The following is a 575,020-nucleotide window of genomic DNA, read 5'->3' as shown; positions in this document are numbered from 1 at the left end:
ATAACCTGATCCAATAAAGGAGAGGTCTTAGAGTAGCTAGATCTGCTACTCGGCTTAACCCCAGATCTAGAAATAATGGAAGCAAAATGTGCTCTTTTTTCCGCAGCTCATTCCTGGAAAGTTTCAGGGTGATCCGTCAAGTGGGGGCAAACAAAGAGGGAGTCCCAAACTATATTTGCCAATGCAATTTCCATACGTATTTTTGGAATGGGCTACAGCCTAAACTGCTAAACAGAAGGACACCAAATTTGGCAAAGAAGCTAGATCTTGGTCCAGAAAGCATGCTTTTTGTGATTTGGTATAAATCCATTCAGTAGTTTTTGAGAAATTAAGGTTAAAATATATTTGCATATGCGGAGGGAGAAGATTTTTAGAGTCCCTCAGTCGCGTACAATAAAAATAGAGCCATCTGATTGATCGAGGGGGCTTTTCCCCACTGGCCATCTTACTCTCTCGGACTCCTGTGCGAGCTTGCATTCTGATCGGCATGCCACAAAATGAATTGAAAAGTTGAGAAAGAGAAGTAAGTGAAGAGAAATGTAATTTCAGGACACATGGCTTGTTCCCTTGTCTTAAGAATTAAAAACAAATATGTGTAAGGGGTAAGAGCAATGGTACCTTGACACTCCCGATCATGTTGAGGGCTACCAGATGTGCCCAAATGTAAAAAACTTAAAGGATTAAAAAAAAATTTGTTTAAAGGAAGCTGGGCGAATGAAGAGCCACGGTCCATTGCGGTGCTCAACGCTGCCCCATGTGAATCCACAACTGATTTGCAGATCCAGACCCCAATCAACAAACTAATACAGCAACTCACAGACCTACTCAGACACTCACTGAAACACCCACAAAACCACTACCATACTCACTGATGGACCTACATAGCCACTCACATACACATTCACACAATCATTCACACACTCACATACCTACTCACATACCTACTCACACACCCACCCACTACCACACCCACTCATAGTCCCACCGCACTCACACACCCATTCACACACCCACCCACTCACACACTCATTCATACATACACACCTACTCCCAGACCCACAAAACACTACCACACTCACTCACAGACCAACACACCCACTCACACACCCACTCACACACTCATTCACACACTCACACACCTATAGTTACTGATACATCCACTCAGAGACCCAGAGAACCACTCACACTCCCACTCACAGATGTACAAAGGCACATACACACCCACTCACACACTCATACAGCCACTTATACACCAATACCGCGAAATCAGATCCGCAGAGGCGTCGAAGATCCTCCCACAATGTGAGAAGCAGACCCCTTTTTTGGCCAGGAATCTGCAATGGATGTGCAGATCCGAGTGAGAAATAGAAAAAAAAGGATTTGAAAACAAAAAGAATCAGGGTTTGGGAAAAGGGTTGGCTTTGAAAAAAGCGGCTGTTTTTTGTGCAGATGATAATTACACATAGAACAGGATGCAGTCTTTTAAGTTGTTGAGGAACACCCTGTTGCCTCCGTCTGTGAAATTGACTCTGTCTTTTCAATATATTCCATCCATATTGAAGCGTAAGTTGTTATGGTGTACAAAGCCCATGTTGTGGTCTCAGAGGAATGTAGAAACAGCTTCTTTGACTTGTTTCCTGGATTTCTCTAACTGTGGAAAAATTTGGTAGGCCACTACCACCCCTGTCTTTGGCAAATATTGGAGAACACCAAGGCAGTACGTGGGAAAAGTGACATTAATTTACGAAAGGTATCCTTCATTAGGATTTCCAGTCCAACCCCAGTATGTGTGCCTGGGACATTGCCCCACAGTGCACAATCATGAGGTCTGGATGTTGGCAATCTGCAATGCTTTCAACCAAAGGCAGCAATTGGTGTCACTTTAAGCCTCTCTGGCCATCCCAAGTAATATCAACATTAGGTAAACCTAGGTGCCTGTCAATGCCATTCTTTCTAGCACTTTCTCTGGCCCAAAACACAGAACACACAACTATGCTCCACAATCTAGCCTCAGATCATTTTGGAGATAAGCAGGAGCAGCACACCAACAACGTCTGCAGCAGAATGAGGCAGTTTTGAAGATGAAAGGCAGTTAAAATGGAGGACACCAAGACTGAGAAGTGCAGGGAACTCAAATTAGGCAGTGACTTTAAGAAAAAAGTAACTTACTCTGTGATTGGCTTTGGTAAAATAAAAAAAAGTTATGTTGTTTGGCATATGCTTGGTATTGCACAGTCAACCACACCTGCTACAGTTATTGTGAAGCTAGAATGTTGTTGAGAGAAAGTCTTGTGTACTTTTGGCCTCAGGTAGGCAGGGACTATTAGAAGCATGGTTAGTATGGAAACAGAGCTGAAAGAGCATGGGGGAAGGGACTAAACAGACTGCAGTGCAAAACTGAAAAGCAGAGTGATGTACAAAAATTGCTCAGTAGAGAGTGTATGTCTTGTGCTTGACAATATTTTACAAAATAATAATATAAAATAAAAAGCATTGACAGCAGACTGTTGAATGCTTTTAAGGGTTTCCGTGTAGATCCACACTTCTGCCGCAAATTTACACAAGGGCTGCGCTGTGCGTAGCGGTAGAGTCACTGATCCGCAAAAAGCTACTGAATTGGGCTTCTTTAGAGGAAACATGGAAAGGGTTAAAAAATAGTGGTCATTTAGAAATGGTATAGCAAAAATAAAAGTTGGAAGGAAGTCTGTGATTTGCTAAGTAAAGCAATATGACTGAGAGCCCATTGGGAATGGTAGCTATTACTTGTACTTTTCTACTGAGAGTGGAGACGGATTTGCATATTTCTGATTTCCGATTTGCAGTGGAAAACAGATAGTGACAGATACTAAAAGAAACGTTGGACCGCAGCAAAGAGATTTTATGGGTATGTGAATTAGGTTGTACTATAAAAATGTATTAAAAAAAATATATGAGTGTTTATAAGCTAAAAGAAAATGTGTAACTTCTAGACACTAGATGTAGGAGGCTGGCCTGGTTTGTAGTGGGTACCAAGGGGTACTTACACTCTGCACCAGGTCCATGTATCCCTTAGTAGTGTATAAGAGGTGTCTAGCAGCTTAGGCTGATAGAAAAGGTAGCTTAGCAGAGCAGCTTAGACTGAACTAGGAGACGTGTGAAGCTCCTACTATACCACTGGTGTCATATGCACAATATCATAAGAAAACACAATACACAGATATACAAAAAATAAAGGTACTTTATTTTTATGACAATATGCCAAAGTATCTCAGTGAGTACCCTGAGTATGAGGATAGCAAATATTCACAAGATATATGTACACAATACCAAAATATGCAGTAATAGCAATAGAAAACAGTGCAAGCAATGTATAGTCACAATAGATTGCAATGGGAACACATAGGTATAGGGGCAACCCAAACCATATACTCTAGAAGTGGAATGCGAACCACAAATGGACCCCAAACCTATGTGAGTTGTAGAGGGTCGCTGGGACTGTAAGAAAACAGTGAGGGTTAGAAAAATAGCCCACCCCAAGACCCTGAAAAGTGGGTGCAAAGTGCACCTAAGTTCCCAAGAGAGCACAGAAGTAGTGATAGGGGAATTCTGCAAGGAAGACCAACACCAGCAATGCAACAACAATGGATTTCCAGACGAGAGTACCTGTGGAACAAGGGGACCAAGTTGAAGAGTCAAGATCAAGTCGGGAGTGGGCACATGCCCAAGAAATGCCAGCTGTTGGTGCAAAGAAGCTGCCACCGGATGGTAGAAGCTGTGGATTCTGCAAGAACGAAGAGGGCTAGAAACTTCCCCTTTGGAGGATGGATGTCCCACGTCGTGAAGAAGCTTGCAGAGGTGTTTCCTTGCAGAAAGACCGCAAACAAGCCTTGCTAGCTGCAAGGGTCGCGGTTAGGGTTTTTGGATGCTGCTGTGGCCCAGGAGGGACCAGGATGTCGCCAATTGCGTGCGGAGACAGAGGGGGCATCCAGCAAGACAAAGAGCCCACTCAGAAGCAAGCAGCACCCGCAGAAGTGCCGGAACAGGCACTATGAAGTGGAGTGAACTGGAGCTCACCCAAAGTCACAAAAGAAGGTCCCACGACGCCGGAGGACAACTCAGGAGGTCGTGCACTGCAGGTTAGATTGTCGGGGACCCAGGCTTGGCTGTGCACAAAGGAAATCCTGGAAGAGTGCACAGGAGCCGGAGCAGCTGCAAATCACGCGGTACCCAGCAATGCAGTCTAGCTTGGGGAGGCAAGGACTTACCTCCACCAAACGTGGACTGGAGAGTCACTGGACTGTGGGAGTCACTTGGACAGAGTTGCTGAGTTCAGCGTTACAAGGTCGCAGTAGTCGTCTTTGCTACTTTGTTGCAGTTTTGCAGGCGTCCAGAGCAGTCAGCTGTCGATTCCTTGGCAGAAGGTGAAGAGAGAGATGCAGAGGAACTCTGATGAGCTCTTGCATTCGTTATCTAAAGAATTCCCCAAAGCAGAGACCCTAAATAGCCAGAAAAGGAGGTTTGGCTACTTAGGAAGGAGGATAGGCTAGCAACACCTGTAGGAGCCTATCAGAAGGAGTCTCTGACGTCACCTGCTGGCACTGGCCACTCAGAGCAGTCCAGTGTGCCAGCAGCACCTCTGTTTCCAAGATGGCAGAGGTCTGGAGCACACTGGAGTAGCTCTGGGCACCTCCCAGGGTAGGTGCAGGTCAGGGGAGTGGTCACTCCCCTTTCCTTTGTCCAGTTTCGTGCCAGAGCAGGGCTGGGGGATCTCTGAACCGGTGTAGACTGGCTTATGCAGAAATGGGCACCATCTGTGCCCATGAAAGCATTTCCAGAGGCTGGGGGAGGCTACTCCTCCCCAGCCCTAACACCTTTTTCCAAAGGGAGAGGGTGTAACACCCTCTCTCTGAGGAAGTCCTTAGCTCTCCCTTCCTGGGCCAAGCCTGGCAGGACCCCAGGAGGGCAGAAACCTGTCTGAGGGGTCGGCAGCAGCAGCAGCTGCAGTGAAACCCCGGGAAAGGTAGTTTGGCAGTACCCAGGTCTGTGCTAGAGACTCGGGGGATCATGGAATTGTCTCCACTATGCCAGAATGGCATTGGGGTGACAATTCCATGATCCTATACATGTTACATAGCCATGTTCGGAGTTACCATTGTGACGCTATACATATGTCGTGACATATGTATAGTGCACGCGTGTAATGGTGTCCCCGAACTCACAAAGTCCGGGGAATTTGCCCTGAAAAATGTGGGAGCAACTTGGCTAGTGCCAGGGTGCCCACACACTAAGTACCTTAGCACCCAAACTTTACCAGGTAAAGGTTAGACATATAGGTGATTTATAAGTTACTTAAGTGCAGTGGTAAATGGCTGTGAAATAACGTGGACGTTACTTCACTCAGGCTGCAATGGCAGGCCTGTGTAAGAATTGTCAGAGCTCCCTATGGATGGCAAAAGAAATGCTGCAGTCCATAGGGATCTCCTGGAACCCCAATACCCTGGGTACCTCAGTACTATATACTAGGGAATTATAAGGGTGTTCCAGTATGCCAATGTAATTTGGTAAAATTGGTCACTAGCCTGTTAGTGACAATTTGGAAAGAAATGAGAGAGCATAACCACTGAGGTTCTGGTTAGCAGAGCCTCAGTGAGACAGTTAGTCATAACACAGGTAACACATACAGGGCACACTTATGAACAATGGGGCCCTGGCTGGCAGGGTCCCAGTGACACATACAACTAAAACAACATATATACAGTGAAATATGGGGGTAACATGCCAGGCAAGATGGTACTTTCCTACACTACAGTAAAAAGCGAAATAGAAGGGAGGTTAGATGAGAATATTAAATAAACAATAGTGAGCAGCAAAGGAGGAAAAGGAATTGCTATTCTGAAAAGATACTTATTTTGTTAAGGAATTATGAATGAATGTGTTTGAAATTAGATGTGGGTGCTTGTTTACGGTATATCATTTATTAGTATGTAATTTGCACCTACTCACACAGTCAGGCAGGTACTTACATACCCAGTTACACTCCTACAAAAGCAGTTATGTACCTACCAGTCATACAGACAAATAGTCACTGAAACACTCAGTCACACACCCATAAAACCATTCATACACTCATTTACTCACCTATACATTAACTTACTTAGTCATTCACACTCCCATGCACATCTACTCTCTCACCTATTCAGCCTATACCTATACAGCCATTCATGCACCCACCACTCAGACAGTCAGTAACACATCCACTTATACACCCATACACCGGTTATACATCTAGTCACCCGGCGAAACAGGCACTCACATACCTATTTACAAAACCATACAGCCACTCATACACCCAGACAGCAACAGATACACTTATACATCCACTCAGACACCCATACATCACTTACATATCCACCACTTGTAGGAGGCTGGACTGGCTTGTAGTGAGTACCAAGGGGTACTTACACCTTGCACCAGGCCCAGGTATCCCTTATTAGTGTAGAGGGGTGTCTAGCAGCTTAGGCTGATAGAAAAGGTAGCTTAGCAGAGCAGCTTAGGCTGAACTAGGAGACGAGTGAAGCTCCTACAGTACCACTAGTGTCAAATGCACAATATCATAAGAAAACACAATACACAGTTATACTAAAAATAAAGGTACTTTATTTTTATGACAATATGCCAAAGTATCTCAGTGAGTACCCTCAGTATGAGGATAATAAATATACACAAGATATATGTACACAATACCAAAATATGCAGTAATAGCAATAGAAAACAGTGCAAACAATGTATAGTCACAATAGAATGCAATGGGGGCACATAGGGATAGGGGCAACACAAACCATATACTCTAGAAGTGGAATGCGAACCACGAATGGACCCCAAACCTATGTGACCTTGTAGAGGGTCGCTGGGACTGTAAGAAAACAGTGAGGGTTAGAAAAATAGCCCACCCCAAGACCCTGAAAAGTGGGTGCAAAGTGCACCTAAGTTCCCCAAAGAGCAGAGAAGTCGTGATAGGGGATTTCTGCAGGAAAGACCAACACCAGCAATGCAACAACAATGGATTTCCAGATGAGAGTACCTGTGGAACAAGGGGACCAAGTCCAAAAGTCACGATCAAGTCGGGAGTGGGCAGATGCCAAGGAAATGCCAGCTGTGGGTGCAAAGAAGCTGCCACCGGATGGTAGAAGCTGAGGATTCTGCAGGAACGACAAGGGCTAGAAACTTCCCCTTTGGAGGATGGATGTCACACGTCGTGAAGAGTCGTGCAGAAGTGTTTTCCCTTAGAAAGACCGCAAACAAGCCTTGCTAGCTGCAAAGCTCACAGTTAGAGTTTTTGGATGCTGCTGTGGCCCAAGAGGGACCAGGATGTCACCAATTGTGTGAGGGGACAGAGGGGGCGTCCAGCAAGATAAGGAACCCACTCAGAAGCAAGCAGCACCCAGAGAAGTGCCGGAATAGGCACTACGAAGTGGAGTGAATCAGTGCTCACCCGAAGTTGCACAAGAGAGTCCCACGCCGCCGGAGGACAACTCAGGAGGTTGTGCAATGCAGGTTAGAGTGCCGGGGAACCAGGCTTGGCTGTGCACAAAGGAAATCCTGGAAGAGTGCACAGGAGCCGGAGTAGCTGCAAAACACGCTGTTCCCAGCAATGCAGTCTGGTGTGGGGAGGCAAGGACTTACCTCCACCAAACTTGGACTGAAGAGTCACTGGACTGTGGGAGTCACTTGGACAGAGTTGCTGAGTTCAAGGGACCTCGCTCGTCGTGCTGAGAGGAGACCCAGAGGACTGGTGATGCAGTTCTTTGGTGCCTGCGGTTGCAGGGGGAAGATTCCGTCGACCCACAGGAGATTTCTTCGGAGCTTCTAGTGCAGAGAGGAGGCAGACTACCCCCACAGCATGCACCACCAGGAAAACAGTTGAGAAGGCAGCAGGATCAGCGTTACAAGGTCGCAGTAGTCGTCTTTGCTACTTTGTTGCAGTTTTGCAGGCTTCCAGCGCGGTCAGCAGTCGATTCCTTGGCAGAAGGTGAAGAGAGAGATGCAGAGGAACTCTGATGAGCTCTTGCATTTGTTATCTAAGGAATTCCCCAAAGCAGAGACCCTAAATAGCCAGAAAAGAGGGTCTGGCTACTTAGGAGAGAGGATAGGCTAGCAACACCTGAAGGAGCCTATCAGAAGGAGTCTCTGACGTCACCTGCTGGCACTGGCCACTCAGAGCAGTCTTGTGTGCCAGCAGCACCTCTGTTTCCAAGATGGCAGAGGACTGGAGTATACTGGAGGAGCTCTGGGCACCTCCCAGGGGAGGTGCAGGTAAGGGGAGTGGTCACTCCCCTTTCCTTTGTCCAGTTTCGCGCCAGAGCAGGGCTGAGGGATCCCTGAACCGGTGCAGACTGGCTTATGCAGAGATGGGCACCATCTGTGCCCATCAAAGCATTTCCAGAGGCTGGGGGAGGCTACTCCTCCCCAGCCCTGACACCTTTTGCCAAAGGGAGAGGGTGTAACACCCTCTCTCTGAGGAAGTCGTTTGTTCTGCCTTCCTGGGCCAAGCCTGGCTGGACCCCAGGAGGGCAGAAACCTGTCTGAGGGGTTGGCAGCAGCAGCAGCTGCAGTGAAACCCCGGGAAAGGTAGTTTGGCAGTACCCAGGTCTGTGCTAGAGACTCGGGGATCATGGAATTGTCTCCCCTATGCCAGAATGGCATTGGGGTGACAATTCCATGATCCTAGACATGTTAAATGGCCATGTTCGGAGTTACCATTGTGACGCTATACATATGTCGTGACATATGTATAGTGCACGCGTGTAATGGTGTACCCGCACTCACAAAGTCCGGGGAATTTGCCCTGAAAAATGTGGGAGCAACTTGGCTAGTGCCAGGGTGCCCACACACTAAGTAACTTAACACCCAACCTTTACCAGGTAAAGGTTAGACATATAGGTGACTTATAAGTTACTTAAGTGCAGTGGTAAATGGCTGTGAAATAACGTGGACGTTATTTCACTCAGGCTGCACTGGCAGGCCTGTGTAAGAGTTGTCAGATCTCCCTATGGGTGGCACAAGAAATGCTGCAGCCCATAGGGATCTCCTGGAACCCCAATACCCTGGGTACCTCAATACCATATACTAGGGAATTATAAGGGTGTTCCAGTATGCCAATGTAAATTGGTGAAATTGGTCACTAGCCTGTTAGTGACAATTTGGAAAGAAATGAGAGAGCATAACCACTGAGGTTCTGGATAGCAGAGCCTCAGTGAGACAGTTAGTCATAACACAGGTAACACATACAGGGCACACTTATGAGCACTGGGGCCCTGCCTGGCAGGGTCCCAGTGACACATACAACTAAAACAACATATATACAGTGAAATATGGGGGTAACATGCCAGGCAAGATGGTACTTTCCTACACAACCCCCCCCCCAAACGAAGGACAATAAGACTAGCCATGCCCTGATGAGTCTTCATTGTCTAAGTGGAAATATCTGGAGAGTCCATCTGCATTGGAGTGGGTACTCTCAGGTCTATGTTCCAGTGTATAGTCCATTCCCTGTAGGGATATGGACCACCTCAACAACTTAGGGTTTTCACCTTTCATGTGTTTTAGCCAAAGTAGAGGTTTGTGGTCTGTCTGAACAATGAAGTGAGTGCCAAACAGGTATGGCCTCAACTTCTTCAGTGCCCAGACCACAGCAAAGGCCTCCCTCTCTATGGCAGACCAACGCTTTTCTCTAGGGGTCAACCTCCTGCTGATAAAAGCAACAGGTTGATCCTGGCCCTCAGAATTAAGTTGTGATAAGTCTGCCCCTACCCCTAATTCAGATGCATCAGTTTGGACAATGAATTTTTTGGAGTAACAGGGGCTTTTCAGGACAGGTGCAGAGCACATGGCCTGCTTCAGCTCCTCAAAAGCTTTCTGACAGTTTGCTGTCCATAATACCTTTTTAGGCATTTTCTTAGATGTGAGGTCATTAAGAGGGACTGCAATGGAGCCATAGTTCTTTATGAACCTCCTATAGTACCCAGTGAGGCCTAAAAAGGCTCTCACCTGAGTCTGAGTTGTAGGGGGAACCCAATCTATAATAGTTTGTATTTTCCCCTGAAGTGGTGCAATCTGTTCTCCACCCACCAGGTGTCCCAGATAAACCACCTTCCCCTGCCCTATCTGGCACTTTGAAGCCTTGATAGTGAGGCCTGCCTTTTGCAGGGCCTCCAAAACTTTCCATAGGTGGACCAGGTGATCATCCCAGCTGGAGCTAAAGACAGGTATATCATCTAGATATGCTGCACTAAAATCTTCCAGCCCTTGCAGGACTGTGTTCACCAACCTTTGAAAAGTGGCAGGTGCATTTTTCAATCCAAAAGGCATTACTGTGAATTGGTAATGGCCTCCAATGGTTGAAAATGCAGTTTATGCTTTTGCATCTTCTGATAATTTGATCTGCCAATTCCCTGCAGTCAAATCAAAAGTGTTTAGATACTTGGCAGATGCCAGTGTATCTATGAGCTCATCTGCCCTGGGTATAGGGTGAGCATCAGTTTTGGTTACCTGGTTGAGACCTCTGTAATCCACACAAAATCTCATTTCCCTTTTACCATCTTTGGAATGAGGTTTTGGTACAAGTACCACAGGAGAGGCCCATGGACTTTCAGAGTGCTCAACCACTCCCAGTTCAAGCATTTTCTGCACCTCTTTCTTTATGCAGTCTCTGACATGGTCAGGCTGCCTATAGATCTTACTTTTGACAGGCAAGCTGTCTCCAGTATCTATAGTGTGCTCTCACCAAGAAGTGGTGCCAGGCACAGTAGAGAAGAGTTCAGAAAACTGACACAGGAGATTTATGCAGTGGTCTTTCTGCTCAGCAGTAAGACAATCTGCCAGTACTACACCTTCCACTAGAGCATCTTCTTCTGTGGAAGAGAAGAGATCAGGGAGAGGGTCACTCTCTTCTTCCTGTCCCTCATCTGTTGCCATGAGCAGGGTGAGATCAGCCCTGTCATAGTAGGGATTCAGGCGATTGACATGAAGCACCCTAAGGGGACTCCTGGCAGTGCCTAAGTCAACTAAGTTCTTTTCAACAATTATGTGGGGTCCACTCCATTTGTCTTGGAGTGCTCTTGGGGCCACTGGCTCTAAGACCCACACTTTCTGACCTGGTTAGTACTGAACCAAAACAGCCTTCTGGTCATGCCATTGCTTTTGGAGCTCTTGTCTGGCCTGAAGGTTTTTACTGGCCTTTTTCATGTACTCAGCCATCCTAGATCTTAGGCCAAGTACATTGTCCACTATGTCTTGCTTTGGAGCTTTTAAAGGTTGTTCCCAACCCTCCTTAACAAGTGTTAGAGGACCTCTTACAGGGTGTCCAAATAGGAGTTCAAAGGGGCTGAAGCCCACTCCTTTTTGGGGTACCTCCCTGTAAGCAAAAAGGAGGCAAGGTAACAGGATATCCCATTTCCTGCGGAGTTTTTCAGGGAGTCCCATTATCATATGTAGGAGGCTGGACTGGCTTGTAGTGAGTACCAAGGGGTACTTGCACCTTGCACCAGGCCCAGTTATCCCTTATTAGTGTATAGGGTGTCTAGCAGCTTAGGCTGATAGATAATGGTAGCTTAGCAGAGCAGCTTAGGCTGAACTAGGAGACGTGTGAAGCTACTACAGTACCACTTAGTGTCATATGCACAATATCATAAGAAAACACAATACACAGTTATACTAAAAATAAAGGTACTTTATTTTTATGACAATATGCAAAAGTATCTTAGAGTGTACCCTCAGTGAGAGGATAGGAAATATACACAAGATATATATACACAATAGCAAAAATATGCAGTATAGTCTTAGAAAACAGTGCAAACAATGTAAGGTTACAATAGGATGCAATGGGGAAACATAGGGATAGGGGCAACACAAACCATATACTCCAAAAGTGGAATGCAAACCACGAATGGACCCCAAACCTATGTGACCTTGTAGAGGGTCGCTGGGACTATTAGAAAATAGTGAGAGTTAGAAAAATAACCCTCCCCAAGACCCTGAAAAGTGAGTGCAAAGTGCACTAAAGTTCCCCTAAGGACAAAGAAGTCGTGTTAGAGGAATAATGCAGGAAAGACACAAACCAACAATGCAACAACTGTGGATTTCCAATCTAGGGTACCTGTGGAACAAGGGGACCAAGTCCAAACGTCACAAGCAAGTCGGAGATGGGCAGATGCCCAGGAAATGCCAGCTGCGGGTGCAAAGAAGCTTCTACTGGACAGAAGAAGCTGCGGTTTCTGCAGGAACGAAAAGGGCTAGAGACTTTCCCTTCGGTGGACGGATCCCGCTCGCCGTGGAGAGTTGTGCAGGAGTGTTTTCCCGCCGAAAGAACGCCAACAAGCCTTGCTAGCTGCAAATCATGCGGTTAGCGTTTTTGGATGCTGCTGTGGCCCTGGAGGGACCAGGAGGTCGCAAATTGGACCAGGAGAGAGAGGGGACGTCGAGCAAGACAAGGAGCCCTCTCAGCAGCAGGTAGCACCCGGAGAAGTGCCAGAAACAGGCACTAAGAGGATGCGTGAAACGGTGCTCACCCGAAGTCGCACAAAGAAGTCCCACGTCGCCGGAGAACAACTTAGGAGGTCGTGCAATGCAGGTTACAGTGCCGTGGAACCAGGCTGGAATGTGCACAAAGGATTTCCACCGGAAGTGCACGGAGGCCGGAGTAGCTGCAAAAGTCGCGGTTCCCAGCAATGCAGTCTAGCGAGGTGAGGCAAGGACTTACCTCCACCAAACTTGGACTGAAGAGTCACTGGACTGTGGGGGCCACTTGGACAGAGTTGCTGGATTCGAGGGACCTCGCTCGTCGTGCTGAGAGGAGACCCAAGGGACCGGTAATGCAACTTTTTGGTGCCTGCGGTTGCAGGGGGAAGATTCCGTCGACCCACGGGAGATTTCTTCGGAGCTTCTAGTGCAGAGAGGAGGCAGATTACCCCCGCAGCATGCACCACCAGGAAAACAGTCGAGAAGGCGGCAGGATCAGCGTTACAGAGTTGCAGTAGTCATCTTTGCTACTATGTTGCAGTGTTGCAGGCTTCCAGCGCGGTCAGCAGTCGATTCCTTGGCAGAAGGTGAAGAGAGAGATGCAGAGGAACTCGGCTGAGCTCTTGCATTCGTTGTCTAAAGAATCCCAAGAGACAGAGACCCTAAATAGCCAGAAAAGAGGGTTTGGCTACTTAGGAGAGAGGATAGGCTAGCAATACCTGAAGGAGCCTATCACAAGGAGTCTCTGACGTCACCTGGTGGCACTGGCCACTCAGAGCAGTCCAGGTGTGCCAGCAGCACCTCTGTTTCCAAGATGGCAGAGGTCTGGAGCACACTGGAGGAGCTCTGGACACCTCCCAGGGGAGGTGCAGGTCAGGGGAGTGGTCCCTCCCCTTTCCTTTGTCCAGTTTCGCGCCAGAGCAGGGCTAAGGTGTCCCCTGAACCGGTGTAGACTGGCTTATGCAGAATTGGGCACATCTGTGCCCAAGAAAGCATTTCCAGAGGCTGGGGGAGGCTACTCCTCCCCTGCCTTCACTCCATTTTCCAAAGGGAGAGGGTGTAACACCCTCTCTCAGAGGAAGTTCTTTGTTCTGCCATCCTGGGCCAGGCCTGGCTGGACCCCAGGAGGGCAGATGCCTGTCTGAGGGGTTGGCAGCAGCAGCAGCTGCAGTGAAACCCCAGGAAAGGCAGTTTGGCAGTACCAGGGTCTGTGCTACAGACCACTGGGATCATGGGATTGTGCCACCTATGCCAGGATGGTATAGAGGGGGCAATTCCATGATCATAGACATGTTACATGGCCATATTCGGAGTTACCATTGTGAAGCTACATATAGGTCGTGACCTATATGTAGTGCACGCGTGTAATGGTGTCCCCTGTGAGAAAGTAGCCTCTTTCTAGCCTTGTTACCCCCACTTTTGGCCTGTTTGTGAGTGTATGCCAGGGTGTTTTCACTGTCTCACTGGGATCCTGCTAGCCAGGGCCCAGTGCTCATAGTGAAAACCCTATGTTTTCAGTATGTTTGTTATGTGTCACTGGGACCCTGCTAGTCAGGACCCCAGTGCTCATAAGGTTGTGGCCTATATGTATGTGTTCCCTGTGTGGTGCCTAACTGTCTCACTGAGGCTCTGCTAACCAGAACCTCAGTGGTTATGCTCTCTCATTTCATTCAAATTGTCACTAACAGGCTAGTGACCAATTTTACCAATTTACAGTGGCTTACTGGAACACCCTTATAATTCCCTAGTATATGGTACTGAGGTACCCAGGGTATTGGGGTTCCAGGAGATCCCTATGGGCTGCAGCATTTCTTTTGCCACCCATAGGGAGCTCTGACAATTCTTACACAGGCCTGCCACTGCAGCCTGAGTGAAATAACACCCACATTATTTCACAGCCATTTTTACACTGCACTTAAGTAACTTATAAGTCACCTATATGTCTAACCTTTACCTAGTAAAGGTTAGGTGCAAAGTTACTTAGTGTGAGGGCACCCTGGCACTAGCCAAGGTGCCCCCACATTGTTCAGAGCCAATTCCCTGAACTTTGTGAGTGCGGGGACACCATTACACGCGTGCACTACATATAGGTCACTACCTATATGTAGCTTCACAATGGTAACTCCGAATATGGCCATGTAACATGTCTAAGATCATGGAATTGCCCCCTCTATGCCATCCTGCCATTGTTGGTACAATTTCATGATCCCAGTGGTCTGTAGCACAGACCCTGGTACTGCCAAACTGCCCTTCCTGGGGTTTCACTGCAGCTGCTGCTGCTGCCAACCCCTCAGACAGGCATCTGCCCTCCTGGGGTCCAGACAGGCCTGGCCCAGGATGGCAGAACAAAGAACTTCCTCTGAGAGAGGGTGTGACACCCTCTCCCTTTGGAAAATGGTGTGAAGGCAGGGGAGGAGTAGCCTCCCCCAGCCTCTGGAAATGCTTTCTTGGGCACAGATGTGCCCAATTCTGCATAAGCCAGTCTACACCGGTTCAGGGACCCCTTAGCCCCTGCTCTGGCGCGAAACTGGACAAAGGAAAGGGGAGTGACCACTCCCCTGACCTGCACCTCCCCTGGGAGGTGTCCAGAGCTCCTCCAGTGTGCTCCAGACCTCTGCCATCTTGGAAACAGAGGTGCTGCTGGCACACTGGACTGCTCTGAGTGGCCAGTGCCACCAGGTGACGTCAGAGACTCCTGCTGATAGGCTCCTTCAGGTGTTAGTAGCCTATCCTCTCTCCTAGGTAGCCAAACCCTCTTTTCTGGCTATTTAGGGTCTCTGTCTCTGGGGAAACTTTAGATAACGAATGCAAGAGCTCATCCGAGTTCCTCTGCATCTCTCTCTTCACCTTCTGATAAGGAATCGACTGCTGACCGCGCTGGAAGCCTGCAAACCTGCAACAAAGTAGCAAAGACGACTACTGCAACTCTGTAACGCTGATCCTGCCGCCTTCTCGACTGTTTTCCTGCTTGTGCATGCTGTGGGGGTAGTCTGCCTCCTCTCTGCACCAGAAGCTCCGAAGAAATCTCCCGTGGGTCGACGGAATCTTCCCCCTGCAACCGCAGGCACCAAAAAGCTGCATTACCGGTCCCTTGGGTCTCCTCTCAGCACGACGAGCGAGGTCCCTCGAATCCAGCAACTCTGTCCAAGTGACCCCCACAGTCCAGTGACTCTTCAGTCCAAGTTTGGTGGAGGTAAGTCCTTGCCTCACCTCGCTGGGCTGCATTGCTGGGAACCGTGACTTTTACAGCTACTCCGGCCCCTGTGCACTTCCAGCGGAAATCCTTTGAGCACAGCCAAGCCTGGGTTCACGGGACTCTAACCTGCATTGCACGACTTTCTAAGTTGGTCTCCGGCGACGTGGGACTCCTTTGTGCAACTTCGGCGAGCACCGTTTCACACATCCTTGTAGTGCCTGTTTCTGGCACTTCTCCGGGCGCTACCTGCTTCAGAGAGGGCTCCTTGTCTTGCTCGATGTCCCCTCTCTCTGCTGGTCCAATTTGCTACCTCCAGGTCTCTCCTGGGCCTCAGCAGCGTCCAAAAACGCTAACTGCACGATTTGCAGCTAGCAAGGCTTGTTGGCGTTCTTTCGGCGGGAAAATACTTCTGCACGACTCTCCACGGCGCGTGGGATTCGTCCACCAAAGGGGAAGTCTCTAGCCCTTTTCGTTCCTGCAGAAACCTCAGCTTCTTCTGTCCAGTAGAAGCTTCTTTGCACCCGCAGCTGGCATTTCCTGGGCATCTGCCCATCTCCGACTTGTTTGTGACTTTTGGACTTGGTCCCCTTGTTCCACAGGTACCCTAGATTGGAAATCCACAGTTGTTGCATTGCTGGTTTGTGTCTTTCCTGCATTATTCCTCTAACACGACTTCTTTGTCCTTAGGGGAACTTTAGTGCACTTTGCACTCACTTTTCAGGGTCTTGGGAGGGTTATTTTGCTAACTCTCACTATTTTCTAATAGTCCCAGCGACCCTCTACAAGGTCACATAGGTTTGGGGTCTATTCGTGGTTCGCATTCCACTTTTGGAGTATATGGTTTGTGTTGCCCCTATCCCTATGTTTCCCCATTGCATCCTATTGTAACTATACATTGTTTGCACTGTTTTCTAAGACTATACTGCATATTTTTGCTATTGTGTATATATATCTTGTGTATATTTCCTATCCTCTCACTGAGGGTACACTCTAAGATACTTTGGCATATTGTCATAAAAATAAAGTACCTTTATTTTTAGTATAACTGTGTATTGTGTTTTCTTATGATATTGTGCATATGACACTAGGTGGTACTGTAGTAGCTTCACACGTCTCCTAGTTCAGCCTAAGCTGCTCTGCTAAGCTACCATTATCTATCAGCCTAAGCTGCTAGACACCCAAACACTAATAAGGGATAACTGGGCCTGGTGCAAGGTGCAAGTACCCCTTGGTACTCACTACAAGCCAGTCCAGCCTCCTACATTGGTTGTGCAGCGGTGGGATAAGTGCTTTGAGACTACTTACCACTCTTGTCATTGTACTTTTCATAAGAGAAAAATATACAAAACAAGGTCAGTGTATATACACATAGCCAAAAAGTTTTGCATTTCCTCTTTTCACTCTTTTCTAAGTGCTGAAAAGTACTTCTAACTTTCTAAAAAGTTCTAAAAAGTTTTAAAAGTTTTTTTTCTCTGTCTTTCTAAAAGCTCTGACAAACTTTTTTTTACTATCACTTTAACTCTCTCTAAAAAATGTCTGGCACAGGCCAAAATGTTGATCTGTCCAAACTTGCATATGATCACCTTAGCTGGAAAGGAGCAAGGAATCTCTGCATAGAGAGAGGTTTGAGTGTAGGGAAGAATCCTTCCTTAGAACTGTTAATTAACATGCTTAGAGTACAGGATAAGGCCATAAGTGCCCAATCTGTAGAAAAAGTAGCTAATGGTTCTCAATCAGATCCAGGGACTCCCCCAGGAAAAGATTCAGGAAAGAAACTTCCCAGCCTGCCCATTACTAGACAGTCTAGCATAGTTGGTAATGATGCTGAGCCACACCATATAAATAGTGTTGTCTCACATCATAGCAAAAGCATTTATTCTCACCATACTGGTAGTGATGTTTCTGTTAACCAAGCTGTTAGGGTGGCTTCTGTAAGGGACAGGTCTCCTTCTGTCCATTCTCACCATACTTCTGTTTCAAGGCATGTCCCTCCCACCCACCCTGATGACAGATTGTTAGAAAGGGAGCTCAATAGATTGAGAGTGGAACAAACCAGACTGAAGCTCAAGAAGCAACAGCTGGATTTGGATAGACAGACTTTAGAAGTAGAGAAGGAGAGACAGAAACTGGGTTTAGAAACCCATGGTTGCAGCAGCAGTATTCCCCATAGTCATCCTGCAAAAGAGCATGATTCCAGGAATCTGCACAAGATAGTTCCCCCTTATAAGGAGGGGGATGACATTAACAAGTGGTTTGCTGCACTTGAGAGGGCCTGTGTTGTACAGGATGTCCCTCAAAGGCAGTGGGCTGCTATCCTATGGCTATCATTTAGTGGAAAAGGTAGGGATAGGCTCCTTACTGTGAAAGAAAGTGATGCCAATAATTTTACAGTTCTTAAGAATGCACTCCTGGATGGTTATGGCTTAACCACTGAACAATACAGGATAAAGTTCAGAGAGACCAAAAAGGAGTCTTCACAAGACTGGGTTGATTTCATTGACCATTCAGTGAAGGCCTTGGAGGGGTGGTTACATGGCAGTAAAGTTACTGATTATGACAGCCTGTATAACTTGATCCTGAGAGAGCATATTCTTAATAATTGTGTGTCTGATTTGTTGCACCAGTAGCTGGTAGACTCTGATCTGACCTCTCCCCAAGAATTGGGAAAGAAGGCAGACAAATGGGTCAGAACAAGGGTGAACAGAAAAGTTCATACAGGGGGTGACAAAGATGGCAATAAGAAGAAAGATGGTGAAAAATCTCAAGATAAGCATGGGGATAAGGGTAAAACCAAAGATCCCACTTCAAATCTTAAACACTCTTCAGAGGGTGGGGATAAAACAAATTCTTCCTCTTCTTCTCAACCTACACAATTTAAAAAGCCTTGGTGCTTTGTGTGTAAAAATAGAGGCCATAGGCCAGGGGATAAGTCCTGTCCAGGTAAACCCCCTGAGCCTACCACCACTAATACATCAAGCTCTAGTGCCCCTAGCAGTAGTGGTACTAGTGGTGGGACTGCTGGCAACAGTCAAGCAAAGGGTGTAGTTGGGTTCACTTATGGGTCCATCATAGAAACTGGGGTAGTAAGTCCCAAGACAGTTTCTGTCACACCTAGTGGCATTGGCCTTGCCACACTGGCTGCTTGTCCCTTACAATGGATAAGTACAGGCAGACAGTTTCAATAAATGGTGTTGAGGCCTTGGCCTACAGGGACACAGGTGCCAGTATCACTTTGGTGACTGAAAACCTAGTGCACCCTGATCAACACATCATTGGACAACAGTATAAGATTATTGATGTCCATAACTCCACTAAGTTTCTTCCCTTAGCTATAATTCAGTTTAGTTGGGGTGGAGTTACTGGCCCTAAGCAGGTGGTGGTATCACCTAGCTTACCTGTAGACTGTCTCTTAGGTAATTACCTAGAGGCCTCAGGTTGGGCTGATGTAGAGTTTTATGCCCATGCAGCCATGCTGGGCATCCCTGAGGAATTGTTCCCTCTCATTTCTACTGAAATGAAAAAGCAAAGGAGAGAAGGCCTGAAAACTCAGGATCCCTCTCCATCAACAGGTAAAAAGGGTATCACAGTATCCCCTAACCACCCTACCATTCAGGATAGCATTCCTGTGGTGGGAGAAACCTCTCCTGGGGTGGCACCTGTTCCAAGGGAAACATCAGCTGGCAAAGCTGTACTCCCTGAGGTAGAAGTACCTCTCTGTGGGATAACTAACATTGGTGAGAAAAAGAGCACCATTTTAGTTAACATGGAGCATCCCTCCAACCCTCCCAGAGAAACTTTAGTGCAGAAACTCTGCACTGCCTCACAACACTTAGGACAGCATCCCTGCCCTAGTGTGGAGCTCATAGGACAGCATCCCTGCCCTGCTCCAACCCAAGAGAAACAGCATCCCTGTTCTCTCTTCCAGCAATATGGACAAAGTTTTTGCCCAGCTAGGGCTTTTCTGAGACAGCATCCCTGCCTGGCATTTCCATCACTACAAATAGGTTCAGTGGACAATTCCCACTGCTCTAAACTAAAACTTACTGATAGAAACTCTGAAAATACATCTTCACATTGTTGCTTAGCTAAAAAACTTCAAACAGGGTGGTTTACATCCCCACAGGGAAGTAACCATATAGTGGATGATAAAGGGAGTAACCAGTCTATTGCATAGCTACTCTCTACTTATCACCACTTAGACAATAAAGTCTCAACTGGCCAAGGTTAGCCTTATTGTCCTTCGTTTGGGGGGGGGGTTGTGTGAGAAAGTAGCCTCTTTCTAGCCTTGTTACCCCCACTTTTGGCCTGTTTGTGAGTGTATGTCAGGGTGTTTTCACTGTCTCACTGGGATCCTGCTAGCCAGGGCCCAGTGCTCATGGTGAAAACCCTATGTTTTCAGTATGTTTGTAATGTGTCACTGGGACCCTGCTAGTCAGGACCCCAGTGCTCATAAGGTTGTGGCCTATATGTATGTGTTCCCTGTGTGGTGCCTAACTGTCTCACTGAGGCTCTGCTAACCAGAACCTCAGTGGTTATGCTCTCTCATTTCATTCAAATTGTCACTAACAGGCTAGTGAGCAATTTTACCAATTTACATTGGCTTACTGGAACACCCTTATAATTCCCTAGTATATGGTACTGAGGTACCCAGGGTATAGGGGTTCCAGGAGATCCCTATGGGCTGCAGCATTTCTTTTGCCACCCATAGGGAGCTCTGACAATTCTTACACAGGCCTGCCACTGCAGCCTGAGTGAAATAACGCCCACGTTATTTCACAGCCATTTTTACACTGCACTTAAGTAACTTATAAGTCACCTATATGTCTAACCTTTACCTAGTAAAGGTTAGGTGCAAAGTTACTTAGTGTGAGGGCACCCTGGCACTAGCCAAGGTGCCCCCACATTGTTCAGAGCCAATTCCCTGAACTTTGTGAGTGCGGGGACACCATTACACGCGTGCACTACATATAGGTCACTACCTATATGTAGCTTCACAATGGTAACTCCGAATATGGCCATGTAACATGTCTAAGATCATGGAATTGCCCCCTCTATGCCATCCTGGCATTGTTGGTACAATTCCATGATCCCAGTGGTCTGTAGCACAGACCCTGGTACTGCCAAACTGCCCTTCCTGGGGTTTCACTGCAGCTGCTGCTGCTGCCAACCCCTCAGACAGGCATCTGCCCTCCTGGGGTCCAGCCAGGCCTGGCCCAGGATGGCAGAACAAAGAACTTCCTCTGAGAGAGGGTGTGACACCCTCTCCCTTTGGAAAATGGTGTGAAGGCAGGGGAGGAGTAGCCTCCCCCAGCCTCTGGAAATGCTTTGTTGGGCATAGATGTGCCCAATTCTGCATAAGCCAGTCTACACCGGTTCAGGGACCCCTTAGCCCCTGCTCTGGCGCGAAACTGGACAAAGGAAAGGGGAGTGACCACTCCCCTGACCTGCACCTCCCCTGGGAGGTGTCCAGAGCTCCTCCAGTGTGCTCCAGACCTCTGCCATCTTGGAAACAGAGGTGCTGCTGGCACACTGGACTGCTCTGAGTGGCCAGTGCCACCAGGTGACGTCAGAGACTCCTGCTGATAGGCTCCTTCAGGTGTTAGTAGCCTATCCTCTCTCCTAGGTAGCCAAACCCTCTTTTCTGGCTATTTAGGGTATCTGTCTCTGGGGAAACTTTAGATAACGAATGCAAGAGCTCATCCGAGTTCCTCTGCATCTCTCTCTTCACCTTCTGATAAGGAATCGACTGCTGACCGCGCTGGAAGCCTGCAAACCTGCAACATAGTAGCAAAGACGACTACTGCAACTCTGTAACGCTGATCCTGCCGCCTTCTCGACTGTTTTCCTGCTTGTGCATGCTGTGGGGGTAGTCTGCCTCCTCTCTGTACCAGAAGCTCTGAAGAAATCTCCCGTGGGTCGACGGAATCTTCCCCCTGCAACCGCAGGCACCAAAAAGCTGCATTACCGGTCCCTTGGGTCTCCTCTCAGCACGACGAGCGAGGTCCCTCGAATCCAGCGACTCTGTCCAAGTGACCCACACAGTCCAGTGACTCTTCAGTCCAAGTTTGGTGGAGGTAAGTCCTTGCCTCACCTCGCTGGGCTGCATTGCTGGGAACCGCGACTTTTGCAGCTACTCCGGCCCCTGTGCACTTCCGGCGGAAATCCTTTGTGCACAGCCAAGCCTGGGTCCACGGCACTCTAACCTGCATTGCACGACTTTCTAAGTTGGTCTCCGGCGACGTGGGACTCCTTTGTGCAACTTCAGCGAGCACCATTTCACGCATCCTCGTAGTGCCTGTTTCTGGCACTTCTTTGGGTGCTACCTGCTTCAGAGAGGGCTCCTTGTCTTGCTCGACGTCCCCTCTCTCTGCTGGTCCAATTTGCGACCTCCTGGTCCCTCCTGGGCCTCAGCAGCATCCACAAACGCTAACCGCACGATTTGCAGCTAGCAAGGCTTGTTGGCGTTCATTCGGCGGGAAAACACTTCTGCACGACTCTCCACGGTGAGTGGGATCCGTCCACCAAAGGGGAAGTCTCTAGCCCTTTTCGTTCCTGCAGAAACCTCAGCTTCTTCTGTCCAGTAGAAGCTTCTTTGCACCCGCAGCTGGCATTTCCTGGGCATCTGCCCATCTCCGACTTCCTTGTGACTTTTGGACTTGGTCCCCTTGTTCCACAGGTACCCTAGATTGGAAATCCACAGTTGTTGCATTGCTGGTTTGTGTCTTTCCTGCATTATTCCTCTAACACGACTTCTTTGTCCTTAGGGGAACTTTAGTGCACTTTGCACTCACTTTTCAGGGTCTTGGGGAGGGTTATTTTGCTTACTCTCACTATTTTCTAATAGTCCCAGCGACCCTCTACAAGGTCACATAGGTTTGGGGTCCATTCGTGGTTCGCATTCCACTTTTGGAGTATATGGTTTGTGTTGCCCCTATCCCTATGTTTCCCCATTGCATCCTATTGTAACTATACATTGTTTGCACTGTTTTCTAAGACTATACTGCATATTTTTGCTATTGTGTATATATATCTTGTGTATATTTCCTATCCTCTCACTGAGGGTACACTCTAAGATACTTTGGCATATTGTCATAAAAATAAAGTACCTTTATTTTTATTATAACTGTGTATTGTGTTTTCCTATGATATTGTGCATATGACACTAGGTGGTACTGTAGTAGCTTCACACGTCTCCTAGTTCAGCCTAAGCTGCTCTGCTAAGCTACCATTATCTATCAGCCTAAGCTGCTAGACACCCTATACACTAATAAGGGATAACTGGGCCTGGTGCAAGGTGCAAGTACCCCTTGGTACTCACTACAAGCCAGTCCAGCCTCCTACATCCCCGCACTCACAAAGTCCGGGTAATTGGCCCTGAACAATGTGGGGGCACCTTGGCTAGTGCCAAGGTGCCCTCACACTAAGTAACTTAGCACCCAACCTTTACCAGGTAAAGGATAGACATATAGGTGACTTATAAGTTACTTAAGTGCAGTGTAAAATGGCTGTGAAATAACGTGGACGTTATTTCACTCAGGCTGCAGTGGCAGGCCTGTGTAAGAATTGTCAGAGCTCCCTATGGGTGGCAAAAGAAATGCTGCAGCCCATAGGGATCTCCTGGAACCCCAATACCCTGGGTACCTCAGTACCATATACTAGGGAATTATAAGGGTGTTCCAGTAAGCCAATGTAAATTGGTAAAATTGGTCACTAGCCTGTTAGTGACAATTTGAAAGAAATGAGAGAGCATAACCACTGAGGTTCTGGTTAGCAGAGCCTCAGTGAGACAGTTAGGCACCACACAGGGAACACATACCTATAGGCCACAAACTTATGAGCACTGGGGTCCTGACTAGCAGGGTCCCAGTGACACATAACAAACATACTGAAAACATAGGGTTTTCACCATGAGCACTGGGCCCTGGCTAGCAGGATACCAGTGAGACAGTGAAAACACCCTGACATACACTCACAAACAGGCCAAAAGTGGGGGTAACAAGGCTAGAAAGAGGCTACTTTCTCACACAACCCCCCCCCAAACGAAGGACAATAAGGCTAACCTTGGCCAGTTGAGACTTTATTGTCTAAGTGGTGATAAGTAGAGAGTAGCTCTGCAATAGACTGGTTACTCCCTTTATCATCCACTATATGGTTACTTCCCTGTGGGGATGTAAACCACCCTGTTTGAAGTTTTTTAGCTAAGCAACAATGTGAAGATGTATTTTCAGAGTTTCTATCAGTAAGTTTTAGTTTAGAGCAGTGGGAATTGTCCACTGAACCTATTTGTAATGATGGAAATGCCAGACAGGGATGCTGTCTCAATAAAGCCATAGCTGGGCAAAAAGTTTGTCCATATGGCTGGAAGGGAGAACAGTGATGCTGTTTCTCTTGAGTTGGAGCAGGGCAGGGATGCTGTCCTACGAGCTCCACACTAGGGCAGGGATGCTGTCCTAAGTGTTGTGAGGCAGTGCAGGTTTTCTGCACTAAAGTTTCTCTGGGAGGGTTGGAGGGATGCTCCATGTTAACTAAAATGGTGCTCTTTTTCTCACCAATGTTAGTTATCCCACAGAGAGGTACTTCTACCTCAGGGAGTCCAGCTTTGCCAACTGATGATTCCCTTGGAACAGGTGCCACCCCAGGAGAGGTTTCTCCCACCACAGGAATGGTATCCTGAATGGTAGGGTGGTTAGGGGATACTGTGATACCCTTTTTACCTGTTGATGGAGAGGGATCCTGAATTTTCAGTCCTTCTCTCCTTTGCTTTTTCATTTCAGTAGAAATGAGAGGGAACAATTCCTCAGGGATGCCCAGCATGGCTGCATGGGCATAAAACTCTACATCAGCCCAACCTGGGGCCTCTAGGTCATTACTCTAAGAGACAGTCTACAGGTAAGCTAGGTGATACCACCACCTGCTTAGGGCCAGTAACTCCACCCCAACTAAACTGAATTATAGCTAAGGGAAGAAACTTAGTGGAGTTATGGACATCAATAATTTTATACTGTTGTCCAATGATGTGTTGTTCAGGAGCCACTAGGTTTTCAGTCACCAAAGTGATACTGGCACCTGTGTCCCTGTAGGCCAAGGCCTCAACACCATTTATTGAAACTGTCTGCCTGTACTTATCCATTGTAAGGGGACAAGCAGCCAGTGTGGCAAGGCCAATGCCACTAGGTGTGACAGAAACTGTCTTGGGACTGACTACCCCAGTTTCTATGATGGACCCATAAGTGAGCCCAACTACACCCTTTGCTTGACTGTTGCCAGCAGTCCCACCACTAGTACCACTACTGCTAGGGGCACTAGAGCTTGATGTATTAGTGGTGGTAGGCTCAGGGGGTTTACCTGGACAGGACTTATCCCCTGGCCTATGGCCTCTATTTTTACACACAAAGCACCAAGGCTTTTTAATGTGTGCAGGTTGAGAAGAAGAGGAAGAATTAGTTTTATCCCCACCCTCTGAAGAGTGTTTAAGATTTGAAGTGGGATCTTTGGTTTTACCCTTATCCCCATGCTTATCTTGAGATTTTTCACCATCTTTCTTCTTAGTGTTCTCTTTGTCACCCCCTGTATGAACTTTTCTGTTCACCCTTGTTCTGACCCATTTGTCTGCCTTCTTTCCCAATTCTTGGGGAGAGGTCAGATCAGAGTCCACCAAGTACTGGTGCAACAAATCAGACACACAATTATTAAGAATATGCTCTCTCAGGATCAAGTTATACAGGCTGTCATAATCAGTAACTTTACTGCCATGTAACCACCCCTCCAAGGCCTTCACTGAATGGTCAATGAAATCAACTCAGTCTTGTGAAGACTCCTTTTTGGTCTCTCTGAACTTTATCCTGTATTGTTCAGTGGTTAAGCCATAACCATCCAGGAGTGCATTCTTAAGAACTTTGTAATCATTAGCTTCATTTTCTTTTACAGTAAGGAGCCTATCCCTACCTTTTCCACTAAATGATAGCCATAGGATAGCAGCCCACTGCCTTTGAGGGACATCCTGTACAGCACAGGCCCTCTCAAGTGCAGCAAACCACTTGTTAATGTCATCCCCCTCCTTATAAGGGGGAACTATCTTGTGCAGATTCCTGGAATCATGCTCTTTTGCAGGATGACTATGGGGAATACTGCTGCTGCCACCATGGGTTTCTAAACCCAGTTTCTGTCTCTCCTTCTCTACTTCTAAAGTCTGTCTATCCAAATCCAGCTGTTGCTTCTTGAGCTTCAGTCTGGTTTGTTCCACTCTCAATCTATTGAGCTCCCTTTCTAACAATCTGTCATCAGGGTGGGTGGGAGGGACATTCCATGAAACAGAAGTATGGTGAGAATGGACAGAAGGAGACCTGTCCCTTACAGAGGGCACCCTAACAGCTTGGCTAACAGTATAATGTGAGAGCACACCATCAGTATGGTGTGATTCAACCTCTGTACCAACTATGCTAGACTGTCTAGTAATGGGCAGGCTGAGAAGTTTCTTTCCTGAATCTTTTCCTGGGGGAGTCCCTGGATCAGATTGGGAACCATTAGCTACTTTTTCAACAGATGGGGCACTTTTAGCCTTATCTTGTTCTCTAAGCATGTTAAGTAACAATTCCAAGGACGGATTCTTCCCTACACTCAAACCTCTCTCTATGCAGAGACTCCTTGCTCCTTTCCAGCTAAGGTGATCATATGCAAGTTTGGACAGATCAACATTTTGGCCTGTGCCAGACATTTTTAGAGAGAGTTAAAGTGATAGAAAAAGAGAAAAAAGTTTGTCAGAGCTTTCAGAAAGACTGAGAAAAAAAACTTTTAAAACTTTTTAGAAAGTTAGAAGTACTTTTCAGCACTTAGAAAAGAGTGAAAAGAGGAAATGCAAAACTTTTTGGCAATGTGTATATACACTGAACTTGTTTTGTATATTTTTCTCTTATGAAAAGTACAATGACAAGAGTGGTAAGTAGGTTCAAAGCACTTATCCCACCGCTGCACAACCAATGTAGGAGGCTGGACTGGCTTGTAGTGAGTACCAAGGGGTACTTGCACCTTGCACCAGGCCCAGTTATCCCTTATTAGTGTATAGGGTGTCTAGCAGCTTAGGCTGATAGATAATGGTAGCTTAGCAGAGCAGCTTAGGCTGAACTAGGAGACGTGTGAAGCTACTACAGTACCACTTAGTGTCATATGCACAATATCATAAGAAAACACAATACACAGTTATACTAAAAATAAAGGTACTTTATTTTTATGACAATATGCCAAAGTATCTTAGAGTGTACCCTCAGTGAGAGGATAGGAAATATACACAAGATATATATACACAATAGCAAAAATATGCAGTATAGTCTTAGAAAACAGTGCAAACAATGTATAGTTACAATAGAATGCAATGGGGAAACATAGGGATAGGGGCAACACAAACCATATACTCCAAAAGTGGAATGCGAACCACGAATGGACCCCAAACCTATGTGACCTTGTAGAGGGTCGCTGGGACTATTAGAAAATAGTGAGAGTTAGAAAAATAACCCTCCCCAAGACCCTGAAAAGTGAGTGCAAAGTGCACTAAAGTTCCCCTAAGGACAAAGAAGTTGTGTTAGAGGAATAATGCAGGAAAGACACAAACCAACAATGCAACAACTGTGGATTTCCAATCTAGGGTACCTGTGGAACAAGGGGACCAAGCCCAAAAGTCACAAGCAAGTCGGAGATGGGCAGATGCCCAGGAAATGCCAGCTGCGGGTGCAAAGAAGCTTCTACTGGACAGAAGAAGCTGCGGTTTCTGCAGGAACGAAAAGGGCTAGAGACTTCCCCTTTGGTGGACCGATCCCACTCGCCGTGGAGAGTCGTGCAGAAGTGTTTTCCCGCCGAAAGAACGCCAACAAGCCTTGCTAGCTGCAAATCGTGCATTTAGCATTTTTGGACGCTGCTGTGGCCCTGGAGGGACCAGGAGGTCGCAAATTGGACCAGGAGAGAGAGGGGACGTCGTGCAAGGCAAGAAACCCTCTCAGCAGCAGGTAGCTCCCGGAGAAGTGCCAGAAACAGGTACTACAATGATGCGTGAAACGGTGCTCACCCGAAGTCGCACAAAGAAGTCCCATGTCGCCGGAGAACAACTTAGGAAGTCGTGCAATGCAGGTTAGAGTGCCGTGGACGCAGGCTGGACTGTGCACAAAGGATTTCCGCCGGAAGTTCACGGAGGCCGAAGTAGCTGCAAAAGTCACGGTTCCCAGCAATGCAGTCTAGCAAGGTGAGGCAAGGACTTACCTCCACCAAACTTGGACTGAAGAGTCACTGGACTGTGGGGGCCACTTGGACAGAGCTGCTGGATTCGAGGGACCTCGTTCGTCGTGCTGAGAGGAGACCCAAGGGACCGGTAATGCAGCTTTTTGGTGCCTGCGGTTGCAGGGGGAAGATTCCGTCGACCCACGGGAGATTTCTTCGGAGCTTCTAGTGCAGAGAGGAGGCAGACTACCCCCACAGCATGCACCACCAGGAAAACAGTCGAGAAGGCGGCAGGATCAGCGTTACAGAGTTGCAGTAGTCGTCTTTGCTACTATGTTGCAGGCTTCCAGCGCGGTCAGCAGTCGATTCCTTGGCAGAAGGTGAAGAGAGAGATGCAGAGGAACTCGGCTGAGCTCTTGCATTCGTTATCTAAAGAATCCCAAGAGACAGAGACCCTAAATAGCCAGAAAAGAGGGTTTGGCTACTTAGGAGAGAGGATAGGCTAGCAACACCTGAAGGAGACTATCACAAGGAGTCTCTGACGTCACCTGGTGGCACTGGCCACTCAGAGCAGTCCAGTGTGCCAGCAGCACCTCTGTTTCCAAGATGGCAGAGGTCTGGAGCACACTGGAGGAGCTCTGGACACCTCCCAGGGGAGGTGCAGGTCAGGGGAGTGGTCACTCCCCTTTCCATTGTCCACTTTCGCGCCAGAGCAGGGCTAAGGGGTCCCCTGAACCGGTGTAGACTGGCTTATGCAGAATTGGGCACATCTGTGCCCAAGAAAGCATTTCCAGAGGCTGGGGGAGGCTACTCCTCCCCTGCCTTCACACCATTTTCCAATGGGAGAGGGTGTAACACCCTCTCTCAGAGGAAGTTCTTTGTTCTGCCATCCTGGGCCAGGCCTGGCTGGACCCCAGGAGGGCAGATGCCTGTCTGAGGGGTTGGCAGCAGCAACAGCTGCAGTGAAACCCCAGGAAAGGCAGTTTGGCATTACCAGGGTCTGTGCTACAGACCACTGGGATCATGGGATTGTGCCAACTATGCCAGGATGGTATAGAGGGGGCAATTCCATGATCATAGACATGTTACATGGCCATATTCGGAGTTACCATTGTGAAGCTACATATAGGTAGTGACCTATATGTAGTGCACGTGTGTAATGGTGTCCCCGCACTCACAAAGTCCGGGGAATTGGCCCTGAACAATGTGGGGGCACCTTGGCTAGTGCCAGGGTGCCCTCACACTAAGTAACTTAGCACCCAACCTTTACCAGGTAAAGGTTAGACATATAGGTGACTTATAAGTTACTTAAGTGCAGTGTAAAATGGCTGTGAAATAACGTGGACGTTATTTCACTCAGGCTGCAGTGGCAGGCCTGTGTAAGAATTGTTAGAGCTCCCTATGGGTGGCAAAAGAAATGCTGCAGCCCATAGGGATCTCCTGAAACCCCAATACCCTGGGTACCACAGTAGCATATACTAGGGAATTATAAGGGTGTTCCAGTAAGCCAATGTAAATTGGTAAACATGGTCACTAGCCTGTTAGTGACAATTTGGATAGAAATGAGAGAGCATAACCACTGAGGTTCTGATTAGCAGAGCCTCAGTGAGACAGTTAGTCACTACACAGGTAACACATTCAGGCACACTTATGAGCACTGGGGCCCTGGGTTAGCAGGGTCCCAGTGACACATAACAAACATACTGAAAACATAGGGTTTTCACCATGAGCACTGGGCCCTTGCTAGCAGGATACCAGTGAGACAGTGAAAACACCCTGACATACACTCACAAACAGGCCAAAAGTGGGGGTAACAAGGCTAGAAAGAGGCTACTTTCTCACATCATACCTTTGAGAGTTTTGTTAAATCTCTCCACCAGTCCATTTGTTTGTGGATGATAGGGTGTGGTGAACTTGTATGTCACACCATATTCCTTCCACATGGCCTTTAAGTAAGCAGACATGAAATTGCTTCCCCTGTCTGATACCACCTCTTTTGGGAAGCCCACCCTGGAAAATATTCCCAGGAGGGCCTTTGCCACTGCAGGAGCTGTAGTGGTCCTTAGAGGAATTGCTTCAGGATATCTGGTGGCATGGTCCACTACCACCAAGATAAACCTATTGCCTGAAGCAGTAGGAGGGTCAAGGGGGCCAACTATGTCAACCCCTACCCTTTCAAAGGGAACCCCAACCACAGGCAGTGGAATAAGGGGTGCCTTTGGAGTGCCACCTGTCTTGGCACTGGCTTGACAGGTTTCACAGGACTTACAAAATTCCTTTGTGTCCTCTGACATTCTAGGCCAATGAAACAAGGGAACAAGCCTGTCCCAAGTTTTCATTTGCCCCAAATGTCCAGCTAAGGGAATGTCGTGGGCTAGAGTTAGGAGGAACTTTCTGTACTCCTGAGGAATCACCAATCTCCTGGCAGCTCCAGGTTTTGGATCCCTTGCTTCAGTGTACAAAACGTTATCCTCCCAGTAAACTCTGTGAGAGTCACTGACATCCCTATTTGCTTGTTTGACAGCTTGCTGCCTTAGACCCTCTAGTGTGGGACAGGTATGCTGTGCCACACTCAGCTCCTCCCTGGCAGGCCCCCCTTCACCCAAAAGCTCAGCAATGTCTGCTTCCAGCTCCTCTAGTGTAGGTTCTGCACAGGGTGGAAATTCTTCCTCCTTAGAAGTAGAATCCACTGTAGAGGGAGGGATAGTAGGTAGTGTTTTACCTTTACTAACCCTAGCTTTAGGGAGCACTTGGTCCATTCTTCCAGGATCCAAGTCACCCTGTCCTTTTTGCTTTTTGGCCTGAGCCCTGGTTAAAGCAAACATATGCCCTGGAATGCCCAGCATTGCTGCATGATGCTCCAACTCCACTTCTGCCCAAGCTGATGTCTCTAAATCATTCCCTATAGAAAGTCTACAGGTAAATCTGAGGCAACCACAACTTTCTTTGGACCAGTAACCCCCCCCCAGTTGAGATCCACAACAGCCATGGGGTGGCTAAGAGTGTTGTTATGAGCATCGGTTACTTGGTACTGATGACCAAGTAGGTGTTGTTCAGAGTGGACCAGTTTCTCTATTACCATTGTAACACTGGCACCTGTGTCCCTGTAGGCCTGAACCTCAACACCATTTATTAGGGGTAGTTGTGAGAAGGTAGCCTCTTTCTAGCCTTGTTACCCCCACTTTTGGCCTGTTTGTGAGTGTATGTCAGGATGTTTGTCACTGTTTTCACTGTCTCACTGGGATCCTGATGGCTAGGCCCCGGTGCTCATAGTGAAAACACTATGTTTTCAGTATGTTTGTTATGTGTCACTGGGATCCTGCTGGTCAGGACCTCAGTGCTCATAGGTTTGTGGCCTATATGTATGTGTCACTGGGACCCTGTCACACAGGGCCCCAGTGCTCATAGGTGTGCATGTATATGTTCCCTGTGTGGTGCCTAACTGTCTCACTGAGGCTCTGCTAACCAGAACCTCAGTGGTTATGCTCTCTCATTACTTCCAAATTGTCACTGACAGGCTAGTGACCATTTTTACCAATTTACATTGTCTTACTGGAACACCCTTATAATTCCCTAGTATATGGTACTGAGGTACCCAGGGTATTGGGGTTCCAGGAGATCCCTATGGGCTGCAGCATTTCTTTTGCCACCCATAGGGAGCTCTGACAATTCTTACACAGGCCTGCCACTGCAGCCTGAGTGAAATAACGTCCACGTTATTTCACAGCCATTTTACACTGCACTTAAGTAACTTATAAGTCACCTATATGTCTAACCTTTACCTGGTAAAGGTTAGGTGCAGAGTTACTTAGTGTGAGGGCACCCTGGCACTAGCCAAGGTGCCCCCACATTGTTCAGAGCCAATTCACTGAACTTTGTGAGTGCGGGGACACCATTACACGCGTGCACTACATATAGGTCACTACCTATATGTAGCTTCACCATGGTAACTCCGAATATGGCCATGTAACATGTCTATGATCATGGAATTGCCCCCTCTATGCCATCCTGGCATTGTTGGTACAATTCCATGATCCCAGTGGTCTGTAGCACAGACCCTGGTACTGCCAGACTGCCCTTCCTGGGGTTTCTCTGCAGCTGCTGCTGCTGCCAACCCCTCAGACAGGCATCTGCCCTCCTGGGGTCCAGCCAGGCCTGGCCCAGGATGGCAGAACAAAGAACTTCCTCTGAGAGAGGGTGTGACACCCTCTCCCTTTGGAAAATGGTGTGAAGGCAGGGGAGGAGTAGCCTCCCCCAGCCTCTGGAAATGCTTTGTTGGGCACAGAGGTGCCCAATTCTGCATAAGCCAGTCTACACCGGTTCAGGGACCCCTTAGCCCCTGCTCTGGCGCGAAACTGGACAAAGGAAAGGGGAGTGACCACTCCCCTGACCTGCACCTCCCCTGGGAGGTGTCCAGAGCTCCTCCAGTGTGCTCCAGACCTCTGCCATCTTGGAAACAGAGGTGCTGCTGGCACACTGGACTGCTCTGAGTGGCCAGTGCCACCAGGTGACGTCAGAGACTCCTTGTGATAGGCTCCTTCAGGTGTTAGTAGCCTTTCCTCTCTCCTAGGTAGCCAAACCCTCTTTTCTGGCTATTTAGGGTCTCTGTCTCTGGGGAAACTTTAGATAACGAATGCATGAGCTCAGCCGAGTTCCTCTGCATCTCCCTCTTCACCTTCTGATAAGGAATCGACCGCTGACCGCGCTGGAAGCCTGCAAACCTGCAACATAGTAGCAAAGATGACTACTGCAACTCTGTAACGCTGATCCTGCCGCCTTCTCGACTGTTTTCCTGCTTGTGCATGCTGTGGGGGTAGTCTGCCTCCTCTCTGCACCAGAAGCTCCGAAGAAATCTCCCGTGGGTCGACGGAATCTTCCCCCTGCAACCGCAGGCACCAAAAAGCTGCATCTCCGGTCCCTTGGGTCTCCTCTCAGCACGACGAGCGAGGTCCCTCGAATCCAGCGACACCGTCCAAGTGACCCCCACAGTCCAGTGACTCTTCAGCCCAAGTTTGGTGGAGGTAAGTCCTTGCCTCACCTCGCTGGGCTGCATTGCTGGGAACCGCGACTTTGCAAGCTTCTCCGGCCCCTGTGCACTTCCGGCGGAAATCCTTCGTGCACAGCCAAGCCTGGGTCCACGGCACTCTAACCTGCATTGCACGACTTTCTAAGTTGGTCTCCGGCGACGTGGGACTCCTTTGTGCAACTTCGGCGAGCACCGTTTCACGCATCCTCGTAGTGCCTGTTTCTGGCACTTCTCCGGGTGCTACCTGCTTCAGTGAGGGCTCCTTGTCTTGCTCGACGTCCCCTCTCTCTGCAGGTCCAATTTGCGACCTCCTGGTCCCTCCTGGGCCACAGCAGCGTCCAAAAACGCCAAACGCACGATTTGCGTGTAGCAAGGCTTGTTGGCGCCCATCCGGCGGGAAAACACTTCTGCACGACTCTCCAAGGCGTGGGGGATCCATCCTCCAAAGGGGAAGTCTCTAGCCCTTGTCGTTCCTGCAGTATTCACAGTTCTTCAGCCTAGTAAGAGCTTCTTTGCACCAACCGCTGGCATTTCTTGGGCATCTGCCCATCTCCGAGCTGCTTGTGACTTTTGGACTTGGTCCCCTTGTTCCACAGGTACCTTCAGACAGGAATCCATCGTTGTTGCATTGCTGATTTGTGTTTTCCTTGCATTCTCCCTCTAACACGACTATTTTGTCCTTAGGGGAACTTTGGTGCACTTTGCACTCACTTTTCAGGGTCTTGGGGAGGGTTATTTTTCTAACTCTCACTATTTTCTAATAGTCCCAGCGACCCTCTACAAGGTCACATAGGTTTGGGGTCCATTCGTGGTTCACATTCCACTTTTGGAGTATATGGTTTGTGTTGCCCCTATCCCTATGTTTCCCCATTGCATCCTATTGTAATTATACATTGTTTGCACTGTTTTCTAAGACTATACTGCATATTTTTGCTATTGTGTATATATATCTTGTGTATATTTCCTATCCTCTTACTGAGGGTACACTCTAAGATACTTTGGCATATTGTCATAAAAATAAAGTACCTTTATTTTTAGTATAACTGTGTATTGTGTTTTCTTATGATATTGTGCATATGACACTAAGTGGTACTGTAGTAGCTTCACACGTCTCCTAGTTCAGCCTGAGCTGCTTTGCTAAGCTACCATTATCTATCAGCCTAAGCTGCTAGACACCCTATACACTAATAAGGGATAACTGGGCCTGGTGCAAGGTGCAAGTACCCCTTGGTACTCACTACAAGCCAGTCCAGCCTCCTACATTGGTTGTGCAGTGGTGGGATAAGTGCTTTGAGACTACTTACCACTCTTGTCATTGTACTTTTCATAAGAGAAAAATATACAAAACAAGGTCAGTGTATATACACATAGCCAAAAAGTTTTGCATTTCCTATTTTCACTCTTTTCTAAGTGCTGAAAAGTACTTCTAAACTTTCAAAAAGTTCTTAAAAGTTTAAAAAGTTTTTTCTGTCTTTCCAAAAAGTTCTGAAAACTTTTTTCTCTTTGTCTATCACTTTAACTCTCTCTAAAAATGTCTGGCACAGGCCAAAAAGTTGAACTGTCCAAACTTGCATATGATCACCTTAGCTGGAAAGGAGCAAGGAGTCTCTGCATAGAGAGAGGTTTGAGTGTAGGGAAGAATCCTTCTTTAGAACTGTTAATTAATATGCTTAGAGTACAGGATAAGGCCATAAGTGCCCAATCTGTAGAAAAAGTAGCTAATGGTTCTCAATCTGATCCAGGGACTCCCCCAGGAAAAGGTTCAGGAAAGAAACTTCTCAGCCTGCCCATTACTAGACAGTCTAGCATAGTTGGTACAGAGGTTGAATCACATCATACTGATGATGTGCTCTCACATTATACTGGTAGCCAAGCTGTTAGGGTGCCCCTTGTAAGGGACAGGTCTCCTTCTGTTCATTCCCATCATACCTCTGTATCTAGAAATGTCCCTCCCACCCACCCTGATGACAGATTGTTAGAAAGGGAGCTCAATAGATTGAGAGTGGAACAAACCAGACTGAAGCTCAAGAAGCAACAGCTGGATTTGGATAGACAGTCTTTAGAAATAGAGAGGGAAAGACAGAAAATGGGTTTAGATACCCATGGTGGCAGCAGCAGTATTCCCCATAGTCATCCTGCAAAAGAGCATGATTCCAGGAATCTGCATAAGATAGTTCCCCCTTACAAGGAGGGGGATGACATTAACAAGTGGTTTGCTGCACTTGAGAGGGCCTGTGTTGTACAGGATGTCCCTCAAAAGCAGTGGGCTGCTATCCTATGGCTATCATTTACTGGAAAAGGTAGGGATAGGCTCCTTATTGTAAAAGAAAATGATGCTAACAATTTCCAAGTTCTTAAGAATGCACTCCTGGATGGTTATGGCTTAACCACTGAACAGTACAGGATAAAGTTCAGAGATGCCAAAAAGGAGTCTTCACAAGACTGGGTTGATTTCATTGACCAGGCAGTGAAGGCCTTGGAGGGGTGGTTACATGGCAGTAAAGTTACTGATTATGACAGCCTGTATAACTTGATCCTGAGAGAGCATATTCTTAATAATTGTGTGTCTGATTTGTTGCACCAGTACCTGGTAGACTCTGATCTGACCTCTCCCCAAGAATTGGGAAAGAAGGCAGACAAATGGGTCAGAACAAGGGTGAACAGAAAAGTTCATACAGGGGGTGACAAAGATGGCAATAAGAAGAAAGATGGTGAAAAATCTCAAGATAAGCATGGGGATAAGGGTAAAGCCAAAGATCCCACTTCAAATCTTAAACACTCTTCAGAGGGTGGGGATAAAACAAATTCTTCCTCTTCTTCCCAACCTGCACACATTAAAAAGCCTTGGTGCTTTGTGTGTAAAAACAGAGGCCATAGGCCAGGGGATAAGTCCTGTCCAGGTAAACCCCCTGAGCCTACCACCACTAATACATCAAGCTCTAGTGCCCCTAGCAGTAGTGGTACTAGTGGTGGGACTGCTGGCAACAGTCAAGCAAAGGGTGTAGTTGGGTTCACTTATGGGTCCATAGTGGAAACTGATGTCATCAGTCCCAAGACAGTTTCTGTCACACCTAGTGGCATTGGCCTTGCCACACTGGCTGCTTGTCCCCTTACAATGGATAAGTACAGGCAGACAGTTTCAATAAATGGTGTTGAGGCCTTGGCCTACAGGGACACAGGTGCCAGTTTCACTTTGGTGACTGAAAACCTAGTGCCTCCTGAACAACACATCATTGGACAACAGTATAAGATTATTGATGTCCATAACTCCACTAAGTTTCTTCCCTTAGCTATAATTCAGTTTAGTTGGGGTGGAGTTACTGGCCCTAAGCAGGTGGTGGTATCACCTAGCTTACCTGTAGACTGTCTCTTAGGTAATGACCTAGAGGCCTCAGGTTGGGCTGATGTAGAGTTTTATGCCCATGCAGCCATGCTGGGCATCCCTGAGGAATTGTTCCCTCTCATTTCAAGTGAAATGAAAAAGCAAAGGAGAGAAGGCCTGAAAACTCAGGATCCCTCTCCATCAACAGGTAAAAAGGGTATCACAGTATCCCCTAACCACCCTACCATTCAGGATACTATTCCTGTGGTGGGAGAAACCTCTCCTGGGGTGGCACCTGTTCCAAGGGAATCATCAGCTGGCAAAGCTGGACTCCCTGAGGTGGAAGTACCTCTCTGTGGGATAACTAACATTGGTGAGAAAAACAGCACCATTTTAGTTAACATGGAGCATCCCTCCAACCCTCCCAGAGAAACTTTAGTGCAGAAACCCTGCACTACCTCACAACACTTAGGACAGCATCCCTGCCCTAGTGTGGAGCTCATAGGACAGCATCCCTGCCCTGCTCCAACTCAAGAGAAACAGCATCCCTGTTCTCTCTTCCAGCCAGATGGACAAAGTTTTTGCCCAGCTATGGCTTTTCTGAGACAGCATACCTGTCTGGCATTTCCATCACTACACATAGGTTCAGTGGACAATTCCCACTGCTCTAAACTAAAACTTACTGATAGAAACTCTGAAAATACATCTTCACATTGTTGCTTAGCTAAAAAACTTCAAACAGGGTGGTTTACATCCCCACAGGGAAGTAACCATATAGTGGATGATAAAGGGAGTAACCAGTCTTTTGCAGAGCTACTCTCTACTTATCCCCACTTAGACAATAAAGTCTCAACTGGCCAAGGTTAGCCTTATTGTCCTTCGTTTGGGGGGGGGTTGTGTGAGAAGGTAGCCTCTTTCTAGCCTTGTTACCCCCACTTTTGGCCTGTTTGTGAGTGTATGTCAGGATGTTTGTCACTGTTTTCACTGTCTCACTGGGATCCTGATGGCTAGGCCCCGGTGCTCATAGTGAAAACACTATGTTTTCAGTATGTTTGTTATGTGTCACTGGGATCCTGCTGGTCAGGACCTCAGTGCTCATAGGTTTGTGGCCTATATGTATGTGTCACTGGGACCCTGTCACACAGGGCCCCAGTGCTCATAGGTGTGCATGTATATGTTCCCTGTGTGGTGCCTAACTGTCTCACTGAGGCTCTGCTAACCAGAACCTCAGTGGTTATGCTCTCTCATTACTTCCAAATTGTCACTGACAGGCTAGTGACCATTTTTACCAATTTACATTGTCTTACTGGAACACCCTTATAATTCCCTAGTATATGGTACTGAGGTACCCAGGGTATTGGGGTTCCAGGAGATCCCTATGGGCTGCAGCATTTCTTTTGCCACCCATAGGGAGCTCTGACAATTCTTACACAGGCCTGCCACTGCAGCCTGAGTGAAATAACGTCCACGTTATTTCACAGCCATTTTACACTGCACTTAAGTAACTTATAAGTCACCTATATGTCTAACCTTTACCTGGTAAAGGTTAGGTGCAGAGTTACTTAGTGTGAGGGCACCCTGGCACTAGCCAAGGTGCCCCCACATTGTTCAGAGCCAATTCACTGAACTTTGTGAGTGCGGGGACACCATTACACGCGTGCACTACATATAGGTCACTACCTATATGTAGCTTCACCATGGTAACTCCGAATATGGCCATGTAACATGTCTATGATCATGGAATTGCCCCCTCTATGCCATCCTGGCATTGTTGGTACAATTCCATGATCCCAGTGGTCTGTAGCACAGACCCTGGTACTGCCAGACTGCCCTTCCTGGGGTTTCTCTGCAGCTGCTGCTGCTGCCAACCCCTCAGACAGGCATCTGCCCTCCTGGGGTCCAGCCAGGCCTGGCCCAGGATGGCAGAACAAAGAACTTCCTCTGAGAGAGGGTGTGACACCCTCTCCCTTTGGAAAATGGTGTGAAGGCAGGGGAGGAGTAGCCTCCCCCAGCCTCTGGAAATGCTTTGTTGGGCACAGAGGTGCCCAATTCTGCATAAGCCAGTCTACACCGGTTCAGGGACCCCTTAGCCCCTGCTCTGGCGCGAAACTGGACAAAGGAAAGGGGAGTGACCACTCCCCTGACCTGCACCTCCCCTGGGAGGTGTCCAGAGCTCCTCCAGTGTGCTCCAGACCTCTGCCATCTTGGAAACAGAGGTGCTGCTGGCACACTGGACTGCTCTGAGTGGCCAGTGCCACCAGGTGACGTCAGAGACTCCTTGTGATAGGCTCCTTCAGGTGTTAGTAGCCTTTCCTCTCTCCTAGGTAGCCAAACCCTCTTTTCTGGCTATTTAGGGTCTCTGTCTCTGGGGAAACTTTAGATAACGAATGCATGAGCTCAGCCGAGTTCCTCTGCATCTCCCTCTTCACCTTCTGATAAGGAATCGACCGCTGACCGCGCTGGAAGCCTGCAAACCTGCAACATAGTAGCAAAGATGACTACTGCAACTCTGTAACGCTGATCCTGCCGCCTTCTCGACTGTTTTCCTGCTTGTGCATGCTGTGGGGGTAGTCTGCCTCCTCTCTGCACCAGAAGCTCCGAAGAAATCTCCCGTGGGTCGACGGAATCTTCCCCCTGCAACCGCAGGCACCAAAAAGCTGCATCTCCGGTCCCTTGGGTCTCCTCTCAGCACGACGAGCGAGGTCCCTCGAATCCAGCGACACCGTCCAAGTGACCCCCACAGTCCAGTGACTCTTCAGCCCAAGTTTGGTGGAGGTAAGTCCTTGCCTCACCTCGCTGGGCTGCATTGCTGGGAACCGCGACTTTGCAAGCTTCTCCGGCCCCTGTGCACTTCCGGCGGAAATCCTTCGTGCACAGCCAAGCCTGGGTCCACGGCACTCTAACCTGCATTGCACGACTTTCTAAGTTGGTCTCCGGCGACGTGGGACTCCTTTGTGCAACTTCGGCGAGCACCGTTTCACGCATCCTCGTAGTGCCTGTTTCTGGCACTTCTCCGGGTGCTACCTGCTTCAGTGAGGGCTCCTTGTCTTGCTCGACGTCCCCTCTCTCTGCAGGTCCAATTTGCGACCTCCTGGTCCCTCCTGGGCCACAGCAGCGTCCAAAAACGCCAAATGCACGATTTGCGTGTAGCAAGGCTTGTTGGCGCCCATCCGGCGGGAAAACACTTCTGCACGACTCTCCAAGGCGTGGGGGATCCATCCTCCAAAGGGGAAGTCTCTAGCCCTTGTCGTTCCTGCAGTATTTACAGTTCTTCAGCCTAGTAAGAGCTTCTTTGCACCAACCGCTGGCATTTCTTGGGCATCTGCCCATCTCCGAGCTGCTTGTGACTTTTGGACTTGGTCCCCTTGTTCCACAGGTACCTTCAGACAGGAATCCATCGTTGTTGCATTGCTGATTTGTGTTTTCCTTGCATTCTCCCTCTAACACGACTATTTTGTCCTTAGGGGAACTTTGGTGCACTTTGCACTCACTTTTCAGGGTCTTGGGGAGGGTTATTTTTCTAACTCTCACTATTTTCTAATAGTCCCAGCGACCCTCTACAAGGTCACATAGGTTTGGGGTCCATTCGTGGTTCACATTCCACTTTTGGAGTATATGGTTTGTGTTGCCCCTATCCCTATGTTTCCCCATTGCATCCTATTGTAATTATACATTGTTTGCACTGTTTTCTAAGACTATACTGCATATTTTTGCTATTGTGTATATATATCTTGTGTATATTTCCTATCCTCTTACTGAGGGTACACTCTAAGATACTTTGGCATATTGTCATAAAAATAAAGTACCTTTATTTTTAGTATAACTGTGTATTGTGTTTTCTTATGATATTGTGCATATGACACTAAGTGGTACTGTAGTAGCTTCACACGTCTCCTAGTTCAGCCTGAGCTGCTTTGCTAAGCTACCATTATCTATCAGCCTAAGCTGCTAGACACCCTATACACTAATAAGGGATAACTGGGCCTGGTGCAAGGTGCAAGTACCCCTTGGTACTCACTACAAGCCAGTCCAGCCTCCTACAGTAGTTGCTTGTACGTATCCATGTTAAGGGGACAAGCAACCAAGGTGGCTAAATCAATAGCCCCCTCAGAGACTAACACAGCCTCTGTGGTCTCCCTAATCAGACCAACCCCAACTAAATTACCAAAAGTGAGCCCAGCTACTCCCTTGGATTGGCTATTAGTAGGTTTGCTCCCGCCACCACTGCTATTACTAGGGGCACTAGGTGTAGCAGCAGGGGTTGTAGTGGTAGGAGGCTTGGTGCTTTTCTTTGGACAACTGGGATATGTTGTCCAATGGCCTTTTATTTTGCATAAATAGCACCATGGTTTCTTTTCTTTGTTTTGATTTGAAGTGGATTTGGGCCCACCACCCCCACCAGAGTGTTTTTGTGGGCCTGATGAAGACTCATTTTTAGATTTGCCCCCACCCTTGTCAGAAGACTTACCATCCTTTTTCTTGCCATCCTTGTCACCCCCTGTATGAACTTTTCTGTTCACCCTTGTTCTGACCCATTTGTCTGCCTTCTTTCCCAATTCTTGGGGAGTGGTCAGATCAGAGTCTACCAGGTACTGGTGTAACAAATCAGACACACAATTATTAAGAATATGCTCTCTCAGGATTAAGTTATACAGGCTTTCATAGTCAGAACCTTTACTGCCATGTAACCACCCCTCCAAGGCCTTCACTGAATGGTCAACAAAGTCTACCCAGTCTTGTGAAGACTCCTTTTTGGTTTCTCTGAACTTTATCCTGTACTGTTCAGTGGTTAAGCCATAACCATCTAGGAGTGCATTCTTAAGAACTGCAAAATTATTGGCATCACTTTCCTTCACAGTAAGGAGCCTATCCCTACCCTTTCCACTGAAAGATAGCCATAGGACAGCAGCCCACTGCCTTTGAGGGACATCCTGTACAACACAGGCCCTCTCAAGTGCAGCAAACCACTTGTTAATGTCACCCCCATCCTTGTAAGGGGGAACTATCTTGTGCAGATTCCTAGAATCATGCTCTTTTGCAGGATGACTATTTGGAATACTGCTGCTGCCACCATGGGATTCAAACCCCAATTTCTGTCTTTCTCTTTCTATCTCTAATGACTGCCTATCTAAATCCAGCTGTTGCTTCTTGAGCTTCAGCCTGGATTGTTCCACTCTCAATCTATTGAGCTCCCTTTCTAACACTCTGTCATCAGGGTGGGTGGGTGAGGCATGTCTTGAAACAGAAGTATGGTGAGAATGAACAGAAGGAGACCTGGTCCTAACAGATGACACTCTAACATTCTGACCTACAGAAGTAACACTTTTACTGTGATGAGAAACAACACTATTACTGTGATGAGAAACAAAATTACTGTGATGTGAATTCACATCAGTGCCAGCTATGCCAGGTGGCTTGCTAAGGGGCAGGTTGGAAAGATTCCCTCCCAAATCTTTTGCTAGGGGTGCCCCAGAATCAGAGTGGGAACCATCAGCCAATTTCTCACCAGAAGTGCCAACTAAGGTCTTATCTTGTTCAATGAGCATATTAACTAACAGTTGTCTTGAGGGATTCTTCCCTACCCCTAAACCTCTATCTATGCAGAGACTCCTTGCTTCCTTCCAGCTAAGGTTGTCATAAGCTATGTTGGACAGATCAAGAGTTTGGCCTGTACCAGACATGATAGAAAGTGTTTAAGGGACAGAAAAAGTGAAAAAAAGGTTTTCAGAACTTTTTAAAGGACAGAAAAAAAACTTTTAAAACTTTTTAAGACCTTTTTGAAAGTTTAGAAGTACTTTTCAGCACTTAGTAAAGAAGTGAAAGGAGAAAAGCAAAACTTTTTGGTTATGTGTACATACACTGAACTTGGTTTGTATATTTTTCTCTTATGAAAAGTACAATATGACAAAGTGGTAAGTAGTTGCAAAGTACTTATCCCACCGCTGCACAACCAATGTAGGAGGCTGGACTGGCTTGTAGTGAGTACCAAGGGGTACTTACACCTTGCACCAGGCCCAGGTATCCCTCATTAGTGTAGAGGGGTGTCTAGCAGCTTAGGCTGATAGAAAAGGTAGCTTAGCAGAGCAGCTTAGGCTGAACTAGGAGACGAGTGAAGCTCCTACAGTACCACTAGTGTCACTTGCACAATATCATAAGAAAACACAATACATAGATATACTAAAAATAAAGGTACTTTATTTTTATGACAATATGCCAAACTATCTCAGTGAGTACCCTCAGTATGAGGATAACAAATATACACAAGATATATGTACACAATACTAAAATATGCAGTAATAGCAATAGAAAACAGTGCAAACAATGTATAGTCACAATAGAATGCAATGGGGGCACATAGAGATAGGGGCAACACAAACCATATACTCTAGAAGTGGAATGCGAACCACGAATGGACCCCAAACCTATGTGACCTTGTAGAGGGTCGCTGGGACTGTAAGAAAACAGTGAGGGTTAGAAAAATAGCCAACCCCAAGACCCTGAAAAGTGGGTGCAAAGTGCACCTAAGTTCCCCAAAGAGCACAGAAGTCGTGATAGGGGAATTCTGCAGGAAAGACCAACACCAACAATGCAACAACAATGGATTTCCAGATGAGAGTACCTGTGGAACAAGGGGACCAAGTCCAAAAGTCACGATCAAGTCTGGAGTGGGCAGATGCCCAGGAAATGCCAGCTGTGGGTGCAAAGAAGCTGCCACCGGATGGTAGAAGCTGAGGATTCTGCAGGAACGACAATGGCTAGAAACTTCCCCTTTGGAGGATCGATGTCCCACTTCGTGAGGAGTCGTGCAGAAGTGTTTTCTGCAGAAAGAGCGCAAACAATCCTTGCTAGCTGCAAAGCTTGCGGTTAGGGTTTTTGGATGCTGCTGTGGCCCAGGAGGGACTAGAATGTCACCAATTGCGTGAGGGGACAGAGGGGGCGTCCAGCAAGACAAGGAGCCCACTCAGAAGCAAGCAGCACCTGGAGAAGTGCCGGAACAGGCACTACGAAGTGGAGTGAATCGGTGCTCACCCGAAGTTGCACAAGAGAGTCCCACGCCGCCGGAGGACAACTCAGGAGGTTGTGCAATGCAGGTTAGAGTGCCAGGGACCCAGGCTTGGCTGTGCACAAAGGATTTCCGCCGGAAGTGCACAGAGGCCGGAGTAGCTGCAAAAGACGCGGTTCCCAGCAATGCAGTCTGGCGTGGGGAGGCAAGGACTTACCTCCACCAAACTTGGACTGAAGAGTCACTGGACTGTGGTAGTCACTTGGACAGAGTTGCTGGATTCAAGGGACCTCGCTCGTCGTGCTGAGAGGAGAGCCAGGGGACCGGTGATGCAGTTCTTTGGCGCCTGCGGTAGCAGGGGGACGATTCCGTCGACCCACAGGAAATTTCTTCAGAGCTTCTAGTGCAGAGAGGAGGCAGACTACCCCCACAGCATGCACCACCAGGAAAACAGTCGAGAAGGCAGCAGGATCAGCGTTACAGAGTTGCAGTAGTTGTCTTCGCTACTTTGTTGCAGTTTTGCAGGCTTCCAGCACGGTCAGCAGTCGATTCCTTGGCAGAAGGTGAAGAGAGAGATGCAGAGGAACTCTGATGAGCTCTTGCATTCGTTATCTAAGGAATTCCCCAAAGCAGAGACCCTAAATAGCCAGAAAAGAGGGTTTGGCTACTTAGAAGAGAGGATAGGCTAGCAACACCTAAAGGAGCCTATCAGAAGGAGTCTCTGACGTCACCTGCTGGCACTGGCCACTCAGAGCAGTCCAGTGTGCCAGCAGCACCTCTGTTTCCAAGATGGCAGAGGTCTGGAGCACACTGGAGGAGCTCTGGGCACCTCCCCTGGGAGGTGCAGGTCAGGGGAGTGGTCACTCCCCTTTCCTTTGTCCAGTTTTGCACCAGAGCAGGGCTGAGGGATCCCTGAACCGGTGCAGACTGGCTTATGCAGAGATGGGCACCATCTGTGCCCATCAAAGCATTTCCAGAGGCTGGGGGAGGCTACTCCTCCCCAGCCCTAACACCTTTTTCCAAAGGAAGTCCTGAGGAAGTCCTTTGTTCTGCCTTCCTGGGCCAAGCCTGGCTGGACCCCAGGAGGGCAGAAACCTGTCTGAGGGGTTGGCAGCAGCAGCAGCTGCAGTGAAACCCCAGGAAAGGTAGTTTAGCAGTACCCGGGTCTGTGCTAGAGACTCGGGGGATCATGGAATTGTCTCCCCAATGCCAGAATGGCATTGGGGTGACAATTCCATGATCCTAGACATGTTACATGGCCATGTTCGGAGTTACCATTGTGACGCTATACATATGTCGTGACATATGTATAGTGCATGCGTGTAATGGTGTCCCCGCACTCACAAAGTCCGGGGAATTTGCCCTGAACAATGTGGAAGCCCCTTGGCTAGTGCCAGGGTGCCCACACACTAAGTAACTTGGCACCCAACCTTTACCAGGTAAAGGTTAGACATATAGGTGACTTATAAGTTACTTAAGTGCAGTGGTAAATGGCTGTGAAATAACGTGGACGTTATTTCACTCAGGCTGCACTGGCAGGCCTGTGTAAGAATTGTCAGCTCTCCCTATGGATGGCCAATACCCTGGGTACCTCAGTACCATATACTAGGGAATTAAAAGGGTGTTCCAGTATGCCAATGTAAATTGGTGAAATTGGTCACTAGCCTGTTAGTGACAATTTGGAAAGAAATGAGAGAGCATAACCACTGAGGTTCTGGATAGCAGAGCCTCAGTGAGACAGTTAGTCATAACACAGGTAACACATACAGGGCACACTTATGAGCACTGGGGCCCTGGCTGGCAGGGTCCCAGTGACACATACAACTAAAACAACATATATACAGTGAAAAATGGGGGTAACATGCCAGGCAAGATGGTACTTTCCTACAATGAGTAGCTACATAAGTGGTTATGTCAGTGTACAACAGGCTATGTAAGTGTTCAAGCATAGGTGTATAAATGTGTATGTGAGTGGCTGTACATGAGGGTGACTTGGTGTGTCAGTAGTTGAGTGGACATGTGGTAAGTGTATCAGTGCCTCTATGGTTGTGTCACTGGATGTGTAAGTAGCTGTGAGGGTGTGTGACTGGGTGTGTTAGTTATTGTGTGAGTGATTATGTGAGTGGCAGTATGGATTGGTAACTAGCTGTGTTAGTGGCTCTTTGGGTGTGTAACTGTATGAGGAAGTGTCTCTGTTAGTGGTGTAGGAAAATACCATCTTGTATATGTTGTTTTAGTTGTATGTGTCACTGGGACCCTGGTAACCCAGGGCCCCAGTGCTCATAAGTGTGCCTGAATGTGTTACCTGTGTAGTGACTAACTGTCTCACTGAGGCTCTGCTAATCAGAACCTCAGTGGTTATGCTCTCTCATTTCTATCCAAATTGTCACTAACAGGCTAGTGACCATGTTTACCAATTTACATTGGCTTACTGGAACACCCTTATAATTCCCTAGTATATGCTACTGTGGTACCCAGGGTATTGGGGTTTCAGGAGATCCCTATGGGCTGCAGCATTTCTTTTGCCACCCATAGGGAGCTCTAACAATTCTTACACAGGCCTGCCACTGCAGCCTGAGTGAAATAACGTCCACGTTATTTCACAGCCATTTTACACTGCACTTAAGTAACTTATAAGTCACCTATATGTCTAACCTTTACCTGGTAAAGGTTAGGTGCAAAGTTACTTAGTGTGTGGGCACCCTGGCACTAGCCAAGGTGCCCCCACATTGTTCAGAGCCAATTCCCTGAACTTTGTGAGTGCGGGGACACCATTACACACGTGCACTACATATAGGTCACTACCTATATGTAGCTTCACAATGGTAACTCCGAATATGGCCATGTAACATGTCTATGATCATGGAATTGCCCCCTCTATACCATCCTGGCATAGTTGGCACAATCCCATTATCCCAGTGGTCTGTAGCACAGACCCTGGTACTGCCAAACTGCACTTCCTGGGGTTTCACTGCAGCTGCTGCTGCTGCCAACCCCTCAGACAGGCATCTGCCCTCCTGGGGTCCAGCCAGGCCTGGCCTAGGATGGCAGAACAAAGAACTTCCTCTGAGAGAGGGTGTGACACCCTCTCCCTTTGGAAAATGGTGTGAAGGCAGGGGAGGAGTAGCCTCCCCCAGCCTCTGGAAATGCTTTGTTGGGCACAGAGGTGCCCAATTCTGCATAAGCCAGTCTACACCGGTTCAGGGGACCCCTTAGCCCTGCTCTGGCGCGAAACTGGACAAAGGAAAGGGGAGTGACCACTCCCCTGACCTGCACCTCCCCTGGGAGGTGTCCAGAGCTCCTCCAGTGTGCTCCAGACCTCTGCCATCTTGGAAACAGAGGTGCTGCTGGCACACTGGACTGCTCTGAGTGGCCAGTGCCACCAGGTGACATCAGAGACTCCTTGTGATAGGCTCCTTCAGGTGTTGCTAGCCTATCCTCTCTCCTAGGTAGCCAAACCCTCTTTTCTGGCTATTTAGGGTCTCTGTCTCTGGGGAAACTTTAGATAACGAATGCAAGAGCTCAGCCGAGTTCCTCTGCATCTCTCTCTTCACCTTCTGCCAAGGAATCGACTGCTGACCGCGCTGGAAGCCTGCAAACCTGCAACATAGTAGCAAAGACGACTACTGCAACTCTGTAACGCTGATCCTGCCGCCTTCTCGACTGTTTTCCTGCTTGTGCATGCTGTGGGGGTAGTCTGCCTCCTCTCTGCACCAGAAGCTCCGAAGAAATCTCCCGTGGGTCGACGGAATCTTCCCCCTGCAACCGCAGGCACCAAAAAGCTGCCTTACCGGTCCCTTGGGTCTCCTCTCAGCACGACGAGCGAGGTCCCTCGAATCCAGCGACTCAGTCCAAGTGACCCCCACAGTCCAGTGACTCCTCAGTCCAAGTTTGGTGGAGGTAAGTCCTTACCTCACCTCGCTGGGCTGCATTGCTGGGAACCGCGACTTTTGCAGCTACTCCGGCCTGCGTGCACTTCCGGCGGAAATCCTTTGTGCACAGTCCAGCCTGGGTCCACGGCACTCTAACCTGCATTGCACGACCTCCTAAGTTGTTCTCCGGTGACGTGGGACTTCTTTGTGCGACTTCGGGTGAGCACTGTTTCACGCATCCTTGTAGTGCCTGTTTCTGGCACTTCTCCGGAAGCTACCTGCTTCAGATAGGGCTCCTTGTCTTGCTCGACGTCCCCTCTCTCTGCTGGTCCAATTTGCGACCTCCTGGTCCCTCCTGGGCCTCAGCAGCTTCCAAAAACGCTAACCGCACGATTTGCAGCTAGCAAGGCTTGTTGGCGTTCTTTTGGCGGGAAAACACTTCTGCACGACTCTCCACGGCGAGGCGGATCTGTCCACCAAAGAGGAAGTCTCTAGCCCTTTTCGTTCCTGCAGAAACCTCAGCTTCTTCTGTCCAGTAGAAGCTTCTTTGCACCCGCAGCTGGCATTTCCTGGGCATTTGCCCATCTCCGACTTGCTTGTGACTTTTGGACTTGGTCCCCTTGTTCCACAGGTACCCTAGATTGGAAATCCACAGTTGTTGCATTGCTGGTTTGTGTCTTTCCTGCATTATTCCTCTAACACGACTTCTTTGTCCTTAGGGGAACTTTAGTGCACTTTGCACTCACTTTTCAGGGTCTTGGGGAGGGTTATTTTTCTAACTCTCACTATTTTCTAATAGTCCCAGCGACCCTCTACAAGGTCACATAGGTTTGGGGTCCATTCGTGGTTCGCATTCCACTTTTGGAGTATATGGTTTGTGTTGCCCCTATCCCTATGTTTCCCCATTGCATCCTATTGTAACTATACATTGTTTGCACTGTTTTCTAAGACTATACTGCATATTTTTGCTATTGTGTATATATCTTGTGTATATTTCCTATCCTCTCACTGAGGGTACACTCTAAGATACTTTGGCATATTGTCATAAAAATAAAGTACCTTTATTTTTAGTATAACTGTGTATTGTGTTTTCTTATGATATTGTGCATATGACACTAAGTGGTACTGTAGTAGCTTCACACGTCTCCTAGTTCCTAGAAGAAGGTTTCCTCTAACTTTTGAAAATATTTCTCCATTCCTTCAGGAGAAAAGAAAGTTCTATCTAAAATTTGTCCAATGCAATATATGCAGCAAACATCTGTCAAGAGGTATGGTGAAGAAGTATTCACATGGCACATCCTCTATTTGGAAACACCTGAAAACCATACATAGAAGGACATATCACAACATGATAAGAGAGAGGGAATGTGTGCGTCATCATGAACAGCTGGACCATCTGTGGGACCTTTACCTCTTAACCAGATGGTTACTACCCCCGTTGTTTCACCAAAACTGGAAGACATGGTCACTCATTATAGCAGATGCCATATGCCGGCTGCACTAAAAATGTAATCTGTTCCCTGGTTTATGGATACTGTCAACAAGAGTAATGTTTATTTTTTTTTCACCTCACTCTTCCATATTCAATTTATCTTTAAACACAAGTATATACCTGAAAAGCAAATATAGAATACATTTACCTTTATATTGCATACTATTACATTACATGCTATAAGCAAATGAGTGTAGGAGGCTGGACTGGCTTGTAGTGAGTACCAAGGGGTACTTGCACCTTGCACCAGGCCCAGTAATCCCTTATTAGTGTATAGAGTGTCTAGCAGCTTAGGCTGATAGATAATGGTAGCTTAGCAGAGCAGCTTAGTCTGAACTAGGAGACGTGTGAAGCTACTACAGTACCACCTAGTGTCATATGCACAATATCATAAGAAAACACAATACACAGTTATACTAAAAATAAAGGTACTTTATTTTTATGACAATATGCCAAAGTATCTTAGAGTGTACCCTCAGTGAGAGGATAGGAAATATACACAAGATATATATACACAATAGCAAAAATATGCAGTATAGTCTTAGAAAACAGTGCAAACAATGTATAGTTACAATAGGATGCAATGGGGAAACATAGGGATAGGGGCAACACAAACCATATACTCCAAAAGTGGAATGCGAACCACGAATGGACCCCAAACCTATGTGACCTTGTAGAGGGTCGCTGGGACTATTAGAAAATAATGAGAGTTAGCAAAATAACCCTCCCCAAGACCCTGAAAAGTGAGTGCAAAGTGCACTAAAGTTCCCCTAAGGACAAAGAAGTCGTGTTAGAGGAATAATGCAGGAAAGACACAAACCAGCAATGCAAAAACTGTGGATTTCCAATCTAGGGTACCTGTGGAACAAGGGGACCAAGTCCAAAAGTCACAAGCAAGTCGGAGATGGGCAGATGCCCAGGAAATGCCAGCTGCGGGTGCAAAGAAGCTTCAACTGGACAGAAGAAGCTGAGGTTTCTGCAGGAACGAAAATGGCTAGAGACTTCCTCTTTGGTGGACGGATCCCACTCGCCGTGGAGAGTCGTGCAGAAGTATTTTCCCGCCGAAAGGACGCTAACAAGCCTTGCTAGCTGCAAATCGTGCAGTTAACGTTTTTGGACGCTGCTGGGGCCCAGGAGGGACCAGGAGGTCGCAAACTGGACCTGAAGAGAGAAGGGATGTCGAGCAAGACAAAGAGCCCTCACTGAAGCAGGTAGCACCCGGAGAAGTGCCAGAAACAGGCATTACAAGGATGCGTGAAACAGTGCTCGCCGAAGTTGCACAAAGGAGTCCCACATCGCCGGAGACCAACTTAGAAAGTCGTGCAATGCAGGTTAGAGTGCCGTGGACCCAGGCTTGGCTGTGCACAAAGGATTTCCGCCGGAAGTGCACAGGGGCCGGAGTAGCTGCAAAGTCGCGGTTCCCAGCAATGCAGCCCAGCGAGGTGAGGCAAGGACTTACCTCCACCAAACTTGGACTGAAGAGTCACTGGACTGTGTTGGTCACTTGGACAGAGTCGCTGGATTCGAGGGACCTCGCTCGCCATGCTGAGAGGAGACCCAAGGGACCGGTAATGCAGCTTTTTGGTGCCTGCGGTTGCAGGGGGAAGATTCCGTCGACCCACAGGAGATTTCTTCGGAGCTTCTGGTGCAGAGAGGAGGCAGACTACCCCCACAGCATGCACAAGCAGGAAAACAGTCGAGAAGGCGGCAGGATCAGCGTTACAGAGTTGCAGTAGTCGTCTTCGCTACTATGTTGCAGGTTTGCAGGCTTCCAGCGCGGTCAGCAGTCGTTTCCTTATCAGAAGGTGAAGAGGGAGATGCAGAGGAACTCGGATGAGCTCATGCATTCGTTATCTGAAGTTTCCCCAGAGACAGAGACCCTAAATAGCCAGAAAAGAGGGTTTGGCTACCTAGGAGAGAGGATAGGCTACTAACACCTGAAGGAGCCTATCAGCAGGAGTCTCTGACGTCACCTGGTGGCACTGGCCACTCAGAGCAGTCCAGTGTGCCAGCAGCACCTCTGTTTCCAAGATGGCAGAGGTCTGGAGCACACTGGAGGAGCTCTGGACACCTCCCAGGGGAGGTGCAGGTCAGGGGAGTGGTCACTCCCCTTTCCTTTGTCCAGTTTCGCACCAGAGCAGGGGCTAAGGGGTCCCTGAACCGGTGTAGACTGGCTTATGCAGAATTGGGCACATCTGTGCCCAAGAAAGCATTTCCAGAGGCTGGGGGAGGCTACTCCTCCCCTGCCTTCACACCATTTTCCAAAGGGAGAGGGTGTCACACCCTCTCTCAGAGGAAGTTCTTTGTTCTGCCATCCTGGGCCAGGCCTGGCTGGACCCCAGGAGGGCAGATGCCTGTCTGAGGGGTTGGCAGCAGCAGCAGCTGCAGAGAAACCCCAGGAAGGGCAGTCTGGCAGTACCAGGGTCTGTGCTACAGACCACTGGGATCATGGAATTGTACCAACAATGCCAGGATGGCATAGAGGGGGCAATTCCATGATCATAGACATGTTACATGGCCATATTCGGAGTTACCATGGTGAAGCTACATATAGGTAGTGACCTATATGTAGTGCACGCGTGTAATGGTGTCCCCGCACTCACAAAGTTCAGTGAATTGGCTCTGAACAATGTGGGGGCACCTTGGCTAGTGCCAGGGTGCCCTCACACTAAGTAACTTTGCACCTAACCTTTACCAGGTAAAGGTTAGACATATAGGTGACTTATAAGTTACTTAAGTGCAGTGTAAAATGGCTGTGAAATAACGTGGACGTTATTTCACTCAGGCTGCAGTGGCAGGCCTGTGTAAGAATTGTCAGAGCTCCCTATGGGTGGCAAAAGAAATGCTGCAGCCCATAGGGATCTCCTGGAACCCCAATACCCTGGGTACCTCAGTACCATATACTAGGGGATTATAAGGGTGTTCCAGTAAGCCAATGTAAATTGGTAAAAATGGTCACTAGCCTGTCAGTGACAATTTGGAAAGAAATGAGAGAGCATAACCACTGAGGTTCTGATTAGCAGAGCCTCAGTGAGACAGTTAGTCACTACACAGGTAACACATACAGGCACACTTATGAGCACTGGGGTCCTGGGTTACCAGGGTCCCAGTGACACATACAACTAAAACAACATATATACAGTGAAAAATGGGGGTAATATGCCAGGCAAGATGGTACTTTCCTACACAACCCCCCCCCAAACGAAGGACAATAAGACTAGCCATTACCTGATGAGTCTTTATTGTCTAAGTGGAAATATCTGGAGAGTCCATCTGCATTGGAGTGGCTACTCCCAGGTCTATGTTCCACTGTATAGTCCATTCCCTGTAGGGATATGGACCACCTCAACAATTTAGGATTTTCACCTTTCATTTGTTTTAGCCAAAGTAGAGGTTTGTGGTCTGTCTGAACAATGAAGTGAGTGCCAAACAGGTATGGCCTCAACTTCTTCAGAGCCCAGACCACAGCAAAGGCCTCCCTCTCAATGGCAGACCAACGCTTTTCTCTAGGGGTCAACCTTCTACTAATAAAAGCAACAGGTTGATCCTGGCCCTCAGAATTAAGTTGTGATAGGACTGCCCCTACTCCTAATTCAGATGCATCAGTTTGGACATAGAATTTTTTAGAGTAACAAGGGCTTTTCAGGACAGGTGCAGAGCACATGGCCTGCTTCAGCTCCTCAAAAGCTTTCTGACAGTTTGCTGTCCATAATACCTTTTTAGGCATTTTCTTGGATGTGAGGTCATTAAGAGGGGCTGCAATGGAGCCATAGTTCTTAATGAACCTCCTGTAATACCCAGTGAGGCCTAGGAAGGCTCTCACCTGAGTCTGAGTGGTAGGGGGAATCCAATCAATAATAGTTTGGATTTTCCCCTGAAGTGGTGCAATCTGTTCCCCACCAACAAGGTGTCCCAGATAAACCACCTTACCCTGCCCTATCTGGCACTTTGAAGCCTTGATAGTGAGGCCTGCCTTTTGCAGGGCCTCCAAAACTTTCCAAAGGTGGACCAGGTGATCATCCCAGCTGGAGCTAAAGACAGCTATATCATCCAAATATGCTGCACTGAAAGCTTCCAGCCCTTGCAGGACTGTGTTCACCAACCTCTGAAAAGTGGCAGGTGCATTTTTCAAACCAAAAGGCATTACAGTAAACTGGTAATGTCCTCCAATGGTAGAAAATGCAGTCTTAGGTTTAGCATCTTCTGACATTTTGATCTGCCAATACCCTGCAGTCAAATCAAAAGTGCTTAGATACTTGGCAGATGCCAGTGTATCTATTAGCTCATCTGCCCTGGGTATAGGGTGAGCATCTGTTTTGGTTACCAAGTTGAGACCTCTATAGTCTACACAAAACCTAATTTCCTTCTTTCCATCTTTAGAATTGGGTTTTGGTACCAGTACCACAGGAGAAGCCCATGGACTGTCAGAGTGCTCAACCACTCCTAGTTCCAACATCTTCTGAACTTCTTGCTTTATGCAGTCCCTGACATGGTCAGGCTGCCTATAGATCTTACTTTTGACAGGTAAACTGTCTCCAGTATCTATAGTGTGCTCACACCAAGAAGTGGTGCCTGGCACAATGGAGAAGAGTTCTGAAAATTGTCCTAGGAGATTTATGCAATTATCTTTCTGCTCAGCAGTAAGACAATCAGCCAAAACTACACCTTCCACAAGAGCATCTTGTTCTGTGGAAGAGAAGAGATCAGGTAGAGGATCACTGTCTTCTTCCTGTCCTTCATCTGTTGCCATGAGCAGGGTGAGATCAGCCCTGTCATAGTAGGGTTTCAGGCGGTTGACATGGAGCACCCTAAGGGGACTCCTGGCAGTGCCTAAGTCAACCAAGTAGGTGACTTCACCCTTCTTTTCAACAATTGTGTGTGGACCACTCCATTTATCTTGGAGTGCTCTTGGGGCCACAGGCTCCAAGACCCACACTTTCTGCCCTGGTTGGTACTGAACCAAAACAGCCTTCTGATCATGCCATTGCTTCTGGAGCTCTTGGCTGGCCTGAAGGTTTTTACTGGCCTTTTTCATGTACTCAGCCATCCTTGATCTGAGGCCAAGTACATAATCCACAATATCCTGCTTAGGAGCTTTTAAAGGTTGTTCCCAACCCTCCTTTACAAGTGTGAGTGGACCCCTAACAGGGTGTCCAAAAAGAAGTTCAAAGGGGCTGAAGCCCACTCCTTTCTGGGGTACCTCACTGTAGGCAAAAAGGAGGCATGGTAGAAGGATATCCCATCTCCTGCGGAGTTTTTCAGGGAGTCCCATAATCATGCCTTTGAGAGTTTTATTAAATCTCTCCACCAGTCCATTTGTTTGTGGATGATAGGGTGTTGTGAACTTGTAAGTTACACCACACTCCTTCCACATGGCCTTTAAGTATGCAGACATGAAATTGCTTCCTCTGTCTGATACTACTTCCTTTGGGAAGCCCACCCTGGAAAATATTCCCAGGAGGGCCTTTGCCACTGCAGGAGCTGTAGTGGTCCTTAAAGGAATTGCTTCAGGATACCTTGTGGCATGGTCCACTACCACTAAGATAAACCTATTGCCTGAAGCAGTAGGAGGGTCAAGGGGGCCAACTATGTCAACCCCTACCCTTTCAAAGGGAACCCCAACCACAGGCAGTGGGATAAGGGGTGCCTTTGGAGTGCCACCTGTCTTGCCACTGGCTTGACAGGTTTCACAGGACTTACAAAATTCTTTTGTGTCCTCTGACATCCTAGGCCAATGAAACAGTGGTACCAATCTGTCCCAAGTTTTCGTTTGACCCAGGTGCCCAGCTAAGGGAATGTCATGTGCCAGTGTTAGGAGGAACTTTCTGTACTCCTGAGGAATCACTAATCTCCTGGCAGCTCCAGGTTTAGGATCCCTATGCTCAGTGTACAAGAGGTTGTCCTCCCAGTAAACTCTGTGTGAGTCACTGACATCCCCATTAGCCTGTTTGACAGCTTGCTGTCTGAGACCCTCTAATGTGGGACAGGTTTGCTGTGCCACACTCAGCTCCTCTCTGGCAGGCCCCCCTTCACCCAAAAGCTCAGCAGTGTCTGCTTCCAGCTCCTCTGGTGTAGGTTCTGCACAGGGAGGGAATTCTTCTTCCTTAGAATTAGAATCCACTGTAGAGGGAGGGATAGTAGGAAGTGGTTTGCTTCTACTAGCCCTAGCTTTAGGGAGCACTTGGTCCATTGTTCCAGGATCCAAGCTTCCCTGTCCTTTTTGCTTTTTGGCCTGAGCCCTTGTCAAAGCAAAAATATGCCCTGGGATGCCCAGCATTGCTGCATGGGCCTCCAACTCCACATCTGACCAAGCTGATGTCTCCAAATCGTTCCCTAATAGACAGTCTACAGGTAAATCTGAAGCTACCACAACTTTCTTTGGACCAGATACCCCCCCGCAGTTGAGATTTACAACAGCCATGGGGTGGCTTTGTGTTATGTTGTGAGCATCGGTTACTTGGTACTGGTGTCCAAGTATGTGTTGTTCAGGGTGCACCAGTTTCTCAATCACCATTGTGACACTGGCACCTGTGTCCCTGTAGGCCTGGACTTCAACACCATTTATTAGGGTTAGTTGCTTGTACTTCTCCAAGTTATGGGGGCAAGCAACCAAAGTGGCTAAGTCAATAGCCCCTTCAGAGACTAAAGTAGCCTCTGTGGTCTCCCTAATCAGACCAACCCCAACTAAATTACCAAAAGTGAGCCCAGCTACTCCCTTGGATTGGCTATTAGTAGGTTTGCTCCCACCACCACTGCTATTAGTAGGGACACTAGGTGTAGCAGTAGGGGTTGTAGTGGTAGGAGCTGTGGTGCCTTTCTTTGGACAACTGGGATCTGTTGTCCAATGGCCTTTTATCTTACATAAATAGCACCATGGTTTCTTTTCCTTGTTCTGATTAGAGGAGGGTTTGGGCCCACCACCCCCACCAGAGTGTTTTTGTGGGCCTGATGAAGACTCATTTTTAGATTTGTCCCCACCCTTGTCAGAAGACTTACCATCCTTCTTTTTGTTGCCATCTTTGTCACCCCCTGTATGAACTTTTCTGTTCACTCTTGTTCTGACCCATTTGTCTGCCTTCTTTCCCAATTCTTGGGGAGAGGTCAGATCAGAGTCCACCAAGTACTGGTGCAACAAATCAGACACACAATTATTAAGAATATGCTCTCTCAGGATTAAGTTATACAGGCTGTCATAATCAGTAACTTTACTGCCATGTAACCACCCCTCCAAGGCCTTCACTGCCTGGTCAATGAAATCAACCCAGTCTTGTGAAGACTCCTTTTTGGTATCTCTGAACTTGATCCTGTACTGTTCAGTGGTTAAGCCATAACCATCCAGGAGTGCATTCTTAAGAACTTGGAAATTGTTAGCATCATTTTCTTTTACAGTAAGGAGCCTATCCCTACCTTTTCCAGTAAATGATAGCCATAGGATAGCAGCCCACTGCCTTTGAGGGACATCCTGTACAGCACAGGCCCTCTCAAGTGCAGCAAACCACTTGTTAATGTCATCCCCCTCCTTGTAAGGGGGAACTATCTTATGCAGATTCCTGGAATCATGCTCTTTTGCAGGATGACTATGGGGAATACTGCTGCTGCCACCATGGGTATCTAAACCCATTTTCTGTCTTTCCCTCTCTATTTCTAAAGATTGTCTATCCAAATCCAGCTGTTGCTTCTTGAGCTTCAGTCTGGTTTGCTCCACTCTCAATCTATTGAGCTCCCTTTCCAACAATCTGTCATCAGGGTGGGTGGGAGGGACATTTCTAGATACAGAGGTATGATGGGAATGAACAGAAGGAGACCTGTCCCTTACAGAGGGCACCCTAACAGCTTGGCTACCAGTATAATGTGAGAGCACATCATCAGTATGATGTGATTCAACCTCTGTACCAACTATGCTAGACTGTCTAGTAATGGGCAGGCTGCGAATTTTCTTTCCAGAACCTTTTCCTGGGGGAGTCCCTGGATCAGATTGAGAACCATTAGCTACTTTTTCTACAGATTGGGCACTTATGGCCTTATCCTGTACTCTAAGCATATTAATTAACAGTTCTAAGGAAGGATTCTTCCCTACACTCAAACCTCTCTCTATGCAGAGACTCCTTGCTCCTTTCCAGCTAAGGTGATCATATGCAAGTTTGGACAGTTCAACTTTTTGGCCTGTGCCAGACATTTTTAGAGAGAGTTAAAGTGATAGACAAAGAGAAAAAAGTTTTCAGAACTTTTTGGAAAGACAGAAAAAACTTTTTAAACTTTTAAGAACTTTTTGAAAGTTTAGAAGTACTTTTCAGCACTTAGAAAAGAGTGAAAAGAGGAAATGCAAAACTTTTTGGCTATGTGTATATACACTGACCTTGTTTTGTATATTTTTCTCTTATGAAAAGTACAATGACAAGAGTGGTAAGTAGTCTCAAAGCACTTATCCCACCACTGCACAACCAATGTAGGAGGCTGGACTGGCTTGTAGTGAGTACCAAGGGGTACTTGCACCTTGCACCAGGCCCAGTTATCCCTTATTAGTGTATAGGGTGTCTAGCAGCTTAGGCTGATAGATAATGGTAGCTTAGCAGAGCAGCTTAGGCTGAACTAGGAGACGTGTGAAGCTACTACAGTACCACTTAGTGTCATATGCACAATATCATAAGAAAACACAATACACAGTTATACTAAAAATAAAGGTACTTTATTTTTATGACAATATGCCAAAATATCTTAGAGTGTACCCTCAGTAAGAGGATAGGAAATATACACAAGATATATATACACAATAGCAAAAATATGCAGTATAGTCTTAGAAAACAGTGCAAACAATGTATAGTTACAATAGGATGCAATGGGGAAACATAGGGATAGGGGCAACACAAACCATATACTCCAAAAGTGGAATGTGAACCACGAATGGACCCCAAACCTATGTGACCTTGTAGAGGGTCGCTGGGACTATTAGAAAATAGTGAGAGTTAGAAAAATAACCCTCCCCAAGACCCTGAAAAGTGAGTGCAAAGTGCACCAAAGTTCCCCTAAGGACAAAATAGTCGTGTTAGAGGGAGAATGCAAGGAAACACAAATCAGCAATGCAACAACGATGGATTCCTGTCTGAAGGTACCTGTGGAACAAGGGGACCAAGTCCAAAAGTCACAAGCAGCTCGGAGATGGGCAGATGCCCAAGAAATGCCAGCGGTTGGTGCAAAGAAGCTCTTACTAGGCTGAAGAACTGTGAATACTGCAGGAACGACAAGGGCTAGAGACTTCCCCTTTGGAGGATGGATCCCCCACGCCTTGGAGAGTCGTGCAGAAGTGTTTTTCCGCCGGATGGATGCCAACAAGCCTTGCTACACGCAAATCGTGCGTTTGGCGTTTTTGGACGCTGCTGGGGCCCAGGAGGGACCAGGAGGTCGCAAATTGGACCTGCAGAGAGAGGGGACGTCGAGCAAGACAAAGAGCCCTCACTGAAGCAGGTAGCACCCGGAGAAGTGCCAGAAACAGGCACTACGAGGATGCGTGAAACGGTGCTCGCCGAAGTTGCACAAAGGAGTCCCACGTCGCCGGAGACCAACTTAGAAAGTCGTGCAATGCAGGTTAGAGTGCCGTGGACCCAGGCTTGGCTGTGCACGAAGGATTTCCGCCGGAAGTGCACAGGGGCCGGAGTAGCTTGCAAAGTCGCGGTTCCCAGCAATGCAGCCCAGCGAGGTGAGGCAAGGACTTACCTCCACCAAACTTGGGCTGAAGAGTCACTGGACTGTGGGGGTCACTTGGACGGTGTCGCTGGATTCGAGGGACCTCGCTCGTCGTGCTGAGAGGAGACCCAAGGGACCGGAGATGCAGCTTTTTGGTGCCTGCGGTTGCAGGGGGAAGATTCCGTCGACCCACGGGAGATTTCTTCGGAGCTTCTGGTGCAGAGAGGAGGCAGACTACCCCCACAGCATGCACAAGCAGGAAAACAGTCGAGAAGGCGGCAGGATCAGCGTTACAGAGTTGCAGTAGTCGTCTTTGCTACTATGTTGCAGGTTTGCAGGCTTCCAGCGCGGTCAGCGGTCGATTCCTTATCAGAAGGTGAAGAGGGAGATGCAGAGGAACTCGGCTGAGCTCATGCATTCGTTATCTGAAGTTTCCCCAGAGACAGAGACCCTAAATAGCCAGAAAAGAGGGTTTGGCTACCTAGGAGAGAGGAAAGGCTACTAACACCTGAAGGAGCCTATCACAAGGAGTCTCTGACGTCACCTGGTGGCACTGGCCACTCAGAGCAGTCCAGTGTGCCAGCAGCACCTCTGTTTCCAAGATGGCAGAGGTCTGGAGCACACTGGAGGAGCTCTGGACACCTCCCAGGGGAGGTGCAGGTCAGGGGAGTGGTCACTCCCCTTTCCTTTGTCCAGTTTCGCGCCAGAGCAGGGGCTAAGGGGTCCCTGAACCGGTGTAGACTGGCTTATGCAGAATTGGGCACATCTGTGCCCAACAAAGCATTTCCAGAGGCTGGGGGAGGCTACTCCTCCCCTGCCTTCACACCATTTTCCAAAGGGAGAGGGTGTCACACCCTCTCTCAGAGGAAGTTCTTTGTTCTGCCATCCTGGGCCAGGCCTGGCTGGACCCCAGGAGGGCAGATGCCTGTCTGAGGGGTTGGCAGCAGCAGCAGCTGCAGAGAAACCCCAGGAAGGGCAGTCTGGCAGTACCAGGGTCTGTGCTACAGACCACTGGGATCATGGAATTGTACCAACAATGCCAGGATGGCATAGAGGGGGCAATTCCATGATCATAGACATGTTACATGGCCATATTCGGAGTTACCATGGTGAAGCTACATATAGGTAGTGACCTATATGTAGTGCACGCGTGTAATGGTGTCCCCGCACTCACAAAGTTCAGTGAATTGGCTCTGAACAATGTGGGGGCACCTTGGCTAGTGCCAGGGTGCCCTCACACTAAGTAACTTTGCACCTAACCTTTACCAGGTAAAGGTTAGACATATAGGTGACTTATAAGTTACTTAAGTGCAGTGTAAAATGGCTGTGAAATAACGTGGACGTTATTTCACTCAGGCTGCAGTGGCAGGCCTGTGTAAGAATTGTCAGAGCTCCCTATGGGTGGCAAAAGAAATGCTGCAGCCCATAGGGATCTCCTGGAACCCCAATACCCTGGGTACCTCAGTACCATATACTAGGGGATTATAAGGGTGTTCCAGTAAGCCAATGTAAATTGGTAAAAATGGTCACTAGCCTGTCAGTGACAATTTGGAAAGAAATGAGAGAGCATAACCACTGAGGTTCTGATTAGCAGAGCCTCAGTGAGACAGTTAGTCACTACACAGGTAACACATACAGGCACACTTATGAGCACTGGGGCCCTGGGTTACCAGGGTCCCAGTGACACATACAACTAAAACAACATATATACAGTGAAAAATGGGGGTAACATGCCAGGCAAGATGGTACTTTCCTACATCATGAACAACATAGTGCGCAAAAAATACAAAACAACACTGGACATTTCCAATGGTTTCTTCTGCCAAAATATAGCGCCTGAGAGTAGAGACTTAACAAGTTTCAGCTCACTCGGCTCCCAGAAAAATGCTGTCATTTACCACAGGGGTACAAGAACAGTCCAGGACTGTTCGCAGCTCGTATGACTTCAATATTGCGTGACATTGACCCTGAAGCATTGTCTTTTGTAGATGATATTGATCTCACAGACGATGAATTACTGCAACATTTAAGATGGGTAACCCACATTGTTGTAGGATTTGCCGAGTTCGGCTACAAATTCCATTAAAAAAAAACAAAAATAGCCTTCCTTAGCATCCTGTTTCTGGGATACGAGCTATCAAGTGAAGGAAAGAGCCTAGCGCCACAATTCGTGGAAAAATGTGCACAGTTACAACCTCCAAATACAATTAAAAAACTCCAATTCCTATTGGGTTTTCTAAATTTTGGCAGAACTTATATTCCTGCTTATGCATCACGTATAAAACCTTTATATGACTTAATATGTCCTGACTTTTCAAGTAAATTTTGGACACTCAAACACACACGCATTCTCAGTGCTTTGCAAACAGATATGCTTGCAGCACAACACTTACACACAAAGGACAATAAAAAACATCTGGTCATCAGAGTAATTGCTGGTGCCATTGGTTTCACCTATGCAACTTTTAATGAGGGTGAGACAGTCCCGACTGCATACAAGTCACATTTGTATTCAGCAGCAGAAGAACGCTTTGCTCCCACTGAGAGAATTCTCACTGCTGTTCAGATGGCTGTCATTAAAGAAAGACCACTAGCCCAAGGCAAACACATTATTGTCGTCTCTCCAATCCCAGCCCTTGAGGCTGTTACCAAAGCCAGCGTTCCAAATGCTAAAGCATTACATCCACGCTGGATTCAATCGTCAACGTCTTTGACAGCCACTGATGTTGAATACATTTTTGACCCAAAGTTACAAACTCAAGAATTTTTGCAATATCAACTAGAATACCCAGTGTAGGAAGGTAGCCTCTTTCTAGCCTTGTTACCCCCACTTTTGGCCTGTTTGTGAGTATATGTCAGGGTGTTTTACTGTCTCACTTGGATCCTGCTAGCCACGGCCCAGTGCTCATAGTGAAAACCCTATGTTGTCAGTATGTTTGATATGTGTCACTGGGATCCTGCTAGCCAGGCCCCCAGTGCTCATAAGTTTGTGGCCTATATGTGTTCCCTGCGTGGAGCCTAACTGTATCACTGAGGCTCTGCTAACCAGAACCTCAGTGTTTATGCTCTCGCTGCTTTCTAAAATTGTCACTGCAGGCTAGTGACTAATTTTACCAATTCGCACTGGCACACTGGAACACCCATATAATTCCCTTGTATATGGTACCTAGGTACCTAGGGTATTGGGGTTCCAGGAGATCCCTATGGGCTGCAGCATTTCTTTTGCCACCCATAGGGAGCTCAGACAATTCTTACACAGGCCGGCCACTGCAGCCTGAGTGAAATAACGTCCACATTATTTCACAGCCATTTTCACTGCACATAAGTAACTTATAAGTCACCTATATGTCTAACCCTCACCTGGTGAAGGTTGGGTGCCAAGTTACTTAGTGTGTGGGCACCCTGGTACTAGCCAAAGTGCCCCACATCGTTCAGGGCAAATTCCCCGAACATTGTGAGTGCGTGGACACCATTACACGCGTGCACTACACATAGGTCACTACCTATGTGTGGCGTCACAATGGTAACTCCAAACATGGCCCTGTAACATGTCCAAGATCATGGAATTGTCACCCCAATACCATTCTGGTATTGGGGGGACAATTCTATGATCCCCCGGGTCTCTAGCACAGACCTCGGGTACTGCCAAACTGCCTTTCCGGGGTTTCCACTGCAGCTGCTGCTGCTGCCAACCCCTCAGACAGGTTTCTGCCCCCCTGGGGTCTGGGCAGCCCAGGCCCAGGAAGGCAGCACAAAGGATTTCCTCTGAGAGATGGTGTTACACCCTCTCCCTTTGGAAATAGGTGTGAAGGGCTGGGGAGGAGTAGCCTCCCCCAGCCTCTGCAAATTCTTTGATGGGCACAGATGGTGCCCATCTCTGCATAATCCAGTCTACACCGGTTCAGGAATCCCCCAGCCCTGCTCTGGCGCGAAACTGGACAAAGGAAAGGGGAGTGACCTCTCCCCTGACCAGTACCTCCCAGGGGAGGTGCCCAGAGCTCCTCCAGTGTGTCCCAGACCTCTGCCATATTGGATTCAGAGGTGTTGGGGCACAATGGACTGCTCTGAGTGGCCAGTGCCAGCAGGTGATGTCAGAGACCCCTCCTGATAGGCGCTTACCTCTCTTGGTAGCCAAACCTCCTTTCTTGGAAGCCAAACCTCCTTTTCTGGCTATTTAGGGTCTCTACTCTGGGCTATTCCTCAGATAACGAATGCAAGAGCTCACCAGAGTTCCTCTGCACTTCCTTCTTCGACTTCTGCCAAGGGTTGACCGCTGAATGCTCCAGGACGCCTGCAAAACTGCTACAAAGTAGCAAGATGACTACCAGCAACATTGTAGCGCCTCATCCTGCCGGCTTTCTCGACTGTTTCCTGGTGGTGCATGCTCTGGGGGCTGTCTGCCTTCACCCTGCACTGGAAGCCAAGAAGAAATCTCCCGTGGGTCGACGGAATCTTCCCCTTGCCAATGCAGGTGCCAAAAGACTGCATCACTGGTCCTCTGGGTCCCCTCTCATCCTGACGAGTGTGGTCCCTGGAACACAGGAGCTAGATTCAAGTGACCCCCCACAGTCCAGTAATCCTCAGTCCAAGTTTGGTGGAGGTAAGTCCTTGCCTCCCCACGCTAGACTGCAAACCTGTGTACTGCGTGATTTGCAGCTGCTCCGGCTTCTGTGCACTTCGCCAAGGATTCCTTTGTGCACAGCTTAGCCTGGGTCCCCAGCACTCCGTCCTGCAGTGCTCAACCCTCTGAGTTGGACTCCGACATCTTGGGACCCTCCTTTGTGACTCTGAGTCTTCTCTGGTTCACAAATGTTCTAAGTGCCTACTCCGGTACTTCTGCGGGTGCTGCGTGCTTCTGTGGGGGCTCTCTGAGTTGCTGAGTGCCCCCTCTGTCTCCTCCTCCAAGGGGCGACATCCTGGTCCTTTCTGGTCCCCAGCAGCACCCAAAAACCTCTACTGCGACCCTTGCAGCTAGCAAGGCTTGTTTGCAGTATTTCTGTGCGGAAATACTTCTGTAACATCCAGCACGCCGTGTGACATCTTCCATCCAAAGGAGAAGTTCCTAGCCTTTTTCGTTGTTGCAAAATCCTTGGCTTCTTCCACCTAGAGGCATCCATTTTGCACCTTCATCTGAGGTTTCCTGGGCTCCTGCCCCCCCGGACACTATCGCAACTCTTGGACTTGGTCCCCTTGCAGGTCCTCAGGTCCAGGAATCCATCTTCAGTGCTTTGCTGGTGTTTGTGGTTCTTGCAGAATGCCCTATCACGACTATTGTGTCCTTTTGGGGTAGTAGGGGAACTTTACTCCTACTTTTCAGGGTCTTGGGGTGGGGTATCTTGGACACCCTGACTGTTTTCTTACAGTCCCAGCGACCCTCTACAAGCTCCCATAGGTCTGGGGTCCATTCGTGATTCGCATTCCACTTTTGGAGTATATGGTTTGTGTTGCCCCTAGACCTATGTTCACCTATTGCATCCTATTGTGATTCTACATTGTTTGCACTATTGTTCTTAATGTTACTTACCTGTTTTGGGATGTGTACATATAACTTGTGTATATTGCTTACCTTCTAACTGAGGGTACTCACTGAGATACTTTTGGCATATTGTCATAAAAATAAAGTACCTTTATTTTTAGTAACTCTGAGTATTGTGTTTTCTTATGATATGGTGCTATGTGATATAAGTGGTATAGTAGGAGCTTTGCATGTCACGTAGTTCAGCCTAAGCTGCTTTGCCATTCCTACCTTCTATCAGTCTAAGCTGCTAGAAACACCTCTATTCTACTAATAAGGGATAACTGGACCTGGCACAGGGTGTAAGTACCACAAGGTACCCACTATAAGTCAGGCCAGCCTCCTACACCCAGTTCCAGCAAATACATTGCCTATTGATCAATATCAAAGAGTCATGTACACTGATGGCTCAGCACAACCTGCAATAGGCACAAAACATCAATACTCCACTGCTTGCGCAGTCGTAAGTGGCTACATGAAGGATAAAAAATTCTGTCCCCAACATACATTTACGCAAACCCTAGGGGATTGCACAGCACAATTAGCATAGCTAAAGGCTCTGGTGATGGCACTGGAACACACGGATCCTGCACAGCTAACACTGATTGTTTGTGATTCCTATTACTGTGTCCAGTCCTTCAATGAATACCTGCATTACTGGCGCCAGAATGGGTTCAGAGATTCTAAAGGCAACACCATCAAACACAGACTTCTGTGAGGGGAAGTAGCGGATCTGAAGGAAACGCTACCAAATGTCCATGTTGTACATACACTTGGACAGCAGCACATTGGAAAACACGATGCTGGAAATACATTGGCTGATGAAGCCGCCAAATCAGCAGTAGCCACGGCTGCTGTTGCTGCAGTAACCCGTTCTGGAACGAAACCGGACGATGACATATGGGCTGTTGTGAAAGCCATGGCTGAAGGCACGCCCTATCCAATAGCATTTCCTGCTAAATATTCCTACCGAATGGGAGCCTACCTTGAAGCCGAAGTAAAAATACCAGGCGTGGGGGTTCGGGTAATCCCCAACAAAGATATAAGAACAGAGTTGATTAAAGCAGCGCATGAAAGGGTAGCATCTGCCCATGCTGGTGAGGCGGCTACAATATCATTGTTGCAATCACGTTATTGGTAGCAAGGGTCTATACAAACAGGCCAAGTAGTATGTCCTTTGTTGTGACATCTGCCAACAAATTAAAGGTTCCACCGTCAAACGCCCACAGAAGACACCCCTCCTAATTTCCAACAAACCATTACAATGTGTGTACTTGGACCATTGTGGTCCCCTAACACCGGACAGTGCATACAAATACATTTTGGTCGCTGTTGACTCTTGCTCCAGATTTCTATGGGTGTGGCCACAACACTCGGCTGACGCTCGGACTGTTATTAAAGATTTACGAGTCTTTATCGGTACATATGCAGTTGTGACTTTCCACTCGGACCATGGCCCTGCTTTCGCCTCAAGGGCAATCAGGGACGCCATGGCTTTGTTAGGGGTCCAACTCCATTACTCGTCTCCATTTCATCCTGAGGGAAACAGTGTCGTTGAGCGACGAAACCGTGATTTAAAGCAGTCCTTAACAGCCAGAGTCTTAGGTACGGGTCGTAGTTGGCTTAATCACCTGTATGGAGTCCAGAGAGCACTTAACAATCTGCCTAGAAGGTCCCTGGGGGGGGGTCATACTTCATACGAGTGCCTGTTCGCAACTCAAATGTATGTTCCAGATCTTGATGGTCCTGGCATGGAGGTGGCAGAAACACCTTTTGACATAAATTAATGTGTCACTGTCTTGCAGGAATTACAACAGTTCCGTGACTACAACGCTTCTGCCAGTGCTGCCTCCACAGGAATTAAGAATGTACCAATAACACCTACCGGCTGGATTCCAAAAGTTGGGGATCTAGTGCGTAAAAAGGTCGCTGTTAAAAAGGAGTTTGGTCCTTCTTATCGTGCACCGGTCCCAGTCTTGGGAATACACAGTACCAGAACTGACATTCTACCGCCGTTGGCTGGTGCTAAAGAAAATTGCTTTGTATCTATCGACAATGTCAAGTTACACCATGTGGCCGATCCTGCACAGCAGACCAAGAGGAGCAGCTAGGAGTTCCCGAATCCCTCTCACTACTGGTCAAGACGTCCCTCTACAAGTTTTGAGCAGCAACACTGACACCTCTCCGAGCGTGGGGAGGGTTGAAAATGATCTTGCATTAGTTCCACTAACATCTGTTACAACAGACAATACAGAAATTACTGATCGATTTGACACAACTTCAACACAGACGGATGGCGTCATTTACTATGAACCATCGCGGGAGAACCCTACTAGTTCTCCTCCTACAAATACGCCTCCAGCTTTTGCACAAACTGCTTCTGGATACTTTGCCGACATCAACAACACTTTCTCGGACTCATTTGCCTCTTCTACATGTGAACTGCCAAAAAAAAAACGTACGCTGATAAACTGGCTTAAAAAAATTACTTTATTTTCCAGTGGAACTATCTGTGGCTTTCCTTGACTGTATTAGCTTTCCTCCTTTGTATTGGCTTTGTCATAACATTCTTTCTATTAATACATGGTAATTTTCTTCCTGAACGATCAACAGTTGAACTGGTGGATGAGGTCCTAAAACCCCATTTTTCTTCTCGCAAGGTCCGCAGAGACTTGTCTTTCGTGAACATTTCCGCTATACCAATTCCTGATGGGATTCTTTGGGATAAAGTCACATTCGACATATACGGCCCTACGGAGGTCATTCAAATACCATATGTGTTTAAACATTCAATGAACGATGTAATAATACATGGAGTTGTTTCTGATGACTGAGAGGTGAAAACAGTTGATTCTATGATGACTAAATTGCAGTACTTCACTGTATTCAAAAGTGAAGATGTTTATCAATCTAAAGAGAATTATGGTGATATGTTTTGCTATAATTATTATGGGCACCATTTCATTCACAGAGCAAGTACTCCAAAGACTATTTTTAATTATACACAATGGGAACATTGTCCAACTCCTCGACAAGAGAGTTCTAAAACATATTCTGAAATTTTAAAAATGCCGAGTCATATGATTTTAAATTGCCATCAATGGAAAATGTACACATATTATTGACAGATACGAAATTCATTTATTCGGATTCCTTTGTTTGCCGGTTGGCTATAGAAGGTTATGAATATTGGTTAAAGTCGATTGACTTGAAAAGTGTGTGGGGAACTAGAAATTGGCAAATAAGGGGGAAGGAAGCTTTATTTAGAGCATGCCTGATACCTGTTCAAATGATATTTTTAAATGAAACTGTACAACAAACAAGTTGCTTAGGCTTAGTGTTAGAAATGGGGTCTTTGGTTGGCAGTCAGGTTACCCCCTGTCCAAGCAAGGACCCTCACTCTAGTCAGGGTAAGTCACACACAATCCAAATTATCCTGTGCCCACCCTCTGGTAGCTTGGCACTGAGCAGTCAGGCTTAACTTAGAAGGCAATGTGTAAAGTATTTGTGCAATAACTCATACAATAGCATCCAACAGGATGCAAGCTCAATCCAAGCCCTTGGAGAGCACTTCACAGCACAGACAGAGAGCAGCCAGGCAGCAGGGCAACAGCAAGGCAGCAGTCCCTCCAGGAAAAGCAGTCCAGGTGAGTACTTTGAGCAGCCAGGCAGTTCTTCTTGGCAGGTTGCAGGATCCGGTTCAGGGATTCTTCACCAGTGATGTCTTGTCCGGAAGTGTCTGTGAGGTAGAGTGTCTACCCCAAAAAGTGTCTAGTTTGTTAGGGTCAGGGACCCTCCTTAAATAACAAAATGTGCCTTTGAACTGGGGGGAGACTTCAGAAAGTGGCTTAGAAGTGCACAAGGTCCCCTTTCAGTTCCATCCTGTCTGCCAGGGTCCCAGTAGGGGGTGTGGCAGTCCTTTGTGTGAGGGTAGGCTACTGTCCTTTGACATGTAAGTGTCAAGCCCTCCACCCTCCCAGCCCAGGAAGACCCATTCTAAATGCAAATGTGTGCTAGTGTGACTGAGCATCATGTGTTTTAGGGTTTGTCTGAGTGAATGCACAAGGGAGCTGTCAACTAAACCTAGCCAGGCGTGGATTGGAAGGCACAGAAGGATTTAAGTGTAGAGAAATGCTCACTTTCTAAAAGTAGCATTTCTAAAACAGTAATATAAAATCTAACTTCACCAGTAAGCAGGGTTTTCTATTACTATTCTGGCCATACTAAATATGACCTGGCTACTCCCTTCAGATCAGAAGTTACCACTCAAACAGTGTATGAGGGTAGCCCCAATGCTATCCTATGAAGGGAGCAGGCCTCACAGTAGTGTAAAAACGAATTTAGGAGTTTTACACTGCCAGGACATGTAAACTGCACAGGTACATGCCCTTCCTTTTACCTCCATAGCACCCTGCCTAGGGCCTACCTTAGGGGTGACTTATATGTAGAAAAAGGGGAGTTTAGGGCTTGGCAATTACTTTTAAATGGCAAGTCGAACTGACAGTGAAACTGCACACACAGGCCCTGCCAAGGCAGGCCTGAGACATGGTTAGGGGGCTACTGATGTGGGTGGCACAACCAGTGCTGCAGCCCACTAGTAGCATTTAATTTACAGGCCCTGGGCACATGTAGTGCACTTTGCTAGGGACTTACAAGTAAATTAAATAAGCTAATTGGGTATGAGCTAATGTTACCATGTTTTAAGGAGAGAGCATATGCGCTTTAGCACGGGTTAGCAGTGGTAAAGTGCGCAGAGTCCTAAAGCCAGCAAAAATGAGGTCAGAAAAAATAGGAGGAGGAAGGCAAAAAGTTTGGGGGTGACCCTGCAGAAGGGCCATTTCCAACACTTAGCAAAAATTAAGGATTTGAATGCGCCCAGTACAAATGTTAAAAATATATAAATGCAACTGAAGATCAGCTCGATGAATGGGTCCAGAATGGCACGTTTAATGCTTCACTGTCACGTCCTGTGAGGTGGTTATTATGGCCAATAGATACAAATGGGTGTCATAAACATTTTATAAACTCCACGGGGTTTTAGAACTGGAAGGCCGGACCCTCGCTATGTGTTATCCGAATATGCGGGTATAGTAACAACATACAGTGTAGGGAAACTATGCCAGCAATGGTTGAAGAGTTCCTCACTAGATGCTGTTAGAGAACACCTCAGTCTCCTGTCTAATAACACTGATTTACAGGACTTCCTGTTAGGCCCCAGAACACAATGCAGAAAGCGCTTCTTATACGCAGTCCATAACAAAATTTGGAAGCTTTCACAACAAGAAGCTGCTGTAGGAAAGTACCATCTTGCCTGGCATGTTACCCCCATTTTTCACTGTATATATGTTGTTTTAGTTGTATGTGTCACTGGGACCCTGGTAACCCAGGGCCCCAGTGCTCATAGGTGTGCATGTATATGTTCCCTGTGTGGTGCCTAACTGTCTCACTGAGGCTCTTCTAACCAGAACTTCAGTGGTTATGCTCTCTCATTACTTTCAAATTGTCACTAACAGGCTAGTGACCAATTTTACCAATTTACATTGGCTTACTGGAACACCCTTATAATTCCCTAGTATATGGTACTGAGGTACCCAGGGTATTGGGGTTCCAGGAGATCCCTATGGGCTGCAGCATTTCTTTTGCCACCCATAGGGAGCTCTGACAATTCTTACACAGGCCTGCCACTGCAGCCTGAGTGAAATAACGTCCACGTTATTTCACAGCCGTTTTACACTGCACTTAAGTAACTTATAAGTCACCTATATGTCTAACCTTTACCTGGTAAAGGTTAGGTGCAAAGTTACTTAGTGTGAGGGCACCCTGGCACTAGCCAAGGTGCCCCCACATTGTTCAGAGCCAATTCCCTGAACTTTGTGAGTGCGGGGACACCATTACACGCGTGCACTACATATAGGTCACTACCTATATGTGGCTTCACAATGGTAACTCCGAATATGGCCATGTAACATGTCTATGATCATGGAATTGCCCCCTCTATGCCATCCTGGCATAGTTGGCACAATCCCATGATCCCAGTGGTCTGTAGCACAGACCCTGGTACTGCCAAACTGCCCTTCCTGGGGTTTCACTGCAGCTGCTGCTGCTGCCAACCCCTCAGACAGGCAGCTGCCCTCCTGGGGTCCAGCCAGGCCTGGCCCAGGATGGCAGAAAAAAGAACTTCCTCTGAGAGAGGGTGTGACACCCTCTCCCTTTGGAAAATGGAGTGAAGGCAGGGGAGGAGTAGCCTCCCCCAGCCTCTGGAAATGCTTTGTTGGGCACAGAGGTGCCCAATTCTGCATAAGCCAGTCTACACCGGTTCAGGGGACCCCTTAGCCCTGCTCTGGCGCGAAACTGGACAAAGGAAAGGGGAGTGACCACTCCCCTGACCTGCACCTCCCCTGGGAGGTGTCCAGAGCTCCTCCAGTGTGCTCCAGACCTCTGCCATCTTGGAAACAGAGGTGCTGCTGGCACACTGGACTGCTCTGAGTGGCCAGTGGCACCAGGTGACGTCAGAGACTCCTGCTGATAGGCTCCTTCAGGTGTTAGTAGCCTATCCTCTCTCCTAGGTAGCCAAACCCTCTTTTCTGGCTATTTAGGGTCTCTGTCTCTGGGGAAACTTCAGATAACGAATGCAAGAGCTCATCCGAGTTCCTCTGCATCTCTCTCTTCACCTTCTGATAAGGAATCGACTGCTGACCGCGCTGGAAGCCTGCAAACCTGCAACATAGTAGCAAAGACGACTACTGCAACTCTGTAACGCTGATCCTGCCGCCTTCTCGACTGTTTTCCTGTCTGTGCATGCTGTGGGGGTAGTCCGCCTCCTCTCTGCACCAGAAGCTCCGAAGAAATCTCCCGTGGGTCGACGGAATCTTCCCCCTGCAACCGCAGGCACCAAAAAGCTGCATTACCGGTCCCTTGGGTCTCCTCTCAGCATGACGAGCGAGGTCCCTCAAATCCAGCGACTCTGTCCAAGTGACCCCCACAGTCCAGTGACTCTTCAGTCCAAGTTTGGTGGAGGTAAGTCCTTGCCTCACCTCGCTGGGCTGCATTGCTGGGAACCACGACTTTTGCAGCTACTCCGGCCCCTGTGCACTTCCGGCGGAAATCCTGGGTGCACAGCCAAGCCTGGGTCCACAGCACTCTAACCTGCATTGCACGACTTTCTAAGTTGGTCTCCGGCGACGTGGGACTCCTTTGTGCGACTTCGGGTGAGCACCGTTTCACGCATCCTCGTAGTGCCTGTTTCTGGCACTTTTCCGGGTGCTACCTGCTGCTGAGAGGGCTCCTTGTCTTGCGCGACGTCCCCTCTCTCTCCTGGTCCAATTTGCGACCTCCTGGTCCCTCCACGGCCACAGCAGCGTCCAAAAACGCTAACCGCACGATATGCAGCTAGCAAGGCTTGTTGGCGTTCTTTTGGCGGGAAAACACTTCTACACGACTCTCCACGGCGAGAGGGATCCATCCACCAAAGGGAAAGTCTCTAGCCCTTTTCGTTCCTGCAGAAACCTCAGCTTCTTCTGTCCAGTAGAAGCTTCTTTGCACCCGCAGCTGGCATTTCCTGGGCATCTGCCCATCTCCGACTTGCTTGTGACTTTTGGACTTGGTCCCCTTGTTCCACAGGTACCCTAGATTGGAAATCCACAGTTGTTGCATTGTTGGTTTGTGTCTTTCCTGCATTATTCCTCTAACACGACTTCTTTGTCCTTAGGGGAACTTTAGTGCACTTTGCACTCACTTTTCAGGGTCTTGGGGAGGGTTATTTTTCTAACTCTCACTATTTTCTAATAGTCCCAGCGACCCTCTACAAGGTCACATAGGTTTGGGGTCCATTCGTGGTTCGCATTCCACTTTTGGAGTATATGGTTTGTGTTGCCCCTATCCCTATTTTTCCCCATTGCATCCTATTGTAACTATACATTGTTTGCACTGTTTTCTAAGACTATACTGCATATTTTTACTATTGTGTATATATATCTTGTGTATATTTCCTATCCTCTCACTGAGGGTACACTCTAAGATATTTTGGCATATTGTCATAAAAATAAAGTACCTTTATTTTTTAGTATAACTGTGTATTGTGTTTTCTTATGATATTGTGCATATGACACTAAGTGGTACTGTAGTAGCTTCACACGTCTCCTAGTTCAGCCTAAGCTGCTCTGCTAAGCTACCATTATCTATCAGCCTAAGCTGCTAGACACCCTATACACTAATAAGGGATAACTGGGCCTGGTGCAAGGTGCAAGTACCCCTTGGTACTCACTACAAGCCAGTCCAGCCTCCTACATTGGTTGTGCAGTGGTGGGATAAGTGCTTGAGACTACTTACCACTCTTGTCATTGTACTTTTCATAAGAGAAAAATATACAAAACAAGGTCAGTGTATATACAAATAGCCAAAAAGTTTAGCATTTCCTCTTTTCACTCTTTTCTAAGTGCTGAAAAGTACTTCTAACTTTCTAAAAAGTTCTAAAAAGTTGTAAAAGTTTTTTTCTCTGTCTTTCTAAAAGCTCTGACAAACTTTTTGTCTTTTACTATCACTTTTACTCTCTCTAAAAATGTCTGGCACAGGCCAAAATGTTGATCTGTCCAAACTTGCATATGACAACCTTAGCTGGAAAAGAGCAAGGAGTCTCTGTATAGAGAGAGGTTTGAGTGTAGGGAAGAATCCTTCCTTAGAACTGTTACTTAACATGCTTAGAGAACAGGATAAGGCCATAGGTGCCTCATCTGTTGAAAAAGTACCTAATAGTTCTCAATCTGATTCAGGGACTCCCCCAGGAAAAGATTCAGGAAAGAAACTTCCTAGCCTGCCCATTACTAGACAATCTAGCATAGATGTAATGATGATGAGCCACACCATATAAATAGTGTTGTCTCACATCATAGCAAAAGCATTTATTCTCACCATACTGGTAGTAATGTTTCTGTTAACCAAGCTGTTAGGGTGGCTTCTGTAAGGGACAGGTCTCCTTCTGTTCATTCCCATCATAGCTCTGTTTCTAGGAATGTCCCTCCCACCAACCCTGATGACAGAATGTTAGAGAGGGAACTCAATAAGTTGAGGGTGGAACAAATCAGACTGAAGCTTAAAAAGCAACAGCTGGATTTGGATAGACAGTCTTTTGAATTAGAGAAGGAAAGACAGAAGTTGGGTTTAGATACCCATGGTGGCAGCAGCAGTATTCCCCGTAGTCATCCTGCAAAAGAGCATGATTCCAGGAATCTGCACAAGATAGTTCCCCCTTATAAGGAGGGGGATGACATTAACAAGTGGTTTGCTGCACTTGAGAGGGCCTGTGTTGTACAGGATGTCCCTCAAAGGCAGTGGGCTGCTATCCTATGGCTATCATTTAGTGGAAAAGGTAGGGATAGGCTCCTTACTGTGAAAGAAAATGATGCTAATAATTTCCAAGTTCTTAAGAATGCACTCCTGGATGGTTATGGCTTAACCACTGAACAGTACAGGATAAAGTTCAGAGAGACCAAAAAGGAGTCTTCACAAGACTGGGTTGATTTCATTGACCATTCAGTGAAGGCCTTGGAGGGGTGGTTACATGGTAGTAAAGTTACTGATTATGAAAGCCTGTATAACACAATCCTGAGAGAGCATATACTTAATAATTGTGTGTCTGATTTGTTGCACCAGTACCTGGTAGACTCTGATCTGACCTCTCCCCAAGAATTGGGAAAGAAGGCAGACAAATGGGTCAGAACAAGGGTGAACAGAAAAGTTCATACAGGGGGTGACAAAGATGGCAATAAGAAGAAAGATGGTAAAAATCTCAAGATAAGCATGGGGATAAGGGTAAAACCAAAGATCCCACTTCAAATCTTAAACACTCTTCAGAGGGTGGGGATAAAACAAATTCTTCCTCTTCTTCTCAACCTGCACACATTAAAAAGCCTTGGTGCTTTGTGTGTAAAAACAGAGGCCATAGGCCAGGGGATAAGTCCTGTCCAGGTAAACCCCCTGACCTACCACCACTAATACATCAAGCTCTAGTGCCCCTAGCAGTAGTGGTACTAGTGGTGGGTCTGCTGGCAACAGTCAAGTTAAGGGTGTAGTTGGGTTCACTTTTGGGTCCATAGTAGACACTGGGGTAGTCACTCCCAAGACAGTTTCTGTCACACCTAGTGGCATTGGCCTTGCCACACTGGCTGCTTGTCCCCTTACAATGGATAAGTACAGGCAGACAGTTTCAATAAATGGTGTTGAGGCCTTGGCCTACAGGGACACAGGTGCCAGTATCACTTTGGTGACTGAAAACCTAGTGCATCCTGATCAACACATCATTGGACAACAGTATAAGATTATTGATGTCCATAACTCCACTAAGTTTCTTCCCTTAGCTATAATTCAGTTTAGTTGGGGTGGAGTTACTGGCCCTAAGCAGGTGGTGGTATCACCTAGCTTACCTGTAGATTGTCTCTTAGGTAATGACCTAGAGGCCTCAGGTTGGGCTGATGTAGAGTTTTATGCCCATGCAGCCATGCTGGGCATCCCTGAGGAATTGTTCCCTCTCATTTCTACAGAAATGAAAAAGCAAAGGAGAGAAGGCCTGAAAACTCAGGATCCCTCTCCATCAACAGGTAAAAAGGGTATCACAGTATCCCCTAACCACCCTACCATTCAGGATACCATTCCTGTGGTGGGAGAAACCTCTCCTGGGGTGGCACCTGTTCCAAGGGAATCATCAGCTGGCAAAGCTGGACTCCCTGAGGTAGAAGTACCTCTCTGTGGGATAACTAACATTGGTGACAAAAAGAGCACCATTTTAGTTAACATGGAGCATCCCTCCAACCCTCCCAGAGAAACTTTAGTGCAGAAACCCTGCACTGCCTCACAACACTTAGGACAGCATCCCTGCCCTAGTGTGGAGCTCATAGGACAGCATCCCTGCCCTGCTCCAACTCAAGAGAAACAGCATCCCTGTTCTCTCTTCCAGCCATATGGACAAAGTTTTTGCCCAGCTATGGCTTTTCTGAGACAGCATCCCTGTCTGGCATTTCCATCACTACAAATAGGTTCAGTGGACAATTCCCACTGCTCTAAACTAAAACTTACTGATAGAAACTCTGAAAATACATCTTCACATTGTTGCTTAGCTAAAAAACTTCAAACAGGGTGGTTTACATCCCCACAGGGAAGTAACCATATAGTGGATGATAAAGGGAGTAACCAGTCTATTGCAGAGCTACTCTCTACTTATCACCACTTAGACAATAAAGTCTCAACTGGCCAAGGTTAGCCTTATTGTCCTTCGTTTGGGGGGGGGGGGTTGTGTGAGAAGGTAGCCTCTTTCTAGCCTTGTTACCCCCACTTTTGGCCTGTTTGTGAGTGTATGTCAGGGTGTTTGTCACTGTTTTCACTGTCTCACTGGGATCCTGATAGCCAGGCCTCAGTGCTCATAGTGAAAACACTATGTTTTCAGTATGTTTGTTATGTGTCACTGGGATCCTGCTGGTCAGGACCCCAGTGCTCATAGGTTTGTGGCCTATATGTATGTGTCACTGGGACCCTGTCACACAGGGCCCCAGTGCTCATAGGTGTGCATGTATATGTTCCCTGTGTGGTGCCTAACTGTCTCACTGAGGCTCTTCTAACCAGAACTTCAGTGGTTATGCTCTCTCATTACTTTCAAATTGTCACTAACAGGCTAGTGACCAATTTTACCAATTTACATTGGCTTACTGGAACACCCTTATAATTCCCTAGTATATGGTACTGAGGTACCCAGGGTATTGGGGTTCCAGGAGATCCCTATGGGCTGCAGCATTTCTTTTGCCACCCATAGGGAGCTCTGACAATTCTTACACAGGCCTGCCACTGCAGCCTGAGTGAAATAACGTCCACGTTATTTCACAGCCGTTTTACACTGCACTTAAGTAACTTATAAGTCACCTATATGTCTAACCTTTACCTGGTAAAGGTTAGGTGCAAAGTTACTTAGTGTGAGGGCACCCTGGCACTAGCCAAGGTGCCCCCACATTGTTCAGAGCCAATTCCCTGAACTTTGTGAGTGCGGGGACACCATTACACGCGTGCACTACATATAGGTCACTACCTATATGTGGCTTCACAATGGTAACTCCGAATATGGCCATGTAACATGTCTATGATCATGGAATTGCCCCCTCTATGCCATCCTGGCATAGTTGGCACAATCCCATGATCCCAGTGGTCTGTAGCACAGACCCTGGTACTGCCAAACTGCCCTTCCTGGGGTTTCACTGCAGCTGCTGCTGCTGCCAACCCCTCAGACAGGCAGCTGCCCTCCTGGGGTCCAGCCAGGCCTGGCCCAGGATGGCAGAAAAAAGAACTTCCTCTGAGAGAGGGTGTGACACCCTCTCCCTTTGGAAAATGGTGTGAAGGCAGGGGAGGAGTAGCCTCCCCCAGCCTCTGGAAATGCTTTGTTGGGCACAGAGGTGCCCAATTCTGCATAAGCCAGTCTACACCGGTTCAGGGGACCCCTTAGCCCTGCTTTGGCGCGAAACTGGACAAAGGAAAGGGGAGTGACCACTCCCCTGACCTGCACCTCCCCTGGGAGGTGTCCAGAGCTCCTCCAGTGTGCTCCAGACCTCTGCCATCTTGGAAACAGAGGTGCTGCTGGCACACTGGACTGCTCTGAGTGGCCAGTGGCACCAGGTGACGTCAGAGACTCCTGCTGATAGGCTCCTTCAGGTGTTAGTAGCCTATCCTCTCTCCTAGGTAGCCAAACCCTCTTTTCTGGCTATTTAGGGTCTCTGTCTCTGGGGAAACTTCAGATAACGAATGCAAGAGCTCATCCGAGTTCCTCTGCATCTCTCTCTTCACCTTCTGATAAGGAATCGACTGCTGACCGCGCTGGAAGCCTGCAAACCTGCAACATAGTAGCAAAGACGACTACTGCAACTCTGTAACGCTGATCCTGCCGCCTTCTCGACTGTTTTCCTGTTTGTGCATGTTGTGGGAGTAGCCTGCCTCCTCTCTGCACCAGAAGCTCCGAAGAAATCTCCCGTGGGTCGACGGAATCTTCCCCCTGCAACCGCAGGCACCAAAAAGCTGCATTACCGGTCCCTTGGGTCTCCTCTCAGCACGACGAGCGAGGTCCCTCGAATCCAGCGACTCTGTCCAAGTGACCCCCACAGTCCAGTGACTCTTCAGTCCAAGTTTGGTGGAGGTAAGTCCTTGCCTCACCTCGCTGGGCTGCATTGCTGGGAACCTCGACTTTGCAGCTACTCCGGCCCCTGTGCACTTCCGGCGGAAATCCTTTGTGCACAGCCAAGCCTGGGTCCACGGCACTCTAACCTGCATTGCACGACTTTCTAAGTTGGTCTCCGGCGACGTGGGACTCCTTTGTGCAACTTTGGTGAGCACCGTTTCACGCATCCTTGTAGTGCCTGTTTCTGGCACTTCTCCGGGTGCTACCGGCTTGAGATAGGGCTCTATGTCTTGCTCGACGTCCCCTCTCTCTGCTGGTCCAATTTGCGACCTCCTGGTCCCTCCTGGGCCTCAGCAGCGTCCAAAAACACTAACCGCACGGTTTGCAGCTAGCAAGGCTTGTTAACGTTCTTTCGGCGGGAAAGCACTTTTGCACGACTCTCCACGGCGAGTGGGATCCGTCCACCAAAGGGGAAGTCTCTAGCCCTTTTCGTTCCTGCAGAAACCTCAGCTTCTTCTGTCCAGTAGAAGCTTCTTTGCACCCGCAGCTGGCATTTCCTGGGCATCTGCCCATCTCCGACTTGCTTGTGACTTTTGGACTTGGTCCCCTTGTTCCACAGGTACCCTAGATTGGAAATCCACAGTTGTTGCATTGCTGGTTTGTGTCTTTCCTGCATTATTCCTCTAACACGACTACTTTGTCCTTAGGGGAACTTTAGTGCACTTTGCACTCACTTTTCAGGGTCTTGGGGAGGGTTATTTTTCTAACTCTCACTATTTTCTAATAGTCCCAGCGACCCTCTACAAGGTCACATAGGTTTGGGGTCCATTCGTGGTTCGCATTCCACTTTTGGAGTATATGGTTTGTGTTGCCCCATCCCTATGTTTCCCCATTGCATCCTATTGTAACTATACATTGTTTGCACTGTTTTCTAAGACTATACTGCATATTTTTACTATTGTGTATATATATCTTGTGTATATTTCCTATCCTCTCACTGAGGGTACACTCTAAGATACTTTGACATATTGTCATAAAAATAAAGTACCTTTATTTTTTAGTATAACTGTGTATTGTGTTTTCTTATGATATTGTGCATATGACACTAAGTGGTACTGTAGTAGCTTCACACGTTTCCTAGTTCAGCCTAAGCTGCTCTGCTAAGCTACCATTATCTATCAGCCTAAGCTGCTAGACACCCTATACACTAATAAGGGATAACTGGGCCTGGTGCAAGGTGCAAGTACCCCTTGGTACTCACTACAAGCCAGTCCAGCCTCCTACAATCCTCTCTCCTAGGTAGCCAAACCCTCTTTTCTGGCTATTTAGGGTCTCTGTCTCTGAGGAAACTTTAGATAACGAATGCAAGAGCTCAGCCGAGTTCCTCTGCATCTCTCTCTTCACCTTCTGATAAGGAATCGACTGCTGACCGCGCTGGAAGCCTGCAAACCTGCAACATAGTAGCAAAGACGACTACTGCAACTCTGTAACGCTGATCCTGCCGCCTTCTCGACTGTTTTCCTGTCTGTGCATGCTGTGGGGGTAGTCCGCCTCCTCTCTGCACCAGAAGCTCCGAAGAAATCTCCCGTGGGTCGACGGAATCTTCCCCCTGCAACCACAGGCACCAAAAAGCTGCATTACCGGTCCCTTGGGTCTCCTCTCAGCACGACGAGCGAGGTCCCTCGAATCCAGCGACTCTGTCCAAGTGACCCCCACAGTCCAGTGACTCTTCAGTCCAAGTTTGGTGGAGGTAAGTCCTTGCCTCACCTCGCTGGGCTGCATTGCTGGGAACCACGACTTTTGCAGCTACTCCGGCCCCTGTGCACTTCCGGCGGAAATCCTGGGTGCACAGCCAAGCCTGGGTCCACGGCACTCTAACCTGCATTGCACGACTTTCTAAGTTGGTCTCCGGCGACGTGGGACTCCTTTGTGCGACTTCGGGAGAGCACCGTTTCACGCATCCTCGTAGTGCCTGTTTCTGGCACTTCTCCAGGTGCTACCTGCTGCTGAGAGGGCTCCTTGTCTTGCGCGACGTCCCTTCTCTCTCCTGGTCCAATTTGCGACCTCCTGGTCCCTCGAGGGCCACAGCAGCGTCCAAAAACGCTAACCGCACGATTTGCAGCTAGCAAGGCTTGTTAGCGTTCTTTCGGCGGGAAAAGACTTCTGCACGACTCTTCATGGCGAGAGGGATTCTTCCACCAAAGGGGAAGTCTCTAGCCCTTTTCGTTCCTGCAGAAACCTCAGCTTCTTCTGTCCAGTAGAAGCTTCTTTGCACCCGCAGCTGGCATTTCCTGGGCATCTGCCCATCTCCGACTTGCTTGTGACTTTTGGGCTTGGTCCCCTTGTTCCACAGGTACCCTAGATTGGAAATCCACAGTTGTTGCATTGTTGGTTTGTGTCTTTCCTGCATTATTCCTCTAACACGACTTCTTTGTCCTTAGGGGAACTTTAGTGCCCTTTTCACTCACTTTTCAGGGTCTTGGGGAGGGTTATTTTTCTAACTCTCACTATTTTCTAATAGTCCCAGCGACCCTCTACAAGGTCACATAGGTTTGGGGTCCATTCGTGGTTCGCATTCCACTTTTGGAGTATATGGTTTGTGTTGCCCCTATCCCTATGTTTCCCCATTGCATCCTATTGTAACTATACATTGTTTGCACTGTTTTCTAAGACTATACTGCATATTTTTGCTATTGTGTATATATATCTTGTGTATATTTCCTATCCTCTCACTGAGGGTACACTCTGAGATACTTTGGCATATTGTCATAAAAATAAAGTACCTTTATTTTTAGTATAACTGTGTATTGCGTTTTCTTATGATATTGTGCATATGACACTAAGTGGTACTGTAGGAGCTTCACTCGTCTCCTAGTTCAGCCTGAGCTGCTCTGCTAAGCTACCATTATCTATCAGCCTAAGCTGCTAGACACCCTATACACTAATAAGGGATAACTGGGCCTGGTGCAAGGTGCAAGTACCCCTTGGTACTCACTACAAGCCAGTTCAGCCTCCTACAGCTGCTGCCCGGTTAAGACAAATAGACCAGGAAAACTTACAGAAGGTATTACCTGTTGTAGATAATGGGATTAATACCCTGTCCGACCGGATATACACCTTAAACAACATTGTTTCTTCTGCAATAGACATAATACAAAGTGATATGTCTTCTTTACACCATGGACAGAGTCAACTAAGGTCCATTATGCAGTTGGGTTGGACACTTCAAACATTGAAGGCCGGTCACGTTCCCTGGCAACACTTTAGCGAAAGGGACATATTTTCCACATTTAATTTAACGCAACAACAACAACTGATGGTTAAGAAAGAAGTGACTTCTGTCATGTTAAATATCGAAAAGTTAGAAAAGTTGCCTTTTACTGTGGCTGAAATACCATCTGCTGAGTGGTTAATACACGGGTTCATTAATCTGCCTATTTCAACACTCCAATTCCCGTCCTGTTTCAAACACATTCCAGTAGGCAAATATGAAAGGCTGGGAGATAGTTACATCCATGAGGTGTTGGAGCTGCCCTTTGTCTGTAGGAGGCTGGCCTGGCTTGTAGTGGGTACCAAGGGGTACTGACACTCTGTACCAGGTCCAGTTATCCCTTATTAGTGTAGAAGAGGTGTTTCTAGCAGCTTAGGCTGATAGAAGGTAGCTATAGCAGAGCAGCTTAGGCTGAACTAGGAGACATGCAAAGCTCCTACTATACCACTGGTGTCATATGCACAATATCATAAGAAAACACAATACACAGATATACTAAAAATAAAGGTACTTTATTTTTATGACAATATGCCAAAAGTATCTCAGTGAGTACCCTCAGTATGAGGATGCCAAATATACACAAGATATATGTACACAATACCAAAAATATGCAGTAATTGCAAAAGGAAGTGATACAAGCAATGTAAAGTTACAGTAGATTGCAATAGGAGCACATAGGTATAGGGGCAACAAAAACCATATACTCCAAAAGTGGAATGCGAATCACGAATGGACCCCAAACTTATGTGAGCTTGTAGAGGGTCGCTGGGGCTGTAAGAAAACAGCGAGGGTTAGAAAAATAGCCCACCCCAAGACCCTGAAAAGTAGGTGTGAAGTGCGCCTATATTCCCCAGAGAGCACAAAAGTTGTGATAGGGGAATTCTGCAAGGAAGACCAACACCAGCAATGCAACTAAAGTGGATTTCTGGACGAGAGTACCTGTGGAACAAGGGGACCAAGTCCAAGAGATGCGACAAAGTTGAGATTGGGCAGATGCCCAGGAAATACAGGCTAAGGGTGCAAAGAAGCTGCCACCGGATGGTAGAAGCTGTGGATTCTGCAAGAACGAAGAGGACTAGGAACTTCCCCTTTGGAGTATGGATGTCCCACGTCGTGAAGAAGCTTGCAGAGGTGTGCCCACGCAGAAAGCCCACAAACAAGCCTTGCTAGCTGCAAGGGTTGCGGTTAAGGTTTTTGGATGCTGCTTTGGCCCAGGAGGGACCAGGATGTTGCCACTTGGATGAGGAGACAGAGGGGGCGCCCAGCAAGTCAGGGAGCCCTCACAGAAGCAGACAGCACCCGCAGAAGTCCCGGAACAGGCACTACGGAAAGGAGTGAAACGGAGCTCACCCGAAGACACAAAAGGGAGTCCCACAACGCCGGAGGACAACTCAGGAGGTTGTGCACTGCAGGTTAGAGTATCGGGGACCCAGGCTTGGCTGTGCACGAAGGAAATCCTGGAATAGTGCAAAGGAGCTGGAGCAGCTGCAAATCACGCGGTACCCAGCAATGCAGTCTAGCGTGGGGAGGCAAGGACTCACCTCCACCAAACTTTGACTGAAGAGTCACTGGACTGTGGGAGTCACTTGGACAGAGTTGCTGAGTTCCAGGGACCACGCTCGTCATGCTGAGAGTGGACCCAGAGGACCAGTTATGCAGTCTTTTGTTGCCTGCGGTTGCAGGGGGAGGATTCCGTCGTCCCACTGGAGATTTCTTCAGAGCTCCTAGTGCAGAGAAGAGGAAGGCCTCCCCCAGAGTATGCACCACCAGGAAACAGTCGAGAAGGCAGCATGATCAGCGATACAAGGTTGCAGTAGTTGTCTTTGCTACTTTGTTGCGGTTTTGCAGGCGTCCTGAGCAGTCAGCGGTTGATCCTTTGGCAGAAGGTGAAGAGAGAGATGCAGAGGAACTCTGATGAGCTCTTGCATTCGTTATCTAAAGAATTCCCCAAAGCAGAGACTCTAAATAGCCAGAAAAGGAGGTTTAGCTACCTAGGAAGGAGGATAGGCTAGCAACACAGGTAAGAGCCTATCACAAGGAGTCTCTGACGTCACCTGCTGGCACTGGCCACTCAGAGCAGTCCAGTGTGCCAGCAGCACCTCTGTTTCCAAGATGGCAGAGGTCTGGAGCACACTGGAGGAGCTCTGGGCACCTCCCCTGGGAGGTGCAGGTCAGGGGAGTGGTCACTCCCCTTTCCTTTGTCCAGTTTCGCGCCAGAGCAGGGCTGGGGATCCCTGAACCGGTGTAGACTGGCTTATGCAGAGATGGGCACCATCTGTGCCCATCAAAGCATTTCCAGAGGCTGGGGGAGGCTACTCCTCCCCAGCCCTGACACCTTTTTCCAAAGTGAGAGGCTGTAACACCCTCTCTCTGAGGAAGTCCTTTGTTCTGCCTTCCTGGCCCAAGCCTGGCTGGACCCCAGGAGGGCAGAAACCTGTCTGAGGGGTTGGCAGCAGCAGCAGCTGCAGTGAAACCCAGGGAAAGGTAGTTTGGCAGTACTCGGGTCTGTGCTAGAGACTCAGGGGATCAAGGAATTGTCTCCCCAATGCCAGAATGGCATTCGGGTGACAATTCCATGATCTTAGACATGTTACATGGCCATGTTCGGAGTTACCATTGTGACGCTGTACATAGGTAGTGACCTATGTACAGTGCACGCGTGTAATGGTGTCCCCACACTCACAATGTCCAGGGAATTTTCCCTGAACGACGTGGGGGCACCTTGACTAGTGCCAGGGTGCCCACACACTAAGTAACTTAGCACCCAACCTTTACCAGGTAAAGGTTAGACATGTAGGAGACTTATAAGTTACTTAAGTGCAGTGGTAAATAACTGTGAAATAACGTGGACGTTATTTCACTCAGGCTGCAGTGGCAGGCCTGTGTAAGAATTGTCAGAGCTCCCTATGGGTGGCAAAAGAAATGCTGCAGCCCATAGGCATCTCCTGGAACCCCAATACCCTGGGTACCTCAGTACCATATACTAGGGAATTATAAGGGTGTTCCAGTATGCCAATGTGAATTGGTGAAATTGGACATTAGCCTGTTAGTGACAATTTGGAAAGTAAAGAGAGAGCATAACAACTGAGGTTCTGGTTAGCAGAGCCTCAGTGAGACAGTTAGTCATCACACAGGGAACACATACAGGCAACACTTATGAGCACTGGGGCCCTGGCTGGCAGGGTCCCAGTGACACATACACTAAAACAACATATATACAGTGAAATATGGGGGTAACATGCCAGGCAAGATGGTAGTTTCCTACACAACCCCCCCCAAACGAAGGACAATAAGACTATCCATGACCTGATGAGTCTTCATTGTCTAAGTGGAAATATCTGGAGAGTCCATCTGCATTGGAGTGGGTACTCCCAGGTCTATGTTCCACTGTATAGTCCTTTCCCTGTAGAGATATGGACCACCTCAACAATTTAGGGTTTTCACCTTTCATTTGTTTTAGCCAAAGTAGAGGTTTGTGGTCTGTCTGAACAATGAAGTGAGTGCCAAACAGGTATGGCCTCAACTTCTTCAGTGCCCAGACCACAGCAAAGGCCTCCCTCTCTATGGCAGACCAACGCTTTTCTCTAGGAGTCAACCTCCTGCTGATAAAAGCAACAGGTTGATCCTGGCCCTCAGAATTGAGTTGTGATAAGACTGCCCTGTAGGAGGCTGGACTGGCTTGTAGTGAGTACCAAGGGGGTACTTGCACCTTGCACCAGGCCCAGTTATCCCTTATTAGTGTATAGGGTGTCTAGCAGCTTAGGCTGATAGATAATGGTAGCTTAGCAGAGCAGCCTAGGCTGAACTAGGAGACGTGTGAAGCTACTACAGTACCACCTAGTGTCATATGCACAATATCATAAGAAAACACAATACACAGTTATACTAAAAATAAAGGTACTTTATTTTTATGACAATATGCCAAAGTATCTTAGAGTGTACCCTCAGTGAGAGGATAGGAAATATACACAAGATATATATACACAATAGCAAAAATATGCAGTATAGTCTTAGAAAACAGTGCAAACAATGTATAGTTACAATAGGATGCAATGGGGAAACATAGGGATGGGGGCAACACAAACCATATACTCCAAAAGTGGAATGCGAACCACGAATGGACCCCAAACCTATGTGACCTTGTAGAGGGTCGCTGGGACTATTAGACAATAGTGGGAGTTAGCAAAATAACCCTCCCCAAGACCCTGAAAAGTGAGTGCAAAGTGCACCAAAGTTCCCCTAAGGACAAAAGAGTCGTGTTAGAGGAATAATGCAGGAAAGACACAAACCAGCAATGCAACAACTGTGGATTTCCAATCTAGGGTACCTGTGGAACAAGGGGACCAAGTCCAAAAGTCACAAGCAAGTCGGAGATGGGCAGATGCCCAGGAAATGCCAGCTGCGGGTGCAAAGAAGCTTCGACTGAACAGAAGAAGCTGAGGTTTCTGCAGGAACGGAAAGGGCTAGAGACCTCCCCTTTGGTGGACGGATTCCACTCGCCTTGGAGAGTCGTGCAGAAGTGTTTTCCCGCCGAAAGGACGCCAACAAGCCTTGCTACACGCAAATCGTGCGTTTGGCGTTTTTGGACGCTGCTGGGGCCCAGGAGGGACCAGGAGGTCGCAAATTGGACCTGCAGAGAGAGCGGACGTCGAGCAAGACAAAGAGCCCTCACAGAAGCAGGTAGCACCCGGAGAAGTGCCAGAAACAGGCACTACGAGGATGCGTGAAACGGTGCTCGCCGAAGTTGCACAAAGGAGTCCCACGTCGCCGGAGACCAACTTAGAAAGTCGTGCAATGCAGGTTAGAGTGCCGTGGACCCCGGCTTGGCTGTGCATGAAGGATTTCCGCCGGAAGTGCACAGGGGCCGGAGTAGCTTGCAAAGTCGCGGTTCCCAGCAATGCAGCCCAGCGAGGTGAGGCAAGGACTTACCTCCACCAAATTTGGGCTGAAGAGTCACTGGACTGTGGGGGTTACTTGGACGGTGTCGCTGGATTCGAGGGACCTCGCTCGTCGTGCTGAGAGGAGACCCAAGGGACCGGTAATGCAGCTTTTTGGTGCCTGCGGTTGCAGGGGGAAGATTCCGTCGACCCACGGGAGATTTCTTCGGAGCTTCTGGTGCAGAGAGGAGGCAGACTACCCCCACAGCATGCACAAGCAGGAAAACAGTCGAGAAGGCGGCAGGATCAGCGTTACAGAGTTGCAGTAGTCGTCTTTCCTACTATGTTGCAGGTTTGCAGGCTTCCAGCGCGGTCAGCGGTCGATTCCTTATCAGAAGGTGAAGAGGGAGATGCAGAGGAACTCGGCTGAGCTCATGCATTCGTTATCTAAAGTTTCCCCAGAGACAGAGACCCTAAATAGCCAGAAAAGAGGGTTTGGCTACCTAGGAGAGAGGAAAGGCTACTAACACCTGAAGGAGCCTATCAGCAGGAGTCTCTGACGTCACCTGGTGGCACTGGCCACTCAGAGCAGTCCAGTGTGCCAGCAGCACCTCTGTTTCCAAGATGGCAGAGGTCTGGAGCACACTGGAGGAGCTCTGGACACCTCCCAGGGGAGGTGCAGGTCAGGGGAGTGGTCACTCCCCTTTCCTTTGTCCAGTTTCGCGCCAGAGCAGGGGCTAAGGGGTCCCTGAACCGGTGTAGACTGGCTTATGCAGAATTGGGCACATCTGTGCCCAACAAAGCATTTCCAGAGGCTGGGGGAGGCTACTCCTCCCCTGCCTTCACACCATTTTCCAAAGGGAGAGGGTGTCACACCCTCTCTCAGAGGAAGTTCTTTGTTCTGCCATCCTGGGCCAGGCCTGGCTGGACCCCAGGAGGGCAGCTGCCTGTCTGAGGGGTTGGCAGCAGCAGCAGCTGCAGTGAAACCCCAGGAAGGGCAGTCTGGCAGTACCAGGGTCTGTGCTACAGACCACTGGGATCATGGAATTGTACCAACAATGCCAGGATGGCATAGAGGGGGCAATTCCATGATCATAGACATGTTACATGGCCATATTCGGAGTTACCATGGTGCAGCTACATATAGGTAGTGACCTATATGTAGTGCACGCGTGTAATGGTGTCCCCGCACTCACAAAGTTCAGTGAATTGGCTCTGAACAATGTGGGGGCACCTTGGCTAGTGCCAGGGTGCCCACACACTAAGTAACTTTGCACCTAACCTTTACCAGGTAAAGGTTAGACATATAGGTGACTTATAAGTTACTTAAGTGCAGTGTAAAATGGCTGTGAAATAACGTGGACGTTATTTCACTCAGGCTGCAGTGGCAGGCCTGTGTAAGAATTGTCAGAGCTCCCTATGGGTGGCAAAAGAAATGCTGCAGCCCATAGGGATCTCCTGGAACCCCAATACCCTGGGTACCTCAGTACCATATACTAGGGAATTATAAGGGTATTCCAGTAAGCCAATGTAAATTGGTAAAAATGGTCACTAGCCTGTTAGTGACAATTTGAAAGTAATGAGAGAGCATAACCACTGAGGTTCTGGTTAGCAGAGCCTCAGTGAGACAGTTAGGCACCACACAGGGAACATATACATGCACACCTATGAGCACTGGGGCCCTGTGTGACAGGGTCCCAGTGACACATACATATAGGCCACAAACCTATGAGCACTGGGGTCCTGACCAGCAGGATCCCAGTGACACATAACAAACATACTGAAAACATAGTGTTTTCACTATGATCACTGAGGCCTGGCTATCAGGATCCCAGTGAGACAGTGAAAACAGTGACAAACACCCTGACATACACTCACAAACAGGCCAAAAGTGGGGGTAACAAGGCTAGAAAGAGGCTACCTTCTCACACAACCCCCCCCCAAACGAAGGACAATAAGGCTAACCTTGGCCAGTTGAGACTTTATTGTCTAAGTGGTGATAAGTAGAGAGTAGCTCTGCAATAGACTGGTTACTCCCTTTATCATCCACTATATGGTTACTTCCCTGTGGGGATGTAAACCACCCTGTTTGAAGTTTTTTAGCTAAGCAACAATGTGAAGATGTATTTTCAGAGTTTCTATCAGTAAGTTTTAGTTTAGAGCAGTGGGAATTGTCCACTGAACCTATTTGTAGTGATGGAAATGCCAGACAGGGATGCTGTCTCAATAAAGCCATAGCTGGGCAAAAACTTTGTCCATTTGGCTGGAAGAGAGAACAGGGATGCTGTTTCTCTTGAGTTGGAGCAGGGCAGGGATGCTGTCCTATGAGCTCCACACTAGGGCAGGGATGCTGTCCTAAGTGTTGTGAGGCAGTACAGGGTTTCTGCACTAAAGTTTCTCTGGGAGGGTTGGAGGGATGCTCCATGTTAACTAAAATGGTGCTGTTTTTCTCACCAATGTTAGTTATCCCACAGAGAGGTACTTCCACCTCAGGGAGTCCAGCTTTGCCAGCTGATGATTCCCTTGGAACAGGTGCCACCCCAGGAGAGGTTTCTCCCACCACAGGAATAGTATCCTGAATGGTAGGGTGGTTAGGGGATACTGTGATACCCTTTTTACCTGTTGATGGAGAGGGATCCTGAGTTTTCAGGCCTTCTCTCCTTTGCTTTTTCATTTCACTTGAAATGAGAGGGAACAATTCCTCAGGGATGCCCAGCATGGCTGCATGGGCATAAAACTCTACATCAGCCCAACCTGAGGCCTCTAGGTCATTACCTAAGAGACAGTCTACAGGTAAGCTAGGTGATACCACCACCTGCTTAGGGCCAGTAACTCCACCCCAACTAAACTGAATTATAGCTAAGGGAAGAAACTTAGTGGAGTTATGGACATCAATAATCTTATACTGTTGTCCAATGATGTGTTGATCAGGGTGCACTAGGTTTTCAGTCACCAAAGTGATACTGGCACCTGTGTCCCTGTAGGCCAAGGCCTCAACACCATTTATTGAAACTGTCTGCCTGTACTTATCCATTGTAAGGGGACAAGCAGCCAGTGTGGCAAGGCCAATGCCACTAGGTGAGACAGAAACTGTCTTGGGACTGACTACCCCAGTTTCTATGATGGACCCATAAGTGAACCCAACTACACCCTTAACTTGACTGTTGCCAGCAGTCCCACCACTAGTACCACTACTGCTAGGGGCACTAGAGCTTGATGTATTAGTGGTGGTAGGCTCAGGGGGTTTACCTGGACAGGACTTATCCCCTGGCCTATGGCCTCTGTTTTTACACACAAAGCACCAAGGCTTTTTAATGTGTGTGGGTTGAGAAGAAGAGGAAGAATTTGTTTTATCCCCACCCTCTGAAGAGTGTTTAAGATTTGAAGTGGGATCTTTGGTTTTACCCTTATCCCCATGCTTATCTTGAGATTTTTCACCATCTTTCTTCTTATTGCCATCTTTGTCACCCCCTGTATGAACTTTTCTGTTCACCCTTGTTCTGACCCATTTGTCTGCCTTCTTTCCCAATTCTTGGGGAGAGGTCAGATCAGAGTCTACCAGGTACTGGTGCAACAAATCAGACACACAATTATTAAGTATATGCTCTCTCAGGATTGTGTTATACAGGCTTTCATAATCAGTAACTTTACTGCCATGTAACCACCCCTCCAAGGCCTTCACTGAATGGTCAATGAAATCAACCCAGTCTTGTGAAGACTCCTTTTTGGTCTCTCTGAACTTTATCCTGTACTGTTCAGTGGTTAAGCCATAACCATCCAGGAGTGCATTCTTAAGAACTTGGAAATTATTGGCATCATTTTCTTTTACAGTAAGGAGCCTATCCCTACCTTTTCCACTAAATGATAGCCATAGGATAGCAGCCCACTGCTTTTGAGGGACATCCTGTACAGCACAGGCCCTCTCAAGTGCAGCAAACCACTTGTTAATGTCATCCCCCTCCTTATAAGGGGGAACTATCTTGTGCAGATTCCTGGAATCATGCTCTTTTGCAGGATGACTATGGGGAATACTGCTGCTGCCACCATGGGTATCTAAACCCAACTTCTGTCTTTCCTTCTCTAATTCTAAAGACTGTCTATCCAAATCCAGCTGTTGCTTCTTGAGCTTCAGTCTGGTTTGTTCCACTCTCAATCTATTGAGCTCCCTTTCTAACAATCTGTCATCAGGGCGGGTGGGAGGGACATTTCTAGATACAGAGGTATGATGGGAATGAACAGAAGGAGTCCTGTCCCTTACAGAGGGCACCCTAACAGCTTGGCTACCAGTATAATGTGAGAGCACACCATCAGTATGGTGTGATTCAACCTCTGTACCAACTATGCTAGACTGTCTAGTAATGGGCAGGCTGAGAAGTTTCTTTCCTGAACCTTTTCCTGGGGGAGTCCCTGGATCAGATTGAGAACCATTAGCTACTTTTTCACCAGATTTGGCACTCATGGCCTTATCCTGTACTCTAAGCATATTAATTAACAGTTCTAAGGAAGGATTCTTCCCTACACTCAAACCTCTCTCTATGCAGAGACTCCTTGCTCCTTTCCAGCTAAGGTGATCATATGCAAGTTTGGACAGTTCAACATTTTTTCCTGTGCCAGACATTTTTTAGAGAGAGTTAAAGTGATAGAAAAAGAGAAAAAAGTTTTCAGAACTTTTTGGAAAGACAGAAAAAACTTTTTAAACTTTTAAGAACTTTTTGAAAGTTTAGAAGTACTTTTCAGCACTTAGAAAAGAGTGAAAAGAGGAAATGCAAAACTTTTTGGCTATGTGTATATACACTGACCTTGTTTTGTATATTTTTCTCTTATGAAAAGTACAATGACAAGAGTGGTAAGTAGTCTCAAGCACTTATCCCACCACTGCACAACCAATGTAGGAGGCTGGACTGGCTTGTAGTGAGTACCAAGGGGGTACTTGCACCTTGCACCAGGCCCAGTTATCCCTTGTTAGTGTATAGGGTGTCTAGCAGCTTAGGCTGATAGATAATGGTAGCTTAGCAGAGCAGCCTAGGCTGAACTAGGAGACGTGTGAAGCTACTACAGTACCACCTAGTGTCATATGCACAATATCATAAGAAAACACAATACACAGTTATACTAAAAATAAAGGTACTTTATTTTTATGACAATATGCCAAAGTATCTTAGAGTGTACCCTCAGTGAGAGGATAGGAAATATACACAAGATATATATACACAATAGCAAAAATATGCAGTATAGTCTTAGAAAACAGTGCAAACAATGTAAAGTTACAATAGGATGCAATGGGGAAACATAGGGATAGGGGCAACACAAACCATATACTCCAAAAGTGGAATGCGAACCACGAATGGACCCCAAACCTATGTGACCTTGTAGAGGGTCGCTGGGACTATTAGACAATAGTGGGAGTTAGCAAAATAACCCTCCCCAAGACCCTGAAAAGTGAGTGCAAAGTGCACCAAAGTTCCCCTAAGGACAAAAGAGTCGTGTTAGAGGAATAATGCAGGAAAGACACAAACCAGCAATGCAACAACTGTGGATTTCCAATCTAGGGTACCTGTGGAACAAGGGGACCAAGTCCAAAAGTCACAAGCAAGTCGGAGATGGGCAGATGCCCAGGAAATGCCAGCTGCGGGTGCAAAGAAGCTTCGACTGAACAGAAGAAGCTGAGGTTTCTGCAGGAACGAAAAGGGCTAGAGACTTCCCCTTTAGTGGACGGATCCCTCTCGCCTTGGAGAGTCGTGCAGAAGTGTTTTCCCGCCGAAAGGACGCCAACAAGCCTTGCTACACGCAAATCGTGCGTTTGGCGTTTTTGGACGCTGCTGGGGCCCAGGAGGGACCAGGAGGTCGCAAATTGGACCTGCAGAGAGAGGGGACATCGAGCAAGACAAAGAGCCCTCAATGAAGCAGGTAGCACCCGGAGAAGTGCCAGAAACAGGCACTACGAGGATGCGTGAAACGGTGCTTGCCGAAGTTGCACAAAGGAGTCCCACGTCGCCGGAGACCAACTTAGAAAGTCGTGCAATGCAGGTTAGAGTGCCGTGGACCCAGGCTTGGCTGTGCACGAAGGATTTCCGCCGGAAGTGCACAGGGGCCGGAGTAGCTTGCAAAGTCGCGGTTCCCAGCAATGCAGCCCAGCGAGGTGAGGCAAGGACTTACCTCCACCAAACTTGGGCTGAAGAGTCACTGGACTGTGGGGGTCACTTGGACAGTGTCGCTGGATTCGAGGGACCTCGCTCGTCGTGCTGAGAGGAGACCCAAGGGACCGGTAATGCAGCTTTTTGGTGCCTGCGGTTGCAGGGGGAAGATTCCGTCGACCCACGGGAGATTTCTTCGGAGCTTCTGGTGCAGAGAGGAGGCAGACTACCCCCACAGCATGCACAAGCAGGAAAACAGTCGAGAAGGCGGCAGGATCAGCGTTACAGAGTTGCAGTAGTCGTCTTTGCTACTATGTTGCAGGTTTGCAGGCTTCCAGCGCGGTCAGCGGTCGATTCCTTATCAGAAGGTGAAGAGGGAGATGCAGAGGAACTCGGCTGAGCTCATGCATTCGTTATCTAAAGTTTCCCCAGAGACAGAGACCCTAAATAGCCAGTAAAGAGGGTTTGGCTACCTAGGAGAGAGGAAAGGCTACTAACACCTGAAGGAGCCTATCAGCAGGAGTCTCTGACGTCACCTGGTGGCACTGGCCACTCAGAGCAGTCCAGTGTGCCAGCAGCACCTCTGTTTCCAAGATGGCAGAGGTCTGGAGCACACTGGAGGAGCTCTGGACACCTCCCAGGGGAGGTGCAGGTCAGGGGAGTGGTCACTCCCCTTTCCTTTGTCCAGTTTCGCGCCAGAGCAGGGGCTAAGGGGTCCCTGAACCGGTGTAGACTGGCTTATGCAGAATTGGGCACATCTGTGCCCAACAAAGCATTTCCAGAGGCTGGGGGAGGCTACTCCTCCCCTGCCTTCACACCATTTTCCAAAGGGAGAGGGTGTCACACCCTCTCTCAGAGGAAGTTCTTTGTTCTGCCATCCTGGGCCAGGCCTGGCTGGACCCCAGGAGGGCAGCTGCCTGTCTGAGGGGTTGGCAGCAGCAGCAGCTGCAGTGAAACCCCAGGAAGGGCAGTCTGGCAGTACCAGGGTCTGTGCTACAGACCACTGGGATCATGGAATTGTACCAACAATGCCAGGATGGCATAGAGGGGGCAATTCCATGATCATAGACATGTTACATGGCCATATTCGGAGTTACCATGGTGCAGCTACATATAGGTAGTGACCTATATGTAGTGCACGCGTGTAATGGTGTCCCCGCACTCACAAAGTTCAGTGAATTGGCTCTGAACAATGTGGGGGCACCTTGGCTAGTGCCAGGTTGCCCACACACTAAGTAACTTTGCACCTAACCTTTACCAGGTAAAGGTTAGACATATAGGTGACTTATAAGTTACTTAAGTGCAGTGTAAAATGGCTGTGAAATAACGTGGACGTTATTTCACTCAGGCTGCAGTGGCAGGCCTGTGTAAGAATTGTCAGAGCTCCCTATGGGTGGCAAAAGAAATGCTGCAGCCCATAGGGATCTCCTGGAACCCCAATGCCCTGGGTACCTCAGTACCATATACTAGGGAATTATAAGGGTATTCCAGTAAGCCAATGTAAATTGGTAAAAATGGTCACTAGCCTGTTAGTGACAATTTGAAAGTAATGAGAGAGCATAACCACTGAGGTTCTGGTTAGCAGAGCCTCAGTGAGACAGTTAGGCACCACACAGGGAACATATACATGCACACCTATGAGCACTGGGGCCCTGTGTGACAGGGTCCCAGTGACACATACATATAGGCCACAAACCTATGAGCACTGGGGTCCTGACCAGCAGGATACCAGTGACACATAACAAACTTACTGAAAACATAGTGTTTTCACTATGATCACTGAGGCCTGGCTATCAGGATCCCAGTGAGACAGTGAAAACAGTGACAAACACCCTGACATACACTCACAAACAGGCCAAAAGTGGGGGTAACAAGGCTAGAAAGAGGCTACCTTCTCACATGCCCCTACCCCTAATTCAGATGCATCAGTTTGAACAATGAATTTCTTGGAGTAACATGGGCTTTTTAGGACAGGCGCAGGGCACATAGCCTGTTTCAGCTCCTCAAAAGCTTTCTGACAGTTAGCTGTCCACAATACCTTTTTAGGCATTTTCTTTGAAGTGCGGTCATTAAGAGGGGCTGCAATGGAGCCATAGTTCTTTATGAACCTTCTGTAATACCCAGTGAGGCCTAAGAAGGCTCTCACCTGGGTCTGAGTTGTAGGGGGAACCCAATCCATGATAGTTTGGATTTTCCCCTGAAGTGGTGCAATCTGTTCCCCACCTACAAGGTGTCCCAGATAAACCACTTTCCACTGCCCTATCTGGCACTTTGAAGCCTTGATAGTGAGGCCTGCCTTTTGCAGGGCCTCCAAAACCTTCCACAGGTGGACCAGTTGATCATCCCAGGTGGAGCTAAAGACAGCTGTATCATAAAGATATGCTGTACTAAAAGCCTCCAACCCTTGCAGGACTGTATTCACCAACCTCTGAAAAGTGGCAGGTGCATTTTTCAAACCAAAGGGCATTACTGTGAATTGGTAGTGCCCTCCAATAGTCGAAAATGCAGTTTTTGCTTTAGCATCCTCTGATAACTTGATCTGCCAATACCCTGCAGTCAAATCAAAGGTGCTTAGATACTTGGCAGATGCCAGTGTATCTATTAGCTCATCTGCCCTGGGTATAGGGTGAGCATCAGTTTTAGTTACCTGGTTGAGACCTCTCTAATCTACACAAAACCTCATTTCTTTTTTCCCTTCTTTGGAGTGAGGCTTTGGTACAAGCACCACAGGAGAGGCCCATGGGCTTTCAGAACCACTCCCAGTTCAAGCATTTTCTGAACCTCTTGTTTTATGCAGTCTCTGACATGGTCAGGCTGCCTATAGATCTTACTTTTGACAGGCATGCTGTCTCCAGTATCTATAGTGTGCTCACACCAAGAAGTGGTGCCTGGCACAGTAGAGAAGAGTTCAGAAAACTGACCCAGGAGATTTATGCAGTTGTCTTTCTGCTCAGCAGTAAGACAGTCTGCTAGAACTACACCTTCCACTAGAGTATCTTGTTCTGTGGAAGAGAAGAGATCAGGGAGAGGGTCACTCTCTTCTTCCTGTCCCTCATCTGTTGCCATGAGCAGGGTGAGATCAGCCCTGTCATAGTAGGGTTTTAGGCGATTGACATGGAGCACCCTAAGGGGACTCCTGACAGTGCCCAAGTCAACTAAGTAGGTGACTTCTCCCTTCTTTTCAACAATTATGTGGGGTCCACTCCATTTGTCTTGGAGTGCTCTTGGGGCCACAGGCTCCAAGACCCACACCTTCTGTCCTGGTTAGTACTGAATCAGAACAGCCTTATGGTCATGCCATTGCTTTTGGAGCTCTTGGCTGGCCTGAAGGCTTTTACTGGCCTTTTTTAATATACTCAGCCATTCTGGATCTCAGGCCGAGAACATAATGAACTATGTCTTGCTTAGGAGCTTTTAAAGGTTGTTCCCAACCCTCCTTTACAAGTGTTAGAGGACCTCTTACAGGGTGTCCAAATAGGAGTTCAAAGGGGCTGAAGCCCACTCCTTTCTGGGGTACCTCCCTGTAAGCAAAAAGGAGGCAAGGTAACAGGACATCCCATCTCCTCCTGAGTTTTTCAGTGTAGGAAAGTACCATCTTGCCTGGCATGTTACCCCCATTTTTCACTGTATATATGTTGTTTTAGTTGTATGTGTCACTGGGACCCTGGTAACCCAGGGCCCCAGTGCTCATAAGTGTGCCTGAATGTGTTACCTGTGTAGTGACTAACTGTCTCACTGAGGCTCTGCTAACCAGAACCTCAGTGGTTATGCTCTCTCATTTCTTTGCAAATTGTCACTGACAGGCTAGTGACCATTTTTACCAATTTACATTGGCTTACTGGAACACCCTTATAATTCCCTAGTATATGGTACTGAGGTACCCAGGGTATTGGGGTTCCAGGAGATCCCTATGGGCTGCAGCATTTCTTTTGCCACCCATAGGGAGCTCTGACAATTCTTACACAGGCCTGCCACTGCAGCCTGAGTGAAATAACGTCCACGTTATTTCACAGCCATTTTACACTGCACTTAAGTAACTTATAAGTCACCTATATGTCTAACCTTTACCTGGTAAAGGTTAGGTGCAAAGTTACTTAGTGTGAGGGCACCCTGGCACTAGCCAAGGTGCCCCCACATTGTTCAGAGCCTATTCCCTGAACTTTGTGAGTGCGGGGACACCATTAAACGCGTGCACTACATATAGGTCACTACCTATATGTAGCTTCACAATGGTAACTCCGAATATGGCCATGTAACATGTCTATGATCATGGAATTGCCCCCTCTATGCCATCCTGGCATAGTTGGCACAATCCCATGATCCCAGTGGTCTGTAGCACAGACCCTGGTACTGCCAAACTGCCCTTCCTGGGGTTTCACTGCAGCTGCTGCTGCTGCCAACCCCTCAGACAGGCAGCTGCCCTCCTGGGGTCCAGCCAGGCCTGGCCCAGGATGGCAGAACAAAGAACTTCCTCTGAGAGAGGGTGTGACACCCTCTCCCTTTGGAAAATGGTGTGAAGGCAGGGGAGGAGTAGCCTCCCCCAGCCTCTGGAAATGCTTTCTTGGGCACAGATGTGCCCAATTCTGCATAAGCCAGTCTACACCGGTTCAGGGACCCCTTAGCCCCTGCTCTGGCGCGAAACTGGACAAAGGAAAGGGGAGTGACCACTCCCCTGACCTGCACCTCCCCTGGGAGGTGTCCAGAGCTCCTCCAGTGTGCTCCAGACCTCTGCCATCTTGGAAACAGAGGTGCTGCTGGCACACTGGACTGCTCTGAGTGGCCAGTGCCACCAGGTGACGTCAGAGACTCCTGCTGATAGGCTCCTTCAGGTGTTAGTAGCCTGTCCTCTCTCCTAAGTAGCCAAACCCTCTTTTCTGGCTATTTAGGGTCTCTGTCTCTGGGGAAACTTTAGATAACGAATGCATGAGCTCAGCCGAGTTCCTCTGCATCTCTCTCTTCACCTTCTGATAAGGAATCGACTGCTGACCGCGCTGGAAGCCTGCAAACCTGCAACATAGTAGCAAAGACGACTACTGCAACTCTGTAACGCTGATCCTGCCGCCTTCTCGACTGTTTTCCTGCTTGTGCATGCTGTGGGGGTAGTCTGCCTCCTCTCTGCACCAGAAGCTCCGAAGAAATCTCCTGTGGGTCGACGGAATCTTCCCCCTGCAACCGCAGGCACCAAAAAGCTGCATTACCGGTCCCGGGGGTCTCCTCTCAGCACGACGAGCGAGGTCCCTCGAATCCAGCGACTCTGTCCAAGTGACCCCCACAGTCCAGTGACTCTTCAGTCCAAGTTTGGTGGAGGTAAGTCCTTGCCTCACCTCGCTGGGCTGCATTAGTGGGAACCGCGACTTTGCAGCTACTCCGGCCCCTGTGCACTTCCGGCGGAAATCCTTTGTGCACAGCAAAGCCTGGGTTCACGGCACTCTAACCTGCATTGCACGACTTTCTAAGTTGGTCTCCGGCGACGTGGGACTCCTTTGTGCAACTTCGGCGAGCACCATTTCACGCATCCTCATAGTGCCTGTTTCTGGCACTTCTCCGGGTGCTACCTGCTTCAGTGAGGGCTCTTTGTCTTGCTCAACATCCCCTCTCTCGTCAGGTCCAATTTGCGACCTCCTGCTCCCTCCTGGGCCCCAGCAGCGTCCAAAAACGCCAAACGCATGATTTGCGACTAGCAAGGCTTGTTGGCATCCTTCCGGCGGGAAAACACTTCTGCACGACTCTCCAAGGCGAGCGGGATCCGTCAACACCAAAGGGGAAGTCTCTAGCCCTTTTCGTTCCTGCAGAAACCTCAGCTTCTTCTGTCCAGTAGAAGCTTCTTTGCACCCGCAGCTGGCATTTTCCTGGGCATCTGCCCATCTCCGACTTGCTTGTGACTTTTGGACTTGGTCCCCTTGTTCCACAGGTACCCTAGATTGGAAATCCACAGTTGTTGCATTGCTGGTTTGTGTCTTTCCTGCATTATTCCTCTTCTTTGTCCTTAGGGGAACTTTAGTGCACTTTGCACTCACTTTTCAGGGTCTTGGGGAGGGTTATTTTTCTAACTCTCACTATTTTCTAATAGTCCCAGCGACCCTCTACAAGGTCACATAGGTTTGGGGTCCATTCGTGGTTCGCATTCCACTTTTGGAGTATATGGTTTGTGTTGCCCCTATCCCTATGTTTCCCCATTGCATCCTATTGTAACTATACATTGTTTGCACTGTTTTCTAAGACTATACTGCATATTTTTGCTATTGTGTATATATATCTTGTGTATATTTCCTATCCTCTCACTGAGGGTACACTCTAAGATACTTTGGCATATTGTCATAAAAATAAAGTACCTTTATTTTCAGTATAACTGTGTATTGTGTTTTCTTATGATATTGTGCATATGACACTAAGTGGTACTGTAGTAGCTTCACACGTCTCCTAGTTCAGCCTAAGCTGCTCTGCTAAGCTACCATTATCTATCAGCCTAAGCTGCTAGACACCCTATACACTAATAAGGGATAACTGGGCCTGGTGCAAGGTGGAAGTACCCCTTGGTACTCACTACAAGCCAGTCCAGCCTCCTACATTCAGGGAGTCCCATTATCATTCATTTGAGAGTTTTATTAAACCTCCCTACCAGTCCATTTGTTTGTGAATGATAAGGTGTGGTGAATTTGTATGTTACACCACATTCCTTCCACATGGCCTTCAAATATGCAGACATAAAGTTGCTACCCCTGTCTGATACCACCTCTTTTGGGAAACCCACCCTGGAAAAGATTCCCAGGACGGCCTTTGCCACTGAAGGATCTGTAGTGGTCCTTAGAGGAATTGCTTCAGGATATATTGTGGCATGGTCCACAACCACCAAGATAAACCTATTGCCTGAAGCGGTAGGAGGGTCAAGGGGGCCAACTATGTCAACCACTACCCTTTCAAAGGGCACCCCAACCACTGGTAGTGGAATAAGGGGAGCCTTTGGAGTGCCACCAGTCTTGCCACTGGGTTGGCAGGTCACACAAGACTTGCAAAAATCTTTAGTGTCCTCTGACATCCTAGGCCAGTGAAACAGGGGGACAAGCCTTTCCCATGTTTTGATCTGACCCAAATGCCCAGCCAAAGGAATGTCATGTGCAAGAGTTAGGAGGAACTCTCTGTACTGCAGGGGAATGACCAATCTCCTGGCTGCTCAACCCTTTCCAGCTAAGGTTATCATAAGCAGAGCTGACCAGATCAAGAGTAGGACCTGTACCGGACATGATAGAAGAAAGGGTTAGGGACAGAAAAAGAGAGAAAAAGTTTCAGGACTTTTTAAGGAAACAGAAAAAAATCTTTTTCAACTTTTTAGAAACTTTTTGAAAGTTTAGAGGTACTTTTCAACACTTAGCAAAATAGAGTAAGAGAAGAAAAGCAAAACTTTTTGGTTAGGTGTACATTCACTGAACTTGTTTTGTATATTATTCTCTTATGAAAAGTACAAAATGACAAAGTGGTAAGTAGTTGTAGGAAAGTACCATCTTGCCTGGCATGTTACCCCCATATTTCACTGTATATATGTTGTTTTAGTTGTATGTGTCACTGGGACTCTGCCAGCCAGGGCCCCAGTGCTCATAAGTGTGCCCTGTATGTGTTACCTGTGTTATGACTAACTGTCTCACTGAGGCTCTGCTATCCAGAACCACGGTGGTTATGCTCTCTCATTTCTTTCCAAATTGTCACTGTAGGAGGCTGGACTGGTTTGTAGTGAGTACCAAGGGGTACTTGCACCTTGCACCAGGCCCAGTTATCCCTTATTAGTGTATAGGGTGTCTAGCAGCTTAGGCTGATAGATAATGGTAGCTTAGCAGAGCAGCTTAGGCTGAACTAGGAGACGTGTGAAGCTACTACAGTACCACTTAGTGTCATATGCACAATATCATAAGAAACCACAATACACAGTTATACTAAAAATAAAGGTACTTTATTTTTATGACAATATGCCAAAGTATCTTAGAGTGTACCCTCAGTGAGAGGATAGGAAATATACACAAGATATATATACACAATAGCAAAAATATGCAGTATAGTCTTAGAAAACAGTGCAAACAATGTATAGTTACAATAGGATGCAATGGGGAAACATAGGGATAGGGGCAACACAAACCATATACTCCAAAAGTGGAATGTGAACCACGAATGGACCCCAAACCTATGTGACCTTGTAGAGGGTCGCTGGGACTATTAGAAAATAGTGAGAGTTAGAAAAATAACCCTCCCCAAGACCCTGAAAAGTGAGTGCAAAGTGCACCAAAGTTCCCCTAAGGACAAAATAGTCGTGTTAGAGGGAAAATGCAAGGAAAACACAAATCAGCAATGCAACAACGATGGATTCCTGACTGAGGGTACCTGTGGAACAAGGGGACCAAGTCCAAAAGTCACAAGCAACTCGGAGATGGGCAGATGCCCAAGAAATGCCAGCGGTTGGTGCAAAGAAGCTCTTACTAGGCTGAAGAACTGTAAATACTGCAAGAACGACAAGGGCTAGAGACTTCCCCTTTGGAGGATGGATCCCCCACGCCTTGGAGAGTCGTGCAGAAGTGTTTTCCCGCCGGATGGATGCCAACAAGCCTTGCTACACGCAAATCGTGCGTTTGGCGTTTTTGGACGCTGCTGGGGCCCACGGGGGACCAGGAGGTTGCAAATTGGACCTGCAGAGAGAGGGGACGTCGAGCAAGACAAAGAGCCCTCACTGAAGCAGGTAGCACCCGGAGAAGTGCCAGAAACAGGCACTACAAGGATGCGTGAAACGGTGCTCGCCGAAGTTGCACAAAGGAGTCCCACGTCGCCGGAGACCAACTTACAAAGTCGTGCAATGCAGGTTAGAGTGCCGTGGACCCCGGCTTGGCTGTGCATGAAGGATTTCCGCCGGAAGTGCACAGGGGCCGGAGTAGCTTGCAAAGTTGCGGTTCCCAGCAATGCAGCCCAGCGAGGTGAGGCAAGGACTTACCTCCACCAAACTTGGGCTGAAGAGTCACTGGACTGTGGGGGTCATTTGGACGGTGTCGCTGGATTCGAGGGACCTCGCTCGTCATGCTGAGAGGTGACCAAGGGACCGGTAATGCAGCTTTTTGGTGCCTGCGGTTGCAGGGGGAAGATTCCGTTGACCCACGGGAGATTTCTTCGGAGCTTCTGGTGCAGAGAGGAGGCAGACTACCCCCACAGCATGCACAAGCAGGAAAACAGTCGAGAAGGCGGCAGGATCAGCGTTACAGAGTTGCAGTAGTCGTCTTTGCTACTATGTTGCAGGTTTGCAGGCTTCCAGCGCGGTCAGCGGTCGATTCCTTATCAGAAGGTGAAGAGGGAGATGCAGAGGAACTCGGCTGAGCTCATGCATTCGTTATCTGCAGTTTCCCCAGAGACAGAGACCCTAAATAGCCAGAAAAGAGGGTTTGGCTACCTAGGAGAGAGGAAAGGCTACTAACACCTGAAGGAGCCTATCAGCAGGAGTCTCTGACGTCACCTGGTGGCACTGGCCACTCAGAGCAGTCCAGTGTGCCAGCAGCACCTCTGTTTCCAAGATGGCAGAGGTCTGGAGCACACTGGAGGAGCTCTGGACACGTCCCAGGGGAGGTGCAGGTCAGGGGAGTGGTCACTCCCCTTTCCTTTGTCCAGTTTCGCGCCAGAGCAGGGGCTAAGGGGTCCCTGAACCGGTGTAGACTGGCTTATGCAGAATTGGGCACATCTGTGCCCAACAAAGCATTTCCAGAGGCTGGGGGAGGCTACTCCTCCCCTGCCTTCACACCATTTTCCAAAGGGAGAGGGTGTCACACCCTCTCTCAGAGGAAGTTCTTTGTTCTGCCATCCTGGGCCAGGCCTGGCTGGACCCCAGGAGGGCAGCTGCCTGTCTGAGGGGTTGGCAGCAGCAGCAGCTGCAGAGAAACCCCAGGAAGGGCAGTCTGGCAGTACCAGGGTCTGTGCTACAGACCACTGGGATCATGGAATTGTACCAACAATGCCAGGATGGCATAGAGGGGGCAATTCCATGATCATAGACATGTTACATGGCCATATTCGGAGTTTACCATGGTGAAGCTACATATAGGTAGTGACCTATATGTAGTGCACGCGTGTAATGGTGTCCCCGCACTCACAAAGTTCAGTGAATTGGCTCTGAACAATGTGGGGGCACCTTGGCTAGTGCCAGGGTGCCCTCACACTAAGTAACTTTGCACCTAACCTTTACCAGGTAAAGGTTAGACATATAGGTGACTTATAAGTTACTTAAGTGCAGTGTAAAATGGCTGTGAAATAACGTGGACGTTATTTCACTCAGGCTGCAGTGGCAGGCCTGTGTAAGAATTGTCAGAGCTCCCTATGGGTGGCAAAAGAAATGCTGCAGCCCATAGGGATCTCCTGGAACCCCAATACCCTGGGTACCTCAGTACCATATACTAGGGAATTATAAGGGTGTTCCAGTAAGCCAATGTAAATTGGTAAAAATGGTCACTAGCCTGTTAGTGACAATTTGAAAGTAATGAGAGAGCATAACCACTGAGGTTCTGGTTAGCAGAGCCTCAGTGAGACAGTTAGGCACCACACAGGGAACATATACATGCACACCTATGAGCACTGGGGCCCTGTGTGACAGGGTCCCAGTGACACATACATATAGGCCACAAACCTATGAGCACTGGGGTCCTGACTAGCAGGATCCCAGTGACACATAACAACCATACTGAAAACATAGTGTTTTCACTATGAGCACTGAGGCCTAGCCATCAGGATCCCAGTGAGACAGTGAAAACAGTGACAAACATCCTGACATACACTCACAAACAGGCCAAAAGTGGGGGTAACAAGGCTAGAAAGAGGCTACCTTCTCACACAACCCCCCCCCAAACGAAGGACAATAAGGCTAACCTTGGCCAGTTGAGACTTTATTGTCTAAGTGGTGATAAGTAGAGAGTAGCTCTGCAATAGACTGGTTACTCCCTTTATCATCCACTATATGGTTACTTCCCTGTGGGGATGTAAACCACCCTGTTTGAAGTTTTTTAGCTAAGCAACAATGTGAAGATGTATTTTCAGAGTTTCTATCAGTAAGTTTTAGTTTAGAGCAGTGGGAATTGTCCACTGAACCTATTTGTAGTGATGGAAATGCCAGACAGGGATGCTGTCTCAGAAAAGCCATAGCTGGGCAAAAACTTTGTCCATATGGCTGGAAGAGAGAACAGGGATGCTGTTTCTCTTGGGTTGGAGCAGGGCAGGGATGCTGTCCTATCAGCTCCACACTAGGGCAGGGATGCTGTCCTAAGTGTTGTGAGGCAGTGCAGAGTTTCTGCACTAAAGTTTCTCTGGGAGGGTTGGAGGGATGCTCCATGTTAACTAAAATGGTGCTCTTTTTCTCACCAATGTTAGTTATCCCACAGAGAGGTACTTCCACCTCAGGGAGTCCAGCTTTGCCAGCTGATGATTCCCTTGGAACAGGTGCCACCCCAGGAGAGGATTCTCCCACCACAGGAATAGTATCCTGAATGGTAGGGTGGTTAGGGGATACTGTGATACCCTTTTTACCTGTTGATGGAGAGGGATCCTGAGTTTTCAGGTCTTCTATCCTTTGCTTTTTCATTTCACTTGAAATGAGAGGGAACAATTCCTCAGGGATGCCCAGCATGGCTGCATGGGCATAAAACTCTACATCAACCCAACCTGAGGCCTCTAGGTCATTACCTAAGAGACAGTCTACAGGTAAGCTAGGTGATACCACCACCTGCTTAGGGCCAGTAACTCCACCCCAACTAAACTGAATTATAGCTAAGGGAAGAAACATAGTGGAGTTATGGACATCAATAATCTTATATTGTTGTCCAATGATGTGTTGTTCAGGAGGCACTAGGTTTTCAGTCACCAAAGTGAAACTGGCACCTGTGTCCCTGTAGGCCAAGGCCTCAACACCATTTATTGAAACTGTCTGCCTGTACTTATCCATTGTAAGGGGACAAGCAGCCAGTGTGGCAAGGCCAGTGCCACTAGGTGTGACAGAAACTGTCTTGGGACTGATGACATCAGTTTCCACTATGGACCCATAAGTGAACCCAACTACACCCTTTGCTTGACTGTTGCCAGCAGTCCCACCACTAGTACCACTACTGCTAGGGGCACTAGAGCTTGATGTATTAGTGGTGGTAGGCTCAGGGGGTTTACCTGGACAGGACTTATCCCCTGGCCTATGGCCTCTGTTTTTACACACAAAGCACCAAGGCTTTTTAATGTGTGCAGGTTGGGAAGAAGAGGAAGAATTTGTTTTATCCCCACCCTCTGAAGAGTGTTTAAGATTTGAAGTGGGATCTTTGGTTTTACCCTTATCCCCATGCTTATCTTGAGATTTTTCACCATCTTTCTTCTTATTGCCATCTTTGTCACCCCCTGTATGAACTTTTCTGTTCACCCTTGTTCTGACCCATTTGTCTGCCTTCTTTCCCAATTCTTGGGGAGAGGTCAGATCAGAGTCTACCAGGTACTGGTGCAACAAATCAGACACACAATTATTAAGTATATGCTCTCTCAGGATTGTGTTATACAGGCTTTCATAATCAGTAACTTTACTGCCATGTAACCACCCCTCCAAGGCCTTCACTGAATGGTCAATGAAATCAACCCAGTCTTGTGAAGACTCCTTTTTGGTCTCTCTGAACTTTATCCTGTACTGTTCAGTGGTTAAGCCATAACCATCCAGGAGTGCATTCTTAAGAACTGTAAAATTATTGGCATCATTTTCTTTCACTGTAAGGAGCCTATCCCTACCTTTTCCACTAAATGATAGCCATAGGATAGCAGCCCACTGCTTTTGAGGGACATCCTGTACAGCACAGGCCCTCTCAAGTGCAGCAAACCACTTGTTAATGTCATCCCCCTCCTGATAAGGGGGAACTATCTTGTGCAGATTCCTGGAATCATGCTCTTTTGCAGGATGACTATGGGGAATACTGCTGCTGCCACCATGGGTATCTAAACCCAACTTCTGTCTTTCCCTCTCTATTTCTAAAGACTGTCTATCCAAATCCAGCTGTTGCTTCTTGAGCTTCAGTCTGGTTTGTTCCACTCTCAATCTATTGAGCTCCCTTTCTAACAATCTGTCATCAGGGTGGGTGGGAGGGACATTTCTAGATACAGAGGTATGATGGGAATGAACAGAAGGAGACCTGTCCCTTACAGAGGGCACCCTAACAGCTTGGCTACCAGCATAATGTGAGATCACATCATCAGTATGGTGTGATTCAACCTCTGTACCAACTATGCTAGACTGTCTAGTAATGGGCAGGCTGAGAAGTTTCTTTCCTGAACCTTTTCCTGGGGGAGTCCCTGGATCAGATTGAGAACCATTAGCTACTTTTTCTACAGATTGGGCACTTATGGCCTTATCCTGTACTCTAAGCATATTAATTAACAGTTCTAAGGAAGGATTCTTCCCTACACTCAAACCTCTCTCTATGCAGAGACTCCTTGCTCCTTTCCAGCTAAGGTGATCATATGCAAGTTTGGACAGTTCAACATTTTTTCCTGTGCCAGACATTTTTTAGAGAGAGTTAAAGTGATAGAAAAAAAGAAAAAAGTTTTCAGAACTTTTTGGAAAGACAGAAAAAACTTTTTAAACTTTTAAGAACTTTTTGAAAGTTTAGAAGTACTTTTCAGCACTTAGAAAAGAGTGAAAAGAGGAAATGCAAAACTTTTTGGCTATGTGTATATACACTGACCTTGTTTTGTATATTTTTATCTTATGAAAAGTACAATGACAAGAGTGGTAAGTAGTCTCAAGCACTTATCCCACCACTGCACAACCAATGTAGGAGGCTGGACTGGTTTGTAGTGAGTACCAAGGGGTACTTGCACCTTGCACCAGGCCCAGTTATCCCTTATTAGTGTATAGGGTGTCTAGCAGCTTAGGCTGACAGATAATGGTAGCTTAGCAGAGCAGCTTAGGCTGAACTAGGAGACGTGTGAAGCTACTACAGTACCACTTAGTGTCATATGCACAATATCATAAGAAACCACAATACACAGTTATACTAAAAATAAAGGTACTTTATTTTTATGACAATATGCCAAAGTATCTTAGAGTGTACCCTCAGTGAGAGGATAGGAAATATACACAAGATATATATACACAATAGCAAAAATATGCAGTATTGTCTTAGAAAACAGTGCAAACAATGTATAGTTACAATAGGATGCAATGGGGAAACATAGGGATAGGGGCAACACAAACCATATACTCCAAAAGTGGAATGTGAACCACGAATGGACCCCAAACCTATGTGACCTTGTAGAGGGTCGCTGGGACTATTAGAAAATAGTGAGAGTTAGAAAAATAACCCTCCCCAAGACCCTGAAAAGTGAGTGCAAAGTGCACCAAAGTTCCCCTAAGGACAAAATAGTCGTGTTAGAGGGAAAATGCAAGGAAAACACAAATCAGCAATGCAACAACGATGGATTCCTGACTGAGGGTACCTGTGGAACAAGGGGACCAAGTCCAAAAGTCACAAGCAACTCGGAGATGGGCAGATGCCCAAGAAATGCCAGCGGTTGGTGCAAAGAAGCTCTTACTAGGCTGAAGAACTGTGAATACTGCAAGAACGACAAGGGCTAGAGACTTCCCCTTTGGAGGATGGATCCCCCACGCCTTGGAGAGTCGTGCAGAAGTGTTTACCCGCCGGATGGACGCCAACAAGCCTTGCTACACGCAAATCGTGCGTTTGGCGTTTTTGGACGCTGCTGGGGCCCAGGGGGGACCAGGAGGTCGCAAATTAGACCTGCAGAGAGAAGGTACGTCGAGCAAGACAAAGAGCCCTCACTAAAGCAGGTAGCACCCGGAGAAGTGCCAGAAACAGGCACTACGAGGATGCGTGAAACGGTGCTCGCCGAAGTTGCACAAAGGAGTCCCACGTCGCCGGAGACCAACTTAGAAAGTCGTGCAATGCAGGTTAGAGTGCCGTGGACCCCGGCTTGGCTGTGCATGAAGGATTTCTGCCGGAAGTGCACAGGGGCCGGAGTAGCTTGCAAAGTCGCGGTTCCCAGCAATGCAGCCCAGCGAGGTGAGGCAAGGACTTACCTCCACCAAACTTGGGCTGAAGAGTCACTGGACTGTGTGGGTCACTTGGACGGTGTCGCTGGATTCGAGGGACCTCGCTCGTCGTGCTGAGAGGAGACCCAAGGGACCGGTAATGCAGCTTTTTGGTGCCTGCGGTTGCAGGGGGAAGATTCCGTCGACCCACGGGAGATTTCTTCGGAGCTTCTGGTGCAGAGAGGAGGCAGACTACCCCCACAGCATGCACAAGCAGGAAAACAGTCGAGAAGGCGGCAGGATCAGCGTTACAGAGTTGCAGTAGTCGTCTTTGCTACTATGTTGCAGGTTTGCAGGCTTCCAGCGCGGTCAGCGGTCGATTCCTTATCAGAAGGTGAAGAGGGAGATGCAGAGGAACTCGGCTGAGCTCATGCATTCGTTATCTGCAGTTTCCCCAGAGACAGAGACCCTAAATAGCCAGAAAAGAGGGTTTGGCTACCTAGGAGAGAGGAAAGGCTACTAACACCTGAAGGAGCCTATCAGCAGGAGTCTCTGACGTCCCCTGGTGGCACTGGCCACTCAGAGCAGTCCAGTGTGCCAGCAGCACCTCTGTTTCCAAGATGGCAGAGGTCTGGAGCACACTGGAGGAGCTCTGGACACCTCCCAGGGGAGGTGCAGGTCAGGGGAGTGGTCACTCCCCTTTCCTTTGTCCAGTTTCGCGCCAGAGCAGGGGCTAAGGGGTCCCTGAACCGGTGTAGACTGGCTTATGCAGAATTGGGCACATCTGTGCCCAACAAAGCATTTCCAGAGGCTGGGGGAGGCTACTCCTCCCCTGCCTTCACACCATTTTCCAAAGGGAGAGGGTGTCACACCCTCTCTCAGAGGAAGTTCTTTGTTCTGCCATCCTGGGCCAGGCCTGGCTGGACCCCAGGAGGGCAGCTGCCTGTCTGAGGGGTTGGCAGCAGCAGCAGCTGCAGAGAAACCCCAGGAAGGGCAGTCTGGCAGTACCAGGGTCTGTGCTACAGATCACTGGGATCATGGAATTGTACCAACAATGCCAGGATGGCATAGAGGGGGCAATTCCATGATCATAGACATGTTACATGGCCATATTCGGAGTTTACCATGGTGAAGCTACATATAGGTAGCGACCTATATGTAGTGCACGCCTGTAATGGTGTCCCCGCACTCACAAAGTTCAGTGAATTGGCTCTGAACAATGTGGGGGCACCTTGGCTAGTGCCAGGGTGCCCTCACACTAAGTAACTTTGCACCTAACCTTTACCAGGTAAAGGTTAGACATATAGGTGACTTATAAGTTACTTAAGTGCAGTGTAAAATGGCTGTGAAATAACGTGGACGTTATTTCACTCAGGCTGCAGTGGCAGGCCTGTGTAAGAATTGTCAGAGCTCCCTATGGGTGGCAAAAGAAATGCTGCAGCCCATAGGGATCTCCTGGAACCCCAATACCCTGTGTACCTCAGTACCATATACTAGGGAATTATAAGGGTGTTCCAGTAAGCCAATGTAAATTGGTAAAAATGGTCACTAGCCTGTTAGTGACAATTTGAAAGTAATGAGAGAGCATAACCACTGAGGTTCTGGTTAGCAGAGCCTCAGTGAGACAGTTAGGCACCACACAGGGAACATATACATGCACACCTATGAGCACTGGGGCCCTGTGTGACAGGGTCCCAGTGACACATACATATAGGCCACAAACCTATGAGCACTGGGGTCCTGACTAGCAGGATCCCAGTGACACATAACAACCATACTGAAAACATAGTGTTTTCACTATGAGCACTGAGGCCTAGCCATCAGGATCCCAGTGAGACAGTGAAAACAGTGACAAACATCCTGACATACACTCACAAACAGGCCAAAAGTGGGGGTAACAAGGCTAGAAAGAGGCTACCTTCTCACAGTCACTAACAGGCTAGTGACCAATTTCACCAATTTACATTGGCATACTGGAACACCCTTATAATTCCCTAGTATATGGTACTAAGGTACCCAGGGTATTGGAGTTCCAGGAGATCCCTATGGGCTGCAGCATTTCTTGTGCCACCCATAGGGAGATATGACAATTCTTACACAGGCCTGCCAGTGCAGCCTGAGTGAAATAATGTCCACGTTATTTCACAGCCATTTACCACTGCACTTAAGTAACTTATAAGTCACCTATATGTCTAACCTTTACCTGGTGAAGGTTGGGTGCTAAGTTACTTAGTGTGTGGGCACCCTGGCACTAGCCCAGGTACTCCCACATTGTTCAGGGCAAATTCCCCAGACTTTGTGAGTGCGGGGACACCATTACACGCGTGCACTACACATATGTCACGACATATGTTTAGGGACACAATGGTAACTCCGAACATGGCCATGTAACATGTCTAGGATCATGATCCCCCGAGTCTCTAGCTCAGACCCGGGTACTGCCAAACTACCTTTCCCGGGATTTCACTGCAGCTGCTGCCAACCCCTCAGACAGGTTTCTGCCCTCCTAGGGTCCAGCCAGGCCTGGTCCAGGAAGGCAGAACAAAGGACTTCCTCAGAGAGAGGGTGTTACACCCTCTCCCTTTGGAAAAAGGTGTCAGGGCTGGGGAGAAGTAGCCTTCCCCAGCCTCTGGAAATCCTTTGATGGGCACAGATGGTGCCCATCTCTGCATAAGCCAGTCTGCACCGGTTCAGGGATCCCTTAGCCCTGCTCTGGTGCGAAACTGGACAAAGGAAAGGGGAGTGACCACTCCCCTGACCTGCACCTCCCCTGGGAGGTGCCCACAGCTCCTCCAGTGTGCTCCAGACCTCTGCCATCTTGGAAACAGAGGTGCTGCTGGCACACTGGACTACTCTGAGTGGCCAGTGCCAGCATGTGACGTCAGAGACTCCTTCTGATAGGTTCCTTCAGGTGTTGCTAGCCTATCCTCTCTCCTAAGTAGCCAAACCCTCTTTTGTGGCTATTTAGGGTCTCTGCTTTGGGGAATTCCTTAGATAACGAATGCAAGAGCTCATCAGAGTTCCTCTGCATCTCTCTCCTCACCTTCTGCCAAGGAATCGACTGCTGACCGCGCTGGAAACCTGCAAAACTGCAACAAAGTAGCAAAGACGACTACTGCGACCTTGTAACACTGATCCTGCCGCCTTCTCGACTGTTTTCCTGGTGGTGCATGCTGTGGGGGTTGTAGGAGGCTGGACTGGCTTGTAGTGAGTACCAAGGGGTACTTGCACCTTGCACCAGGCCCAGTTATCCCTTATTAGTGTATAGGGTGTCTAGCAGCTTAGGCTGATAGATAATGGTAGCTTAGCAGAGCAGCTTAGGCTGAACTAGGAGACGTGTGAAGCTACTACAGTACCACTTAGTGTCCTATGCACAATATCATAAGAAAACACAATACACAGTTATACTAAAAATAAAGGTACTTTATTTTTATGACAATATGCCAAAGTATCTTAGAGTGTACCCTCAGTGAGAGGATAGGAAATATACACAAGATATATATACACAATACCAGAAATATGCAGTATAGTCTTAGAAAACAGTGCAAACAATGTATAGTTACAATAGGATGCAATTGGGACACATAGGGATAGGGGCAACACAAACCATATACTCTAAAAGTGGAATGCGAACCACGAATGGACCCCAAACCTATGTGACCTTGTAGAGGGTTGCTGGGACTATTAGAAAATAGTGAGAGTTAGAAAATTAACCCTCCCCAAGACCCTGAAAAGTGAGTGCAAAGTGCACTAAAGTTCCCCTAAGGATAAAGAAGTCGTGTTAGAGGAATAATGCAGGAAAGACACAAACCAACAATGCAACAACTGTGGATTTCCAATCTAGGGTACCTGTGGAGCAAGGGGACCAAGTCCAAAAGTCACAAGCAAGTCAGAGATGGGCAGATGCCCAGGAAATGCCAGCTGCGGGTGCAAAGAAGCTTCTACTGGACAGAAGAAGCTGTGGTTTCTGCAGGAACGCAAAGGGCTAGAGACTTCCCCTTTGGAGGACCGATCCCTCTCGCCTAGTAGAGTCGTGCAGAAGTGTTTTCCCGCCAAAAGAACGCCAACAAGCCTTGCTAGCTGCAAATCGTGCGGTTAGCATTTTTGGACGCTGCTGCGGCCCAGGAGGGACCAGGAGGTCGCAAATTAGACCAGGAGGTAGAGGGGACGTCGAACAAGACAAGGAGCCCTCTTAGCAGCAGGTAGCTTCCAGAGAAGTGCCAGAAACAGGCACTACGAGGATGCATGAAACGGTGCTCATCCGAAGTTGCACAAAGGAGTCCCACGTCGCCGGAGACCAACTTAGAAAGTCGTGCAATGCAGGTTAGAGTGCCGTGGACCCAGGCTTGGCTGTGCACGAAGGATTTCTGCCGGAAGTGCACAGGGGCCGGAGTAGCTGCAAAAGTCGCGGTTCCCAGCAATGCAGTCTAGCGAGGTGAGGCAAGGACTTACCTCCACCAAACTTGGACTGAAGAGTCACTGGACTGTGGGAGTCACTTGGACAGAGTTGCTGGATTCGAGGGACCTCGCTCGTCGTGCTGAGAGGAGACCCAAGGGACCAGTAATGCAGCTTTTTGGTGCCTGCGGTTGCAGGGGGAAGATTCCGTCGACCCACGGGAGATTTCTTCGGAGCTTCTAGTGCAGAGAGGAGGCAGACTACCCCCACAGCATGCACCACCAGGAAAACAGTCGAGAAGGCGGCAGGATCAGCGTTACAGAGTTGCAGTAGTCGTCTTTGCTACTATGTTGCAGGTTTGCAGGCTTCCAGCGCGGTCAACAGTCGATTCCTTGGCAGAAGGTGAAGAGAGAGATGCAGAGGAACTCGGATGAGCTCTTGCATTCGTTATCTAAGGAATCCCAAGAGACAGAGACCCTAAATAGCCAGAAAAGAGGGTTTGGCTACGTAGGAGAGAGGATAGGCTAGCAACACCTGAAGGAGCCTATCACAAGGAGTCTCTGACGTCACCTGGTGGCACTGGCCACTCAGAGCAGTCCAGTGTGCCAGCAGCACCTCTGTTTCCAAGATGGCAGAGGTCTGGAGCACACTGGAGGAGCTCTGGGCACCTCCCAGGGGAGGTACAGGTCAGGGGAGTGGTCACTCCCCTTTCCTTTGTCCAGTTTCGCGCCAGAGCAGGGCTAAGGGGTCCCTGAACCGGTGTAGACTGGCTTATGCAGAATTGGGCACATCTGTGTCCAAGAAAGCATTTCCAGAGGCTGGGGGAGGCTACTCCTCCCCTGCCTTCACACCATTTTCCAAAGGGAGAGGGTGTAACACCCTCTCTCAGAGGAAGTCCTTTGTTCTGCCATCCTGGGCCAGGCCTGGCTGGACCCCAGGAGGGCAGCTGCCTGTCTGAGGGGCTGGCAGCAGCAGCAGCTGCAGTGAAACCCCAGGAAGGGCAGTTTGGCAGTACCAGGGTCTGTGCTACAGACCACTGGGATCATGGGATTGTGCCAACTATGCCAGGATGGTATAGAGGGGGCAATTCCATGATCATAGACATGTTACATGGCCATATTCGGAGTTACCATTGTGAAGCTACATATAGGTAGTGACCTATATGTAGTGCACGCGTGTAATGGTGTCCCCGCACTCACAGAGTTCAGGGAATTGGCTCTGAACAATGTGGGGGCACCTTGGCTAGTGCCAGGGTGCCCTCACACTAAGTAACTTTGCACCTAACCTTTACCAGGTAAAGGTTAGACATATAGGTGACTTATAAGTTACTTAAGTGCAGTGTAAAATGGCTGTGAAATAACGTGGACGTTATTTCACTCAGGCTGCATTGGCAGGCCTGTGTAAGAATTGTCAGAGCTCCCTATGGGTGGCAAAAGTAATGCTGCAGCCCATAGGGATCTCCTGGAACCCCAATACCCTGGGTACCTCAGTACCATATACTAGGGAATTATAAGGGTGTTCCAGTAAGCCAATGTAAATTGGTAAAATTGGTCACTAGCCTGTCAGTGATAATTTGAAAGAAATGAGAGAGCATACCCACTGAGGTTCTGATTAGCAGAGCCTCAGTGAGACAGTTAGTCACTACACAGGTAACACATTCAGGCACACTTATGAGCACTGGGGCCCTGGTGAACAGGGTCCCAGTGACACTTACAACTAAAACAACATATATACAGTGAAAAATGGGGGTAACATGCCAGGCAAGATGGTACTTTCCTACACAACCCCCCCCCCCCCCAAACGAAGGACAATAAGACTAGCCATGACCTGATGAGTCTTCATTGTCTAAGTGGAAATATCTGGATAGTCCATCTGCATTGGAGTGGCTACTCCCAGGTCTATGTTCCACTGTATAGTCCATTCCCTGTAGGGATATGGACCACCTCAACAATTTAGGATTTTCACCTTTCATTTGTTTTAGCCAAAGTAGAGGTTTGTGGTCTGTCTGAACAATGAAGTGAGTGCCAAACAGGTATGGCCTCAACTTCTTCAGAGCCCAGACCACAGCAAAGGCCTCCCTCTCAATGGCAGACCAACGCTTTTCTCTAGGGGTCAACCTCCTACTAATAAAAGCAACAGGTTGATCCTGGCCCTCAGAATTAAGTTGTGATAGGACTGCCCCTACTCCTAATTCAGATGCATCAGCTTGGACATAGAATTTTTTAGAGTAACAAGGGCTTTTCAGGACAGGTGCAGAGCACATGGCCTGCTTCAGCTCCTCAAAAGCTTTCTGACAGTTAGCTGTCCACAATACCTTTTTAGGAATTTTTTTAGATGTGAGGTCATTAAGAGGGGCTGCAATGGAGCCATAGTTCTTAATGAACCTCCTGTAATACCCAGTGAGGCCTAGGAAGGCACTCACCTGAGTCTGAGTGGTAGGGGGAACCCAATCAATAATTGTTTGGATTTTCCCCTGAAGTGGTGCAATCTGTTCCCCACCAACAAGGTGTCCCAGATAAACCACCTTACCCTGCCCTATCTGGCACTTTGAAGCCTTGATAGTGAGGCCTGCCTTCTGCAGGGCCTCCAAAACTTTCCATAGGTGGACCAGGTGATCATCCCAGCTGGAGCTAAAGACAGCTATATCGTCCAAATATGCTGCACTGAAAGCTTCCAGCCCTTGCAGGACTGTGTTCACCAACCTTTGAAAAGTGGCAGGTGCATTTTTCAAACCAAAAGGCATTACAGTAAACTGGTAATGTCCTCCAATGGTTGAAAATGCAGTTTTTGCTTTAGCACCTTCTGATAATTTGATCTGCCAATACCCTGCAGTCAAATCAAAAGTGCTTAGATACTTGGCAGATGCCAGTGTATCTATGAGCTCATCTGCCCTGGGTATAGGGTGAGCATCAGTTTTGGTTACCAAGTTGAGACCTCTATAGTCTACACAAAACCTCATTTCCTTCTTTCCATCTTTGGAATGGGGTTTTGGTACAAGTACCACAGGAGAAGCCCATGGACTTTCAGAGTGCTCAACCACTCCTAGTTCTAACATTTTCTGGACCTCTTGCTTTATGCAGTCCCTGACATGGTCAGGCTGCCTATAGATCTTACTTTTGACAGGTAAACTGTCTCCAGTAGCTATAGTGTGCTCACACCAAGAAGTGGTACCTGGCACAGTAGAGAAGAGTTCAGAGAATTGATCTAGGAGATTTATGCAATGGTCTTTCTGCTCAGCAGTAAGACAATCAGCCAAAACTACACCTTCCACAAGAGCATCTTGTTCTGTGGAAGAGAAGAGATCAGGTAGAGGATCACTCTCTTCTTCCTGTCCCTCATCAGTTGCCATGAGCAGGGTGAGATCAGCCCTGTCATAGTAGGGTTTCAGGCGGTTGACATGGAGCACCCTAAGGGGACTCCTGGCAGTGCCTAAGTCAACTAAATAGGTGACTTCTCCCTTCTTTTCAACAATTGTGTGGGGTCCACTCCATTTATCTTGGAGTGCTCTTGGGGCCACAGGCTCCAAGACCCACACTTTCTGCCCTGGTTGGTACTGAACCAAAACAGCCTTCTGATCATGCCATTGCTTCTGGAGCTCTTGGCTGGCCTGAAGGTTTTTGCTGGCCTTTTTCATGTACTCAGCCATCCTTGATCTGAGGCCAAGTACATAATCCACAATATCCTGCTTAGGAGCTTTTAAAGGTTGTTCCCAACCCTCCTTTACAAGTGTGAGTGGACCCCTAACAGGGTGTCCAAAAAGAAGTTCAAAGGGGCTGAAGCCCACTCCTTTCTGGGGTACCTCCCTGTAGGCAAAAAGGAGGCATGGTAGAAGGATATCCCATCTCCTGCGGAGTTTTTCAGGGAGACCCATAATCATGCCTTTGAGAGTTTTATTAAATCTCTCCACCAGTCCATTTGTTTGTGGATGATAGGGTGTTGTGAACTTGTAAGTTACACCACACTCCTTCCACATGGCATTTAAGTATGCAGACATGAAATTGCTTCCCCTGTCTGATACTACTTCCTTTGGGAAGCCCACCCTAGAAAATATTCCCAGGAGGGCCTTTGCCACTGCAGGTGCTGTAGTGGTCCTTAAAGGAATTGCTTCAGGGTATCTTGTGGCATGGTCCACTACCACCAAGATAAACCTATTGCCTGAAGCAGTAGGAGGGTCAAGGGGGCCAACTATGTCAACCCCTACCCTTTCAAAGGGAACCCCAACCACAGGCAGTGGAATAAGGGGTGCCTTTGGGGTGCCACCTGTTTTGCCACTGGCTTGACAGGTTTCACAGGACTTACAAAAATCTTTTGTGTCCTCAGACATCCTAGGCCAATGAAACAATGGAACCAGTCTGTCCCAAGTTTTCATTTGACCCAGGTGCCCAGCTAGGGGAATGTCGTGTGCAAGAGTTAGGAGGAACTTTCTGTACTCCTGAGGAATCACTAGTCTCCTGGCAGCTCCAGGTTTAGGATCCCTGTGATCAGTGTACAAGAGGTTGTCCTCCCAGTAAACTCTGTGAGAGTCACTGACATCCCCATTAGCCTGTTTGACAGCTTGCTGTCTGAGACCCTCTAATGTGGGACAGGTTTGCTGTGCCACACTCAGCTCCTCCCTGGCAGGCCCCCCTTCACCCAAAAGTTCAGCAGTGTCTGCTTGAAGCTCCTCTGGTGTAGGTTCTGCACAGGGAGGGAATTCTTCTTCCCCAGAAGTTGAATCCACTGTAGAGGGAGGGATAGTGGGAAGTGGTTTCCTTCTACTAGCCCTAGCTTTAGGGAGCACTTGGTCCATTGTTCCAGGATCCAAGCTTCCCTGTCCTTTTTGCTTTTTGGCCTGAGCCCTTGTTAAAGCAAAAATATGCCCTGGGATGCCCAGCATTGCTGCATGGGCCTCCAACTCCACATCTGACCAAGCTGATGTCTCCAAATCATTCCCTAATAGACAGTCTACAGGTAAATCTGAAGCTACCACAACTTTCTTTGGACCAGTAACCCCCCCCCAGTTGAGATTTACAACAGCCATGGGGTGGCTAAGTGTGTTGTTGTGAGCATCGGTTACTTGGTACTGGTGACCAAGTAGGTGTTGTTCAGGGTGGACCAGTTTCTCTATGACCATAGTCACACTGGCTCCAGTGTCCCTGTAGGCCCGAACCTCAACACCATTTATTAGGGGTAGCTGCTTGTACTTATCCATATTAAGGGGACAAGCAACTAAGGTGGCTAAATCAATAGCCCCCTCACAGACTAACACAGCCTCTGTGGCCTCCCTAACAAGGCCAACCCCAACTAAGTTACCAATAGTGAGCCCAGCTACTCCCTTGGATTGGCTATTAGTAGGTTTGCTCCCACCACCACTGCTATTAGTAGGGACACTAGGGGTAGCAGTAGGGGTTGTAGTGGTAGGAGGCTTGGTGCTTTTCTTTGGACAACTGAGATCTGTTGTCCAATGGCCTTTTATTTTACATAAATAGCACCATGGTTTCTTTTCCTTGTTTTGATTAGAAGAGGATTTGGGCCCACCACCCCCACCAGAGTGTTTTTGTGGGCCTGATGAAGACTCATTTTTAGATTTGTCCCCACCCTTGTCAGAAGACTTACCATCCTTCTTCTTCTTGCCATCTTTGTCACCCCCTGTATGAACTTTTCTGTTCACCCTTGTTCTGACCCATTTGTCTGCCTTCTTTCCCAATTCTTGGGGAGAGGTCAGATCAGAGTCCACCAAGTACTGGTGCAACAAATCAGACACACAATTATTAAGAATATGCTCTCTCAGGATCAAGTTATACAGGCTGCCATAATCAGTAACTTTACTGCCATGTAACCACCCCTCCAAGGCCTTCACTGAATGGTCAATGAAATCAACCCAGTCTTGTGAAGACTCCTTTTTGGTCTCTCTGAACTTTATCCTGTATTGTTCAGTGGTTAAGCCATAACCATCCAGGAGTGCATTCTTAAGAACTTTGTAATCGTTAGCTTCATTTTCTTTTACAGTAAGGAGCCTATCCCTACCTTTTCCACTAAATGATAGCCATAGGATAGCAGCCCACTGCCTTTGAGGGACATCCTGTACAGCACAGGCCCTCTCAAGTGCAGCAAACCACTTGTTAATGTCATCCCCCTCCTTATAAGGGGGAACTATCTTATGCAGGTTCCTGGAATCATACTCTTTTGCAGGATGACTATGGGGAATACTGCTGCTGCCACCATGGGTTTCTAAACCCAGTTTCTGTCTCTCCTTCTCTACTTCTAAAGTCTGTCTATCCAAATCCAGCTGTTGCTTCTTGAGCTTCAGTCTGGTTTGTTCCACTCTCAATCTATTGAGCTCCCTTTCTAACAATCTGTCATCAGGGTGGGTGGGAGGGACATGCCTTGAAACAGAAGTATGGTGAGAATGGACAGAAGGAGACCTGTCCCTTACAGAGGACACCCTAACAGCTTGGCTAACAGAAACATCAGTACCACTGTGTTGTGAGTAAATGCTTTTGCTATGATGTGAGACAACACTATTTGTATGGTGTGACCCAACATCATTACCAACTATGCTAGACTGTCTAGTAATGGGCAGGCTAGGAAGTTTCTTTCCTGAATCTTTTCCTGGGGGAGTCCCTGGATCAGATTGGGAACCATTAGCTACTTTTTCAACAGATGGGGCACTTCTTGCCTTGTCTTGTTCTCTAAGCATGTTAAGTAACAATTCCAAGGAAGGATTCTTCCCTACACTCAAACCTCTCTCTATGCAGAGACTCCTTGCTCCTTTCCAGCTAAGGTGATCATATGCAAGTTTGGACAGATCAACATTTTGGCCTGTGCCAGACATTTTTAGAGAGAGCTAAAGTGATAGAAAAAGAGAAAAAAGTTTGTCAGAGCTTTTAGAAAGACTGGAAAAAAAAACTTTTTAAACTTTTTAGAACTTTTTAGAAAGTTAGAAGTACTTTTCAGCACTTAGAAAAGAGTGAAAGGAGGAAATGCAAAACTTTTTGGCAATGTGTATATACACTGAACTTGTTTTGTATATTTTTCTCTTATGAAAAGTACAATGACAAGAGTGGTAAGTAGTCTCAAAGCACTTATCCCACCGCTGCACAACCAATGTAGGAGGCTGGACTGGCTTGTAGTGAGTACCAAGGGGTACTTGCACCTTGCACCAGGCCCAGTTATCCCTTATTAGTGTATAGGGTGTCTAGCAGCTTAGGCTGATAGATAATGGTAGCTTAGCAGAGCAGCTCAGGCTGAACTAGGAGACGAGTGAAACTCCTACAGTACCACTTAGTGTCATATGCACAATATCATAAGAAAACACAATACACAGTTATACTAAAAATAAAGGTACTTTATTTTTATGACAATATGCCAAAGTATCTTAGAGTGTACCCTCAGTGAGAGGATAGGAAATATACACAAGATATATATACACAATACCAGAAATATGCAGTATAGTCTTAGAAAACAGTGCAAACAATGTATAGTTACAATAGGATGCAAAGGGGACACATAGGGATAGGGGCAACACAAACCATATACTCTAAAAGTGGAATGCGAACCACGAATGGACCCCAAACCTATGTGACCTTGTAGAGGGTCGCTGGGACTATTAGAAAATAGTGAGAGTTAGAAAATTAGCCCTCCCCAAGACCCTGAAAAGTGAGTGCAAAGTGCACTAAAGTTCCCCTAAGGATAAAGAAGTCGTGTTAGAGGAATAATGCAGGAAAGACACAAACCAACAATGCAACAACTGTGGATTTCCAATCTAGGGTACCTGTGGAGCAAGGGGACCAAGTCCAAAAGTCACAAGCAAGTCGGAGATGGGCAGATGCCCAGGAAATGCCAGTTGCGGGTGCAAAGAAGCTTCTACTGGACAGAAGAAGCTGCGGTTTCTGCAGGAACGAAAAGGGCTAGAGACTTCCCCTTTGGAGGACGGATCCCTCTCGCCTTGTAGAGTCGAGCAGAAGTGTTTTCCCGCCAAAAGAATGCCAACAAGCCTTGCTAGCTGCAAATCGTGTGGTTAGCGTTTTTGGACGCTGCTGCGGCCCAGGAAGAACCAGGAGGTGGCAAATTAGACCAGGAGGTAGAGGGGACGTCGAGCAAGACAAGGAGCTCTCTTAGCAGCAGGTAGCACCCGCAGAAGTGCCAGAAACAGGCACTACGAGGATGTGTGAAACAGTGCTCACCCGAAGTTGCACAAAGGAGTCCCACGTCGCCGGAGACCAACTTAGAAAGTCGTGCAATGCAGGTTAGAGTGCCGTGGACCCAGGCTTGGCTGTGCACGAAGGATTTCCGCCGGAAGTGCACAGGGGCCGGAGTAGCTGCAAAAGTCACGGTTCCCAGCAATGCAGTCTATCGAGGTGAGGCAAGGACTTACCTCCACCAAACTTGGATTGAAGAGTCACGGGACGGTGGGAGTCACTTGGACAGAGTTGCTGGATTCGAGGGACCTCGCTCGTCGTGCTGAGAGGAGACCCAAGGGACCGGTAATGCAGCTTTTTGGTGCCTGCCGTTGCAGGGGGAAGATTCCGTCGACCCACGGGAGATTTCTTCGGAGCTTCTAGTGCAGAGAGGAGGCAGACTACCCCCACAGCATGCACCACCAGGAAAACAGTCGAGAAGGCGGCAGGATCAGCGTTACAGAGTTGCAGTAGTCGTCTTTGCTACTATGTTGCAGGTTTGCAGGCTTCCAGCGCGGTCAGCAGTCGATTCCTTGGCAGAAGGTGAAGAGAGAGATGCAGAGGAACTTGGATGAGCTCTTGCATTCGTTATCTAAGGAATCCCAAGAGACAGAGACCCTAAATAGCCAGAAAAGAGGGTTTGGCTACCTAGGAGAGAGGATAGGCTAGCAACACCTGAAGGAGCCTATCACAAGGAGTCTCTGACATCACCTGGTGGCACTGGCCACTCACAGCAGTCCAGTGTGCCAGCAGCACCTCTGTTTCCAAGATGGCAGAGGTCTGGAGCACACTGGAGGAGCTCTGGGCACCTCCCAGGGGAGGTACAGGTCAGGGGAGTGGTCACTCCCCTTTCCTTTGTCCAGTTTCGCGCCAGAGCAGGGCTAAGGGGTCCCTGAACCGGTGTAGACTGGCTTATGCAGAATTGGGCACATCTGTGCCCAAGAAAGCATTTCCAGAGGCTGGGGGAGGCTACTCCTCCCCTGCCTTCACACCATTTTCCAAAGGGAGAGGGTGTAACACCCTCTCTCAGAGGAAGTCCTTTGTTCTGCCATCCTGGGCCAGGCCTGGCTGGACCCCAGGAGGGCAGCTGCCTGTCTGAGGGGCTGGCAGCAGCAGCAGCTGCAGTGAAACCCCAGGAAGGGCAGTTTGGCAGTACCAGGGTCTGTGCTACAGACCACTGGGATCATGGGATTGTGCCAACTATGCCAGGATGGTATAGAGGGGGCAATTCCATGATCATAGACATGTTACATGGCCATATTCGGAGTTACCATTGTGAAGCTACATATAGGTAGTGACCTATATGTAGTGCACGCGTGTAATGGTGTCCCCGCACTCACAGAGTTCAGGGAATTGGCTCTGAACAACGTGGGGGCACCTTGGCTAGTGCCAGGGTGCCCTCACACTAAGTACTTTGCACCTAACCTTTACCAGGTAAAGGTTAGACATATAGGTGACTTATAAGTTACTTAAGTGCAGTGTAAAATGGCTGTGAAATAACGTGTACGTTATTTCACTCAGGCTGCAGTGGCAGGCCTGTGTAAGAATTGTCAGAGCTCCCTATGGGTGGCAAAAGAAATGCTGCAGCCCATAGGGATCTCCTGGAACCCCAATACCCTGGGTACCTCAGTACCATATACTAGGGAATTATAAGGGTGTTCCAGTAAGCCAATGTAAATTGGTAAAATTGGTCACTAGCCTGTCAGTGATAATTTGAAAGAAATGAGAGAGCATACCCACTGAGGTTCTGATTAGCAGAGCCTCAGTGAGACAGTTAGTCACTACACAGGTAACACATTCAGGCACACTTATGAGCACTGGGGCCCTGGTGAACAGGGTCCCAGTGACACATACAACTAAAGCAACATATATACAGTGAAAAATGGGGGTAACATGCCAGGCAAGATGGTACTTTCCTACAGGGGTGGTCTGCCTCCTCTCTGCACTAGAAGCTCCAAAGAAATCTCCCGTGGGTCGACGGAATCTTCCCCCTGCAACCGCAGGCACCAAAGAACTGCATCACCAGTCCTCTGGGTCTCCTCTCAGCACGACGAGCGAGGTCCCTTGAACTCAGCAACTCTGTCCAAGTGACTCCCACAGTCCAGTGACTCTTCAGTCCAAGTTTGGTGGAGGTAAGTCCATGCCTTCCCACGCTAGACTGCATTGCTGGGAACCGCGTGTTTTGCTGCTACTCCGGCTCCTGTGCACTCCATGAAGATTTCCTTTGTGCACAGCCAAGCCTGGGTCCACGGCACACTAACCTGCATTGCCCAACCTCCTGAGTTGTCCTCCGGCGGCGTCGGACTCTCTTGTGTAACTTCGGGTGAGCACCATTTCACTCCACTTCGTAGTGCATGTTCCGGCACTTCTGCGGGTGCTGCTTGCTTCTGAGTGGGCTCCTTGTCTCGCTGGACGCCCCCTCTGTCTCCTCACGCAATTGGTGACATCCTGGTCCCTCCTGGGCCACAGCAGCATCCAAAAACCCTAACCGAGAGCTTTGCAGCTAGCAAGGCTTGTTTGCGGTCTTTCTGCAGGAAAACACTTCTGCACGACTCTTCACGATGTGGGACATCCATCCTCCAAAGGGGAAGTTTCTAGCCCTTGTCGTTCTTGCAGAATCCTCAGCATCTACCATCCGGTGGCAGCTTCTTTGCACCCACAGCTGGCATTTCCTGGGCATCTGGCCACTCCCGACTTGATTGTGACTTTTGGACTTGGTCCCCTTGTTCCACAGGTACTCTCGTCTGGAAATCCATTGTTGTTGCATTGCTGGTGTTGGTCTTCATTGCAGAATTCCCCTATCACGACTTCTGTGCTCTTTGGGGAACTTAGGTGCACTGTACACCTACTTTTCAGGGTCTTGGGGTGGGCTATTTTTCTAACCCTCACTGTTTTCTTACAATCCCAGCGACCCTCTACAAGCTCACATAGGTTTGGGGTCCATTTGTGGTTCGCATTCCACTTCTAGAGTATATGGTTTGTGTTGCCCCTATACCTATGTGCTCTCATTGCAATCTATTGTGACTGTACATTGCTTGCATTGCTTTCTATTGCTATTACTGCATAATTTTGGTATTGTGTACATATATCTTGTGTATATTTGCTATACTCATACTGAGGGTACTCACTGAGATACTTTTGGCATATTGTCATAAAAATAAAGTACCTTTATTTTTAGTATAACTGTGTATTGTGTTTTCTTATGATATTGTGCATATGACACTAAGTGGTACTGTAGGAGCTTCACTCGTCTCCTAGTTCAGCCTAAGCTGCTCTGCTAAGCTACCATTATCTATCAGCCTAAGCTGCTAGACACCCTATACACTAATAAGGGATACCTGGGCCTGGTGCAAGGTGCAAGTACCCCTTGGTACTCACTACAAGCCAGTCCAGCCTCCTACATTGGTTGTGCAGCGGTGGGATAAGTGCTTTGAGACTACTTACCACTCTTGTCATTGTACTTTTCATAAGAGAAAAATATACAAAACAAGTTCAGTGTATATACACATTGCCAAAAAGTTTTGCATTTCCTCTTTTCACTCTTTTCTAAGTGCTGAAAAGTACTTCTAAACTTTCTAAAAAGTTCTAAAAAGTTTTAAAAGTTTTTTTTCTCTGTCTTTCTAAAAGCTCTGACAAACTTTTTTCTCTTTTTCTATCACTTTAACTCTCTCTAAAAATGTCTGGCACAGGCCAAAATGTTGATCTGTCTAAACTTGCATATGATCACCTTAGCTGGAAAGGAGCAAGGAGTCTCTGCATAGAGAGAGGTTTGAGTGTAGGGAAGAATCCTTCCTTGGAATTGTTACTTAACATGCTTAGAGAACAAGATAAGGCAAGAAGTGCCCCATCTGTTGAAAAAGTAGCTAATGGTTCCCAATCTGATCCAGGGACTCCCCCAGGAAAAGATTCAGGAAAGAAACTTCTCAGCCTGCCCATTACTAGACAGTCTAGCATAGTTGGTACAGAGGTTGAATCACACCATACTGATGGTGTGCTCTCACATTATACTGTTAGCCAAGCTGTTAGGGTGCCCTCTGTAAGGGACAGGTCTCCTTCTGTTCATTCCCATCATACCTCTGTATCTAGGAATGTCCCTCCCACCAACCCTGATGACAGAATGTTAGAGAGGGAACTCAATAAGTTGAGGGTGGAACAAACCAGACTGAAGCTTAAAAAGCAACAGCTGGATTTGGATAGACAGTCTTTTGAACTAGAGAAGGAAAGACAGAAACTGGGTTTAGAAACCCATGGTGGCAGCAGCAGTATTCCCCATAGTCATCCTGCAAAAGAGCATGATTCCAGGAATCTGCATAAGATAGTTCCCCCCTTATAAGGAGGGGGATGACATTAACAAGTGGTTTGCTGCACTTGAGAGGGCCTGTGCTGTACAGGATGTCCCTCAAAGGCAGTGGGCTGCTATCCTATGGCTATCATTTAGTGGAAAAGGTAGGGATAGGCTCCTTACTGTAAAAGAAAATGAAGCTAATGATTACAAAGTTCTTAAGAATGCACTCCTGGATGGTTATGGCTTAACCACTGAACAATACAGGATAAAGTTCAGAGAGACCAAAAAGGAGTCTTCACAAGACTGGGTTGATTTCATTGACCATTCAGTGAAGGCCTTGGAGGGGTGGTTACATGGCAGTAAAGTTACTGATTATGACAGCCTGTATAACTTGATCCTGAGAGAGCATATTCTTAATAATTGTGTGTCTGATTTGTTGCACCAGTACTTGGTGGACTCTGATCTGACCTCTCCCCAAGAATTGGGAAAGAAGGCAGACAAATGGGTCAGAACAAGGGTGAACAGAAAAGTTCATTCAGGGGGTGACAAAGAGAACAACAAGAAGAAAGATGGTGAAAAATCTCAAGATAAGCATGGGGATAAGGGTAAAACCAAAGATCCCACTTCAGGGGGTGGGGATAAAACTAATTCTTCCTCTTCTTCTCAACCTACACAATTTAAAAAGCCTTGGTGCTTTGTGTGTAAAAACAGAGGCCATAGGCCAGGGGATAAGTCCTGTCCAGGTAAACCCCCTGAGCCTACCACCACTAATACATCAAGCTCTAGTGCCCCTAGCAGTAGTGGTACTAGTGGTGGGACTGCTGGCAACAGTCAAGTTAAGGGTGTAGTTGGGTTCACTTATGGGTCCATAGTAGAAACTGGGGTAGTCACTCCCAAGACAGTTTCTGTCACACCTAGTGGCATTGGCCTTGCCACACTGGCTGCTTGTCCCCTTACAATGGATAAGTACAGGCAGACAGTTTCAATAAATGGTGTTGAGGCCTTGGCCTACAGGGACACAGGTGCCAGTAGCACTTTGGTGACTGAAAACCTAGTGCATCCTGAACAACACATCATTGGACAACAGTATAAGATTATTGATGTCCATAACTCCACTAAGTTTCTTCCCTTAGCTATAATTCAGTTTAGTTGGGGTGGAGTTACTGGCCCTAAGCAGGTGGTGGTATCACCTAGCTCACCTGTAGACTGTCTCTTAGGTAATGACCTAGAGGCCTCAGGTTGGGCTGATGTAGAGTTTTATGCCCATGCAGCCATGCTGGGCATCCCTGAGGAATTGTTCCCTCTCATTTCTACTGAAATGAAAAAGCAAAGGAGAGAAGGCCTGAAAACTCAGGATCCCTCTCCATCAACAGGGAAAAAGGGTATCACAGTATACCCTAACCACCCTACCATTCAGGATACCATTCCTGTGGTGGGAGAAACCTCTCCTGGGGTGGCACCTGTTCCAAGGGAATCATCAGCTGGCAAAGCTGGACTCCCTGAGGTAGAAGTACCTCTCTGTGGGATAACTAACATTGGTGAGAAAAAGAGCACCATTTTAGTTAACATGGAGCATCCCTCCAACCCTCCCAGAGAAACTTTAGTGCAGAAACCCTGCACTACCTCACAACACTTAGGACAGCATCCCTGCCCTAGTGTGGAGCTCATAGGACAGCATCCCTGCCCTGCTCCAAATCAAGAGAAACAGCATCCCTGTTCTCTCTTCCAGCCATATGGACAAAGTTTTTGCCCAGCTATGGCTTTTCTGAGACAGCATCCCTGTCTGGCATTTCCATCACTACAAATAGGTTCAGTGGACAATTCCCACTGTTCTAAACTAAAACTTACTGATAGAAACTCTGAAAATACATCTTCACATTGTTGCTTAGCTAAAAAACTTCAAACAGGGTGGTTTACATCCCCACAGGGAAGTAAGCATATAGTGGATGATAAAGGGAGTAACCAGTCTATTGCAGAGCTACTCTCTACTTATCACCACTTAGACAATAAAGTCTCAACTGGCCAAGGTTAGCCTTATTGTCCTTCGTTTGGGGGGGGTTGTGTGAGAAAGTAGCCTCTTTCTAGCCTTGTTACCCCCACTTTTGGCCTGTTTGTGAGTGTATGTCAGGGTGTTTTTACTGTCTCACTGGGATCCTGCTAGCCAGGGCCCAGTGCTCATAGTGAAAACCCTATGGTTTCAGTATGTTTGTTATGTGTCACTGGGACCCTGCTAGTCAGGACCCCAGTGCTCATAAGTTTGTGGCCTATATGTATGTGTTCCCTGTGTAGTGCCTAACTGTCTCACTGAGGCTCTGCTAATCAGAACCTCAGTGGTTATGCTCTCTCATTTCTTACAAATTGTCACTAACAGGCTAGTGACCAATTTTACCAATTTACATTGGCTTACTGGAACACCCTTATAATTCCCTAGTATATGGTACTGAGGTACCCAGGGTATTGGGGTTCCAGGAGATCCCTATGGGCTGCAGCATTTCTTTTGCCACCCATAGGGAGCTCTGACAATTCTTACACAGGCCTGCCACTGCAGCCTGAGTGAAATAACGCACACGTTATTTCACAGCCATTTTACACTGCACTTAAGTAACTTATAAGTCACCTATATGTCTAACCTTTACCTGGTAAAGGTTAGGTGCAAAGTCACTTAGTGTGAGGGCACCCTGGCACTAGCTAAGGTGCCCCCCACATTGTTCAGGGCCAATTCCCCGGACTTTGTGAGTGCGGGGACACCATTACACGTGTGCACTACATATAGGTCACTACCTATATGTAGCTTCACAATGGTAACTCCGAATATGGCCATGTAACATGTCTATGATCATGGAATTGCCCCCCTCTATACCATCCTGGCACAGTTGGCACAATCCCATGATCCCAGTGGTCTGTAGCACAGACCCTGGTACTGCCAAACTGCCCTTCCTGGGGTTTCACTGCAGCTGCTGCTGCTGCCAACCCCTCAGACAGGCAGCTGCCCTCCTGGGGTCCAGCCAGGCCTGGCCCAGGATGGCAGAACAAAGGACTTCCTCTGAGAGAGGGTGTGACACCCTCTCCCTTTGGAAAATGGTGTGAAGGCAGGGGAGGAGTAGCCTCCCCCAGCCTCTGGAAATGCTTTCTTGGGCACAGATGTGCCCAATTCTGCATAAGCCAGTCTACACCGGTTTAGGGACCCCTTAGCCCTGCTCTGGCGCGAAACTGGACAAAGGAAAGGGGAGTGACCACTCCCCTGACCTGTACCTCCCCTGGGAGGTGCCCAGAGCTCCTCCAGTGTGCTCCAGACCTCTGCCATCTTGGAAACAGAGGTGCTGCTGGCACACTGGACTGCTCTGAGTGGCCAGTGCCACCAGGTGACGTCAGAGACTCCTTGTGATAGGCTCCTTCAGGTGTTGCTAGCCTATCCTCTCTCCTAAGTAGCCAAACCCTCTTTTCTGGCTATTTAGGGTCTCTGTCTCTTGGGATTCCTTAGTTAACGAATGCAAGAGCTCAGCCGAGTTCCTCTGCATCTCTCTCTTCACCTTCTGCCAAGGAATCGACTGCTGACCGCGCTGGAAGCCTGCAACACTGCAACAAAGTAGCAAAGACGACTACTGCAACTCTGTAACGCTGATCCTGCCGCCTTCTCGACTGTTTTCCTGTTTGTGCATGCTGTGGGGGTAGTCTGCCTCCTCTCTGCACCAGAAGCTCTGAAGAAATCTCCTGTGGGTCGACGGAATCTTCCCCCTGCAACCGCAGGCACCAAAAAGCTGCATTACCTGTCCCTTGGGTCTCCTCTCAGCACGACGAGCGACGTCCCTCGAATCCAGCAACTCTGTCCAAGTGGCCCCCACAGTCCAGTGACTCTTCAGTCCAAGTTTGGTGAAGGTAAGTCCTTGCCTCACCTCGCTAGACTGCATTGCTGGGAACCGCGACTTTTGCAGCTACTCCGGCCTCCGTGCACTTCCGGCGGAAATCCTTTGTGCACAGTCCAGCCTGGGTCCACGGCACTCTAACCTGCATTGCACGACTGTAGGAGGCTGGACTGGCTTGTAGTGAGTACCAAGGGGTACTTGCACCTTGCACCAGGCCCAGTTATCCCTTATTAGTGTATAGGGTGTCTAGCAGCTTAGGCTGATAGATAATGGTAGCTTAGCAGAGCAGCTTAGGCTGAACTAGGAGACGTGTGAAGCTACTACAGTACCACTTAGTGTCATATGCACAATATCATAAGAAAACACAATACACAGTTATACTAAAAATAAAGGTACTTTATTTTTATGACAATATGCCAAAGTATCTTAGAGTGTACCCTCAGTGAGAGGATAGGAAATATACACAAGAAATATATACACAATAGCAAAAATATGCAGTATAGTCTTAGAAAACAGTGCAAACAATGTATAGTTACAATAGGATGCAATGGGGAAACATAGGGATAGGGGCAACACAAACCATATACTCCAAAAGTGGAATGCGAACCACGAATGGACCCCAAACCTATGTGACCTTGTAGAGGGTCGCTGGGACTATTAGAAAATAGTGAGAGTTAGAAAAATAACCCTCCCCAAGACCCTGAAAAGTGAGTGCAAAGTGCACTAAAGTTCCTCTAAGGACAAAGTAGTCGTGTTAGAGGAATAATGCAGGAAAGACACAAACCAGCAATGCAACAACTGTGGATTTCCAATCTAGGGTACCTGTGGAACAAGGGGACCAAGTCCAAAAGTCACAAGCAAGTCGGAGATGGGCAGATGCCCAGGAAATGCCAGCTGCGGGTGCAAAGAAGCTTCGACTGGACAGAAGAAGCTGAGGTTTCTGCAGGAACGAAAAGGGCTAGAAACTTCCCCTTTGGTGGACGGATCCCACTCGCCTTGGAGAGTCGTGCAGAAGTGTTTTCCCGCCGGAAGGACGCCAACAAGCCTTGCTACACGCAAATCTTGCATTTGGCGTTTTTGGACGCTGCTGGGGCCCAGGAGGGACCAGGAGGTCGCTAATTGGACCTGCAGAGAGAGGGGACGTCGAGCAAGACAAAGAGCCCTCACTGAAGCAGGTAGCACCCGGAAAAGTGCCAGAAACAGGCACTACGAGGATGCGTGAAACGGTGCTCACCCGAAGTCGCACAAAGAAGTCCCACGTCGCCGGAGAACAACTTAGGAGGTCGTTGTAGGAAAGTACCATCTTGCCTGGCATGTTACCCCCATTTTTCACTGTATATATGTTGTTTTAGTTGTATGTGTCACTGGGACCCTGGTAACCCAGGGCCCCAGTGCTCATAAGTGTGCCTGAATGTGTTACCTGTGTAGTGACTAACTGTCTCACTGAGGCTCTGCTAATCAGAACCTCAGTGGTTATGCTCTCTCATTTCTTTCCAAATTGTCACTGACAGGCTAGTGACCATTTTTACCAATTTACATTGGCTTACTGGAACACCCTTATAATTCAATTGGTCACTAGCCTGTTAGTGACAATTTAAAAGTAATGAGAGAGCATAACCACTGAGGTTCTGGTTAGCAGAGCCTCAGTGAGACAGTTAGGCACCACACAGGGAACACATACATGCACACCTATGAGCACTGGGGCCCTGTGTGACAGGGTCCCAGTGACACATACATATAGGCCACAACCTTATGAGCACTGGGGTCCTGACTAGCAGGGTCCCAGTGACACATAACAAACGTACTGAAAACATAGTGTTTTCACTATGAGCACTGGGGCCTAGCCATCAGGATCCCAGTGAGACAGTGAAAACAGTGACAAACACCCTGACATACACTCACAAACAGGCCAAAAGTGGGGGTAACAAGGCTAGAAAGAGGCTACCTTCTCACATCACCTATATGTCTAACCTTTACCTGGTAAAGGTTAGGTGCAAAGTTACTTAGTGTGAGGGCACCCTGGCACTAGCCAAGGTGCCCCCACATTGTTCAGAGCCAATTCCCTGAACTTTGTGAGTGCGGGGACACCATTACACGCGTGCACTACATGTAGGTCACTACCTATATGCAGCTTCACAATGGTAACTCCGAATATGGCCATGTAACATGTCTATGATCATGGAATTGCCCCCTCTATGCCATCCTGGCATAGTTGGCACAATCCCATGATCCCAGTGGTCTGTAGCACAGACCCTGGTACTGCCAAACTGCCCTTCCTGGGGTTTCACTGCAGCTGCTGCTGCTGCCAACCCCTCAGACAGGCATCTGCCCTCCTGGGGTCCAGCCAGGCCTGGCCCAGGATGGCAGAACAAAGAACTTCCTCTGAGAGAGGGTGTGACACCCTCTCCCTTTGGAAAATGGTGTGAAGGCAGGGGAGGAGCAGCCTCCCCCAGCCTCTGGAAATGCTTTGTTGGGCACAGAGGTGCCCAATTCTGCATAAGCCAGTCTACACCGGTTCAGGGACCCCTTAGCCCCTGCTCTGGCGCGAAACTGGACAAAGGAAAGGGGAGTGACCACTCCCGTGACCTGCACCTCCCCTGGGAGGTGTCCAGAGCTCCTCCAGTGTGCTCCAGACCTCTGCCATCTTGGAAACAGAGGTGCTGCTGGCACACTGGACTGCTCTGAGTGGCCAGTGCCACCAGGTGACGTCAGAGACTCCTTGTGATAGGCTCCTTCAGGTGTTAGTAGCCTCTCCTCTCTCCTAGGTAGCCAAACCCTCTTTTCTGGCTATTTAGGGTCTCTGTCTCTGGGGAAACGTTAGATAACGAATGCAAGAGCTCAGCCGAGTTCCTCTGCATCTCTCTCTTCACCTTCTGCCAAGGAATCAACTGCTGACCGCGCTGGAAGCCTGCAAAACTGCAACATAGTAGCAAAGACGACTACTGCAACTCTGTAACGCTGATCCTGCCACCTTCTCGACTGTTTTCCTGCTTGTGCATGCTGTGGGGGTAGCCTGCCTCCTCTCTGCACCAGAAGCTCCGAAGAAATCTCCCGTGGGTCGACGGAATCTTCCCCCTGCAACCGCAGGCACCAAAAAGCTGCATTACTGGTCCCTTGGGTCTCCTCTCAGCACGACGAGCGAGGTCCCTCGAATCCAGCAACGCTGTCCCAGTGACCCCCACAGTCCAGTGACTCTTCAGCCCAAGTTTGGTGGAGGTAAGTCCTTGCCTCACCTCGCTGGGCTGCATTGCTGGGAACTGCGACTTTGCAGCTACTCCGGCCCCTGTGCACTTCCGGCAGAAATCCTTTGTGCACAGCCAAGCCTGGGTCCACGGCACTCTAACCTGCATTGCACGACTTTCTAAGTTGGTCTCCGGCGACGTGGGACTCCTTTGTGCAACTTCGGCGAGCACCGTTTCACGCATCCTCATAGTGCCTGTTTCTGGCACTTCTCCGGGAGCTACCTGCTTCAGTGAGGGCTCTTTGTCTTGCTCGCCGTCCCTTCTCTCAGCTGGTTCAATTTGCGACCTCCTGGTCCCTCCTGGGCCTCAGCAGCGTCCAAAAATGCCAAACGCACGATTTGCATGTAGCAAGGCTTGTTGGCGTCCTTCCGGCGGGAAAACACTTCTGCACGACTCTCCTAGGCAAGCGGGATCCGTCCACCAAAGTGGAAGTCTCTAGCCCTTTTCGTTCCTGCAGAAACCTCAGCTTCTTCTGTCCAGTCGAAGCTTCTTTGCACCCGCAGCTGGCATTTCCTGGGCATCTGCCCATCTCCGACTTGCTTGTGACTTTTGGACTTGGTCCCCTTGTTCCACAGGTACCCTAGATTGGAAATTCACAGTTGTTGCATTGCTGGTTTGTGTCTTTCCTGCATTATTCCTCTAACACGACTCTTTTGTCCTTAGGGGAACTTTAGTGCACTTTGCACTCACTTTTCAAGGTCTTGGGGAGGGTTATTTTTCTAACTCTCACTATTTTCTAATAGTCCCAGCGACCCTCTACAAGGTCACATAGGTTTGGGGTCCATTCGTGGTTCGCATTCCACTTTTGGAGTATATGGTTTGTGTTGCCCCTATCCCTATGTTTCCCCATTGCATCCTATTGTAACTATACATTGTTTGCACTGTTTTCTAAGACTATACTGCATATTTTTGCTATTGTGTATATATATCTTGTGAATATTTCCTATCCTCTCACTGAGGGTACACTCTAAGATACTTTGGCATATTGTCATAAAAATAAAGTACCTTTATTTTTAGTATAACTGTGTATTGTGTTTTCTTATGATATTGTGCATATGACACTAAGTGGTACTGTAGTAGCTTCACACGTCTCCTAGTTCAGCCTAAGCTGCTCTGCTAAGCTACCATTATCTATCAGCCTAAGCTGCTAGACACCCTATACACTAATAAGGGATAACTGGGCCTGGTGCAAGGTGCAAGTACCCCTTGGTACTCACTACAAGCCAGTCCAGCCTCCTACATTGGTTGTGCAGTGGTGGGATAAGTGCTTGAGACTACTTACCACTCTTGTCATTGTACTTTTCATAAGAGAAAAATATACAAAACAAGGTCAGTGTATATACACATAGCCAAAAAGTTTTGCATTTCCTCTTTGCACTCTTTTCTAAGTGCTGAAAAGTACTTCTAAAACTTTCAAAAAGTTCTTAAAAGTTTAAAAAGTTTTTTTCTGTCTTTCCAAAAAGTTCTGAAAACTTTTTTCTCTTTTTCTATCACTTTAACTCTCTCTAAAAAATGTCTGGCACAGGAAAAAATGTTGAACTGTCCAAACTTGCATATGATCACCTTAGCTGGAAAGGAGCAAGGAGTCTCTGCATTGAGAGAGGTTTGAGTGTAGGGAAGAATCCTTCCTTAGAACTGTTAATTAATATGCTTAGAGTACAGGATAAGGCCATAAGTGCCCAATCTGGTGAAAAAGTAGCTAATGGTTCTCAATCTGATCCAGGGACTCCCCCAGGAAAAGGTTCAGGAAAGAAACTTCTCAGCCTGCCCATTACTAGACAGTCTAGCATAGTTGGTACAGAGGTTGAATCACACCATACTGATGGTGTGCTCTCACATTATACTGGTAGCCAAGCTGTTAGGGTGCCCTCTGTAAGGGACAGGTCTCCTTCTGTTCATTCCCATCATACCTCTGTATCTAGAAATGTCCCTCCCACCCACCCTGATGACAGATTGTTAGAAAGGGAGCTCAATAGATTGAGAGTGGAACAAACCAGACTGAAGCTCAAGAAGCAACAACTGGATTTGGATAGACAGTCTTTAGAATTAGAGAAGGAAAGACAGAAGTTGGGTTTAGATACCCATGGTGGCAGCAGCAGTATTCCCCATAGTCATCCTGCAAAAGAGCATGATTCCAGGAATCTGCACAAGATAGTTCCCCCTTATAAGGAGGGGGATGACATTAACAAGTGGTTTGCTGCACTTGAGAGGGCCTGTGTTGTACAGGATGTCCCTCAAAGGCAGTGGGCTGCTATCCTATGGCTATCATTTAGTGGAAAAGGTAGGGATAGGCTCGTTACTGTGAAAGAAAATGATGCCAATAATTTTACAGTTCTTAAGAATGCACTCCTGGATGGTTATGGCTTAACCACTGAACAGTACAGGATAAAGTTCAGAGAGACCAAAAAGGAGTCTTCACAAGACTGGGTTGATTTCATTGACCATTCAGTGAAGGCCTTGGAGGGGTGGTTACATGGCAGTAAAGTTACTGATTATGAAAGCCTGTATAACACAATCCTGAGAGAGCATATTCTTAATAATTGTGTGTCTGAGTTGTTGCACCAGTACCTGGTAGACTCTGATCTGACCTCTCCCCAAGAATTGGGAAAGAAGGCAGACAAATGGGTCAGAACAAGAGTGAACAGAAAAGTTCATACAGGGAGAGACAAAGATGGCAATAAGAAGAAAGATGGTGAAAAATCTCAAGATAAGCATGGGGATAAGGGTAAAACCAAAGATCCCACTTCAAATCTTAAACACTCTTCAGAGGGTGGGGATAAAACAAATTCTTCCTCTTCTTCCCAACCTGCACACATTAAAAAGCCTTGGTGCTTTGTGTGTAAAAATAGAGGCCATAGGCCAGGGGATAAGTCCTGTCCAGGTAAACCCCCTGAGCCTACCACCACTAATACATCAAGCTCTAGTGCCCCTAGCAGTAGTGGTACTAGTGGTGGGACTGCTGGCAACAGTCAAGCAAAGGGTGTAGTTGGGTTCACTTATGGGTCCATAGTGGAAACTGATGTAATCAGTCCCAAGACAGTTCCTGTCACACCTAGTGGCATTGGCCTTGCCACACTGGCTGCTTGTCCCCTTACAATGGATAAGTACAGGCAGACAGTTTCAATAAATCGTGTTGAGGCCTTGGCCTACAGGGACACAGGTGCCAGTTTCACTTTGGTGACTGAAAACCTAGTGCCTCCTGAACAACACATCATTGGACAACAGTATAAGATTATTGATGTCCATAACTCCACTAAGTTTCTTCCCTTAGCTATAATTCAGTTTAGTTGGGGTGGAGTTACTGGCCCTAAGCAGGTGGTGGTATCACCTAGCTTACCTGTAGACTGTCTCTTAGGTAATGACCTAGAGGCCTCAGGTTGGGCTGATGTAGAGTTTTATGCCCATGCAGCCATGCTGGGCATCCCTGAGGAATTGTTCCCTCTCATTTCTACTGAAATGAAAAAGCAAAGGAGAGAAGGCCTGAAAACTCAGGAACCCTCTCCATCAACAGGTAAAAGGGGTATCACAGTATCCCCTAACCACCCTACCATTCAGGATACCATTCCTGTGGTGGGAGAAACCTCTCCTGGGGTGGCACCTGTTCCAAGGGAATCATCAGTTGGCAAAACTGTACTCCCTGAGGTGGAAGTACCTCTCTGTGGGATAACTAACATTTGTGAGAAAAAGAGCACCATTTTAGTTAACATGGAGCATCCCTCCAACCCTCCCAGAGAAACTTTAGTGCAGAAACTCTGCACTGCCTCACAACACTTAGGACAGCATCCCTGCCCTAGTGTGGAGCTCATAGGACAGCATCCCTGCCCTGCTCCAACTCAAGAGAAACAGCATCCCTGTTCTCTCATCCAGCCAGATGGACAAAGTTTTTGCCCAGCTATGGCTTTTCTGAGACAGCATCCCTGTCTGGCATTTCCATCACTACAAATAGGTTCAGTGGACAATTCCCACTGCTCTAAACTAAAACTTACTGATAGAAACTCTGAAAATACATCTTCACATTGTTGCTTAGCTAAAAAACTTCAAACAGGGTGGTTTACATCCCCACAGGGAAGTAACCATATAGTGGATGATAAAGGGAGTAACCAGTCTATTGCAGAGCTACTCTCTACTTATCACCACTTAGACAATAAAGTCTCAACTGGCCAAGGTTAGCCTTATTGTCCTTCGTTTGGGGGGGGGTTGTGTGAGAAGGTAGCCTCTTTCTAGCCTTGTTACCCCCACTTTTGGCCTGTTTGTGAGTGTATGTCAGGGTGTTTGTCACTGTTTTCACTGTCTCACTGGGATCCTGATGGCTAGGCCCCAGTGCTCATAGTGAAAACACTATGTTTTCAGTATGTTTGTTATGTGTCACTGGGACCCTGCTAGTCAGGACCCCAGTGCTCATAAGGTTGTGGCCTATATGTATGTGTCACTGGGACCCTGTCACACAGGGCCCCAGTGCTCATAGGTGTGCATGTATGTGTTCCCTGTGTGGTGCCTAACTGTCTCACTGAGGCTCTGCTAACCAGAACCTCAGTGGTTATGCTCTCTCATTACTTTTAAATTGTCACTAACAGGCTAGTGACCAATTTTACCAATTCACATTGGCTTACTGGAACACCCTTATAATTCCCTAGTATATGGTACTGAGGTACCCAGGGTATTGGGGTTCCAGGAGATCCCTATGGGCTGCAGCATTTCTTTTGCCACCCATAGGGAGCTCTGACAATTCTTACACAGGCCTGCCACTGCAGCCTGAGTGAAATAACGTCCACGTTATTTCACAGCCATTTTACACTGCACTTAAGTAACTTATAAGTCACCTATATGTCTAAGCTTTACCTGGTAAAGGTTAGGTGCAAAGTTACTTAGTGTGAGGGCACCCTGGCACTAGCCAAGGTGCCCCCACATTGTTCAGAGCCAATTCCCTGAACTTTGTGAGTGCGGGGACACCATTACACGCGTGCACTACATGTAGGTCACTACCTATATGTAGCTTCACAATGGTAACTCCGAATATGACCATGTAACATATCTATGATCATGGAATTGCCCCCTCTATGCCATCCTGGCATAGTTGGCACAATCCCATGATCCCAGTGGTCTGTAGCACAGACCCTGGTACTGCCAAACTGCCCTTCCTGGGGTTTCACTGCAGCTGCTGCTGCTGCCAACCCCTCAGACAGGCATCTGCCCTCCTGGGGTCCAGCCAGGCCTGGCCCAGGATGGCAGAACAAAGAACTTCCTCTGAGAGAGGGTGTGACACCCTCTCCCTTTGGAAAATGGTGTGAAGGCAGGGGAGGAGCAGCCTCCCCCAGCCTCTGGAAATGCTTTGTTGGGCACAGAGGTGCCCAATTCTGCATAAGCCAGTCTACACCGGTTCAGGGACCCCTTAGCCCCTGCTCTGGCGCGAAACTGGACAAAGGAAAGGGGATTGACCACTCCCCTGACCTGCACCTCCCCTGGGAGGTGTCCAGAGCTCCTCCAGTGTGCTCCAGACCTCTGCCATCTTGGAAACAGAGGTGCTGCTGGCACACTGGACTGCTCTGAGTGGCCAGTGCCACCAGGTGACGTCAGAGACTCCTTGTGATAGGCTCCTTCAGGTGTTAGTAGTCTCTCCTCTCTCTTAGGTAGCCAAACCCTCTTTTCTGGCTATTTAGGGTCTCTGTCTCTGGGGAAACTTTAGATAACGAATGCATGAGCTCAGCCGAGTTCCTCTGCATCTCTCTCTTCACCTTCTGATAAGGAATCGACCGCTGACCGCGCTGGAAGCCTGCAAACCTGCAACAGAGTAGCAAAGACGACTACTGCAACTCTGTAACGCTGATCCTGCCGCCTTCTCGACTGTTTTCCTGCTTGTGCATGCTGTGGGGGTAGCCTGCCTCCTCTCTGCACCAGAAGCTCTGAAGAAATCTCCTGTGGGTCGACGGAATCTTCCCCCTGCAACCGCAGGCACCAAAAAGCTGCATTACCGGTCCCTTGGGTCTCCTCTCAGCACGACGAGCGAGGTCCCTCGAATCCAGCGACGCTGTCCAAGTGACCCCCACAGTCCAGTGACTCATCAGCCCAAGTTTGGTGGAGGTAAGTCCTTGCCTCACCTCGCTGGGCTGCATTGCTGGGAACCGCGACTTTGCAGCTACTCCGGCCCCTGTGCACTTCCGGCGGAAATCCTTCGTGCACAGCGAAGCCTGGCTCCACGGCACTCTAACCTGCATTGCACGACTTTCTAAGTTGGTCTCCGGCGACGTGGGACTCCTTTGTGCAACTTGGGCAAGCACCGTTTCACGCATCCTCGTAGTGACTGTTTCTGGCACTTCTCCGGGTGCTACCTGCTTCAGTGAGGGCTCTTTGTCTTGCGCGACGTCCCCTCTCTCTGCAGGTCCAACTTGCGACCTCCTGGTCCCTCCTGGGCCCCAGCAGCGTCCAAAAACGCCAAACGCACGATTTGCGTGTAGCAAGGCTTGTTGGCGTCCTTTCGGCGGGAAAACACTTCTGCACGACTCTCCAAGGCGAGGCGGATCTGTCCACCAAAGGGGAAGTCTCTAGCCCTTTTTGTTCCTGCAGAAACCTCAGCTTCTTCTGTCCAGTCGAAGCTTCTTTGCACCCGCAGCTGGCATTTCCTGGGCATCTGCCCATCTCCGACTTGCTTGTGACTTTTGGACTTGGTCCTCTTGTTCCACAGGTACCCTAGATTGGAAATCCACAGTTGTTGCATTGCTGGTTTGTGTCTTTCCTGCATTATTCCTCTAACACGACTCTTTTGTCCTTAGGGGAACTTTAGTGCACTTTGCACTCACTTTTCAAGGTCTTGGGGAGGGTTATTTTTCTAACTCTCACTATTTTCTAATAGTCCCAGCGACCCTCTACAAGGTCACATAGGTTTGGGGTCCATTCGTGGTTCGCATTCCACTTTTGGAGTGTATGGTTTGTGTTGCCCCTATCCCTATGTTTCCCCATTGCATCCTATTGTAACTATACATTGTTTGCACTGTTTTCTAAGACTATACTGCATATTTTTGCTATTGTGTATATATATCTTGTGTATATTTCCTATCCTCTCACTGAGGGTACACTCTAAGATACTTTGGCATATTGTCATAAAAATAAAGTACCTTTATTTTTAGTATAACTGTGTATTGTGTTTTCTTATGATATTGTGCATATGACACTAAGTGGTACTGTAGTAGCTACACACGTCTCCTAGTTCAGCCTAAGCTGCTCTGCTAAGCTACCATTATCTATCAGCCTAAGCTGCTAGACACCCTATACACTAATAAGGGATAACTGGGCCTGGTGCAAGGTGCAAGTACCCCTTGGTACTCACTACAAGCCAGTCCAGCCTCCTACAGGTGACTTATAAGTTACTTAAGTGCAGTGTAAAATGGCTGTGAAATAACGTGGACGTTATTTCACTCAGGCTGCAGTGGCAGGCCTGTGTAAGAATTGTCAGAGCTCCCTATGGGTGGCAAAAGAAATGCTGCAGCCCACAGGGATCTCCTGGAACCCCAATACCCTGGGTACCTCAGTACCATATACTAGGGAATTACAAGGGTGTTCCAGTATGCCAATGTGAATTGGTGAAATTGGTCACTAGCCTGTTAGTGACAATTTGGAAAGAAATGAGAGAGCATAACCACTGAGGTTCTGATTAGCAGAGCCTCAGTGAGACAGTTAGTCACTACACAGGTAACACATTCAGGCACACTTATGAGCACTGGGGCCATGGGTTACCAGGGTCCCAGTGACACATACAACTAAAACAACATATATACAGTGAAAAATGGGGGTAACATGCCAGGCAAGATGGTACTTTCCTACAGTTATGCTCTGTCTTTGCTTTCCAAATTAGCTGAGGGCCAGGATCAACCAGTTGCTTTTATCAGCAGAAGGTTGACCCTTAGAGAAAAGCGTTGGTCTGCCATAGAGAGGGAGGCCTCTGCTGTGGTCTGGGCACTGAAAAAGTTGAGGCCATACCTGTTTGGTACTCACTTTATTGTTCAGACAGACCACTAACCTCTACTTTGGCTAAAACAAATGAAAGGTGAAAACCCTAAATTGTTGAGGTGGTCCATATCCCTACAGGGAATGGACTATACAGTGGAACATAGACCTGGGAGTACCCACTCCAATGCAGATGGACTCTCCAGATATTTCCACTTAGACAATGAAGACTCATCTGGGCAAGGTTAGCCTTATTGTCCTTCGTTTGGGGGGCGGTTGTGTAGGAAAGTACCATCTTGCCTGGCATGTTACCCCCATTTTCACTGTATGTATGTTTGTTTTTGCCTATGTGTCACTGGGATCCTGCCAGGCAGGACCGCAGTGCTCATAATGTATGCCCTGTACGTGTTCCCTGTGTGGTGCCTTACTGTATCACTGAGGCTCTGCTAACCACAACCTCAGTGTTCATGCTCTCTCTGCTTTTACAATTGTCACTGGAGGCTAGTGACTATCTTTACCAAATCTCATTAGCACACTGAAACACCCTTATAGTTTTCTTGTATATGGTACCTAGGTACCAGGGTATTGGGGATCCAGGAGATCCCTATGCAGCAGGTAAGAGCCTATCAGAAGGAGTCTCTGATGTCACCTGCTGGCACTGGCCACTCAGAGCAGTCCAGTGTGCCAGCAGCACCTCTGTTTCCAAGATGGCATAGGTCTGGAGCACACTGGAGGAGCTCTGGGCACCTCCCCTGGGAGGTGCAGGTCAGGGGAGTGGTCACTCCCCTTTCCTTTGTCCAGTTTCGCACCAGAGCAGGGCTGGGGATCCCTGAACCGGTGTAGACTGGCTTATGCAGAGATGGGCACCATCTGTGCCCATCAAAGCATTTCCAGAGGCTGGGGGAGGCTACTCCTCCCCAGCCCTGACACCTTTTTCCAAAGGGAGAGGGTGTAACACCCTCTCTCTGAGGAAGTCCTTTGTTCTGCCTTCCTGGGCCAAGCCTGGCTGGACCCCAGGAGGGCAGAAACCTGTCTGAGGGGTTGGCAGCAGCTGCAGTGAAACCCCGGGAAAGGTAGTTTGGCAGTACCCGGGTCTGTGCTAGAGACTCGGGGGATCCTGGAATTGTCTCCCCAATGCCAGAATGGCATTGGGGTGACAATTCCATGATCTTAGACATGTTACATGGCCATGTTCGGAGTTACCATTGTGACGCTGTACATAGGTAGTGACCTATGTACAGTGCAAGCGTGTAATGGTGTACCCGCACTCACAAAGTCCGGAGAATTTGCCCTGAACGATGTGGGGGCACCTTGGCTAGTGCCAGGGTGCCCACACACTAAGTAACTTAGCACCCAACCTTTACCAGGTAAAAGTTAGACATATAGGTGACTTATAAGTTACTTAAGTGCAGTGGTAAATGGCTGTGAAATAACGTAGATGTTATTTCACTCAGGCTGCAGTGGCAGGCCTGTGTAAGAATTGTCAGAGCTCCCTATGGGTGGCAAAAGAAATGCTGCAGCCCACAGGGATCTCCTGGAACCCCAATACCCTGGGTACCTCAGTACCATATACTAGGGAATTACAAGGGTGTTCCAGTATGCCAATGTGAATTGGTGAAATTGGTCACTAGCCTGTTAGTGACAATTTGGAAAGTAAAGAGAGAGCATAACCACTGAGGTTCTGGTTAGCAGAGCCTCAGTGAGACAGTTAGTCATCACACAGGGAACACATACAGGGCACACTTATGAGCACTGGGGCCCTGGCTAACAGGGTCCCAGTGACACATACACTAAAACAACATATATACAGTGAAATATGGGGGTAACATGCCGGGCAAGATGGTACTTTCCTACATTCTCGTTGTAGGAGGCTGGACTGGCTTGTAGTGAGTACCAAGGGGTACTTGCACCTTGCACCAGGCCCAGTTATCCCTTATTAGTGTATAGGGTGTCTAGCAGCTTAGGCTGATAGATAATGGTAGCTTAGCAGAGCAGCTTAGGCTGAACTAGGAGACGTGTGAAGCTACTACAGTACCACTTAGTGTCATATGCACAATATCATAAGAAAACACAATACACAGTTATACTAAAAATAAAGGTACTTTATTTTTATGACAATATGCCAAAGTATCTTAGAGTGTACCCTCAGTGAGAGGATAGGAAATATACACAAGATATATATACACAATAGCAAAAATATGCAGTATAGTCTTAGAAAACAGTGCAAACAATGTATAGTTACAATAGGATGCAATGGGGAAACATAGGGATAGGGGCAACACAAACCATATACTCCAAAAGTGGAATGCAAACCACGAATGGACCCCAAACCTATGTGACCTTGTAGAGGGTCGCTGGGAATATTAGAAAATAGTGAGAGTTAGAAAAATAACCCTTCCCAAGACCCTGAAAAGTGAGTGCAAAGTGCACTAAAGTTCCCCTAAGGACAAAGAAGTCGTGTTAGAGGAATAATGCAGGAAAGACACAAACCAGCAATGCAACAACTGTGGATTTCCAATCTAGGGTACCTGTGGAACAAGGGGACCAAGTCCAAAAGTCACAAGCAAGTCGGAGATGGGCAGATGCCCAGGAAATGCCAGCTGCGGGTGCAAAGAAGCTTCTACTGGACAGAAGTAGCTGAGGTTTCTGCAGGAACGAAAAGGGCTAGAGACTTCCCCTTTGGTGGACGGATCCCTCTCGCCATGGAGAGTCGTGCAGAAGTGTTTTCCCGCCGAAAGAACGCCAACAAGCCTTGCTAGCTGCAAATCATGCGGTTAGCGTTTTTGGACGCTGCTGAAGCCCAGGAGGGACCAGGAGGTCGCAAATTAGACCAGCAGAGAGAGGGGACGTCGAGCAAGACATGGAGCCCTCTCTGAAGCCGGTAGCATCTGGAGAAGTGCCAGAAACAGGCACTACAAAGATGCGTGAAACGGTGCTCGCCGAAGTTGCACAAAGGAGTCCCACGTCGCCGGAGACCAACTTAGAAAGTCGTGCAATGCAGGTTAGAGTGCCGTGGACCCAGGCTTGGCTGTGCACAAAGGATTTCCACCGGAAGTGCACAGGGGCCGGAGTAGCTGCAAAGTCGCGGTTCCCAGCAATGCAGCCCAGCGAGGTGAGGCAAGGACTTACCTCCACCAAACTTGGGCTGATGAGTCACTGGACTGTGGGGGTCACTTGGAGAGAGTCACTGGATTCGAGGGACCTTGCTCGTCGTGCTGAGAGAAGACCCAAGGGACCGGTAATGCAGCTTTTTGGTGCCTGCGGTTGCAGGGGGAAGATTCCGTCGACCCACGGGAGATTTCTTCGGAGCTTCTGGTGCAGAGAGGAGGCAGACTACCCCCACAGCATGCACAAGCAGGAAAACAGTCGAGAAGGCGGCAGGATCAGCGTTACAGAGTTGCAGTAGTCGTCTTTGCTACTATGTTGCAGGTTTGCAGGCTTCCAGCGCGGTCAGCAGTCGATTCCTTATCAGAAGGTGAAGAGAGAGATGCAGAGGAACTCGGATGAGCTCTTGCATTCGTTATCTAAAGTTTCCCCAGAGACAGAGACCCTAAATAGCCAGAAAAGAGGGTTTGGCTACCTAGGAGAGAGGATAGGCTACTAACACCTGAAGGAGCCTATCAGAAGGAGTCTCTGACGTCACCTGGTGGCACTGGCCACTCAGAGCAGTCCAGTGTGCCAGCAGCATCTCTGTTTCCAAGATGGCAGAGGTCTGGAGCACACTGGAGGAGCTCTGGACACCTCCCAGGGGAGGTGCAGGTCAGGGGAGTGGTCACTCCCCTTTCCTTTGTCCAGTTTCGCGCCAGAGCAGGGCTAAGGGGTCCCTGAACCGGTGTAGACTGGCTTATGCAGAATTGGGCACATCTGTGCCCAACAAAGCATTTCCAGAGGCTGGGGAGGCTGCTCCTCCCCTGCCTTCTCACCATTTTCCAAAGGGAGAGGGTGTCACACCCTCTCTCAGAGGAAGTTCTTTGTTCTGCCATCCTGGGCCAGGCCTGGCTGGACCCCAGGAGGGCAGACGCCTGTCTGAGGGGTTGGCAGCAGCAGCAGCTGCAGTGAAACCCCAGGAAGGGCAGTTTGGCAGTACCAGGGTCTGTGCTACAGACCACTGGGATCATGGGATTGTGCCAACTATGCCAGGATGGCATAGAGGGGGCAATTCCATGATCATAGACATCTTACATGGCCATATTCGGAGTTACCATTGTGAAGCTACATATAGGTAGTGACCTATATGTAGTGCACGCGTGTAATGGTGTCCCCGCACTCACAAAGTTCAGGGAATTGGCTCTGAACAATGTGGGGGCACCTTGGCTAGTGCCAGGGTGCCCTCACACTAAGTAACTTTGCACCTAACCTTTACCAGGTAAAGGTTAGACATATAGGTGACTTATAAGTTACTTAAGTGCAGTGTAAAATGGCTGTGAAATAACGTGGACGTTATTTCACTCAGGCTGCAGTGGCAGGCCTGTGTAAGAATTGTCAGAGCTCCCTATGGGTGGCAAAAGAAATGCTGCAGCCCATAGGGATCTCCTGGAACCCCAATACCCTGGGTACATCAGTACCATATACTAGGGAATTATAAGGGTGTTCCAGTAAGCCAATGTAAATTGGTAAAATTGGTCACTAGCCTGTTAGTGACAATTTGAAATAAATGAGAGAGCATAACCACTGAGGTTCTGGTTAGCAGAGCCTCAGTGAGACAGTTAGGCACCACACAGGGAACACATACATATAGGCCACAAACTTATGAGCACTGGGGTCCTGACTAGCAGGGTCCCAGTGACACATAACAAACATACTGAAAACATAGGGTTTTCACTATGAGCACTGGGCCCTGGCTAGCAGGATCCCAGTGAGACAGTGAACACACCCTGACATACACTCACAAACAGGCCAAAAGTGGGGTAACAAGGCTAGAAAGAGGCTACTTTCTCACACTCGTACAAATGTCTCAGTGGCATGAAAGAGGTCTTTCTTAGCGGAAGTGAATATGAGACTTCTGTGAGCCATTCGATGATTTGTAAACAGCTGTCCTTGCACGGGGCGTGTATTGCTTTGGCAGCGAACTTGGCAAGTTTTCTGAAGGGAGTTCCAGTCCCCTTGATTAGACCTGCATTCCAGGTGCTTTCAAATGGCAGCTATGTTCTCCTCAAAAGTGAAAACTGTTGTGGGATGCGAGCCAAAATAGTTTATGTTGTTTCGGTCTCTAAGATTGTTACATGCTGAGGGAACATACTTTTTCCTCTGACTAGACAGAGGGAAGTAGCTGCGATTTGGCCCCACATTGCTACTTCTAATGTGAATTTTGACAAGTTGAGCAGACTCAAGGCTTTATTGTTCCAAAAACATGTGGCGCTAACATTTGCATACGAGACCTATGCACTTCAGGTGGCAAGGTCATCAGCAGAGATACAGTCCCTTTTAAATACTAACTTTCCGAGACACTTTGGTAAGCTCGTGGGGCGAATATATAATGCATCCAGTACTACTGGAAACGCAATTTTTTTCAAGGCTGTTGGTTCTGGTTTCGTTCACACCTTCTTCTCTATATTCGGTTTAATACCATAAACCATCCACTCAATATTCTCCAGTATTTTTTGGGGATTTCCGATAACTTTGGCTATAATAGGTGGCATTTTGCTATTGCTACTTTTTCTGCGCAATGGCTGTCCCGGCGCAACAAGTAGGAATGAAAGCGCTCCACCCGCGCAGCTGTGTCGTGAACGCATGATGCAGTACTTTGGAGCAACACTCCTGGAGCAATTCGAGTGTGACTGGTCTCTGTCATTCAGACCGGTTTTGCATTGTGTGCAGCACATGTTTCGGTGCCTTTGGTGCTCGTTTGAACATGCACTGAAAGTTTGTCTTTCTACACAGCGATTGCTTTCATTGGATTCTGATCTGTTGATGTTCTCTCTGAGGGTTAATTACCAGACATGAGCGTTGAGGGTGCATTTGCTACGGGGAGCTGTTTATGAGTTTCCTTTCATGGAGGATGCAGCTCTGAACTCATTATTGGGCACACCATGGAATGTTGCTGGCTTTGGAACAGGAATGCTCCTTGGTTCTTCTTGGAGATGAGTTTCCTACTTTACCACCTGCCGAAATGGAAGATTTCCTGTCTTCAATTATCCCAGATTCAATTGGCAACTTCCAAAATGACTCTGACTCTTGAAATTTGGCCTTTTTTAGCCACAAGTTAATATTTTTAAATTGTCCTTTTATATATGCTCAAGTATCTTTTAACTTGTCATTATTGACATTCTTATATATATATCTTAGGTTGAATTTTAGTGGCTTTTATATATAATTAGGCTTTGAACCACCTTTGAACCGGCAAGGTGAGGTTGTTGTGTAGCCATTTTAGTTATAGCTCCATGTACCTTATTTTAGCATACTTGGCCTGCCGCTGTGCACTTTAACTTAGATATATTTTATTCAGCTTTGTTTATTATTTTAACAATAGCCACATTTGCGGTCTTGTTTTATTTCTCTCTATCTAGCTGTTCTTTGCCTAGGCCAGTGCCCGCGTTCTTAAACAAGTAATTTCGTTCACTCTGCTTTTCTCAAGGCTGCAGTAAGATAGGTTGACGGTAAACGTGGTAATGCTTTGTCTCTGGTATTCATAGAAACATACACATCCTTACGTAGGGACATTTTCTCAGAACATCAGCTGTTTTATTATAAAAACACTCTGTCCCATACACGTTAGAGGGAGATTCCACCCAGATGGCCATGACTGTATGCTGACTGATGAACGCTTCGCTACAGCTGCGTATCCAGACTTCAGGCCTCTTGCGCAGGTATGAGGGATGATGTCTTCCCAGGGGAACCTGAAGGGCAGAACTAGAGCTTAACATGCTGTGTTGTAATGTAGCCTAGGTAGGGATTACGTTACTGATTCTAGTGATAACATGGTAGCGTTATATTTATGCTTTACTCTTCTTGTCACAATTTTAACCCTGTCATGCTTCATCGTCCTAGTTAATGCAGTACATGCTTTATTATCTAAGATGCAGTTGCTTCATTAAAACCTTATTGAAACATATACTGCCTCTGACTGTCCTTGCATATGTGAGACTGATTTGGCTGAGTGACCACGATTTCCCTGAGGAGTCAATTGTGTCATGCGCTCGGCTGCCCAATCATCCCTGTTCTTGGGTAGAGATGAGGCACTGCTAGTTAGGCAGAGCAAAACCCAGACTAGGCTGACAGGTGTCACCTGTAGTGGGTTAGTGTGAGAAGGTAGCCTCTTTCTAGCCTTGTTACCCCCACTTTTGGCCTGTTTGTGAGTGCATGTCAGGGTGTTTGTCACTGTTTTCACTGTCTCACTGGGATCCGGATAGCCAGGCCTCAGTGCTCATAGTGAAAACACTCTGGTGGTCATTCTGACCTCGGCGGTAAAAGGCGCCTACCGCCGGTCAGAAATCCTCCATAATCCCGCCGCGGTCGCGGAAACCCGCCACGGTCATTCTGACCCGCAGAAGGCAAACCTCCGAAAATCCGACCGCCACAACAGACCGCCAGACCAGCGGTCGGCGGAAAAGTGGAGGTGACAAAACCTCCACCGTCACGCCAACAGAAATACGCCCATGCCATTACGACCCACGAATCCACGCGGCGGTCATTCAAACGCGGTATTCCATTGGCGGGACACACCGCCGCGGTCAGAATACACACAAACGAACAAAACTCAGCCACATTGGACGATTTGAATCCCACACACCTGATACACATACACACACCACTCCCACACACACAATACAATATAAAACACACACCCACATCACCCACAAACCCCTACGCTAAAAAATTCTGAAAGAAGGCCAGAGCGAGACACCAGCATCCACAAACTAACAGCCACAGCCACTCAACACCATCACCCACACACTATCCACACACAAAACAACACACACCACCACACTCAACTCACTTAAATACACATACTCAACCCCACACATCATACACACCACCCCATGGCACCCCAAAGACAACCCCGCTTCACAGACGAAGAACTCAGGGTCATGGTGGAGGAAATCGTTCGGGTAGAGCCCCAGCTGTTCGGCACACAGATACAATACACCAGCATTGCCCGGAGGACGGAGCTATGGCAGAGGATTGTCGACAGGGTCAACGCAGTGGGACAGCACCCCAGAAATCGGGAAGACATCAGGAAGCGATGGAACGACCTACGGGGGAAGGTGCGTTCCATGGTATCCAGGCACAACATCGCCGTGCAGAAGACTGGCGGAGGACCCCCACCTCAACCCCCACAATTCACATCATGGGAGGAGGAAGTCTTGAACATCCTGCATCCTGACGGCCTCGCAGGAGTCGGCGGAGGAATGGATACTGGTAAGTTGAAGCTTCAATACTGCTTCCCCCCCACCTGCATGCCAAATCATACCCCAACCCTCACCCCCATCCTCGAACCCCACCCTCACCCCCACCCCCATCCTCACCCCCACCCTCACCCCCACCACCATCCTCACCCCCACCACCATCCTCACCCCCACCCCCAGCACACCTATTCCCCGCCAATGTCTCACCATCACAACCCACACATCCCAAAACCTAGGCCTGCATGCGTCCACTAAGCATGGACACCCATCACCAAAGCAAGCCCAATGCATATACACATCCCCCCCACAAGCCACCCTCACCAAAGCCCCCACACACGAATGCCAGCACTTGGGGACACGAGAACCCATAGATACACCCATATGCCACACATTGAAACTATAACCATACCTCTATACCCCTGCAGGACCCGACCGTCAACACACCGCGGCGGAGGGGCCAGAATTCTCCACACCCCCCACCCAAGAGGCCGTCAGCGATGACAGCAGCTCTGTCGACCTGGACACCGATGACCAGCCCGGACCATCGGGGACCTCTGGACAGTCGGTTCCCCTCACACAGGCCCAGGCCACTACAGACCCAAACCCCTCTGGGAACACCAGCACAGCTCCCACCCAGCGGGCCCATGCCTCTGTCTCCAGGGCGCGTCAATCTGCGGTGTGTCTACCACTACAGGGCACCCAGGATAACCCACCACCCCAACAACAACAGGGACCTGGGGGCAGTGGTAGTGGGCACACCGGCCAGGGGGCAGAGGCCCAGGGAAACAGGGGAACTCGGAGGGCAGCTGTGCGACAGGGGGGGGAGGAGAGGCCCAGGGAACCCACTCTCCACGAGGTCCTCACCACCATCATGGGAGCATACAACCGCTCCCAGGAGACGATGGCGACGGTACTGGCCCGGTTCCAGGAGATCCAGGTACTGCAGGAGGAACACTATCGGGGGTACAGGGAGGACATCAGAGCCATCAACACCACCCTGGTTACCATGGTAGGGCTGCTGCAGGACCTCGTCAACACCAGGGCGGACACTGAACAACACCCAAGGGCCCCTGCCACTAGCCTGGACCAAGAACAGCCAACCTCCTCCGCCGGCGCTAGTGGACAGGAGGCCCCCGCACAGCAGCAGCCCACCAGACCCCCACCTCCTGCAGGAGAAGAACCACCCCGCAAGAGGGCCCTGAGATCTCGCAAGAAGACAGAGTAGGATGTCAAGACCCCCGCCAGCAATGGATACCACCTGATGTCATCCCACTGTCCCACATTGTCACCCTGTCCATCCTTGAACTGCCCATGCTCCATCTCTCCACAGGCCTCTGGACAATGCACCTGTGTGACTGTTACTCTGGACTCTGCCATGGACATTCCTTCACCATAGCCCCCACCCACTTGAAACCACCCATCCCATTTTGAGCACTTAAATAAACACCTATTTTGCACCAAAATATCTGGAGTCTGGCTGTGATTTCAATATATTGTAATTGACATGACAGTGCAAATATGTCCTTGTACATGGTGAAGTCAACAAACAGCTGCCACAAAGCTGTAGTCCATGGGGAAACGAAGCACAGGACTCGTAGTGGGGACCCCAGATCTGAAATAGGGAGGGAAAAGCCAAAACTCAGTCATCATACACTGGGGCAAATAGACAGGCAGCAGAGATGCAGGAGAGTAGTTAACATTTACTAAATTATCTTTGAAATGTTACCTGTGTCCTATTGGAAGTACTGTTCAATGATTCTGTCCCTGTTGTCTGTTTCAGCCCCGTCGTCTTCCTCCTCGTCACTCTCCTCAGGTTCCACCGCTGCCACAACACCACTGTCTCGACCATCCTCCTGCAGGAAAGGCACCTGGCGGCGCAAAGCCAGGTTGTGAAGCATGCAGCAGGCCACGATGATGTGACACACCTTCTTAGGTGAGTACATTAGGGATCCACCTGTCATATGCAGGCACCTAAACCTGGCCTTTAGGAGGCCAAAGGTGCGTTCGATCACCCTCCTAGTACGCCCATGGGCCTCATTGTACCGTTCCTCTGCCCTGGTCCGGGGATTCCTTACTGGGGTCAGTAGCCACGACAGGTTGGGGTACCCAGAGTCCCCCACTAGCCATACACGGTGTCTCTGTAGCTGTTCCATCACGTAAGGGATGCTGCTATTCCTGAGGATGTAGGCGTCATGCACTGACCCTGGGAATTTGGCATTTACATGCGAGATGTACTGGTCAGCCAAACACACCACCTGGATGTTCATTGAATGGTAATTTTTTCTGTTCCTGTACACCTGCTCCCTGTCTCTTGGGGGAACCAAAGCCACATGGGTCCCATCAATGGCACCAATTACGTTGGGAATATGTCCAAGGGCGTAGAAATCACCCTTCACTGTAGCCAATTCGCCCACCTCAGGGAAAATGATGTAGCTCCTCACGGATTTCATCAGGGCAGACAACACTCTGGATAACACCTTCGAAAACATGGGCTGAGACATCCCAGAAGCAATTCCCACGGTTGTCTGAAATGACCCACTTGCCAAGAAATGGAGTACTGACATGACCTGCACCAGAGGGGGAATCCCTGTGGGTTGGCGGATGGGGGACATCAGGTCGGGCTCCAGCTGGGCACACAGTTCATGGATAGTGGCACGGTTAAGACGGTAGGTCAGGATAATGTGGCGTTCTTCCATTGTCGACAGGTCCACCAGCGGTCGGTACACGGGAGGATTCATCCGTCTCCTCGCCCAACCCAGCGGACGGTGCCTAGGAAGGACAACATGGAGCACACAGTCAAGCAACCCACAGGTACGTACTCACAGCTAGCACAGTAAACGATTCTCTATGCAGTGAATGGCGTGTCTGAGTGGCTATGCAAGGCCTAGGCCTGTGTGACGCTGTTGAAATTGAGCCATGTGGGCCCTGGAAATGGCGGCTGCCTGACCTGTGAAGTGTGACAATGGGATGTGAGGTCAATGCGCTGGCGTGGCACACCGCGGCGGGCGGCGGGCGAAGACCGCGGCGCCAAGCCGCATTGGTTAAGATTGAAGCCTATGGGTTTCAGGAGCCAATGGCGAAGGGCGCCGGCGGTGGCGGGACGCACCGCCGCGGTACGCACCGCCGCGGACGTGACCGCCATTTTCTATCTACTTATCCACTTGCGACTTGAACTTTCACAGGAGAGGACCTATACTGCAAGTGTTGATGTGACCTCGGTCTGGAAGGGACAATGGCTGCTGCGCCTGGGGAAAGGGCCCCTGCCTTCACTGGAGAGGAGTTGGAGAAACTTGTGGATGGGGTCCTCCCCCAGTATGCGCTACTCTACGGTCCTCCAGACCAACAAGTGAGTTTAATTCAATCTGGATTTGGGGCCACTGGCTGGCTTGGGGGCCTGGCGGGGGGCCTGGCGGGGATGGGGGGCATGTTGGGCCTGGTGGGGGGCATGGCGGGGGGCCTGGCGGGGATGGGGGGCATGTTGGGCCTGGCGGGGGCATGGCGGGGATGGGGGGCATGTTGGGCATGGCGGGGGCATGGCGGGGATGGGGGGCATGTTGGGCCTGGCGGGGGGCATGGCGGGGGGCCTGGCGGGGATGGGGTGCATGTTGGGCCTGGCGGGGGGCATGGCGGGGATGGGGGGCATGTTGGGCCTGGCGGGGGGCATGGCGGGGATGGGGGGCATGTTGGGCCTGGCGGGGGGCATGGCGGGGGGCCTGGCGGGGATGGGGGGCATGTTGGGCCTGGCGGGGGGCATGGCGGGGATGGGGGGCATGTTGGGCCTGGCGGGGGGCATGGCGGGGATTGGGGGCATGTTGGGCCTGGCGGGGGGCATGGCGGGGGGCCTGGCGGGGATGGGGGGCATGTTGGGCCTGGCGGGGGGCATGGCGGGGATGGGGGGCATGTTGGGCCTGGCGGGGGGCATGGCGGGGGGCCTGGCGGGGATGGGGGGCATGTTGGGCCTGGCGGGGGGCATGGCGGGGGGCCTGGCGGGGATGGGGGGCATGTTGGGCCTGGCGGGGGGCATGGCGGGGGGCCTGGCGGGGATGGGGGGCGTTGGGCCACTGGCAAGGAAAATGCTGACAAACTTGAACGTGGTATTTCTCCCTCCCTGTACGTGTCACATAGGTCCGCGCCCATGAGAAGATCGGGATTTGGCGTGCCATCGCCAAGGAAGTCCGGACCCTGGGGGTCCACCATCGACGGGGCACCCACTGCCGCAAGAGGTGGGAGGACATCCGCCGCGGGACCAAGAAGACCGCCGAGTCTCTGCTGGGGATGGCCTCCCAACGTAGGCGGGGTGCCTGCCGTCAACTGAGCCCCCTGATGTTCCGGATCCTGGCGGTGGCCTACCCTGATTTGGATGGGCGCGTGAGGGCAGCACAGCAGACACAAGGGGGTGAGTACAAGCATTATCTACTCTGTTGTCGCGCAGTGGAGGTGTCTGGGTGGGGGAGGAGGGCTGGGGGTCCCCCTAGGCCAGGGCGATATCTGTAGGCTGGGCACCCCCGTAAGCCCCTGTGTCCCCAGCCACCACCCTCAGTAGTTTGTCAGTACAGCCATCCCTGGGCCGTGTCATCCATGGGTGCAGTTGTCAACTCTAGGCGTGTAGGGCATGTTCCACGGAATGCGTAGCGGACCCCAAGTGCGCAACTTAGTGCAGGGGGCATCTGTGTCTGTCATGTCCGCTAACTGTACCGGAGATCCATGTACTCAATATCCCTTTATTTCTCTCTCCCCCCCCCTTTTTGTTTGTCTTTCTGTGCTTGTGTGCATCAGCATCATCAGGCGGAGGAGAAGTGGCATCGGGGCAGGAGGGAGCTGCATCTCACATGGCCCAGGAGGGCCATGCCACAGAGTCAGACTGGACCAGTGAGACGGAGGGCGAGGGGAGCTCCACGACGGGGACGACTGGACCCTGCAGCGACACGGACACGTCCTCGGAAGGGGGCTCCCTTGCGGGGGTGGCACCATCCGTGCCCCCCGCCATTACAGGTACAGCCGCCACCCAGCGCACCATCTCCGCCCTCCCAGCATCCCCTCAGCGTTCGCCCCGTGCCCGCTCTGCCAGGAAGCCGGGCATCTCCTTCGCCCCAGGCACCTCAGGCCCTGCCCCTGTTATCCCCGCTGCCCTCAGTGAGGAGGTCATTGACCTCCTCCGAACGCTCATTGTTGGGCAGACTACCCTTTTGAATGCCATCCAGGGGGTGGAGAGGGAGGTTCATCGCAGCAATGCGTACCTGGAGGGCATTCATTCGGGTCAGGCTGCCCATCAGCGATCGTTCCAGGCTCTGGCCTCAGCACTGACGGCAGCCATTGTCCCTGTCTCCTGCCTGCCTCTACTAACTCCCTCCTCCCAGTCTCCTGTTCCTCTGCCTGTCCCACCCACACCATCAGACCAGCCTGCACACACCTCAACACCCAAGAGAAGCTCATCCAAACATAAGCACCACAGATCACGCAGACATTCACACACGCAACATTCCGATGCAGACATGCCAACAGTCACTACCACCTCTGTGACCCCCACCTCCTCGTCTCCCTCCTCCCTCCATGTGACGTCTACACTCACACCTCCATTCACCTCACCATCAGCCAGTGTTTCCATCACCAGCACACCCTCCACTCCAGTCCGCACACGTGCAGTCACCACCCCCACTGCCATTTACACGTCCCCTGTGTCCTCTCCCACTGTGTCTGTCACCCCCTCTTCCACACCACACAAACGCAGCCACCCACCCACCCAACAGCCATCCACCTCACGACAGCCTATCCCTCCTGCACCTGCACCCAAAGACAGCAAACGTGACTCACCTACAACCACATCCTCTCCCTCCACTCCCATTCCCACTGTACCTACCACTCTCCATTGTCCCAAGAAGCTCTTCCTCGCCACTACTAACTTCTTTCCTGACCCTGAGCCCCCCCCTCCTTCTCGTCGGGGTAAGAAGAGCACCTCAGCCACCACCAGCCCTGCAGCCCCCTTGACAAGGGTGCAGGGGTATTGGAGCCCGCCAGCCCGCATGTCTGGATCTTCGCCCAGCAGCAAGGGGACAGCCAGCCCACCCCCTGGGAAGAGGAGCAGAAGGCGGAAGGGGCGCCCTGCAGGAGCCCGCCTTCTACATCCCCCCCGGACACCACCCAGAGACAGTCACCAGCCACAGCTCCAAAGGGAGGAAAGGGCCACAGGCCCACGACTAAGGAGGGCAAGGGCAGCAAGTCGGAGAGGTCAGGCAGCAGGCCTGCTGCCCAGGAGGAGCCCACAACCCCCATAGCCGCTGCCCCGGGAGGAACCGGCACAGCTGCCCCGGGAGAGCCCACCACCCCCATAGCCGCTGCCCAGGGAGGACCCAGCCCAGCTGGCCAGGAGGGCCCCACCACCCACAGCCCAGGTGGGCATTGAAGGAGCACCATCCCCGCTGCCCAGGAGGGCACCACCAGGCAATTAGCAGTTGGCCATAGACCGGCCGCCGTCTCCAGAACCGCTGAACTGGGCCCCGCCGTCTCAAGAACCGCTCCGCTGGGCCCCGCCGTCTCAAGAACCGCTGAACTGGGCCCTTCAAGGCAAGGAGCGCTGAACTGGGCCCCGCCGTCTCAAGAACCGCTCCGCTGGGCCCCGCCGTCTCAAGAACCGCTGAACTGGGCCCTTCAAGGCAAGGAGCGCTGAACTGGGCCCCGCCGTCTCAAGCACCGCTCCGCTGGGCCCGCCGTCTCAAGAACCGCTGAACTGGGCCCCGCCGTCTCAAGCACCGCTCCGCTGGGCCCCGCCGTCTCAAGAACCGCTGAACTGGGCCCCGCCGTCTCAAGAACCGCTGAACTGGGCCCTTCAAGGCAAGGACCGCTGAACTGGGCCCCGCCGTCTCAGGAACCGCTGAACTGGGCCCTTCAAGGCAAGGACCGCTGAACTGGGCCCCGCCGTCTCCAGAACCGCTGAACTGGGCCCGCCGTCTCACGCACCGCTGAACTGGGCCCTTCAAGGCAAGGAGCGCTGAACTGGGCCCCGCCGTCTCAAGAACCGCTGAACTGGGCCCTTCAAGGCAAGGACCGCTGAACTGGGCCCCGCCGTCTCACGCACCGCTCCGCTGGGCCCCGCCGTCTCAAGAACCGCTGAACTGGGCCCTTCAAGGCAAGGAGCGCTGAACTGGGCCCCGCCGTCTCAGGAACCGCTGAACTGGGCCCTTCAAGGCAAGGACCGCTGAACTGGGCCCCGCCGTCTCCAGAACCGCTGAACTGGGCCCCGCCGTCTCACGCACCGCTGAACTGGGCCCTTCAAGGCAAGGAGCGCTGAACTGGGCCCCGCCGTCTCAAGAACCGCTGAACTGGGCCCTTCAAGGCAAGGAGCGCTGAACTGGGCCCCGCCGTCTCAAGAACCGCTGAACTGGGCCCTTCAAGGCAAGGACCGCTGAACTGGGCCCCGCCGTCTCAAGAACCGCTGAACTGGGCCCTTCATGGCAAGGACCGCTGAACTGGGCCCCGCCGTCTCCAGAACCGCTGAACTGGGCCCCGCCGTCTCAAGAACCGCTGAACTGGGCCCTTCAAGGCAAGAACCGCTGGCCCTTTGGCAGACGTGGCAGGGCAGGATCTATCTCGGGCAGGGCTGCAGGATGTCCTCTGGCCAACTTGCCTCCTCCAGTGGCAGTGGGGTCTGTTATGGACTGTATGGACTGTGGCTTTGCTCTCCCCAGGATGGCCCAGTGGGCAGGCCACCCACTGTATGGACTGTATGGACTGTGGCTTTGCTCTCCCCAGGATGGGCCAGTGGGCAGGCCACCCACTGTATGGACTGTGGCTTTGCTCTCCCCAGGATGGCCCAGTGGGCAGGCCACCCACTGTATGGACTGTTTGGACTGTGGCTTTGCTCTCCCCAGGATGGGCCAGTGGGCAGGCCACCCACTGTATGGACTGTTTGGACTGTGGCTTTGCTCTCCCCAGGATGGCCCAGTGGGCAGGCCACCCACTGTATGGACTGTTTGGACTGTGGCTTTGCTCTCCCCAGGATGGGCCAGTGGGCAGGCCACCCACTGTATGGACTGTATGGACTGTGGCTTTGCTCTCCCCAGGATGGGCCAGTGGGCAGGCCACCCACTGTATGGACTGTATGGACTGTGGCTTTGCTCTCCCCAGGATGGCCCAGTGGGCAGGCCACCCACTGTATGGACTGTTTGGACTGTGGCTTTGCTCTCCCCAGGATGGGCCAGTGGGCAGGCCACCCACTGTATGGACTGTTTGGACTGTGGCTTTGCTCTCCCCAGGATGGCCCAGTGGGCAGGCCACCCACTGTATGGACTGTTTGGACTGTGGCTTTGCTCTCCCCAGGATGGGCCAGTGGGCAGGCCACCCACTGTATGGACTGTTTGGACTGTGGCTTTGCTCTCCCCAGGATGGCCCAGTGGGCAGGCCACCCACTGTATGGACTGTTTGGACTGTGGCTTTGCTCTCCCCAGGATGGGCCAGTGGGCAGGCCACCCACTGTATGGACTGTTTGGACTGTGGCTTTGCTCTCCCCAGGATGGCCCAGTGGGCAGGCCACCCACTGTATGGACTGTATGGACTGTGGCTTTGCTCTCCCCAGGATGGGCAAGTGGGCAGGCCACCCACTGTATGGACTGTTTGGACTGTGGCTTTGCTCTCCCCAGGATGGCCCAGTGGGCAGGCCACCCACTGTATGGACTGTTTGGACTGTGGCTTTGCTCTCCCCAGGATGGGCCAGTGGTCATGGAGTCCCCTCGTGGATCTGGCGTCGTGTACTCAAGTGGCTGAGGTGCCCCCCCTTCCCTTCCCCCTGAGGTGCCTGTCCTATTTTCTTTCTGATGCCCCTGCAGTGTTCTCTCCGTGGAGTTCTTGTCGTGGGACTGGGCCTTGCCCCTTTGCACAGGACCCCTGTGATCCACGGACAGTGGTTGGACTACATTTAGTAGCTGTATATATTTTGTACATAGTTTATTTATTTATTGGGATTACTGGTGTCCATATTTCAATATATCTGCCCGTTTATGATCTCTTCTTTTGGTCTTTGCATTATTTCGGTGGGGGGTGGTTTGTGGGTTGTGACAGTGATCTGTGGGAATGCATTGATGTGTGTGTTGTAGTGGGTGTGGGTGGGTGGGTGTGTGCCGGTAATCTTTTCCCTCCCCTGTGTCGTAGGTGCAGTACTCACCGATGTCTTCCGCGCCGCCGGGCGTGCTCCTGGTATATGAGCAGGTATAGGAGTGCGGGGATGACCTGCAACTCTGGTTCCATACTGCCGGAATCTCGCGTGGAGTGCGTAGAGGTGAGCGTTTTCCCGTTCGTAGTCTGTTTCCGCCGTGTTCTTATCGGCGGTGCTCCCGCCCCGGAAAAGGTGGCGGATTGGTGGGTCGTAATAGGGTGGGCGGTACATTGTCTGCCGCCTGGCTGTTGGCGGGAACCGCCGCGCTGTTTGTTTGTACCGCCGTGGCGGGCGGAGTGTTAAGTTGGCGGGCTGTGTTGGCGGTTCCCGCCAGGGTCAGAATTGCATATTTTAGACCGCCGGCCTGTTGGCGGCTTGGCCGCCGCTTTATCACCGACCGCCACGGTCAGAATGAGGGCCTATGTTTTCAGTATGTTTGTTATGTGTCACTGGGATCCTGCTGGTCAGGACCCCAGTGCTCATAAGTTTGTGGCCTATATGTATGTGTCACTGGGACCCTGTCACACAGGGCCCCAGTGCTCATAGGTGTGCATGTATATGTTCCCTGTGTGGTGCCTAACTGTCTCACTGAGGCTCTGCTAACCAGAACCTCAGTGGTTATGCTCTCTCATTACTTCCAAATTGTCACTGACAGGCTAGTGACCATTTTTACCAATTTACATTGGCTTACTGGAACACCCTTATAATTCCCTAGTATATGGTACTGAGGTACCCAGGGTATTGGGGTTCCAGGAGATCCCTATGGGCTGCAGCATTTCTTTTGCCACCCATAGGGAGCTCTGACAATTCTTACACAGGCCTGCCACTGCAGCCTGAGTGAAATAACGTCCACGTTATTTCACAGCCATTTTACACTGCACTTAAGTAACTTATAAGTCACCTATATGTCTAACCTTTACCTGGTAAAGGTTAGGTGCAAAGTTACTTAGTGTGAGGGCACCCTGGCACTAGCCAAGGTGCCCCCACATTGTTCAGAGCCAATTCACTGAACTTTGTGAGTGCGGGGACACCATTACACGCGTGCACTACATATAGGTCACTACCTATATGTAGCTTCACCATGGTAACTCCGAATATGGCCATGTAACATGTCTATGATCATGGAATTGCCCCCTCTATGCCATCCTGGCATTGTTGGTACAATTCCATGATCCCAGTGGTCTGTAGCACAGACCCTGGTACTGCCAGACTGCCCTTCCTGGGGTTTCACTGCAGCTGCTGCTGCTGCCAACCCCTCAGACAGGCAGCTGCCCTCCTGGGGTCCAGCCAGGCCTGGCCCAGGATGGCAGAACAAAGAACTTCCTCTGAGAGAGGGTGTGACACCCTCTCCCTTTGGAAAATGGTGTGAAGGCAGGGGAGGAGTAGCCTCCCCCAGCCTCTGGAAATGCTTTGTTGGGCACAGATGTGCCCAATTCTGCATAAGCCAGTCTACATCGGTTCAGGGACCCCTTAGCCCCTGCTCTGGCGCGAAACTGGACAAAGGAAAGGGGAGTGACCACTCCCCTGACCTGCACCTCCCCTGGGAGGTGTCCAGAGCTCCTCCAGTGTGCTCCAGACCTCTGCCATCTTGGAAACAGAGGTGCTGCTGGCACACTGGACTGCTCTGAGTGGCCAGTGCCACCAGGTGACGTCAGAGACTCCTGATGATAGGCTCCTTCAGGTGTTAGTAGCCTTTCCTCTCTCCTAGGTAGCCAAACCCTCTTTTCTGGCTATTTAGGGTCTCTGTCTCTGGGGAAACTTCAGATAACGAATGCATGAGCTCAGCCGAGTTCCTCTGCATCTCTCTCTTCACCTTCTGATAAGGAAACGACCGCTGACCGCGCTGGAAGCCTGCAAACCTGCAACATAGTAGCAAAGACGACTACTGCAACTCTGTAACGCTGATCCTGCCGCCTTCTCGACTGTTTTCCTGCTTGTGCATGCTGTGGGGGTACCCTGCCTCCTCTCTGCACCCGAAGCTCCGAAGAACTCTCCCGTGGGTCGACGGAATCTTCCCCCTGCAACCGCAGGCACCAAAAAGCTGCATTACCGGTCCCTTGGGTCTCCTCTCAGCACGACGAGCGAGGTCCCTCGAATCCAGCGACGCTGTCCAAGTGACCCCCACAGTCCAGTGACTCTTCAGCCCAAGTTTGGTGGAGGTAAGTCCTTGCCTCACCTCGCTGGGCTGCATTGCTGGGAACCGCGACTTTGCAAGCTACTCCGGCCCCTGTGCACTTCGAGCGGAAATCCTTCGTGCACAGCCAAGCCTGGGTCCACGGCACTCTAACCTGCATTGCACGACTTTCTAAGTTGGTCTCCGGCGACGTGGGACTCCTTTGTGCAACTTCGGCGAGCACCGTTTCACGCATCCTCGTAGTGCCTGTTTCTGGCACTTCTCCGGGTGCTACCTGCTTCAGTGAGGGCTCTTTGTCTTGCGCTACGTTCCCTCTCTCTGCAGGTCCAATTTGCGACCTCCTGGTCCCTCCTGGGCCCCAGCAGCGTCCAAAAACACCAAACACACGATTTGCGTGTAGCAAGGCTTGTTGGCGTCCTTCCGGCAGGAAAACACTTCTGCATGACTCTCCAAGGCGAGAGGGATCCGTCCACCAAAGGGGAAGACGCTAGCCCTTTTCGTTCCTGCAGAAACCTCAGCTTCTTCTGTCCAGTCGAAGCTTCTTTGCACCCGCAGCTGGCATTTCCTGGGCATCTGCCCATCTCCGACTTGCTTGTGACTTTTGGACTTGGTCCCCTTGTTCCACAGGTACCCTAGATTGGAAATCCACAGTTGTTGCATTGCTGGTTTGTGTCTTTCCTGCATTATTCCTCTAACACGACTCTTTTGTCCTTAGGGGAACTTTAGTGCACTTTGCACTCACTTTTCAGGGTCTTGGGGAGGGTTATTTTTCTAACTCTCACTATTTTCTAATAGTCCCAGCGACCCTCTACAAGGTCACATAGGGTTGGGGTCCATTCGTGGTTCGCATTCCACTTCTGGAGTATATGGTTTGTGTTGCCCCTATCCCTATGTTTCCCCATTGCATCCTATTGTAACTATACATTGTTTGCACTGTTTTCTAAGACTATACTGCATATTTTTGCTATTGTGTATATATATCTTGTGTATATTTCCTATCCTCTCACTGAGGGTACACTCTAAGATACTTTGGCATATTGTCATAAAAATAAAGTACCTTTATTTTTAGTATAACTGTGTATTGTGTTTTCTTATGATATTGTGCATATGACACTAAGTGGTACTGTAGTAGCTTCACACGTCTCCTAGTTCAGCCTAAGCTGCTCTGCTAAGCTACCATTATCTATCAGCCTAAGCTGCTAGTCACCCTATACACTAATAAGGGATAACTGGGCCTGGTGCAAGGTGCAAGTACCCCTTGGTACTCACTACAAGCCAGTCCAGCCTCCTACATTGGTTGTGCAGTGGTGGGATAAGTGCTTGAGACTACTTACCACTCTTGTCATTGTACTTTTCATAAGAGAAAAATATACAAAACAAGGTCAGTGTATATACACATAGCCAAAAAGTTTAGCATTTCCTCTTTTCACTCTTTTCTAAGTGCTGAAAAGTACTTCTAAACTTTCAAAAAGTTCCTAAAAAGTTACAAAAGTTTTTTCTGTCTTTCCAAAAAGTTCTGAAAACTTTTTTCACTTTTTCTATCACTTTAACTCTCTCTAAAAAATGTCTGGCACAGGAAAAAATGTTGAACTGTCCAAACTATGATCATATGATCACCTTAGCTGGAAAGGAGCAAGGAGTCTCTGCATAGAGAGAGGTTTGAGTGTAGGGAAGAATCCTTCCTTAGAACTGTTAATTAACATGCTTAGAGTACAGGATAAGGCCATAAGTGCCCAATCTGGTGAAAAAGTAGCTAATGGTTCTCAATCTGATCCAGGGACTCCCCCAGGAAAAGGTTCAGGAAAGAAACTTCTCAGCCTGCCCATTACTAGACAGTCTAGCATAGTTGGTACAGAGGTTGAATCACACCATACTGATGGTGTGCTCTCACATTATACTGGTAGCCAAGCTGTTAGGGTGCCCTCTGTAAGGGACAGGTCTCCTTCTGTTCATTCCCATCATACCTCTGTATCTAGAAATGTCCCTCCCACCCACCCTGATGACAGATTGTTAGAAAGGGAGCTCAATAGATTGAGAGTGGAACAAACCAGACTGAAGCTCAAGAAGCAACAGCTGGATTTGGATAGACAGTCTTTAGAATTAGAGAAGGAAAGACAGAAGTTGGGTTTAGATACCCATGGTGGCAGCAGCAGTATTCCCCATAGTCATCCTGCAAAAGAGCATGATTCCAGGAATCTGCACAAGATAGTTCCCCCTTATAAGGAGGGGGATGACATTAACAAGTGGTTTGCTGCACTTGAGAGGGCCTGTGCTGTACAGGATGTCCCTCAAAGGCAGTGGGCTGCTATCCTATGGCTATCATTTAGTGGAAAGGGTAGGGATAGACTCCTTACTGTGAAAGAAAATGATGCCAATAATTTTACAGTTCTTAAGAATGCACTCCTGGACGGTTATGGCTTAACCACTGAACAATACAGGATACAGTTCAGAGAGACCAAAAAGGAGTCTTCACAAGACTGGGTTGATTTCATTGACCATTCAGTGAAGGCCTTGGAGGGGTGGTTACATGGCAGTAAAGTTACTGATTATGAAAGCCTGTATAACACAATCCTGAGAGAGCATATACTTAATAATTGTGTGTCTGATTTGTTGCACCAGTACCTGGTAGACTCTGATCTGACCTCTCCCCAAGAATTGGGAAAGAAGGCAGACAAATGGGTCAGAACAAGGGTGAACAGAAAAGTTCATACAGGGGGTGACAAAGATGGCAATAAGAAGAAAGATGGTGAAAAATCTCAAGATAAGCATGGGGATAAGGGTAAAACCAAAGATCCCACTTCAAATCTTAAACACTCTTCAGAGGGTGGGGATAAAACAAATTCTTCCTCTTCTTCCCAACCTGCACACATTAAAAAGCCCTGGTGCTTTGTGTGTAAAAACAGAGGCCATAGGCCAGGGGATAAGTCCTGTCCAGGTAAACCCCCTGAGCCTACCACCACTAATACATCAAGCTCTAGTGCCCCTAGCAGTAGTGGTACTAGTGGTGGGACTGCTGGCAACAGTCAAGCAAAGGGTGTAGTTGGGTTCACTTATGGGGCCTGTAGGAGGCTGGACTGGCTTGTAGTGAGTACCAAGGGGTACTTGCACCTTGCACCAGGCCCAGTTATCCCTTATTAGTGTATAGGGTGTCTAGCAGCTTAGGCTGATAGATAATGGTAGCTTAGCAGAGCAGCTTAGGCTGAACTAGGAGACGTGTGAAGCTACTACAGTACCACTCAGTGTCATATGCACAATATCATAAGAAAACACAATACACAATTATACTAAAAATAAAGGTACTTTATTTTTATGACAATATGCCAAAGTATCTTAGAGTGTACCCTCAGTGAGAGGATAGGAAATATACACAAGATATATATACACAATAGCAAAAATTTGCAGTATAGTCTTAGAAAACAGTGCAAACAATGTATAGTTACAATAGGATGCAATGGGGAAACATAGGGATAGGGGCAACACAAACTATATACTCCAAAAGTGGAATGCGAACCACGAATGGACCCCAAACCTATGTGACCTTGTAGAGGGTCGCTGGGACTATTAGAAAATAGTGAGAGTTAGAAAAATAACCCTCCCCAAGACCCTGAAAAGTGAGTGCAAAGTGCACTAAAGTTCCCCTAAGGACAAAAGAGTTGTGTTAGAGGAATAATGCAGGAAAGACACAAACCAGCAATGCAACAACTGTGGATTTCCAATCTAGGGTACCTGTGGAACAAGGGGACCAAGTCCAAAAGTCACAAGCAAGTCGGAGATGGGCAGATGCCCAGGAAATGCCAGCTGCGGGTGCAAAGAAGCTTCGACTGGACCGAAGAAGCTGAGGTTTCTGCAGGAACGAAAAGGGCTAGAGACTTCCCCTTTGGTGGACGGATCCGACTCGCCTTGGAGAGTTGTGCAGAAGTGTTTTCCCGCCGGAAGGACGCCAACAAGCCTTGCTACACGCAAATCGTGCGTTTGGTGTTTTTGGACGCTGCTGGGGCCCAGGAGGGACCAGGAGGTCGCAAATTGGACCTGCAGAGAGAGGGGACGTCGTGCAAGACAAAGAGCCCTAACTGAAGCAGGTAGCACCCGGAGAAGTGCCAGAAACAGGCACTACGAGGATGCGTGAAACGGTGCTCGCCAAAGTTGCACAAAGGAGTCCCACGTCGCCGGAGACCAACTTAGAAAGTCGTGCAATGCAGGTTAGAGTGCCATGGACCCAGGCTTGGCTGTGCACGAAGGATTTCCGCCGGAAGTGCACAGGAGCCGGAGTAGCTGCAAAGTCGCGGTTCCCAGCAATGCAGCCCAGCGAGGTGAGGCAAGGACTTACCTCCACCAAACTTGGGCTGAAGAGTCACTGGACTGTGGGGGTCACTTGGACGGTGTCGCTGGATTCGAGGGACCTCGCTCGTCGTGCTGAGAGGGGACCCAAGTGACCGGTAATGCAGCTTTTTGGTGCCTGCGGTTGCAGGGGGAAGATTCCGTCGACCCACGGGAGATTTCTTCGGAGCTTCTGGTGCAGAGAGGAGGCAGACTACCCCCACAGCATGCACAAGCAGGAAAACAGTCGAGAAGGCGGCAGGATCAGCGTTACAGAGTTGCAGTAGTCGTCTTTGCTACTATGTTGCAGGTTTGCAGGCTTCCAGCGCGGTCAGCGGTCGATTCCTTATCAGAAGGTGAAGAGGGAGATGCAGAGGAACTCGGCTGAGCTCATGCATTCGTTATCTAAAGTTTCCCCAGAGACAGAGACCCTAAATAGCCAGAAAAGAGGGTTTGGCTACCTAGGAGAGAGGAAAGGCTACTAACACCTGAAGGAGCATATCACAAGGAGTCTCTGACGTCACCTGGTGGCACTGGCCACGCAGAGCAGTCCAGTGTGCCAGCAGCACCTCTGTTTCCAAGATGGCAGAGGTCTGGAGCACACTGGAGGAGCTCTGGACACCTCCCAGGGGAGGTGCAGGTCAGGGGAGTGGTCACTCCCCTTTCCTTTGTCCAGTTTCGCGCCAGAGCAGGGGCTAAGGGGTCCCTGAACCGGTGTAGACTGGCTTATGCAGAATTGGGCAATCCGGGCCCAACAAAGCATTTCCAGAGGCTGGGGGAGGCTACTCCTCCCCTGCCTTCACACCATTTTCCAAAGGGAGAGGGTGTCACACCCTCTCTCAGAGGAAGTTCTTTGTTCTGCCATCCTGGGCCAGGCCTGGCTGGACCCCAGGAGGGCAGCTGCCTGTCTGAGGGGTTGGCAGCAGCAGCAGCTGCAGAGAAACCCCAGGAAGGGCAGTCTGGCAGTACCAGGGTCTGTGCTACAGACCACTGGGATCATGGAATTGTACCAACAATGCCAGGATGGCATAGAGGGGGCAATTCCATGATCATAGACATGTTACATGGCCATATTCGGAGTTACCATGGTGAAGCTACATATAGGTAGTGACCTATATGTAGTGCACGCGTGTAATGGTGTCCCCGCACTCACAAAGTTCAGTGAATTGGCTCTGAACAATGTGGGGGCACCTTGGCTAGTGCCAGGGTGCCCTCACACTAAGTAACTTTGCACCTAACCTTTACCAGGTAAAGGTTAGACATATAGGTGACTTATAAGTTACTTAAGTGCAGTGTAAAATGGCTGTGAAATAACGTGGACGTTATTTTACTCAGGCTGCAGTGGCAGGCCTGTGTAAGAATTGTCAGAGCTCCCTATGGGTGGCAAAAGAAATGCTGCAGCCCATAGGGATCTCCTGGAACCCCAATACCCTGGGTACCTCAGTACCATATACTAGGGAATTATAAGGGTGTTCCAGTAAGCCAATGTAAATTGGTAAAAATGGTCACTAGCCTGTCAGTGACAATTTGGAAAGAAATGAGAGAGCATAACCACTGAGGTTCTGATTAGCAGAGCCTCAGTGAGACAGTTAGTCACTACACAGGTAACACATTCAGGCACACTTATGAGCACTGGGGCCCTGGGTTACCAGGGTCCCAGTGACACATACAACTAAAACAACATATATACAGTGAAAGATGGGGGTAACATGCCAGGCAAGATGGTAACCAAACGAAGGACAATAAGACTAGCCATTACCTGATGAGTCTTCATTGTCTAAGTGGAAATATCTGGAGAGTCCATCTGCATTGGAGTGGCTACTCCCAGGTCTATGTTCCACTGTATAGTCCATTCCCTGTAGGGATATGGACCACCTCAACAATTTATGATTTTCACCTTTCATTTGTTTTAGCCAAAGTAGAGGTTTGTGGTCTGTCTGAACAATGAAGTGAGTGCCAAACAGGTATGGCCTCAACTTCTTCAGAGCCCAGACCACAGCAAAGGCCTCCCTCTCAATGGCAGACCAACGCTTTTCTCTAGGGGTCAACCTTCTACTAATAAAAGCAACAGGTTGATCCTGGCCCTCAGAATTAAGTTGTGATATGACTGCCCCTACTCCTAATTCAGATGCATCAGTTTGGACATAGAATTTTTTAGAGTAACAAGGGCTTTTCAGGACAGGTGCAGAGCACATGGCCTGCTTCAGCTCCTCAAAAGCTTTCTGACAGTTTGCTGTCCATAATACCTTTTTAGGCATTTTCTTGGATGTGAGGTCATTAAGAGGGGCTGCAATGGAGCCATAGTTCTTAATGAACCTCCTGTAATACCCAGTGAGGCCTAGGAAGGCTCTCACCTGAGTCTGAGTGGTAGGGGGAACCCAATCAATAATAGTTTGGATTTTCCCCTGAAGTGGTGCAATCTGTTCCCCACCAACAAGGTGTCCCAGATAAACCACCTTACCCTGCCCTATCTGGCACTTTGAAGCCTTGATAGTGAGGCCTGCCTTTTGCAGAGCCTCCAAAACTTTCCATAGGTGGACCAGGTGATCATCCCAGCTGGAGCTAAATACAGCTATATCGTCCAAATATGCTGCACTGAAAGCTTCCAGCCCTTGCAGGACTGTGTTCACCAACCTCTGAAAAGTGGCAGGTGCATTTTTCAAACCAAAAGGCATTACAGTAAACTGGTAATGTCCTCCAATGGTAGAAAATGCAGTTTTAGGTTTAGCATCTTCTGACAATTTGATCTGCCAATACCCTGCAGTCAAATCAAAAGTGCTTAGATACTTGGCAGATGCCAGTGTATCTATGAGCTCATCTGCCCTGGGTATAGGGTGAGCATCAGTTTTGGTTACCAAGTTGAGACCTCTATAGTCTACACAAAACCTCATTTCCTTCTTTCCATCTTTAGAATTGGGTTTTGGTACCAGTACCACAGGAGAAGCCCATGGACTGTCAGAGTGCTCAACCACTCCTAGTTCCAACATTTTCTGAACTTCTTGCTTTATGCAGTCCCTGACATGGTCAGGCTGCCTATAGATCTTACTTTTGACAGGTAAACTGTCTCCAGTATCTATAGTGTGCTCACACCAAGAAGTGGTGCCTGGCACAATGGAGAAGAGTTCTTAAAATTGTCCTAGGAGATTTATGCAATTATCTTTCTGCTCAGCAGTAAGACAATCAGCCAAAAATACACCTTCCACAAGAGCATCTTGTTCTGTGGAAGAGAAGAGATCAGGTAGAGGATCACTGTCTTCTTCCTGTCCCTCATCTGTTGCCATGAGCAGGGTGAGATCAGCCCTGTCATAGTAGGGTTTCAGGTGGTTGACATGGAGCACCCTAAGGGGACTCCTGGCAGTGCCTAAGTCAACCAAGTAGGTGACTTCACCCTTCTTTTCAACAATTGTGTGGGGTCCACTCCATTTATCTTGGAGTGCTCTTGGGGCCACAGGCTCCAAGAAAACTAAAACTTACTGATAGAAACTCTGAAAATACATCTTCACATTGTTGCTTAGCTAAAAAACTTCAAACAGGGTGGTTTACATCCCCACAGGGAAGTAACCATAGAGTGGATGATAAAGGGAGTAACCAGTCTATTGCAGAGCTACTCTCTACTTATCACCACTTAGACAATAAAGTCTCAACTGGCCAAGGTTAGCCTTATTGTCCTTCGTTTGGGGGGGGGTTGTGTGAGAAAGTAGCCTCTTTCTAGCCTTGTTACCCCCACTTTTGGCCTGTTTGTGAGTGTATGTCAGGGTGTTTTCACTGTCTCACTGGGATCCTGCTAGCCAGGGCCCAGTGCTCATAGTGAAAACCCTATGTTTTCAGTATGTTTGTTATGTGTCACTGGGACCCTGCTAGTCAGGACCCCAGTGCTCATAAGTTTGTGGCCTATATGTATGTGTTCCCTGTGTGGTGCCTAACTGTCTCACTGAGGCTCTGCTAACCAGAACCTCAGTGGTTATGCTCTCTCATTTATTTCAAATTGTCACTAACAGGCTAGTGACCAATTTTACCAATTTACATTGGCTTACTGGAACACCCTTATAATTCCCTAGTATATGGTACTGAGGTACCCAGGGTATTGGGGTTCCAGGAGATCCCTATGGGCTGCAGCATTTCTTTTGCCACCCATAGGGAGCTCTGACAATTCTTACACAGGCCTGCCACTGCAGCCTGAGTGAAATAACGTCCACGTTATTTCACAGCCATTTTACACTGCACTTAAGTAACTTATAAGTCACCTATATGTCTAACCTTTACCTGGTAAAGGTTAGGTGCAAAGTTACTTAGTGTGAGGGCACCCTGGCACTAGCCAAGGTGCCCCCACTTTGTTCAGAGCCAATTCCCTGAACTTTGTGAGTGTGGGGACACCATTACACACGTGCACTACATATAGGTCACTACCTATATGTAGCTTCACAATGGTAACTCCGAATATGGCCATGTAACATGTCTATGATCATGGAATTGCCCCCTCTATACCATCCTGGCATAGTTGGCACAATCCCATGATCCCAGTGGTCTGTAGCACAGACCCTGGTACTGCCAAACTGCCCTTCCTGGGGTTTCACTGCAGCTGCTGCTGCTGCCAACCCCTCAGACAGGCATCTGCCCTCCTGGGGTCCAGCCAGGCCTGGCCCAGGATGGCAGAACAAAGGACTTCCTCTGAGAGAGGGTGTTACACCCTCTCCCTTTGGAAAATGGTGTGAAGGCAGGGGAGGAGTAGCCTCCCCCAGCCTCTGGAAATGCTTTGTTGGGCACAGATGTGCCCAATTCTGCATAAGCCAGTCTACACCGGTTCAGGGGACCCCTTAGCCCTGCTCTGGCGCGAAACTGGACAAAGGAAAGGGGAGTGACCACTCCCCTGACCTGCACCTCCCCTGGGAGGTGTCCAGAGCTCCTCCAGTGTGCTCCAGACCTCTGCCATCTTGGAAACAGAGGTGCTGCTGGCACACTGGACTGCTCTGAGTGGCCAGTGCCACCAGGTGACGTCAGAGACTCCTTGTGATAGGTTCCTTCAGGTGTTGCTAGCCTATCCTCTCTCCTAGGTAGCCAAACCCTCTTTTCTGGCTATTTATGGTCTCTGTCTCTTGGGAAACTTTAGATAACGAATGCAAGAGCTCATCCGAGTTCCTCTGCATCTCTCTCTTCACCTTCTGATAAGGAATCGACTGCTGACCGTGCTGGAAGCCTGCAAACCTGCAACATAGTAGCAAAGACGACTACTGCAACTCTGTAACGCTGATCCTGCCGCCTTCTCGACTGTTTTCCTGCTTGTGCATGCTGTGGGGGTAGCCTGCCTCCTCTCTGCACCAGAAGCTCCGAAGAAATCTCCCGTGGGTCGACGGAATCTTCCCCCTGCAACCGCAGGCACCAAAAAGTTGCATTACCGGTCCCTTGGGTCTCCTCTCAGCACGACGAGCATGGTCCCTCGAATCCATCGACTCTGTCCAAGTGACCCCCACAGTCCAGTGACTCTTCAGTCCAAGTTTGGTGGAGGTAAGTCCTTGCCTCACCTCGCTGGGCTGCATTGCTGGGAACCGCGACTTTGCAGCTACTCCGGCCCCTGTGCACTTCCGGCGGAAATCCTTTGTGCACAGCCAAGCCTGGGTCCACGGCACTCTAACCTGCATTGCACGACTTTCTAAGTTGGTCTCCGGCGACGTGGGACTCCTTTGTGCAACTTCGGCAAGCACCGTTTCACGCATCCTCGTAGTGCCTGTTTCTGGCACTTCTCTGGGTGCTACCTGCTTTAGTGAGGGCTTTTTTTCTTGCTCGACGTCCCCTCTCTCTTCAGGTCCAATTTGCGACCTCCTGGTCCCTCCTGGGCCCCAGCAGCGACCAAAAACGCCAAACGCACGATTTGCGACTAGCAAGGCTTGTTGGCGTCCTTTCGGCGGTAAACCACTTCTGCACAACTCTCCAAGGCGAGAGGGATCCGTCCACCAAAGGGGAAGTCTCTAGCCCTTTTTGTTCCTGCAGAAACCTCAGCTTCTTCTGTCCAGTAGAAGCTTCTTTGCACCCGCAGCTGGCATTTCCTGGGCATCTGCCCATCTCCGACTTGCTTGTGACTTTTGGACTTGGTCCCCTTGTTCCACAGGTACCCTAGATTGGAAATCCACAGTTGTTGCATTGCTGGTTTGTGTCTTTCCTGCATTATTCCTCTAACACGACTTCTTTGTCCTTAGGGGAACTTTAGTGCACTTTGCACTCACTTTTCAGGGTCTTGGGGAGGGTTATTTTTCTAACTCTCACTATTTTCTAATAGTCCCAGCGACCCTCTACAAGGTCACATAGGTTTGGGGTCCATTCGTGGTTCGCATTCCACTTTTGGAGTATATGGTTTGTGTTGCCCCTATCCCTATGTTTCCCCATTGCATCCTATTGTAACTATACATTGTTTGCACTGTTTTCTAAGACTATACTGCATATTTTTGCTATTGTGTATATATATCTTGTGTATATTTCCTATCCTCTCACTGAGGGTACACTCTAAGATACTTTGGCATATTGTCATAAAAATAAAGTACCTTTATTTTTAGTATAACTGTGTATTGTGTTTTCTTATGATATTGTGCATATGACACTAAGTGGTACTGTAGTAGCTTCACACGTCTCCTAGTTCAGCCTAAGCTGCTCTGCTAAGCTACCATTATCTATCAGCCTAAGCTGCTAGACACCCTATACACTAATAAGGGATAACTGGGCCTGGTACAAGGTACAAGTACCCCTTGGTACTCACTACAAGCCAGTCCAGCCTCCTACAGCTGTCCCTGAACTGGTGTAGACTGGCTTATGCAGAAATAGGCACCAAATGTGCCCATGAAAGCATTTCCAGAGGCTGGGGGAGGCTACTCCTCCCCTGCCTTCACACCATTTTCCAAAGGGAGAGGGTGTAACACCCTCTCTCAGAGGAAGTCCTTTGTTCTGCCATCCTGGGACAAGCCTGGCTTGACCCCAGGAGGGCAGAAACCTGTCTGAGGGGTTGGCAGCAGCAGCAGCTGCAGTGAAACCTCAGGATATGCAGTTTGGCTGTACCAGGGTCTGTGCTACAGACCACTGGGATCATGGGATTGTGCCAACTATGCCAGGATGGCATAGAGGGGGCAAATCCATGATCATAGACATGTTACATGGCCATATTCGGAGTTACCATTGTGAAGCTACATATAGGTAGTGACCTATATGTAGTGCACGTGTGTAATGGTGTCCCCGCACTCACAAAGTCCGGGGAATTGGCCTTGAACAATGTGGGGGCACCTTGGCTAGTGCCAGGGTGCCCTCACACTAAGTAACTTTGCACCTAACCTTTACCAGGTAAAGGTTAGACATATAGGTGACTTATAAGTTACTTAAGTGCAGTGTAAAATGGCTGTGAAATAACGTGGACGTTATTTCACTCAGGCTGCAGTGGCAGGCCTGTGTAAGAATCGTCAGAGCTCCCTATGGGTGGCAAAAGAAATGCTGCAGCCCATAGGGATCTCCTGGAACCCCAATACCCTGGGTACCTCAGTACCATATACTAGGGAATTATAAGGGTGTTCCAGTAAGCCAATGTAAATTGGTAAAATTGGTCACTAGCCTGTTAGTGACAATTTGAAAGAAATGAGAGAGCATAACCACTGAGGTTCTGGATAGCAGAGCCTCAGTAAGACAGTTAGTCACTACACAGGTAACACAGTCAGGCACACTTATGAGCACTGGGGCCCTGGCTGGCAGGGTCCCAGTGAAACATACAACTAAAACAACATATATACAGTGAAAAATGGGGGTAACATGCCAGGCAAGATGGTACTTTCCTACAGGCATCGAGCAAGACAAGGAGCCCTCTCAGAAGCAGGCAGCACCCACAGAAGTGCCGGAACAGGCACTACGAAGAAGAGTGAAACAGTGCTCACCCGAAGTCGCACGAAGGAGTCCCACGTCGCCGGAGGACAACTTAGAAAGTCGTGCAATGCAGGTTAGAGTGCCGTGGACCCAGGCTTGGCTGTGCACAAAGGATTTCCGCCGGAAGTGCACAGAAGCCGGAGTAGCTGCAAAAGTCACGGTTCCCAGCAATGCAGTCTGGCGTGGGGAGGCAAGGACTTACCTCCACCAAACTTGGACTGAAGAGTCACTGGACTGTGGGAGTCACTTGGACAGAGTTGCTGGAATCAAGGGACCTCGCTCGTCGTGCTGAGAGGAGACCCAGGGTACCGGTAATGCAGTTCTTTGGTGCCTGCGGTTGCAGGGGGACAATTCTGTCGGCCCACGGGAGATTTCTTCGGAGCTTCTAGTGCAGAGAGGAGGCAGACTAACCCCACAGCATGCACCACCAGGAAAAAAGTCGAGAAGGCGGCAGGATCAGCGTTACAGAGTTGCAGTAGTCGTCTTCGCTACTTTGTTTCAGTTTTGCAGGCTTCCAGCGCGGTCAGCAGTCGATTCCTTGGCAGAAGGTGAAGAGAGAGATGCAGAGGAACTCGAATGAGCTCTTGCATTCGTTATCTAAGGAATCCCTAAAGACAGAGACCCTAAATAGCCAGAAAAGAGGGTTTGGCTACCTAGGAGAGAGGATAGGCTAGCAACACCTGAAGGAGCCTATCAGAAGGAGTCTCTGACGTCACCTGCTGGCCCTGGCCACTCAGAGCAGTCTAGTGTGCCAGCAGCACCTCTGTTTCCATGATGGCAGAGGTCTGGAGCACACTGGAGGAGCTCTGGGCACCTCCCAGGGGAGGTGCAGGTCAGGGGAGTGGTCACTCGACTTTCCTTTGTCCAGTTTCGCGCCAGAGCAGGGCTGAGGGGTCCCTGAACCGGTGTAGACTGGCTTATGCAGAAATGGGCACCATCTGTTCCCATGAAAGCATTTCCAGAGGTTGGGGGAGGCTACTCCTCCCCTGCCTTCAAACCATTTTCCAAAGGAAGAGGGTGTAACACCCTCTCTCAGAGGAAGTCCTTTGTTCTGCCATCCTGGGAGAAGCCTGGCTGGACCCCAGGAGGGCAGAAACCTGTCTGAGGGGTTGGCAGCAGCAGCAGCAGCTGCAGCTGCAGTGAAACCCCTGAAAAGGCAGTTTGGCAGTACCAGGGTCTGTGCTACAGACCACTGGGATCATGGGATTGTGCCAACTATTCCAGGATGGCATAGAGGGGGCAAATCCATGATCATAGACATGTTACATGGCCATATTCGGAGTTACCATTGTGAAGCTACATATAGGTAGTGACCTATATGTAGTGCACGCGTGTAATGGTGTCCCCGCACTCACAAAGTCCGGGGAATTGGCCTTGAACAATGTGGGGGCACCTTGGCTAGTGCCAGGGTGCCCTCACACTAAGTAACTTTGCACCTAACCTTTACCAGGTAAAGGTTAGACATATAGGTGACTTATAAGTTACTTAAGTGCAGTGTAAAATGGCTGTGAAATAACGTGGACGTTATTTCACTCAGGCTGCAGTGGCAGGCCTGTGTAAGAATTGTCAGAGCTCCCTATGGGTGGCAAAAGAAATGCTGCAGCCCATAGGGATCTCCTGGAACCCCAATACCCTGGGTACCTCAGTACCATATACTAGGGAATTATAAGGGTGTTCCAGTAAGCCAATGTAAATTGGTAAAATTGGTCACTAGCCTGTTAGTGACAATTTGAAAGAAATGAGAGAGCATAACCACTGAGGTTCTGGATAGCAGAGCCTCAGTAAGACAGTTAGTCACTACACAGGTAACACAGTCAGGCACACTTATGAGCACTGGGGCCCTGGCTGGCAGGGTCCCAGTGAAACATACAACTAAAACAACATATATACAGTGAAAAATGGGGGTAACATGCCAGGCAAGATGGTACTTTCCTACAGGCATCGAGCAAGACAAGGAGCCCTCTCAGAAGCAGGCAGCACCCACAGAAGTGCCGGAACAGGCACTACGAAGAAGAGTGAAACGGTGCTCACCCGAAGTCGCACAAAGGAGTCCCACGTCGCTGGAGGACAACTTAGAAAGTCGTGCAGTGCAGGTTAGAGTGCCGTGGACCCAGGCTTGGCTGTGCACAAAGGATTTCCGCCGGAAGTGCACAGAAGCCAGAGTAGCTGCAAAAGTCGCGGTTCCCAGCAATGCAGTCTGGCGTGGGGAGGCAAGGACTTACCTCCACCAAACTTGGACTGAAGAGTCACTGGACTGTGGGAGTCACTTGGACAGAGTTGCTGGAATCAAGGGACCTCGCTCGTCGTGCTGAGAGGAGACCCAGGGTACCGGTAATGCAGTTCTTTGGTGCCTGCGGTTGCAGGGGGACAATTCCGTCGGCCCACGGGAGATTTCTTCGGAGCTTCTAGTGCAGAGAGGAGCCAGACTACCCCCACAGCATGCACCACCAGAAAAACAGTCGAGAAGGCGGCCGGATCAGCGTTACAAGGTTGCAGTAGTCGTCTTTGCTACTTTGTTGCAGTTTTGCAGGCTTCCAGCGCGGTCAGCAGTCGATTCCTTGGCAGAAGGTGAAGAGAGAGATGCAGAGGAACGCTCATGAGCTCTTGCATTTGTTATCTAAAGAATTCCCCAAAGCAGAGACCCTAAATAGCCAGAAAAGGAGGTTTGGCTACTTAGGAGAGAGGATGGGCTAGCAACACCTGGAGGAGCCTATCAGAAGGAGTCTCTGACGTCACCTGCTGGCACTGGCCACTCAGAGCAGTCCAGTGTGCCAGCAGCACCTCTGTTTCCAAGATGGCAGAGGTCTGGAGCACACTGGAGGAGCTCTGGGCACCTCCCAGGGGAGGTGCAGGTCAGGGGAGTGGTCACTCCCCTTTCCTTTGTCCAGTTTCGCGCCAGAGCAGGGCTTGGGGATCCCTGAACCGGTGTAGACTGGCTTATGCAAAAATGGGCACCATCTGTGCCCATGAAAGCATTTCCAGAGGCTGGGGGAGGCTACTCCTCCCCAGCCCTAACACCTTTTTCTAAATGGAGAGGGTGTAACACCCTCTCTCTGAGGAAGTCCTTTGTTCTGCCTTCCTGGGCCAGGCCTGGCTGGACCCCAGGAGGGCAGAAACCTGTCTGAGGGGTTGGCAGCAGCAGCAGCTGCAGTGAAACCCCGGGAAAGGCAGTTTGGCAGTACCCGGGTCTGTGCTAGAGACTCGGGGTTTCATGGAATTACATGGCCATGTTCGGAGTTACCATTGTGACGCTATACATAGGTAGTGACCTATGTATAGTGCGCGCATGAAATGGTGTCCCCGCACTCACAAAGTCCGGGGAATTTGCCCTGAACAATGTGGGGGCACCTTGGCTAGTGCCAGGGTGCCCACAGACTAAGGGCCTGATTCTAACTTTGGAGGACGGTGTTAAACCGTCCCAAAAGTGGCGGATATACCACCTACCGTATTACGAGTTCCATAGGATATAATGGACTCGTAATACGGTCGGTGGTATATCCGCCACTTTTGGGACGGTTTAACACCGTCCTCCAAAGTTAGAATCAGGCCCTAAGTAACTTTGCACCCAACCTTCACCAGGTGAAGGTTAGACATGTAGGTGACTTATAAGTTACTTAAGTGCAGTGGTAAACGGCTGTGAAATAACGTGGACGTTATTTCAATCAGGCTGCAGTGCCAGGCCTGTGTAAGAATTGTCAGAGCTCCCTATGGATGGCAAAAGAAATGCTGCAGTCCATAGTGATCTCCTGGAACCCCAATACCCTGGGTACCTCAGTACCATATACTAGGGAATTATAAGGGTGTTCCAGTATGCCAATGTGAATTGGTGAAATTGGTCACTAGCCTGTTAGTGACAATTTAGAAAGTAGAGAGAGCATAACCACTGAGGTTCTGTTTAGCAGAGCCTCAGTGAGACAGTTAGGCATAACACAGGGAACACATACATATAGGCCACAAACTTATGAGCAGGGTGTTTTCACTGTCTCACTGGGATCGTGCTAGCAGGGTCCCAGTGACACATAGCAAACATACTGAAAACATAGGATTTTCACTATGAGCACTGGGCCCTGGCTAGCAGGATCCCAGTGAGACAGTGAAAACACCCTGACATATACTCACAAACAGGCCAAAAGTGGGGGTAACAAGGCTAGAAAGAGGCTACTTTCTCACATGCACTCTTGGATGGATTTGGCTTAACCACTGAACAATACAGGATTACGTTCAGAGAAACCAGAAAAGAGTCCTCACAAGACTGGGTAGACTTTGTTGACTATTCAGTGAAGGCCTTGGAGGGGTGGTTGCATGGCAGTAAATCTTCTGACTATGAAAGTCTGTACAATCTAATCCTGAGAGAGCATATTCTGAATAACTGTGTCTCTGATTTGTTACACCAATATCTAGTGGACTCAGATCTGACATCTCCCTAAGAATTGGGAAAGAAGGCAGACAGGGGGTGACAAGGATGGCAAGAAGAAGGATGGTAAGTCTTCTGACAAGGGTGGGGACAAATCTAAAAATGAGTTTTCATCAGGCCCACAAAAACACTCTGGTGGGGGTGGTGGGTCCAAATCCTCTTCAAATCAAGTAAAAAAGCCTTGGTGTTATTTATGTAAAGTAAAAGGCCATTGGACAACTGATGCCAGTTGTCCAAAGAAAAACACCAAACCTCCCACTACCACAACCCCTACTGCAACCTCTAGTGCCCCTAGTAATTGCAGTGGTGGTGGGAGCAAACCTACTAATAGCCAATCCAAGGGAGTAGCTGGGCTCACTTTTGGTAATTTAGTTGGGGTTGGTCTTGTTAGGGAAACCACAGAGGCTGTGTTAGTCTCTGAAGGTGCCATTGATTTGGCCACCTTGGTTGCTTGTCCCCTTAATATGGATAAGTACAAGAAACTGCCCCTAATCAATGGTGTTGAGGTTCAGGCCAACAGGGACACAGGTGCCAGTGTTACCATGGTGATAGAGAAACTGGTACACCCTGAACAACACCTACTTGGTCACCAGTACCAAGTGACAGGAGCTCATAACAACACTCTTAGCCACCCCATGGCTGTTGTGAATCTCAACTGGGGGAGGGTTACTGGTCCAAAGAAAGTTGTGGTTGCCTCGGATTTACCTGTAGACTGTCTACTAGGGAATGAGTTAGAGACTTCAGCTTGGGCAGAAGTGGAGTTGGAGGCTCATGCAGCAATGCTGGGAATTCCTGGGCATATTTTTGCTTTGACAAGGGCTCAGGCCAAAAAGCAAAAAGCACAGGGTGACTTGGATCCTGGAACAATGGACCAAGTGCTCCCTAAAGCTAGGGGTAGCAAGGGTAAATCCCTACCCACTATCCCCCCCTCTACAGATGATTCAACTTCTGAGGAAGAAGAATTTCCCCCCTGAGCAGAACCTTCACCAGAGGAGCTGGCAGCAGACACTGCTGAGCCTTTGGGTGGAGGGGGGCCTGCTAGGGAAGAGCTAAGTGTTGCACAGCAATCCTGTCCCACATTAGAGGGTCTCAGACAGCAAGCTGTCAAACAGCAAAATGGAGATGTCAGTGACTCACATAGAGTTTACTGGGAGGACAACCTCTTGTACACAGAGGCAAGGGATCCAAAACCTTGAGCAGCCAGGAGATTGGTCATTCCCCTGCAGTACAGAGAGTTCCTCCTAACTCGGGCACATGACATTCCGTTGGCTGGGCATTTGGGCCAGATCAAAACATGGGAAAGGCTTGTCCCCCTGTTTCACTGGCCTAGGATGTCAGAGGACACAAAGGATTTTTGTAAGTCTTGCGTGACCTGCCAAGCCAGTGGCAAGACTGGTGGCACTCCAAAGGCTCCCCTTATTCCACTACCTGTGGTTGGGGTTCCCTTTGAAAGGGTAGGGGTTGACATAGTTGGCCCCCTTGACCCTCCTACTGCTTCAGGCAATAGGTTTATCTTGGTGGTGGTGGACCATGCCACAAGATATCCTGAAGCAATTCCTCTAAGGACCACTACAGCACCTGCAGTGGCAAAAGCCCTCCTGGGATTCTTTTCCAGGGTAGGTTTTCCAAAAGATGTTGTATCAGACAGGGGTAGCAACTTTATGTCTGCATACTTGAAGGCCATGTGGAAGGAATGTGGTGTAACATACAAATTCACCACACCTTATCATCCACAAACAAATGGACCGGTAGAGAGGTTTAATAAAACTCTCAAAGGAATGATAATGGGACTCCCTGAAAAACTCAGGAGGAGATGGGATGTCCTGTTACCTTGCCTCCTTTTTGCTTACAGGGAGGTACCCCAGAAAGGAGTGGGCTTTAGCCCCTTTGAACTCCTCTTTGGAGACCCTGTAAGAGGTCCTCTAACACTTGTGAAGGAGGGTTGGGAACAACCTTTAAAAGCTCCTAAGCAAGATATAGTGGACTATGTACTTGGCCTAAAATCCAGAATGGCTGAGTACATGAAAAAGGCCAGTAAAAACCTTCAGGCCAGCCAAGAGCTCCAAAAGCAATGGCATGACCAGAAGACTGTTCTGATTCAGTACCAACCAGGACAGGAGGTGTGGGTATTGGAGCCTGTGGCCCCAAGAGCACTCCAAGACAAATGGAGTGGACACCATCTCATTGTTGAAAAAAAGGGCGAGGTCACCTACTTGGTTGACCTAGGCACTACCAGGAGTCCCCTTAGGGTGCTCCATGTCAACCGCCTAAAACCCTACTATGACAGGGCTGATCTCACCCTGCTCACGGCAACAGATGAAGGACAGGAAGAAGAGAGTGACCCTCTCCCTGATTTCTTCTCTTCCACAGAATAGGATGCTCTAGTGGAAGGTGTCGTTTTGGAAGACTGTCTTACTGCTGAGCAGAAAGACATCTGCATAAATCTCCTGGGTCAATTTTCTGAACTCTTTTCAACTGTGCCAGGCACCACATCTTGGTGTGAGCACACTATAGATACTGGAGACAGCATGCCTGTCAAGAGTAAAATCTATAGGCAGCCTGACCATGTCAGGGACTGCATAAAACATGAAGTTCAGAAAATGCTTGAACTAGGAGTGGTTGAACATTCTGAAAGCCCATGGGCCTCTCCTGTGGTGCTTGTACCAAAGCCTCACTCAAAATATGGAAAAAGGGGAGATGAGGTTTTGTGTAGATTACAGAGGTCTCAACCAGGTAACAAAAACTGATGCTCACCCTATACCCAGATGAGCTCATAGATACACTGGCATCTGCCAAGTATCTAAGCATCTTTGATTTGACTGCAGGGTATTGGCAGATCAAGTTATCAGAGGATGCTAAAGCAAAAACTGCATTTTCGACTATTGGAGGGCACTACCAATTCACAGTAATGCCCTTTGTTTTGAAAAATGCACCTGCCACTTTCCAGAGGTTGGTGAATACAGTCCTGCAAGGGTTGGAGGCTTTTAGTTCAGCACATCTGGATGATATAGATGTCTTTAGCTCCACCTGGGATGATCACCTGGTCCACCTGTGGAAAGTTTTGGAGGCCCTGCAAAAGGCAGACCTCACTATCAAGGCTTCAAAGTGCCAGATAGGGCAGGGGAAAGTGGTTTATCTGGGACACCTGGTAGGTGGAGAACAGATTGCACCACTTCAGGGGAGAATCCAAACAATCATGGATTGGGTTCCCCCTACAACTCAGAGCTTCTTAGGCCTCACTGGGTATTACAGGAGATTCATTAAAAACTATGGCTCCATAGCAGCCCCTCTTAATGATCTCACTTCCAAGAAGATGCCTAAAAAGGTGTTGTGGACAGCTAGCTGTCAGAAAGCTTTTGAGGAGCTGAAACAGACCATGTGCACTGCACCTGTCCTAAAAAGCCCATGTTACTCCAAGAAATTCATTGTTCAAACTGATGCATCTGAATTAGGGGTAGGGGCAGTCTTATCACAACTCAATTCTGAGGGCCAGGATCAACCTGTTGCTTTTATCAGCAGGAGGTTGACCCCTAGCAAAAAGCGTTGGCCTGCCATAGAGAGGGAGGCATTTGCTGTGGTCTGGGCACTGAAGAAGTTGAAGCCATACCTGTTTGGCACTCACTTCATTGTTCAGAAAGACCACAAACCTCTACTTTGGCTAAAACAAATGAAAGGTGAAAACCCTAAATTGTTGAGGTGGTCCATATCCCTACAGGGAATGGACTATAAAGTGGAACATAGACCTGGGAGTACCCACTCCAATGCAGATGGACTCTCCAGATATTTCCACTTAGACAATGAAGACTCATCAGGTCATGGCTAGTCTTATTGTCTTTCGTTTGAGGGGGGGTTGTGTACGAAAGTACCATCTTGCCTGGCATTTTACCCCCATATTTCACTGTATATATGTTGTTTTAGTGTATGTGTCAATGGGACCCTGCCAGCTAGGGCCCCAGTGCTCATAAGTGTGCCCTGTATGTGTTCCCTGTGTGATGACTAACTGTCTCACTGAGGCTCTGCTAATCAGAACCTCAGTGGTTATGCTCTCTCTTCTTTCCAAATTGTCACTAACAGGCTAGTGACCAATTTCTCCAATTCACATTGGCATACTGGAACACCCTTATAATTCCCTAGTATATGGTACTGAGGTACCCAGGGTATTGGGGTTCCAGGAGATCCCTATGGGCTGCAACATTTCTTTTGCCACCCATAGGGAGATCTGACTATTCTTACACAGGCCTGCCAGTGCAGCCTGAGTGAAATAACGTCCACATTATTTCACAGCCATTTACCACTGCACTTAAGTAACTTATAAGTCACCTATATGTCTAACCTTCACCTGGTGAAGGTTCGGTGCAAAGTTACTTAGTGTGTGGGCACCCTGGCACTAGCCAAGGTGCCCCCACATTGTTCAGGGCAAATTCCCCGGACTTTGTGAGTGCGGGGACACCATTTCACGTGTGCACTATACATAGGTCATATATGGGATCGTAATACAGCGAATGGGCTATCTGTCACGTTTGGGACTCGGTATTCCCCTCCGCCAGGATCTAAATCAGGCCCTTAGTCTTTTTCTACATGTTCCATGTTGCTGCATCCATGTTTAAAGCATAGAGACCCAATGGCAAAGGATGTTTGATACTTTATTGACCTGAGCAATATTTCCCTTCTCTGTTGTACCTTTATATTTTGATAAACCTTCATAGTTTTTTCTAAATTACTGGTCTCAAATTCTCTTTTTAGATCAGTCTTTTCTTTATTTACTGTACTTTGAAATGTTGCTTTGAACCTTATTCACAGAAGCATCATCCCTGACTACGTGAACTGGACACCACTACATCCAAGCACCAGCGCAGCAACAACACCATAGCTGATGGGGGTGACCTCTTTCTAATCTCTGTGCACTGATGGTGTAAACTCTTCCAAACAGTTATGGTTGTCTCAGGCTAAGGATAAGAATGTGGAGCATCCACAATGGGCTCAAAGGTGTCTGGTCCAGACGGTGACAAGCACAGAGTCAACGGAATGAGTTGGATAGGACGTCACAAGTATTGGAATAGTGTGAAGATGTTACTGCTTACATGGTTCAATCCCACAATTGTACTATCTAGTGGATAAGAGCTTGGTATTTGGCCTAGTATTACTGACAACATGAGAAGGAGACGGTATTTCTGAACTAAATGGAAGTTTCTTCTTGCACAAAACTTGAAGGCTGCTGTGGCCTGCAGTTTGCACAGTAAGTTCTGCAGCAGGTGCTTGGCCCAGCCAGCTAGTCCACCAGATTAAGACACAATGGCCCTCATTCTGACCTTGGCGGGCGGCGGAGGCCGCCCGCCAAAGTCCCGCCGTCAGGTTACCGTTCCGCGGTCGAAAGACCGCGGCGGTAATTCTGACTTTCCCGCTGGGCTGGCGGGCGGTCGCCTTCAGACCGCCAGCCAGCCCAGCGGGAAAGAGGCTTCCACGAGGAAGCCGGCTCGGAATCGAGCCGGCGGAGTGGAAGCTGTGCGACGGGTGCAGTTGCACCCGTCGCGTATTTCACTGTCTGCGCAGCAGACAGTGAAATACTTGTAGGGGCCCTCTTACGGGGGCCCCTGCAATGCCCATGCCAGTGGCATGGGCACTGCAGGGGCCCCCAGGGGCCCCGCGACCCCCCCTACCGCCATCCGGATCTCGGCGGTCCGACCGCCGGGATCTGGATGGCGGTAGGGGGGGTCGGAATCCCCGCGGCGGTGCAGCAAGCTGCGCCGCCGCGGAGGATTCAATGGGGCCGCGGTACACTGGCGGGACCCCGCCAGTGGTGCCGGTCCGACCGCGGCTTTACCGCCGCGGTCGGAATCCCCATTGGAGCACCGCCGGCCTGTCGGCGGTGCTCCCGCGGTCCTCCGCCCTGGCGGTCAAAGACCGCCAGGGTCAGAATGACCACCAATGTCCAGTAGAAAATGAAGTGATTAATAGTGAGTGTTTCAATGCGAATAATGAGAACAGATTTGCCATGATCTGTAAACTGGTAGAATGTTTATTTTAAATATTCAAGTGGCAGAAACAAGTGTCTGCACTTTTGTATACATGTTTGTAGCAATGTCCAGGAACAATGGCAATTTAAATTCCTGTATCTTTATAAATGCGAATTACTTCCTTGAAATAGCTAAATCAGTTCTGAACGTGATTTACAACAAAACTTCCTCCAAGGAAGTGAATTATAGAAATGATGAAAGAAATACATTCACAGGCCCCCTCCTCCACAGATTAATTCAGCTGGATAGCTGAGGAACAGTAGCTACAAGCCAGAGGGAAGACCTTCTCTGTGAAGGTGTCTGTGTAGGTGAAGAGGTGCTCCTGGGTCTCAGCATTGAAGAAAGACACCAGCCCTCCCTCAACGTCCAGGAAAACTCCAATGTGACTCGCTAAAGGTAGCCTCCCTGAAAGTGACGTAGGCGAGCTGCTAATCTTAGAAAACACTGCATTACGCCCCAAAACCCAGAAGCCATTCTGAGGATCAACTTTCTGTACGATTCTCTTTCTAGCAACAGACTGCCTGGCTACCCCTACAAACCACAATACAACATAATATCTAATGACACTGCGTGTGGGCACCTTTAGCTCCCAGTAATGCTTTCCAGAGGTGAAGCCTACAGTTCCGAAGACACAAGAAGGATGACGAAATCTCTTCATATTCTCGGTAACATTTTTTACAACAGAAAGCCGTGTGACTCGTTTCCCATCCGTGGAGATGTCTTGCGAAGGATGAGCTGTGTCCGGATCCCAGAAGAGAGATTCTGAGGAGAAAGAGAAGGTTTGTATAGATGAGTCAGTCTGTCCAGCTGTCAGTCCCTCCTGTCTCGTCTAACTTCACCCTTCTAAGCCACCAGCTTCTTTCTGTCACCCACCCTTCTATCCATCCATCGCCCCATCCATCTGTGCATCCTCCTGTCTTCCCGAGTCCCTTTATCCCTTGATACAGTATAAATAAACACAAGGCATTTGAAGGATGTGGATGCTGAAATACTACCTTTAAGATAACATTGAAACCTAGAATTGCCTTCAGACATGTTCTAGAAGACAAATTATCTTCAGTTCTCTACTGTGATCACATGCGCCAATCTGCTGCTCTCTTTGTTTAGATGCAAACTCCCTCTCTTTCAATATTAACAATGCTGTCACAAGATCTCTGGGCTTGTCAGGCCTGAGCTAGGTCATTATCATCTGCACTGACTTAAAAAATTGAGATTAGGAGAAAAGACTGCAGAAGCGGTAGTGAGAATATGCGCCTGATTTAGATTTCCGCAGACGAGTTACTTCGTCACGACGGTGATGGATATTCCATCCGCCAAAATATAAATCCCGTAGGAAATAATGAATTGGACTTAAAAGAAACACACCCTTGTGAATCCATAACTGAAAGGAATCTGTTGGTTCCTGTTGGAGTAAAATATCAATTCAGCCACTTTTCTCGTCACAAGCCCTGCTGAACCAAGGGCAGGCTTGCATCAGAATCAGGCTCCCAGTCACATTCATCTACGCAAAAGGGACAGGGATAAATGGAGACACCAGCCTTCTATTGCAGAACCAACGAATATGATTGCATAGAGGCACTGCCCCCCCTTCACATCCATATAAGAACAAAGGACAGAGGAAATGCAGAAGCAAGGAACAGAGCTACACCAGCTCCCTAATACACTCACTCAGCAACAAGAGTCAGGGCCCTTCAGACATCAGCCCCTATTATGTCCATGTAGGATCAAGGGGAACAGCTCTCTGCAGACATTGGCGGCGTATGACATCCATACAGAAACCCAGGATTAGGCTACATGCAGAATCATCTTCTGTTTACTTCCCTTCATGAACAAGGGACAGAACTACGAGCAGACACAGGCTTCCTGTTAGAGTAGTGAGGGACAGGGCCGCATGCATGCATTCAATTAATCATTCAGTTAGTATTTATAGAGCGCAGCACTGTCTCCCCCAGGGGTATCTGGGTGCTGGGGTGTGATGTCCCCGTCGAAAAGCCAGATCTTGAGTTCCTTTCTGAATTCTGCAAGGGAGGGTGCTGTTCCAAGGTGGAGGAGAAGTACATTCCAAGTCATAGCAGCAAGGCGAGACAAGGAACATCCACCACTGCGGCTGCCACGTGTAGGAGGCTGGCCTGGTTTGTAGTGGTTACCTAAGGTACTTAGACCAGGTCCACTTATCCCTTATTAGTGAAATGTAGGCAGTGCCTAGAAGCCAGGCTGTCTAGAGGTAGCTGTAGGCAGAGCAGCCAAGGCTGAACTAGGAGACATGCAAAGCTTTTGCAGTACTACTGTAGTCACACAGTACTTACACACAAGAAATACAATACTCAGTGTTATCAAAAATAAAGGTACTCTATTTTTGTGACACAAGGCCAAAAATATCTTAGAGGCTATACTCCCTTAGGAGGTAAGTATTATACACAAAAGATACACTAGTAACCAAAATCAGGTAAGTAAACTGTCATAAAATAGTGCAAATAGTGAAAATCACTATAGGTTACAATGGGCCTAGGGGGAACACAAACCATATACTAAAATAGTGGAATTTGAATGTCATTTTCCCACCTAGGCAAGAGTAGCGTTTACAGGGGTGCCGGGAGTGTAGGAAAACACCAAAGGTAAGTAAAGTACCTGTTAGAAATGGGGTTTTTGGTTGGCAGTCAGGTTGCCCTCTGTCCAAGCAAGAACCCTCACTCTAGTCAGGGTAAGTCACACACAATCCAAAATCAGCCTGTGCTCACCCTCCGGTAGCTTGGCACGAGCAGTCAGGCTTAACTTAGAAGGCAATGTGTACAGCATTTGTGCAATAAATCATACAACACCATAGTATAACACCACAAAAATACACCACAGTGTTTAGAAAAATATAGAATATTTATCTGGGTAATTGCAGGTCAAAACGATCAAAGTTGCAATAAGAATTTGTAAGGATATCACTGAAAAGTGATATTAAGGTGGTCATTCCAACCCTGGCGGTCCATGACCGCCGGGTTGGAGGACCGCGGGAGCACCGCCGACAGGCCGGCGGTGCTCCAATGGGCATTCCGACCGCGGCGGTAAAGCCGCGGTCGGACCGGCAACACTGGCGGGCTCCCGCCAGTTTACCGCCGCCCATTGGAATCCTCCAAGGCGGCGCAGCTAGAGGGGATTCCGACCCCCCCTACCGCCATCCAGTTCCCGGCGGTTCTCCCGCCGGGAACCGGATGGCGGTAGGGGGGGTCACGGGGATGGCACTGCAGGGGCCCCCGTAAGAGGGCCCCTAAATGTATTTCACTGTCTGCTGCGCAGACAGTGAAATACGTGACGGGTGCAACTGCACCCGTCGCACAGCTTCCACTCCTAAGGCCCTCATTCTGACCTTGGCGGGCGGCGGAGGCCGCCCGCCAAAGTCCCGCCGTCAGATTACCGTTCCGCGGTCGAAAGACCGCGGCGGTAATTCTGACTTTCCCGCTGGGCTGGCGGGCGGTCGCCTTCAGACCGCCCGCCAGCCCAGCGGGAAAGAGGCTTCCACGATGAAGCCGGCTTGGAATCGAGCCGGCGGAGTGGAAGCTGTGCGACGGGTGCAGTTGCACCCGTCGCGTATTTCACTGTCTGCGCAGCAGACAGTGAAATACATGTAGGGGCCCTCTTACGGGGGCCCCTGCAATGCCCATGCCAGTGGCATGGGCACTGCAGGGGCCCCCAGGGGCCCCGCGACCCCCCCTACCGCCATCCGGATCCCGGCGGTCGGACCGCCGGGATCTGGATGGCGGTAGGGGGGGTCGGAATCCCCGCGGCGGTGCAGCAAGCTGCGCCGCCGTGGAGGATTCAATGGGGCGGCGGTACACTGGCGGGAGCCCGCCAGTGGTGCCGGTCAGACCGCGGCTTTACCGTCGCGGTCGGAATCCCCATTGGAGCACCGCCGGCCTATCGGCGGTGCTCCCGCGGTCCTCCGCCCTGGCGGTCAAAGACCGCCAGGGTCAGAATGAGTGCCTAAGTGTCTTAAGTCTTTAAAAAGCAATACAGTGTCTTTCAAGCACAAAGTACCTGGTTTCTGGTGGGAAATCTCCTCAGAGGGCCACAGGAGAAGAGATGCGTGGAAAAAGGGTGTGTGCGTCGATTTCTCCTCAGCACACAAAGGGCCTGATTACAACTTTGGAGGACGGTGTTAAACCGTCCCAAAAGTGGCGGATATACCACCTACCGTATTACGAGTTCCATAGGATATAATGGACTCGTAATACGGTAGGTGGTATATCCGCCACTTTTGGGACGGTTTAACACCGTCCTCCAAAGTTGTAATCAGGCCCAAAGACTTGCGTCGTTCTTTTCGACGCGGGGAAGTCGGGCGTCGTTTTTCCGGCGCGCAGACAGTCTCTTTTTGTGGATCGCGGGGATTACCAGATGTCCCGGGTCTGTGCGTGGATTCTCCTACTTGTTTTCCGGCTGCGCGTCGTTCTGCGGGGCTGCGCGTCGAAGTTTCGATCTCACGGTAGGCGTCGCGTCGATTTCTCCTTGAAAGTCGGGCAGCGTTGTCCTTGCGAGGCCGTGCGTCGAAATTTTGGTCTCACGGCAGGCGTCGCATCGATTTCTCCTCGGAAGTCGGGCGGCGTTGTCCTTGCGAGGCCGTGCGTCAAAGTTTCGCGCTCACGGTAGGCGTCGCGTCGATTTCTCCTGGAAAGTTGGGCGCCGTTGTCCTTGCGAGGTTGTGCGTCGAAGTCTCGATCGTCCCGAGGGCGTCGCGTTGATCAGCGTTGGTGTGCGGCGTTTTTCTCGCCGCGAAACAAGCTGTGCGTCGAAATTTTCGGCGCACGGAGCGTCCAAGTGAAAGGAAGAAGTCTTTTTGGTCCTGAGACTTCAAGGAACAGGAGGCAAGCTCTATCCAAGCCCTTGGAGAGCACTTTCACAGCCAGACAAGAGTTCAGTAAGGCAGCAGGGCAACAGCAAGGCAGCAGTCCTTTGTAGAAAGCAGACAGGTGAGTCCTTTGAGCAGCCAGGCAGTTCTTCTTGGCAGGATGTAGTTTCTGGTTCAGGTTTCTTCTCCAGCAAGTGTCTGATGAGGTAGGGCAGAGGCCCTGTTTTATACTAAGTTGTGCCTTTGAAGTGGGGGTGACTTCAAAGAGTGTCTAAGAAATGCACCAAGCCCCCTTTCAGTTCAATCCTGTCTGCCAGAGTCCCAGTAGGGGGTGTGGCAGTCCTTTGTGTGAGGGCAGGCCCTCCACCCTCCCAGCCCAGGAAGGCCCATTCAAAATGCAGATGTATGCAAGTGAGGCGGAGTACCCTGTGTTTGGGGTGTGTCTGAATGAATGCACAAGGAGCTGTCAACTAAACCTAGCCAGACGTGGATTGAAGGGCACAACAAGTTTTTAGTGCAAAGAAATGCTCACTTTCTAAAAGTGGCATTTTTAGAATAGTAATATTAAATCCGACTTCACCAGTCAGCAGGATTTTATATTACCATTCTGGCCATACTAAATATGACCTTCCTGTTCCTTTCAGATCAGCAGCTGCCACTTCAACAGTGTATGAGGGCAGCCCCAATGTTAGCCTATGAAGGGAGCAGGCCTCACAGTAGTGTAAAAACGAATTTAGGAGTTTTACACTACCAGGACATATAACTACACAGGTACATGTCCTGCCTTTTACCTACACAGCACCCTGCTCTAGGGGTTACCTAGGGCACACATTATGGATGACTTATATGTAGAAAAAGGGGAGTTCTAGGCTTGGCAAGTACTTTTAAATGCCAAGTCGAAGTGGCAGTGAAACTGCACACACAGGCCTTGCAATGGCAGGCCTAAGACAAGGTTAAGGGGCTACTGAGGTGGGTGGCACAACCAGTGCTGCGGCCCACTAGTAGCATTTAATCTACATGCCCTAGGCACATGTAATGCACTCTACTAGGGACTTACACGTAAATTAAATAGTCAATCATGGATAAACCAATCAATAGTACAATTTACACAGAGAGCATATGCACTTTAGCACTGGTTAGCAGTAGTAAAGTGCTCAGAGGTCAAAAGCCAACAACAACAGGTCAGAAAAAATAGGAGGAAGGAGGCAAAAAGTTTGGGGATGTCCCTGTCAAAAAGCCAGGTCCAACAGTACCCCACCCCAGAGCCCAGGAAAACAGGAGTAAAGTACAGCAAGTTTCCTCAGAACACACTAGAAGTCGTGATAAAGAATTATGCAAAAACCAAGCAAGACTGCAAGACACCAATGATGGATTCCTGGACCTGAAGACCCGCGGAGAGAGGAGACCAAGTCCAAGAACAGCTGAAGAGTCCAAGAAGAACAGGAGCCCCTGCTAACTCGGATGAAGGTGCAACAGTGGATTCTCTGGTTAGAAGAAAAAGTCAGAAATACACCAAAGAAGACAGCTGCTGGTTCCTGCTTGGTGCAAGAGATGTCCCACGTCGAGTAGAAGAATGCAGGCTGGTTTTTGTCATTGGATTCCGTCAACAAGGCTTGACTCAACCAAAAGACTTGTTTGGTGGGACAAGGCGCTACCTGGACCCAGGAGGGACCTGGGAGTCTCAACTTGGACTGAGGAGACAGAGGGGACCCTCAGTACTTCAGAGAACCATCAGAAGACCAGACAGCACCCACAGGAGTCCCAGGACACAGGGACAAAGAAGATGCAAACCACAGTCATTGCAGAACTACACAAAGGGATTCCACGCCACTGGGGAACAACCCAGGGAGCTGGGCTGAGCCCAGGATAGAGTGCTCGGGAGCTCGACTATGGTGTGTGTAGGAGGCTGGCCTGGCTTATAGTGGGTACCTTGTGGTACTTACACACTGTGCCAGGTCCAGTTATCCAAGATTGGTAGAATAGAGGTGTTTCTAGCAGCTCACGCTGATAGAAGGTAGCTACATGCAAAGCTCTTACTATACCACTAATAACATATAGCACAATATCATAAGAAAACACAATACTCAAGAATTACTAAAAATAAAGGTACTTTATTTTTATGACAATATGCCAAAGGTATCTCAGAGAATACCCTCACTTAGAAGGTAAGTGATATACACAAATTATATGTACACAAACCAAAAACAGGTAAGTAACAGTAAGAAAAGTAGTGCAAACAATGTAAAATCACAATAGGATGCAATAGGCAAACAGGATCACTGGACTGTGGGGGTCGCTTGGATCCAGCTCCTGTGTTCCAGGGACCACGTTCGTCAGGATGAGAGGGGACCCAGAGGACCGGTGATGCAGTCCTTTGGTGCCTGCGTTAGCAGGGGGAAGATTCCGTCGACCCACAGGAGATTTCTTCTTGGCTTCCAGTGCAGGGTGAAGGCAGACAGCCCTCAGAGCATGCACCACCAGGAAACAGTCGAGAAAGCCGGCAGGATGAGGCGCTACAATGTTGCTGGTAGTCGTCTTGCTACTTTGTTGCGGTTTTGCAGGCGTCCTGAGCAGTCAGAGGTCGAACCTTTGGCAGAAGGTGAAGAGGGAGATGCAGAGGAACTCTGATGAGCTCTTGCATTCATTATCTAAGGAATTCCCCAAAGCAGAGACCCTAAATAGCCAGAAAAGGAGGTTTGGCTACCAAGGAAGGAGGATTGGCTACCAAGAGAGGTAAGAGCCTATCAGAAGAAGCCTCTGACGTCACCTGCTGGCACTAGCCACTCAGAGCAGTCCAGTGTGCCACAAACACCTCTGTTTCCAAGATGGCAGAGGTCTGGGACACACCGGAGGAGCTCTGGGCACCTCCCCTGGGAGGTGCAGGTCAGGGGAGTGGTCGCTCCCCTTTCCTTTGTCCAGTTTCGCGCCAGAGCAGGGCTGGGGATCCCTAAACCGGTGTAGACTGGCTTATGCAGAGATGGGCACCATCTGTGCCCATCAAAGCATTTCCAGAGGCTGGGGGAGGCTACACCTCCCCAACCCTGACACCTATTTCCAAAGGGAGAGGGTGTTACACCTTCTCTCAGAGGAAATCCTTTGTTCTGCCTTCCTGGGCCAGGGCTGCCTGGACCCCAGGAGGGCAGAAACCTGTCTGAGGGGTTGGCAGCAGCAGCAGCTGCAGTGGAGACCCCAGAAAGGCAGTTTGGCAGTACCCGGGTACTATACTAGAGACCCGGGGGATCATGGAATTGTCCCCCCAATGCCAGAATGGCATTGGGGTGACAATTCAATGATCTTAGACATGTTACATGGCCATGTTCAGAGTTGCCATTGTGACGCTATACATAGGTAGTGACCTATATGTAGTGCACGTGTGTAATGGTGTCCCCGCACTCACAAAGTCCGGGGAATTTGCCCTGAACGATGTGGGGGCACCTTGGCTAGTGCCAGGGTGCCCACACACTAAGTAACTTTGCACCCAACCTTCACCAGGTGAAGGTTAGACATATAGGTGACTTATAAGTTACTTAAGTGCAGTGGTAAATGGCTGTGAAATAACGTGGACGTTATTTCAGGCAGGCTGCAATGGCAGGCCTGTGTAAGAATTGTCAGAGCTCCCTATGGGTGGCAAAAGAAATGCTGCAGCCCATAGGATCTCCTGGAACCCCAATACCCTGGGTACCTCAGTACCATATACTAGGGAATTATATGGGTGTACCAGTATGCCAATGTGAATTGGTAAATTTAGTCACTAGCCTGTTAGTGACAAATATGGAAAGCAGAGAGATCATAACCACTGAGGTTCTGGTTAGCAGAGCCTCAGTGAGACAGTTAGGCATCACACAGGGCACATACTTATGAGCACTGGGGCCCTGCCTGGCAGGGTCGCAGTAACAAATAGACTAAAACAACATACATACAGTGAAATATGGGGGTAACATGCCAGGCAAGATGGTACTTTCCTACACTTGGTCCCCTTGTCTTACAGGTACTCGGGTCCAGAAATCCACTGTTGTTGCATTGCTGGTGTTTGTTCTTCCTGCAGAATCCCCCTATCATGAGTTCTGTGCTCTCTGGGGGTAGTAAGTGCACTTTACACCTACCTTTCAGGGTCTTGGGGTGGGCTATGGTTCTAACCGTCACTGTTTTCTTACAGTCCCAGCGACCCTCTACAAGCTCACATAGGTTTGGGGTCCATTCGTGGTTCGCATTCCACTTTTGGAGTATATGGTTTGTGTTGCCCCTATACCTATGTGCTCCTATTGCAATCTATTGTGACTGTACATTGCTTGCATTACTTCCTTTTGCTATTACTGCATATTTTTGGTATTGTGTACATATATCTTGTGTATATTTGGCATCCTCAAACTGAGGGTACTCACTGAGATACTTTTGGCATATTGTCATAAAAATAAAGTACCTTTATTTTTAGTATATCTGTGTATTATGTTTTCCTATGATATTGTGCATATGACCAAAACAACAACAGAGGAGGGGCAAAAAATGGGAAATTCGGAGTCTAACTCCTGGTCCCGTGTGTAAAGTTCCCACTAACAGTCAATCAAATACAGATTACACAGGGATCCATCTAATTGTGAGTTTCTTTCAAGTGAGAAGCTTTGGTCAGTGATTGAGAACCAAAGGTATTCGAAGCAAGAGCCCTCACTCACCATCCGGTGACATGCTTCATCATAGGGCCAGCTCCTCGTCAGGCCGGCGCTGCAGTGCCTGACGGGCCCCACAGGGGGGCTCTTTGCCGGAGATCTTTTATGAATCGAGTGTGGCCGGTCAAAGACAAAGGAGTGAAGGATTGGTAAATAGAAAAATAGAAAAGTAAAAAATGTCTAGAGGTAACTACTAATAATTTTAATTCTTATATTTATACCACTGACAAGATTAAAAAACAGAAAAAAGGGGGGAGTTAGTGGGATAATGACCACAAACCCCACAGAAATACACATCAGTATGGTAAAAATAATGTCTCTTAGAGAAAAGTGGCATATAAGAGACAGAGCACACAGGGTCCCCTGTGTCACTCTATGTGGTGGGTCGACATGTTTCTCGCTACTTATAGAAGAATTAACTTATGCGATTCATCAGGACCTAGTAACATACCTAATCCTATAGAACGTGGGAAATTCCACACATATGATAGTCAAAAAACCTAGAAAAATGTAAAAGAAAGAAAGAAACCACAATTAGCATAACATAGTTCATATACAGGAAAAACTTCACACTAAATTACACAGTGCAACCCCAAATTTGAAGTGCAGAAACACTCAAGTGCCAAGTGGTATATGAACATATTGTACGGGCAAGGACAAGTGAAAGGCCAATAAGGCAGAAAAACATCCAGATTGCTTACCCTCCAACAATTAATGGTAGGGCCACATCGGGGGAGTCCAGGCTAAAAAAAACAACTCTGATCTAGATATATGTACACAAGAGAGGAACATGAAAACAAATGTCACTGAAAAGTTACGAACTCCATTAAAACTAGTTAGACAGCATGATGAAATAGTGAATAAAATACACTACTTTGCTCCTGTGTCCAAACGTTAGATTAATCTCAAATATGTAGGGAACATAAGAAATAACAGAGAGTGTTACTATCTGTCAAAGCATGACCGCAAAAGAAAACAAGTTGCAGCAATGAAAAAACCAAGTTTCAGTAATGAAACACCCCCCGTAGTGACGCCCATGTGGTGCTGTCAAGAGCGGGTGTCTCTGTAATTACATCCGATCGTGCTGAAAAATGGTAAGGGAAAGCATGGTAAAGACAAACTAGCAGCGCGTGTATAATCGCGAGCAACGCTGAGCTGTTACCGCGTTTGGTCTGCACGCTGTGAGCCAGGACACACATTACGGACGGGGGAATCCCAAAGGGAAACCGCCGAGTATCCGGGCTCGTAAAGAAGGAAGAAATGCGTCGCAGAGGTGCCGAAAGAGAATGGCACATGTCAGCCAGGGCACTTACTTTAGGAGATAGCGGTCACTGCCGGAAAACCTACGCCATTACTCGCACCCGGTATCCAGGTCGATACTGGACTCGAGGAGTTTATAAAAAAAAAAAGGAAGTGGAGCGGAAATAGAAAAAGGACTTATCCGCACCGGATAGATGACGGCCATCTTGAAGGATGGAAACGCGTCGGCCATATTGGAATGTATAAGAGACCAATTTGGTCAGAGTGTGAAAAAATAGCAAACCAGAGTCTCACAGCCGTAGATGAATATATGTATGTTGGACACATATAAAGCCAGGATCGTGGTATTGTGTAATCACAAAAGACCATAGTGAACAGATGGTGAAAGCTGAGTGTCATTGTTAACGGATAAAATTAATCCATGGAATATCGTCATTCAGCCCAAGTGTATGGGTCTTAAGTCTAAAGACCCACCGTTGTTCTTTTTCAAAGAGCTTGTTGGTGCTATCAATACTGTCTCTCATAGTTTCTAGAATCACCCATTTCATATCATTAGGTCCGTGCTGTTTCTCAACGAAGTGATTAGTCAGTTTCGTGGAAGATCTTTTACACCTGATAGTGCTGCGGTGTTCGTTAATACGAATTTTCACAATCCTTGTCGTCATACCAATATATTTCAAATTGCACGGACAGGTAATCATGTAAATGCAATTCTTAGTCCGACAGTTGGTATGAGATCTAAGTTGCCAGGTCTTTATTTCACCTATGTCTACCTCTTGGGTGTTGTCAGTTAAGGGGCAAATATTACAGGAGCCACAAGGGTAGTGCCCCCTCACTGGGAGCCATTGACCAGTGCCCAAATTATTGGGGGTCCGATTCACTTTGGGTCTTGTGTGGATCACCAAATCCCTAATATTGGGTGTTCTTTTAAAGGCAAATAGGGGACGTTCTAGAGTGGCACCTGCGCTGGTGAGGATGGGCCAGAGCCTGCGGATAATGCCCTTTATTTGGTTACTGTGGGGGGTAAAGGTAGTAACGCAAGTTAGTCTGGTCTGCTGGGAACGGGTATTGTTGGTTAGTAATATTTCTCTCGGAATGTTACCTGCCCTCTTTTTTGCCTGTCGAATATTAGGTAGGGGATAGTTACGTTCACGGAGTTTGTGACATAGAGTGTTGGCCTGTGTGTGGTAATCATTTTTGTCTGAGCAATTACGTCGTATCCTAAGAAATTGACCAAAAGGTAAATTATCTCGTAGGGCTTTGGGGTGATGGCTATTGTAAAGTAAAAGACTATTTCTGTCCGTAGGTTTGTGATATACAGATGAATTAAGGAACCCATCCCTAAGTGAGATTCGTAAGTCCAAAAAAGAGACTTCTTTGTCAGAGACAGTAGAACTGAAACGCAGATGGGTATCCAAGGTATTAACCCATTGGGTAAAAGCTATGGCCCGGTTCATTTCGCCCCTCCAAATTACCAAGATGTCGTCTATATAACGGCGCCATAAAATAATGTTGGAAAAAAATAGTTGTTCAGGGGTCAAAATGTGGCGTTGTTCGAATGTGAACATGTAAAGGCACGCCAGACTCGGCGCAAAAGTACTCCCCATAGATGTACCTTGTATCTGGTGGAAGAGACTCTTCTCAAATTGAAAAAAGTTCTCTTGAAGGGCCACGCTGGCACATTGCATAATGAAGCTCACTGGGGTTTTGTAAGTCCATGTATCAGCTAAGAGTATTTCCTCTACAGCAGTGAGTGTGGCTTCTTGTGGGATATTGGTATAAAGTGCCTCTACATCTAGACATATCAGGATATCGGTAGTGCCAGACTCATTTATGTCATTCAGTAGAACCAAGGTGTCTTTAGTGTCCTTCAAAAAGGTGGACGTTCTCTGTACGATAGGTTGTAGGAAAAAGTCACAAAATTTGGATAGAGGCTCTAGTACAGAGCCAATACCAGAAACTATAGGGCGGCCAGGAGGCGGAAGACCTTTGTGGATTTTTGGAAGACAGTAAAAGTATGGAGTTCTCGGATGCTTTGTGTCAAGGAATTCAGCTTCTTGCCGGGTAATCCAACCAGCTGACTCTGCTTCCGAGATCATCCCACGGATTTTGCGTTGTAGGCGTCGAGTCGGATCAGTGTAGATAGGATGGTAGTAGGAAGTATCACTAAGTAGTCTTCTACATTCCTGTTGGTAGTAGTTGGTATCCATAACCACTATTGCGCCGCCTTTATCTGCTGGTTTTAGCGTGTTAGCGTATTAACGAACACCGCAGCACTATCAGGTGTAAAAGATCTTCCACGAAACTGACTAATCACTTCGTTGAGAAACAGCACGGACCTAATGATATGAAATGGGTGATTCTAGAAACTATGAGAGACAGTATTGATAGCACCAACAAGCTCTTTGAAAAAGAACAACGGTGGGTCTTTAGACTTAAGACCCATACACTTGGGCTGAATGACGATATTCCATGGATTAATTTTATCTGTTAACAATGACACTCAGCTTTCACCATCTGTTCACTATGGTCTTTTGTGATTACACAATACCACGATCCTGGCTGTATATGTGTCCAACATACATATATTCATCTACGGCTGTGAGACTCTGGTTTGCTATTTTTTCACACTCTGACCAAATTGGTCTCTTATACATTCTAATATGGCTGACGCGTTTCCATCCTTCAAGATGGCCGTCATCTATCCGGTGCAGATAAGTCCTTTTTCTATTTCCGCTCCACTTCCTTTTTTTTTTTTATAAACTCCTCGAGTCCAGTATCGACCTGGATACCGGGTGCGAGTAATGGCGTAGGTTTTCCGGCAGTGACCGCTATCTCCTAAAGTAAGTGCCCTGGCTGATATGTGCCATTCTCTTTCGGCACCTCTGCGACGCATTTCTTCCTTCTTTACGAGCCCGGATACTCAGCGGTTTCCCTTTGGGATTCCCCCGTCCGTAATGTGTGTCCTGGCTCGCAGCGTGCAGACCAAACGCGGTAACAGCTCAGCGTTGCTCGCGATTATACACGCGCTGCTAGTTTGTCTTTACCATGCTTTCCCTTACCATTTTTCAGCACGATCGGATGTATTTACAGAGACACCCGCTCTTGACAGCACCACATGGGCGTCACTACGGGGGGTGTTTCATTACTGAAACTTGGTTTTTTCATTGCTGCAACTTGTTTTCTTTTGCGGTCATGCTTTGAGAGATAGTAACACTCTCTGTTATTTCTTATGTTCCCTACATATTTGAGATTAATCTAACGTTTGGACACAGGAGCATAGTAGTGTATTTTATTCACTATTTCATCATGCTGTCTAACTAGTTTTAATGGAGTTCGTAACTTTTCAGTGACATTTGTTTTCATGTTCCTCTTTTGTGTACATATATCTAGATCAGAGTTGTTTTTTTTAGCCTGGACTCCCCCGATGTGGCCCTACCATTAATTGTTGGAGGGTAAGCAATCTGGATGTTTTTCTGCCTTATTGGCCTTTCACTTGTCCTTGCCCGTACAATATGTTCATATACCACTTGGCACTTGAGTGTTTCTGCACTTCAAATTTGGGGTTTGTGAGAAAGTAGCCTCTTTCTAGCCTTATTACCCCCACTTTTGGCCTGTTTGTGAGTGTATGTCAGGGTGTTTTCACTGTCTCACTGGTATCCTGCTAGCCAGGGCCCAGTGCTCATAGTGAAAACCCTATGTTTTCAGTATGTTTGTTATGTGTCACTGGGACCCTGCTAGTCAGGACCCCAGTGCTCATAAGGTTGTGGCCTATATGTATGTGTTCCCTGTGTGGTGCCTAACTGTCTCACTGAGGCTCTGCTAACCAGAACCTCAGTGGTTATGCTCTCTCATTTCATTCAAATTGTCACTAACAGGCTAGTGACCAATTTTACCAATTTACATTGGCTTACTGGAACACCCTTATAATTCCCTAGTATATGGTACTGAGGTACCCAGGGTATTGGGGTTCCAGGAGATCCCTATGGGCTGCAGCATTTCTTTTGCCACCCATAGGGAGCTCTGACAATTCTTACACAGGCCTGCCACTGCAGCCTGAGTGAAATAACGCCCACGTTATTTCACAGCCATTTTTACACTGCACTTAAGTAACTTATAAGTCACCTATATGTCTAACCTTTACCTAGTAAAGGTTAGGTGCAAAGTTACTTAGTGTGAGGGCACCCTGGCACTAGCCAAGGTGCCCCCACATTGTTCAGAGCCAATTCCCTGAACTTTGTGAGTGCGGGGACACCATTACACGCGTGCACTACATATAGGTCACTACCTATATGTAGCTTCACAATGGTAACTCCGAATATGGCCATGTAACATGTCTAAGATCATGGAATTGCCCCCTCTATGCCATCCTGGCATTGTTGGTACAATTCCATGATCCCAGTGGTCTGTAGCACAGACCCTGGTACTGCCAAACTGCCCTTCCTGGGGTTTCACTGCAGCTGCTGCAGCTGCCAACCCCTCAGACAGGCATCTGCCCTCCTGGGGTCCAGCCAGGCCTGGCCCAGGATGGCAGAACAAAGAGCTTCCTCTGAGAGAGGGTGTGACACCCTCTCCCTTTGGAAAATGGTGTGAAGGCAGGGGAGGAGTAGCCTCCCCCAGCCTCTGGAAATGCTTTGTTGGGCACAGATGTGCCCAATTCTGCATAAGCCAGTCTACACCGGTTCAGGGACCGCTTAGCCCCTGCTCTGGCGCGAAACTGGACAAAGGAAAGGGGAGTGACCACTCCCCTGACCTGCACCTCCCCTGGGAGGTGTCCAGAGCTCCTCCAGTGTGCTCCAGACCTCTGCCATCTTGGAAACAGAGGTGCTGCTGGCACACTGGACTGCTCTGAGTGGCCAGTGCCACCAGGTGACGTCAGAGACTCCTGCTGATAGGCTCCTTCAGGTGTTAGTAGCCTATCCTCTCTCCTAGGTAGCCAAACCCTCTTTTCTGGCTATTTAGGGTCTCTGTCTCTGGGGAAACTTTAGATAACGAATGCATGAGCTCAGCCGAGTTCCTCTGCATCTCTCTCTTCACCTTCTGATAAGAAAACGACCGCTGACCGCGCTGAAAGCCTGCAAACCTGCAACATAGTAGCAAAGACGACTACTGCAACTCTGTAACGCTGATCCTGCCGCCTTCTCGACTGTTTTCCTGCTTGTGCATGCTGTGGGGGTAGCCTGCCTCCTCTCTGCACCAGAAGCTCCGAAGAAATCTCCTGTGGGTCGACGGAATCTTCCCCCTGCAACCGCAGGCACCAAAAAGCTGCATTAGCGGTCCCTTGGGTCTCCTCTCAGCACGACGAGCGAGGTCCCTCGAATCCAGCGACTCTGTCCAAGTGACCCCCACAGTCCAGTGACTCTTCAGCCCAAGTTTGGTGGAGGTAAGTCCTTGCCTCACCTCGCTGGGCTGCATTGCTGGGAACCGCGACTTTGCAGCTACTCCGGCCCCTGTGCACTTCCGGCGGAAATCCTTTGTGCACAGCCAAGCCTGGGTCCACGGCACTCTAACCTGCATTGCACGACTTTCTAAGTTGGTCTCCGGCGACGTGGGACTCCTTTGTGCAATTTCGGGGAGCACCATTTCATGCATCCTCGTAGTGCCTGTTTCTGGCACTTCTCCGGGTACTACCTGCTTCGATTAGGGCTCTTTGTCTTGCTCGACATCCCCTCTCTCTTCAGGTCCAATTTGCGACCTCCTGGTCCCTCCTGAGCCCCAGCAGCATCCAAAAACGCCAAACGCACGATTTGCGTCTAGAAAGGCTTGTTGGCGTCCTTTCGGCGGGAAAACACATCTGCACGACTCTCCACGGCGAGTGAGATCCGTCCACCAAAGGGGAAGTCTCTAGCCCTTTTCGTTCCTGCAGAAACCTCAGCTTCTTCTGTCCAGTCGAAGCTTCTTTGCACCCACAGCTGGCATTTCCTGGGCATCTGCCCATCTCCGACTTGCTTGTGACTTTTGGACTTGGTCCCCTTGTTCCACAGGTACCCTAGATTGGAAATCCACAGTTGTTGCATTGCTGGTTTGTGTCTTTCCTGCATTATTCCTCTAACACGACTTCTTTGTCCTTAGGGGAACTTTAGTGCACTTTGCACTCACTTTTCAGGGTCTTGGGGAGGGTTATTTTTCTAACTCTCACTATTTTCTAATAGTCCCAGCGACCCTCTACAAGGTCACATAGGTTTGGGGTCCATTCGTGGTTCGCATTCCACTTCTGGAGTATATGGTTTGTGTTGCCCCTATCCCTATGTTTCCCCATTGCATCCTATTGTAACTATACATTGTTTGCACTGTTTTCTAAGACTATACTGCATATTTTTGCTATTGTGTATATATATCTTGTGTATATTTCCTATCCTCTCACTGAGGGTACACTCTAAGATACTTTGGCATATTGTCATAAAAATAAAGTACCTTTATTTTTAGTATAACTGTGTATTGTGTTTTCTTATGATATTGTGCATATGACACTAAGTGGTACTGTAGTAGCTTCACACGTCTCCTAGTTCAGCCTAAGATGCTCTGCTAAGCTACCATTATCTATCAGCCTAAGCTGCTAGACACCCTATACACTAATAAGGTGTAGGAGGCTGGACTGGCTTGTAGTGAGTACCAAGGGGTACTTGCACCTTGCACCAGGCCCAGTTATCCCTTATTAGTGTAATGGGGAAACATAGGGATAGGGGCAACACAAACCATATACTCCAAAAGTGGAATGCGAACCACGAATGGACCCCAAACCTATGTGACCTTGTAGAGGGTCGCTGGGACTATTAGACAATAGTGAGAGTTAGCAAAATAACCCTCCCCAAGACCCTGAAAAGTGAGTGCATAGTGCACTAAAGTTCCCCTAAGGACAAAATAGTCGTGTTAGAGGAATAATGCAGGAAAGACACAAACCAGCAATGCAACAACTGTGGATTTCCAATCTAGGGTACCTGTGAAACAAGGTGACCAAGTCCAAAAGTCACAAGCAAGTCGGAGATGGGCAGATGCCCAGGAAATGCCAGCTGCGGGTGCAAAGAAGCTTCGACTGGACAGAAGAAGCTGAGGTTTCTGCAGGAACGAAAAGGGCTAGAGACTTCCCCTTTGGTGGACGGATCCCTCTCGCCTTGGAAAGTCGTGCAGAAGTGTGTTCCCGCCGAAAGGATGCCAACAAGCCTTGCTACACGCAAATCGTGCGTTTGGCGTTTTTGGACGCTGCTGGGGCCCAAGAGGGACCAGGAGGTCGCAAATTGGACCTGAAGAGAGAGGGGACGTCGAGCAAGACAAAGAGCCCTCACTGAAGCAGGTAGCACCCGGAGAAGTGCCAGAAACAGGCACTACAAGGATGCGTGAAACGGTGCTCGCCGAAGTTGCACAAAGGAGTCCCACGTCGCCGGAGACCAACTTAGAAAGTCGTGCAATGCAGGTTAGAGTGCCGTGGACCCAGGCTTGGCTGTGCACAAAGGATTTCCGCCGGAAGTGCACAGGGGCCGGAGTAGCTGCAAAGTCGCGGTTCCCAGCAATGCAGCCCAGCGAGGTGAAGCAAGGACTTACCTCCACCAAACTTGGGCTGAAGAGTCACTGGACTGTGGGGGTCACTTGGACAGAGTCGCTGGATTCGAGGGACCTCGCTCGTCATGCTGAGAGGAGACCCAAGGGACCGGTAATGCAGCTTTTAGGTGCCTGCGGTTGCAGGGGGGAAGATTCCGTCGACCCACGGGAGATTTCTTCGGAGCTTCTGGTGCAGAGAGGAGGCAGACTACCCCCACAGCATGCACAAGCAGGAAAACAGTCGAGAAGGCGGCAGGATCAGCGTTACAGAGTTGCAGTAGTCGTCTTTGCTACTATGTTGCAGGTTTGCAGGCTTCCAGCGCGGTTAGCGGTCGATTCCTTATCAGAAGGTGAAGAGGGAGATGCAGAGGAACTCGGCTGAGCTCATGCATTCGTTATCTAAAGTTTCCCCAGAGACAGAGACCCTAAATAGCCAGAAAAGAGGGTTTGGCTACCTAGGAGAGAGGAAAGGCTACTAACACCTGAAGGAGCCTATCAGCAGGAGTCTCTGACGTCACCTGGTGGCACTGGCCACTCAGAGCAGTCCAGTGTGCCAGCAGCACCTCTGTTTCCAAGATGGCAGAGGTCTGGAGCACACTGGAGGAGCTCTGGACACCTCCCAGGGGAGGTGCAGGTCAGGGGAGTGGTCACTCCCCTTTCCTTTGTCCAGTTTCGCGCCAGAGCAGGGGCTAAGGGGTCCCTGAACCGGTGTAGACTGGCTTATGCAGAATTGGGCACATCTGTGCCCAACAAAGCATTTCCAGAGGCTGGGGGAGGCTACTCCTCCCCTGCCTTCACACCATTTTCCAAAGGGAGAGGGTGTCACACCCTCTCTCAGAGGAAGTTCTTTGTTCTGCCATCCTGGGCCAGGCCTGGCTGGACCCCAGGAGGGCAGCTGCCTGTCTGAGGGGTTGGCAGCAGCAGCAGCTGCAGTGAAACCCCAGGAAGGGCAGTCTGGCAGTACCAGGGTCTGTGCTACAGACCACTGGGATCATGGAATTGTACCAACAATGCCAGGATGGCATAGAGGGGGCAATTCCATGATCATAGACATGTTACATGGCCATATTCGGAGTTACCATGGTGAAGCTACATATAGGTAGTGACCTATATGTAGTGCACGCGTGTAATGGTGTCCCCGCACTCACAAAGTTCAGTGAATTGGCTCTGAACAATGTGGGGGCACCTTGGCTAGTGCCAGGGTGCCCTCACACTAAGTAACTTTGCACCTAACCTTTACCAGGTAAAGGTTAGACATATAGGTGACTTATAAGTTACTTAAGTGCAGTGAAAAATGGCTGTGAAATAACGTGGACGTTATTTCACTCAGGCTGCAGTGGCAGGCCTGTGTAAGATTTGTCAGAGTTCCCTATGGGTGGCAAAAGAAATGCTGCAGCCCATAGGGATCTCCTGGAACCCCAATACCCTGGGTACCTCAGTACCATATACTAGGGAATTATAAGGGTGTTCCAGTAAGCCAATGTAAATTGGTAAAAATGGTCACTAGCCTGTTAGTGACAATTTAAAAGTAATGAGAGAGCATAACCACTGAGGTTCTGGTTAGCAGAGCCTCAGTGAGACAGTTAGGCACCACACAGGGAACATATACATGCACACCTATGAGCACTGGGGCCCTGTGTAGGAGGCTGGACTGGCTTGTAGTGAGTACCAAGGGGTACTTGCACCTTGCACCAGGCCCAGTTATCCCTTATTAGTGTATAGGGTGTCTAGCAGCTTAGGCTGATAGATAATGGTAGCTTAGCAGAGCAGCTTAGGCTGAACTAGGAGACGTGTGAAGCTACTACAGTACCACTTAGTGTCATATGCACAATATCATAAGAAAACACAATACACAGTTATACTAAAAATAAAGGTACTTTATTTTTATGACAATATGCCAAAGTATCTTAGAGTGTACCCTCAGTGAGAGGATAGGAAATATACACAAGATATATATACACAATAGCAAAAATATGCAGTATAGTCTTAGAAAACAGTGCAAACAATGTATAGTTACAATAGGATGCAATGGGGAAACATAGGGATAGGGGCAACACAAACCATATACTCCAAAAGTGGAATGCGAACCACGAATGGACCCCAAACCTATGTGACCTTGTAGAGGGTCGCTGGGACTATTAGAAAATAGTGAGAGTTAGCAAAATAACCCTCCCCAAGACCCTGAAAAGTGAGTGCAAAGTGCACTAAAGTTCCCCTAAGGACAAAATAGTCGTGTTAGAGGGAAAATGCAAGGAAAACACAAATCAGCAATGCAACAACGATGGATTCCTGACTGAGGGTACCTGTGGAACAAGGGGACCAAGTCCAAAAGTCACAAGCAGCTCGGAGATGGGCAGATGCCCAAGAAATGCCAGCGGTTGGTGCAAAGAAGCTCTTACTAGGCTGAAGAACTGTGAATACTGCAGGAACGACAAGGGCTAGAGACTTCCCCTTTGGAGGATGGATCCCCCACGCCTTGGAGAGTCGTGCAGAAGTGTTTTCCCGCCGGATGGACGCCAACAAGCCTTGCTACACGCAAATCGTGCGTTTGGCGTTTTTTGGACGCTGCTGGGGCCCAGGAGGGACCAGAAGGTCGCAAATTGGACCTGCAGAGAGAGGGGACGTCGTGCAAGACAAAGAGCCCTCACTGAAGCAGGTAGCACCCAGAGAAGTGCCAGAAACAGGCACTACGAGGATGCGTGAAACGGTGCTCGCCAAAGTTGCACAAAGGAGTCCCACGTCGCCGGAGACCAACTTAGAAAGTCGTGCAATGCAGGTTAGAGTGCCGTGGACCCAGGCTTGGCTGTGCACGAAGGATTTCCGCCGGAAGTGCACAGGGGCCGGAGTAGCTTGCAAAGTCGCGGTTCCCAGCAATGCAGCCCAGCGAGGTGAGGCAAGGACTTACCTCCACCAAACTTGGGCTGAAGAGTCACTGGACTGTGGGGGTCACTTGGACAGAGTCGCTGGATTCGAGGGACCTCGCTCGTCGTGCTGAGAGGAGACCCAAGGGACCGAAAATGCAGCTTTTTGGTGCCTGCGGTTGCAGGGGGAAGATTCCATCGACCCACGGGAGATTTCTTCGGAGCTTCTGGTGCAGAGAGGAGGCAGACTACCCCCACAGCATGCACAAGCAGGAAAACAGTCGAGAAGGCGGCAGGATCAGCGTTACAGAGTTGCAGTAGTCGTCTTTGCTACTATGTTGCAGGTTTGCAGGCTTCCAGCGCGGTCAGCGGTCGATTCCTTATCAGAAGTTGAAGAGGGAGATGCAGAGGAACTCGGCTGAGCTCATGCATTCGTTATCTAAAGTTTCCCCAGAGACAGAGACCCTAAATAGCCAGAAAAGAGGGTTTGGCTTCCTAGGAGAGAGGAAAGGCTACTAACACCTGAAGGAGCCTATCACAAGGAGTCTCTGACGTCACCTGGTGGCACGGGCCACTCATAGCAGTCCAGTGTGCCAGCAGCACCTCTGTTTCCAAGATGGCAGAGGTCTGGAGCACACTGGAGGAGCTCTGGACACCTCCCAGGGGAGGTGCAGGTCAGGGGAGTGGTCACTCCCCTTTCCTTTGTCCAGTTTCGCGCCAGAGCAGGGGCTAAGGGGTCCCTGAACCGGTGTAGACTGGCTTATGCAGAATTGGGCACATCTGTGCCCAACAAAGCATTTCCAGAGGCTGGGGGAGGCTACTCCTCCCCTGCCTTCACACCATTTTCCAAAGGGAGAGGGTGTCACACCCTCTCTCAGAGGAAGTTCTTTGTTCTGCCATCCTGGGCCAGGCCTGGCTGGACCCCAGGAGGGCAGCTGCCTGTCTGAGGGGTTGGCAGCAGCTGCAGAGAAACCCCAGGAAGGGCAGTTTGGCAGTACCAGGGTCTGTGCTACAGACCACTGGGATCATGGAATTGTACCAACAATGCCAGGATGGCATAGAGGGGGCAATTCCATGATCATAGACATGTTACATGGCCATATTCGGAGTTACCATGGTGAAGCTACATATAGGTAGTGACCTATATGTAGTGCACGCGTGTAATGGTGTCCCCGCACTCACAAAGTTCAGTGAATTGGCTCTGAACAATGTGGGGGCACCTTGGCTAGTGCCAGGGTGCCCTCACACTAAGTAACTTTGCACCTAACCTTTACCAGGTAAAGGTTAGACATATAGGTGACTTATAAGTTACTTAAGTGCAGTGTAAAATGGCTGTGAAATAACGTGGACGTTATTTCACTCAGGCTGCAGTGGCAGGCCTGTGTAAGATTTGTCAGAGCTCCCTATGGGTGGCAAAAGAAATGCTGCAGCCCATAGGGATCTCCTGGAACCCCAATACCCTGGGTACCTCAGTACCATATACTAGGGAATTATAAGGGTGTTCCAGTAAGCCAATGTAAATTGGTAAAAATGGTCACTAGCCTGTCAGTGACAATTTGGAAAGAAATGAGAGAGCATAACCACTGAGGTTCTGATTAGCAGAGCCTCAGTGAGACAGTTAGTCACTACACAGGTAACACATTCAGGCACACTTATGAGCACTGGGGCCCTGGGTTACCAGGGTCCCAGTGACACATACAACTAAAACAACATATATACAGTGAAAAATGGGGGTAACATGCCAGGCAAGATGGTACTTTCCTACACCCTGTGTGACAGGGTCCCAGTGACACATACATATAGGCCACAAACCTATGAGCACTGGGGTCCTGACCAGCAGGATCCCAGTGACACATAACAAACATACTGAAACCATAGTGTTTTCACTATGAGCACTGAGGCCTGGCTATCAGGATCCCAGTGAGACAGTGAAAACAGTGACAAACACCCTGACATACACTCACAAACAGGCCAAAAGTGGGGGTAACAAGGCTAGAAAGAGGCTACCTTCTCACACAACCCCCCCCCAAACGAAGGACAATAAGGCTAACCTTGGCCAGTTGAGACTTTATTGTCTAAGTGGTGATAAGTAGAGAGTAGCTCTGCAATAGACTGGTTACTCCCTTTATCATCCACTATATGGTTACTTCCCTGTGGGGATGTAAACCACCCTGTTTGAAGTTTTTTAGCTAAGCAACAATGTGAAGATGTATTTTCAGAGTTTCTATCAGTAAGTTTTAGTTTAGAGCAGTGGGAATTGTCCACTGAACCTATTTGTAGTGATGGAAATGCCAGACAGGGATGCTGTCTCAGAAAAGCCATAGCTGGGCAAAAACTTTGTCCATATGGCTGGAAGAGAGAACAGGGATGCTGTTTCTCTTGGGTTGGAGCAGGGCAGGGATACTGTCCTATCAGCTCCACACTAGGGCAGGGATGCTGTCCTAAGTGTTGTGAGGCAGTGCAGAGTTTCTGCACTAAAGTTTCTCTGGGAGGGTTGGAGGGATGCTCCATGTTAACTAAAATGGTGCTCTTTTTCTCACCAATGTTAGTTATCCCACAGAGAGGTACTTCCACCTCAGGGAGTCCAGCTTTGCCAGCTGATGATTCCCTTGGAACAGGTGCCACCCCAGGAGAGGTTTCTCCCACCACAGGAATAGTATCCTGAATGGTGGGGTGGTTAGGGGATACTGTGATACCCTTTTTACCTGTTGATGGAGAGGGATCCTGAGTTTTCAGGCCTTCTCTCCTTTGCTTCTTCATTTCACTTGAAATGAGAGGGAACAATTCCTCAGGGATGCCCTGCATGGCTGCATGGGCATAAAACTCTACATCAGCCCAACCTGAGGCCTCTAGGTCATTACCTAAGAGACAGTCTACAGGTAAGCTAGGTGATACCACCACCTGCTTAGGGCCAGTAACTCCACCCCAACTAAACTGAATTATAGCTAAGGGAAGAAACTTAGTGGAGTTATGGACATCAATAATCTTATACTGTTGTCCAATGATGTGTTGTTCAGGAGGCACTAGGTTTTCAGTCACCAAAGTGAAACTGGCACCTGTGTCCCTGTAGGCCAAGGCCTCAACACCATTTATTGAAACTGTCTGCCTGTACTTATCCATTGTAAGGGGACAAGCAGCCAGTGTGGCAAGGCCAGTGCCACTAGGTGTGACAGAAACTGTCTTGGGACTGATTACATCAGTTTCCACTATGGACCCATAAGTGAACCCAACTACACCCTTTGCTTGACTGTTGCCAGCAGTCCCACCACTAGTACCACTACTGCTAGGGGCACTAGAGCTTGATGTATTAGTGGTGGTAGGCTCAGGGGGTTTACCTGGACAGGACTTATCCCCTGGCCTATGGCCTCTGTTTTTACACACAAAGCACCAAGGCTTTTTAATGTGTGCAGGTTGGGAAGAAGAGGAAGAATTTGTTTTATCCCCACCCTCTGAAGAGTGTTTAAGATTTGAAGTGGGATCTTTGGTTTTACCCTTATCCCCATGCTTATCTTGAGATTTTTCACCATCTTTCTTCTTATTGCCATCTTTGTCACCCCCTGTATGAACTTTTCTGTTCACCCTTGTTCTGACCCATTTGTCTGCCTTCTTTCCCAATTCTTGGGGAGAGGTCAGATCAGAGTCTACCAGGTACTGGTGCAACAAATCAGACACACAATTATTAAGTATATGCTCTCTCAGGATTGTGTTATACAGGCTTTCATAATCAGTAACTTTACTGCCATGTAACCACCCCTCCAAGGCCTTCACTGAATGGTCAATGAAATCAACCCAGTCTTGTGAAGACTCCTTTTTGGTCTCTCTGAACTTTATCCTGTACTGTTCAGTGGTTAAGCCATAACCATCCAGGAGTGCATTCTTAAGAACTGTAAAATTATTGGCATCATTTTCTTTCACAGTAAGGAGTCTATCCCTACCCTTTCCACTAAATGATAGCCATAGGATAGCAGCCCACTGCCTTTGAGGGACATCCTGTACAGCACAGGCCCTCTCAAGTGCAGCAAACCACTTGTTAATGTCATCCCCCTCCTTATAAGGGGGAACTATCTTGTGCAGATTCCTGGAATCATGCTCTTTTGCAGGATGACTATGGGGAATACTGCTGCTGCCACCATGGGTATCTAAACCCAACTTCTGTCTTTCCTTCTCTAATTCTAAAGACTGTCTATCCAAATCCAGCTGTTGCTTCTTGAGCTTCAGACTGGTTTGTTCCACTCTCAATCTATTGAGCTCCCTTTCTAACAATCTGTCATCAGGGTGGGTGGGAGGGACATTTCTAGATACAGAGGTATGATGGGAATGAACATAAGGAGACCTGTCCCTTACAGAGGGCACCCTAACAGCTTGGCTACCAGTATAATGTGAGAGAACACCATCAGTATGGTGTGATTCAACCTCTGTACCAACTATGCTAGACTGTCTAGTAATGGGCAGGCTGAGAAGTTTCTTTCCTGAACCTTTTCCTGGGGGAGTCCCTGGATGAGATTGAGAACCATTAGCTACTTTTTCACCAGATTTGGCACTCATGGCCTTATCCTGTACTCTAAGCATATTAATTAACAGTTCTAAGGAAGGATTCTTCCCTACACTCAAACCTCCCTCTATGCAGAGACTCCTTGCTCCTTTCCAGCTAAGGTGATCATATGCAAGTTTGGACAGTTCAACATTTTTTCCTGTGCCAGACATTTTTTAGAGAGAGTTAAAGTGAAAGAAAAAGAGAAAAAAGTTTTCAGAACTTTTTGGAAAGACAGAAAAAACTTTTTAAACTTTTAAGAACTTTTTGAAAGTTTAGAAGTACTTTTCAGCACTTAGAAAAGAGTGAAAAGAGGAAATGCAAAACTTTTTAGCTATGTGTATATACACTGACCTTGTTTTGTATATTTTTCTCTTATGAAAAGTACAATGACAAGAGTGGTAAGTAGTCTCAAGCACTTATCCCACCACTGCACAACCAATGTAGGAGGCTGGACTGGCTTGTAGTGAGTACCAAGGGGTACTTGCACCTTGCACCAGGCCCAGTTATCCCTTATTAGTGTATAGGGTGTCTAGCAGCTTAGGCTGATAGATAATGGTAGCTTAGCAGAGCAGCTTAGGCTGAACTAGGAGACGTGTGAAGCTACTACAGTACCACTTAGTGTCATATGCACAATATCATAAGAAAACACAATACACAGTTATACTAAAAATAAAGGTACTTTATTTTTATGACAATATGCCAAAGTATCTTAGAGTGTACCCTCAGTGAGAGGATAGGAAATATACACAAGATATATATACACAATAGCAAAAATATGCAGTATAGTCTTAGAAAACAGTGCAAACAATGTATAGTTACAATAGGATGCAATGGGGAAACATAGGGATAGGGGCAACACAAACCATATACTCCAAAAGTGGAATGCGAACCACGAATGGACCCCAAACCTATGTGACCTTGTAGAGGGTCGCTGGGACTATTAGACAATAGTGAGAGTTAGCAAAATAACCCTCCCAAGACCCTGAAAAGTGAGTGCAAAGTGCACTAAAGTTCCCCTAAGGACAAAATAGTCGTGTTAGAGGAATAATGCAGGAAAGACACAAACCAGCAATGCAACAACTGTGGATTTCCAATCTAGGGTACCTGTGGAACAAGGGGACCAAGTCCAAAAGTCACAAGCAAGTCGGAGATGGGCAGATGCCCAGGAAATGCCAGCTGCGGGTGCAAAGAAGCTTCGACTGGACAGAAGAAGCTGAGGTTTCTGCAGGAACGAAAAGGGCTAGAGACTTCCCCTTTGGTGGACGGATCCCTCTTGCCTTGGAAAGTCGTGCAGAAGTGTTTTCCCGCCGAAAGGACGCCAACAAGCCTTGCTACACGCAAATCGTGCATTTGGCGTTTTTGGACGCTGCTGGGGCTCAGGAGGGACCAGGAGGTCGCAAATTGGACCTGAAGAGAGAGGGGACGTCGAGCAAGACAAAGAGCCCTCACTGAAGCAGGTAGCACCCGGACAAGTGCCAGAAACAGGCACTACGAGGATGCGTGAAACGGTGCTCGCCGAAGTTGCACAAAGGAGTCCCACGTCGCCGGAGACCAACTTAGAAAGTCGTGCAATGCAGGTTAGAGTGCCGTGGACCCAGGCTTGGCTGTGCACAAAGGATTTCCGCCGGAAGTGCACAGGGGCCGGAGTAGCTGCAAAGTCGCGGTTCCCAGCAATGCAGCCCAGCGAGGTGAGGCAAGGACTTACCTCCACCAAAATTGGGCTGAAGAGTCACTGGACTGTGGGGGTCACTTGGACAGAGTCTCTGGATTCGAGGGACCTCGCTCGTTGTGCTGAGAGGAGACCCAAGGGTCCGGTAATGCAGCTTTTTGGTGCCTGCGGTTGCAGGGGGGAAGATTCCGTCGACCCACGGGAGATTTCTTCGGAGCTTCTGGTGCAGAGAGGAGGCAGACTACCCCCACAGCATGCACAAGCAGGAAAACAGTCGAGAAGGCGGCAGGATCAGCGTTACAGAGTTGCAGTAGTCGTCTTTGCTACTATGTTGCAGGTTTGCAGGCTTCCAGCGCGGTCAGCGGTCGATTCCTTATCAGAAGGTGAAGAGGGAGATGCAGAGGAACTCGGCTGAGCTCATGCATTCGTTATCTAAAGTTTCCCCAGAGACAGAGACCTTAATAGCCAGAAAAGAGGGTTTGGCTACCTAGGAGAGAGGAAAGGCTACTAACACCTGAAGGAGCCTATCAGCAGGAGTCTCTGACGTCACCTGGTGGCACTGGCCACTCAGAGCAGTCCAGTGTGCCAGCAGCACCTCTGTTTCCAAGATGGCAGAGGTCTGGAGCACACTGGAGGAGCTCTGGACACCTCCCAGGGGAGGTGCAGGTCAGGGGAGTGGTCACTCCCCTTTCCTTTGTCCAGTTTCGCGCCAGAGCAGGGGCTAAGGGGTCCTGAACCGGTGTAGACTGGCTTATGCAGAATTGGGCACATCTGTGCCCAACAAAGCATTTCCAGAGGCTGGGGGAGGCTACTCCTCCCCTGCCTTCACACCATTTTCCAAAGGGAGAGGGTGTCACACCCTCTCTCAGAGGAAGTTCTTTGTTCTGCCATCCTGGGCCAGGCCTGGCTGGACCCCAGGAGGGCAGCTGCCTGTCTGAGGGGTTGGCAGCAGCTGCAGAGAAACCCCCAGGAAGGGCAGTTTGGCAGTACCAGGGTCTGTGCTACAGACCACTGGGATCATGGAATTGTACCAACAATGCCAGGATGGCATAGAGGGGGCAATTCCATGATCATAGACATGTTACATGGCCATATTCGGAGTTACCATGGTGAAGCTACATATAGGTAGTGACCTATATGTAGTGCACGCGTGTAATGGTGTCCCCGCACTCACAAAGTTCAGTGAATTGGCTCTGAACAATGTGGGGGCACCTTGGCTAGTGCCAGGGTGCCCTCACACTAAGTAACTTTGCACCTAACCTTTACCAGGTAAAGGTTAGACATATAGGTGACTTATAAGTTACTTAAGTGCAGTGTAAAAATGGCTGTGAAATAACGTGGACGTTATTTCACTCAGGCTGCAGTGGCAGGCCTGTGTAAGATTTGTCAGAGCTCCCTATGGGTGGCAAAAGAAATGCTGCAGCCCATAGGGATCTCCTGGAACCCCCAATACCCTGGGTACCTCAGTACCATATACTAGGGAATTATAAGGGTGTTCCAGTAAGCCAATGTAAATTGGTAAAAATGGTCACTAGCCTGTCAGTGACAATTTGGAAAGAAATGAGAGAGCATAACCACTGAGGTTCTGATTAGCAGAGCCTCAGTGAGACAGTTAGTCACTACACAGGTAACACATTCAGGCACACTTATGAGCACTGGGGCCCTGGGTTACCAGGGTCCCAGTGACACATACAACTAAAACAACATATATACAGTGAAAAATGGGGGTAACATGCCAGGCAAGATGGTACTTTCCTACACCCTGTGTGACAGGGTCCCAGTGACACATACATATAGGCCACAAACCTATGAGCACTGGGGTCCTGACCAGCAGGATCCCAGTGACACATAACAAACATACTGAAACCATAGTGTTTTCACTATGAGCACTGAGGCCTGGCTATCAGGATCCCAGTGAGACAGTGAAAACAGTGACAAACACCCTGACATACACTCACAACAGGCCAAAAGTGGGGGTAACAAGGCTAGAAAGAGGCTACCTTCTCACACAACCCCCCCCCAAACGAAGGACAATAAGGCTAACCTTGGCCAGTTGAGACTTTATTGTCTAAGTGGTGATAAGTAGAGAGTAGCTCTGCAATAGACTGGTTACTCCCTTTATCATCCACTATATGGTTACTTCCCTGTGGGGATGTAAACCACCCTGTTTGAAGTTTTTTAGCTAAGCAACAATGTGAAGATGTATTTTCAGAGTTTCTATCAGTAAGTTTTAGTTTAGAGCAGTGGGAATTGTCCACTGAACCTATTTGTAGTGATGGAAATGCCAGACAGGGATGCTGTCTCAGAAAAGCCATAGCTGGGCAAAAACTTTGTCCATATGGCTGGAAGAGAGAACAGGGATGCTGTTTCTCTTGGGTTGGAGCAGGGCAGGGATACTGTCCTATCAGCTCCACACTAGGGCAGGGATGCTGTCCTAAGTGTTGTGAGGCAGTGCAGAGTTTCTGCACTAAAGTTTCTCTGGGAGGGTTGGAGGGATGCTCCATGTTAACTAAAATGGTGCTCTTTTTCTCACCAATGTTAGTTATCCCACAGAGAGGTACTTCCACCTCAGGGAGTCCAGCTTTGCCAGCTGATGATTCCCTTGGAACAGGTGCCACCCCAGGAGAGGTTTCTCCCACCACAGGAATAGTATCCTGAATGGTGGGGTGGTTAGGGGATACTGTGATACCCTTTTTACCTGTTGATGGAGAGGGATCCTGAGTTTTCAGGCCTTCTCTCCTTTGCTTCTTCATTTCCTGTCCAGGTAAACCCCCTGAGCCTACCACCACTAATACATCAAGCTCTAGTGCCCCTAGCAGTAGTGGTACTAGTGGTGGGACTGCTGGCAACAGTCAAGCAAAGGGTGTAGTTGGGTTCACTTATGGGTCCATCATAGAAACTGGGGTAGTAAGTCCCAAGACAGTTTCTGTCACACCTAGTGGCATTGGCCTTGCCACACTGGCTGCTTGTCCCCTTACAATGGATAAGTACAGGCAGACAGTTTCAATAAATGGTGTTGAGGCCTTGGCCTACAGGGACACAGGTGCCAGTATCACTTTGGTGACTGAAAACCTAGTGCACCCTGATCAACACATCATTGGACAACAGTATAAGATTATTGATGTCCATAACTCCACTAAGTTTCTTCCCTTAGCTATAATTCAGTTTAGTTGGGGTGGAGTTACTGGCCCTAAGCAGGTGGTGGTATCACCTAGCTTACCTGTAGACTGTCTCTTAGGTAATGACCTAGAGGCCTCAGGTTGGGCTGATGTAGAGTTTTATGCCCATGCAGCCATGCTGGGCATCCCTGAGGAATTGTTCCCTCTCATTTCTACTGAAATGAAAAAGCAAAGGAGAGAAGGCCTGAAAACTCAGGATCCCTCTCCATCAACAGGTAAAAAGGGTATCACAGTATCCCCTATCCACCCTACCATTCAGGATAGCATTCCTGTGGTGGGAGAAACCTCTCCTGGGGTGGCACCTGTTCCAAGGGAAACATCAGCTGGCAAAGCTGTACTCCCTGAGGTAGAAGTACCTCTCTGTGGGATAACTAACATTGGTGAGAAAAAGAGCACCATTTTAGTTAACATGGAGCATCCCTCCAACCCTCCCAGAGAAACTTTAGTGCAGAAACTCTGCACTGCCTCACAACACTTAGGACAGCATCCCTGCCCTAGTGTGGAGCTCATAGGACAGCATCCCTGCCCTGCTCCAACCCAAGAGAAACAGCATCCCTGTTCTCTCTTCCAGCCATATGGACAAAGTTTTTGCCCAGCTAGGGCTTTTCTGAGACAGCATCCCTGTCTGGCATTTCCATCACTACAAATAGGTTCAGTGGACAATTCCCACTGCTCTAAACTAAAACGTACTGATAGAAACTCTGAAAATACATCTTCACATTGTTGCTTAGCTAAAAAACTTCAAACAGGGTGGTTTACATCCCCACAGGGAGGTAACCATATAGTGGATGATAAAGGGAGTAACCAGTCTATTGCAGAGCTACTCTCTACTTATCACCACTTAGACAATAAAGTCTCAACTGGCCAAGGTTAGCCTTATTGTCCTTCGTTTGGGGGGGGGTTGTGTGAGAAAGTAGCCTCTTTCTAGCCTTATTACCCCCACTTTTGGCCTGTTTGTGAGTGTATGTCAGGGTGTTTTCACTGTCTCACTGGTATCCTGCTAGCCAGGGCCCAGTGCTCATAGTGAAAACCCTATGTTTTCAGTATGTTTGTTATGTGTCACTGGGACCCTGCTAGTCAGGACCCCAGTGCTCATAAGGTTGTGGCCTATATGTATGTGTTCCCTGTGTGGTGCCTAACTGTCTCACTGAGGCTCTGCTAACCAGAACCTCAGTGGTTATGCTCTCTCATTTCATTCAAATTGTCACTAACAGGCTAGTGACCAATTTTACCAATTTACATTGACTTACTGGAACACCCTTATAATTCCCTAGTATATGGTACTGAGGTACCCAGGGTATTGGGGGTTCCAGGAGATCCCTATGGGATGCAGCATTTCTTTTGCCACCCATAGGGAGCTCTGACAATTCTTACACAGGCCTGCCACTGCAGCCTGAGTGAAATAACGCCCACGTTATTTCACAGCCATTTTTACACTGCACTTAAGTAACTTATAAGTCACCTATATGTCTAACCTTTACCTAGTAAAGGTTAGGTGCAAAGTTACTTAGTGTGAGGGCACCCTGGCACTAGCCAAGGTGCCCCCACATTGTTCAGAGCCAATTCCCTGAACTTTGTGAGTGCGGGGACACCATTACACGCGTGCACTACATATAGGTCACTACCTATATGTAGCTTCACAATGGTAACTCCGAATATGGCCATGTAACATGTCTAAGATCATGGAATTGCCCCCTCTATGCCATCCTGGCATTGTTGGTACAATTCCATGATCCCAGTGGTCTGTAGCACAGACCCTGGTACTGCCAAATTGCCCTTCCTGGGGTTTCACTGCAGCTGCTGCAGCTGCCAACCCCTCAGACAGGCTTCTGCCCTCCTGGGGTCCAGCCAGGCCTGGCCCAGGATGGCAGAACAAAGAACTTCCTCTGAGAGAGGGTGTGACACCCTCTCCCTTTAGAAAATGGTGTGAAGGCAGGGGAGGAGTAGCCTCCCCCAGCCTCTGGAAATGCTTTGTTGGGCACAGATGTGCCCAATTCTGCATAAGCCAGTCTACACCGGTTCAGGGACCGCTTAGCCCCTGCTCTGGCGCGAAACTGGACAAAGGAAAGGGGAGTGACCACTCCCCTGACCTGCACCTCCCCTGGGAGGTGTCTAGAGCTCCTCCAGTGTGCTCCAGACCTCTGCCATCTTGGAAACAGAGGTGCTGCTGGCACACTGGACTGCTCTGAGTGGCCAGTGCCACCAGGTGACGTCAGAGACTCCTGCTGATAGGCTCCTTCAGGATGTTAGTAGCCTATCCTCTCTCCTAGGTAGCCAAACCCTCTTTTCTGGCTATTTAGGGTCTCTGTCTCTGGGGAAACTTTAGATAACGAATGCATGAGCTCAGCCGAGTTCCTCTGCATCTCTCTCTTCACCTTCTGATAAGGAAACGACCGCTGACCGCGCTGGAAGCCTGCAAACCTGCAACATAGTAGCAAAGACGACTACTGCAACTCTGTAACGCTGATCCTGCCGCCTTCTCGACTGTTTTCCTGCTTGTGCATGCTGTGGGGGTAGCCTGCCTCCTCTCTGCACCAGAAGCTCCGAAGAAATCTCCAGTGGGTCGACGGAATCTTCCCCCTGCAACCGCAGGCACCAAAAAGCTGCATTACCGGTCCCTTGGGTCTCCTCTCAGCACGACGAGCGAGGTCCCTCGAATCCAGCGACTCTGTCCAAATGACCCCCACAGTCCAGTGACTCTTCAGCCCAAGTTTGGTGGAGGTAAGTCCTTGCCTCACCTCGCTGGGCTGCATTGCTGGGAACCGCGACTTTGCAGCTACTCCGGCCCCTGTGCACTTCCGGCGGAAATCCTTTGTGCACAGCCAAGCCTGGGTCCACGGCACTCTAACCTGCATTGCACGACTTTCTAAGTTGGTCTCCGGCGACGTGGGACTCCTTTGTGCAACTTCGGCGAGCACCGTTTCACGCATCCACGTAGTGCCTGTTTCTGGCACTTCTCCGGGTGCTACCTGCTTTAGTGAGGGCTCTTTGTCTTGCTCGACGTCCCCTCTCTCTTCAGGTCCAATTTGCGACCTCCTGGTCCCTCCTGGGCCCCAGCAGCGTCCAAAAACGCCAAATACACGATTTGCGTCTAGAAAGGCTTGTTGGCATCCTTTTGGCGGGAAAACACTTCTGCACGACTCTCCACGGCGAGAGGGATCAGTCCACCAAAGGGGAAGTCTCTAGCCCTTTTCGTTCCTGCAGAAACCTCAGCTTCTTCTGTCCAGTCGAAGCTTCTTTGCACCCGCAGCTGGCATTTCCTGGGCATCTGCCCATCTCCGACTTGCTTGTGACTTTTGGACTTGGTCCCCTTGTTCCACAGGTACCCTAGATTGGAAATCCACAGTTGTTGCATTGCTGGTTTGTGTCTTTCCTGCATTATTCCTCTATCACGACTTCTTTGTCCTTAGGGGAACTTTAGTGCACTTTGCACTCACTTTTCAGGGTCTTGGGGAGGGTTATTTTTCTAACTCTCACTATTTTCTAATAGTCCCAGCGACCCTCTACAAGGTCACATAGGTTTGGGGTCCATTTGTGGTTCGCATTCCACTTCTGGAGTATATGGTTTGTGTTGCCCCTATCCCTATGTTTCCCCATTGCATCCTATTGTAACTATACATTGTTTGCACTGTTTTCTAAGACTATACTGCATATTTTTGCTATTGTGTATATATATCTTGTGTATATTTCCTATCCTCTCACTGAGGGTACACTCTAAGATACTTTGGCATATTGTCATAAAAATAAAGTACCTTTATTTTTAGTATAACTGTGTATTGTGTTTTCTTATGATATTGTGCATATGACACTAAGTGGTACTGTAGTAGCTTCACACGTCTCCTAGTTCAGCCTAAGCTGCTCTGCTAAGCTACCATTATCTATCAGCCTAAGCTGCTAGACACCCTATACACTAATAAGGGATAACTGGGCCTGGTGCAAGGTGCAAGTACCCCTTGGTACTCACTACAAGCCAGTCCAGCCTCCTACAGGGTTGCACTATGTAATTTAGTGTGAAGTTTTTCCTGTATATGAACTATGTTATGCTAATTGTGGTTTCTTTCTTTCTTTTACATTGTTCTAGGTTTTTTGACTATCATATGTGTGGAATTTCCCACGTTCTATAGGATTAGGTATGTTACTAGGTCCTGATGAATCGCATAAGTTAATTCTTCTATAAGTAGCGAGAAACATGTCGACCCACCACATAGAGTGACACAGGGGACCCTGTGTTCTCTGTCTCTTATATGCCACTTTTCTCTAAGAGACATTGGTGGTCATTCTGACCTCGGCGGTAAAAGGCGCCTACCGCCGGTCAGAAATCCTCCATAATTCCGCCGCGGTCGCGGTAACCCGCCACGGTCATTCTGACCCGCAGCAGCCAAACCTCCGAAAATCCGACAGCCACAACAGACCGCCAGACCAGCGGTCGGCGGAAAAGTGGAGGTGACCAAACCTCCACCGTCACGCCAACAGAAATACGCCCATGCCATTACGACCCACGAATCCACGCGGCGGTCTTTCAAACGCGGTTTTCCATTGGCGGTACACACCGCCGCGGTCAGAATACACACAAACGAACAAAACTCAGCCACATTGGCCGATTTGAATTCCACACACCTGATACACATACACACACAACTCCCACACACACAATACAATATAAAACACACACCCACATCACCCACAAACCCCTTCGACCAAAATCCAAAAAGAAGCACTGAGAGACACAGCAGCGATCACAGAACACCATCACACAGAGGCACACTACACCATCACCCACACAATATCCACACACAAAACAACACACACCACCACACTCAACACACTTAACTACACATACTCCACCCCACACATCATACACACCACTCCATGGCACCCCAAAGACACCCCCGCTTCTCAGACGAAGAACTCAGGGTCATGGTGGAGGAAATCGTTCGGGTAGAGCCCCAGCTCTTCGGCACACAGATCCAATACACCAGCATTGCCCGGAGGACGGAGCTATGGCAGAGGATTGTCGACAGGGTCAACGCTGTGGGACAACACCCCAGAAATCGGGAAGACATCAGGAAGCGATGGAACGACCTACGGGGGAAGGTGCGTTCCATGGTATCCAGGCACAACATCGCCATGCAGAAGACTGGCGGAGGACCCCCACCTCAACCCCCACAATTTACAACATGGGAGGAGGAAGTCTTGAACATCCTGCATCCTGACGGCCTCGCAGGAGTCGGCGGAGGAATGGATTCTGGTAAGTTGAAGCTTCAATACTGCTTCCCCCCCACCTGCATGCCAAATCATACCCCCATCCTCGAACCCCACCCTCACCCCCACCCCCATCCTCACCCCCACCCTCACCCCCACCCTCACCCCCACCACCATCCTCACCCCCACCCCCAGCACACCTATTCCCTGCCAATGTCTCACCATCACAACCCACACATCCCAAAACCTAGGCCTGCATGCGTCCACTAAGCATGGACACCCATCACCAAAGCATGCCCAATGCATATACACATCCCCCCCACAAGCCACCCTCACCAAAGCCCCCACACACGAATGCCAGCACTTGGGGACACGGGAACCCACAGATACACCCATATGGCACACATTGAAACTATAACCATACCTCTATACCCCTGCAGGACCCGACCGCCAACACACCGCCACGGAGGGCCCAGAATTCTCCACACCCCCCACCCAAGAGGCCGTCAGCGATGACAGCAGCTCAGTCGACCTGGACACTGATGACCAGCCCGGACCATCGGGGACCTCTGGACAGTCGGTTCCCCTCACACAGGCACAGGCCACTACAGACCCAAACCCCTCTGGGAACACCAGCACAGCTCCCACCCAGCGGGCCCATGCCTCTGTCTCCAGGGCGCGTCAATCTGCGGTGTGTCTACCACTACAGGGCACCCAGGATAACCCACCACCCCAACAACAACAGGGACCTGGGGGCAGTGGTAGTGGGCACACCGGCCAGGGGGCAGAGGCCCAGGGAAACAGGGCAACTCGGAGGGCAGCTGTGCGACAGGGGGGGGACGGGCCCAGGGAACCCACTCTCCACGAGGCCCTCACCACCATCATGGGAGCATACAACCGCTCCCAGGAGACGATGGCGACGGTACTGGCCAGGTTCCAGGAGATCCAGGTACTGCAGGAGGAACACTATCGGGGGTACAGGGAGGACATCAGAGCCCTCACCTCCACCCTGGTTACCATGGTAGGGCTGCTGCAGGAACTCATCAACACCAGGACGGACACTCAACAACAACAAAGGGCCCCTGCCACTAGCCTGGACCAAGAACAGCCAACCACCTCCGCCGGCGCTAGTGGACAGGAGGCCCCCGCACAACAGCAGCCCACCAGACCCCCACCTCCTGCAGGAGAAGAACCACCCCGCAAGAGGGCCCTGAGATCTCGCATGAAGACAGAGTAGGATGTCAAGACCCCCGCCAGCAAAGGATACCACCTGATGTCATCCCACTGTCCCACATTGTCACCCTGTCCATCCTTGAACTGCCCATGCTCCATCTCTCCACAGGCCTATGGACAATGCACCTGTGTGACTGTTACTCTGGACTCTGCCATGGACATTCCTTCACCATAGCCCCCACCCCCTTGAAACCACCCATCCCATTTTGAGCACTGAAATAAACACCTATTTTGCACAAAACTATCTGGAGTCTGGCTGTGAGTTCAAAATATTGTAATTGACATGACAGTGCAAATATGTCCTTGTACATAGTGAAGTCAACAAACAGCTGCCACAAAGCTGTAGTCCATGGGGAAACGAAGCACAGGACTCGTAGTGGGGACCCCAGATCTGAAATAGGGAGGGAAAAGCCACAACTCAGTCATCATACACTGGGGCAAATAGACAGGCAGCAGAGATGCAGGAGAGTATTTTACATTTACTAAATTATGTTTGAATTGTTACCTGTGTCCTATTGGAAGTACTGTGCAATGATTCTGTCCCTGTTGTCTGTTTCATCCCCGTCGTCTTCCTCCTCTTCACTCTCCACAGGTTCCACAGCTGCCACAACACCACCATCTGGACCATCCTCCTGCAGGAAAGGCACCTGGCGGCGCAAAGCCAGGTTGTGAAGCATGCAGCAGGCCACGATGATGTGACACACCTTCTTAGGTGAGTACATTAGGGATCCACCTGTCATATGCAGGCACCGAAACCTGGCCTTTAGGAGGCCAAAGGTGCGTTCGATCACCCTCCTAGTACGCCCATGGGCCTCATTGTACCGTTCCTCTGCCCTGGTCCGGGGATTCCTTACTGGGGTCAGTAGCCACGACAGGTTGGGGTACCCAGAGTCCCCCAATAGCCATACACGGTGTCTCTCTAGCTGTTCCATCATGTAAGGGATGCTGCTATTCCTTAGGATGTAGGCGTCATGCACTGACCCAGGGAATTTGGCATTTACATGCGAGATGTACTGGTCAGCCAAACACACCACCTGGATGTTCATGGAATGGTAACTTTTTCTGTTCCTGTACACCTGCTCCCTGTCTCTTGGGGGAACCAAAGCCACATGGGTCCCATCAATGGCACCAATGACGTTGGGAATATGTCCAAGGGCATAGAAATCACCCTTCACTGTAGCCAATTCGCCCACCTCAGGGAAAAGGATGTAGCTCCTCATGTATTTCATCAGGGCAGACAACACTCTGGATAACACCTTCGAAAACATGGGCTGAGACATCCCAGAAGCAATTCCCACTGTTGTCTGAAATGACCCACTTGCCAAGAAATGGAGTACTGACAGGACCTGCACCAGAGGGGGAATCCCTGTGGGTTGGCGTATGGGGGACATCAGGTCGGGCTCCAGCTGGGCACACAGTTCATGTATAGTGGCACGGTCAAGCCTGTAGGTCAGGATAATGTGGCGTGCTTCCATTGTCGACAGGTCCACAAGCGGCCTGTACACGGGAGGATTCATCCGTCTCCTCGCCAAACCCAGCGGACGGTGCCTAGGAAGGACAACATGGAGCACACAGTCAAGCAACCCACAGGTACGTACTCACAGCTTGCACAGTAAACGATTCTCTATGCAGTGAATGGCGTGTCTGAGTGGCTATGCAAGGCCTAGGCCTGTGTGACGCAGTTGAAATTGAGCCATGTGGACCCTCGAAATGGCGGCTGCCTGACCTGTGAAGTGTGACAATGGGATGTGAGGTCAATGCGCTGGCGTGGCACACCGCGGCGGTCGGCGGTCGAAGACCGCGGCGCGAAGCCGCATTGGTTAACATTGAAGCCTATGGGTTTCAGGAGCCAATGGCGAAGGGCGCCGGCGGTGGCGGTACGCACCGCCGCGGTACGCACCGCCGCGGGCGTGACCGCCATTTTCTATCTACTTATTCACTCGCGACTTGAACTTTCACAGGAGAGGACCTATACTGCAAGTGTTGCTGTGACCTCGGTCTGGAAGGGACAATGGCTGCTGCGCCTGGGGAAAGGGCCCCTGCCTTCACTGGAGAAGAGTTGGAGAAACTTGTGGATGGGGTCCTCCCCCAGTATGCGCTACTCTACGGTCCTCCAGACCAACAAGTGAGTTTAATTCAATATGGATTTGGGGCCACTGGCTGGCTTGGGGGCCTGGCGGGGGCCTGGCGGGGATGGGGGGCATGTTGGGCCTGGCGGGGGCCTGGCGGGGATGGGGGGCATGTTGGGCCTGGCGGGGGGCCTGGCGGGGATGGGGGGCATGTTGGGCCTGGCGGGGGGGCCTGGCGGGGGGCCTGGCGGGGATGGGGGGCATGTTGGGCCTGGCGGGGGGCCTGGCGGGGGGCCTGGCGGGGATGGGGGGCATGTTGGGCCTGGCGGGGGGGCCTGGCGGGGGGCCTGGCGGGGATGGGGGGCATGTTGGACCTGGCGGGGGGCCTGGCGGGGGGCCTGGCGGGGATGGGGGGCATGTTGGGCTTGGCGGGGGGCCTGGCGGGGATGGGGGGCATGTTGGGCCTGGCGGGGGGCCTGGCGGGGGGCCTGGCGGGGATGGGGGGCATGTTGGGCCTGGCGGGGGGCATGGCGGGGGGCCTGGCGTGGATGGGGGGCGTTGTGCCACTGGCAACGAAAATGCAGACAAACTTGAACGTGGTATTTCTCCCTCCCTGTACGTGTCACATAGGTCCGCGCCCATGAGAAGATCGGGATTTGGCGTGCCATCGCCAAGGAAGTCCGGACCCTGGGGGTCCACCATCGACGGGGCACCCACTGCCGCAAGAGGTGGGAGGACATCCGCCGCGGGACCAAGAAGACCGCTGAGTCTCTGCTGGGGATGGCCTCCCAACGTAGGCGGGGTGCCTGCCGTCAACTGACCCCCCTGATGTTCCGGATCCTGGCGGTGGCCTACCCTGATTTGGATGGGCACGTGAGGGCAGCACAGCAGACACAAGGGGGTGAGTACAAGCATAATCTACTCTGTTGTCGCGCAGTGGAGGTGTCTGGGTGGGGGAGGAGGGCTGTCGGTCCCCCTAGGCCAGGGCGATATCTGTAGGCTGGGCACCCCCGTAAGCCCCTGTGTCCCCAGCCACCACCCTCAGTAGTGTGCCAGTACAGCCATCCCTGGGCCGTGTCATCCATGGGTGCAGTTGTCAACTCTAGGCGTGTAGGGCATGTTCCACGGAATGCGTAGGGGACCCCAAGTGCGCAACTTAGTGCAGGGGGCATCTGTGTCTGTCATGTCCGCTAACTGTACCGGTGATCCATGTACTCAAAATCTCTTTATTTCTCTCTCCCCCCCCCCTTTTTGTTTGTCTTTCTGTGCTTGTGTGCATCAGCATCATCAGGCGGAGGAGAAGTGGCATCGGGGCAGGAGGGAGCTGCATCTCACATGGCCCAGGAGGGCCATGCCACAGAGTCTGACTGGACCAGTGAGACGGAGGGCGAGGGGAGCTCCACAACGGGGACGACTGGACCCTGCAGCGACACGGACACGTCCTCGAAAGGGAGCTCCCTTGTGGGGGTGGCACCATCCGTGCCCCCCGCCATTACAGGTACAGCCGCCACCCAGCGCACCATCTCCGCCCTCCCAGCAGCCCCTCAGCGTTCGCCCCGTGCCCGCTCTGCCAGGAAGCCGGGAATCTCCTTCGCCCCAGGCACCTCAGGCCCTGCCCCTGTTACCCCCGCTGCCCTCAGTGAGGAGGTCATTGACCTCCTCCGAACGCTCATTGTTGGGCAGACTACCCTTTTGAATGCCATCCAGGGGGTGGAGAGGGAGGTTCATCGCAGCAATGCGTACCTGGAGGGCATTCATTCGGGTCAGGCTGCCCATCAGCGATCGTTCCAGGCTCTGGCCTCAGCACTGACGGCAGCCATTGTCCCTGTCTCCTGCCTCCCTCTACTAACTCCCTCCTCCCAGTCTCCTGTTCCTCTGCCTGTCCCACCCACACCATCAGACCAGCCTGCACACACCTCAACACCCAAGAGCAGCTCATCCAAACATAAGCACCACAGATCACGCAGACATTCACACAAGCAACATTCCGATGCAGACATGCCAACAGTCACTACCACCTCTGTGACCCCCACCTCCTCGTCTCCCTCCTCCCTCCCTGTGACGTCTACACTCACACCTTCATTCACCTCACCATCAGCCAGTGTTTCCATCACCAGCATACCCTCCAGTACAGTCCGCACACGTGCAGTCACCACCCCCACTGCCATTTACACGTCCCCTGTGTCCTCTCCCACTGTGTCTGTCACCCCCTCTTCCACACCACACAAACGCAGCCACCCACCCACCCAACAGCCATCCACCTCACGACAGCCTCCCGCTCCTGCACCTGCACCCAAAGACAGCAAACTTGTCTCGCCTACAACCACATCCTCTCCCTCCACTCCCATACCCACTGTACCTACCACTATCCATTGTCCCAGGAAAATCTATCTCTCTACTGCTACCTTCTTTCCTGACCCTGAGCCCCCCCCCTCCTTCTCGTCGGGGTAAGAAGAGCACCTCAGCCACCACCAGCCCTGCAGCCCCCTTGACAAGGGTGCAGGGGTATTGGAGCCCACCAGCCCGCAGGTCTGGATCTTCGCCCAGCAGCAAGGGGACAGCCAGCCCACCCCCTGGGAAGAGGAGCAGAAGGCGGAAGGGCCGCCGCAGGAGCCCGGGTTCTATATCCCCCCAGGACACTAGCCAGCCACCGTCAACAGCCACAGCTCCAAAGGGAGGAAAGGGCCACAGACTCCCGACTAAGGAGGGCAAGGACAGCAAGGCGGAGAAGTCAGGCAGCAGGCCTGCTGCCCATGGAGGACCCGTCACAGCTGCCCAGGAGGAGCCCGCAACCCCCATAGCCGCTGCCCAGGGAGGAACCGTCACAGCTGCCCAGGGAGAGCCCACCACCCCCATAGCCGCTGCCCAGGGAGGACCCAGCCCAGCTGGCCAGGAGGGCCCCACCACCCACAGCCCAGGAGGGCATTGAAGGAGCACCATCCCCGCTGCCCAGGAGGGCACCACCAGGCAATGAGCAGTTGGCCATAGAATGGCCGCCGTCTCCAGCACCGCTCCGCTGGGGACCGCCGTCTCAAGAACCGCTGAACTGGGCCCTTCAAGGCAAGAACCGCTGAACTGGGCCCCGCCGTCTCCAGCACCGCTCCGCTGGGGACCGCCGTCTCAAGAACCGCTGTACTGGGCCCTTCAAGGCAAGAACCGCTGAACTGGGCCCTTCAAGGCAAGAATCGCTGAACTGGGCCCCGCCGTCTCCAGCACCGCTCCGCTGGGGACCGCCGTCTCAAGAACCGCTGAACTGGGCCCTTCAAGGCAAGAACCGCTGAACTGGGCCCTGCCGTCTCCAGCACCGCTCCGCTGGGGACCGCCGTCTCAAGAACCGCTGAACTGGGCCCTTCAAGGCAAGAACCGCTGAACTGGGCCCTTCAAGGCAAGAACCGCTGAACTGGGCCCCGCCGTCTCCAGCTCCGCTCCGCTGGGGACCGCCGTCTCAAGAACCGCTGAACTGGGCCCTTCAAGGCAAGAACCGCTGAACTGGGCCCTTCAAGGCAAGAACCGCTGAACTGGGCCCTTCAAGGCAAGAACCGCTGAACTGGGCCCCGCCGTCTCCAGCACCGCTCCGCTGGGGACCGCCGTCTCAAGAACCGCTGAACTGGGCCCTTCAAGGCAAGAACCGCTGAACTGGGCCCTTCAAGGCAAGAACCGCTGAACTGGGCCCTTCAAGGCAAGAACCGCTGAACTGGGCCCATCAAGGCAAGAACCGCTGAACTGGGCCCTTCAAGGCAAGAACCGCTGAACTAGGCCCTTCAGGCAAGAACCGCTGAACTGGGCCCTTCAAGGCAAGAACCGCTGAACTGGGCCCCGCCGTCTCCAGCACCGCTCCGCTGGGGACCGCCGTCTCAAGAACCGCTGAACTGGGCCCTTCCAGGCAAGAACCGCTGGCCCTTTGGCAGACGTGGCAGGGCAGGATCTGTCTCGGGCAGGGCTGCAGGATGTCCTCTGGCCAACATGCCTCCTCCAGTGGCAGTGGAGTCTGTTATGGACTGTTTGGACTGTGGCTTTGCACTCCCCAGGATGGCCCAGTGGGCAGGCCACCCACTGTATGGACTGTATGGACTGTGGCTTTGCACTCCCCAGGATGGCCCAGTGGGCAGGCCACCCACGGTATGGACTGTATGGACTGTGGCTTTGCACTCCCTAGGTTGGGCCAGTGGTCATGGAGTCCCCTCGTGGATCTGGCGTTGTGTACTCAAGTGGCTGAGGTGCCCCCCCTTCCCTTCCCCCTGAGGTGCCTGTCCTTTTTTCTTTCTGATGCCCCTGCAGTGTTCTCTCCGTGGAGTTCTTGTCGTGGGACTGGGCCTTGCCCCTTTGCTCAGGACCCCTGTGGTCCACGGACAGTGGTTGGACTACATATAGTAGATGTATATATTTTGTACATAGTTTATTTATTTATTTGGATTACTGCTGTCCATTTTTCAATATATCTGCCCGTTTAAGATCTCTTCTTTTGGTCTTTGCATTATTTCGGAGGGGGGGGTTTGTGGGTTGTGACAGTGATCTGTGGGAATGCATTGATGTGTGTGTTGTAGTGGGTGTGGGTGGGTGGGTGTGTGCCGGTAATTTTTTCCTCCCCTATGTCGTAGGTGCAGTACTCACCGATGTCTTCCGCGCCGCCGGGCGTGCTCCTGGTACAGGAGCAGGTATAGGAGTGCGGGGATGACCTGTAACTCGGGTTCCATACTGCCGGAATCTCGCGTGGAGTATGTGGAGGTGAGCGTTTTCCCGTTCGTAGTCTGTTTCCGCCGTGTTTTTATCGGCGGTGCTCCCGCCCCGGAAAAGGTGGCGGATTGGTGGGTCGTGATAGGGTGGGCGGTACATTGTCTGCCGCCTGGCTGTTGGCGGTGACCGCCGCGCTGTTTGTTTGTTCCGCCGTGGCGGGCGGAGTGTTAATGCGGCGGGCTGTGTTGGCGGTTCCCGCCAGGGTCAGAATTGCATATTTTGGACCGCCGGCCTGTTGGCAGGTTGGCCGCCGCTTTATCACCGACCGCCAGGGTCAGAATGAGGGCCATTATTTTTACCATACTGATGTGTATTTCTGTGGGGTTTGTGGTCATTATCCCACTAACTCCCCCCTTTTTTCTGGTTTTTAATCTTGTCAGTGGTATAAATATAAGAATTAGAATTATTAGTAGTTACCTCTAGACATTTTTAACTTTTCTATTTTTCTATTTACCAATCCTTCACTCCTTTGTCTTTGACCGGCCACACTCGATTCATAAAAGATCTCCGGCAAAGAGCCCCCCTGTGGGGCCCGTCAGGCATTGCAGCGCCGGCCTGACGAGGAGCTGGCCCTATGATGAAGCATGTCACCGGATGGTGAGTGAGGGCTCTTGCTTCGAATACCTTTGGTTCTCAATCACTGACCAAAGCTTCTCACTTGAAAGAAACTCACAATTAGATGGAACCCTGTGTAATCTGTATTTGATTGATTGTGCATATGACACCAGTGGTATAGTAGGAGCTTTGCATGTCTCCTAGTTCAGCCTAAGCTGCTCTGCTATAGCTACCTTCTATCAGCCTAAGCTGCTAGAAACACCTCTTCTACACTAATAAGGGATAACTGGACCTGGCACAGAGTGTAAGTACCCCTTGGTACCCACTACAAGCCAGACCAGCCTCCTACAACTTGGCACCCAACCTTCACCAGGTGAAGGGTAGACATATAGGTGACTTATAAGTTACTTATGTGCAGTGTAAAATGGCTGTGAAATAACGCAGACGTTATTTCACGCAGGCTGCAGTGGCAGGCCTGTGTAAGAATTGTCTGAGCTCCCTATGGGTGGCAAAAGAAATGCTGCAGCCCATAGGGATCTCCTGGAACCCCAATACCCTGGGTACCTCAGTACCATATACAAGGGAATTATACGGGTGTACCAGTGAGCCAATGAGAATTGGTAAATTTAGTCACTAGCCTGCAGTGACAAATTTAGAAAGCAGAGAGAGTATAAACACTGAGGTTCTGGTTAGCAGATCCTCAGTGATACAGTTAGGCACCAAACACGGAAACACTAACAGGGCACATACTATGAGCACTGGGGTCCTGCCTGGCAGGATCCCAGTGACAGAAGGGCTAAAACAACATACATACAGTGAAATATGGGGTAACATGCCAGGCAAGATGGTACTTTCCTACACCAACCACATGCGGGATATTGGCAAATGCATAGAAGCCAGATTTGATGCTGGTGAGATCAGCCCTTTGGGGGAACTGAACATAACTTTGCAGGTGTTGGACGAAGGAATTCAAAAAATTAGTTAGGATGTGGCTGAACATTGGCTGTGATTCACCGGATGGCATGCCCTCTGTCACTTGAAAACACCCTGTTGCGAAAAAATGTAGCACAGATAGTACCTGCACAGTTGTAGGTATGGCATGGGGATTCCTATTAGCTGACATCAGATCAGGCTCCATTTGTGCACAGAGTTGACGGATTGTGGCTCGATTCAGGCGGTAATTGATAATGATGTGACCTTCCTCCATGATGGCCAGATCTACCAGGGGTCTGTAAACTGATGGGGCCCTCCCTCGCCTCATGGGTCTGTACCTATGGTGTGGATGAGATACACATTGAGTTGGGGCATACACTTCCATTACGAGGCACCTATATTTAGTAGGAACATAAAACACAAAAATACCTCCCACAAACACAAATGACGTGATAATCCTGTCTGGGAAATGTTTGTTGACGACTGTATTTTGTTAGCAGCACAGTGTAGGCACACTTCCCACCATGATTCAGTGAGGATGCACAGTGATTATACCAGTATACGATGAAGGGGAGATGAAATGGAGCCATGGACTTGGGCCCCAGTCAGACTATGAAGGCGTGGTGGATGCAAAATGGCAGGCCCCTGCCCTACATCATTCCACTGGCGTTAGCAGTCATGGCGTTAGGCGGTGTTTACCGCCGTGCACATGGTAATTGGATAACATTGGTGTCAATGGGGAAGCAGGCCCAATCATGATCACAGCTGGCGGTGACGGTGCACACCACTGCGGTATACACCGCCATTTTACCTTGCCCTTGCCACTTGACTCCTGCACCTCTAGAAGGGAGGAACTCCACTGCGTGTGCTGCTGTGTGCTGACTCTGGTCCTTGTAATGGCACGTGCTACAAGGGAATGGGCCCCTGCCTTCACAACGGAGGAGCTTGAGAAGCAGGTGGACGGTGTTCTACCCCTGTATGCAAAGCTGTATGGGTGACCAGAGGACCAGGTGAGTTGCAATTTGGCCTCATTGAATGTATGTGAATGTGGAGGATGGTTGTACGCGTATTTGTTGGCTGTGGGAATGGTTACCCGTAGTGTGGCAGGCAGTTTGTAACATGGCTATTGTCTGTCTGTGTGTCTACATGGGCTATGTCAGGTTATACTGGCATGGCATTTGTGTATGGGGCACCCACACTGACATCTGTTTCCTTACTCTGTGTGTCCCATGCAGGTTAGTGTGAGAAAGTAGCCTCTTTCTAGCCTTGTTACCCCCACTTTTGGCCTGTTTGTGAGTGTATGTCAGGGTGTTTTCACTGTCTCACTGGGATCCTGCTAGCCAGGGCCCAGTGCTCATAGTGAAAACCCTATGTTTTCAGTATGTTTGTTATGTGTCACTGGGACCCTGCTAGTCAGGACCCCAGTGCTCATAAGTTTGTGGCCTATATGTATGTGTTCCCTGTGTGATGCCTAACTGTCTCACTGAGGCTCTGCTAATCAGAACCTCAGTGGTTATGCTCTCTCATTTCTTTCAAATTGTCACTAACAGGCTAGTGACCAATTTTACCAATTTACATTGGCTCACTGGAACACCCTTATAATTCCCTAGTATATGGTACTGAGGTACCCAGGGTATTGGGGTTCCAGGAGATCCCTAGGGGCTGCAGCATTTCTTGTGCCACCCATAGGGAGCTCTGACAATTCTTACACAGGCCTGCCACTGCAGCCTGCGTGAAATAACGTCCACGTCATTTCACAGCCATTTTACACTGCACTTAAGTAACTTATAAGTCACCTATATGTCTAACCTTTACCTGGTAAAGGTTAGGTGCAAAGTTACTTAATGTGAGGGCACCCTGGCACTAGCCAAGGTGCCCCCACATTGTTCAGGGCCAATTCCCCGGACTTTGTGAGTGCGGGGACACCATTACACGCGTGCACTACATATAGGTCACTAACTATATGTAGCTTCACAATGGTAACTCCGAATATGGCCATGTAACATGTCTATGATCCTGGAATTGCCCCCTCTATGCCATCCTGGCATAGTTGGCACAATCCCATGATCCCAGTGGTCTGTAGCACAGACCCTGGTACTGCCAAACTGCCTTTCCTGGGATTTCACTGCAGCTGCTGCTGCTGCCAACCCCTCAGACAGGTTTCTGCCCTCCTGGGGTCAAGCCAGGCTTGTCCCAGGGTGGCAGAACAAAGGACTTCCTCTGAGAGAGGGTGTTACACCCTCTCCGTTTGGAAAATGGTGTGAAGGCAGGGGAGGAGTAGCCTCCCCCAGCCTCTGGAAATGCTTTCATGGGCACAGATGTGCCCAATTCTGCATGAGCCAGTCTACACCGGTTCAGGGGACCCCTTAGCCCTGCTCTGGCACGAAACTGGACAAAGGAAAGGGGAGTGACCACTCCCCTGACCTGCACCTCCCCTGGGAGGTGTCCAGAGCTCCTGCAGTGTGCTCCAGACCTCTGCCATCTTGGAAACGGAGGTGCTGCCAGCACACTGGACTGCTCTGAGTGGCCAGTTGTGAGAAGGTAGCCTCTTTCTAGCCTTGTTACCCCCACTTTTGGCCTGTTTGTGAGTGTATGTCAGGGTGTTTGTCACTGTTTTCACTGTCTCACTGGGATCCTGATAGCCAGGCCTCAGTGCTCATAGTGAAAACACCATGTTTTCAGTATGGTTGTTATGTGTCACTGGGATCCTGCTGGTCAGGACCCCAGTGCTCATAGGTTTGTGGCCTATATGTATGTGTCACTGGGACCCTGTCACACAGGGCCCCAGTGCTCATAGGTGTGCATGTGTATGTTCCCTGTGTGGTGCCTAACTGTCTCACTGAGGCTCTGCTAACCAGAACCTCAGTGGTTATGCTCTCTCATTTCTTTCCAAATTGTCACTGACAGGCTAGTGACCATTTTTACCAATTTACATTGGCTTACTGGAACACCCTTATAATTCCCTAGTATATGGTACTGAGGTACCCAGGGTATTGGGGTTCCAGGAGATCCCTATGGGCTGCAGCATTTCTTTTGCCACCCATAGGGAGCTCTGACAATTCTTACACAGGCCTGCCACTGCAGCCTGAGTGAAATAACGTCCACGTTATTTCACAGCCATTTTACACTGCACTTAAGTAACTTATAAGTCACCTATATGTCTAACCTTTACCTGGTAAAGGTTAGGTGCAAAGTTACTTAGTGTGAGGGCACCCTGGCACTAGCCAAGGTGCCCCCACATTGTTCAGAGCCAATTCACTGAACTTTGTGAGTGCGGGGACACCATTACACGCGTGCACTACATATAGGTCACTACCTATATGTAGCTTCACCATGGTAACTCCGAATATGGCCATGTAACATGTCTATGATCATGGAATTGCCCCCTCTATACCATCCTGGCATAGTTGGCACAATCCCATGATCCCAGTGGTCTGTAGCACAGACCCTGGTACTGCCAAACTGCCCTTCCTGGGGTTTCACTGCAGCTGCTGCTGCTGCCAACCCCTCAGACAGGCAGCTGCCCTCCTGGGGTCCAGCCAGGCCTGGCCCAGGATGGCAGAACAAAGAACTTCCTCTGAGAGAGGGTGTGACACCCTCTCCCTTTGGAAAATGGTGTGAAGGCAGGGGAGGAGTAGCCTCCCCCAGCCTCTGGAAATGCTTTGTTGGGCACAGATGTGCCCAATTCTGCATAAGCCAGTCTACACCGGTTCAGGGACCCCTTAGCCCCTGCTCTGGCGCGAAACTGGACAAAGGAAAGGGGAGTGACCACTCCCCTGACCTGCACCTCCCCTGGGAGGTGTCCAGAGCTCCTCCAGTGTGCTCCAGACCTCTGCCATCTTGGAAACAGAGGTGCTGCTGGCACACTGGACTGCTCTGAGTGGCCAGTGCCACCAGGTGACGTCAGAGACTCCTGCTGATAGGCTCCTTCAGGTGTTAGTAGCCTTTCCTCTCTCCTAGGTAGCCAAACCCTCTTTTCTGGCTATTTAGGGTCTCTGTCTCTGGGGAAACTTTAGATAACGAATGCATGAGCTCAGCCGAGTTCCTCTGCATCTCCCTCTTCACCTTCTGATAAGGAATCGACCGCTGACCGCGCTGGAAGCCTGCAAACCTGCAACATAGTAGCAAAGACGACTACTGCAACTCTGTAACGCTGATCCTGCCGCCTTCTCGACTGTTTTCCTGCTTGTGCATGCTGTGGGGGTAGTCTGCCTCCCCTCTGCACCAGAAGCTCCGAAGAAATCTCCCGTGGGTCGACGGAATCTTCCCCCTGCAACCGCAGGCACCAAAAAGCTGCATCTCCGGTCCCTTGGGTCTCCTCTCAGCACGACGAGCGAGGTCCCTCGAATCCAGCGACACCGTCCAAGCGACCCCCACAGTCCAGTGACTCTTCAGCCCAAGTTTGGTGGAGGTAAGTCCTTGCCTCACCTCGCTGGGCTGCATTGCTGGGAACCGCGACTTTGCAAGCTTCTCCGGCCCCTGTGCACTTCCGGCGGAAATCCTGTGTGCACAGCCAAGCCTGGGTCCACGGCACTCTAACCTGCATTGCACGACTTTCTAAGTTGGTCTCCGGCGACGTGGGACTCCTTTGTGCAACTTCGGCGAGCACCGTTTCACGCATCCTCGTAGTGCCTGTTTCTGGCACTTCTCCGGATGCTACCTGCTTCAGTGAGGGCTCTTTGTCTTGCGCGACGTCCCCTCTCTCTGCAGGTCCAATTTGCGACCTCCTGGTCCCTCCTGGGCCCCAGCAGCGTCCAAAAACGCCAAACGCACGATTTGCGTGTAGCAAGGCTTGTTGGCGTCCATCCGGCGGGAAAACACTTCTGCTCGACTCTCCAAGGCGTGGGGGATCCATCCTCCAAAGGGGAAGTCTCTAGCCCTTGTCGTTCCTGCAGTATTCACAGTTCTTCAGCCTAGTAAGAGCTTCTTTGCACCAACCGCTGGCATTTCTTGGGCATCTGCCCATCTCCGAGCTGCTTGTGACTTTTGGACTTGGTCCCCTTGTTCCACAGGTACCTTCAGACAGGAATCCATCGTTGTTGCATTGCTGATTTGTGTTTTCCTTGCATTCTCCCTCTAACACGACTATTTTGTCCTTAGGGGAACTTTGGTGCACTTTGCACTCACTTTTCAGGGTCTTGGGGTGGGTTATTTTGCTAACTCTCACTATTTTCTAATAGTCCCAGCGACCCTCTACAAGGTCACATAGGTTTGGGGTCCATTCGTGGTTCGCATTCCACTTCTGGAGTATATGGTTTGTGTTGCCCCTATCCCTATGTTTCCCCATTGCATCCTATTGTAACTATACATTGTTTGCACTGTTTTCTAAGACTATACTGCATATTTTTGCTATGGTGTATATATATCTTGTGTATATTTCCTATCCTCTCACTGAGGGTACACTCTAAGATACTTTGGCATATTGTCATAAAAATAAAGTACCTTTATTTTTAGTATAACTGTGTATTGTGTTTTCTTATGATATTGTGCATATGACACTAAGTGGTACTGTAGTAGCTTCACACGTCTCCTAGTTCAGCCTGAGCTGCTTTGCTAAGCTACCATTATCTATCAGCCTAAGCTGCTAGACACCCTATACACTAATAAGGGATAACTGGGCCTGGTGCAAGGTGCAAGTACCCCTTGGTACTCACTACAAGCCAGTCCAGCCTCCTACATTGGTTGTGCAGTGGTGGGATAAGTGCTTGAGACTACTTACCACTCTTGTCATTGTACTTTTCATAGGAGAAAAATATACAAAACAAGGTCAGTGTATATACACATAGCCAAAAAGTTTTGCATTTCCTCTTTTCACTCTTTTCTAAGTGCTGAAAAGTACTTCTAAAACTTTCAAAAAGTTCTTAAAAGTTTAAAAAGTTTTTTCTGTCTTTCCAAAAAGTTCTGAAAACTTTTTTCTCTTTTTCTATCACTTTAACTCTCTCTAAAAAAATGTCTGGCACAGGAAAAAATGTTGAACTGTCCAAACTTGCATATGATCACCTTAGCTGGAAAGGAGCAAGGAGTCTCTGCATAGAGAGAGGTTTGAGTGTAGGGAAGAATCCTTCTTTAGAACTGTTAATTAATATGCTTAGAGTACAGGATAAGGCCATAAGTGCCCAATCTGTAGAAAAAGTAGCTAATGGTTCTCAATCTGATCCAGGGACTCCCCCAGGAAAAGGTTCAGGAAAGAAACTTCTCAGCCTGCCCATTACTAGACAGTCTAGCATAGTTGGTACAGAGGTTGAATCACATCATACTGATGATGTGCTCTCACATTATGCTGGTAGCCAAGCTGTTAGGGTGCCCTCTGTAAGGGACAGGTCTCCTTCTGTTCATTCCCGTCATACCTCTGTATCTAGAAATGTTCCTCCCACCCACCCTGATGACAGATTGTTAGAAAGGGAGCTCAATAGATTGAGAGTGGAACAAACCAGACTGAAGCTCAAGAAGCAACAGCTGGATTTGGATAGACAGTCTTTAGAAATAGAGAGGGAAAGACAGAAGTTGGGTTTAGATACCCATGGTGGCAGCAGCAGTATTCCCCATAGTCATCCTGCAAAAGAGCATGATTCCAGGAATCTGCACAAGATAGTTCCCCCTTATAAGGAGGGGGATGACATTAACAAGTGGTTTGCTGCACTTGAGAGGGCCTGTGCTGTACAGGATGTCCCTCAAAAGCAGTGGGCTGCTATCCTATGGCTATCATTTAGTGGAAAAGGTAGGGATAGGCTCCTTACAGTGAAAGAAAATGATGCCAATAATTTCCAAGTTCTTAAGAATGCACTCCTGGATGGTTATGGCTTAACCACTGAACAGTACAGGATAAAGTTCAGAGAGACCAAAAAGGAGTCTTCACAAGACTGGGTTGATTTCATTGACCAGGCAGTGAAGGCCTTGGAGGGGTGGTTACATGGCAGTAAAGTTACTGATTATGACAGCCTGTATAACACAATCCTGAGAGAGCATATACTTAATAATTGTGTGTCTGATTTGTTGCACCAGTACCTGGTAGACTCTGATCTGACCTCTCCCCAAGAATTGGGAAAGAAGGCAGACAAATGGGTCAGAACAAGGGTGAACAGAAAAGTTCATACAGGGAGAGAGAAAGATGGCATTAAGAAGAAAGATGGTGAAAAATCTCAAGATAAGCATGGGGATAAGGGTAAAACCAAAGATCCCACTTCAAATCTTAAACACTCTTCAGAGGGTGGGGATAAAACAAATTCTTCCTCTTCTTCCCAACCTGCACACATTAAAAAGCCTTGGTGCTTTGTGTGTAAAAACAGAGGCCATAGGCCAGGGGATAAGTCCTGTCCAGGTAAACCCCCTGAGCCTACCACCACTAATACATCAAGCTCTAGTGCCCCTAGCAGTAGTGGTACTAGTGGTGGGACTGCTGGCAACAGTCAAGCAAAGGGTGTAGTTGGGTTCACTTATGGGTCCATAGTGGAAACTGATGTAATCAGTCCCAAGACAGTTTCTGTCACACCTAGTGGCACTGGCCTTGCCACACTGGCTGCTTGTCCCCTTACAATGGATAAGTACAGGCAGACAGTTTCAATAAATGGTGTTGAGGCCTTGGCCTACAGGGACACAGGTGCCAGTTTCACTTTGGTGACTGAAAACCTAGTGCACCCTGATCAACACATCATTGGACAACAGTATAAAATTATTGATGTCCATAACTCCACTAAGTTTCTTCCCTTAGCTATAATTCAGTTTAGTTGGGGTGGAGTTACTGGCCCTAAGCAGGTGGTGGTATCACCTAGCTTACCTGTAGACTGTCTCTTAGGTAATGACCTAGAGGCCTCAGGTTGGGCTGATGTAGAGTTTTATGCCCATGCAGCCATGCTGGGCATCCCTGAGGAATTGTTCCCTCTCATTTCTACTGAAATGAAAAAGCAAAGGAGAGAAGGCCTGAAAACTCAGGATCCCTCTCCATCAACAGGTAAAAAGGGTATCACAGTATCCCCTAACCACCCTACCATTCAGGATACTATTCCTGTGGTGGGAGAAACCTCTCCTGGGGTGGCACCTGTTCCAAGGGAATCATCAGCTGGCAAAGCTGGACTCCCTGAGGTGGAAGTACCTCTCTGTGGGATAACTAACATTGGTGAGAAAAAGAGCACCATTTTAGTTAACATGGAGCATCCCTCCAACCCTCCCAGAGAAACTTTAGTGCAGAAACTCTGCACTGCCTCACAACACTTAGGACAGCATCCCTGCCCTAGTGTGGAGCTGATAGGACAGCATCCCTGCCCTGCTCCAACCCAAGAGAAACAGCATCCCTGTTCTCTCTTCCAGCTATATGGACAAAGTTTTTGCCCAGCTAGGGCTTTTCTGAGACAGCATCCCTGTCTGGCATTTCCATCACTACAAATAGGTTCAGTGGACAATTCCCACTGCTCTAAACTAAAACTTACTGATAGAAACTCTGAAAATACATCTTCACATTGTTACTTAGCTAAAAAACTTCAAACAGGGTGGTTTACATCCCCACAGGGAAGTAACCATATAGTGGATGATAAAGGGAGTAACCAGTCTATTGCAGAGCTACTCTCTACTTATCACCACTTAGACAATAAAGTCTCAACTGGCCAAGGTTAGCCTTATTGTCCTTCGTTTGGGGGGGGGGGTTGTGTGAGAAGGTAGCCTCTTTCTAGCCTTGTTACCCCCACTTTTGGCCTGTTTGTGAGTGTATGTCAGGGTGTTTGTCACTGTTTTCACTGTCTCACTGGGATCCTGATAGCCAGGCCTCAGTGCTCATAGTGAAAACACCATGTTTTCAGTATGGTTGTTATGTGTCACTGGGATCCTGCTGGTCAGGACCCCAGTGCTCATAGGTTTGTGGCCTATATGTATGTGTCACTGGGACCCTGTCACACAGGGCCCCAGTGCTCATAGGTGTGCATGTGTATGTTCCCTGTGTGGTGCCTAACTGTCTCACTGAGGCTCTGCTAACCAGAACCTCAGTGGTTATGCTCTCTCATTTCTTTCCAAATTGTCACTGACAGGCTAGTGACCATTTTTACCAATTTACATTGGCTTACTGGAACACCCTTATAATTCCCTAGTATATGGTACTGAGGTACCCAGGGTATTGGGGTTCCAGGAGATCCCTATGGGCTGCAGCATTTCTTTTGCCACCCATAGGGAGCTCTGACAATTCTTACACAGGCCTGCCACTGCAGCCTGAGTGAAATAACGTCCACGTTATTTCACAGCCATTTTACACTGCACTTAAGTAACTTATAAGTCACCTATATGTCTAACCTTTACCTGGTAAAGGTTAGGTGCAAAGTTACTTAGTGTGAGGGCACCCTGGCACTAGCCAAGGTGCCCCCACATTGTTCAGAGCCAATTCACTGAACTTTGTGAGTGCGGGGACACCATTACACGCGTGCACTACATATAGGTCACTACCTATATGTAGCTTCACCATGGTAACTCCGAATATGGCCATGTAACATGTCTATGATCATGGAATTGCCCCCTCTATACCATCCTGGCATAGTTGGCACAATCCCATGATCCCAGTGGTCTGTAGCACAGACCCTGGTACTGCCAAACTGCCCTTCCTGGGGTTTCACTGCAGCTGCTGCTGCTGCCAACCCCTCAGACAGGCAGCTGCCCTCCTGGGGTCCAGCCAGGCCTGGCCCAGGATGGCAGAACAAAGAACTTCCTCTGAGAGAGGGTGTGACACCCTCTCCCTTTGGAAAATGGTGTGAAGGCAGGGAAGGAGTAGCCTCCCCCAGCCTCTGGAAATGCTTTGTTGGGCACAGATGTGCCCAATTCTGCATAAGCCAGTCTACACCGGTTCAGGGACCCCTTAGCCCCTGCTCTGGCGCGAAACTGGACAAAGGAAAGGGGAGTGACCACTCCCCTGACCTGCACCTCCCCTGGGAGGTGTCCAGAGCTCCTCCAGTGTGCTCCAGACCTCTGCCATCTTGGAAACAGAGGTGCTGCTGGCACACTGGACTGCTCTGAGTGGCCAGTGCCACCAGGTGACGTCAGAGACTCCTGCTGATAGGCTCCTTCAGGTGTTAGTAGCCTTTCCTCTCTCCTAGGTAGCCAAACCCTCTTTTCTGGCTATTTAGGGTCTCTGTCTCTTAGGAAACTTTAGATAACGAATGCATGAGCTCAGCCGAGTTCCTCTGCATCTCCCTCTTCACCTTCTGATAAGGAATCGACCGCTGACCGCGCTGGAAGCCTGCAAACCTGCAACATAGTAGCAAAGACGACTACTGCAACTCTGTAACGCTGATCCTGCCGCCTTCTCGACTGTTTTCCTGCTTGTGCATGCTGTGGGGGTAGTCTGCCTCCCCTCTGCACCAGAAGCTCCGAAGAAATCTCCCGTGGGTCGACGGAATCTTCCCCCTGCAACCGCAGGCACCAAAAAGCTGCATCTCCGGTCCCTTGGGTCTCCTCTCAGCACGACGAGCGAGGTCCCTCGAATCCAGCGACACCGTCCAAGCGACCCCCACAGTCCAGTGACTCTTCAGCCCAAGTTTGGTGGAGGTAAGTCCTTGCCTCACCTCGCTGGGCTGCATTGCTGGGAACCGCGACTTTGCAAGCTTCTCCGGCCCCTGTGCACTTCCGGCGGAAATCCTGTGTGCACAGCCAAGCCTGGGTCCACGGCACTCTAACCTGCATTGCACGACTTTCTAAGTTGGTCTCCGGCGACGTGGGACTCCTTTGTGCAACTTCGGCGAGCACCGTTTCACGCATCCTCGTAGTGCCTGTTTCTGGCACTTCTCCGGGTGCTACCTGCTTCAGTGAGGGCTCTTTGTCTTGCTCGACGTCCCCTCTCTCTGCAGGTCCAATTTGCGACCTCCTGGTCCCTCCTGGGCCCCAGCAGCGTCCAAAAACGCCAAACGCACGATTTGCGTGTAGCAAGGCTTGTTGGCGTCCATCCGGCGGGAAAACACTTCTGCACGACTCTCCAAGGCGTGGGGGATCCATCCTCCAAAGGGGAAGTCTCTAGCCCTTGTCGTTCCTGCAGTATTCACAGTTCTTCAGCCTAGTAAGAGCTTCTTTGCACCAACCGCTGGCATTTCTTGGGCATCTGCCCATCTCCGAGCTGCTTGTGACTTTTGGACTTGGTCCCCTTGTTCCACAGGTACCTTCAGACAGGAATCCATCGTTGTTGCATTGCTGATTTGTGTTTTCCTTGCATTCTCCCTCTAACACGACTATTTTGTCCTTAGGGGAACTTTGGTGCACTTTGCACTCACTTTTCAGGGTCTTGGGGTGGGTTATTTTGCTAACTCTCACTATTTTCTAATAGTCCCAGCGACCCTCTACAAGGTCACATAGGTTTGGGGTCCATTCGTGGTTCGCATTCCACTTCTGGAGTATATGGTTTGTGTTGCCCCTATCCCTATGTTTCCCCATTGCATCCTATTGTAACTATACATTGTTTGCACTGTTTTCTAAGACTATACTGCATATTTTTGCTATGGTGTATATATATCTTGTGTATATTTCCTATCCTCTCACTGAGGGTACACTCTAAGATACTTTGGCATATTGTCATAAAAATAAAGTACCTTTATTTTTAGTATAACTGTGTATTGTGTTTTCTTATGATATTGTGCATATGACACTAAGTGGTACTGTAGTAGCTTCACACGTCTCCTAGTTCAGCCTGAGCTGCTTTGCTAAGCTACCATTATTTATCAGCCTAAGCTGCTAGACACCCTATACACTAATAAGGGATAACTGGGCCTGGTGCAAGGTGCAAGTACCCCTTGGTACTCACTACAAGCCAGTCCAGCCTCCTACACCAGTGCCACCAGGTGACGTCAGAGACTCCTTCTGATAGGCTCCTCCAGGTGTTGCTAGCCTATCCTCTCTCCTAGGTAGCCAAACCCTCTTTTCTGGCTATTTAGGGTCTCTGTCTCTGGGGAAACTTTAGATAACGAATGCAAGAGCTCATCAGAGTTCCTCTGCATCTCTCTCTTCACCTTCTGCCAAGGAATCGACTGCTGACCGCGCTGGAAGCCTGCAAAACTGCAACATAGTAGCTAAGATGACTACTGCAACTCTGTAACGCTGATCCTGCCGCCTTCTCGACTGTTTTCCTGGTGGTGCATGCTGTGGGGGTAGTCTGCCTCCTCTCTGCACTAGAAGCTCCGAAGAAATCTCCCGTGGGTCGACAGAATCTTCCCCCTGCTACCGCAGGCACCAAAAAGCTGCATTGCCGGTCCCTTGGGTCTCCTCTCAGCACAACGAGCGAGGTTCCTTGAATCCAGCAACTCTGTCCAAGTGACTCCCACAGTCCAGTGACTCTTCAGTCCAAGTTTGGTGGAGGTAAGTCCTTGCCTCCCCACGCCAGACTGCATTGTTGGAAACCGCGTCTTTTGCAACTACTCCGGTTTCTGTGCACTTCCGGCGGAAATCCTTTGTGCACAGCCAAGCCTGGGTCCACAGCACTCTAACCTGCATTGCACGACTTTCTAAGTTGGTCTCCGGCGACATGGGACTCCTTTGTGCAACTTTGGCAAGCACAATTTCATGCATCCTCGTAGTGCCTGTTTCTGGCACTTCTCTGGGTGCTACCTGCTGCTGAGAGGGCTCCTTGTTGTGCTCGACGTCTCCTCTCTCTCCTGCTCCAATTTGCGACCTCCTGGTCCCTCCTGGGCCACAGCAGCATCCAAAAATGCTAACTGCACAATTTGGAGTTAGCAAGGCTTGTTGGCGTTCTTTTGGCGGGAAAACACTTCTGCACAACTCTCCACGGCAAGAGGGATCCGTCCACCAAAGGGGAAGTCTCTAGCCCTTTTTGTTCCTGCAGAAACCTCAGCTTCTTCTGTCCAGTAGAAGCTTCTTTGCACCCACAGCTGGCATTTCCTGGGCATCTGCCCATCTCCGACTTGCTTGTGACTTTTGGACTTGGTCTCCTTGTTCCACAGGTACCCTAGATTGGAAATCCACAGTTGTTGCATTGTTGGTTTGTGTCTTTCCTGCATTATTCCTCCATCACGACTTCTTGTCTTTTGGGGAACTTCAGTGCACTTTGCACTCACTTTTCAGGGTCTTGGGGAGGGCTATTTTTCTAACTCTCACTATTTTCTAATAGTCCCAGCGACCCTCTACAAGTTACATAGGTTTGGGGTCCATTCGTGGTTCACATTCCACTTTTGGAGTATATGGTTTGTGTTGCCCCTATCCCTATGTGTCCCCATTGCATCCTATTGTAACTATACATTGTTTGCACTGTTTTCTAAGACTATACTGCATATTTTTGGTATTGTGTACATATAACTTGTGTATATTTGCTATCCTCATACTGAGGGTACACTCTAAGATACTTTGGCATATTGTCATAAAAATAAAGTATCCTTTATTTTTAGTATAACTGTGTATTGTGTTTTCTTATGATATTGTGCAAGTGACACTTGTGGTACTGTAGTAGCTTCACACGTCTCCTAGTTCAGCCTAAGCTGCTCGGCTAAGCTACCATTATCTATCAGCCTATGCTGCTAGACACCCTATACACTAATAAGGGATAACTGGGTCTGGTGCAAGGTGCAAGTACCCCTTGGTACTCACTACAAGCCAGTCCAGCCTCCTACATTGGTTGTGCAGCGGTGGGATAAGTGCTTTGAGACTACTTACCACTCTTGTCATTGTACTTTTCATAAGAGAAAAATATACAAAACAAGTTCAGTGTGTGTACACATTGCTAAAAAGTTTTGCATTTCCTCTTTTCACTCTTTTCTAAGTGCTGAAAAGTACACCTAAACTTTCTAAAAAGTTCTAAAAAGTTTAAAAAGTATTTTTTTCTGTCTTTCTAAAAGTTCGGAAAACTTTTTCTCTTTTTCTATCACTTTTAACTCTCTCTAAAAAATGTCTGGCACAGGCCAAAATGTTGATCTGTCCAAGATTGCATATGATCACCTTAGCTGGAAAGGAGCAAGGAGTCTCTGCATAGAGAGAGGTTTGAGTGTAGGGAAGAATCCTTCCTTGGAATTGTTACTTAACATGCTTAGAGAACAAGATAAGGCTAAAAGTGCCCCATCTGTTGAAAAAGTAGCTAATGGTTCCCAATCTGATCCAGGGACTCCCCCAGGAAAAGATTCAGGAAAGAAACTTCTCAGCCTGCCCATTACTAGACAGTCTAGCATAGTTGGTACTGATGTAGAGTCACACCATACAGATAGTGTTGTCTCACATCATAGCAAGAGCATTGTTTCTCACCACAGTAGAACTGATTTTTCTGTTAGCCAAGCTGTTAGGGTGCCTTCTGTAAGGGACAGGTCTCCTTCTGTCCATTCTCACCATACTTCTGTGTCTAGGAATGTCCCTCCCACCCACCCTGAAGACAGATTGTTAGAAAGGGAGCTCAATAGATTGAGAGTGGAACAAACCAGACTGAAGCTCAAGAAGCAACAGCTGGATTTGGATAGACAGACCTTAGAAGTAGAGAAGGAGAGACAGAAATTGGGTTTAGAAACCCATGGTGGCAGCAGCAGTATTCCCCATAGTCATCCTGCAAGAGAGCATGATTCAAGGAATCTGCACAAGATAGTTCCCCCTTATAAGGAGGGGGATGACATTAACAAGTGGTTTGCTGCACTTGAGAGGGCCTGTGTTGTACAGGATGTCCCTCAAAGGCAGTGGGCTGCTATCGTATGGCTATCATTTAGTGGAAAAGGTAGGGATAGGCTCCTTACTGTGAAAGAAAGTGAAGCCAATGATTACAAAGTTCTTAAGAATGCACTCCTGGATGGTTATGGCTTAGCCACTGAACAATACAGGATAAAGTTCAGAGAGACCAAAAAGGAGTCTTCACAAGACTGGGTTGATTTCATTGACCATTCAGTGAAGGCCTTGGAGGGGTGGTTACCTGGCAGTAAAGTTGCTGAATATGACAGCCTGTATAACTTGATCCTGAGAGAGCATATTCTTATTAATTGTGTGTCTGATTTGTTGCACCAGTACTTGGTGGACTCTGATCTGACCTCTCCCCAAGAATTGGGAAAGAAGGCAGACAAATGGGTCAGAACAAGGGTGAACAGAAAAGTTCATACAGGGGGTGACAAAGAGAAGAATAAGAAGATAGATGGTGAAAAATCTCAAGATAAGCATAGGGATAAGGGTAAAACCAAAGATTCCACTTCAAATCTTAAACACTCTTCAGGGGGTGGAGATAAAACAAATTCTTCCTCTTCTTCTCAACCTACACAATTTAAAAAGCCTTGGTGCTTTGTGTGTAAAAATAGAGGCCATAGGCCAGGGGATAAGTCCTGTCCAGGTAAACCCCCTGAGCCTACCACCACTAATACATCAAGCTCTAGTGCCCCTAGCAGTAGTGGTACTAGTGGTGGGACTGCTGGCAACAGTCAAGTTAAGGGTGTAGTTGGGTTCACTTATGGGTCCATAGTAGAAACTGGGGTAGTCAATCCCAAGACAGTTTCTGTCACACCTAGTGGCATTGGCCTTGCCACACTGGCTGCTTGTCCCCTTACAATGGATAAGTACAGGCAGACAGTTTCAATAAATGGTGTTGAGGCCTTGTCCTACAGGGACACAGGTGCCAGTATCACTTTGGTGACTGAAAACCTAGTGCACCCTGATCAACACATCATTGGACAACAGTATAAGATTATTGATGTCCATAACTCCACTAAGTTTCTTCCCTTAGCTATAATTCAGTTTAGTTGGGGTGGAGTTACTGGCCCTAAGCAGGTGGTGGTATCACCTAGCTTACCTGTAGACTGTCTCTTAGGTAATGACCTAGAGACCTCAGGTTGGGCTGATGTAGAGTTTTATGCCCATGCAGCCATGCTGGGCATCCCTGAAGAATTGTTCCCTCTCCTTTCTACTGAAATGAAAAAGCAAAGGAGAGAAGGCCTGAAAACTCAGGATCCCTCTCCATCAACAGGTGAAAAGGGTATCACAGTATCCCCTAACCACCCTACCATTCAGGATACCATTCCTGTGGTGGGAGAAACCTCTCCTGGGGTGGCACCTGTTCCAAGGGAATCATCAGCTGGCAAAGCTGGACTCCCTGAGGTAGAAGTACCTCTCTGTGGGATAACTAACATTGGTGAGAAAAAGAGCACCATTTTAGTTAACATGGAGCATCCCTCCAACCCTCGCAGAGATACTTTAGTGCAGACACCCTGCACTGCCTCACAACACTTAGGACAGCATCCCTGCCCTAGTGTGGAGCTCATAGGACAGCATCCCTGCCCTTCTCCAACTCAAGAGAAACATCATCCCTGTTCTCTCTTCCAGCCATATGGACAAAGGTTTTGCCCAGCTATGGCTTTTCTGAGACAGCATCCCTGTCTGGCATTTCCATCACTACAAATAGGTTCAGTGGACAATTCCCACTGCTCTAAACTAAAACTTACTGATAGAAACTCTGAAAATACATCTTCACATTGTTGCTTAGCTAAAAAACTTCAAACAGGGTGGTTTACATCCCCACAGGGAAGTAACCATATAGTGGATGATAAAGGGAGTAACCAGTCTATTGCAGAGCTACTCTCTACTTATCACCACTTAGACAATAAAGTCTCAACTGGCCAAGGTTAGCCTTATTGTCCTTCGTTTGGGGGGGGGGTTGTGTGAGAAAGTAGCCTCTTTCTAGCCTTGTTACCCCCACTTTTGGCCTGTTTGTGAGTGTATGTCAGGGTGTTTTCACTGTCTCACTGGGATCCTGCTAGCCAGGGCCCAGTGCTCATAGTGAAAACCCTATGTTTTCAGGATGTTTGTTATGTGTCACTGGGACCCTGCTAGTCAGGACCCCAGTGCTCATAAGTTTGTGGCCTATATGTATGTGTTCCCTGTGTGATGCCTAACTGTCTCACTGAGGCTCTGCTAATCAGAACCTCAGTGGTTATGCTCTCTCATTTCTTTCAAATTGTCACTAACAGGCTAGTGACCAATTTTACCAATTTACATTGGCTCATTGGAACACCCTTATAATTCCCTAGAATATGGTACTGAGGTACCCAGGGTATTGGGGTTCCAGGAGATCCCTATGGGCTGCAGCATTTCTTTTGCCACCCATAGGGAGCTCTGACAATTCTTACACAGGCCTGCCACTGCAGCCTGAGTGAAATAATGTCCACGTTATTTCACAGCCATTTTACACTGCACTTAAGTAACTTATAAGTCACCTATATGTCTAACCTTTACCTGGTAAAGGTTAGGTGCAAAGTTACTTAGTGTGAGGGCACCCTGGCACTAGCCAAGGTGCCCCCACATTGTTCAGGGCCAATTCCCCGGACTTTGTGAGTGCGGGGACACCATTACACGCGTGCACTACATATAGGTCACTACCTATATGTAGCTTCACAATGGTAACTCCGAATATGGCCATGTAACATGTCTATGATCATGGAATTGCCCCCTCTATGCCATCCTGGCATAGTTGGCACAATCCCATGATCCCAGTGGTCTGTAGCACAGACCCTGGTACTGCCAAACTGCCTTTCCTGGGATTTCACTGCAGCTGCTGCTGCTGCCAACCCCTCAGACAGGTTTCTGCCCTCCTGGGGTCAAGCCAGGCTTGTCCCAGGATGGCAGAACAAAGGACTTCCTCTGAGAGAGGGTGTTACACCCTCTCCCTTTGGAAAATGGTGTGAAGGCAGGGGAGGAGTAGCCTCCCCCAGCCTCTGGAAATGCTTTCATGGGCACAGATGTGCCCAATTCTGCATAAGCCAGTCTACACCGGTTCAGGGGACCCCTTAGCCCTGCTCTGGCACGAAACTGGACAAAGGAAAGGGGAGTGACCACTCCCCTGACCTGCACCTCCCCTGGGAGGTGTCCAGAGCTCCTGCAGTGTGCTCCAGACCTCTGCCATCTTGGAAACAGAGGTGCTGCCAGCACACTGGACTGCTCTGAGTGGCCAGTGCCACCAGGTGATGTCAGAGACTCCTTCTGATAGGCTCCTCCAGGTGTTGCTAGCCTATCCTCTCTCCTAGGTAGCCAAACCCTCTTTTCTGGCTATTTAGGGTCTCTGTCTCTGGGGAAACTTTAGATAACGAATGCAAGAGCTCATCAGAGTTCCTCTGCATCTCTCTCTTCACCTTCTGCCAAGGAATCGACTGCTGACCGCGCTGGAAGCCTGCAAAACTGCAACATAGTAGCTAAGACGACTACTGCAACTCTGTAACGCTGATCCTGCCGCCTTCTCGACTGTTTTCCTGTAAGTGCATGCTGTGGGGGTAGTCTGCCTCCTCTCTGCACTAGAAGCTCCGAAGAAATCTCCCGTGGGTCGACGGAATCTTCCCCCTGCTACCGCAGGCACCAAAAAGCTGCATTACCGGTCCCTTGGGTCTCCTCTCAGCACAACGAGCGAGGTCCCTTGAATCCAGCAGCTCTGTCCAAGTTACTCCCACAGTCCAGTGACTCTTCAGTCCAAGTTTGGTGGAGGTAAGTCCTTGCCTCCCCACGCCAGACTGCATTGTTGGAAACCGCGTCTTTTGCAACTACTCCGGTTTCTGTGCACTTCCAGCGGAAATCCTTTGTGCACAGCCAAGCCTGGGTCCACGGCACTCTAACCTGCATTGCACGACTATCTAAGTTGGTCTCCGGCGACGTGGGACTCCTTTGTGCAACTTCGGCGAGCCCCATTTCACGCATCCTTCTAGTGCCTGTTTCTGGCACTTTTCTGGGTGCTACCTGCTGGTGAGAGGGCTCCTTGTCTTGTTCGACGTCTCATCTCTCTCCTGGTCCAACTTGCGATCTCCTGGTCCCTCCTGGGCCACAGCAGCGTCCAAAAATGCTAACTGCACGATTTGCAGTTAGCAAGGCTTGTTGGCGTTCTTTTGGCGGGAAAACACTTTTGCACGACTCTCCACGGCAAGAGAGATCCGTCCACCAAAGGGGAAGTCTCTAGCTCTTTTCGTTCCTGCAGAAACCTCAGCTTCATCTGTCCAGTAGAAGCTTCTTTGCACCCACAGCTGGCATTTCCTGGGCATCTGCCCATCTCCGACTTGCTTGTGACTTTTGGACTTGGTCCCCTTGTTCCACAGGTACCCTAGATTGGAAATCCACAGTTGTTGCATTGTTGGTTTGTGTCTTTCCTGCATTATTCCTCCATCACGACTTCTTGTCTTTTGGGGAACTTCAGTGCACTTTGCCCTCACTTTTCAGGGTCTTGGGGAGGGCTATTTTTCTAACTCTCACTATTTTCTAATAGTCCCAGCGACCCTCTACAAGATCACATAGGTTTGGGGTCCATTTGTGGTTCACATTCCACTTTTGGAGTATATGGTTTGTGTTGCCCCTATCCCTATGTGTCCCCATTGCATCCTATTGTAACTAAACATTGTTTGCACTGTTTTCTAAGACTATACTGCATATGTTTGGTATTGTGTACATATAACTTGTGTATATTTGCTATCCTCATACTGAGGGTATACTCTAAGATACTTTGGCATATTGTCATAAAAATAAAGTACCTTTATTTTTAGTATAACTGTGTATTGTGTTTTCTTATGATATTGTGCAAGTGACACTTGTGGTACTGTAGTAGCTTCACATGTCTCCTAGTTCAGCCTAAGCTGCTCGGCTAAGCTACCATTATCTATCAGCCTATGCTGCTAGACACCCTATACACTAATAAGGGATAACTGGGTCTGGTGCAAGGTGCAAGTACCCCTTGGTACTCACTACAAGCCAGTCCAGCCTCCTACATTGGTTGTGCAGCGGTGGGATAAGTGCTTTGACACTACTTACCACTCTTGTCATTGTACTTTTCATAAGAGAAAAATATACAAAACAAGTTCAGTGTGTGTACACATTGCTAAAAAGTTTTTCATTTCCTCTTTTCACTCTTTTCTAAGTGCTGAAAAGTACACCCAAACTTTCTAAAAAGTTCTAAAAAGTTTAAAAAGTTTTTTTTTCTGTCTTTCTAAAAGTTCTGAAAACTTTTTCTCTTTTTCTATCACTTTTAACTCTCTCTAAAAAATGTCTGGCACAGGCCAAAATGTTGATCTGTCCAAGATTGCATATGATCACCTTAGCTGGAAAGGAGCAAGGAGTCTCTGCATAGAGAGAGGTTTGAGTGTAGGGAAGAATCCTTCCTTGGAATTGTTACTTAACATGCTTAGAGAACAAGATAAGGCTAAAAGTGCCCCATCTGTTGAAAAAGTAGCTAATGGTTCCCAATCTGATCCAGGGACTCCCCCAGGAAAAGATTCAGGAAAGAAACTTCTCAGCCTGCCCATTACTAGACAGTCTAGCATAGTTGGTACTGATGTAGAGTCACACCATACAGATAGTGTTGTCTCACATCATAGCAAGAGCATTGTTTCTCACCACAGTAGAACTGATTTTTCTGTTAGCCAAGCTGTTAGGGTGCCTTCTGTAAGGGACAGGTCTCCTTCTGTCCATTCTCACCATACTACTGTGTCTAGGAATGTCCCTCCCACCCACCCTGAAGACAGATTGTTAGAAAGGGAGCTCAATAGATTGAGAGTGGAACAAACCAGACTGAAGCTCAAGAAGCAACAGCTGGATTTGGATAGACAGACCTTAGAAGTAGAGAAGGAGAGACAGAAATTGGGTTTAGAAACCCATGGTGGCAGCAGCAGTATTCCCCATAGTCATCCTGCAAGAGAGCATGATTCAAGGAATCTGCACAAGATAGTTCCCCCTTATAAGGAGAGGGGTGACATTAACAAGTGGTTTGCTGCACTTGAGAGGGCCTGTGTTGTACAGGATGTCCCTCAAAGGCAGTGGGCTGCTATCGTATGGCTATCATTTAGTGGAAAAGGTAGGGATAGGCTCCTTACTGTGAAAGAAAGTGAAGCCAATGATTACAAAGTTCTTAAGAATGCACTCCTGGATGGTTATGGCTTAGCCACTGAACAATACAGGATAAAGTTCAGAGAGACCAAAAAGGAGTCTTCACAAGACTGGGTTGATTTCATTGACCATTCAGTGAAGGCCTTGGAGGGGTGGTTACCTGGCAGTAAAGTTACTGATTATGACAGCCTGTATAACTTGATCCTGAGAGAGCATATTCTTATTAATTGTGTGTCTGATTTGTTGCACCAGTACTTGGTGGACTCTGATCTGACCTCTCCCCAAGAATTGGGAAAGAAGGCAGACAAATGGGTCAGAACAAGGGTGAACAGAAAAGTTCATACAGGGGGTGACAAAGAGAAGAATAAGAAGATAGATGGTGAAAAATCTCAAGATAAGCATAGGGATAAGGGTAAAACCAAAGATTCCACTTCAAATCTTAAACACTCTTCAGGGGGTGGAGATAAAACAAATTCTTCCTCTTCTTCTCAACCTACACAATTTAAAAAGCCTTGGTGCTTTGTGTGTAAAAATAGAGGCCATAGGCCAGGGGATAAGTCCTGTCCAGGTAAACCCCCTGAGCCTACCACCACTAACACATCAAGCTCTAGTGCCCCTAGCAGTAGTGGTACTAGTGGTGGGACTGCTGGCAACAGTCAAGTTAAGGGTGTAGTTGGGTTCACTTATGGGTCCATAGTAGAAACTGGGGTAGTCAATCCCAAGACAGTTTCTGTCACACCTAGTGGCATTGGCCTTGCCACACTGGCTGCTTGTCCCCTTACAATGGATAAGTACAGGCAGACAGTTTCAATAAATGGTGTTGAGGCCTTGTCCTACAGGGACACAGGTGCCAGTATCACTTTGGTGACTGAAAACCTAGTGCACCCTGATCAACACATCATTGGACAACAGTATAAGATTATTGATGTCCATAACTCCACTAAGTTTCTTCCCTTAGCTATAATTCAGTTTAGTTGGGGTGGAGTTACTGGCCCTAAGCAGGTGGTGGTATCACCTAGCTTACCTGTAGACTGTCTCTTAGGTAATGACCTAGAGGCCTCAGGTTGGGCTGATGTAGAGTTTTATGCCCATGCAGCCATGCTGGGCATCCCTGAAGAATTGTTCCCTCTCATTATTACTGAAATGAAAAAGCAAAGGAGAGAAGGCCTGAAAACTCAGGATCCCTCTCCATCAACAGGTGAAAAGGGTATCACAGTATCCCCTAACCACCCTACCATTCAGGATACCATTCCTGTGGTGGGAGAAACCTCTCCTGGGGTGGCACCTGTTCCAAGGGAATCATCAGCTGGCAAAGCTGGACTCCCTGAGGTAGAAGTACCTCTCTGTGGGATAACTAACATTGGTGAGAAAAAGAGCACCATTTTAGTTAACATGGAGCATCCCTCCAACCCTCGCAGAGATACTTTAGTGCAGACACCCTGCACTGCCTCACAACACTTAGGACAGCATCCCTGCCCTAGTGTGGAGCTCATAGGACAGCATCCCTGCCCTTCTCCAACTCAAGAGAAACATCATCCCTGTTCTCTCTTCCAGCCATATGGACAAAGGTTTTGCCCAGCTATGGCTTTTCTGAGACAGCATCCCTGTCTGGCATTTCCATCACTACAAATAGGTTCAGTGGACAATTCCCACTGCTCTAAACTAAAACTTACTGATAGAAACTCTGAAAATACATCTTCACATTGTTGCTTAGCTAAAAAACTTCAAACAGGGTGGTTTACATCCCCACAGGGAAGTAACCATATAGTGGATGATAAAGGGAGTAACCAGTCTATTGCAGAGCTACTCTCTACTTATCACCACTTAGACAATAAAGTCTCAACTGGCCAAGGTTAGCCTTATTGTCCTTCGTTTGGGGGGGGTTGTGTGAGAAAGTAGCCTCTTTCTAGCCTTGTTACCCCCACTTTTGGCCTGTTTGTGAGTGTATGTCAGGGTGTTTTCACTGTCTCACTGGGATCCTGCTAGCCAGGGCCCAGTGCTCATAGTGAAAACCCTATGTTTTCAGGATGTTTGTTATGTGTCACTGGGACCCTGCTAGTCAGGACCCCAGTGCTCATAAGTTTGTGGCCTATATGTATGTGTTCCCTGTGTGATGCCTAACTGTCTCACTGAGGCTCTGCTAATCAGAACCTCAGTGGTTATGCTCTCTCATTTCTTTCAAATTGTCACTAACAGGCTAGTGACCAATTTTACCAATTTACATTGGCTCATTGGAACACCCTTATAATTCCCTAGAATATGGTACTGAGGTACCCAGGGTATTGGGGTTCCAGGAGATCCCTATGGGCTGCAGCATTTCTTTTGCCACCCATAGGGAGCTCTGACAATTCTTACACAGGCCTGCCACTGCAGCCTGAGTGAAATAATGTCCACGTTATTTCACAGCCATTTTACACTGCACTTAAGTAACTTATAAGTCACCTATATGTCTAACCTTTACCTGGTAAAGGTTAGGTGCAAAGTTACTTAGTGTGAGGGCACCCTGGCACTAGCCAAGGTGCCCCCACATTGTTCAGGGCCAATTCCCCGGACTTTGTGAGTGCGGGGACACCATTACACGCATGCACTACATATAGGTCACTACCTATATGTAGCTTCACAATGGTAACTCCGAATATGGCCATGTAACATGTCTATGATCATGGAATTGCCCCCTCTATGCCATCCTGGCATAGTTGGCACAATCCCATGATCCCAGTGGTCTGTAGCACAGACCCTGGTACTGCCAAACTGCCTTTCCTGGGATTTCACTGCAGCTGCTGCTGCTGCCAACCCCTCAGACAGGTTTCTGCCCTCCTGGGGTCAAGCCAGGCTTGTCCCAGGATGGCAGAACAAAGGACTTCCTCTGAGAGAGGGTGTTACACCCTCTCCCTTTGGAAAATGGTGTGAAGGCAGGGGAGGAGTAGCCTCCCCCAGCCTCTGGAAATGCTTTCATGGGCACAGATGTGCCCAATTCTGCATAAGCCAGTCTACACCGGTTCAGGGGACCCCTTAGCCCTGCTCTGGCACGAAACTGGACAAAGGAAAGGGGAGTGACCACTCCCCTGACCTGCACCTCCCCTGGGAGGTGTCCAGAGCTCCTGCAGTGTGCTCCAGACCTCTGCCATCTTGGAAACAGAGGTGCTGCCAGCACACTGGACTGCTCTGAGTGGCCAGTGCCACCAGGTGATGTCAGAGACTCCTTCTGATAGGCTCCTCCAGGTGTTGCTAGCCTATCCTCTCTCCTAGGTAGCCAAACCCTCTTTTCTGGCTATTTAGGGTCTCTGTCTCTGGGGAAACTTTAGATAACGAATGCAAGAGCTCATCAGAGTTCCTCTGCATCTCTCTCTTCACCTTCTGCCAAGGAATCGACTGCTGACCGCGCTGGAAGCCTGCAAAACTGCAACATAGTAGCTAAGACGACTACTGCAACTCTGTAACGCTGATCCTGCCACCTTCTCGACTGTTTTCCTGGTGGTGCATGCTGTGGGGGTAGTCTGCCTCCTCTCTGCACTAGAAGCTCTGAAGAAATCTCCCGTGGGTCGACGGAATCTTCCCCCTGCTACCGCAGGCACCAAAAAGCTGCATTACCGGTCCCTTGGGTCTCCTCTCAGCACAACGAGCGAGGTCCCTTGAATCCAGCAACTCTGTCAAAGTTACTCCCACAGTCCAGTGACTCTTCAGTCCAAGTTTGGTGGAGGTAAGTCCTTGCCTCCCCACGCCAGACTGCATTGTTGGAAACCGCGTCTTTTGCAACTACTCCGGTTTCCGTGCACTTCCGGCGGAAATCCTTTGTGCACAGTCAAGCCTGGGTCCACAGCACTCTAACCTGCATTGCACGACTATCTAAGTTGGTCTCCGGCGACGTGGGACTCCTTTGTGCAACTTCGGCGAGCACCATTTCACGCATCCTTGTAGTGCCTGTTTCTGGCACTTCTCTGGGTGCTACCTGCTGGTGAGAGGGCTCTTTGTCTTGTTCGACGTCTCATCTCTCTCCTGGTCCAACTTGCGACCTCCTGGTCCCTCCTGGGCCACAGCAGCGTCCAAAAATGCTAACTGAACGATTTGCAGTTAGCAAGGCTTGTTGGCGTTCTTTTGGCGGGAAAACACTTCTGCACAACTCTCCACGGCAAGAGGGATCCGTCCACCAAAGGGGAAGTCTCTAGCTTTTTTCGTTCCTGCAGAAACCTCAGCTTCATCTGTCCAGTAGAAGCTTCTTTGCACCCACAGCTGGCATTTCCTGGGCATCTGCCCATCTCCGACTTGCTTGTGACTTTTGGACTTGGTCCCCTTGTTCCACAGGTACCCTAGATTGGAAATCCACAGTTGTTGCATTGTTGGTTTGTGTCTTTCCTGCATTATTCCTCCATCACGACTTCTTGTCTTTTGGGGAACTTCAGTGCACTTTGCACTCACTTTTCAGGGTCTTGGGGAGGGCTATTTTTCTAACTCTCACTATTTTCTAATAGTCCCAGCGACCCTCTACAAGATCACATAGGTTTGGGGTCCATTTGTGGTTCACATTCCACTTTTGGAGTATATGGTTTGTGTTGCCCCTATCCCTATGTGTCCCCTTTGCATCCTATTGTAACTAAACATTGTTTGCACTGTTTTCTAAGACTATACTGCATATGTTTGGTATTGTGTACATATAACTTGTGTATATTTGCTATCCTCATACTGAGGGTACACTCTAAGATACTTTGGCATATTGTCATAAAAATAAAGTACCTTTATTTTTAGTATAACTGTGTATTGTGTTTTCTTATGATATTGTGCAAGTGACACTTGTGGTACTGTAGTAGCTTCACACGTCTCCTAGTTCAGCCTAAGCTGCTCTGCTAAGCTACCATTATCTATCAGCCTATGCTGCTAGACACCCTATACACTAATAAGGGATAACTGGGCCTGGTGCAAGGTGCAAGTACCCCTTGGTACTCACTACAAGCCAGTCCAGACTCCTACAGTTAGCGCCAAAGGATTGTGGCAAGCCATCGCCAAGGAAGTGCGGACCAGGGGGTCTGCAACCAGCGGAGCACCCACTGCAGGAAGCGGTGGGGGGACCTGAGGCGCTGGGCCCGGAAGACTGGTGAGGCCCAGCTGGGGATGCCTCCCAACGAGGGAGGGGTGCACGTCGGAGCCTGACCCCTCTAATGGACCGCATTCTGGCGGTGGCCTATCTGGATTTAAATGGGCGCCTGAAGGCAGCACAGCTGCCACAATGGGGTGAGTACCAACACTGTTGTGATGCTACTATGATGATTGTAGTTAGGTGCTTTAGGGTGCATGCATTGTGGTGGCAGGCTCATAGATAGGTGTGTCCCTGAAGTCCTGCCCCCCTCTAAGTCCGTGGGATATTGTCCTTAGGTAGATATGGCTGGGAATGTAGGCCTGTGATGGTTCCCCTGTTTGGGCTATTGGTTCTTATGTTGCCCCATGGACTTGCTGATTTGGTGGTTTGGCATTGTCTCTCCGTCTTCCACATTGCAAAGTGTAGCTGAATATAGGGTCCGGGTGGTAATGAACTGTAGTGTGGGATCCTCCTTCCTCGTCTAAATCCTCCCCAGGCTGCTATTCCCATTCCTGTGCCCCTTCCCCAGGGATGAAGAAGCCCTGCATTACGCCTGGTCCTTCTCACACTCCCCGGTCCAAGCCCACTCCTCCTCCTTCCAAGGGCAAGCCCAAACCCTCTCCCCCTCCAAAAGCTAAGCGAAGACCCTCCTTCCAAACCTGAGTCCCCACCCCGCCACCCCTTTCCCCTGCTCCCTGAGGTTCCTGCTGCCCCGTTGATGCCCCTGCCCAGTGGAACCTTTTTGGCATTGTAGGAGTCAAGTGTGGGCTATATTTGCCCTTCCGGACACAGGCCTATGACCTTGTTTGGACATTGTTTGCCATTATTAATATTTTTGGAAAATTAAAGTTTACTGGCCAGCAGACATGTTGGTGCAATATTGTCCCGTTGTCCGGTGTTTCACTGTGGGTGAGTGGTGTACACAGGTGTGTGCATTTGTTCAAATATATCATAGCATGTGTCTGGTAAGTACATTTTGGTGGTGTATTGTAGGAGGCTAGACTGGCTTGTAGTGAGTACCAAGGGGTACTTGCACCTTGCACCAGGCCCAGTTATCCCTTATTAGTGTATAGGGTGTCTAGCAGCATAGGCTGATAGATAATGGTAGCTTAGCAGAGCAGCTTAGGCTGAACTAGGAGACGAGTGAAGCTCCTACAGTACCACTAGTGTCACTTGCACAATATCATAAGAAAACACAATACACAGATATACTAAAAATAAAGGTACTTTATTTTTATGACAATATGCCAAAGTATCTCAGTGAGTACCCTCAGTATGAGGATAGCAATTATACACAAGTTATATGTACACAATACCAAAAATATGCAGTATAGTCTTAGAAAACAGTGCAAACAATGTATAGTTACAATAGGATGCAATGGGGACACATAGGGATAGGGGCAACACAAACCATATACTCCAAAAGTGGAATGTGAACCACGAATGGACCCCAAACCTAGGTGACCTTGTAGAGGGTCGCTGGGACTATTAGAAAATAGTAAGGGTTAGAAAAATAGCCCTCCCCAAGACCCTGAAAAGTGAGTGCAAAGTGCACTGAAGTTCCCCAAAGGACAAAGAAGTTGTGATAGGGGTATAATGCAGGAAAGACACAAACCAGCAATGCAACAACGATGGATTTCCAATCTAGGGTACCTGTGAAACAAGGGGACCAAGTCCAAAAGTCACAAGCAAGTCGGAGATGGGCAGATGCCCAGGAAATGCCAGCTGTGGGTGCAAAGAATCTTCTACTGGACAGAAGAAGCTGAGGTTTCTGCAGGAACGAAAAGGGCTAGAGACTTCCCCTTTGGTGGACTGATCCCTCTCGCCGTGGAGAGTCGTGCAGAAGTGTTTTCCCGCCGAAAGACCACCAACAAGCCTTGCTAGTTGCAAATCGTACGGTAAGCATTTTTGGATGCTGCTATGGCCCAGGAGGGACCAGAATGTCGCAAATTGCGTCAGGAGAGAGAGGGGACGTCGAGCAAGACAAGGAGCCCTCTCAGCAGCAGGTAGCACCCGGAGAAGTGCCAGAAACAGGCACTACGAGGATGCGTGTAACGGTGCTCGCCGAAGTTGCACAAAGGAGTCCCACGTCGCCGGAGACCAACTTAGAAAGTCGTGCAATGCAGGTTAGAGTGCCGGGGACCCAGGCTTGGCTGTGCACAAAGGATTTCCGCCGGCAGTGCACGGAAGCCGGAGTAGTTGCAAAAGACGCGGTTTCCAACAATGCAGTCTGGCGTGGGGAGGCAAGGACTTACCTCCACCAAACTTGGACTGTGGGAGTCACTTGGACAGAGTTGCTGGATTCAAGGGACCTCGCTTGTCGTGCTGAGAGGAGACCCAAGGGACCGGTAATGCAGCTTTTTGGTGCCTGCGGTTGCAGGGGGAAGATTCCGTCGACCCACGGGAGATTTCTTCAGAGCTTCTAGTGCAGAGAGGAGGCAGACTACCCCCACAGCATGCACCACCAGGAAAACAGTCGAGAAGGCGGCAGGATCAGCGTTACAGAGTTGCAGTAGTCGTCTTTGCTACTATGTTGCAGTTTTGCAGGCTTCCAGCGCGGTCAGCAGTCGATTCCTTGGCAGAAGGTGAAGAGAGAGATGCAGAGGAACTCTGATGAGCTCTTGCATTCGTTATCTAAAGTTTCCCCAGAGACAGAGACCCTAAATAGCCAGAAAAGAGGGTTTGGCTACTTAGGAGAGAGGATAGGCTAGCAACACCTGAAGGAGCCTATCAGAAGGAGTCTCTGACGTCACCTGGTGGCACTGGCCACTCAGAGCAGTCCAGTGTGCCAGCAGCACCTCTGTTTCCAAGATGGCAGAGGTCTGGAGCACACTGGAGGAGCTCTGGACACCTCCCAGGGGAGGTGCAGGTCAGGGGAGTGGTCACTCCCCTTTCCTTTGTCCAGTTTCGCGCCAGAGCAGGGCTAAGGGGTCCCCTGAACCGGTGTAGACTGGCTTATGCAGAATTGGGCACATCTGTGCCCATGAAAGCATTTCCAGAGGCTGGGGGAGGCTACTCCTCCCCTGCCTTCACACCATTTTCCAAAGGGAGAGGGTGTAACACCCTCTCTCAGAGGAAGTCCTTTGTTCTGCCATCCTGGGAGAAGCCTGACTTGACCCCAGGGGGGCAGAAACCTGTCTGAGGGGTTGGCAGCAGCAACAGCTGCAGTGAAACCCCAGGAAAGGCAGTTTGGCAGTACCAGGGTCTGTGCTACAGACCACTGGGATCATGGGATTGTGCCAACTATGCCAGGATGGCATAGAGGGGGCAATTCCATGATCATAGACATGTTACATGGCCATATTCGGAGTTACCATTGTGAAGCTACATATAGGTAGTGACCTATATGTAGTGTACGCGTGTAATGGTGTCCCCGCACTCACAAAGTCCGGGGAATTGGCCCTGAACAATGTGGGGGCACCTTGGCTAGTGCCAGGGTGCCCTCACACTAAGTAACTTTGCACCTAACCTTTACCAGGTAAAGGTTAGACATATAGGTGACTTATAAGTTACTTAAGTGCAGTGTAAAATGGCTGTGAAATAACGTGGACGTTATTTCAGTCAGGCTGCAGTGGCAGGCCTGTGTAAGAATTGTCAGAGCTCCCTATGGGTGGCAAAAGAAATGCTGCAGCCCATAGGGATCTCCTGGAACCCCAATACCCTGGGTACCTTAGTACCATATACTAGGGAATTATAAGGGTGTTCCAGTAAGCCAATGTAAATTGGTAAAATTGGTCACTAGCCTGTTAGTGACAATTTGAAAGAAATGAGAGAGCATAACCACTGAGGTTCTGGTTAGCAGAGCCTCAGTGAGACAGTTAGGCACCACACAGGGAACTTATACATATAGGCCACAAACTTATGAGCACTGGGGTCCTGACTAGCAGGGTCCCAGTGACACATAACACACATACTGAAAACATAGGGTTTTCACTATGAGCACTGGACCCTGGCTAGCAGGATCAGAGTGAGACAGTGAAAACACCCTGACATACACTCACAAACAGGCCAAAAGTGGGGGTAACAAGGCTAGAAAGAGGCTACTTTCTCACATGTATGTATGGCTTGGAGGGGTGGGAGGGGGTGGGGGTGCGTTGTGGTGTGGGTAGGGTGTCTGGGTGTGTTATTATCCCCTTTCCTCCCATGTGTGCTAGGCTGCGGAACTTACCATCGGCGGCGGCGGTCGTGGTCCTGGAAGTGAATCGCTAGGAGTAGCACCGGAAATATCTCCCGCTTCATGTCGGCGTGGGCTGTGTTCCTTCAGTGAGTGTTCCCTTTTATATGGGTCATTTCTGCCACACTTTGTGTGGCGGTGGCTCCCGCCCCGGAACTGATGGCGGTGTGGTGTGTCATAATACGGTGGGCGGGAAGGGCCTTTCCACCAGGCTGAAGATGGCCTCTGCGGTCGTCGGTGGCTCTCCAAGACTGCCGGTGAGTGGCTGGTCTGTTGGCTGCTTCTCATTTGATTCATTATATCAGCGGTCTGGACCGCCAGCCTGTTGGCGGTAGTTACCACCACCGCCGGCGGGGCGGTCCTACACGGCCAGTTTTATAATGAGGGCCAAAGTGTTTGATTATGTGTGTCTATATAATCTAATCCTGAGGGAGCATATTTTGAATAATTGGACATCTGATTTGTTACACCAGTACTTGGTAGTCTCAGATCTGCCTTCTCCCCAAGAATTGGGAAAGAAGGCTGAAAAATGGGTCAGAACAAGGGTGAGCAGAAAAGCTCATATAAGGGGTGACAAAGAAAAGAAGAAAGAAGGCGAGAAAGCCCAGGACAGCATAAACATAAAGATTCTGCAGGTCCACAAAACTCTTCTGGGGGTAGGGATAAAACTTCTTCAACTTCTTCTGCATACTCTAAAAAGCCTTGGTGCTATGTGTACAGAAATAAAGGCCACAAGCCAAGGGATAAGTTGTGTCCAGGTAAAGCTCCTGAGCCTGCCACCACTGCTACAAATACTTCCTCCTCTAGCGTCCCTAGCAGTAGTAGTAATAGTGGTGTGGCTACTGGCAATAGTCAAAGCAAGGGTTGTGAGAAGCTGGCCTGGCTTGTAGTGGGTACCAGGGGTACTTACACCTTGCACCAGGTCAAGTTATCCCCACATTAGTGAAGTAGAAGTGTTCTAGCAGCTTAGGCTGATAAAGGTAGCTATAGCAGATCAGCTTAGGCTGAACTTGGAGACATGTAAAGCTCCTACTATACTACTTATCACATGTACTATATCACAAGAAAAGACAATACTCAGTGTTACTAAAAATAAAGGTACTTTATTTTTATGACAATATGCCAAAAGTTATCTTAGAGGATATCCTCCAACAGGAGGTAAGTAACAAACATAAAATATACCCAGATAGTGAAATCAGGTAAGTAAAACAGTCAGAAAACAGTGCAATTACTATAGAATGCAATAGACTGTAATGGGCCCTGGGGGCAAACCAAACCATATACTCCAAAATGTGGAATGTGAATTAGGATTGTCCCAAAGGCAGGACTTCTGTGTAGAGAATCCCTGGGAGCATAAGAAAACACCAATGGTGAAACAAATACCCCACCACAGGACTCTGAAAAGTAGTGGTAAAGTGACACTACTACCACAGAAGATACACAGAAGTCGAATTGGAGGATATTGCAAGACCTACACCACTCAGCCAGACACTGAAGATGGATTATGGAAGCTGAAGACCTGCAAAGGAAGGGGACCAAGTCCAGGAGTCACTGAAGAAGCCAGGGGGGGGCAGGAGACCACTAAACCCCAGATGGTGCAAAATGGCTGTCCCCGGTTAGGAACAGAAGAAGGTTATGCACCAACAGAGTGACCTAGGAGGCCCAAATTCGAGCAGGAGCTGTCCCACGTTGTGCTGGAAGATGCAGTGCAGAAGGTTTTCAAAAGCACAGCAAACAAGCCTTGCTACACGCAAGAGTCGCAGTTGAAGAAAAAGGGTGCTGCCCGGGACCAGGAAGGACCAGGATGTCGAAACTCAAGGTGAGTGGACAGAGGGGGCCGTCAGCAAGGATGAAGGCCCACAAGGAACAAGGAAGCACACACAGGAGCCTCTGAACATGGGTTCAAAGGAGCTGCACTCGCCGGTCGTCTCAGCACTGCTGTAAGAAGTCCCACGCCACTGGAGATCGCCTCAGGGAGCTGTGCGTCGCAGGACGGAGTGCTGGGGACCGGAGCTTGGCTGTGCACAAAGGACTTTTGGAGGGGACTCAGAGAAGTCCTGGAAGCTGCTGGACACTTGCCACACGGTGGCACTGACTGGTGAGGGGAGGCAAGTACTTACCTCCAACAATTTCGTGCAGTTGGACCTCTGGACAGTCGGGGTCACTTGGGTCCACCACTCATGTTCCGGGGACATCGCTTGTGGAAGAGGGAGAAGTCCCAGAGGGTCAGTGTTGCTGCTTTTGGTTGCCTGCTCGAGCAGGGGGAAGATTCCGTCGACCCACAGGAGATTTCTTCAGATTTGTCTGTGCAGAAGGAAGGCAGACAGCCCCCAGAGGATTCACAGTCAGGAAACAGTCGAGAAAGCCGTCAGTTTTAGGCGCTACAATGTCACAGTAGCCGTCTGGATACTTTGTTGCAGTTTTGCAGGCGTCCTGGGTCAGTCAGCGGTCGATCCTTGTTGAAAGTCAGAGGTAGAGGTGCAGAGGAGTCATGGTGGATTCTTGCAAATCGTAATTTGAGGAAACCCCCACAGGAGGGCCCCTAAATAGCCCAAAGAAGAGGTATGGCTACCTAGCTGGTCTGAGCCTATCAGGAGGGGTCTCAGACGTCACCTGCTGGCACTGACCAACCAGGGGAGTCCAGTGTGCCCCCACATCTCTGAATTCAAGATGGCAGAGGTCTGGGGCACACTGGAGGAGCTCTGGGCACCACCCCCAGGGAGGTGCAGGTCAGGGGAGTGGTCACTCCCCTTTCCTTTGTCCATTTTCGCGCCAGATCAGGGACAAGGGCTCCCTAAACTGGTGCAGACTGGCTTATGCAAGAAGGGCACCATTTGTGCCCTTCAAAGCATTTCCAGAGGCTCTGGGAGGCTACCCCTCCCAAGCCTGTGACACCTATTTCCAAAGGCAGAGGGTGTAACACACCCCTGTCAAAGGAAATACATTGTTTCTGCCTTCCTGGGACTGACCTGGTCAGACCCAAGGAGGGCAGAATCCTGTCTGGGGGTTGGCAGCACTGTTGCTGCAGAAAAAAAAACAGAAAGCTGGTTTGGCAGTACCAGAGTTTATGTAATTGGCCCCCCAGTACCAGATTCAGACTGGGTGCCAAATTCCACAATCCCAGACACCTCACATGACCATATTCGGTTCAGCCATTGTGCAGCTACAACTCAGTGCTGTCCATTGTGCCCTCACACCTCTACATCCAAGATGGCAGAGGTCTGGGACACACTGGAGGGGCTTTGGGCACCTCCCCTGGGAGGTGCTGGTCAGGGGAGTGGTCACTCCCCGTTCCTTTGTCCAGTTTCGAGCCAGAGTAGGGCTGGGGAATCCCTGAACCGGTGTAGACTGGCTTATGCAGAAAGGGCACCATCTGTGCCCATCAAAACAACAAATCACAGCATCACCGGTACCCTGGGACTTCTCTGTCTTCGACGAGCGTCGTCCCTGGAACACAAGTGGTGGACCCCAGTGACCCTGACTGTCCAGAGGTCCAGCTGCATGAAATTGGTGGAGGTAAGTCCTTGTCTCCCCTCACCAGTCAGTGCCACTGTGTGCCTCGTGGTCTGCAGCTACAAGGGCTTCTGTGCATCCTTCCAGGAATCCCTGCATGCACAGCCGAGCCTAGGTCTCCAGCACTCTGTCCTGCGACGCCCAGCTCCCTGAGTTGACCTCTGGCGACGTGGGACTCCTTTCTGCAGTGTTGAGACTACCGCCGTATTCAGCTCCTTTAAACCCATGTTCAGAGGCTTCTGCGGGTGCTCCCTTCTTCTAAGTGGGCTCTCTTCCTTGCTTAGGGCCCCCTTGTAGGAGGCTGGACTGGCTTGTAGTGAGTACCAAGGGGTACTTGCACCTTGCACCAGGCCCAGTTATCCCTTATTAGTGTATAGGGTGTCTAGCAGCTTAGGCTGATAGATAATGGTAGCTTAGCAAAGCAGCTCAGGCTGAACTAGGAGACGTGTGAAGCTACTACAGTACCACCTAGTGTCATATGCACAATATCATAAGAAAACACAATACACAGTTATACTAAAAATAAAGGTACTTTATTTTTATGACAATATGCCAAAGTATCTTAGAGTGTACCCTCAGTGAGAGGATAGGAAATATACACAAGATATATATACACAATAGCAAAAATATGCAGTATAGTCTTAGAAAACAGTGCAAACAATGTATAGTTACAATAGGATGCAATGGGGAAACATAGGGATAGGGGCAACACAAACCATATACTCCAGAAGTGGAATGCGAACCACGAATGGACCCCAAAACTATGTGACCTTGTAGAGGGTCGCTGGGACTATTAGAAAATAGTGAGAGTTAGAAAAATAACCCTCCCCAAGACCCTGAAAAGTGAGTGCAAAGTGCACCAAAGTTCCCCTAAGGACAAAATAGTCGTGTTAGAGGGAGAATGCAAGGAAAACACAAATCAGCAATGCAACAACGATGGATTCCTGTCTGAAGGTACCTGTGGAACAAGGGGACCAAGTCCAAAAGTCACAAGCAGCTCGGAGATGGGCAGATGCCCAAGAAATGCCAGCGGTTGGTGCAAAGAAGCTCTTACTAGGCTGAAGAACTGTGAATACTGCAGGAACGACAAGGGCTAGAGACTTCCCCTTTAGAGGATGGATCCTCCACGCCTTGGAGAGTCGTGCAGAAGTGTTTTCCCGCCGGATGGACACCAACAAGCCTTGCTACACGCAAATCGTGCGTTTGGCGTTTTTGGACGCTGCTGGGGCCCAGGAGGGACCAGGAGGTCGCAAATTGGACCTGCAGAGAGAGGAGACGTCGAGCAAGACAAAGAGCCCTCACTGAAGCAGGTAGCACCCGGAGAAGTGCCAGAAACAGGCACTACGAGGATGCGTGAAACGGTGCTCGCCGAAGTTGCACAAAGGAGTCCCACGTCGCCGGAGACCAACTTAGAAAGTCGTGCAATGCAGGTTAGAGTGCCGTGGACCCAGGCTTGGCTGTGCACAGAGGATTTCCGCCGGAAGTGCACAGGGGCCGGAGAAGTTTGCAAAGTCGCGGTTCCCAGCAATGCAGCCCAGCGAGGTGAGGCAAGGACTTACCTCCACCAAACTTGGGCTGAAGAGTCACTGGACTGTGGGGGTCACTTGGACGGTGTCGCTGGATTCGAGGGACCTCGCTCGTCGTGCTGAGAGGAGACCCAAGGGACCGGAGATGCAGCTTTTTGGTGCCTGCGGTTGCAGGGGGAAGATTCTGTCGACCCACGGGAGATTTCTTCGGAGCTTCTGGTGCAGAGAGGAGGCAGACTACCCCCACAGCATGCACAAGCAGGAAAACAGTCGAGAAGGCGGCAGGATCAGCGTTACAGAGTTGCAGTAGTTGTCTTTGCTACTATGTTGCAGGTTTGCAGGCTTCCAGCGCGGTCAGCGGTCGATTCCTTATCAGAAGGTGAAGAGGGAGATGCAGAGGAACTCGGCTGAGCTCATGCATTCGTTATCTAAAGTTTCCCCAGAGACAGAGACCCTAAATAGCCAGAAAAGAGGGTTTGGCTACCTAGGAGAGAGGAAAGGCTACTAACACCTGAAGGAGCCTATCACAAGGAGTCTCTGACGTCACCTGGTGGCGCTGGCCACTCAGAGCAGTCCAGTGTGCCAGCAGCACCTCTGTTTCCAAGATGGCAGAGGTCTGGAGCACACTGGAGGAGCTCTGGACACCTCCCAGGGGAGGTGCAGGTCAGGGGAGTGGTCACTCCCCTTTCCTTTGTCCAGTTTCGCGCCAGAGCAGGGGCTAAGGGGTCCCTGAACCGGTGTAGACTGGCTTATGCAGAATTGGGCACCTCTGTGCCCAACAAAGCATTTCCAGAGGCTGGGGGAGGCTTCTCCTCCCCTGCCTTCACACCATTTTCCAAAGGGAGAGGGTGTCACACCCTCTCTCAGAGGAAGTTCTTTGTTCTGCCATCCTGGGCCAGGCCTGGCTGGACCCCAGGAGGGCAGATGCCTGTCTGAGGGGTTGGCAGCAGCAGCAGCTGCAGAGAAACCCCAGGAAGGGCAGTCTGGCAGTACCAGGGTCTGTGCTACAGACCACTGGGATTATGGAATTGTACCAACAATGCCAGGATGGCATAGAGGGGGCAATTCCATGATCATAGACATGTTACATGGCCATATTCGGAGTTACCATGGTGAAGCTACATATAGGTAGTGACCTATATGTAGTGCACGCGTGTAATGGTGTCCCCGCACTCACAAAGTTCAGTGAATTGGCTCTGAACAATGTGGGGGCACCTTGGCTAGTGCCAGGGTGCCCTCACACTAAGTAACTTTGCACCTAACCTTTACCAGGTAAAGGTTAGACATATAGGTGACTTATAAGTTACTTAAGTGCAGTGTAAAATGGCTGTGAAATAACGTGGACGTTATTTCACTCAGGCTGCAGTGGCAGGCCTGTGTAAGAATTGTCAGAGCTCCCTATGGGTGGCAAAAGAAATGCTGCAGCCCATAGGGATCTCCTGGAACCCCAATACCCTGGGTACCTCAGTACCATATACTAGGGGATTATAAGGGTGTTCCAGTAAGCCAATGTAAATTGGTAAAAATGGTCACTAGCCTGTCAGTGACAATTTGGAAAGAAATGAGAGAGCATAACCACTGAGGTTCTGATTAGCAGAGCCTCAGTGAGACAGTTAGTCACTACACAGGTAACACATACAGGCACACTTATGAGCACTGGGGCCCTGGGTTACCAGGGTCCCAGTGACACATACAACTAAAACAACATATATACAGTGAAAAATGGGGGTAACATGCCAGGCAAGATGGTACTTTCCTACACCCCTCTGTCTCCTCATCCCGAGTGGCAACATCCTGGTCCTTCCTGGGCCCGGGCAGCACCCTTTTACTCTAACCGCAACTCTTGCGTGTAGCAAGGCTTGTTTGTGGTACTTTTACAAAGTAACCACCCTGCGTCTTCCAGCACGACGTGGGACAACTTCTGCCCAAAGCAGAACCTCCTAGCTCACTCCGCTGGTACAGAACCAGCATTTGCTTCTAACCGGAGGCAGCCATTTTGCACCTTCATCTGGGGTTTAGTGGGCTCCTGCCCCCCCTGGACACTTCAGCGACTCTTGGACTTGACACCCTTCTTTGCAGGTCTTCAGGTCCAGGAACCCGTCTTCAGTGCTTTACAGTCTTGTGTGGTCTTTGCAATATCTTCTATCACGACTTTAGTGTGTTTTGGGGGAAATAGTAGTACTTTACTCCTACTTTCCTAGGTCCTGGGGTGGGGTCTCCTTTACAGCCTTGGTGTTTTCTCACACTCCCAGCAATTCTCTATACACTACTCTTGCCTAGGGGTGCACACGTGCTTCGCATTCCACTTTCTTAGTATATGGTTTGTGTTGCCCCTTGGCCCATTGCAGTCTCTTGTGATTTATAGTAATTGCACAGTTTTCTGACTGTTCTACTTACCTGATTTCATTATCTGTGTATATTTTATGTATGTTACTTATCTCCTAAGGGAGTATATCCGCTGAGATATTTTCTGACATATTGTCACTAAAATAAAGTACCTTTATTTTTTAGTAACACTGGGTATTGTCTTTTCTTATGATATAGTACTAAGTGATAAGTGGTATAGTAGGAGCTTTATATGTCTCCTAGTTTAGCCTAAGCTGCTCTGCAATAGCTACCTCTATCGGCCTAAGCTGCTAGAACACTACTACATACACTAATAAGGGGATAACTGGACCTGGTATAAGGTGTAAGTACCATTGGTACCCACTACAAGCCGGGCCAGCTTCTCACATTAGTGGTGCAACAATAGGATAAGTACCTGTGACTGCTTTACCACTTTGTCATTTTGTGCTTTTCATAAGAAAATTATATTCTAATACTTTAAAGTATACACAGTTAAGCTTTACAGTCTTACTCTCACTTTAAAAACATTTTAAAAAAATGTTCTAAACGTTCTGAAAAAGTTTTTCTTTTCTTTAAAAGTTTCTAAACTTTTTTGCTTTGCCCTAAACTCTTTCTTTTCACCATGTCTGTGGTAGAGGCTACCCCCAGAGTTGTGACGACAACTTATGAAAACCTTAATTTCAAAAGTTTGAGGGGTCTCTGTTTAGAAAGGAGTTTAGGGATTGATAAGAACCCTACCAAAGATCTCCTTCTCAGCATTCTCCTAGAAAGTGACCAGAAACAGTCTGGTCAAACCCGAGATCAGGCGGTAGAGGAGGGGGGTACCCAGATAGTTTCAGAGGAAAGTCCAGAAGATTTTGTGGAGGGTACTTCCACAGACCTGTCACTTAACAGGCCATCTAGTGCAGCTGGTAGTGGGAGTGGGGTCACACAGCAGTAGGATACCTTTCACTCCAAAAAGCCAGGTCACTAGGGTTCAGGCAGTTAGAGCTAGGTCCCCTTCTGCTAATTCCCATATTACCTCTGTATCAGAAGCTTCCCATACCTCCCACCCTGAGGATGGCACCCTAGACAGGGAACCCAGAAAGCTGAGGTTGGAAGAGGCCAGGCTGAGGCTAAAGCAGCAACAACTGGCCTTAGATAGAGAAACTCTAAATATAGAGAGGGAAAGACAGAAGTTGGGGTTAGTTCCCCGTGTTGGCAGCAACAGCAGTAGTTTCAATAGTAATCCTGTTAAAGACACTGCTTCTAGAAACCTGCACAAGCTTGTTCCCCCTTACAAGGAGGGTGATGGCATCAGCAAGTGGTTTGCTGCACTTGAGAGGGCCTGTATGGTACAGGGGGTCCCTCAAAGGCAGTGTGCTGCTATTTTGTGGCTATCTTTCACTGGCAAAGGTAGGGACAGACTCATTACTGTCAGGGAGAGTGATGCTCATGATTACCATGTGATGAAGAATGCACTCTTAGATGGATTTGGCTTAACCACTGGAAAATACAGGATAAAGTTCAGAGACACCAGAAAAGAGTCTTCTCAACACTGGACAGACTTTGTAGACTGTTCGGTGAAGGCCTTAGAGGGTTGGTTACATGGCAGTAAAGTCACTGATTATGAAAGCCTGTATAATCTGATTTTGAGAGAGCATATCTTGAATAAGTGGGTGTCTGATTTGTTACACCAGTACTTGGTAGACTCAGTTCTGACCTCTCCCCAAGAATTGGGAAAGAAGGCAGACAAATAGGTCAGAACAAGAGTGAGCAGAAAAGCTCATACAGGGGGTGACAAGGATGGCAAGAAGAAGGATAGTAAGTCTAATGACAAGGGTGGGGACAAAGACAAAAATAATTCAGAGTCTTCATCACACCCACAAAAATCCTCTGGGGGAGGTAGGTCGAAATCCTCTTTTCACAATCCAAAGAAACCTTGGTGCTATATGTGTAAAAACACAGGGCATTGGGTAAGTGATCCCACTTGTCCCAAGAAAAATACCAAGGCTCCCACCACCACAACCCCTGCTGCAACCACTAGTGCCCCTAGTAATAGCAGTGGTGGTGGGAAGAATCCTACAAATAGCCAAATCAAAGGGTGTAGCTGGGCTCACCATTGGTAATGTAGTGGGGGTTGGTCTAGTTAGGGAGACCACAGAGGCTGTTTTAGTCTTAGATGGTGGCATTGCCTTTGCTACCTTAGTTGATTGTCCCCTTATATATGGGTAAGTACAAGCAACTACCCCTAATAAATGGTGTTGAGGTTCGGGCCTACAGGGACACAGAAGCCAGTGTCACCATAGTGATAGTGAAACTGGTTGCCCCTGAGCAGCACCTACTTGGTCACCAGTACCAAGTGACTGATGTTCACAACAATATACTTAGCCACCCAATGGCTGTTGTAAATCTCAACTGGGGGGGGGTGGTTACTGGCCCAAAGAAAGTTGTGGTAGCCACTGATTTACCTGTAGACTGCTTATTAGGAAATGATTTGGAAACATCAGCTTGGGCAGAAGTGGAGTTAGAGGCCCATGCAGCAATGCTGGGCATCCCAGGGCATATCTTTGCCCTCACAAGGGCTCAGGCCCAGAAACAAAGAGGTCAGGGAAACTTGGATCCTGGAAGAATGGACCAAGTGCTCCCAAAAGCTAGGGGTAGGAAGGGCAACCCCTCCCTCTATAGAAGATTCCCTTTTTGAGGAAGAGGAATCCACTCCCTGTGCAGAATCTACACCAGAGGAGGTAGCAGCTGACACAGCTGAGCTTTTGGGTGCAGGGGGGCCTGGGAGGGAAGAGCTGAGTGTGGCACAGCAAACCTGTCCCACATTAGAGGGTTTCAGACAGCAAGTTGTCAAACAGCAGAATGGGGATGTCAGTGATAGCTATAGGGTGTTTTGGGAAGATAACCTCTTGTATACACAGTCAAGGGACCCTAAACTTGGAGCTGCCAGGAGATTGGTCATTCCCTTGAAGTACAGAGAGTTTCTTCTTACCCTAGCACATGACATCCCTTTGGCTGGGCATTTGGGCCAGACGAAAACTTGGGAAAGACTTGTCCTCTTGTTTTACTGGCCTCATATGTCAGAGGACACTAAAGAGTTTTGTCGCTCTTGTGTGACCTGCCAAGCCAGTGGCAAGACTGGTGGCACTCCAAAGGCCCACTTAATTCCACTTCCAGTGGTTAAGGTGCCCGTTGAAAGGGTAGGGGTTGACATATTTGACCCCTTTGACCCTCCAAAAGCCTCAGGCAATAGATTCATCCTTGTGATAGTGGACCATGCCACTAGGTATCCTGAAGAAATCACCTTAAGGACCACTACAGCTCCTGCAGTGGCAAAGGCCCTCTTGGGAATCTTTTCCAGAGTGGGTTTCCCTAAGGAAGTGGTGTCAGGCAGAGGTAGTAACTTCATGTCTGCATACCTAAAAGCAATGTGGAAGGAGTGTGGTGTAACCTACAGGTTTACCACCCCTTACCATCCACAAAAAATGGTCTGGTTGAGAGGTTTAATAAAACTCTCAAAGGTATGATAATGGGACTCCCTGAAAAACTCAGAAGGAGATGGGATGTCCTGTTACCTTGCCTCCTTTTTGCTTACAGGGAGGTACCCCAAAAAGGAGTGGGCTTCAGCCCCTTTGAACTCCTCTTTGGACACCCTGTAAGAGGTCCTCTTGCTCATGTGAAGGAGGGTTGGGAACAACCTTAAAAAGCTCACCAAACAGGACATAGTGGACTATGTACTTGGCTTAAGATCCAGAATGGCTGAGTATATGAAAAAGGCCAGTAAAAACCTTCAGGCCAGCCAGGAGCTGCAAAAGCAATGGCATGACCAGAAGGCTGTCCTGACTCAGTACCACCCAGGACAGAAGGTGTGGGTATTGGAGCCTGTGGCCCCAAGAGCTCTCCAGGACACATGGAGTGGACCCCATCTAATTGTTGAAAAGAAAGGTGAGGTTACCTATTTGGTAGACCTGGGCACTGCCAGGAGTCCCCTTAGGGTGATTTATGTCAACCGCCTAAAACCCTACTATGACAGGGCTGATCTCACCCTGCTCATGGCAACAGATGATGGACAGGAAGAAGAGAGTGACCCTCTCCCTGATCTCCTCTCCACCACTGAAGCTGGTGGCTTAGTGAAGGGAGTGGTCTTAGCAGATTGTCTTACTGCTGAACAGAAAGACAACTGTATCAATCTCCTAAGTCAGTTTTCTTAACTCTTTTCACTTGTACCAGCTACTACTTCCTGGTATGAACATACAATTGATACTGGAGACAGCCTGCCTATCAAAAGTAAAATTTATAGGCAGCCTGACCATGTCAGGGACTGCATTAAACAAGAGGTGCAGAAAATGTTGGACTTAGGGGTGATTGAGCCTTCAGAAAGCCCCTGGGCTAGCCCAGTTGTGCTTGTCCCAAAACCTCATACCAAAGGTGGAAAAAGAGAGATGAGGTTTGTGTTGATTATAGAGGGCTCAACCAAGTAACCAAGACAGATGCTCACCCTATACCCAGGGCAGATGAGCTCATAGATACGCTGGCTTCTGCCAAGTATCTAAGCACTTTTGATCTAACTGCAGGGTATTGGCAGATTAGGTTATCAGGAGATGCTAAACCCAAGACTGCATTTTCAACCATTGGAGGGCACTACCAATTCACAGTAATGCCCTTTGGTCTGAAAAATGCACCTGCCACTTTTCAAAGGTTGGTGAATACAGTCCTGCAAGGGTAGAAGCTTTTAGTGCAGCATATCTAGATGATATTGCTGTCTTTAGCTCTACCTGGGATGATCACCTGGTCCACCTATGGAAGGTTTTGGAGGACCTGCAAAAGGCAGGCCTCACTATCAAGGCCTCAAAGTGCCAGATAGGGCAGGGGGAAGTGGTTTATCTGGGCCACCTGGTAGGTGGAGAACAGATTGCACCACTACAGGGGAAGATCCGGACTATCATGGACTGGGCTCCCCCTACAACTCAAACCCAGGTGAGAGCCTTTTTTAGGCCTCACAGGGTACTATAGGAGATTCATCAAGAATTATGGCTCCATAGCAGCCCCTCTTAATGATGTCACTAGCAAGAAGATGCCTAAGAAGGTATTGTGGACTGGCTTTTCAGGAGCTCAAACAGGCCATGTGCTCTGCACCTGTCCTAAAAAGCCCTTGTTACTCCAAGAAATTAATTGTACAAACTGATGCTTCTGAATTAGGGGTTGGGGCAGTGCTATCACAGCCGAATACTGAGGGCCAGGATCAACCAGTTGCTTTTATCAGCAGAAGGCTGCCATAGAGAGGGAGGCCTTTGCTGTGGTCTGGGCACTGAAAAAGTTGAGGCCATACCTGTTTGGTACTCACTTTATTGTTCAGACAGACCACAAACCTCTACTTTGGCTAAAACAAATTAAAGGTGAAAACCCTAAATTGTTGAGGTGGTCCATATGCCTACAGGGAATGGACTATACAGTGTAACATAGACCTGGGAGTACCAACTCCAATACAGATGGACTCTCCAGATATTTCCACTTAGACAATGAAGACTCATCTGGGCAAGGTTAGTCTTATTGTGCTTCGTTGGGGGGGGGGGGGGTTGTGTAGGAAAGTACCATCTTGCCTGGCATGTTACCCCCATTTTCACTGTATGTATGTTTGTTTTTGCCTATGTGTCACTGGGATCCTGTCAGGCAGGGCCCCAGTGCTCATAATGTATGCTCTGTATTTGTTCCCTGTGTGGTGCCTTACTGTATCACTGAGGCTCTGCTAACCAGAACCTCAGTGTTCATGCTCTCTCTGCTTTTACAATTGTCACTGCAGGCTAGTGACTATCTTTACCAATTCTCATTGGCACACTGAAACACCCTTATAATTCTCTTCTATATGATACTTAGGTACCCAGGGTATTGGGGTTCCAGAAGATCCCTATGGGCTGCAGCATTTCTTTTGCCACCCATAGGGAGCTCAGACAATTCTTACACAGGACTGCACTGCAGCCGGAGTGAAATAACGTCCACGTTATTTCACAGCCATTTTCACTGCACATAAGTAACGTATAAGTCACCTATATGTCTAACCCTCACTTGGTGAAAGTTAGGTGCCAAGTTACTTAGTGGTGGGCACCCTGCCACTAGCCAAGGTGCCCCCACATTGTTCAGGGCAAATTCCCCGGACTTTGTGAGTGGTATGACACCATTACACGCGTGCACTACATATAGGTCACTACCTACATGTGGCGTCACAATATTAACTCTGAACATGGCCACGTAACATGTCTAGGATCATGGAATTGTCACCCCAATACAATTCTGGTATTGGGGGGATAATTCCATGCATCCCCGGGTCTCTAGCACAGAACCCGGGTACTGCCAAACTGCCTTTCTGGGGTCTCACTGCAGCTGCTGCTGCCAACCCCTCAGGCAGGTTTCTGCCCCCCTGGGGCCTGGGCAGCCTGGTCCAAGGAAGGCAGAACAAAGGATTTCCTCTGAGAGAGGGTGTTACACTCTCTCCCTTTGGAAATAGGTGTGAAGGGCTGGGGAGGAGTAGCCTCCCCCAGCCTCTGGAAATGCTTTGATGGGCACAGATGGTGCCCATCTCTGCATAAGGCAGTCTACACTGGTTCAGGGATCCCCCAGCCCTGCTCTGGCACGAAACTGGACAAAGGAAAGGGGAGTGACCACTCCCCTGACCAGCACCTCCCAGGGCTATTTCCTGGTGGTGCATGCTCTGAGGGCTGTCTGCCTTCATCCTGCACTGGAAGCCAAGAAGAAATCTCCCATGGGTCGACGGAATATTCCCCCTGCCAATGCAGGCATCAAATTACTGCATCACCGGTCCTCTGGGTCCCCTCTCATCCTGACGAGCATGGTCCCTGGAACATAGGAGCTGGGTCCAAGTGTCTCCCACAGTCCAGTGGCCCTTCTGTCCAAATTTGGTGGAGGTAAGTCCTTGCCTCCCCACGCCAGACAGTAATCCTGTGTACTGAGTGATCTGCAGCTGCTCTGGCTTCTGTGCACTTTTCCAAGGATTCCTTTGTACACAGCCTAGCCTGGGTCCCCAGCACTCTGTCCTGCATTGCCCAACTCGCTGAGTTGGGCTCCGATGTCGTGGGACCCTCCTTTGTGACTCTGAGTCGACCGCTGTCCTCAGATCTTCTAAGTGCCTGTTCTGGTACTTCTGCGGGTGCTGCCTGCTTCTGCAGAGGCTCTCTGAGTTGCTGAGCGCCCCCTCTGTCTCCTCCTCCAAGGGGCGACACCCTGGTCCTTCCTGGTCCCTAGCAGCACCCAAAAACCTCAACTGCAACTCTTGCAGCTATCAAGGATTGTTTGTGGTATTACTGCATGGAAATACTCCTGCATCCTCCAGCACGCCGTGGGACATCTTCTGACCAAAGGAGAAGTTCCTGCCACCTTCCGTTGTTGCAGAATCTTTGGCTTCTTCCACCCGGAGGCAGCCCTTTTGCACCTTCATCCGGGGTTTAGTGGGCTCCTGCCCCCCCGGACACTTATGTGACTCTTGGACTTGGTCTCCTTCCTTTACACGTTCTCAGGTCCAGGAATCCGTCTTCAGTGTTTTGCTGGTGGTTGTGGTCCTTGAAGAATCCCCTATCTTGACTATACTGTCTTTCTGGGGTAGTAGGGTAACTTTAGGGTCTTGGGGTGGGGTATTTTGGACACCCTTACTGTTTTCTCACAGTCCCAGCGACCCTCTACAACCTACCATAGTCCTGGGGTCCATTTGTGATTCGCATTCCACTTTTGGAGTATATGGTTTGTGTTGCCCCTAGGCCTATTCCTACCTATTGCATTCTATTGTGATTCTACATTGTTTGCACTACTTTTCTTACTGTTACTTACCTGTTTTGGGTTTGTGTACATGTAATTTGTGTATATTACTTACCTCCTAAGTGAGGGTATCCTCTTAGATACTTTTGGCATATTGTCACTAAAATAAAGTACCTTTATTTTTAGTAACTCTGAGTATTGTGTTTTCCTGTGATATTGTGCTATAGTTCAGCCTAAGCTGCTTTGCCATAGCTACCTCTATCAGCCTAAGCTGCTAGAAACACCTCTATTCTACTAATATGCGATAACTGGGCCTGGCACAAGGTGTAAGTACCACAACGTACCCACTATAAGCCAGGCCAGCATCCTACAAGGAGGGGTGGAAGGGGTAGCAAGGAAAGAATTCAAGAAGGAGGTTTGGGGTTACTACCATGACATGTAAAATTAAAACGTATGTCTACCTTTTTAAATCCATTGCACCCTGCTTTCTGGGTTGTCCAGGGCCTACCCTAGGGGTGACATATGTATTAAAGAAGAACGTTTCGTCCTGGCAAAAGGGTTTAAGTTTAAAACTGCACACACAGGGTCTGCAATGGCAGGCCTGAGACATGTTTAAAGGGCTACTTACATGGGTGGCACAATCAGTGCTGCAGGCCCACTAGTAGCATTTATTTTACAGGCCCTGGACACTTGTACTGCACTTCACAAGGGACTTATAAGTAATTGAAATATGTCAATTGGGGATAAGACAATATTAACATGTTTTAGAGGACAGAACACACACACTTTAGCACTGGTTAGCAGTGGTAAAGTGCACAAAGTCCTAATACTAGTAAACACGAGGTCAGAAATGTAGAGGAGGAAGGCAAAAAGTTGGGGAGAAGACCATTCTCAGGCTGACAGGTCTAACACATGTCCCCCCAGCTGAAAGTGGGGAGAACTACCCAACCCCTTGGGAGTCCTCTTCACTAAGGCAGAAGAACCTCAATAGACCATCAGCATTGGAGTGGTGTTACCCAGAATGGTGTTCCACAGCAAAGTCCATACCCTGTAGGGAGATGGACTATCTCAGCAGGTTGGGATTTTCACCCCTCATTTGCATCTGAAGAGCCTGTGGTCTGTCTGAACCCAGAAGTGAACCCAAAAAGGTATGGCCTCATCTTCTCCAGTGCCCAGACTACAGCAACGTCCTCTCTTTCAATCACACTCCACCTCTGTTCCCTTGGAAGTAACTTCCTGTTAAGGAAGGCTACTGGTTGATCTAGGTCATCTTCATTTAACTGTGCTAAGGCCGCCCCGTGCCATGCTCTGCATTGCCTGTTTGCACTATGAACTCCTTGGAGAAGTCAGGAGCTTTAAGAACGGGTGCTGTACACATGGCCTCCTTGAGGGTATCAAAGGCTTTCTGGCAGGCCTCTGTCCATTTCACCTATCTAGGCTGCTTCTTAAAAGTCAGCTCTGTTAAGGGAGCAACAATGGTGCCATGGACCTTAACAAACCTCCTATAATATCTTGCGAGGCCCAGGAAAGCCCTCACTTCTGTCTGAGTTTTAGGGGGTTGCCAGGCCAGGATAGTTTCAATCTTAGATTGAAGGGGCTGCACCTTGCCCCCACCCACCAGGTGGCACAGATAAATGACAGAACTCTGCCTTATCTGCAAGTTACTCACCTTGGTAGTCAGGCCTGCCTGCTGCAGGGCCTGTAACACCTCCAGGAGGTGGTGCAGGTGTTCTTCCCAGCTATAGATGTAGAATGGTATGCCATCCAGGTAGGCAGCACAGACTGACTCCTTCTAAGCCAGGACCCTGTTGACCAACCTCTGAAAGGTGCCTGGGGCATTAACCAAAGGACATCACCCTGAACTGGAAGTGGCTCTCTGGAGTGAGAATGTTGACCTCTCTTTTGCCCCCTCAGTCAGAGTGATCTGCCAGCACCCTGACGTCAGATCAAAAGTACTGAGAAACTTCTCAGTGCCTAGCCTGCCTATTAGGTCATCAGCTTGGGGGATGGGTTGTGCGTCAGTCTTCGTGACTGAATTGAGACCCCAGTAGTCCACGCAGAGTTCTGGAGTGGAGCCTGATGGGGCAGCCCTTGGTACCAGCACCACATGGCTGGACCATGGACTGGCCCAGTGGTCAATCAGTCCTTGCACCAGCATCTTGGAGACCTCTTTCTTGATACTGGCCCTCGCCTTGTCTGAAAGCTTCTACATTTTTTAAACAGGTAGACTGTCCCTGTGGTAATGTCATGGATACACAAGTGTGTGAGTCCAGGGGTGAGGGAGAACAGAGAAGTGAACTGCCCCAGTAAAGGGCAACAGTCACTCTGATGCTCTGCGGTCAGAAGAGAGGCCATGTTGACACCCTCTACTGGTCCATAGTGTTCTTGGACAGACAGGAGGTCAGTGAGATACTCGCTCTCCTTTTCCACTCCTTCTCTGTCACCAGGAGCATGTTTACTTTGGACTTATCAAAGTCTACTTTGAGGCAGTTCATGTGGAGCACCCTTGAGGGGTTTTCTAGGGTCTTTAGATCCACTAAGTAGGTGGACTCCCCCTTGCCCTCCTTCACCTCACATAGGCCTGTCCAGTATTCCTGGAGAGCTCTGGGCTCCACAGGCTCTATAACCCACACCTTCTGGCCAGGTTGAAATTCGACTAGAGTGGCCTACTGACCATACCAGAGCTCCATAACCTTCTGACTGGCCTCAATATTACATTTAGCCTTCTTCCAGAAGTGGTGCCCTTGGTTGCGAAGGCCCAACATGTAGCTGCCTACATTCTGATGTGGTTTCATGAGAGCTTGCTCCCACCCCTCTTTCACAAGGCTAAGAGATCCCCTAACAAGGTGGCCACAGAGGACTTCAAGGGGACTAAACCCTACTCCCTTCTGTGGCACCTCCCTACAGTCAGAAATGAGGCATAGAGGGAGGATGTCCCACTTACAACTCATGGGCTCAGGTAGGTCCATTATCATACCTTTTAATGTCTTGTTGAATCTCTACACAAGACCATTTTTTGGGAGGTAATAGGGTGTGGAGAACTTATAAGTCACTCCACACTCATCCCACATGGACTTCATGTACACTGGCATGAAGTTAGTGCCTCTGTCAGACACCACCTCTTTGGGGAGCCCCATATGGATAAAAATCCTCATCAGTGCACTGGCCACCATGAGTGCAGTCACCGATCTCAGAGGGATGGCCTCTGGGTAGCGAGTGGCATGGCCACCAAGACCAGGATGAACCTGTTTCCTAAAGTTGTTTTGGTGTCCGAGAGACCAATGACCCTCTCAAAGAAAGTACTAAAGACAGGTAATGGGGTCAGGGAAGCCTTTAGCCTTTTCCCTGACTTCCCACTGGCCTGGCAGGTGGGGCAGAACCTAGAGAATGCATCGGCAGGCCATCTTCATCCGGGGCCAATAGAAGTGGAGAACAAGACTTGAAAACGTCTTGTCTTGTCCTAGAGGTCCTGACAGGTGTATCTCACGAGCCAAACCCAGTAGGAACACTGGGGGACCACAAGCATACATGCTGCCCGAGAACCAGGTACCTTAGGCTCATTATATAGGAGGTCATTCTCTCAATAGATTAAACGATCCCCAGATGCGTCACCTTCTGCCTGGGCCTCAGCTTGCCGCCTCAAGCCCTCTAGAGAGGGGCACTCCTTCTGCACCTTGCAGAATTCCTACATGGTGGGCCCACCCTCAACTTGCCAACTTACAAGCCCAGGGTGGTCACCCAGGGTGGCAATTTCCTCTCCAGTTGGCCTGGGGGCATCCTCCTCAGGTAAGCCATCAACCTCAACAGTATGAACTTCAAGGGCTGGCTTTGCATGCCCCTTTTCCCTTTCCTTCTTGACAGCTGTCTGGGCCATTGTTCCAGGCTCCAAGCACCCGTGCCTCCCTTCCCGGGCAGCCGTGAACCTTGTGGTCATACATACTCATTCAGGCAATTCCAGCATCTCCAAGTGTGACCTGAGCTCTACCTCTTTCCCGATGGTGTGCTCCAGGTCACTGCCCAACAGACAATCTATGGGAGATGGCAGGGCTCACAGCTACTTTTAGAGAAACTAATACCCCCCGCCCCCACTCAAGGGGAACCAGAGCCACCAGTAGATGGCTCTCACGGTTGTCAGTGACTATGACTTGGTGGAATATGTTAGGGAGGACCTGCTCTGAAGACACCAGCTGACACTTTACAGTAGTCATGCTGGCTCCTTTGTCTCTCAGAGACTCCACCGGTTGCCTATTGATGGTGACCCACTGTCTGTACTATAGAGTGAAAATCACAATAGAGAGTAGTGGCCCTAGGGGGAGCACAAACCATGTACTTAAATAATGGAATGCGAGAGTCGTACCCCCACCTAGGTAAGTGGAGTGTGTAGAGGGGAGCTTGGAGTATTAGAAAAGCACAAAGGTAAGTAGCACAATAATCCCCAGCGCCCAAAAAATCAGGACTAAATCACTGTAGATTCCCCAAACCACCCACTTAGAAGAAAAGAAGAGGATTGCAAAACCCAGAAGAGACTGCAAGAAACCAACTGTGAATTCCTGAAGAAGAGAACCTGTGGAAAGAGGGGACCAAGTCCAGAAGACACAGCAGAGTCCAGTAGGGACAGGAGCCCCTGCCCACCAAGCTGAAGGTGCAAGAACTTGGTCGACGGTGTGGTAGAAGAGTCAGCACTGCAGCCCTGGAGTCGAAGTCGAGTTACTGGAGGATGCAGGTGATGTCCCACACTGGAAGGAAGATTGCAATTGGGTTTGCGTGTCTGGATCTAATCAACAAGCCTTGGCACAGGCAAAACTTGTGGTTGGCAGAAAGTGCTGCTGCCGGGGAACAGCAATGCCCAGGAGAACTCTAGCCAGGAGGGCAGTCAGAGAGGACCCTCTGTAATGCAGAGAGCACATGGAAGCACAGGCAGCACCCACAGGAGTCCCACAGGATGGGAACACAGAAGTTGAAGAAGGAGCCCACGCAGCACTACAAAAAGGAGTTGCTCGCCGCAGGAAAGCCACTCAGGGAGCTGTGCGTCGCAGGATGGAGGCTGGAGCTTTAAGATGCCTGAAAATCCCTTGGAGAGGATGCCAACAAGCCTTGGCAGCTGCAAGTGACAAGGTGCATGGGGGTACTGTCCTGCGTGGGAAGGCAAGGGCTTACCTCCACCCATGGTAGACAGCTGGAAGAGAGGACCGTCAGGACAACTCTGTCCACCACCCGTGTTGCAGGATCCACGCATTTCAGCAGGAGAGGGGATCCAGGCAGCCAGTTGTCATTGCATTTGGTGCCTGCAGGTGCAGGGGAGTGACTCCTTCACTCATTCCTTCTTATTTCCTGTGGAGACTGAAAATGGGATGTCCTCAGAGGATGCACAACAGGGGAATTGTTGCAGTTGCAGGCAGGAGCCGTGGATACAATGTTGCAAGCAGAGTCTTGCTTCTTTGTTGCAGCTTGTCGGGTCCTGGAGCGTCTGGATACAGTTTCTTTGGTCAGAAGTCAAAGTGGAGGTTGTAGAGGAATCCTGCTGGAATCTTGCAAGCCAAATCTGAGGAACCACCCAAGAGAGAGACCCTAAATAGCCCTGAAAGGGGGGTTGGTCTCGTAACTAGGTGACCACCCATCAGGAGGGGGCTCTGACATCACCTGAGGCTCCCAGAGTTCTCTGCCATCCTTGAATCCAAGATTGCAAAACCCAGGGACCCCCTGGAGGAGCTCTGAGCACCACCCCTGGGGTGATGATGGACAGGGGAGTGGTCACTCCCCTTTCCTTTCTCTAGTTTCGCACCAGAGCAGGGACTGGGGGTCCCTCACCCGGTGTAGACTGTAGACCAGTGGCTTGGTTAGGCTACCCCTCCCAAGCCTGTAAAACCTGTTTCCAAAGGGAAAGGGTGTAACATCCCTCTACCAAAGGAAATCCTTTGTTCTGCCTTCCTGGTCTTGAGCTTCTCAAGCAACAGGAGGGCAGAAACCTGTATGTGAGGTGGCAGAAGCTTGGGCTGCCTGGAAAACCTCCTCAGAAGGCTGTAATGGCAATCCTGGGGGTCCTCTAAGGAGCCCGCAGAGTGCATGAGATCATTCAACCAATTATTGCAAAAGTATTGGGGCATGATTCCAACATGTTTTATACCAAACATGCCCATATTCAGAGTTACCATTATGTAGCTGGACATAGGTAGTGACCTATGTCCAGTACACACATAAAATGGCGTCACACACTCACGAAGTCCAGGAAAGTGGTCCTGGAGTTTGTGGGGGCACCTCTGCTAGTGCAGGGGGACCCTTCAGACACAGGTACTTGCACCCTGCCCTCTTGGCTAGGAGGGCCTGCCATAGGGGTGACTTATAGTGATCTGAGTGCAGTGAAATGGCATTGAAAGGGTGCATGCACCCTTTCACGCAGGCTGCAATGGCAGGCCTGAAGAACATTTTGCATGGGCTACCTATGGGTGTCATAATATATACTACAGCCCATGGGGAACCCTTGGAACCCTAATGACCTGGGTACCTGGGTACCATATACTAGCGACTTACATATGGCCACCAGTATGCCGAATGTGGGATGAAATACAGTTCTAGCAACCAAGTTTAAAGAAGAGACCCTAATCACTGGGGTCCTGGTTAGTAGGATCCCAGTGAACACAGTCAAACACACTGACAAACAGGCAAAAAGTGGGGGTAACAATGCAAGAAAGAGGCTACTTTCCTACACAACCCTCCCCCCAATGAGGGAGAATAAGGCTAACCTTGGCCAGTTGAGACTTTATTGTCTAAGTGGTGATAAGTGGAGAGTAGTTCTATGATAGAGTGGTTAATCCCATTATCATCGCCTATGTGGTTCCTTCCCTGTGGGGAGGTGTTCCGCCCTGTTTGTTTGAGACTTTTCCCTGAAGTATAATTAAACTGTGGACCCTTTGGTTTCTTATTTTTAAAGCTTGGAACTAGTGATAGAGGAGGGCAGTAAGACTGTCCTTGTGGCTCTATAGTAGGACAGGTTTGCTGTCCTGGAGGTTGAAAAGCTAGACAGGGGTGCTGTCTTAGTAGATTTTGAGCTAGACAAAACCATGGTTTTGTTGTGTAGGCTCTCATTATCCTAATGAGACTACTGGATTTGAGTGGCAGAATCACATGCGGTGTGGGGGACCGAGTCTAACCCACTACAGGTGACACCTGTCAGCCTAGTCTGGGTTTTGCTCTAGCTAACTAGCAGTGCCTCATCTCTACCCAAGAGCAGGGATGATTGGGCAGCCGAGCACAAGACACAATTGACTCCTCAGGGAAATCGTGGTCACTCAGCCACATCAGTCTCACATATGCAAGGACAGTCAGAGGCAGTATATGTTTCAATAAGGTTTTAATGAAGCAACTGCATCTTAGATAATAAAGCATGTACTGCAATAACCAGGACGATGAAGCATGACAGGGTTAAAATTGTGACAAGAAGAGTAAAGCATAAATATAACGCTACCATGTTGTCACTAGAATCAGTAACGTAATCCCTACCTAGGCTACATTACAACACAGCATGTTAAGCTCTAGTTCTGCCCTTCAGGTTCCACTGGGAAGACATCATCCCTCATACCTGAGCAAGAGGCCTGAAGTCTTCATAAGCAGCTGTAGCGAACCGTTCAGCAATCAGCATACAGTCCTGGCCATCTGGCTGGAATCTCCCTCTAACGTGTATGGGACAGAGTGTTTTCATAATAAAACAGCTGATGTTCTGAGAAAATGTCCCTACGTAAGGATGTGTATGTTTCTATGAATACCAGAGACAAAGCGTTACCACGTTTAACGGCAATCTATCTTACTGCAGCCTTGAGAAAAGCAGAGTGAAAGAAATGACTTGTTTAAGAACGCAGCGCTCGCCTAGGCAAAGAACAGCTAGATAGAGAGAAATAAAACAAGACCGCAAATGTGGCTATTGTTAAAATAATAAACTAAGCTGAATAAATATATCTAGGTTAAAGTGCACAGCGGCAGGCCAAGTGTGCTAAAATGACGTACATGGAGCTATAACTAAAATGGCTACACAACACCCTCCCCTTGCCGGTTCAAAGGTGGTTCAAAGCCTAATTATATATAAAAGTCACTAAAATTCAACCTAAGATATATATATAAGAATGTCAATAATGACAAGTTAAAAAATACTTGAGCATATATAAAAGGACAATTTAAAAATAATAACTTGTGGCTAAAAAAGGCCGAATTTCAAGAGTTAGAGTCATTTTGGAAGTTGCCAATTGAATCTGGGATAATTGAAGACAGGAAATCTTCCACTTCGGCAGGTGGTAAAGTAGGAAACTCATTGCCAAGAAGAACCAAGGAGCATTCGTGTTCCAAAGCCTGAGCGTCAGCCAACGCAGCAGCATTCCATGGTGTGCCCAATAATGAGTTCAGGGCTGCATCCTCCATGAAAGGAAACTCATAAACAGCTCCCCGTAGCAAATGCACCATCAACGCGCATGTCCGGTAATGAACGCTCAGCGAGAACATCAACAGTTCAGCGTCCAATGAAAGCAATTGCTGTGTAGAAAGACAAACTTTCAGTGCATGTTCAAACGAGCACCAAAGACACCGAAACACGTGCTGCACACAATGCAAAACCGGTCTGAATGACAGAGACCAGTCACACTCCAGTTGCTCCAGGAGTGTTGCTCCGAAGTACTGCATCATGCGTTCACGACACAGCTGCGCGGGTGGGAGCGATTTCATTCCTACTTGTTGCGCTGGGACAGCAATTGCGCAGAAAAAGTAGCAATAGCAAAATGCCACCTATTATAGCCAAAGTTATCGGAAATCCCCCGAAAATACTGGAGAATATTGAGTGGATGGCTGATGGTATTAAACCGAATATAGAGAAGAAGGTGTGAATGAAACCAGAACCAACAGCCTTGAAAAAAATTGTGTTTCCAGTAGTACTAGATGCATTAAATATTAGTCCCACGAGCTCACCAAAGTGTCTCGGAAAGTTAGTATTTAAAAGGGACTGTATCTCTGCTGATGACCGTTCCACCTGAAGTGTGTAAGTCTCGCGTGCAGATGTGAGGGCCGCATGGTTTTGGAACAATAAAGCCTTGAGTCTGCCTAACTTGTCAAAAATTCACATTAGAAGTAGCAATGTGGGGCCAAATCTCAGTTACTTCCATCTGTCTAGTAGGAGGAAAAAGTATGTTCCCGCAGCATGTAACAATCTTAGAGACCAAAACAACATAAACTATTCTGGCTCGCATCCCACAACAGTTTTCACTTTTGAGGAGAACATAGCTGCCATTTGAAAGCACCTGGAATGCAGGTCTAATCAAGGGGACTGGAACTCCCTTCAGAAAACTAGCCAAGTTCGCTGCCATAGCAATACACGCCCCGTGCAAGGACAGCTGTTTACAAACCATTGAATGGCTCACAGAAGTCTTGCATTCACTTCCGCTAAGAAAGACCTCTTTCATGCCACTGAGACATTTGTACGAGAAGGGCAGCTCCAACACCTCATATTTGCCTACTGGAATGTGTTTTAAACAGGACTTGAATTGGAGTGTTGAAATAGGCAGATTAATGACCCCGTGTATTAACCACTCAGCAGATGGTATTTCAGCCACAGTAAAAGGCAACTTTTCCAACTTTTCAATATTTAACATGACATAAGTCGCTTCTTTCTTAGCCATTAGTTGTTGATGTCGTGTTAAATTAAATATGGAAAATATGTCCCTTGCGCTAAAGTGTTGCCAGGGAACGTGACCTGCCTTCAACGTTTGAAGTGTCCAACCCAATTGCATAATGAACCTTAGTTGACTCTGTCCATGGTGTAAAGAAGACATATCACTTTGTGTTATGTCTATGGCAGAAGAAACAATGTTGTTTAAGGTGTATATCCGGTCAGACATGGTATTAAACCCATTATCTACAACAGCTAATACCTTCTGTAAGTTTTCCCGGTCTATTTGCCTTAACCGGGCAGCAGCTTCTTGTTGTGAAAGCTTCCAAATTTTGTTATAGACTGCGTATAAGAAGCGCTTTCTGCGCTGTGTTCTGGGGCCTAACAGGAAGTCCTGTAAATCAGTGTTATTAGACAGGAGACTGAGGTGTTCTCTAACAGCATCTAGTGAGGAACTCTTCAACCATTGCTGGCATAGTTTCCCTACACTCTATGTTGTTACTATACCCGCATGTTCGGATAACACATAGCGAGGGTCCGGCCTTCTAGTTCTAAAACCCCCGTGGAGTTTCTAAAAAGTTTATGACACCCATTTGTATCTATTGGCCATAATAACCACCTGTCAGGATGTGACAGTGAAGCATTAAACGTGCCATTCTGGACCCATTCATCGAGCTGATTTTCAGTTGCATTTATATATTTTTGCCATTTGTACTGGGTGCATTCAAATCCTTAATTTTTGCTAAGTGTTGGAAATGGCCCTTCTTCAGGGTCACCCCCAAACTTTTTGCCTTCCTCCTCCTATTTTTCTAACCTCATTTGTGCTGGCTTTAGGACTCTGCGCACTTTACCACTGCTAACCAGTGCTAAAGTGCATATGCTCTCTCCTTAAAACATGGTAACATTGGCTCATACCCAATTGGCTTATTTAATGTACTTGTAAGTCCCTAGCAAAGTGCACTACATGTGCCCAGGGCCTGTAAATTAAATGCTACTAGTGGGCTGCAGCACTGGTTGTGCCACCCACATCAGTAGCCCCCTAACCATGTCTCAGTCCTGCCTTGGCAGGGCCTGTGTGTACAGTTTCACTGTCACTGCGACTTGGCATTTCAAAGTAATTGCCAAGCCCTAAACTCCCCTTTTTCTACATATAAGTCACCCCTAAGGTAGGCCCTAGGGCAGGGTGCTATGTAGGTAAAAGGAAGGACATGTACCTGTGCAGTTTACATGTCCTGGCAGTGTAAAACCCCTAAATTTGTTTTTACACTGCTGTGAGGCCTGCTCCCTTCATAGGATAGCATTGGGGCTACCCTCATATACTGTTTGAGTGGTAACTTCAAGGGAGTAGCCAGGTCATATTTAGTATGGCCAGACTAGTAATAGAAAATCCTGCTTACTGGTGAAGTTAGATTTTATATTACTATTTTAGAAATGCTACTTTTAGAAAGTGAGCATTTCTCTACACTTAAATCCTTCTGTGCCTTCCAATCCACGTCTGGCTAGGTTTAGTTGACAGCTCCCTTGTGCATTCACTCAGACAAACCCTAAAACACAGGATGCTCAGTCACACTTGCAAACATTTGCATTTTGAATGGGTCTTCCTGGGCTGGGAGGGTGGAGGGCTTGACACTTACATGTCAAAGGACAGTAGCCTGCCCTCACACAAAGGACTGCCACACCCCCTACTGGGCCCCTGGCAGACAGGATGGAACTGAAAGGGGACCTTGTGCACTTCTAAGCCACTTTCTGAAGTCAAAGGCACATTTTGGTATTTAAGAAGGGTCCCTGACCCTAACAAACTAGACACTTCTAGGGGTAGACACTCTACCTCACAGACACTTCTGGACAAGACATCACTGGTGAAGAATCCCTGAACCAGATCCTGCAACCTGCCAAGAAGAACTGCCTGGTTGCTCAAAGGACTCACCTGGACTGATTTTCCTGGAGGGACTGCTGACTTGCTGTTGCCCTGCTGCCTTGCTGCTCTCTGGCTATGCAGTGAAGTGCTCTCCAAGGGCTTGGATGGAGTTTGCCTCCTGTTCTCTGAAGTCTCAGGACCAGAAAAGACTTCATCTCTGCTAGAAATTCCTTGTGCACTGAAAAACGATGCACAGCCTGCGAAAAACGACGCACATCCTGCATTGTGGTGAAAGAATCACTGCACGCCGAACCGGAACGACGCAGCGTGACTTTGCAAGGAGAAGATCGACGTAGCGCCTGCGTTGCGACCGGAACTTTGACACACGGCCCACTAGATCGAGGCACATGCCGACCCAGAACGACGCAGCCCGACTTCCAGAGAGAATTCCATGCAACGCCCACTGGATCGACGCAGTGCTTGTGACTTCGACGCAAGCCCAGGATTTTCCACGCATCGTCCCTGGGGCGTCCGAAAACCCCACAACCCAAAGAGTATCCAAGTCCACGCGCCGGAAATCGACACACAGCTTCCCCGCATGGAAAAGAACGACCCAAGTCCATGTGCGAAGGGGCGAAACCGCCGCACACCTCGTTGTTTTCCATGCATCTCCTCCTCTGCGGTCCCTTTGCGAGGATTTTTCAATGCAAACCAGGTACTTTGCTCTGAAAGAGACCCTTGTTAGTTTTAAGAGACTAAAAGACACTTTATATTGCTTTTACAGTGATATTTCAATTCTAAGACACTTTATATTGCTTTTACAGTAATATCTCACTTCTTGCATTTTAATCGTTTTGACCTGCAATTATTTAGATAAAGATTCTATATTTTTACAAACACTGTGTTTTGTATTTTTGTGGTGTTATTGTATGAGTTATTGCACAAATACTTTACACAATGCCTTCTAAGTTAAGCCTGACTGCTCAGTGCCAAGCTACCAGAGGGTGGGCACAGGATGATTTGGATTGTGTGTGACTTACCCTGACTAGAGTGAAGGTCCTTGCTTGCACAGGGGGTAACCTGACTGCCAACCAAAGACACCATATCTAACACTAAGCCTAAGCAACTTGTTTGTTGTACAGTTTAATTTAAAAATATCATTTGAACAGGTATCAGGCATGTTCTAAATAAAGCTTCCTTCCCCCTTATTTGCCAATTTCTAGTTCCCCACACACTTTTCAAGTCAAACGACTTTAACCAATATTCATAACCTTCTATAGCCAACTGGCAAACAAAGGAATCCGAATAAATGAATTTCGTATCTGTCAATAATATGCGTACATTTTCCATTGATGGCAATTTAAAATAATATGACTCAGCATTTTTAAAATTGTGCCCAGAAAAATATGCAATCTTTTCAGAATATGTTTTAGAACTCTCTTGTCGAGGAGTTGGACAATGTTCCCATTGTGTATAATTAAAAGTAGTCTTTGGAGTACTTGCTCTGTGAATGAAATGGTGCCCATAATAATTATAGCAAAACATATCACCATAATTCTCTTTAGATTGATAAACATCTTCACTTTCGAATACAGTGAAGTACTACAATTTTGTCATCATAGAATCAACTGTTTTCACCTACCAGTCATCAGAAACAACTCCGGGTATTATTACATCGTTCATTGAATGTTTAAACACATATGGTATTTGAATGACCTCCGTAGGGCCGTATATATCGAATGTGACTTTATCCAGAAGAATCCCATCAGGAATTGGTATAGCGGAAATGTTCAGGAAAGACAAGTCTCTGCGGACCTTGCGAAGAGAAAAATTGGGTTTTAGGACCTCATCCACCAGTTCAACTGGTGATCGTTCAGGAAGAAAATTACCCTGTATTAATAGAAAGAATGCTATGACAAAGCCAATCCAAAGGAGGAAAGCTAATACAGTCAAGGAAAGCCACAGATAGTTCCACGGGAAAATAAAGTAATTTGTTTTAAGCCAGTTTATCAGCGTATGTTTTTTTTTGGCAGTTCACATGTAGAAGAGGCAAATGAGTCAGAGAAAGTGTTGTTGACGTCGGCAAAGTATCCAGAAGCAGTTTGTGAAAAAGCTGGAGCCGTATTTGTAGGAGGAGAACTGGTAGGGGTCTCCCCCGATGTTTCATATTAAATGACGCCATCCGTCTGTGTTGAAGTTGTGTCAAATCGATCAGTGATTTCTGTATCGTCTGTTGTAACAGATGTTAGTGGAACTAATGCAAGATCATTTTCAACCCTCCCCACGCTCGGAGAGGTGTCAGCGTTGCTGCTCAAAACTTGTAGAGGGACGTCTTGACCAGTAGTGAGAGGGATTCGGGAACTTCTTGGTCTGCTGCACAGGATCGCACACATGGTGTAACTTGGCATTGTCGATAGATACAAAGCGATTTTCTTATCACCAGCCAACGGCGGTAGAATGACAGTTCTTGTACTGTGCATTCCCAAGACTGGGACCGGTGCACGATAAGAAGGACTGAACTCCTTTTTAACAGCGACCTTTTTACGTACTAGATCCCCAACTTTTGGAATCCAGCCGCTAGGTGTTATTGATACATCCTTAATTCCTGTGGAGACAGCACTGGCAGAAGCGTTGTCGTCATGGAACTGTTGTAATTCCTGCAAGACAGTGACACATTAATTTGTGTCAAAAGGTGTTTCTGCCGCCTCCACGCCAGGACCATCAAGATCTGGAATATACATTTCAGTTCCGAACAGGCACTCGTATGAAGTACGACCCCCCCCCCAGGGACCTTCTAGGCAGATTGTTAAGTGCTCTCTGGACTCCATACAGGTGATTAAGCCAACTACGACCCGTACCTAAGACTCTGGCTGTTAAGGACTGCTTTAAATCACGGTTTCGTCGCTCCACAACACTGTTTCCCTCGGGATGAAATGGAGACGAGTAATGGAGTTGGACCCCTAACAAAGCCATGGCGTCCCTGAATGCCCTTGAGGCGAAAGCAGGGCCCTGGTCCAAGTGGAAAGCCGCAACTGCATATGTACCGATAAAGACTCGCAAATCTTTAATAACAGTCCGGGCGTCAGCCGAGTGTTGTGGCCACACCCATAGAAATCTGGAGCAGGAGTCAACAGTGACTAAAATGTATTTGTATGCACTGTCCGGTGTTAGGGGACCACAATGGTCCAAGAACACACATTGTAATGGTTTGTTGGAAATTAGGAGGGGTGTCTTCTGTGGGCGTTTGACGGTGGAACCTTTAATTTGTTGGCAGATGTCACAACAAAGGACATACTGCTTGGCCTGTTTGTATAGACCTGGCTACCAATAACATGCTTGCAACAATGATATTGTAGCCGCCTCACCAGCATGGGCAGATGCTACCCCATCATGCGCTGCTTTAATCAACTCTGATCTTATATCTTTGTTGGGGATTACCAGAACCCCCACGCCTGGTATTTTTACTTCGGCTTCAAGGTAACCTCCCATTCGGTAGGAATATTTAGCAGGAAATGCTATTGGATAGGGCGTGCCTTCAGCCATGGCTTTCATGACAGCCCATATGTCATTGTCCGGTTTCATTCCAGAACGGGTTACTGCAGCAACAGCAGCCGTAGCTACTGCTGATTTGGCGGCTCATCAGCCAGTGTATTTCCAGCAACATGTTTTCCAATGCGCTGGTGTCCAAGTGTATGCACAACATGGACATTTGGTAGCGTTTCCTTCAGATCCGCTACTTTCCCTAACAGAAGTCTGTGTTTGATGATGTTGCCTTTGGAATCTCTGAACCCATTCTGGTGCCAGTAATGCAGGTATTCATTGAAGGACTGGACACAGTAATAAGAATCACAAACAATCAGTGTTAGCTGTGCAGGATCTGTGTGTTCCAGTGCCATCAATAGAGCCTTTAGCTATGCTAATTGTGCTGTGCAATCCCCTAGGGTTTGCGTAAATGTATGTTGGGGACAGAATTTGTTATCCTTCATGTAGCCACTTACGACTGAGCAAGCAGTGGAGTATTGATGTTTTGTGCCTATTGCAGGTTGTGCCGAGTCATCAGTGTACATGACTCTTTGATATTGATCAATAGGCAATGTATTAGCTGGAACTGGGTGTAGGAGGCTGACCTGACTTATAGTGGGTACCTTGTGGTACTTACACCCTGTGCCAGGTCCAGTTATCCCTTATTAGTAGAATAGAGGTGTTTCTAGAGGCTTAGACTGATATAAGGTAGCTATGGCAAAGCAGCTTAGGCTGAACTAGGTGACATGCCAAGCTCCTACTATACCACTTATATCATATAGCACAATATCATAAGAAAACACAATACTCAGAGTTACTAAAAATAAAGGTACATTATTTTTATGACAATATGCCAAAAGAATCTCAGTGAGTACCCTCAGTTAGAAGGTAAGCAATATACACAAGTTATATGTACACAAACCCCAAACAGGTAAGTAACAGTAAGAAAAGTAGTGCAAACAATGTAGAATCACAATAGGATGCAATAGGTGAACATAGGTCTAGGGGCAACACAGACCATATACTCCAAAAGTGGAATGCGAATCACGAATAGACCCCAGACATATGGGAGCTTGTAGAGGGTTGCTGGGACTGTAAGAAAACAGTCAGGGTGTCCAAGATACCCCACCCCAAGACCCTGAAAAGTGGGAGTAAAGTTCCCCTACTACCCCAAAAGGACACAATAGTCGTGATAGGGGATTCTGCAAGAACCACAAACACCAGTAAAGCACTGAAGATGGATTCCTGGACCTAAGGATCTGCAAGGCAAGGGGACCAAGTCCAAGAGACACAATAGTGTCCAGGGGGGGCAGGAGCCCAGGAAACCCCAGATGAAGGTGCAAAAGGGCCGTCTCTGGGTGGAAGAAACCAAGGATTCTGCAACAACGAAAAGGGCTAGGAACTTCTCCTTTGGAGGGAAGATGTCCCACGGTGTGCTGGATGATGCAGAAGTGTTTACATGCAGAAATAATGCAAAAAAACCTTGCTAGATGCAAGAGTCGCAGTAGAGGTTTTTGGGTCCTGCTGGGGACCAGGAAGGACCAGGATGTCGCCTCTTGGAGGAGGAGACAGAGGGGGTGCTCAGCAACTCAGAGAGCCCCAACAGAAGCAGGCAGCACCCACAGAAGTACCAGAGTAGGCACTTAGAAGATTTGTGAACCGGAGAAGACTCAGAGTCACAAAGGAGGGTCCCACGACGTCGGAGTCCAACTCAGAGGATTAAGCACTGCAAGACGGAGTACTGGGGACCCAGGTTAAGCTATGCACAAAGGAATCCTTGGAGAAGTGCACAGAAGCCGGAGCAGCTGCAAATCACGCAGTACACAGGTTTGCAGTCTAGCGTGGGGAGGCAAGGACTTACCTCCACCAAACTTGGACTGAAGGATCACTGGACTGTGGGGGTCACCTGGATCTAGCTCCTGTGTTCCAGGGACCACGATCGTCAGGATGAGAGGGGACCCAGAGGACCAGTGATGCAGTCTTTTGGTGCCTGCGTTAGCAGGGGGAAGATTCCGTCGACCCACAGAAGATTTCTTCTTGGCGTCCAGTGCAGGGTGAAGGCAGACAGCCCCCAGAGCATGCACCACCAGGAAACAGTTGAGAAAGCCTGGAGGATGTGGCGTTACAATGTTGCTGGTAGTTGTCTTGCTACTTTGTTGTGGTTTTACAGGTGTCCTGGAGCAGTCATCGGTCGATCCTTGGCAGAAGTTGAAGAGGGAAGTGCAGAGGAATTCTGGTGAGCTCTTGCATTCATTATCTGAGGAATAGCCCAGAGGAGAGACCCTAAATAGCCAGAAAAGGAGGTTTGGCTACCAAGAAAGGAGGTTTGGCTACCAAGAGAGGTAAGCACCTATCAGGAGGGGTCTCTGACGTCACCCGCTGGCACTGGCCACTCAGAGCAGTCCATTGTGCCCCAACACTCTGAATCCAAGATAGCAGAGGTCTGGGACACACTGGAGGAGCACTGGGCACCTCCCCTGGGAGGTACTGGTCAGGGGAGTGGACACTCCCCTTTCCTTTGTCCAGTTTCGCGCCAGCACAAGGCTGGGGGATTCCTGAACCGGTGTAGACTGGCTTATACAGAGATGGGCACCATCTGTGCCCATCAAAGCATTTCCAGAGGCTGGGGGAGGCTACTCCTCTCCAGCCCTTCACACCTATTTCCAAAGGGAGAGGGTGTAACACCCTCTCTCAGAGGAAGTCCTTTGTTCTGCCATCCTGGGCTGCCCAGACCCCAGGGGGGCAGACACCTGTCTGAGGGGTTGGCAGCAGCAGCTGCAGTGGAAACCCTGGAAAGGCAGTTTGGCAGTACCCGGGTTCTGTGCTAGAGACCTGGGGGATCATGGAATTGTCCCCCCAATACCAGAATGGTATTGGGGTGAGAATTCCATGATCTTAGACATGTTACATGCCCATGTTCGGAGTTACCATTGTGACGCTACACATAGGTAGTGACCTATTAGTAGTGCACGCGTGTAGTGGAGTCCCCGCACTCACAAAGATCGGGGAATTTGCCCTGAACGATGTGGTGCACCTGGCTAGTGCCAGGGTGCCCACACACTAAGTAACTTGGCACCCAACCTTCACCAGGTGAGGGTTAGACATATAGGTGACTTACACGTTACTTGTGTGCAGTGAAAATGGCTGTGAAATAACGTGGACGTTATTTCACTCAGGCTGCAGTGACACGCCTGTGTAAGAATTGTCTGAGCTCCCTATGGGTGGCAAAAGAAATGCTGTAGCCCATAGGGATCTCCTGGAACCCCAATATCCTGGGTACCTAAGTACCATATACAAGGGAATTATATGGGTGTACCAGTGTGCCAATTAGAATTGGTAAACTTAGTCACTAGCCTGCGGTGACAATTTTAGAAAGCAGAGAGAGAATAAACACTGATGTTCTGGTTAGCAGAGCCTCAGTGATACAGTTAGGCACCACACAGAGAACACATATAGGCCACAAACTTATGAGCACTGGGGCCCTGCCTGGCAGGGTCCCAGTGACACATAGACTAAAACAACATATATACAGTGAAATATGGGGGGTAACATGCCAGGCAAGATGGTACTTTCCTACACTACGTCATCAATTGGTAAGCCCACGCTAGACTGCATTGCTGGGTACCGCGTGATTTGCAGCTGCTCCGGCTCCTGTCCACTCTTCCAGGATTTCCTTCGTGCACAGCCAAGCCCGGTCCCCGACACTCTATCCTGCAGTGCACAACCTTCTGAGTTGTCCTCCGGCGTCGTGGGACTCCCTTTTGTGACATCGCGTGGACTCCGGAACACTTTACTTCCAAGTGCCGGTTCAGGTACTTCTGCGGGTGCTGCCTGCTTCTGTGAGGGCTCCCTGAGTTGCTGGGCGCCCCCTCTGTCTCCTCCTCCAACTGGCGACATCCTGGTCCCTGCTGGGCCACAGCAGCACCCAAAAACATCTACTGCAACCCTGGCAGCTAGCAAGGCTTGTTGGCGGTCTTTCTGCATGGGAACACCTCTGCAAGCTTCATCGCGATGTGGGACATCTGTCTTCCAAAGGAGAAGTCCCTAGCTCTCTTCTTTCTTGCAGAACTCCAAGCTTCTTCCATCCTGTGGCAGCTTCCTTGCACCCTCAGCTGGCATTTCCTGGGCTCCTGCCCACTCTCAACACTGTTGCGACTATTGGACTTGGTCCCCTTGTCTTACAGGTACTCAGGTCCGGAAATCCACTGTTGTTGCATTGCTGGTGTTTGTTCTTCCTGCAGAATCCCCCTTTCACGACTTCTGTGCTCTCTGGGGGTAGTAGGTGCACTTTACACCTCCCTATTAGGGTCTTTGGGTGGGCTATTTTTCTAACCCTCACTGTTTTCTTACAGTCCCATCAACCCTCTACAAGCTCACATAGGTTTGGGGTCCATTTGTGGTTCGCATTCCACTTTTGGAGTTTATGGTATGTGTTGCCCCTATACCTATGTGTTCCTATTGCAATCTATTGTAATTCCACACTGTTTGCATTACTTTTCTTGCTATTACTTACCTAAGTTTGGTTTGTGTACATATATCTTGTGTATATAACTTATCCTCATACTGAGGGTACTCACTGAGATACTTTTGGCATATTGTCATAAAAATAAAGTACCTTTATTTTTAGTATATCTGTGTATTGTGTTTTCTTATGATATTGTGCATATGACACCAGTGGTATAGTAGGAGCTTTGCAAGTCTCCTAGTTCAGCCTAAGCTGCTTTGCCATAGCTACCTTTTATCAGTCTAAGCTGCTAGAAACACCTCTTCTACACTAATAAGGGATAACTGGAACTGGCAAACGGTGTAAGTACCTCTGGTACCCACTACAAGCCAGGCCAGCCTCCTACACGTAGGATTCTGCGAGCTCCTCTGGAACAAGAGGCGAGAAAGAAGGTTTGATAACATCGTCCCCATATGGATAGGTACGGACAAATTCAGGTGGCCAATCCCTTTCGGCCAGTAGAATATCATATGTGTTTATGACGCTTTCCCAAAAGATTGCGTTGATTGTGCGCTCAATGTCTCCTTTTAACTGTAACATTACTTTATACACCCTATCAGGAGTGGAGACACGCACGTCCGCAGTCTCTACTTGTAGGAAGTCATCAGTTGTTTTTACCTCCAGATGCTCTGGAAGATTCCGGCGAACTATTGTGACCTCTGCCGCGCTGTCTAATAGCGCTAATGCCCATTTCTTGTTCTTCAATAGAGCCCTCTTCTTGAGTGGCATGTCGAACTGCAACCGCTGCCACCTTTTTCTTTTGAATTGGGGTTTTTGTTGGGGAAGTTTCTCTTCTTTTTTAACAGAAACTTATGTTGAGTGTTGTGATTCCTGTCTCGTTTTTACGTACTCAGTTCTTCGCTCTGACCGCCCACCTCTCTCACTGCGTTTTTCCGGTGAGTCATGAAAGGAACAAGATTGGCGTGTATCAGTATATTGATATCTGTCACACGTTTTTATATTATCTCTATTTCTGAGATTAAATCTGTTCTGTGGGGTCTCCATATGTGGAAATTCTCCCCTTTCTTTCTTAGGTGTTTGTTGTTTTGTGTCCCAGCGTTTCTTAGTACCCTCAGGAGCTTGCTTGGTAGAATCTTTATTAGATTTACCCTGTAGTTGTGGTTTTGTGGGTCTGGCCCCCAGACTATCTCGACCAATACTAGAGTAGGTCTCCGCGATAATCTTTGACAGCTCACATTCTTGATCCTGTGGAGGAATGTCCCGGAGCTGCATGCGCACCGCTAGTGCAACTGCTTCCCCTTTAAGGTTACTTAATATAATTGAGGATAATGTGGTGAAATTGCCCATTAGTTGCATCCCCAGGTCCAGGGCCGGGCCAGCCCTGTATTCATCTTGAATTTCTTTCAACACTTCCAGTAAATTGGTAAGTGTCGGTGTACCGTGTGCGGTAGTATAGAGCGTGGCAAATACCGTGCCCAAAGTATTACAGTTATTTTTTGGTGGGACCATCCCAAATGGCAAGCACATAGTTAATATTCTGCATTTATCCTGAGGTCCTGTATGGGGAAATACTTCTTCCAGTGCGTTTATTTTTTGGGCTAACCAAAATGGAATTTCTTCTCGTTTGGTGGGTACCTTACCCATGATCGAATGAACAGTTGCAGGATTAATGCCTGGCGTTACTGCATGTGGTTGCGCCGGAGCAGCACGTGCTGGGTTTGTATTTAGTGTTTGCATTACAAACTGTACTAATCGTCTATATATTGCCGTCAGCTCAGCATATAAGCGGCGGACTTCAGCTGCAGTTAAGTTCGCCACAGCAGGGTGAGGTGTGTAAGTGGCCAATAAAGGCCAGGTAGGACCATCATTACTTAGAGGACCTAATCTAACGTGTACAATTGTGTGGGGTTGGGCGCCATCAAGCTAATTATTATGTTCTTGATAAGATAGAGGTATTTCTAGATATGCATATGCTCTATATTGTGCAGGTATGTTGAGTAGCGGAATTCTAAATTGATGGGGATATGAGTAATAGATAAGACTAATAAAGTTCAGGAATATAAGATGAGCTTCAGTTCCATTAAGAATAAGCAAGAGGAATTAAGATAGCGGGATAAGAATCGCGATTACTTTCAGCATCACACACAGGAGAATTCATGATACAGGAAAGAGTAGAATTAGTATTCAAATTATCAGGCAACAGACGAATGCACTAGTCCGCTCTCTATGTTTGGAGAGGGCGGGTATATAAATAAGGAAAGAGAGAATGGACTCTGTTTGGACATTTTCAGTGTACTCTCTGTTCTGAACTACACGGGAGAAAATGAAGGAGACTGCAGGTGTGCGGTAGAGTTTAAATATACACTTTGACTATTAAGGAGTTATTTTTAGGGGTAAACTCAGTTTGTAATAGTGAATACTAATTTATTTGCGGGATACGCTTTGTACCAGAAATAGATTGAGGCATCCTAGGGATAAAGAGATTAATATAAATAAGCAAATGGTCAGGTAAGCGGAACGGGGCAGGTATTGTTAAGAGAATACTCCGAAACAGATGAAGGCTTTAAGTGTAAGATACTTGATAAATATTGGTTTCACTATACAGATATTATAACTGGCACCACTAAAATAAACATAAGCAGCGATAATTGAGACAACGAATCCAGTAGAGGATGTCAAATTCAGGTATAATAACGAAAGACAGGTACAGATTTTCTTGTCATATTATAAAGGGAACACAAATTAAATTATATAAATCCCCAAGTAGGGGGATGTTTTTTCACTGGTGTGAGCATGATAAGAAGAAAACACGGATAAGAATTATTAAGACACTCACTTAGATTATCAAATAATAGGTGTCAAATACAGGAATAGAACTCCCACGAGTGGTGATAAACATGTATGATGTTTATAAATATGGTTTCTTTGCATTTAAACTATTGTATTACACTGCACGAGAATGGGAGGTGGAATGCTATATGAATGATTGGTGTATACTTAAAGAATGCATGTTGTGTATTGTTTGCTGTTATAGAGAGCCCTGAGGAAGTCGAGGGGTAATCCCCAGACGAAACACGTGTTGGCTTGGCTGGAACGAAATTCAATAAGAAGAATAAAGAAGAACATGTGCCAAATGTTGGATTCTATCTGATTCATTCGAGGACTTTTGAATATGTATTGAGAGATGATCTACTATTGAATCAAGGAATGTGACGAGTGCTTATTGTGATTAGAGTTGAGGATAATATTCTTAGATGTTATCATTGCCAGGTTTGAGTTGGGGAGGTTTTTTCTTAGTTTAAGCACCGTCGGATTAGAACTAGTAGGTATTTGTTGAGATATTATAATACTAATAGAAAGGTGAGCACCAGATCCCGTAAATAAAAAAACACCCCTTAGTATTATTAGTTACAACTGCACTTTTAGGCTGACTATTGCCAGTAGTCCCACCACTACTATTACTACTACTAGGGCAACTAGGAGTGGGAGTGGATGTTTTAGTGGTGGAAGGCACAAGGTCTTTGTCAGGACAGGAGCTGTCTCCTGGCCTATGGTCTTTATTTCTGCACACATAGCACCAGGGCTTTTTAATGTGTGCAGAGGAGGAAGAGGTTTTAGTCCCACCCCCAGAGGAGTTTTTTCGGCCTGATGGGGATGGTAGAGGCTGGCCCTCTATGCAGTGTGCAAAACCAAGCACACTATGCAGAGGGTTCAGGTAACCACACTTTGGTTTCCAGAGGTGAAAATTAGACCACCTAATGCTACAATTTTTGCAGACAGTGCACATTTCGACTGTGCTGACAGGGGGAACACTGCACTGTCCATGACATGAGCAGTGCAGGGGCCCCAGTGTGGCCACTTTTCTGCCTTTTCCGCCAACCTTTTCTTGGCGGTATCCCTGCCATGAAAAAGTCAGTGGAAAGGCAAGACGTGATCAGCATGGCGGTGCCGACATCAGCACCTCGGTGATTGACCATGGCTTTCTGCACCGCTGTAACTGCGGGATCTGTGATCTTGGCGGTTGCGTAGATCTTGTGCCAGTCCGACTGCCAGCTTCATAATCTGGCAGTTAGACTGCCAAGGAAGCGGCTGTCGGACCGCCACCTCCATCCACATTGCAAACTATATCCTAAATCAGTTATTTGGGTTTCACATCTCTCTGGAGACAGACTCGGAGCCACAGCTCCATCTTTTTTCTGGATTTCCTTCAAAAGAAGAGTTTCAAAGTTTGGATGTCTTCTGCTGAAGATAGAAGAGAAGGATAAGAGCAGGACAAAGAAGAAGAAGGTTTACCACCTCAAAGAATTCCTCTAACGTTTGAAAATATTTCTCCATTCCTTCAGGAGAAAAGAAAGTTCTATCTAAAATTTGTCCAATGCAATATATGCAGCAAAAATCTGTCAAGAGGTATGGTGAAGAAGTATTCACATGGCACATCCTCTATTTGGAAACACCTGAAAACCATACATAGAAGGACATGTCACAACATGATAAGAGAGAGGGAACGTGTGCGTCATCATGAACAGCTGGACCATCTGTGGGACCCTTACCTCTTAACCAGATGGTTACCACCCCCGTCGTTTCACCAAGACATGGTCACTCATTATAGCAGATGCCACATGCCAGCTGCACAAAAAATGTAATTTGTTCCCCTGTTTATGGATACTGTCAACAAGCGTAATGTTTTTTTTTTTTTACCTCACTCTTCCATATTCAATTTATCTTTAAACACAAGTATATATCTGAAAAGCAAATATAGAATACATTTACCTTTATATTGCATCCTATTACATTACATGCCATAAGCAAATGAGTAGCTACATAAGTGGTTATGTCAGTGTACAACAGGCTATGTAAGTGTTCAAGCATAGGTTTATAAATGTGTATGTGAGTGGCTGTACAGGAGGGTGACTGGGTGTGTCAGTGGTTGAGTGGACATGTGGTAAGTGCATCAGTGCCTCTATGGTTGTGTCACTGGATGTGTAAGTAGCTGTGTGGGTGTCTGACTGGGTGTGTTAGTTATTGTGTGAGTGATTATGTGAGTGGCAGTATGGATTGGTAACTAGCTGTGTTAGTGGCTGTTTGGGTGTGTAACTGTATGAGGAAGTGTCTCTATTAGTGGTGGAAATATATGTGATGTATGGGTGTCTGAGTGGATGTATAAGTGTATCTGTTGCTGTCTGGGTGTATGAGTGGCTGTATGGTTTTGTAAATAGGTATGTGAGTGCCTGTTTCGCCTGGTGACTGGATGTATAACCGGTGTATGGGTGTATAAGTGCATGTGTTACTGACTGTGGTGGGTACATGAATGGCTGTATAGGTATAGACTGTATAGGTGTGAGAGTAGATGTGCATGGGTGTGTGAATGACTAAGTAAGTGAATGTATAGGTGAGTAAATGAGTGTGTGAATGGTTTTATTGGTGTGTGACTGAGTGTTTCAGTGACTATTTGTCTATATGACTGGTAGGTACATAACTGCTTTTGTAGGAGTGTAACTGGGTATGTAAGTACCTGCCTGACTGTGTGAGTAGGTGCAAATTACATACTAATAAATGATATACCATAAGCAAGCACCCACATCCAATTTCAAACATATTCATTCATAATTCCTTAATAAAATAAGTATATGTTCAGAATAGTAATTCCTTTTCCTCCTTTGCTGCTCACTATTGTTTATTTAATATTCTCATCTAACCTCCCTTCTATTTTGCGTTTTACTGTAGTGTTGAGAAGCTACACATTTTCTTTTAGCTTATAAACACTCATATATTTTTTTAATACATTTTTATAGTACAACCTAATTCACATACCCATGAAATCTCTTTGCTGCTGTCCAACTTTTCTTTTAATATCTGTTAATATCTCTTTTCCACTACAAATCGGGAGTCAGAAATATGCAAACCCTGCTCTACTCTCAGTAGAAAAGTACCAGTAATACCTACCCTTCCCACTTGGCTCTCACTCATACTGCTGTACTTATCAAATCACAGACCTCCTTTCAACTTTTATTTTTGTTTTACCACTTCTAAATGATCACTATTTTTGAACCCTTTCCATGTTTCCTGTAAAGAAGTCCAATTCAGTAGCTTTTTTGCAGATCCACAGCTCCACTGCGGGGCTCAGTACGGCCCCTGTGTGAATTTGCGGCAGATCTGCGGATCTACATGGAAAACCTTAAAAGCATTCAACAATATGCAGTCAATGATTTTTATTTTATATTGTTTTTTTGTAAAATATTGTTGATTGCAAGATGTACACTCCCTACTGAGCAATTTTTGTACAGCACTGCAGCCTCTTTTGTGCTTTCCCCCATACTCTTTACTCTTTTAGCTCCGTTTCCATAGTAGCCATGCTTCCAATAGTTTCTGACTAGCATTAGGTCAAAAGTTAACAAGAGTTTCTCTCAAAATCATTCTAGCTTCACATTAACTGTAGCAGGTGTGGTTGGCTGTGCAATACCAAGCATATCCCTAACAACATAGCTTTTTTTATTTTTCAAACGCCAATCACAGAGTAAGTTACTTTTTTTCCCCTAAAGTTACTTCCTAATTTTAGTTCCCTGCACATTTCCACCAACAATCAAATATGTTATTTTATATTTCACTTGCTGCCCTCAGTTTTAACTGCTTTTCTTCTTCAAAACTGCCTCATTCTGCTGCAGCCGTTTCCAGTGTGCTACTCTTGCCTGTATCCAAAATGGTCAGAGTCTGGATTGTGGGCCATAGTTTTGTTTTTTTGAGCCAGGGAGATTGCTAGAAAGAGTGGCACTGACAGGGTCCTAGGTTGATCTATTGGTGACTTTACTTGGATTGGTCAGAGAGGATTAAAGTGACATCAATTGCTGCCTTTGGTTGAAAGCTATGCCGCTTGCCAACATCCAGACCTCATGATTGTGCACTGTGGTGGCAATGTCCTAGGCACAAATACTGGGGTTGGACTGGAAATCCTAATGAAGGATACCTTTTGTAAATTAATGTCACTTTTCCCATGTACTGCCTTGGTGTTCTCCAATATTTGCCAAAGACAGGGGTGGTAGTGGCCTACCAAATTTTTCCACAGTTAGAGAAATCCAGGAAACATGTCAATGAAGCTGTTTCTGCATTCCTCTGAGACCACAACATGGGCTTTGTACACCATAACAACTTATGCTTCGATATGGATGGAATATATTGAAAAGACAGAGTCCATTTCACAGACGGAGGCAGCAGGGTGTTCCTCAACAACTTAAAAGACTGCATCCTGTTCTATGTGTAATTATCACCTGCATAAAAAAATAGCCGCTTTTTTCAAAGCCAACCCTTTTCCCAAACCCTGGTTCTTTTTGTTTTCAAATCCTTTTTTTCAATTTCTCACTCGGATCTGCACATCCATTGCGGATTCCTGGCCAAAAAAGGGGTCTGCCTCTTACATTGTGGGAGGATCTTTGACGCCTATGCAGATCTGATTTCGGGGTATTGGTGTGTAAGTGGCTGTATGAGTGTGTGAATGGGTGTGTATGTGCCTGTGTGCATCTGTGAGTGGGAGTGGGAGTGGTTCTCTGGGTCTCTGAGTTGATGTCGCAGTAACTGTATGGGTGTGTGAGTGTGTGAATGAATGTGTGAGTGGGGTGGGACTATGAGTGGCTGTGTTGGTCTGTGAGTGAGTGTGGTAGTGTTTTGTGGGTCTGTGAGTAGGTGTGAATGTATGAATGAGTGTGTGAGTGGGTGTGTGAGTGTGTGAATGGGTGTGTAAGTGGGGTGGGACTATGAGTGGGTGTGGTAGTGGGGGGGTGTGTTAGTGGGTGTGTGAGTAGGTATGTGAGTGTGTGAATGGGTATGTGAGTGGCTCTGTAGGTCTATCAGTAAGTATGGTAGTGGTTTTGTGGGTGTTTCAGTGAGTGTCTGAGTAGGTCTGTGAGTTGGTGTATTATTTTGTTGATTGGGGTCTGGATCTGCAAATCAGTTGTGGATTCACACAGGGCAGCGTTGAGCACCGCAGTGGACCGTGGCTCTTCATGCGCCCAGCTTCCTTTTAAAAAAAATAGTTTTTAATCCTTTAAGTTTTTTACATTTGGGCCCATCTGGTAGCCCTCAACATGATCCGGAGTTTCAAGGTACCATTACTCTTACACCTATTTGTTTATAATTCTTAAGACAAGGGAACAAGCCCTGTGTCCTGAAATGACATTTCTCTTCACTTTCTTCTCTTTCTCAACTTTTCAATTCATTTTGTGGCATGCCGATCAGAATGCAAGCTCCCACAGGACTCCAAGAGAGTAAGATGGCCAATGGGGAAAAGTCCTCTCAATCAATCAGATGGCTCTATTTTTATTTTACGCGACTGAGGGACTCTCACAATCTTCTCCCTCCGCATATGCAAATATATTTTAACCTTAATTTCTCAAAAACTACTGAATGGATTTATACCAAATCACAAAAAGCACGCTTTCTGGACCAAGATCTAGCTTCTTTGCCAAATTTGGTGTCATTCTGTTTAGCAGTTTAGGCTGTAGCCCATTCCAAAAATACCTATGGAAATTGCATTGGCAAATATAGTTTGGGACTCCCTCTTTGTTTGTCCCCCACTTGACGGATCACCCTGAAACTTTCCAGGAATGAGCTGAGGAAAAAAGTGCAAATTTTTCGAAAGTTTGAGGAAGATTGCAGTAATCTTCCATAGAAGAATTGCTGAAGAAATTAATTGGCATTGTAACCCTACTCTGTAATTGCAAAATTTATATGATATGATATATGATATGATATGACATGACAACTTGACATGATATGATATGATATGATATGATATGATATGATGTGATATGATTGATATGATATGATATGACATGATATGATATGATATGATATGATATGAAATTATATGATATGGATTTGTAACGGAGCACAATTGTCTTAATGCATTAAGGTGCTAAACAATTAGTCCAGCTATACAGCTTGGCCGTAAGCTGGTTCCTGATTGCACAGATGAAGCTAACCTCCTTACTGGGAGAAAAGCCAGGTCTTTAAAGCCTTCCTGAAATGAGTATGCACCTTCAAACAAGTAAGACTAGCTGATGCAACTGAGAAAGCTCTTCCTCTCCATCTCTTTTTCTGAATTCTGGGTGTAGCAATCCAATCATGATCTGCTGAGCGAAGTATTTTTCATTGGGATATACCACTGAAGCATGGTTTTGATTCCATAAGGATTCACATTATACAGAGCTTTATGAACGATACAAAGGGGGTCATTCTGACCCTGGCGGTCTTGGACCGCCAGGGCGAAGAATGACAGAAGCACCGCCAACAGGCTGGCGGTGCTTCCAACCCCATTCTGACCGCGGCGGTAAAGCCGCAGTCGCCCTGCCGGGGCCGGCGGTTTTCCGCCGTTTTTGCCCCGGCTGGGAGCATCCGCCAGGGCAGCGCTGCCCTGGGGATTCTGACCCCCTTAGCGCCAGCCTGTTTCTGGCAGTTTTCACCACCAGGAAGAGGCTGGCGGTAAGGGGTGTCCTGGGTCCTGGCATGGGCAGTGCAGGGGTCCCCTAACAGGGCCCCGGCCAGCTTTTCACTGTCTGCCTAGCAACTGCACCCGTCGCACGGCCGCAACACCGCCGGCTCCATTCAGAGCCGGCTCCTGTGTTGCAGGCCTCATTCCCGCCGGCCCAGCGGGAATGTCAGAATTGGGGCCGCGTAATTTTGCCCGCATGGCGGCCAAATGGCGGTTTCCGCCTAGCGGGCGGCGGTAGCTGCCCGCCAAGGTTGGAATGACCCGCAAAGTGCCTTAAACATAATTGTAGGAGGCTGGACTGGCTTGTAGTGAGTACCAAGGGGTACTTGCACCTTGCACCAGGCCCAGTTATCCCTTATTAGTGTATAGGGTGTCTAGCAGCTTAGGCTGATAGATAATGGTAGCTTAGCAGAGCAGCTTAGGCTGAACTAGGAGACGTGTGAAGCTACTACAGTACCACTTAGTGTCATATGCACAATATCATAAGAAAACACAATACACAGTTATACTAAAAATAAAGGTACTTTATTTTTATGACAATATGCCAAAGTATCTTAGAGTGTACCCTCAGTGAGAGGATAGGAAATATACACAAGATATATATACACAATAGCAAAAATATGCAGTATAGTCTTAGAAAACAGTGCAAACAATGTATAGTTACAATAGGATGCAATGGGGAAACATAGAGATAGGGGCAACACAAACCATATACTCCAAAAGTGGAATGCGAACCACGAATGGACCCCAAACCTATGTGACCTTGTAGAGGGTCGCTGGGACTATTAGAAAATAGTGAGAGTTAGAAAAATAACCCTCCCCAAGACCCTGAAAAGTGAGTGCAAAGTGCACTAAAGTTCCCCTAAGGACAAAATAGTCGTGTTAGAGGGAGAATGCAAGGAAAACACAAATCAGCAATGCAACAACGATGGATTCCTGTCTGAAGGTACCTGTGGAACAAGGGGACCAAGTCCAAAAGTCACAAGCAGCCCGGAGATGGGCAGATGCCCAAGAAATGCCAGCGGTTGGTGCAAAGAAGCTCTTACTAGGCTGAAGAACTGTGAATACTGCAGGAACGACAAGGGCTAGAGACTTCCCCTTTGGAGGATGGATCCGGCACGCCTTGGAGAGTCGTGCAGAAGTGTTTTCCCGCCGGATGGACGCCAACAAGCCTTGCTACACGCAAATCGTGCGTTTGGCGTTTTTGGACGCTGCTGGGGCCCAGGAGGGACCAGAAGGTCGCAAATTGGACCTGCAGAGAGAGGGGACGTCGAGCAAGACAAAGAGCCCTCACTGAAGCAGGTAGCACCCGGAGAAGTGCCAGAAACAGGCACTACGAGGATGCGTGAAACGGTGCTCGCCGAAATTGCACAAAGGAGTCCCACGTCGCCGGAGACCAACTTAGAAAGTCGTGCAATGCAGGTTAGAGTGCCGTGGACACAGGCTTGGCTGTGCACACAGGATTTCCGCCGGAAGTGCACAGGGGCCGGAGAAGCTTGCAAAGTCGCGGTTCCCAGCAATGCAGCCCAGCGAGGTGAGGCAAAGACTTACCTCCACCAAACTTGGGCTGAAGAGTCACTGGACTGTGGGGGTCACTTGGACGGTGTCGCTGGATTCGAGGGACCTCGCTCGTCGTGCTGAGAGGAGACCCAAGGGACCGGAGATGCAGCTTTTTGGTGCCTGCGGTTGCAGGGGGAAGATTCCGTCGACCCACGGGAGATTTCTTCGGAGCTTCTGGTGCAGAGAGGAGGCAGACTACCCCCACAGCATGCACAAGCAGGAAAACAGTCGAGAAGGCGGCAGGATCAGCGTTACAGAGTTGCAGTAGTCGTCTTTGCTACTATGTTGCAGGTTTGCAGGCTTCCAGCGCGGTCAGCGGTCGATTCCTTATCAGAAGGTGAAGAGGGAGATGCAGAGGAACTCGGCTGAGCTCATGCATTCGTTATCTAAAGTTTCCCCAGAGACAGAGACCCTAAATAGCCAGAAAAGAGGGTTTGGCTACCTAGGAGAGAGGAAAGGCTACTAACACCTGAAGGAGCCTATCAGCAGGAGTCTCTGACGTCACCTGGTGGCACTGGCCACTCAGAGCAGTCCAGTGTGCCAGCAGCACCTCTGTTTCCAAGATGGCAGAGGTCTGGAGCACACTGGAGGAGCTCTGGACACCTCCCAGGGGAGGTGCAGGTCAGGGGAGTGGTCACTCCCCTTTCCTTTGTCCAGTTTCGCGCCAGAGCAGGGGCTAAGGGGTCCCTGAACCGGTGTAGACTGGCTTATGCAGAATTGGGCACATCTGTGCCCAACAAAGCATTTCCAGAGGCTGGGGGAGGCTACTCCTCCCCTGCCTTCACACCATTTTCCAAAGGGAGAGGGTGTCACACCCTCTCTCAGAGGAAGTTCTTTGTTCTGCCATCCTGGGCCAGGCCTGGCTGGACCCCAGGAGGGCAGATGCCTGTCTGAGGGGTTGGCAGCAGCAGCAGCTGCAGAGAAACCCCAGGAAGGGCAGTCTGGCAGTACCAGGGTCTGTGCTACAGACCACTGGGATCATGGAATTGTACCAACAATGCCAGGATGGCATAGAGGGGGCAATTCCATGATCATAGACATGTTACATGGCCATATTCGGAGTTACCATGGTGAAGCTACATATAGGTAGTGACCTATATGTAGTGCACGCGTGTAATGGTGTCCCCGCACTCACAAAGTTCAGTGAATTGGCTCTGAACAATGTGGGGGCACCTTGGCTAGTGCCAGGGTGCCCTCACACTAAGTAACTTTGCACCTAACCTTTACCAGGTAAAGGTTAGACATATAGGTGACTTATAAGTTACTTAAGTGCAGTGTAAAATGGCTGTGAAATAACGTGGACGTTATTTCACTCAGGCTGCAGTGGCAGGCCTGTGTAAGAATTGTCAGAGCTCCCTATGGGTGGCAAAAGAAATGCTGCAGCCCATAGGGATCTCCTGGAACCCCAATACCCTGGGTACCTCAGTACCATATACTAGGGGATTATAAGGGTGTTCCAGTAAGCCAATGTAAATTGGTAAAAATGGTCACTAGCCTGTCAGTGACAATTTGGAAAGCAATGAGAGAGCATAACCACTGAGGTTCTGATTAGCAGAGCCTCAGTGAGACAGTTAGTCACTACACAGGTAACACATACAGGCACACTTATGAGCACTGGGGCCCTGGGTTACCAGGGTCCCAGTGACACATACAACTAAAACAACATATATACAGTGAAAAATGGGGGTAACATGCCAGGCAAGATGATACTTTCCTACACAACCCCCCCCCAAACGAAGGACAATAAGACTAGCCATGACCTGATGAGTCTTCATTGTCTAAGTGGAAATATCTGGAGAGTCCATCTGCATTGGAGTGGCTACTCCCAGGTCTATGTTCCACTGTATAGTCCATTCCCTGTAGGGATATGGACCACCTCAACAATTTAGGATTTTCACCTTTCATTTGTTTTAGCCAAAGTAGAGGTTTGTGGTCTGTCTGAACAATGAAGTGAGTGCCAAACAGGTATGGCCTCAACTTCTTCAGAGCCCAGACCACAGCAAAGGCCTCCCTCTCAATGGCAGACCAACGCTTTTCTCTAGGGGTCAACCTTCTACTAATAAAAGCAACAGTTTGATCCTGGCCCTCAGAATTAAGTTGTGATAGGACTGCCCCTACTCCTAATTCAGATGCATCAGTTTGGACATAGAATTTTTTAGAGTAACAAGGGCTTTTCAGGACAGGTGCAGAGCACATGGCCTGCTTCAGCTCCTCAAAAGCTTTCTGACAGTTTGCTGTCCATAATACCTTTTTAGGCATTTTCTTGGATGTGAGGTCATTAAGAGGGGCTGCAATGGAGCCATAGTTCTTAATGAACCTCCTGTAATACCCAGTGAGGCCTAGGAAGGCTCTCACCTGAGTCTGAGTGGTAGGGGGAATCCAATCAATAATAGTTTGGATTTTCCCCTGAAGTGGTGCAATCTGTTCCCCACCAACAAGGTGTCCCAGATAAACCACCTTACCCTGCCCTATCTGGCACTTTGAAGCCTTGATAGTGAGGCCTGCCTTTTGCAGGGCCTCCAAAACTTTCCAAAGGTGGACCAGGTGATCATCCCAGCTGGAGCTAAAGACAGCTATATCATCCAAATATGCTGCACTGAAAGCTTCCAGCCCTTGCAGGACTGTGTTCACCAACCTCTGAAAAGTGGCAGGTGCATTTTTCAAACCAAAAGGCATTACAGTAAACTGGTAATGTCCTCCAATGGTAGAAAATGCAGTCTTAGGTTTAGCATCTTCTGACATTTTGATCTGCCAATACCCTGCAGTCAAATCAAAAGTGCTTAGATACTTGGCAGATGCCAGTGTATCTATTAGCTCATCTGCCCTGGGTATAGGGTGAGCATCTGTTTTGGTTACCAAGTTGAGACCTCTATAGTCTACACAAAACCTCATTTCCTTCTTTCCATCTTTAGAATTGGGTTTTGGTACCAGTACCACAGGAGAAGCCCATGGACTGTCAGAGTGCTCAACCACTCCTAGTTCCAACATCTTCTGAACTTCTTGCTTTATGCAGTCCCTGACATGGTCAGGCTGCCTATAGATCTTACTTTTGACAGGTAAACTGTCTCCAGTATCTATAGTGTGCTCACACCAAGAAGTGGTGCCTGGCACAATGGAGAAGAGTTCTGAAAATTGTCCTAGGAGGTTTATGCAATTATCTTTCTGCTCAGCAGTAAGACAATCAGCCAAAACTACCCCTTCCACAAGAGCATCTTGTTCTGTGGAAGAGAAGAGATCAGGTAGAGGATCACTGTCTTCTTCCTGTCCCTCATATGTTGCCATGAGCAGGGTGAGATCAGCCCTGTCATAGTAGGGTTTCAGGCGGTTGACATGGAGCACCCTAAGGGGACTCCTGGCAGTGCCTAAGTCAACCAAGTAGGTGACTTCACCCTTCTTTTCAACAATTGTGTGTGGACCACTCCATTTATCTTGGAGTGCTCTTGGGCCCACAGGCTCCAAGACCCACACTTTCTGCCCTGGTTGGTACTGAACCAAAACAGCCTTCTGATCATGCCATTGCTTCTGGAGCTCTTGGCTGGCCTGAAGGTTTTTACTGGCCTTTTTCATGTACTCAGCCATCCTTGATCTGAGGCCAAGTACATAATCCACAATATCCTGCTTAGGAGCTTTTAAAGGTTGTTCCCAACCCTCCTTTACAAGTGTGAGTGGACCCCTAACAGGGTGTCCAAAAAGAAGTTCAAAGGGGCTGAAGCCCACTCCTTTCTGGGGTACCTCCCTGTAGGCAAAAAGGAGGCATGGTAGAAGGATATCCCATCTCCTGCGGAGTTTTTCAGGGAGTCCCATAATCATGCCTTTGAGAGTTTTATTAAATCTCTCCACCAGTCCATTTGTTTGTGGATGATAGGGTGTTGTGAACTTGTAAGTTACACCACACTCCTTCCACATGGCCTTTAAGTATGCAGACATGAAATTGCTTCCTCTGTCTGATACTACTTCCTTTGGGAAGCCCACCCTGGAAAATATTCCCAGGAGGGCCTTTGCCACTGCAGGAGCTGTAGTGGTCCTTAAAGGAATAGCTTCAGGATATCTTGTGGCATGGTCCACTACCACCAAGATAAACCTATTGCCTGAAGCAGTAGGAGGGTCAAGGGGGCCAACTATGTCAACCCCTACCCTTTCAAAGGGAACCCCAACCACAGGCAGTGGGATAAGGGGTGCCTTTGGAGTGCCACCTGTCTTGCCACTGGCTTGACAGGTTTCACAGGACTTACAAAATTCTTTTGTGTCCTCAGACATCCTAGGCCAATGAAACAGTGGAACCAATCTGTCCCAAGTTTTCATTTGACCCAGGTGCCCAGCTAAGGGAATGTCATGTGCCAGTGTTAGGAGGAACTTTCTGTACTCCTGAGGAATCACTAATCTCCTGGCAGCTCCAGGTTTAGGATCCCTATTCTCAGTGTACAAGAGGTCGTCCTCCCAGTAAACTCTGTGTGAGTCACTGACATCCCCATTAGCCTGTTTGACAGCTTGCTGTCTGAGACCCTCTAATGTGGGACAGGTTTGCTGTGCCACACTCAGCTCCTCTCTGGCAGGCCCCCCTTCACCCAAAAGCTCAGCAGTGTCTGCTTCCAGCTCCTCTGGTGTAGGTTCTGCACAGGGAGGGAATTCTTCTTCCTCAGAAGTAGAATCCACTGTAGAGGGAGGGATAGTAGGAAGTGGTTTGCTTATACTAGCCCTAGCTTTAGGGAGCACTTGGTCCATTGTTCCAGGATCCAAGCTTCCCTGTCCTTTTTGCTTTTTGGCCTGAGCCCTTGTCAAAGCAAAAATATGCCCTGGGATGCCCAGCATTGCTGCATGGGCCTCCAACTCCACATCTGACCAAGCTGATGTCTCCAAATCGTTCCCTAATAGACAGTCTACAGGTAAATCTGAAGCTACCACAACTTTCTTTGGACCAGATACCCCCCCCCAGTTGAGATTTACAACAGCCATGGGGTGGCTTTGTGTTATGTTGTGAGCATCGGTTACTTGGTACTGGTGTCCAAGTATGTGTTGTTCAGGGTGCACCAGTTTCTCAATCACCATTGTGACACTGGCACCTGTGTCCCTGTAGGCCTGGACCTCAACACCATTTATTAGGGTTAGTTGCTTGTACTTCTCCAAGTTATGGGGGCAAGCAACCAAAGTGGCTAAGTCAATAGCCCCTTCAGAGACTAAAGTAGCCTCTGTGGTCTCCCTAATCAGACCAACCCCAACTAAATTACCAAAAGTGAGCCCAGCTACTCCCTTGGATTGGCTATTAGTAGGTTTGCTCCCACCACCACTGCTATTAGTAGGGACACTAGGTGTAGCAGTAGGGGTTGTAGTGGTAGGAGCTGTGGTGCCTTTCTTTGGACAACTGGGATCTGTTGTCCAATGGCCTTTTATCTTACATAAATAGCACCATGGTTTCTTTTCCTTGTTCTGATTAAAGGAGGATTTGGGCCCACCACCCCCACCAGAGTGTTTTTGTGGGCCTGATGAAGACTCATTTTTAGATTTGTCCCCACCCTTGTCAGAAGACTTACCATCCTTCTTTTTGTTGCCATCTTTGTCACCCCCTGTATGAACTTTTCTGTTCACTCTTGTTCTGACCCATTTGTCTGCCTTCTTTCCCAATTCTTGGGGAGAGGTCAGATCAGAGTCCACCAAGTACTGGTGCAACAAATCAGACACACAATTATTAAGAATATGCTCTCTCAGGATCAAGTTATACAGGCTGTCATAATCAGTAACTTTGCTGCCATGTAACCACCCCTCCAAGGCCTTCACTGCCTGGTCAATGAAATCAACCCAGTCTTGTGAAGACTCCTTTTTGGTATCTCTGAACTTTATCCTGTACTGTTCAGTGGTTAAGCCATAACCATCCAGGAGTGCATTCTTAAGAACTTGGAAATTGTTAGCATCATTTTCTTTTACAGTAAGGAGCCTATCCCTACCTTTTCCAGTAAATGATAGCCATAGGATAGCAGCCCACTGCTTTTGAGGGACATCCTGTACAGCACAGGCCCTCTCAAGTGCAGCAAACCACTTGTTAATGTCATCCCCCTCCTTGTAAGGGGGAACTATCTTATGCAGATTCCTGGAATCATGCTCTTTTGCAGGATGACTATGGGGAATACTGCTGCTGCCACCATGGGTATCTAAACCCATTTTCTGTCTTTCCCTCTCTATTTCTAAAGACTGTCTATCCAAATCCAGCTGTTGCTTCTTGAGCTTCAGTCTGGTTTGCTCCACTCTCAATCTATTGAGCTCCCTTTCCAACAATCTGTCATCAGGGTGGGTGGGAGGGACATTTCTAGATACAGAGGTATGATGGGAATGAACAGAAGGAGACCTGTCCCTTACAGAGGGCACCCTAACAGCTTGGCTGCCAGTATAATGTGAGAGCACATCATCAGTATGATGTGATTCAACCTCTGTACCAACTATGCTAGACTGTCTAGTAATGGGCAGGCTGAGAAGTTTCTTTCCTGAACCTTTTCCTGGGGGAGTCCCTGGATCAGATTGAGAACCATTAGCTACTTTTTCTACAGATTGGGCACTTATGGCCTTATCCTGTACTCTAAGCATATTAATTAACAGTTCTAAGGAAGGATTCTTCCCTACACTCAAACCTCTCTCTATGCAGAGACTCCTTGCTCCTTTCCAGCTAAGGTGATCATATGCAAGTTTGGACAGTTCAACTTTTTGGCCTGTGCCAGACATTTTTAGAGAGAGTTAAAGTGATAGACAAAGAGAAAAAAGTTTTCAGAACTTTTTGGAAAGACAGAAAAAAACTTTTTAAACTTTTAAGAACTTTTTGAAAGTTTAGAAGTACTTTTCAGCACTTAGAAAAGAGTGAAAAGAGGAAATGCAAAACTTTTTGGCTATGTGTATATACACTGACCTTGTTTTGTATATTTTTCTCTTATGAAAAGTACAATGACAAGAGTGGTAAGTAGTCTCAAGCACTTATCCCACCACTGCACAACCAATGTAGGAGGCTGGACTGGCTTGTAGTGAGTACCAAGGGGTACTTGCACCTTGCACCAGGCCCAGTTATCCCTTATTAGTGTATAGGGTGTCTAGCAGCTTAGGCTGATAGATAATGGTAGCTTAGCAGAGCAGCTTAGGCTGAACTAGGAGACGTGTGAAGCTACTACAGTACCACTTAGTGTCATATGCACAATATCATAAGAAAACACAATACACAGTTATACTAAAAATAAAGGTACTTTATTTTTATGACAATATGCCAAAGTATCTTAGAGTGTACCCTCAGTGAGAGGATAGGAAATATACACAAGATATATATACACAATAGCAAAAATATGCAGTATAGTCTTAGAAAACAGTGCAAACAATGTATAGTTACAATAGGATGCAATGGGGAAACATAGAGATAGGGGCAACACAAACCATATACTCCAAAAGTGGAATGCGAACCACGAATGGACCCCAAACCTATGTGACCTTGTAGAGGGTCGCTGGGACTATTAGAAAATAGTGAGAGTTAGAAAAATAACCCTCCCCAAGACCCTGAAAAGTGAGTGCAAAGTGCACTAAAGTTCCCCTAAGGACAAAATAGTCGTGTTAGAGGGAGAATGCAAGGAAAACACAAATCAGCAATGCAACAACGATGGATTCCTGTCTGAAGGTACCTGTGGAACAAGGGGACCAAGTCCAAAAGTCACAAGCAGCCCGGAGATGGGCAGATGCCCAAGAAATGCCAGCGGTTGGTGCAAAGAAGCTCTTACTAGGCTGAAGAACTGTGAATACTGCAGGAACTACAAGGGCTAGAGACTTCCCCTTTGGAGGATGGATCCGCCACGCCTTGGAGAGTCGTGCAGAAGTGTTTTCCCGCCGGATGGACGCCAACAAGCCTTGCTACACGCAAATCGTGCGTTTGGCGTTTTTGGACGCTGCTGGGGCCCAGGAGGGACCAGAAGGTCGCAAATTGGACCTGCAGAGAGAGGGGACGTCGAGCAAGACAAAGAGCCCTCACTGAAGCAGGTAGCACCCGGAGAAGTGCCAGAAACAGGCACTACGAGGATGCGTGAAACGGTGCTCGCCGAAATTGCACAAAGGAGTCCCACGTCGCCGGAGACCAACTTAGAAAGTCGTGCAATGCAGGTTAGAGTGCTGTGGACCCAGGCTTGGCTGTGCACACAGGATTTCCGCCGGAAGTGCACAGGGGCCGGAGAAGCTTGCAAAGTCGCGGTTCCCAGCAATGCAGCCCAGCGAGGTGAGGCAAAGACTTACCTCCACCAAACTTGGGCTGAAGAGTCACTGGACTGTGGGGGTCACTTGGACGGTGTCGCTGGATTCGAGGGACCTCGCTCGTCGTGCTGAGAGGAGACCCAAGGGACCGGAGATGCAGCTTTTTGGTGCCTGCGGTTGCAGGGGGAAGATTCCGTCGACCCACGGGAGATTTCTTCGGAGCTTCTGGTGCAGAGAGGAGGCAGACTACCCCCACAGCATGCACAAGCAGGAAAACAGTCGAGAAGGCGGCAGGATCAGCGTTACAGAGTTGCAGTAGTCGTCTTTGCTACTATGTTGCAGGTTTGCAGGCTTCCAGCGCGGTCAGCGGTCGATTCCTTATCAGAAGGTGAAGAGGGAGATGCAGAGGAACTCGGCTGAGCTCATGCATTCGTTATCTAAAGTTTCCCCAGAGACAGAGACCCTAAATAGCCAGAAAAGAGGGTTTGGCTACCTAGGAGAGAGGAAAGGCTACTAACACCTGAAGGAGCCTATCAGCAGGAGTCTCTGACGTCACCTGGTGGCACTGGCCACTCAGAGCAGTCCAGTGTGCCAGCAGCACCTCTGTTTCCAAGATGGCAGAGGTCTGGAGCACACTGGAGGAGCTCTGGACACCTCCCAGGGGAGGTGCAGGTCAGGGGAGTGGTCACTCCCCTTTCCTTTGTCCAGTTTCGCGCCAGAGCAGGGGCTAAGGGGTCCCTGAACCGGTGTAGACTGGCTTATGCAGAATTGGGCACATCTGTGCCCAACAAAGCATTTCCAGAGGCTGGGGGAGGCTACTCCTCCCCTGCCTTCACACCATTTTCCAAAGGGAGAGGGTGTCACACCCTCTCTCAGAGGAAGTTCTTTGTTCTGCCATCCTGGGCCAGGCCTGGCTGGACCCCAGGAGGGCAGATGCCTGTCTGAGGGGTTGGCAGCAGCAGCAGCTGCAGAGAAACCCCAGGAAGGGCAGTCTGGCAGTACCAGGGTCTGTGCTACAGACCACTGGGATCATGGAATTGTACCAACAATGCCAGGATGGCATAGAGGGGGCAATTCCATGATCATAGACATGTTACATGGCCATATTCGGAGTTACCATGGTGAAGCTACATATAGGTAGTGACCTATATGTAGTGCACGCGTGTAATGGTGTCCCCGCACTCACAAAGTTCAGTGAATTGGCTCTGAACAATGTGGGGGCACCTTGGCTAGTGCCAGGGTGCCCTCACACTAAGTAACTTTGCACCTAACCTTTACCAGGTAAAGGTTAGACATATAGGTGACTTATAAGTTACTTAAGTGCAGTGTAAAATGGCTGTGAAATAACGTGGACGTTATTTCACTCAGGCTGCAGTGGCAGGCCTGTGTAAGAATTGTCAGAGCTCCCTATGGGTGGCAAAAGAAATGCTGCAGCCCATAGGGATCTCCTGGAACCCCAATACCCTGGGTACCTCAGTACCATATACTAGGGGATTATAAGGGTGTTCCAGTAAGCCAATGTAAATTGGTAAAAATGGTCACTAGCCTGTCAGTGACAATTTGGAAAGCAATGAGAGAGCATAACCACTGAGGTTCTGATTAGCAGAGCCTCAGTGAGACAGTTAGTCACTACACAGGTAACACATACAGGCACACTTATGAGCACTGGGGCCCTGGGTTACCAGGGTCCCAGTGACACATACAACTAAAACAACATATATACAGTGAAAAATGGGGGTAACATGCCAGGCAAGATGGTACTTTCCTACAATAATGCACTTTTTCACCGGAAGACAGTGAAGTTTGAGTAGTCCTTTGGAGACCGACTGTGTGATTAACCTCGATGTCTAGTAATAACTCACTATCCAGGATTACTCTTTGATTTTTCATTGAGTCCGTTGGAGTGGGTAGAGTGCCCAGCATATTTGGCCACCAGTTGCTATTCCAAATAGTTGGTTGGCTCCTAAAAATCAGAACCTCCGTCTTATCACCGTTGAGCTTCAATCAATTCTTGCCCATCCACGTGGTCACTGCCTTCATGCAGTTATTGAAATTAACCGGAAGGGCATTGGAGTCTTTTGAGATAAACACAATTCTCTGAGTGTCATCAGCCTGCAGCCCAAAGAAGCATTTAAGCTTGGCCAATGGGGAGACATAGAGGATAAATAGTGTGGGGCTGAAGGACGAATTGGGGTAACTGGGACAAAATTGGTTATGTTTGTTTCTCTACCGGTGCAATAATTTAAAAAAAGGGGACAACTGCCTAAATCCAGGTCTGATTGATGTCAAACAGGGTGTTAGGCAAAGAATGTTAGTTGCTTACAAAAATCTTTTAGTAGAAATGAGTCTTCAGCATCCGGTTATCGGCCAATATTAAATTTTGTGCGAAACACTTCTATTGAGCCAGTTACATATCATGGGCTGAGAATGGAGCCTAAGGGGTCATTCTGTTTGGCGGGAGTGGTGGAAATGCACATGATTATCTATAATGTAGATGCTTAATGCTTATCACAATATTCACTGTGTGCCAACTATCACTTATGGTAATGTAGTTATACTCCAGTTATGGAAAGCATTGTTGAATATGTTTGGTGGAAAATCCTTCATATGAAAAATCAAGCAACCATCCTGCCAGATCTTAGCCTACTATATTTCAGTCTTGTCTTTTGAATATATTTCTTGTAATCTGTCAGACAGATTTTTGGCTCTAAAAGTGTTAGACCTGTGAGCCGTAGGGTGGTCACCCCCGCAACTTTGCTGCATTGTGTAACTCTGTCGGGAAGTCGTTCCATAAGTGGAGTGTAAGCATTCCCACACACCCACCCATGGGTTTTGGCGCAGTCCCACATATACTAAGAATGGTAAGCCTGGGAATGCACCAAAATAGTACATCATCCCAACAGCGGTGTAACAAGGACAAATATGTTTATTTATACTTGTTATTACCTCTTTATACGTGTGCTGCATTCTGCAGCACATGTATAAAGAGGAAAATACCTCAGAGGATTGTTTTTGTGTAGGTAGGTGTTCTATCCTGCACAAAAACAATCCTGCCCGTAACGCAGGCACCGTGGCACAAAGGTGCCTGTGTTGGTGCTAGGCAGCACTTAGTGACCCAGGGTGCAGAGAAAGAGAGCAGGAAGGCGCCATATTTGAGTAAATATGCCACATTCCTGATCTCTCCATTTGTTGCAGCTCAGCAAGTTGTCTTGCTGTTGTGAGCTGCACCAACTGTTAGTAAATCTGGGCCCTGGTTCCTAACTGGTCTTAAGCAATCTGGTGGAGCTACAAAGCAGCTATTTGACATCTAGTGGAAGCACTTACACCACGGTTTGCTCAGAATCATGGCTAAGTGCTAAGGGCATGTGGGTAGCGACACAAGGTAAGCGCATAGCACAGTTTAGTACTGCAGTAGTATGATCAAAAGTGTACTAAGATATATAAGTAAAAGAATATACAAACCATTAATTTAAATATATGCTATAACACTAACAACTGTAAATGTCTGCATACATTGTTCAATATGCATTTACCTTTGTATCTCTGTGGATGCAGTTTCCGCTTCTCTATAAAGAGAAAAAATGAAGATAAGATCATTAATATTTGTTATAAATAAAAATAGAAATCTGGATAATAAATGTGTACAAATGCAGACTAGATCAGAAACAGCCTCACAGTGTGGTGAGGTGTAGAGGATACAGGCATACAGTCTGTGCTGATACCTTCCCTGGATTGCACCACCAAGCGAGTAGGTTTGAGGATCAAAAGGAGCTTGTTCCAGAGTCTAAGACTATGTACAGAGATATGTTGATGTAGGTGTTCTCTCTAAGGCTTTGGGATTTCCTGTCCGGCCATGAATGTGCTCCTGTTAGAGCATACGAAACAGGAAACGCAGAGTTAGAGGCAAGGTAGCCAGGTTTACGTGGGTGGAGTGTCTTGTAGATCACACAACAGGCTGTGAAATGGATTCTATCAGGGAGAAGGACCCAATGCAGTTCTTCCATTGTAGTGGAGTTGTTCTCAAAGTCTATTTGTTAAACAATATTTGAGATACTGACTGAGGAAAGTTTTTTTCTTGGACTCTGGAAGACTAACAAGTACTGTGATACACCCGTCCATTTATGATAATGTGAGGACCTCGAATGTGGACTAGAACATTTGAGGAAGAGAAGAATGGCTGGATTTTTCAGAGGAATGTGGGCTGGAATCATGCTCTTTTGCCTTTTCTTGATATGGTCTTTTTAGGACAAAGCTCAATGTCAAAGCCTTTAACTTTAGCATTAGATTCAAAACAAGGAAAGGAGTCTTCTTAACTCTTATTGTTGAGTCACAACTTGCTATAGGCCTCAAGGTCCCCTCCTTCTATAAGGACTAAATCATTCTTAGGTTGAGTTTAACATTACCTGTTTGCAGACTTGCAGATTAGCTGTCACATTAATACAGAATCTTAGCATGTGGTAGTTGTTAGTTGACATCAAAGTAAGATATTGTTGGTTAGTTTTTTGGCATATTAGTGGATAGAAATGTCATCTTGGCTCTTTAGTACTCCTAGTGTCTCTAGTACAGACTGAAAATCTTAGGGGGCTTTCTCAAGTAAGACCTGCAGTTCAAAAGCATTAAACGCTCCTGACAGGTCGGATCAGATGCTGAGATCAGGTGCGGTGCAATGAGTGTAAGCAGAAATCAAAAAAACAAAATGTGCTCTCATTGAACCAGAATTTAACAGAATGAAAATAGATGAGAGGAGGCTGAGAGACATAAGAGGTGTTTCCAATCTTGCCTGACCTGCGCAGAAAGGCAAAGAGCTGAGGTGTACAAGTAGATAGGCCTAGTAATGGAGGAGAAGAGACTGTACAGATGCAAGTCATGTGAAAACATGACCTGGAGTATTGGATGACCTCAGTACAGGTTTTTCAAGCCGGCTGAGTTGTGCTTCAAACACCTTTAACACTTGACATTATCTACCTAATGAATTGGGCGTTTCAGATGATAGCGGCAAGAGAATAGATAGTTAGATTAATTTAGCTGCACCTTGTATAATGAAGACTGAGAACACTGGGGTGGTAGTGGGGGAGGGGTTCCCCACATGTGTGATATGTCTCTTAAAACCTGGGCTCCTCTCACTGGACTCAAAGGTTAAGGATGTTATAATCCAAAGGTCTGGGATAACTCCTTGAAGAACGTGCAGAAAACGGAGGCGTCTCAAGTCAATCTGCCCTGACCTGGGATATTTTTGCAAATACTATTATAAAGGGATTCCATGCCCTGATTAAAGGTTGCAAAATGGTCTAAAAAACCTGATAATTAGAGGGCAGATCTTGAATATTTTTTTTGCAGGTTTGCTCAAGTGTTTGCTGCGGCCTATGTTCTCTGGCCCCAGGGAGTTAGCTAGGGCTTCAGATTAATTGCTCACCACCAAAGTGTCTAAGAAGTCTCAAGGGGAGACCACAAGAAGGATGGGTTTGGCCTCTAACAGGCTAACCAACATACAAAGTACATAAGTGATTAAACAAGTTTACTAAAGGTTCACAAAAATTCAAGAAGCACTGAGGAAACCAAGGCAACACACGCAAGAAAAAGCAGTCCCCAGATGCAGGGGACAGTCCCCAACCTGGAGACATCAACCAGACCGAAGGGCCTGTGTTGGAAATGCTGAAGGTCTAATTACTCAAGGAAGATGAACACATCTATCCAAAAAAGTCACCCAGTCACAGAACCTATAACAGCAATAGAAGGGTTTTTGAAATAACATGGACCAAGAGGAACTGGGGGCATAAAAAAGATTGTCTCAGTTTACATGGGTGGATTTAAGAGGTACACAGACTTTGGCTCAAGAATCTGCTAATACTGTTAGGATGAACAGAACATCTTCGCCAGTGGAATTCTTGACACTATTCTGGGTGACACTGGAGCGAGCCTGTCTAAGGGAGAGGAAATGAAGATATCCCAAGGACAATATTTGATCCAGGTCAATGAGGAGAAATTAGGGTTACAATCACACTTGAATTTAACTTAAATTAACCAAGACCAGGAGCAGTGTCTTCTGAGAGAGCACAGGCCACTGAGTAAATGTTACCTGTCTGTAGTCTCTTATGAGTTTTCAGAATCTCTTTTTGAGTCTTCGACGTCTCTTATGAGCATTTACAATGCTCTTTTGTTGCTCACGTTGCTTAGAGGTAGAGACTGAAAAATTATAGAGCCAGCTTCTCAATAGATGTGCATGTCTTGTAGATGATTGCCGTGAAGACAACATCTTCTCTTCAGTGCCCAGCCTTCACATAAGATGCCAGCTCATATCTAGCAGCTAGGGTGCATGTGGTTACAGCGGAAACAGGCGGTCACCCAGGTGATTGTTGGGGGGTATCACACACAATGGTCTCACCTCTATGACAGATAAAGATCAGGGAGCATTCCACTCCAGAAGCTGGGCTCCTCAAGGTATGTGCCCACCTACCAGGCATTGTGATGCCGCCAAAACATCCAACCCAAACCTATGAGGACTTGATACCTCTAATCTTCACTATGAAACCCGACCCATCTCTCCACCTCTTACTCTTTCTGGCACTCTTTCAATCTGGCTTTCTCACTGTAGGAGGCTGGCCTGGCTTATAGTGGGTACCTTGTGGTACTTACACCTTGTGACAGGTCAAGTTATCCCTTATTAGTAGAATGGAGGTGTTTCTAGCAACTTAGGCCGATAGAAGGTAGCTATGGCAAAGCAGCTTAGGCTGAACTAGGAGACATGCAAAGCTCCTACCATACCACTTATATCATATATCATAATATCGTAAGAAAACACAATACTCGGAGTTACTGAAAATAAAGGTACTTTATTTTAGTGACAATATGCCAAAAGTATCTCAGAGGATACCCTCACTTAGGAGGTAAGTAATATACACAGATAAAATATATGTACACAAACCCAAAACAGGTAGGTAACAGTAAGAAAAGTAGTGCAAACAATGTAGAATCACAATAGAATGCAATAGGTAGGAATAGGCCTAGGGGCAACACAAACCATATACTCCAAAAGTGGAATGCAAACCACGAATGGACCCCAAACCTATGTGAGCTTGTAGAGGGTCGCTGGGACTGTAAGAAAACAGTGAGGGTTAGAAAAATAGCCCACCCTAAGACCCTGAAAGGTAGGTGTAAAGTGCACCTACTAGCCCCAGAGAACACAGAAGTCGTGATAAGGGGATCCTGCAGGAAGAACAAGCACTAGCAATGCAACAACAGTGGATTTCCGGACCTGAGTACCTATAAGACAAGGGGACCAAGTCCAATAGTCGCGACAGTGTCGAGAGAGGGCACGAGCCCAGGAAATGCCAGCTGAGGGTGCAAGGAAGCTGCCACCGGATGAAAGAAGCTTGGAGTTCTGCAAGAAAGAAGAGAACTAGGGACTTCTCCTTTGGAAGACGGATGTCCCACGTCGCTATGAAGCTTGCAGAGGTGTTCCCACGCAAAAAGACCACAAAAAAGCCTTGCTAGCTGCAAGGGTCGCGGTAGAGGTTTTTGGGTGCTGCTGAGGACCAGGAGGGACCAGGATGTCGCCACTTGGAGAAGGAGACAGAGGGGGCGCCCAGCAAGTCAGGGAGACCTCACAGAAGCAGGCAGCACCTGCAGAAGTACCTGAACAGGAACTTAGAAGAAAAGTGAACCGGAGTCCATCAGAAGTCACAAAAGGGAGTCCCACGACGCCGGAGGACAACTCAGAAGGTTGTGCAATGCAGGTTAGAGTGTCGAGGACCCAGGCTTGGCTGTGCATGAAGGAAATCCTCGAAGAGTGCACAGGAGCCGGAGCAGCTGCAAATCACGTGGTACCCAGCAATGCAGTCTAGAGTGGGGATGCAAGGACTTACCTCCACCAAACTTGGACTGAAGAGTCACTGGACTGTGGGAGTCACTTGGACAGAGTTGCTGAGTTCCAGGGACCATGCTCGTCGTGCTGAGAGGGGACCCAGAGGACCGGTGATGCAGTCTTTTGTTGCCTGCGGTTGCAGGGGGAAGATTCCGTCGACCCACTGGAGATTTCTTCAGAGCACCTGGTGCAGAGAGGAGGCAGGCTACCCCTAGAGCATGCACCACCAGGAAACAGTCGAGAAAGCCGGCAGGATGAAGCGATACAAGGTTGCTAGTAGTCGTCTTGCTAATTTGTTGCGGTTTTGCAGGCGTCCTGAGCAGTCAGCGGTCGATCCTTTGGCAGAAGGTGAAGAGGGAGATGCAGAGGAACTCTTGTGAGCTCTTGCATTCGTTATCTGAGGAATAGCCCAGAGGAGAGACCCTAAATAGCCCAAAAAGGAGGATTGGCTACTGAGAGAGGAAAGCACCTATCAGGAGGGGTCTCTGACATCACCTGCTGGCACTGGCCACTCGGAGCTGTCCACTGTGCCCCAACACCTCTTTATCCAAGATGGCAGAGGTCTGGGACACACTGGAGGAGCTCTCGGCACATCCCCTGGGAGACGCTGGTCAGGGGAGTGGTCACTCTCCTTTCGTTTGTCTAGTTTTGCGCCAGAGCAGGGCTGGGGGATCCCTGAACCAGTGTAGACTGGCTTTGCAGAGATGGGCACCATCTGTGCCCATCAAAGCATTTCCAATGGAAGAGGGTGTACCCTCTCTCAGAGGAAATCCTTTGTTCTGCCTTCCTGGGACCAGGCTGCCTAGGCCCCACGGCGGCAGAATCCTGTCTGAGGGGTTGTCAGCAGCAGCAGCTGCAGTGGAGACCCCGGAAAGCAAGTTTGGCAGTACCCGGGTTCAGTGCTAGAGACCCGGGGATGCATGGAATTGTCCCCCCAATACGAGAATGGTATTGGGGTTACAATTCCATGATCCTAGACATGTTACATGGCCATGTTTGGAGGTACCATGGTGACGCTAAACTTAGGTATTGACCTATATGTAGAGCACGCGTGTAATGATGTCCCCGCACTCACAAGTCCGGGGAATTAGCCCTGAACAATGTGGGGGCATCTTGGCTAGTGCCTGGGTGCCCACACACTAGGTAACTTGGCACCTAAACTTCACCAAGTGAGGGTTAGACATATAGGTGACTTATAAGTTACTTATGTGCAGTGGAAATGGCTGTGAAATAACGTGGACGTTATTTCACTCAGGCCGCAGTGGCAGTCCTGTGTAAGAATTGTCTGAGCTCCCTATGGGTGGCAAAAGAAATGCTGCAGCTCATAGGGATCTCCATGAACCCCAATACCCTGGGTACCTAGGTACCATATACAAGGGAATTATAAGGGTGTTCCAGTGTGCCATATTGTATTGGGGGGACAATTCCATGCATCCCCGGCACTACTAAAAGGGTTCCAGGAGATCCCTATGGGCTGCAGCATTTCTTTCGCCACCCATAGGGAGATCTGACAATTCTTACACAGGCCTGCCACTGCAGCCTGAGTGAAATAACGTCCACGTTATTTCACAGCCATTTACCACTGCACTTAAGTAACTTATAAGTCACCTATATGTCTAACCTTTACCTGGTAAAGGTTAGGTGCTAAGTTACTTAGTGTGTGGGCACCCTGGCACTAGCCAAGGTGCCCCCACATCGTTCACAGCAAATTCCCCGAACTTTGTGAGTGCGGGGACACCATTACACGCGTGCACTATACATAGGTCACTACCTATGTATAGCGTCACAATGGTAACTCCGAACATGGCCATGTAACATGTCTAAGATCATGGAATTGTCACCCCAATGCCAATATGGCATTGGGGAGACAATTCCATGACCCCCGAGTCTCTAGCACAGACCCGGGTACAGCCAAACTACCTTTCCTGGGGTTTCACTGCAGCTGCTGCCAACCCCTCAGACAGGTTTCTGCCCTCCTGGGGTCCAGCCAGGCTTGGCCCAGGAAGGCAGAACAAAGGACTTCCTCAGAGAGAGGGTGTTACACCCTCTCCCTTTGGAAAAAGGTGTCAGGGCTGGGGAGGAGTAGCCTCCCCCAGCCTCTGGAAATGATTTGATGGGCACAGATGGTGACCATCTCTGCATAAGCCAGTCTACACCGGTTCAGGGATCCCCCAGCCCTGCTCTGGCGCGAAACTGGACAAAGGAAAGGGGAGTGACCACTCCCCTGACCTGCACCTCCCAGGGGAGGTGCCCAGAGCTCCTCCAGTGTGCTCCAGACCTCTGCCATCCTGGAAACAGAGGTGCTGCTGGCACAGTGGACTGCTCTGAGTGGCCAGTGCCAGCAGGTGACATCAGAGACCCCTTCTGATAGGCTCTTACCTGTCTTGCTAGCCTATCCTCCTTCCTAGGTAGCCAAACCTCCTTTTCTGGCTATTTAGGGTCTCTGCTTTGGGGAATTCTTTAGATAACGAATGCAAGAGCTCATCAGAGTTCTTCTGCATCTCTCTCTTCACCTTCACACTAATTCGAGGCAAACTGTATAAATATGCCCCTAAGTGTGACTACAGTGGTATTGCATGAGCTTTGCATGTCTCCTAGATAAGCCTTGGCTGCTCATCCACAGCTACCTCTAGAGAGCCTGGCTTCTAGACACTGACTACGCTACACTAATAAGGGGATACCTGGACCTGGTATAAGGTGTAAGTACCATAGGTGCCTCGCACACACCAGGCCTGCTTCCTACATTATTCACCTAACGTTTATCCCTAGCTCACCTTATGTCTCTTGCTACCTCACCTATATAGTGTTGAATTCTGTTGGCATATTTGTTGTGCAGGTGTGTTCTGCTGTGTTATTTTTTTGTTTTTGTTTTTTGTGTTGAGTTCTGTTTTTATCTGGCCTGCTGCATGAAATGACAAGGGCAGATCTATCATTATGTGATGCAGCGTAGCAAGCCACCTTGCTGCACTGCGTGACAGGGAAAGTGCAGGAATGTGCTGTACTTAAAATAATATGCTGCATTCCTGCCTTTTCCCAGCGCTGCTGCACAATGTGCTCCCTGGCACCAGCGCAGGCACTCTTGCCCCATGGTGCTAGGGTACCTGCGTTGTAAACAGGAAAGTGCACCTTCCTGCACAAAATACAGTCCCCTGAGGCATTTTCTTTTTTCTATGTGTGCTGCAAAATGTAGCACACATAGAAGGAGGAAAAGACAAAGAGAAATAAGCATATTTCTCCTCATTACACGTCACCTGGGGAGTGGTAGCAGTTTTGGTGCATTCCCAGGTCTACCACATATGGGAAATCTGGAAATGCGTCAAAATCCACAGGTTTGCATGGGAACACCCAAGTACCATCCATGGAATGCCTCCCTGGGGCAGAGTAACACATCACAGCGACTTGCACTGCGTTTCGTTACTCTGTATTTATCAAGCCACTCAGGACCACGCAAGGTGGCCTTGCATGGCTTGATAAATCACACTTAAGGGTTCCGTCGAAAGTGCAACCTGTTGCATGGTGCAAAAGCGACACAACCGATTCATAAATAAGGCCCACAGACTCCAGAAGAAACACCCTAGTACTGGATTTGAGCAGATAACAGTGGCTTGTAAAGGCTCTCAATTTCAGCCATTATAAACTTTATTTTAAATAAAATAAATCAACACAATGGAATGAAAAGGCACCTACAATCTCTTAACCCAGCTTGATAAATTACCTTGACAACTCTCTCTGCTTTCTGCTATCTGCCTATCTGTTCTGTCTTTTATCCTCCTGTTCACCTTCTGTGCATCTCTAACCATCACCGGCGCAACTCACAATCTCCTATGCAAGACCTAGGTATTGAATTTCTTCAGAAATCGACTGAATCCTACTGAAGATACCTGCTTGTTGATTGACGGTGTAAGCCCTGCTGCCTCCTCTCATGAATGACCTAGCAGAGGCATTTCTATTATAGGGTAAATACTTCCCATGATGCTACAGTGCACAAAAGAGACACAGACACTATGATTGGCTGCTACTATCAGTTAGTCATCCTACATCACTCTATGGGATACCCAAATTGTTGTGAATCACCAAGTGATAGACTTGCAGATGAGTCATCACCACACAGCCACCACATCCAAGCACTGCCCATTGCTTCAACAACCACATTACTGCATTTTCATATTTCATGATATTAGTTTTCATAAATTAATTTTTCCCCTAAGGCTTCTTTCTCTTACCTGTACATATCACTCCAGCATCTTTTCTGAACAAGCAGTCATTATATCCCCATTCACCATGAGTACAATCGAAGAAAGATGTCTCCGCTCCTGTGCATTGAACCTGACTCAGCCGCACTGGGTGCCATCCTCTTCGAAACACTCCATTGGCCATTAGCACCCTTAAAGCAGATCCGCATCCAAGGTGTCTACAGACCACCTCAGCATCCTTCTTATCCCAGTCAGTATCGCAGACTGTTCCCCATCGCTTTCCATGCCTGACCTCTATCCTCCCACTGCATTCGTCACCAGAATTGACCAAGCGGATCTCATCAGCATCACCTGTGACCAGTGGGAGAGAAGGGAACAGATACTGAGTACACTGACCACTTCCAGAAGGGAGACATTCATAGGTGAATAAAGAGATATATCACCAGCCAGCAGGTTCCTCCTTGAGCTCACACACCAGCAAACAGATCTAAGAAGCTGCACATTGTCCAGCCTAAACCCTGAATTTATATATTTGGATACGATCTAAAAGGTCAGAGACACATCTTAAAACCTCATGAAGTCCATGAAGCTAATACAACCTTTAGACATTCTGAAATATTAGCACTAGCTCACCGTTAAATACATAAGTTTATTAATTGTGTTCAAAGTAGCTGTTTTTGAATCCTGGTACAACATTATTTACTAGCCTTAGCCATCATGTGCACCTGCAAAATAAAATCATTTTTTTGGGAGCTTTTTGATTGGATAACCTTAACGACATTAGAGTCACTCTCAGAAGAATGTTTGATTATTAGACTGAAGAATTCAGCAGTGAGTAATTTCACACTTAGGGCCCAATTTAGAGTTTGGCAGATTGAGAAAAGGCAGTCAAGGTGGTGGCGGACTTTACGTCCACCATACTACTTTTACTCCACCCGCCAGATTCAGGGTTCACCACCAGCCCTGTGGGAACTCTATGTGTTTGTATAAACCACTATCACTGCGCTCATTGTAAGAAAGTAGCCTCTTTCTAGCATTGTTACCCCCACTTTTGGCCTGTTTGTGAGTGTGTGTCAGTGTGTTTTACTGTCTCACTGGGATCCTGCTAGCCAGAACCCCAGTGCTCATAGTCGAAACCCTATTTGTCAGTGTGTTTTGCCTGTCTCACTGGGATCCTGCTAGCCAGGACCCCAGTGCACATAGTTTGTGGCCTATGTGTGTGTAGTCTGTAGTGCTTACTGTGTCACTGAGGCTCTGCTAATCAGAACCTCAGTGCTTATGCTCTCTCTGCTTTAAATTTTTCACTGCAGGCTAGTGACTTATTTTTCCAATTCCAATTGGCACTTTGGAACACCCTTATAATTTCCTTGTATATGGTACTTAGGTACCCAGGGTATTGGGGTTCCAAGAGCACCTTATGGGCTGCAGCATTACTTGTGCTACCCATAAGGTGCCCAGACAAACCTTTCACACGACTGCCACAGCAGCCTGGGTAAAATAGTGTTGACACTATTTTACAGCCATTTTTCACTGCACTTAAGAAACCTATAAGTCACCTATATGTCCAACTCTGGCTAGGTGCAAAGTTACTAAGTGTGAGGGCATCCTTGCAGTAGCAAAGGTGCTCCCACATTGTCCAGGGCCTTCTCCCCGGACTTTGTGAGTGCAGGGACGCCATTACACGCGTGCACGACATATAGGTCACCACCTATATGTAGCTGCACAATGGCTGAACCGAATATGGCCATGTGAGGTGTCTGGGATTGTGGAATTTCACCCCAAGTCCGAATCTGGTACTGGGGGGCAATTCCATGTACCATGGGGGCTCCACCATGGATCCCCAGTACTGCCAAACCACTTCTGTGGGGTTTTCTCTGCAGCTACAGTTGCTGCCAACCTCCAGACAGGTTTCTGCCCTCCTGGGGTCTGAGCAGCTCAGTCCCAGGAAGGCAGAACAATGTATTTCCTTTGGCAGGGGGGTGTCAAACCCTCTGCCTTTGGAAACAGGTGTCAAAGGCTTGGGAGGGGTAGCCTTCCAGAGCCTCTGGAAATGCTTTGAAGGGCACAAATGGTGCCCTCCTTGCATAAGCCAGTCTGCACCGGTTTAGGGATCCCCTGTCCCTGCTCTGGCGTGAAACTGGACAAAGGAAAGGGGAGTGACCACTCCCCTGACCTGCACCTCCCTGGGGGAGGTGCCCAGAGCTCCTCCAGTGTGTCCCAGACCTCTGCCATCTTGAATTCAGAGGTGTGGGGGCACACTGGACACCTCTGAGTGGCCAGTGCCAGCAGGTGATGTCAGAGACACCCACCTGATAGGCTCAGAGCTGGGTGGTAGCCATACATCTTCTTTGGGCTATTTAGGGGCTCTCCTGTGGGGGTTTCCTCAGATAACAACTTGCAAGAATCCACTAGGACTCCTCTGCATCTCCCTCTTCGACTTTTATCAAGGATCGACCGCTGACTGACCCAGGACGCCTGCAAAACTGCAACAAAGACGGCTACTGCTACATTGTAGCACCTAATCCTGCTGGCTTTCTCAACTGTTTCCTGATTGTGCATCCTCTGTGGGTTGTCTGCCTTCAGTCTTCACTCAAAGTCCAGAAGAAATCTCCTGTGGGTCGACGGAATCTTCCCCCTGCTCCAGCAGGCAACCAAAAGCAGCAACACTGACCCTCTGGGACTTCTCCCTCTTCAAAGAGTGTCGTCCCCGGAACACGAGTGGTGGACCCAAGTGACCCCGACTGTCCAGAGGTCCAACTGCTCGAAATCGGTGGAGGTAAGTCCTTGCCTCCCCTCACCAGTCAGTGCCACCATGTGTCCAGTGTCCAGCAGCTCCTAGGACTGTGAGTCCAATACAGAATCCCTTTGTGCACAGCCGAGCCGAGGTCTCCAGCACTCCGTCCTGCAACACACAGCTTCGTGAGTTGATCTCCAGCAGCGTGGGACTCCTCACAGCAGTGTTGAGACAACCGTCTGTCCACTCAGTCTGAGTTTTGACATCCTGGTCCTTCCTGGGCTCGGGCAACACCTTTTTCACCTAACCGCGACCCTTGCGTGTAGCAAGGCTTGTTTGCGTTGCTTTTGCAAAGTTTCTTCACTGCATCTTCCAGCACGACATGGGACAGCTCCTGCACGAGTTTGGACCTCCTAGGTCATTCCGTCGGTGCAAAACCAGCATCTGTTTCCAACCAGAGGCAGCCATTTTGCACCTTCATCCGGGGTTTAGTGGGCTCCTGCCCCCCCTGGACACTCCAGTGACTTTTGGACTTTGCCCCCTTTCTTTGCAGGTCTTCAGCTTCCATAATCCATATTCAGTGTCTGGCAGTGGTGTAGTTCTTGCAATATCCTTTACTTTGTCTTCTGTGTGTCTTCTGGGAAAGTAGTATCACTTTACTCATACTTTCCATGGTCCTGGGGTGGGCTATCCTTTACTCCTTTGGTGTTTTCTCATACTCCCAGCGATTCTCTACACACTAGTCCTACCTAGGGGACATTCCCATTTCGCATTCCACATTTGGGAGTATATGGTTTTTGTTGTCCCTAGGCCTATTACAGTCTATTGCAGTCTATGGTAATTGCACTGATTTCCTGACTGTTTATGTATGTATGTATGTATAGTGTATTTGTAAAGCGCGTTCCGGCCCGAGGGCATCAAGGCGCTAACTAGGGTGAGGCTGTGCCAGATCAGGGAGAGCCTCAGGGTTCAGGCTTATCGCGGGAAGGGCCAGGTCTTAACCCGTTTCCTGAAAGTGAGGTAATTGTGTTCACTCCTCAGTTCCAACGGGAGTGAATTCCAAACCTTAGCAGCTGCGATAGTAAATGCTTTGTCACTCCACTTCACCTTTTTGGTGCGGGGGACTTGAATTTGATAAGTGCTGGCAGAACGCAGCAGCCTTTTAGGTCTGTACCACTGTAATTTAGCCGTCAAATACTTAGGTCCAATCCCGTGTGCTGCTTTGTGGGTAATTCAGAGGGCTTTAAAAGAAGCCAGTGCAAGCTTTCAAGGCTCTTCTTAGCAGAGGCCGATCGTGGCAGGTTCAGTAATAATCTAGCACAGTGTTCTGCATCAGCTACAGTTTATTTAGTGATCCTTTATCCAGATTGAGCAAAAGCGCATTCCCATAGTCCAATCTGGAAATGACCAAGGCCTGAGTAGCAGTAATTCTCCATAGTTTTGGGATGTAGGGAAAACATGTCTTACTTGATTTCAGTATCTGTGTATATTTCATGCTTGTTACTTACCTCCTGTTGGATGATATCTTCTAAGATATCTTTTGGCATATTGTCATAAAAATAAAGTACCTTTATTTTTAGTAACACTGAGTATTGTATTTTCTTATGATATAGTACTAAGTGATAAATGGCATAGTAGGAGCTTTATATGTCTCCTAGTTCAGCCTAAGCTGCTCTGCTATAGCTACCTCTATTGGCCTAAGCTGCTAGAACAATACTACATACACTAATAAGGGGATAACTGGACCTGGTGCAAGGTGTAAGTACCCCTGGCTTCCACTACAAGCCAGACCAGCTTCTCACATTCATACAAAGCCATTTAAAGCAGGAGTTATTTAAGGAAAAGTAAAAACTAATGCGCCAACACCATGGCAGTTTTATCCTATGGTGTGGGGGTAATTTGTTCATTGTAACTGACCCTCTGTCATGACTCCATCTTGTGCTCTATGTGCGGTGGGGTTTAATCACCAGGCTCCTGTCACTGTTCCCTTGTGGTCGGTTCCCAGCCCTGAGTACTTCAAGTCATGCTTCCCTTGGTGCCCTCCTTGCATAAACCAGTCTACACCAGTTCAGGGACCCCCAGTCCCTGCTCTGGCACGAAACTGGACAAAGGAAATGGGAGTGACCACTCCCCTGTCCATCACCACCCCAGGGGTGGTGCTCAGAGTTCCTCCAGAGGGTCCCTGGGTTTTGCCATCTTGGATTCAAGGTTGGCAGGGAACTCTGGGAGCATCTGAGTGGCCAGTGCAGGCAGGTGATGTCAGAGCCCCCTCTTGATAGGTGGTCACCCAACTAGGTGACCAATCCCCCTTTCAGGGCTATTTAGGGTCTCTCGCTTGGGTGGTTCCTCAAATTCGGCTTGAAGACTCCAGCAGGATTCCTCTGCAACCGTCACTTCGACTTCTGACCAAAGAAACTGTATCCAGACCCTCCAGGACCCTACAAGCTGCAACAAAGAAGCAAGACTCTGCCTGCAACATTGTCACCACAGCTCCTGCCTGCGACTGCAACAATTTCCGGGTCCTGCATCCCCTAAAGACTGCCCATCAACAGTCTGCACAAGAAAGAAGAAGGAATCTCCCTTGGGGTGAAGGAGTCACTCCCCTGCATCAGCAGGCACCAACTGCACCAACAACTGGCTGTGTGGATCTCATCTTCTGCTGAGCTGCATGGATCCTGCAACACGGGTGGTGTACTGAAGTGGTCGGGGCGGTCCTCTCTTCTAACTGACCAACTTTGTGAAGGTGAGTCCTTGCCTTCCCACGCAGGACAGTACCCCCGTGTCCATGGCCATTTGCAGCTGCCAAGGCTTGTTGGCATCCTTTCCATGCGATCTTTAGGCATCTTGAAGCTCCAGCCTCCAGCACTCCTCCCTGTGATGCACAGCTTCCTGAGTGGTTCTCTTGCGGCGTGGTATCCCTTTTCATAGTGCTGCGTGGGCTCGTTCTTTGACTTTTGTGTCCCTGTCCTGCGGGACTCCTGTGGGTGCTGCCTCTGCTTCTGTGGGCTATCTGTGTTGCTGAGAGTCCCCTCTGCCTCCCCCTCCTAGGTAGAGTCCTCCTGGTCCTTCCTGGTCCCCGGCAGAACCACTTTCCGCCAACTCTGAGTTTTGCGTGTAACAAGGCTTGTTGGTGGAATCCAAAGACGCAAACCCGGCTGCAATCCTTCTTCCGGCGTGGGACATCACCTGCATCCTCCAGGAACTCGACTCCGTCTTCTGGGGTGCAGCACTGACTCTTCTTCTCCACCGTTGACTCACTCCTTGCACCGTTCTTCTGGTGAGTAGGGGCTCCTGCCCTTCCTGGACTCTGCTGTGCTTGTTGGCTTTGGTCCCCTGCTTCCACAGGACCTCTTGTCCAGGAATCCACTGTTGGTGTTTTGCCATCTCTTCTGGGTTTTGCATTCTTCTTATTTTCTTCTAAGTCGGTGTTTTGGGGAAACTTCAGTAATTTACTCCTGCTTTCCTAGTCGCTGTGGGTTGTTGTGGTACTTACCTTCAGCTTTCCTAGTACTCCCAGCTCCCCTCTACACACTCCACTTACCTAGGTGGGGGTATGACTGTCGCATTCCATTTTTTTAGTATGTGGTTTGTGCTCCCCCAGGCCCATTATTCTCTATGTGATTTTCACTATATTGCACTGTTTTCTAAATATGTTTATGCCTATTTCTGCACACTAGTGTACATAATGTGTGTATCACTTACCTCCTAAGGGTGTACAGTCTCTATTGTATTTTTGGTATTGTGTCACCAAAATAAAGTACCTTTATTTTTGTAACACTGAGTATTTTCTTTCTTGTGTGTAAGTACTGTGTGTGACTACAGTGGTATTGCATGAGCTTTGCATGTCTCCTAGATAAGCCCTGGCTGTTCATATACAGCTACCTCTAGAGAGCCTGGCTTCTAGACACTGCCTACACTACACTAATAAGGGATACCATTACCTGGTAATCTGGAATTGCATTTCACTCTTAACTCCATTTGGGCCTACTAGGCCCTGTGATACTCAATTATAACAAGGCCTGTTTGTTGAAGTGCTCATGATTTATATACAAATAAATAGTATTTACTGTTATTATGTATCTTCACTTGAAGCGCATAATGTTGCAAGGCTTGCCAGTAAGACAGCGCTCATGAAATATCAATGCACCCTAAGCTGGAGCAATATGCATGATGAAATGTACCATCCTGTTTACCTGCTGCCTCTCTCGGATGGAAAGTTCCAAATTACAGTATGAAACAGGTAGGCTATGTTCTGCAACTTCCCTCAAGTATTCTATCATACCTTATTTGGTATGGTACCTAGACATTAACGGTAACACCTACCTCAATGTTCAAGAAATTACCATATATTGATGACAGGAATTGACATAATGTATGAACACGCCTTGTGGTTTGCCTGAATAAAAGATCATGTATTACTTTCTGTATGTAAACTGTTGGACTTGGCCACTCAAGCCCCAGTCTCCGTGCATGTAATAAATCCTTCTGCTTGTATCTTAAGGCTACCTGGTCTTTGGTTTGTTCCTGAGCTAAAGGAAGCTTCAACATCTTTGTGGAGAATGCGGAGCTGCTTGGATTGACGGCCTCACCTGCCTGGCTCCCAGCTGTTTGGGGGGCCATCCGGCACCTGTGGTCTTCCCACTCTGCTGCGTGGGCCCTTCCCAGTAGGGGAGCCAGTGCTGTGGTGGGTATCTGTCAACTCCTGGCCACCTCTCCTTTATTACGCTATGCCTTGGTCTTGCCTGGCAGGGGATTGGAGCATTAAAGGGGTGAAGTGGTGCTGTTGCCTGTATGGATTCTGTTTTTGTTCTGATCTTCACCATCTCCTTTCCCCTGAGCCTGGTTTTCTTTCTGGTTTGTTTGCTCCTTTGTCTTTGGTGCCATGCCTGTTGTGCCACCGCTGTTCAAGTGCCTGCTCCTTATTTTCCATTGGTGGCCGTCCACCACGTGTCCGATTCTGGGATTCTGTGCTAATGTGCTACTTTCCCTCTTCACATATCGTTTCCTTACTCCTTTCTTTCTGAGCTAATACTGCTATTTGTTTCCTCGGCTCCGGGGATGTGAGTGTCATATTTTGGGAATGTCCGTAGCCTGTGGGGCTGCAGTGTGGTTTTCTGGACAGCACGAGGGCTTGTCCAGGGTGGCAGCCAGAGGGGGTGTAACAGTGGAGCTGTCAGCCAGTGGGGCTAATGCGCGTGTTTTCCAGGACACCCAGTGAGGTGGTCTCTGGTCACAGCTGGAGGGGTTGTGACAGTTATGTACCCAGCTGGAGGGGCTGTGGTGGAGACATGGCCAGAGGGGCAGTAGAGGTCTGCCCCAGTACAGCAGGGAGGGCGTGCTCTGCTGGTTTGCCTGCCTACACCTCAGACTGGTTCATTTTGCTCCTTTCTTCCAGACGCTTATACCCCGGGGGCCTCTGGTTTGTCCCCGAGAGCTCACTAGGGCTCAGGGGACAAGAGGTGGGGAGGCAGGTGGTGGTTTTTGATTATTGTGTGTCTTAAAGAGGATTCTACTGTCTTGGTACCATTGTTTGCTGTATAGATATTTTGCTCTCTTGGAATGCTTTGTATGCAGGAGGCAATGTTGCATTGTGTGAAATATTAGCTTCTTGTGTGATGTTGAATGTCTGAGCACACGTCTGTAGGCCGAATGAGTGGATGATTATGGTAAGTACATTATCTTTTTCTAAAGGGGTATTCTGACATTCTACAGAAAATGACACTTCTAGACTGCTACCCTTTCCAGACCAGGGTTTCCTTTTAGGACTGTGAGAGATATTAAGATTACTGATGCCGTCAGATGACAAGGTATCCATCATTGAGACATTACTTCTCACTACCCTCTTATGTGTCATGTTGTTCATACTGTGGCTCCTACTCCACAGAAGGGGCTGGCAGAAACACTCAGTGCAAAGGGTAGATCGCACTGCACTAGTTGAGGGATAGTCCCCCGTTTCTTGTATTGTGTCTGAATGAATGTCAGTGCCTCCAGGGTTCACCATCTACTGCTTTACCTGTGTGATGTCTCCTGTGGATTTGGTAGGCTTAACGCTCATACATCCGCACCTTGGCCTCTTTAGTCAAGAACGCAAGGGTGTGGGATTTTTACCTTCCATCACTACTTTCTGTCATCTCTCCTTCTGGCTGCGTAAGGACACCGGTAAAACAGCACCTTTGGCCTCTACCTATTTCCAACTTGTGAATGCTTACGGTGAACTAGTACCAAGTGTAATGTGGCATAACTGAAATGCTCTCTCTGCTTCACTAATAATATTTGCGCTGCTGGCAGGTGAGTGCCTGATTGCTTGTGGTATCCACTGTCTGCTCCCTCATGTTCCATTGGGCATAAGCAGCAGAAACAGCCTGTCGACACCCTTTGTTTCCAAACAGCTGGATTGTCTGTGTAGCACCACAAGGGAAGATTACATACCAACTATGGGTAACCCTCAAAGTAAAAGGGGATTTGGGTACCAATAAGCCCTCACCGCCTCGGGATTCCCCAGCGCCAGGTCGCTGTTAAACAAGGCTTTAAGACACTGTTCTTCCTTGATAAGTGGAACAGGTTGATGGCCAAGAGACCAGACTTGCAGTACCCTAAAACTGGCACCTATGATATGAATAAATTGACCTATTTGAGACAGATTTTGATTCTTAAAGAGTGGAAAGTTCGGCCTCTTGAATGGGACGCATTCTGGATGTGGGATACTGTGTTGAGTGACTTGCATACGACTAGTGATGTGAAAGAGAAAGCGCATAAGGAATTGTTGGAATTGGAAAAGGGCTTCTATTCAGCGATAAAAAGACAAAGGGAAAATGGAGGAGTGGTGAGAAAGGACACTAGAGGTAGTAGGGACATTCCCATCTCTTCCTGTGGTAGGTGCACAACCACAGGAACAAAGCATAGAAGGGGATGAGGGAGAAGACCAACTGATGGAAGACATACTAATGGGGAGAATGGGAAATACAAATAACGTAGTTGCTATAGTGAAGAAAGACACTCCGGAGCACTCGGTGACAGGGACTCAACCCTCTCAGCTGTCCACAGCTGAGAAGGCAGCTTTTCATGCCTTGGCGCAGCGCCTGGTAAAAGAGGAAGTACAGAGAATGGAACTTAAGAAAGTGACAGACACAGTGTTGCTGAAAGAAATTAGAGAGGAAGTAGCTCATGCTGCTGGAAAACTCAGCAATATTAGCACGCAGTTACAAAAAGAATGTGAGGGAAGTGGGGACAAGATGCCCCTCCTGGTCAAAACAAACTGGGCACGATATTTTGTTGATGACTCGGGGACAGTGCTCTGGATGCCGATGGAATGTGGCAACGAATATGGTAAATAAGCATATATGCACATCACATACAGCACAACATTAATATGCTGACAGAGGCTTCACAGGGCACTACCACTATAACATGCAGCAGGAGGGAAAGCATTTCACAGCGCGCGTCTTAAAGGTCCACCCCACACCACCCCACGCGGCTCCCCTGCAGCACAAAAGAAAATGTTGCTTAGGGCAGAGAGTGTCAAATCCCGCACATTATTAACAGATCTAAAATACAAAAGGATAACGTTGGCAGACGTAAATGAAAATTATAACAGATCACATAGGAAGGAAATTGGCGCCTCCTGACTTAATGATCCAACATCCCCAAATTCACCTCAGCTACACTCAGCACACCAAGAGTGCATCCCCCCTACCACAAGCATACACCTGGGATGCATCCCAGCTCAGCTTCAAAGACACCGAAATGCACTCCTGGGATGATGCTCAATTAACACAGAAATTGCAGTTCTGCCAGGAAAAAGTACTGTATTTAGGCAATGAACTATCCCAGTGGACACTGAACTTACTTCCAGACAGGATAGTAGTCAACGCAATATCCCAGACCACAGACGCAGTAGGAAGTGAGGGCCTTTCTGGGAGTAGCAGGCTACTGCAAGCACTGGATCCCACATTTTTCCCTTGTAGCGCCCACTCCAGAAACTCACACACAAAGAAGTGCCAGATGAAGTCCCCTGGTCCACCGACTGTGAGGAAGACTTTCAAAAGTTGAAAAGAGAACTGTGTGCAGCACTAGCACTAGGGCTCCCAGATTACACAAAAGACTTCCACTTATTCTGTCATGAGAAGGGAGGCTGCTCCTTGGGAGTGCTGGCCCAGAAACATGGCTCCTTCTACCACCCAGTGGCCTTCTTCTCTGCCACCCTAGAACCTGTTGCGGCAGCACTTCCACCATGTCTGAGGGTGGTGGCTGCCACTGCCCTGGCAGTGGAGCAGTCAGAAAATGTTGTGCTGGCAACCAAGGATTTTACATGTTCCACATGCCGTGAACACATTACTGATTACCACAAAAACACAGCACCTCACAAACGCTTGCCTCCCTCGATATTGTAGGAGGCTGGACTGGCTTGTAGTGAGTACCAAGGGGTACTTGCACCTTGCACCAGGCCCAGGTATCCCTTATTAGTGTAGAGGGGTGTCTAGCAGCTTAGGCTGATAGATAATGGTAGCTTAGCAGAGCAGCTTAGGCTGAACTAGGAGACGAGTGAAGCTCCTACAGTACCACTAGTGTCACTTGCACAATAGCATAAGAAAACACAATACACAGATATACTAAAAATAAAGGTACTTTATTTTAATGACAATATGCCAAAGTATCTCAGAGTGTACCCTCAGTATAAGGATAGCAAATATACACAAGATATATGTACACAACACCAAAAATATGCAGTATAGTCTTAGAAAACAGTGCAAACAATGTATATTTACAATAGGATGCAATGGGGACACATAGGGATAGGGGCAACACAAACCATGTACTCCAGAAGTGGAATGCGAACCACGAATGGACCCCAAACCTATGTGACCTTGTAGAGGGTCGCTGGGACTATTAGAAAATAGTAAGGGTTAGAAAAATAGCCCACCCCAAGACCCTGAAAAGTGAGTGCAAAGTGCACTAAAGTTCCCCAAGGGACATAGAAGTCGTGATAGGGGAATTCTGCAGGAAAGACACAAACCAGCAATGCAACAACAATGGATTTCCAGTCGAGGGTACCTGTGGAACAAGGGGACCAAGTCCAAAAGTCACAAGCAAGTCGGAGATGGGCAGATGCCCAGGAAATGCCAGCTGTGGGTGCAAAGAAGCTGCTACTGAACAGTAGAAGCTGAGGATTCTGCAGGAACAACAAGGGCTAGAGACTTCCCCTTTGGAGGATAGATCCCCCACACCGTGGAGAGTCGTGCAGAAGTGCTTTCCCGCCGAAAGACCGCCAACAAGCCTTGCTAGCTGCAAATCGTGCAGTTAGGGTTTTTGGATGCTGCTGTGGCCCAGGAGGGACCAGGATGTCGCCAATTGCGTCTGGGGACAGAGGGGGTGTCGAGCAAGATAAGGAGCCCTCTCAGAAGCAGGCAGCACCCGCAGAAATGCTGGAAAAGGCACTACAAAGAGGAGTGAAAAGGTGCTCACCCGAAGTTGCACAAAGGAGTCCCACGTCGCCGGAGGGCCACTTAGAAAGTCGTGCAATGCAGGTTAGAGTGCCGTGGACCCAGGCTTGGCTGTGCACAAAGGATTTCCGCCGGAAGTGCACAGAGGCCGGAGTAGCTGCAAAAGTTGCGGTTCCCAGCAATGCATTCTGGCGTGGGGAGGCAAGGACTTACCTCCACCAAACTTGGACTGAAGAGTCACTGGACTGTGGGAGTCACTTGGACATAGTTGCTGGATTCAAGGGACCTCACTCGTTGTGCTGAGAGGAGACCCAGGGGACCGGTGATGTAGTTCTTTGGTGCCTGCGGTAGCAGGGGGAAGATTCCGTCGACCCATGGGAGATTTCTTCAGAGCTTCTAGTGCAGAGAGGAGGCAGACTACCCCCACAGCATGCACCACCAGGAAAACAGTCGAGAAGGTGGCAGGATCAGCGTTACAGAGTTGCAGTAGTCGTCTTAGCTACTTTGTTGCAGTTTTGCAGGATTCCAGCGCGGTCAGCAGTCGATTCCTTGGCAGAAGGTGAAGAGAGAGATTCAGAGGAACTCTGATGAGCTCTTGCATTCGTTATCTAAGGAATTCCCCACGCAGAGACCCTAAATAGCCAGAAAAGAGGGTTTGGCTACTTAGGAGAGAGGATAGGCTAGCAACACCTGAAGGAGCCTATCAGAAGGAGTCTCTGACGTCACCTGCTGGCCCTGGCCACTCAGAGCAGTCCAGTGTGCCAGCAGCACCTCTGTTTCCAAGATGGCAGAGGTCTGGAGCACACTGGAGGAGCTCTGGGCACCTCCCAGGGGAGGTGCAGGTCAGGGGAGTGGTCACTCCCCTTTCCTTTGTCCAGTTTCGCGCCAGAGAAGGGCTAAGGGGTCCCTGAACCGGTGTAGACTGGCTTATGCAGAAATGGGCACCATCTGTGCCCATGAAAGCATTTCCAGAAGCATTTTTCCAAAGGGAGAGGGTGTAACACCCTCTCTCTGAGGAAGTCCTTTGTTCTGCCAACCTGGGCCAAGCCTGGCTGGACCCCAGGAGGGCAGAAACCTGTCTGAGGGGTTGGCAGCAGCAGCAGCTGCAGTGAAACCCCTGAAAAGGCAGTTTGGCAGTACCCGGGTCTGAGTTACAGACCCGTGGGATCATGGGATTGTACCAACAATGCCAGGATGGCATAGAGGGGGCAATTCCATGATCTTAGACATGTTACATGGCCATATTCGGAGTTACCATTGTGAAGCTACACATAGGTATTGACCTATGTGTAGTGCACGCGTGTAATGGTGTCCCCGAACTCACAGAGTCCGGGGAATTTGCCCTGAACAATGTGGGAGCACCTTGGCTAGTGCCAGGGTGACCACACACTAAGTAACTTTGCACCTAACCTTTACCAGGTAAAGGTTAGACATATAGGTGACTTATAAGTTACTTAAGTGCAGTGAAAATGGCTGTGAAATAATGTGTGCATTATTTCACTCAGGCTGCAGTGGCAGACCTGTGTAAGAATTGTCAGAGCTCCCTATGGGTGGCAAAAGAAATGCTGCAGCCCACAGGGATCTCCTGGAACCCCAATACTCTGGGTACCTCAGTACCATGTACTAGGGAATTATGAGGGTGTTCCAGTATGCCAATGTGAATTGGTAAAATTGGTCACTAGCCTGTTAGTGACAATTTGGAAAGAAATGAGAGAGCATAACCACTGAGGTTCTGGATAGCAGAGCCTCAGTGAGACAGTTAGTCATAGCACAGGTACCACATTCAGGCACACATATGAGCACTGAGGCCCTGGCTGGCAGGGTCCCAGTGACACATACAACCAAAACAACATATATACAGTGAAAAATGGGGGTAACATGCCAGGCAAGATGGTACTTTCCTACACAACCCCCCCACCCCCCCAAACGAAGGACAATAAGACTAGTCATTACCTGATGGGTCTTCATTGTCTAAGTGGAAATATCTGGAGAGTCCATCTGCATTGGAGTGGGTACTCCCAGGTCTATGTTCCACTGTATAGTCCATTCCCTGTAGGGATATGGACCACCTCAACAATTTAGGATTTTCACCTTTCATTTGTTTTAGCCAAAGTAGAAGTTTGTGGTCTGTCTGAACAATGAAGTGAGTGCCAAACAGGTATGGCCTCAACTTCTTCAGTGCCCAGGCCACAGCAAAGGCCTCCCTCTCAATGGCAGACCAACGCTTTTCTCTAGGGGTCAACCTCCTACTAATAAAAGCAACAGGTTGATCCTGGCCCTCAGAATTAAGTTGTGATAGGACTGCCCCTACTCCTAATTCAGATGCATCTGTTTGGACATAGAATTTTTTAGAGTAACAAGGGCTTTTCAGGACAGGTGCAGAGCACATGGCCTGCTTCAGCTCCTCAAAAGCTTTCTGACAGTTTGCTGTCCATAATACCTTCTTAGGCATTTTCTTGGATGTTAGGTCATTAAGAGGGGCTGCAATGGAGCCATAGTTCTTAATGAACCTCCTATAGTACCCAGTGAGGCCTAAAAAGGCTCTCACCTGAGTCTGAGTAGTAGGGGGAACCCAATCAATGATTGTTTGGATTTTCCCCTGAAGTGGTGCAATCTGTTCCCCACCAACCAGGTGTCCCAGATAAACCACCTTCCTCTGCCCTATCTGGCACTTTGAAGCCTTGATAGTGAGGCCTGCCTTTTGCAGGGCCTCTAAAACTTTCCATAGGTGGACCAGGTGATCATCCCAGCTGGAGCTAAAGACAGCTATATCGTCCAAATATGCTGCACTGAAAGCTTCCAGCCCTTGCAGGACTGTATTCACCAACCTCTGAAAAGTGGCTGGTGCATTTTTCAATCCAAAAGGCATTACTGTGAATTGGTAATGGCCTCCAATGGTTGAAAATGCAGTTTTAGCTTTAGCATCTTCTGATAATTTGATCTGCCAATACCCTGCAGTCCAATCAAAAGTGCTTAGATACTTGGCAGATGCCAGTGTATCTATGAGCTCATCTGCCCTGGGTATAGGGTGAGCATCAGTTTTGGTTACCTGGTTGAGACCTCTGTAGTCTACACAAAACCGCATTTCCTTCTTTCCATCCTTGGAATGAGGTTTTGGTACAAGTACCACAGGAGAAGCCCATGGACTTTCAGAGTGCTCAACCACTCCCAGTTCTAACATTTTCTGCACCTCTTGCTTTATGCAGTCCCTGACATGGTCAGGCTGCCTATAGATTTTACTTTTGACAGGCAAGCTGTCTCCAGTATCTATAGTGTGCTCACACCAAGAAGTGGTACCTGGCACAGTAGAGAAGAGTTCAGAAAACTGACCCAGGAGATTAATGCAGTGGTCTTTCTGCTCAGCAGTAAGACAATCTGCCAGTACAACACCTTCCACCAGAGCATCTTGTTCTGTGGAAGAGAAGAGATCAGGTAGAGGATCACTGTCTTCCTCCTGTCCCTCATCAGTTGCCATGAGCAAGGTGAGATCCGCCCTGTCATAGTAGGGTTTCAGGCGATTGACATGGAGTACCCTAAGGGGACTACTGGCAGTGCCTAAGTCAACTAAATAGGTGACTTCACCCTTCTTTTCAACAATTGTGTGGGGTCCACTCCATTTATCTTGGAGTGCTCTTGGGGCCACACGCTCCAAGACCCACACTTTCTGCCCTGGTTGGTACTGAACCAAAACAGCCTTCTGGTCATGCCATTGCTTTTGGAGTTCTTGGCTGGCCTGAAGGTTTTTACTGGCCTTTTTCATGTACTCAGCCATCCTTGATCTGAGGCCAAGTACATAATCCACTATATCTTGCTTTGGAGCTTTTAAAGGTTGTTCCCAACCCTCCTTAACAAGTGTTAGTGGACCTCTCACAGGGTGTCCAAAAAGAAGTTCAAAGGGGCTGAAGCCCACTCCTTTCTGGGGTACCTCCCTGTAAGCAAAAAGGAGGCATGGTAAAAGGATATCCCATCTCCTGCGGAGTTTTTCAGGGAGTCCCATAATCATGACTTTGAGAGTTTTGTTAAACCTCTCCACCAGTCCATTTGTTTGTAGATGATAGGGTGTGGTGAACTTGTATGTCACACCACACTCCTTCCACATGGCCTTTAAGTAAGCAGACATGAAATTGCTTCCCCTGTCTGATACCACCTCTTTTGGGAAGCCCACCCTGGAAAAGATTCCCAGGAGGGCCTTTGCCACTGCAGGAGCTGTAGTGGTCCTTAGAGGAATTGCTTCAGGATATCTGGTGGCATGGTCCACTACCACCAAGATAAACCTATTGCCTGAAGCAGTAGGAGGGTCAAGGGGGCCAACTATGTCAACCCCTACCCTTTCAAAGGGAACCCCAACCACAGGCAGTGGAATAAGGGGTGCCTTTGGAGTGCCACCTGTCTTGCCACTGGCTTGACAGGTTTCACAGGACTTACACAAATCGTTTGTGTCCTCAGACATTCTAGGCCAATGAAACAAGGGAACAAGCCTGTCCCAAGTTTTCATTTGCCCCAAATGTCCAGCAAGGGGAATGTCGTGAGCAAGAGTTAGGAGGAACTTTCTGTACTCCTGAGGAATCACCAATCTCCTGGCAGCTCCAGGTTTTGGATCCCTTGCTTCAGTGTACAAGAGGTTGCCCTCCCAGTAAACTCTGTGAGAGTCACTGACATCCCCATTTGCTTGTTTGACAGCTTGCTGCCTTAGACCCTCTAGTGTGGGACAGGTCTGCTGTGCCACACTCAGCTCCTCCCTGGCAGGCCCCCCTTTACCCAAAAGCTCAGCAGTGTCTGCTTCCAGCTCCTCTGGTGTAGGTTCTGCACAGGGTGGAAATTCTTCTTCCTCAGAACAAGAATCCACTGTAGAGGGAGGGATAGTAGGTAGTGCTTTACTTCTACTAGCTCTAGCTTTAGGGACCACTTGGTCCATTGTTCCAGGATCCAAGTCACCCTGTCCTTTTTGCTTTTTGGCCTGAGCCCTGGTCAAAGCAAAAATATGCCCTGAAATGCCCAGCATTGCTGCATGAGCCTCCAACTCCACTTCTGCCCAAGCTGATGTCTCTAAATCATTCCCTAATAGGCAGTCTACAGGTAAATCTGAGGCAACCACAACTTTCTTTGGGCCAGTAATCCCCCCCCCCCCAGCTGAGATTCACAACAGCCATGGGGTGGCTAAGGGTGTTGTTATGAGCATCGGTTACTTGGTACTGGTGACCAAGTAGGTGTTGTTCAGGGTGGACCAGTTTCTTTATCACCATTGTGACACTGGCACTTGTGTCCCTGTAGGCTGAACCTCAACACCATTTATTAGGGGTAGTTGCTTGTACTTATCCATGTTAAGGGGACAAGCAACCAAGGTGGCTAAATCAATAGCCCCCTCAGAGACTAACACAGCCTCTGTGGTCTCCCTAATCAGACCAACCCCAACTAAGTTACCAATAGTGAGCCCAGCTACTCCCTTGGATTGGCTATTAGTAGGTTTGCTCCCACCACCACTGCTATTAGTAGGGACACTAGGTGTAGCAGTAGGGGTTGTAGTGGTAGGAGGCTTGGTGCTTTTCTTCGGACAACTGGGATCTGTTGTCCAATGGCCTTTTATTTTACATAAATAGCACCATGGTTTCTTTTCTTTGTTTTGATTTGAAGAGGATTTGGGCCCACCACCCCCACCAGAGTGTTTTTGTGGGCCTGATGAAGACTAATTTTTAGATTTGTCCCCACCCTTATCAGAAGACTTACCATCCTTCTTCTTATTGCCATCTTTGTCACCCCCTGTATGAACTTTTCTGTTCACCCTTGTTCTGACCCATTTGTCTGCCTTCTTTCCCAATTCTTGGGGAGAGGTCAGATCAGAGTCCACCAAGTAATGGTGCAACAAATCAGACACACAATTATTAAGAATATGCTCTCTCAGGATCAAGTTATACAGGCTTTCATAATCAGTAACTTTACTGCCATGTAACCACCCCTCCAAGGCCTTCACTGAATGGTCAACAAAATCAACCCAGTCTTGTGAAGACTCCTTTTTGGTCTCTCTGAACTTCATCCTGTACTGTTCAGTGGTTAAGCCATAACCATCCAGGAGTGCATTCTTAAGAACTGTAAAATTATAGGCATCACTTTCTTTCACAGTAAGGAGCCTATCCCTACCCTTTCCACTAAATGATAGCCATAGGATAGCAGCCCACTGCCTTTGAGGGACATCCTGTATAACACAGGCCCTCTCAAGTGCAGCAAACCACTTGTTAATGTCATCCCCCTCCTTATAAGGGGGAACTATCTTGTGCAGATTCCTGGAATCATGCTCTTTTGCAGGATGACTATGGGGAATACTGCTGCTGCCACCATGGGTTTCTAAACCCAACTTCTGTCTTTCTCTCTCCACTTCTAAGCACTGTCTATCCAAATCCAGCTGTTGCTTCTTGAGCTTCAGTCTGGTTTGTTCCACTCTCAATCTATTGAGCTCCCTTTCTAACAATCTGTCATCAGGGTGGGTGGGTGGGACATGCCTTGAAACAGAGGTGTGGTGAGGATGAACAGAAGGAGACCCATCCCTTACAGAAGGCATCCTAACAGCTTGGTTAACAGAAACATCACTTCTACTGTGGTGAGAAGGAATACTCTTGCTATGATGTGAAACAACACTATCAGTACAGTATGGTGTGAATCTACATCAGTACCAACTATGCTAGGCTGTCTAGTAATGGGCAGGCTAGGACGTGTTTTTTCTGAATCTTTTTCTAGGGGAGTCCCTGGATCAGATTGGGAACCATTAGCAACTTTTTCAACAGAAGGGGCACCTCTGGCCTTATCCTGTTCTATAAGCATGTTAACCAACAATTCTCTGGGGGGATTCTTCCCTACACTCAAACCTCTCTCTATGCAGAGACTCCTTGCTCCTTTCCAGCTAAGGTGATCATATGCAAGTTTGGACAGATCAACAGTTTGGCCTGTGCCAGACATTTTTAGAAGGAGTTTAAGTGACAGAAAAAGAGAGAAAAAGGTTTTCAGAACTTTTAGAAAGACAGAAAAAAAACTTTTAAAACTTTTTAAGAACTTTTAGAAAGTTTAGAGGTACTTTTCAGCACTTAGAAAAGAGTGAAAAGAGGAAATGCAAAACTTTTTGGTTATGTGTACACACACTGAACTTGTTTTGTATATTTTTCTCTTATGAAAAGTACAGTGACAAAAGTGGTAAGTAGTTGCAAAGTACTTATCCCACTGCTGCACAACCAATGTAGGAGGCTGGACTGGCTTGTAGTGAGTACCAAGGGGTACTTACACCTTGCACCAGGCCCAGGTGTCCCTTATTAGTGTATAGGGTGTCTAGCAGCTTAGGCTGATAGATAATGGTAGCTTAGCAGAGCAGCTTTGGCTGAACTAGGAGACGAGTGAAGCTCCTACAGTACCACTAGTGTCACTTGCACAATATCATAAGAAAACACAATACACAGATATACTAAAAATAAAGGTACTTTATTTTTATGACAATATGCCAAAGTATCTCAGAGTGTACCCTCAGTATGAGGATAGCAAATATACACAAGATATATGTACACAACACCAAAAATATGCAGTATAGTCTTAGAAAACAGTACAAACAATGTATAGTTACAATAGGATGCAATGGGGACACATAGGGATAGGGGCAACACAAACCATATACTCCAAAAGTGGAATGAGAACCATGAATGGACCCCAAACCTATGTGACCTTGTAGAGGGTCGCTGGGACTATTAGAAAATAGTAAGGGTTAGAAAAATAGCCCACCCCAAGACCCTGAAAAGTGAGTGCAAAGTGCACTAAAGTTCCCCAAAGGACATAGAAGTCGTGATAGGGGAATTCTGCAGGAAAGACACAAACCAGCAATGCAACAACAATAGATTTCCAGTCGAGGGTACCTGTGGAACAAGGGGACCAAGTCCAAAAGTCACAAGCAAGTCGGAGATGGGCAGATGCCCAGGAAATGCCAGCTGTGGGTGCAAAGAAGCTGCTACTGGACAGTAGAAGCTGAGGATTCTGCAGGAACGACAAGGGCTAGAGACTTCCCCTTTGGAGCATGGATCCCCCACGCCGTGGAGAGTCGTGCAGCAGTGGTTTATTGCCAAAAGACCACAAACAAGCCTTGCTAGCTTCAAATTGTTCGATTAGGGTTTTTGGATGCTGCTGTGGCCCAGGAGGGACCAGGATGTCGCCAATTGCGTCTGGCAAAAGAGAGGGCATCGCGCAAGACAAGGAGCCCTCTCAGAAGCAGGCAGCACCCGCAGAAGTGCCAGAACAGGCACTACGAAGAGGAGGGAAACGGTGCTCACCCGAAGTTGCACAAAGGAGTCCCACGTCGCCGGAGGGCCACTTAGAAAGTCGTGCAATGCAGGTTAGAGTGCCGTGGACCCAGGCTTGGCTGTGCACAAAGGATTTCCGCCGGAAGTGCACAGAGGCCGGAGTAGCTGCAAAAGTCGCGGTTCCCAGCAATGCAGTCTGGCGTGGGGAGACAAGGACTTACCTCCACCAAACTTGGACTGAAGAGTCACTGGACTGTGGGAGTCACTTGGACTCAGTTGCTGGATTCAAGGGACCTCGCTCGTCGTGCTGAGAGGAGACCCAGGGGACCAGTGATGCAGTTCTTTGGTGCCTGCGGTAGCAGGGGGAAGATTCCGTCGACCCAGGGGAGATTTCTTCGGAGCTTCTAGTGCAGAGAGGAGGCAGACTACCCCCACAGCATGCACCACCAGGAAAACAGTCGAGAAGGCGGCAGGATCAGCGTTACAGAGTTGCAGTAGTCGTCTTAGCTACTTTGTTACAGTTTTGCAGGCTTCCAGCGCGGTCACCAGTCTATTCCTTGGCAGAAAATGAAGAGAGAGATGCAGAGGAACTCTGATGAGCTCTTGCATTCGTTATCTAAGGAATTCCCCAAAGCAGAGACCCTAAATTGCCAGAAAAGAGGGTTTGGCTACTTAGGAGAGAGGATAGGCTAGCAACACCTGAAGGAGCCTATCAGAAGGAGTCTCTGACGTCACCTGCTGGCCCTGGCCACTCAGAGCAGTCCAGTGTGCCAGCAGCACCTCTGTTTCCAAGATGGCAGAGGTCTGGAGCACACTGGAGGAGCTCTGGGCACCTCCCAGGGGAGGTGCAGGTCAGGGGAGTGGTCACTCCCCTTTCCTTTGTCCAGTTTCACGCCAGAGAAGGGCTAAGGGGTCCCTGAACCGGTGTAGACTGGCTTATGCAGAAATGGGCACCATCTGTGTAGGAAAGTACCATCTTGCCTGGCATGTTACCCCCATTTTTCACTGTATATATGTTGTTTTAGTTGTATGTGTCACTGGGACCCTGGTAACCCAGGGCCCCAGTGCTCATAAGTGTGCCTGAATGTGTTACCTGTGTAGTGACTAACTGTCTCACTGAGGCTCTGCTAATCAGAACCTCAGTGGTTATGCTCTCTCATTTCTTTCCAAATTGTCACTAACAGGCTAGTGACCATTTTTACCAATTTACATTGGCTTACTGGAACACCCTTATAATTCCCTAGTATATGGTACTGAGGTACCCAGGGTATTGGGGTTCCAGGAGATCCCTATGGGCTGCAGCATTTCTTTTGCCACCCATAGGGAGCTCTGACAATCCTTACACAGGCCTGCCACTGCAGCCTGAGTGAAATAACGTCCACGTTATTTCACAGCCATTTTACACTGCACTTAAGTAACTTATAAGTCACCTATATGTCTAACCTTTACCTGGTAAAGGTTAGGTGCAAAGTTACTTAGTGTGAGGGCACCCTGGCACTAGCCAAGGTGCCCCCACATTGTTCAGAGCCAATTCCCTGAACTTTGTGAGTGCGGGGACACCATTACACGCGTGCACTACATATAGGTCACTACCTATATGTAGCTTCACAATGGTAACTCCGAATATGGCCATGTAACATGTCTATGATCATGGAATTGCCCCCTCTATGCCATCCTGGCATAGTTGGCACAATCCCATGATCCCAGCGGTCTGTAGCACAGACCCTGGTACTGCCAAACTGCCCTTCCTGGGATTTCACTCCAGCTGCTGCTGCTGCCAACCCCTCAGACAGGCAGCTGCCCTCCTGGGGTCCAGCCAGGCCTGGCCCAGGATGGCAGAACAAAGAACTTCCTCTGAGAGAGGGTGTGACACCCTCTCCCTTTGGAAAATGGTGTGAAGGCAGGGGAGGAGTAGCCTCCCCCAGCCTCTGGAAATGCTTTGTTGGGCACAGATGTGCCCAATTCTGCATAAGCCAGTCTACACCGGTTCAGGGACCCCTTAGCCCCTGCTCTGGTGCGAAACTGGACAAAGGAAAGGGGAGTGACCACTCCCCTGACCTGCACCTCCCCTGGGAGGTGTCCAGAGCTCCTCCAGTGTTCTCCAGACCTCTGCCATCTTGGAAACAGAGGTGCTGCTGGCACACTGGACTGCTCTGAGTGGCCAGTGCCACCAGGTGACGTCAGAGACTCCTGCTGATAGGCTCCTTCAGGTGTTAGTAGCCTATCCTCTCTCCTAAGTAGCCAAACCCTCTTTTCTGGCTATTTAGGGTCTCTGTCTCTGGGGAAACTTCAGATAACGAATGCAAGAGCTCATCCGAGTTCCTCTGCATCTCCCTCTTCACCTTCTGATAAGGAATCGACTGCTGACCGCGCTGGAAGCCTGCAAACCTGCAACATAGTCGCAAAGACGACTACTGCAACTCTGTAACGCTGATCCTGCCGCCTTCTCGACTGTTTTCCTGCTTGTGCATGCTGTGGGGGTAGCCTGCCTCCTCTCTGCACCAGAAGCTCCGAAGAAATCTCCCGTGGGTCGACGGAATCTTCCCCCTGCAACCGCAGGCACCAAAAAGCTGCATTACCGGTCCCTTGGGTCTCCTCTCAGCACGACGAGCGAGGTCCCTTGAATCCAGCGACTCTGTCCAAGTGACCCCCACAGTCCAGTGACTCTTCAGCCCAAGTTTGGTGGAGGTAAGTCCTTGCCTCACCTCGCTGGGCTGCATTGCTGGGAACCGCGACTTTGCATCTACTCCGGCCCCTGTGCACTTCCGGTGGAAATCCTTTGTGCACAGCCAAGCCTGGGTCCACGGCACTCTAACCTGCATTGCACGACTTTCTAAGTTGGTCTCCGGCGACGTGGGACTCCTTTGTGCAACTTCGGCGAGCACCGTTTCACGCATCCTTGTAGTGCCTGTTTCTGGCACTTCTCTGGGTGCTATCTGCTTCAGTGAGGGCTCTTTGTCTTGCTCGACGTCCCTTCTCTCTTCAGGTCCAATTTGCGACCTCCTGGTCTCTCCTGGGCCCCAGCAGCGTCCAAAAACGTCAAACGCACGATTTGCAGCTAGCAAGGCTTGTTCGCATTCTTTCGGCAGGAAAACACTTCTGCACGACTCTCCTAGGCGAGTGGGATCCGTCCACCAAAGGGGAAGTCTCTAGCCCTTTTCGTTCCTGCAGAAACCTCAGCTTCTTCTGTCCAGTAGAAGCTTCTTTGCACCCGCAGCTGGCATTTCCTGGGCATCTGCCCATCTCCGACTTGCTTGTGACTTTTGGACCTGGTCCCCTTGTTCCACAGGTACCCTAGATTGGAAATCCACAGTTGTTGCATTGCTGGTTTGTGTCTTTCCTGCATTATTCCTCTAACACGACTACTTTGTCCTAAGGGGAACTTTAGTGCACTTTGCACTCACTTTTCAGGGTCTTGGGGATGGTTATTTTTCTAACTCTCACTATTTTCTAATAGTCCCAGCGACCCTCTACAAGGTCACATAGGTTTGGGGTCCATCCGTGGTTCGCATTCCACTTTTGGAGTATATGGTTTGTGTTGCCCCTATCCCTATGTTTCCCCATTGCATCCTATTGTAACTATACATTGTTTGCACTGTTTTCTAAGACTATACTGCATATTTTTGCTATTGTGTATATATATCTTGTGTATATTTCCTATCCTCCCACTGAGGGTACACTTTAAGATACTTTGGCATATTGTCATAAAAATAAAGTACCTTTATTTTTAGTATAACTGTGTATTGTGTTTTCTTATGATATTGTGCATATGACACTAAGTGGTACTGTAGTAGCTTCACACGTCTCCTAGTTCAGCCTGAGCTGCTCTGCTAAGCTACCATTATCTATCAGCCTAAGCTGCTAGACACCCTATACACTAATAAGGGATAAATGGGCCTGGTGCAAGGTGCAAGTACCCCTTGGTACTCACTACAAGCCAGTCCATCCTCCTACAATCTGTGCCCATGAAAGCATTTCCAGAGGCTGGGGGAGGCTACTCCTACCCTGCCTTAACACCTTTTTCCAAAAGTCCTTTGTTCTGCCATCCTGGGCCAAGCCTGGCTGGACCCCAGGAGGGCAGAAACCTGCCTGAGGGGTTGGCAGCAGTAGCAGCTGCAGTGAAACCCCTGAAAAGGCAGTTTGGCAGTACCCGGGTCTGAGCTACAGACCCGTGGGATCATGGGATTGTACCAACAATGCCAGGATGGCATAGAGGGGGCAATTACATGATCTTAGACATGTTACATGGCCATATTCGGAGTTACTATTGTGAAGCTACACATAGGTATTGACCTATGTGTAGTGCACGCGTTTAATGGTGTCCCCGAACTCACAGAGTCCGGGGAATTTGCCCTGAACAATGTGGGAGCACCTTGGCAAGTGCCAGGGTTCCCACACACTAAGTAACTTTGCACCTAACCTTTACCAGGTAAAGGTTAGACATATAGGTGACTTATAAGTTACTTAAGTGCAGTAAAAATGGCTGTGAAATAATGTGTGCATTATTTCACTCAGGCTGCAGTGGCAGGCCTGTGTAAGAATTGTCAGAGCTCCCTATGGGTGGCAAAAGAAATGCTGCAGCCCATAGGGATCTCCTGGAACCCCAATACCCTGGGTACCTCAGTACCATATACTAGGGAATTATGAGGGTGTTCCAGTATGCCAATGTGAATTGGTGAAATTGGTCACTAGCCTTTTAGTGACAATTTGGAAAGAAATGAGAGAGCATAACCACTGAGGTTCTGGATAGCAGAGCCTCAGTGAGACAGTTAGTCATAACACAGGTAACACATTCAGGCACACTTATGAGCACTGGGGCCCTGGATGGTAGGGTCCCAGTGACACATACAACTAAAACAACATATATACAGTGAAAAATGGGGGTAACATGCCAGGCAAGATGGTACTTTCATACAGATATGAGTTGACATTACTGGCACCAATTATCATCACTAAAAGATGCACCACACTGAAGACTTCCTGTCTCCTTCCAACAGAACAAGACCATGATGACCCCTCCATAGACAACTCCTTCCATGACTGCATCTTGGCAGTTGATAGTCACACAAAAGTAAGACCAGATATCAGAGATACCCCATTTCCAGATGCAGAGGGGGACTTGTTTGTTGATGGGTCTTGCATCAGGGATAAAAATGGGACATTGCAGGTTGCTTATGCTGTAGGTACAGCAAAGAGACTGCTGGAAAGAGGAAGGTTGGCAACAGTACAAAGTGCCCAGGCAGCAGAATTAGTTGCACTGACGAGGGCCTGCAAACTGGCGGAGGGAAGGTCAGTAAATATCTACACAGACAGTCAATATGCTTTTGGAGTAACACATGACTTTGGCCAGCTGTGGGCAATGAGGGGATTCCTCACTTAAGCTAGCCAACACATACAACATGCATCTTTGATTGCCGAACTGTTGCAAGCATTGCTCTTACCAAAAAGGGTTGCCATTGTAAAGTGTGCAGCTCACACCTCTGCCAAGGATTAAGCCTCCATCGGTAATACATTCATTGACAGGGAAGCAAGGAGAATAGCCCTAAGTGGGTGCGAGTATGAAATGGTGCAGGTGACATCTGCCCCACTGGTTAAAGAGGAATGCACATACTTTGATGCCAAATGTGTTCAAGAACAGGCCGGGGAACAGGAGTTGGAGGAATGGAAGAGGGGACGATGTATACAGAATGGGGAGGGGGTTTGGGTAGCCCCAAATAGTAAAATATGTCTGCCATCAGTGTCGCTCTCCTCCATGGCCCACCTCTTCCATGGTCCGTCGCATGTGGGGCGAGATGGAATGATCCGTTTGTTTTCCCAATGTTGGTTCAGCCCAAGATTTCGCCAGTATGCAGAACATTTATGCAAGCAATGCACTATTTGTGCTCAGTACAACACAGGTGTAGGAAAGTACCATCTTGCCTGGCATGTTACCCCCATTTTTCACTGTATATATGTTGTTTTAGTTGTATGTGTCACTTGGACCCTGCCAGCCAGGGCCCCAGTGCTCATAAGTGTGCCTGAATGTGTTACCTGTGTAGTGACTAACTGTCTCACTGAGGCTCTGCTATCCAGAACCTCAGTGGTTATGCTCTCTCATTTCTTTCAAATTGTCACTAACAGGCTAGTGACCAATTTTACCAATTTACATTGGCTTACTGGAACACCCTTATAATTCCCTAGTATATGGTACTGAGGTACCCAGGGTATTGGGGTTCCAGGAGATCCCTATGGGCTGCAGCGTTTCTTTTGCCACCCATAGGGAGCTCTGACAATTCTTACACAGGCCTGCCACTGCAGCCTGAGTGAAATAACATCCACGTTATTTCACAGCCATTTACCACTGCACTTAAGTAACTTATAAGTCACCTATATGTCTAACCTTTACCTGGTAAAGGTTAGGTGCAAGGTTACTTAGTGTGAGGGCACCCTGGCACTAGCCAAGGTGCCCCCACATTGTTCAGGGTAAATTCCCCGGACTTTGTGAGTGCGGGGACACCATTACACGCGTGCACTACATATAGGTCACTATCTATATGTAGCTTCACAATGGTAACTCCGAATATGGCCATGTAACATGTCTATGATCATGGAATTGCCCCCTCTATGCCATCCTGGCATAGTTGGCACAATCCCATGATCCCAGTGGTCTGTAGCACAGACCCTGGTACTGCCAAACTGCCTTTTCAGGGATTTCACTGCAGCTGCTGCTGCTGCCAACCCCTCAGACAGGTTTCTGCCCTCCTGGGGTCCAGCCAGGCTTGTCCCAGGATGGCAGAACAAAGGACTTCCTCTGAGAGAGGGTGTTACACCCTCTCCCTTTGGAAAATGGTGTGATGACAGGGGAGGAGTAGCCTCCCCCAGCCTCTGGAAATGCTTTCATGGGCACAGATGGTGCCCATTTCTGCATAAGCCAGTCTACACTGGTTCAGGGACCCCTTAGCCCTGCTCTGGTGCGAAACTGGACAAAGGAAAGGGGAGTGACTACTCCCCTGACCTGCACCTCCCCTGGGAGGTGTCCAGAGCTCCTCCAGTGTGCTCCAGACCTCTGCCATCTTGGAAACAGAGGTGCTGCTGGCACACTGGACTGCTCTGAGTGGCCAGTGCCACCAGGTGACGTCAGAGACTCCTTCTGATAGGCTCCTTCAGGTGTTGCTAGCCTATCCTCTCTCCTAGGTAGCCAAACCCTCTTTTCTGGCTATTTAGGGCCTCTGCTTTGGGGGATTCCTTAGATAACGAATGCAAGAGCTCATCAGAGTTCCTCTGCATCTCTCTCTTCACCTTCTACCAAGGAATCGACTGCTGACCGCGCTGGAAGCCTGCAAAACTGCAACAAAGTAGCTAAGACGACTACTGCAACTCTGTAACGCTGATCCTGCCGCCTTCTCGACTGTTTTCCTGGTGGTGCATGCTGTGGGGGTAGTCTGCCTCCTCTCTGCACTAGAAGCTCCGAAGAAATCTCCCGTGGGCCAACGGAATCGTCATCCTGCAACCGCAGGCACCAAAGAACTGCATTACCGGTACCCTGGGTCTCCTCTCAGCACAACGAGCGAGGTCCCTTGAATCCAGCAACTCTGTCCCAGTGACTCCCACAGTCCAGTGACTCTTCAGTCCAAGTTTGGTGGAGGTAAGTCCTTGCCTTCCCACCCCAGACTGCATTGCTGGAAACTGCAACTTTTGCAGCTACTCCGGCCTCTGTGCACTTCCGGCGGAAATCCTTTTGTGCACAGCCAAGCCTGGGTCCACGGCACTCTATCCTGCATTGCACGACTTTCTGAGTTGACCTCCAGCGACATGGGACTCCTTTGTGCAACTTCGGGTGAGCACTGTGTCACGCATCTTTATAGTGCCTGTTCTGGCACTTCTGCGGGTGCTGCCTGCTTCTGAGAGGGCTCCTTTTCTTGCTCGACGCCCCCTCTGTCTTCAGACGCAATTGGCGACATCCTGGTCCCTCCTGGGCCACAGCAGCATCCAAAAACCCTAACCACACGATTTACAGCTAGCAAGGCTTGTTGGTGGTCTTTCGGCGGGAAAACACTTCTGCACGACTCTCCACGGCGTGAGGGATTCATCCTCTAAAGGAAAAGTCTCTAGCCCTTGTCGTTCCTGCAGAATCCTCAGCTTCTACTGTCCAGTAGCAGCTTCTTTGCACCCACAGCTGGCATTTCCTGGGCATCTGCCCATCTCCGACTTGCTTGTGACTTTTAGACTTGGTCCCCTTGTTCCACAGGTACCCTCAACTGGAAATCCATTGTTGTTGCATTGCTGGTTTGTGTCTTTCCTGCAGAATTCCCCTATCACGACTTATTTGTCCTTTGGGGAACTTTAGTGCACTTGGCACTCACTTTTCAGGGTCTTGGGGTGGGCTATTTTTCTAACCCTCACTATTTTCTAATAGTCCCAGCGACCCTATACAAGGTCACATAGGTTTGGGGTCCATTCGTGGTTCGCATTCCACTTTTGGAGTATATGGTTTGTGTTGCCCCTATCCCTATGTGTCCCCATTGCATCCTATTGTAACTATACATTGTTTGTACTGTTTTCTAAGACTATACTGCATATTTTTGGTATTGTGTACATATATCTTGTGTATATTTGCTATCCTCATACTGAGGGTACACTCTGAGATACTTTGGCATATTGTCATAAAAATAAAGTACCTTTATTTTTAGTATATCTGTGTATTGTGTTTTCTTATGACATTGTGCAAGTGACATTTGTGGTACTGTAGGAGCTTCACTCGTCTCCTAGTTCAGCCTAAGCTGCTCTGCTAAACTACCATTATCTATCAGCCTATGCTGCTATTCACCCTATACACTAATAAGGGATAACTGGGCCTGGCGCAAGGTGCAAATAACCGTTGGTACTCACTACAAGCCAGTCCAGCCTCCTACATTGGTTGTGCAGCGGTGGGATAAGTGCTTTGAGACTACTTACCACTCTTGTCATTGTACTTTTCATAAGAGAAAAATATACAAAACAAGTTCAGTGTGTGTACACATAGCTAAAAAGTTTAGCATTTCCTCTTTTCACTCTTTTCTAAGTGCTGAAAAGTACTTCCAAACTTTCTAAAAGTTCTTAAAAAGTTGTAAAAGTTTTTTTTCTGTCTTTCCAAAAGTTCTGAAAAACTTTTTCTTCACTTTTTCTATCACTTAAACTCTTTCTAAAATGTCTGGCACAGGCCAAAATGTTGATCTGTCCAAACTTGCATATGACCCCCTTAGCTGGAAAGGAGCAAGGAGTCTCTGTATAGAAAGAGGTTTGAGTGTAGGGAAGAATCCTTCCTTGGAATTGTTACTTAACATGCATAGAGAACAAGATAAGGCCAAAATGTGGTCATCTGTTGAAAAAGTAGCTAATGGTTCCCAATCTGATCCAGGGACACCCCTAGGAAAAGATTCAGGAAAGAAACTGCCTAGCCTGCCAATTACTAGACAGTCTAGCATAGTTGGTACTGAGGTTGAGTCACACCATACAGATAGTGTTGTCTCACATCATAGCAAGAGCATTCATTCTCACCACGGTAGAAGTGATGTTTCTGTTAACCAAGCTGTTAGGGTGCCTTCTGTAAGGGACAGGTCTCCTTCTGTCCATTCTCACCATACTTCTGTTTCAAGGCATGTCCCTCCCACCCACCCTGATGACAGATTGTTAGAAAGGGAGCTCAATAGATTGAGAGTGGAACAAACCAGACTGAAGCTCAAAAAGCAACAGCTGGATTTGGATAGACAGACCTTAGAAGTAGAGAAGGAGAGACAGAAACTGGGTTTAGAAACCCATGGGGGCAGCAGCAGTATTCCCCATAGTCATCCTGCAAAAGAGCATGATTCCAGGAATCTGCACAAGATAGTTCCCCCTTATAAGGAGGGGGATGACATTAACAAGTGGTTTGCTGCACTTGAGAGGGCATGTGCTGTACAGGATGTCCCTCAAAGGCAGTGGGCTGCTATCCTATGGCTATCATTTAGTGGAAAAGGTAGGGATAGGCTCCTTACTGTGAAAGAAAATGAAGCCAATGATTACAAAGTTCTTAAGAATGCACTCCTGGATGGTTATGGCTTAACCACTGAACAATACAGGATAAAGTTCAGAGAGACCAAAAAGGAGTCTTCACAAGACTGGGTTGATCTCATTGACCATTCAGTGAAGGCCTTGGAGGGGTGGTTACATGGCAGTAAAGTTACTGATTATGACAGCCTTTATAACTTGATCCTGAGAGAACATATTCTTAATAATTGTGTGTTTGATTTGTTGCACCAGTACTTGGTGGACTCTGATCTGACCTCTCCCCAAGAATTGGGAAAGAAGGCAGACAAATGGGTCAGAACAAGGGTGAACAGAAAAGTTCATACAGGGGGTGACAAAGATGGCACTAAGAAGAAAGATGGTAAGTCTTCTGACAAGGGTAGGGACAAATCTAAAAATTAGTCTTCATCAGGCCCACAAAAACACTCTGGTGGGGGTGGTGGGTCCAAATCCTCTTCAAATCAAAACAAGGAAAAGAAACCATGGTGCTATATATGTAAAATAAAAGGCCATTGGACAACAGATCCCAGTTGTCCAAAGAAAAGCTCCAAGCCTCCTACCACTACAACCCCTACTGCTCCACCTAGTGTCCCTACTAATAGCAGTGGTGGTGGGAGCAAACCTACTAATAGCCAATCTAAGGGAGTAGCTGGGCTCACCTTTGGTAACTTAGTTGGGGTTGGTCTGATTAGGGAGACCACAGAGGCTGTGTTAGTCTCTGTGGGGGCTATTGATTTAGCCACCTTGGTTACGGATAAGTACAAGCAACTACCCCTAATAAATGGTGTTGAGGTTCAGGCCTACAGGGACACAGGTGCCAGTGTCACAATGGTGATAGAGAAACTGGTCCACCCTGAACAACACCTACTTGGTCACCAGTACCAAGTAACCGATGCTCACAACAACACACTTAGCCACCCCATGGCTGTTGTAAATCTCAACTGGGGGGGGGGGTTACTGGTCCAAAGAAAGTTGTGGTAGCCTCAGATTTACCTGTAGACTATCTACTAGGAAATGATTTGGAGACATCAGCTTGGTCAGATGTGGAGTTGGAGGCCCAAGCAGCAATGCTGGGCATCCCAGGGCATATTTTTGCTTTAACCAGGGCTCAGACCAAAAAGCAAAAAGGACAGGGAAGCTTGGATCCTGGAACAATGGACCAAGTGCTCCCTAAAGCTAGGGCTAGTAGAAGTAAAGCACTTCCTACTATCCCTCCCTCTACAGTGGATTCTAATTCTGAGGAAGAGGAATGTCCACCCTGTGCAGAACCTAAACCAGAGGAGCTGGAAGCAGACACTGCTGAGCTTTTGGGTGAAAGGGGGCCTGCCAGGGAGGAGCTGAGTGTGGCATAGCAAACCTGTCCCACACTAGAGGGTCTAAGACAGCAAGCTGTCAAACAAGCTAATGGGGATGTCAGTGACTCTCACAGAGTTTACTGGGAGGACAACCTCTTGTACACTGAGGCAAGGGATCCTAAACCTGGAGCTGCCAGGAGATTAGTGATTCCTCAGGAGTACAGAAAGTTCCTCCTAACTCTTGCTCACGACATTCCCCTAGCTGGACATTTGGGGCAAATGAAAACCTGGGACAGGCTTCTTCCCTTGTTTCATTGGCCTAGAATGTCTGAGGACACAAAAGATTTTTGTAAGTCCTGTGAAACCTGTCAAGCCAGTGGCAAGACAGGTGGCACTCCAAAGGCACCCCTTATTCCACTGCCTGTGGTTGGAGTTCCCTTTGAAAGGGTAGGGGTTGACATAGTTGGCCCCCTTGACCCTCCTACTGCTTCAGGCAATAGGTTTATCTTGGTGGTAGTGGACCATGCCACCAGATATCCTGAAGCAATTCCTCTAAGGACCACTACAGCTCCTGCAGTGGCAAAGGCCCTCCTGGGAATCTTTTCCAGGGTGGGCTTCCCAAAAGAGGTGGTATCAGACAAGGGAAGCTATTTCATGTCTGCATACTTAAAGGCCATGTGGAAGGAGTGTGGTGTGACTTATAAGTTCACTACACCCTATCATCCACAAACAAATGGAGATTTAACAAAACTCTCAAAGGCATGATTATGGGACTCCCTGAAAAACTCCACAGGAGATGGGATATCCTTTTTACCATGCCTCCTTTTTGCTTACAGGGAGGTACCCCAGAAAGGAGTGGGCTTCAGCCCCTTTGAACTCCTCTTTGGACACCCTGTGAGGGGTCCACTAACACTTGTCAAGGAGGGTTGGGAACAACCTTTAAAAGCTCCAAAACAAGATATTGTGGATTATGTACTTGGACTCAGATCAAGGATGGCTGAGTACATGAAAAAGGCCAGTAAAAACCTTCAGGCCAGCCAAGAGCTCCAGAAGCAATGGCATGACCAGAAGGCTGTTTTGGTTCAGTACAAACCAGGGCAGAAAGTGTTGGTCTTGGAGCCTGTGGCCCCAAGAGCACTCCAAGATAAATGGAGTGGACCCCACACAATTGTTGAGAAAAAGGGTGAAGTCACCTACTTAGTTGACTTAGGCACTGCCAGGAGTCCCCTTAGGGTGCTCCATGTCAATCGCCTGAAACCCTACTATGACAGGGCTGATCTCACCCTGCTCATGGCAACTGATGAGTGACCTGAAGAAGACAGTGATCCTCTACCTGATCTCTTCTCTTCCACAGAACAAGATGCTCTAGTGGAAGGTGTAGTTTTGGCTGATTGTCTTACTGCTGAGCAGAAAGACCATTGCATAAATCTCCTGGGTCAGTTTTCTGAACTCTTCTCTACTGTGCCAGGTACCACTTCTTGGTGTGAGCACACTATAGATACTGGAGACAGCTTGCCTGTCAAAAGTAAGATCTATAGGCAGCCTGACCATGTCAGAGACTGCATAAAGCAAGAGGTGCAGAAAATGTTAGAACTGGGAGTGGTTGAGTACTCTGAAAGTCCATGGGCTTCTCCTGTGGTACTTGTACCAAAACCTCATTCCAAAGATGGAAAGAAGGAAATGCGGTTTTGTGTAGACTACAGAGGTCTCAACCAGGTAACCAAAACTGATGCTCACCCTATACCCAGGGAAGATGAGCTCATAGATACACTGGCATCTGCCAAGTATCTAAGCACTTTTGATTTGACTGCAGGGTATTGGCAGATCAAATTATCAGAAGATGCTAAACCGAAAACTGCATTTTCAACCATTGGAGGCCATTACCAGTTCACAGTAATGCCTTTTGGATTGAAAAATGCACCTGCCACTTTTCAGAGGTTGGTGAACACAGTCCTGCAAGGGCTGGAAGCTTTCAGTGCAGCATATTTGGACGATATAGCTGTCTTTAGCTCCAGCTGGGATGATCACCTGGCTAACCTATGGAAAGTTTTAGAGGCCCTGCAAAAGGCAGGCCTCACTATCAAGGCTTCAAAGTGCCAGATAGGGCAGGGTAAGGTGGTTTATCTGGGACACCTTGTTGGGGGGGAACAGATTGCACCACTTCAGGGGAAAATCCAAACTATTATTGATTGGGTTCCCCCTACCACTCAGACTCAGGTAAGAGTCTTCCTAGGCCTCACTGGGTATTACAGGAGGTTCATTAAGAACTATGGCTCCATGGCAGCCCCTCTTAATGACCTCACATCCAAGAAAATGCCTAAAAAGGTATTATGGACAGCAAACTGTCAGAAAGCTTTTGAGGAGCTGAAGCAGGCCATGTTCTCTGCACCTGTCCTGAAAAGCCCTTGTTACTCTAAAAAATTCTATGTCCAAACTGATGCATCTGAATTAGGAGTAGGGGCAGTCCTATCACAACTTAATTCTGAGGGCCAGGATCAACCTGTTGCTTTTATTAGTAGGAGGTTGACCCCTAGAGAAAAGCGTTGGTCTGCCATAGAGAGGGAGGCCTTTGCTGTGGTCTGGGCACTGAATAAGTTGAGGCCATACCTGTTTGGCACTCACTTCATTGTTCAGACAGACCACAAACCTCTACTTTGGCTAAAACAAATGAAAGGTGAAAACCCTAAATTGTTGAGGTGGTTCATATCCCTACAGGGAATGGACTATACAGTGGAACATAGACCTGGGAGTAGCCACTCCAATGCAGATGGACTCTCCAGATATTTCCACTTAGACAATGAAGACCCATCAGGGAATGACTAGTCTTATTGTCCTTCGTTTGGGGGGGGGGGTTGTGTAGGAAAGTACCATCTTGCCTGGCATGTTACCCCCATTTTTCACTGTATATATGTTGTTTTAGTTGTATGTGTCACTGGGACCCTGCCAACCAGGGCCCCAGTGCTCATAAGTGTGCCTGAATGTGTTACCAGTGTAGTGACTAACTGTCTCACTGAGGCTCTGCTATCCAGAACCTCAGTGGTTATGCTCTCTCATTTCTTTCAAATTGTCACTAACAGGCTAGTGACCAATTTTACCAATTTACATTGCCTTACTGGAACACCCTTATAATTCCCTAGTATATGGTACTGAGGTACCCAGGGTATTGGGGTTCCAGGAGATCCCTATGGGCTGCAGCGTTTCTTTTGTCACCCATAGGGAGCTCCGACAATTCTTACACAGGCCTGCCACTGCAGCCTGAGTGAAATAACGTCCACGTTATTTCACAGCCATTTACCACTGCACTTAAGTAACTTATAAGTCACCTATATGTCTAACCTTTACCTGGTAAAGGTTAGGTGCAAAGTTACTTAGTGTGAGGGCACCCTGGCACTAGCCAAGGTGCCCCCACATTGTTCAGGGCAAATTCCCCGGACTTTGTGAGTGCGGGGACACCATTACACACGTGCACTACATATAGGTCACTACCTATATGTAGCTTCACAATGGTAACTCCGAATATGGCCATGTAACATGTATATGATCATGGAATTGCCCCCTCTATGCCATCCTGGCATAGTTGGCACAATCCCATGATCCCAGTGGTCTGTAGCACAGACCCTGGTACTGCCAAACTGCCTTTTCAGGGGTTTCACTGCAGCTGCTGCTGCTGCCAACCCCTCAGACAGGTTTCTGCCCTCCTGGGGTCCAGACAGGCTTGTCCCAGGATGGCAGAACAAAGGACTTTCTCTGAGAGAGGGTGTTACACCCTCTCCCTCTGGAAAATGGTGTGAAGACAGGGGAGGAGTAGCCTCCCCCAGCCTCTGGAAATGCTTTCATGGGCACAGATGGTGCCCATTTCTGCATAAGCCAGTCTACACCGGTTCAGGGACCCCTTAGCCCTGCTCTGGCGCGAAACTGGACAAAGGAAAGGGGAGTGACCACTCCCCTGACCTGCACCTCCCCTGGGAGGTGTCCAGAGCTCCTCCAGTGTGCTCCAGACCTCTGCCATCTTGGAAACAGAGGTGCTGCTGGCACACTGGACTGCTCTGAGTGGCCAGTGCCACCAGGTGACGTCAGAGACTCCTTCTGATAGGCTCCTTCAGGTGTTGCTAGCCTATCCTCTCTCCTAGGTAGCCAAACCCTCTTTTCTGGCTATTTAGGGTCTCTGCTTTGGGGAATTCCTTAGATAACGAATGCAAGAGCTCATCAGAGTTCCTCTGCATCTCTCTCTTCACCTTCTACCAAGGAATCGACTGCTGACTGTGCTGGAAGCCTGCAAAACTGCAACAAAGTAGCTAAGACGACTACTGCAACTCTGTAACGCTGATCCTGCCGCCTTCTCGACTGTTTTCCTGGTGGTGCATGCTGTGGGGGTAGTCTGCCTCCTCTCTGCACTAGAAGCTCTGAAGAAATCTCCCGTGGGCCGACGGAATCGTCCCCCTGCAACCGCAGGCACCAAAGAACTGCATTACCGGTACCCTGGGTCTCCTCTCAGCACGACGAGCGAGGTCCCTTGAATCCAGCAACTCTGTCCCAGTGACTCCCACAGTCCAGTGACTCTTCAGTCCAAGTTTGGTGGAGGTAAGTCCTTGCCTCCCCACGCCAGACTGCATTGCTGGAAACCGCGACTTTTGCAGCTACTCCGGCCTCTGTGCACTTCTGGCGGAAATCCTTTGTGCACAGCCAAGCCTGGGTCCACGACACTCTAACCTGCATTGCACGACTTTCTAAGTTGTCCTCCGGCGACTCCTTTGTGCGACTTCGGGTGAGCACCATGTCAAGCATCTTTGTAGTGCCTGTTCCGGCACTTCTGCGGGTGCTGCCTGCTTCTGAGAGGGCTCCTTGTCTTGCTCGACACCCCCTCTGTCCCCAGACGCAATTGGCGACATCCTGGTCCCTCCTGGGCCACAGCAGCATCCAAAAACCCTAACCGCATGATTTGCAGCTAGCAAGGCTTGCTGTCGGTCTTTCGGTGGGAAAACACTTCTGCACGACTCTCCATGGCGTGGGGGATCCATCCTCTAAAGGGGAAGTCTCTAGCCCTTGTCGTTCCTGCAGAATCCTCAGCTTCTACTGTCCAGTAGCAGCTTCTTTGCACCCACAGCTGGCATTTCCTGGGCATCTGCCCATCTCCGACTTGCTTGTGACTTTTGGACTTGGTCCCCTTGTTCCACAGGTACCCTCGACTGGAAATCCTTCGTTGTTGCATTGCTGGTTTGTGTCTTTCCTGCAGAATTCCCCTATCACGACTTCTTTGTCCTTTGGGGAACTTTAGTGCACTTGGCACTCACTTTTCAGGGTCTTGGGGTGGGCTATTTTTCTAACCCTCACTATTTTCTGATAGTCCCAGTGACCCTCTACAAGGTCACATAGGTTTGGGGTCCATTCGTGGTTCGCATTCCACTTTTGGAGTATATGGTTTGTGTTGCCCCTATCCCTATGTGTCCCCATTGCATCCTATTGTAACTATACATTGTTTGCACTGTTTTCTAAGACTATACTGCATATTTTTGGTATTGTGTACATATATCTTGTGTATATTTGCTATCCTCATACTGAGGGTACACTCTGAGATACTTTGGCATATTTTCATAAAAATAAAGTACCATTATTTTTAGTATATCTGTGTATTGTGTTTTCTTATGACATTCTGCAAGTGACATTTGTGGTACTGTAGGAGCTTCACTCGTCTCCTAGTTCAGCCTAAGCTGCTCTGCTAAGCTACCATTATCTATCAGCCTATGCTGCTAGACACCCTATACACTAATAAGGGATAACTGGGCCTGGTGCAAGGTGCAAGTACCCCTTGGTACTCACTACAAGCCAGTCCAGCCTCCTACAACAGGCAACAGCACACCAACTGCATCAGGCCATTTCCCATCACCGTATGGACCCTACAAATGGACTTCATTGAAATGCCCCGACACACAAGTTTAGACATGTTTTGGTCATGGTGTGCATGTTTAGTAAATGGACAGCAGTCTATCCCACAAAGAATTGTGATGCACAGACAGTAGCTAAGTGCCTGTTGAAAGAACTTATCCCAGGTTTGGGGTCCCAGCACTCCTGAGTTCTGACAACACACCAGGGTTCATTACTCTGGTAATACAGGGACTCTGCACGGGGCTAGGGGTCACCCAGAAATTGCATTGTTCCTACTATCCACCTGCAGCAGGAGCTGTTGAAAGAAAGAAAGGGTTCCGCACCAGTAGTAAAGAAAACAGCAGAGAATGATAGAAAGTACCTGTGCCCTATCTTGAAATTCTCTGGACGTAATCTCCAGGTTGACCCCCGTTGTCAGGAGGGTACCACTGATGCCAATGTCAACATACAAGTGGGTACCAGTGACTGCCTCAGCTATACCAACTTAGATAAGATTAGAGTGGGCCCCAAAAGGCTGTCCGTGGGTCTGTCAGGGCCCAGGGGTTTTTCCTTTGTGTGTGGCAATAACGCCTACTTCAGACTACTGGCTGGATGGCGAGGTACCTTCTACCCAGCACAGGTGTTGCCATGCATAACACATGTAACTAGCCTGTCCCAGATAACATATCTAACACACAGGAAGAAACGCAAAAAGAGAACCCCTTCTTGGATAGACCAGGTATTGGCAGTAATGGGAGTGATGGTGCCACCACTAGAAGTTATGCATTCTGAAAATAAAAAACACAGACTGGCCGGGCTGGTTGAGACATTGGCAGACCTCCACAGCAACAGCTCTGGGAAATATCACAGACTGACGACTTAAGAGCTGTCAGAACAGAATGGCATTAGACATCATCCTCACAAAGGATGGTGGGGTATGTGCCTTGATCCATCAGTATTGCTGTTTATATACCGGACAATAGTGGCAACATCAATAAAGCAATAGGAAATATAAGGAAAGTAGATGAAGAGGCAAAGGAGGTATTTGCATCTACAGACCCCGGGGGGATTTGGGAACAATTAGGGTCATGGTTCAGCAATTGGGGCTCTTGGTTCATAGAGGCGCTAATAATAGGAGTAGTGGCTTTGATAACGATCTGTTGGCTAATACAGGTGTGTCCCACGTGTATAAAGATAAGGCTGCACCAAAGCTGTAAGAGGAATGATGCATATCACCAGCTGTACTATGGAGACGCTGCCCCTGAGGAGAAAGTTACCCCTGAGACAATTCTGCTCCAAAGGACAGTGTAGTTTATAATTGAGTATCAGAGGGCAGAATGTAGAATTGCATTTCACTCTTACCTCCATTTGGGTCTACTAGGCCCTGTGATACTCAATGATAACAAGGCCTGTTTGTTGAACTGCTCATGACTTATATACAAATAGTATTTACTGTTATTATGTGTCTTCGCTTGGAGCGCATTATGTTGCAAGGCTTGCCAGTAAGACAGCGCTCATGAAATATCAATGCACGCTAAGCTGGAGCACTATGTATGATGAAATGTACCATCCTGTGTATCTGCTGCCTCTCTCAGATGGAAAGTTCCACCTTACAGTATGAAAGACGTAGGCTATGTTCTACAACTTCCCTCAAGTATTCTATCATACCTTATTTGATATGGTACCTAGACATTAACGGTAACACCTCTCTCAATGTTCAAGAAATGACCATATATTGATGACAAGAATTGATGTAATGTATGAACACGACTTGTGGTTTGCACGAATAAAAGATCATGTATTACTTCCTGTATGTAAACTGTTGGACTTGGCCACTCAAGCCCCAGTCCCCGTTCATGTATTAAAGCCTTCTGCTTGTATCTTAAGGCTGCCTGGTCTTTGGTTTGTTCCTGAGCTAAAGGAACCTTCAACACTATAAGGTGTAAGTACCATAGGTACCCACCACACATCAGGCCAGCCTTCTACACAGATCTCCAAAGTTTCAGTCCTGCGCAAGTATCATCCCTACACTCATCTCCTGAGTCGCCTGGAACTACCTGTGCTCTAGTCTTCCAAGCCATCCTGATGATTCCATGATCCTGGCTTCTGAGACACTTCCCGTGTTTTCCTTCATGAGCTACAATTCCACCTCCTCTTCCTCCTAACATCTTCAGATTCCAGTTAAAGTAAGTACCTTCCCTTCAGGTTAGTGTGCACTAATGCTTTATAGTAGTAAGCAGGCCGGACATTCAGTTGCTCCAAGACTCTAGACTCCTCTGCAGTTCCTTCTCCGTGATTTTTTCTCCATCGCTCCTTGTTTGTCTTTACTCCAGATCATCTCTCCAACCCTGGCACTTGGGGGCATATTTATACTCCATTTGCGCCGAATGTGCGTCAAAAATGTTGACGCACAATCAGCGCAAAACGTTGCCCCATATTTAAACCCTGACGCCCGAGGCCGCGCACGCGAAAAATCCGCAGTGTGCGACGTTTTCTGGAAGCGGCACCCCGCCCTGTGTTAATGATATGCAGGGTAGGCGTTCCCGTCCAAAAAACGACGCACACGGCCGCGCGTCGTATTTATGCTTCTGGGCAAAAGGGACTCCCGGCCGGTAGGCGGATCAAAAAAATGACGCAAAACCCGATGTGCGTCAAAATTTAACGCCTGGGTCAGGGCAGGCGTTAAAATGGGGCAAACACACCTGTATTTAATCAGAACACACAGAACAAACAGCAGAGCAGCAGAGCAGCAGAGCAGCAACAGGGAGACATGGAGGTGATTTTTCTTCAGCGTGCACGTAGACGCAGAGCCCTGCAGCAACAACAGCAGCCACAACAACAACAGCAGGGACCCCAAAGACAGCGCAGAAGGCAGGAGAGGATATTCTGCCCAAGAACAACCCTGCATGGCCTCAGGGAACACAACATCATCCAGAGGTACCGGTTGAACTGGCAGGCCATTCAGCAGCTGCTGAGAAATATCGAACAGCAGTTGGCCCCCACTTTGGTGACACCCCGCACCATACCAACAGAAACAAAGCTGCTTGCCGTACTTCACCTGCTGGCAAGTGGCTCGTTTCAGACAACTGGTGCCCTGGTTGGTGGAATATCCCAACCATCATTCTCTGCATTCCTGCCAAAAGTACTGGATGCCATCATTTGCCTGACACCCCGCCACATCTGCTTCCCTAACACACTGCAGAAGCAGCAGGAAACTAAACAGGGGTTCTACGCCATCAGTGGCTTCCCACACGTCCTTGGTGCAATCGACTGCACACACGTACGCCTTGTGCCACCTGCTGCGACTGAACACCTCTACCGCAACAGGAAGCACACACATTCAATCAACGTGCAGGCCATAGTCGATCACCAGGGATTGATCAGCAACATCGTGGCTAAATATCCTGGGAGTGTACATGACGCATTCATCTTCCGTCACTGCACCATCAACCAACCCTTCCAGGATGGACAGTATGGCAATGGACTACTTGTTGGTAAGGACAAAAATCAAACTCATATACACACTGCACAGCAACCCTCTAGGACAAACGACACATACACCACATTAGCAACACCTAGCCAGGAACACACTGAGGTACTCACATCACTAGCCATGTGCCAGAAGTCACCATTGAACCTGTCGCACATTGGAATGTACTCCACAGCTTAATGTGAAGACATTAATGAGTGTGGTTGCCTAAATGTCACCTTGCAAATTGGAAGTGTCACAATAACCTGTACCTTAACACATTGCATAAGTCTTAAGGTATGGGGTGTCCAGGGTACTTTCATATGAACGTTTCAACTACACTTTCATGTTTTAACTCTGCATGGAACTATCATCTCACCCCCAGTGAAGACACACGGACACCTGTATCACAAGTCACAATGCAAGGGAGGGCACACTGTTATTAAAAAAAAAAATACCGACTGCTGACAAACGGCTAGCTAACAAACACTTGCTCAGCCAAGGAAAAAACTCAATGCAAAACTTTTACCCTACAAGTATAGGTTGTCACATTAGTACACAAAAGATTCACAGACAACACAAGACAACTACTGCAATCAAAGGTCTGTACAAGAGTGCTTTCTACATCCAATTGATCCCATTCTGTGTTTCTATTTCAGCTGATCAGGGGTATGGCATCCAGCCATGACTAATGACACCATTTGGGAACCCGACTACTGCTGCAGAGCGGGCATACAACGACACCCATAGGAGGACACGCAACATTGTTGAGGGGACCTTTGGGATCCTAAAGTCAAGGTTCCGCTGCCTTGACATCACTGGCGGTAGCCTACTCTATTCCCCAGAGATGGTCTGTAAGATCATATTCACTTGTGCCATATTGCACAACATTTGTGTAAAAAGGAACATTCCCCTCCTTGAACCAAACCCAGACATGCCTGAAGATGACGAAGAGGAGGATGCTGGCCTGCAACAGGAGGGGGAACAACCAAACACAGCAGCAGGAGTGCGTAGGCGCCAACAGCTTGTCAATAATTTTTTTTCATAATTTCTTATATCAACACTTATTGCACAATTGTAAATGAACACAGATAACAAACACCACATCATGCTTTGGCCTATTCATTTCTGCCCACCTTTAGTTCGAAATTGCTGAAGAAGAATGTCGTCTCATTGAGCAATAATGACATAACACTCATCACACAAAAAAGAAAACATCACAAATGTCTGCACAGAGAGTAGGATGTTACATGATACATTACCATCCACCGAGGCCAACAGGAGTACAAATGTGGCAATTACACATGCCTGATCCAGACACCTGAGACAGTCTCTCACTCAGACCAAAAATGTAGATCATTTGAAAGTCTCATTACATGTGTTCAGTGACAGGGTGGGACCATCCATGTGTACGTGACCATGTCCTCAATGGCTTCTCTCAAGTTTTTGATAGAAACAATACCCAATTGGAACAACATTGGCTGCCACTAACTCATGAGGAGACCTTGAAGTTACAGTGACAACATACACCCAGACAGGTGATAGTGGATCCACATTCGCACACACATATAAACATATGTCATCCAATCAACCAAATATTTGCAAGCTGCCCATCACAGTAGTGTCCCAGTTCGAACCTAGCAGGCAAAATGTAACATGCCACTAAACCAGGTAATGCATAAAGGGCCACATACATCAACAACCTATTTGTCATCAGCACATGAGGAACGCTGAGATTTTGCAAACATAGGGGGTCATTCTGACCCCCGCGGGCGGCGGAAGCCGCCCGCCTGGCGGGAACCGCCAGAAGACCGTACCGCGGTCAAAAGACCGCGGCGGTCATTCTGACTTTCCCGCTGGGCTGGCGGGCGACTGCCAAAAGGCCGCCCGCCCGCCCAGCGGGAAAGCACCAGCAACAATGAAGCCGGCTCCGAATGGAGCCGGCGGAGTTGCTGGTGTGCGACGGGTGCAGTTGCACCCGTCGCGATTTTCAGTGTCTGCCAAGCAGGGGGTCGGAATCCCCATGGCGGCGCTGCTTGCAGCACCGCCGTGGAGGATTCCCTGGGGCGGCGGGAAACCGCCGGTTTCCTTTTTCTGACCGCGGCTTTACCGCCGCGGTCAGAATGGCCCCAGAAGCACCGCCAGCCTGTTGGCGGTGCTTCCGCGGTCGTTGGCCCCCAAAGTCATTGCAAAATGGTATGTCAGATTGCTCCAAATCAACAATAGTGCAAACGTCAAATGGGCAAATGAGATGAATGAATGGCTAACAGTGATTCATACCCTATGGCCTTACATTAGCCTGCTGCTGCAGGTTTTGCATAACAGAATAAATGAAAGCCGTGGATAAATTAGCAAATCTGGAAGGGCAATGCCTAGGGTGCTGGGGGCCTAAGTCCACCTCTACCGCCCCCCAAATATACAAGAATCATGTACTTGTGAACTAAACACATGCATAAGGCGCATGTGTGGCCTACATGTCAAAAGTCAAACACAAATCAGATACACAAAATCATAATAGGACATGGTTAGCCCCATAAAAACTGTGACTATTGCACTCCCTGTTTGGAATATAGATAAATGCATTACCATGATAATTGTGGACACATTTTTGAGAAGGAATACATCATGGTATCCCATTCATCATTTCAAAATAGCCATCAGCAATTACCCAAAATATGTGTACAAATATGGTTAATACATTTTTTGAAGGTATCATAATTATTACAGTGTGAATGCCTTCTATACATCCAATACATCGCATACAGCATGGGCGTCATAATTTTTTTTCCACGTACAGGAGTGCACAGAATGCAGAGTCAAAAAATATGATATGAAAATTAATAAATTAATAAGGTACATGACATGTCCACCATATTGTCCATGTTGCGTCACATTTCCACGCATACAGCATGGGCGTCATAATTTTTCCACGTACAGGAGTGCACAGGATGCAGAGTCAAAAAATATTATATGAAAATTATGATTTCATGGCAAAATAGCTTTGGCAAATGGCTTGTATGAAATGTGCAGCTTCCTAGTTGAGGATGCACTGTGTACACTGTAGGTTGGATCTTCCGGGGGCATGTACTTCCACTAGTTGAACTAGAAGTGTGTGTGACTAGGGCGCAATGGCCTAGGTGTTCAGTCGACTCATGATCATGGGTGTTCTTGCTCCTCTGTGTGTGTTGTAAAACATGCCTCACTGATAGTATGTGATGTTGGGAGTCAGAGCATTTTGACATGTGTGGACCTTGGATATGACAATGTTTGCCTGACTCCAACATGTTGCTAGCCCTTCATTGGTGTTGTGTGTGAAGGCACATACTTGTTGACCTTTCTATACACTCCTGGGTGTGCATTGAACATGGGATTGTTGGTTGTTCCTCCCACCCCACCCTCAAAGACTGCCATGTGATTGGGAATAGGGTACCTAGGACTGTAGCAACCAGTATGTTACACGTACTTGTGACCTTTTGCAACTTTGTTTAGAACCTAGGGCCAGATGTAGCAAACAGTTTTCAAGTTGCAAACGGCATAAATTGCTCTTTGTGAGTCGCAAACGTCTGTTTGCTATGCAGAAATGTATTTTGTGATTCGGAACCGAATCGCAAAATGCATTTCCGACTCGCAAATAGGAAGGGGTGTTCCCTTACTATTTGCGACTCGCAGTGGTATGCAATTCCATTTGCGACCGAGTACATGGTCGCAAAGGGAGTCGCAGTTACCATCCACTTGAAGTGGATGGTAACCCACTCGCAAACTGGAAGGGGTCCCCATAGGAACCCTTCCCCTTTGTGAGTGGACCCAACATTTTTTTTTCCGAGCAGGCAGTGGTCCAAGGGACCACTACCTGCCCTGAAAAAATCCGAAACTAAAGTTTTTTTTTTTTTCTAAGTGCAGCTCGTTTTCCTTTAAGGTAAACGGGCTACACTTGGGAAAAATAAACCTGCTTTATTTAAAAGCAGTCACGGACATGGAGGTCTGCTGTTCCCAGCAGGCCTCCATCCCCGTGAGTGCCCATAGTCGCAAAGGGGGCGCAAATTGGGACCCACCTCATTGATGTTAATGAGGTGGGTCTTTGCGACCCCATAGCGACTAGCAGACGGTGTCGGAGACACCGTTCTGCATAGCAAAATGCAAGTCGCAATTTTCCGTCTTCCTACATCTGGCCCCTAGTGTACACATTCGGTTATGGCCCATGGGTTCAATATTAGCAAACAACAAATTACAAATGGCATTGAGTGAGGGTTGTGATAGTTAGCACATAGAGGGACATATGTAGTGAAGTCAGTATGCGGAAGAGGTTCAGCCATAATCTAAGATGCATTAGGCATTATATGGATGAGTAGTTTAGGGTGATGTCATCCATCATGTAGAGACATGGATATGCTAGGTGTGAGATGCCCTTATGTATGCAGGCTTCACATGTACTTCCTCTGAGCCTTTAAGTGAACTATGTTGTGACAATTGCTGCAACAAATACATTACAAGTAATGTACAAATAACCCATTGTGCTATTCCACCCAATGCAATTCCAAAGGTAAATATTTGCCATTTCTCTTCACAGCTGCAAACACGAGTGCCGCAGATAGACACCAATTTGAGAGGTGTGCCATGCGATACAGGCACATCCTGCAAGTGCAGTCGGGGTACCCGAGGATGGCCAGAAAATATCAATCCAATCGGGCCTCCGGGGCATGGTGGGCCTCACCACAGGGTGGGCCTACATTGCCCACAACAGCCACCAACACCACATCCACCAGGTCTCCCCAAGTGGCCCCAGCAACGTCGGGAACAGTTGACCCTGGCTCATCCTCAAGACCTGGACCCAGCCATGTTCTACAACCAGGACAGTCCAGTGGGCATTCAACTGCTGGCACAAGCTTCACCTCGGCCGGCACACAAACAGCATCAGCCCCTCCTGTGTACCCAGCCGCATTCCTGGCATTGAGCCCTAAATTGGACAAGGTGTTCAATAAGGTGGACAAGCTGAGCTAGGATGTGGCGTATATAAAAAAAAGGGTTCGCTCCATCAGGCGGACCCTACGGAGGGCCAACCTCTAGGACATTTGCCATGTTGAACTTTTACCCCTCCCCTCTCTCCTCTTTCCTATTTTGTACTGATAGTTGGGTTTTGGGGATTAGTATTAGGTTAGTATAGGTAATTAGCTTAGTTAGTGTTAGGGAAGAGGGTGGGGGGTCCTTATTCTTTCTATCTTTATTTTTTGTGTGGGTGGGTGGGTGGAAGTCAATGTTGGGATTCCTGTTTGTTTAAAAAAAATATATATATATATATATATATGATTGTTTAGGATAGTATAGTATGTGTGTAGGTTAGTAAGTGTTGTCCTGCATGTGTCCTGTCTCATAATGGTGGGTGGGGGGTTGATGTTTAGATCGTTTCGTTACATGTGTAGAGTAAGTTTAGCTTAGGTTAGTTAGGGACAGTTTTGGGTTAGTAGTAGTCAGTTTAGATTAGTGTAGGTATTACTTTTCCCTTAGTTGCCTCTTGTGTTAATAAATAGTAATAAATATATAGTTAACCCTTTACATGATGTGTTAGGTGCTACTTTATCATGGCCTTGACATCAGTGTAGGTGAATGTTTTTGTATGACATTAGTGTCCTATGCTCGCCATCCCCAGGAAATGGAGGTTTAACATGCCAGCTACCCGTGTGATAACTTGGTAAGTATCCACCATTTGGGAGACCCACCATTGGTAGTTTGCATTGATCACCAAGGTTTTGTGTTGGTGAGTATATATTCTACTTCACAAAGTGTGCTTCCAGACTTGTTATTGTGGGTAATTTTATAGGTTTACTGCAGTGTGAAGTTCAGGTAGATCTTTGTAGATGAGGAGTTGTTAACACTCTTGTCTTCTTGCCTTCATTGCTGACCTACATCATGTGTGTACTAATTCGGCATGACTTTCCTTCATGGAAGTATACTCAGAAAGGGTGATTGATGCAGTGTTATTTGTTTATGTTTGCTTACATTTTGCAGCATAATTTCATGTTTTAGTATTGCATGGTGCCTACATTTCTCAGCCACCATTAGTTGACTAGAATTGCTATAGATGGTGCATCATTCTGTCCAACACAGCATGATTGTGTGTGGTTAGTCCCTTCATCAGTTATTCTCCTCAGTATGGTAAGGCTATGATGCAATCCTGGCCACTGCACAGATGTTTCAGACTACATGATGTCAGGACAGTTGTATTAACAATCTACATGGTTTCCACACAGGCACTTTGGAGTTATGTACTGCACAGTTGAAGTGTGAAATAACACAGAGACATAATAGGTGTGCAAGTGCTATTTATTTATAGGTGCTGTAGTGCAAAAAATGTCCATTGTCCATGTTTGCTGGGTCCGTTCTGGTGCATTCTTACATGGTGATCCTACAGAAGGGGTGTGGATGATGCTCCTGACATGCTGGGGTGATGTCACAGACAGTGCAGAGGGACAGGAATTGGCAAATAGTAGGAGAGAGACATTCACTGGCAATGCTGACAAGTCATACAGTGGATTGCAGAACAGTCATTGAGTTGTAGTGAGACTGGCATTTGACAAAACGTAGGACCTTGGTCAAAGTAGGCCATGGTGCAGGGACTAGTGCTTCTGGGTACTCTTCCGTGAGAATGTGATCTGTTCCATATCTTCTTCTTCTGATGTGTGTGTTGCCTGGTTTGTCCTTGTTGTTGTTGGTTGTGAAGGGGCAACACACACCTCAGTGTTAGAAGACGTGGAGGCAGACATCCCGGGGGCTGCTCCCTGCGGAGTTATTAAGGGCAGTACTGCAGCAAGGAGGGCCTGCTGGTTTTTGAGAATGGCAGCCACATCACGATGGTAGACAGCCAGGTCGGCCCTGAGGGGTTCAATGTTGCATTCGTGCACACGTTGACTGGATTGCAGTTGTAGGTGTTGTGTCAACTGGATGACAGCTGTGCTGATTTCCTTCTGTGTTTTGGCAAGTTCCTGCAAGAGAGATGTTAGGGCTTGCATAGCAGCTGCCTGATCTGCAAATGACGTCATGCACGAACGCACCCCCTCAAGGCTGGCTGCCATGTTTTGCATCCCCACCCGCACCTCCTTGGCCAGCTCCCGCTGTACCCCAACTACAGTTCTTTCAAAGCTGGTGCCAGTGTCGTCAGAGTCCTCAGCTGTGTTGGAGCTGGCAGGTCTTAGAATTGGGGTGGTGGGTGGTTCTACTGTGATGGCTGCTTCTTCTGTGCTCCTCCTTGTGACTGAAGGTGGGGTCTGGAGGGTTTCAAGGACCTTTTGGATGGTCTCCTGTGGAATGTTTATGGGCTCGTCATCCATGTCATCAGGGAAATCAGGGACAGGCATATCGGCAGGAGATCCATGTTCCTCTGCAATGAAACAGGGTACAAGTAGTGTGTCTGTGTTGTGACAATTTTGCAATAAGATGCAAGCCTTTGGATGCCTTAACTTTGTGCTCTGTTTTTGTCTTGGTATCTGCTGTCCTTCATATGGGCATTGTTATAGGCCTATGGCCCACCTGTGTGTCACATGTATGATATAGAGTTATCAGACTTGTCTGCCTAATTGCCTCTAGGTGTTGCTTTGTACCAATTTGGGAATAGCCATCTTTTTGTCCTACTCGTCCCTCCGTGTATATCTATTCTTATGGAGAGACATTTTGTTGCGTGGGCTCTCATTATACTACATGAGATTACTGGCTTTCTAGGCAGAAGGATAGCTAATGGTGTGGGGGACTGAGTCTGACCCACTTGTAAATAACTCTGTCACCCTGATTCTTTCTTTTTGCTCTGGCTAACTAGCAGTGCCTCATGTCTCCCACGGCAAAGAAATGATTAGACATCCGAGCGCATGACATCTTTGGAACTTCTCAGGGAAGTCGTGGTCACTCAGATCCAAACCAATTCTCTCTTTTCCAGTATGATCTCATACACAAATGACAAAGACAGTATTTGTTTTATATGATGATTTCATTGAACAACTGACTTGTAGATAATTAGGTGTGAGCCACAATAACCCAAACAATACAACATGGTAGAATTGAAATAGTCAGCAGGAGAGTAAAACATTTGAACAAAGATATCATGGTGTCTAACAGTTTCTACTCACCCTCTGCATGTTCTATTTAGAGCACAGCATGTAAAGCTTCGAGCTTGCCTGTCTGAATCACTGGGGAGACATCATCCCTCATATCAGAGCAATGGCCTGTGATCTGGTTCAGCATCTGCAGCAAGGCAGGCAGCGTCTAGTTGTGGTTCTCTGTTCGGAAACTCCCTCTTGCGTGTCTTGGGACAAGGAATTGATTTTATAAGTAACATGTCATCGTGATGACAAAGTGTCCCTACGCAGGAATGCCACATCTTAACTCCTACCACGTCTATCGGCAATGTACCAGACTGTATCCTTGACTGGGGCACAGAGTGAATATGTTCTGGTGAACTCCAGTGCTGAAGTAGGCAAAACAGTGTGATTTGACTAATAAACAACACTGTAGAACTTGCTATTTGCAAAATTAACTGATACGCAGCCTAATAAAAAGCATTTAGTGCAAAGTGCTCAGAGGCTCTTAGATGTAAGCAAATGAGTAAAAGTACATTCAGGGCAAGGTGCACAAAGGCCTAAAGCCTGAAGCTAATGCGCAAAGTATACGTTTCACTTACAACACTACACTTTGACTGGCTGTGGGTGTTGTGAATGCCCTGGCAGCACACTTGCCTCTCAGGACCTTCCCCAAACACTTTTTATTCACATTGACCTAAATGTACATGTAATGTGGCATATCCTATGCATGGCAATGTTATGATGTGATATGGATGTAGACATTGTTAATGTGTCCAGATGATGTTGGGTAATGTGTGTTTAATTGGATTGCCCTGTTTATCGTATCAAAGTCCTTTTTGGTTCTCAGACTGTGCAGGTGTGTTTCAGTGACCAGTTGCATGTGTCCCCTCCTCAATGTTGTTGTCTGAGCAGTATGACATTAGTGATGTAGCCTTGTTAGCCAGGCACGTGAGAGACCCTGACGTATGCAGCATGTGTGTGTCCTTAGTGCTGTGTGGCTCCTATTGCTGTTTACTTTGGCTGATGTATGTGTCAAGTATGGGCATTGGCATTTGAGTGTACTGGTGCCTTTGTCTTATTTCTATAAATAGTTGCAGATGTCATCCTCACCCCCTAATTTAGGTATGTATGTTCCATGGGGAGGTTCCTGCCATTTGCTACTATAGCTGCACAGAGATCAGAGGTGTTATTGTCAACTGTTGTCGCAGTTACATTGCAGTTGTTGTTTTGGCTACTGGATTACTGATAGGGACCTAGTTGATGTAGGATACATTTTGACTGACGAGTGCCTGGATGTGAGTTTGACGTATTGGCCTTCCCACATGTCGCTGCTTTCCCTTGGCTCTATTGTTGTAATTACAGTATGGCCCCATGGGACTGTTGTTGGTGCTGTATTTTGTCGTGCCCCAGCTTCAATCTGTGCTGGCCATGCCCCCCTGCCGTGCCCCTTTACCCATGCCACTTCATATATATGCTGAGTTACATGCATTGTGTAGTAGGTATTCCCCCCCCGGTTGCATGTATCATTATTGCATTTTAATTCCCCATGCGACTTACCCTGCATGTGCGTTGTGTTGTGATAGTCTGCGCTGTCCTGTCCTTGAATCCCTGTGACGATCTCCTCAGGGATGACGGCTGCGACCATCTCCTCCATGTGGTCCAGGGCCTCCTGGTGTGCTGGACTCCCCCTCCAGTCTGCAGTGCTGCCTTACTGTTCCTGGCCATTTTTTATTTTGTCCTACGTTTGCAGTCATGCCAGCGTTTCTTACACTCGGTGACTGTTCTGCGTTCTTCAGCCACACTGTTGATCTTGTCCACAATTTTTTGCCATATGGCCTCTCTCCTACTGATTGGCAATTTAGAGGTGATGAACAATTGGTGCTGGTGTTCCGTCACCTCTTTAACCAGGATTTCCTGCTCCTCTGCACTGAAGCGTCACTTTCTTTTTTTTCTGAAAATGTCCTGGTTTCGGTATGCGTCCTCCTGGCTGGTTCCTGGTCTGCTGTCATCTTCCTGGGGTCTGTTGTGGCATCTGGATCCATTTTGGCTCTCCTCTGCTGAAAGGGCAGTGTTCGCGGGTAAATTTGACGCTATTGCGTAAAAAAAAACAGCACTTTCCGGGTTGCGCTGTCGTAAATCGACCCACAGTGATGAGCGTCGCGTAAACGTTGGTTTTCTTTACGACTTGACGCCGCTGTGTGCGTCACGAAATAATGACTCTCACCTGTTGGTTGCGCCGCCGTGCGTCAAAGTATAAATTTGAGGCCCGCACGGCGCATCGAAATGGCATTAGCCGGCGTTAACATTTTTGGCGCAAAGCTGCGCCGGCGCAGCTTTGCGTCAAAAAGTATAAATATGGCCCTTGATCTCTTGTTGCTCATGGACTAGAGACTTAGGCCCATATTTATACTTTTCTAGCACCGCATTTGCGTCATTTTTTAACTCAAAAGCGGCGCAAACATAGAAAATTCAATTATATTTTGTACGTTTCCACCGCTTTTGCATCAAAAAATGACGCAAACGCGGTGCTGAAAAAGTATAAATATGGGCCTTAGGGCCTAAGTGAGATCTTGACGGACCACAATGGTGATGGTAATTCTGGCTGCTGAATATATAAGTTCCATAGGATATAATTGGATTTATATTTCAGAGAACGTGATATCCATCACTGTTGTGACAGAGTAAGTTGTCCGCCAAGATCTCAATCAGGCCCTTAATTCTGTGTTTCTCTGTTGAACTCAAGTGTCAAGAAGAATGTTCTTTTAGATGTGTTTGATATTGTGTAAACCTTGCCACCTCAGTCTGTGTTTCTAGCAGACATTGGGAGTGTCATTAACTCCAATCTATGTACCGAGAGTAACCTTGGGGGTGTCAGCAACTCCAGTCCCTATTCCAAGTGCAACCCTGTAGGAAAGTACCCTCTTTCTTGGCATGGCTACCCACCTTTTCTGTCTGTTTGTCAGTATGTTTAACTGTTTGTCTGTATGTTTGACTGTGTTAACTGGGATCCTGCTAACCATAACCCCATTGACTATGCTCTCTCTCCCAAAACGCTGTATTTCACTCCACATTTGGCATACTGGTGCCCCTTGTAAGTTTCTAGAATATGGTACCTAGGTACCCAGGGAATTGGGCTACCAGGGGAACCCTATGGGCTACAGCATATATTATGCCATCCGTAGGGAGCCCATGGAAACTGGTCTGCACGCCTGCCAAAGCAGCCTGCGTGAAAAGGTGCAAGCACCCTTTCACTGCCATTTCACTGCACTCAGGTCACTATAAGTCACCCCTATGGCAGGCCCTCCTAGCCCAGAGGGCAGGGTGCAAGTACCTGTGTGTGAGGGCACCCCTCCACTAGCAGAGGTGACCCTCGAACTCCAGCCCCATTTTCCTGGACTTCGTGAGTGCGGGGATGCCATTTTTTGCGTGTACTGGACATACGTCACTACCTATGTCCAGCTACATAATGGTAACTACAAATATGGGCATGTTTGGTATCAAACATGTTGGAATCATACCCCAATACATTTTCAACTATTGGTTGTATAATTTCATGCACTCTGGGGGCTCCTTAGAGGGCCCCCCAATATTACCATTATAACCTTCTGAGGATTTCTAGGCAGCCCACCTCACAGACAGGTTTCTGCCCTCCTGTTGCTGAATCAGCTCAAGCCCAGGAAGGCAGAACAAAGGATTTCCTTTGGGAGAGGGGTTTTACACCCTCTCCCTTTGGAAATAGGTGTTACAGGCTTGGGAGGGGTAGCCTCTCCAAGCCACTTGTATGCTTTGAAGGGCACATTTGGTGCTCTCCTGGAATAAACCAGTCTACATCGGTTCAGGGACCTCCACTCCCTCCTCTGGCACAAAACTGGTCAAAGGAAAGGAGAGTGAGCACTCCCCTGTCCATCACCACCTGAGGGGTGGTGCCCACAGCTCCTCCAGAGGTTTCCTGGATTTTGCCATCTTGAATCCAAGGTTGGCAGGGAACTCTGGGAGCATCTGAGTGGCCAGTGCAGGCAGGTGACGTCAGAGTCCACTCCTGACATTTGGTCACCCAGCTGGTGACCAATCCCCGTTTCAGGGCTATTTAGGGTCTCTCTCTTGGGTGGTTCCTCAGATTAAGCATGCAAGATTCCAGCAGGATTCCTCTGCAATCGCTACTTTGATTTCTGACCAAATAAACTGTATCCAGACTCTCCTATTTCCAAAGGGAGAGGGTGTAACACCCCTCTCCCAAAGGAAATCCTTTGTTCTGCCTTCCTGGGCTAGTATTGACCTATGTCCAGTACACGCATAAAATGGCATCCCCACACTCATGTAGTCCGGGAAAATGGGCCTGGAGTTCGTGGGGCCACCTCTGCTAGTGCAGGGGTGCCCTCACACACATGTACTTGTCTTCTGTCCTGGAATGGCTGTCATATCATTCTTTGCATTTCTCGCAGGGTTATGAGAGCAGGTATCCCTGAATGAGGGCACCTCACTCTCCTTGCTGAGATCAGGTCCTTGTCCTCCGGTGAAGTAGATATGACATGCTTTCCCTTTGTACGTCTTTTACTCTTTGTACACACACATGACCAAGGAGGAAAAAATATGCAGGCTTAAATCCCCTTATGAGGCAGACGAGGTTAACCAATTATACCTCTTGTGTCTCCCTATAAAGCAATAAGTCAGAGTAAGGAATTAATCCAATTATTTCAAAAGCCTCTGAAACCCTCAAAGCTAACACATTTGTATTACTTTGCCCCTTCGGGCTTTTACCTTCTGTCAATAGTGGCACTGCCTTCTGTCATCCCGGTAGCAGGTACTGGGGTGGCGCTTCCCTTCGCCTTGGATGGTGGAGGCCCAGCCACACATGAACCTACCGAACTCTGTCATGGCCGCTATAGAGGGAGGGCCACCTTCCTGCAGAGCAGTGAGTTTAGATGCCTCCCGCTGTCCTTCTCCCTTGTCCCCTACCCCACAGACATCTCAAACGGGATCCTCTTTCCACAGAGAGTCACTCTAACAACTGCAAATACACGTCACGAGACCCCCTTCAGCAGCAGGTGTGGGTGTCTCTTGAGACAACGAGGAAGGGAGGGAGTGGTGGGGGGCATTTCTGCTAAAGGTTCTAGGGGTGTGGTGTATACAGATGCAAGACTCCCTCATGTCATCATGAATTGAAGCAGGGGAGGGACTCTCGTCTCTAACCCCTTCCTACCAGGAAACTGTCAATGTGGCAATACTGCCACATACAGGATGGGCAGAGGAAGGTAAATCCCAAAACACAGTGGGGATTTAGTTGATGGGTGTTCTCCAAAGGAATCATATTTACAGAAATGCCTTTGCATTGTTGATAAAAATAATTCACAATGAATTCCCAGAGTGTGTCTGGAACCAGAGACTGTTTCAGCTGTGACAGTGTCTTTTATAGCTACATTATCCATAACACACAAACACTCTCAAAATAGCCAACTTTTTTACTTTGAATATCCAATCTAGTTATGCAATTCACGGCTGACTCTAGAGTTTTTGCTGATGCTGGCTGAACCATCCACCTCATCACTCCTTCTCATGCATGCACATGAACACACATACACACACCCACGCACACCCACACATGCACGCACACATACACACACACACGCACACCCACACATGCACGCACACACACACACACACAAACGCACATAAACACACACAGGCACATGAGCAAATCACCAAACCACATCAATTACCATACAATTTATGCTCTGGTGCCTTTTACAATAATCATAAATAAACACAGACATGTTGAAAGAACATATATGTATCATTTTCACCTATGCATTGCCTCTGAGTCCGAAGCACTGTAGGAAAAATATACTGTTATAATCAAGGACCACTTAACGGGATTTATTGCTTAGTGCAGGCTAACACTCTGTAAATGTGTTTGGATTACTGCACCAGTATGTATGATTAGATGCAGTTTTCTGTGCTAATGCCTCCAGCACTTACAGAACTGCAGACAAACTGCTCTGGTGGATATAAGTATAATTTGTAATCATGACATGTGGGCCTCTGTGAATGTAGGAGGCTGGACTGGCTTGTAGTGAGTACCAAGGGGTACTTACACCTTGCACCAGGCCCAGGTATCCCTTATTAGTGTTTAGGGTGTCTAGCAGCTGAGGCTGATAGATAATGGTAGCTTAGCAGAGCAGCTTAGGCTGAACTAGGAGACGAGTGAAGCTCCTACAGTACCACTAGTGTCACTTGCACAATATCATAAGAAAACACAATACACAGATATACTAAAAATAAAGGTACTTTATTTTTATGACAATATGCCAAAGTATCTCAGTGAGTACCCTCAGTATGAGGATAGCAAATATACACAAGATATATGTACACAATACCAAAAATATGCAGTATAGTATTAGAAAACAGTGCAAACAATGTATAGTTACAATAGGATGCAATGGGGACACATAGGGATAGGGGCAACACAAACCATATACTCCAAAAGTGGAATGCGAACCACGAATGGACCCCAAACCTATGTGACCTTGTAGAGGGTCGCTGGGAAGGTAAGAAAACAGTGAAGGTTAGAAAAATAGCCCACCCCAAGACCCTGAAAAGTGAGTGCAAAGTGCACTAAAGTTCCCTAAAGAGCACAGAAGTCGAGATAGGGGAATTCTGCAGGAAAGACCAACACCAGCAATGCAACAACGATGGATTTCCAGATGAGAGTACCTGTGGAACAAGGAGACCAAGTCCAAAAGTCACGATCAAGTCGAGAGTGGGCAGATGCCCAGGAAATGCCAGCTGTGGGTGCAAAGAAGCTGCCACTAGGCAGTAGAAGCTGAGGATTCTGCAAGAACGACAAGGCCTAGAAACTTCCCCTTTGGAGGATAGATGTCCCACGTTGTGGAAAGTCGTACAGAAGTGTTTTCCTGAAGAAAGACCGACAACAAGCCTTGCTAGCTGCAAATCATGCGGTTAGGGTTTTTGAATGCTGCTGTGGCCCATGAGGGACCATGATGTCACCAATTGCGTGAGGGGACAGAGAGGGCATCCAGCAAGAAAAGGAGCCCTCTCAGAAGCAGGCAGCACCCGGAGAAGTGCCAGAACAGGCACTACGAAGTGGAGTGAAATGGTGCTCACCCGAAGTTGCACAAGAGAGTCCCACGCCGCCGGAGGACAACTCAGGAGGTTGTGCAATGCAGGTTAGAGTGCCGTGGACCCAGGCTTGGCTGTGCACAAAGGAAATCCTGTTAAAGTGCACAGGAGCCGGAGCAGCTGCAAAAGACGCGGTTCCCAGCAATGCAGTCTGGCGTAGGAAGGCCAGGACTTATCACCACCAAACTTGGACTGAAGAGTCACTGGACTGTGGGAGTCACTTGGACAGAGTTGTTGGATTCAAGGGACCTAGCTCGTCGTGCTGAGAGGAGACCCAGGGGACCGGTGATGCAGTTCTTTGGTGCCTGCGGTTGCAGGGGGACGATTCCGTCGACCCACAGGAGATTTCTTCGGAGCTTCTAGTGCAGAGAGGAGGCAGACTACCCCCACAGCATGCACCACCAGGAAAACAGTCGAGAAGGCGGCAGGATCAGCGTTACAGTGTTGCAGTAGTCGTCTTTGCTACTTTGTTGCAGTTTTGCAGGCTTCCAGTGCGGTCAGCAGTCGATTCCTTGGCAGAAGGTGAAGAGAGAGATGCAGAGGAACTCTGATGAGCTCTTGCATTCGTTATCTAAGGAATTCCCCAAAGCAGAGACCCTAAATAGCCAGTAAAGAGGGTTTGGCTACTTAGGAGAGAGGATAGGCTAGCAACACTTGAAGGAGCCTATCAGAAGGAGTCTCTGACGTCACCTGCTGGCCCTGGCCACTCAGAGCAGTCCAGTGTGCCAGCAGCACCTCTGTTTCCAAGATGGCAGAGGTCTGGAGCACACTGGAGGAGCTCTGGGCACCTCCCAGGGGAGGTGCAGGTCAGGGGAGTGGTCACTCCCCTTTCCTTTGTCCAGTTTCGCGCCAGAGCAGGGCTGAGGGGTCCCTGAACCGGTGTAGACTGTCTTATGCAGAAATGGGCACCATCTGTGCCCATGAAAGCATTTCCAGAGGCTGGGGGAGGCTACTCCTCCCATGCCTGAACACCTTTTTCCAAAGGGAGAGGGTGTAACACCCTCTCTCTGAGGACGTCCTTTGTTCTGCCTTCCTGGGCCAAGCCTGGCTGGGCCCCAGGAGGGCAGAAACCTGTCTGAGGGGTTGGCAGCAGCAGCAGCTGCAGTGAAACCCCTGAAAAGGCAGTTTGGCAGTACCCAGGTCTGTGCTAGAGACCCATGGGATCATGGGATTGTGCCAACAATGCCAGGATGGCATAGAGGGGGCAATTCCATGATCTTAGACATGTTACATGGCCATATTCGGAGTTACCATTGTGAAGCTATACATAGGTATTGACCTATGTATAGTGCACGCGTGTAATGGTGTCCCCGCACTCACAAAGTCCGGGGAATTTGCCCTGAACTATGTGGGAGCACTTTGGCTAGTGCCAGGGTGCCCACACACTAAGTAACTTAGCACCCAACCTTTACTAAATGAAGGTTAGACATATAGGTGACTTATAAGTTACTTAAGTGCAGTGAAAATGGCTGTGAAATAATATGTGCATTATTTCACTCAGGCTGTAGTGGCAGGCCTGTGTAAGAATTGTCAGAGCTCCCTATGGGTGGCAAAAGAAATGCTGCAGCCCATAGGGATCTCCTGGAACCCCAATACCCTGGGTACCTCAGTACCATATACTAGGGAATTATAAGGGTGTTCCAGTATGCCAATGTGAATTGGTGAAATTGGTCTCTAGCCTGTTAGTGACAATTTGGAAAGAAATGAGAGAGCATAACCACTGAGGTTCTGGATAGCAGAGCCTCAGTGAGACAGTTAGTCATAACACAGGTAACACATACAGGGCACACTTATGAGCACTGGGGCCCTGGCTGGCAGGGTCCCAGTGACACATACAACTAAAACAACATATATACAGTGAAAAATGGGGGTAACATGCCAGGCAAGATGGTACTTTCCTACAGTGAATATCTGCATGTAGGGTAATTACCGAGAGCAAACCTAGCTACAGGGCTACTGAGCACTGTGCATGAAGGCAGGCAGTACAGGTTATCATGGGATTCAGGCTAATGGGTCACTTGTAGACTCACATCCAGTGCTGGGACTGTAGGAGGTGTTCATACTGGAAATCAAGATGTTTCTTACAGAGGTGAAGGAGTGATGGTGTTAGACAGGTCCAGGATTCATCTGTGTGTTCTTCCTCAGCCCTTTAGTGAATCTGGCAGCTATGTGGTGGATGCTCTTCAGTGGTACCAGATCTGTCTGTGGGATACCGGCAAGTGGAGTACCATCAGGGGTGGTGATCACCAAGTGCCTGCATAGCTGTCCTAAAGACATGTCTTAATTCTTTGCAGAGTTGTTGTGAGGATGCCTGTGTCAGGGTATCTGCTGTCTCTGAGTTGTGTGAAAATAGGTTAGGTTTCTTAGAGGAGAGCAAGTCTAGAACATACACATCTGTAGTTATTGCAATCAGTTATTGTTTGTTGTAATCTTTCACTTTGCATCTTGCATCAAATATGTGTCTTCCACTGTTAGTTCCTTCCATTTCTTGAGCAAAGATATGTTTATTGCATTTCCATTGCATATCTTACCTGTGCAGGTCACCCCAGCATCCCTTCCTGCAGGACAGGTATTGTGATCCCAGCCTTGCTGTGGGCACTCCCATGGAGCAGCCTCATCTCCTGTGCATTGAACATTACTCATTAAAACAGGCAGGGAGCTCTTTCCAAATGTTGGGTTGTACTCATGTTCTTGTACTGAAATACAGCCAAGCTGCCTGCAGGCCACTGAAGCATCCTTCAGATCCCAGGAGTCATCACACACGGTCCCCCAGACTCCATTGTGTTTGACCTCCACTCTCCCGGAGCAGATGGATGTGCCGTTCACCAACCGGACCTCATCGGGACCTGGATACAGCAGGATGGGAAAGAAACATCAAGCAACAACTGCAAAATCAGGCAAAGTCTCAACATTTTACTTTTGTCTGAAAATCACTGCAAATCATCAGTTAACACACTGCATATACAGTGGGAATATAGCAATGCAAACATCAAACAAAAGAAACACAGGTCATTTGAGGTTCATTGTAGACAGATGGGTAAGGAAAGCAAGAGCAGCAGGAAAAGTGTCATAAAATGTCCATTCTAGTCAAGCTCAGGTGAACTGTAGCTAAATATTAAGGCCCATATTCATGGGAAAGTGGGGCAGAGCAGCCAGTCACCTTACTGCGCTGCACTGCGTCACTGGAAAAGGGCAGGAATGCAAGGTATTTAAGTCATAGTGTGCATTCCTGTCCTTTCTCCCTGCATCGGTGTTGTTTTGGCAGCCTAGCACCAATGCAGGCATCCTTGTACCATGGCGCAAGGGCGCATGTGTTGCATGCAGGATTGTTTTTGTGCAGGAAGGGACACCTTCCTGCGCAAAACAAATCATGAGAGGCATATTCCTCTATCTATGTGTGCTGCAGAATGCAGCACACGTAGAAAGAGGAAATAATGAGGATAAATAAAGAGATTTATCCTCGTTACGCCTCTCCTGGGGAGACACATCACTTTGGTGTACTCCATGGTTTACCAGGTTGTGTAAATCTGGAAATTCATTAAAAGCCATAGGAGTTGTATGTGAACTTTATACTGCTTTGCATTACTCCAGATTTTCAAACCAGTCATGGCTTTGCATAGCTTAAAAAATCTGACTTGGAGATTTGCGTCATAATTGTACCACAATGCGTGATGCAAGCATGAAGCAAACCTCTCATAAATATGCCCCTAAGAGTGCAGAATCCCACAACAAGAGCAGTTAAAATGCAAGTGCAACTGAGGCCCACGGACCCCTTCTCATCAAGGCCCACTATATATTAGTTGAATAAAAACAACTACATCAGAGATGACTTAAAATCCACATGCTATGAATGGGGAAAACCACATTTCATCAAGGATCATCACGAATGAAGAGCTGCGGTAAATCTAAATACAATCGGCGTGGCCAAGGCGTCAAGATGGCGGTCGCACTTTAATAGTGCTCCGGACCCCTCCGTCATCTGCCTAAAGTAGGGACAGGCCATCCAGTCCCATTGCGCTGCGATTGACCCCTGGGGGTCCCACAGTTTCCCCCCCCACACCAGCGGCGGGGCTTTCGACCCTTCCCGGCCCTGATTTTAGACGATCCGGTGAGAATCACCACGGGCCAAGATGGCGGCCGGAGAATAGGACCAGAGGACGAGGGACCCAGAACGAACGATTGGTGGCGGCTCGTAGTGCCTGGATGCCTGACGGCTGGCCCCCGGCATTGAGAGGTGAGCCCGGTGACCCGGGACGAGGCGCTCGGGACCGGCCCTGGTGGCCCCTGGCCGGAGACTAACGGCCGTGCGGCCTGTGGTCGTGCTTCACTCCCCCTCCCTCCCGCTGACATCGCTCTGCTGCTGGCAGAAACTGAAGAAAAGACCGGAAAAATCCCCCTGGCCCCGGATCGGCACTGGGACGAGGGGACGCCTCGGCGGCAAGAGAATCCAAAATCGGGCTGCGAGGCGGCGCCTGGCGAAGGTGCGATCTCCGGCCCAGGATCGTGGTTGGGATCCTGTGGCAACGTGGAGATAGTAAACTAAGGTGGAACACAGAGGGAGCCAAACAAATTTGTATATTTCTGCAAAACCCTGAAAGGTGATCCGCGGCTGGGGACCGAAAAAGCAGGGATACTACGGGGTGCACAGAAAGCGGCGCGAAACCAAACCTCCTCAAGATCGGAGCGCATGAATCCGGCGTAAGACCCAAGCACAGAGGGGAGCGTTTTTTCCTTTCTCCCCACGTACATAAAGTAATTAAAGAGCCGAAAATCCACGATGAAAAGGCAATGGAGTCATCACGAAGAATCATCTTGAAGGGAGACACGCAATGAGAGGAAAGCCATAAAATGCCATAAACGCTCACTGTGGCCTCACAATTCCCCCCCAAATACAATATGGAACAGACCTGAAACCACTTCTGCGAATAACTCAAAATACCACCAAATGGAGGGCTGAATCTAGACACTAAAATACCATAATTCTGAACCTGAAAATACCACTTAACCTCCAAATACAACAGGACAACCTCAATAAAACATACGACAAGCCGAGCACTGCGGCCCTTGTAAGCTCAAGACCGACACCAAACATCATGGGTAAAGATAAATCTGCCAAACAGACAACAGCACAAACTCACATAGACCAATTCACTACAGGGATGACAGGCCCTCGGTCAGAAGACCCGAATCCTAACGGGGGTGGTGAGCAGCGGACAACATCTGGCGACTTGGCAGCAATCCTTCAGGCGATCCAAGCCTCCCAGGTGGCGGTAGAATCCAAAATTGGAGAGGTTAGGGTGGATGTCGCCCTGGTCCGACAAGACCTGCATAATGCCACGGCCCGAATCACAGAAGCTGAATCCAGGATTTCCACAGCAGAGGATGAAATAGCTGCACTCAAAACTCAGGTCTCGTTGTTAACTAAGCGCACATCAGAACTGCACAGGAGAGCAGAGGATGTCGAAAACAGATCGAGACGCAACAACCTCTGCTTGGTAGGGCTCCCCGAAACCACCGCAGAATCATCCTTGGCCGTCCACCTGGAGGAATGGATCAAAACCTGGGTACCCATGGACCACCTCACGCCATGGTTTATGATTGAAAGGGCCCACAGATCACTGCGAGCTAGACCTCCGCCTGGATCCCCACCCCGACCGGTAATAATCCGCCTCTTTAATTTTAAAGATAGAGATATGGTGTTGCAAGAGGCACGCTCCAAAGGAGATTTTCTTTGCAATGGAACCAAAGTCCTCCTTTTCCCAGACTACACATATGAAGTCCAACAACAACGCCAGACATTTATTGAAGTAAAACAAAAACTAAGATCTATGGATATCCAATACCGCCTCCTGTTCCCAGCGAGACTCCGGGTGATCTATAAAAACAAGACACACTTCTTTGAACAGCCAGATACAGCCGGGACGTGGTTGACAGAGGAGATCCCGTTGAACACAGACGAACTGGGATGAAGGCCACCACTCAAAACAATGGCAACCCACTCAAAAGGAAGACCACCCGGTCGCCGCCGGCGCACTGGTTCACAGCGAGGAGAGGACAGACAAGGATCTCGCTCGAGTTCCCCTACCTGGACTCACCGACCGGGACCGAGGGAATCACGGTCTCCCGAAAACTTTGTAAAAACTCCCAAAAACCAAAGTCCACGGAAGGGCACCCAAACACAAAAAGACACACCTGAAGATACTGATCTATCCCGCAGCCCGACCTTATGAAGCCACAGGCCAAGAACGCCCAAAGGGGGAAACTGAAACTAAATTGAAACTGAAATTGAACAAATGAATGAAGGCAAGGCCGAACTTGAACAACTTAAATACCTACTAACTATTCGTTATGCAGTCTTCGACGATCCGACACGATGGAGGGGTCCACCGCCATTAATACCACAACCCACCAGTTGAAAACCACCTCACAAGTTACAAAAGTGAGGTGTCATATATTTATGGGCAACAGATGCTTCTGGGGGGAAGTATGGGGAGGGGAGGGAGTTGGGGGGAAAAGGGGTTCAGGCCTAGTTCTCAAGTCCATTGTTCAATCGGTTCTATTACTGCAATGTTCATGTTCTTATTTGTTAACTCACACACAAGGCAAGGGTTTTAAAAACATTATTGAAACAATTGAGGTGCCAAACAAGTTAGAGCTAAAGAGGAAACATAACGTAAACCCCTCACAAACACAAGTCTCCTTAACCCAAAACGAGGACAGCCATTGTGACAAACTACTCAAAACCACCCATCCACCATGAACCAGACACAAATTATTTCATGGAATGTCAATGGTCTCCTTGACAAAATCAAACGCACCGCAATATTCTCATATATACAGAGATATCGACCAGAAATACTTATGTTGCAGGAAACGCACCTGCTGGGGGATAGTTGTCCATTCTTGGCCCGCCGTGGGTTTAACAGAGTGTATCATGCAGGATTCACACGCGGATCACGAGGAGTAGCTATAATACTACGCCGCACATTCCCCATGACACACATCCAGATAAGAAGAGACAAAGAAGGTCGATACATAGCCCTCACCGGCAAAATCGAGGGAGCCACAATTAATTTAGTCAGTGTCTACACTCCCCCGCCCTTGATCAACAAAACGCTCCAAGCACTCAGTACACTCCTCTCTGACCTACCCCCGGGCCGTACTATACTAGGTGGGGACTTCAACGCAACTCCAAACCCAGCCCTTGACGTAACCGGACCAATTTCAACATATCGGTCTACACTAGAAACAGAAATCAACGGCTGGCTCTCAGCGACAGGGCTATGCGACGCCTGGCGAATATGGCACCCTAGAAAGCGACAATTCACTCACACCTCGGCAGCTCATGGTTCCCAATCTAGAATAGACCTGATACTCCTCCCAAGCACTGAATGTGCAGCCCTTACACACGTTGAAATTCTGGCGAGGGGAATCTCAGATCACGCTCCACTCTGGCTCACTCTGGGCCAACCCCAAACCCAGCTCCGCCTGATATGGCGACTAAACGCATGGTACCTCCAAGACAAACAGTACAGGGAACAAATACAGCAAGCATTAACAGAATATTTTCACTTCAATGATAGATCAGTGTCCACATCAGGCACCCTATGGGCAGCGGGTAAAGCGGGTACTACGAGGGGTAGCAAAAAACCTGATACGTAATCAAGAACGTGCCAAAGCCCAACTAATTACACAACTAGAACTCCGGGAGATTGCCCTTGAAAACCAAAACGTAACAAGCCCAAGCGAGAAGCTCAGGAGGCAACTCCTTCTTATCCAAGAAGAAATCCGAGACCGCTCCCTAGAAACGGCAAAATACCTATGGAGGGCAAACACCGGGAGACTGTACGGGTGGGGAGATAAGACCAGGAAAATGCTATACTCGCTAATTTCCCATCAACATGCCTCCAGAATTGTCCCCGAAGTCTATGATAAGGGAACCATCCTGGTCACAGGACACGCCGAAATTGCAAATGCCTTCGCCACATACTACACCTCTTTATACCAAGCATCCACACAAATACACCTACACCAGGCCCGTCAAACACTAGAGGGGATCCCCCTCCCACAGCTACCCATGGTGGAGGTACGATCATTGGAAGAACCCATCAGGATAGAGGAGATTGGCGGAGCAATTTCAACTCTAGGCAGAGGCCAAGAACTTACCCCACACCTGTTGCGCCTTTACATGGAAGACGGTGAAAAAGGGTCCTTCCCCCAAGAGCTAGACACTGCCACGATCATGGTACTCCCCAAAACCCAACCCCCCTCACCACATTGCACAGACTATAGACCAATATCACTAATAAACACGGAGGTTAATATCTTTGCATCCATCCTAGCCACTCGTCTCAAGAGGGTCCTACCGCAATTAATACACCCAGATCAATGTGGGTTTATGGCAACCCGTAGTACATGGCACTGCATCCGCAGATTACATGTGGCTTTAACAGAGAGACAAAGATTGCCCCGAAACATTGCCCTCCTGCTCATCGATTTCGAAAAGACATTCGATTCAGTTGATTGGGGCTTCCTTCTCCTGGTGCTCCAACGCACAGGGTTTGGAACACAATTCTGTCGATGGGTCCAAGCACTGTACACCAACCCTACGGCTCGGGTGCTAGTCAACGGGATATTGTCCCCTGCATTTGATATCCGCAGGGGCACGCAGCAGGGATGCCCCTTGTCCCCCCTCTTATTTACCCTGGCCATCAAGTCTTTGGCCCAGATGATCAGGACCGACACAATCTACCACGGGTGGAGGTGGGGCCCCTCCCATGAGGACAGAATAGCACTGTACGCAGACAATGTCTTGCTATACATGCAAGAGCCCAGCATAACAGGCCCAAGAAGTCTTAACCTCTTACGACAGTATGAACAAATATCAGGACTCAAAATTAACTCTACTAAATCGGTATTTCCTTGGTGGGGGACATATGGAGGGGGAGGTCCATTAAAACATTTCAGGAGCTCCAGACGGAATTTCAACTAAACGCGATACAATTCTTCAGATACCTCCAACTATGACACGCCCTAAAAATACACTTGTCCACCACAGGCCACATGCCAGAATTTAACCTGCTAGAAGCCAAATTACTTATGGGAAACCTAGAAGGGAAAGGAATCTCGCAAATATACAAGACACTAGTTAATATCACTCCAGACAAACTAGTCCCAATTAGGACCAAGTGGGAAACCTGGGTGGGAACCCTGGAGGAAGCGGAGTGGAGAGAGGCCCTAATGGCACCCAAGGTACTGGCGGTGTCAACTAGATTCCGAGTAATACAATTTTTCTACCTGTATGAAGCATACCTGACACCATCCAGACTTCATAAAATGGGAGCCCGCCCCTCTCCCAGATGCCCAAGATGCACATGCAACCCATCAGACTTCTTCCACATGGTATGGACCTGCCCAACAATACAGAAATATTGGGATGGGGTATTTCAGGAACTGGAAAGAGCCCTGGGGCAAGAGGTACACAAATCTGCAAAATTAACTTTATTAGGAAAAATGGAAGAAATGGAGGGAACACGTGCAAAACGTGCCCTAGTAGCCACAGGGAAACATCCTTTTTTACGACTTTTTTATTACGAAAGTCGTGGTTAACGAAAGCGTAACAACGCTTTTTTTAACCACGACTTCATTTTTTTGTGCCTTAACTACGTATGTTCTGAACAACGAACATTCGTGGTTAAGGTACAAAGAAGGGAGTTGGCGAAGGAGGACGACGCAGGTGACAAGGGGTTGACTAAGGTAAGTGTTGGGTTTAGGTTTTGGGGAGGGGGTGGGGGGGTTTAGGTTTTGGGGAGGGGGTGAGGGTCAGGGGGTTTTAGGTTTTGGGGTGGGGTTGGGGGGTGGGGCGTTTTTGGTTTTGGGGAGGGGGTGGGGGGTTAGGGGTTTTTAGGTTTTGGGGTGGGGTTGGGGCGTTTTTGGTTTTGGGGAGGTGTGGGGGGTTAGGGGGTTTTAGGTTTTGGGGTGGGGCATTTTCGGTTTTGGGGAGGGGGTGGGGGTCAGGGGGTTTTAGGTTTTGGGTTGGGGGGTGGGGCGTTTTCAGTTTTGGGGAGGGGGTGGGGGTCAGGGGGTTTTAGGTTTTGGGGTGGGGTTGGGGGGGTGGGGCGTTTTCGGTTTTGGGGAGGGGGTGGGGGTCAGGGGGTTTTAGGTTTTGGGGTGGGGTTGGGGGTGGGGCGTTTTTGGTTGTGGGGAGGGGGTGGGGGATCAGGGGGTTTTAGGTTTTGGGGTGGGGTTGGGGGGGTGGGGTGGGGTGAGTGTTGTAGGGTGAATGGTGCCTATTAGTAATGGTTTTATCAGGAATGCCTTTACAACGAAATATCGTTGTTAAGGCATTCGTGGTGAAATCATTAGTAGTAAGGACCTCGTTGTTAAGGTTAGTAGTTGTTTTTAATTCGGTGTTCCGTCATATAATCATAGCCACAGCATTACTAGTTGCCAAAAGAGACATTGCAGCAGCATGGAGCCTCCCTGGGGGCCCCTCGCTCCAAAAATGGAAGAGAGGGGTGGACTGGTGTGCCAATCAGGAGAAGATAGTCTTCGAATCCAGAGGATGCCCACAAAAATTCCGAAAGATCTGGGGACGATGGTTGGAACTATTGACATAAACCAGAATGATCACATGGCAAAAATCACTGAAAATATTGTATTGACACATGATTATAATATGGTTAAAAGGAATGAAAGGCTGCTACAACAATTGTCAACCTCTCAAACAACAAAGATGCTATCTAACTATTACTATGAAGATGGAAATGAAAATTTTGTAAGATGTATGCGCCCCTTGCCTTGTACCCTTCCCTTTTTTTTTTTCCCCTTCCTTTCGAAAATAATAAAAAATGTTTATCAAAACAAAATCTAAATACAATCAGAGGGGTGTCGCAGGGTGCGTCCACTCATCCCACATTGGAAGCATGTCAATTGCAGATACTATTGTGCAACAGCATTCAGCACCGATATGGCAGGCCTCATGGATTTCAAGAATTTTGCAGATAATTCGCATGAAGCACCCCTTAAACATTCATCTACAGCAGCTTTGCAAGATTTAATATTCCCCCGTCCGAAGATAGGTGCTTCGGGTAGGTGATGTGCTGGAGAATATCCCTCGAGGTTTGACAGCCTCTGCAATGACCATCCTGGTCACCTGCCAGGCAACCCTATCAGTGATGTAATGTAACCTAAGGGGCCCTACTGCACAGTACATGGAGGGTCCCCTCTCCGGATTCACTCAGGATGTGCAACCCTAGAGCTCGCCCCCCCAGTACCACGGGGTCTGGAGGGGCCTTTGTTACACCACTGCACCCTACATGTATGCGTTCAATGGCATCAGACTGAGTTGTTGAAGAAGTAGATGAATTTTAACAAAACAGTTTAGATGGGGGGGGTGATGTAATGGCAGGGATAGGGGCCGGTGAAGATGCATATTACATGTTGCATGAGCCCTTGAAAGGATGGCTTGCAAATCGTCCTGGGCTGATGCAGACTTGTTTCAAAATAATTTTTGCTAGTGTATTCAATGGAAGTGAAATTTGCATCGGATCTTTAGCCGCAGGCCCATCAGTCACAGTCTGGTAAAGCTTAAGGGTTTGTGATCCCTTATCTTAGATAGTGCTCCATAGGAGATGCCTAATAGACTCCAAATCACCTGACTGTAAGTTCAACCAAATTGAAAGAAATCTGGCATAGAGGGAGCTATCCTGGTGGATTCAATTGAACTCCACTGGGGTTTGAGCCTGAGCCGTGCTTGACAGAAGCTGGCAAAGACGTCTGTAACAACGGCATTAAACAAGATCCAACCAAGAAGTTAGTGTGAGAAAGTAGCCTCTTTCTAGCCTTGTTACCCCCACTTTTGGCCTGTTTGTGAGTGTATGTCAGGGTGTTTTCACTGTCTCACTGGGATCCTGCTAGCCAGGGCCCAGTGTTCATAGTGAAAACCCTATGTTTTCAGTATGTTTGTTATGTGTCACTGGGACCCTGCTAGTCAGGACCCCAGTGCTCATAAGTTTGTGACCTATATGTATGTGTTCCCTGTGTGGTGCCTAACTGTCTCACTGAGGCTCTGCAAACCAGATCCTCAGTGGTTATGCTCTCTCATTTCTTTCAAATTGTCACTAACAGGCTAGTGACCAATTTTACCAATTTACATTGGCTTACTGGAACACCCTTATAATTCCCTAGTATATGGTACTGAGGTACCCAGGGTATTGGGGTTCCAGGAGATCCCTATGGGCTGCAGCATTTCTTTTGCCACCCATAGGGAGCTCTGACAATTCTTACACAGGCCTGCCACTGCAGCCTGAGTGAAATAACGTCCACGTTATTTCACAGCCATTTTACACTGCACTTAAGTAACTTATAAGTCACCTATATGTCTAACCTTTACCTGGTAAAGGTTAGGTGCAAAGTTACTTAGTGTGAGGGCACCCTGGCACTAGCCAAGGTGCCCCCACATTGTTCAGAGCCAATTCACTGAACTTTGTGAGTGCGGGGACACCATTACACGCGTGCACTACATATAGGTCACTACCTATATGGAGCTTCACCATGGTAACTCCGAATATGGCCATGTAACATGTCTATGATCATGGAATTGCCCCCTCTATGCCATCCTGGCATTGTTGGTACAATTCCATGATCCCAGTGGTCTGTAGCACAGACCCTGGTACTGCCAGACTGCCCTTCCTGGGGTTTCACTGCAGCTGCTGCTGCTGCCAACCCCTCAGACAGGCAGCTGCCCTCCTGGGGTCCAGCCAGGTCTGGCCCAGGATGGCAGAACAAAGAACTTCCTCTGAGAGAGGGTGTGACACCCTCTCCCTTTGGAAAATGGTGTGAAGGCAGGGGAGGAGTAGCCTCCCCCAGCCTCTGAAAATGCTTTGTTGGGCACAGATGTGCCCAATTCTGCATAAGCCAGTCTACACCGGTTCAGGGACCCCTTAGCCCCTGCTCTGGCGCGAAACTGGACAAAGGAAAGGGGAGTGACCACTCCCCTGACCTGCACCTCCCCTGGGAGGTGTCCAGAGCTCCTCCAGTGTGCTCCAGACCTCTGCCATCTTGGAAACAGAGGTGCTGCTGGCACACTGGACTGCTCTGAGTGGCCAGTGCCATCAGGTGACGTCAGAGACTCCTGCTGATAGGCTCCTTCAGGTGTTAGTAGCCTTTCCTCTCTCCTAGGTAGCCAAACCCTCTTTTCTGGCTATTTAGGGTCTCTGTCTCTGGGGAAACTTTAGATAACGAATGCATGAGCTCAGCCGAGTTCCTCTGCATCTCTCTCTTCACCTTCTGATAAGGAATCGACCGCTGACCGCGCTGGAAGCCTGCAAACCTGCAACATAGTAGCAAAGACGACTACTGCAACTCTGTAACGCTGATCCTGCCGCCTTCTCGACTGTTTTCCGGCTTGTGCATGCTGTGGGGGTAGTCTGCCTCCTCTCTGCACCAGAAGCTCCGAAGAAATCTCCCGTGGGTCGACGGAATCTTCCCCCTGCAACCGCAGGCACCAAAAAGCTGCATTACCGGTCCCTTGGGTCTCCTCTCAGCACGACGAGCGAGGTCCCTCAAATCCAGCAACTCTGTCCAAGTGACCCCCACAGTCCAGTGACTCTTCAGTCCAAGTTTGGTGGAGGTAAGTCCTTGCCTCACCTCGCTGGGCTGCATTGCTGGGATCTGTGACTTTTGCAGCTACTCCGGCCCCTGTGCACTTCCGGCGGAAATCCTTTGTGCACAGCCAAGCCTGGGTCCACGGCACTCTAACCTGCATTGCACGACTTTCTAAGTTGGTCTCCGGCGACGTGGGACTCCTTTGTACAACTTTGGCGAGCACCGTTTCACGCATCCTCGTAGTGCCTATTTCTGGCACTTCTCCAGGTGCTACCTGCTTCAGAGAGGGCTTCTTGTCTTGCTCGACGTCCCCTCTCTCTCCTGGTCCAATTTACGAGCTCCCGGTCCCTCCTGGGCCTCAGCAGCGTCCGAAAACGCTAACCGCACGATTTGCAGCTAGCAAGGCTTGTTGGCTTTCTTTCGGCAGGAAAACACTTCTGAACGACTCTCCACGGCAAGAGGGATCCGTCCACCAAAGGGAAAGTCTCTAGCCCTTTTCGTTCCTGCAGAAACCTCAGCTTCTTCTGTCCAGTAGAAGCTTCTTTGCATCCACAGCTGGCATTTCCTGGGCATATGCCCATCTCCGACTTACTTGTGACTTTTGGACTTGGTCCCCTTGTTCCACAGGTACCCTAGATTGGAAATCCACAGTTGTTGCATTGTTGGTTGGTGTCTTTCCTGCATTATTCCTCTATCACGACTCTTTGTCTTTTGGGGAACTTCAGTGCACTTTGCACTCACTTTTCAGGGTCTTGGGGAGGGCTATTTTTCTAACTCTCACTATTTTCTAATAGTCCCAGCGACCCTCTACAAGGTCACATAGGTTTGGGGTCCATTCGTGGTTCACATTCCACTTTTGGAGTATATGGTTTGTGTTGCCCCTATCCCTATGTGTCCCCATTGCATCCTATTGTAACTATACATTGTTTGCACTGTTTTCTAAGACTATACTGCATATTTTTGGTATTGTGTACATATAACTTGTGTATAATTGCTATCCTCATACTGAGGGTACTCACTGAGATACTTTGGCATATTGTCATAAAAATAAAGTACCTTTATTTTTAGTATATCTGTGTATTGTGTTTTCTTATGATATTGTGCAAGTGACACTTGTGGTACTGTAGTAGCTTCACACGTCTCCTAGTTCAGCCTAAGCTGCTCTGCTAAGCTACCATTATCTATCAGCCTAAGCTGCTAGACACCCTATACACTAATAAGGGATAACTGGGCCTGGTGCAAGGTGCAAGTACCCCTTGGTACTCACTACAAACCAGTCCAGCCTCCTACAGTTAGGCATTTGTTTATACACAAGGGAGCCATTAGACATTAATTCAATCACTTTACAAATTGCAGAAAGATCTGGACCCAGACAGTTATTGAGAAGACGCTGGAAGGCAAAAGGAAGAGCATTTTCTGTAGCAGGTTGTGCTTCCATTAGGTATCTGATTGAAGAAACCCGTTCAATTTCCTTTCCATTTATCCACCATCCTCCACACTTGTCCCTCCTTTTGCCAAAGACTAGAATCTTGGTTTTCGACATGTTAATGCTGAGCTCGTTGACTTTTCTGACACATTAGATATCTTTGTAGACCTATTGTCATTTGTCCATGAGAAAGGTGTCATCAGCATTGTGGCCGTATACTGTTACTTTTCTCAAAGGAGTAGCTTCACTAGGAAAGACAGGGATAGCATGATCTCTTATGAGCTTATGGTTAATTTTGAAAATTTCAAGCCAGTGAAAATGCTGAGTTGATAAACATTAATAGTCAAGCATACCTCTGATGTGAGATATGCGTAAAATTTGTGGCTTGGTCGCATATTTTTCTGTGACCATAAACCCTGGAGATTCAGAGCAGCGGTAAGTGCAATGCTAGTGTTGGTGCTTCTACCTGGACTCATTCAATGGCCATAAACCGAGGGCGTTCAGAGCAGAGCTAAGTGTAATGCTTGTGTTGGTGCTTCTAGCTGGACACGTTCAATGGCCATAAACCTAGGACGTTCAGAGCAGAGGTAAGTGTAATGCTTGTGTTGGTGCGTCTATCTGGACAGGTCGCGGTTATTTGAGGTATACCCCATAGCTGATTCTCGATGTCTAACCATTCCTGTTCACTCAATGGAGTTACTAAATTGGCGTTGAAATCCCCTTCTAGTAGCCTTACAGATTTTAGGTTGTCAGGTCTTAGTTGACAGAGGATATCACTTTAATACTCCATTGTTGCCCTTTTCTTAGCCGGATGTAGGAAAATGTGTATATTGGCCAGCACTACTAAATTATGATGAATGTTTGCACCAGTGTGCGACTCAAGCTTTATTATGATAATCTCTCCATTGAAATCAGCCACAGTCGTTTTGGTTAGCCCTAATGGATTGTGCACATAAACTGAAACACCGCCCAGAGGGTGGCCACCATTATTTGACCTCAGAGCTGGTGATTGGAACTCGGTGTAATGTGTCCAGGGATTTGTGGTCACCTGCCAGGTTTTTTGTAGGCAAACTATTTTGAAGGTTCATACATGTTGTAAATAATCAGGAGAGGAGATGATCTTCTTATGGCCCCTGATTTTCCATGTGCAGATGGTAAGCATGATGTTATATTGCCTCAATCTTGGATCAGGGATAATGATGGACGGTGCCCAGTAACCAAGAACAATTGTCTGGTGTTGTTCTTAGAAAGCAGCAATCCCTTCTGCCTGACCCACTGTCTTTGCACATTATTAAACTGTTCGGTAAGTCTAGCTGAAGTGAACTCTAAAATAGTCCAATAGATCTGTGCAGGACAGAAGTCCTTGAGGGGACTGCCCTGCCACTGAGCTGCTCTCGTTTCAACTGGCACAAACACGAATGGATATTTCGACCTAGCTGTTTCAACGGTTAATATGTCCCATTGTTTAAACTTGTGTTTTTCTGCTAAAATATGTGGTAGAATGTTGTTTTTGACAAAGCATATCTCTGATCTTTGCTGAGTTCCTCCTTTAATCTGGGGGTGAAAGCTATAAAATCAATGAAGGATGTGTACACCAGAAATGGAATTGCAGTGAATAATTTTAAAAGCTTTCCTCTATTCGATAAGTCTTCCTTGACATGTGATGCATAACCAGGATATAATATTAATTTATCTGTGCATTTTTCCCTAATGATCTAATTATCTGGCCATCAGATTAGGTTCTGGGTCTCTCTAACGCTCTGGCCATGGGTTTCTGCCTCATCGATCTGAGACCAAGGGGCACATTTATACTTTTTTTGCACCAAATTTGTGTCAATTCTTTGATGCAAATTCCGTGCAGAACTAACTCCCTATGTTTATACTTTGGTGCTGGACCCATCTAGCGCCAAAGTTATGGAGTTAGCGAAATTTTGAGATGCAAGTTAGGTGTTCTCGACCACAAAACACGCTATGGCCTTAGCGCCATATTTATGCCCCATAAAAAAATCATGCATGGGGGAGGCGGCCTTAAATTATGATGCTAAGCTTGCTTAGCACCATTATTTAACCCCTGGGTCAGGGCAGGCGTTAGGGGACCTGTGGGCCCATTTCCCTGGTGGAACACCATGGAATGGGCCCACAGGTGCCCTTCCGAAGCCCCAGGGACACCCCCACCTACACCAGAGGAACACCACAGGATGGGGGATCCATCCCAGGTAAGTCCCGGTAAGTAATATTTATTTTTTTTGCCATCAGGGGCCCTAAGTGGGGCCCCCTGCAGGGCACTGGGCCCAATGGCCTTGCCCAGGGCATGGCCACTGGGGCGGTGGGCATGACTCCTGTCTTATCTAAGACAGGAGTCATGTTTGTGGGGGTTGGGCACCAGGAAATGGTGCTAGTCTGTTTAGAATCATTTTTTGCCTCTAAACCAGACTAGCGTCATTTTCTGACACCCAAACTCCACCTTCCCTACTGCCACCCCCCACCTGGCTAGCATCATTTTCTATGACGCTAGCTAGGCCTTACCGCCGGCTGGCGCCATTCCATAAATATGGCACCCGGCCGGCATCTTGGAATGGCGCAAGACAGCAGTAAACTTTTCCTGCAAACTTGTGTTAGCACAGGTTTGCGTGAAAATGTTTAAATATGGGCCCAAGTGCTCTTAGAGAGCCTAAGAAGATGTATAGAATGTACTGACAGCCTTTTATCTTGCAGGATGCTTTTGGCCTTGGCTTCCCTTACTGACATTTGGGTCTGGTGTGGGTCATGAAGGAGCGGGGCATGAATGGAAGTGTCAAGTCCCTTAAAGGAAGAGTTTTCTGTGCTCAGGGGCTTATTTACAAGCCCCTTGTCCCACCACTGCATCATTTTGTTTTGACTCAGTGGTGGCGCTAGCAGTGTACTACACTGCTCCATATTTACAAACTGACGCATTGGGACCAATGAGTGAGTTTGGAAAGCCCTGCGTCACATTATACCTGCACCAGGTATAATGTATGCGGGGTAGGTTATTCCGATTGGGAAAAACTATGCAGAAATGACACAATGAAATTTAAAACATTTGACTGCGTCATTCTGTGACTTCACTGTGTCAAACGTTTACCACCTTCTCAGAGTAGGCGTAAAATTGACACAAGGCTTTTCCCTATGGGAGGCTCCTCGCATTGCTGCAGTTGCATCAGTTTAACGCTACTCCAGCAATGTGTGAGTTTAGCGCCAACAGATGCGTCGACTCTGTGAAAATGTGCACCTTTAAGCTGTATTGTATTGTAAATGGAGTGCATCCATGGTGTCATTAGGGGATGTTAGGAAAGCACAAGAAATCTGACGCATTGATTGTAAGAAGCTGGCCTGGTTTGTAGTGGGTACCACAGGTATTTACATCTTATACCAGGTCCAGTTATCCCCTATTAGTGTAGTGTAGGCAGTGTCTAGAAGCCAGGCTCTCTAGTGGTAGAGTGGATGAGCGGTCAAGGCTTATCCAGGAGACATGTAAAGCTCATGCAATACCACTGCAGTCACACAGCACTCACTCACATGAAAGAGAATACTCATTGTTACAAAAATCTAGGATTTATTTAGGTGACACAAATACCAAATATACCATCAGAGACTATGGTGGTCATTACAACCCTGGCGGTCGGTGCTAAAGCAGCGGTAAGACCACCAACAGGCCGGCGGTAAACATTTTGCAATTACGACCGTGGGGGAAACCGCCAACAAAGACAGCCACTTTCACACTCCGACCGCCACAGCGGTACAAACAAACAGCGCGGCGGTCACCGCCAACAGACAGGAGGAGGACAAAGTACCGCCCACAGTATCACAACAGGCCAATCCGCCACCTTTTCCGGGGGAGGATTCTCCATGGATAAAAACACGGCGGAAACAGGATTTCAAAGGGAAAACGCTCACCTCTACACACACCACGAGGAACGAGGACACCATGGACCCGGAACTCCAAATTCTCCCTGCGATTGTCTTCCTGCTTCTCTACCAGGAGCACGAACACCGGTGGTGAAGACCACGGTGAGTACTGCACCTACGACACAGGGGAGGCGGAGGGAAAAAACAGGGACACACACACGTAAAACCCCTACCCTCACCCACTACAACACACACACTAATACATATTGATACATCACAGTTACACCCCCCCAATCCCCCTGGAAGAATGCAAAGACAATAGAAAGTGAGTGTAATCATTGTAATATATTAAAATCAAGTAGGCAAAAATATATATATACACCATGTACAAAATATATACCAAGCATAGTAGTCCAGGTAGTGATCCAATTAAGTCAGTGGAACACTGGGCCCACACGGTATGGGCGAGGCCCACACAAGATCCCCAACCATGACGGAGAGAACACTGCAGGGGCATCAGATACCAATAAAACAGGCACCTCAGGGGGAGGGAAAGGGGAGGCACCTCAGCCGGTTGAGTGCACAACGCCAAATCCACAAGAGGGCCACATGCCCACTGTTCCATCCTGGGGAGTGCAAAGCCACAGTCTCTCAAGTATCTACAGTGGGTGGGTTGCCCACTGTGCAATCCTGGGGAGTGCAAAGCCACAGTCTCTCAAGTCTCTACAGTGGGTGGGTTGCCCACTGTGCAATCCTGGGGAGCACAAAGCCACAGTCTCTCAAGTGGATAACAGTGGGTGGGTTGTCCACTGTTCCATCCTGGGGAGTGCAAAGCCAAAGTCTCTCAAGTGGATAACAGTCTCCACTGGTTCTAGAGGGGGCATGGTGCCCAGAGTGCTTCATCCTGCTAAGGACAGAGGTAGTGGATGTATCTCTCCACTGGTTCTGGAGGGGGCATGGTGCCCAGAGTGCTTCATCCTGCTAAGGACAGAGGTAGTGGATGGATTTCTCCACTGGTTCTGGAGGGGGCATGGTGCCCAGAGTGCTTCATTCTGCCCGTGACAGACTCAGTAGCGTCAGTGCCCTTGGTGTTCATGGGCCAGCATTGCTTGAGATGGCGGTGCCCTTTTCAGCGGTGCTTGAGACGGCGGTGCCCTGCTCAGCGGTGCTTGAGACGGCGGTGCCCTGTTCAGCGTTGCTTGAGGCGACGGTGCCCTGTTCAGCGGTGCTTGATGCGGCGGTGCCCTGTTCAGCGGTGCTAGAGACGGCAGTGCCATGTTCAGCTTTGCTTGAGGCGGCGGTGCCCTGTTCAGCGGTGCTTGATGCGGCGGTGCCCTGTTCAGCGGTGTTTGAGGCAGCGGTGCCCTGTTCAGCGGTGCTTGAGGCGGCGGTGCCCCGTTCAGCGGTGCTTGGAGCAGCGGTCTCCTTTGCTGTGACTCAGCTGCTGGCGGTGCTTCATGGCTCAGCGGGGCTTGTGCTGGCGGTTCTCTCTGTCCCAGCGGGGCTTTTGCTAGTGGTCCTTCATGGCCCACCGGGGCTGTGCTGGCGGTCCTCTCTGTCCCAGCGGGGCTTTTGCTGGCGGTTATTCATGGCCCAGCGGGGCTTTTGCTGGCGGTCCTTCATGGCCCAGCGGGGCTTGTGCTGGCGGTCCTCTCTGTCCCAGCGGGGCTTATGCTGGCGGTCCTTCATGACCCAGCGTGACTTTTGCTGGCGGTCCTTCATGGCCCAGCGGGGCTTGTGCTGGCGGTCCTCTCTGTCCCAGCTGGGCTTTTGCTGATGGTCCTTCATGGCCCAGCGGGGCTTGTGCTGGCGGTCCTCTCTGTCCCAGCGGGGCTTTTGCTGGCGGTCCTTCATGGCCCAGCGGGGCTTTTGCTAGTGGTCCTTCATGGCCCAGCGGGGCTTGTGCTGGCGGTCCTCTCTGTCCCAGCGGGGCTTTTGCTGGCGGTCCTTCATGGCCCAGCGTTGCTTTTGCTGGCGGTCCTTCATGGCCCAGCGGGGCTTGTGCTGGCGGTCCTCTCTGTCCCAGCTAGGCTTTTGCTGGCGGTCCTTCATGGCCCAGCGGGGCTTGTGCTGGCGGTGGCCTCCTGGGCAGCTGGGCTGGTGCTGGCGGTGGCCTCCTGGGCAGCTAGGCTGGTGCTGGCGGTGGCCTCCTGGGCAGCTGGTCTGGTGCTGGCGGTGGCCTCCTAGGCAGCTGGGCTGGTGCTGGCGGTGGCCTCCTGGGCAGCTAGGCTGGTGCTGGTGGTGGCCTACTGGGCAGCTGGGCTGGTGCTGGCGGTGGCCTCCTGGGCAGCGGAGATGATGGCGGTCTTCTCCACTGTGCTGCTCTTCCCAGACTTGCTGACTTTCTTGTGCCCCTTCCCCACCTTGGAAGGTGTCGCAGCTGACTCCACACTCCCACCTGTACCCCTGGGAGCGGCTTTGGTGGCTGGAGTCCTCCCCCTCTCCCGCCGGGCACTGGCCAACTTCTGATGCTTCACAGGTGGGGGACTGTCTGAGCTGTGGCTCCGTGCCAGACTGGCTGCCCTGGTGGCCGGTGCACTCCAGATTCCGGTGACTACAGGCACCACTGGTCCCGGAGATGTTGTGGCTGAGGTGCTACTTCGGGACCTATGAGATGGACAGGGTGGGAGAGGTGTGTGGAAAGAGGTCAATGGTGGACAGGAAAAGCTTTTTGGAGACAGTGGGACGGGTAGCTGGAGGGGGTTTGGGAGTGGAGGAAGAGGTTGTGGTTGTAGGAGGTGTTTGTTTGCTGACTTTAGGTGAAGGTGCATGTGCTGGAGGCTGTCGTGAGGTGGATGGCTGTTGGGTGGGTGTGTGCCTGCGTTTGTGTATCTTGCGAGGGGGCGTCACAGACACACTGGGAGAGGACACAGGGGACGTGTGTACATGCAGGTGTGAGTGTAGACGAGACTGGGAGGGAGGAGGGAAACGAGGAGGAAGGGGACACAGTGGAGGCAGTGGATGTTGGTGTGTCAACATGTGTGTGATGCTTGTGTGAGTGCCTGTGGGATGTGTGGTGCTTACGTTTGCCTGAGCTTCCCTTGGGTGTTGACGTGTGTGCATGCTGGGTTGTAGGTGTGCTTGTGATAGGCTGGGGTACAGAGGATTGGGTCTGGGTGGAGGAAGGCGGAGGGGGAGGCTAGACACAGGGACAATGGCTGCCATCAGTGCTGAGGCCAGAGTCTGAAAAGCTCGCTGAAGGGCCGCCTGACCAGAATGAATGCCCTCCAGGAATGCATTTGTTTGTTGCAACTGCCTTTCTACAACCTGGATGGCATTCAAAATGTTAGACTGCCCAACAGTGGGGGACCTGAGGAGGTCAATGGCCTTCTTACTGAGGACAGCAGGGGTGACTGAGGCAGGGCCTGAGGTTCCTGGGGCGAAGGTGATGCCTACCCTCCCGGGTGAGCAGGCACGGGCGAAGGCTGAGGGGCTGCTGGGAGGGAGGTGCTGGAAGGTGGGGTGGCGGCTGTACCGGTAGATGGGGGGGCACAGATGTTGCCGCCACCACAAGGGAGCTCCCTCAGAGGATGACTCCGTGTCACTGGTCTCAGCTCCTGTCCCTGCCGTGGAGCTCCCCTCGCCCTCCGTCCCACTGGTGAAGTCCGATTCCGTAGTGTGGCCCTCCATGGCCATGTGGGATGCAGCCCACTGGTGCTCCGGTGTCACTGCTCCTCCACCTGATGATGTTAATTCTCACACGAACAGGGAGACGACGACAGAAGAAAGACATGTTGAGTGCGTGCATTACCGCTACCGTTGGCGGACACGACAGACACAGAAGCCCCCTGCACTACGCCGCGCTCTTGGGCTCCACTGTTCAGTTCCTGGGAAATGGCCTACTAGGCTATGGACAACATCTGCACACATGGATGACACAGGGGCATGACTGGGTGTTCTTGGCACTCTACAGAGGTGCGGTGGGGTGCCACATGGCCTGCCTTACAGAGGGACCTTGCCTACTAAACTCGCCCTGGCCTAGGGAAACCCACAGCCCACCTCCCCCACCCAGACGCCTCCACTGAGCGCAAAATCAGCAGAATGTGAGTGTACTCACCCTCTTGTGGCTGCTGTGATGCCCTCAAGCGCCCATCCAACTCTGGGTATGCCACCGCCAGGATCCTGAACATCAGGGGGGTCATGGTGCGACGGCCACCCCTCCCACGTTGGGAGGCCATCTGTAGGAGGCTGGACTGGCTTGTAGTGAGTACCAAGGGGTACTTGCACCTTGCACCAGGCCCAGTTATCCCTTATTAGTGTATAGGGTGTCTAGCAGCTTAGGCTGATAGATAATGGTAGCTTAGCAAAGCAGCTCAGGCTGAACTAGGAGACGTGTGAAGCTACTACAGTACCACTTAGTGTCATATGCACAATATCATAAGAAAACACAATACACAGTTATACTAAAAATAAAGGTACTTTATTTTTATGACAATATGCCAAAGTATCTTAGAGTGTACCCTCAGTGAGAGGATAGGAAATATACACAAGATATATATACACAATAGCAAAAATATGCAGTATAGTCTTAGAAAACAGTGCAAACAATGTATAGTTACAATAGGATGCAATGGGGGAACATAGGGATAGGGGCAACACAAACCATATACTCCAGAAGTGGAATGCGAACGACGAATGGACCCCAAACCTATGTGACCTTGTAGAGGGTCGCTGGGACTATTAGAAAATAGTGAGAGTTAGAAAAATAACCCTCCCCAAGACCCTGAAAAGTGAGTGCAAAGTGCACTAAAGTTCCCCTAAGGACAAAATAGTCGTGTTAGAGGGAGAATGCAAGGAAAACACAAATCAGCAATGCAACAACGATGGATTCCTGTCTGAGGGTACCTGTGGAACAAGGGGACCAAGTCCAAAAGTCACAAGCAGCTCGGAGATGGGCAGATGCCAAAGAAATGCCAGCGGTTGGTGCAAAGAAGCTCTTACTAGGCTGAAGAACTGTGAATACTGCAGGAACGACAAGGGCTAGAGACTTCCCCTTTGGAGGATGAATCCCCCACGCCTTGGAGAGTCGTGCAGAAGTGTTTTCCCGCCGGATGGACGCCAACAAGCCTTGCTACACGCAAATCGTGCGTTTGGCGTTTTTGGACGCTGCTGGGGCCCAGGAGGGACCAGAAGGTCGCAAATTGGACCTGCAGAGAGAGGGGACGTCGAGCAAGACAAAGAGCCCTCACTGAAGCAGGTAGCACCCGGAGAAGTGCCAGAAAGAGGCACTACGAGGATGCGTGAAACGGTGCTCGCCGAAATTGCACAAAGGAGTCCCACGTCGCCGGAGACCAACTTAGAAAGTCGTGCAATGCAGGTTAGAGTGCCGTGGACCCAGGCTTGGCTGTGCACACAGGATTTCCGCAGGAAGTGCACAGGGGCCGGAGAAGCTTGCAAAGTCGCGGTTCCCAGCAATGCAGCCCAGCGGGGTGAGGCAAGGACTTACCTCCACCAAACTTGGGCTGAAGAGTCACTGGACTGTGGGGGTCACTTGGACGGTGTCGCTGGATTCGAGGGACCTCGCTCGTCGTGCTGAGAGGAGACCCAAGGGACCGGTAATGCAGCTTTTTGGTGCCTGCGGTTGCAGGGGGAAGATTCCGTCGACCCACAGGAGATTTCTTCGGAGCTTCTGGTGCAGAGAGGAGGCAGACTACCCCCACAGCATGCACAAGCAGGAAAACAGTCGAGAAGGCGGCAGGATCAGCGTTACAGAGTTGCAGTAGTCGTCTTTGCTACTATGTTGCAGGTTTGCAGGCTTCCAGCGCGGTCAGCGGTCGATTCCTTATCAGAAGGTGAAGAGGGAGATGCAGAGGAACTCGGCTGAGCTCATGCATTCGTTATCTAAAGTTTCCCCAGAGACAGAGACCCTAAATAGCCAGAAAAGAGGGTTTGGCTACCTAGGAGAGAGGAAAAGCTACTAAGACCTGAAGGAGCCTATCACAAGGAGTCTCTGACGTCACCTGGTGGCACTGGCCACTCAGAGCAGTCCAGTGTGCCAGCAGCACCTCTGTTTCCAAGATGGCAGAGGTCTGGAGCACACTGGAGGAGCTCTGGACACCTCCCAGGGGAGGTGCAGGTCAGGGGAGTGGTCACTCCCCTTTCCTTTGTCCAGTTTCGCGCCAGAGCAGGGGCTAAGGGGTCCCTGAACCGGTGTAGACTGGCTTATGCAGAATTGGGCACATCTGTGCCCAACAAAGCATTTCCAGAGGCTGGGGGAGGCTACTCCTCCCCTGCCTTCACACCATTTTCCAAAGGGAGAGGGTGTCACACCCTCTCTCAGAGGAAGTTCTTTGTTCTGCCATCCTGGGCCAGGCCTGGCTGGACCCCAGGAGGGCAGCTGCCTGTCTGAGGGGTTGGCAGCAGCAGCAGCTGCAGAGAAACCCCAGGAAGGGCAGTATGGCAGTACCAGGGTCTGTGCTACAGACCACTGGGATCATGGAATTGTACCAATAATGCCAGGATGGCATAGAGGGGGCAATTCCATGATCATAGACATGTTACATGGCCATATTCGGAGTTACCATGGTGAAGCTACATATAGGTAGTGACCTATATGTAGTGCACGCGTGTAATGGTGTCCCCGCACTCACAAAGTTCAGTGATTTGGCTCTGAACAATGTGGGGGCACCTTGGCTAGTGCCAGGGTGCCCTCACACTAAGTAACTTTGCACCTAACCTTTACCAGGTAAAGGTTAGACATATAGGTGACTTATAAGTTACTTAAGTGCAGTGTAAAATGGCTGTGAAATAACGTGGACGTTATTTCACTCAGGCTGCAGTGGCAGGCCTGTGTAAGATTTGTCAGAGCTCCCTATGGGTGGCAAAAGAAATGCTGCAGCCCATAGGGATCTCCTGGAACCCCAATACCCTGGGTACCTCAGTACCATATACTAGGGAATTATAAGGGTGTTCCAGTAAGCCAATGTAAATTGGTAAAAATGGTCACTAGCCTGTCAGTGACAATTTGGAAAGAAATGAGAGAGCATAACCACTGAGGTTCTGATTAGCAGAGCCTCAGTGAGACAGTTAGTCACTACACAGGTAACACATTCAGGCACACTTATGAGCACTGGGGCCCTGGGTTACCAGGGTCCCAGTGACACATACAACTAAAACAACATATATACAGTGAAAAATGGGGGTAACATGCCAGGCAAGATGGTACTTTCCTACACCATCCCCAGCTGAGCCTCCGCCGTCTTCTTGCTCCAGCAGCGAATGTCCTCCCATCTTTTCCGGCAGTGGGTGCTTCGTCTGTGGTAGACCCCCAGGGTCCGGACGTCTTTGGCGATGGCACGCCGAATATATTTTTTCTGGTGGGCGCTGACCTACATGATTTGTACAGGGGAAGAGAAAGTTATTACCAACTGCACCGTCAAAGTGATTGGCCCCCATCCCTACCCTAGCCATGTGGAACAATGCACTCACCGTTGATTCATGCACACCGCACTCTCCCCCCTTCCTTCTTACATCCACCCTTCTCCACACAGGCATAGCTCATACAGCATGCTCCCATTGTACTTACCTGGTTGTCTGGAGGACCGTAGAGTAGCATGAACTGGGGGAGGACCCCATCCATGAGTTTCTCCAACTCCTCCGATGTGAAGGCAGGGGCCCTTTCCCCAGACACTCGAACCATTGTATCTTCCAGACCGAGGTCACAGCAGCACTTGCAGTGTAGGTCCTCTCCTGTCGAAGATCAGGTACCGAGTGATTGAACAGATACGAAATGGCGGTCACGTCCGCGGCGGTGCGTACCGTCACCGCCGGCGTACATCATCATTGCCTCCTGGGACCCATAGGGTCCAATGTTAATCAATGCAGCATTGCGCCGCGGTTTTCGACCGCCTACCGCGACGGTGTACAACGCCAGCGCAGTTACCTCACATCCCATTGTCCCACTTTACAGGTCAGGCAGCCGCCATTTCAGGGGCCCACATGGCCTCATTTTCAACTGCGTCACACATACCTAGGCCTAGACTCAACACACATACAGGCCACTTTTTAGATTATGAATGGTGTTCTGTGTAAGCTGTGGGTACGTACCTCTGAGTTGTTTGACTCTGTGCTCGCTGTTGTCCTTCATAGGCACCGTCTGCTGGTACATGTGAGGAGATGGCGGCATCCTCCGGTGTACCGACCGTTGATGGACCTGTCGACAATGGAGGAAAGACATGTGATTATCACATACAGGCTTGACCGTGCCACAATCCAGGAACTGTGTACCCAGTTGGAGCCAGACCTGATGTCAGCTATCCGCCATCCCACAGGAATCCCCCCTCAAGTGCAGGTGCTGTCAGTGCTCCATTTCCTTGCAAGTGGGTCATTTCAAACAATAGTCGCCATAGCATCAGGGATGTCCCAGCCTATGTTTTCCAACGTGTTGTCCAGAGTGTTGTCTGCCCTGCTGAAACACATGTGGAGCTACATCGTTTTCCCTCAGGTGGAGGATTTGCCTAAAGTGAAAGGTGATTTCTATGCCCTGGGACATATCCCCAACATCATAGGTGCCATTGATGGAACACATGTGGCTTTAGTACCCCACCCACAGGAGTGAACAGGTGTAAAGAAACCCAAAGAGTTATCATTCCATGAATGTACAGATGGTATGTTTGGCAGACCAGTACATCTCCCATGTGAATGCCATGTTCCCTGGCTCAGTGCATGACGCCTACATCCTGCGGAGTAGCAGCATCCCTTATGTGATGGGTCAACTCCAGAGGCACCGTGTATGGCTATTAGGTGAGCACCTGGAAGCTAGTCAGTGGGAATGGTTGTCTGGGTCTGGGGATATCCCTCCAGGTTAGTGTGTGTCTAACAGTTGTCCCTCGCCATTTGCAGGTGACTCTGGTTACCCCAACCTGTCATGGCTACTGACCCCAGTGAGGAATCCCAGGACAAGGGCAGAGGAACGCTACAATGAGGCCCATGGGCGAACTAGGAGGGTGATCGAGCGGACCTTCGGCCTCCTGAAGGCCAGGTTCAGGTGCCTCCATTGCCTCCATATGACAGGTGGATCCCTATTCTACTCACCATGCTTCACAACTTGGCTTTGCGACGGCAGGTGCCTTTTCTGCAGGAGGATGGTCCAGATAGCTGTGTTGTTGCAGCTGTGGAGCCTGTGGACAGTGAAGACAAGGAAGCAGAGGAAGAAGACATGGACAACAGGGACTCAGTGATCCAGAAATATTTCCAGTGAAACACAGGTAAGAATACAGACCTGCCTACTACATGTACTTAAACGCTACTGCCTCTCTACTGTCTGTCGTTTTCACCCAGTGTATGGTCACTGGGTTGTCACTTTCCCTTCTGATTTCACAGATCTGGGTCCCACAGTGTGACATCTGCTTTGATTCCTCATGTACTAGAGCTGTGTGACATAGGTATGTTGACATTACAAATAAAAGAGCTTTTTGCCACAGTTATTGCTAATACAGTATTCCAAAATCACAGATTAACTCCAGATTGTTTTGTGCTTTAAGGGTGTTTATTTAAGTACTCAATATTGGAGGGGGTTGTAAAATGGTGAGGGGTGATGTCGGAGGAAAGTCCATGGCAGAGTCCAGTCTATTAGTCTCACATGTGCATTGCCCAAATGGGCATAGGAAGTTGAGCTGGGGCAGTTTAAAGATGGACAGGGTGACAAAGTGGGACAGTAGGATGACAATCAAGGTGGTCTCATTTCTTGGCGGGGGTCTTGGCATCGTTCTCTGTCTTGTTCCTGGATCTCAGGGACCGTTTGCGAGGTGGTTCTCCCTCTGCAGGGGGTGGGGTGCTGGTGTGGTGGTCCTGTGGCGGTGCCTCCTGTCCACTAGCGTCGGCGGAGGTGGTGGGCAGTTCATCGTCCATGCTAGTGTCAATGGCCCCTTGTAGAGCCACAGTGTCCCTCCTGGTGTTGAGTACTTCCTTCAGCATCCCTACCATGGTGCCCAGGGTGGAATTGATGATTCTGAGTTCCTCCCTGAAGCCCATATACTGTTCCTCCTGCAGGCGCTGGGTCTCCTGAAACTTGCCCAGTACCGTTGCCATTGTCTCCTGGGAGTGGTGGTAGGCTCTCATGATGGAGGAGAGGGCCTCATGGAGAGTGGGTTCCCTGGGCCTGTCCGCCCCCTGTCGCACAGCAGCCCTCCCAGTTCCCCTGTGTTCCTGGGCCTCCGTCCCCTGGACCATGTGCCCACCACCACTGCCCCCAGGTCCCTGTTGTTGTTGGGGTGGTGGGTTAGCCTGGGTTCCCTGTAGTGGTGGACTGTGAGAAAGTAGCCTCTTTCTAGCCTTGTTACCCCCACTTTTGGCCTGTTTGTGAGAATATGTTAGGGTGTTTTCACTGTCTCACTGGGATCCTGCTAGCCAGGGCCCAGTGCTCATAGTAAAAACCCTATGTTTTCAGTATGCTTGTTATGTGTCACTGGGACCCTGCTAGCCAGGACCCCAGTGCTCATAAGTTTGTGGCCTATATGTATGTGTTCCCTGTGTGATGCCTTACTGTCTCACTGAGGCTCTGCTAACCAGAACCTCAGTGGTTATGCTCTCTCTACTTTACAAATTGTCACTAACAGGCTAGTGACCAATTTTACCAATTCACATTGGCATACTGGAACACCCTTATAATTCCCTAGTATATGATACTGAGGTACCCAGGGTATTGGGGTTCAAGGAGATCCCTATGGGCTGCAGCATTTATTTTGCCACCCATAGGGAGCTCTGACAATTCTTAAACAGGCCTGCCACTGCAGCCTGAGTGAAATAATGCCCACATTATTTCACAGCCATTTTACACTGCACATAAGTAACTTATAAGTCACCTATATGTCTAACCTTCACCTGGTGAAGGTTGGGTGCAAAATTACTTAGTGTGTGGGCACCCTGGCACTAGCCAAAGTGCCCCCACATCGTTCAGGGCAATTACCCCGGACCTTGTGAGTGCGGGGACACCATTTCACGCGTGCACTATACATAGGTCACTACCTATGTATAGCGTCACAATGGTAACTCCGAACATGGCCATGTAACATGTCTAAGATCATGGAATTGTCACCCCAATGCCATTCTTGCATTGGGGAGACAATTCCATGATCCCCCGAGTCTCTAGCACAGACCCGGGTACTGCCAAACTGCCTTTCCCGGGGTTTCACTGCAGCTGCTGCCAACCCCTCAGACAGGTTTCTGCCCTCCTGGGGTCCAGCCAGGCCTGGCCCAGGAAGGCAGAACAAAGGACTTCCTCAGAGAGAGGGTGTTACACCCTGAACCCAGTAAAACTCTGGAGGAGCTCTGGGCACCACCCCTGGGGTGGTGATGGGCAGGGCAGTGGTTACTCCCTTTTCCTTTGTCCAGTTTCGTGCCAGAGCAGGGACTGGGGGTCCCAGGACCGGTGTAGACAGGTTTATGCAAGGAGGGCACCAAATGTGCCCTTCAAAGCAAAGCCAGTGGCTTGGGGAGACTACCCTTCCCAAGTCTGTAACACCTTTTCTAAAGGGAGAGGGTGTAACAGCCCTCTCCCAAGGGAAGTCCTTTGTTCTGCCTTCCTGGACTTGATGAGATCAAGTAACAGGAGGGCAGAAACCTGTCTGTGGGGTGGCAGCAGCTGGGCTGCCTTTGAAAACCCCTGAAGGCTGGTGTGCCAGTACAAGGGGTCCACTGTGGAGCCCCCAGAGTGCATGGAATCATAAAATCAATGTTTGGGTTAGCATTGGGGTATGATTCCTACATGTTTGACACTAAACATGGCCATATTCGGAGTTACCATTGTGAAGCTACATTTAGGTAGTGACCTATATGTAGTGCACGTGTGTAATGGAGTCCCTGCACTCACAAAGTCCGGGGAATTTGCCCTGAACAATGTGGGGGCACCTTGGCTAGTACCAGGGTGCCCACACACTAAGTAACTTTGCACCTAACCATCACTAAGTGAGGGTTAGACATATAGGTGACTTATAAGTTACTTAAGTGCAGTGTAAAATGGCTGTGAAATAACGTGGACGTTATTTCACTCAGGCTGCACTGGCAGGCCTGTGTAAGAATTGTCAGAGCTCCCTATGGGTGGCAAAAGAAATGCTGCAGCCCATAGGGATCCCCTGGAACTGCAATGCCCTGGGTACCTTGCTACCATATACTAGGGACTGATAAGGAAGCACCAGTATGCCAATTGTGGGTGGAATACTGAGTTATCATTATCCAAATAACCATAATTTAGGAGAGAGAGCATAACTACTGGGCTCCTGATGAGCAGGATCCCAGTAGACACAGTCAAACACACTGACAAAAATGGGGTAAAACATGTTGTGAGAAAGCTACCTTCCTACATCAATGCTGGTGTGTCAGATTCTTGTAAATGAGGCCCTCAAGTCTGCCATAGCCCAAGTGGCGGCATTCGCCTTGCTTGGTAGAAAAATGAGAAGAAAAGAATCAGAAGAAGTAGAAAAACGGGCAGAAAAGACAGAAAAACTAGCACGAAAGGAGGAAAAAAGGCAGGAAAACAAGAATCAAAGGAGCAAAAGGGGCAGAAAAATGAGAAGAAAAAGGCAAAATAGAGTGCAGAAAAGGAGCAGAGAAGGCCGAACAACAAGCAGAACAGGAGCAGAAGAGGCAGAAAAATTTGCAGAAAATGAGCAGAGAAAACACAAACAGAAGGCAGCAGAGGGTAGCGGACTGCAGGCAAGCTCGACAGGAGAATTGTTGCAGGGGGAGCTGGCATGAGGATCTTCTCAATGGGTGGGGTGCTGGGTGCGGAAGGAGGGAAATGACGGCAAGAGGGAAAAGACGGGAAGATGAAAGAAAGCAGAATAGAGAAGTGCAGAAAGGGGGCAGAATAACTAGAAGAAAAGGAGCAGGAAAACAAGCAGAAAAAGGCAAAATAAAGTGCAGAAGGAGGGAAAAAGTGGGAAGAGGGAAGAAAAGAGCAGAACAAGGCAAAATGGAGTGCAGAAAAGGAGCAGAAAATCCAGACAAAAATGAGCAAAAAAGGCAGAAAAATTAGCATAAGAGGAGCAGAAAAATGAACAGAAGAGGAGCAGAAAAGGAAGAAAAAAAAAGGAACAACAATGAGCAGAAAATGAACAGAAAAAGGTGAAATAGAGTGCACAAAACAAGCAGAAAGAGTAGAAAAACAATCAAAAAAGGCAGAAAAACAAGCAGAAAAGGGCATAATGGAGTGCAGAAAGGGAGCAAAAACGGCAGAAAGACAAGCAGAAAAAGGCAAAATAGAGTGCAGAAAACGAGCAGACAAGGTGCAGAAAAACAAGCAGAAAAAGCAAGCAGAAAAGGAGCAGAAAAGGCAGAACAATAAGCAGGAAACTGTAGGAAGGTAACTTTCTTCCAGCATGGTAACCACATTTTTGGCCTGTTTGTCAGTGTGTTTGACTGTGTCTACTGGGATCCTGCTAATCAGGACCCCAGTAGTTATGCTCTCTCCCTTAAATTATGGATATTTGGATACTGTTAACTCAGTATTTCATCCACAATTGGCATACTGGTGCCCCCTTATAAGTCCCTAGCATATGGTACCAAGGTATCCAGGGCAGTGGGGTTCCAGGGGACCCTTATGGGGTGCAGCATTTATTTTGCCACCCGTAGGGAGCCCTTGCAAAGGCTTCTACAGGACTGCAATTGAAGCCTGTGTGAAAAGGTGCATGCACCCTTTCACTGCCATTTACACTGCACCAGGACACTTGTAAGTCACCCATATACAATGCCTTCCTACCCGGAAGGATGGGTGCAGAGTAACTGAGTGTGAGGGCACTCCTGCACTAGCAGAGGTGCCCCCACATTGTCCAGGGCCAATTCCCCGGACTTCGTTAGAGCGGGGAAGTCATTTTAAGTGTGCACTGGACATAGGTCAATACCTATGTACAGCTTCACAATGGTAACTCCGAATATGGCAATGTTTGGTGTCAAACATGTAGGAATCATACCGCAATACTAACCCTGGCATTGGTTTTGTGATTCCATGCACTCTGGGGGCTCCACAGTGGACCTCTAATACTGCCATACCAGCTTTGTGGGGTTTTCAGAGGCAGCCCAGCTGCTGCCACCCCCAGACAGATTTCATCAAGTCTAGGAAGGCAGAACAAAGAACTTCCTTTGGGAGAGGGATGTTACACCCTCTCCCTTTGGAAAAGGTGTTACAGGCTTGGGAGGGGTAGCCTCCCCAAGCCATTGGCTTCGCTTTGAAGGGCACATTTGGTGCCCTCCTTGTATAAACCAGTCTACAGCGGTCCTGGGACCCCCAGTCCCTGCTCTGGTGTGAAACTGGACAAAGGAAAGGAGAGTGACCACTCCGCTGTCCATCTCCGCCCCAGGGGTGGGGATCAGAGCTCCTCCAGAGTTTTCCTGGGATCAGCCATCTTGATTTCCAGATGGGCAGGACACTCTGGGAGCATCTGAGTTGCCAGGCCAGGCAGGTGACGTCAAAGCACCCTCCTGATAGATGGACACTCATTTCACTGACCACTCCTCCTTACACGGCTACTTAGGGGATCTCTCCTGGGTGTTTCATCAGATTTGGATTGCAAGACTCCAGCAGGAATCCTCTGCACTCTTACTTCAACTTCTGACCTGAAGAAACTGCATCTGGGCTTCCAGGAACTCTACAAAGCCTGCAACAAAGAAGCAAGAAACCTTCTGCTACATTGTAACTTCAGCTCCTGCCAGCAACTGCAACTGTTTCCCGGTCGTGCATCCTCAGAGAACAGCCTGTCTTCAGCCTGCACAGGAAGAGAGAAGGAATCTCCCTTGGGGCAGAAGGATTCAACCCCCTGCTTCAGCAGGCACCCTCTGCATCGACGACCGGTAGGTTGGCCCCCCTCTCCAGTGGAGCTGAGTTGATCCTGCAACACGGGTGGTAGACAGAAGTGTTCCCGACAGTCCCCTTGTCCAGCAGTGCATGTTTGGTGTAGGTAAGAGCTTGCATCCCCACTCCACGCAGCTACCCCCTATGCACCGTGTGTTTTGCAGCAAAAAAGGCTTGTTTGCACCTTTGCACAAATTTTCAAGTGCATATCCAAGCCTGAGCCCCCAGCACACTATCCTGCAACGACCAAGCTCACTGAGTGGAACGATGGCGATGTGGGAGCCTTTGTTGTGTTGCTGCATGGGATCCTTTTGCAAATCCTGTGTCCCCTTCCTGTGGGACTCCTGAGTGGGCTGCCTGGTCCATTGTGGGCTCTCTAGAATGTTTAGAACCCCCTTCAACTCCCCCACGTGGGTAGAGTCCACCTCGTCCTTCCTGGGCCGCGCCATTTTGTTCTTACCCCAAGCTTCCTGTGTCGACTTCAGCGATGCGAACTAGACTGCAATACTCCATCCATCGTGCGACATCACCTGCACCAGCCAGGAACCCGAAGTCATCTTCTTTGGTGCAATCCTAACTGTTCTTCTGCACCGGTGGTTCCACTTTTGCACCTTCTCCCAGGAAATCCGGGGCTCCTGCCCTTCCTGGGGTCTTCTGTGTTTCTTGGACTTGGTCCCCTTCTTTTACAGGTCCTCAGGTCCAGGAATCCACTGTTGGTGTCTTGCAGTCCCTTTTAGTTTTTGCATAATCCTGATTGTCGTTTTTGTGTGTCTAAGAGTAAAGTTTCCTCACTTTACTCCTACTTTTCTGGGGTCTGGGGTTAGTTATATTACTTACCTTTGGGGTTTTCTAGTGCTCCCAGCTCCCCACTACACACTACACTTGCCTAGGGAGGAAGTTGACATTCGCATTCCACTTTCTTAGTACATGGTTTGTCTTCCCCCTAGGCCCATTTCTACCTATTATATTTTACAGCATTTTCACTGTTTTCTAAGTATTTCTGTGACTATTTCTGTGTACCATTGTATATAATAAGTATATTACTTACCTCCTAAGGGAGATTAGTATCTGATGGTATATTTGGTATTTGTGTCACCAAAAATAAATACTTTATTTTTGCAACACTGAATATTCTCTTTCATGTGTGTAAGTGCTGTGTGACTACAGTGATATGGTATGAGCTTTGCATGTCAACCTAGTTTAGCTTTGGCTGCTCATCCACTCTACCACTAGAGAGCCTGGCTACTAGAACAATGTCTACACTACACTAATAAGAGGATAACTGGACCTGGTATAAGGTGCAAGTACCTGTGGTACCTGTAGGAGGCTGGCTTGGCGTGTAGTGGGTACCAGAGGTACTTACACCTTGTGCCAGTTCCACTTATCCCTTATTAGTGTAGAAGAGGTGTTTCTAGCAGCTTAGGCTGATAGAAGGTAGCTATGGCAAAGCAGCTTAGGCTGAACTAGGAGACATGTAAAGCTCCTACTATACCACTGGTGTCATATGCACAATATCATAAGAAAACACAATACACAGAAGTACTAAAAATAAAGGTACTTTATTTGTATGTCAATATGCCAAAAGTATCTCAGTGAGTACCCTCAGTACGAGGATATGTTATAGACACAAGATATATGTAAACAAACCAAAATTATGCAGATAATAGCAAAAGGAAGTAATGCAAGCAATGTAAAGTTACAGTAGATTGCAATAGGAGCACATAGGTATAGGGGCAACACAAACCATATACTCCAAAAGTGGAATGCGAACCACAAATGGATCACAAACCTATGTGAGCTTGTAGAGGGTCGCTGGGACTGTAAGAAAACAGTGAGGGTTAGAAAAATAGCCCACCCCAAGACCCTGAAAGGTAGGTGTAAAGTGCACCTACTACCCCCAGAGAGCACAGAAGTCGTGATAGCGGGATTCTGCAGGAAGAACAAACACAAGCAATGCAACAACAGTGGATTTCCAGACCTGAGTACCTGTAAGACAAGGGGACCAAGTCCAGTAGTTGCGACAGTGTCGAGAGTGGGCAGGAGCCCAGGAAATGCCAGCTGAGGGTGCAAGGAAGCTGCCACCTGTTGGAAGAAGCTTGGAGTCCTGCAAGAACGAAGAGGACTCGGAACTTCCCCTTTGGAGGATGGATGTCCCACTTCGTTAAGAAGCTTGCAGAGGTATTCCGATGCAGAAAGACCGCAAACAAGCCTTGCTAGCTGTAGGGGTCGCGGTTAGGGTTTTGGGTGGTGTTGTGGCCCAGGAGGGACCAGGATGTCGCCACTTGGAAGAGGAGACAGAGGGGGGGCCCAGTAAGTCAGCGGATCCTCACAGAAGCAGGCAGCACCCGCAGAAGTACCACAACAGGCACTTCGAAGAAAAGTGAACTGGAGTCCACCCGAAGTCACAAAAGGGAGTCCTGCGATGCCGGAGGACAACTCAGAAGGTTGTGCACTGCAGGATAGAGTGTCGGGGACCCAGGCTTGGCTGTGCACTAAGGAAATCCTGGAAGAGTGCACAGGAGCCGGAGCAGCTGCAAATCACATGGTACCCAGCAATGCAGTCTAGCGTGGGGAGGCAAGGACTTACCTCCACCAAACTTGGACTGAAGAGTCACTGGACTGTGGGAGTCACTTGGACAGAGTTGCTGAGTTCCAGTGACCAAGCTCGTCGTGCTGAGAGGGGACCCAGATGACCAGTGATGCAGTCTTTTGTTGCCTGCGGTTGCAGGGGGAAGATTCCATCGACCCACGGGAGATTTCTTCAGAGCTCCTAGTGCAGAGAGGAGGCAGGCTACCCCCAGAGCATGCACCACCTGGAAACAGTCGAGAAAGCCAGCAGGATGAAGGGATATAAGGTTGCTAGTAGTCGTCTTGCTACTTTGTTGCGGTTTTGCAGGCGTCCTGAGCAGTCAGCGGTCGATCCTTTGGCAGAAGGTGAAGAGGAAGATGCAGAGGAACTCGGGTGAGCTCTTGCATTCGTTATCTGGTGAGATCCCCAAAGCAGAGACCCTAAATAGCCAGAAAATGAGGTTTGGCTACCTAGGAAGAAGGATTGGCTACCAAGAGAGGCAAGAGCCTATCAGAAGGAGCCTCTGACGTCACCTGCTGGCACTGGCCACTCAGAGCAGTCCAGTGTGCCACAAACACCTCTGATTCCAAGATTGCAGAGGTCTGGGACACACTGGAGGAGCTCTGGGCACCTCCCCTGGGAGGTGCAGGTCAGGGGAGTGGTCACTCCCCTTTCCTTTGTCCAGTTTCGCGCCAGAGCAGGGCTGGGGGATCCCTGAACCGGTGCAGACTGGCTTATGCAGAGATGGGCACCATCTGTGCCCATCAATGCATTTCCAGAGGCTGGGGGAGGCTACTCCTCCCCAGCCTTCACACCTATTTCCAAAGGGAGAGGGTGTTACACCCTCTCTCAGAGGTAGTCCTTTGTTCTGCCTTCCTGGTCCAGGGCTGCCTGGACCCCAGGAGGGCAGAAACCTGTCTGAGGGGTTGGCAGCAGCTGCAGTGGAGACCCCGGAGAGGCAGTTTGGCGGTAACCAGGTTCTGTGCTAGAGACCCGGGGGATCATGAAATTATCCCCCCAATGCCAAAAATGGCATTGGGGTGACAATTCCATGATCTTAGACATGTTACTTGGCCATGTTCGGAGTTACCATTGTGACGCTGTACATAGGTAGTGACCTATGTACAGTGCACGCTGGTAATGGTGTCCCCGCACTCACAAAGTCCAGGGAATTTGCCCTGAACGATGTGGGGGCCCCCTGGCTAGTGCCAGGGTGCCCACACACTAAGTAACTTTGCACCCAACCTTCACCAGGTGAAGGTTAGACATATAGGTGACTTATAAGTTCCTTAAGTGCAGTGGTAAATGGCTGTGAAATAACGTGAACGTTATTTCACTCAGACTGCACTGGCAGGCCTGTGTAAGAATTGTCAGAGCTCCCTATGGGTGGCAAAAGAAATGCTGCAGCCCATAGGGATCTCCTGGAACCCTAATACCCTGGGTACCTCAGTACCATATACTAGGGAATTATATGGGTGTACCAGTATGCCAATGTGAATTGGTGAATTTAGTCACTAGCCTGTTGGTGACAAATTTGGAAAGCAGGGAGAGCATAACCACTGAGGTTCTGGTTAGCAGAGCCTCAGTGAGACAGTTAGGCATCACACAGGGAACACATACAGGGCACATACTTATGAGCACTGAGGCCCTGCCCGGCAGGGTCCCAGTGACACATAGACTAAAACAACATATATACAGTGAAATATGGGGGTAACATGCCAGGCAAGATGGTACTTCCTACACAACCCCACCCCAAACGAAGGACAATAAGACTATCCATGACCTGATGAGTCTTCATTGTCTAAGTGGAAATATCTGGAGAGTCCATCTGCATTGGAGTGGGTACTCCCAGGTCTATGTTCCACTGTATAGTCCATTCCCTGTAGAGATATGGACCACCTCAACAATTTAGGATTTTCACCTTTCATTTGTTTTAGCCAAAGTAGAGGTTTGTGGTCTGTCTGAACAATAAAGTGAGTGCCAAACAGGTATGGCCTCAACTTTTTCAGTCCCCAGACCACAGCTAAGGCCTCCCTCTCTATGGCAGACCAAAACTTTTCTCTAGGGGTCAACCTTCTGCTGATAAAAGCAACTGGTTGATCCTGGCCCTCAGAATTCAGTTGTGATAAGACTGCCCCTACCCCTAATTCAGATGCATCAGTTTGAACAATGAATTTCTTGGAGTAACATAGGCTTTTTAGGACATGTGTAGTGCACATGGCCTGTTTGAACTCCTCACAAGCTTTCTGACAGCTAGCTGTCCACAATTCCTTTTTAGGCATCTTTTTACTGGTGAGATCATTAAGTGGTGCTGCTATGGAGCCATAGTTTTTAATGAATCTCCTGTAATACCCAGTGAGGCCTAGGAAGGCTCTCACCTGGGTCTGTGTTGTAGGGGGAACCCAATCCATGATTGTCTGGATTTTCCCCTGAAGTGGTGCAATCTGTTCTCCACCTACCAGTTGTCCCAGATAAACCACCTTTCCTTGCCCTATCTGCCACTTTGAGGCCTTGATAGTGAGGCCTGCCTTTTGCAGGGCCTCCAAAACTTTCCAAAGGTGTACCTGGTGCTCATCCCATTTGGAGCTGAAGACAGCTATAATATCAAGATATGCTGCACTAAAAGCCTCCAACCCTTGCAGGACTATGTCCACCAACCTCTGAAAAGTGGCAGGTGCATTCTTCAAACCAAAGGGCATCGCTGTAAATTGGTAGTGCCCTCCTATAGTTGAAAATGCAGTTTTAGGTTTAGCATCCTCAGCCAATTTGATCTGCCAATACCCTGCAGTCAAATCAAAGGTGATTAGATACTTGGCAGATGCCAGTTTTACTATGAGCTCATCTACCCTGGGTATAGGGTGAGCATCAGTTTTTGTTACCTGATTGAGACCTCTGTAGTCAACACAAAACCTCATCTCCCTTTTTCCATCTTTTGAGTGAGGCTTTGGTAGAAGCACCACAGGACTCCCCCATGGGCTTTCAGAAGGTTCAACCACTCCTAGATCAACCATTTTCTGAACCTCTTGTTTTATGCAGTTCCTGACATGGTCAGGCTGCCTATAGATTTTACTTTTGACAGGCAAGCTGTCTCCAGTATCAATTGTGTGTTCACACCAAGATGTGGCGCCTGGCACAGGTGAAAAGAGTTCAGAAAATTGTCCAAGGAGATTTATGCAGTTGTCTTTCTGTTCTGCAGTAAGGCAGTCTACTAACACTACTCCTTCCACTAAAGCATCCTCTTCAGTGGAGGAGAAGAGATCAGGGAGAGGGTCACTCTCTTCTTCCTGTCCTTCATCTGTTGCCATGAGCAGGGTGAGATCAGCCCTGTCATAGTAGGTTTTTAGGCGGTTGACCCCCGCAGGGGACTCCTGGCAGTGCCCAGGTCTACCAGATAGGTAACCTACCCTTTTTTCTCAACAATTAGATGGGGTCCACTCCATTTGTCTTGGAGCGCACTTGGGGCCACAGGCTCCAATACCCACACCTTCTGTCCTGGTTGGTACTGAATCAGAACAGCCTTCTGGTCATGCCATTGCTTCTGGAGCTCTAGGCTGGCCTGAAGGTTTTTACTGGCCTTTTTCATGTACTCAGCCATTCTGGATCTTAGGCCAACTACATAGTCCACTATGTCCTGTTTGGGAGCTTTTAAAGGTTGTTCCCAACCCTCCTTCACAGGTGTTAGTGGACCTCTTACAGGGTGTCCAAATAGGAGTTCAAAGGGGCTCAAGCCCACTCCTTTCTGGGGTACCTCCCTGTAAGCAAAAAGGAAGCAAGGTAACAGAACATCCCATCTCCTCCTGAGTTCTTCAGGGAGTCCTATTATCATACCTTTGAGAGTTTTATTAAACCTCTCTACCAGTGCTGATAAGGTGTGGTGAATGTGTGTGTTACACCACATTCCTTCCACATACGTTTCAAGTATGCAGACATAAAGTTGCTACCCCTGTCTGATACAACCTCTTTTGGGAAACCCACCCTGGAAAAGAATCCCAGGAGGGCTTTCGCCACTGCAGGTGCCGTAGTGGTCCTTAGAGGAATTGCTTCAGGATATTTTGTGGAATGGTCCACAACCACCAAGATAAACCTATTGCCTGAAGCAGTAGGAGGGTCAAGGGGGCCAACCATGTCAACCCCTACCCTTTCAAAGGGAACCCCAACCACAGGTAGTGGAATAAGGGGAGCCTTTGGTGTGCCACCAGTCTTGCCACTGGCTTGGTAGGTAACACAAGACTAACAAAAATCTTTTGTGTCCTCTGACATCCTAGGCCAGTTAAACAGGGGAACAAGCCTTTCCCATGTTTTGATCTGGCCCAAATGACCAGCCAAAGGAGTGTCATGTGCCAGAGTTAGGAGGAACTCTCTGTACTGCAGGGGAATGACCAATCTCCTGGCTGCTCCAGGTTTTGGGTCCCTTGCGTCTGTGTACAAGAGGTTGTCCTCCCAGTAAACTCTATGTGAGAAACTGACATCCCCATTTTGCTGCTTGACAGCTTGCTGTCTGAGACCCTCTAATGTGGGACAGGATTGCTGTGCCACACTCAGCTCTTCCCTGGCAGGCCCCCCTCCACCGAAAAGCTCAGCAGTGTCTGCTACCAGCTTATCTGATGAAGGTTCTGCACAGGGAGGAAATTATTCTTCCTCAGAAGGGGAATCATCTGTAGAGGGAGGGATAGTGGGTAGGGATTTACCCTTGCTACCCCTAGCTTTAGGGAGCACTTGGTCCATTGTTCCAGGATCCAAGTTACCCTGTCCTTTTTGCTTTTTGGCCTGAGCCCTGGTCAAAGCAAAAATATGCCCAGGAATGCCCATCATTCCTGCATGAGCCTCCAACTCCACTTCTGCCCAAGCTGATGTCTCTAAATCATTTCCTAGTAGACAGTCTACAGGTAATTCTGAGGCAACCACAACTTTCTTTGGACCAGTAACCCCCCCCAGTTGAGATTCACAACAGCCATGGGGTGGCTAAGAGTGTTGTTATGAGCGTCTGTCACTTGGTACTGGTGACCAAGTAGGTGTTGTTCAGGGGGGAAACAACCTGAACAACTACGTTTGAATTACTACTTGCTTTAACAACGAATCTTGAAGAACTACTGGGTCTTAACAACGAAGTTTTGAACAACTGCTGGTTTAACAACGATTTTACCTTAACAACTAATGCCAGAAGAACGAATTTTAAGGTAAGTAAATTTTTTTTTGATGAATTTTAAGGTGAGTTTTGTGTTTTGTTTTTTATTTGTTTAGGGTTTAATTATTATATGTTTAATTTTTTTAAGTATATTGTGTGGATTAAGTAATGGATTCTATGGGTTGTGGATGTTATGGGTGGGGTAATGTATTAATACTCAGGTGTTTTTTTATATGTTGTAATTTATGTTGTGGGTTTAGGGTCGGGATATATGGGATGTAGGGGTTATGGGTGGGGAAGTGTATTAATACTCAGGTATTAATTTAAGTAGTTGTGTTTTTTTATATGTTGTAATTTATGTTGTGGGTTTAGGGGCGGGATATATGGGATGTAGGGGTTATGGGTGGGGAAGTGTATTAATACTCAGGTATTCATTTATGTACTTGTGTTTTTTTCTATGTTGTAATTTATGTTGTGGGTTTAGGGGCAGGATATGTGGGATGTAGGGGTTATGGGTGGGGAAGTGTATTAATACTCAGGTATTAATTTAAGTACTTGTGTTTTTTTATATGTTGTAATTTATGTTGTGGGTTTGGGGGCGGGATATATGGGATGTAGGAGTTATGGGTGGGGAAGTGTATTAATACTCAGGTATTAATTTAAGTACTTGTGTTTTTTTACATGTTGTAATTTTTGTTGTGGGTTTTGGTGTGGGATATATGGGATGTAGGGGTTATGGGTGGGGAAGTGTATTAATATTTGGGTATTAATTTAAGTAGTTGTATTTTATTAAAATTTGGCATTTATGTTGTGGGTTTAGGGGTGGGATATATGGGATCTAGGAGTTATGGGTTGGCAGTATATTAGTTGTTTGGTATTATTTATTGTATTTAATTAATTGTTTATTTTTTTTATTGAAAGTATGTTTAGAATTAGGGGTGGGATATAGGGGATGTAGGGTTTATGGTTGGGGTATTGTTTTTATGAATATGTTTTTTTTTCTAAGTTTGAGTTTTTTTTATTTATGTTATTTTTTTTTTTTTGGGATGCAATTTGTTTTATTGGTGGATTATGATTTGGACATGTATTGATAGTTTATCATTTTCTATTATGGGTGAATTATTTTTTTGTGTTATATTTTTAGGTTTTGTATTTTCTTTTTGTTATTGAAGGTGTAAAAATGAATTAGTTTCAAAATAGTTATGTTTAAACATTTATATTTGATTTTTTAATAGTATAGTAGTTGGTATAGTAGGTTTTGGAATATATTAATTTTACATTTTTTTATTTTTAATATTTATTAGATTTTAATTTTTTTGTGATTTGTAAAATGTGTTAAAATGTTTTTTATTTTTTATTTTGATTATATTTTTTTTGATGTGATGTAATTAATATTCTTCATATTTTTTAATTATTTTGTAGAATGTATAATTTGTTATATATATTAATTTGTCTTAATATTATTTCAAAAAATTAATTAGTTAAATAATTATTTGTAGATGATATATAGAATTGTTTTATTTTTTTTAGGTGTTAACATTTTTTGCATTTGCAGTAATGTTTTTTTTCATGCAAATTTAATAAAAAACAAAAAAAATGCCATTCATTTTTTAAAAATATTTTTTATTTTGAACATAAGCAAGTTTAAAAAATGCAAAAAAAAATTTTAAAGTATTATTTGATATTTACATATTTATAGAATTTTTTAAATTATTTATTTATATTTCTTTATCTATTTTTAGTGTTATTTTCTTAATTTCCCTAATATAGTCTATGAATGAAATAGTCAGTTTTCTATTTTTAGTGCTCTTCCATGTTTACGTTGTTTGACGTCATCTGTATTCAGTCGGAGGAGCGTCGCGGTCAAGCTAGGACGGAAGGGGAGACCTCGTTCAGGTAAGTGGGATTATAACTTTTTTTATAGTATGTAGTCGGGTATTTTTATTACAGAAATAGTTGTCGGAGGTAGTTATAAGGTAGGTAGTAGATTTTCGGTGTTTGTTATGTTTGTTATGTTTAATTATTTCTTTTCGTATACTTTTGTATACGATAGTGGTTTCGTAAAAGTAAACAAATTTGTTTAGCAGTGTTATATCTTATAAATGATTATACTGCTTTTGTAGTATTTTTTTGATAAATTTTGTTTTGGGATTTTTGAGGGAGTCAGTTGTTCGTTTTATGAAAAAAAATGTAGTTTATTGTAGTAGGTTTTGTGATTCATTTTTTTTTGTGTTAGTAGTATCCTTTTTTTCTTGATAGTTAATGTTTTAATTAATGATCTGGCTTTGGTTAGTATGTGATTCATTTTGTTACTTTTTTTTTGTAAAAAAAAAAGTATATTTGGTATTTTAAGTTTTTTAGATATTTTTCCAATTTCTGGTTTAGTAAAGTATTATATTTTATTTCTTTGATTGTTATTATAGTATATAGAGTTGTTTTTTTTATCATCAATTTAATCTGAATATTTTTTAATTGTTTTTGGATGATTAATGTTTTTTTTTTCTTTTCTCAGTATGAGATGCTTCTTTCTATATTAATGAAGAAGATTTATTCAGCATCACGTGTTTGGATAAAGACATGAAAACTTCAAAGGTAGGAACAATTTTTGTTGTCTAAATTTAGTGTAAAAAAAAATTGAAAAATGCCAATTTAATTGATGGTGTTTTTTTTTTTTAGAACTGGCAAGTAATTTTTCAGTAGGTTAGTGGTTGTTAGTAATGTAGAATATATGATAGACTGTCGAGGTAGTCTGATGGTGTTATTGTATCAAATTGTATTTTTGCCAAAATTCTTTCGGTCATTTCTTTGCTTTTTTTACTTGTGCGTGGATTCAGGCTACCTGACAGTGATTGAGCAAGTCTCATTTCTTGGAAACTTTGTTCCTTTTTCAAAATTTCCATGAAATGATACAGGTTTGGGTGGGGTTTACCTATTACTTTATTGAAGGCATTGTGCCATCCTTCTATGGCATTATTAGTCTTTGCACCACCTTCTAAACAGGTTTGGAAGCAGTTCCACCATTCCTTTGGAAATCTTGGCTTTTGTCTGCGACCAGATCTGTTTAGGTGTCCAATCCAGGTTTCTTCGAAGTAATTTAGTAAGGGTTCTAATTTGTCTTCATTTTGTGTATAACAGTTAGACTCTGTTATTGTGGTGTAATACTCATCTACTTTTGTAGGTGGTACAAAGCATAATGCTGTGAGTTTTTTTAATTCAAATTGTAGTATGCAATCTGAGAAATATTCTCTACTTAGAGATGATTTTTGTATTCTACACCAATATGCTTGTGAAAAGTGGAAAAAGCATCCTTGAATTTGGGTTTGTGGATATATTTTTAGTATTGTATTTATCATTGATAATTCAAAATCTAGTATTACTTTTCTAGGTGTTTTATTTAATGTTTTGTTTTTAATTGTTGATAAAAATTCACTGTAAGTAGAGGAATGTTTATCAGGTAGTAATGCATACACTAGGGGGATTGTAGTGTTATTTTTTGTGGCATGTATGGTGTAAATTTGAGTGAATGGATGGGGTGTAGATTTAAAGGTTCCATCCATCATCCAAATTTCACTATTTTGTGGGATTAGTAAATTGGATGTTGTGCTGAATATTAGTATTCTTTTTTGAGGGTTTTCGTTGTCGTGAATGAGGAAAGTTTCTTTGGAGAAGGTAATTGTTAGTTCTGGGGGGATATTAATGTCTTCATAGGTTTGTGGTGTTATATGTTGGGGATTACTTGCCAGTCTTTCTCGTTGAAATATTCTCCTAAGGTTTGGTACAGAAGGCATGCTACCGGAAATCAGTATTGGAACATTTTGTACTACCTCCCTTATAACCTGTCCGCAGGAGTCATTGGAGGTATGTGCAATGTTTTTTTATTTTTTGTATGTTTTCTCTTATTTCAATTTCTATTGCAGAGGCAGAGTGGTTGTGATCTGTTGTCTTAACAACGGTGTATTCTAGAGTTACAGCTCTGCCTCTACAATGTGAAGAGTAGAATTGTACACACCTCCAATGGCTCCTGAGTTTGACAACCATTGTCTCTGCAATAAAGATAACCTTCATACTTTAGTAGCTGGTTTCCGGTTCTTGAGGTTATGTAACTTGCTTCTCCTTGCGATGCCATTTGTGAAATATCTGTAAATAATATAAAAGAAATAGGTTAAAAGAAGTTTGCAGTTTTTATTATTAAATTTGTGGTGGATTTAGTTTACCACTTAGTAAGTTAATTAATATATAATGTATTCTATTTGTAAATATTTGGGGTAGGTGGTTTGTTATCTTTTATATTTGGTGATTGTGTGTTATTTATTGAGGTAAGTCATTTTTGCTTTTAGATTTGTAATTGTGGGTCTATTGTGTTCCTAGTTTTTGTTATGAGGTAAGTAGTTGGTGGAGTTGTAATAGTATATTATTTAATAATTATTCTGTCGAACTTATGTTAATGTAAGTATCTAGTGAAGTTGATTTGATTATTTTATAATGTTTTGAGTATTTGTAATGTGATATGAGGTAAGTACTTGGTGGAGTAGGAATAGTAATTTTAGTGCTATTTACTGTGTAGCAGCTGCTGTGACGTAAGTATGTGGTGGAGTTTTTATAGTACATTTATGTTGGTTAGTGGGGGGTTTTAGGTTTTGTGGAGGGGGTGGGAGTTAGGGTGTTTTAGGTTTTGGGGTGGGGTTGGGGGGTGGGGCATTTTTGGTTTTGGGTAGGCGGTTGGGGTCAGGGGGTTTTAGGTTTTGGGGTGGGTTTGGGGGGTGGAGTGTTTTTGGTGTTGGGGAGGGGGTGGAGGGTCAGGGGGTTTTAGGTTTTGGGGTGGGTTTGGGGGGTGGAGTGTTTTTGGTTTTGGGGAGGGGGTGGAGGGTCAGGGGGTTTTAGGTTTTGGGGTGGGGACGGGGTGGGGCATTTTTGGTTTTGGGGAAGTGGTGGAGGGTGAGGGGGTTTTAGGTTTTGGGATGGGGTTGGGGGGTGGGGCGTTTTTGGTTTTGGGGAAGTGGTGGAGGGTGAGGTAGTTTTAGGTTTTGGGGTGGTGTTGGGGGTGTGGGGCGTTTTTGGTTTTGGGGAGTGGGTTTGGGGTCAGGGGATTTTAGGTTTTGGGGTGGGGTTGGGGGTGTGGGGCGTTTTTGGTTTTGGGGTGTGGGGTCAGGGGATTTTAGGTTTTGGGGTGGGGTTGGGGGTGTGGGGCGTTTTTGGTTTTGGGGAGTGGGTGTGGGGTCAGGGGATTTTAGGTTTTGGGGTGGGATTGGGGGTGTGGGGCGTTTTTGGTTTTGGGGAGTGGGTGTGGGGTTAGGGGATTTTAGGTGTTGGGGTGGGGTTGGGGGGTGGTGCGTTTTTAGTTTTGGGGAGGGGGTGGGGGGTAGGGGTTTTTTGTTTTTGGGGTGGTGTTGGGGGGTGGGGCGTTTTTGGTTTTGGGGAGGGGGTTGGGGTGTGGGGGTTTTAGGTTTTGGGGTGGGGTTGGGGGGGTGGGGTGTTTTTGGTTTTGGGGAGGGGGTGGTGGGTTAGTGGGTTTTAGGTTTTTGGGTGGTGTTGGGGGTGGGGCGTTTTTGGTTTTGGGGAGGGGGTTGGGGTGTGGGGGTTTTGGGTTTTGGGGTGGGGTTGGGGGGGTGGGGTGTTTTTGGTTTTGGGGAGGGGGTGGTGGGTTAGTGGGTTTTAGGTTTTTGGGTGGGTTTGGGGGGTGGGGCGTTTTTGGTTTTGGGGAGGAGGAGGGCGGTTAGGGGGTTTTAGGTTTTGGGGTGGGGTTGGGGGGTGGGACGTTTTTGGTTTTGGGGAGAAGGTGGGGGTTAGGGGGTTTTAGGTTTTTGGGTGGGTTTGGGGGGTGGGACATTTTTGGTTTTGGGGAGGAGGTGGGGGTTAGGGGGTTTTAGGTTTTTGGGTGGGTTTGGGGTGTGGGGCGTTTTTGGTTTTGGGGAGGAGGTGGGGGGTTAGGGGGTTTTAGGTTTTGGGGCGGGGTTGGGGGGGTGGGACGTTTTTGGTTTTGGGGAGGGGGTAGGAGTTCAGGGTGTTTTAGGTTTTGGGGTGTGGTTGGGGGGTGGCGTGAGGGATGCAGGATGAATGGTGCTTATTAGTAATTCTTTTTTCAAGTATGGTTTTACAATGAAATATTGTTGTTAAGGTATTTGTGGTAAGATTGTTAGTAGTAAGAACAAGGTTGGTAGTCTGTCCTTGTTGTTAAGGCTATAGTTGTTTTGGAAGTTGGTGTTTTGTTGTAAAATGTATTTATGTTTATTGTGGAGCAGCTGTTTAGAGGTAAGTGTTTGGTGGAGTTGTTATAGTTATTTTTTTATATAATATATGTACTGTGTTTGTGAAGTGTTTTTAATTTTATAGAATTTATGTGTGTTTGGTGTTATGTTAAGGGGTATTTGAATAAGAATGTTTGTTTTGTTTTATTTAACTAGAAAATCTGGTTGTATGTTATAATGAAAATATTATACTTTGAGGTTTTTTTCTTATTTCAGATGTTATTGTTTTTAAATTGATTTCTTTCAATTTTTTAGGTCTTCTGGTGTTTTTTTGGGTTCTTGGAGTCTGTAAGAAATAAGCAAAAGTGTATTATTTAGTTTATTCTTTTGTTTTATTAATTATTTAGTTATTTTGATTTAGAAGTAATTTTTTTAGTAGGTTTCAAATTTGGTGAATAATATTTGTTTTTTGGTTAAATTTATTAGGTGAATTATTTCATTTTTTTAAACTAATTTGTACTTTTAATATTTAATATATATATTTTAATTCTATTATGGTATTCGTTATTTAACAATTTTTTTAATGCAATTGTTTATGGTTTAGTGAAATTGTTTTTGAATAAAGGTAATGGTTTACCTTTGATGATGAAGGTGTTGTGTTTTTTTTTTTGGTCAGATTCTTGATATTTATGCCTGTAACAAAATAGTACGAAAGGTATGTTAATTATATATTATTTTAGCTGTGATATAGGTTAGTAAATTTCTTTATATTTATTTATGGATATTTTACCTTGTTATCTCAGTAGATGGCGGTGTTGGATAAATTATATTTTAATTCTTTTCCATAGTGATATGCTCGTCTTCTCTGTAAGTTGTTCGGTGTAGTAATGAGTAGAAAATGGAGGTGGTTGGTATTTATATGTGTTTTTGTAACTATTGTTTTATTTGTAAATTGAATGTGTTTTCGATGTGTTTTTTTATTGCGAATTTGTTTGTGATGTTAGATTTATATATTTGTGGAGTGTATTTGTTTTGTAGTTAGTATTTTTTTTATGTTCGTTCTCGTTTGTTCAGTAGAGGAAGTACTTCCTGGGTCATGTAGAAAGTGTTGTAGGACTATCGTTTTATGTTTTCTTTTTTTTTTAGTGTTTTGTTTGTTTTATAATTATTTAAGTATTATTTATTTTGTTTTAAAACGGTGTTTCTATGTTTTGGATTTTTGTGATGTTTTGTGTTTTTGTATGTAGGAAATATATTGTTATTTTCGATTACGTTTTTTTTTTACCAAGTACTGTAGTGGTTTTAAGATTTTATTTATTAATCATTATTGTTTAGATGTGGTATTAATTATTAATATTTTTCGTTGTTTGGAGTTCGTTTTAAATATATTCGGTGCTTAGGCGTTTTCGGTGTTGGGTAGTATTTGTTTGGGTATTCGTTGTTTGGCTAGTCGTTTGTTTGGGTAGTAGTTATTTTAGGATTCGTTGTTTAAGTATTCGTTGTTTGGGTAGTAGTTTGTTTGGGTATTAGTTATTTGGGGAGTCGTTATTTAGGTAATTTTTTGTTTGGGTAGTCGTTGTTTAGGTAATAGTTATTTGGGGAGTCGTGGTTTATGTAGTCGTAGTTTATATAGTAGTGGTTTAGTGGAATATTCGTGATTTAGTGGTTTTCGTAGTCGTTAAATAGGTGTTCGTTGTTAAGGAATAATTTAGTTATTGTTTTTTTTCGTTGTTTAGACTTCGTTGTAAAATAATTCATTTGATAGGTTTTTTCGGTGTTGGGAAGTCGTTCAAGTAGTAGTTGTTTAGGTAGTAGTGGTTTAGTGTCATATTCGTTCAGGGTGTACCAGTTTCTCTATCACCATGGTAACACTGGCACCTGTGTCCCTGTAGGCCTGATCCTCAACACCATTTATTAGGGGAAGTTGCTTGTACTTATTCATATTAAGGGGACAAGCAACCAAGGTGGCCACATCAATGGCACCTTCAGAGACTAACACGGCCTCTGTGGTCTCCCTAACAAGACCAACCCCAACTAAATTACCAAAAGTGAGCCCAGCTACTCCCTTGGATTGGCTATTAGTAGGTTTGCTCCCACCACCACTGCTATTACTAGGGGCACTAGAATTTGCAGTAGGGGTTGTGGTAGTGGGAGGTTCGGTGTTTTTCTTTGGAGAACTGGCATCAGTTGTCCAATGGCCTTTGACTTTACACAAATACCACCAATACTTTTTAACTTGATTTGAAGAGGATTTGGACCCACCACCCCCACCAGAGGATTTTTGTGGGCCTGATGAAGACTCATTTTTAGTTTTGTCCCCACCCTTGTCAGAAGACTTACCATCCTTCTTCTTGCCATCCTTGTCACCCCCTGTATGAACATTTCTGTTCACTCTTGTTCTGACCCATTTGTCTACCTTCTTTCACAATTCTTGGGGAGAGGTCAGATCTGAGTCCACTAGATATTGGTGTAACAAGTCAGACACACAATTATTCAGAATATGCTCTCTCAGAATAAGATTATACAGGCTTTCATAATCAGAAACTTTACTGCCATGTAACCACCCCTCCAAGGCCTTCACTGAACAGTCAACAAAGTCTATCCTGTCTTGTGAGGACTCTTTTCTGGTGTCTCTGAACTTAATCCTGTATTGTTCAGTGGTTAAGCCAAATCCATCCAAGAGTGCATCCTTCAAAACTGCAAAATTGTTAGCATCACTTTCTCTAACAGTAAGGAGCCTATCCATACCATTTCCATTGAAAGATAGCCACAATATAGCAGCCCACTGCTTTTGAGGGACCCCCTGTACCATACAGGCCCTCTCAAGTGCAGCAAACCACTTGTTGATGTCATCCCCCTCCTTGTAAGGGGGGACTATCTTGTGCAGATTCCTGGAATCATGCTCTCTAACAGGATTACTGTAGGAGGCTGGGCTGGCTTGTAGTGGGTACCAGAGGTACTTTCACCTTGTGCCAGGTCCAGTTATCCCTTAGTAGTGTAGAAGAGGTGTTTCTAACAGCTTAGGCTGATAGAAGGTAGCTATGGCAAAGCAGCTTAGGCTGAACTAGGAGACATGTAAAGGTCCTACTATACCACTGGTGTCATATGCACAATATCAGAAGAAAACCCAATACACAGATATACTAAAAATAAAGGTACTTTATTTTTATGACAGTATGCCAAAAGTATCTCAGTGAGTACCCTCAGTATGAGGATAAGAAATATACACAAGATATATGTACACAAACCAAAATTATGCAGATAATAGCAAAAGGAAGTAATGCAAGCAATGTAAAGTTATAGTAGATTGCAATAGGAGCACATAGGTATAGGGGCAACACAAACCATATACTCCAAAAGTGGAATGCGAACCACAAATGGACCCCAAATCTATGTGAGTTTGTAGAGGGTCGCTGGGACTGTAAGAAAACAGTGAGGGTAAGAAAATTAGCCCATCCCAAGAACCTGTAAGGTAGGTGTGAAGTGCACCTACAACCCCCAGAGAGCACAGAAGTCATGATAGGGGGATTCTACAGGAAGAACAAACACCAGCAATGCAACAACAGTGGATTTCCCGACCTGAGTACCTGTAAGACAAGGGCACCAAGTCCAAGAGTCGCAACAGTGTTGAGAGTGGGCAGGAGCCCAGGAAATGCCAGCTGAGGGTGCAAGGAAGCTGCCACTGGATGGAAGAAGCTTGGTGTTTTGCAAGAACGAAGAGGACTAGGAACTTCCCCTTTGGAGGATGGATGTCCCACGCCGTGAAGAAGCTTGTAGAGGTGTTCCCACGCAGAAAGACCGCAAACAAGTCTTGCTAGCTGCAAGAGTCGCTGTTAGGGTTTTTGGATGCTGCAGTGGCCAGGAGGGATCAGGATGTCGCCACTTGGATGAGGAGACAGAGGGGGTGCCCAGCAAGTCAGGGAGCCCTCATAGAAGCAGGCAGCACCTGCATAAGTACCGAAAAAGGCACTTAGAAGAGGAGTGAACCGGAGTCCATGCGAAGTCACAAGAGGGAGTCATACGACGCCAGAGGACAACTCAGAAGGTTGTGCACTCCAGGTTCGAGTGTTGGGGAACCAGGCTTGGCTGTGCATGAAGGAAATCCTGGAAGAGTGCGCAGGAGCCAGAGCAGCTGCAAATCACGCGGTACACAGCAATGCAGTCTAGCGTGGGGAGGCAAGGACTTACCTCCACCAAACTTGGACTGAAGAGTCACTGGACTGTGTGAGTCACTTCGCCAGAGTTGCTGAGTTCCAGGAACCACGCTTGTTGTGCTGAGAGGGGACCCAGAGGACCAGTGATGCAGTCTTTTGTTGCCTGCGGTTGCAGGGGGAAGATTCCGTCAACCCAAGGGAGATTTCTTCAGAGCGCCTGTTGCTGAAAGGAGGCAGGCTACCCCCAGAGCATGCCCCACCAGGAAACAGTTGAGAAAGCCAGCAGGATGAAGCGATACAAGGTTGCTAGTAGTCGTTTGGCTCCTTTGTTGCAGTTTTGCATGCGTCCTGAGCAGTCAGCAGTCGATCCTTTGGCAGAAGGTGAAGAGGGAGATGCAGAGGAACTCTGGTGAGCTCTTGCATTCGGTATCTGAAGAATTCCCCAAAGCAGAGACCCTAAATAGCCAGAAAAGGAGGTCTGGCTACCTAGGAAGGAGGATTGGCTACCAAAAGAGGTAAGAGCCTATCAGAAGGAGCCTCTGACGTCACCTGCTGGCACTGGCCCCTCAGAGCAGTCCAGTGTGCCACAAACACCTCTGTTTCCAAGATGGCAGAGGTCTTAGACATACTGGGCTGGGGGATCCCTGAACCGGTGTAGACTGGCTTATGCAGAGATGGGCACCATCTGTGCCCATCAAAGCATTTCCAGAGGCTGGGGGAGGTTACTCCTCCCCAGCCTTCACACCTATTTCCAAAGGGAGAGGGTGTTACACCCTCTCTCAGAGGAAGTCCATTGTTCTGCCTTCCTGGGCCAGGGCTGCCTGGACCCCAGGAGGGCAGAAACCTGTTTGAGGGGTTGGCAGGGTCCCAGTGACACATAGACTTAAACAACATATATACAGTGAAATATGGGGGTAACATGCCAGGCAAGATGGTACTTTCCTACAGTACCCACTACAAACCAGGCCTGATTCTTACAGAAACTAGCAGAAAAGGGCAAAATAGAGTGCAGAAATATGCACAGGAAAGGAGCAGAAATGAAGAAAAGCACGAAGAAAAGGAGCAGAAGAAGCAGAAATACGAGCAGGAAAGTCAGAAATACGATCAGGAAAGGAGCAGAAAACGCAGAAACCAAGTAGAATAAGAGCAGACGACAGTGGCTTAACTATAGCCCGCATCCCCTGTGGTGCAGGGGGGCTCGCGCTCCGTAGGGACTTCTCCGGCATTGTGCATGGGCAGCAGGCCCCTGGGTGAGAGCTCCTGACTAGGTCTAGAGCGTGGGGGGGCCCCCTCATGTATTTTGCAGGGCCCCCCTCAAGTTTTGTTATGCCACTGGCAGAAGAGGCAGAAAAATGAGAATAGTACGAAAACGAGTACAGTAAAGGAGCAGTAAAGACAGAAAGAGCAGAAAAGGAGAAAAATTGAGCAGTAAAGGAGAAGAAAAGATAGAAAAACAAGCAGAGAACAAGGAGAAAATGAGCAGAAAAGGTGGAAAAACAAGAGGAAAAGGAGCAGAAGAGGCAGAAAATGAGCAGAAAATGCAGAAAAAATGAACAGAAAAGGAGCAGAAAAGGTAGAAAAATGAGCAGAAAATGAGCAGAAAAGGTAGAAAAATGAGCAGAAAACAAGCAGAAAATGTGCCAAAAAGGCAGAAAAAACAAGCAGAAAAATGCAAAATAAAGTGCGGAAGGAGGGAAACGGTGGGAAGAATAGAGCAGAAAAAGGCAAAATGGAGTGCAAAAAAGGAGCAGGAAAGTGAGACAAAAAGTAGCAAAAAAGGCTGAAAATGAGCATAAGAGGAGCAGAAAAAGGAGCAGAAAAATGAACTGAAAAGGAGCAGAAAAGGAAGAAAAAACAAGAAGAAAAATTAGCAGAAAAAGGCAAAATAGAGTGCAGAAAACAAGCAGAGAAGTTAGAGAACCAAGTAGAAAAGGCAGAAAAACAAGCAGAAAAGGGCACAAGAGTGCCAAAAGGGAGCAGAAACGGCAAAAAAACGAGCAGAGGAGGAGTAGAAAAGGCAATAAAACAAGCAGAAAAAGGCAAAATAGAGTGCAGAAAACGAGAAGACAAGGCAGAAAAACGAGCAGAAAAGAAGCAGAAAAAACAAGAAGAAAAAGTAAGCAGAAAAGGGGGAAAAGGCAGAACAATAAGCAGAAATCTAGCAGAATAAGGCAAAATAGAGTTCAGAAAAGGCAGAAATATGAACAGAAAAGGAAGAAAAACAAGAAGAAAAGGAGAAGAAGAGGCAGAAATATGAGCAAGAAAGTCAGAAAAACAATCAGGAAAGGAGCAGAAAAGGAGCAGAACAGGCAGAAAAATCAGAAGAAAAGGAAGCAGAAGAAGCAGAAATACGAGCAGGAAAGTCAGAAATACGATCAGGAAAGGAGCAGAAAAAGCAGAAAACAAGTAGAATAAGAGCAGACAACAGTGGCTTAACCATAGTCCCCGCATGGATGGAAACAGAAGAAGTGCTGTGGGAAGCAGTGTAATCACACTGGATGGAAAGAGAAGAAGTGTTGCAGGAGGAGATGTAATCACACTGGACAGAAAGGAAAGAAGTGCTGTAGGAGGAGGTGTTATCGCTCTTGGTGAACGGGAAGAAGAGCTGTAGGAGGAGGTGTAATTAAATTGGCTGAAAAGAGAAGAAGTGCTGTAGAAGGAGGTGTAATCACACTGGATGGAAAGTTAACACATGGTGTAGGAGGAGGTATAATCACACTGGATTGAGAGTGAAGAAGTGCTGTAGGGGAGGTGTGATCTCACTGCAGGGAATGGGAAGAAGTGCTGTAGAAGGAAGTGTACTTCATATGAAATGGCATACAATAGGGAAAAATATATGTAAATTAATCACTGGAAAATAATCATTACTTTTATCTAGAATTATTTCCACAATGTATTGCTATCTCACACAATCCTATCCCTCAACCTAAAATAGATCACACATACAAAGTACAATGCAAGCTATACATCAACATAGAAGGGATACGATACAAGGTATACAGAAGGATGGATCTTAGAAGGAATGAGGCCAGATGGATTATTAGACTTAAAACTATTGAATTGGGCATTAATATAGACGATAGAATGCACCATTTTTTATTAATATTATGAATCGGAGGCCACATGAACATTTTTGTTAACAAAATGAGGTCATTGTGACTGACGAATGGATGAATGTAATGGCCATTAATGATCTTACACTATGTGTACAGTCATTTAGAATTTTTTTGGGATGTTTTCCATTGTAATATTGGAGGTCTTAAGATATGTTAAACAACTTGGAATATGCTTGATCATCCATGTCTTGTAATCATGGATTTTTATATGTTAGCATTCTTATATACATTAATTGATTGTCACTCTAAATGTAATCTCTTTCTCGCCCTACAGATACACTCGGTGTTACAAATTTCTATTTCTTCCTCACCTATTCTTTCTTTAAATACATTCTACATAAATTTAGGAGTTTGTATTTTAACTATGGATTATGTATTTGGGGTTAGGATATAGGTTGTGTGACATGGTGGATGAAACGCACACATTGTGGTTGCTATGAGTCTACCGCTTCTTCCAATGTGCTTTTCGACTATAGGATACAATCTTCTGAACACTGGATGGAATGGTTAAATTTGGGAGGAATAACGACATGTGTCTTAATTTACATCTAGGATACACATAACAATTCAAGCAAATTAATATTGGGTCATGGTATTTTGTCTGATGTCTCGCTTTTATTTATAAGGTTGCGTAATACGAGATATTTGCTGGTTAAAAATAACACAGCATTATGATTCCAAAAATGGAAGTTATATGCTTATAAATAACATGTACCCTTATGAAACCTGAGAGAGATTTATAATATGCTTTTTAAAACAGAGCGCCTAAATGTACACATTATTGGATCAATTGTCTTGTAACAAAATGCTGAAATATGCATATTAACAGAGGATGGCCTCACCTAAGATGGCGTACGTTTCACGATTCAAATGTTTCCAATGGTTTTTATGGCTGACTAGTCTGTGACAAACAATTTTGTATGGCGATTTTGACATTATAGGTAGAAATCGGAACTAAGTACATTTGTCTCACTGTGATTGGTAGTTGTCATGCTGGGGTTGGATTCTCGTATACTACGAGGGAATTGTGGAACCAAGATAACTCATAAAAAACGCTTTCGAATTTGAAATTATAATTTTCGATATAGCCATATAATTCTATTTTGAAAAAGAGTGCGGATGACAATATAAGAATTCTCTTTGTGTTCCGCAAAGGTTTTCGTGTTATAAAACATCTGTACATGAAAATTTGCCTCTTACAAAATGGCCGCCATGATAATGTAAACAATGTTCGGTTTTTGTACCCACGTGGTATTATACAGACTGCATGTGGATCGGTCATCGGGTCTTTTTTAAAATTGTTCCTATTTACCTATTTGGGTTTGATCACATATATTGAGCACCGTCTATGAGGTCTCTCACAAGTTAGAGGTAAGGACAATGAGATAACAATGCAAATGAATTGCCAGGAAGTTGAGTTCATTTTTTGGATAAATAAATTGTCCAGTTAGATTTTTTCAAATAATATGAGACAAATATGACGAACAATTGTCTACCCGTTTCTGTGATCATAACCATTAAGTATCCATTCTTCCTTTTGACGTGTGATTCAATAGAATTAATTGAAGTTGGCTGGCTTTCTATGGAAAAAATATGAAAGGTGATATATAGAAATTGGTATGCTAAATTGATATGAGTTTTATCACAAGATGGGAAGTGACATAATAGGCATTGTCTATAGTAAAAATCTACATTAGATATTGATGAACGTGCAATGATATGATTTACAATTTTGAAATAAAACTAGATACAGTGGATGAAGCGATATAGTATGGGCAAAGTTTGATTGATCTTAATATAGCCAAATACGGCATTAATCATCAACCTTTTTGGATTTTGCATTCGTATTTTTTGGTCCTCTGTCACAACATTCAATTAAATCATATGCGTTGTTTATTTTGCTCAGACATGCATAAGATAATGCACGCTTAATATGGACCATTATATAGAGTCTGGAAACCCTGATGAGGGTTGAACAATAAATAACAATGAGCCAAACCAGGATATTGAAAAGTAAGTGAGTAAAAAAAATAAAAAAATAACAAGGTTGGTTCATGTGCTATATTTTGAATTTTAGTAAAATGTGGGATATTTTATCAATTTTGGGCATTATCTTACAGAGTTGGATTCTATTGGATTTTGAATTTGGAGTTCATTATGAATAAAATATAAGGTATACTTAGAAATTCTACCTTATGGAACATTATGGTTATATCTCAACTCTGATTCTCTACTTTTACACATTAACATTAACAAAGCATGTTCTATGTTACAAGGGATCACTGAGGGTCTCCTCTTTTCTGTAATTGTTTTTTGAACTTATGTGTGTTAGATTGTTTCTTCATTTAAGTCTTTCTCACTAATGTCTGGTACTGTGATTTTGAACATAGGATACATTATAGGGCACTGGAGTACAAGGTGACGTTGATAGTTGTTAATCTATTAAACACTAGTTGATCTTAATAAGTATCTATGAGCCAGTGGGCATATGTAATAGGTGACAGAATATTCTTAGCTTTTTTTGGAATTGATATCTTATCAGCCTTGATAAAGTCCTGGAATAGGACGAAACACGTGTCGGCTAAACATCGTACAGGCTGAAATTTACTTCTATTGGTTGAGGATTTATAAAGACTGAACATCTGGGCTACACGGCCAAACGGAATTTTATATGAATGGACATGGCTAAACATCGTACAGACTGAAACTTTCTTCCATTGGTTGAGGATTTATAAAGACTGAACATCTGGGCTCCACGGCCAAATGGAATTTTATATGAATGGACATTAATCCTTTCGCAGTTTCAAAGGGGAAAAATATACTGCTTTTTTAATATATAGAAATATATTATTATTAAAGATGTTAACGATCAAGAGAATGTTGACACCCATTTGTTTTTGTATTTAACTCTTCATGTGTCTTTTTCTCTCTCATCATACATTGACTTAATCCATTCTCCGAGATGGTCCCAATGATTACTATAATATAATTTAAAAAAGAGTTTTTGAGTGCTCCACTATTTTATGTTTTTGTTATTAACTGGTTCTTTGATTCCAGCTCACACATGGAGGCAACAGACGTGTTATGGTGTATTGAGCACCATTAAGTGATATATTAGGTTTTGAAGTAATTATAGGGATGTGTCGCTATTTTGAAGTCATTGTTGCCATGTTGTTACTGTCAACTAGATGCTGGTGCAACTCTGTAAACCAAATACTGAGCATATGCTTTCTCAGGATCAAATTGTACAGACCCATGTAATCATTTACCGTACTGCCCCGCACCCAACCATTCACTGCCTTACTAGAAGAATCAAAAAAATCTACCCAGGTTTGGTTGGGGAGCTTGATGCTGTCCCTGAATCTTTGACAATACTTTTCAGGGGTCAGTCCAAATTTGGCAACCAAAATAACTTTCATAGGGGCATAATTGGCCTGGTCCCCAACCTCTAGTGTAAGAAGTGTGTCCCTCCCAAGTATTGACATGTGTTTCCACAAGCCCATCCCCCATTGCTCTTCAGGAACCCCATGAGCCCTTAGTGCAATTTCATATGCAGCAAACCACTTATCAATGTCATCTCCCACCACATAACTTGGCACCAAATCCTTTGGTATGCAAACCTTTTTGTCTCCAGCAGGTCCTGTATGTGTGCTGCCATCATCACTGCTGGACTCGGACTGCCTAGACTTGAGCTCCAGCTCCTTCAGACTCAGTTCATGAGCCAAGATTAGTTTCTTTTCTGCCAAGGCCCTCTCAGCCTCAGCTCTCCTCTCCTCTTTTCGATCTTGCCAATTGTAGTTGAAATTCTCTCTCCTCCCTCCTGTCCTCTGCGGTCAGGCTGTGACTTGAGACACTGCTCCCTGGTTTGGCAGGGGGCACAAATTCAGGGGTTTCACCCCCACTACTGTTGGCAAATCCTCGGGAGAGCCATCCCCTTGCTCTCCCAACTCAACATTCTGTTGTGAACAGGCTTCTGCCCAGGCCCTCAGCGGCTTTTGGTGCTCCTCCTTCTTGGAGGCTCCCCGGGTAGGTACTCCCATCCCCTTGAAGAACCCTTTCAGCTGGCTGACAGTGTATGCCTCCAGCTTAGCTTGGTCAAACTCTCCAGCTCCTCCTTGAGACCCAGCCAGAGACAGGTTGTATGGGATACTGATTAAAGAATGTCAAGCAGGGAAATTGCAGCAAAAAGATAACAAATCAAATTGACCTTTAACTGTGGGTAGGTAGTGTACACGTAGCTATTGTATGGTACTGCACACACACAAGTCCTATCCTCACCGCTGATCAACATTGTTATAAATGGGGTCTCTAGTTGACAGAGGTATACACCCTTGTCCAAGTAGGGACCACAATCCTAGTCAGCGTAAGTCACACACAATCCACATTATCCTGTGCCCACCCTCTGGTAGCTTGGCACTGAGCAGTCAGGCGTAACTTAGAAGGCAATGTGTAAAGTATTTGTGCAATAAATCATACAGTAACACAGAGAAAACACCACAGAAATACACCACACAGGTTTTAGAAAAATAGATAATATTTATCTGAAGAGGATAAGGTCAAAATGACAAAGATCCAATGAGTATAAGTTGAAATATCACTTTTAAAAGATTTAAAAGGGTCTCATTTCTAAGAAATAAACAGTTGTCTCTTGGTTACTCAAAGTACTTGGTTTGCGTAAAAAAAAAAACACCGACGGAGAACGCAGAGGAGGAGATGAGTGGAAAAATAAGGTGTGGGTTGGATTTTTCCAGCGTGGCACAGACGTTGCATCGTTTCTTTCCAGGCTGCATGGGGTTTGCGTCATTTTCCAGCACACAGTCTTGGTTCCTCACTACAATGCGGGGATCTTTTTGACGCCCAGGGATGATCCAGGCAAATCCTTGACATGCTGGAAGAAGGCACGGGCGTTGCGCCGATCCGGTAGGTGATGCATTGAATTTTCCATCGCAAGGCGGGCACTGAGTCGAATTTCCACTCTGGAAGTCGGGCTGCGTCGTTCTGGTTCGGCTCTGCGGTGATTTCTCGGTTGCAAGGCAGGCAGTGTGTCGCTTCAGGCAGGTCGTGCGTCGATTTTCGATGCACAAGGAGTTTCCTCAAGGGATGAAGTCTTCTTGGCCCTGAGACTTCAGAAAACAGGAGGCAAGCTCAATTCAAGCCCTTGGAGAGCACTTCTCAGAAACGTCAGAGGCTAGCAGGGCAGCAGGGCAACAACGGGGCAGCAGTCCTTCTCAGCAAAGCAGTCCTGATGAGTGATTTGGGCAGCCAGGCAGTTCCTCTTGACAGGGTGCAGGTGTAGGTCCTGAAGTGTCTGAGTTGGTGGGGTCAGAGACCCAGTTTATATACCCAAAAATGCCTTTGAAGTGAGGGAGACTTCAAAGAGTGGTTTTTGAAGTGAACAAGTTCCCCTTTCAGTACAGTCCTTTCTACCAGGGTCCCAGTGGGGGGTTTGGCAGTCCATTGTGTGAGGGCAGGCCACTGTACTTTGAAATGTAAGTGTCAGGCCATCCACCCTTCCGGCCCAGAAAGACCGATTCAATATGCAGATGAGTGCAGGTGTGACTGAGTGTCCTGTGTCTGTGGTTGTCTGGGTGAAATGCACAAGGGAGCTGTCAACCAGACCAGCCCAGACGTGGATTGGAGACAGGCTGTAAGGCACAGCTGGTTTTAAAGTGCAGAGAAAAGCCCACTTTCTAAAAGTGGCAATTCTAAATTAGTAATATAAAATCCAACCTCGCCAATGTAGGAAAGTAGGCCTTTTCTAGACTGTCCCCTGTTTGTCAATATGTTTTACTGTTTGTCAGTGTGTTTGACTGCGTTCACTGAGATCCTGCTAACAGGACCCCAGTGATTATGCTCTCTCTCCCAAAACTCTGTCTTTCACTCCACATTTGGCATACTGGTGCCCCTTTGTAAGTCCCTAGTATATGGTACCTAGGTACTCAGGGCATTGGGGTACCGGGGATCCCTATGGGCTGCAGCATATATTTTGCCACCTATAGGGAGCCCATGCAAAGTGTTTGGAGGACTGCCATTGCAGCCTGCGTGGAAAGGTTCAAGCACCCTCTAACTGCCATTTTACACTGCACCAGTCACCTATAAGTCACCCCTATGGCAGGCCTTTCAGCCCAGAGGGCAGGGTGCAAAGTACCTGTGTGTGAGGGCACCCCTGCACTAGCAGAGGTGCCCCCATGAACTCCAGGCCCATTTTCCCAGACTTTGTGAATGCGGGGAAGTTATTTTATGTGTGTACTGGACATAGGTCAATACCTATGTCCAGCTACATAATGATAACTCCGAATATGGTCATGTTTGTTATCAAACATGTTGGGATCATACCCCAATGCTTTTGCAAGCATTGGGTGTATGATCCCATGTACTCTGTGGGCTCCTTAGAGGACCCCCAGTATTGCCATTTCAGCCTTCAGAGGTTTTGCAGGCAGCCACAGCTGCTGCCACCTCACAGACAGGTGTCTGCCCTCCTGTTGCTTGATCAGCTCAAGCCCAGGAAGGCAGAGCAAAGGATTTCCTTTGGGAGAGGGGTGTTACACACTCTCCCTTTGGAAATAGGTGTTTGGGAGGGGTAGCCTCCCCAAGCCACTGGTAATGCTTTGAAGGGCACATTTGGTGCTTTCCTTGCATAAACCAGTCTACACCAGTTCAGGGACTGCCAGTCTTCGCTCTGGCGCAAAACTGGACAAAGGAAAGGGGAGTGACCACTCCCCTGCCCATGACCACCCCAGGGGTGGTGCTCAGAGCTCCTCCAGATGGTCCCTGGGTTTTGCCATCCTGGAAACAAGGTTGGCAGGGAACTCTGGGAGCATCTGAGTGGCCAGGCCAGGCAGGTGATGTCTGAGGCCCCTCCTGATAGGAGCTTACCTGGTTAGGTGACCAATCCCCCTTTCAGGGCTATTTAGAGTCTCTCTCTTGGGTGGTTTATCAGATTCATTTTGCAAGACTCCAGCAGGATTGCTCTGCAAACTTTGCTTCAACTTCTGGCTGAAGAAACTGTATCCAGACGCTCCAGGCACCTACAAGCTGCAACAAAGAAGCAAGACTCTGCCTGCAACAATGTATCTTCAGCTCCTGCCTGCACCTGCAACAATTTCCCAGTCGTGCAACCTCTGAAGACAGCCTGACTTCAATCTGCACAGGAAGGACGAAGGAATCTCCATTGGGGTGAAGGAATCACTACCCTACATCAGCAGGCACCATCTACAATGATGACTGGTTGCATGGATCCCCTCTCCTGATGATCTGCGTGGATCCTGCAACACGTTGGGTAGACTGCAGTGGTCCTGACGGTCCTCAAGTCCAGCTGTCGAAGTTTGGTGGAGGTAAGTCCTTGCCTTCACCCGCAGCACAGTACTTCCGTGTCCATTGCCATTTGCAGCTGCCAAGGCTTGTTGGCATCCTTTCACAGGATCTTCAGGCATCTGGAACCTCCAGCCACCATCACTCCTTCCTGTGACGCACAGCTTCCTGAGTAGTTCTCCTGCGGTGTGGGATCCCTTTTAGTAGTGCTGCATGGGCCCCTTCCTCGACTTCTGTGTCCCCGTCCTGTGGGTCTCCTGTGAGAGCTGCCTCTGCTTCTGTGGGCTCTCTGAGTTGCTGAGAGCCCCCTCTGAATTCCCCTCTTGTGTAGAGTCCTCCTGGGCCTTCCTGGTCCCCGGCAGCACCACTTTCCACCAACCGCGAGTTTTGCATGCACCAAGGCTTGTTCGTGGAATCCAAAGATGCAAACCCAACTGCAATCCTTTTTCCGTCGTGGGACAGCACTTACATCCTTCAGGAACTCGACTCCGTCTTCCAGGGTGCAGCAGTGACTCTTCATCCTCATCATCGACTCTCTTCTTGCACCTTCAGCCTGGTGGGTAGGGGCTCCTGACCTTCATGAACCTTTCTGTGCTTCTCGGACTTGGTCCCCTTCTTCCACATGTCTTCTGGTCCAGGAATCTACTGTTGGTGTCTTGCAGTCTCTTCTGGTCTTTGCAATGTTCCTCTTTTCTTCTAAGTGGGTGGTTTGGGGAAACTACAGTGTTTTACTCCTCTGTTCCTGGGCGCTGGGGGGTACTGTGGTACTTACCTTTGTGCTTTTCTAATACTCCCAGCTCCCCTCTACACATTCCACTTATCTAGGCGGGGGCCCGACTTTCGCATTCCATGTTTTTAGTATATGGTTTGTGCTCCCCTAGGCCTATTATTCTCAATGGGATTTTCACTATATTGCACTGTTTTATAACTGTTTTTATGCCTATTTCTGCATGCTAGTGTACATATTTTGTGTATTAGTTACCTCCTAAGGGAGTATGACCTCTATGGTATTTTTGGTATTTGTGTCACCAAAATAAAGTTCCTTTATTTTTGTAATGCTGAGTGTTTCTTTCACGTGTGTAAGTACTAAGGCCCTCATTACAACATTGGTGGTAAAAGGCGCTTACCACCGAGCAGAAGACCGCCAAAACACCGCCGCGGCCGCGGAATTCCGCCACAGCTATTATGACACACATCTCGGAATCTGCCGAAATTCAGACACCCACACAACTCCGCCACTCCAAAGGTCAGTGATAAACTGGCGAAAACAAAACCTCCACCTCCACGCCAACAGAAACACGCCTATGCTATCACGACCCACAAATCCACGCGGCGGTCTTTCAACCGCGGTATTCCATTGGCGGTACACACCCCGCGCTCAAAATACACATACATCTCCAAAACACCGCCACATTGGACTATTCAAAATACACACACCTGATACACATACAAACACCACTCCCACACACCTAACACAATATAAAACACACACCCATATCACCCACAAACCCCTACGACCACAATTCACAGACGAAGGCCAGATAGACAGAGAGCACAGCAACTGAGAACCCCACCACACAAAGGGAACACAACACCATCACCCATACAACATTACATGCACAAAACACCACACAACACTACACATCAACACTTACAGCACCCCACACATCACCAACACCACCCCATGTCACGCCAAAGACATCCTGTGGTTTTCCGAGGAGGAGCTCAGGGTCATGGTGGAGGAAATCCTACGGGTAGAGCCACAGCTATTTGGCTCACAGGTGCAGCACACATCCATAGCCAGGAAGATGGAGCTATGGCAAAGAATCGTGGACAGGGTCAACGCTGTGGGACAGCATCCAAGAAATCGGGAGGACATCAGGAAGAGGTGGTACGACATACAGGGGAAGGTGCATTCAGTGGTCTCCAGGCACAACATCGCGATACAGTGGACTGGCGGCGGACCCCCATCTCCTCCCCCACAACTAACAACATGGGAGGAGCAAGTCTTGACCATCATGCATCCAGAGGGCCTCGGAGGAGTCGGTGGAGGAATGGACACTGGTAAGTCAAATCTCAACTATCATATCCCCCACCCTACCTGCATGCTATCACACCCCCTCCCCCCTCCCCTAACACTCACACTCCTCACTAATGTCCTAATAACACAAACCACTCATCCCAACACCAAGCCCTGCATGACACAAGTAAGCATGGTCACCCCTCACCAAAGCATGCTCACTGCACATACCCAGAATAACCCCCTAACCATCATCACACAAACCCACACACAGGAATGCTTGCACTGGGGTACACAAACACCCACTCATTGCACACCATTACACACACACACATGCAATAATCATGCTCTTATATCCCTGCAGGACCACTAAGGAACGTCACCACACCGGAGGGTCCAGACAACTCCACTCCACCCACAGAAGAAGCCCACAGTGACGACAGCAGCTCTGCCCTACTGGATCCTGATGACCAGCCCGGACCATCGTAGGCCTCGGGACAGTCGGTTCCCCTTGCACAGGCACAGCCCAACACTGACTTTCCACCCTCTGGTAACACCAGCACAGCACCCACCCAGCAGGCCCATACCTCCGTACCCAGGACACGTCAATCAGCTGTGTGTCCAACACTACAGGGAACCCAGGATAACCCACCACCCCAACAACAACAGGGGCCTGGGGGCAGTGGTAGTGGGCACACGGTCCAGGGGACGGAGGCACAGGAACACAGGGGAACTGGTAGGGCTGCTGTGCGACAGGGGGCGGACAGGCCAAGGGAACCCACTCTCCACGAGGCTCCATCATGGGAGCATACCAACACTCCCAGGAGACTATGTTGACGGTCCTGGCCAAGTTTCAGGAGACCCAGCGCCTGGAGGAGGAGCAGTATTTGGGGTTCAGGGAAGAGCTCAGAACCATCAGCTCCGCCCTGTGCACCATCGTAGGGGTGCTGAAGGACATACAAAAGACCATGAGGGACACCGTGGCACTCCAAGGGGCCCCTGACACTAGCCAGGACGATGAACTGCCCACCACCTCCGCCGGCGCTAGTGGACAGGACGCCCCGCCACAGGACCACCACACCAGCACCCCACCCCCTGCAGATGGACAACCACCACGCAAGCGGTCCCTGAGATCCAGGAACAGGACAGAGCAAGATGGCAAGACCCCCGCCAGGAAATGAGACCACCCTGATTGTACTCCCACTGTCCCACTTTGTTACACTGTCCATACTGAAACTGCCCCAGCTCCACTTCCTATGCCCATATGGGCAGTGCACCTGTGTGACCAATGGACTGGACTCTGCCATGGACATTCCTCCACCGTCCCCCATCACCATATTACTACCCCCCTCCATTTTTGGGCACTTAAATAAACACCCTTGAACCACAAACCAATCTGGAGTCAGTCTGTGGTTTGGTAAATATGTATTATCAATGACAGTGTCAAAATGCGTTTCCAATTGTAAAGCCAACATACCTATGTCACACATCACAAGTCCTTGAAGGATGCAAGCAGATGACTGTAGGAGGCTGGACTGGCTTGTAGTGAGTACCAAGGGGTACTTGCACCTTGCACCAGGCCCAGTTATCCCTTATTAGTGTATAGGGTGTCTAGCAGCTTAGGCTGATAGATAATGGTAGCTTAGCAAAGCAGCTCAGGCTGAACTAGGAGACGTGTGAAGCTACTACAGTACCACTTAGTGTCATATGCACAATATCATAAGAAAACACAATACACAGTTATACTAAAAATAAAGGTACTTTATTTTTATGACAATATGCCAAAGTATCTTAGAGTGTACCCTCAGTGAGAGGATAGGAAATATACACAAGATATATATACACAATAGCAAAAATATGCAGTATAGTCTTAGAAAACAGTGCAAACAATGAATAGTTAAAATAGGATGCAATGGGGAAACATAGGGATAGGGGCAACACAAACCATATACTCCAGAAGTGGAATGCGAACCACGAATGGACCCCAAACCTATGTGACCTTGTAGAGGGTCGCTGGGACTATTAGAAAATAGTGAGAGTTAGCAAAATAACCCTCCCCAAGACCCTGAAAAGTGAGTGCAAAGTGCACCAAAGTTCCCCTAAGGACAAAATAGTCGGGTTAGAGGGAAAATGCAAGGAAAACACAAATCAGCAATGCAACAACGATGGATTCCTGACTGAGGGTACCTGTGGAACAAGGGGACCAAGTCCAAAAGTCACAAGCAGCTCGGAGATGGGCAGATGCCCAAGAAATGCCAGCGGTTGGTGCAAAGAAGCTCTTACTAGGCTGAAGAACTGTGAATACTGCAGGAACGACAAGGGCTAGAGACTTCCCCTTTGGAGGACGGATCCCCCACGCCTTGGAGAGTCGTGCAGAAGTGTTTTCCCACCGGATGGACGCCAACAAGCCTTGCTACACGCAAATCGTGCGTTTGGCGTTTTTGGACGCTGCTGGGGCTCAGGAGGGACCAGGAGGTCGCAAATTGGACCTGCAGAGAGAGGGGACGTCGAGCAAGACAAAGAGCCCTCACTGAAGCAGGTAGCACCCGGAGAAGTGCCAGAAACAGGCACTAAGAGGATGCGTGAAATGGTGCTTGCCGAAGTTGCACAAAGGAGTCCCACGTCGCCGGAGACCAACTTAGAAAGTCGTGCAATGCAGGTTAGAGTGCTGTGGACCCAGGCTTGGCTGTGCACGAAGGATTTCCGCCGGAAGTGCACAGGGGCCGGAGAAGCTTGCAAAGTCGCGGTTCCCAGCAATGCAGCCCAGCGAGGTGAGGCAAGGACTTACCTCCACCAAACTTGGGCTGAAGAGTCACTGGACTGTGGGGGTCACTTGGACGGTGTCGCTGGATTCGAGGGACCTCGCTCGTCGTGCTGAGAGGAGACCCAAGGGACCGGTAATGCAGCTTTTTGGTGCCTGCGGTTGCAGGGGGAAGATTCCGTCGACCCACGGGAGATTTCTTCGGAGCTTCTGGTGCAGAGAGGAGGCAGACTACCCCCACAGCATGCACAAGCAGGAAAACAGTCGAGAAGGCGGCAGGATCAGCGTTACAGAGTTGCAGTAGTCGTCTTTGCTACTATGTTGCAGGTTTGCAGGCTTCCAGCGCGGTCAGCGGTCGATTCCTTATCAGAAGGTGAAGAGGGAGATGCAGAGGAACTCGGCTGAGCTCATGCATTCGTTATCTAAAGTTTCCCCAGAGACAGATACCCTAAATAGCCAGAAAAGAGGGTTTGGCTACCTAAGAGAGAGGAAAGGCTACTAACACTTGAAGGAGCCTATCACAAGGAGTCTCTGACGTCACCTGGTGGCACTGGCCACTCAGAGCAGTCCAGTGTGCCAGCAGCACCTCTGTTTCCAAGATGGCAGAGGTCTGGAGCACACTGGAGGAGCTCTGGACACCTCCCAGGGGAGGTGCAGGTCAGGGGAGTGGTCACTCCCCTTTCCTTTGTCCAGTTTCGCGCCAGAGCAGGGGCTATGGGGTCCCTGAACCGGTGTAGACTGGCTTATGCAGAATTGGGCACATCTGTGCCCAACAAAGCATTTCCAGAGGCTGGGGGAGGCTACTCCTCCCCTGCCTTCACACCATTTTCCAAAGGGAGAGGGTGTCACACCCTCTCTCAGAGGAAGTTCTTTGTTCTGCCATCCTGGGCCAGGCCTGGCTGGACCCCAGGAGGGCAGCTGCCTGTCTGAGGGGTTGGCAGCAGCAGCAGCTGCAGTGAAACCCCAGGAAGGGCAGTCTGGCAGTACCAGGGTCTGTGCTACAGACCACTGGGATCATGGAATTGTACCAACAATGCCAGGATGGCATAGAGGGGGTAATTCCATGATCATAGACATGTTACATGGCCATATTCGGAGTTACCATGGTGAAGCTACATATAGGTAGTGACCTATATGTAGTGCACGCGTGTAATGGTGTCCCCGCACTCACAAAGTTCAGTGAATTGGCTCTGAACAATGTGGGGGCACCTTGGCTAGTGCCAGGGTGCCCTCACACTAAGTAACTTTGCACCTAACCTTTACCAGGTAAAGGTTAGACATATAGGTGACTTATAAGTTACTTAAGTGCAGTGTAAAATGGCTGTGAAATAACGTGGACGTTATTTCACTCAGGCTGCAGTGGCAGGCCTGTGTAAGAATTGTCAGAGCTCCCTATGGGTGGCAAAAGAAATGCTGCAGCCCATAGGGATCTCCTGGAACCCCAATACCCTGGGTACCTCAGTACCATATACTAGGGAATTATAAGGGTGTTCCAGTAAGCCAATGTGAATTGGTAAAAATGGTCACTAGCCTGTCAGTGACAATTTGAAAGTAATGAGAGAGCATAACCACTGAGGTTCTGGTTAGCAGAGCCTCAGTGAGACAGTTAGGCACCACACAGGGAACGTATACATGCACACCTATGAGCACTGGGGCCCTGTGTGACAGGGTCCCAGTGACACATACATATAGGCCACAAACCTATGAGTATTGGGGTCCTGACCAGCAGGATCCCAGTGACACATAACAAACATACTGAAAACATAGTGTTTTCACTATGAGCACTGAGGCCTGGCTATCAGGATCCCAGTGAGACAGTGAAAACAGTGACAAACACCCTGACATACACTCACAAACAGGCCAAAAGTGGGGGTAACAAGGATAGAAAGAGGCTACCTTCTCACAATGACACACGTTTCTAACCACACCTGTGAAACCGTAATGGAAAGGTACAACTCAGTGACCAAATACTTCTATGAAATGACAGACAGGATAGAGGTAGAAGTGTGAAAGTGAAATATTGCTATATGACTGACTCCCTGTTGTCTATGTCTTCTTCCTCAGCGTCCTCTTGATCACTGTCCACAGGCTCCACAGCTGCCACAACACCGCCATCTGGACCATCCTCCTGCAGAAAAGGCACCTGGCGTCGCAAAGCAAGATCGTGAAGCATCGAGCAGGAGATGATGATCTGGCACACCTTCTTCGGTGAGTAGAATAGGGAACCACCTGTCATATGGAGGCACCTGAACCTGGCCTTCAGGAGGCCGAAGGTGCGTTCAATCACCCTCCTAGTCCGCCCATGGGCCTCATTGTAGCGTTCCTCTGCCCTGGGATTCCTCACTGGGGTCAATAGCCAGGACAGGTTGGGGTAACCAGAGTCCCCTAATAGCCACACACGGTGCCTCTGGAGTTGACCCATCATATAAGGGATGCTGCTATTGCGCAGGATGTAGACGTCATGCACTGAGCCAGGGAACATAGTATTTACCTGCGAGATGTACTGGTCTGCCAAACATACCATCTGTACATTCATGGAATGATAACTCTTCCTGTTCGTGTACACCTGTTCACTCCTGTGGGGGGGGACCAGAGCTACATGGGTCCCATCAATAGCACCTATGATGTTGGGGATATGTCCAAGGGCATAGAAGTCACCTTTCACTGTAGCCAAATCCTCCACCTGAGGGAAAAAGATGTAGCTTCTTACGTGTTTCAGCAGGGCAGACAACACTCTGGACAACACGTTGGAAAACATAGGCTGGGACATCCCTGATGCCATGGCCACTGTTGTCTGAAAAGACCCACTTGCAAGGAAATGGAGCACTGACAGCACCTGCACGTCAGGGGTGATTCCTGTGGGATGGCGGATTGGTGACACCAGGTCTAGCTCCAACTGGGTACATAGTTCCTGGATAGTGGCACGGTCAAACCTGTAGGTGATGATTAAATGTCGCTCCTCCATTGTCAACAGGTCTACCAGCGGCCAGTACACCGGAGGATTCCGCCATCTTCTCAAATGTCCCAACGGTGCCTAGGAAGGACAACAGCGACCACAGAGTCAACAAAAGCCCAGGTATGTACCCACAGATACAAAGAACACGACACCAAAGACAAAAATCTTCCTGTATGTGTGTCAAGTGTAGGCCTAGGTATGTGTGACGCAGTAGTAAATGAAGCCATGTGGGCCCCTGAAATGGCGGCTGCCTGACCTCTAAACTGGGACAATGGGATGTGAGGTATCTGCGCTGGCGTTGTACACCGTCGCGGTAGGCGGTCGTAGACCGCGGCGCAATGCTGCATTGGTTAACATTGGACCCTATGGGTCCCAGAAGCCAATGATGAAGTGCGCCGGCGGTGATGATACGCACCGCCGCGGACGTCTCTGCCGCGGACGTGACCGCCATTTTCTATCTGTTCAATCACTAGATACCTGATCTTCGACAAGAGAGGACCTACACTGCAAGTGCTGCTGTGACCTCGGTCTGGAAGAGACAATGGCTGCTGTGTCTGGGGAAAGGGCCCCTGCCTTCACTGCTCAGGAGTTGGAGAAGCTAGTAGACGGGGTCCTCCCCCAGTACACGCTACTCTACGGTCCTCCAGACCAAGAGGTAAGTACACAGGGAGCACGTTGTATGGGCTATGCCTGGGTGGAGAGGGCTGGTTGTAAGAGGGAAGGGGGCAGAGTTCAGGGAACATGAATGAGTGTGAATGCATGTGCCACATGGCAAAGGCAGGGATGTGGGCCACTCACTTCGACGGTGCAGTTGGTAATGACTTCTCTTCTTCCCCTGTGCATGTCATGTAGGTCAGCGCCCACCAGAAGAAGGACATTTGGCGTGCCATCGCCAAGGACGTACGGACCCTGGGGGTCCAAGAGACAGGGCACCCACTGCCGGAAAAGATGGGAGGACATTCGCCGCTGGAGCAAGAAGACGGCGGAGGCTCAGCTGGGGATGGCCTCCCAACGTGGGACGGGTGCCCGTCGCCCCATGACCCCCCTGATGTTCCGGCTCCTGGCGGTGGCCTACCCGGAGTTGGATGGGCGCTTGAGGGCATGACAGCAGACACAAGGGGGTGAGTACACCCTCATTCTGGGGCTTTTGCGCGCAGTTGAGGGGTCTGGGTGTGGGAGTAGTGTTGTGGGTTTCCCTAGGCCAGGGCGTCTTCCGTAGGCTAGGCCCCTCTGTAATGTGCCATGTGCCACTCCACCCCACCTCAGTAGAGTGCCAAGTACAGGTATACATGCCCCTGTGGCATCCATGTGTGCAGATGTCCCCCATAGCGATGTAGGCCATATCCCAGGAATTGCATATGTAGAGGCCAAGAGCACGGCGTAGTGCAGGGGGCTGCTGTGTCTGTATTGTCCGCCAATGGTAGCGGTAAGCCATGCACTCAACCTCTCTTTCTTCTGTCGTCCCCCCCTTTTTCTGCTCTCCCTGTTCTATTGTGCATCAGCATCATCAGCCGGAGGTACAGTGGCACCGGAGCACGAGGGAGCTGCATCCCACATGGCCATGGAGGGCCACACTATGGACTCGTCCGCCGATGGGAGCTCCCTTGTGGTGGCGGCACCATCTGTGCCCCCCACTTCTACAGGTACAGCCGCCACCTCCCCTACCAGCACTGCCCTCCCAGCAGCCCCTCAGCCTTCACCCCGTGCCCGCTCACCCAGGAGGGTGGGCATCACCTTCGCCCCAGGCACCTCAGGACCTGCCCATCACCCCTGCTGCCCTCAGTGAGGAGGTCATTGACCTCCTCAGGTCACTCACTGTTGGGCAGTCTACCATTGTGAATGCCATCCAGGGTGTAGAAAGGGAGTTGCAACACACTAATGCATTCCTGGAGGGCATTCATTCTGGTCAGGCTGCCCATCATCAAACCCTGCAATCTCTGGCCTCAGCACTGATGGCAGCCATTGTCCCTGTGTCTAGCCTCCCCCCCTCCAACTTTCTCCACCCAGACCCAATCCCCTGTACCCCAGCCTATCCCAAGCACACCATCAGACAAGCATTCATACACCTCAACACACAAACGTAGCTCAGGCAAACATAGGCACCACACATCCCACAGGCACTCACACAAGCATCACACACATACAGACACACCAACATCCACTGCATCCACTGTGTCCCCCTCCTCGTCGTCTCCCTCCTCCCTCCCAGTCTCGTCTACACTCTCACCTGCATGCAGTACATCTACAGGCACTAGGACTCGCACCAGAACACCCAGCACCACACCCCGCTCACCTGCACTCACCACACCCTCTACCATTTACACGTCCCCTGTGTCCTCTCCCAGTGTGTCTGTTACGCCCCCTCCCAAAGTACACAAACGCGGGCACCCACACACCCAACATCCATCCACCTCACAACAGCCTCCAGTACCTGCACCTGCACCCAAAACACATAAAGTGACACCTCCTACAACCACCTCCTCTTCCTCCACTCCCAGACCGCCTCCAGCTACCCATCCCAGTGTTCATCAGAAACTCTCCCTCAGCAACGTTGACCTTTTTGCCCCCACCCCTCCAATTCATAAGTCCCGTAGTAGTGCCTCAACAAAAGGACTCCAGTACCAGTGGTGCGTGTTACAGGTGTGTGGAGTGCTTCGGCCACCAGGGCAGCCAGTGTGACACGGAGCCAAAGCACTGCCAGTCCACCCCCTGTAAAGCACCTAAAGTTGGAAAGTGGCCGACGGGACAGGGTAAAGACTCCTGGCAGCAAAACCGCTCACAAGGGTCCCAGGGGGATTGCAGAGTCAGCTGTGACTCCTTCAAAGGTGGTGAAGTGCCAGAAGAAGTCTGCACAGTCTGGTAAGAGCAGCACGGCGGAGAAGGGCGCCATCCTCCCCGGCGGCCGGGACGCCACCACAAGCACCGTCGTCATTGGTCAGGAGACCACCGCCGGAGTCATTGCCCATGAGGGCAGCAGTATCGTCACTGGTCAGGAGACAACCGCCGGAGTCAGTGCCCAGGAGGGCAGGAGTATCGTCACTGGACAGGAGACCACCGCCGGAGTCATTGCCCAGGAGGGCAGGAGTATCGTCACTGGTCAGGAGACCACCACCGGAGTCATTGCCCATGAGGGCAGCAGTATCGTCACTGGTCAGTAGACCACCGCCGGAGTCATTGCCCAGCAGGGCAGGAGTATCGTCACTGGTCAGGAGACCACCGCCGGAGTCATTGCCCAGGAGGGCAGGAGTATCGTCACTGGTCAGGAGACCACCGCCGGAGTCATTGCCCATGAGGGCAGCAGTATCGAAACTGGTCAGGAGACCATCTCCGGAGTCAGTGCCCAGGAGTATCGTCACTGGTCAGGAGATCACCGCCGGAGTCATTGCCCAGGAGGGCAGGAGTATCGTCACTGGTCAGGAGACCACCACCGGAGTCAGTGACCAGGAGGGCCCCGGCTGCCACAGCCCCGCTGGGCAATGAGGGACCGTCATGCCACACACCAATGCACAGGTCAGAGACCTCCATGGTAAAGCACCACTGAACAAGGAACTCACCCCCATGGTGAAGACCGCTGAACAGGGCAAAGCACCGCTGAACAGGGCAGAAAACCGCTGAACAGGTCAGAGACCGCCATGGCAATGCACCGCTGAACAAGGAACTCACCGCCATGGTGAAGACCGCTGAACAGGGCAAAGCACCGCTGAACAGGGCAGAGAACCGCTGAACAGGTCAGAGACCGCCATGGCAAAGCACAGCTGAACAAGGAACTCACCGCCATGGTGAAGACCGCTGAACAGGGCAAAGCACCGCTGAACAGGGCAGAGAACCGCTGAACAGGTCAGAGACCGCCATGGCAAAGCACCGCTGAACAAGGAACTCACCGCCATGGTGAAGACCGCTGAACAGGGCAAAGCACCGCTGAACAGGGCAGAGCACCGCTGAAGAAGGAAAACACCGCCACATCAAGCATCGTTATCCCATGTACAGCTGGGACAGTGACGGAACAGGAACCGTCACAGGGAGCCTAATGCACTCTGGACACCAGTCCCCCTCCAGAACCAGTGGAGACTGTTATCCACTTGAGAGACTGTGGCTTTGCACTCCCTAGGACTGAACAGTGGACAACCCACCCACTGTAGAGACTTGAGAGACTGTGGCTTTGCACTCCCCAGGATATGGCAGTGGGCAAGCCACCCACTGTAGAGACTATTTCACTGTATATATGTTCTTTTAGTGTATGTGTCACTGGGACCCTGCCAGCCAGGGCCCCAGTGCTCATAAGTGTGCCCTGTATGTGTTCCCTGTGTGATGACTAACTGTCTCAATGAGGCTCTGCTAACCAGAACCTCAGTGGTTATGCTCTCGCTCTGCTTTCCAAATTGTCACTAACAGGCTAGTGACCAATTTCACCAATTCACATTGGCATACTGGAACACCCTTATAATTCCCTAGTATATGGTACTGAGGTACCCAGGGTATTGGGGTTCCAGGATATCCCTATGGGCTGCAGCATTTCTTTTGCCACCCATAGGGAGCTCTGACAATTCTTACACAGGCCTGCCACTGCAGCCTGAGTGAAATAACGTCCACGTTATTTCACAGCCATTTACCACTGCACTTAAGTAACTTATAAGTCACCTATAGGTCTAACCTTTACCTGGTAAAGGTTGGGTGCTAAGTTACTTAGTGTGTGGGCACCCTGGCACTAGCCAAGGTGCCCCCACATTGTTCAGTGCAAATTTCACGGACTTTGTGAGTGCGGGAACACCATTACACGTGTGCACTGCACATAGGTCACTACCTATGTACAGCGTCACAATGGTAACTCCGAACATGGCCATGTAACATGTCTAAGATCATGGAATTGTCACCCCAATGCCATTCTGGCATTGGGGAGACAATTCCATGATCCCCGAGTCTCTAGCACAGACCCGGGTACTGCCAAACTACCTTTCCCGGGGTTTCACTGCAGCTGCTGCTGCTGCCAACCCCTCAGACAGGTTTCTGCCCTCCTGGGGTCCAGCTAGGCCTGGCCCAGGAAGGCAGAACAAAGGACTTCCTCAGAGAGAGGGTGTTACACCCTCTCCCTTTGGAAAAAGGTGTCAGGGCTGGGGAGGAGTAGCCTCCCCCTGTCTCTGGAAATGCTTTGATGGGCACAGATGGTGCCCATCTCTGCATAAGCCAGTCTACACCGGTTCAGGGATCCCCCAGCCCTGCTCTGGCGCGAAACTGGACAAAGGAAAGGGGAGTGACCACTCCCCTGACCTGCACCTCCCAGGGGAGGTGCCCAGAGCTCCTCCAGTGTGCTCCAGACCTCTGCCATCTTGGAAACAGAGGTGCTGCTGGCACACTGGACTGCTCTGAGTGGCCAGTGCCAGCAGGTGACGTCAGAGACTCCTCCTGATAGGCTCTTACCTGTGTTGCTAGCCTATCCTCTATCCTAGGTAGCCAAACCTCCTTTTCTGGCTATTTAGGGTCTCTGCTTTGGGGAATTCTTTAGATAACGAATGCAAGAGCTCATCAGAATTCCTCTGCGTCTCTCTCTTCACCTTCTGCCAAAGGATCGACCGCTGACTGCTCAGGACGCCTGCAAAACCGCAACAATGTAGCAAAGACGACTACTGCAACCTTGTATCGCTGATCCTGCTACCTTCTCGACTGTTTACTGGTGGTGCATGCTCTGGGGGTAGCCTGCCTCCTCTCTGCACTAGGAGCTCTGAAGAAATCTCCCGTGGGTCGACGGAATCTTCCCCCTGCAACCGCAGGCAACAAAAGACTGCATCACCAGTCCTCTGGGTCCCCTCTCAGCATGACGAGCGTGGTCCCTGGAACTCAGCAACTCTGTCCAAGTGACTTCCACAGTCCAGTGACTCTTCAGTCCAAGTTTGGTGGAGGTAAGTCCTTGCCTCCCCACGCTAGACTGCATTGCTGGGTACCACGTGATTTGCAGCTGCTCCGGCTCCTGTGCACTCTTCCAGGATATCCTTTGTGCACAGCCAAGCCTGGGTCCCCGACACTCTAACCTGCAGTGCACAGCTTCCTGAGTTGTCCTCCGGTGTCGTGGGACTCCCTTTTGTGTCTTCGGGTGAGCTCCGGTTCACTCTTCTTCGTAGTGCCTGTTCCGGCACTTCTGCGGGTGCTGCTTGCTTCTGATTGGGCTCTTTGTCTTGCTGGGTACCCCCTCTGTCTCCTCATCCAAGTGGCGACATCCTGGTCACTCCTGGGCCACAGCAGCACCCAAAAACCCTAACCGCGACCCATGCAGCTAGCAAGGCTTGTTTGCGGTCTTTCTGTGTGGGAACACCTCTGCAAGCTTCTGCACAACGTGGGACATCTATCCTCCAAAGGGGAAGTTCCTATTCCTCTTCGTTCTTGCAGAATCCACAGCTTCTACCATCTGGTGGCAGCTTCTTTGCACCCTCAGCTGGCATTTCCTGAGCATCTGCCCACTCTCGACTTTGTCGTGACTCTTGGACTTGGTCCCCTTGTTCCACAGGTACTCTCGTCCGGAAATCCACTTTGGTTGCATTGCTTGTGTTGGTCTTCCTTGCAGAATTCCCCTATCACGACTTCTGTGCTCTCTGGGGAATATAGGTGCACTTTACACCTACGTTTCAGGGTCTTGGGGTGGGCTATTTTTCTAACCCTCACTGTTTTCTTACAGTCCCAGCGACCCTCTACAACACTGAGATACTTTTGGCATAGTGTCATAAAAATAAAGTACCTTTATTTTTAGTATATCTGTTTATTGTGTTTTCTTATGATATTGTGCATATGACACAAGTGGTATAGTAGGAGCTTTGCATGTCTCCTAGTTCAGCCTAAGCTGCTCTGCTATAGCTACCTTCTATCAGCCTAAGCTGCTAGAAACACCTCTTCTACACTAATAAGGGATAACTGGACCTGGTACAGAGTGTAAGTACCCCTTGGTACCCACTACAAGCCAAGCCAGCCTCCTACACCCACCCACTGTAGAGACTTGAGAGACTGTGGCTTTGCACTCCCCAGGATGGAACAGTGGGCAACCCACCCACTGTAGAGACTTGAGAGACTGTGGCTTTGCACCCCCCAGGATGGTACAGTGGGCAAACCACCCACTGTAGAGACTTGAGAGACTGTGGCTTTGCACTCCCCAGGATGGAACAGTGGGCATGGAGCCCTGTCGTGGATCTGGCGTGGTGCTGTCATCTGGCTGAGGTGCCCCCACTTCCCTTCCCCCTGAGGTGCCTGTTGTATTTCTATCTGATGCCCCAGCAGTGTTCTCTCCGTTTGTGGACAGGTATCTAATGTGGGCCTCGCCCATGCATTTTTGGCCCAGTGGTGCACGGACATTGATATGTGCATACCTGCACTACTTCTCGTAATGTATAAAATCTGGAATGTGTATATATATCTGTATATATTTGGTAACTGTATTTTGATACATTACAATTTTTTAACTGATTTCCTTTGGTCTTTGCATTTTTCCGGGGGGGTTGTGGGTTGTTCCTGTGATGTTGGGAAATGCATTGGTGTGTGTGTTGTAATGTGCGAGGGTGAGGGTGGGGGTGTTGCGTGTGTGTGTCCCTGACTTTTGCCTCCCCCCTCCCCTATGTCGTAGGTGCAGTCCTCACCATTGTCTTCGCCGCCGCCGTTGCTGGTGTTCGTAAATGAGCAGGAAGACGAGGGCAGGTAGGATTTGTAGTTCCGGCTCCATGGTGTCCTCCTTCCTCGTGGGATGTGTAGAAGGTGAGCGTTTTCCCATTGCAAAAGCTGTTTCCGCCGTGTTTTTATCCACGGTGAATCCACCCCGGAAACGGTGGCGGATTGACGGGTTGTGATACTGTGGGCGGTACATTGTCTCCCGCCTGTCTGTTGGCGGTGACCGCCGCGCTGCTTGTCTGTACCGCCGTGGCGGTCGGAGTGTTAAAGTGGCTGTCTATGTTGGCGGTTTCCGCCACGGTAATGATTCCCTTTTTTTGTCCGCCGGCCTGTTTGCGGTATTACCGCACCTTTAACACCGTCCGCCAGGGTTGTAATGACCCCCTAAGTGTGACTACAGTGGTATTGCATGAGCTTTTCATGTCTCCTAGATAAGCCTTGGCTGCTCATCCACAGCTACCTCGAGAGAGCCTGGCTTCTAGACACTGACTACACTACACTGATAAGCGGATACCTGGACCTGATACAAGGTGTAGGTTCGATAGGTACCCACCACACATCAGGCCAGCTTCCTACAGCAAGTAAGCAGGAGGTTCTATTATCATTCCTGCCATACTAAATATAACCTGGTTACCCCTTTCAGATCACAATCGACCACTCAAAAAGTATCTGAGGGCAGTCCTAATGCTAGCCTATGAAAGGAACAGGCCTCAGTAGTGGAAACAAATTTAGGAGTTTTTCACTACCAGGACATATAAAACACATATGTTCATGTCCTGCCTTTTAACCACATAGCACCCTGCCCTATGGGTTACCTAGGACCTACCTTAGTGGTGACTTATATGCAGAAAAGGCTTGGCAAGGACTTTTAATTGCCAAGTCGAAGTGGCAGTGAAACTGGACACACAGTCCCTGATATGGCAGGCCTGAGACATGGTTCGGGGCTACTTATGTGGGTGGCACAACCAGTGCTGCAGGCCCACTAGTAGCATTTAATTTACAGGCCCTGGGCACATGTGGTGCACTTTATTAGGGACTTATAAGAAAATCAGATATGCCGTTTGGGAATTAACCAATGTTACCATATTTAAGGGAGAGAGCATATGCACTTTAGCACTGGTTAGCAGTGGTAAAGTGCGCAGAGCCCTAAAGCCAGCAAAAACAGTGTCAGAAAAGTGAAGGGAGGCAGGCAAAAAGTTGGGGAATGATCACTCTAAGGCTGTCAGGTCTAACAACACTGGATTGAGAGTGAAAAAGTGCTGTAGGAGTGGATGTAATCATACATGATTGAAAGAGAAGAAGTGCTGTAGGAGGCGGTGTAATCACACTGGATGGAAATAGAAGTGCTTTGGGAGGTGGTGTAATCACACTTGATATAAAGGAACAAAATGCTGTAGGAGGAGGTGTAATCATACAAGATGGAAAGAGAAGAAGTGCTATAGGAGGAGGTGTACTCACCGTGGATGTAAAGAGAAGAAGTGCTGTAGGAGGAAGTGTAATCAGACTGGATGGAAAGGGAAGAAGTGAGTGCTGTAGAAAGCGGTGTAATCACACTGGATGGAAAGAGAAGAAGCGCTGTGGGAGGAGGTGTAATCAGACTGGATGGAAAGGGAAGAAGTGCTGTAGGAGGAAGTGTAATCACACTGGATGGAAAGGGAAGAAGTGCTGTAGGAGGAGATGTAATCACACTGGGTGGAAAGAGAAGAAGTGCTGTAGGAGGAAGTGTAATCACAATGGATGGAAAGGGAAGAAGTGCTGTAGGAGGAGGTGTAATCAGACTGGATGGAAAGGGAAGAAGTGCTGTAGGAGGAAGTGTAATCACACTGGATGGAAAGGGAAGAAGTGCTGTAGGAGGAGATGTAATCACACTAGATGGAAAGAGAAGAAGTGCGGTAGGAGGAGGTGCAATCACACTGGAGGTAAAGGGAAGAAGTGCTGTAGAAAGCAGTGTAATCACACTAGATGGAAAGGGAAGAAGTGCTGTAGAAAGCGGTGTAATCACAATGGATGGAAAGGGAAGAAGTGCGGTGGGAGGAGGTGTAATCACACTGGATGGAAAGGGAAGAAGTGCTGAAGGAAGTGGTGTAATCACACTGGATGGAAAAAGAAGAAATAGTGCGGTGGGAGAAGGTGTAATCACAGTAGAGGTAAAGGGAAGAAGTGCTGTAGAAAGTGGTGTAATCACACTGGAGGTAAAGGGAAGAAGTGCTGTAGAAAGCGGTGTAATCACACTGGAGGTAAAGGGAAGAAGTGCTGAAGGAAGTGGTGTAATCACACTGGATGGAGAGAGAAGAAGTGCTGAAGGAAGCGGTGTAATCACACTGGATGGAGAGAGAAGAAGTGCTGAAGGAAGTGGTGTAATCACACTGGATTGAGAGAGAAGAAGTGCTGTAGGAAGCGGTGTAATCACACTGGAGGTAAAGGGAAGAAGTGCTGTAGAAAGCGGTGTAATCAGACTGGAGGTAAAGGGAAGAAGTGCTGTAGAAAGCGGTGTAATCACACTGGAGGTAAAGGGAAGAAGGGCTGTAGGAAGTGGTGTAATCACACTGGATGGAAAGGGAAGAAGTGCTGTAGGAGGAGATGTAATCACACTGGATGGAAAGAGAAGAGGTGCGGTAGGAGGAGGTGTAATCACACTGGAGGTAAAGGGAAGAAGTGCTGTAGAAAGCGGTGCAATCACACTGGATGGAAAGGGAAGAAGTGCTGTAGAAAGCGGTGTAATCACAATGGATGGAAAGGGAAGAAGTGCTGTAGGAGGAAGTGTAATCACACTGGATGGAAAGAGAAGAAGTGCGGTGGGAGGAGGTGTAATCACACTGGATGGAAAGGGAAGAAGTGCTGTAGGAAGTGGTGTAATCACACTGGATGGAAAAAGAAGAAATAGTGCGGTGGGAGGAGGTGTAATCACAGTGGAGGTAAAGGGAAGAAGTGCTGTAGAAAGTGGTGTAATCACACTGGAGGTAAAGGGAAGAAGTGCTGTAGAAAGTGCTGTAATCACACTGGAGGTAAAGGGAAGAAGTGCTGAAGGAAGTGGTGTAATCACACTGGATGGAGAGAGAAGAAGTGCTGAAGGAAGCGGTGTAATCACACTGGATGGAGAGAGAAGAAGTGCTGAAGGAAGTGGTGTAATCACACTGGATTGAGAGAGAAGAAGTGCTGTAGGAAGCGGTGTAATCACACTGGAGGTAAAGGGAAGAAGTGCTGTAGAAAGCGGTGTAATCACACTGGAGGTAAAGGGAAGAAGTGCCCTAGAAAGCAGTGTAATCACACTGGAGGTAAAGGGAAGAAGTGCTGTAGGAAGTGGTGTAATCACACTGGATGGAAAGAGAAGAAGTGCAGTGGGAGGAGGTGTAATCACAGTGGAGGTAAACGGAAGAAGTGCTGTAGGAGGAAGTGTAATCACACTGGATGGAGAGAGAAGAAGTGCTGAAGGAAGTGGTGTAATCACATTGGAGGTAAAGGGAAGAAGTGCTGTAGGAAGTGGTGTAATCACACTGGATGGAGAGAGAAGAAGTGCTTAAGGAAGTGGTGTAATCACACTGGATGGAGAGAGATGAAGTGCTGTAGGGAGCAGTGTAATCACACTGGAGGTAAAGGGAAGAAGTGCTGTAGAAAGCGGTTTAATCACACTGGAGGTGAAGGGAAGAAGTGCTGTAGAAAGCGGTGTAATCACACTGGAGGTAAAGGGAAGAAGTGCTGTAGGAAGTGGTGTAATCACACTGGATGGAAAGAGAAGAAGTGCTGAAGGAAGCAGTGTAATCACACTGGAGGTAAAGGGAAGAAGTGCTGTAGAAAGCGGTGTAATCACACTGGAGGGAAAGGGAAGAAGTGCTAAAGGAAGTGGTGTAATCACACTGGATGGAGAGAGAAGAAGTGCAGTAGGAGAAAGTGTGATTGCTCTGGATGAAAGGGAAGAAGTGCTGTAGAGGAGGTTTAATCACACTCGATTGAGGGTGAAGAAGTGCTGTAGAGGAGGAGGTTTGGTCCTTACCTGTGCAGTTCACGGCTGCAAACCTCCCGTCATAACAAAAGCGCTGTATCCTGGTGCTGTGTGGACACTGCCACAGGCTGCCTTCATCTCCTCTGCACTGGACATCAGTAATCACAACTGCGTCAGTCATTGCTGCCCCGAAGGCTGAGGCTGGAGGGACTGAATAGGGAACTCCACATCCCAGCTCCTGACACACCACAGCAGCGTCCTGCAGGTCCCATTGGCTGTCACAGACTCTTTCCCATCGGCCAATCGCCATCACCTGTAAAACCCCAGCACAGGGGGCTTTGGAGCCTGTCAGTCGAACACGAGCGATGTAGGCTGCTAAGAAACAGAATATATATTTATAGTTATACATTAATGTTATTTATTCCCTGTTTTCATTAATATTGTTCCACTGACTGGCAAGAATAGAGGAACACAGCGACAGAGACAGGCCAAGAAAGCGGTGTTAATCGCTCTTACACAGACATTGATTTCTTCTGAGGTCAGAGGTCAGCTCCCATCATCCTGTTCTTTATTAATAAATGCCTCTAAAGTGTTCACACCTCAATCTCGTTACATATAATTGAGTAGAAAGCACATGATGGGAAACAACCACACAACAGATTAGTCTCCCAGGATTTGTGGCATAATCCTGCACTCAGTGGGACTTCAGTGGTGACAAGTAGATTTCATTCGCACACTGACTTCCCATGCATTCTTGGGCAGACAGTGGTCTGAGGCTGGCGGATGGATATTCTGGCTTCTCTCCAAGATTGTACCTTGTCCTTGTCACTGGTTGAAAATCTGCCACATTTACACATTTGAGTTTTATTAACGCGTCAGCAGCTATTGTTCTGGGTCAAGTTGTCCTGGGCAGAGGATTTTACCTGATTCTTCCATTTCCAATCAACCATTTTCAGTGCATCAGGCAAGACGATACAAGAATTATGCAAATAAAATATAAAAATGTGCAACACAAAACATAAAATTGTAGGAATTTCTGACACAGAACTTTTAAAAACGAAAGTCAAGGAGAGGGGTTGGGATATTCACAGGACTTAAACTGCTGTCACACACATTAGAGTGGCATTGAGAGAGAAAGTAAGTATGTTGACAAGAAGAGTGGGGGATTCACTTTAAAAAATACTGTGGAGAAAAAACGTAACCAATGGAATGGGATGGATATGATAACCCCATATTGAACTTGGCCCTTTCTGCAGTGTCATTCCCACATTTGGTGCCTTCACCCTCCTGCTTTCTGAACTAATTTTTGTTGGTTTTTAGGACTCTCCCTCTGCTAACCAGTGCTAAAGTGCTTCTGCTCTCTTCCTTTAAAAAGGGTGGAATTTGCTCACAACCAATTGGCATTTTTAATTTACTTATAGGTCCCTAGTAAAGTACCACTGCATGTACTCAGGGCCTGTAAATTAAATGCTGCTAGTGGGCCAGAAGCGCATGAGAGACTTTTTCCACATGATGCTGGGCTGCCCGGTCAATGATACTGCTGAACATAATCAGGACCTTCTTGAAGGTGCTGCGCCTGACATTGAGGCCTCCCCAAAAATTGCCCTGCTTAGTCTCCTGGACAACCTGGCTAGCCAAAGGGGTGACAGACCTCCGGTAGGTCTGGGAATGCTACTGGCAAAATGGTGCCTCACCAAGCATGAGAAGGTGCCAGATGCCCCCCACCGTTCCCCCCCAACCGAGGAAATGGAGAACAGGTATATTCAGATGTGTGAAATTAGAAGAGCCCATCTACTTAGCACATAGATGCCCCAAGAAACATTCCAAAATTTGAGGGAAATGGTGGAAATACCACAGAGTCAGCTTGGGGAGCGCCTAAGATGAGGGAAGAGGTTCCACACAGAGGAGAGATTTACTGCCTCTGGCCCCCTGGGGGCCCCTTTTAGGGACTGCAATGTGTGTTCGTTTCCTGTGCTGATGTTACCAAAAGGAATAAAATGTAAAAAAAAAAAAGTCTGACTACTTTGTGCCAAACTACTAGAGCGTTAAGCACAGGTTTATTTAGGATTTATTTGTGACTTCAACCTGACAAGAATTGTGGTAGCTGCTTGAGTAGGGTTTCACCCCCCACAACCAGTAACCCAATTTCCCACATCTGAGGAGATATATTATAGTGATGGAATGTGCCTATGTGTACCATCCTTGCAAAGACAGAGATGGAGATTTGTGAGGGTACGTTGTAAGTTCTAGCTCACCCGCTCACTCTACTAAACAAGCAGGCAATTCCTCCCCGAAGGTGATCGCTCAATAGCTGTGCAGCCTGTTTGTCAGTGTGTTTGACTGTGTATACTGGGATCCTGCTACCCAGGCAGCCGGGCGGTGTAGACGGTTCGACCATGGCGGCTCCGCCACTGTCATAATGTCACGGTCGGATCGCCACTTTGGCGGCGGTCTGACCGCGACCGTGACCTGGGCGGTCTAGTGACCGCCAGGGTCATAATGACCCCCTTAGTCTCTAATGGTATTTTTGGTATTGTGTCACTAAAATAAATTACCTATATTTTTGTAACACTGGGTATTTTCTTTCATGTGTGTGAGTACTGTGTGACTACAGTGGTATTGAATGAGCTTTGCATGTCTCATAGTTAGGCCTTGGCTGCTCATCCACTCTACCACTAGAGAGCTTCTAGACACTGCCTACATTTCACTAATACGGGATAACTGGACCTGGTATAAGGTGTAAGTACCTTAGGTACCCACTACAAACCAGGTCAGCCTCTTACATTGATGGCAGCGGTGGGATAAGTACTTGCAAAATCCTTATCACTCCGTCACCGGTGCTTTACACAGGAAAGATTACTCTGAGCTATACACTATACCTAGTGCAAAAGTTTTTTTCCTTTATTGTTAGGTAGAGTAGGTTACCTCACTTTCACTACATTAACACTCATACCACACCACGTCGACAGCTGAACTTAACTCTGAGGTAGTACACCCTCAATATGAGGATCTCACCTTTAAGACGTTAAGGGAGATATGTTCAAAGAGGAAGCTAGGTGTGGGGAAGAACCCAAGCAGGGAGTTCCTATTGAACCTCCTTCTCCAGGCTGAACAGGGATGAGACTGGTAGTCAGGAGGAGGAAACGTCTACAACCTTAGAGATAGAAAAGGATCTTCCATCTCCAGGGGAGTGTACTTCCAAGGATGCAATACCTAGCAAACCCTCTAGTGTTTCTGGGAGTGGGAGGGGTAGTCACACAAGCAGGGCTCCCCTCACTTCCAAAAGGCAGGTAGTCAGGGTTACTAAGCCTAGGGAAAGATCTGCTTCTGCACATCTCCATATCACCTCAGTTTCTGAGGGATCCCAAGGTTCCACTCCAGGTGAATGCTCCTTAAATAGAGAGCTCAGAAAGCTGAGGGTGGAGGAGGCCAGTCTGAGGCTGCAGCTGCAACGGCTAGCCGTAGATAGGAAGGCCTTAGCTGTGGAAAGGGAAAGGCAGGGGTTGGGGTTAGCACCCCATGGTGGCCGCAGCAGTTTCAGGAGTTATGGAGTTAGGGAGAACACCATTGACTCCAGAAACTTACACAAAACTGTTCCCCCATACAAGGTGGAGGATGACATTCACAAGTAGTTTTCTGCACTTGAGAGGGCCTGCAAAGTTCAGAGGGTCCCTTATAGGCAGTGGGCTGCTATTCTGTGGTTGTCCTTTTCTGACAAGGGGAGGGATAGACTTCTCACTGTCAGAGAAGAAGACTCAGACAACTACAGCATTCTTAAGAATGCACTCTTGGATGGGTTTAGCTTAACCACTGAAAAATACAGGAGCAAGTTCAGAGACACCAGAAAAGAGTCTTCACAAGATTGGATAGACTTTGTGGACTGTTCTGTGAAGGCTTTAGAAGGTTGGTTACATGGCAGCAAAGTGTCTGACTATGAGGGTCTATATAATCTAATTCTGAGAGAGCATATTTTGAATAGCTGTGAATCTGATTTGTTACACCAATAATTGGTAGACTCAGATCTGACTTCTCCCCAAGAATAGGGAAAGAAGGCTGACAAATGGGTCAGAACACGGGTGAGCAAAAAAGCTCATGCAGGGGGTGACAAAGAAAAGAAGAAGAATGGTAAGTCTGGTGAAAAGGCTGGGGAGAAAGAAAAAAGTAAGGATTCCCAGTCCGTTTCAAACAACACCTCTGGGGGTGGGACTAATACCTCTTCCTCTTCTTCACAAAATAAAAAGCCCTGGTGCTATGTGTGCAGAAATAAAGGCCATAGTCCAGGGGACACATCCTGTCCAGGTAAAGCCCCTGAGCCTACTACCACTACAACACCTGCTTCCACTTCTAGTGCCCCTAGTAGTAGTAGTAATAGTGGTGGGACTACTGGCAATAGTCAAATCAAAGGTGTGGTCGGGTTCACTTTTGGTGCAATCATAGGCCTACAGGGACACAGGTGCCAGTATCACTTCGATGACTGAAAACTTGGTGTCACCTGCACAACAGCTCCTTGGACGGAAGTACCAGGTTACTGATGTCAACAACTCCACTCAGCATCTCCCCTTAGCTGTAGTGCAACTTAGTTGGGGTGGAGTTACTGGCCCTAAGCAGGTGGTAGTGTCACCTAGCTTACCTGTATACTCTCTAGGAAATGACCTAGAGGCCTCAGGTCAGGCTGAAGTAGAGACCCATGCATCCATGCTGGGCATACTCAAGGAATTGCTTCCTTTAATATCAAGTGAGATGAAAAAGCAAAGAAGAGAAGGACCCCTGAAGTCTCAGGATTCTCCTTGCCCCACAGGTAAAAAGGGTATCAAAGTATCCCTTCCCCACCATACCACTAAGGATACCATTCCTGTGGTGGGAGACACCTCTCCTAGGGTGGAACCTGTACCAAAGGAGTCTACAGCTACCACAGCTGAACTCCCAGAGGTAAAAGTACCTCTCTGTGGAAACACTAAAACAGACAAGCATACCGGCCCTGTTTTAGTAACTTTGGAGCAACCCTCCAGCCCTCCCAGAGAAGCTTTACTGCAAAACCCCTGCACCACCTCTAAAAATATATGACATCAGCCCTGTCCTTGTGTAGGAAGATAGCTTCTTCTAGCACGGTTACCCCACTGTTGGCCTGTTTGTCAGTGTGTTTGACTGTGTCTACTGGGATCCTGCTAACCAGGACCCCAGTAGTTATGCTCACTCCATTAAATACTGTTAACTCAGTATCTCACCCACAATTGGCATTCTGGTGCCTCCTTATAAATCCCTAGTATTTTGTACCTAGGTCACCTATAAATCACCCATATACTAGGCCTTCCAACCCTGAAGGTTGGGTGCAGAGTATCTGTGTGTGAGGGCACCCCTGAACTAGCAGAGGTGCCCCCAAGTTACCCAGGGCTATTTCCCCGGACCTCATGACTGCAGGAACACCATTACACGAGTGCACTGTACATAGGTCAATACCTATGTACAGCTTCACAATGGTAACTCCGAAAATGGCCATGTTTGGTATTAAACATGTAGGAATCATACCCCAATGCTAACCCAAGCATTGGTTTTATGATTCCATGCACTCTGGGGGCTCCACAGTGGATCCCCAGTACTGCCATACCAGCCTTCCGGGGTTTTCAAGGCAGCCCAGATGCTGCCACCCCACAGACAGGTTTCTGCCTTCCTTTTGCTTGGTCTGATCAAGCCCATGAAGGCAGAACAAAGGATTTCCTTTGGGAGAGGGGTGTTACACCCTCTCCCCTTGGAAATAGGTGTTACAGGCTTTGGAGAGGTAGCCTCCCCAAGCCACTGGCTTTGCTTTGAAAGGCACATTTGGTGCCCTTCTTGCATAAGCCAGTCTACACCAGTTTAGGGACCCCCAGTCCCTGCTCTGGTGCTAAACTGGACAAAGGAAAGGGGAGTGACCACTCCCCTGTCCATCACCACCCCAGGGGTGGTGCTCAGAGCTCCTCCAGAGTGTCCCTGGGTTCTGCTATCTTGATGTCTAGATGGGCAGGGCACTCTGGGAGCATCTGAGTGGCCAGGCCAGGCAGGTGACTTTAGAGCCCCCTCCTGATAGGTGGACACTCACTTCACTGTCCAGTCCCCCTTTCAGGGCTATTTAGGGTCTCTCCTCTGGATGTTTCTTTAGATGTGGATTGCAAGACTCCAGCAGAGATCCTCTGCATCCCCTACTTCAACTTCTGACCGAAGCAACTGCATCTGGCCCCTCCAGGAACTCTACAAACTGCAACAAAGAGGCCAAGACGACTTCTACAACTTTGTAACTTCTTCAGCTTCAGCCAGCAACTGCAACTGTTTCCTAGTCGTGTATCTTCAAAGGACAGCCTGTCCTCAGCCTACAAAGGAAGAGCAAAGAAATCTCCCTTGGGGTGAAGGAGTCACCCCCCTGCTTCAGCAGGCACCCTCTGCATCGACGACCGGTGGCGTGGATCTCCTCTCCAGTGGAGCTGCGTGCATCCTGCAATACAGGTGGTGGACTGAAGTGGTCGCAGCGGTCCCCTGGTCCAGCTGTGCAAGTTTGGTGGAGGTAAGAGCTTGCCTCCCAGTGCATCGCATGTTTTGCAGCTACCAAGGCTTGGCTGCATACCACAAAGTTTCACATGCATCATCAAGCCTTGGTCCCCAGCACTCTATCCTGCGATGCACAGCTTCCTGAGTGAAACTCCGGCGGCGTGGAAGCCTCTGCTGTGGTGCTGCGTGGGCCTCTTCTGCAACTTCTTTGTCCCCCTGTTGTGGGACTCCTGAGTGGGCTGCCTGGTCTGCTGTGGGCTCTCTAGGACGCGGAAAGCCCCCTACGATTCCCACACATGGGTAGAATCCACCTGGTCCTTCCTGGTCCCGGGCGGCGCCATTTTCTTCCAACTGCGAGCTTCCCGTGTTCCATGACTTGTGGGTTGACTTCTGTGATGCCACCCATACTGCAATCATCCATCCGATGTGGGACGTCAGCTGCACCAACCAGGAAGCCGAATCCATCTTCTTGGGTGCAATCCTGACTGTTTTGCTTCACTGGTGGTTCCTCTCTTGCCCCTTCATCCTGGTTAGCAGGGGCTCCTGCTCTCCCTGGACTCTTCTTTGCTTCTTGGACTTGGTCCCCTTCTTCTACAGGTCTTCAGGTCCAGGAATCCACTAATGGTGTCTTGCAGTCTCTTATGGTTCTTGCATAATCCTGATTGTCGTTTTTGTGTGTACGTAGGAAAAGTTCCTATACTTTACTCCTACTTTTCTGGGGTTGGTTCAAGTACTTACCTTTGGGGTTTTCTAATACTCCCAGTGCCCCTCTACACACTACACTTGCCTAGGTGGGAAGCCGACTTTCACATTCCACTTTCTTAGCATATGGCTTGTGTTCCCCCTAGGCCCATTTCTACCTATTGTGTTCTATGGTAATTGCCCTGTTTTCTACGTCTTTCTATGACTATTTCTGTGTACTAGTGTATATAATAAGTGTATTACTTACCTCCTAACGGAGTATAGTCGCTAATGGTATATTTGGTATTGTGGCACTAAAATAAAGTACCTTTATTTTTTTAACACTGAGTATTTTCTTTCATGTGTGTGAGTACTGTGTGACTGCAGTGGTATTGCAAGAGCTTTGCATGTCTCCCAGTTAGGCCTGGGCTGCTCATTCACTCTACCACTAGAGAGCCTGTCTTCTAGACACTGCCTACATTTCACTAATAAGGGATAACTGGACTTGGTGTAAGGTGTAAGTACCTTAGGTACCCACAACAAACCAGACCAGCCTCCTACAAGCTGTTTGGAGGAAGTTGGCTCTCTATATAGTGGACCAAAATGAGCTACACTCTGCAAAGAGTCCAGGCAATCCCCAGAGGTATCACAGAGGCACAAATGACATCCCAAATGCTCAGTGTTTGGGTAATGTGGTCAAACAGGTAGGCATATCACAGAGTAGTGCTAAGCATTTAAGGCACACACTCATACAGTAAGTGAGACACACGCTCAATAAAGAAATTCAACACCAATTTATAAAAATAACACATACCTTTATGTACATTTTGATATCAAGATCACTGGAATCAGGTAAGTACTTATGGATTTTTACAATTTTCAAAAGTTGACAGTGCAGTTTTTGGAACGGTAATGTTATCCTGTGGGGGGGAAACATATACTGCATACTTGTACTTAGCAACTACTTGCAGGACCAATTTTTTGGAGTTAAGGTAAGTACACGGCAAAGTCCAAAGCAGCACCAACAAGTCACTTCGGGAGACACTGGGGCGTCCGGGTGCAGAGGAGCTTTTCAGCATCCTATGGGGGAAAACCTGTACTGCATGTGGGCACTTAGCGACGACCTACAGGGCTGCTCATCTGGAATTAAGGTATGTATGGGGCGAGGACAAAAGCAACACCAACAGTTCAATTCGGGAGGTACCGAGGCATCTGGGTGCAAAGGTGCTTTCCAGCCTCAGGTGCCCAATGTTATCCTGTGGGGGAAAACAGACACTGCATATGGGCATTCAGTAGCAAGTTACAGGACTGTTCTTCTGGACTTGAGGTGAGTATGGTGCAAGGTCTAAAGCCACACCAACAGTTCACCTCAGGTTGCTCTGGGGCGTCCGGGTGCAGAGGTGTGTTACAGCGTCGGTTGCCCAATTCAAGTCTATTGGAATAGGTTTGTTTAATTGCAGAATAATATAGCTTGAGCCAGACCTACTGGCACAACAGGTCACTTTACATACAAGTATGATGTATATAATATCTGAGGTGTAAAATGTATGGGTGTTAGAAGCCGTGTATACACATTATGAGATTTAAAAAATATTATAGAGGCAGATGGTCGCTTCCTCAGTAACCTCGTTAAACAACATAGGGAATGCGGGGGGATCGTCAGCAGAGTTTGTCTTCACCAAATTCAGGATGGATTCAGCCAAATACTGTTTTAGATGCAGTTCATCATTTCTTCTTGACTCGTCAAACCTTGGCCTCCCTTGCAGGATTCACCTCCATTGAGTGTAAATTGAGGGGTATCTGCCAGTCAATGTTAGTGTAATTATATATTCCAATTATCCACTTCAGTAGGAAAGATAACATACACCACATGTTCTTGACAGGGCTTTAGGAGGGATCATCCCAAGAGGGGATGGAGATGAAGAACATGTGGGTATCCAGGTCCAGGTGCCTGCTAAGGAGAGCCCACTTCTAGGGGGTACTGGTTTTATGTAAAAACTCAGAATGATGTCAGAGTCTGAGGGGAGTGTTACTTACACCAAACCTGCCTCTCAGTAGGGAAAGTGCAGAGTTGAAGGGATAGCTTAATAAATGCATTCCTTTTGCTCCTTGAGCACCTTGAGGGTCACGGTGCGAATGGTGTTGGGGGTGTTTAGAAGTGGTTACTTGATGCACTTATATGGTCATCAAATACATTAATTACTAGTACAAGTTCTCTGCCTTTCACTGTCTTGGAATCTCTTCACCAGAGGAAGCAGCTGAGACAAATGCATTTCAGTAGTCACTAATCTTATCGTTTATTGTTTAAAAAAATATATATTTTTCACTCGAATGGAACTTGGATCACCAGTCCTGTGTGATTAGAAGCACTTTAGAAGTTTTTTAAGTGAGCTTTCAGTTGTACACTCTACTTTTCTAGGTCATGTTAAGGTTAATTTCAGTAGCCTTTGGTCATCACTACATGATATTACTACCCCTTCCTCAGACTGAGTCCACACTCACCGGAGTCAGAATAAACGTTGACAATGCTCAGGACCTGAAGAAGGCAAACACTCTTCACCAGCATGATGGAGGCCCTGAAAAAAGAATTAAAATATTAGTTTCCTTTAGACTGGGCTTCTCCAACGAGTAGCTCTGAAGCTACCAGTAGCTCTCTGGGTACCTCTGAGTAGCTCTCCTGCATGGCCTCCTATCTTGGAAGCTTTTGCTGGGTTGAATTTATATATATATATATATATATATAGATATATAAAATGAAAAGTGTGTATTCGAGACAAAAATGTAAACTTGTCTGCTGCAGTCAGTATTAGAATTCTAGTAAAATAAATAGCTCTTACTGCAGAAAAGGTTGGAGACCCCTGTCATAGACTGTCCTGTTTCATTCTCTATCCCTCGGTAACCCAGGGCTCATATGAATACTATACCCTATTTAAAACATTTCAGTGATAGTGATAATAAATACTTGGCTTTTCTGTGTAGTATCCTGAAAGCCAAAGCAGCAATGCTCAAAAAAGAGAAGCATTTAAAAGGAGATGGGAAGGGTAAGTCCTCGAATCTCTGTAAAAAGTGCTTAATACAGCCTTAAACAAGCCTTATCTTGTTCCTTAAGCATGTTAAGTAATAATTCCAAAGAAGGATTCTTCCCTACACTCAAACCTCTTTCTATGCAGAGACTCCTTGCTCCTTTCCAGCTAAGGTGATCATATGCAAGTTTGGACAGATCAACAGTTTGGCCTGTGCCAGACATTTTAGAAAGAGTTTAAGTGACAGAAAAAGTGAAGAAAAAGTTTTTCAGAACTTTTAGAAAGACAGAAAAAAAATACTTTTAATAACGTTTTAAGAACTTTTAGAAAGTTTAGAAGTACTTTTCAGCACTTAGAAAAGAGTGAAAAGAGGAAATGCAAAACTTTTTGGTTATGTGTATACACACTGAACTTGTTTTGTATATTTTTCTCTTATGAAAAGTGCAATGACAAAAGTGGTAAGTAGTCTCAAAGCACTGATCCCACCGCTGCACAACCAATGTAGGAGGCTGGACTGGCTTGTAGTGAGTACCAAGGGGTACTTACACCTTGCACCAGGTCCAGGTATCCCTTATTAGTGTATAGGGTGTCTAGCAGCTTAGGCTGATAGAAAAGGTAGCTTAGCAGAGCAGCTTAGGCTGAACTAGGAGACAAGTGAAGCTCATACAGTACCACTAGTGTCACTTGCACAATATCATAAGAAAACACAATACACAGATATACTAAAAATAAAGGTACTTTATTTTTATGACAATATGCCAAAGTATCTCAGTGAGTACCCTCAGTATGAGGATAGCAAATATACACAAGATATATGTATACAATACCAAACATATGCAGTATAGTATTAGAAAACAGTGCAAACAATGTATAGTTACAATAGGATGCAATGGGGGCACAAAGGGATAGGGGCAACACAAACCATATACTTCAAAAGTGGAATGCGAACCACGAATGGACCCCAAACCTATGTGAACTTTTAGAGGGTCGCTGGGACTGTAAGAAAACAGTGAGGGTTAGAAAAATAGCCCACCCCAAGACCCTGAAAAGTGAGTGCAAAGTGCACTAAAGTTCCACAAAGAGCACAGAAGTCGTGATAGGGAAAACCAACACCAGCAATGCAACAACAATGTATTTCCAGACGAGGGTACCTGTGGAACAAGGGGACCAAGTCCAAAAGTCACGGTCAAGTCGGGAGTGGGCAGATGCCCAGGAAATGCCAGCTGTGGGTGCAAAGAAGCTGCTACTAGGCAGTAGAAGCTGAGGATTCTGCAAGAACGACAAGGGCTAGAAACTTCCCCTTTGGAGGATGGATGTCCCACTTCGTGAAGAGTCGTGCAGAAGTGTTTCCCTGAAGAAAGACCGCAAACAAGCCTTGCTAGCTGCAAATCGTGCGGTTAGGGTTTTTGGATGCTGCTGTGGCCCAGGAGGGACCAGGATGTCACCAATTGCGTGAGGGGACAGAGGGGGCGTCGAGAAAGACAAGGAGCCCTCTCAGAAGCAGGCAACACCCGCAGAAGTGCCCCCACATTGTTCAGGGCCAATTCCCTGGACTGTGTGAGTGGGGGGACACCATTACATGCGTGCACTACACATAGGTCACTACCTATGTGTAGCTTCACAATGGTAACTCCGAATATGGCCATGTAACATGTCTAAGATCATGGAATTGCCCCCTCTATGCCATCCTGGCATTGTTGGTACAATCCCATGATCCCACGGGTCTGTAGCTCAGACCCGGGTACTGCCAAACTGCCTTTTCTGGGGTTTCACTGCAGCTGCTGCTGCTGCCAACCCCTCAGACAGGTTTCTGCCCTCCTGGGGTCAAGCCAGGCTTGTCCCAGGATGGCAGAACAAAGGACTACCTCTGAGAGAGGGTGTTACACCCTCTCCCTTTGGAAAATGGTGTGAAGGCAGGGGAGGAGTAGCCTCCCCCAGCCTCTGGAAATGCTTTCTTGGGCACATTTGTGCCCAATTCTGCATAAGCCAGTCTACACCAGTTCAGGGACCCCTTAGCCCTGCTCTGGCGCGAAACTGGACAAAGGAAAGGGAAGAGACTTACCTCCACCAAACTTGGACTGAAGAGTCACTGGACTGTGGGAGTCACTTGGACAGAGTTGCTGGATTCAAGGGACCTCGCCCGTCGTGCTGAGAGGAGACCCAGGGGACCGGTGATGCAGTTCTTTGGTGCCTGCGGTAGCAGGGGGAAGATTCCGTCGACCCACGGGAGATTTCTTCGGAGCTTCTAGTGCAGAGAGGAGGCAGACTACCCCCACAGCATGCACCACCAGGAAAACAGTCGAGAAGGCGGCAGGATCAGCGTTACAGAGTTGCAGTAGTCGTCTTTGCTACTATGTTGCAGTTTTGCAGGCTTCCAGCGCGGTCAGCAGTCGATTCCTTGGCAGAAGGTGAAGAGAGAGATGCAGAGGAACTCTGATGAGCTCTTGCATTCGTTATCTAAAGTTTCCCCAGAGACAGAGACCCTAAATAGCCAGAAAAGAGGGTTTGGCTACTTAGGAGAGAGGATAGGCTACTAGCACCTGAAGGAGCCTATCAGAAGGAGTCTCTGACGTCACCTGGTGGCACTGGCCACTCAGAGCATTCCAGTGTGCTGGCAGCACCTCTGTTTCCAAGATGGCAGAGGTCTGGAGCACACTGGAGGAGCTCTGGACACCTCCCAGGGGAGGTGCAGGTCAGGGGAGTGGTCACTCCCCTTTCCTTTGTCCAGTTTCGCGCCAGGATGGCATAGAGGGGGCAAATCCATGATCTTAGACCTCAGCTTCTTCTGTCCAGTAGAAGCTTCTTTGCACCCGCAGCTGGCATTTCCTGGGCATCTGCCCATCTCCGACTTGCTTGTGACTTTTGGACTTGGTCCCCTTGTTCCACAGGTACCCTAGATTGGGAATCCACAGTTGTTGCATTGCTGGTTTGTGTCTTTCCTGCATTATTCCTCTAACACGACTTCTTTGTCCTTAGGGGAACTTTAGTGCACTTTGCACTCACTTTTCAGGGTCTTGGGGAGGGTTATTTTTCTAACTCTCACTATTTTCTAATAGTCCCAGCGACCCTCTACAAGGTCACATAGGTTTGGGGTCCATTCGTGGTTCACATTCCACTTTTGGAGTATATGGTTTGTGTTGCCCCTATCCCTATGTTTCCCCATTGCATCCTATTGTAACTATACATTGTTTGCACTGTTTTCTAAGACTATACTGCATATTTTTGCTATTGTGTATATATATCTTGTGTATATTTCCTATCCTCTCACTGAGGGTACACTCTAAGATACTTTGGCATATTGTCATAAAAATAAAGTACCTTTATTTTTAGTATATCTGTGTATTGTGTTTTCTTATGATATTGTGCAAGTGACACTAGTGGTACTGTAGGAGCTTCACTCGTCTCCTAGTTCAGCCTAAGCTGCTCTGCTAAGCTACCATTATCTATCAGCCTAGGCTGCTAGACACCCTATACACTAATAAGGGATAACTGGGCCTGGTGCAAGGTGCAAGTACCCCTTTGTACTCACTACAAGCCAGTCCAGCCTCCCACACACTAAGTAACTTAGCACCCAACCTATACTAGGTAAAGGTTAGACATATAGGTGACTTATAAGTTACTTAAGTGCAGTGAAAATGGCTGTGAAATAATGTGTGCATTGTTTCACTCAGGCTGCAATGGCAGGCCTGTGTAAGGATTGTCAGAGCTCCCTATGGGTGGCAAAAGAAATGCTGCAGCCCATAGGGATCTCCTGGAACCCCAATACCCTGGGTACCTCAGTACCATATACTAGGGAATTATAATGGTGTTCCAGTATGCCAATGTAAATTGGTAAAATTGGTCACTAGCCTGTTAGTGACAATTTGTAAAGAGAGAGCATAACCACTGAGGTTCTGGTTAGCAGAGCCTCAGTGAGACAGTTAGGCATCTCCCAGGGAACACATACATATAGGTCACAAACCTATGAGCACTGGGGTCCTGACTTGCAGGGTCCCAGTGACACATAACAAACATACTGAAAACATAGGGTTTTCACTATGAGCACTGGGCCCTGGCTGGCAGGATCCCAGTGAGACAGTGAAAACACCCTGACATACACTCACAAATAGGCCAAAAGTGGGGGTAACAAGGCTAGAAAGAGGCTACTTTCTCACACCCCCCCCCCCCCAAACGAAGGACAATAAGGCTAACCTTGGCCAGTTGAGACTTTATTGTCTAAGTGGTGATAAGTAGAGAGTAGCTCTGCAATAGACTGGTTACTCCCTTTATCATCCACTATATGGTTACTTCCCTGTGGGGGTGTAAACCACCCTGTTTGAAGTATTTTAGCTAAGCAACAATGTGAAGATGTATTTTCAGAGTTTCTATCAGTAAGTTTTAGTTTAGAGCAGTGGGAATTGTCCACTGAACATATTTGTAATGATGGAAATGCCAGACAGGGATGCTGTCTCAGTAAAGCCATAGCTGGGCAAAAACTTTGTCCATATGGCTGGAAGAGGGAACAGGGATGCTGTTTCTCTTTAGTTGGAGCAGGGCAGGGATGCTGTCCTATTAGCTCCACACTAGGGCAGGGATGCTGTCCTAAGTGTTGTGAGGTAGTGCAGGGTTTTTGCACTAAAGTTTCACTGGGAGGGTTGGAGGGATGCTCCATGTTAACTAAAATGGTTCTCTTTTTCTCACCAATGTTAGTTATCCCACAGAGAGGTACTTCTACCTCAGGGAGTACAGCTTTGCCAGCTGATGATTCCCTTGGAACAGGTGCCACCCTAGGAGAGGTTTCTCCCACCACAGGAATGGTATCCTGAATGGTAGGGTGGTTAGGGGATACTGTGATACCCTTTTTACCTGTTGTTGGAGAGGGATCCTGTGTTTTCAGGCCTTCTCTCCTTTGCTTTTTCATTTCAGTAGAAATGAGAGGGAACAATTCCTCTGGGATGCCCAGCATGGCTGCATGGACATAAAACTCTACATCAGCCCAACCTGAGGCCTCTAGGTCATTACCTAAGAGACAGTCTACAGGTAAGCTAGGTGATACTACCACCTGCTTGGGGCCAGTAACTCCACCCCAACTAAACTGAATTATAGCTAAGGGAAGAAACTTAGTGGAGTTATGGACATCAATAATCTTATACTGTTGTCCAATGATGTGTTGTTCAGGATGCACTAGGTTTTCAGTCACCAAAGTGATACTGGCACCTGTGTCCCTGTAGGCCAAGGCCTCAACACCATTTATTGAAACTGTCTGCCTGTACTTATCCATTGTAAGGGGACAAGCAGCCAGTATGGCAAGGCCAATGCCACTAGGTGTGACAGAAACTGTCTTGGGACTGACTACCCCAGTTTCTATGATGGACCCATAAGTGAACCCAACTACACCCTTTGCTTGACTGTTGCTAGCAGTCCCACCACTAGTACCACTACTGCTAGGGGCACTAGAGCTTGATGTCTTAGTGGTGGTAGGCTCGGGGGGTTTACCTGGACAGGACTTATCCCCTGGCCTATGGCCTCTGTTTTTACACACAAAGCACCAAGGCTTTTTAAATTGTGTAGGTTGTGAAGAAGAGGAAGAATTTGTTTTATCCCCACCCCCTGAAGAGTGTTTAAGATTTGAAGAAGGATCTTTGGTTTTACCCTTGTCCCCATGCTTATCTTGAGATTTCTCACCATCTTTCTTCTTGCCATCCTTGTCACCACCTGTATGAACTTTTCTGTTCACTCTTGTTCTGACCCATTTGTCTGCCTTCTTTCCCAATTCTTGGGGAGAGGTCAGATCAGAGTCCACCAGGTACTGGTGCAACAAATCAGACACACAATTATTAAGAATATGCTCTCTCAGGATTAAGTTATACAGGCTTTCATAATCAGTAACTTTACTGCCATGTAACCACCCCTCCAAGGCCTTCACTGAATGGTCAACAAAGTCTACCCAGTCTTGTGAAGACTCCTTTTTGGTCTCTCTGAACTTGATCCTGTACTGTTCAATGGTTAAGCCATAACCATCAAGGAGTGCATTCTTAAGAACTGTAAAATTATTGGCATCACTTTCTTTCACAGGAAGGAGCCTATCCCTACCCTTTCCACTAAATGATAGCCATAGGATAGCATCCCACTGCCTTTGAGGGACATCCTGTACAACACAGGCCCTGTCAAGTGCAGCAAACCACTTTTTAATGTCATCCCCCTCCTTATAATTGGAAACTATCTTGTGCAGATTCCTAGAATCATGCTCTTTTGCAGGATGACTATTTGGAATACTGCTGCTGCCACCATGGGGTCCAAACCCCAACCTCTGCCTTTCTTTTTCTAAGTCAAATGCTTCCCTGTCTAGATCCAGCTGTTGCTTTTAAGCTTCAGCCTGGACTCTTCCACTCTCAATCTATTGAGTTCCATTGCTAACACTCTGTCATCAGGGTGGGTGGGTTGGGCATGCCTTGACACAGAAGAATGGTGTGAATGTACAGAGGGAGACCTGTCCCTAACAGATGGCACTCTAATAACCTGGCCTAAGGGAGTAATCTCTATACTATGATGAAAACTCACATAAGTATCAGACCTGCTAGGTGGCCTGCTAAGGGGCAGGTTGGAAAGATTCCCTCCCAAATCTTTTGCTAGGGGTGTCCCAGAATCAGAATGGGAACCATCAGCTAATTTCTCACCAGAAGTGCCACTTAAGGTCTTATCTTGTTCAATGAGCATATTCACTAACAGTTGTCTTGAGGGATTCTTCCCTACCCCTAAACCTCTATCTACACAGAGACTCCTTGCTTCCTTCCAGCTAAGGTTGTCATAAGTTGTGCTGGCCAGATCAAGAGTTTGGCCTGTACCAGACATGATAGAAAAGGTTTAAGGGACAGAAAAAGAAAGAAAAAGTTTTCTGAACTTTTTAAGGTACAGAAAAAAAACTTTTAAAACTTTTAAAGAACTTTTTAGAAAGTTAGAGGTACTTTTCAGCACTTAGAAAATAAGTGAAAGAAGAAAAGCAAAACTTTTTGGTTATGTGTACATACACTGAACTTGTTTTGTATATTTTTCTCTTATGAAAAGTACAATGACAAACGTGGTAAGTAGTTGCAAAGTACTTATCCCACCGCTGCACAACCAATGTAGGAGGCTGGACTGGCTTGTAGTGAGTACCAAGGGGTACTTACACCTTGCACCAGGCCCAGGTATCCCTTATTAGTGTAGAGGGGTGTCTAGCAGCTTAGGCTGATAGAAAAGGTAGCTTAGCAGAGCAGCTTAGGCTGAACTAGGAGACGAGTGAAGCTCCTACAGTATCACTAGTGTCACTTGCACAATATCATAAGAAAACATAATACACAGATATACTAAAAATAAAGGTACTTTATTTTTATGACAATATGCCAAAGTATCTCAGTGAGTACCCTCAGTATGAGGATAGCAAATATACACAAGATATATGTACACAATACGAAAAATATGCATTATAGTATTAGAAAACATTGCAAACAATGTATAGTTACAATAGGATGCAATGGGGGCACATAGGGATAGGGGCAACACAAACCATATACTCCAAAAGTGGAATGCGAACCACAAATGGACCCCAAACCTATGTGACCTTGTAGAGGGTTGCTGGGACTGTAAGAAAACAATGAGGGTTAGAAAAATAGACCACCCCAAGACCCTGAAAAGTGAGTGCAAAGTGCACTAAAGTTCCCCAAAGAGCACAGAAGTCGTGATAGGGGAATTCTGCAGGAAAAACCAACACCAGCAATGCAACAACAATGGATTTCCAGACGAGGGTACCTGTGGAACAAGGGGACCAAGTCCAAAAGTCACGGTCAAGTCGGGAGTGGGCAGATGCCCAGGAAATGCCAGCTGTGGGTGCAAAGAAGCTGCTACTAGGCAGTAGAAGCTGAGGATTCTGCAAGAACGACAAGGGCTAGAAACTTTCCCTTTGGAGGATTGATGACCCACGTCATGAAAAGTTGTGCAGAAGTGTTTTCCTGAAGAAAGACCGCAAACAAGCCTTGCTAGCTGCAAATTGTGCAGTTAGGGTTTTTGGATGCTGCTGTGGCCCAGAAGGGACCAGGATGTCACCAATTGCGTGAGGGGACAGAGGGGGCATCCAGCAAGACAAGGAGCCCTCTCAGAAGCAAGCAGCACCCGGAGAAGTGCAGGAACAGGCACTACAAAGTGGAGTGAAATGGTGCTCACCTGAAGTTGCACAAAGGAGTCCCACGCCGTCGGAGGACAACTTAGAAAGTCGTGCAATGCAGGTTAGAGTGCCGTGGACCCAGGCTTGGCTGTGCAAAAAGGATTTCCGCCGGAAGTGCACAGAGGCCGGATTAGCTGCAAAAGTCGCCGTTCCCAGCAATGCAGTCTGGCGTGGGGATGCAAGGACTTACCTCCACCAAACTTGGACTGAAGAGTCACTGGACTGTGGGAGTCACTTGGACAGAGTTGCTGGATTCAAGGGACCTCGCTCGTTGTGCTGAGAGGAGACCCAGGGGACCGGTGATGCAGTTCTTTGGTGCCTGCGGTTGCAGGGGGACGATTCCGTCGACCCACGGGTGATTTCTTCGGAGCTTCTAGTGCAGAGAGGAGGCAGACTACCCCCACAGCATGCACCACCTGGAAAACAGTCGAGAAGGCAGCAGGATCAGCGTTACAGTGTCGCAGTAGTCGTCTTTGCTACATTGTTGCAGTTTTGCAGGCTTCCAGCGCGGTCAGCAGTCGATTCCTTGGCAGAAGGTGAAGAGAGAGATGCAGAGGAACTCTGATGAGCTCTTGCATTCGTTATCTAAAGTTTCCCCAGAGACAGAGACCCTAAATTGCCAGAAAAGAGGGTTTGGCTACTTAGGAGAGAGGATAGGCTAGCAACACCTGAAGGAGCCTATCAGAAGGAGTCTCTGACATCACCTGCTGGCCCTGGCCACTCAGAGCGGTCCAGTGTGCCAGCAGCACCTCTGTTTCCAAGATGGCAGAGGTCTGGAGCACACTGGAGGAGCTCTGGGCACCTCCCAGGGGAGGTGCAGGTCAGGGGAGTGGTCACTCCCCTTTCCTTTGTCCAGTTTTGCGCCAGAGCAGGGCTGAGGGGTCCCTGAACCAGTGTAGACTGGCTTATGCAGAAATGGGCACCATCTGTGCCCATGAAAGCATTTCCAGAGGCTGGGGGAGGCTACTCCTCCCCTGCCTTAACACCTTTTTCCAAAGGGAGAGGGTGTAACACCCTCTCTCTGAGGAAGTCCTTTGTTCTGCCTTCCTGGGCCAAGCCTGGCTGGACCCCAGGAGGGCAGAAACCTGCCTGAGGGGTTGGCAGCAGCAGCAGCTGCAGTGAAACCCCTGAAAAGGCAGTTTGGCAGTACCCGGGTCTGTGCTAGAGACCCGTGGGATCATGGGATTGTGCCAACAATGCCAGGATGGCATAGAGGGGGCAATTCCATGATCTTAGACATGTTACATGGCCATATTTGGAGTTACCATTGTGAAGCTATACATAGGTAGTGATCTATGTATAGTGCACGCGTGTAATGGTGTCCCCGCACTCACAAAGTCCGGGGAATATGCCCTGAACCATGTGGGAGCACCTTGGCTAGTGCCAGGGTGCCCACACACTAAGTAACTTAGCACCCAACCTTTACTAGGTAAAGGTTAGACATATAGGTGACTTATAAGTTACTTAAGTGCATTGAAAATGGCTGTGAAATAATGTGTGCATTATTTCACTCAGGCTGCAATGGCAGGCCTGTGTAAGGATTGTCAGAGCTCCCTATGGGTGGCAAAAGAAATGCTGCAGCCCATAGGGATCTCTTGGAACCCCAATACCCTGGGTACGTCAGTACCATATACCAGGGAATTATAAGGGTGTTCCAGTATGCCAATGTAAATTGGTAAAATTGGTCACTAGCCTGTTAGTGACAATTTGTAAAGAGAGAGCATAACCACTGAGGTTCTGATTAGCAGAGCCTCGGTGAGACAGTTAGGCATCACCCAGGGAACACATACATATAGGTCACAAACCTATGAGCACTGGGGTCCTGACTAGCAGGGTACCAGTGACACATAACAAACATACTGAAAACATAGGGTTTTCACTATGAGCACTGGGCCCTGGCTGGCAGGATCCCAGTGAGACAGTGAAAACACCCTGACATACACTCACAAATAGGCCAAAAGTGGGGGGTAACAAGGCTAGAAAGAGGCTACTTTCTCACACCATCTACTTACGTCAGACAGGATATCTGTTATTCCCATGTTATACATGACATATGTGACATATAATCGTCAACTGCCTTTTTAGAGCCAGGGCAGAATTGAAAGGTTTTTGGAAAAGAGCAGGGCCATTGGAATCCAAAATAATTGTGTGTTTATTGCCGCTGCCACATCTGCAGACTGCAGAGAGTAGCACATTTGTACCCGATGTGTTAGCTAGCACGCTTCCAGTCATTTAGCACAACAAGAATAGAATACCTGTACTCCATAGTGGATGATGTCTTACTCATTAAACAGAGTTCTTTTTAATTTTTCCACAAAAAGTGCATGTGTGCTTTCATTTTTTAGGAAATCCTTTACCAGAAAACAAATCACTCTTTTTTGGTTAATCTTAAGCTGTCTCATTTTAGCCAGTCAATGGTTTTATGTGAGGCATCTGTTGTTAAAATCATGTCCCTCCCTGTGACTGACTTTCCTAATCATCACATCAAAAGTTCCAATGGCCCTAGGGGGCCAGCAGCAATGTACTTATATTGTGCCACTATGTAGTTTAGAAAACAAGCGTTTGCAATGAACATTCTTTACAATTTGTCTTTTTTCTTTCTTGATATACCTACTCCTGCTAGTACATCACTGTAGGAGGCTGGACTGGCTTGTAGTGAGTACCAAGGGGTACTTGCACCTTGCACCAGGCCCAGTTATGCCTTATTAGTGTATAGGGTGTCTAGCAGCATAGGCTGATAGATAATGGTAGCTTAGCAGAGCAGCTTAGGCTGAACTAGGAGACGAGTGAAGCTCCTACAGTACCACTAGTGTCACTTGCACAATATCATAAGAAAACACAATACACAGATATACTAAAAATAAAGGTACTTTATTTTTATGACAATATGCCAAAGTATCTCAGTGAGTACCCTCAGTATGAGGATAGCAATTATACACAAGTTATATGTACACAATACCAAAAATATGCAGTATAGTCTTAGAAAACAGTGCAAACAATGTATAGTTACAATAGGATGCAATGGGGACACATAGGGATAGGGGCAACACAAATCATATACTCCAAAAGTGGAATGTGAACCACGAATGGACCCCAAACCTATGTGACCTTGTAGAGGGTCGCTGGGACTATTAGAAAATAGTTAGGGTTAGAAAAATAGCCCACCCCAAGACCCTGAAAAGTGAGTGCAAAGTGCACTGAAGTTCCCCAAAGGACAAAGAAGTCGTGATAGGGGAATAATGCAGGAAAGACACAAACCAGCAATGCAACAACAGTGGATTTCCAATCTAGGGTACCTGTGGAACAAGGGGACCAAGTCCAAAAGTCACAAGCAAGTCGGAGATGGGCAGATGCCCAGGAAATGCCAGCTGTGGGTGCAAAGAAGCTTCTACTGGACAGAAGAAGCTGAGGTTTGTGCAGGAACGCAAAGGGCTAGAGACTTCCCCTTTGGAGGACGGATCCCTCTCGCCTTGGAGAGTCGTGCAGAAGTGTTTTCTGCCAACAAGCCTTGCTAGCTGCAAATCGTGCGGTAAGCGGTTTTGGGTGCTGCTGTGGCCCAGGAGGGACCAGGATGTCGCAAATTGCGTCAGGAGAGAGAGGGGACGTAGAGCAAGACAAGGAACCCTCTCAGCAGCAGGTAGCACCCGGAGAAGTGCCAGAAACAGGCACTACAAGGATGCATGAAACAGTGCTCGCCGAAGTTGCACAAAGGAGTCCCACGTCGCCGGAGACCAACTTAGAAAGTCGTGCAATGCATATAGGAAAAAGAGGCGTTAGCAGTACAACAAATACCAGTAAGCAATAATATTAACACATAGTAATGCATATTGGGTAGTATGACCATGGAGAGACACAAACAGATCAAAATATTTGTCACAGTAAAAGGTACAATGAAGGAGAAGAGACAAAACAGAAATGCAAAAAACAGATGCAAAAAAACATGACCAATGGATATCCCTTAGACCCCAGAGCATGTTAGACTAATAAAAACGGGAGGGATAAAAGGGGACAAGGTGGTGTCAAAACAAATGTCAAACATTTTGCAGATGTCATGCGTACTATAGACACTGAAGGTGACGAGTTACCAGAAAGGCAAAATAAAGATATAAGAAATACTACAGAAAGACATGTAAATCCTTATCCGAATTTAAACCATTCTCAACTGCTCGTAGTTTTATAATCCACCGGCTCTCAAATTGCCTTAGCTGGAGAGTTCTATTTCCGCCCCTAGGACAGCTGCCCAGGGTGGCGATTCCAAACGTGTGTACATTGAGCCTCTCTTGTAGTGGATGTTCCTTGTTGAAATGAACTGCAAAGGGGTATTCAGTGTTGTTATTCCTGATTGCCCTGATGTGCTCCTGTAATCTTTCCTTGAATGGTCTGATGGTGCTTCCAATATATATCTTCTTACAGGTGCAGATAATATAGTATACGATGTATTTAGTGTTACAGTTCATGAACTGTTTAATGGTGTGTGTGACATCAGTGTTATGCATGAACTTTTTGGTTTTGTCCTGTACATAGTCACAAACATTACAGTGTCCGCATTTGTAAAAACCTAGGGGTGGTGAAGGAAGCCAGTTGCCTTTCATGATAGTGGGCAAAAAGCTGTGGCATAGTTGGTCCCTCAATGTGCGTCCCCTACGGTAGGTCATGTCTGGTTGTTTCCGGAGACCCTTCTTCAGGGTCTCATCAGATGTTAAGATGTTCCAGTGTTTTTTAAAAATTTTGAAAATGTCGGTACTTGCGCAGCTATAGGTAGTTATGAGAGATGGTGGTTTTCTTATGCCGTCCTGTCTGGATGGTTTTTTGGAAAGTAACGTTGTTCTGTTAACTTTCATAATTCGATCATGTGTGTCCTTAAGCAATTTATTAGGATAACCGCGCTTGGCAAAGCGGTGTTCCAAAATTTTCAGTTGTGTCTTGAACTCCTGGTCATCCTGACAGTTACGTCTAACTCTGGTGGCCTTCCCATATGGAATGGCTCTGATTTGTGAGTGTGGATGTGAGCTACTGGCATGGAGAAGTTAGTTAGAGGCTGTGGGTTTCCTGTATAGTTTTGAGAAAATGTGGGTGTCTTTAATGTACAGTGTTAAGTCCAGGAAATCCACACAGCTAGTGCTGGAATGACTGGTGAAATGTATGTTGTAGCAGTTGTTGTTAAGGTACTGAAGGAGTATGTCTAGTGTGTTGGAGTCACCCGACCAAAAAAGAAGAACGTCATCAATGTAGCGGCCCCAGTAAATGATGTGTTGTGTGAGTTCCGGCGGGCCGCTGCTCCATAAGTGATGGTGTTCATAGTGTCCCATGTAGAGATTGGCAAAAGATGGTGAAAATTTGGCTCCCATGGCAACACCCTGTTTTTGTCTATGCCAGGCCCCCTCATGTAGGAAGACATTGTTGTCCATCACAAGCTCAATTAAATCCATTAGCATATATGTTGTAAGAAACCGGCATCCCTCTTGTCCAGAAAATATTGTATGGCAGTGATGCCCTTGTCTTTAGGTATACAAGTGTATAAAGAGGTGACATCTAATGTTGCAAGTGTGTGGCCACTGGTCCATTCAAAATCAGTAATAAGGCTGAGGAGATGGGCGGTGTCCCTGATGTATGAGGGTAAGTTACACACAAAGGGTTGTAAGTAAAAGTCAATGTATTCAGAAAGTTTTTCTGTGGGAGAATTGATACCTGAAATGATAGGTCTTCCCGGGGGAAAGGGGGCCTGTTTGTGTACCTTGAGGAGAGTATAAATACATGGAAAACTGGGAGTGGGATTGTATAGATATTTGTATTCTAGGTCCGTAAGAAGACCTTGGTCTCTCCAAGAACAGAGCTTTGTCTCAATAGCCTTAGTAATCGCCCCAATGGGGTTGCCCTGTAGTTTACAATAGGCATATGGGTCTTCAAGTTGTCTATGGGCTTTTAGGGCTGCATGCTTTATGTACAGGCCACTAATTACTGAATGTACACAACACTGGGCATTGAATAGCCTTACATCCTGAAGAAAGCCCTGGACCTGATAGGCCATAGTATAGGGGCTGAAGCATGCCAGCAATCATTTTAGGGTTATAGGATGGATCATTATATCCTAACTACCCCATTTATTGATTTTTTAAACCATATACTCTCAGACCACTGTTTGAGCTATTTTTATTGTTTTCCCAGTAGAACTAGCGCTCTTTGGAATATGGTTAAGCCCATCCTGGCTTTTAGGGGCCAGGGAGGACCCGATGAAGAAGCATGAGACTATTAGAGTGTGTGAGGGTCATATTAAAAGAAGGAAGAGTCTCCACCACTTCATTAAACACTGACCGTGTTCCCATGTGGGCTAGGATCTTTCTCATAGATCCAGACCTCAACCTAACACACCTCACCACACCACCAGGGGCAACACAAACCATATACTCCAAAAGTGGAATGCGATCCACGAATGGACCCCAAACCTATGTGAGCTTGTAGAGGGTCGCTGGGACTGTAAGAAAACAGTGAGGGTTAGAAAAATAGCCCACCCCAAGACCCTGAAAAGTAGGTGTAAAGTGCACCTATGACCCCCAGAGAGCACAGAAGTCGTGATAGGGGGTTTCTGCAAGGAAGACCAACACCAGCAAAGCGACCAAAGTGGATTTCCGGACCTGAGTACCTGTGGAACAAGGAGACCAAGTCCAAGAGTCGCGACAATGTCGAGAGTGGGCAGATGCCCAGGAAATGCCAGCTGAGGGTGCAAAGAAGCTGCCAACGGGTTGTAGAAGCTGTGAATTCTGCAAGAACGAAGAGGGCTAGAAACTTTCTCTTTGGAGGATGGGTGACCCACGTCATGAAGAAGCTTGCAGAGGTGTTCCCACGTGGAAAGACCGCAAACAAGCCTTGATAGCTGCAAGGGTTGCTGTTAGGATTTTTGGATGCTGCTGTGGCACAGGAGGGACCAGGATGTCGGCACTTGGATGAGGAGACAGAGGGGGTGTCCAGCAAGGCAGGGAGCCCTCACAGAAGCAAGCAGCACCAGCAGAAGTACCGGAACAGGCACTTGGAAGAGGAGTGAACCGGAGTCCACCCGAAGACACAAAAGGGAGTCCAACGACCACAGAGGACAACTCAGAAGGTTGTGCACCGCAGGTTAGAGTGTCGGGGACCCAGGCTTAGCTGTGCATGAAGGAAATCCTGGAAGAGTGCACAGGAGCCGGAACAGCTGCAAATCACGTGGTACCCAGCAATGCAGTCTAGCGTGGAGAGGCAAGGACTTACCTCCACCAAACTTGGACTGAAGAGTCACTGGACTGTGGGAGTCACTTGGACAGAGTTGCTGAGTTCCAGGGACCACACTTGTCATGCTGAGAGGGGACCCAGAGGACCGGTGATGCAGTCTTTTGTTGCCTGCGGTTGCAGGGGGGAGATTCCGTCGACCCACGGGAGATTTCTTCAGTTACTTGTTTTCTAAATGTTAGTTCTCATCTGATTTCAACTCCTGTCTACAACGTAACTTTAACCTTTCATTTTTTCAGAGATTTACTATTTTTATATATGTTAAGATTTAATTCACATACCTAATTATACTAATTATAAATTTATATTAACACTTGTTTTTTAGTGCATAAATGTGCTTATGTATCATAATCAAAGTCAGCCATGTGCCCAATCCTCTTGTTCAAACTGTGCCCAACCTCTATGGGTTCCCAACCACCTTCTATGCACATCCTTTTGCCATGCACAGTGGAAGGTTGGATGCAGGACCTGTACTCTGGCCAAGCCCTGTGCCTGTCTTTCTGTGGGCACCCAACCTGTGGGGGGCAGCAAATCCCTACAGTGTATTGCGTTTGGCTTTGGGCAGTGGCGGTTGGCTGCAAAGCCCAGGCTGTACCCTGTAACCCACCCTATATTGGTGGCCAAGCCTATTGTGTAAGGTTAAGATCTTTGCTTGGCCACATGGTTTGGCCTCAGGCCAGGCTCTGCACTCCACACGCCACACAACTTGTCTTCCGGCACCATGGATTGGCTGTAGAGTTTGATGTCTGGCCAGAGCAGCTTTTAACAGTTCATGGACAGCCAACCCCCAATGCTCACAGCCACAATCTTGTTACAACATAAGTTGACCATTGAACATGCCCTGTTGCCAGACCCAGTATCCCAAATTGCAAAGGTGGCCATCCCCCACTGTGCATGGGATTTGGCAATGCACAGAAGGGATCGGCTGTAGGGACTGGCCTTCTCCCAACCAACCATGTGTGGCCAGTGCCCATGTGGGGCTGCTGGCCAAGCACTTCAACAGCACCCTAAATACTTGTTTCTACTTTTTTTATCCACAATTCATAAAACCTGTCAACTCTCTGAGTTCTACCAGCCGGTATAGGATCTGCAAATGTAGCAACACAAGTATATTTTTAATCATTACTTTTTTGCTGACACAGTCCCTTGGGGGACCATACAAGGCCTGGGGATCGAGGTAGGTTAACCCCGTCCCTTTTGCTTTTTGCTTTTGGCTCTGGGAGCAAAAGGAAGGTACTGCAGGGCCCTTCTTCGGGGACTTTGGGTGTTAAGAAAGAGGGAACCACTCTCCCTTAGTAATCTGTCACATTAAAAAAAGTATCCCATACCTTTTCCCATTTCTTAAGAAAACCAGTGTGCCCTCTGGCTATCACCCTGCTATGAAAGAAATAGTTTTCTTTGTTACACCCACGACCACTCTAGTATTTTTATGATGACTTTTTCATTTTTCTCCAGCTTTCTGCTTGTCCACCGAGTTGACTAATAGCAGCTGCAACATGACAGTGCTATGAAAATCTCAAAGTGGATGCACATTTTGGGAATACGAAAAACAGTACCAACGTTATTAAGAAAACAAACAAAAATGCCTTTTGAATGTAACCTCTGAGCTAACTATAACATTCACAACAAATAAAGTAAATAACTTAGATTCTGTGTTTGATTGCCTAGCACAACAGCGGCGCCTTAGGATCACAAACATACTGCAGATGTCCTTCATGTAATCTTCCACCGAAGCAGTCCCATGAGAAAAACAAATGTTACAAAAATCATGTGAAATAAACTCATCATTTCAAGGTCTGATTCAGAACATAGTCCGCAGGGTGGACAATCTGGGGAGTTTGTGATTGAGGAGGACTAGGACTTTTGACCTCACCTCTATTTCTTGAGTAAATCAAAACCAGCAGTGACTGTGCTGCCCAAAACAAGAAACTCACTATTTTGAATTTCTCGTCTAATCACTGTCACAGATTCCCCACTAAAGGATGAAATACACAAACTGCCTGGAGTTAACAGTCTTTAACTCAGCTGTCTCCTCAGGTAGTGAAATAAAGTTTACTTACCGTCTGGATTCACACGCACGTCCAGGAAAGAGCTGTGTTTCTTGTCTGCTGGCGTAGATCAAGTAGAATATTTATTCAGTTAGAATGGTGGTGAACAAACCACTTCTAATCATTAACTTGTAGCTCTGAAGAGAGAAAAACAAGGCAACTGATTATGTATAGTCTGGTTTGCAGTAGACTCCACCTACTCTTCACCTACTCTCCACCTCTCCACCCACCTTTTACCACCTCTTCTACCTGAGAAAATGCAAGTTACATGCTTTCTGACTGTACATAAACCTAAATATAAACAGAAGCAAACCGAAACAGAAATACAGGCAGATGCAGCAACCAGAAGCAATACTGAAACAAGTAGATTCACAGAAGCAAGCACACACAGACCCAGTCACACAGGATCACACTTGTGCTCACACATAAATATAGAGTGAAATACTGACCGTAGATTCACAGAAGCAAGCACAGAGACACCTGTGCACACAGGCTCACACTCGTGCACACACATACATTTAGATTGAAATACTGACAATAGATTCGCAGGAGCAAGCACACACAGACCCGGGCACATAGGCTGACACTCGGGCTCACACATAAATATAGACTGAAATGTTGACACAAGTAGATTCACAGAAGCAAGCACACACAGACCTGGGCACACAGGCTCACACTCTTGCTCACACATAAATATAGAGTGAAATACTGACAGTAGATTCACAGGAGCAAGCACACAGAGACCCGGGCACATAGGCTCACACTCCTGCTCACACATGTAGATTGAAATACTGACCCTAGATTCACAGAAGCAAGCACACACCGATCCGGGCACACAGACTCACACTCGTGCTCACACATAAATGTAGATTGAAATACTGACCCTAGATTCACAGAAGCAAGCACACACAGACCTGGGCACACAGGCTCACACTCATGCTCACACATAAATATAGAGTGAAATACTGACACAGTAGATTCACAGGAGCAAGCACACGCAGACCTAGGAACTCGGGCTCACACTCGTGCTTCCACATATAGATTGAAATACTGAAAAAAGTAGATTCACAGAAGCAAGCACACGGACACCCGGTCACACAGGCTCACACTCGTGCTCACACATAAATATAGAGTGAAATACTGACACAAGTAGATTCACAGAAGCAAGCACACGCAGACACGGGCACACAGGCTCATAATCATGGTCACACATAAATATAGATTGAAATACTGACAGTAGATTCACAGAAGCAAGCACACACAGACCTGGGCACACAGGCTCACACTTGTGCTTTCACATAAATATAGAGTGAAATACTGACACAAGTAGATTCACAGAAGCACACGGGCTCACCCTCGTGCTCACACATAAATATAGAGTGAAATACTGACACAAGTAGATTCACAGAAGCAAGCACACACAGACCTAGGCACACGGGCTCACACTCGTGCACACACATAAATATAGAGTGAAATACTGACACAAGTAGATTCACAGAAGCAAGCACACACAGACCTGGGCACATGGGCTCACAGGCTCACACATAAATATAGAGTGAAATACTGACACAAGTAGATTCACAGAAGCAAGCACACGCAGACCTGGCCACACAGGCTCAAACTCGTGCTCACACATAAATATAGAGTGAAATACTGTTCACACGCAGACCTGGGCACTCGGGCTCACACTCGTGCACACACATAAATATAGAGTGAAATACTGACACAAATAGATTCACAGAAGCAAGCACACGCACACCTGGGCACACAGGCTCACTCTCGTGCTCACACATAAATATAGAGTGAAATACTGACACAAGTAGATTCACAGAAGCAAGCACACGCAGACCTGGGCACACAGGCTCACACTCGTGCTCACACATAAATATAGAGTGAAATACTGACACAAGTAGATTCACAGAAGCAAGCACAAGCAGACCTGGGCACACAGGCTCACACTCGTGCTCACACATAAATATAGAGTGAAATACTGACACAAGTAGATTCACAGAAGCAAGCACACACAGACCTGGGCACCCCGGCTCACACTCATGCTCACACATAGGTATGCATTGGCACACATTAACATTAACACTGACAAAAATAGTCACAAACAGAGTAAGATAAAAAGAGACCCACACATACTCAACAGAGCATAGATAATTATTTACATACTTATAGAAACACACACTAATAGGCATGAACAGACTAACAGAAGCAAACACACGCAAATACATGTAGAACAAACAAACTCTGTTCCCATACTGGTCCTCTTTCACTTGAAGCAGCCTGTAGGTTTATTCACTGGTGTTCAGGAGACTCGTATTTGGTGTTCAGAACTATTCATTCTACAAGATTCTTATTTAGCATAGCCCTTCTTACCTTTTATTGAGACTTCACAAAACAAAGATGCAGACCACTTCGGGCATGCTCAGCCAGCTGTAATTGTAGTAGGACCATGTAGGATTTCTATTGCAACACATACAAAGTTCTACCTCCAGGCGTCAAGGTGCCTAAGTGGAACATCAGACCCTGTCCCCTTCCTTACACTTAGATTCAGCCTCCAATAGCTTCTGTCAAAGCAGCTCCGTACTTGCTGAGGCATTGGCACTGCGGGGGAAGCCTCAAGGCTTCCCCCGCAGAGCCAGGTAGCCCGTAAGGGCTTTGTATTAAAAAACAAAAATAAAAATAAAAAGTAGGGACCACGGGGGGAGCTCTTGAGGGCTCCCTCGCGGTCCCACATAGCCCGTAAAGGGCTTTATAATAAAATGTTAACATTTTTTTTTCAATAAAAAAAATAATTAGGGGCTGTGGGAGATCCCTTAAGGGCTCCACCCGCTGTCCCTACTTTTAATATATATTTTTTCACTACAAAGCCCACAAAGGGCTAAAAAAAAAATCTAACACCCCCATAGCTCAGTGTTAGGGTCAGAGACTTTCACAATAAACTATGGGGGTTTGAGTCCAGCGGGACTCCTTTTCCTTTTTTTTTTTATAAATGAAAAAAATAAAAAATATATTAAATACTTTTTGTTCCTAAATCTAACAAAAATATCTCATTCTAAGTATATGAGATTAAAGCCTAAAAAAAACCTCTTCCTCTCTCACTTTCTCTCTTTCTCTCTTTCAATCAATTTCTCACACACCCACTTAGACACTTACTCACTCACTCACAGACCCACTCAGACACTCACGCAACAACTCACAGACCAACTGAGACCCTCTTGCAGCCACTCAGAGACCAGCGCACAGGCTGACACACCCACTAAAACAATGATGTACGCACTCTCACACCCAGACAGACAATTTGACAGCCACTCTCACCCCCAGATACACCCTCTCACATCTATTCTCACACCCACAGAAGATGCAGCTAACTCCTGCCGCCACAGTGAAAGGGCTGTGCACAGCATGAGTTTAGGTGGTTGGGGAGTGATTGCTGCAGGGTCTGGCTGCAGGCCAGGTCCTGTGGGCAACCTCCTCTGCGCATGGGTGAAGGACATGCACGGTTGGAAGCTTATAGGGGGTTGGCCTCAGGGCCTGGCCTAACCGCAGCCACACATGGCCAAAGGGCGTGCGCTGTGGTGGTTGAATTAACGTATAGTAATTAAAATTACTATTCGTTAAAAAAAACATAGAAATTCACTGAAAAAAACAAAGGTTACAGTGAGGAGATAGAATAAAAAAACTTAGAAATTCACTGAAAAAACTAAAGGTTACAGGGACGTTATAGTAAGGAAATAGAATTTAAACAACCTTAGAAATTCACTGAAAAAAACAAAGGTTACATGAATGTTATAGTTAGGTTCTGCATTCACTCGTACAAAACCGTAGAAATTCACAACAAGAAACTATAGAAAATAGTTAGGGCCCTGGGGAGGGCCAAACCATATACTAAAATAGTGGAATGTGAAGTGAAGTCCCCCACCCAAGGCTATAGAGTCATTAGAGAGGAGCTTGGAGAACTCAGGACCCCAAGAGGTGAGTACCTATGTGACCCCCAGCGACCAAGAGAGCAGCGGTACGTACCTGTTCTTTCCAAGGAGTAACAAGAGGGCTTAGAAAAGGAACTTTGCAAGAACAGGACCAGATCAAAGGAATCCAAAGGTGGATTTTAGAAGAAGAGGACCTGTAAAAGAAGAGGACCGGGTCCAGTCCATGATGGAGTGTCCAGACAGGGCAGGAGCCACTACCCACCCTTCTGTGGATGAAGATTCGGGTTGACAAGGGAGGAAGAAGAACAGCTGTGGAGCCCAGGAGTTGCAGAGAAGTCCTTGGGGCCATGCAGGTGATGTCCCACGTCAGTTGCCAGGTTGCCGTTGGTCAGTGGTCAGGAAGACCACCAACAAGCCTTGGCAAATGCAAGTCAGAGCAAAAGAAGAGTTGCATGGGTGAAGAGGAACAGCAAGGTCCAAGGAACTTGACCCTTGGAGAGGAGTCTGGGCTGCCCTCAGCAGTTGGGAGAGTCAGAAGAAGCAGTTGCAGCCCCCACAGGCAACCCACTGGCAGCAGGCACATTAAGTTGCGGTGAAGCCCAATCAGCACACCTAGAGAGGAGTCCCACGCCACTGGAGCAGCCGAGAGGAGACTGTACTGTGTTAGAAATGGGGTTTCTGGTTGGCTAGGGTATGCACCTAAGCCAGGCAGAACTCACCCACTCTAGTCAGGGTGAGGGGGTCACACAGCCAGGATAACCCCTGCTCACCCCCTCGGTAGCTTGGCACAAGCAGTCAGGCCTAACCCGGAGACAATGTGTAGAGGAATTGCACAACACACACAACACACGTGATGCACTATCCCCACCACAAAGGAAACACAACATCATGTTATATAAAAATAAACTGTATTGCACAAAACATAATTAGATCAAACACAACATGTATCAGTAGTACCCTGCTACTCAAGCAGAACATCCCTCAGGTTACTAGTACTTTGCAGAAGTAAGCAGTAGTCATAATAAAACACATAGGTCAGGTAGGCATATAGGTTACTGGTTGTCCTACAACATAAATGGTAAGCAGGTTGTCATTATCATAAGAATGCACATATCAGGGTAAAACATATGATCATAATGGCCACTACATTATCATGGAGGAGTATAACATGACAGACCCCCCAAGAATACACATGGCGCGATAGGCGTATAATCATAGGCCAAGATAGTATCATAAGAACTGTAGGAAGCTGGCCAGATGTGTGGTGGGTATGTATTTTACTTACACCTTAAATCAGGTCCAGGTATCCCCTTATTAGTGTAGTGTAGTGAGTGGCTAGAAGCCAGGCTCTCCAGAGGTAGCTGTGGATGAGCAGCCAAGGCTTATCTAGGAGAGATGCTTAGGCCCATATTTATACTTTTTGACGCCGGCTAACGCCATTCCAACGCACCATGCGGGCGCCTTATTTATGGAATGACGTTAGCTGGCGCTGCGGACTGGTGTGCGACTCATACCAGGCAGCGCCGGCGTATGGGAAAATGGGGGTTGTGCGTCAAAAAATGGGGCAAGTCAGGTCTGAGGCAAAAATCAGGCCTCAAACCGGATTTGCGCCATTTATTTAGACGCCCAACCTCCATTGACATGACTCCTGTCTTAGCAAAGACAGGAGTCATGTCCCCTTGCCCAATGGCCATGCCCAGGGGACTTATGTCCCTTGGGCATGGTCATTGGGCATAATGGCATGTAGGGGGGCCAAATCAGGCCCCCCTATGCCACAAAAAAAATCGGAAAAAAATACTTACCCGAACTTACCTTTACTTCCCTGGGATGGGTCCCTCCATCCTTGGGTGTCCTCCTGGGGTGGGCAAGGGTGGCGGGGGTGTCCCTGGGGGCAGGGGAGGGCACCTCTGGGCTCCTTCCAAGCCCACAGGTCCCTTAACACCTGCCCTGACCCAGGCGTTAAAAAACGGCGCCCATCGGGCTGTGCGCCGTTTTTCAAGGCCCACCCTCTCCTGTGCGTCAAAATGACGTCAGAGTATAAATATGGGGCACAGGCCTTAAAGTCATTTTTTGGAAGGGAACGCCTACCTTGCATATAATTAACGCAAGGCTGGTTCCCCCTTCCAAAAAATGACGCACATGGTGTAATTTTGACGCCCGAGGGGTCGGACGTCAAAGTATAAATATGGGGCAGGGTTTGCGCCGATTGTGCGTCAACATTTTTGACGCACAATCGGCGCAAACAGAGTATAAATATGCCCCTTAGTACTTACACACATCAAAGAATACACTCAGTGTTACAAAAATAAAGGTACTTAAATTTGGTGAAACAAATACCAAAAATGCTATAGAGGCTACACTTCCTTAGGAGGTAAGTAATACACAAAATATAGGGCTGCGTTGATTCCTCTCAGGAAGTCGGGCTGTGTCGTTCTGGGTCGGCTTGCGTCAATCAGTAGGGCCGTGAGTCGATGTTCCGGTTGCGTCACTGGTGCTGCGTCGATCCTCCGTCGCGAAGTCGGCCTGCATTGTTCCGGTCTCGGCGTGCTGTGAATTTTTCACCGTAAGCAGGCTGTGCGTCATTTTCACCGAACAGGGATTTCAGCTGCAGGAGAGAAGTCTTTTTGGTCCTGAAACTTCAGGGAACAGGAGGCAAGCTCTATCCAATCCCTTGGAGAGCACTCCTTCAGCACAGCAAGAGAGCAGCAAGACAGCAGGGCAACAGCAAGGCAGCAGTCCTTCATAGAAAGCAGTCAGGTGAGTCCTTTGGGCAGCCAGGCAGTTCTTCTTGGCAGGTTGCAGGTTCTGGTCCAGAGTTTCCTTCCCAGGTAGTGTCTGATTTGGTAGGGCAGAGGCCCTGTTTAAATACCCAAATGTGACTTGGGGGGAGACTTCAAAGAGTGGCTTAGAAGTGCACAAGGTCCCCTTTCAGTTCCATCCTGTCTGCCAGTGGTCCCAGTAGGGGATGTGGCAGTCCTTTGTGTGAGGGCAGGCTGCTGTCCTTTGACATGTAAGTGTCAGGCCCTCCACCCTCCCATCCCAGGAAGACACATTCAAAATGCAGATGTGTGCAAGTGTGACTGAGCATCCTGTGTTTGGTTTTTTTTCTGAGTGAATGCACAAAGGATCTGTCAACTAAACCTAGCCAGACGTGGATTGCACGGCACAAAAGGATGTAAGTGCAGAAAAAATGCTCACTTTCTAAAAGTGGCATTTCTAAAATTAAATCCAACTTCACCAGTCAGCAGGATTTTGTATTACCATTCTGGCCATACTAAATATGACCTGTCTACTCCTTTCAGATCAGAATCTACCACTAAAACAGTATATGAGGGTAGCCCTAATGTTAGCCTATGAAAGGAGCAGGCCTCACAGCAGTGTAAAAACAAATTTAGGGGTTTTACACTACCAGGACATGTAAACTATACCGGTACATGTCCTGCCTTTTGCCTACACAGCACCCTGCCCTAGGGGTTACCTAGGGCCCAACTTAGGGGTGACATATGTAGAAAAAGGGGTGTTTTAGGCTTGGCAAGTACTTTTAAATGCCAAGTCGAATTGGCAGTGAAACTGCACACACAGGCCCTGCAATGGCAGGCCTGAGACATGGTTAGGGGGCTACTTATGTGGGTGGCACAACCACTGCTGCAGCCCACTAGTAGCATTTAATTTACAGGCCCTGGCACATGTAGTGGACTAGACTAGGGACTTACAAGTAAATTAAATAAGCCAATTGGGTATGAACCAATGTTACCATGTTTGAAGGAAGAGAGCATATGCACTTTAGCACTGGTTAGCAGTGGTAAAGTGAGCAGAGTCCTAAAACCAGCAAAAACAGTGTCCAAAAAGTGGGGGGAGGCAAGCAAAAAGTTAGGGGTGCCCACCCTAAGGCTGTCAGGTCTAACATGTGTCCCCTCCAGTTGAAAGTGGGGAGAGCTACCCAATCTCCTGGGAGCTCTCATCGCTAAGGCGGAAGTATCTGGAGAGACCATCAGCGTTGGCATGGTCAATCCCCGGACGATGCTCCACCGTAAAGTCCATCCCCTGTAGGGAAATCCACCTCAAGAGTTTAGGATTTTTGCCCCTCATCTGCATGAGCCATCTGCGGGGCCTGTGGTCTGTCTGAACCCGAAAGTGAGTCCCAAACAGGTATGGTCTCAGCTTCTTCAGTGCCCAGACCACAGCAAATGCTTCTCTTTCAATAGCACTCCACCTCTGTTCCAGTGGTAATAGTCTTCTGCTAATAAAGACTACTGGTTGGTCTAGACCCTCCTCATTTAGCTGTGCTAGGACCGCCCCTATGCCATGCTCTGAAGCGTCTGTCTGCATGATAAATTCCTTGGAATAGTCAGGGGCCTCTAGCACGGGGGCCGTGCACATGGCTTCCTTGAGAGAATCAAAGGCGTTCTGACAAACCTCTGTCCCATTCACCAACCTAGGTTGCTTTTTGGATGGCAGCTGTCAAGGGTGTCACAATGGTTCCATAGCCCTTGACAAATCTGCGGTAGTAACTAGTGAGGCCCAAGAAGGCCCTCACCTCGGTTTGGGTTTTAGGTGGTTGCCAGGCCTCAATAGTTTCAATCTTGGCCTGGAGGGGCTGCACCTTGCCAAAATCTACTAGGTGTCCCAAGTACACCACGGAACCCTACCCAATCTGGCACTTACTAGCCTTGATGGTCAGGCCTGCCTGTTGCAGGGCCTGAAGCACCTCCTAGAGGTGGAGCAGGTGTTCTTCCCAGCTGGAACTGTAGATGGAAATGTCGTCCAAGTAGGCTGCACAGAAGGCATCCTTGCCAGCTAGGACCCCGTTTACCAACCTTTGGAAGGTAGCGGGGGCATTCTGCAGCCCAAAGGGCATCACCCGGAATTGGTAATGGCCCTCTGGTGTGGAGAATGCAGATCTCTCTTTAGCCCCCTCAGTCAAGGCGATCTGCCAGTACCCTGATGTGAGATCAAAGGTACTGAGGAACTTGGCAGCGCCTAGCCTGTCTACGAGATCATCAGCTCGGGGGATGGGGTGAGCGTCAGTCCGTGTGACTGAGTTGAGACCCCGGTAGTCCACGCAGAACCAGAGTTTTGGCTTGGCACCGGGTCCAGCAGACTTGGGTACCAGCACTAGGGGCTGGACCAGGGACTACTGGACTTCTCAATAACCCCTAGAGTCAGCATCTTGGAGACTTCCTCCTTGATGCTGGCCTTCACCTTATCTGACAACCTGTAAATTTTGTTCTTTACAGGGGGACTGTCTCCCGTGTCAATGTCATGGACACACAGATGTGTGAGTCCAGGGGTGAGGGAAAACAGGGAGGAGTACTGTTCCAGTAACTGGTAGCAGTCCCCTCTCTAGTCCAGGGTCAGGGAGTCAGAGAGAATGACACCCTCCACTGACCCATCACCTTCCTTAGCAGAGTGGAGGTCGGGGAGAGGTTCACTCTCCTCCTCCACACCCTCATCTGTCACCAGAAGCATGAAGACTTCAGTCCTCTCAAAGGGAAGCTTCAGTCTGTTGACACGGAGCACCCTTAGGAGGTTCCTAGGGGATTGGAGGTCCACTAAGTAAGTGGCCTCCCCTTTCCGCTCCTTCACTTCAAATGGGCCAGACCAGCGGTCCTGGAGAGCTCTAGGCTCTACTGGCTCCATTACCCACACTTTGTCTCCAGGTTGAATCTTCACCAGAGTGGCCTATTGGTCATACCAGTGTTTCATTACCTCTTGACTGGCCTCAAGGTTACTTTTGGCCGTTTTCCAGAAGCGGTGCATCTGGTTGCCGAGGGCCAGCATGTAGCTGACCACGTCCTGAGGGGGTGCCTTGGGAGCTTTCTCCCACCCTTCCTTGACAATGCTTAAGGGTCCCCTGACAGGGTACCCATAGAGGAGCTCAAAGGGGCTGAACCCCACCCCTTTCTGGGGTACTTCTCTGTAAGCAAGGAGAAGGCATGGTAAGAGGACGTTCCACTGATGCCTCAAGGCCTGTAATCATGCCTTTCAAGGTTTTGTTGAATCTCTCCAAAAGACCATTAGATTGGGGATGATAGGGTGTGGTGAACTTGTAGATTACACCACACGCATCCCACATGGACTTCATGTACGCAGACATGAAGTTTGTGCCTTTGTCAGACATAGGTGGTCATTACAACCCTGGCGGACGGTGTTAAAGCGGCGGTAATACCGCAAACAGGCCGGCGGACAAAAAAAGGGAATCATGACCCTGGCGGAAACCGCCAACAAAGACAGCCACTTTAACACACCGCCCGCCACGGCGGTACAGACAAGCATTGCGGCGGTCACCGCCAACAGACGGCCAGAAGACAATGTACCGCCCATAGTATCACAACCCGCCAATCCGCCACCTTTTCCGGGGCGGTTTCACCGTGGATAAAAACACGGCGGAAACAGTTTCTACAATGGGAAAACGCTCACCTGAACACATCCCACGAGGAAGGAGGACACCATGGAGCCGGAATTACAAATCCTCCCGGCCCTTGTATTCCTACTCATCTACGAAGACCAACGCCGGCGCCGGCGAAGACAACAGTGAGTATTGCACCTATGACATAGGGGAGGGGGGAGGCAAAAGTCAGGGGGACACACACGCAACACCCCCACCCCCACCCTCGCACATTACAACACACACACCAATGCATTTACAAACATCACAGTGACAACCCACAACCCCCCCGGAAGAATGCAAAGACAAAACAAAATCAGTTCAAACATTGTAATGTATCAATATACATGTTTCAAATATATACAGATATATCATAAAATCATTCAAAAATATATACATAACGAGAAGTAGTGCAGATATGCACATATCAATGTCCGTGCACCACTAGTCCAAAAATGCATGGGCGAGGCCCACACAAGATACCTGTCCACAAACAGAGAGAACACTGCCAGGGCATCAGAGAGAAATACAACAGGCACCTCAGGGGGAAGGGAACGGGGGGGCACCTCAGCCAGATGAGTGCAAAGCCAGATCCACGACGGGGCTCCATGCCCATTGATGTATCCTGGGGAGTGCAAAGCCACAGTCTCTCAAGTCTCTACAGTGGGTGGTTTGCCCACTGTACCATCCTGGGGAGTGCAAAGCCACAGTCTCTCAAGTCTCAACAGTGGGTGGGTTGCCCACTGCTTTATCCTGGGGAGTGCAAAGCCACAGTCTCTTAAGTCTCGACAGTGGATGGGTTGCCCACTGTACTATCCTGGGAGTGCAAAGCCACAGTCTCTCAAGTGTGTGCAGGTCTCCACTGGTTCTGGAGGGGGAATTGTGCCCAGAGTGCATCACGCTCCCCGTGGCGGTCCCAGTTCCGTCACTGTCCTAGCTGCACATGGGCTAACAATGCTTGATTTGGAGGTCTTTGCCCTGTTCAGCAGTGCTTTGCCATGGCGGTCTTTGCCCTGTTCAGCGGTGCTTGCCTTTGCTGTCTCTGACCTGTTCAGCGGTGCTTTGCCATGGCGGTCTTTGGCCTGTTCAGCGGTGCTTGCCTTTGCTGTCTGTGACCTGTTCAGCGGTGCTTTGCCATGGAGGTCTTTGCCCTGTTCAGTGGTGCTTTGCCCTGTTCAGCGGTCTTCACCATGCCGGTCTTTTGCCTGTTCAGCAGTGCTTTGCCATGGCGGTCTTTGCCCTGTTCAGCGGTGCTTTGCCCTGTTCAGTGGTCTTCACCATGGCGGTCTTTGCCCTGTTCAGTGGTCTTCACCATGGCGGTCTTTGCCCTGTTCAGCAGTGCTTGCCTTTGCTGTCTCTGACCTGTGCAGCGGTGTGTGGCATTACGGTCCCTCAGTGCCCAGCGGGGCTGTGGCTGCCGGGGCCCTCCAGTTCACTGACGCTGTCGGTGGTCTCCGGACCAGTGACGATACTGCTGCCCTCCAGGGCACTGACTCTGGCGGTGGTCTCCTGACCAGTGACGATACTGCTGCCCTCCAGGGCACTGACTCTGGCGGTGGTCTCCGGACCAGTGATGACAGTGCTGGCAGTGGCGTCCCGGCCGCCGGGGAGGATGGTGCCCTTCTCCGCCGTGCTGCTCTTACCAGACTTTGGAGACTTCTTCTGCCCCTTCACCACCTTGGGAGGAGTCACAGCTGACTCGGCACTCCCCCCGGGACCCTTGTGAGCAGTTTTGCCGGCAAGAGTCTTCACCCTCTCCCGTCGGCCACTTTCCAACTTAAGGTGCTTTACAGGAGGTGGACTGGCAGTGCTTTGGCTCCGTGTCACACTGGCTGCCCTGATGGCCGGTGCACTCCACACACCTGTAACACGCATCACTGGTACTGGACTTTTTTTAGCTGAGGTGCTACTACGAGATCTATGATTTGGAGGGGTGGGGGTGGTGGCAAAGAGGTCAACGTTGCTGAGGAAGAGTTTCTGACGAAGACTGGGATGGGTAGACGGAGGGGGTCTGGGAGTGGAGGAAGAGGAGGTGGTTGTAGGAGGTGTAACTTTAGGTGATTTGGGTGCAGGTACTGGAGGCTGTTGTGAGGTGGATGGATGTTGGGTGTGTGGGTGCCCACGTTTGTGTAGTTTGGGAGGGGGCGTCACAGACACACTGGGAGTGGACACAGGGGACGTGTAAATGGTAGTGGGGGTGGTGAGTGCAGGTGAGCGGGGTGTGGTGCTGGGTGTTCTGGTGCAAGTCCTAGTGCCTGTAGATGTAGTGCATGCAGGTGAGAGTGTAGACGACACTGGGAGGGAGGAGGGAGACGACGACGAGGGGGACACAGTGGAGGCAGTGGATGTTGTTGTGTCTGTATGTGGGTGATGCTTGTTTGAGTGCCTGTGGGTTGTGTGGTGCTTATGTTTGCCTGAGCTACTTTTGTGTGTTGAGGTGTGTGCATGCTTGTCTGATGGTGTGCTTGGGATAGGCTGGGGTACAGGGGACTGGGTCTGGGTGGAGGAAGTTGGAGGGGGGAGGCTAGACACAGGGACAATGGCTGCCATCAGTGCTTAGGCCAGAGATTGCAGGGTTCGATGAAGGGCAGCCTGACCAGAATAAATGCCCTCCAGGAATGCATTACCGTGTTGCAACTCCCTTTCTACACCCTGGATGGCCTTCACAATGGTAGACTGCCCAACAGTGAGTGACCTGAGGACGTCAATGGCCTCCTCAGTGAGGGCAGCAGGGGTGACTGGGGCAGTGGCTAAGGTGCCTGGGGCGATGGTGATGCCCACCCTCCTGGGTGAGCGGGCAAGGAGCAAAGGCTGAGGGGCTGCTGGGAGGACGGTGCTGGTAGGGGAGGTGGCGGCTGTACCTGTAGAAGTGGGGGGCACAGATGGTGCCGCCACCACAAGGGAGCTCCCATCGGCGGACGAGTCTGTGTCGCTGTTTGGTGATCCGGTGACCGACGTGAAGCTCCCCTCGCCCTCCGTCCCACTGGTGTATTCAGAGTCTGTGGTGTGGCCCTCCATGTCCATGTGGGATGCAGCTCCCTCGTGCTCCGGTGCCACTGTACCTCCGCCTGATGATGCTGATGCACACAAGAACAGGGAGAGCACAAAAAGGGGGGGGACAACAGAAGAAAGACAGGTTGAGTGCATGGCTTACCACCACCGTTGGCGGACAATACAGACAAAGCAGCCCCCTGCACTACGCCGTGCTCTTGGCCTCTACAGATGCAATTCCTGGGATCTGGGTTACATGGCTATGGTGGACATCTGCACACAAAGTCCTCGGAATTAGAGTGTACTCACCCCCTTGTGTCTGTTGTGATGCCCTCAAGCGCCCATCCAACTCCGGGTAGGCCACCACCAGGATCCAGAAAATCAGGGGGTCATGGTGCGACAGGCACCCCTCCCACTTTGGGAGCCCATCCCCAGCTGAGCCTCCGCCGTCTTCTTGCTCCAGCGGCAAATGTCCTCCCATCTTTTATGGCAGTGGGTGCCCCGTCTCTGGTGGACCCCCAGGGTCCGGACGTCCTTGGCAATGGCACGCCAAATGTCCTTCTTCTGGTGGGCGCTGACCTACATGACATGCACAGGGGAAGAAGAGAAGTCATTACCAACTGCACCGTCGAAGTGAGTGGCCCCCATCCCTACCCTTGCCATGTGGCACATGCATTCACAGTCCTTCATGTTCGCTGAACTCTGCCCCCTTCCTACTAACATCCAGCCTTCTCCACCCAGCATAGCCCATACAATGTGCTCCCTGTGTACTTACCTGTTGGTCTGGAGGACCGTAGAGTAGCGTATACTGGGGGAGGACCCCGTCCACGAGCTTCTCCAACTCCTGAGCAGTGAAGGCAGGGGCCCTTTCCTCAGATGCAGCAGTCATTGTCTCTTCCAGACCGAGGTCACAGCAGCACTTGCAGTGTAGGTCCTCTCCTGTCGAAGATCAGGTATCGAGTGATTGAACAGATAGAAAATGGCGGTCACGTCCGCGGCGGTGATGTCCGCGCGGTGCGTATCATCACAGCCGGCGCACTTCATCATTGGCTCCTGGGACCCATAGGGTCCAAGGTTAACCAATGCAGCATTACGCCGCGGTCTACGACCTCCTACCGTGACGGTGTACAACGCCAGAGCAGATACCTCACATCCTATTGTCCCACTTTAGAGGTCAGGCAGCCGCCATTTCAGGGGCCCACATGGCTTCATTTACTACTGCGTCACACATACCTAGGCCTACACTCAACACACATACAGGAAGAGTTTTGTATTTGGTGTCGTGTTCTGTGTAGCTGTGGGTACATACCTGGGAATTTGTTGACTCTGTGGTCGCTGTTGTCCTTCTTAAGCACCGTCAGCTGGGACATTTGAGGAGATGGCGGAATCCTCCGGTGTACCGACTGCTGGTGGACCTGTTAACAATGGAGGAGCGACATTTGATCATCACCTACTGGTTTGACCGTGCCACAATCCAGGAACTGTGTACCCAGTTGGAGCCAGACCTGATCTCACCAATCCGCCATCCCACAGGAATACCCCCTGAAGTGCACGTGCTATCTGTGCTCCATTTCCTTGCAAGTGGAACATTTCGAACAACTGTGGCCATGGCATCAGGGATGTCCCAGCCTATGTTTTCCAACGTGTTGTCCAGAGTGTTGTCTGCCCTGCTGAAACACGTAAGGAGCTACATCGTTTTCCCTCAGGTGCAGGATTTGGCTACAGTGAAAGGTGACTTCTATGCCCTTGTACATACACCTAACATCATAGGTGCTATTGATGGCACCCATGTAGCTCTGGTCCCCCCCACAGGAGTGAACAGGTGTACAGGAACCGGAAGAGTTATAATTCCATGAATGTACAGATTGTGTGTTTGGCAGACCAGTACATCTCCCAGGTAAATGCTATGTTCCCTGGCTCAGTGCATGACGCCTACATCCTGCGGAATAGCAGCATCCCGTATGTGATGGGTCAACTCCAGAGGCACCGGGTGTGGCTATTAGGGGACTCTGGTTACCCCAACCTGTCATGGCTATTGACCCCACTGAGGAATTCCAGGACCAGGGCAGAGGAACGCTACAATGAGTCTCATGGGTGGACTAGGAGGGTGATCGAACGCACCTTCGGCCTCCTGAAGGCCAGGTTCAGGTGCCTGCATATGACAGGTGGTTCCCTATTCTACTCACCAAGGAAGGTGTGCCAGATCATCATCGCCTGCTCGATGCTTCACAATCTTGCTTTGCGACGCCAGGTGCCTTTGCTGCAGGAGGATGGTCCAGAAAACGGTGTTGTGGCAGCTGTGGAGCCTGTGGACAGTGATGAGGAGGAAGCTGACGAAGAAGACATAGACAACAGGGAGTCAGTCATACAGCAATATTTCCAGTAACACACAGGTGAGAACAATTTTTTTACTATTACATTCACTTTCACACTTCTACCTCTATCCTGTCTGTCAATTAGTAGCAGTATTTGGTAACTGAGTTGTACCTTTCTATTACGGTTTCACAGGTGTGGTTACCAACGTGTGTCATCTGCTTGCATCCTTCATGGACTTGTGATGTGTGACATAGGTATGTTGGCATTACATTTGAAAACGCATTTTGTCATTGTCATAGCTAATACACTATTTCAAAATCACAGACTGACTCCAGATTGTTTTGTGGTTCAAGGGTGTTTATTGAAGTGCTAATTATTGGAGGGGGTGGCAAAATGGTGATGGGTGATGGTGGAGGAATGTCCATGGCAGAGTCCAGTCTGTTGGTCACACAGGTGCACTGCCCATGTGGGCATAGGAAGTGGAGCAGGGGAAGTTCCAATCTGGACAGGGTAACAAAGTGGGACAGTGGGAGGACAATCAGGGTGGTCTCATTTCCTGGCGGGGTCTTGCCATCTTGCTTTGTCCTGTTCCTGGATCTCAGGGACCGCTTGCGTGGTGGTTGTCAGTCTGCAGGGGGTGGGGTGCTGGTGTGGTGGTCCTGTGGCGGGGCGTCCTGTCCACTAGCGCCAGCGGAGGTGGTGGGCAATTCATCGTCGATGATAGTGTCAGGGGCCCCTTGGAGTGCCCCGGTGTCCCTCATGGTCTTTTGTATGTTCTTCAGCACCCCTACGATGGTGCCCAGGGTGGAGCTGATGGTTCTGAGCTCCTCCCTGAACCCCAAATACTGTTCCTCCTGCATGCGCTGGGTCTCCTGAAACTTTACCAGGACCGTAGCCATCGTCTCCTTGGAGTGGTGGTATGCTCCCATGATGGAGGAGAGGGCCTCGTGGAGGGTGGGTTCCCTTGGCCTGTCCGCCCCCTGTCGCACAGCAGCCCTCCCAGTTCCCCTGTGTTCCTGTGCCTCCGTCCCCTGGACCGTGTGCCCACTACCACTGCCCCCAGGTCCCTGTTGTTGTTGGGGTGGTGGGTTACCCTGGTTTCCCTGTAGTGGTGGACACACCGCTGATTGACGTGTCCTGGGTACGGAGGTATGGGCCCGCTGGGTGGGTGCTGTGCTGGTGTTACCAGAGGGTGGAAGGTCAGTGTTGGGCTGTGCCTGTGCAAGGGGAACCGACTGTCCCGAGGCCCACGATGGTCCGGGCTGGTCATCTGGATCCAGTTGGCCAGAGCTGCTGTCATCGCTGTGGGCCTCTTCTGTGGGTGGAGTGGAGATGTCTGGACCCTCCTGTGTGGTGACGTTACGTAGTGGTCCTGCAGGGGTATAAGAGCATGATTATTGCATGTGTGTGTGTCATGGTGTGCAATGGGTGGGTGTTTGTGAACCCCTGTGCAAGCATTCCTGTGCGGGGGCTTGTGTGATGCTTAGTTGTGTCATGCAGGGCTTGGTGTTGGGATGGGTGGTTTGTGTTATTAGTACATTAGTGAGGAGTTGGAGTGATAGGGGAGGGGGCGAGGGTGGGGGTCTGTGATAGCATGCAGGTAGGGTGGGGGATATGATAGTTAAGATTTGACTTACCAGTGTCCATTCCTCCACCGACTCCTCCGAGGCCCTCTGGATGCATGATGGTCAAGACTTGCTCCTCCCTTGTTATTAGTTGTGGGGGAGGAGGTGGGGTTCCGCCGCCAGTCCGCTGAATCGCGATGTTGTGCCTGGAGACCACAGAACGCACCTTCCCCTGTAGGTCGTTCCACCTCTTCCTGATGTCCTCCTGATTTCTTGGATGCTGTCCCACAGCGTTGACCCTGTCCACAATTCTGCGCCATAGCTCCATCTTCCTGGCTATGGAGGTTTGCTGCACCTGTGCTCCAAATATCTGTGGCTCTACCCGGATTATTTCCTCCACCATAACCCTGAGCTCCTCCTCTGAAAACCTGGGGTGTCTTTGGTGTGACATGGGGTGGTGTGGGTGATGTGTGTGGTGGTGTATGTGTTGATGAGTGTGGTGATGTGTAGTGGTGTGTGGTGCTTTGTGCGTGGAATGTTGTATGGGTGATGGTGTTGTGTGCCTCTGTGTGGTGGGGTTCTCTATTGCTGTGCTCTCTGTCGCCTTCGTCTCTGATTTTGGGTCGTAGGGGTTTGTGGGTGATGTGGGTGTGTGTTTTATATTGTGATGGGTGTGTGGGAGTGGTGTTTGTATGTGTATCAGGTGTGTGTATTTTGAATTGTCCAATGTGGCGGTGTTTTGGAGATGTGTATGTATTTTGAGCGCAGCAGTGTGTACTGCCAATGGAATACCGCGGTTGAAAGACCGTCGCGTGGATTCGTGGGTCATGATAGCATGGGCGTGTTTCTGTTGCCGTGACGTTGGAGGTTTTGTTTTCGGCAGTTTAACACTGACCTTTGGTGTGGCGGACTTGTGTGGGTGTCTGAATTTCGGCGGTTTCCGGATTGTGTGTCATAATAGCTGTGACGGAATTCCGCGGCCGCGGCGGTGTTTTGGTGGTCTTCTGCACGGCAGTAAGCGCCTTTTACCGCTAATGTTGTAAAAAAAAACAAAGATTTAAAGAGTAAAAGGTATAATAACCGATATTGTATGTCCCTAGTAACTGTGAATGTAACTTTTGCAGGTGCTGTATTCAATCTTAGACGTGAAGAGGTAGACCGAGTACAGACGTACATCCAGTCTCTGAAGCACTTTCTCTAAAATCCCATTCCCCTTTCCCCTTCCAGGGTGCTTAGTACAAAGATCCTAAATTCGGTGTGAGTAGTCTGGGTTGGGACTGAGGAGCTATCTTCTGCTCCTGAGGAAATCAAATTGAGGTATCCTGGCAGATTGAAGTGCCACCCTAATTTTAGGGAAATCAGATTTCCTCCTGAGCAGAATGGCAGAGGGAATTGATGTATATGCATTAGCTACTATTTTGGAAGGGTTGCAGAAACAATTAAGTAACACCATAGAAGAAACAGTCCAAATAAAACAGCGAATAAATGAATGAGGAAACACATTCAAATCCAGTGATTCTGCGTTTTCACAGACCCCTAGCCCTTCACAGTCCGCAGGTATATCCACTCAAGTCATTCATGCAATTTCCCCTATTATTCCTTTGGCCCAACCTGAGCGCTTTGGTGGAGATCCGAATAAGGCGCAGATTTTTCAAACTCAATGCTCATTGCATTTTTTTTATGTAGACCAGTCATTTTTTCCGAAGACCAGTCCAAAGTGGCATTTATATTGTCTTATCTGACAGGTGGTGCGGCTGCATGGTCCATACCAATAGTTTCCAGAAATGATCCCGTATATAATTTTCAAACTTTCAAAGTTTCTTGAGAACATTTGATCGTTGAACTGCAGCTCAAGCCACTGACAATGACTTATTGGAAATCGAGCAGGGTAATAAAGATCTAGTAGCCTAAATGGCTCATTTCAATAAACTCATAGTAGAAACTACTTTGCCGGAATCAAAAAGGGCTGCCATATTTTATCGTGGGTTGAAGGATGAATTGAAAGATGCTTTAGCGCAAATTCCAAATAGACCCACCAAAATCTCAGAGCTAATTGATCTTGTGCTGCAGATTGACCATCGGTTAACCGAACGAAAAGCAGAAAAGAGAAGAGATTATCGACCTCTTCCTCTGAGTTTGATCGTGTAAGAAATTATCATACGAGAGCCGGAGAATGGATAACAATAGAAGAGCCAATGCAAATTAGCTCCATTCGAGGTCGGTTATCTAAGGAAGAGAAAGAGAAAAGAAGAATGAATCAACTGTGTTTGTACTGTGGCGCATCCGGACATTTTGTTAAAAACTGTCCCAAGAAACCCAAGACTATTCAGTCGGGAAAAGGCCAGCTTCATCAGTATGGAGAGTTGCCCTGATGAAAGCAGAATCCAAGATAACTCCCTCAGAACAACGAGTGGCAAATACCTTGCAAACAGCAGCGCCACATTTGGTACAAACAGTATCAGTCAAGACACCTGAGAAGGAAATTCAAGGAATTTCAGTTATGATTGATTCTGGAGCTATAGGCAATTTCTGTGGCATCAAATACGCTCGTAAAATGGGTATTCGATTTATTAAGAAATCTATTCTGGAAATGGTAAGAGCTGTGGATGGTACCAGTCTTTCTTCAGGTCCCATTACTCATGAGACCGAACCAATTCAATTGCGAGGCTTTGGTAGACATCAGGAACAGATCATTCTCAATTTAATAGATGCTTCACAATTTCAACTAATTTTGGGTCTACCCTAATTTTGGGTCTACCCTGGCTTACAGAACATAATCCACAAATTGATTGGAGCAAGAGAACAATCAAAATAAATTCCTCTTACTGCAAAGAGAATTGCTTTCATGGTGAAGAGGAAGTGTTCACTAAGTCCCAAGCGGCCTGTTTATCATCACATTCTCCAATGATTTGTGCACTTGAAAGAATAGGAATCCCGAAAGAATATGAAGATTTAGTTGCAGTTTTTGACGAAAAGGAAGCTGAGAAATTGCCGGCACATCCACCCTATGACTGCAAAATTGAACTGGAGCCAGGTGCGATATTGCCATGTAGCCAAATATATGCGTTGACCGAAGCAGAGAACCGACATTTGAAGGAGTATTTGGATCAATATCTTGCTAATGGGTTTATTCCACCTTCTAAATCCCCGGTTTCATCCACACTATTTTTCATACTGAAGAAGGATGGGGGACTTCGAACTTGCATAGATTATCGAGCCCTCAACCAGGTTACCATCAAAAATCGATACCCACTGTCCTTGGTGTCAGTTTTATTAGACCAAGTAAAGAATGCTAAAATCTACACCACATTGGATTTGCGAGGAGCATATCATTTGATACGAGTGCCATCTGGAGATGAATGGAAAAACGCTTTTCGAACTCAGTACAGATTATTTGAATATCAAGTAATGCCTTATGGGTTATGCAATGCTCCCGCTGCTTTCCAGCATTTCGTTAATGATATATTACGAGAATTCCTCGACAGGATTGCTGTGGTATATATAGATGACATTTTGATCTTTTCTGACAATCTGCAGGAACATGTTTCCCATGTACGATCCATCCTCACAAGGCTGCAAGAGTACCATCTCTATGTGAAATTGGAGAAGTGTGTATTTCATGTGGAACGAGTAGAGTTCTTAAGATTAATTTTGTCACCGGAAAGAGTTAGTATGGACCCAACCAAGATAAAGGCGGCAGTACAACATTGGCCTTCTCCTTGTAATGTCAAAGAAATCCAGAGTTTTTTGGGGTTTGCCAATTTTTATCGAAGCTTCATATCAAATTTTTCTCAAACAGTTACACCCATTACACGATTGTTGAAGAAAGGAGTGAAGTTTGAGTGGACAAAAGAAGCAGAAGATGCTTTTAATTTTTTGAAAAACTCCTTCATCACAGCTCCATTATTGCTCCACCCCAATCCAGATGAGCCATATTATGTGGAGGCAGATGCTTCAGATGTTGCCATAGGAGGTACCTTTCCCAGCGCCATAAAGATACAGGTCAGTTACATCCAGTTGCCCATTTCTCTCAAAAATTAACTTCACCAGAGATAAATTATTCAATTGCGGATAAGGAGCTGTTGGCGGTCAAGGAAACTTTTCGTGAGTGGAGACATTATATTCTGGGAGCTAAGGATAAAGTGACCGTCTACACGGACCACCGAAATCTACAATTCTTAAAATCAGCTCGAACTTTGACCGCAAGGCAACTGCATTTGTCTCTTTATTTTGCAGACTTCGATTTTGTTATCACCTTTAGACCAGGAAAAGTAAATGGTAAAGCAGATGCTCTGTCTCGAATTGATACCGGTGCATCTAATGAGCCTCCAGAAAGAGATCCAATTATTCCACAAGAGAAGTTCATATTCACCATATTGTATGAAGACTTGATCAAAGAAATCCAAGAAAACTTAACCTTTGATGGAATGCTGAAGTGGTCCAAAGAAGACCGAGGAAGAGAAAAAAAAATGGCTTACCATATTACAAAGGTGCTCTGTATGTGCCGACTGTGGAGCTGCAAGAAAAGATTCTTCAGGCCTATCATGATGATCAGTTGGCTGGACATAAAGGAATTAAAAAAACTCAGAAATTGATACAACGAGAATTTTGGTGGCCACAAATGACAACTCAGATAAGACAATATGGTGGTCATTACAACATTGGTGGTAAATCCCGCTTACCGCCATGCAGAAGACCGCCAACACACCGCTGCGGCCGTGGAATTCCGCCACAGCAATTATGACCCACAGTCCTGAATCCGCCAAAATCTAGACACCCGCACAAGTCCCCCACGCCAAAGGTCAGTGATAAACGGGCAAAAACAAAACCTCCACTGTCACGCCAACAGAAATACGCCCACATTATCACAACCCACGAATCCACGCACTCTTACAAAACACTACCTCATTGGACTATTCAAAATACACACACCTGATACACATACACACACCACACCCAATACAATATAAAACACACACCCACATCACCCACAAACCCTTACGACAATTCATGAACGAAAGCCAGAGAGAGACAGCACCAGCAAGAACAACAGCATCCACAGGCATACAACACCATCACCCACAGAACTTCCACGCACCTCACACAACACCCCACTACATATCAGCACACTTATCACCCCACACTCCACCCCACACATCACCTACACCACCCCATGGCACGGCAAAGACACCCCTGGTTCTCGGAGGAGGAGCTCAGGGTCATGATGGAGGAAATCGTCCGGGTACAGCCACAGCTATTCGGATCACAGGTGCAGCACACCTCCATTGCAAGGAAAATGGAGCTACGGCGAAGAATAGTGGACAGGGTCAACGCAGTGGGACAGCACCCAAGAAATCAGGAGGACATCAGGAAGAGGTGGAACGACCTACGGGGGAAGGTGCGTTCCGTGGTCTCAAGACACCACCTGGCGGTTCAGCGGACTGGCGACGGACCCCCACCTCCTCCCCCACAACTAACAACATGGGAGGAGCCGGTCTTGGCGATTCTGCCTCCTGAGGGCCTCGCAGGAGTGGGTGGAGGAATGGACTCTGGTAAGACAAATCTTAACTATTACATCCCCCACCCTACCTGCATGCCAGCACATACTCACAGCACTCCAACTCCTCACATATGTCCCAACATCACAAACCACCCATCCCAACACCAAGCCCTGCATGCAATAACAAAGCATGGACACCCATCACTAAAGCATGGCCAATGCACATACCCATACACCCCCCTAAACCATCATCACACAATGTCCCACACAGGAATGCAAGCACTGGGGTACACGGTCACCCACCCATTGCACACCATGACACACACAGATGTAATAAACATCCTTTTATACCCCTGCAGGACCCCTACCGAACGTCACCGGACAGGAGGGTCCACATATGTCCACACCACCAACAGAAGAGGCCCACAGTGATGACAGCACCTCTGTCCAACTGGATCTAGATGACCAGCCCGGCCCATCGGGGACCTCTGGACAGTCGGTTCCCCTGACACAGTCACAGGCCACTACAGAGCTTCCCCCCTCTGGAAACACCAGCACAGCACCCACCCAGCGGGACCATACCTCCGTCCCCAGGACACGCCAATCAGCTGTGTGTCCATCACTACAGGGAACCCAGTCTAACCCACCACCCCAACAACAACAGGGACCTGGGGGCAGTGACAGTGGGCACACGGTCCTGAGGATGGAGGCCCAGGAACACAGGGGAACTGGGAGGGCTGCTGTGCGACAGGGGGAGGACAGGCCAAGGGAACCTACTCTCCACAAGGCCCTCTCCTCCATCATGGGAGCCTACCACCACTCCCAGGAGACGATGGCAACAGTACTGGCCAAGTTTCAGGAGACCCACGCCTGCAGGAGGAACAGTATGTGGGCTTCAGGGAGGAACTCAGAACCATCAACTCCACCCTGGGCACCATCGTAGGGGTGCTGAAGGAAGTACTCAACACCAGGAGGGACACTGTGGCACTACAAGGGGCCCCTGACACTAGCATGGACGATGAACTGCCCACCACCTCTGCCGGCGCTAGGGAACAGGACGCCCCGCACCCCACCCCCTGCAGAGGGAGAACCACCTCGCAAACGGTCCGTGAGATCCAGGAACAAGACAGAGCACAATGCCAAGACCCCGCCAAGAAATGAGACCACCCTGATTGTCATCCTACTGTCCCACTTTGTCACCCTGTCCATACTTAAACTGCCCCAGCTCCACTTCCTATGCCCCTTTGGACAATGCACCTGTGAGACTAATAGACTGGACTCTGTCATGGACATTCCTCCACCATCACCCCTCACCATTTTACTACCCCGTCCAATATTGAGCACTTAAATAAACACACTTAAAGCACAAAACAATCTGGATTTTGCCTGTGATTTCGAAATAGTGTATTGGCAATTACAGTGGCAAAATGTTAATTCAAATGTAATGTCAACATACCTATGTCACACAGCTCTAGTACATGAGGAATCAAAGCAGATGTCACACAGTGGGACCCACATCTGTGAAATTGTAAGGGAAAGTGACAACTCAGTGACCATACACTGGGTGAAAACGACAGACAGTAGAGAGGCAGTAGTGTTTAAGTACATGTAGTAGGCAAGCCTGTACTCTTACCTGTGTCACTGGATCACTGAGTCCCTGTAGTTCATGTCTTCTTCCTCTGCTTCCTCGTCTTCACTGCCCACAGGCTCCACAGCTGCCACAACACCCCAATCTGGACCATCCTCCTGCAGAAAAGGCACCTGTCGTCACAAAGCCAAGTTGTGAAGCATACAGCAGGCCACGAGGATCTGGCACACCTTCCTTGGTGAGTAGAATAGGGATCCACCTGTCATATGGAGGCACCAGAACCTGGCCATCAGGAGGCCGAAGGTCTGCTCGATCATCCTCCTAGTTCGCCCATGGCCCTCATTGTAACGTTCCTCTGCCCTTGTCCTGGGATTCCTCACTGGGGACAGTAGCCATGACAGGTTGGGGTAACCAGAGTCACCTGCAAATGGCGAGGGACAACTGTTAGACACGCACTAACCTGTAGGGATATCCCCAGACCCAGACAACCATTCCCACTGACTAGCTTCCAGGTGCTCACCTAATAGCCACACACAGTGCCTCTGGAGTTGACCCATCACATAAGGGATGCTGCTATTCCGCAGGATGTAGGCATCATGCACTGAGCCAGGGAACATGGCATTCACATGGGAGATGTACTGGTCTGCCAAACATACCATCTGTACATTCATCGAATGATAACTCTTCTGGTTTCTGTACACCTGTTCACTCCTGTGGGGGAGGGACCAAAGCCACATGGGTCCCATCAATGGCACCTATGATGTTGGGGATATGTCCCAGGGCATAGAAATCACCTTTCACTGTAGGCAAATCCTCCACCTGAGGGAAAACGATGTAGCTCCGCATGTGTTTCAGAAGGGCAGAAAAACACTCTGGACAACACGTTGGAAAACATAGGCTGGGACATTCCTGATGCTATGGCCACTGTTGTTTGAAATGGCCCACTTGCAAGGAAATGGAGCACTGACAGCATCTGCACTTGAGGGGGGTTCCTGTGGGATGGCGGATAGCTGACATCAGGTCTGGCTCCAACTGGGTACACAGTTCCTGGATTGAGGCACGGTCAAGCCTGTATGTGATAATCACATGTCTTTCCTCCATTGTCGACAGGACCACCAACGGTCAGTAAACCGGAGGATGCCGATATCTCCTCACATGTCCCAACGGACGGTGCCTATGAAGGACAACAGCGAGCACAGAGTCAAACAACTCAGAGGTACGTACCCACAGTTTACACAGAACACCATTCAAACACAAAAAGCGGCCTGTATGTGTGTTGAGTCTAGGCCTAGGTATGTGTGACGCAGTTGAAAATGAAGCCATGTGGGCCCCTGAAATGGCGGCTGCCTGACCTCTAAAGTGGGACTATGGGATGTGAGAAAACTGCGCTGGCATTGTACACCGTCGCGGTAGGCTGTCGAAGATCATGGCGCAATGCTGCAGTGGTTAACATTGGACCCTATGGGTCCCATGAGCCAATGACGATGTACGCTGGCGGTGACGGTATGCACCACCGTGGGCGTGACCGCCATTTTCTATCTGTTCAATCACTTGATACATGATCTTCGACAGGAGAGGACCTACACTGCAAGTGCTGCTGTGACCTCGGTCTGGAAGAGACAATGGCTCGAGTATCTGGGGAAAGGGCGCCAGCCTTCACATCGGAGGAGTTGGAGAAACTCGTGGATGGGGTCCTCCCCCAGTACACGCTACTCTACGGTCCTCCAGACAAACAGGTAAGTACACTGGGAGCATGATGTTTGGGCTATGCCTGTGTGGAGAGGGCTGTATGTAAGAAGGAAGGGGGGAGAGTCGGCGTGAATGAAACTACGGTGAATGCATGTACCACATGGCAATGGTAGGGATGGGGGCCAATCACTTTGACGGTGCAGTGGGTAATAACTTTCTCTTCCCCCTGTACAATTCATGTAGGTCAGCGCCCACCAGAAAAAACATATTTGGTGTGCCATCGCCAAGGACGTCCGGACCCTGGGGGTCTACCACAGATGGAGCACCCACTGCCGGAAAAGATGGGAGGACATTCGCCGCTGGAGCAAGAAGACGGCGGAGGCTCAGCTGGGGATGGCCTCCCAACGTGGGAGGGATGCCCGTCGCACCATGACCCCCCCAGATGTTCAGGATCCTGGCGGTGGCCTACCTGGAGTTGGATGGGCGCTTGAGGGCATCACAGCAGCAACAAGGGGGTAAGTACACTCTCATTCTGCTGACTTTGCGCGCAGTGGAGGGGTCTGGGTGGGGGAGGTGGGCTGTGGGTTTCTCTAGGCCAGGGCGAGTTCCTTAGGCAAGGTCCCTCTGTAAGGCAGGCCATGTGGCACCCCACCCCACCTCTGTAGAGTGCCAAGTACACCTAGTCATGCCCCTGTGTCATCTATGTGTGCAGATGTCGTCCATAGCCTTGTAGGCCATTTCCCAGGAATTGAACAGTGGAGCCCAAGAGCGCGGCGTAGTGCAGGGGGCTTCTGTGTCCGCCAACGATAGCGGTAATGCATGCACTCAACATGTCTTTCTTCTGTCGTCCCCCCCTTTTTATGGTCTCCCTGTTCTTGTGTGCATTAGCATCATCAGGTGGAGGAGCAGTGGCACCGGAGCACAAGGGGGCTGCATCCCACATGGCCATGGATGGCCACACAACGGACTCGAAATTCACCAGTGAGACGGAGTGCGAGGGGAGCTCCACGGCGGGTTCAAACCGCCAGGAAAAGGCTGGCGGTAGGGGGACTTGTAATCCCCTGGGATTACAACCGCTGGGGCCATTGTGGCGGGAAAACGCCGGCACCGGCGGAGCGACCGCGGCGCTTCCGCCGCGGTCGGAATGCCCTGGGAAGCACCGCCAGCCTGTTGCCTGTGCTTCCTCCAGAACAGCCCTGGCGGTCTTGGACCGCCAGGGTTGTAATGAGGGCCCAAGTCTTCTACAGGTTCTGGAGACTTCCAGATAAGGGATAACCCTTCTAGTATCCATGGTGCCACTTGACAGGGTACGCCAAAGCAGACCGTACCCTCCAGAAGGAGTCCCAGAGGGAAAAAAAAACAACACTGGGGAAAAAACCTCAAACAGGAACTCCTGAAGAAAAACAAGAAAAAACAGGATTTGACAACAGGAAACAAAAATAGGCAAATGTCCCAAGGCAAAAAGCAGGAACAAAGAACAGGCAAAAATCTCCCAAGGCAAAACGCAGGAAAAAAGAACAGGCAAAAATCTCCCAAGGCAAAAAGCAGGAACAAAGAACAGGAGCGAACAGCACAACCAGAAGGAAGTGTTTGCAACGCAAAGTGGAACAAGACTGACTGACTTATATACTGAGAAAAGGGAAGTGACATCAGAGGAAAAGGAAAGAACACCATCTTGAATTGGGAAGAGCCCATAGACCAGTATAGGAAAACGTAAGTAGTATGAAAGAAAAACAGAGCATGTTGGGACAAAAACACGAAGAAGACAAGATGGACACAACATGTACAGAAACTGTTGGACTTTTGGCCATACGCATGGTCATCCCTAGTCTTTTTGCCTCTTTCCTCCTGGTTTTTCTGACCTCTCGCTGTTGGCTCTAGGACTCTGAGCACTTTATCACTGCTGACCGGTGCTAAAGTGCAGGTGCTCTCCCATCTAAAGTTGGTATGATTGGCTTATACCTAATCGGCATATTTAATTTACCTATAAGTCCCTTGTACAGTGGTATCTCTATACCCAGGGCCTGTAAATTGAATACTACTAGTGGGCCTGCAGCGCTGCTTGCGCCACCCACTGAAGTAGACTTTCAAACCTGTCTTAGGCCTGCTAGCGCAGGGCCTGTGTGCGCAGTTTTCTGCCACAGGGACCTGGCATCTAAATTTACTTGCCAGGCCCAGAACTCCCCTTTTACTACATGTAAGTCACCCCTAAAGTACGCCCTAGCTAGGCCTATGGGCAGGGTGCCATGTATGTAGAAAGGCAGGACATGTGCCATATTGCATGGCCTGTCCTGGTAGTGACAAACAGCCTAACTTGGTGTCTCACTGCTGTGAGTGCTGCCTTCTCATAGGATTGCATTAGAAATGCCCTGCCTTATGTGTAAAGGGTATTGTCTGATTTATGAGGGGTAGCGTAGGCGTGTTTGGTATGGTTGTGATGGTGATGATAAATACTGCTTACTGGTGTGGGTGTATTTTTTATTACTATCACAGTCTCCCTGGGCTGAGAGAAGGGAGAGGCGGGGCACACCTACATTTGTAAAGGCTGTGCCCTGGCCTCACACAATAGGGTCGTTAACCCCCCACTGATGTTTGGAGCCTGTGCTGAAAGGAGAGAGGGGGCACTCCCAGAACCAGTTGTAACTGGCTGGAACCTCCTCTCCCTATCATTGTAAAACACTGTAAAAACAGGACTATAAGTACAGGGGAATTTTCCCCACAATTTGAACATTCTTGGAACTTGAAACTGGACACAGAACGCTGATGAATGGACTCACCAGAAAACCGCCATGGACTGCTGCTGCTGTGCTGACCTGTGACCTGCCTGGTCACTAGGAGGAACTGCCACCATCTGCACCCCTTGTGCTGGCCTGTAGCTGGACCCACCAGCTTTGTGCTCTTTCTGGTTTGGTTGTTCCCAGGGGCAGGGTGCTGTGGCCCCTGACCCCTGCAACGCTCGTTTGAACCTTTGCCCAGAATGCTTTGACGGAGAACAAGGCATTCTTTCAGTTGCTGGGCTGTTGATGCACTATAGCGCTTGGAAAGCGCTTTTCTTTTCCTAAAAGAAATCACCGCCGCAGCCCGGGCTTTAAACTGCCTTAGCGCCTCGTGAAGCGATTCTTCGTTGATGGAAATCACCGCCGCAGCCCGGGGAAGTAAATTCTGTGAAGCGCGAGGATTGCGCTCAGCTCCGTGCCCCCGGGGCACGAGGAAACCACTTCTGAAACAACGAGGAGCAAGCCCGCTCCTAGCGGTGCCCCCGGGGTAGGGATCGCTCCGAGGAGTGCCCCCGGGGCACCGGCCGGCCCGACCTGGTGCCGGCGTTGTCGTCGGAGCAGGAGGAAGAGGAGGACGCCTCTCCCTCACCTGCTCCAGCCCCGGAGGGCTCTCCCTGCAGTGTGCGGGCGGGGAGGCAGCCTCATCGGTTCTCTGGTGGGCCCCCTCGTGGGCCCAAGGCCATCGTAAAGGGGTCTCCCCCTCTGAAAGGGCCGACGGAGGCCCTGAGAGACCCCAGGAATTTACGGGCCCCCAGAGGGGCCCGTTCGCAGATTGGAGGGGGTGCGTGGCGCCCCCCTCCTTACCCACAAGATTTCCCTGACTTGGGCCCCTCCTGGAGAGGGCCGGTGGAGGCCCGGGGGGCCCCCCAGCGATCACGGGTCCCAGAAGGGGCCCGTCAAGAATTCAGAGAGGGTGTGTGCTGCCCCTCTCGGTCTGCCATGTTTACGGAGGCCCCCGTTTTGCGCAGAGGAGCGCCGGGGGCCCCATTATTCGTTTTAGGCACTGGAAGTGCCCCCTCATCAACCAGGTACTTTTAAATGGACCAATAGAGTTATAATTGAAGTTCTTTCTACAGACTTTACTAATTATAATATATTGCCTACCTGTTCTATGATGCTTTTACATATGTGTGCACATGTTCCTTTTATGGGCATGACTTGCTAATATGTTTCCCTAACTTGCCATAGATTTTCTAATGTTCCTACTATGGGCGTTTTATGATATTCTTATGACAAGTGTCCTAATGTGATAACGTGTTTCCTGACTACTGCTTATGTTGCAGAATACTGAGTAACCTGTGTGTTATGTGTGACTACTGCTAGTTTGCAGAGTAACTAATGTGTAACGTTCTGACAACTGCTAAGGTAGCAGGATAGTACTGTTATGTGATGTTGGTCTGATAATTACGTTGTGTACAATACAGTATATTTTCATATAATCTGGTGTTGTGTTTCCTTTGTGGTGGGGATATTGCGTCACATGTGTGTGTGTGTTGTGCAAACGCTTTACACATTGCCTCCGGGTTAAGCATGTCTGCTCGTGCCAAGCTACCAAGGGGGTGAGCAGGGGTTATCTTGGACGTGTAACTCCCTTGCCCTGACTAGAGTGGGTAAGTTCCGCCTGGCTGAGGTGCATACCCTAGCCAACCAGAAACCCCATTTCTAACACAAACCCACTACCAACAACAAAAAGAAGAAAAAAGGGCTACAGGTAAGTGTAGCGTGACCGGGAGCGAAATATATGCTTCCCAGAATGTGTAGTCAAAAAACACAGGAAACGGGCACTCCGTGTATCAGTAGCGCGTTCCATCCGTGAGGACAGAAAGAGACGCCATGATATAGCGTGGCGTTACAGTAGGTGCCCTCCCGAGGCACCAGGTTTGTCAGGATGGCGGTCAAAAAACAGGCGGACCAAATGGGGAGCATGGATGGAGGAAGCATCCTCCCAAGAACAGTCACTGAGAGGGTATCCTTTCCAATGGACCAAAAAATGTAGTTTGTGTCGAAAAATTCTGGAATCACAGATTTCCTGGACTTCATACTCAGGTTGTCCATTAATAGAAAGAGGAGGTGGACGCTGGAACTGACGATGGTATGGATCAGGAACAAAGAGTTTTAACTGGGACACATGGAAAACAGGATGAACCCTCCAGGTATGAGGTAAGCGGAGACGCACAACTACAGGATTTAGGACTTGCGAAATCCGAAAGGGTCCATAAAAATGTGGCTTGAACTTATTAGTGGAAAACCGGGAAGATGGAAATCTGGAAGAAAGCCATACCTTTTAGCCCACTTGATACAAAGGTGCGGCTTGTCAATAGCGATCCGCCTTTCGTTTCATTGCTTGTTTAGAAGTTAGGAGAGTTGTGTGAAGTAGGCCCTGGATTCGACAGATCTGTCGTGAAAAAGAAGTGACAGCAGGCACAGAAGAGGATGTTCGGGAAACAGTAGTGAAAGTCCTCGGATGAAATCCATAGGTACAATAAAAGGGTGTGGTCTTGGTCGCACTATGTATTGTGTTGTTATAGGAGAACTCGGCAAGAGCAAGATACTCCGACCAATTGCTTTGTGTGGTATTACAGTAACATCTCAGATACTGCTGAAGTTCTTGATTCACTCTTTCAGTTTGCCCATTAGTTTGTGGATGGAAACCAGAGGATAAAGAAATCTCAATGTTAAATAAGGCACAAAAAGCTCTCCAGAAACGTGATACATATTGAGGCCCTCTGTCCGAAATGACCTCTTGCTGAAGACCATGGAGGCGAAAAATATCCCCAAGAAAAATGTGACTCATTTCTGGGGCCGTCGGTAGTTTCTTCAAGGCTGAGAAATGGGCCATCTTGGTGAATGAATCTACGGTCACCATGATTACTTGGTTACCAGAGGAGGTAGGTAGAAAGCAAATGAAATCTGTGGATAGAGTACACCAAGGGGCGGAAGGAACCGGTAAAGGTCTTAATAAACCTGCCACCTTAGTTCGGGGTGTCTTAGTCTGAGCACAGACTGGGCATGCTGACACATAGGTTTCAGTGTCTATCTTAAGCAAAGGCCACCAAAAAGATTGTTGAAGCAGCTCCTGGGTCTTCCTGATACCTCGATGAACGGCTATAGGAGAATCATGGCACATTTGTAGAGCTTCTGTCTGCGCTTTCTTGGTAGGTAGGAAAAGAGCATGTTGACGATAGAAGTAGTTGTCCTTCTTCTGCAAAAAAGGAGTCACTCTATCCCATTCTGAAGCAAACAGAAACTCGTACTCGGATTGAACGCGTTCTTGAAAAGATTGAGTAGCTCCGATGATTCTGCTAGACTCAATAAGATGTGGAGAGGAGTTCTGGGCTATGTCAGGATATCTGCGGGATAAGGCATCTGCCACTGAATTCTGGGAACCAGGTATGTATGTGCTCACGAAATCGTACAGGCTAAAGAAGAAAACCCATCGAGCCTGATGACTATTGCGACACTAAAAACTCCGAAGACATTGGAGATTACGATGATCAGTCCTGGCTTCAAAAGGCTCTCTGGAACCCATAAAGAAATGCCTCCATTCTTTACAAGCTACTTTGAGAGCGAGTACTTCTCGTTCCAGTACAGAATAATTGCGTACAGCCTCTGATAGGATATGAGACAGATAAAAGATAGGATGTTCAAATCCATTGTTGTCTTGTTTCTGTAGCAGAACTGCCCCAATAGCTCTGTCTGAGGCATCAGTCACAACGATAAATTTCTTGGTATTGTCAGGATGACGCAGCACGGGAGCTTGGGTAAAGGCTGTCTTCAATTCTTGAAACGCGCGTTCAGCATCCTTGGTCCAAACGAAACCCTTCTTCAGGTTCTCTTTCTTAATTGTTTGTGTTATGAAACTTTGTAGGTGTAGGAAAGTACCATCTTGCCTGGCATGTTACCCCCATATTTCACTGAATATATGTTGTTTTAGTGTATGTGTCACTGGGACCCTGCCAGGCAGGGCCCCAGTGCTCATATGTATGCCCTGTATGTGTTCCCTGTGTGATGACTAACTGTCTCACTGAGGCTCTGCTAACCAGAACCTCAGTGGTTATGCTCTCTCTGCTTTTCAAATTGTCACAAACAGGCTAATTACCAATTTCACCAATTCACATTGGCATACTGGAACACCCTTATAATTTCCTAGTATATGGTACTGAGGTACCCAGGGTATTGGGGTTCCAGGAGATCCCTATGGGCTGCAGCATTTCTTTTGCCACCCATAGAGAGCTCTGACAATTCTTACAACGACCACGTTATTTCACAGCCATTTACTACTGCACTTAAGTAACTTATAAGTCACCTATATGTCTAACCTTCACCTGGGGAAGATTGGGTTCAAAGTTACTTAGTGTGTGGGCACCCTGGCACTAGCCAAGGTGCCCCCACATCGTTCAGGGCAAATTCCCTGGACTTTGTGAATGCGGGGACACCATTTCACGTGTGCACTTTTGTAGGAAAGTACCATCTTGCCTGGCATGTTACCCCCATTTTTAACTGTATATATGTTGTTTTAGTTGTATGTGTCACTGGGACCCTGCCTGCCAGGGCCCCAGTGCTCATAAGTGTGCCTGAATGTGTTACCTGTGTAATGACTAACTGTCTCACTGAGGCTCTGCTATCCAGAACCTCAGTGGTTATGCTCTCTCATTTCTTTCAAATTGTCACTAACAGGCTAGTGACCAATTTTACCAATTCACATTGGCTTACTGGAACACCCTTATAATTCCCTAGTATATGGTACTAAGGTACCCAGGGTATTGGGGTTCCAGGAGATCCCTATGGGCTCCAGAATTTCTTTTGCCACCCATAGGGAGCTCTAACAATTCTTACACAGGCCTGCCACTGCAGCCTGAGTGAAATAACGTCCACGTTATTTCACAGCCATTTACCACTGCACTTAAGTAACTTATAAGTCACCTATATGTCTAACCTTTACCTGGTAAAGGTTAGGTGCAAAGTTACTTAGTGTGAGGGCACCCTGGCACTAGCCAAGGTGCCCCCACATTGTTCAGGGCAAATTCCCCGGACTTTGTGAGTGCGGGGACACCATTACACGCGTGCACTACATATAGGTCAGTACCTATATGTAGCTTCACAATGGTAACTCCGAATATGGCCATGTAACATGTCTATGATCATGGAATTGCCCCCTCTATGCCATCCTGGCATAGTTGGCACAATCCCATGATCCCAGTGGTCTGTAGCACAGACCCTGGTACTGCCAAACTGCCTTTTCAGGGGTTTCACTGCAGCTGCTGCTGCTGCCAACCCCTCAGACAAGTTTCTGCCCTCCTGGGGTCCAGCCAGGCTTGTCCCAGGATGGCAGAACAAAGGACTTCCTCTGAGAGAGGGTGTTACACCCTCTCCCTTTGGAAAATGGTGTGAAGGCAGGGGAGGAGTAGCCTCCCCCAGCCTCTGGAAATGCTTTCATGGGCACAGATGGTGCCCATTTCTGCATAAGCCAGTCTACACCGGTTCAGGGACCCCTTAGCTCTGCTCTGGCGCGAAACTGGACAAAGGAAAGGGGAGTGACCACTCCCCTGACCTACACCTCCCCTGGGAGGTGTCCAGAGCTCCTCCAGTGTGCTCCAGACCTCTGCCATCTTGGAAACAGAAGTGCTGCTGGCACACTGGACTGCTCTGAGTGGCCAGGGCCAGCAGGTGACGTCAGAGACTCCTTCTGATAGGCTCCTTCAGGTGTTGCTAGCATATCCTGTCTCCGAAGTAGCCAAACCCTCTTTTCTGACTATTTAGGGTCTCTGCTTTGGGGAATTCTTCAGATACCGAATGCAAGAGCTCATCAGAGTTCCTCTGCATCTCCCTCTTCACCTTCTGCCAAAGGATCGACCGCTGACTGCTCAGGACACCTGCAAAACCGCAACAAAGTAGCAAAGACGACTACTGCAATCTTGTATCACTTCATCCTGCCGGCTTTCTCGCCTGTTTCCTGGTGGTGCATGCTCTGGGGGTAGCCTGCCTCCTTCTTGCACCAGGAGCTCTGAAGAAATCTCCTGTGGGTCGATGGAATCTTCCCCCTGCAACCGCAGGCAACAAAAGACTGCATCACCGGTCCTCTGGGTCCCCTCTCAGCACGACGAGCGTGTTCCCTGGAACTCAGCAACTCTGTCCAAGTGACTCCCACAGTCCAGTGACTCTTCAGTCCAAGTTTGGTGGAGGTAAGTCCTTGCCTCCCCACGCTAGACTGCATTGCTGGGTACGCCGTGATTTGCAGCTGCTCCGCCTCCTGGGCCACAGCATAATCCAAAAACCCTAACCGCGACCCTTGCAGCTAGCAAGGCTTGTTTGCAGTCTTTCTGCGTGGGAGTACCTCTGGAAGCTTCTTCACGACGTGGGACATCCATCCTCCAAAGGGGAAGTCCCTAGTCCTCTTCGTTCTTGCAAAACACCAAGCTTCTTCCATCCGATGGCAGCTTCCTTGCACTCTCAGCTGGCATTTCATGGGCATCTGCCCTCTCTCGACACTTTCGCGACTCTTGGACTTGGTCCCCTTCTCTTACAGGTACTCAGGTCCGGAAATCCACTGTTGTTGCTTTGCTGGTGTTGGTTTTCCTTGCAGAATCCCCCTATCACGAATTCTGTGCTCTCTGGGGGTTATAGGTGCACTTTACACCTACTTTTCCGGGTCTTGGGGTGGGCTATTTTTCTAACCCTCACTGTTTTCTTACAGTCCCAGCGACCCTCTACAAGCTCACATAGGTTTGGGGTCCATTTGTGGTTCGCATTCCACTTTTGGAGTATATGGTTTGTGTTGACCCTATACCTATGTGCTCCAATTGCAATCTATTGTAACTTTACACTGCTTGCATTACTTCCTTTTGCTATTACTGCATATTTTTGGTATTGTGTACATATATCTTGTGTATATTTGGCATCCTCATACTGAGGGTACTCACTGAGATACTTTTGGCATATTGTCATAAAAATAAAGTACCTTTATTTTTAGTATATCTGTGCATTGTGTTTTCTTATGATATTGTGCATATGACACCAGTGGTATAGTAGGAGCTTTGCATGTCTCCTAGTTCAGCCTAAGCTGCTCTGCTATAGCTACTTTTTATCAGCCTAAGCTGCTAGAAACACCTCTTCCACACTAATAAGGGATAACTGGACCTGGTACAGAGTGTAAGTACCCCTTGGCACCCACTACAAGCCAGGCCAGCCTCTTACAACATGCTTTCTTTGGAAGAACATATTGATGGTACCTCAGCTCCTCCCGTCTCCTTCCTCCTTACAGGGGATGGGACCTGGCGTTTCCCGCAGGTCTTGAGGGACGTACCGGACAACTACGGATCAGGTGACCAGCCTTACCACAGTACAGACAAGGTCCCTTTCGTTGTCGTTCCTCCCTTTCTGACTCCATCAATGGCCACGAACCAGATCTATCTCCATGGGTTCTTCAGGGGGAAGTGGAGAGGCTTTGGATGGAATATCTTCAGTTCGCCTACTGCTAGCACGAAAGGTACCAGACTGGTCTGGAGCTTGCGTTCTACGTCTCTCCATCTTGCGCTCTCGAAGTCTATATTCGATGTTCATAGATTGATCCATTAATTCCTTCAAAGAACATGCTGGTGAAGAATGTACAAGCTCATCTTTAATTTCTTCACGCAGGCCTCGGCGGAAAAGGATTATGAAGGTGAGTTCCACCCAGGAGGTTTCAGCTGCAAGCTGTTTGAAGCGGGTTATATACTGCAGAAAATCCTGATTACCCTGATGAAAATCACACAAGGGTTCTTCAGCTGCTGCTTCTACCCCAGGTCTCTCAAACATTTGTTTGAAAAGAGTCAGGAAAGCAGAATAGTTAGCCAGGACTGGGTCTTCTGCAGAAACCAGAGGAGTCACCCAAGCAAGCGCCTGACCAGACAAGGCGCTGATCAGATAGCCCACCTTAGCCTTATCTGAAGGAAACTGGAGTGGACGAAAGGCAAAGAAAACCGTCAGGGTGTCCAAAAATTCCTTCATCTTTAGAGGATCTCCAGAATATTGAGGAGTAGTGGTAGATACGGGTGGTATGTCCATTGATCGGGAAGACAAGACCTGTCGTAGTGCAGTGTTCTCTGCCCGTAACTGTTGTAACTCTTGGGCTTGTTGTTGGACAGTCTGCAACATGGCTTGAGCATTTTCTGACGCCTCTCCCTGTGGATCTTCCATGGCGATCTCGCAACGAGGAATCTTTTGGTGTTGCAATCTGTTAGGTACCGCATTGGACTTCTCACCTCTGGATACCGGGTTGGCGAATACACCAAGTCTTCTACAGGTTCTGGATACTCCCAGATAAGGGCGACCCCTTCTAGTAGCCATGGTGCCACTTGACAGGCTAAGCCAAAGCAGACCGTACCCTCCAGAAGGAGTCCCAGAGGGAAAAAAAAAACAACACTGGGGAAAAAACCTCAAACAGGAACTCCTGAAGAAAAACAAGAAAAAAAGGGACTTGACAACAGGAAACAAAAATAGGCAAATCTCCCAAGACAAAAAGCAGGAACAAAGAACAGGCAAAAATCTCCCAAGGCAAAAAGCAGGAACAAAGAACAGGAGCGAACATCACAACCAGAAGGAAGTGTTTGCAACGCAAGGTGAAACAAGACTGACTGACTTATATACTGAGAAAAGGGAAGTGACATCACAGGAAAAGGAAAGAACACCATCTTGAATTGGGATGAGCCCTTAGACCAGTATAGGAAAAAGAAAGTAGTATAAAAGAAAAACAGAGCATGCTGGGACAAAAACAAGAAGAAGGCAATTTGGACACAACATGGACAGAGAAAGGCAAAAAGACCAGACAAACCCACCACCAACAACAAAAAGAAGAAAAAAGGGCTACAGGTAAGTGTAGCGCGACCGGGAGCGAAATATATGCTTCCCAGAATGTGTAGTCAAAAACCGCGGGGAACGGCGCTCCGTGTATTGGTAGCGCGTTCCATTCGTGAGGACAGAAAGAGACGCCGCGTCTGAGCGCGGCGTTACAACTGCACCCCATGCTTGGCATACTGTTACTATGGATCTCATAGTGGATCTCCCTAGTAGTCAAGGTTTTAATACTATTTTAGCTTTTGTGGACACTTTCCCTAAAATGGCACATTTCATTCCGTTAAAAGAAATTCCCCGAGCCCCACAAGTTGTTCAGTTGTTTGCACAACACATAGTACGATCTCACGGGATCCCAAAAATTCTTGTTTCAGACAGAGGGTCCCAATTTTTTTCTCGTTTTTGGAAGGCCTTTACTAAGCGAATAGGAATTGAGTCACGTTACTCTACTAGTTATCATCCTGAAACAGATGGGCAAACAGAGCGGGTGAATCAAGAATTAGAACAATATTTAAGACTCTATCTGTTTGATCAAGAGAAGGAATGGCCAGAGTTGGTATGGGCAGCCAAATTTGCTTATAATAATGCTGTTCTTTCCATCACTGGGTTCGCCCCCTTTTATCTGAACCATGGTAGATACCCTAATGTTATGTTGGGTAAAGAAGATGATTCAGGGCCTGCAGTAGAAGAGATGGTGAGGGGTTTGCAAACCACATTAGTTACGTCCAGAAAAAACATCACTCAAGAAAAAGACTCATATAAAACTCAGGCAGATAGGAAAAGAAGAGAAAGTCCCATTTTTACAAAAGGAGACAAATTTTGGTTATCCACTCGTCATTTACGTCTCAAAGGAAATCGCAAATTTCAACCACGATTCATAGGCCCATTTAAAGTAGACAAGATGATTAATCCAGTGGAAGTTAAATTGCAGCTGACAACACATCTAAAGATGCATCCAGTTTTCCATGTTTCCTTGCTATAGAACAGTCCTCCAAATTTACGTCAAAACACTCCACCAAGGCCTATCCAGATTAGTTCTGCAGAAAAGTATGAGGTCAATCAAATTCTAGATTCTAAAATACGTAAAGGCAAGCATTATTATCTGATTGATTAGAAAGGTTATGGTCAGAGGAACGATCTTGGGAGCCGCACAAATTTGTACATGCCTCAAGGTTAATAAGAAACTTTCATAGAACCTATCCAAACAAACCTAAATTGGAGAACTGTTCCTTGAGGAGGAGTACTGTCATGACCACACAAACTTGCCATATTGAATCAGAGAAACGTTTTAGAAAGGCAATAAATACTCAAGCAAAAATGTATCCACAGTGGAGACAGCGATGTCCTAGCTGGAAGAAGGTTTGCAAAGCAGTATTACGTTTAATTCAAGGAAGGAGTCAAAATGAGAAATTCAAGATGGCTGACGTGAGTCCTGAAGGTTAGTTGCAGTTCTAGTGTTGCATCCAGTTTAGTTGCTAGGATACGCGTGCGCTGCCTGGAAGCTTCGCACTTCAACTGAGGTATGTAAAGAATCAGCTGTGACGAGAGAACGCGCTTTCGAGTTTAACATTTGTTGAGGTAAATTACAAATTGAAGACAATGTTACAGAGAAAAAATATATTGCTTTAAGTAGTGTTTGAGGAGATAAATTGTTGGCAGTAGTAAAGGAAGTTGGTAAGTCTACAGAGTTTATGTCAGGAAGGAACTTAAACGAAAGACATTTACAAATACAAAAGTTCTTGAAGAGAGTTGTCCAGTACAAAGAAGTGTCGAACTTAAACAAAGAGGCATTTACAAATATAAAAGTCCTTGACAGAGAGTTGTCGAGTTTAAGGAAAGAACGAACTTAAACAAAAGGCATTTACAAATATAAAAGTCCTTGACAGAGAGTTGTCGAGTTTAAGAAACGAGCGAACTGAAACAAAAGGCATTTACAAATACAAAAGTTCATGACTGAGAGTTGTCAAGTTAAAAGAAGAAACAAACTTATAAGCAAGCATTTACATATACAAGGTTGTAAACAGAAGTCACAAACTAAAGGAGGAAACGAACTAACAAATAAGCACTTTGGAATAGCTTAATCCAGCTCAGAAGAAAAACGAATTATAATGATCTATATATATATTTATATATATATATATATATATATATATATATATATATATATATAGCTACTCAATAAATTCCTAAAAAAGTGCTGAGAAGTTCTTTATGAACAATTAATATCCATTCTAATAAGCTCATATCATCTATAACATTCAAATCATCTAAAGAGAGAAGCAAGTCTTCAGAGAGCTCAGGGTGAGTGAGAATAACAGTAGAATTAGAAAAAGATTTAAAGAGTAAAGGGTATAATAACCGATATTGTATGTCCCTAGTAACTGTGAATGTAACTTTTGCAGGTGCTGTATCCAATCTTAGAGGTGAAGAGGCAGACTGAGTACAGACGTACATCCTCTCTGAAGCAGTCTCTCTAAAATCCCATTCCCCTTTCCCCTTCCTGGGTGCTCAGAACGAAGATCTTAAATTCGTTGTGAGTAGTCTGGGTTGGGACTGAGGAGTTATCTTCTGCTCCTGAGGAAATCAAATTGAGGTATCCTGACACATTCCAGCCTTGTGAGGTTTTGAAGGCAGCCCCAGGTGCTGCCACCCCACAGACAGGTTTCTGACCTCCTGTTGAAGTAAGCCTCAGCAAGGCCTACTAGTGCAAGGGGTTCACCTTTCTCTTCACAAAGTCCTCAGACCATGTAGGAAGAAGTTGGCCCAGAAACTGAAATAAAAGACAACGTTTATTAAACCTCATGAGGTGGTACTACAGTGGTACTAGCACCCTTCGGTAATGTTTGAAGTAGCACACTGAACTGAGAGAGCATGGTCCTTTTATACCCACGCAGGGGCTAAAAGGAGGTGGTACAATTATAGAAGCAAGACTTGCATACATGTAAGGTCATGTGGAAATGCACAGTCGACAGGTAGGAGGGGCTGACAGTTTTCAAGGACTAACAGCTGCAGACCCTACTGAGCATGTGGGAAAGTGGGAGATGCTAAATATAACTTGTCACTAGGCAGATTTTCAAGAGTAGTTAACAGAAAGGTAGGACAGAGCACATGGTGAGCACAGGGCAGCATGTGGCAGAGAAAATGGCTGCCATGAATATAAAATGGATTCCGCGAAATGTTCACAATAGTTACTAAATACAAGATGTCTGCTGCTAATGCTTAATCTAATCGCTGCTAAACTATAACAGACGACCCTTTCAGCATTAGCTGAAGACATTCATCTTTCTAGGATAATCTAAATATTCATCTTGTATATTTATGCTCATCATTTCAGCTATTTCCTTATCTAACATATGTTGTGCTTTCATTTCTGTAATATTTCTTTTGGTAGGCATACAGGCAGTAATACACATGGAGCAGAACATTGGACCACACTGAATACAGATACAGCATGTGAAAAATATTGCAATCATTACACACAGGATAGTCAGTAGTTTCCAGCCCCAGGCAGAAACAAGAGCCCAAAACCATCCAGAAAAAGTCCAAGTACCAGTCTCTGTGTGGATTTCTGCATCAATTTTATGCAATTTAGATATTGCATCATATACTGAAGGTGAGTGATCGGGAATAAAAACACAGCAACTACTACCGATGATGCGACATGCACCACCTCGGTCAGCTAATATCACATTTAGTACCATACGATTTTGAAGCGCTACAATCCTCGCAATTTGGAGCTCCTCAGTAATATTCCCAAGTGCCAGAGCTGCCTGATTGGTAACAGCTTCCACAACCCTAGTCAATCGTCTCACTTTCCTACTGTTTAACGCTGCACCCACAAAAGGGAATAACCCTAAATTAAAATCAACGTATTGTTGCAGGCTAGTATCCGTTTGGTCTACCTCATTTGTACTTATTGCCCTCTTATATCTATTGTTAATGATGTCATTGAACAGTTTAAAATCTCGGTGATACGATGCAGGGGCCAAAAACACAGGGGGTAATAGAAAAGATACATAACACACACCTGACCACCCAACAGGTAGCTGGTAATATCCATAGTTACCACAAACAAAATATGTATTATGTGAAGCTGTAAAACTACTATTATTTACACCCTCAATAGTTAAAATCAAGGTACAATCGCTTATCCCTACTGGAATTCGCCCAATGCTACGTATACATAAATCTGCTTTAGTTTTTGTAACAGAAATCACAAATTGTTCTTTATTGTCAGAGTCTCTTATATTTGTGAAGACATATGGTATTGAAACATTATCCGGTTGATACTCTTCCCATTCCCATTTAGTTCCTTTGGCTTGGGGATACCCATCTTTGTCTTGGTAGCATACTTTATTAAGGCGAAAAAGAAGTCCGCCCTCTGTACGTTTTCCAGATGCAAACAAAAGCGTGCACCAAGCTTGACAAGAACCATTGTGTGAAAAAGGAAGATGAATGAAAGGTGTGCCTCCTTTCTTTTGATGCACAGGTATCATTCCACATACCCAACAGTTAGTAGTATTTGTAGCATTATGAGTATGATGCAACATCTGAATGAAAGTATTATTGAAGTATGATTGACGGTGCTTCTGCTCCTGATAGGGAAGCATAAAGTAATAGTGATCCTCTGGTACTGGAGTAGTGGCAACAAAAAACTCACGAGCAGGAGCCTTCTTGTCAACAAACCAAGTGATTATTGCTATAATCACCAAAACAACAACAAACCCCATAGTACTAATGATCAGTTTGGTATTCATTTTAGCAACAGTGATAATCGACCCTTTTAGAAATGAATTAAAAACAATCGTTGGAGCTCTTATCCCTGGGCAGCCGCTGATTTCTTCACCACGGCCAAGACGGGTGTCACTACTCTAATGCATGGCTGATCCCACACCCTTGCCACATTGGCTCTCCGTTTCACTAACCCTGGGCGGTAGCTCAACCAGTTTTTTTTCAAAACATTTTCAGATTCTTTCCTCGGTCTCAAATTCTATTGCGACACTCCAGAAGTCGTACGGTCCAGGAAGACTTCTGCAGATTCGTCTAGTGATATAGCACGGCCTTTCTCCGTAGTCAAAATCTCTCGATGATCAGTCAGCACAGCAGGTTCCACCAAGGTAGGTAGCACTCTCTTGCAGTGAGTACTATGGACCCAATTCTTTCGGTTCGTCACTCGAACTGCTGTCCTTGTCGCAAGGAGCACCTGTTCTGGGCCTCGCCACCTTGGTTCCAAGCTGCTTGATCTTTCAAAGGACTTAATCATCACCTGGTCACCAGGTCGGAGTTCATGGCCTTCACCTGTAGATCTGTCAGGAAGTGCTTCTCAAACCTGTTGATGAATAGAAACCAAATTGTCGGTTAACTGTGCCAAATAATCATTCATCATTACACAAGGTACATCATAGACAGAATTTGGCTTAGGAACTCCCCAAATATTCATTGGCCTCCCGAAAACCACTTCGTATGGGCTAAGGCGTCGAGAGTCTGGCACTGACCTAATAGACAATAATGCCAATGGTAATGCATCCGGCCAAGTTAAGGATGTGGAAGCCTGTATCTTTGCTAACTTCAGCTTCAAAGTAGCATCATACCTTTCCACCAACCCTGCTGATTGTGGATGGAAAACCGCATGGAACTTCTGTTTGATCCCTAATCCTTTCAGGACATACTTAATAACTTCCCCAACAAAATGAGGTCCGTTATCATTCCATAAAAGTCTGCAAACACCAAACCTAGGGAAAAATTATTTCAAAAGCACCTTCGCTGTGGTAATGGCAGTATTATCCTTTGTGGGGTACGCCTCTATCCATTTACTGAAAGCACATACCACCACCAAGAAAATACTTTAAATTGTTGCAGCGTTCAAGCTGAATATAATCCATTTGTAGAACTTCAAAAGGTGCAGTTGGTGTAGCAAACCCACCCGCAGGAGTATGTGTCTTTTTTCCAGGATTGTATTGTAAACAGATCAAACAAGACTGTACTACTCTCTTAGCTGTACTGGAAATTTCTGGATGCTCCCAAACTTGCGTAAGCAACTTCGTTATTGTTGAAGCTCCAACATGTGCCAGCCCATGTGCCATCTGAACCATAGGCTGTACAAAAGCTATAGGCAATTTCCATTTATCCACCTGCTTATTCCGCCAACAGCCCTCATCATCCAATTCTCCATCTTCAGACCATTGCTCACGTTCTTTCACAGAAGCAGATTTCTGTATATCTAATACGTCTTGTCTAGCATTATGCCAACGTTCAGCTTGTGACTTCACTACATACATAGAAGTAGTACTTCGCTGCATCGCAGTCTCACGTGCTATGCGGTCTGAAAGAGCATTACCTTGCCCTATCTTATCGGTCACTTTCTTATGTGCACTACATTTCACAATAGCTAGTTTCTTTGGATATGTCAATGCAGTCAAGAGGTTATGCACTAATTCTCTGTGCATTATCTGCATCCCGTGAGATATGAGAAAGCCTCTCTCCTTCCAAAGCAAACCAAAATCATGAGCCACTCCAAAAGCATAGCGGCTGTCTGTATAAATGTTCACATATAAGTCAGTACTAAGCGCACATTCTCGTGTCAAAGCTATTAGTTCAGCTGCTTGAGCTGACTTCTGTGGTATAAGAGCTGTCTCCACTACCGTGTATATTGTGGTGATTGCATATGTAGCTGAGGTCATACCATCAGGCAACTTCAAACAAGACCCATCAACCCACAGTTCCCCGTCTACATCTGGAAGGGGCGTATCTTGTAAATCAATACGACCCTTTGTCTGTTCTTCGGTAAGGAATATACAATCATGTGTTTCTTGTGACTGAGGCTGAGTCACCGGATATGGCAACAAAGTGGCTGGATTTAGTGTTGCACATCTCTTCAGTGTAATGTGAGGAGCCAGCAATGTCAACTCATATCCTGTTATACGAGCGCTAGTTAAATGTTGTGTCTTTGTTTGATTTAAAAGAGCATCAACCGCATGGGGTACTAACACCAACAGCTTATGTGACAAAACTATCCCTTCACTCTGGCGTATTGACACAGCTGTTGCGGCAACTGAACGAAAACACCCAGGCAACGCTCGAGTGACAGGATCAAGTACTGCTGAAAAATATGCACAGGGACGCTGCTTCTCGCCATGTGTCTGTACTAAAACTGACAATGCACATCCATCTTTCTCATGTACGTAAAGTGCAAAAGGCTTCATGTAATCTGGAGTACCTAACACTGGTGCTGAACAAAGGGCTTGTCGTAGCTGCCGGAAAGCAGTCTCACATTCATCTGTCCATGGGAGGGGCATTGGAGTATCTTTAGTCAAAAGTTCTAGCAAGGGTTTGACAATGTGTGAAAACCCTAATATCCATTGCCTACAAAAAGAAGTAAGACCAAGGAATGCACGAACATCTTTCTGAGTAGAGGGTACTGGTGTGTCTAAAATTGCTTGAATATGATCTGATGTAAGTGCACGGCCCTCCTTAGACAAAAGGTGACCTAAATAGGTTACCTTTGGTCTACAATATTGCAATTTCTTTCATTATACTTTATGATGGTGTGAAGCAAGAAAAGAAAGTAAGGACAAAGTGCACTTTTCACATTGCTCAGGGGTATCATCGCCAACATAATATCATCGACATATTGTATGAGAGCCACACCTTCAGGCAAAACAAAAGAATCAAGTTGTCGTTTTAACGCTTGACTATAAATACTTGGACTCTCCGTATAGCCTTGAGGAACTGTACTGCCATTTGTTAAATTTTGTTTTGACCAATGACTTTGTGTTTCACCACTGCGCATATTAGTTGCTCAATGTTCACCAGTAGCACATGGTATGTTTTGTTCAGTTTAGCCGCCTATGGGCTTTGACATGGCATTAGCCATTACTATCTGTATTCAGTTGAGCCGCCTATGGGCTTTGACATTGCATTAGTCATTATATTTTGTATTCAGCTCCGCTGCCTATTGGCTTTGACATGATATTATACATTGCATTTTATATTCAGCTCAGCTGCCTATGGGCTTTGACATGACACTAGACATTGCATTTGATATTTAGGTTAGCTGCCTATTGCCTTTAACATGACATTGCATTTGATATCTAGGTTAGCTGCCTATTGCCTTTAACGTGGAGTTAGACATTGCAGTTGAGAATCCAAGCTGTATTTTTCCAAGCTGTGTTTTTGCACCAGAGAACCAAGATGTTTTTCTCACAGTAGACTAGACATGATAAGAGAGAGTACATGGGTGTTGTTCTCTCTGCTTGAGCTTGGGAACAGGAGTAGTCTTGGAGACCTGGCCAGTCTCCAAAAGGCTTGCTCAGTTTCCCAGGTCTGAGAGGAGGGGGCACACCTTTGTAACGAATGTAACAGGCTGCAGAGGGTCAGATTCGAATCTGCCGGACCTCGTGCTGGAGCTTGGCGCAGGCTGCCAGCAATCCCGTGTGGGTAGATGAATCTCTCTTTCTCGCGGCTGACAGGGGTCATCAGCTTGCAGACCTTAGAAAGATGAAGCTGTAGATAGTTCCCACACGGTGAAGTATTTGTTTTGCTTTGCATTCAATATCTTATAAATATAACCTGCTGTGTATATTGCAAACTGATATATTTTGTTTGATTAACGCAGACTTGAAAGCTACTAATTCGTCATTCATAAATATTGTGGTTGGGGAAGAATTAACAACAATAAAAGTCTTCTTTGACCTCACAAGTGCATTTCTGTTGTGTTATGTTAGTGCTTAGAAACTAAATAAGAGGAAAGCACTACAATTGGTACCAGGAGTGGCGTCGGTCATTAAGAGGTGATTAAGAGGGTGTTGACGAGTTGGTAGATTTCTAAGTGCACACTTTAAAAGTGTAATTGTTTTTGTTGTTTGGAGAATTACAGAAATTGTTTTTTTTTGGAGAATCACAGTAGCACGGCAGACCATGTCTGAGAATTCATGTGTTGATAAACTGCCTGATGGTGCTAAGAAAAACTGTGAATTGTTTTTTGTTTGGGGAATTACAGAAGAAAATGCATGTGTAGCTAAAAGGCCTGATAATGCTTTGAGAAATAATTCCTGTTGTACATATGTAGAAAACGTGTGTTTTGGAAGTAATGATGACAGAAAGGTCTGGATACCTTTATCTGCTTACAGAGAAATGCAGGAGAAATGTAGGAAGTTGGAACATGAAAATAGGAATTTACGTGAGCAAATTAGCCCGACTGAAAGTTATAAAAGGGCTGTTTTAGAAGAATCTTTCTTGTCCCATTCCAGTAATGAGGGGGTTAAGACAGCTCCGAGCTGCACTGAGTTTTCGTGTGAGCCAGGGTTTTTGGCAGCCAAAATGCATTCCTTAACTGATAACACGGACGAGAGAGACCAGAATGTGATTTACGAGTTACCGTTGCAAAATGCACAAGTAAAACGAAAGATTTTAGAGCAAGAGCCGACTTTCATTAGCTTGTTTGATTTTTGGAAAAAGAATAGCCCTCATTTGAGTGAAATCCTAACACTTTTGTATATGGTCACTGTGAAAAATTATATGCAGTTGCGCGCTTGTGATTTGGCAAATGAAATAATGCAGACTTTAGGTTTCTGCGCAGTGCAAGAAGGAAATACTTATGTACATTTAAATCAAGAACAAGGAAAGAAAATAGTGCCCCTAGCTAGAATCATACAATGGATCTGGTACTTGCAAGACAGGGCTAGAGTACCACAGGTAAAAAAGTTATCAATGAAGTTGTGTGCACCATTTGAATTCGTGTCTACTGAAGATAAAAAGCATGTTTGTTTTACTAATGATTCATTGACTGAAATGTTGTTTTCTGGCACAGGAGAAGGAATGGAGTTGTATAATGTGTGTCAGATTTTAAAGCAAGAGCTACGTGAGATGTGTCATTTTTACGCTGATTTTTGGTTCTTTGATAATGTTTTAGCCACATGGCTTGTACCTAACTGGTTCAATTACCTTGCAGATGTTAATGAGAAAAATTCAGAGAGAGAAGTGTTCACCCAGAATTCTGCCTTAGTGGGGATGGCTAAGTGGGTGCCCCAAAAATGTGAACAGCTGAGAGAAAAAGCCACTTACAGGTGGGCAGAGATGAGAGAGATGCACATTCCCCTAGATTTGATAAAAACTGTGCAGCACGCACAAAAGCAATCTGTCATGCAAGCAGTCACAGAGCAGTTGGGGAGAGGAAAGTTACCAGAACAGAAATGGCAAATTGATCAGGTTTTAGGGAGAGTGATTGCTGCAAATTACCAAGGAAAAATCGAAATTATGCTGATACCTAGAAAATAATCTGATTCATTCATACAAATTGGAGACAGAATGGCCCAAATTGGCAAAAGTGCAGTGAATGGAGGTTTGGTAAAGAATGAGTCTGCCCCAGCCCTTCTGACAGTGCAAGAAAAGGGAAGCTGTGGCGCAGCAGATAAAAACCTCAGTGCTGATGTGTGGGCTGAAGCCCTAAGTGACCCTCCAGAACCTGCAGTGAATATAACAAAGGGCCCCAAAAACGTCCTGCTGATCATAAAACAGGAAAAGAAAGAGGAAGGGTGCAGTTTAAATGAAAAATGTTATTTGCAAGAAAAGTCATACTTGTTTCTTTTGCAGATCCTACCACGTTTCGCCACTGTCCCTGAGTGTGCTGTGTGGTCCCCCTTTGGGTGTGTGCGTGTGGGGTCGGGGAAGGGACCGAATCCCCAACCTGAACCTGGCTGAGTAAAGTGCCAGCACCATGGATCCATTTTGCGCAAACTGCACCTTCAGTTCAAGTTCAACTTGTTTGATTGCATTCTTCCACTGGAACTAAGCTGTGGTTTTTTTTTTTTTTTTCCCTCTCGTATGGAACTCTGACTTTTGCTTATCTTCCAGCAAACCTTTCAGGTGGACCGTGCCCCTTTACATGAGCAGAACTCATGCCACATCAAATTGCTAACACTGTTGAATTAGAGACTCATTCAGAGAAAAACAATTGCTCAGTCTTTTCTATGTAGATGTATCTGATGTGAAAGGTTATGAAATCAATGTGTTAATTCACTTCTATTGCTTTACAGGGATTGCTTTGATCATTCAAAAAAATTTTTGTTTGAAACAAGAGATATGTGAAACAAAAATTCATTGGTCAAAGGGCGGAATGTACTGCCATTTGTTAAATTTTGTTTTGACCAATGACTTTGTGTTTCACCACTGCGCATATTAGTTGCTCAATGTTCACCAGTAGCACATGGTATGTTTTGTTCAGTTTAGCCGCCTATGGGCTTTGACATGGCATTAGCCATTACTTTCTGTATTCAGTTGAGCCGCCTATGGGCTTTGACATTGCATTAGTCATTACATTTTGTATTCAGCTCCGCTGCCTATTGGCTTTGACATGATATTATACATTGCATTTTATATTCAGCTCAGCTGCCAATGGGCTTTGACATGATATTATACATTGCATTTTGTATTCAGCTCAGCTGCCTATTGGCTTTGACATGACACTAGACATTGCATTTGATATTTAGGTTAGCTGCCTATTGCCTTTAACATGACATTGCATTTGATATCTAGGTTAGCTGCCTATTGCCTTTAACGTGGAGTTAGACATTGCAGTTGAGAATCCAAGCTGTATTTTTCCAAGCTGTGTTTTTGCACCAGAGAACCAAGATGTTTTTCTCACAGTAGACTAGACATGATAAGAGAGAGTACATGGGTGTTGTTCTCTCTGCTTGAGCTTGGGAACAGGAGTAGTCTTGGAGACCTGGCCAGTCTCCAAAAGGCTTGCTCAGTTTCCCAGGTCTGAGAGGAGGGGGCACACCTTTGTAACGAATGTAACAGGCTGCAGAGGGTCAGATTCGAATCTGCCGGACCTCGTGTTGGAGCTTGGCGCAGGCTGCCAGCAATCCCGTGTGGGTAGATGAATCTCTCTTTCTCGCGGCTGACAGGGGTCATCAGCTTGCAGACCTTAGAAAGATGAAGCTGTAGATAGTTCCCACACGGTGAAGTATTTGTTTTGCTTTGCATTCAATATCTTATAAATATAACCTGCTGTGTATATTGCAAACTGATATATTTTGTTTGATTAACGCGGACTTGAAAGCTACTAATTCGTCATTCATAAATATTGTGGTTGGGGAAGAATTAACAACAATAAAAGTCTTCTTTGACCTCACAAGTGCATTTCTGTTGTGTTATGTTAGTGCTTAGAAACTAAATAAGAGGAAAGCACTACAGGAACTCTGCAAAATCTACATGATCGTTTATTCAAAGTAAAACCAAACAAAATCGTCTGTCAGGATGAATAGGGATTGAAAAGAAAGCATTCTTCAAGTCTATCACAGAGAACGTAGTTGCTGTCGGGGGAACCAAAGTAAGAAGTGTTGTGATGTCAGATACCACAGGATATTGTGGTATCACAATCTTATTGACTTCTCGTAAATCAATAATGAATTGGTAAATCCTGGTATCAGTATCGTCTTTCAGAATAGGAAGAATCGGACTGTTACAAACATTATACAGAACTTCCTCAACAACTCCAACTGCAATAAGATCATGCACAATTCGTGTGAGTGCTTCTTCGCCCTACTATGAAATTTTTTATTGAGGCAAACGTTGCAATACAGCTCCCTCCTTGACACTAATATGTACCGGTGGAATAATCATTTGTCCCACATCAGTATCTGAAGTAGCCCATAAAGTACTAGGGAGTGAAGCTAATGCAATATCCTCTTTAACAAGACAAACTCTTTCCATCACAGGATGATTATCATTTAAAATAACATGCACCCCTGCAGGAGAGCATCGTATTGTAGCCCTGAAATACTTGAGCATATCAAGACCCACAATATTGTCTGGTGTATTTGGAGAAAGCAAAAATGGACATGGAGCAGTAAATGTATCAACATGGAATACAAGTGGTTGTGACAATGGGCTAGGGGAAGGTGTTCCATCGAAACCTATTGATGTAATGGTTAAGCCAGACAGGGGAGCCCTTGGAATCAATTGTTTAGACAAGGCGCTACGAGTAGCTCCTGTATCAACCAGAAACTGATCAGTAGAACCCAAAACATGTGCTGTAACATAGGGACCCCTCTGATCTAGGGGACTTCAACTGATTCCTTACCCCATCCTAGGCAATCCTATGCATAAGCAGAATCTTGGAAATCAGGCTGCACCTGGTTAGACATCTGGTATTGGTTCCGTCTATCAAAAGTGTTAAACCCATCCTGCTCTCGTACATTAACATCAACCCAAGCATGATCATTCGTGCTTCTTCTAGGTCCTGAATATCCCGAGCGATTTCTCATTTGTCCCCGACCACGTGAACACTACTGAACATGTAGTGCTGGACAATCGTTAGCCCAATGCCCAAAATTCTTACAATACGCACACTGATCAACAGACAAATTCGAACGAGTGTAAGAAGAACCATAAGATCCACGTCCACCTCTATCACTACCTCTAAAAGGCGGACCATAAGCTTGAGCCAACATAACCTTCGTCTTTAATTCTTTAATCTTTTTATCCTCGCTACCTTTTGCTTCTAATTCCTGACGTTCATAATACTGAGCCATAGTCAAAAGAGAAACCGGAGTAGAGGTAGTCCTTGAACTTTCACTAGCTTTTAGATGACTAGCTATTCCTGGTAACAGATTTGCAACATATTTATCGACAAACAAATGTCTGCCCGCATCATCTGACAATAACTGACCGATAAAATCATGAAATGCTTCTTCAAAGCGTGTAAAGAAATCAGAGACCGATTCATCTGCCTTTTGCTTACAAGACGCTAAAACAGTCCAATCTATCTTTTTAGGGGGAATAATTGTTTTTAACTTAACTAATATGGCTGCAGGAAGACCTAGAATCAACTGATATGGCTTTTTCGCAGGTTCCCTATCCCCGTCCATCTGTTCTAATTCTTTCCATGATGCCCCAAAAACTGCATGATCATCAATTTTTCACACAGTTCTCCACATATCTGGCGGTAATGTCAATCCGAAAAATAAATCAATGTCAGCCAAAGTCATAGTACAAGAACTAATTGCTCACTCAACTTCCTCATAAAAGACGGCTGGATTTTTCCGCGGGTCAGGTAATGCTGTTTTAAGTGCCATTACATCTGCCATATTCCAAGCAGTATACACCCAATTATAAATGAAATAACCCTTAGCATCAACAGAAGTTTTATCATCGCTTGTACCCAATCCTTTAGGAGGAACATACAAAGGCGCGGCCTCCCACATTGGTTTAGCGTGAACTATCATAGTCTTATCTGTTCCGAAGATGGAAGCTTGCACCCCACCGGTCTGAGATGTCCGTTCAACTACGTCCAAAGCCCTTTTCTCCTCTTGCAAATGGACTGCCACAACACATAATTTCATCAAACGCCTGATTGCATCAGCCACCTGGGAGAAAACAAAAAGACCATCACGCATTTGCTTATGATCAGCTGCTACATCATCGGGCTCTAACTCATTAGAATATTTCCGATATAGTTCAATAACTTCTGAGCCAAATGCCTCAGTAAAATATAGCTGCTCCTTTTCCGTCCACCCTTTCATGTTGTCTAAAAGTTCAGAAGCAGAGACAACACTACGAATTGTTTTACGAGCAATAGATCTAAGCTCAAACGCACGGTCAGCAGGCAACATAGAGCGACTGTCTCGCATCTTCTGTTGCTCCGAACTGGAGACCTTGGCTAACTCATGAGGGGCAGACGGAACGACATACGGGTTTGGAGGGCGATCTAATAACAATAAATCATCGTGTGGTTTATTAAGGATAGGATAGAGAGGTTGCCTAACGGTGTATTGGCCAGTTACCTGTAATTTACGTTCTTTCTCTTCTAGCTCCTTTAAGTCATTTATTTATTTATTTCTCATTTCCAATGCTTTCACATATACATTCTTCTGCTGCTCTTTCTCAAGCAAGGCTTGCTCACGCTTCACTCGTCCACGCACCTCTTTCTCCCACATTCGTACACAGTCAAACATATCTTACCTAGACTTTCGTTACACATACATTGTTCCAATACTCAATCTTTCGCAAATCAAATGACCCATGCATAGGTCAACGTAACTCAGGATCCGCACGAGTGTATTTATTCCATAATGTGTTGTACATTATAGAAGAAAGACCATGTTTAACATACATATCTCTATTGGGAGTCCCCTCTGGGGGTGCCGGTTGCGATTCTTCCAGTCTCAAATTGATACCATTACAAAAGCAACACATCCTACGAAGTGCGCTAAAAACAGGTATGCCAAAAATAGTGCAGAATATGCAATATTATAATCAAAGTAGCACTTAAGGTGCCGTTCAAATCAAAATTAAATTGGAGAAAATTCTCCTCATTACCTGCCTATATAAATTGCAATTTTTATATCAATTCAAAGGACACAAATTGACTAGTCACCCAAAACACGAGAGCCACAGTAAGTAGTGCTAAACTACATTACCAAACAAAGGCATCAATACCCACAGCAAGTGCCTTAAAACGGCTCTTACCAATCACAGGGTGTCCAGGTTCCAACTGCCAAGTTCTAAAATCGACCAAATGGTCACTGCATGACGAATGAACAAAAAGGATCTCAGTCGAGGACCGGCGCCACCTGGATGGTCAAATCAGAAAGAAGGGAAAAACGCTGTGGTTGCCAAGACTCGGGTCTCCTCAGGCATTGATCGTCCGCAGCGAGATCCCAATCCTTCGTTGTGACCAATCTTTTGGGCATCCGAGTCGCCGATGAGTTCCTGTTCGGGCGCCAATTTGTTGAAGTAAGCCTCAGCAAGGCCTACTAGTGCAAGGGGTTCACCTTTCTCTGCACAAAGTCCTCAGACCATGTAGGAAGAAGTTGGCACAGAAACTGAAATAAAAGACAAAGTTTATTAAACCTCATGAGGTGGTACTACAGTTCAAACAGCACCCTTCGGTAATGTTTGAAGTAGCACTCTGAACTGAGAGAGCATGGTCCTTTTATACCCACGCAGGGGCTAAAAGGAGGTGGTACAATTATAGAAGCAAGACTTGCATACATCTAAGGTCATGTGGAAATGCACAGTCGACAGGTAGGAGGGGCTGACAGTTTTCAAGGACTAACAGCTGCAGACCTTACTGAGCATGTGCGAAAGTGGGAGATGCTAAATATAACTTGTCACTAGGCAGATTTTCAAGAGTAGTTAACAGAAAGGTAAGAAGCCAGACATCTTCTGCAACATTGTATCTCCGGTTCCTGCCAGCAACTGCAACTGTTTCCTGATCGTGCATCCTGAGAGGACAGCCTGTCTTCAGCCTGCACCAGAAGAGCGAAGGAATCTCCCTTGGGGTGAAGGAGTCACTCCCTTGCTTCTGCAGGCACCATCTGCATCAACAACCAGTGGCGTGGATCCACTCTCCTGCTGATTTGCGTGGATCCTGCAACACAGCTGACCTTTTCTCTAATTCTGCAGCTGATGGTTCAGTTGAGGGGGTAGCCTTAGCAGATTGCCTTTCTCAGTCTCAACAAGAGGACTGCAGAAATCTCCTACAACAGTTCTCAGAACTGTTTTTCCTTATACCTGGACAAACCAGATGGTGTGAACACACCATTGACACAGGGGACAGCCTACATGTCAAGAGTAAAATCTACAGGCAGCCTGACCATGAAAGGGACGGCATCAAAGGAGAAGTGCAAAAGATGCTAGACCTAGGAGTGATTGAACACTCTGATATCCCCAGGGCTAGCCCAGTGGCGCTGGTCCCAAAACCACAATCTCAGAATGGAAAAAAGAATGAGGTTTTGTGTTGACTACAGAGGGGCCAGTACAGTAACCAAAACTGATGCTTATCCTATCCCCAGGGCAGATGAGCTCATAGATACAGTGGTATCTGCCAAGTATCTTAGCACTTTTTACCTTACTGCTGGCTATTGGCAGATTAAGTTGTCAGAAGATGCTAAAGCAAAAACTGCATTCTCAACCATTGGAGGGCACTACCAATTCACAGTAATGCCCTTTGGTCTGAAAAATGCACCTGCCACTTTTCAGAGGTTGGTGAATACAGTCCTGGAAGGATTGGAGGCTTTTAGTGCAGCATATCTGGACGATATAGCTGTCTTTAGCTCCACCTGGGATGATCACCTGGTCCACCTGTGGAAAGTTTTGGAGGCCCTGCAAAAGGCAGGCCTCACTATCAAGGCTTCAAAGTGCCAGATGGGGCAGGGGAAAGTGGTTTATCTGGGATACCTGGTAGGTGGAGAACAGATTGCACCACTTCAGGGGAAAATCCAGACAATCATGGATTGGGTTCCCCCTACAACCCAGACCCAGGTGAGAGCCTTCCTAGGCCTCACAGGGTATTACAGGAGATTCATTAAAAACTATGGCTCCATTGCAGCCCCATTTAATAATCTCACTAGTAAGAAGATGCCTAAAAAGGTATTATGGACAGCTAGCTGTCAGAAAGCTTTTGAGGTGCTCAAACAGGCCATGTGCACTGCACCTGTCCTAAAAAGCCCATGTTATTCCAAGAAATTCATTGTTCGAACTGATGCATGAATTAGGGGTAGGGGCAGTCTTATCACAAGTCAATTCTGAGGGCCAGGATCAACCTGTTGCTTTTATCAGCAGGATGTTGAGCCCTAGAGAAAAGCGTTGCTCTGCCATAGCGAGGGAGGCCTTTGCTGTGGTCTGGGCACTGAAGAAGTTGAGGCCATACCTGTTTGGCACTCACTTCATTGTTCAGACAGACCACAAACCTCTACTTTGGCTAAAACAAATGAAAGGTGAAAACCCTAAATTGTTAAGGTGGTCCATATCTCTACAGGGAATGGACTATACAGTGGAACATAGACCCTGGAGTACCCACTCCAGTGCAGATGGACTCTCCAGATATTTCCACTTAGACAATGAAGACTCATCAGGTCATGGCTAGTCTTATTGTCCTTCGTTTGGGGAGGGGGTTATGTAGGAAAGTACCATCTTGCCTGGCATGTTACCCTCATATTTCAATGTATATATGTGGTTTTAGTTGTATGTGTCACTGGGACCCTGCCAGCCAGGGCCCCAGTGCTCATAAGTGTGCCCTGTAGGTGTTCCCTGTGTGATGACTAACTGTCTCACTGAGGGCCCAGTGCTCATAGTGAAAACCCTATGTTTTCAGTATGTTTGTTATGTGTCACTGGGACCCTGCTAGTCAGGACCCCAGTGCTCATAAGTTTGTGGCCTATATGTATGTGTTCCCTGTGTGGTGCCTAACTGTCTCACTGAGGCTCTGCTAACCAGAACCTCAGTGGTTATGCTCTCCCTGCTTTCCAAATTGTCACTAACAGGCTAGTGACCAATTTCACCAATTCACATTGGCATACTGGAACACCCTTATAATTCCCTAGTATATGGTACTGAGGTACCCAGAATATTGGGGTTCCAGGAGATCCCTATGGGCTGCAGCATTTCTTTTGCCACCCATAGGGAGATCTGACTATTCTTACACAGGCCTGCCAGTGCAGCCTGAGTGAAATAACGTCCACGTTATTTCACAGCCATTTACCACTGCACATAAGTAACTTATAAGTCACCTATATGTCTAACCTTCACCTGGTGAAGGTTGGGTGCAAAGTTACTTAGTGTGTGGGCACCCTGGCACTAGCCAAGGTGCCCCCACATTGTTCAGGGCAAATTCCCCGGACATTGTGAGTGCGGGACACCATTTCACGCGTGCACTATACATAGGTCACTACCTATGTATAGCGTCACAATGGTAACTCCGAACATGGCCATGTAACATGTCTAAGATCATGGCATTGTCACCCCAATGCCATTCCGGCATTGGGGAGACAATTCCATGATCCCCCGGGTCTCTACCACAGAACCCGGGTACTGCCAAATTGCTTTCCCGGGGTTTCACTGCAGCTGCTGCCAAACCCTCAGACAGAATTCTGCCCTCCTTGGGTCCAGCCAGGCCTGGCCCAGGAAGGCAGAACAAAGGACTTCCTCAGAGAGAGGCTGTTACACCCTCTCCCTTTGGAAATAGGTGTCAGGCCAGGGTAGGAGTAGCCTCCCCCAGCCTCTGGAAATGCTTTGATGGGCACAGATGGTGCCCATCTCTGCATAAGCCAGTCTACACCTGTTCAGGGATCCCCCAGCCCTGCTCTGGCGCGAAACTGGACAAAGGAAAGGGTAGTGACCACTCCCCTGACCTGCACCTCCCAGGAGAGGTTTCCAGAGCTCCTCCAGCATGCCCCAGACCTCTGCCATCTTGGATTCAGAGGTGTGCTGGACACTGGACTGCTCTGAGTGGCCAGGGCCAGCAGGTAACGTCAGAGACTCCTTGGTACCCACTACAAGCCAGGCCCGCCTCCTACACTCCTGTTCCCTGAAGTCTCAGGATCAAAAAGACTTCTCTCCTGCAGCTGAAATCCCTGTGCGGAAAAAATTCTACGCACCGCCTGCCAAAAACGATGCACAGCCTGCTCGTGGTGAAAAATTCACTGCACGCCGAGACCGGAACGACGCAGCCCGACTTTGCGACAGAAGATCGATGCAGCGCCAGCGACATGACCGGAACTTCGGCGCGCGGCCCTACTGGATCGACGCAAGCTGACCCGGAACGACGCAGCCCGACTTCCTGAGAGAAATCGACGCAGCGGCTGCCGTGTGGGAGAAATTTCCACGCATCGCCGACCGGAATCGACGCAGCACCTGTGACTTAGTTCCGCGAGCCCAGGATTCAACGTATCGTCCCCGGGGCGTCCAAAAACCCTGCAACCCGAAGAGGATCCAAATCCGCGTGCCAGAAATCGACGTAACTTCTTCCCCGCGTCGAAAATATTGACGCAAGTCCGTGTGCAAAGGGACGAAACTGACGCACACCTGCCTTTTTTCCACGCATCTCCTCCTCTGCGATGATTTTTCAATGCAAACCAGGTACTTTGCCCTGCAAGCGACACTTGTTGTTTCTTGGAGAACTTAGGACACTTGTTATTGCTTTTATAGTGAAAATTAAACTCTATAGACACTTTATATTGCTTTTACAGTAATATCTCAGTGTATACTTATTGCATTTTAATCGTTTTGACCTGCAAATATTCAGATAAATATTCTATATTTTTACAAACACTGTGTGGTGTATTTTTGTGGTGTTATTGTATGATTATTGCACAAATACTTTAAACATTGCCTTCTAAGGTAAACCTGACTGCTCAGTGCTAAGCTAGCAGATGGAGGGCAAAGGATCATTTGGATTGTGTGTGACTTACCCTGACTAGAGAGAGGGTCCTTGCTTGGACAGGGGGTAGCCTGACTGCCCACCAAAGACCCTATTTCTAACATTGGTGATCAGCGGTGAGGATAGGACTTGTATTTATGCAGTGACATACAGTAGCTACGTGTACACTACCTACCCACAGTTGAAGGTCAACTTGATTTTTATCCTTTTTTTCTGCAATTTCGTTTTTCTGCTTGAGTTTAACTAAATGCTCATTTTCAACATGTCTCTGGCTGGGTCTCAAACAGGATCTAAAGATTTTGACCTAGCCAGGCTGGAGATATATACTGTTAAACAGCTGAAGGGGTTCTGCAAGGATATGGGTGCACACACCCAAGGTGCCTCCAGAAAGGAGGAAATTCAAAAGGCGCTCAGGGCCTGTGCAGAAGCCCATTCTGAAGAGAATGTTGAGGAGGAAGGTCCAGAGGATGGCCCCTCAGAGTATTTTTCGCCATTAGTGGAGAAAGTTACCACTGTGATTGTGCCCACTGCCAAACCAGGGAGCAGTGTCTCTAGCCACGGTCTGACCGCAGAAGAAAGGCGGGAAGAAAGAGAGTTTCAATTACAAATGGCAAAGTTAAACCTGGAAGCAGAGGAAAGGAAAGCTCAAAGAGCAGCAGAAGAGAGGAGAGCTGAGGCTGCTGCTGAGAGATCCTTGGCAGAAAAGAAACATTTGTTGGCTTATGAACTGAGTCTCAAGGAACTGGATCTGAAGGCGAAGCAGTCTGAATCCAGCAGTAATGGTGGTAGCATACATGCAGGACCTGCTGGAGAGAAGAAGGTTTGTATACCCAAAAGTGTGGTGCCCAGTTTTGTGGTGGGAGATGACATTGATAAATGGCTAGCTGCTTATGAAGTTGCACTAAGGGCTCATGGGGTTCCTGAAGAGCAATGGGGTACAGCTATGTAGGGGTATGTACCAGCAATTGGGAGGGACACACTCCTTACATTGGACCCAAAGGATCAAAACACATACCCACTCATGAGAGCCATTTTACTTGCCAAGTTTGGACTGACCCCTGAGAAATACCGTCAGAGGTTCAGGGACAGTACCAAACAGTCCACACAAACATGGGTAGATTTCTTTGACTTTTCCAATAAGGCACTGAATGGATGGGTGCAGGGTTGCAAAGTAAATGATTACACAGGATTGTATAATTTGAGAGAGCATAGTACTTGTTTTACAGAGTTGCACCAGCACCTAATAGACAGTAGGCTGACTGACCCCAGGAAGCTTGCTGAGGAGACGGACCTCTGGACTAGCACCAGAGTGTCCAGAAAGGTATCTGGGGGGGGCACCCACAAAGGTGGTCAGGGTTCCCATCAGAAGAAAGAGGGGGGAGAAAAACTTAAAAACAAGGAGTTCTCAAAAGGCCCCCAAAATAATTCCCAAGGAAATAGTGGTAACGAGTCCTGGTCTGACTCTAAGAAGAGAGGGTTCACTGACCATAAGACAGGGAGGTTTGTACCCCAATGTGCTAAGTGCAATAAGTATGGGCACTCTGAGGGCGACTCCAAGTGCCCCAAGAAGGCACAGCCCCCCAAAGGAGGGCAGACACCTGGGTTGGCTAGTGTAGCGCTCGGGGAGGAGGTAGTCCCAGATAGTTTTGGGGAGCAGACAGAGGTAACCCTAGTGTCCCTGGGGGATGCAGAGATGGTGCCAAAAGCCCACATGCCTGCCAATACTTCTAAGTATAGGCAGTGGGTCACCATCAATGGGCAACAGGTGGAGGCTCTGTGTGACACAGGAGCCAGCATGACTACTGTCAGGGGTCAGCTGGTGTCAGCAGAGCAGGTCATCCCAAATACATTCCACCAAGTCATAGTTGCCGACAATCGAGAGAGCCACCTACCGGTAGCTCTGGTTCCCTTTGAGTGGGGGGGGGTCTCTGGTACTCTGAAAGTAGCTGTGAGTCCTGCCATGCCTGTAGATTGTCTGTTAGGCAATGACCTTGAGCACACTACCTGGAAGGAGGTAGAGCTAAGGTCTCACTTGGAGATGTTAGGGTTGCCTGAATGGGTCTGCATGACCACACGGTCCATGGCTGCCCAGGAGGGAAGTCAAGGGCGTCTAGAGCCTGGAACAATGGCCCAGACAGCTGCCAAGAAGAGGGCAAGGGGCACGGGAAACCGGCCCCAGAAGTTCCAGCGGTGGTTGACGGGGTTCCCGAGGAGGAGGCTCCCGACCCAACTGGGGAAGACATTGCCACCCTACGTGACCTACCTGAGCTTGCTGGCTGGCAAGTTGAGGGTGGGCCCACCAGGGAGGAATTCTGCAAGGCGCAGAAAGAGTGCCCTACTCTAGAGGGATTGAGGTGACAGGCCTCAGCCCAGGCAGCAGGTGAAGCCTCTGGCGATCACCATATCTATTGGGAGAATGATCTCCTTTACAGTGAGCCTAAGGTTCCGTCCATTGGGGCAGTGCATGCGCTGGTGGTCCCCCAGTGTTACCGAGCCTTCCTACTGGGTTTGGCTCCCGACATTTCCCTGGCAGGACATCTGGGGCAAGACAAGACCTTTGCCAGGCTTGTCACCCACTTTTATTCTCCCCGGATGAGGAATAACTCAGATGCGTTCTGTAGGTCCTGCCCTACCTGCCAGGCCAGTAGGAAAACAGGTAAAAAGCTAAAAGCTCCCCTGATCCCAGTCCCTGTTGTTGGCACCCCCTTTGAAAGGGTAGGCATCGACGTTGTTGGTCCCTTGGACCAAAACACTGCCCTAGGCAACAGGTTCATCCTGGTTTTGGTGGACCATGCCACCCATTACCCAGAGGCAATCCCTCTGAGAACCGTAACTGCACCGGTGGTGACCAGAACTCTAATGGGAATATTTATCCGTGTGGGATTCCCAAAGGAGATTATGGGGTTCATTATAACATTGGCGGTAAAAGGCGCTTACCGCCGTGCAGAAGACCGTCAATACACCGCCGGCGCCGTGGAACTCCGCCACAGCTATTATGACCCACATCTCGGAATCCGCCGAAATTCAGACACCCACACAAGTCCTCCACACCAAAGGTCAGTGGTAAAGTGTCGAAAACAAAACCTCCACGCCAACAGAAACACGCCCATGCTATTACGACCCACGAATCCACTCAGCGGTGTTTCAACCGCGGTATTCCATTGGCGGTACACACCGCCGCGCTCAAAACACACACACACATCTCCAAAACACCGCTACATTGGACAATTCAAAATACACACACCTGTACAAAACCACTCCCACACATCCAGCACTATATAAAACACACTCCCACATCACCCACAAACACCTACGACCAAAAATTTGTCACGAAGGCCAGAGAGACAGCACAGAATAAACAACCCCACCACACAGAGGCACAAAACACCACACACCACTACACATCACCACACATATCAACACTGACACCGCCCCACACATCACCCACATCACCCCATGTCACGCCAAAGACACCCCCGCTTTTCCGAGGAGCAGCTCCGGGTCATGGTGGAGGAAATCCTACGGGTAGAGCCACAGCTATTTGGCTCACAGGTGCAGCACACATCCATAGCCAGGAAGATGGAGCTATGGCGCAGAATAGTCGACAGGGTCAACGCTGTGGGACAGCATCCAAGAAATCGGGAGGACATCAGGAAGAGGTGGAATGACCTACGGGGGGAAGGTGCGTTCAGCGGTCTCCAGGCACAACATTGGGGTTCAGCGGACTGGCGGCAGACCCCCACCTCCTCCCCCACAACTAATAACATGGGAGGAGCAATTCTTGAACATCATGCATCCAGAGGGCCTCAGAGGAGTCGGTGGAGGAATGGACACTGGTAAGCCAATTCTTAACTATTATATCCCCCACCCTACCTGCATGCTAATGCACACCCCCACCAACACAACCTCCCCTATCACTCCAACTCCTCACTAATGTACTCATAATACAAACCACCCATCCCAACACCAAGCCCTGCATGACACAACTAAGCATAGACACCCATCACTAAAGCATGGCCACTGCACATACCCATACACCCACCCTAAACCATCATCACACAAGCCTCCACACAGGAATGCTTGCACTGGGGTACACAGTGAGCCACCAATTGCACACCATGACACACACACATGCAATAATCATGCACTTATGCACCTGCAGGAACACGAAGGACCGTCACCACCCCGGAGGGTCCAGACAACTCCACTCCACCCACAGAAGAGGCCCACAGTGACAATAGCAGCTCTGCCCTACTGGATTCTGATGACCAGCCCGGACCATCGTGGGCCTCGGGGCAGTCGGTTCCCCTTGCACAGGCACAGCCCAACACTGACCTTCCACCCTCTGGTAACACCAGCACAGCACCCACCCAGCGGGCCCAAACCTCCGTACCCAGGACAGGTCAATCAGCGGTGTGTCCACCACTACAGGGAACCCAGGATAATCCACAACCCCAACAACAACAGTGACCTGGGGGCAGTGGTAGTGGGCACACGGTCCAGGGGACGGAGGCACAGGAACACAGGGGAACTGGGAGGGCTGCTGTGCGACAGGGGGTGGACAGGCCAAGGGAACCCACTCTCCACGAGGCCCTCTCCTCCATCATGGAAGCATATCACCACTCCCAGAAGACGATGGCGACGGTCCTGGTCAAGTTTCAGGAGATCCAGCGCCTGCAGGAGGAACAGTTTTTGGGGTTCAGGGAGGAGCTCAGGGCCATCAGCTCCGCCTTGGGCACCATCGTAGGGGTGCTGAAGGACATACAGCAGACCTTGAGGGACACCGTGCAGACTGACAACCACCACGCAAGCGGGCCCTGAGATCCAGGAACAAGACAGAGCAAGATGGCAAGACCCCCACCAGGAAATGAGACCACCCTGATGTTCTCCCACTGTCCCACTTTGTTACCCTGTCCATACTTAAACTGCCCCAGCTCCACTTCCTATGCCCATATGGGCAGTGCACCTGTGTGACCAATAGACTGCACTCTGCCATGGACATTCCTCCACCGTCCCCCATCACCATTTTACAACCCCCCTCCATTTTTGAGCACTTAAATAAACACCCTTGAAACACAAAACAATCTGGAGTCAGTCTATGATTTGATCAAATGTATTATCAATGACAGTGTGAAAATGCGTTTCTAGTTGTAAAGGCAACATACCTATGTCACACATCACAAGTCCTTGAAGGATGCATGCAGATGACACACGTTGGTAACCACACCTGTGAAACCGTAATGGAAAGGTACAACTCAGTTACCAAATAATGCTATGAAATTACACACAGGATAGAGGAAGATGTGTGACAGTGAATGTAATGGTAAAAATGGAAATGTTCTCACCTGTTTGTCACTGGAAATATTGCTGTATGGCTGACTCCCTGTTGTCATTGTCTTCTACCTCAGCTTCCTCCTCATCACTGTCCACAGGCTCCACAGGCTCCACAGCTGCCACAACACTGCCATCTGGACCATCCTCCTGCAGAAAAGGCACCTGGCGTCGCAATGCAAGATTGTGAAGCATCGAGCAGGCGATGATGATCTGGCACACCTTCTTCGGTGAGTAGAATAGGGAACCACCTGTCATATGGAGGCACCTGAACCTGGCCTTCAGGAGGCCGAAGGTGCGTTCGATCACCCTCCTAGTTCGCCCATGGGCCTCATTGTAGTGTTCCTCTGCCCTGGTCCTGGGATTCCTCACTGGGGTCAATAGCCAGGACAGGTTGGGGTAACCAGAGTCTCCTAATAGCCACACACGGTGCCTCTGGAGTTGACCCATCATATCAGGGATGCTGCTATTGCGCAGGATGTAGGCGTCATGCACTGAGCCAGGAAACATTGCATTTACCTGAGAGATGTACTGGTCTGCCAAACATACCATCTGTGCATTCATAGAATGATAACTCTTCCGGTTCCTGTACACCTGTTCACTCCTGTGGGGGGAGACCAGAGCTACATGAGTCCCATCAATAGCACCTATGATGTTGGGGATATGTCCAAGGTCATAGAAGTCACCTTTAACTGTAGCCAAATCTTCCACTTGAGGGAAAATGATGTATTTCCTTACGTGTTTCAGCAGGGCAGCCAACACTCTGGACAGCACGTTGGAAAACATAGGCTGGGACATCCCTGATGCCATGGCCACTGTTGTCTGAAAAGACCCACTTGCAAGGAAGTGGAGCACTGACAGCACCTGCACGTCAGGGGGGATTCCTGTGGGATGGCGGATTGGTGACATCAGGTCTGGCTCCAACTGGGTACACAGTTCCTGGATAGTGGAACGGTCAAACCTGTAGGTGACGATTAAATGTCGCTCCTCCATTGTCAACAGGTCCACCAGCGGTCGGTACACCGGAGGATTCTGCCATCTTCTCAATTGTCCCAAATGACGGTGCCTAGGAAGGACAACAGCGACCACAGAGTCAACTGTTTTCCAGGTATGTACCCACAGTTACACAGAACACGCCACCAAACACAAAACCCTTCCTGTATGTGTGTTGAGTGTAGGCCTAGCTATGTGTGACGCAGAAGTAAATGAAGCCATGTGGGCACCTGAAATGGCGGCTGTCTGACCTCTAAACTGGGACAATGGGATTGTGGGGTAACTGCGTTGCCGTTGCACACCATCGCGGTAGGCAGTCGTAGACCACGGCGCAATGCTGCATTGGTTAACATTCGACTTGTAGGAGGCTGGACTGGCTTGTAGTGAGTACCAAGGGGTACTTACACCTTGCGCCAGGCCCAGGTATCCCTTATTAGTGTATAGAGTGTCTAGCAGCTTAGGCTGATAGATAATGGTAGCTTAGCAGAGCAGCTTAGGCTGAACTAGGAGACGAGTGAAGCTCCTACAGTACCACTAGTGTCACTTGCACAATATCATAAGAAAACACAATACACAGATATACTAAAAATAAAGGTACTTTATTTTTATGACAATATGCCAAAGTATCTCAGAGTGTACCCTCAGTATGAGGATAGCAAATATACACAAGATATATGTACACAATACCAAAGATATGCAGTATAGTCTTAGAAAACAGTGCAAACAATGTATAGTTACAATAGGATGCAATGGGGACACATAGGGATAGGGGCAACACAAACCATATACTCCAAAAGTGGAATGCGAACCACGAATGGACCCCAAACCTATGTGACCTTGTAGAGGGTCGCTGGGGCTTTTAGAAAATAGTGAGGGTTAGAAAAATAGCCCACCCCAAGACCCTGAAACGTGAGTGCAAAGTGCACTAAAGTTCCCCAAAGGACATAGAAGTCGTGATAGGGGAATTCTGCAGGAAAGACACAAACCAGCAATGCAACAACAATGGATTTCCAGTCGAGGGTACCTGTGGAACAAGGGGACCAAGTCCAAAAGTCACAAGCAAGTCGGAGATGGGCAGATGCCCAGGAAATGCCAGCTGTGGTGCAAAGAAGCTGCTACTGGACAGTAGAAGCTGAGGATTCTGCAGGAACGACAAGGGCTAGAGACTTCCCCTTTGGAGGATGGATCCCCCACGCCATGGAGAATTGTGCAGAAGTGTTTTTCCGCCGAAAGATTGCAAACAAGCCTTGCTAGCTGCAAATCGTGCAGTTAGAGTTTTTGGATGCTGCTGTGGCCCAGGAGGGACCAGGATGTCGCCAATTGCGTCTGGAGACAGAGGTGGCATCAAGCAAGACAAGGAGCCCTCTCAGAAGCAGGCAGCACCCGCAGAAGTGCTGGAACAGGCACTACAAAGAAGAGTGAAACGGTGCTCACCCGAAGTTGCACAAAGGAGTCCCACGTCGCCGGAGGACCACTTAGAAAGTCGTGCAATGCAGGTTAGAGTGCCGTGGACCCAGGCTTGGCTGTGCACAAAGGATTTCTGCTGGAAGTGCACAGAGGCCGGAGTAGCTGCAAAAGTCATGGTTCCCAGCAATGCAGTCTGGCGTGGGGAGGCAAGGACTTACCTCCACCAAACTTGGACTGAAGAGTCACTGGACTGTGTGAGTCACTTGTACATAGTTGCTGGATTCAAGGGACCTCGCTCGTCGTGCTGAGAGGAGACCCAGGGGACCGGTGATGCAGTTCTTTGGTGCCTGCGGTAGCAGGGGGAAGATTCCGTCGACCCACGGGAGATTTCATCGGAGCTTCTAGTACAGAGAGGAGGCAGACTACCCCCACAGCATGCACCACCAGGAAAACAGTCGAGAAGGCGGCAGGATCAGCGTTACAGAGTTGCAGTAGTCGTCTTCGCTACTTTGTTGCAGTTTTGCAGGCTTCCAGCACGGTCAGCAGTCGATTCCTTGGCAGAAGGTGAAGAGAGAGATGCAGAGGAACTCTGATGAGCTCTTGCATTCGTTATCTAAGGAAATCCCCAAAGCAGAGACCCTAAATAGCCAGAAAAGAGGGTTTGGCTACTTAGGAGAGCGGATAGGCTAGCAACACCTGAAAGAGCCTATCAGAAGGAGTCTCTGACGTCACCTGCTGGCCCTGGCCACTCAGAGCAGTCCAGTGTGCCAGCAGCACCTCTATTTCCAAGATGGCAGAGGTCTGGAGCACACTGGAGGAGCTCTGGGCACCTCCCAGGGGAGGTGCAGGTCAGGGGAGTGGTCACTCCCCTTTCCTTTGTCCAGTTTCGCGCCAGAGCAGGGCTGAGGGGTCCCTGAACCAGTGTAGACTGGCTTATGCAGAAATGGGCACCATCTGTGCCCATGAAAGCATTTCCAGAGGCTGGGGGAGGCTACTCCTCCCCTGCCTTCACACCATTTTCCAAAGGGAGAGGGTGTAACACCCTCTCTCTGAGGAAGTCCTTTGTTCTGCCATCCTGGGCCAGGCCTGGCTGGACCCCAGGAGGGCAGAAACCTGTCTGAGGGGTTGGCAGCAGCAGCAGCTGCAGTGAAACCCCTGAAAAGGCAGTTTGGCAGTACCAGGGTCTGTGCTACAGACCTGTGGGATCATGGGATTGTACCAATAATGCCAGGATGGCATAGAGGGGGCAATTCCATGATCTTAGACATGTTACATGGCCATATTCGGAGTTACCATTGTGAAGCTACACATAGGTAGTGACCTATGTGTAGTGCACGTGTGTAATGGTGTCCCCGCACTCACAAAGTCCGGGGAATTTGCCCTGAACAATATGTGGGCACCTTGGCTAGTGCCAGGGTGCCCTCACACTAAGTAACTTTGCACCCAACCTTTACCAGGTAAAGGTTAGACATATAGGTGACTTATAAGTTACTTAATGTAGGAAAGTACCATCTTGCCTGGCATGTTACCCCCATTTTTCACTGTATATATGTTGTTTTAGTTGTATGTGTCACTGGGACCCTGGTAACCCAGGGCCCCAGTGCTCATAAGTGTGCCTGAATGTGTTACCTGTGTAGTGACTAACTGTCTCACTGAGGCTCTGCTAATCAGAACCTCAGTGGTTATGCTCTCTCATTTCTTTCTAAATTGTCACTGACAGGCTAGTGACTATTTTTACCAATTTACATTGGCTTACTGGAACACCCTTATAATTCCCTAGTATATGGTACTGAGGTACCCAGGGTATTGGGGTTCCAGGAGATCCCTATGGGCTGCAGCATTTCTTTTGCCACCCATAGGGAGCTCTGACAATTCTTACACAGGCCTGCCACTGCAGCCTGAGTGAAATAACGTCCACGTTATTTCACAGCCATTTTACACTGCACTTAAGTAACTTATAAGTCACCTATATGTCTAACCTTTACCTGGTAAAGGTTAGGTGCAAAGTTACTTAGTGTGAGGGCACCCTGGCACTAGCCAAGGTGCCCCCACATTGTTCAGAGCCAATTCCCTGAACTTTGTGAGTGCGGGGACACCATTACACGCGTGCACTACATATAGGTCACTACCTATATGTAGCTTCACCATGGTAACTCCGAATATGGCCATGTAACATGTCTATGATCATGGAATTGCCCCCTCTATGCCATCCTGGCATTGTTGGTACAATTCCATGATCCCAGTGGTCTGTAGCACAGACCCTGGTACTGCCAGACTGCCCTTCCTGGGGTTTCTCTGCAGCTGCTGCTGCTGCCAACCCCTCAGACAGGCAGCTGCCCTCCTGGGGTCCAGTCAGGCCTGGCCCAGGATGGCAGAACAAAGAACTTCCTCTGAGAGAGGGTGTGACACCCTCTCCCTTTGGAAAATGGTGTGAAGGCAGGGGAGGAGTAGCCTCCCCCAGCCTCTGGAAATGCTTTGTTGGGCACAGAGGTGCCCAATTCTGCATAAGCCAGTCTACACCGGTTCAGGGACCCCTTAGCCCCTGCTCTGGCGCGAAACTGGACAAAGGAAAGGGGAGTGACCACTCCCCTGACCTGCACCTCCCCTGGGAGGTGTCCAGAGCTCCTCCAGTGTGCTCCAGACCTCTGCCATCTTGGAAACAGAGGTGCTGCTGGCACACTGGACTGCTCTGAGTGGCCAGTGCCACCAGGTGACGTCAGAGACTCCTGCTGATAGGCTCCTTCAGGTGTTAGTAGCCTTTCCTCTCTCCTAGGTAGCCAAACCCTCTTTTCTGGCTATTTAGGGTCTCTGTCTCTGGGGAAACTTTAGATAACGAATGCATGAGCTCAGCCGAGTTCCTCTGCATCTCCCTCTTCACCTTCTGATAAGGAATCGACCGCTGACCGCGCTGGAAGCCTGCAAACCTGCAACATAGTAGCAAAGACGACTACTGCAACTCTGTAACGCTGATCCTGCCGCCTTCTCGACTGTTTTCCTGCTTGTGCATGCTGTGGGGGTAGCCTGCCTCCTCTCTGCACCAGAAGCTCCGAAGAAATCTCCCGTGGGTCGACGGAATCTTCCCCCTGCAACCGCAGGCACCAAAAAGCTGCATTACCGGTCCCTTGGGTCTCCTCTCAGCACGACGAGCGAGGTCCCTCGAATCCAGCGACACCGTCCAAGTGACCCCCACAGTCCAGTGACTCTTCAGCCCAAGTTTGGTGGAGGTAAGTCCTTGCCTCACCTCGCTGGGCTGCATTGCTGGGAACCGCGACTTTGCAAGCTTCTCCGGCCCCTGTGCACTTCCGGCGGAAATCCTTCGTGCACATCCAAGCCTGGGTCCACGGCACTCTAACCTGCATTGCACGACTTTCTAAGTTGGTCTCCGGCGACGTGGGACTCCTTTGTGCAACTTCGGCGAGCACCGTTTCACGCATCCTCGTAGTGCCTGTTTCTGGCACTTCTCCGGGTGCTACCTGCTTCAGTGAGGGCTCTTCGGTTGCTCGACGTCCCCTCTCTCTGCAGGTCCAATTTGCGACCTTCTGGTCCCTCCTGGGCCCCAGCAGCGTCCAAAAACGCCAAACGCACGATTTGCGTGTAGCAAGGCTTGTTGGCGTCCATCCGGCGGGAAAACACTTCTGCACGACTCTCCAAGGCGTGGGGGATCCATCCTCCAAAGGGGAAGTCTCTAGCCCTTGTCGTTCCTGCAGTATTCACAGTTCTTCAGCCTAGTAAGAGCTTCTTTGCACCAACCGCTGGCATTTCTTGGGCATCTGCCCATCTCCGAGCTGCTTGTGACTTTTGGACTTGGTCCCCTTGTTCCACAGGTACCTTCAGACAGGAATCCATCGTTGTTGCATTGCTGATTTGTGTTTTCCTTGCATTCTCCCTCTAACACGACTATTTCGTCCTTAGGGGAACTTTGGTGCACTTTGCACTCACTTTTCAGGGTCTTGGGGAGGGTTATTTTTCTAACTCTCACTATTTTCTAATAGTCCCAGCGACCCTCTACAAGGTCACATAGGTTTGGGGTCCATTCGTGGTTCGCATTCCACTTCTGGAGTATATGGTTTGTGTTGCCCCTATCCCTATGTTTCCCCATTGCATCCTATTGTAACTATACATTGTTTGCACTGTTTTCTAAGACTATACTGCATATTTTTGCTATTGTGTATATATATCTTGTGTATATTTCCTATCCTCTCACTGAGGGTACACTCTAAGATACTTTGGCATATTGTCATAAAAATAAAGAACCTTTATTTTTAGTATAACTGTGTATTGTGTTTTCTTATGATATTGTGCATATGACACTAAGTGGTACTGTAGTAGCTTCACACGTCTCCTAGTTCAGCCTGAGCTGCTCTGCTAAGCTACCATTATCTATCAGCCTAAGCTGCTAGACACCCTATACACTAATAAGGGATAACTGGGCCTGGTGCAAGGTGCAAGTACCCCTTGGTACTCACTACAAGCCAGTCCAGCCTCCTACATTGGTTGTGCAGCGGTGGGATAAGTGCTTTGAGACTACTTACCACTCTTGTCATTGTACTTTTCATAAGAGAAAAATATACAAAACAAGGTCAGTGTATATACACATAGCCAAAACGTTTTGCATTTCCTTTTTTCACTCTTTTCTAAGTGCTGAAAAGTACTTCTAAACTTTCAAAAAGTTCTTAAAAGTTTCAAAAGTTTTTTTCTGTCTTTCCAAAAAGTTCTGAAAACTTTTTTCTCTTTGTCTATCACTTTAACTCTCTCTAAAAATGTCTGGCACAGGCCAAAAAGTTGAACTGTCCAAACTTGCATATGATCACCTTAGCTGGAAAGGAGCAAGGAGTCTCTGCATAGAGAGAGGTTTGAGTGTAGGGAAGAATCCTTCTTTAGAACTGTTAATTAATATGCTTAGAGTACAGGATAAGGCCATAAGTGCCCAATCTGTAGAAAAAGTAGCTAATGGTTCTCAATCTGATCCAGGGACTCCCCCAGGAAAAGGTTCAGGAAAGAAACTTCTCAGCCTGCCCATTACTAGACAGTCTAGCATAGTTGGTACAGAAATTGAATCACATCATACTGATGATGTGCTCTCACATTATGCTGGTAGCCAAGCTGTTAGGGTGCCCTTGGTAAGGGACAGGTCTCCTTCTGTTCATTCCCATCATACCTCTGTATCTAGAAATGTCCCTCCCACCCACCCTGATGACAGATTGTTAGAAAGGGAGCTCAATAGATTGAGAGTGGAGCAAACCAGACTGAAGCTCAAGAAGCAACAGCTGGATTTGGATAGACAGTCTTTAGAAATAGAGAGGGAAAGACAGAAAATGGGTTTAGATACCCATGGTGGCAGCAGCAGTATTCCCCATAGTCATCCTGCAAAAGAGCATGATTCCAGGAATCTGCACAAGATAGTTCCCCCTTATAAGGAGGGGGATGACATTAACAAGTGGTTTGCTGCACTTGAGAGGGCCTGTGCTGTACAGGATGTCCCTCAAAAGCAGTGGGCTGCTATCCTATGGCTATCATTTACTGGAAAAGGTAGGGATAGGCTCCTTACTGTAAAAGAAGATGATGCTAACAATTTCCAAGTTCTTAAGAATGCACTCCTGGATGGTTATGGCTTAACCACTGAACAGTACAGGATAAAGTTCAGAGATACCAAAAAGGAGTCTTCACAAGACTGGGTTGATTTCATTGACCAGGCAGTGAAGGCCTTGGAGGGATGGTTACATGGCAGTAAAGTTACTGATTATGACAGCCTGTATAACTTGATCCTGAGAGAGCATATTCTTAATAATTGTGTGTCTGATTTGTTGCACCAGTACTTGGTGGACTCTGATCTGACCTCTCCCCAAGAATTGGGAAAGAAGGCAGACAAATGGGTCAGAACAAGAGTGAACAGAAAAGTTCATACAGGGGGTGACAAAGATGGCAACAAAAAGAAGGATGGTAAGTCTTCTGACAAGGGTGGGGACAAATCTAAAAATGAGTCTTCATCAGGCCCACAAAAACACTCTGGTGGGGGGGGTGGGCCCAAATCCTCTTCAAATCAGAACAAGGAAAAGAAACCATGGTGCTATTTATGTAAGATAAAAGGCCATTGGACAACAGATCCCAGTTGTCCAAAGAAAAGCACCAACGCTCCTACCACTACAACCCCTACTGCTACACCTAGTGTCCCTACTAATAGCAGTGGTGGTGGGAGCAAACCTACTAATAGCCAATCCAAGGGAGTAGCTGGGCTCACTATTGGTAACTTAGTTGGGGTTGGCCTTGTTAGGGAGGCCACAGAGGCTGTGTTAGTCTCTGAGGGGGCTATTGATCTAGCCACCTTAGCTGCTTGTCCCTTTAATATGGATAAGTACAAGCAGCTACCCCTAATAAATGGTGTTGAGGTTCAGGCCTACAGGGACACTGGTGCCAGTGTGACTATGGTCATAGAGAAACTGGTCCACCCTGAACAACACCTACTTGGTCACCAGTACCAAGTAACCGATGCTCACAACAACACACTTAGCCACCCCATGGCTGTTGTTAATCTCAACTGGGGGGGGGGTTACTGGTCCAAAGAAAGTTGTGGTAGCCTCAGATTTACCTGTAGACTGTCTACTAGGAAATGATTTGGAGACATCAGCTTGGTCAGATGTGGAGTTGGAGGCCCATGCAGCAATGCTGGGCATCCCAGGGCATATTTTTGCTTTAACCAGGGCTCAGGGTAAAAAGCAAAAAGGACAGGGAAGCTTGGATCCTGGAACAATGGACCAAGTGCTCCCTAAAGCTAGGGCTAGTAGAAGCAAACCACTTCCTACTATCCCTCCCTCTACAGTGGATTCAACTTCAGAGGAAGAAGAATTCCCTCCCTGTGCAGAACCTACACCAGAGGAGCTTGAAGCAGATACTGCTGAGCTTTTGGGTGAAGGGGGGCCTGCCAGAGAGGAGCTGAGTGTGGCACAGCAAACCTGTCCCACATTAGAGGGTCTGAGACAGCAAGCTGTCAAACAGGCTAATGGGGATGTCAGTGACTCTCACAGAGTTTACTGGGAGGACAACCTCTTGTACACTGAGGCAAGGGATCTTAAACCTGGAGCTGCCAGGAGATTAGTGATTCCTCAGGAGTACAGAAAGTTCCTCCTAACACTGGCTCACGACATTCCCCTAGCTGGGCATCTGGGACAAATGAAAACATGGGACACGCTTGTTCCCTTGTTTCATTGGCCTAGGATGTCTGAGGACACAAAGGAATTTTGTAAGTCCTGTGAAACCTGTCAAGCCAGTGGCAAGACAGGTGGCACTCCAAAGGCACCCCTTATTCCACTGCCTGTGGTTGGGGTTCCCTTTGAAAGGGTAGGGGTTGACATAGTTGGCCCCCTTGACCCTCCTACTGCTTCAGGCAATAGATTCATCTTGGTGGTAGTGGACCATGCCACAAGATATCCTGAAGCTATTCCTTTAAGGACCACTACAGCTCCTGCAGTGGCAAAGGCCCTCCTGGGAATATTTTCCAGGGTGGGCTTCCCAAAGGAAGTAGTATCAGACAGGGGAAGCAATTTCATGTCTGCATACTTAAAGGCCATGTGGAAGGAGTGTGGTGTAACTTATAAGTTCACAACACCCTATCATCCACAAACAAATGGACTGGTGGAGAGATTTAACAAAACTCTCAAAGGCATGATTATGGGTCTCCCTGAAAAACTCCGCAGGAGATGGGATATCCTTCTACCATGCCTCCTTTTTGCCTACAGGGAGGTACCCCAGAAAGGAGTGGGCTTCAGCCCCTTTGAACTTCTTTTTGGACACCCTGTTAGGGGTCCACTAACACTTGTGAAGGAGGGTTGGGAACAACCTTTAAAAGCTCCTAAGCAGGATATTGTGGATTATGTACTTGGCCTCAGATCAAGGATGGCTGAGTATATGAAAAAGGCCAGTAAAAACCTTCAGGCCAGCCAAGAGCTCCAGAAGCAATGGCATGATCAGAAGGCTGTTTTGGTTCAGTACCAACCAGGGCAGAAAGTGTGGGTATTGGAGCCTGTGGCCCCAAGAGCACTCCAAGATAAATGTAGTGGTCCCCACACAATTGTTGAGAAAAAGGGTGAAGTCACCTATTTAGTTGACTTAGGCACTGCAAGGAGTCCCCTTAGGGTACTCCATGTAAACCGCCTAAAACCCTACTATGACAGGGCTGATCTCACCCTGCTCATGGCAACTGATGAGGGACAGGAAGAAGACAGTGATCCTCTACCTGATCTCTTCTCTTCCACAGAACAAGATGCTCCAGTGGAAGGTGTAGTTTCGGCTGATTGTCTTACTGCTGAGCAGAAAGACCATTGCATAAATCTCCTAGATCAATTCTCTGAACTCTTCTCTACTGTGCCAGGTACCACTATTTGGTGTGAGCACACTATAGATACTGGAGACAGTTTACCTGTCAAAAGTAAGATCTATAGGCAGCCTGACCATGTCAGAGACTGCATAAAGCAAGAGGTCCAGAAAATGTTAGAACTAGGAGTGGTTGAGCACTCTGAAAGTCCATGGGCTTCTCCTGTGGTACTTGTACCAAAACCCCATTCCAAAGATGGAAAGAAGGAAATGCGGTTTTGTGTAGACTATAGAGGTCTCAACCTTGTAAACAAAACTGATGTTCACCCTATACCCAGGGCAGATGAGCTCATAGATACACTGGCATCTGCCAAGTATCTGAGCACTTTTGACTTGACTGCAGGGTATTGGCAGATCAAATTGTCAGAAGATGCTAAACCTAAGACTGCATTTTCAACCATTGGAGGACATTACCAGTTCACTGTAATGCCTTTTCGTTTGAAAAATGCACCTGACACTTTTCAGAGGTTGGTGAACACAGTCCTGCAAGGGCTGGAAGCTTTCAGTGCAGCATATCTAGACGATATAGCTGTCTTTAGCTCCAGCTGGGATGAGCACCTGCTCCACCTATGGAAAGTTTTGGAGGCCCTGCAAAAGGCAGGCCTCACTATCAAGGCTTCAAAGTGCCAGATAGGGCAGGGTAAGGTGGTTTATCTGGGACACCTTGTTGGTGGGGAACAGATTGCACCACTTCAGGGGAAAATCCAAACAATTATTGATTGGGTTCCCCCTACTACACAGACTCAGGTGAGAGCCTTCCTAGGCCTCACTGGGTATTACAGGAGGTTCATTAAGAACTATGGCTCCATTGCAGCCCCTCTTAATGACCTCACTTCCAAGAGGATGCCTAAAAAGGTATTATGAACAGCAAACTGTCAGAAAGCTTTTGAGGAGCTGAAGCAGGCCATGTGCTCTGCACCTGTCCTGAAAAGCCCTTGTTACTCTAAAAAATTCTATGTCCAAACTGATGCATCTGAATTAGGAGTAGGGGCAGTCCTATCACAACTTAATTCTGAGGGCCAGGATCAACCTGTTGCTTTTATTAGTAGGAGGTTGACCCCTAGAGAAAAGCGTTGGTCTGCCATAGAGAGGGAGGCTTTTGCTGTGGTCTGGGCTCTGAAGAAGTGGAGGCCATACCTGTTTGGCACTCACTTCATTGTTCAGACAGACCACAAACCTCTACTTTGGCTAAAACAAATGAAAGGTGAAAATCCTAAATTGTTGAGGTGGTCCATATCCCTACAGGGAATGGACTATACAGTGGAACATAGACCTGGGAGTAGCCACTCCAATGCAGATGGACTCTCCAGATATTTCCACTTAGACAATGAAGACTCATCAGGTCATGGCTAGTCTTATTGTCCTTCGTTTGGGGGGGGGTTGTGTAGGAAAGTACCATCTTGCCTGGCATGTTACCCCCATTTTTCACTGTATATATGTTGTTTTAGTTGTATGTGTCACTGGGACCCTGTTCTCCAGGGCCCCAGTGCTCATAAGTGTGCCTGAATGTGTTACCTGTGTAGTGACTAACTGTCTCACTGAGGCTCTGCTAATCAGAACCTCAGTGGTTATGCTCTCTCATTTCTTTCAAATTGTCACTAACAGGCTAGTGACCAATTTTACCAATTTACATTGGCTTACTGGAACACCCTTATAATTCCCTAGTATATGGTACTGAGGTACCCAGGGTATTGGGGTTCCAGGAGATCCCTATGGGCTGCAGCATTTCTTTTGCCACCCATAGGGAGCTCTGACAATTCTTACACAGGCCTGCCACTGCAGCCTGAGTGAAATAACGTCCACGTTATTTCACAGCCATTTTACACTGCACTTAAGTAACTTATAAGTGTGAGAAAGTAGCCTCTTTCTAGCCTTGTTACCCCCACTTTTGGCCTGTTTGTGAGTGTTTGTCAGGGTGTTTTTACTGTCTCACTGGGATCCTGCTAGCCAGGGCCCAGTGCTCATAGTGAAAACCCTATGTTTTCAGTATGTTTGTTATGTGTCACTGGGACCCTGCTAGTCAGGACCCCAGTGCTCATAAGTTTGTGGCCTATATGTATGTGTTCCCTGTGTGGTGCCTAAGTGTCTCACTGAGGCTCTGCTAACCAGACCCTCAGTGGTTATGCTCTCTCTGTACAAATTGTCACTAACAGGCTAGTGACCAATTTCACCAATTTACATTGGCATACTGGAACACCCTTATAATTCCCTAGTATATGGTACTGAGGTACCCAGGGTATTGGGATTCCAGGAGATCCCTATGGGCTGCAGCATTTCTTTTGCCACCCGTAGGGAGCTCTGACAATTCTTACACAGGCCTGCTACTGCAGCCTGAGTGAAATAATGCCCACATTATTTCACAGCCATTTTCACTGCACTTAAGTAACTTATAAGTCACCTATATGTCTAACCTTTACCTGGTAAAGGTTAGGTGCAAAGTTACTTAGTGTGAGGGCACCCTGGCACTAGCAAAGGTGCCCCCATATTGTTCAGGGCCAATTCCCTGAACTTTGTGAGTGCGGGGACACCATTACACGCGTGCACTACATATAGGTCACTACCTATATGTAGCTTCACAATGGTAACTCCGAATATGGCCATGTAACATGTCTAAGATCATGGAATTGCCCCCTCTATGCCATACTGGCATTATTGGTACAATTCCATGATCCCAGTGGCCTGTTGCACAGACCCTGGTACTGCCAAACTGCCTTTCCTGGGGTTTCACTGCAGCTGCTGCTGCTGCCAACCCCTCAGACAGGTTTCTGCCCCCCTGGGGTCAAGCCAGGCTTGTCCCAGGATGGCAGAACAAAGGACTTCCTCTGAGAGAGGGTGTTACACCCTCTCCCTTTGGAAAATGGTGTGAAGGAAGGGTAGGAGTAGCCTCCCCCAGCCTCTGGAAATGCTTTTTTGGGCACAGATGTGCCCAATTCTGCATAAGCCAGTCTACACCAGTTTAGGGACCCCTTAGCCCCTGCTCTGGCGCGAAACTGGACAAAGGAAAGGCGAGTGGCCACTCCCCTGACCTGCACCTCCCCTCGGAGGTGTCCAGAGCTCCTCCAGTGTGCTCCAGACCTCTGCCATCTTGGAAACAGAGGTGCTGCTGGCACACTGGACTGCTCTGAGTGGCCAGTGCCACCAGGTGACGTCAGAGACTCCTTCTGATAGGCTCCTTCAGGTGTTAGTAGCCTATCCTCTCTCCTAAGTAGCCAAACCCTCTTTTCTGGCTATTTAGGGTCTCTGTCTCTGGGGAAACTTTAGATAACGAATGCAAGAGCTCATCAGAGTTCCTCTGCATCTCTCTCTTCACCTTCTGCCAAGGAATCGACTGCTGACCGCGCTGGAAGCCTGCAAAACTGCAACATAGTAGCAAAGACGACTACTGCAACTCTGTAACGCTGATCCTGCCGCCTTCTCGACTGTTTTCCTGGTGGTGCATGCTGTGGGGGTAGTCTGCCTCCTCTCTGCACTAGAAGCTCCGAAGAAATCTCCCGTGGGTCGACAGAATCTTCCCCCTGCAACCGCAGGCACCAAAAAGCTGCATTACCGGTCCCTTGGGTCTCCTCTCAGCACGACGAGCGAGGTCCCTCAAATCCAGCAACTCTGTCCAAGTGACTCCCACAGCCCAGTGACTCTTCAGTCCAAGTTTGGTGGAGGTAAGTCCTTGCCTCACCTCGCTAGACTGCATTGCTGGGAACGGCAACTTTTGCAACTACTCCGGCTCCTGTGCACTTCCGGCGGAAATCCTTTGTGCACAGCCAAGCCTGGGTCCACGGCACTCTAACCTGCATTGCACGACTTTCTAAGTTGGTCTCCGGCGACATGGGACTCCTTTGTGCAACTTCGGTGAGCACCATTTCACGCATCCTTGTAGTGCCTGTTTCTGGCACTTCTTCGGGTGCTACCTGCTTCAGAGAGGGCTTCTTGTCTTGCTCGGCGTCCCCTCTCTCTCCTGGTCCAATTTGCGACCCCCTGGTCCCTTCTGGGCCTCAGCAGCGTCCAAAAATGCTAAACGCACGATTTGCAGCTAGCAAGGCTTGTTGGCGTTCCTTCAGTGGAAAAACACTTTTCCACGACTCTCCACGGCGAGAGGGATCCGTCCACCAAAGGGGAAGTCTCTATCCCTTTTCGTTCCTGCAGAAACCGCAGCTTCTTCTGTCCAGTAGAAGCTTCTTTGCACCCGCAGCTGGCATTTCCTGGGTATTTGCCCATCTCCGACTTGCTTGTGACTTTTGGACTTGGTCCCCTTGTTCCACAGGTACCCTAGATTGGAAATCCACAGTTGTTGCATTGTTGGTTGGTGTCTTTCCTGCATTATTCCTCTATCACGACTCTTTGTCTTTTGGGGAACTTCAGTGCACTTTGCACTCACTTTTCAGGGTCTTGGGGAGGGCTATTTTTCTAACTCTCACTATTTTCTAATAGTCCCAGCGACCCTCTACAAGGTCACATAGGTTTGGGGTCCATTCGTGGTTCACATTCCACTTTTGGAGTATATGGTTTGTGTTGCCCCTATCCCTATGTGTCCCCATTGCATCCTATTGTAACTATACATTGTTTGCACTGTTTTCTAAGACTATACTACATATAACTTGTGTATAATTGCTATCCTCATACTGAGGGTACTCACTGAGATACTTTGGCATATTGTCATAAAAATAAAGTACCTTTATTTTTAGTATATCTGTGTATTGTGTTTTCTTATGATATTGTGCAAGTGACACTAGTGGTACTGTAGTAGCTTCACACGTCTCCTAGTTCAACCTAAGCTGCTCTGCTAAGCTACCATTATCTATCAGCCTAAGCTGCTAGACACCCTATACACTAATAAGGGATAACTGGGCCTGGTGCAAGGTGCAAGTACCCCTTGGTACTCACTACAAGCCAGTCCAGCCTCCTACAACCACCGCCGGAGTCATTGCCCATGAGGGCCCAAGTATTGTCACTGAACAGGAGACCACCGCCACAGCCGGAGTCATTGCCCAGGAGGGCACAAGTATCGTCACTGGTCAGGAGACCACCGCCGGAGTCAGTGCCCAGGAGGGCCCAGGTATCGTCACTGGTCAGGAGACCACCGCCACCGCCGGAATCAGTGCCCAGCAGGGCCCAAGTATCGTCACTGGTCAGGAGACCACCGCCGGAGTCAGTGCCTAGGAGGGCCCAAGTATCGTCACTGGTCAGGAGACCACCGCCGGAGTCAGTGCCCAGGAGGGCACAAGTATGGTCACTGGTCAGGAGACCACCACCGGAGTCAGTGCCCAGGAGGGCCCAAGTATTGTCACTGGTCAGGAGACCACAGCCGGAGTCAGTGCCCAGGAGGCCACAAGTATCGTCACTGGTCAGGAGACCACTGCCACCGCCGGAGTCAGTGCCCAGGAGGGCCCCGGCAGCCACAGCCCCGCTGGGCAATGAGGGACCGTCATACCACACACCAATGCCCAGTCCAGAGAACGTCATGCCACACACCAATGCCCAGTCCAGAACCGCCATGGCAAAGCACCGCAGAACTGTCCAGCACCGCCATGGCAATGTACAGCTGAACATGGCAAAGCACCGCTAAACAGTCCAGAACCGCCATGGCAAAGCACCGCTGAACAGGGCAAGCACCGCTGAACAGTCCAGAACCGCCATGGCAAAGCACCGCTGAACATGGCAAAGCACAGCTGAACAGGGAAAGCATCGCTGAACAGGGCATGCACCACTGAACAGGGCAAGCACCGCTGAAGAAAGAAAAGACCACCACATCAAGCATCGTTATCCCATGTGCAGCTGGGACAGTGACGGGACAGGAATTGACACGGGGAGACTATTCCAGTCTGGGCACCAGTCCCCCTCCAGAACCAGTGGAGACATGCATCCACTCTGTCTGTCCTGCACAGGATGAAGCACTCTGGGCACCAGACCCCCTGCAGAACCAGTGGAGACATGCATCCACTCTTTCTGTCCTGCACAGGATGAAGCACTCTGGGCACCAGTCCCCCTCCAGAACCAGTGGAGGCTGTTATCTACTTGAGAGACTGTGGCTTTGCACTCCCCAGGATGGTCCAGTGGGCAACCCACCCACTGTAGAGACTTGAGAGACTGTGGCTTTGCACTCCCCAGGATGGTACAGTGGGCAACCCACCCACTGTAGAGACTTGAGAGACTGTGGCTTTGCACTCCCCAGGATGGTACAGTGAGCAACCCACCCACTGTAGAGACTTGAGAGACTGTGGCTTTGCACTCCCCAGGATGGTCCAGTGGGCAAACCACCCACTGTAGAGACTTGAGAGACTGTGGCTTTGCACTCCTCAGGAGCAAGCAGTGGGCAACCCACCCACTGTAGAGACTTGAGAGGCTGTGGCTTTGCACTCCCCAGGATGGTACAGTGGGCAAACCACCCACTGTAGAGACTTGAGAGACTGTGGCTTTGCACTCCCCAGGATGGTCCAGTGGGCAACCCACCCACTGTAGAGACTTGAGAGACTGTGGCTTTGCACTCCCCAGGATGGTACAGTGGGCAACCCACCCACTTGTGAGACTTGAGAGACTGTGGCTTTGCACTCCCCAGGATGGTACAGTGGGCAAACCACCCACTGTAGAGACTTGAAAGACTGGGGCTTTTCACTCCCCAGGATACATCAATGGGCATGGAGTCCTGTCGTGGATCTGGCTTTGCACTCATCCTTCTGAGGTGCCCCCCGTTCCCTTCCCCCTGAGGTGCCTGTTGTATTTCTCTCTGATGCCCTGGCAGTGTTCTCTCAGTTTGTGGACAGGTATCTTGTGTGGGCCTCTGCCATGCATTTTTGGACTAGTGGTGCACGGACATTGATATGTGCATATCTGCACTACTTCTCGTTATGTTTATATTTTTGAATGATTTTATGATATATCTGTATATATTTGAAAAATGTATATTGATACATTACAATGTTTGAACTGATTTCGTTTTGTCTTTGCATTCTTCCGGGGGGGTTGTGGGTTGTTACTGTGATGTTTGTAAATGCATTGGTGTGTGTGTTGTAATGTGCGAGGGTGGGGGTGGGGGTGTTGCGTGTGTGTCCCCCTGACTTTTGCCTCCCCTCTACCCTATGTCGTAGGTGCAGTACTCACCATTGTCTTCGCCGGCGCCGGCGTTGGTCTTCGTAGATGAGTAGGAATACAAGGGCCGGTAGGATTTGTCATTCCGGCTCCATGGTGTCCTCCTTCCTCGTGGGATGTGTTCAGGTGAGCATTTTCCCATTGCAGAAACTGTTTCCGCCGTGTTTTTATCCCCGGTGAAACCGCCCCAGAAAAGGTGGCGGATTGGCGGGTTGTGATACTATGGGCGGTACATTGTCTTCCGCCTGTCTGTTGGCGGTGACCGCCCCGATGCTTGTCTGTACTGCCGTGGCGGACGGTGTGTTAAAGTGGCTGTCTTTGTTTGCGGTTTCCGCCAGGGTCATGATTCCCTTTTTTTGTCCGCCGGCCTGTTTGCGGTATTACCGACGCTTTAACACCGTCCGCCAGGGTTGTAATGACCACCTATGTCTGACAAAGGCACAAACTTCATGTCTGCGTAGATGAAGTCCATGTGGGATGCGTGTGGTGTAACCTACAAGTTCACCACACCCTATCATCCCCAATCTAATGGTCTTGTGGAGAGATTCAACAAAACCTTGAAAGGCATGATTACAGGCCTCCCTGAGGCCTTGAGGCATCAGTGGAACGTCCTCTTACCATGCCTTCTCTTTGCTTACAGAGAAGTACCCCAGAAAGGGGTGGGGTTCAGCCCCTTTGAGCTCCTCTATGGGTACCCTGTCAGGGGACCCTTAAGCATTGTCAAGGACGGGTGGGAGAAAGCTCCCAAGGCACCCCCTCAGGACGTGGTCAGCTACATGCTGGCCCTCGGCAACCAGATGCACCGCTTCTGGAAAACGGCCAAAAGTAACCTTGAGGCCAGTCAAGAGGTAATGAAACACTGGTATGACCAATAGGCCACTCTGGTGAAGATTCAACCTGGAGACAAAGTGTGGGTAATGAAGCCAGTAGAGCCTAGAGCTCTCCAGGACCGCTGGTCTGGCCCATTCGAGTTTAAGGAGCAGAAAGGGGAGGCCACTTACTTAGTGGACCTCCAATCCCCTAGGAACCCCCTAAGGGTGCTCCATGTCAACAGACTGAAGCTTCACTTTGAGAGGACTGAAGTCAACATGCTTCTGGTGACAGATGAGGGTGTGGAGGAGGACAGTGAACCTCTCCCCAACCTCAACTCTGCTAAGGAAGGTGATGGGTCAGTGGAGTGTGTCATTTTCTCTGACTCCCTGACCAAGGACTAGAGAGGGGACTGCTACCAGTTACTGGAACAGTACTCCTCCCTGTTTTCCCTCACCCCTGGACTCACACATCTGTGTGTCCATGACATTGACACGGGAGACAGTCCCCCTGTAAAGAACAACATTTACAGGTTGTCAGATAAGGTGAAGGCCAGCATCAAGGAGAAAGTCTCCAAGATGCTGACTCTAGGGGTTATTGAGAAGTCCAGTAGTCCCTGGTCCAGCCCTGCTGCACCCGGTGCCAAGCCACAACTCCGGTTCTGCGTGGACTACCGGGGTCTCAACTCAGTCACGCGGACTGACGCTCACCCCATCCCTGAGCTGATGATCTCGTAGACAGGCTAGGTGCTGCCAAGTTCCTCAGTACCTTTGATCTCACATCAGGGTACTGGCAGATCGCCTTGACTGAGGGGGCTAAAGAGAGATCTGCATTCTCCACACCAGAGGGCCATTACCAATTCTGGGTGATGCCCTTTGGGCTGCAGAATGCCCGTGCTACCTTCCAAATTTTGGTGAACGGGGTCCTAGCTGGCAAGGATGCCTTCTGTGCAGCCTACTTGGACGACATTTCCATCTACAGTTCCAGCTGGGAGGAACACCTGCTCCACCTCCAGGAGGTGCTTCAGGCCCTGCAACAGGCAGGCCTGACCATCAAGGCTAGTAAGTGCCAGATTGGGTAGGGTTCCATGGTGTACTTGTGACACCTAGTAGATTTTGGCAAGGTGCAGCCCCTCCAGGCCAAGATTGAAACTATCGAGGCCTGGCAACCACCTAAAACCCAAACCGAGGTGAGGGCCTTCTTGGGCCTCTCTAGTTACTACCGCAGATTTGTCAAGGGCTATGGAACCATTGTGACACCCTTGACAGCTGCCATCCAAAAAGCAACCTAGGTTGGTGAATTGGACAGAGGCTTGTCAGAACGCCTTTGATTCTCTCAAGGAAGCCATGTGCACGGCCCCCGTGCTCAGGGCCCCTGACTACTCCAAGGAATTTATCATGCAGACAGACGCTTCAGAGCATGGCATAGGGGCGGTCCTAGCACAGCTAAATGAGGAGGGCCCAGACCAACCAGAAGTCTTTATTAGCAGAAGACTATTACCACTGGAACAGAGGTGGAGTGCTATTGAAAGAGAAGCATTTGCTGTGGTCTGGGCACTGAAGAAGCTGAGACCATACCTGTTTGGGACTCACTTTCGGATTCAGACAGACCACAGGCCCCGCAGATGGCTCATGCAGATGAGGGGCAAAAATCCTAAACTCTTGAGGTGGATTTCCCTACAGGGGATGGACTTTACGGTGGAGCATAGTCCGGGGACTGACCACGCCAACGCTGATGGTCTCTCCAGATACTTCCTTAGCGGGGAGAGCTCCCAGGAGAGCTCCCAGGAGGTTGGGTAGCTCTCCCCACTTTCAACTGGAGGGGACACATGTTAGACCTGACAGCCTTAGGGTGGCCACTTTTTGGACACTGTTTTTGCTGGTTTTAGGACTCTGCGCACTTTACCACTGCTAACCAGTGCTAAAGTGCACATGCTCTCTTCCTTCAAACATGGTAACATTGGTTCATACCCAATTGGCTTATTTAATTTACTTGTAAGTCCCTAGTCTAGTGCACTACATGTGCCAGAGCCTGTAAATTAGGGCCCGTATTTATACTTTTTGGCGCTAAACTGCGCTAACCCAGTTTAGCGTCAAAAAAATTAGCGCCGGCTAACGCCATTCTGAAGCGCCATGCGGGCGCCGTATTTATTGAATACCATTAGCCGGCGTTAGCAGACCGGCGCTGCCTGGTGTGCGTGGAAAAAAACCACGTACACCAGGCAGCGCCGGCGTAGGGGAAAATGGTGTATGGGCGTCATAAAATGGGGCAAGTCAGGTTGAGGCAAAAAAATCGCCTCAACCCGATTTGCGCCATTTTTTTATGACGCCCATCCCCCATTAACATGACTCCTGTCTTAGTAAAGACAGGAGTCATGCCCCCTTGCCCAATGGCCATGCCCAGGGGACTTATGTCCCCTGGGCATGGTCATTGGGCATTGTGGCATGTAGGGGGGCACAAATCAGGCCCCCCTATGCCAAAAAAAAATATAAAAAAATATAAAAAAATATACTTACCTCAACTTACCTGAATGTCCCTGGGGTGGGTCCCTCCATCCTTGGGTGTCCTCCTGGGGTGGGCAAGGGTGGCAGGGGGGGTCCCTGGGGGCAGGGGAGGGCACCTGTGGGCTCATTCTGAGCCCACAGGTCCCTTAACGCCTGCCCTGACCCAGGCGTTAAATTCCGGCGCAAATGCGGGTTTTTTTGACCCGCCCACTCCCGGGCGTGATTTTTGCCCGGGAGTATAAATACGACGCTTATGCGTCGGAGTCATTTTTTAAGACGGGAACGCCTACCATGCATCTCATTAACGCAAGGAAGGGGTTCACGCCAAAAAATGACGCTAACTCCAAGAACTTTGGCGCTAGACGCGTCTAACGCCAAAGTATAAATATGGAGTTAGTTTTGCGTCGAATTTGCGTCGAAAAAAACGACGCAAATTCGGCGCAAACGGAGTATAAATACGGGCCTAAATGCTACTAGTGGGCTGCAGCAGTGGTTGTGCCACCCACATAAGTAGCCCCCTAACCATGTCTCAGGCCTGCCATTGCAGGGCCTGTATGTGCAGTTTCACTGCCAATTCGACTTGGCATTTAAAAGTACTTGCCAAGCCTAACACACCTTTTTCTACATATAAGTCACCCCTAAGTTGGGCCCTAGGTAACCCCTAGGGCAGGGTGCTGTGTAGGCAAAAGGCAGGACATGTGCCGGTATAGTTTACATGTCCTGGTAGTGTAAAACCCCTAAATTCGTTTTTACACTGCTGTGAGGCCTGCTCTTTTCATAGGCTAACATTAGGTCTACCCTCATATACTGTTTTAGTGGTAGATTCTGATCTGAAAGGAGTAGACAGGTCATATTTAGTATGGCCAGAATGGCAATACAAAATCCTGCTGACTGGTGAAGTTGGGTTTAATTTTAGAAATGCCACTTTTAGAAAGTGAGCATTTATCTGCACTTACATCCTTTTGTGCCATACAATCCACGTCTGGCTAGGTTTAGTTGACAGATCCTTTGTGCAGACAAGCCCCAAACACAGGATGCTCAGTCACACTTGCACACATCTGCATTTTGAATGGGTCTTCCTGGGATGGGAGGGTGGAGGGCCTGACACTTACATGTCAAAGGACAGTAGCCTGCCCTCACACAAAGGACTGCCACACCCCCTACTGGGACCACTGGCAGACAGGATGGAACTAAAAGGGGACCTTGTGCACTTCTAAGCCACTCTTTGAAGTCTCCCCCCAAGTCACATTTGGGTATTTAAACAGGGCCTCTGCCCTACCAAATCAGACACTACCTGGGAAGGAAACTCTGGACCAGAACCTGCAACCTGCGAAGAAGAACTGCCTGGCTGCCCAAAGGACCCACCTGACTGCTTTCTATGAAGGACTGCTGCCTTGCTGTTGCCCTGCTGCCTTGCTGCTCTCTTGCTGTGCTGAAGGAGTTCTCTCCAAGGGCTTGGATAGAGCTTGCCTCCAGTTCCCTGAAGTTTCAGGACCAAAAAGACTTCTCTCCTGCAGCTAAAATCCCTGTGCGGTGAAAATTTGATGCACCGCCTGCCAAAAATGACGCACAGCCTGCTCGCAGTGAAAAATTCACCGCACGCCGAGACCGGAACAATGCAGCCCGACTTTGCGACGCGACCAGAAAATCGACGCACGGCCCTACTGATTGATGCAAGCCGACCCAGAACGACACAGCCCGACTTCCTGAGAGGAATCGACGCAGCCCTATATTTTGTGTATTACTTACCTCCTAAGGAAGTGTAGCTTCTATAGCATTTTTGGTATTTGTTTCACCAAAATAAAGTACCTTTATTTTTGTAACACTGAGTGTATTCTTTGATGTGTGTAAGTACTAAGCATCTCTCCTAGATAAGCCTTGGCTGCTCATCCACAGCTACCTCTAGAGAGCCTGGCTTCTAGACACTCACTACACTACACTAATAAGGGGATACCTGGACCTGATATAAGGTGTAAGTAACATAGGTACCCACCACACATCTGGCCAGCTTCCTACAGTTCTTATGATACTATCTTGGCCTATGATTATACGCCTATCGCGTCATGTGTATTCTTGGGGGGTCTGTCATGTTATACTCCTCCATGATAATGTAGTGGCCATTATGATCATATGTTTTACCCTGATATGTGCATTCTTATGATAATGACAACCTGCTTACCATTTATGTTGTAGGACAACCAGTAACCTATATGCCTACCTGACCTATGTGTTTTATTATGACTACTGCTTACTTCTGCAAAGTACTAGTAACCTGAGGGATGTTCTGCTTGAGTAGCAGGGTACTACTGATACATGTTGTGTTTGATCTAATAATGTTTTGTGCAATACAGTTTATTTTTATATAACATGATGTTGTGTTTCCTTTGTGGTGGGGATAGTGCATCACGTGTGTTGTGTGTGTTGTGCAATTGCTCTACACATTGTCTCCGGGTTAGGCCTGACTGCTCGTGCCAAGCTACCAAGGGGGTAAGCAGGGGTTATCCAGGGTGTGTGACCCCCTCACCCTGACTAGAGTGGGTGAGTTCTGCCTGGCTTAGGTGCATACCCTAGCCAACCAGAAACCACATTTCTAACACAGTACAGTCTCCTCTCTGCTGCTCCAATGGCGTGGGACTCCTCTCTAGGTGTGCTGATTGGGCTTCACCGCAACTTAATGTGCCTGCTGCCAGTAGGTTGCCTGTGGGGGCTACAACTGCTTCTTCTGACTCTCCCAACTGCTGAGGGCAGCCCAGACTCCTCTCCAAGGGTCAAGTTCCTTGGACCTTGCTGGTCCTCTTCACCCATGCAACTCTTCTTTTGCTCTGACTTGCATTTGCCAAGGCTTGTTGGTGGTCTTCCTGACCACTGACCAATGGCAACCTGGCAACTGACGTGGGACATCACCTGAATGGCCCCGAGGACTTCTCTGCAGCTCCAGAGCTCCACAGCTGTTCTTCTTCCTCCCCTGTCAACCCGAATCTTCATCCACAGAAGGGTGGGTAGTGGCTCCTGCCCTGTCTGGACACTCCATCATGGACTGGACTCCGTCCTCTTCTTTTACAGGTCCTCTTCTTCTAGAATCCACCTTTGGGTTCCTTTGATCTGGTCCTGTTCTTGCAAAGTTCCTTTTCTAAGCCCTCTTGTTACTCCTTGGAAAGAACAGGTACTTACCGCTGCTCTCTTGGTCGCTGGGGGTCACATAGGCAGTCACCTCTTGGGGTACCGAGTTCTCCAAGCTCCCCTCTAATGACTCTATAGCCTTGGGTAGGGGACTTCACTTCACATTCCACTACTTTAGTATATAGTTTGGCCCTCCCCAGGGCCCTAGCTATTTTCTATAGTTTCTTGCCAGTACTTGTGAATTTCTACGGTTTTGTACGAGTAAATGCAGAACCTAACTATAACATTCATGTAACCTTTGTTTTTTCAGTGAATTTCTAAGGTTGTTTAAATTCTATTTCCTAACTATAACGTCCCTGTAACCTTTAAATTTTTCAGTGAATTTCTACGTTTTTTTTATTCTATCTCCTCACTGTAACCTTTGGTTTTTTCAGTGAATTTCTATGTTTTTTTTAACGAATAGTAATTTTAATTACTATACGTTAATTCAACCACCACAGTGCACGGCCTTTGGCCATGTGCGGCTGCGGTCAGGCCAGGCCCTGAGGCCAACCCCCTATAAGCGTCCAACCGTGCATGTCCTTCACCCATGCGCAAAGGAGGTTGCCCA

At 48.3% G+C, this 575,020-nt stretch overlaps 1 protein-coding gene across 4 annotated transcripts; it reads right to left on the bottom strand.

Annotated features, from left to right (window-relative positions):
- Positions 1–180,380: 180,380 nt before the first annotated feature.
- On the bottom strand, positions 180,381–487,176 carry LOC138278706 (CD5 antigen-like). Of its 4 annotated transcripts, none has more exons than XM_069219281.1 (7): positions 487,069–487,176; positions 469,049–469,122; positions 459,398–459,721; positions 380,414–380,728; positions 321,623–321,943; positions 313,072–313,104; positions 180,381–181,158 (listed from the first exon to the last, which is right to left on the bottom strand). In XM_069219281.1, the coding sequence occupies exons 2-7, from the start codon at positions 469,110–469,112 to the stop codon at positions 180,629–180,631; spliced, it is 1,587 nt and encodes a 528-aa protein (XP_069075382.1). In that variant the 5' UTR covers positions 469,113–469,122; positions 487,069–487,176; the 3' UTR covers positions 180,381–180,628. The 4 variants fall into 4 exon arrangements, with proteins under 4 accessions (XP_069075382.1, XP_069075383.1, XP_069075385.1 ...); XM_069219282.1 differs by having other exon boundaries at positions 459,398–459,718; XM_069219284.1 differs by lacking the exon at positions 321,623–321,943.
- Positions 487,177–575,020: the final 87,844 nt, after the last annotated feature.

The sequence above is a fragment of the Pleurodeles waltl genome, unplaced genomic scaffold (assembly GCF_031143425.1).
Source record: "Pleurodeles waltl isolate 20211129_DDA unplaced genomic scaffold, aPleWal1.hap1.20221129 scaffold_54, whole genome shotgun sequence".
NCBI classification, from domain to species: domain Eukaryota; kingdom Metazoa; phylum Chordata; class Amphibia; order Caudata; family Salamandridae; genus Pleurodeles; species Pleurodeles waltl.
The sequence above is the reverse complement of the archived record's forward strand: the minus strand, read 5'-3'. Positions and strand labels throughout refer to the sequence as shown.

Excerpts from the sequence above, each read along its gene's own strand:
- LOC138278706 (XM_069219281.1), bottom strand. The coding sequence starts at position 469,112 with ATGCTGGTGAAGAGTGTTTGCCTTCTTCAGGTCCTGAGCATTGTCAAC. Across the intron at positions 380,729-459,397 it reads TGCAGCCGTGAACTGCACAG|GTCCCGATGAGGTCCGGTTG; the intron begins GTAAGGACCAAA and ends TGCTGTATCCAG. Across the intron at positions 181,159-313,071 it reads GCATCCACAGAGATACAAAG|AATCTCTCTTCTGGGATCCG; the intron begins GTAAATGCATAT and ends CTTTCTCCTCAG.